Consider the following 414,158-nt stretch of genomic DNA (forward strand, 5'->3'; position numbering starts at 1 on the left):
CTGGAAATCAAGTAGCTTCTGATTAATCGTGGGGTACTGCTTTCTCCACCCCACCACCTCTTCATCAAAAAAAATATTTTCAGATCAGCATAATCAAGTTTTAACAACAGTGAATTCTATGGATCTTTATGGAGAACAGGACACTGAATGCATTTCACCATATTACCTGAAATTCAGATGTACTACACTTTTTTCTGTTCACCTGCAAGCTACAGCATGCCCAACACAAGAGTATCTGAAGAGCAAATTCCTCTGCGTGGAGCCTTGGCACAGATCTTGATACCCCTTCAACAAGCCCTGTAACTTTTTTAAGCCAACTTTGGAATAGCTGGATCACTTCTAAGCTTTATAATTATGCATGGGAGTTGTCAGCGTTAGCTGTCCATTCGGTGCAACTTCATTCCCATCGTCTTCCAACAGCCCCGAAACATCAGCGTTGGGTATGCTGTCATGGTAGCTGCTAAAACTGATGTTGTCCTCTTTGAGTTCAATGGTCCAAAAAGGAGCGTTAAGTTTTCTGGTTTGATACTCACGGTACATGTAGACAGCACCCACAAAGCCCATTAGTAGGACCACAACAATGATGATAACTGTCAAAATAATTATGTTAAACTGAGTCCATGAGACATCTGCAAAAGCAGAGGTACTATTGTCAGAGGAACTTATAGGAAATATAGTCTGTATAGTTGTTGGTGACAACGTACTGTTTATCACTGCCGTTGAAAATGATGTTGCCTTGCTGGCATTTGGAGCAGAAGTTGTAAACTCCCTTGTTTCTGGGCCAAGAGTGGCTTCTACAAAACAAATAAAAAATTATCAATAAAAATATAAGCTGGAATCAAACACAAACATAAGAGATTTGACATTTATATCACAGTTATTATGGCAATTAAGTCTACACTTAAAGCTGGTATTTTTTTCAAAATAGTTTACAAAAATAGTTAGCCAGGGTTGGGTGGTTTTTGTTTTTGTTTTTTTTAAATTCTGTGTGCTAAGTGCTCATTGACTGCAGCACTCCTATGAAGAATCTGTGATGGATGGATAGGTTGCAGGAGCCATAGGACTGTCAGATACATGAGCTCATGATGAAAGCAAGCCACCCAGTCCAGCTCATATTCAGCCCATGAAAACAGGGCTCTACCAAGCTCAGCAAGAGTTTGGACTTGGAACCTAATGCAGGCAGAGTTTCACTTGCTGTCTACATGGGCTGCACAGACTGGGAGGACACAGCAACTCCAGGAGCTTAAACCTTTCACAGTTAGTACACTAGATTTAGGATTATGTTCACAATATTATTATTTCTGCACCTTACCTGTACAAGAAGTTCAAAAATGAACCATGAGTATTCTGTTGTCACAGTGTTTAGCAACAGGTTTCAGTATTTACCCTGCTTTATGTAAAAGGGCAAAATAATCCCAGTTCTGCTTCTGAACGAAGAAGTCATACACAAATCTCACAGAAAACCCCAGTCTGCATACCCAGAAGCAGAAGGTAACCAAATCACAACAAAAAAGACTGTGGATGTTCTTATGAAGCTTTTGAACACAGCAGAAGCCAGTTTGGATCCTGGTTTGGTTTCAGCCGCTGGCATATATCCACACATGAAGGATGGGAACATGGAAACTACCAGACTGTGCCACAAGCTCCATCTTCCTTTGCAGCCTGTTCCCAGGCACAAAAGAGCCAAGAACCTGCCTTGCTTCCAGCAGACATGGCACAACTCCCTTCTCAGATCTAGGAGTCAGTGACAAGTGAATGCTGGAGATCTCGTAAGTGGGATGCAAATTCATTATGCCTTCTTCAAACCAGTTGAGCTATAGGCCTCAGAAAGCACCATAAAAGCCTGAGCATTAGGCTCCCAAACGTAACTAATAAAGCATTTTCTTCACAAGAATAACCTGATCTATTTTAGATTCTAAGTCCAGGCAGCAGGAACCCTCTAGAAGCTGAAACCTCAATCAACCAAAATGTTCTCTACATGTACGGCTCCACAGGACTCTCTGCACCCTCTTTCCCACTCTCTTCCATTTCTCTTTCTGCTATCAGAAATGCAACTTCATTTTAAACTCACTTACAGCTGCGGCGATTACAGCCAATGGTGCTGTGCTGTATTGATCCAGCTCTCCTGAAGAGAACATCTACTAATTATGAGTGAGGAGGAGAGTCACTTCGGAAGGACCAATTTTGCACTAAGTTACATCTCCAATGGCAACAGGAGCTGGAAATACTCAGCACAACTCCTGCCACGGGCTCTCGGGGGAACTCCCACGAGTTAACTTTGGGCTGTCACATTCCCAGTTCAGGCAATGAAGAAACTCCTCTGGAGGGGGCATCGCACACCTAATTTAAGCTCCTGCTCACATCTCTCCCTGCAGCAGCTCCTCTGTTCTCTGCAGGTCCTGCCTTAGGTTGATAAGGATATTCGGGATGCTGAATGCTAGAAGGCATTTCCCTATGGGATAACAGACAGAATTTAGCAATAGGAAGCAACGTGACAGGAGCAAGAGGTTCCTGGTTACAGCTTTGGGAGAAGGGCATGAGGAATTCAGTCATCTTTTCCAAATTCCTTCATCAAGACTCAATTATTGGCAAACCCTGCCAGTAGCTATAATTAGAAAAAAACAGAACAGAGACAATGGCTGATTCACCAGCAAGGAAACAGGACTTTTCTGGGCTTTATTTGTGAGTCAGCATCAGCTAAGTGCTGGCAAGGGGTACATGGGTGAAAACATTTCCTGGAACTGACAGTAATGTCATGGTGAAACAGTGCCGTGCTCTGACCACAGACTGTCGCTTTTGGGCTGTGATACAGCGATGCCTGTTTCCGCTCACCAGGGCCGTGCCAACCCTCCAGATGTCCTAAAGCAGCTCCTTGAGAGCGGCAGCTGTTCAGTCAATGGGCTGCTTTGGCAGCTTTGACGTGAGTGTCATATCCAGCTGCTTGATTGAAATGCAGTCTCTGCAAAGCTTCTGCTACCTCCTGCAATGAATGAGCACCAGCAGGAGCCAGGGCCGCGCCAGCAGCCCACGCACCAGCTCTCGGGGAAGGCTGCGATGCTCGGCTGGGTGGCACAGTGCCACGCTGCATCACGAAGTCCTTGCTGCTATGCCTCACCATCACAGCAGGAACACCATCCACCCAGGGGTCGGAAACACTGACTTTCGTCATCCCACACGTCCTTTGAATAGTCTCTCCATCAGCCTTGAAAGCATCAAAATCTTGGTCAGGTTTAGACTCTGAACAGTCCCTGTGGATACTCGAGGTTGGCACAAAACATGCTGTCTTTCCTCAACTGCGACCACTTAGAGTCTCACCAACAATTTCATTTGCAGATCTGGTGGGTGATGATTTCGCTCTAGAAGCCACTCAAAACCAGGCCACTCAAATGCACTAGTGGTTTATGAAAATCTTAACCTAAAACTAGTTAATGCACAGCACCTCAGCATGTCAATTTTTAGACAAATTGTGTGTAAGAAACTGGAAAGAAACTGTATGCCTTTTTAGTTCCTTAGTAAGAATGGGAAAACACAGGTGTCAAGGAAACAGGAAAGCTAGAAGAGCATGTCCCAGTCCCTTTGAAAGGGAACAGTCTTTCCCCACATCAGGAATTGCCTGTAACAATGCCATTACAATAAAACAAATGGTGAAAACTGCAAGTATACAAGCAAAGCCATACATACGGATTTTAATGGAGCAAGGTCATGTAGCTCTTTGCACAGACAGAGCTGTGCAGGGGGAGATAATGGATGACCCGATGCAAAACTGCCATTTCCAGCCTTGTAATAGTACAGTTACAGCTAATGAGCATTCAACTTTTTTGTATTGATCATCTCCCCACACAGAGAAGGACTCTGTGATTACACCTCCAGAGAGCAGCATGGGAGTGAAAACCACATTAGCTCCTAATGGAAGATCTGAATTAAATCTCTGTTGGTGACAAGGATAAATTTGGGCCCAGATACTTTCCTGAACTCTGGGTTCTCTCATCTAGCACGTAACACCTATAATGTTTCCATGCATGGAGCTGGAGATCCACCTTGTGGACCAACCTCCTGATAACCACTGAAGCAGCAACTTAAGAACCATTTTCTCTCATTTTACTGTGAGTTCTCCTGCTATGCAGTAGCCTCTCTAAGTACCAGAGCTAATTTGCATCCAAGATGCTACATGCAGTGTCTCGGATGTGGACTGAAGAATGAGGGGACACCCCCAGAGAGATACCAGTAAATTCTGCCGTTAACTCGCTGTGCGAGTTTGGATCTGAGCTCTCCGAGCTTTGGCTTCCCCATTTAGAAAGGAAAAAAAGAAAAAAAAAAAAAAAAAAGAGTATCTAAACTTGTTCCAAGTAGTTATTGTTTGCAGAGTATGAGGAGTGACAAAATTTATCATAAACACCCTTTCTAGGGAACTAGACACTGCTATTGAATGGACTAGTTAATAAGGACAATTCACTGGGCACTAAGAGACCAAGTATATCAAGCAATAGAAATCTGAAAGCCTACATTTAAATACACTGCAAATAGTTTTTGTTTTCCAGCTTGTTCACTAGAGGTGCCTGCCACAGTCTGGGAATCAGGGTGGTCACAGAGCTAACTCTCAACCACAGATTTCAAGGCCAGTAGGCACCAATGTTTTATAAAGGTCTGGTTTTCCTCCCTGTACGACAGGCCAGATGAATCTAAACCGGTTTCAACAGTAGTCCCTCCCCAGCCTTCAGACAGCTTGTGCCCACCTGAGCCGCACAGCAAGCTTCGACACTGATTTGAGGAGGATGTCTTACCTTTCTTGGTGCAGTTGGTCCCCTCAGGGTCTCGAACGTAGCCGTCCTCACACTCCTCACAATGAAACCCAGCAGTGTGGTACAGGCAGCCGATGCACTCCCCGCTATCCGGCTTGCACACACTGCGTGACCGTGCTGGGTCCACGTTCCCGTTGCATTTACATCTTACGCAGATGCTGTCAGAGTTGTAGTAGCCATTGTCGCACTGGTTGCAGTTTGGGCCAGTGTACCCAGTTTTGCATTTGTCACACCTTGGGGCAGTTTCACCAGGATCTAAAAATACAGAAAAGAAAACGGGTATGTGCCACAGCGTCTGCAGAGAAACACCCACTGTGGGATTTGTTCTGTGGGACCTGACCACAAGTCACTATAACAAAAATCAGCAGCCACTGAGTATTAACCAATCTCAAATTTTAAGCTGAAAATATAACTTTTGAACTGCAGCAGTTTCTCTGTTTCTAGGGGGAAAAATGCTTTGGGAGTTTCTGATGCCTTGTACCAGCCTCACAGAGCATGCTCGGCACGTTGCTAAGCAAACAGATTATTACTCCTGAGCATTTCCATCTCAGACAGACAATTTCAGAAAATAGTTGGAACTATAACGGGGATGTTAGCAATCTGCAGGAACTTTTTGGCCTATATGAAGGCAGAGGAGGCTCGATTGCAAAACTGATTAAGGAAATACCAAAAAAGAGTCTTACATACGTTTATTACAGCTATAACTTTTTCTCTTCGTTACATCAAAATAGAGCAGGAAGGCTGGGGAATCTGTTTGGAGTCCCACAGAGATGTTCAGAAGAGGGCTCACAGAGGCGTGGATGGCTACATGACACTGCTGGCCATCTCCTGTACCTCTCCTGGCTGCCACAAGCCCAGCAGTTTCTCTCTGCAAAACTCTGCAGGTTCTTCAGAGCAAACTGCAGCCTGTAGCAAAGCGTTTCCAATACCCTCCACTGCCCAGCTGCTCTCACAAGAGGCAACGCAAGCACCAGGGACGCATCATGGCAGGCGCTGCTTCCAGCAAGGTGCCCCAGCTCCCATGAACGGGAGATTCACAGGCTATAAACCACCTCATTAGGCTGATGCACACTAAGTGGCAATTTAATTGAAACACACTGAGAAGAGCTACATTCATTAACTGAGGAATTAGACCAAAATGAAAGCCTTACGTATTTGGCAGGTGCCGGTCGATGCCACGGTGGAGCACGGGCAGTGATGGCAGGCGTGGGCAGGATGGGTGCTTCTGTAGAAGCCCTCCTTGCAGCGCTCGCAGTGGTTTCCCTCGGTGTTTTCCTGGCAATGCAGGCAGATGCCTGGAGAAGGGACAGGACCACAAGCAACCGTTTGGCAGCAGGAACTGGAGCAGAACATTTGGAGCAAGAATCTGCATGGAGCGCTCTCAATTATCAGAGCTCGCAGGTGATTTTGGATGCCCTCCGGCCAAAACATGATCCTGGCCTCTTATGACCTTCTGATAGTCATCCCCCTCTCCACACACACACACAATGTGAAAAAGTAGGTAGCCCCAGCAGAGAGGCCCACAGTTCATCACTTTAAAAGGTCAATGCAGGTCAACACGTGCTATCAATATCAAATGGTCCTCAAGGAGAGGGGCTTTGGTTTGCATCTATGCCAGTGAGCCGGAATCTTGATGCTTCAAACCCCTCACTCTCATGAGGGCCCCCTCCAGTTTATACCCTCGCCCTTTTTTGTGTGCAACCTATTCCTACACCACAGAGCTGGTAGTCAGGGGTAAGGAAGTGCCATCGTCCTGCTTTGGAGGCAGATGGCTCTGTCCCACCAGTGCGGCTCCAGCTCCTCCATCCCCATCACAGGAGGAACATTTGTTACAGGCACAAGGCAGCAGCACTTACTGACCTTCCCGGAGAACCAGAGGAGAACTGGGGGTTTATGTGAGCCACCTCCCCTTCCTGGGGTAGCCCCTGAATCAGAAAATCGATGTGCTCTGTCTTCGCAGAGGCTGTGTCCTAGTGGCCCTCTAAATTGCATTTTGATACTATTGTGACTAGAGAAAGAAAAATCTCTGTAGTTATAAAAACACAGCCTCTATCAAAAGCCCATCCATGAACAGGAACACCCTGTAATTCAGCAGGCTCCTCATCGAGGTAGCAGTGACCTGAGGGAAGCTTATTTGATTAAATCCCGTGTACAAGACTCGGAAAAGGCAACAGCCACCTTCTAACAAACCAGGGCGGCACAGAGCAGTTTATTCACTGCGGATATAAGCACAGACAGGAGATTCACTGAGCTAATCTAGCAGTGCTGCGGGGGTATGGAAAAGCCTCATATCAACATTAACCACAGAAAGAACCCTGAATTAGGTTAATGCTGACTGTTAAAAAAACCACAGCATATTTTCTTATTAATATTGGAACAGTTTGGCTCCCTTGCAAGCCCAACACGCTGCATGGCTCCTACTCTTCTCTTTCCACAGCAATAACTCTGCAGCCGAGCATCCCTGAGCAAGCCCAGCGTGTCCTTGCAGCCAACCCTCACACCCAGGGCAGGAAGCAAACCTTGGCAGCTGCCGCTTTTGGGAAGCGGCTGATTCACCCGCGCGGTGGGGCTGGCAGCACCCCAATGACTAAGGACACTTGCTCGGCATCAGCTCCCACACACTGTTTGCTCTTCGCCCAACAGCTTGTCAGACACGAGCCGGTGGTTTTTGTGGGAGAGATGTCAGGGTTAGAGAGGAAAATTATCTGCTGGTCTCGGTTTCTCCAGTTGCAAACCTCGATCAGCTGCTTCAGCGGGATGCCTGGGACAGACTGGCTCGTGGAAGGTCAATCTGCCCCAGGAGCACTAAGGGTGCCTTGAACCGTCATGCTCTGTAGGCATTAATGGTGGTATAAATCTGGACTCACACCTGCGTTTTCTATACAGTCTTGGTCATTTCAGGATCAATGTCTTTCCCATTGGCGGAAATTACTCGCATTTATCTACACCAACCCTGCAAAATGGCTGCGTTTCCAATGAGTCAGCAAGTTGCTCAGCCATGCAAAGCACGCATGGGCTTGCAATCAGGTATCGCTGTGGAAAGCCTTAATTATTAATAACATTTCCTATCCTGATAATGCCCTCAGGAAGGATCAGACCTCACAGTACCCCAACTGGGAAGAAGCAACCGAACTCTTTGCACAGACACAACACGGGGGTACAAGGGTTGTGTCAAAGGAAGCGCTGTCGCCTGGGGAGCTCTGGCCGCCCAATTTCCAGCCCAGTAATTTTAAATATTCCTCCTGGCCAGAGCAACACCAAGTGAGGCCATGCAGAGACGGTTGCAGAGCCAGCAGAGGGAGCCCGAAGTACAGCATTAATGCAAAAGCAACCTTGAAAATTTGACAAAGACTACGCACAGTTGATGTAAAACTGGGGAGGTCACACAAAGTGCAGTCTCTAGAGCAGGCTGAGTGCACTGCATTACTTATTAGACATCAGATCTAATTTTTAATCGACTGTTCTCTGTTCTGGATTTGTTGGGTTCCCCCACACCCAGGAGCAAATAAAGCAGATGGAGGAAAATTTTTAAAAAGGGATTTCTGTCAAATCAACAATAGGTCATTAACCAAAAAGAGGGGTTAAGAGGGGTTTTCTTTGCAATGCTGCGGTCAGCGCTAGACAGACCCAGCAGAAGCACTGCCTGAACAGCCCCATCCTGGAGGGAAGGTCTGCACTGGGTTTTGTTTTGGGTTTTTTTTTTTAAACCAAGAGCAGGGGGAACACTGAGGGAGAAAAAGGAAGAGCAGATTATCTTACTCCTTCACAAAACCCACACTCCCAGCTCTGAATCAGCTGTGTGCACTGCTTTAAGTACAATCTTATATCCTTCACTATTTGTAGGACATAAGCACATAATGTTCAGTATAGGAATGAATGCAATAATTCATCCTCAAGGAATGCAGATTGGGTGCCTGCTGCTATCCCCGACATCCACAGAAACACCCTCTCTGCCGAGCAGGATCAGAGCATTGGCTGGGCACACTCAGCACTGCGGCCGCCCGTTCCTCTGCTGCAAACACGCAGGCCATGAGGGAACAGACACCAGCGCAGAAATTGCTCAGAAATACCATATGTTATGAGCTCTGCCGCTCTGCCAGCTATGCAAAAAACCCTGCAACATTTTTTAAATTATCACTCCTTTCTAAGCTCCTGGATAAATATTACAGAACTACATTTCAGCCTGGAAGTTTTGATGAGAATTTGGATTTTTAAGCGTGAGTTTTGTTGCTACAGTGGGGATTGCACAGGCAGTCACATAACATGGCTCCTCCGGGATCTCTCCTTTCAGTGGAGATGGGAAGGCAATTAGGTCCCCCCCTGCCCTCCCATAAGCTATTCAAGCACAGGTGCTTCAACATTTGCACTCCATCAACATCTGTATGAGTGAGACAGTCAAAGAAATGATCAAGGAAAACGAGCAAGGCAAATTTATAAAATGTCGGCAATATTAATTAGGTGCTGCCAGCTTTTTCCAGCACTAATCACGTTATCTGTGGCAATAACGGTCACCTTACGTCAGTGCCAGTACAGTATATGTTTCCAGGTAAACAGCAGTTAAACAAAAGCTCCTTAAAAGCCCGTGTTGTGTGTTTGTGTAAGTGCAGAGAACAATAGAGCCCTGATTTCCGATAGAGACTGCAGAATAAAGGCTCTGCACTGCAGCCTGGGGTAAGTACCTTTATTGACTTCCTTGAGAAGAGGACTAGCTCCAACCTTGCCACGCATATTAATTTCGGTTTTAGGGTAAAGACTCTGCGTAGTCAAGGCATAAAGATGCAGATGAAGAGGATGAGAGCAGAGGTCTGCTGAATGAAAACGGCAAAACATAGAGAAGACAGGTAAAGTCTGCACCCACCACGGTCACAAGAGGAAAGTTACCTGTCAAGCTGTCGCAGGTTTTGGAGTGGTTGTTGCACTGGCATGGCTCACAGGTGGTTTCATTAAACCTGTAGTATCCATCACTGCACCAGTCACACTTCAGGTCCGTGACACCAACTTTACACTGGCATTTCCCAGAGCTGCACAGAGGAAAAAACAACAGTGAAACCTGGATGAGCTGGGTGAAACCTGGACGAGCTGGGAGGCATCCAAAGTACAAACCAGCAGTCAGTGTTTTGGGATCCCTTTCCAGAGCAGGGAACTCTGTGCAGAAATGCCTACTGCAGGCAGGACATAAAACCCATGGGCACCAATTTCCAAAAAGCGATGGGCAATTCAGCAAAGGCTGAGGCTCTGCAAAACCAGTTGCCCTGACAGCATTTCCGTCTGGGCACCAGAAATCATCACCCTGGAAAGCCTTGGCCCAAAGCCATCCCCATACATCAGCCCCCAGCAGATGCTCCAGCAGCCCCTCTCTGGTCCCAGCTTCATCAAGCACCCGCACCAGCCCCAGGTCCTGCAGGACCCTGGGACACTCGTGCTCACTACGCCTGAACGATAACAGAGCACCCACATGGACGATCACCTCCCCTCCGCATTGGCACCGAGCGGCACCTCCCAGATTTTGAGGCAAACGGACAATTCCCTGCTCACCGCCTGCTTTCCCAGCTTTTCCCCAAAAGCTGGCGCAGCAGCTCAGATGTCTCGCTCTGGTTTCAGCCCGGGCAGGCATCAGCCACCTGCACTCCCAACACTGCTCCATGATCCTATTTATCCCTTCCACGCAACATCCCCACGGCCACCTGGGCAAAGCCCCTCTCCCCAGCTGACTTCTACCCAGTAGGAGCCAGGGAAAGACAGAGAGGGTTTTCCCTTCCCCTGCGGTTTCCACTATAGCTAACCCCAGGCAGGAGCCCCTTTACTTGGGCACCGAGGCTGACTGTGGAGGGTGGAGCTCCGCACAGTTAAAATAGAGGGTATTGGTTTTAGTTGGCATGAGCAAATGCCAGGAGGCTATAAAAAGCAAGGGTTACCCTCATTCCTTTGGCTTTCCGTGCCAGTCTCTCCACATAGAAGCTTCAAACCTATTGCTTTCATAAGCGACTTTATACACTAGAAGCATTTAGGCTCAACTCTCGGAGAAATCACAGGAATGGATAAAATGCTCTTTCCCACCCGCCCCCCAGCGCAGCGACTGCCAGCTACGGCTCATCCCACCTGCACACGTGGGAGCCGCTAACGCCCGAGCCGAGGACGAGTGCGCACAGAAGTGCCTCCCCGCATCTCCAGGAGCCCTGGGGCGACCTGTGGGAAACCTCAACCCCTGCGTGCCGCACAGGGAAGCCAGGACAGCAGCCCAAATAAACGCGATCTGGTCTCCTCCCGGAGATGGATTTATTTGCAGCTGCAGCAGAGGACACGGGTGCCATCCACGGAGCACCCCCTGCACACCGCTGGATGCGCCCTCCTCTTCGCTCTCCCTTTATATAAGCTCCACCCTATTCACACAGCTTTTTAATTCAGCATTTCAGGGTTTGGTGTGCCTGTACGAAGATATTCTATTGTTCTCCCTCACTCCTCCTGGGCAGTGAGTGAGCAATGCACAATTTGCTTCTAAAAGCCCCCAGAAAAACCTGCTGATTAAAACTAATAGAGGCTGAGGCTCCAAATGGCTTGATGCGCTGTTGATATGTTGTTTTTAATTAAAATGCAGTAGATTGCAATGTTTTGGGGAAGACATTGCTTCTGTTAGAAATTAACATAATTTAGTATTTCTGTTGTTCATTTGCTTGCCAAAGGAAGAGGAAATACTCAAAAGCACACCAAAATACGGAACTCGGCCCAAGTGGCTACACAATTAAACAGTTTCAGAATATGAAACTTCAGGCGTATTTAATGGACTGATTACAAGAAGGAAAAAGAAATACGTTTCCTTGTTCTCCAGACCATTATCTGGAATTGCAGCAGGCAGATGCAGAATTCAAAGGGATGCTGTTAAGCAGCTCAGTATGTTTGACTTTTAAAGATCTTTTCACAAGACCTAGCATTAATCCAAATGTTGTCCCAGCATTTAAAACAAGAGCAAACATAAAGCAGTTTGTTTTTATTTGCTTCTGACCACTACCAGACAGATATTCCTGTAAGCAGGCAGGGGACAGGCAGAGCCAAGCAGGGAAAAGCAGCAAATTTGGTGGGGATCTGATATTTAGCCTGAAAACTCATCTTCTGAGGATGTGCCCTATGAGTAGGACTTTACAGGACCAAGCACTCGAGCTGTACAATCTTCACCCTCCCAGGCTTCCTCCTGGAGTCCAGGGTGCTCCGGTTTACTCTCTCCTGTCCCTCGATCAAGCCTTTATCTTAATTACACCCTCCTCTTCCTCCCAGCTGGCACCCTTCCATCCAGACTCCCACTTCATTTCTTTAAAGGAGGTTTATTTCCCCAATGATTCTGCTAGAGCTCAATGCAGCATTTTGGTGAAGCGTCCCTTGATTTTACTCGTTAGCTTAAAAATAACAGGAAAGAAAGCTATTTTTAAAGAAAAAAAAAAGACGGTTTTGGAAAGTTTGGTTTTAATGCCTCTCAAGCAGACCTTTTCTCAACATGTTACACATGGCACAGAGCCAAGTTCTGCATGTGCAAGAATTAAATCACTCAGCAAATATAAAGCTTTGCCTGTGGTCATTGCTTCCATAGAATAAAGCCCCCTTACAACACTCCTTTTCATAGCTGCAGTCCAGTAAAGTCTGTCAGACACTTTTTAAAGCAAAGGTCAATGATATAAATGCATTGAAACCACAAAAAAAAAAAAAAAAGGCCTGTTAACAGACTGATTGTGCCCATAAAAATCCAGAAACTTGAAAGAAAAGACCCACAGTTTAATACTTGCACAGTGAGAACTGTATTTTGAGTATCAGCCAGGAATTTCTTTTTTTGGGGGAAGGAGGGGAAAGGGAGGGGGAAACATTTTGATGCAGCAACATCAATTGCTCAACTCCATTTCAGACGATTATTAACTCCACTAAAGCCAACTAATTTTTAGCTCTCACAAAAGAACTGATGGAAGGATGTGTCAGGACAAAAACAGACTTCCAGTAACAAAAGTCTCCTGCCAGCCTTGGTTTCTACTAGATTTTACAAATATACTTACTTTAAAGACCATGTAGGTAGTGTATATCACCATCGCATCATCCATCAACTTTATATACCTTTCCTAACGATTAAAAACATCAACAGCATGAGAGACCCCGGCGGAAGGAGCAGGCAGCGATTAGCTGGCCGGTGGGGATGGAGGCAGACCACGTGCAAGGCTCAGATCCGACACCCAGTGATCCAACCCTCCTGGGGTGAGGGCTACACGGCAGGTTGGGGACCCCCCCCAAGGCAGGAGCTTGTGCATCTAATTGCCCTCAGCCCTTGGGCTTCATGTTATGCCTTAGGAGCTGCTGGCTCGATGCCTGCAGGGCGACAGCTTGGGGCTGGACGGCACTCACCAGCACGCAGGAGGCAGCCACCCAGGGCAGCAGCACGCCAGCAGACACTGAGGAGGGGGCTGTAAATAAAAGCAAAATATCGGGCAAGGGGGAACAGCCTACACCCCAAAATATGTCTGCAAAAGCCAGTCTGATTTCACTTCCATCCCCCAGAGCCCCCTTCTACTCCACTCAAGGGGAAACAGCCACAGGATGCAGGAAATCCCATCACCCACCAAGTGATTCATGCCACTAGTGGCAACAAAACATTCCCCATGGTGGGATTTTACACAGCACTGCAGCTTTACAGCTAGAGAAGTTACGGGAATACAACACAGAAACCCACCCTGTGCATTACTCTGGGTGCTGTTAAACAGGAGGATTGCAGGTAGTTTCGACCCCGCTTGGAAATGTCCTAGGAGCAGAGCACAAAGAACAGGGAACACCTCCAAAATCCTGTCTCGTGCCTGGCCTGAAGCTGCAGAGCATCATGCAGATAATTTTCTGCCAGGGCTGATGGCTGGGGAAGACACACCGATGGGACAAGCTGCGCCTGGGAGCTCGGGCAATGCCCTAACCCTGCACCGCTCGGCACAGGACAGCACAGGAACTCAAGGCCTCATCACAAGGAAAAAAAACACCATTAAAAATATCCATGATCTGAGACAGACCGCAATGTGCAGTTGCATCTCCAATAGGTCTCCGGTCCTCCACAGAAGCATCCTTCAAGTTAGCAGGGACGTGACAGACACAAGATGGATGGGAAGACAGAGGACCATAGCCTTAAGGGCTGTTCAGAGGCATGCTGTGCACGGTTTAATGGTGTAACAGAAAACCCTTAGCGAGCTCTAATCGTTTATTTTCTTCTTTTTTTTTTTTTTTTTTCTTTTTCCCAAGGAGGAGGGAAAGGAGAAATTCATTTTGAATGTTTTCCCAGCTGCCAGAAAAACCTGGATGCCCAGCTGCCATTGAGAGCCCAGGGGCTGCCTGACCAAGTCGGAGCCAGCCAAAATGGTACAGCACCAAGCTTTTGTGCCTTTATTTTTAAAACACGAGACCGGTAAGATGTTGGGGCAGAGTCAGAGAAGGAGGGAGCTCCCATGGCTCTCAAACCAGGGCATACCATGCAGATAAGCCATGCAAAACCCCCCACAACTTTGAAGGAGAGCTTTGCCAATACGTTTACCGTCTTAATCCTGAAGCACAGAGCGCACGCGCGCACCCCTCACACCTCAGCATCTCCCAGGACCACGTCACTTGCCAGGACCATCCCCAAAAGAGCCAGCGAGGGGCCACGCTGCCCTGGGAAAGAGAAAAGCAAGGGCTCCTGCCAGCCCTTCCCCAACCCAGCAGCATCTCCAGCTTCACCTCAGGCCCTGTCGCCTCCCAGCCACTGCCTTGCAAACCTCTGGCTACAGATACGCCCGTCACTCATCCCAGCAGGGCCCGGAGGTGTTTCCCTAACATATACAATTAACAGCAACGACAGCGCTCCGTATGAATGAGGAAAAACGCATTGCTGAACTACGAGCATCTGTAAAACAACCCTCATGAAAAGGTTTTGTCACACTTTGATGGAATAAGACAAAAGGGCGCTGCACAAGATTAGGAGGATTCAGAAGAGATGTCGCTAAAAATGGTGCATTTCTCCAGTGAGCCTGGCTCCTTTTGTGCTGATTTTCTGTTATATCTGACAGCAGCCAGGGGATATCTCTCTCTCACATTTTCTGGGCAACGTAGAAAAGTTAACATTTGAAAGCTAAATGCTCCAACACACTTCCATGGAAAACCAACGCTGTTAACGCTCACCCCGAGCAAACCAAGAACCCTCATAACCCACGTGTTGATTTTCCTTTAGGTCCATTAATTTGAATACCAGCACGTGCGGATGCAGAGAGCAGGAAAAAGCTCCACGTTGGGTTCCACCTCCCCGCTCCCTCAGCTGCCACTGGCAGCCGAAACGCTTTGGTGGAAGGGTTAGTGCAACCACAGCCCAGCCCCGCGCCCGCCGGCCGCTCAGAGCTGCCTTTGTGGAGGGCAGAAGAAGCGGGGCTTTATTGCAGCGAACATTGGGCCATTGTGCACCGCATTCCTCGCTTTGTGCCGGGGGACGGCATCTGTTTATATGGCAGCCCTCAACGGAGTGGGGACACTTCACAGCTCTGAAAGGCCATTCTGTAAATGTCAAAGGGCCACCTTGTCTGGCCACCGCCGCCTCCATGGCCCCGTCTCCCCTGCCGAGGATGCCCCGCGCTGCTGGGAAAGCCGTGGGTCTCCAGCCTGGGGCTGTGCCGTCTCCTCTGGGTGCCCTCCAGCACCAACTGCCTGGACCTCAGTGGCTGGGAGGGAGGAAGCGATGGGAAGAGCACGATGGCCCCAGAGAGCAAGGCCGGATGGGGTCCTCTATGGTTTGGCATGAAGGAAGAACAGCAAAAGCTTAACTAACTGCAAAACCTCAACCCCAAACGGCAGTCCCGGCTTCCCAGGGCATGGGGATGGGACAGGCAACCTCAACGCAGAGGAGGACATATCAATGGGGAAGGCAGGGAGATGGGGCTGGTCCCTGCTGGACACACCGGTTTTGCCCAATGTAGTCACTCCATCCCCCGGATCTCTACTGATGCCTCCTCACAGGCAGCGGAAAAAGGCACGGGCAGCAAGCACTGCCTGAAATCAGGCTGGGCACCACCTCCCCAAGACCAGAATTCAGCCATAAGAGCTTAAAAAATTGAGCCTTTTTTTTGTTTTGTTGGTTTTTGGGGTTTTTTTGAGAGCAGTCAATGTTTACCAGAGCAGCAAGGCTGCAATAGACAACACAGGAATCGTAAAGCAGCTGGAAAAATCAACAAAATAACAGGATTTCTGAGAAGCCACAATTATTGTAGGGGAGATGATAACAATCTACCTTTCCCCGCCGCTGTGTCCAGTCACTCATTCATTTCCCATCCCTGTCTGCAACCAAATAAAAATGGGTGCAGATACAATATTTACCTGCTTGTGGGGGAAGAAAGGAAGAGAGCTAGTCGGATGTAAAGGATATAAGAGTCTGTAATAGGAGATTTAGATAATTAAAGCACATAGAAAAATAGGCTCTAACAGTGTATTCTTCTGCTTTTTATGATGTCCAGATCTAACAATTTCTGCCACAAAAAAAAAAAAAAAAAAAAAAAAAAATCTATTCTCTGCAGAGTGATGCTGACAAGGCATTACTGGGAGATAATGAGCCACTGCTTGTGCTCAGCCAATCTATAAAAGGGAGAGCAGTCTTTTTAAAAATGGGGGAAAAAGGTTTTTTGGGTGGTTTTTTTTTTTTTTTGTTTGGGTTTCTCTTTTTTTTTTTTTAAAATAAGTCCTTGAAGAGTTGGGCTTCCCAAGGTCTTATCTCCAAAGGGGAACAGTGCCCAATGTGGTTTACTGGGCTGCTAAAACACAGTAGAACGGAAATACAGTTCCCACACAAAGAAAAGACATTTCAGAAGTGTGATGACACTCTAGAGACAGAAAATGAAGATTTTCTCTATGCAAAATCAGAACTCCACCGCCTTCCCCCAAATAACCTCTTGTGGTTAGGACAGGCAGAAGTCCTGGGAACACGAGGTCTCTCTCATCTCAAACCATTGCCACGAGCACCTTTCCTGCCCAGGCTGGTGAAGCTCCACAAAAGCCTTGAATTTCAATGGATCTGCATTTTCTGACTAACAAATTCTGCCCCATGTGGCTTCATACCACATGATGCTCAAGGTGCATCTAGTCTGTGACCCAGCTGGGTGCTCCCCAACGCTACCAGGACCAATGTTCTTTATCACTTTTCTCCCCCTGAGGTCTCTTTGCATCTCTTCACATCCCACATCTCTGCAAACCCAGGGTGCGGCTCTCCCTGCCCTGCATCCCCAAGCTCCTTCAGAAACCGCAGCCCTTATTCAAAGACCTTAACAAAGAACATTGTCCAGTGCTGCTGACCTTACTCTCACCAGCAACACTCGCTCTTGCAAATCCATATGAGCAAGGGTCATAAGATCAGCCTCTCCAACGATCAGCCCACTACAAAGAAGGCATACAGCGATGGAGATTGCCCAGCTAACAGCAGTCCCCTTTCAGCCGCGCAGCATCCCTGCTCCAGGGGACAGCCATGTATAAATGCTCTGAGGGACGCTCGGCCTTAATTCTTTTTAATACAAACACAAAGCATGAGATCCCCTTGAGGGGGCAAATCATCTCTGAATTAACACTTTGGCATTTATAGGCATGCTGTATCTTCTCCCCTGCTTTTTTTTTTTTAAAACAAAAATGACTGATAGGAACTCTCTCTAACATGACTTATGCCAAGCCTGTGGCACGAACCATGCGTGAACCAGGATCACACGCTGCAGAGCCGTCTCCCCAGCCAGCAGTAAGGAAAGGCGGCGCAGTTAGCGAAGGAGCAGAGCGCTGCACGCTTGGGCAGTGTGTTTCAGGGCAGGACATGAACCAAAGCTAGCATCACCTCCAAGCAGCACATCAGAGCCTCTGCTTCCCATCACCCTTCTGCTTGTGGGGAAACTGGGGCACAGGCAGAGGGAACAACTCAATTTGATTCGCAGACCCCAATTTAACATGCATCGCTTTTTGTTAGGGACAATGATAGCATATTTCCGTTTAGTTTACAGCTTTTTTTTTTTTTGAAAAGGGAACTGAAAAAACCTAACCCAGATTAGATGGTTAACCCAGGTTTAGCTAAACCACACGGCAGTCCTTAAACACCCACAGCAGCCACAGCGCTCCTCTTGTTCACTAGCACAGGTAATTGTGCAACAGGAGATGCACCACCTTGTCTTCCCTGGGACCAGAATAAGTTAGTTTAACACACAACCAACCTCCCAGGGAATTAAGGAATTGAGGGCTGAACTCTTCTGCCGGGCAGCGGCATCTCATAGCATCTTCTCTGCTTCGCAGCCCTTCTCCTCCACTCCCATCCCAAACTGCAGGGTGCAAGAGCAGCTGTGTGGGGACACTTGCTCATGGGCTCAACACGCCGTCCCTGCAGCCGCAGGGCCACACTTTGGAGAAAGGCCACAAAGGCTTGTGTGCTGGGCTAGGAAAACCTCGAATGAATGCCTTGCAGGAGGTACATCAGGGTCATACCACCTCTCCCTCCCTGCACCAGCACACAGCAGATGAGCCGGCGGGGCTCCAGACCACTGGGATGCACTGGGCTACCCTTGGCCAGTTTTTACCCATGTTTGCAGACCAGTGTGGAGTTGGGCAGTGCTGTTAAGTAAGGTAAAAATAAATGAATTAAAAAAAAAATAAAAATGCAGAGTCATTTGAAAACTCCTGCTGACCAGGAGGGTACTGCACACTGCCTCTTTCAGGCTGGGCTCTTCCTGCCTGCAGTCCTGCTCCTTTAAATAAATCAGCCAGAGGACAGGTTTACACAGGCAAATTATTTCCGCATGCATTTAAATAGCTGCGCCTGTACAGCTCCTCATGTCAGTGCACGATTGCTGCTTTCCAGCAGGGAAAGGCTTCCCCCAAACCAAACCCCTTTCCTCTCGCCCGGGAAGTGCCTCACCATGTCCCAGGGCTGCCATGGGGAGCAGCCACTGTGCCAGCTCACCATGCCACAAGTCAGCTGGGGACACGAGTGGCATTTTGGGTGAAGCCGTGCCACAGGTTGCAGAGGGCAGGGGTGTGCTGGGCGATGCAGAAACGCTGCGAGGAGCCCCAACGCTCCCACCGCTGCCCTGGCCGGTGGGGCTGGAGACCACCGTCCCCCCAGACCGCCTTTGGCTCCTTGCCCGGCTGTAGGGTGTGGGAGATGAGAGTTCAGGCAGAGGGCTCTGCTCACATAAAGAAAAAAGAAAAATAAATGCACAGAGGTGCAAGCCTGGGAGTTGTGGGCTGGCCAGCCTGGGCGTGGTGACCTTCTCCAGCAGCATCGCCTTCACCTTTGCCTCCTCCACCTGGTACGGACGTTCTTGCTTCCTCAGAGGACAGACAGATGGACAATACAGCTTTCAACTCGAGATCTCCAAAAGATGGTGAGAGATGCAGCTGGTGGGGGGCAGCTCCTGGCTGGGGCCAAGTCACCATGGGCTGGGGCCACCACCAGGAACCCTCCCCACCCAGGCAGCGTCCCCAGGGCTTCGCAGCGGGAGCACAGCCCTTCTAGCTCAGCCCGTGCACCCACGTGAGTCACCGTCCTCATTCTCCACTACTCCGTGACCTTGACCACGGCCCTTGAAGCTTCAGCTTCTCTCTCCACCCTTCCTCTATGGACTATGAACACTTCCAGGCCATAGCTATCTTTAGCAAGCATCTATACAAACACTGAACCCAGTGAAATGTGGTTTTATCTGAGGTTTCTAGGCGTTACCGCAACAGGGACAACACACTCCCCCTCTCCAAGATGTGTCAGCCCTCCCCGAGCAGCCCAGGATTGCATCCAGCCCCACAGCAAGCTGCAGCTTCAACTACGCGCAGCTTTTCATGTAACAACCCCCACCCCCACCCCCCAAAAAAATCACCCAAACCAGAGCACAGAAATCCTCTGCCATCCCAGAAGGGGATCTGTGTGGATCTCCCCAGATAATCAAATTTAAAACACCACCAAAACAGACCTTTGATTAGCGGCCATGGAGTCCATTCATAGCGACAGCATGTCAGGTCAATGTTCACTCCCAAAATCAACTGTCTGCCGCGGGAAAGGCATTTTTTTTATTTTTATTTGACGGTCTGCATTTGAGGTCTAGTTAATAAACAACGTACTTGGGTGTGCCATCTGGCCAGCCATAGAGCATGCCTAGAAACAATACTAATAAATCATCATATGGTGGTGCTTTAAAAGGCAGTTTTACAAAAGCCTGGGCAAGCTGACTGAAACCTATCAGGCATGTTTTGTGTGCCCCGAGAGCTCAGCCTTCAGGCAGTCTGCCTCTCAAATCGGCCACTGTCAAAAAGGGTCAGAGTCCAAAATTATGCTGCTGTTTTTACTCAGAGACTCATTTGAACAGCGGGCGCTTTTTTCTTAAGCCAGCACGCAGGAATTAACTTGTGCAAGTTAGAGTTGGGCTGGTGCTTTACACAATAAGTAAATAAATAAAAAATACGACTTAAGAGTATTTTTAATGTCAATGAAACAGAAGCTGGTTGCTGGTGTTGGGCAATGCTTGTGTGCCTCATCCCAAGTGGGGATTGCCTGGAGGGACATGCACTACTCATCTAAGGACTCGGCGGCAGGTAGACAGCAAACACAGAGCTCCAGACCCAATGTTTTCAGCACAAGAGCCAAAAATCTCATTCCTGGATTCACACACACGTTTTTCCATACACATCGCTAGGCACAAGCCTGCCCTGTCACAGCCATACTGATGCCCCCAGCCCTATAATACAGAAAACTGACCTAATTTTCCTCTTTTTAAACAACCAGAGGTCATCTCCATCTGCAGCAAACCCCACTGAGCAGGGAAGAGAAACACAGATCGATCTCTGATAACATCAGTCCTCCTCCCCAAGTCTTCCTCCAAATTTTGCCCTACGCTGCCTCTTCTAAATGCCTGAGGATCCCACATCCCTCAAGGCTGTAATGGTGCTGAAAAGAAGCTAGGGAGGTCCTCTGCCATTTCTGGGTCCATACACATTGGGTTTGGGTGCGATGGCTCCCTGCGTGCATGAACTCTGCCTTGTTCTCCTTCACGACTCAGAGCATCTCACCTGAAGTTCCCAAGGGCGTTTCTTGGCTCGCTCCATGCAGCGAGACGTGGGGAAATGTCACCCACATCCACACTTTGCCTGCTGCCCAGTGACTCAGAGTCGGGGAGAGAATGCTCCCTCCCAGTTAAACCAGTTGCTCCAGTAGCATGTACCTCCTATCCCAACCAAAGATAAGATTTGCTCCATCTGCCTTTCTGCCCAATTTGCATTTCCAGTAGGTCTGATCAAACTCAGATTTTCTAGTCCGTGGCAAACCCTGATTCTTCAGGACGCATCTTCCCATACCTAAAAGAACCACTAAAAAAGAAAGCGAAAAACTCTACGCTTTCCACCCCCAAGAACCACCTTTTTTAGTAAGAAGGTCACTCTAGTCAACTGGAACACTGCGTTTAAGTTCTGATTTTCGGAGCTTATGCAAGCAGAAAAATGCAGCATTGAAACAAAACAGAAGGACATCAACACAGGATTTGGGTGTCTGGAAAAAAAAAAAAAATGTATAAAATAATCACAAACAGCACATCCCTGCAGAACATTACGATTCTGACTCAGCCCCAGCTTTGGCAGGGAAGTGCAGGTATTCAACACACACTGAGCCTGGACCAAACCCTAAAAGACAAGGCTGATGCCGGAGCAAGGCAACCAGTGCAGAAGCCCATTGCATCGCACACAGGTACTGCTTCCCTTGCAGGGCCCTGGAGGAGCGTCGGGGTCTCCAGGAACGCCTTTGCTGCCGACTTTCCGGTGCCCAGGAAGGCTGGAAGTCGCTGCAGGGTGGTTTGATGGGGGTGTTTCTCCTCCGAGAGACCCTGCATCTCACTGCCCTGTGAGCACAAGCAGGGGACCCCAAGGGTCTGGCTGCTGCTCAGACCATTATTTGCAGGCATGAAGTTAAACCCTCAACTCAGCAATGAATCTGTAATGACTGACAGGTCACTGAAGTTGGAAAAAAAAAAAGTTGCATGCTGGCTTTTAAAAGGCAAAATGTGAGGGTGGGTAAGGTGAAATGAACACATTCATTATACAAGGGCTCAAAGCATCAGCTACGGCGACTTTCCTGACACAGCAAAGGAGAGGAGGTGGCAGGGTTAAACGCCAGGCAAGACAGGAGCAGACGCTTCTGCCGGGCTGCTGCTGCTTTCATGATGCTTGGCAAGGGCAGAGCGCAACACTTCACTTGCCGCTGGTGTAACGAATATCCCTTTGGAAAACAAACCTCTCCAAAGCTCCTCCGCTCCCCTCCTGAACTCAAGCAAGAAGGCAGCCCTGTCCGATAGGGACTAATGGGACGGACAAGGCATTAGAGGAGAGGTTCTGCTTCCGTACAACTCAGAAATCCAAGTTAACCCCCTTGTGGGCTGCCAGGGCTTTTGCCACAGCTATGGATATTTTTATAATCCAGATCTTGAAAAAGAGGAAGAATATGCTTCATGAATTTTTATAAGGCCAGCTTCCTTCCTGCTTTTTCTTTTCTTTTTTTTCTTTTTTTTTTTTTTTTTTAAATACTAGCACCAGATGACAAGATCCATTCTTGCCTGATCTGCATCCCGAATCCCAAAATAACCTCAAATCGCAATGCCGCGCACACAGCCCCCCCCGGGAGGCTCAGCAAAACGTTGTCTTACTTACTCATCACACTGGGCGCTGCTGGAGCCGGCGGGGCTGCAGCCGCAGGGACGGCACCGCTGGCTCCTCCGCTCGGGGTAGAAGCCCTCGGCACAGCTCTCGCACCGCAGCCCCGCGTAGCCTTCGAGGCAGGGGCACTGCCCCGTCGTGCTGTTGCATTCGGCCGCGCTGGCGCTGCCCACGGCGCTGCAGTTGCACAGGTCTCCTGCAAGGGGAAAAGAGAGGCTGAAACGGTGTGCTGGGGGCACAGCACCGAGCGAGAGCCCGAGCGGGGCCAGCGTCACGGTCAGCGCGGCTGCCCGCCCTTTGCTTAGCCCAGGTTGGAAACATCGTCGCTGTAAGGATGGTATTTGCTTTAAAATGTCGAGATGATTAAAAAAATGTTGGGGGCACCCTGGTGTTTGAACCCCCCCCATGGTTCATGTTTCAAATCTCTCTTTAAGAGAGAGCTAGAAGATTATAGGTATAACTACTTAAATACATATATACGTAGCTGTGTATAATGTCTGTCTGTACGTATACACACACACACATACACCCTCATGGTTGTCTGGTTACACAACCCCAGGAGCTGACAAGTGCTAGCTGTTGTAATATTAGGATAAAATCAGCAACAGGTGGCAGAATCACTAATTCTAAGCTCTTCCATTTCATACTACCGGAACACCTCCCGTTTACCAACAGGCTGGTCTTTATGCACAGGACATACACAACACACCTCCACGATGAACCGGCACCAGCATCTCCCACTCCTGGAGCACGGACCACAGAATCCCCCAACCAGGAGCTGAGGAGCTCCAGGCGTTTGGGCTGATGGCAGGGGTCCTGACTGCACCAGCCCAAGCTCCCCTGAAAATCTGTCCTCAGGGGAGCACTGAGCGTGGAAATGGCTTTGAACACCAGGGTGATGGAGCTGGGGCAAGCCAGAGACCTCCTGGCTACCCCCCCTCACCACCTAAACCACAACTGGCCACCGTCAGCCCCGTGGTGAGTGGGGACAGCTCTGGGGACCCACGCATGCGCCTTGGGGACACTTATTTACAGGGGTGATGGAAAGCACGCACCGACTGGCCACTTTTTTAAGAGAGGAGCAAATCTTTTGATCAAGTGATGAACTCCCAGTCCACCTGCACATTATTTTTCATAATACTTTAAAGCACCAAACGCATCAAAGAAAACAATCTCTCCCCAGCAATTTGTTTTTGCCAAGAGCTTTATCTCCGTTCCTTCATTGCAAAATACTTAGTGCCTTAATAATTTAAAAGTCTTTTTCTGCCAAGTGTGAATTATAAACAAGGATTATTTGTAGAAATAGTGCAGAAAGCATCAGGGGCTTTATATAACCATTGGTATTTGTTATTCCCTGAGAAAAGCCAGTATTCAGGGTGCTTCACAGAGAGGGGAGAGGCCAGGTCCCCATCCCAAGAAACCCGGACTTAGACAAAGCTCAGATCATGTCAAGAAGACCCAACACTAATGCTCCTCATCAGCACTAGTGTTTCAGATTATTTAATATTCATACTGCACACTTGTGCCCCAATCCAGCGCAAAGGACCTCAGCAGGTGCCTGGATCAAACCACACTTAAAACCCTGTGACTTAATAAAGATTAATTTATGAATATGTAAGTAATCCGCTGAAATTGGACCACACTGAAGCCCTAAGAGTGCCTTTGACTATAAAAGCCATAAGGTCTCTCCTATCACAGCAGCACTGTAAAGGCTCCCCGACGTCCTTGCCCTGGGTGCATTCGCCAGTGGACTTCAGCAGAACGGGAAGTATAGAGCAGTTTGGCAAACACATTAAATGAACATAAAAGCACAATTATAGGTCGACTTTTCAAGGAACGCTACAAGCCAAGTGGGAGGAAGGATCCCCCTCTCCCCAAAAAGGGACTGTGCGAAGCTGCAGGACCTCTCTAACCAGCAGACAGCCAGGCTGCAGCACCCCGGTGCTTTTACTTTTTATCCATTTTCCTCCAACACACAAAGAAATATGAGTTATTTAGCTTTATTACCCTATCAATACATCCACAGTACCCCCACAGAAATAATTTTGTAACTACACACCTGTGAAATTGCACCTAAATTTTCTGCAATCTAAACTAGCAAATAGGACAAACACCTCAAGATCTGCAATTATCCACTTCAGCATCCACTTCACATAATGCACTAAATTCCCATCTCAATTATCCAAGCCAAACCTTATCGATTTGGGCACTTGGGCTGCTACCAGCCAACGGGAGCCGCAAAAACTTCTTGGGCAAAAGCGCTTTGGAGTTTGTCAAACACGCATCAAAACAAATTTACCTTTCAAAGCTCATTGCGTGCAGTGCAATTAGACTTGCTAGACTTGATTAAGAAAAGAAAAAAAGCATTGTATCAGTTCTAACGGCGATGTGAAGCACTGAGAGGGCAGGTCCAGCATGGCAGCGATGAGCTGCTCCGTGCAGAGACCACCCTCGTGCTGCAGGAGCAGCACAGCCAGAGCTGGCTGCATGCTGAGTCCGTCCCAACACTACAGCACAGAATCATAGAATAGAATCATAGAATCATAGAATTGTTTAGGTTGGAAAAGACCTTTAAGATCATCCAGTCCAACCATTAACCTACACTACCAAGTCCACTCTAAGCCAATCAAGGGTAGACTAGACTAAACCATGTCCCGAAGTGCCACATCTACCCGTTTTTTGAACACTTCCAGGGATGGTGACTCCACCACCTCTCTGGGCAGCCTCTTCCAATGCTTGACTACCCCTTTCCATGAAGAAATTTCTCCTAATTTCCAACCTAAACCTCCCCTGGCGCAGCTTAACCCCATTTCCTCTCATCCTATCACTAACTACATGTGAGAAGAGACCAACACCCACCTCACTACAGCCTCCTTTCAGGCAGTTGTAGAGAGCGATAAGGTCTCCCCTCAGCCTCCTCTTCTCCAGGCTAAACAACCCCAGTTCCCTCAGCCGCTCCTCATAAGGCCTGTGCTCCAGACCCTTCACCAGCCTTGTTGCCCTTCTCTGAACACGCTCCAGCACCTCAATGTCTTTCTTGTACTGAGGGGCCCAAAACTGGACACAGTATTCCAGGTGCGGCCTCACCAGCGCCGAGTACAGGGGCACAATCACTTCCCTGCTCCTGCTGGCCACAGCATTCCTGATACAAGCCAGGATGCTGTTGGCCTTCTTGGCCACCTGGGCACACTGCCGGCTCATGTTCAACCAGCTATCTACCAACACCCCCAGGACCTTTTCGGCCAGGCAGCTTTCCAGCCACTCTTCCCCAAGCCTGTAGCGTTGCATAGGGTTGTTGTGACCGAAGTGCAGGACCCGACACTTGGCCTCGTTGAACCTCATACAGTTGGCCTCGGCCCATCGCTCCAGCCTGTCCAGGTCCCTCTGCAGGGCCGTCCTACCCTCGAGCAGATCGACACTCCCACCCAATTTGGTGTCACCTGCAAACTTACTGAGGGCGCACTCAATCCCCTCATCCAGATCATCAATAAAGATATTAAACAAGACTGGCCCCAAAACAGAGCCCTGGCAAAACAGAGCACCAGCCAAGAGCTGAACTTCTTCAGCTGGAAAGCAAAGGGTGCTACAAGTCGAATTCCCATTCAAAATGCTGCTGTTGATGGGGGTGAAAAAAAAAAAAAAAAATATTCCATGCTGATGAGGGCCATCCATAAGTACTGCCCTGCTGTGCTCCTGCCCTCCCCATCCAGCAAACCAGCGCTAATGGACACAGCTTGCCAGAAGCTGTCAGAGCCCAAAAGGACACACGGGCACAGCCGACACCTGGGTACACTGCTGTAAAAATCAAATAGCCTCATCCACTGCAAGAACCTGGAAGATCCTTAGCTGAGACAGGGCTGTGCTGTAGCAGCTTTAGGAACTTGGTTTTGTGACTATGCTTGCACTAGAGGAAAAAGGAGGGCCGTCCCCAAATCTATTATACTGACAAGAGAAGGGAGAGCTGATTTTGACAGTGTATTATTACCTTTCAGGAAAATCAGCCATGGCAAAAAAAACCACAGACATCAGAGAAGAGGGGCTGCATATGCTGGCAAAAGCCTCACGTTTCTTTTGCCCTTTATCAAAGGGCCTCGGTCATCCATCAAAACAGTCCGGCCACCGCCAAACCGTGGTGCAACTCATCGGGAACATCACTGCTACTTACAGGAGCCCCACACGCGGCAGTGGGAGGCCAAGGCAGGATCCATCCAGGCCCCGCTGCCTTATCTGAGGGATGCAAACACTAACAGCCTTGCTGGAAAAAGCAGCTGACTCCAGGTTGATCTTGGCAATGGCACCAACTACTAAACTGGGTTTTCCTTCCAACAGCAGGGCTGTTTGTGCACTGAGATGCTTATGGAAAGCCATACGTTTTCCAACACACACACACAGCAACTTCCTAATGCCTTTTTTTTTCCTGCAGGTCTTTGCCCATCAAAATTGCACAAAGCCAGGTCAACACCTGGAGACAGCTCAGCCTCAGCAGCCGAAGTCAACAGCAACGCAGATGCCACCAGTTCTGCACACGCCGGTTCCCCGGGAAAGTGAGAAATGCTGCGGTAATCCAAAATAACACAGGCAAAGAGCAGCTTTTTGTTCGCAGGCTGGTGGAGCGGCAGCTCCAGCTGCCTCGGCAGCATCGGGGGAGGCCGGTTCTGCTGCCAGTGGGGGTGCGGAGCTGAGCCCGTCTGCTGCAGAAACAATCGGGAAGCTGCAAAATCACCCCCGAATGCGTGATAAGGCACGACGGGGCAGATACGGAAGACATCTCCCAAAAGGGTTGTTTCCTTGTGGGCCCTGCCTCCCCTAAACCACCCCAGAGATCTTTAGGGAGGGACGGTAGCCTGCTGCAGGGGAGCAGCATCATGTATGGTCCCCCCCTGCCCACACCCAAGACACCCTTGTTGCACCCAACTCGGCTCACACATCTGCGTGGCTGATGCAACCCAAAAATGCCCTAAAGCCCCTTTGGTTGGGCAGCGGAGGAGAACCAGACAGCAGCATTAAAATCCATTGCCTAGTGCTGTGTCAAGGTTTGACATGATGATGTACCAGACTATGAAAACCCGAGGCTTAATTTCAAAGACACTTTGTTGGCCCGGTGGCAGCCGGGTTCGAGAAGGCAGGAATGGTCCACGGCCAGAATAGGAAAGCGATAACGAACATCTACCTTAGACATCTCTGAACACACCAAAGATGATGAGCACTACAGAGGAAGATTAGGGAACATTATCCTGGCTCCTGGCCAGAGCCTGGGTTTTTGGAGCCTTTATTCAGTTTTCTCAAACAAGTGTTTTGCTTTTGAAGGTAACCTTCAAAAACACTTTACTGAGCGCTTTTGCAAACGCAAAGGAACAAACGAGGGTGGATGAACCCCAGCGCTGCCCCGCGCTGGGATGCTCAGCCATGGCCGGAGGTATTGTGTTGATGCTGGGATAAGACCATCAACAATGGGAGCCAAGAGCAAAGACCTTGCAGGGATGGGACACTGGTCCAAGATCCAGCTCCTGGCTCTCCCCAACTTTCTGTAGTCACTCACCTTTGCTCTGCCTCAGTTTCCTCATCTGCAGGGTGTTCACCCGCCACCCCCCAGGGCCTCTGAGCCCTGCTCACCTCTGCCTCTGTTTCCCATTTCTAAAACATCGAGGTTTCCCTTCCCCATAACGCACCATGCAATGGCTCAAAGCACTTAGCTATCAGTGATAAAAACCACCACCTTTGCTCATGAAGGTGTTGACAGGCTTTAATTAATTAACAGCCCGATGACATTTTGAGATCCCCGAATAGAGGCACTATAAAAAGTGTGTATCACAACAAACACCACTCCCTTCATGAGCAGCATTTTAACCTTTACTTTTCATTGCTTAGAGGCAGGTGGAGTAAAAGAAAACGTTTACAGTTTGCTACAGCAAGGGACATGCTGCTGTATGGGAAACACAGACTTAATATGCAATTTTAGTTAGCTGCAACCCTGAATTGATTAATTATTATGCAAAAGTCATAGGTTACTAATAAACTGGAGAACAGTTATTTCTAATTTTTATTGTATTGGATACAGGCCATGGCTGTGAGCAGCACCAACACAACCAAGAACGTGCCAGGTTTGCAGGACCTGGGGAGGGCAGTGCCCTGCGACCCCTCGGTGCGGCCACCGGCTCCCCAAGCTCAGCAGTGCTCAGCACGGGCCCCTCCAGCCCACACCCCCAGGCAGGGATCTCATCCTCCAAATCCAACCCCAGTACAAAGCCCTACCCTGCAAACCCCAGCGACATCCCAGCCTGAGCCAGGTCTGGTGTGACACGCGTCCCTTCATCTCCCACCCTCTCCTAGTACTTAAGTAGGGCTCATTCTGGTGTAAAAGTAATCCCCCAAATTATTTTTTCACATCCTTCCAGACTTGCAGCATTTTAAGTCTTCACACGTATTTTAAGCATGATTCCTTCTCCCAGCCAAGCCACTTAATGAATGAATAATTTAAAAATGGGTGAAATATTTACAAATGGTAAAAGAAGAGATCACTATGAAACACACGAAGATGTCTATATGAAACCATATTTGCTGGGGACATCCTGAAAGAGTGCAAATCCTGAACCAAGTCACCTACTCACTGGGAGCTGACATGGAAAAATCCAAGATGCACATTTTTTGTTAGAAGAACGTGCAGCTGAAAGAGCAAGCTGTGAAGTCCCAGGGATGCTATTTATTGTCCTGCTTCAAAAACATCCCCAGGGAGACAGCCATTTTCTATTCTCTGGACTAGGGGACAGGAAAAAAAAATTAAAAAAAAATATATAACCTGGAGATACTGTTAGTTTTTTGGGTGCTAGTGCTGCCCTGGAAGCGCCAGGAGCCAGAGGTGCAGCACCAGCATGGTTTCTGCAGCGCAGTGCTGCAGGGCTGGCTGAAGCGGGTATCCCACTGGATTTAAAATAGCAGCAATGATGCCAGGCTTGGGGCATCTCCTGCCATTTGTTGGTAGATGCAAAGCCAGACATCCTCACCTCCTCCCTCCACCATCTTCACCCTAATTCCTCCCCCTGTACACGTGGCTCAAGGTGAGCAGCCCAAAAGCCCAGCCAGTCCGAGGGGGCACTCACTTCTTGATTCCCAAATGCTTGTAGTTACACTGGGTTTATACCAACGTAATCTCACTTCACACCCATCTGACCTCCCAAATATTAAAGCCGCACTGACTCAATATCCCGTTCATTTGCACAGAGCGGATGAAGCTAGTGTATTCACTGCATACCACAGATCCCATCCCAGGAAAGGCTCCATTTTGGTATTAGTTTAGCAGCTTCCCACACACACACACACACACACACTTTATCCACAAATTCAAGCCCTACCTTCTCTCCCTTTTCCCTCATTTCCCCTTCTCAATCCCTCTCCAGGCACCATTTCTGACAACACAGGAATAAAGGGATCAGGCAACAAGTTTAAAAATCTATCCAAGGCCATTTCCTTTCCCCTTGTAATTAAATTGTGAAACTCAATGTCAGGGGATGTTCTGGGAGCCAGAAATACCTATGGCTTCGAAGGACTGGATAAGCTCACAGAGGACAGGTCCGGCTGGTAGCTAGGATCTGGAGGAAGCATCCTGATGGGAAGTCCCTGAAATGCTGGCTGCAAAAAGTCAGGATTATGCCCTGTCCTCTTGGCATCTTCTTCTGGCCAGTTTTGGATGGGTGAAGCTTTGGTCGGACCCAGCCTGGCAGTTTTGATTTTCTCCCCATTGCCACTGCTCAGGGACAGTTGCAGCTCCAGTCCTCCCCCCAAACACACAAATCCCCCTTAAACAGTTAGACATGGCTACTTCCACTGGGAATTTTTTCTTATTACAGCCAAAGATGCAGCTGTGCTGCACCACTGCTCTTTCCCCCTCACCTCTCATCAGGCTATTTCCCTCAACCCCGAGAAGATATTTCATCCCCTCAATATGATCCACCAGTGGGCTAAACCTCCCCCAGCAAACTGGATGAAGGTCAGGCCAGTGCCGTCCCAGCACGGGATATACGATAACGAGAGCATCTGTGAGCCTCGCCACAACCTGCCATCTGTTAAAAGAGAAGATCCTATTTATCCCAGCCCTTTTAAAACAATTTACTGAGCTCCAGCCCATCCCTTCCGCATCTCTGATGCCACTGTCTCAGAGCGGTCAACCCTTGCCCTGGACTGACTTTTGCATTCAACTCTGTCGCTCCTCACTTGGGTAGCTGAGTGCTACCAAGCTGATGCCATGGACACAGGAGATGTTATTCCAGTGTAACGATGCTGTTGCCTTCAACCCTTGCAGGCAGCATGCCTTCGCCCCATGGCTTGAAGCAGATCTGAAAGGGTATGGGCTGGTTGAGCTCTCCTGCAGGGAGCTGAGGAACATCTGCCACGGGCTAAGAGCTCCTGCAAGAATGGGATCAGAGATGAGCTGATGCACTGTAACTTCTTAAAGAGAAGTGTGCTGCCAAGTCCTAGGATTCATTCGCATCTAGACGGCACTCCACACAAAGTAATAGTCGGCTCTTGCATTACGAAGGTGCATTAAAGTGCTCAGACCCATAACTCACTCTCACTTGAGACTACAATGCAAAGCCAAAGTGGTAGGAAGAGGATCTCTGCCTACCCCAAAAAAAATTTATATACATTTATATAAGTGTCTTCTGTTATTTTGCATTCTTCTTATTACTGAGTGCATCAGATTCAGGGCACTTACGGACTCCATCAAGCTCAGCGCACTGCAGAGTCAGGCGTGCTGCTGGTGAAGAGAACAGCATCGTCCACGTTGATGCTGTGAGGAGCTTTACACAAGTCACTTGTGTTGTTCCATAAAAGGATTGTATGGGTCAACGGGGGGGAAAGACAAGGATTTCTCAAGGCTTCTACATCACTTGTAATATCATTAAAAGATTAAACATATTTGTTGAGGAAAATTAAATCAGATTAAATCTCTCTCTTATCACTTGGAAAAAAAGTATAAAGCCAAGGTCCCAACTCTCAGGGTCACCAGCAGCCACACAAGCACTTTTCATCAGCCTGAAGGAGGCAGACTTTGGGTTTCAGCCAAACCCTAGCTCAGCCCAGACCACATCAACCCTCTGCCTTTTCTTTGCATTTTCAAAGGGATGCGGCATCGCTCCCAACTTCGGTTCACAGCCCTCCTACCCCACCAGCCATGAGCAAAGCGACCGCTCCTCTGCTTCGGCTTAACCACAGCCAGGACTCTCAGGCCTTAAACAAATGCAAAGACTGCTTACTCCTGGGATTAGTTATTTTTATTCCTTTCCTGCATCTGCAGTTGAACATACAGACATTTGGTTTCTGAGGAGTTCCTAAAAGCTCCTCCGTGCAATTCAAGCACTGAACAATTCTGTTGCTTTCCTTTCCTTTTTGATGCTGAACAAGTTAGCAACCTGTGCAGCGAGCTTTGAACTGGCTCATCCCCCAGTAAACGTGCATCAAAGAAGCCAGATTCACGGGTGTAAAGCTGTCTTGGAAGACCAAAGGATCAAACCCTGTAAACATAACAAAAAAAAAAAAAAAAAAGTAAAACATGGATTCTCATTAACCTCGTATTCCTCCTGCACTGGGAGACCCCCAGCTCACGGCCCCGCTGGGGCTGACAGCAGGGCAAAATACCGGAGGAGCTCCCAATGACAAGACAAGAAGCTGTCAGGAGAAGGAGGAGCGGTCCAGTAGTTATTAAGAACCAGGTTATAACACAGAAAGCTGTGCAGGAGGGATTACACAGCTGCAGCTAAAGAATTATTCCTATATAACAATAAATTTCCACATGCAGACAAAGCCTCTGGGTCTCTACTAAGCAGACTGCATATAAAGAAAAATGTGGCCCTAAAATGTTTATTATACAAGAAACTACAGTAACTTCAAATACATCAAATAAATACTTGAGGATTAAAACCTCAACAGTTAAAAAATGGATCCAAGCCTTTTAATTCATTTCAAAATAGTTCTGTTGGCGTTTTGCTTTAGTTGGTTAGATTTTCTCACTAATATTTCCACAAACCTCTGCAACCTTATAAATATTCCGTGTTTCTGTTTGAAAATCTCCGTATTTTTTACCACCCAGCATGTGACACAGCCAGCCCAGCTCGGGGTTTAGAGATAAACAGGATGAAATGTAACTTTGGCAAATACCTCCACAACAGCACACAGCAACCCTGGCAGCTCATACCCTCCTTACAGAGATACTTTCTGCGGCACCTCTCAGGAAATTTAATCGTTTTGTCAGCAAAATGCTTTAGTTTGAAGATCAAGACACCTCACACGGGACAGGGCTGGGAATTTATTAGTAGACTTCAATTTTAGTATCTATTGACCATGTCCTAGCAGCAAAAGGGATTAAAAAAAGCTGCATGAATAATATGAACTATAATCATCTGTTGAAGTCTGCGTGTGCTCAGATCCCTGCAAAAAGTAATTAAAATCACAAACTTTACTCGGTGCTTTGGGGAATTGCAGCTAATGAACGAACGCATTAATTTATACAGGAGCTTTAAAGGCGCTACGAAGAAAAACCCTGAGCAAGAATCATCCTTTCAACCGTTTGTATTTGGGCTATAAAGTTGTGTTGCATGAATAACCAGCAAGAAAACAGGGGGTAGGATGCGAGTTGGAGGATGAGCTCGGATGAACCCCTCTTTTATCGCTTCCCCCCCCTTCCCAGCGAGGCTCCCGGCACGCAGCCGGGGCTGGCATTTGCCTGCGCGAGGGATGGGGTCGGGGTTTAGCTCGAGCTGCCTCCTCCGCTCCAGCTCCAGGCTCCTGCACGGGCTTGCACGTACGTGAAAACCCGAGTTACTTCGCCTTCGCTGCTGCCGCCTTCCTGTTTAAAAAACACAACTGCAATGCAGACATCCCGCAGGATGGACCCTGCAGGGCAGGATTTAGGTGCATTAATAGGATACGATGGGGAAGCTCTGCCCTTGCCACTCAGCAGTCCAGGAAGCCACAGGTCTCCAAGGGCACCCAGGCAGGCATCTCCCAAGCCACCAAACCCACCCATCTGGAGATGACAGCAATGACCACCCCTCGCTTCGGGGGATTTGCTCCCACTTCTACAGCACAGAGAAACGGGGAAGCCAGGCCCTCCCGGTCACTGACCCACTCTGCAGGGGAGCCCAGGGATAAATCACCCTGTCAAGGAGAAATCCCGCGCTCCTTAATTTTTGGCCCAGATATGGCTGGAGCAAAAGAAGGGGGAAACCCCCCAGGTACGTTTGCATTTCAAGTAGAGCAGCAATGCATGAGCTGAGACACTAGCATGACATTAAAACTTTAAGCAAAAGGCTAATAAGGCCTTTTTAAGCCTACAACTTTCCATATTAAAAGAATTAATCTCTTTTCTTTCCCTCAACACTGGTATAAATCGGTTAAAGCCCCACACAGTGCTCAGGCTGAGATAAAACAGGCAGGTGACACCAGCCCAGGCTCAGAGCCATGCAGAAGGAGGTTTGCCCGCGTCCCAGGGACGTACCCAATTCCTTCCTCACTCTTCAAAAGCTAGAAATTTTTAGATGCTTCTCTGCAGTGAACATCCAAACTTCCAAGAGCTGCCTCCGTACAGCCCCGAGATGTGCCGTGACATCCCAGGGGGAAACGCCGCAGCACCGCAGATTAAGCAAAGCAAAGGATTCGTGTACCCTTCTCGCTCAGCAGCAAGCTGCAGGCTGCTCTGGGCGACATCTCGGGAAGGGCACAGTAAAGCCTTTTGTTTAAATAACAGTCAGGTTCACTACTCAAACTTGCTGCAGTAGAGATAAGCAAAACTTTCTGTTCCTGGTGCACTCGACAGCATGCACTTGCCCAGCTGTGGTCAGAGGCGCTGCCTCAGCCCCAGATTTTCCTTGGCAGCAGCCGCCCGGCTGAGAGCAGATGCTCCAGCAGGACAGCCCTCCTCCTCCTCCTCCTCCTCCTCCTCAGATAAGCTGCTGCAGATGTCCCCCCTAAGCAATTCACACCCCAACAGCATCAGCACCCCCTGACACCTTTTGCAGGCTCCCAAGGTCAGGCAGCACTACCAGCCAGGTGTGGAGTTTAAGACACACACCCCACACCCCCATCCCCTTTCTCAGGGATTAGCTGACCCAACCAGGGGTGCTGTGGTCAGGGACCTGCAGGAAGGAGCTCACTCGCCAGTAGAACAGGATAACAACAACGAGGTGCTACACTGGGGCAACTGGGTCCCTCCTCCAGCATTGCAACTGGCGCCGACGAAAGGCGAGCGATGTGGGTAAAGCAGCTGAACAAGGCAAAGCTAACTGGAAAGAAATATAAAAGCAAAGAGCGGAATATAAAATGCAAAAAGCAAAAGCCAGCAGGCCGGCCGGAGCGGGGAAAGGGAAACCAGTTCTGCAACACCCATCTTCCACCAGTACAAAGACAACTCGGCACAAAACCATCTGATCACTGCCCGGCCAAATGAGCCAGAAAGCTCAGCTCAGCATTTGGCACGCCACATTAGCCCTCGTGCCCAGCTGAAACAGCACAAACCGTTTGAGGCTGCTGAAAGCCCCATGACGCTGTCAGGTCCGTACGGGAGAGCTTCGTCCTCGAGCCGCCGCCTTCTGGCATTAATTTGTTGCGACCAATTCAGACGCTGTTGATGCTGGTTATGGACCGATGCAAAACACTCAGGTGTCCTCAGCCGAGGCTCCCAAGGGCTCTGCCTTATTAAGTTCCCATCCATCAGCTGCCCGCCCAGGACGGTGGGTGCAGCCACCGGCCTCATCCCACAGCACCTAACAGGTCTCCTGCCAAGAAGCAAGGACCTCTGGCAGAGGATGGAGAACAGGCAGCGGTAACTTCTCAGACCACCACAGCTGGTCTTGCTCTACACGAGTCCTGTGGAAGAGACGACTTTCCTACTGCCAAGAGCCACCAATGAAGGTAAACCTTCAGGCAGGTTCACAGAGGACACAGAATTCGTGAGTTTTGACCATTTAAGCAGCAACAGAGAAAATCTGAAGGCTGCATTCTCCGTCTTTGCTCCTTTATGTAACATCAAGGCTCGCCCAGGAGCTGTGGTACAGATAGGATGCCAGAGCAGGGGTGAAGAGCCTGGTCCATGGGCCGGCACAGAAATCCTGGCCTAGCTTTATCACCTTATCTCCCTTCATATTACCAGCTCTGACCATCACCTGGTGAATATCAAGACATATTAAGGCGGCATCCCACTGGCAGGAGAGCTGCATGCTGGGAAGTAAAACACAAGTGATTTCTCCTTGCTTGAATTAACAAATAAAAACTTCCTTGCAAGGAATTCCAATAAGATGCAGATTACAGCCACTAGATACCTTAAATATATAGCAATTAAGGAAGACATCACCAGAGACCTGCGCTCTCCATCACTAAGACAGTTACAAACTGCAAGTCAAGAAGGGCAAATCTTCTTCAATCCCAAAACCTCAGGTGAAGCAAGCAGAGGAGAACTCCTTTGCTTCACTAAGGAAGCTGGGGCTTGCCTCCCCCTCTTTATCCAAGAACTTTTTTGCACCAACTCAGCAGTTTATGCTTGTTCCCCCCTCCCCAGGCTGCCCAGGCTCCGCTCCCAGGGAAGCTGTGCAGGCTGCAAAGCAGGGAATTTGTCCAGCTCGCAAGGAACTAATGTGCCCAGCTACAGGAGCTGCCTCCTGCCTGCACATTTGTCTGACAATTAAGTTACTTAAAATGAAAATACACTGCTGCAAGGCGTACAGCCTTCCAGGGCCTTTTCCCCTCTGGACCTTGCCTGCTGACAGTCCCGTAGATGCAATAGCTTCTCCTTTCCTAAGTTACCGCAATTTAACTCCTCATGCTCTCAGCATCAAATTCAGCTTCAGAAGGAATGGATGCAACCAACCTCCAACCTCCTCCTTCCAGACCACCCTGGACCCAGCTCAGTGCCAAGCATCTGCTGAACTACCCACCCCGAGAACTACGAGGGTGCAGGCAAGTGGGTTTTGCAGTCCCGGGCCATCGCTGCCCCAGGCTGTAAAACCATTTTTTGCTTAGTACAGAAATCATAGAGCAGGTGATAACACATCTGCTTCAGCACCCTCAGCTGCCGTGGCTGAAACCTGTGCCCAGGGGAGGTGAGCTGCTGGGGACCGTGACAGCCCACATCCCTCCATGTAGGTACATCACGGTACAAGCCACAGAGCTTAGACCTCTGGGGAGGTTTCCCGGTGAGGTGGCAAATACACATGGCTGATCTCACTGCAAAATGCATCTTTTTTTTGGTAGCAAAGACATAACCCAATTTCTTTACACCAGGTGTAGCCATGGTGTAACCAGGTGCTCCATCAACATACAGATGGAAAGCTACAGCTTCCCCTCACCACTGACACTGAGCAGAGTTGCCAAAGCTTGGTCCAACATAGGATGGATATGGTAAGAAGTCATCCTTTTTCTTTCTCTCATTTAAAGCAGTTGTTCTTTCACTGAGAGGAAAGACAGAACAAAAGTGTGGAGATGCTAACAGCAACAACGCAGGCATGCAATGAATCCATAATTCAGTAGGAAAATGCTGGGAACCATGCCCTCCCCCAGCAAGGCATCAGCAAGAGGCAGAGGAGCACTCTGCATCTCCTGGAAGCAGCAGATGCTCCCTCAGAGGGCTGCCACGGCCACCCGGCCAGCTTTGGGGCACACACAACCTCCGAAGGAAGCGTTCAGCTTTGGGGGCAGTGCAAGTATCACGCCCAGCTTTCCCCCTGAGCGAGCAGGAGTGCTTTCTAAACTGCTCTAATCGTTCTCCAAGATGCAAGATGCCTCCAAAGGGAGATTTTGGACATCCATGAGAAGTGGAAGATGGATCACGGGGGTTCACACTGCTGCAAGACAAGAAGCAAGGTCAGACCCTGAGCCCCACCTCAGGGCCGGACCCGCTCCTCTGATGCACCCTGTGGACCACGGGACCAGGCAGACCATGGGGTGTGTTCCCACCCCGCGCCACCGGACAATCCCCCGGCTGCTCAGCTGCTTCCATGAGGGACCACAACATCCCCTCTCCGCCCAGCTCCTCCAGACCAGACCTCCCCCATCTTTGCGGCAGGACAGCCATGCCAATTAAGATGAACAAAAGCCAACAACAATGTACACAGTTCTCTTTAAATCTCCTCAAGACAAAATTGCTGAATTATCTTCTCGGCTGTTTTAGCATGAAGCGATGCTCTCTGCAGACACAGGGCACAGCTGGGAAGTTAACACAGCTCTGTGCACAGCTCTGCAGGCAGGCGGCAAGAGGCATTTTTACAACTTTTTTTGCCTTTTTAAGAAGGAAGAGAGGGCTGACTTGCTTTGGGGGTTTTGGGGCTATTTTATGTTTAAGCTTGTGGAGAAAATCTGGAATGAAAACTTTCATCAGTAGCTCCAGCAGGTGCCCAGGGCAATTCCTTTCAAGATTCAGCTCCTCCACCAGCAGAGCAAAGGGACAGACCCATTAACAAAGGCTTCTTTTATCCACAGTGTTAATAAACACTTACCAAAAGTGTTACAAAAAAGAAGCTTTACAGAGCCTGAGCCAAGACAACACTACCCCCCCCCAGCCCATCTCTGCTCATTGCATTTTCAAGCTTGGAGATTGAGTGAAGCCCCAACATCCCAGGATTCATTCCCAATACGCTAAGTTTTTTCCTACTCTAAATAAATGTATTTAAATGTGGATCTTTATTCATCACAAACAGCAAAAGTATCTTTCTTCCTCTCTTGTTCACTTTAAAGGCTGTGCAGAGAAATGGAGAGGGGACTCGAGAGAAGAAAACCTTTTGACGGTCTGAAGCCAGCGAGTCCCGGTTCTCTCATTGCTCCCAAGCTCGGTTCCAAGTTTAATAAAGGTGTTTCGTCTCCTTGCTTAGTAAGTGGAATTACCATAGCAGAAACTCCAGTGGGGGAGAGGGATAGCACGAAGCATGAGTAATCACAACTGGTTTCAGGCAGGTTTTGCCATTTGGGTCCTGTTTCAAGGTTATGACGACACAGCGCTACGGGCTAATTTGGAGTTACCGTAACTCCTGCCAGACAAGGAGTTGTAAGTTATAACGTGCTGCAAGCAGGGAGAGCTGCTGTGATAGGGCAAAGAAAATGCCTTCCGAGCTGGGAAGAGAGGTTTCCTGCTCCGTAAGCTTTATTCCCTTATTTTCTAATGCAACCTTGTGCTTGCCCTGCTACACTTTGCACAGGACACGGTGATGCATTTACTTCCAGCTCACATCAGGTGACTTTAGTTCCCCCTTTGGGAACTTGTCTCACCTTTGCTTTCATCCAGCACCAGCCGAACTGGGCTGCAGATACTGCAATGAGACAAAATTTGCTGGCAAATCCATGGAGAAGTTGAGCTTGCAAAGAGGGAACTGATACGGGCCAGGGCATGTCATGGAAAAAAAGACATCTGGACAGAGAAAGCCATCACTTATCACTGGAAGTGGGGAACTGCAGGAGATCCGATATCGTCTGCTAGGGACCCGCTGAGCGGGAGCGGACAGCAGCAGGGGACATCTTGGTGCATCTAAGCTATACTCCAAGCCTTTCTCCATCAGCTGCAGGGATGGCATAAATTTAGAGAGGACAGAACCACCCCATGCACACGGAGCAGGGACAGAGTCCACCCGCAGGGGGTTTCCGAGGGCAGCCACCAGCCCCTGCCTCCCGCTCACCTTTGCTTTAAATCCCTGAGCCCTGCAGCAGATTAATGACTTCAATCAAGGCTGCACATCAGCTTTTAATTTCTTTCTCCTTAGTCATCATGCTGCTGCCAAACTGACGGACACTGTAGCTCCATCCAGTCCTGGCTCCTGCCCAGCCACGAGGTATTGCCTGTATTTATTTCTAGCAATAGTTCACCTTCAAAAGGAAAGTGTTTCCATTAAAGAGCACAAGTTCAGCAACCACAAATAAACAGTGACTTAAAGTCTAAGCCAACTCTCTGAAACCTTCACAATATATAACAGGCCATCCCATGGAGTACAACAGGTAGCAGCCCTGTCCTGCAGAACAGCCAAATCCGCTTTAAATAGGCAAAACCTTTAAAAGTGTGATGGGGAGCATGGAGGCAGCCAGGCACAAGGTTTTCAAGCATCCTGTGCAGTGCTCCCCATCTCACCCACAGCTTACACACTATGCTAAGCCCAAATCTGAACCAAGATGCTAAACCCAAACTACTGATCTGCAGGGTCAGAGCCAAGACCCCCTGCAGCACCGCACCACCTCTGTCTTGCAACCAGGATGGCATCACCCAGGGAGAATTATCTTTGGCAAAAGCAACAGACTCAGTTTTGGATTGGCAAAACCAAGCCTGATCCCAATTCAGAGATGCTCAAAACCACAGAGCTTCCTCTGTAGCCAGCAGGTCAGCTAGAAGAGGTTTGTTGACATTTCTATCCCAACCATTTCCCAATTTTTGAGGGCTTTATTACTACTGTTTTGGCACTGCAGAAGGAGAAGCGGTGCCTCCTCTTCCACCAGCTCTGCTGCCTAAGAGAAACCTTGCAAAAAGAGCATCTGAGTCCCACCTGCAAAGGGGTATCCAAAATCCTACCAAATCCAGGGGAGCTGCAGGTACCCAACACAACCCTGGCAATGCACAGAGAGGCTCTAGTTCAATATGGCCAATATCACACACACTTAAATATATTACCTGGTGTATATATGTATAGGTGGGAGAGGTATCAACTCTTAAGGCAAGGGCCATCTAGCTCAGGTACGTACGTGACAGTGGACACAAGGGGGGTCCCTAAGAGGGAATCACAAAGTGATGGATGGCAGAGCAGAGTGGAAAGCACCAATTCCCCAGCCCACAAGCTTGAACTCACCAACTCTACATCTACTGGAAAGCTTTAAGGGGTTTGTAAAACAAAAGTCAGTGACAGCCATTGCTCCAGGCACCCCTTGACACCAAACTGGGGTGCTGGGGGTGTAAGGCCCCTTCTGGGCAGGACCATTGCTCCCTCCATCCCACCCCAAAGCCTTCTGCAGGGAAGCCAGCACCACCCTTGTACCCGACTGCCCCTGTAGAGATCAGTCCATTTCTTGTTTATTTTTCATTTTAAATGGATTAGACATGCACAAAAGCCTCCCTTGAAAATAAACAACCAAGATGTGAAAAGGATGGGAAGATCCAACTGTGAGGCGTCAGCACTAATCCATGTCAAAGGGCACGTCGTCAACAACTTACTGTAAACTTCCAGAAGGAAAAAATAGTCAGAATAAAATAGTTAAGTCCAGACAAATGTTTGTCATTCATTATCTGGAGTCAAGCTTGGATTTCTCAACAACACAGCCAAGCCAAAGCAAGCATGTTAATAATAAAACATCTTTTACAGGGAGCTACACACGGGGCATGCAGCCTGCCCTTGAAGGGAGAAAGGCTGGAGGCAGGTGGAGGCTCTGCTTGCTTTTCTCCGATAACAGGTATTTAGTTTTCTACGTCACTTCGCTTTATCATAGCCTGAAACCCGGCCGAACAGCCCGGCTCCACCTCCCCATCTGCTCCCCAGGCCAGCCGGCCCCGCGGCGGAGGGGGTGCTGCGCAAGACACTCCGATGCCACGCAGCCCATCAGCCCCCCTGATCCAAACAGGGGGACCCCCAGCCCTGCCCAGGAACTGGGGGGCATTACTGGAAAACCCAGCAAGACAGATCTTAACACGACGCGGCCATTCACAGGGAGGGGAGTGCCGGCCGATGGGACGGCTGCACTCTTGTCCAAGTCACATAGGGAGCTTAAAAACAAGGCAAATCCCCCCCAAATCCTTCCTCAAGCACCGGGACCAGGAAAAAACCCAACTGACCGCGGCGGGGAAAAGCAGAGCACGAAGGGACTGCTCTTATTAGCTGGGGAGGATCTGGCGAAGGCATCTCCTGTATTGGCACAAAGTGAGCAAACACCCAGCTCAGGCAAGAGCTGACAGGTCAGCGTGCTCCACTTTAATTCAAATAACCCTTTTGTTTTGATAAACAACCTGGAGCAGATTCTCCACCTTCTCTGGATATCCTGGGGTCCTAATTGCATCCCAGCCCAGCTCCCCACACCCCTCGGGCTGCAGTTTGGGGTAGGAAGGGGTGCACAGAAACAAGCCCCCTCCGCAGGCTCTGCCAGCTGCGGGCGTTGTGCAAGGCACCGTGCCCTCTTTCCCCATCCAACAGCACCGCAAAGGCGTGGATGCCTCTGCCCCATTACTCACGCGCCTGCAATCGAGACATGTTTTGGGGAGGCAAGTCGGTTTCTAGGAGCCACATCCAAAAATCCTGCCTGTTCCCTCAGCACCCGACGCGGTGCATCCCTCCCCATTTTCCCCACAAATAACTGGCTCGTTGCAGCGCTCAGGTTAGCACGTCTCCATTTTGCAGCAGGGGAAGAACACCAGAAAACAGTCAATAATATCTGCTTTGTTCCCAGTGACAAAAGGCAAGAGCTATAGCTGATGGAAAAATATAGAAAAAATATTATATATATAATAATATGTATGTATATTTTTATAGATCTTCTTTGAAATAGAAGGCAGGAAGAAAATGGAATTATTGAAGTTGCTCATGGACCAAGGAGCTTTGAAAAATGTGGAGGGAGGGAACAAAACGTCAAGTTTAAACTGTTTTCAGTGGAAAAGTCTTTTGCAGAAAGATATATATTTTGCTGATCTTGACAAAAATCCCTGTTCAGAGGAGGGGAAAAAAAACTTTCATTTAAAGGTTTTCAACTAGCATTGCTTTGCATCTTTACAGCGCTGTCCATCCTCGCAAACCTGTTGTTGCTGGAGCACGAGGCGCCCAGGGAGAAGGCATGGCTGACCACACGCAGGGTGCAGGCAGGGGTTAGGAGACAACCCTTGCATGTACCATGAAAATAAGCAGGTGTTTTAAAAGGTAGGGGGGAAAAAAATTTAAAAAAAAAATCAACTTCCCCTCCTCTGTTTTGCCCCCAGGGACAGGAAATGCTGATCCTTCAGCTCACAGATGGTCCTCCTAGAACAACCTGGTTTCCACCCCGTTGGCCACGTCTGGTGATGGGGAAGGATTTTGGAGGAGGGATGAAGGACATCAAGCTCCCTCCCCAAGGGCAGCGCCAGGAGCGCTGCACATGCCGTGCGCGCCACGGGATGCGATGGGTATTTCCCAGGATGAAACACCGCCTTCGCCCACCGGTCCCTCCCCAACCACGACCGCATCTCACACCACAGAGGAGGAAGCTGCGGGTCGAGCACACACCTCCTGGCAATTAAAGTCATTTTCTTAATATCAACCAGTCCCAGCCATCCTGTGACGGGCCACAGAAAATATTAATTATACCCCCTCCAATTTAGACAGGTTTCTTTCTCATTCAGATGTCACTGGACCTGAGTCACAGCCAAGCTGGGATTCAGCAGTCGCACATGAGGAAGAATTGAGCATCACCTAAACAGTTGTTTTTCCACCTTGTATCTCCCTGAAACTCCAAACAACTGCACACACAGCGAGGAATTTAGAGTAATGCCACCAATGAAACGCTCAAATTAATAGCAATAAAGTGTAAATGCTCCACATTATAACAGCAGAGCCGTGCTTGGGAAAACGATCTGTGAAAGCTCAAAAACCAGCACAAGATGAAACCACTGGGAAAAAAAGCAACAAAACAAACAGTCCATTTCAATATCCTTTTCATAAGCAACTAAAATGAACCCAGGAACACATCACAGACTAATCATTTAGCACAGATCACACAGTAGAACTAGCACATTAAAAATACATGCAGCATTAATCAGCTACACAGAGTTATATGCCATCCTTTCCATAAATAATACAGGATCAAAGCAGCCCAAGCAGCACTATCAGTTAATATAGTCAGCCAGTCAGTCAAAATAGAGTAAAGCTGCCTGAAAACTGCAGCAGTATAATTTGCCAGGAATAAAGCAGATTCATCGGAGAAGTGGCATGACCAGTTAAACGGGTAAAGGTTACCAGCAGCCTCTTAATTATACAGAGGTGATGCCACAAAAAAAAAAAAAAAAAAAGAGAGAGAAATACAGGGTTAATGCAGCTTCCAAACAAAACAAAACAAAAAAAAAAAGCTTGGGGAATATCAACATATATCTCATCTTAGCCCCCCTGAAGAGCCAAGGTGCAGGGGGGAGGTGTGAGGTCCGACCCCACCCCGAGTGGCACCCGTCCCACGTCGGGGCTGGCTGGCGATGCCTGGAGCGGGGGCGAGCCCGGGGGGTGCAGACTAAACCGGAGCCCCTTCCCCGGAGGCAGAGCTGTGCCGGAGGGGCTCCCCTTCACAAGGGGAAATACCCCAGCTGTAGAAACCATCCCGCCTGCTCGGGGTGAAGGCTCACCACCAACAGCCTTTAAATATACACACGCCTATCCATGAATATCAGATGCCTGTGCCATTAAGCCTTTTGCTGAAAGGCTGCGGAGCCATTTAGCTGCTGATTTGTAAAACAGGCATGTGAAGTAGCGCGAGCTATAAATAGCAGAGATGCTTGCCTCATCATGTTTCTGGTGGCTTATTTATAAGAACAGGGGGCAACCGAATTAAAAATGGTAAAAAGAGCAACCTGCGCTTCTCTCTGGTTTCGCGGCCAAGCTGCCTCAAGAGCAAAACCGTTGAGGTTTTGGGTTTTTTCTTTTCCCAGGCAAAAAGCAAATGCCCATCTTTCATGCTTAGACTCTGAATCGGTTACATTTACAAGGCAAATTTTAATTCATACAGCAGGTGTTCAGAAAAAAAAAAAATCCTACTTTAGGCAGCACGAGACCAAACTAAAGCTTCGCATTAGCTCATGTAGCTCTGGGGAAGCTCCTCATTTACTGAAATAGGACCCATGTGTGTAGGAAGCAGGAACAGAGACCCCAAAAATCTTTTCGAGAGGAGGGGGAATAAAAGTCCGGAAGGGGGCTGAGCAGAGCTATTGCCCAATACGAGGGCTGGCAGCCTGTCTGGCATCACGACCCCACTGCATTTCATGTGACGAAGGGCGACAGGAATTTTGCATGGGAAGATCTGGACGAGCATCAGCCAGAGGGGGAATTCGGCCTCCAACAAAAGAGCCGCTTTGGGCAGCTCAAACCATCCCCGGCCGATGAGCGCTCCAGCGGCGTGTTTAGACGGCCTATTCTTCGCAAGCAGCTAGGCGCAATCTAGAAAAAAAACCATGCCAACCAAGCATCACCCCCTCTGTATTTGGTGCCTTTTTAAATAGCTGGTGAAAACAAGGGGTGACAACCAGGCTGCCCTGGACCCGCTCAGCTCCAGGACCCCAACCGGCTGGGATGGGATCTGCCGGGCCATAGGAGAAGCTGGACCGCTTTTCCAGCATCCCTGGCTGTGAAGAAGCAGGGAGAGGGGATGGGGAGAGGAGCTGGTGGGGGGGGGAGCAAGTGACCCCATCAGAAGAGGTAAAGTCACCACTTCCCTGGGATCGGCAGCTGCGGAGGAGCTGGGACCAGAGCTGTCGGGAGGTTTCCCATTGAATTAGTGGGGGGAAAAAAAAAAGTTCTGTCCGAACAGATGAGATTCAATTATTCCAAGTCCAGAATGTCTTGTTCAAAATGCTTCCAGATTGACAAGCTTTAATCCAACAAAAGACCCCTCCAGACAAACGCTGCCAGGATTTTGGGAGCGTTTCCCCCCAGCAGGGACCCAGCAGCCCCGAACTCCACACTGGGGAGGGATTTAGCCCCAAGCACAACAAGGACATCGATTTTACAGGGCAGCCTCAAGGCACAGGACCCTCGAGCTTACTGGAAGCGTAAGCAGAGGCAAAACAAGAACAGCCATTTCATTTCAGTCTGACCCAACCCAAAAGTCAAATTAAAAAAAGCAAATAATTTCCTGTGAACCAGAAATCCTGGTTTTCAGCCAGTTTAATGAGACTGAATTGCAACCAGTTCTGTTCTCCTGGGGTGGTGGAGACACACGACCCCCCAAGGCAGGGCAGATGGCTAGATTGCAATCTAGCCTTTAGCTCATAAAACATATTAACATCCCCAACCAATTATGAAGTGCCAGACTCTGCCCCCCCGCCAGCCCCCTATCCCCACCGAGCGATGCCTCGCTGCACAAGGCAGCCCTGTTGGGCTCAGACACGCAGCACGAGCCGGGGCAGCAAAGCCTGTGGGTTTCCAGGACCTCTGAAGCAAGTCCAAGCTCTTGCTGCAACCTTACTTAAAAGCTCAGTGAAGTCTCAGGTGCAGTCTAGGTGCTGCCCAGCAATCCAGCTCCTTAACATTTTTTATTTTAAGTGGTAAAGCAGAAAGCAGCCTTCCCTTCCAGCCAGATGGCTGCAAGAGAAATCCCTGCCTTCAGCACCCGGCGTCGGCATGAGTTTATTTCTGATGATAGCAGATGCATCACGCCACTGCTAAGATCTGGGCTGCTTCTTGGAAGCACCAGCGAGCACCTCGGATCTGCAGCAGCGCTTCCTGACAGTCAGCTGGCATTTGCTCTGCAAATATTAGCAGCAGCACAATGACTTAGCCCTGCATATTTATAGGCCACGGGCTCTTGTCAAAAAAAACCTCCAAAATCTTTCCCCTTACTTCAGCAGACTCGCATCCGGGGCCTCTGTTCCTCAGGGACAGCTTGTTCTGTGCTTCTCTGCCCACAGGGTGTGGGATGTCCCGATGTCCCTGTCCTTGTGCTGCTCACCCGTGCGCAGCTGGCAGGGACAGACTTGGGTACGGGCTTGATGCCCACCATCGCCACCACCCATCTGGGTAGACCCCAAGGTGCTGCAGGCACCTCCAGGGGCCGTGGACCCCTTTGGGATGCTGTTTGTTGCCCCCGTGAGGTTACGCCTCAGCATAGCCCATGAGTGGACTCTGCTGCCAGCCCAGCACCATCGCTCCCGAATTGCAGTGGTACTTTCCCCTCCGGCACAGCCTGGTCCATGCAGGGCAGGATCGAGTCCAGGGTACCTCCCCGGGAAGAGGCAGGGTCCATCTGCACCCCGGCAGGATGCTCCAGGGGCAAAACCAGCCCCTGGCCAGGAAACCCATCCAACGCTCACCCATGCATTTCCCAGCTGTCTGGACAGACACAACCTTTGCACCCCATGCACCCCAATCTGTGTTGCAAGAGTCCCCCCCATCACACTCCAGCACCCTGACCACTGGGTGCTCCCCCAACTGTCCCAGGCCCTGGGGACCACAAGCACCCTTGCAGAGCCTGGAGGAGCACCATCTTCAGCGAACAGGACCGGCACACCTCCTGCCCACCACACAGCTTCAGGCAAAACACTTTATTTGGTGTTTCAGCAACTTTGCTGCAGAGGCTGGCAGCGGCCTCCCCACCGGCTGGTGTCTGGGTGTTACTGGGAGCAGCCAGATAAATAACTGCAACACACCACGCAGCAGCAGTCCTATTTTACATGTGGTATTTTCCAAGTGGCAGCTCAGTGATGTGATGATGTCCAAATCTCAGCTATCATTTAAAAGAAGGAAAGAAAAATGCCAGCACAGGGAAGCTAACAAAGACGACCTTGGATGCTCTGTAGGTCCTCCCAGAAATATCCTGATTTTCATGAGCATCGTTAAGTCCAAGAATCTCAAAATCTTGAGTCAGGACAGTTGGATGCATCTGATTCAAGAATGACTCAGACAGGAGCGTGGATGCAGGGAGGAAGGCAAGGGAGTGACATTTTCTGCTGTAGGCAACATCCCTTTATTTTAAGCGCAAAGATACAAACCCCACAATTTATTACTTGATTGAAAAAAGGCACTTTCTACCCTGGCTGCTCCCGTACTGATCCCAAGTAACACAACCGTATTCCTTATTCTCAGCCTTCATATCTGCAACTTAATTTCCATTTCTTTAAAAAAAAAAAATGTAAATCCCACTGACATCTTGAAAGCAAGCTATCTCAGTAACCACATTGAACACCACATTGAACAATCCCAAGCCCTGAAATGAGGAAAGCTTAAGCTGCCTTCCCAAGCAATGAGCAGGAGACAGCCCCAGCTTGCCCTCCGCAGCTCCCCCCACTTGTGCCCTGTTGGGTCAGAGGCAGAACAGGGGCATTCAGGCAGGCGCCTGCGTACGTGCCCAGTGCCGAAGGGCAGGACCTGTGCTTGCAACTAAAGAGACAGAGATTTTTAAGGCTGCAAAAGTCCATGGCAAACATTCAGCCTCACCTACTGCCCAGCCCCAGCCTTGGAAACCCAACCTGCTGCACAGGCATTAAACATTTACATGCATCCCCGAGAGAGTCCTGTGTCACACTGAGCATGGGGAAGAGCTGATCACGGGGCAAATCTGGGTGGGAAGACCTCTACCGAAGGGCTAACAGCTGGATGGGAAGAGGGAAGAAGTCACCCAGAGCTACAGAAGGGACCAGCACTGGCAAGGTGTCCCAAAACCACCTTCAACAACATGACTTTCTGTCCCACCGGGATTTGAGAGCTCCCAACCCCTCAAGGAGCACAGCCCCGGTGTGGCAGGGTCTGGTTGTTGATAGCTCCATGGCTTGGACCAAACTCTTTCCCCTATAACAGTCCTGCTGGTGCTGTAGGGACCCCTCCCAAGACCTGCCCCCATGGTGCCTCCTACACACACAAAGTGCATGGACCTTTCTCCACACACCCTGCACAAAAGCAAAACCCTCCACCTCTCCAGCTGGATGATGAAGAAACGAAGCCAGGACTCACAACCGGGTCCACTGCTCGCCCCACTGCCTCCTCTGAGCCCAGCCTATCAGCCAGGCCACCCCCCAATTGCCCCCAGGGATCTGCCTGGCTCCTCTTTACAAGCTAAACCCATCAAGCTAAACCCACCCAAAGCCACTGCCACCACCAGTAGCAGGGCTCTGGCTGCACCTCCTCCATCTGGGCCGCGATCATCCCAGCAAGAGATGGCCCTGTGCTGGAGGCTGGAGACCCATCAAACATCACTGCACACCCTGACACAGCTTTCACCCATTTCCGTAGCAGCGCAGGATGCCTTCCCATGGTTAATCGCTCTGAGCAGCTGAGCCACCTGCATTTCCTGCCCTGTGGTTGCAGCAGAAATTGCTCGTTGTCCCCTCCCACAAGGTGCAAAGGTGAGGAGCCAGACTCAGGGTCACATCTGGAACCTGGCAACCCAGGAAGCCAGGTGGAGCACTACAGAAACTGCAGGGAGGAGAGAAGGCAATGGCCTTTGAGATCTGAAACACTTAGTACGCTCTAAAGATGCCTGAAGCCAGGGTTTGGGTGCAGCTCTTCTGCTGGCCCAGCCACAGCACAGGGACAGCGAGGCTGTGCAAGGAGGTTTGGGCTTTTCAGCCCACCCATATGCTGTGCGTGGGGCTGGAAAAGAGACAGAACAAAATGTCCTTCCAAGAGACCCATATTGTTCACCACCACCCTACAGAAATGGGTAGAATAGAGAGAAGTTTTGTTCTTCAGGCAGGGAAAGTTCAACCAGGACTATGCTGGCCACAGCAGCCACATCTCTGCTCCAACGCCGAGCATCCAAACAGCAGCCATCCCCAAGTCAGCTTCCCCAGCAAAGCGCCAGCTTTTGCTTTAAAACAACCCTATTTTGTATAAAAGGAAGAGGCAGAGTCTCCGTGGCGGGTGTTAGAGGCTTTGGCGATAAGGCAGGGGATACTTCTAAGCTTGTCTCCACAAACACGAGGATTAGCAATTTACTTCTCTTAAAAACAAAATCCAGGATTTTAACATGATCACACAGGCTTGGAAAGAAAAATAAACATCGTGGAACTGGGAAAGGGAACAGCATGAGAGTGGAGCAAGCAGGCAGCTTGGCAGTCGCTGCAGTACTTCTTAAATGAGAATGATAAAAATGCATTGAAGTCAGAATTTAAATCTTGGTAGCGCTGAACAAACTCTGAATGTGAGGACTCTCACACCAATTTCTTATCAGTAATAACACCATCAGCCTTAAAGGAAGCCTTTCTAATAATGTACATGAGAAAAGGCCCATTTGTTTCATGCAATAAAGTATATAATGCATTAATTCCTTATTGAATTGAAAAAGTAATGTTGAAAGCATGCTTGAATTAAAGAAAAAGGAAGGTTTCAGCTAAACCCATGGTGCCCACTGGCTTTACTGTGCCTTCAGTGCTTAACACCCTTTGGGAGTAAACCGCTGTGCAGGACTCCAGCAACAGTCAGCAGATGGGGTCAGCACGGAAAAGCCCCACACAAAACCCACAGAGACCAGCTCCCACACAGACAGCAGCCGTACCGCCCACCCGTACCACCTCCGTGAGCTCCCACGTCACGCAGGGGGATGCTGCTGAGCCCAGCATCTCCTCCCGCTGCCGCCACATCCCCCCAGCTGCCCTAAAACCCACCCGACCCGCAAGCACACCAGCAGCCCCCCATCAGCCAGGGTTAATCTCAACCTGCCACACTAACAAATAACAAATTAGCCAGTTTGAGAAGACATAATCTGCCCATGCATTCCTACCCTGGCCATCACCACAGCATAAAGGCACCAGAGAGCAATTTTGAGATGAAGCAGCTGTAGCCATTAATAATTAGCACTTTAAAACTTCAAAGGGTGATGCTGGCCTCCACAATAAAAACTGAGCACACCCAGGGATGGTGGGGAAGAGTTATCACCAGTGCTCCTGTTTCACAACTCAGATCCGAAACGCAGAGATGAGGGCAGCCCACGGCAGGGATCTGTGGCAGTGCTGGGATTAGACACAAAACCTCCCGACTTGCATCCCTGACACCTCCTATGGCAGCAAACATAAAGAGATGTTATGCAAGCATCATATCTGGACATCCAAGAGCATCCCAAAGGCATCGCTAAACCAGCCACCTCATGCCTTGCAATACCCTCGCATGACACTTGTCACTTGGTCCATACGACAGGGATGCTCTCACTAAAAACAGTGGAGCCTGGGATGGAAGGAGGTGATGCCTCTGATGACAGAAACAAACACAACACACAAGGTCAGATAGGGAAATATTCGCTTGACACGACTCAGAGCAGGTACGTGCGTCCCCCATTTGGCACCCGGGGGGTCGTTCCACACCGCACATGCCAGGTAAGTCGCTGAGCCGATGAGGTCTGATCGTGGCACAACAGAGAAAATCGCTTTTGCTTGAAGAAAACTCAAGCCCTCCTATCTTTATCAGCAATTCCTAATCTTAAGCCATTCTGTCTCTTCCGGAGAAAGATAGAAACCTCAATGGAAAAAAAAAAAAATGAAGCCTGAAAACAAGAGACTCCAGATCTTCAGCTGATTATACTTCTAGCCAAATAAAACAGGTTGATTAATCCACTTGTTCAGACTGCTAAAGCTACCAGAACAGCAGAATATACCCCTTTCACATTACAGGAAGCTCAACCCACTTAAACCAAACATCTTCCAGGCAAGGAGAAAAAATAAATACAAAAAAGGAAAGAATCAGTGCTATGGCATTTGCATATGTCTGAACATAAAGCTCTGGAAGTGTAGAGCAAAGCCAAGTTCTCCAGTGAAATAAGTGGACAAAGCTCCATCCATGGACTCCAGCGGAGTTTTATCTGCTTAATCTACAAGTAAACTGGAGTGTCAGCTCTGAAGACCATCAGTGTTTTCATCTCCTGGCACGGTCACTCAGCGCTGTACCCAGCAAGAGCTTCAGCTGAAAGCACAGCCCTCCTCTACCTCTTCCCTCCTCACACTCTTAATTGATAATTCTATTTATTCCCATCACCCTAATGCTTTCCTCAGCTCTGTACAAGCCCACCGACTCCGACGGCGGCAGGATCAGGCTTCACGCAAGTTGCACCAAGACAGACATTTCCCAGCACAGAAAAAAGCCCACGGCTCTTTTCTCCCCTCGCACAGCCGCCGGGCACCACGCTAGCGTGGGCTCTTCCCAGCACCCGCCGAGCTGCAAATGCACCTTCAGATCCAGGTAAGAACATGGGCTCCAGCAACCCCAAGTTCTCGCCAACCCCGTTCTGCTGCCGGCACACGGAGATGGGACGCCGGGGAAGCCTCGGTGCTCGCAGGGCGACCCTGCCGCCAAGGCACCACCCGGCGATGCTCAAGGCCGGTGTCCAACAGGGCGGACGCTGCCCCGACGCAACGGTGATGGGAAGGGTGCGCCTTAAACTCCTCCACGGGGAGCACGGTGCACGCCGGGGACGGCTCCCGTGAAGGATGCTTTAGGGAGCCAGGGCCAGCACCTGCCCCGCTGCTCCCCAAAACCACCGGTAGCGCCTGCAGCAGCACCGGCACGCCACGGGCTTGGCGCACCTGCCCCGCCAGGCCCCAGCCGGGGTCGGCACAGCCTCGGCACCCCCGCGCTGCCCACCCACCCCGCACCCGAGCCCCGCGCGGGGGTCGCTGCCCCCCCCCCCCCCCCCCCCAGCCCCGCACCGGGCACAAGGGGCCGGGGCGTGAGATGCTCCCGGGGGTGCCGCACCGCGGCGGCCCCTCCGCCTGCCCCGCACGGCGGTCTCTGCAGCCGGAGGGGGCCCGGGCAGCCGCCGCCCCGGCCCCCACCGCCCCCTGCGAAGCCGCCCCCGGCCGCGCCTTTGTCCGCCCGGCGGAGGCAGGGCGGGAGGGGGCAGCCCCGTCCCGCTCCCCGCCAGCACCGGCGGCCCCGCTACCGACACCGCCCCGCACCCCTCACGGACACGCGTGGGCCGCTCACCTGCGGGGCCGCTGCCCGCGGCCGCCGCCGCCTCCTCCTCTTCCTCCGCCGCCGCCTCCTCCTCCTCCTCCGTGGGCGGCGGCGGCGGAGCGCTGCCCCGGGCGGGCGCGGCGGGGCCGCGGGGCCGAGCCGGCGGCGCGGTGCCGGGGCTGCCCTCAGCGGGGCCGCCGCTGCCGCTGCCGGGCTCGGGGGGCGGCGCGGCGCTGGGGGGCAGCCCGGCGGCGGCGGCCAGGAGGGCGGCGAGGCAGAGCAGGGCGAGCCCGGGCGCGGTCCTCGGCCGGCGCCTCATGCTGCGGCGCGGCGCTCCGCCATTCATTCATTCATTCATCCGGGCGCTCCTTCACCCACCAGCGGGGCCGGGGAGCGGCGCCGGGGAGCGGGGCCGGGCGGCGGCGGCTCCCGCCCGCCTCAGCCGGCCATGCCGCGCCGCTGCCGCTCCGAGCGCCCCGCAGGCGGCTCCCGCCGCGCCCCGGCCCGGCTGACAGCGCCGCGCCCGCCCCGCCCCTCCGCCGCCGCCGCCGCCAATCAGCGCCGCGCCCGCCCCACCTGACGGCAACTTTGTAACTCTTTGTGCGCGGCGCAGCCAATCAGCGGCCGCCGGGGGCGGGCGGTGCGGCTTTGTGAGGGCGGGGGCGGCGGCGGGGGGGCACCGCCCCCCCCCCCAGCGCCCCCCGCCGGCGCGGGGGGAGCGCGCCCGGGCGGTCACGCGCCGGCCTTTATATGCGTGCGTACGGAGGCGCTACGGGTTTTTAATAGACAATTGAAAAAGAGTCTATATTTTTATTATTTTTAATTTTTTTTATTAGCGTTAAAGCCGTCCGCCCCCCGGCTTTTTTGCAAAGCAACGCGGAAGGCGCCGGGATGCGCAGCGGGACACAAAGCGGGTTGGCAGCGCCGTCCGTCCCGCTCCCTGCGCGCACCGGTGCCCCGGAGGGGTCCAGCAGGCCGGGGGTGCCACCGTCCCCTCGGCACGGCCCCCCCCGCCGCGGCCGCCGCTTGCCATCTCCCCCTGCCCACCCCCGCCATCTCCACGCCCCGTCCCCGCGCCCGCAGCGATGCCGGTCCCCTTTGTGCTGCTCATCCCCGGCGCTGCAGCCGTTTCCCGCCCAGCGCGGATGCAACCCGGGGAGCAGCCCTAAGGACAATGAAACATGGGGGAGCACCCAGCCTGCCCCCCACCCGCGGTCCCGCTGGGGCCGGACACCGGCAGTGACCTTGGCCAAATCCCCCCCGTCCCAGAGGAGCGATCGGCAGCGCAGCAGCGGGAGGAAGCACAGTGACACAGATATTAATTATTTACGGTACCCAACTGGGTGATCGCTGGCTCACATGCGTTGAAGCAAGAGGCAGGCGCGCATCGCCAGCCCCGTGCGGTGGGGAAAACGCTGCTCTGATCAACGCAAAGGCACGTGGCGGCACGCCGGGGTGTGCCGGAGCAGCTGGGTGGGCCGTATGGTGCAGCGTGGGCAGCAACCATCCCTACGCATCCCGCTGCGGGGAAGTGCAGAGCGGGATGGCGCAGAGCACTGGGGGCACGGTGGCTCTCGGCTGCCCGTCCCTGCCCGTAGGAGCATGGCACTGCCAGGCGAGTGTTCGCGTCCTCTCTTGTTCCTGCAGAAGCCAGTGGATGCTGACAAGTGTCTTTTGGGGATTAGACAGCCCCACCTTCACCCACCGCACGGTCTAGACTGCGAGTCCTTCTCTAGCGCAATATTTAGGGGTTGTCTACAAGGGAAATGCTGCCTGGTGAAGCTGCTGAGGGCTAGTTATTCTGCAATAACTCCCTATTCTTCCCCCATATCCATTCCCATCTCAAAAATAAATGGGACTTTATTCCTGCATAATAATATAATTGTTATTCCCCAGCAGCTACGCTGCGCCATTCCCCCCATGGAGACAAACCCTTCTGAGATTTGCTTTTTATAATTGTTGTCAGCCTGTCATTCTCCACGGGGACTGAAGAGTCCCTCGATCAGAGGGAATACAGCTGGCAGAGAGGGAGGATGGTTTGCTGATCAAGTCTCCCCTCCACCAATTCACACAAGGTGAATGTGTGTAGGAACGTCTGTAGGAATGGGAAGGAAGAAGCCAAGCGGGGCAATGATTGTTATGGAAAGAGTTGCCTTAAACAAAGAAATTCCCTGGTTTTAAATAAAAGCTGTGCAGCCTCAGCAGCCAACGGATGGACGCTGCGCCCATCTCCCAGCTCAGGGATGCTCCCCATGGAGGCATGAGAGCCCGCATGGCGCAGGTTGCCAGATCCGCTCATCTGGTTTCCAAAATATTATATTCTCCCTTTCTGCTTGGGAGGAGCAGTTAAACACATCACCGTTCACCTCTTTATCCTCAGGCAGCCCTGTTCTGTCACCCCAACACAGGAGGGAGGCAGGAAGATGGCGCCTGGGTCAGACGTCCTTGGGGCATCCTTATCTCAGTAGGGCCCATGAAGGAGAACTGGTCACCCCTTAGAGGAGGGACCACACACAAAACCAGAGAGTGCTTCTGCACATCTGGCCCAGCTGGCTTATTTCAGTGCTGACTTATCACGAGGATCATTGTAAAGAGCTGCAGAAATACAATTGACTGTCTCTGCTGCGTTGGTGGTACACACAACCCAGAGCTTTCGTGGCAATGCCACGTCCCGGTGGCAGCAGGGGTAGAAACCCCCAGGGCTGAATTCCCACGTTCATGGAAATCACCACCAACCCGCAAAGCTGTGAGTCTCCGCAGCAAGGGCTGGGCGAAGGCTGTGGAAGACGCTGGAAAAAGGCTATGGAAGATGCTGGGCGAAGGGGATGGAGGATCTGGGTGGCATGTCCCAGGCCCTGCGCAGGGACAGCTTCAGCAGGACTCACCGCTCCCCCTGTTGATGTCGAATATAGTTGCAAGTGCTCCACACCCCTGAACACCAGACCCAAACCATCCCCAGCCGGACCCCGAAGAAACATGCACCCAAAAAGCCTCTGGCCACCTTCGAGGGCGTTCAGCCAGGGATGCAAAGGGCACAGAGCAGACCTGCGCAGGCACGGCGCCATCGAAATTTTCATGCTTCCCTTCTTTTTATGTTTTCAGTTTGCAATGAGAAGGTGAGAAATGCACGTCGGAGCAGGATGGATCCTTGGGGAACGAGGAAAGCTGACACAGAGCCCAGGTTGCGAGCAGGCAGCCCAGCCTCCATGCCTGCTTTTTTCATAAGTTTTAAGGCTATCAACATCCTCCCCGGAATTGTTCCTATTCCATCAAATCAGCAAGATTTTCTTCCCCAGTGGAAAGTTTCCATCAGATATTTAGCAACCAGCTCTTTCTCTGACCTATTTGCAAGCCCCAAGCCACTCTCTCCACCACCCACTGCTTCGAAGCCTTGATAATTCAATGAGATGTTAATTCTGACACCCAGCATAACTCATGATACAAAAACTTTTTTTTTTTTTAATTATCATTAATTGCAATGCAGGAGCAATGAATCCCCTCTGCAGACTTAGTTTTCAAAGCACCCCGCAGCATTTTGCTGCACAACTCCCATTAAGTCAACACGTATTAGGTGGTTTCTGACAGTCCCGTGTGCTCTGGGGTAGGCAGAGCCCAGAAATGATGGGGCTGCACAGATCTGCTGCGGGGACCAAGGAGCAAAGCTCAATCGCAGCCTGGCCGGCGCGTGTAGGTGTTAGCATGTGGCTGCTTAAGAAGCACACTGCAAAAGGGCACTGTCAGTTTTAAGCACGTCAGGATCATCTTTTAGGACAAAGTTATGCTCTAAATGCAAAGGATTATTAGTGAGACCCCACATGCTTTATCAGGGCACACAGCCAGTGAGTCTGAGCTGCACATAGAATCATAGAATCATTTAGGTTGGAAAAGACCTTTAAGATCATCCAGTCATAGAATCATAGAATCATAGAATCGTCTAGGTTGGAAAAGACCTTTAAGATCATCCAGTCCAACCATTAACCTACACTACCAAGCCCACTCTAGACTAATCAAGGGTAGACCAGACTAAACCATATCCCGAAGTGCCACATCTACCCGTTTTTTAAACGCCTCCAGGGATGGTGACTCCACCACCTCTCTGGGCAGCCTGTTCCAATGCCTGACCACCCTTTCCGTAAAGAAATTTTTCCTAATTTCCAACCTAAACCTCCCCTGGCGCAGCTTGAGCCCATTTCCTCTCGTCCTATCGCTAGCTACTTGGGAGAAGAGACCAACACCCACCTCACTACAACCTCCTTTCAGGTAGTTGTAGAGAGCGATAAGGTCTCCCCTCAGCCTCCTCTTCTCTAGGCTAAACAATCCCACTTCCCTCAGCCGCTCCTCATAAGACTTGTTCTCCAGACCCTTCACCAGCCTTGTTGCCCGTCTCTGAACATGCTCCAGCACCTCAATGTCTTTCTTGTATTGAGGGGCCCAAAACTGGACACAGTATTCGAGGTGCGGCCTCACCAGCGCTGAGTACAGGGGGACGATCACCTCCGTGCTCCTGCTGGCCACAGCATTCCTGATACAAGCCAGGATGCTGTTGGCCTTCTTGGCCGCCTGGGCACACTGCTGGCTCATGTTCAGCCGGCTATCTACCAACACTCCCAGGTCCTTTTCCACCAGGCAGCTTTCCAGCCACTCTTCCCCAAGCCTGTAGCATTGCATGGGGTTGTTGTGACCCAAGTGCAGGACCCGGCACTTGGCCTTGTTGAACCTCATACAGTTGGCCTCGGCCCATCGCTCCAGCCTGTCCAGGTCCCTCTGCAGGGCCATCCTACCCTCCAGCAGATCGACACTCCCACCCAATTTGGTGTCATCTGCAAACTTACTGAGGGCACACTCGATCCCTTCATCCAGATCATTGATAAAGATATTGAACAAGACTGGCCCCAAAACAGAGCCCTGGGGAACACCACTCGTGACCGGCTGCCAACTGGATTTAACACCATTTACCACAACTCTCTGGGCTCGGCCACCCAACCAGTTCTTTACCCAGCGAAGAGTATGCCTGTCCAAGCCGTGAGCTGCCAGCTTCCCGAGTAGGATATTATGCGAGACGGTGTCAAAAGCTTTGCTAAAGTCCAGGTAGATGACATCCACAGCCTTTCCATCATCTACCAGGCGGGTCACCAGGTCATAGAAGGAGATCAGGTTGGTCAAGCAGGACCTGCCTTTCATGAACCCATGCTGGCTGGGTCTGATCCCCTGGTTGACCTGTACTTGCCTGTGGAGTTCGCTCAAGATGAACCTCTCCATAATCTTCCCCGGCACCGAGGTCAGTCTGACAGGCCTGTAGTTCCCCGGGTCCTCCTTCCGGCCCTTTTTGTAGATGGGCGTCACATTGGCAAGCCTCCAGTCATCAGGGACCTCCCCTGTTAACCAGGACTGCTGATAGATGATGGAGAGTGGCTTGGCGAGCTCCTCCGCCAGCTCCCTCAGTACTCTTGGGTGGATCCCATCCGGCCCCATAGACTTGTGAGCATCCAGGTGGCGTAGCAGGTCATTAACTGCTTCCTCCTGGACTATGAGGGCTCCATTCTGGTCCCTATCCCTATCCTCTAGCTCAGGGGCCTGAGTACCCTGGGGATGACCGGTCTGGCTGTTGAACACAGAGGCAAAGAAGGCGTTAAGTACTTCAGCCTTTTCCTTGTCCTCGGTGACAATGTTCCCCCCCACATCCAGCAAAGAATGGAGATCCTCCTTGGCTCTCCTTTTATTGCTGATGTACTTATAAAAGCATTTTTTATTATCTTTTACAGCACTGGCCAGATTGAGTTCTAGCTGGGCTTTTGCTTTTCTAATTTCCTCCCTGCAGGACCTAACAAGATCCCTGTACACCTCCTGAGTTGCCCGCCCTTTCTTCCAAAGGTGACAGACTCTCCTTTTTCCCCTGAGTCCCCGCAAAAGCTCCCTATTCAGCCAGGCCGGTCGATTTCCCCTCCGGTTGGTCTTACGACACACGGGGACAGCCCGCTCCTGCGCCCTTAAGACTTCCTTCTTGAAGAGGGCCCAGCCTTCCTGGACCCCTTTGCCCTTCAGGACCGCCTCCCAAGGGACTTTCCCAACCAGTGTCCTGAAGAGGCCAAAGTCTGCCCTCCGGAAGTCCATGGTAATAGTTTTGCTGCCCCTCCGCTTAGCATCACCCAAAATTGAGAACTTTATCATGTCGTGGTCGCTAAGCCCGAGACGGCCTCCGACCTCGACATTTCCCACAAGCCCTTCTCTGTTAGTAAACAGCAGGTCAAGCAGGGCACCTCCCCTGGTAGGCTCACTTAGCAGCTGCATTAGATAGTTATCCCCCACATACTCTAGGAACTTCCTAGACTGCTGCCTCTCTGCTGTGTGGTATTTCCAGCAGATGTCCGGCAAGTTGAACCAACCATTAACCATTAACCATTAACCAACCATTAACCATCCAACCATTAACTTACACCACGAAGTCCACACTAAACCAATCAAGGGTAGACTAGACTAAACCATGTCCCCAAGTGCCATGTCTACCTGGTTTTTGAACACTTCCAGGGATGGGGACTCCACCACCTCTCTGGGCAGCCTCTTCCAATGCTTGACCACCCTTTCCGTAAAGAAATTTTTCCTAATTTCCAACCTAAACCTCCCCTGGCGCAGCTTGAGCCCATTTCCTCTTGTCCTATCACTAACTACATGGGAGAAGAGACCAACACCCACCTCACTACACCCTCCTTTCAGGTAGTTGTAGAGAGCGATAAGGTCTCCCCTCAGCCTCCTCTTCTCTAAGCTAAACAACCCCAGTTCCCTCAGCCACTCCTCATAAGGCCTGTTCTCTTCCACCTTCATTTAAGAGCCCAACCCTCTTTGCAGGACTTGCGCCTGAGGAGGGTGCCCTCCCCTCCCTTTGCAGAGCCCTGTCAAGCATTGCCCTAATTTAAGGGAGATCAATATATTCTTTAGACTGCACTTCCTCAGTGAATATTTTCATTATTCCACATGCACATTTATCATTTGTCTAAATTATCGAATAAAGAGTGGTTGGGAGGTGAAATCCCCAGGAGTATCTCTCCAAACCTGTACATGAGATGCAGGAACTAACTTAAAACACAGGCAGAAGTCATGGCTTTATTTTCACTGCTGGAACCAAGTAAATAGCATGTGTGTTGGGAAGCAAATAATTTTTAAAAATCATTCTGTTTTCATGACCAGGCCAGCGTTAGCAACAAGACGGTAACAGCTGGAGTGCAGAGCTCTGTGTCTTCATCTCTTTCTCCATGTATTTTAAAAATAAAACACCTTCTACGCGGTTGTTCTGAAATGGTGTCCTTGCCTTAGCTGAAGTGCACACATTGCCTAGATTTATACTCTGATTTGAATATAAATGAAAGCACGTGAATTAAAAGTGGAGCCTGGAGAGTCATCTCTGCAGGCGTATGGCTGCTGGTGGCGGGGCTTGGCGGGCAGAGGCCAGGAGCCCCACCTCGGTGCATGGGAATAGAGCTGACAAATTCCTCCTCCTTTGGGGTCCAGTTGTGCTCACAGGGAATTTACCTTTGTATGTGTCTCTGAAATAATAACGTTCCTTTAAAGCTGCCTTTTAAGAGAGGTGCTGAGTGTCCCTCCATCGGCTCTATGCAACCCCCCCCAAGGAGGAGCCTCGTCCCAGCTCCTGGGCGCAGCAGGGAAGGGGCATCCCTTTGCCCTGGCCACGAGCCGTCCTGCAGCCCCCGCGGGCCTCACGCACCTTTTTCTTTTCTTTGCATGAAGAAACTGTGGCGATGAGACAGCAAACGTCTGGCGTCTTTCTTGCAACTTCCCAGACAGCAGCAAAAGTCACGTCCCCAGCCAACGGGGCTGCGAAATGCCACGTGCCACCGCTCCTACCGTGAGCATAAACGAACCCAGCGTTAGCACAGGTCTGTCCTCATTTCAAATAAACGTAATTAGCAGCCAGACCTCCCTCTCTTGCAGAGGGTGAATGCTGGCAGCAGGGAGCAGGATGCAGTGGTGGTACGTGCACTGCTAGTACGTCCCAATTCTGCACACACTTAAAGAGCGGCTTAACTTTAAGCATGTCGAGGTCGTACAAATGTAAAGCTAAGCTCCTTTTCACATCAAAAATGTCCTACGAACACAAAAGACCAAATAAATTGGCTACTGCATCTGTTTATTGCTGCCCTCTGAGAGGTTGGATCGAAAGAGCTGAGCAGGGAAGGACAGGCTCTGCGCTGCTGACCCTGATCGTTCAGAAACTACAGTTTCTCTTCCACGGGCAATTGTGGCACTTTCAAATGTGGTTTCATCTCCAAATCCTGGTGTCCACCCCAAATTTCCCAGAGAAAGTTTTCAGAAGGGCTGATCAAGAGCAATTGTGTTTGCCGTGTTAATTGAAACACGGCAGCAGAGGAGGGTGCCTCGGGTGCAGCCAGAGCTCAGCGTTGCGTGCAGTCTGCCAGGGTGCAACCTGGGAACCCGTAGTTCGCACATGTGGAAGATTGAAATGAAATTAATCTGAGTGCTAACGTCAAAACTAAAGCGAGTGATTTGTTGAAATGAAATGCTTCAGGGAAAAAAATTATCCTCTGAAGGTCAAAATGAATGGTTCAGATTTTTTTCCCCTGTCAATAATTTCCTACGTGTTACCACAAAATGGTTTGATTTCAGCAAAACCACACTCTCCAATAAAAATTGCTTCCGCTGAAACCGTTTCCAGCCTTCCCACTGCCAAGAGAGCTTTGCCTGCAGCCAAGCTCCCCGCAGAGCTGCAAACGGGGGCAAGACCCCCAGGGCTGCTCTGTGCCTGGGTGTGCCGGCCCCGGTGCTTCTCTGGGTGACAGTGCCTCTCGGCTGGGTACGGCTGCAATCACACCCATGTGCACCCACGGGCAGCTGCTCCGGGCTCCCACACACAGATTTTCCTTCCCACTCCCCTCTTGCACACACACCTCACGTGTGTGCACACAGGCACACATGTACCGTCCTGGTCGCACATCCCAACCGATTCTCTCTCCGCCACACACACCGTGCTTCACATCCAGACGTTTTCTCTTGCCTCCGACGCAGCCTGAAACAAGCCTCCATATTTTTCCTCTCCAACACAGCCCTCCCAGCCCCCAGCATTGCCCCGGACCCCTCTTCCCAGTCCCTGGCTCCAGGGATGCGGCGCTCTTGACTTGGAGGGGCATCAGTCCATAGCAGGTGCTTTCTGCTCCCCTTTTTATCTCTATTTCTGTGAATGTGGGGCAAAAAACAGGGACAACCCTGCTGCTCAGTAGGAGCAGAGGGGCATCCCTTCAAATAAGATTTAGAAAAGCGGTGCGGGAAGGGTTTCCGTACTGCACATCCACAGAAGAGAACAGCAAATCCTCTCCTCGTTTGACGGCAGACCGTGGAGGCGAGTCCTTGAGCGTGAGACACTGAGCTACCAGGGATTATACAATTCCTTTGAAAAAGGGCTGTTCTTCCAGATCCCTTTAGCAAATCTCCTGGTATTACCCACCCCAAAGCACTGGTAACACTTTCAATCTCTCCTGCTTTCTGCCACGGACATGCATTTTGCCTTCCACTCCAGGGCTCCGGATTTTTTCATTGAATACTGAAAGCGTTTTATTGCCTGGGATGTGGGGTAGGAGGGGATAAGGGATTGGGGGGCCTGTCCAAATTAAACAGCCATTCCCACTTTACCTAACACAGGGGACTGGCCACACTGAGCCAGGTGCTCTCCCCAGAGCCCAAGCTCCCTCCCAAAAGACTCAGGGCCAATTTTGGTATTTGACTGTTTCCACATGTTTGTTTTAATGAATCCCCACGAGGCTCCGGCAAGTCTGGGGCTCGCCCCGGCTGGTGGCAGGGACTGTCGCTGCAACACCGCACGAGGAGCAGGGCAGGGGAGTGAGGCTGGAGTTGGGATCAGGCTGGACTGAAGGCCAGCTAAGTGCAGTGTTTGGGATGAGACACCATCAGCTTTTGACCATTTCAGCTGCCAAACCCTGCATCCCTTGCACCATTTAGGAAAGTCCTGGTGTGCGTGCAGAGCAAAAGGTCCCTGATGTTCACAGAGGTGCAGGTGGGACACTTACTGGCCGTTTATGCTCTCCCTGGACAATCCATTAGCTGACAAAGCAAGACCTCTTATTTCTGCTTCTCCATCAAGAGCTCGGGACTCAGCTTCATCACCATGGGGAGAAGCCACAACCGAGCCCCACCACATCCCAAAATCCAACTGGCTGCTCTCAGCACGTCCCAAAATCCGACCATGCCCAACTGCTCTCAGCTGCCAGGAGCGGGGGACGCAGGCGATGGGGTGGATATAAGGAGCCCGGGAGCAGGCAGTGGGATTGGCTGAGCTGGTGGGAACAGGGCCAAGCACGGCCGCGAGAGCAGGAGCACGGAGGAAAGGGCCTTCCCATAGTCCAGTACAAAAGACCAGATGTGCGCCCAGGGTAGGGAAAATCCCGCTCTCCAAAAGCCAGATCTGGCGTTTCCACTTGGAAGGGCCTCAAGGCTGTCATTACGAGTACGTTCTGCACCAGTGCAGCTAAACCCCTTCTTAAACTGATTTCATTAATTCAGGACAGCTACTCGTCCACCCACTTACAGTGGGTCATTCTGACCTGCCATACCCCGGCCAGCTGCTCCACACCTGCAGATGTTTGTGTCAAGGGGGTCACTTTTGCTTGTCCATGATTTTTTTTTTTTTTTCTTAAAAGCCAATAAGCAAAATAAAGCCCCATGATGGATTTTTTTCCTTTCTTTTCTTGACTACATCCTTGCTCACGAGTTAATGTCCTTCATTAGCCCTGCTCAGAAGCCTGGTGGATAAGCCCAAACATATGTGCTAATGCATCCCTTTGGATGCCACTGCAATGCTGAGTGTATACTACAACCATTTTAACCCAGGATCTCCACATTAAGCCAAAGCCATTAAGTGCTAGCTTGTGCCTTAGCTAACACATGTCTTTCAGAAAAGACCCCAGTCTTCATTTCAAGACACCAAGAATGAAAAAACCCATCATTTTCCTTTGGATTTGTTCCAAAATGTTGGACCTGTTTTTTTTTTAACAATGAAGGTGATTAATTTCCAGTTTGACTTCATCTGGGTCTTGCTTCCAGCCATCCATTTGTGTTTTTTCCCCCTTGCTAGACTACAGAACCTGCAATGCCCACTCTTTTCTCCCCGTGAAGGTATTTCTACACTGTCATCGAGTCACCTCTCAACCTCTTTTTTTAATAATGCAAACAGATGGAGGTCTTTAAGTTCTCCCCCCTGTAAGGCCATTTCTCCAGTCCTTCAATCATTTTTGTAGCTCTTTTCAACACTCTCCAACACCCTCTCTTAAATGCAGACACCTGAACTGGATGTAAAATTCCCAAATCACTCTCCCCAGTCCCATAAAAAGGTAATGGCTCTCACCATTTCCCTTCTCACACATCCAAGAATCTCATTCAGTCTTTTGCTTAAAACATCACACATTGCTAGGAAGCTCCCACTGAGCTGGTGATCCACTACAACCCCTCCTTGAGTCCTTATACAGAACCAAACTGGCCCAAAGTACCCCCTTTGCTAAGGCTGGAGCTCCTTCTTCCCTCCTAGGTGTTCCTCACTGAACTGCTCCAATTTGACACGTATTCAGGCTGTAATAGTGTCTTTTGGTCTCGTACTGTAAATGTTTGCTAAATGCTGGATACTGACCTATAACCTGCAAAAACGGACATTTTTTTTGTATCAGATGTTACAATTTCCCTCTTGTCCCTTTTCTCTGGTTCCCTGTCATCACCACTTCTGGGTTTTGGTGCTCGAGGGTGGCAGACATCCATCTACGGCTGGGCTGAAGTTTGAAGACCCTTGCAGAGCAGTGGATTGAGCCAGCTGGCAACAGCTGGGTCATATCCAGGTACTATGTGAGCTGACATTACCTTGAACATGTGCTGGGCAACATGGGGACAGTGCTGGGGAGCACAGCTGGCAGCTGGCGTAGCCCCAGGCTCATGCCATCTGCCTGGGCAGGTTTCAAAACAGATCAGCACTGATAAAAGGGAGAGATTTTCGGCATGGGCACCCAGTGTGGCCAAGCTCTTCTCCCAGCAGAGCTTCTGGGAGCTGAAATACCTGAAACTCGTCGTCTTCCTTTCTTTTTCTTTCCCAGTTCGGCATTGCAACTATAGTGTATACACACACTTTTCCATCTGGGAACAACTGTCCATCAGCATCCTCTGGGATGCAACCAGCACAGTCACTTATAGGCAGTATCATGGGACAGCTTTAAAGAAATCTACACAACATGCTGGGAAAAAATGCTTCTTGTTGGAGAGCTGCTAACAATTCCCTCCTCTTTAACCAGCAGGTGATTTCTCTGTGGCAGACACCGCTTTTGTGGGAGGAAGAGTATTCTTCCACTGGGAGATAGCTAAATTCTCGGGAAGCGATGCGAGGCTTGGCCTGCATCCATCTCCCTGACGTTGAGGGGCCGCGGGGTGGGCAGGGGGAGGCGGGCGGAGATGGCAGCAGCCGACCGCTGCATGTCAGTGTTGCTCCACGCAGCACGCACAGCTGCGCAACATCTGCTTCCCGCGCTGGAGCAAATCTGCTCTCATCTAAAGCACGGCGTTATTGGGGGGACTGGGGCTCTGAGGACGATGTGAAAACACTTCCCGGACAGAGGGACAGTCCTCTGTGTGTGGCACGACCGGCCAATGGCGCCCGACTCCTACTGAGGCCTTAAGGGGTGGGAATCGCATCCCCAGCCCAGGAGAAGGTGTCTGGCCGGCAAGCAGGTACCCAGGGGAGCGTGGCCCTGGGCTACAGGGACAGATCTCACCCCACTCCTGAGCCCCATGCAAAGCACAGAACCCACCGAAATCCCACCATGGGTCTAGCTCAGCATGGTTGCAAGGATAAAGGATCACCTAACATTCCCACTCCTGGTTTCTATAGGGGCCAGGTTCAGAAGTCAAAGCCAGTGTAGCCCTGGCCAGGCATGCTCCAGACATCGCCCTTGTTCCCAGTGCTCTTCTGCTGGTGTAACCCCACCAAGCAGCAGTGTCAGGACCCGCGGGTCCACTGCTGGGCTCCCCAGTGTAGCAGCCTCCCCACACGGCTCTGCCGATGCCTGGGGCAGAAGGGATGCCGTGCAGAGCATCCCACTGGGACTGTGCATGCCTGCCTACAAATACCCCCAGTAACACAGGAGAGAGACAAAATCCCTACATGATGAATAATTATTGCCAGAGCTAGTGTTGTGGGGTACTCAAACCTCCACACCAGCTTCATGCAGCTCTTGCTGAATTCAATAATAATTCATGCTTTTGACTCCCCGCCCATCCCCTCCAGGTCCTGTTGGAGAAGAAATCTGTAATTTGGGGCCTGGATTTTCCTTCCATTGCCTTGGTAACATATTTCCTTGTTGTGTCCATCACCTCAAAGAAATATATATTAAAGGTGTGAGGAGAAAGGTGAAAAGTGGCGTGGCTGCCAGTGGAAACACGTTGTCCTGGGAACACAACATGCTTCCCACCCGCAGACTCACATCTATGATTAACCTCCTGCGTGGCCAGGGCCGACCCATGGTTTCATGAAAAGGGAAACAAAAGATAACCATTTTGCTCTGATTTAGTGGAATAACAGTACTGACGGTGCCTCACACCAGGGTAGAAGGGGAGCTGGATGTATGTGGTGGAAACTCAGCTGTCCAGAAGTGAACAAAGCTCTTGTTGATTTTGGGGGCAGAAGGGGGTGTTGAATTCAAAGGCTGCAGTTTTGTTGGCTGCATGCCCAAGTCCTACAAACAGCCAGGAGGCTTGTCCAGGTGTTTCACCAGGCATGAAGTGAACAGTTCAGCTCAGGAGATGTCGTCCCACTCCATGCAGAAAATCCAACATTGGGCTCTGAAGAAAAAGCCATCCTCTAGATCAGCAATGCTTCTTCATGCTTCGTTTCCTCATCTCCAACAAAGGAGGGGGTGGGAGACTTTCCAGCCTGAGGGGGAGGTCCTGAGGATTGATTTGTCAAATCTCTCAGTGGTAGCATTTCCCTAACATCTGCCCCCATAAGACTCCAGTGCCTGCAGACCCAGCAGGTGAGATCAGCCCCACTGCATCCCCAGGAGCAGCCTGGATGGTGCGAGACAGCAGCCACCACGCCGGGGACATAGGCAAAGGGACAAGGACATGGATCCAGGGGAATGACCAGCAGCTACCAGCTAAATAGCTTTGGGCTTTTTCACGTGTAAATTTAGTTTTAGCATTAGAGCTTGTTATATGGCATCACTTGTTGCAGAGAAAGTACAACAGTCGGCAGAGACATTGCCTTAGAGAGAAATTGTAGTGATGCCCCATCATGCCCTCAGCCACACAGGCTGTGCTAGAAGAGGGTTAATCAGCTCTTTTTTTTTTTCTTTCAAACTCATTTGCTAGTGCAGTATCCACAAAACGCTGCTGTGCTCCAGGGAGATGACAGGCCAAATCCTGGCTCGCTTCGGGCCTGAACCCAACAGGGAGCAATCAAGCTGGAGCTGTGAAGGCAGCAATGATTTGTGACCCCATTCTGGTCGGCCCAAGAGGCTCCGTGACCCGCTAGGGAGGCGCCGGGGCAGATTACTCACACTGCAAGTATGAGCAAGCAGGGAAGGATGGCCGCGTAGGGCTGCACGGCAGAGCTAGAGGTCGAAGGCAGAGGCATGAGAGCCCTTGGAGGTGCTGGGAGACCCCCTCAGCATGTGCATCACCCAGCGCTGGCAGTACCCAGCACCCCAGAGCCTCGTGAGCAACTGCATGATGGGCAAGATTGCAGAACATTGAGCCCTGGGTGTGTAGCCCTGCAAGCCTTCCTCGCTCAGACCCTCAATGAGCTTGACCTGCATGAATCCTGCAAACATCAGCTTTGCAGCTAGGAATTAACGTGCAGACTGCCTTACAGGTGCTAGGGAGCAAACAGCAGCCCCCAACCTGACAGCTATTGGAGTACCAGAGTGGTTCTGAGGATCAGACCCATATTTTGGCTGCAGTTTGGCTCACTGCACTCTCTAAGCTGGATCTGAGCTTCCCCTCCCCAGCTTTGTACTACATGGATGTTTCTGTGCAGCCACGAGATTTGCTTGGTGACTCTAACGTACGCTTGGGAAATGTTCCCTCAGCCAGGAAGTTAGATAAAGTGCATTCCCTATGATGCATGATTTCTCTGTTGGCACCATCTTGCCTATGCAAGGAATATCCATGGTTATGGTGCCCACAGCATCTCGCCTGTAGTGCCTGCAAATAGCAGAAATGCAGCTCTGATTTAAACAGGTGCAGGTGCTTGGAAAAGCCACTTAAACAGAGTTATTATTCTGTTGGACAACACAAGTGTGTCAAAATGAAAACATCAAAAGATCACAGCCATTTCACAGAAACATCATGTTAGGGACAGAAGGAGAAACACATTGCTCCTACCGAGTCATGACAACCTCTTCCCAAACTTTTGGAATGAGTTATCTTGAGTTTTTCCATTTTGAAACAATTTTTAATATCTAATTTTAGAACACAAAATAAATCATCATGAAAACAAAAATGTTTTCAATTATTAAAAGCTGTTTGACAAAGCACAAAATATTTTTTTCCAGTCTAACTCTCACAGAGAATTTTGAAACTTTCCAATGTCTCTCCTGGCTGGAAGAAAAGTTCTTGCCAGATCTCAGATACCCAACTGGTCTGTCTACAGCAGACACAGAGAAAGTGTATGAACACAGCCAACAGAGCGTTGCATTGAAATCTTCCGGCTCTGCTACCAAGACTTCATCCTGAGGAGACTGGGATATGATGAAATTCACCCTTGTTATGAGAATCAGCACAGGCCACATGAGTTATTTTATTCTTCAGAGCTTATGGGACACTGAGGTCTTGGATGGGTGGCAGTGCAAGGGTCATCATCAGCTGTTCACCTGGAGAGGAGATCCTGGCTCCAAAGTGACTTTTACTGCCATAAAATATCTCCAGTACCTTGTGCTTGAAGCAAAACCTCCTAAAACGTGGATTCTTCCTGATGCTGTCCCAAATTTCCTCTGTGACTTCAGAAAGTCATTTAATCTGGATGCCCAAACACACAGTGAGCCAGGCTGGAGGAGAGAGAAGGGGATGCTATTTCCAAAGATCAAGTGGGTGCTGTGAATCTGCCAGGGGGGTAGGCTTATCCCCCTTTTCCCACCAAAACGCTCATCAAGGTCACTAACGTGAAGAGCAGTCCCACAATGCCAAGAACCTCGGCTTCGTGGACAGGTAGCAAAACTGCATATGTTTACGCAGTAAAAAGTGCACGGCTGGTATTCCCAACATCTTTCCACTGTTGTTATTGCTTACTTTGTGCATCCACATAATTAGGGCTTGCAAGGAAAAATGTGGAAAAGGATCCTGTCTCAGCATAGGCATAGGAAGTACACCAGGAATATATACAGGTATATGGTTTTAAAGCTAGCTTAGCTGCCAGCCTGGCAGAGAGTGCGTATGGCCGAGCCACCAGCGAAGGGGAGCAGAAAGGCAGCTCGCATGTCTGGTGACCACTTTGGCCACGAGAGCCATGAAAACAAGATGGTATCTGATAATTTGCTGCTGCTCCGTTTTTCTACCATGCCGAGGAATACATAGCACCTTCTCCTGCCTCAGCCCTTCCCGGCATCTTTCAGCCCTGTTTAAGGCAAGAACAGCCCTGGCTTATACAGGGGACTTGTTATTGAACACCCTGAGTATAAGACTAGTTACAAATTATTTTATTATTACGTTCAAGTGGTTGAGGGACTCGAGCCATTGAGTTGGGGATGGTTGAGCCATCCCAAAGGGAAGAAGGGAAGCGGGGCTTTCTCTTTTTAAAACCAGGGCTTTGTCTTTCTGCTTAATGCAAACACAGGGCTCTGCCATTCCCCTGGATCTGAGGCTCCCCAGTGGGTCACAAACTCAGATGTTCTCTGCCAAAGAAAGCAGCATCCTTCTCAAACACGCAGAGCCAAAGAGGAACCCCCCCCCCCCCTTTCTGCAACAAGAGGCTCCTTCAAGCCCCTTGCAGTAATCTATTCATTAATTCACCCAGAGCCACGGTCTAGCCACATGTTTCTGAGCAAATCCAACCTCTCCCATTAGCAGTCAGCGTTTGCAGTGCTCCCTTATATATTTTCTTCTGCTATGGACAGGATCGCATGTAATTTCCCAGCTCTTTCGGATCAGTCTGCCTGTGGTTACCTTCTCCTCCTCTGCCCTCCCCAGCTGCTCCTACCCTGCTGCTCCCATCCCCGTCCCCTGCAAAGAGCCCTGCAGGAGACAGGCACCAGCCAAACAGCTCCACAATTTTTTTCCTCAGCCCCAGAAGCAGAAACTTTTGTTGTTACACCTCTTGGAAAAAATCACTGAATTTTTATAAACGCCATAGGAGGAAAAGCCCCATTTCAAGATCTAACCAAAGTCAGGACAAATAATATGGACCAGCAGGAGAGGGTTACAGTCCCCAAAGGGCAAGAGAAGGGCGAAAGGCAGGGGAACACAAAGGGAAATGCTTCATTAACTCCTCCTGAGGTTATCTGCTTGGTTTGAAAGCTAATGCCTCCTCCGAAAGGGTACAATGCATCAGCTTGCAGCCCAGTTCATTACAGAGCTATTCCGTGCAACCAGGCACACTTCTGCTGGGGCCTCTCTTAGGGCTGTCTGTGACCAGAGCCACCTGCCAGCGCGGAGCCAAGCTCATGATCTGCCCCTCTGTTACTCTTTTCATGTTTTCTGAAATCACCCAGCTTTATGATCCTGTTCTCCACTATCTAGGAATAGATCTGAAACTAAGTGGCTGTGGTTTATGGGGGGATATTTTTCTCCTTGTGCTTCCCCGAGGCCTTGAGGACTTTCAGCTAGACTGAGTGTTTCGGATGAGCAAGCCGATAAGTCTCGGTGTGGCAGCATTGGAGAGGAGTGGGTTTTATGGGAATTGAGATACTCCAGGGAATAAAACCCTCTGAACAGTGTCCCCTGGGGCTGCCGGTGGCCTCCCTCTTTGACACGGACGTGGCTGCACAGCATCTCTTCCAGTTGGCTGTACCCAGCGGGCACCAAATATCCTGGCACAGGCTTTTGTTACGGCTCCAGGCAGCTCGTTCCTGCAGGGTCCTGTCTCAGAGCCCATTTCTTCCTTGTCTCTCAGACAGCTGTTTACATTTTTGTTTGTGTGAATAATCTCAAATATGAAGGCTTTGCTTTGCTTTCACCCCATTAGATAATATTAATTACTGCAGGGAGCCAAGCAGCTTGGAAAAAGGGGGGGTGGAAATCACTCTGGAAAAGTTGCAGGCCTTGCAAGTATTTAAAGGGCCATCTGCATCTCCTCCAAAACTGTAAAGACAAATGAGAGCAGCAGTAGCACATATTTATTCAGTAGACATCATGGCAACATTTCTGCTCCTGCCTCAGCCAAGAATTAGCACCAAAAATGTAAGGCTTGCTATTCTTCAAGCCCTCCTCTCTGTTGGGAATGTAGCAGAGAGGTTGTTTGGATGCATGGCAGGACCTGACTTCTGGAAGGAGTCACCTGGATTTTGGGGTCAAATGCTAGTTCTGCCTTCTGCCTTCTCCCTCCACATGCATCTCATCTTGTGGCTTGCCCTTTAGAGCTGCTGCACATCTTCTCCTAGAAGGTTTGCCAGCAACATTATGGGTTGGCTGGCCATCAGAAAGCCACTTGACTCAAGCGAACTAGCAGTATCCTCTGGTGGGTAGGGATGAAAAGAGAAATGCAGAATTCTGATCCTTACCTACTGCCCCATATGCATGGATTCCCCTCTGTGCATCTCTCATTGGGTATCGTCCGCGAGAGAAACATCTCCTCACCTCATATCTGGACACAAATATTTGTTAGGCATAATAAGCAATGACTGAAATCCATTTAAACATGTGCAGTGAGACAAGCTGTTTAAGAACAATAATAAATAACAATAAGTTTATTAATAATTCATCTGTTTCAGGCAAACATCCTCTCCAGGCAGTCATTCCTGCCTACTGCCTCTTTTTGATATTAAGCAGGGCTATTTAGGCCTGTCCCTGATTTTTCGTTTGGATACCAGCCAGCAAAGCTTCCAGGTGGATGATGCTGATTTACAGCCCATCTACGTTTGCTGCTATATTTACACAGGGTTGGTTTGGTGGGGTTTTTTTGTGAATTACCTTTTCAGGGCAGTCTTCAGTTTTGAAATATAGGAAGGAACTAGCAGGAGTTGGAGGAAACCTAAAGTGAAATTCAGTCACAAATCTTGTATATTAATTCCTGTTCCATCCCTCTACTTCCCCAGCACTTGCCTTGGGAAGTCATGCCTATTACTGGCATGCTTTTTACCAGAGATATTATATTGCTATAAATGTCAGACATTTGAAGAACAATACTATCTATTAGCATGTAAAAGAGTATTATTGTCTGCAAGTTGCTAGGTTCAAAGGCGGCATTGTGCTTGGCAAATTGCTGTCTGCAGCTCCCAGCAAACACAGCTCCTGGTACCCTGCTCCAGGAAATGATGGCACACAGTATGTGGAGACAGACATTCTCATCCAGCTGAAAGCACAGTGCTCAACAAAAGGAGCAAATTAGGTAGGAAAACTGTACAAATGTCTTTAATACCTTTTTGATATTCTTTTAAGTTACTACTAACTTTCCCTTTGAAAGTAACCTCGGTTTCTGGATCTTTCCTTCTACTCCTATACTAAAATGATGCAAAAATGAGGGACACCTTCAAAACATAACCTAAATCATCTGCTGCAAAGACAGAGCTCCGCTCAGTCCCCGGGAAGGAGCCAGTTTGAACCATCCAAGCATCTGGCTGTCGACTTGAGGGGACTGGTGCTCTCACACCCAGATGTGCTCCTTCTGACAGGTGGTAGATTGTTTCCAGCTGCTTCTCCAGCAGCGACTTGTAACTGCTTTCCATTCCCAGCCCCTCGCAGGACATTGGGGTGGGGTAAGGCAGAGCTCGGGGTGTTGCTGTTATACTGCAGAGCGCGTGCAACGTGGCTGTGCCTTTGAACTTGGGTTGAAATGGCATCATGGCATGCTCTGGAGTGCCATGTGCTCAACTCCTACAGCCTTGCTGTCACCCATTAAGCTCACAACATTTATTAAGGAAGTGTGAGTCATGCTTTGTCTTGCAGAGAGGAGATTCCATTTGCCTGGTCCAGTAACTCCACAAGATCTCAGCTCCACAGGCACCTCTACTCTTGGGCCGCCCACCCTCCCTGTCCCTTCCTGCAGTCCCACTCCTCCTCAGCTCCCATCTGCTTCTTCCCACTTGACTCATTCGATGGAGGGAGTTGTATTTGTGGGTGTTGTGCCTACACTTTAGATTTGAAATTTGACTGTAAGACACATGAATTGAAGCTAAAATCCTTGCTGTATGAAGCGTGACGGTAAGCAGCCAGCACCCAGTGTGACAGCTGGATGTCTTGGGTGGGAGCGAATGGCCCAGGAGAAATCACAGGATTTGCTGCCAGCTCTGGCCATGCTCCTGTTGGAAACAAATTGTGGGGAAGGATATATGGATGGGTACAAAACTATATGCAATGCTTATACTCAGTGATTTACTCAAAAATCACAGCAGCACAGACACCCCACGGAGCTGCGCTGGCCCCTCTCTGCACCTTGCAGCAAAGCATGTGAGTTTGGGCAGAGCATGGTTTCAACACAGGCAGCGAAGCTTGTGCCCATGAACATCTGGATTAGAAAAGAGCAATAACCCCAGCGCCTTTGCAGCAGTAGACTCTGATGCAGAGGAACTGAACTGGCTCTGAGGCAGGGACTTGGGAGAAGCCAACACAGAGCAGGTGGTTAGAAACTATGTTAACAACCCCGTTAACAAGCACTGCAGATTAGACCAAACAACAGCTCATCTGCATTCAGTCCAAAGGCCACAGGCTGCAAAGGGAAGAGAATAGAGGAACAACAAGAAGGGGGGAAGATGAAAAGAAAGCAGAGATGGGTTTTAATAATATTGTTTCCTAATTACAGCATGGCACAGAGAGCAGATGCAGTCTGCTTTGACGTTTACAATTCAGCAAAGGATGTGCCGAAAACACGGCGAGCAAACTACTAACATGAGGGAGACGGCAGCAGCACCTGCGGCAGCAGCAGTGGTGCAGGGCGCGGGGAGCGGGCGTCCAAACATGCGGCTCGGGGCTCAGGTCACCCCATATTGCTGCTGCCCAGCACCCTGCTGATGTTTCTTTTGAGGCCACAAAAAGCAATTTAAGGGCTTCTCCTGACCAAGGTCAGGAGGTGCACTGGTGAGGTTTGCAGGGAAGAGGTAACACCTTCCTCGGAGCAGCTCATATATAGGGTGAGGGATGGCACATGCAGCTCCTGGGGTGAAGAGCCACATTTCTCCAGCAGCTCTGTGCATTGGGAATGGGAACACTTCTTGAACCATGGCAGATCCATCTTCCCAGCACAGCAGGAACGTGTTGCTTTCCTCATTACATCCTGAAACATTTATGATGGGAATTCAGTATCGTTATCCCAATATGAGAAACCAAAATGACTTATTGCACAGCCCAGCAGCACAGCTGGGACTGTGGGACAGATCCTTGAGCCTGCCCCTTGTGCTAACCGCTGCCCCACAGCAAACCGGGCAAGGATGGGCACGTATGGGGCTGGTCCGCACCTTCCCCAGCACGTGGGAAAGCCCAGGGCCCATTACTCTGAGAAGTGTGTGTATAGGAAGAAGAGTTCAAACTCCTGAAAAACTCTCCTCCAGCTTGGCATGGCATCTGTAAGCCCCCTACGCTCATTCGAGCTGTGCACAGAAATCCACAGGATGAGGAACACTAATGCACGTTTTGGTCCCAGTCCAAAATAAACGCCAGCTATAATAATGCTCATGGGAAAGCCAAACAGAGGACCCCTTTGTTAGGGACAACTCAGCATGTTACGCTTCATTTGGGCCAACAGCACTTCCAGCACGAGGCTTGGGGCACCATCTGCTTGATGTGGGCAAGGTGGGCTGAGGCCAGAAACCAGAGAAAAAGGGGAATCTCAGGACAGGGAGCTTCGGATCATGCCTCTTGTGTCAGCCTGGCCCATAAAGACTCAAAAAAGCTTGGAAGAAGAGGTACTGGCAGGTATGTTGGGCCCATTAGGGTCTCTGCTGGAGGTAATGGTTTCCAATGGGGCAGGGAGCAGCAGTGGTGTCTCCTGTCCCACTCTCCTTTTGTATGAAGAGGTCCTGCTTCAGGATCCCCTATCTCTGGCTAGTTCCTGTTTGGTTCCCTTCAAAAATAGCAATAGAGGAACAGCAGCATTGGATGAAACCCTGTGGCTCTCTGCTGAGGATGGCACAAGCTCTGGTCATTTGTGGAAGCTTCTTTACTGGTGTAAATGTGATGAAATGACTCGGGGGAAGGGGACAGGAGGGAGGCATGACCTGCAAGCTCCTGCGTCAGATCCAGCAAGAGTCAGTGGATGCAAGGTGGTAACAGAAACCTGTGCCCCATGTCCTGCACCTGGCAGAGGTTCTGATGAGTGGGGCTGGCCGCAGCTGGGGCATTGTCTGTGTGATGGAAAGGGGCTGTGCTGGCTGGGTTGGGAGGGGCTCCAGGAGGCAGGGAGATATCTCAGCCCCAAGCATGGGCTGCTTTCCAATCTGAGGCGTGTGCTAGGTAAAGGATGTCCTTGCTATCCCAGCTGCCAGTTAGGGCCATGCAGTTGGGGTGAAATGAGCTCTGCATGTTGTGGGAAATGGTTGTGTTTGGGGGATCATGATGCAGGGGCTGGTGGGGTAAGGAAAGGCTACTGTCCCCAGCCTGGGGGTTGCGATAACCCATCTCCTTTGGTGGTGTCACTGAGCATGGGCTACTTAGGAGGTAACCACCAACATGTAACAGCAGGATGGTCCTCAGTGTTTTATCCCAGTGCCTGGCGTGCTGAGGCAGAGATAACCCTGGGTGCTGCAGGTACCTGCCTGGGTTAGCTGGATTTTGCTGCCTGAAACCCAACAGAGTACCTGGGGGGTTTACTCTCTGCATAAAGTCAGAAACAGCATTTCTGGAGCAGGTTCCCAACAGTGGCGGCTTATGGACTTCTGGGGAGTGGTCCCTGGCTTCTGCCCACCCTAAGTGCCCAGAAGAAGGTGATGGTGGTCCTGCGGGCCCAGGAGTGAATATCCATGCCAGGCACCCCACATAGTGTCATGTAACTGGCTGTCTGCTGTGTTGGACTCCGATTTGGTGGGAAAAGCCTTGTTGACTTAAGAGATAAAAGGAGAGGGCACGAAGCACAGAAGGAGTGACTGTGATGGGCCTGCGGCTTGAGCTCCTGCAAAGTTAATATTGTTCCTCTGCTCATGGGTGAGGTTCCTGGTGTTATCAAAGTGGAAACCCAGATACGTTTCAATCCCACAGCGGAAAAGCAGCGAGAGGTTTATTTTTCTGACAGTTCACTTATGATGTACAGTCATCTGGCAAAGCAAAGGGTATTTTTCCCTCTTATTTTGAGGGCCAATGGAGTGCAACGCTGCAGAGGAAGAGTTATTTGCAGCTAGGATGCCATCGTTGTTGCTGGCAATGGCTGCTTGTGAGAGGGTCCTACTTATCCCCTCTGCAGCCCTGGTAACTGGGAGAGGAGGGAGGCTTCTGCAGCAGGCAGGGTGCTCAGACTCGGGACGCGCTGCTGTTTTCATTGGCATAGGTGAAAATTGCATTGGCTTCTCAATGGTATTTAGACTGCTAAATCGTGTTGTGCAATACTGAAGTTGTGGCTCAGAAAGGATGTAATGCTTACATCAGTTTAGGGGGAAAAGAAAATAGTGTGGGGGAGAGGGGTTACTGCTGTTTTCTAGTAGATGTGGCTGCATGTGGCTCTCTGTCAGATGGAGCTGGCATGTAACAGGCCAGCTGCAAGGAGCTGTACAAAATTTGTCCATAGCTTCAGGATGTGAATGGTGCACCTGAGGACTGGGGCTCAGGCCCCAAAACTGCAGCTTCCCAGCAGCTGATTTGAGCAGCAGAGCAGTGTTTGGTGTCCGCAGGTGTGTCATACCCCTCGGGGGCCCTTGGGAAAGAGGAGTTTTGGTTCCTTTATGCTTGTAAAATGCTCTGCTAGCCTGGAAAGGAAGCATTAGAGATGTGCAAATAATTAATTACTAATTAGTTGGCAGATTATTCACAGGATACAGCCACAGGCTAAGCAGTTCCTGCAGAGACCATGGAGAGTGCTGTAATCTGTGCAGGCTCTGTGTGGTGGGTGCTGCAAAGTCGCTGTGCAGCAGAAGGCACAGCAATAGGAAATACCTGGGAGGAAAAAAAAGAGGTGTTTTGGGAGCTGGAAGGGAGAACAGATGGTGCTGGGAATGAGGGGATGACAGAGCGCCCTTTGGGTGGACAAAAGCAGTCAGAAATGGGATCAAAGCCTCTGTTGGGGGCATCCTGAATCCTCTGGTGAGGATCAAATTTCCGAAAGGGGGCATTAAACAGAGCCCCCATGGTTTCTGCAATGGAGGGAGGAGTGGGAGCTCTTTGGTTCCCCCCTAAAGTTGTGTATGATGATTAAAGGTGAATTGCCACCAGCTGAGTTGAGCTGGAGGTGGGATTTAACACCTGTTTCTGAGTAGTCAGAGTGAGATGTGTCCTGGGGAGGTCGGCTCCTCTGGCAGCTCTGCTCCAGCCATTGCTTCCCTGTAGCGGGGCTGTCTGCGGGATTGCCTGGGGTAAGCCTGGGGGTATTTTCTGCTGTGTAAACCAGTCTGGGGATGCCCTGGCTGGGGTGAGACTGGGGAGATGTACACTGGTGCCATTATGGGCGCACCCCCGAAAGCAGGGGGGTAACCAGAAGCTTGGGCTAACATGTCCTGGGTGGGGAAGGGAGCAGGGGTGTTGCCAGGTGGTTAGAGCACCCTCCTGCCCTGGCTGAGGGATTTGCTATGGGGTTGGAGGGAGTTTGCTTTCCCTGTGGGAATGCCCACCCCTGTTTTACACCTCTGAGACTGGGTCAGTGGTTGCTGGTGCCGCTAAGGGCAGTGATGGTTTCTCTGTCACCTTCACCAGTCTGTTACCTGTATCTCTGTACTCATTAACATGCAAAGTTTCCCTAGTTTGCTTTATTTATAAAAATCCTTGCTGTTGAATGAGCTGTCAGATGTTAAATTGATAGCGAATTGATGGTGAAGATGCAAACTTGAGGCATTCCCGAACTTTCTTTTCCCCTCTACCTACCTGCCATGCTAGCCCTTTGGCTGTGCTGGCACCGAGGGCTGTAGGGCTGCCCCATGATGGGGGCTGAGCAATGCTTTTCCACTGTTTATTTTAAAACCCCATGGCTCCTGGCCTGGTTGTTGGTGGAGGAGGATGGAGGGGATGGCCAGGGTCCCAGGCAGCAGCTGACATGGCTCCTGTTTAACAGAAATCACCTTCCAGATGGGCTTTTGGCTCTGGTTTAACTACGTCATCCTGAAACCATATACCAGTGAAACATGCCCAGCGCTTGCTTTTTCAAGCTGTTTGGCTGCCCTCTGAGGAGAGCAGTTGCTTGGGTCTTGAGGGATGTCCTCAATGTCTGAAACGGCAATAAAAGGTATTGCATGAATGCAAAAAGGGTTAGTGTTCTTGGGTTGAGGTTTTGTTGAGGCTGCTCACCTCAGGCCAAACCAGGAGATCTTCCTGCCAGGAGCAGAGTGTTGCAGCTTCTTCAGTGTCAACGTGGGAAAGCGATAAGGGAGGCCCTCTTCCCGTCCAGCTAATGATCTGCAGTAATGAGAACTTGGCCTCAATCTGCTCTCCGGGCTGAGAGCGAAGGCAGGAATTAAAGTGCCCGGGCCCTGGGCAGCTCTTGCAGCTGGGTGGTCCTGCTCTGGCAGGGACTGTGTGCCAGCAGTGCCCAGCCTCCTCCCCGCTCCAGCGTGAACGTGGATGAGGAGGGAGTGGGGATTTCTGAGTGCAGTAAGGGGTCCTGATGGGTGGGCTGAGCCAGTCGGGACCAAGCCCTCCTCTTGGAGGGTGACACATGGGGGGACCCGGGAGCAGGGCCACGTGCAGCCGGTGAGTAGCCCATGTTACTGCTCCCCGGGGCTGGCTGGTCCTCAGCAGGCACACCTGCTTTGTGGGCTTGTTTTGTTTTGCTTTGTAGAATTTCAGTTTGCTGTTTTTCTAGTGAGGCTCTTTAGCTGCGGTGGGTGTAAATCTTGGGAAGGTCCCTGCAGACCTGGGAGCCAGGAGAAATGGGTCCCTACAGGAGCTGCCTTCCCGTGGTGCAGCATCAGCTCTGCTGGGGGTGGCAGTGGCTCCTGAAAGCTGCCATGTCCCTTGCAGGGGGATGCAAGGAACCAATTAATGTTGGTTGGTTTCTTTTATTTGTTCCTGGCTCTGGCTAACATCTCAGTGGATGATAACTAAGGGTGTAAAGAGGTCCTGCTCATTGCCTCCTGCCTGTACAGGTAAAAGAGAGCGAAGAACCTGGGTGGTGCCCAGGGCACATTGAAGCCCCATTAATGTGCTCAGTGAGGTTTGGAGAATGAAGTCTAGACATGTTCATGATTGATCGTGGTGTCTTGTTTGGTTGATCCCCGGGTGAAGTTCAGAAAAGAGCCACCTGTGTCCTCCTGCTGGGATTTCAGTGCTGCGTATGCAAGAGAGGCGCTGCTGGGTGGATCTGTATCTCTCCATAGGTACCTGCCTGCCGCCGTTAGTTTTACAGCACATCACGTGCATCTCTTCAGACCTGTTACCTCTCCTCCTGCATGATCAGAGAGGACAGTGCCCCAGTTTGGGGAGAAAGAATTGCCCCAAGGGGGTTGGACCAGAGTTCCCAGCAGTAAGAGCAGGAGATGCTGTTTAGGGAGATCATTTTAAGGAAATCGCATGTGAACTGATCTTCTCCCTTAGCAAACTGCCAGTGAGTTTCTCTAACTTGCAAAATGCATGTGGCATCTGCCAGCAGATGAGGCATGTGCTTTTACCCTGTGCACTGGAGATGGCAGCAGAGCACTCCTGGCTCCCATGCATCTCAGGCATTTAAATGTGCTTTTTCTCTCTTTGTGTCTGAGACTGCTAGAAAGCTGGAACATTGATGGTTTTTTTTTAAAGTGCTTGTTGTGCTTGTGATGTGCTGGTCAAAATACAGATTGGCTCTTATGTCTTAACCATTCATCAAACTGCATTCCCATTGATTTTCTTGGGATGGTTGTTTTCTTGAAATTCCAAGTCTAATAGAAGATCTCAAAGCCGGAGGCAGCTATTAAATCATCTGGTCTTACCTACCATACAACACAGGCCATGCAGCTCCATCCTTTGGGCTCTGTACTGAGCTGGCATTTGATTAAAGCGGATTTCTCTTTGTTTGCCTAGAGGCTGTGTTATTTTGGGGGAATGGAAAGCTACGTGGTGACTTCCTATGAGGGAAGGGTTTGTTTGTCTAAGTGTCTCACACTAAATTGTGACTGTAGCTGGAACATGCAGCCTTTGTTGTTTTCAATCTTGTGTTCCTTGGTTGGGTTGGTGGGAGCTCACAACAGATGCTTGAGTGAAAATCTTCTGGCCCTTAATGGTACCAGTGAAGGGCAGGAATGAAGGGGTCAGGTGTGGGTTGTCCTCAGGGATGTGCAGGACCTCCTTGAAGGTTGTCCAGCTTGGTGGTGTGACTGTGCAAGTCCAAACATGTCCTGCTTCATCTGCTTCAGTCATTAGGTTCCCAGAGTGATCGTAGGTTTCTAGAGAAAATTGAAGAGGTGCAGTGAGCTGGATAGATGCATAGACTTGCTTCAAAGCCTTGCAAATAAGAGTGTTGCAGGATGTAAAGCTCTAAAGATGTGGTTTCCATGTGATTTGTCCTACCTCAACAGGTGTTCTGAGGTATAAATACATGTATTTAAGTAGCAAAACATCATGAGGTTGTGCCAAGGGAGGGATGGCTGCACATGTGCCTGTTCTTGCATGGTTTTTCTAAACATCTGTTGTTGGCCACTGCTGGAGACAGGACGCTGAATTAGAGACCTCTTTGGTCCAACCCCATGTTAGCTTTCGAGGTTGTGCTGCAGTGAACAATGGCAGCTGCAAGCTGGCAGCCTGTCTGGCCCAGTACTGGGGAAAACGTGCCCTGGAAGCACCTATAAATTTGAGATGGTGTATTTGATACAATGCCCTGATTGCAGTGGTATGTCACCTAGGAGGTGAGGAACTTAGCTCAAGAGGCCCAAGACTCAGTGGACCCAGTGTCTATCATCTCCTGTAGAGACGTATTTAACTCACTTCTAGGTAGTGCTGTGAATTAAACTACCTGCCTAAATGACACATCTGGGGGAGTCTAACGGCTGCTGACATTATCGATCTCCCACCCTAGTACACTTACACCACTGAGTGAAGAGAGCAGTCCAATAAAAGATGAAGTGTCTCTGCAACTTGAAATGATAAAAGTGAAAACAAGTAATCTTTCTTTATGGTACAGCTTTCATTTTTGCTTTGAAAGGATCTAGTGTTTCATAGGACTTGTTTGTGGAGGGACAAGAATAACTTTTTGGTTCAGTTCTTGGCTAAAGCAGAGTTTGTTTTGATTTGCGGGGTTTTTTTAAAACAAACTTTTAAATAGTTTTTGGCTTGTTTTTATTGGAAATCCAATCCCCTTACACACAGATTTTTCAATTGTTTCTATGAAAAACAGCATTGAGTGGAAGAATGTTGTTCTAAGCTGCAGAACGTGTACAGCACAGCCGACTTCAGTCATCGATCTGTGCACCACTTCAAAGCAGTCCAAGAAGGTAACTAAGGAAAATGAATTGATGTCAGCAGGTCTGAAAGCATGATGTGGAGATGTGTGCTTCCAGCATGGGGGGAAAAGAAATGTTGAAATCTGCTGCAATGTCTCGCTGGAGCTGCACCACAAGAGGGCAACGCGAGGCCACAAATCCTCTGCTCACGCCTGGGAGAGGCTGGTAGGAGCACCGGGAGAGGATGACATGCTGGAAAACCCAGCCGCCACCTCCCTGGGGTAGAGCAGGACCTGCCAGAGGCGGGGTGGCTGTGGCAGCGTGTTTTGTGGGTGTCCGCACGACTGCATGCAGCAGTGCTAATTGCAGGTGGCTTTCTCAATGGGGAGCAATTTGTTGGCATTTGTTAAATTCCTGATGGATGGTTCTCTGTCTTGTGGATCAAGGCAGAGCTTGCTGCTGTCATTCCGGGTTAGTGCTTTGGGACTCTGCCCTGTTAATTAATGTCTGCCAACATCCAAAGCGACAAAATGGCTGAAATTAAAGGTGTGAAATGTATTTCCTAGCAGAACTTACTCAGGTGCTGTTGCTGCAGGTCTTAGAGGAGGCTTGAGGTTTCTGTGCAGCTGAGATGTTTTACCCTGTCCCCTGCAGAATAGTCACAAAGGCTCCAGTCCGTATGCAGTAGGCAGCGAAACGGGGCCCCTGGCCAGCCTATACAGCCCACCTTGCCCAAATCACATTGTAGCAATGGAAAATGCAATTAGGTATTTGGTAAAAGCCTTCTCTGCGAAGGGTGGCCAAACACCAGAGCGAAGCCTGGGGACATGGTGGAGCATCCCGGGCTGTTTGCTGTGCGGACCCAGATGCCATACTCTGCTGTCCAGGTGGCATCTGCTGCTTCATGGCACCCTCCTCCTCCTGCACTTGGGAGAGCAGGGGATGCAACACGAATGCAGCAGAAGACTGAGCTGAAATTGAGACTAAAGAAATAATTCCCAGCTCACCACTGGCAATGTGAGCGGAAATGACCCTGTGGAACCAGACAATGGTTTTAAACTTTTCTGACATTGGAAACATCACTCTGGAAATGGGTGGAGCAGGCTGAAAATGCCTTAAAACTGGTTTAAAATGGTTGGATTTTCAGAGGCGGGGAGGGGGTGGAAAAAGAAAAGCTTGTCTGCTTGCAGAGGGATGAGTGATCCCTGCCCAACAGCCACACTCCTGCTGGAAAGGGGATTCCCTACCAGGAGGCAATTGCTGCCCAGCAGCCCCAGTCATGCTGGGCTGAGCTGTTCCGGGGGGTGTGCCCATGCCAGGGCTGCTGTGTTCATGACCTGACTCAAAACAAGAGCTTGCTTAAACAGTATCAGAAGCTCAATTAGAACAGAGACACTCTCAATTTAAAAGTACGTAATGGCAGGAAAAACAACCCGTGATGAGTTAAAGAACTGACTCAGGCCAGTGAAGGCCAGTCCTGAAATAGAGCTCGAACCGGGGCTTGTTGAAAATGCTTCCATCAGAACAGTTTCCTGATGGAGAATTTGGCATTTCTACTCAAAGAAATCTTTCAAGAAAAGCATCTGCTTCTGTGGAAAATTTCATCTTTTTGGGTTGGAAAAACGGAGCATGTGAAAACTGAAATCTTTCAGTCCAGCGATGCGTCGTGCCAGTTTTCAGGCAGACTCCACCTCTGTGTTGAGCTTCACTTCTCATTCCTGTGGTCCCCCACTCATTTTACAGGAGGGGAACCCCCTCTAATTATTAAATCTACCTTTCCCCATCTCCCTGCTTTTGTTAGCAGCTGTCATGCACACTGCTAAAGCCTCCTCCTTGGTGAGGAGGACTGTAAGGTCAGTTTTTGGAGCAGTATTTGTGGCAGCTCCCCTGGGACACCAAATGCTCTCCACTGCCTCCACGCCCTGTCCCTTCTGACACAAGCTTCTGCAAAACCCATCGCCATCCTATGCTGATGTTTTGTGCGTCCCAGGAGGTGGCTGTGACTGGACAGCCAGGAAAGACAACTCATTCTACTGGGCTTATTTGTGATTTTACTGAATTATTTTGCAGCAAATGGTTTGTTCTCCAGGTGTTTCTGTATTTCCTTGCCGCCTCCTTCCTCATTTCTGTTCCCATCCCTGAGCACCCAACTCCTGATAGAAATCTAACATATCACATGGAGAAGTTGCCTACCCAGGTCTGTGCAACTGTGTCAGAGTTAGTCCTAGGACCTGTTTGTTGACTCAGGATGCGTTGCCCTGTAAAGCAAGCATTTTTGGACTTTATTGTGCCTGCCTTCAACAGCAGTGAGAACTTACTCTTCAAAAAATACTCAAGAAAATGGGAAGGTGTGGGAGGGAGCAGCATTACTGGGTAAGAGACCAGGGTGAGACCTGAGTTTGGGTGCTGAGGAGGGCTCAGAAGAGGCCTCTGCATTATGCGTAATAATGCTTCCAGTTACAGTGCCTAGGATAAACACAATGAAATGGAAGGAGATCAGCATGTGTCAGAGATGGAAATAAGCAGTTTAAAGCACATAGATGGTCTAAAAACTGTTAATTGTGCAACCATCCTCCATAGCAGGCCTTGTTGTCCCACTACTGAAAGCTGAGGCTCCTTCTGGAGGCAAGGTGTTGAGGTCCAGCAGTGCACCAGTTTGCTGTGTTTAGCAGTTTTTCCCAAGCCAGTTTTTCCCAAGTGTGACTGTGTTTTCCAAGCTGTCTTCTACTGGTATGGTGAGCTAGAAAAACCACAGGGCATGGGGTGTTTTCTTCTTAATGGCAGTTCTGCTTCTGTATTCAACTGGGCCCAAGAAAAGGAAGCAGTCTTAAAGGTGTTAGAGGACGAGAAGACAGTCTGGGTGTCAGAGAAGTGTTGATGTAAGGTTTGGGCAGGGTAGGGTTGGTTTGCTTTTCTGCCACAATTCTCCCCATCTGTACAAAAGACCAAACTCCATAAAAAGAAGATGCGCCTAGCCCTGGAGGAGACCTGCAGAGGACATGCTGGCAGTTTTGAGTTCTCATTCCAGTTCTCCATGTCCCTTCTACCTGTTTTTTCCCCTCTCAGTCGTTGGTGGGTGTAGATGATGCTCATGTGAATGTGCTAGGATGTGCCATGTGCCTAAGACTGTGCAATGCTTTGAGGTCCTTGGGTGGAAGGACTTACAGAAATGTTGAAGAGAAATAATCAAATGGCAGGATAGTGGTTATGATGTGGAATAACCCAGGTCTGAAACATTAATCTGATACAGAAGTACTTCTATGCATTTTTTTAAACATTGCCTTCAACAGTTTTCCAAAGCTGGAAAAACTACAGGGCACTTGCAAAAACAGATAATTACATTCAAGCTTAAGTGCTTGGACTTGAAAACAGTGGGCAAAAATGTCTTAAATGCTATGTTTTCCTGAGACTACATCAGCAGCAGGCTGGTGGAGGCTCTCCACAGTCGGCAGAGGGAGCGCTTTACGTTTGTGTCCCATCACCTCGAGAGCTGTGGTGAGAGAATTGCTTTAATTCCTAGCAACTCTATGCATGCAAAAAAGCCTCATAGAAAGGGGGTTTTGTGTGTATATGTGGTTCTTTGAAGCCTGGGCATTGTCATGAGATGGGCGCGCTGCTGATGTGAGCAAGGAGCTGAGCTGAAAAACCTACTCGGACCCTGGGACGAATGGTTTTTTCCCCACGTGAACTTTATGAAAGGACTTCTCAGTCCCTTTAAGAAAACAAAAAAGTGTTAGGAGCAGAGGCTTGGCCAAAGCTTGGGGTCCCGGTGTGGAGACTGGAGGGAACAGAAAAGCCTCAGTGGAGAGCATTTTCTAAAAAAACAACCCAGGTACAGGCCAGGCTTGTGTTTCTGTACTAGCGCAAGGTCTGTTTACCAACCTTCCTCTGCCCATAGAGAAGCAGAGAGGTGTTTTAAAGGTAAAATAGGAGAGAGTCCTCTGTCCTTAGAGCTGTCATGTCCTGTTTTCTGGTGTCTTGGGCTATAAAGGCCTATAAAAGCACAGGCACAGCGCTGCAGACTGACAGATGTATTGCTTAACATCGAGGCTTGTGTGACGGCTGCCATCAGAGCCTGCGCTGGCCCCAGGGCAGGAGCAGCAGTGATGGAGAGCCCTGCATGCAGCTCCCCTCTGCCCACATGGGATGCTCCATGTCCCTTTGCAGGAGACAAGGTCTCACGTAGGCCCCAGGGTCTTCCCTCTTCCTCACAGTGTGGGCCTGGGTCTATATTATGACAAAGCCATTCAATCAATTGTATTTATGTGCCGAATTTCCCCATAGCTCTTGGGAATAGGTGTGCTATTGTCAAAAGCAGTCTGTTCTCTTCTCAGTGGCCAAAGCATCCTTTAACACTGGGGAACTATTGATTCTTCCTCTGCTGCCAGGATTTTTGAAAAATGAAACTGAGACAGAAGGTACCAGCTTAACAAACTGGTAATGTCCCAGTTGACTTCATTTGCATCTGCTTCTGGCAGCCTCAGAGCACTAATTTCCCCCACCCCACATGCTGAGCAAGGCAGTCCTGAGGTCAGGCTCTGCTGTGCTGGGGGCAGTGCTCCCCTTGACCGTCTGCAGCATACAAAGGGCTGATGAGAAAGGGATTCAATCTAGTGTATTGGCATTCGTGTGTGGTGGTTGTATTAAAAGTGCTTGCTGTCAGCCTAGCCATCACTTATAATTGACTTTTCTTTTTCTGTGCGCCTCCTGGCAACAGCAGCTCTTCCCAGGCTGCTAGCAGGGTGCTGGGTCTGGGAAGGCTGCTCTGTGTGTGAGAGGTATGTGGAAATGGTCAGAATTGGCTCAGGAAGGGTAACATGGCCTCTTCCTGCCCGCCTCTAGGTTTGCCTGAGCACCCCACCAGAAGCATTTCCCTCCACAGACTCGCTGTCAAGCATTGGCAAAGGCCACCTATGTTATGGCTGGGTGGCTTTTGATTTACTGGAGAAAGTACATCATGTTTGGGGTGGGCAAGTTTACAATCACTTGGTTATGGTGCAATAACCAAGTTACTGTGCAAACACTTGGTTATTTTGGGGAAGATGGAGGCAGGCTGGGTTTCATTGTGGTGCTGTGTGGCCACGCTCACCAGAGGAGCACCAGAGAAGAGTGCTCAACATAATGCGTTTAGGCCTGCAATTAGCTTTTTTTTTTTTTATTATGGTGTTCTTATGCATCACAGCTATATAAAAATGCAGCAAAAGGTATGGAGAACAGGTGAGTTCAGAGCACATTTATAGTAATGATACTGTACAGTGCAGGCAGGGGTTGGAAGAATGTCTTGCAGTTGCAATCTCAAATGCTAAAAGCATAGAATCATAGAATCGTCTAGGTTGGAAAAGACCTTTAAGATCATCCAGTCCAACCATTAACCTACACTACCAAGCCCACCTAAACCAATCAAGGGTAGACTAGACTAAACCATATCCCGAAGTGCCACATCTACCCGTTTTTTGAACACTTCCAGGGATGGTGACTCCACCACCTCTCTGGGCAGCCTCTTCCAATGCTTGACCACCCTTTCCGTAAAGAAATTTTTCCTAATTTCCAACCTAAACCTCCCCTGGCGCAGCTTGAGCCCATTTCCTCTCGTCCTATCGCTAGCTACTTGGGAGAAGAGACCAACACCCACCTCACTACAACCTCCTTTCAGGTAGTTGTAGAGAGCGATAAGGTCTCCCCTCAGCCTCCTCTTTTCCAGGCTAAACAACCCCAGTTCCCTCAGCCGCTCCTCATAAGACTTGTTCTCCAGACCCTTCACCAGCCTTGTTGCCCTTCTCTGCACACGCTCCAGCACCTCAATGTCTTTCTTGTATTGAGGGGCCCAAAACTGGACACAGTATTCGAGGTGCGGCCTCACCAGCGCCGAGTACAGGGGGACGATCACCTCCCTGCTCCTGCTGGCCACAGCATTCCTGATACAAGCCAGGATGCTGTTGGCCTTCTTGGCCACCTGGGCACACTGCTGGCTCATGTTCAGCCAGCTGTCTACCAACAGCCCCAGGTCCTTTTCGGCCAGGCATAGATCCCTTTGGCTCAGGCTATAGTGAGCAGCATGTGGGGGTAAATTTGCCCCTCAGAGGTGGCTTGGCCAGGTGGGTGCCACTGATTTGCACAGCGAGAGTTACATCACCTGGGCCAGCTACACAGTTTCTGTTTTGAAGAGATACACTAAGTTTTGGGACATCCTAAGAAACAAATCTCCTACAAGTTCTGAGTTGCTGTAAAGAACCTTTTTATTTTTTTTAATCTTACCCCTAATACTGGCGCACCTAAAGTTGCAAATGCTTGAAAGTCAGACCAAGAGTTCCTTGAAATAATCCCCATAAGCATTTGAGATGTCACTGTTGTCTAGTCTATGTATCCTAGACATTACTAGTTCCATCTGATTGCATTTTTGTGTTTGCAAATAGAATAATCTAATGACCTAATTTCTGAAGGAGGCCTGTTATTTATTAACCGTGATGTAAATTCTACCAGCATCAGAATAAAGAACATCGGGGTTTTGAATTTCTGCTATTTTTAAAGATCCAAATCTCTAGGGCAATTAATCATTTTTCTGACATATTGAATTCAGTCATGTGTTATAGCAACAAAACTTCATATGGGCAGTTTATGATGCAACATTAACTTGTCAGCAAGAAGGACAATTCATGACTGTCTATGAGTAGCAAGTGGCAGGCATTTGGACAACTGTCCCATAGTTCTGCAAGCATCAGCAAATTTTGTTGGCAAAGCCTACGTAGGCAGAGCATAATATATGCTTTTGCTCATATATATTAAAAAAAAAACAACAAAAAATATAATCCCCTGCCAGGAGTTTCCACTTATTTTCCATAACGAGAGCTGGAGGGTCTGTAAAATCTGGCCTCATAAAAAGAAACTGCATCGGCTGAATTTTTCCTTTACAAGGAAGATGGAAGATATTTGAATTTGTTTGGATGCACGAGTCTTCCTAAACCATATTTTATCAGCTCCATTAGTGCAGTCTTCCCAAACTGCAGTTTATCATCTCATCTATGTTAGTGCAGCAAGGAGGGCTCTCACAGCAGAAACTGCGTGAACAAAGCGATGGTGCCTGCTGTCGAAGCATAGAACGAGAAGTGCATGGGAGCACCAAGAACAACAGCAAACTGTTCTTTTCAGAAGAAGCAATAGCCTTAGCACACTAGAAGCCTGGGTGTTTTCAGGGGCGTAGTTGAGGTATCAGAGGAAAAAGCTGCAAAAACTTTGAGGGAGGAGAGGGGTACACTTTGCTGTTGTTTATGGTGGAGCTCTGAATGGTCCTTGAGAGTGCAGGGAAGCAGCTTTGCTTTGGTGAAGTAGAGAAAATCAAAAGATAAATGCAAAAGGAGGAATTACACAGGGAAAAGGCAAATGGATTAAGAGAAATCTTTATAGTACTGTTCCAGGCAGATATGCGCCGAGGCAAGACTGTCTGCCAAGGCCAGAGGAAAGGCGGTTGCAGTAATCTGACTATGAGCTAACACGTGGACCTGAATGAGGATTTTGGCAGGGTGGAGACGGGGATTTCGGCAGGGTGGGGGAATACAAGAGGCCATGTTCTTGGAGTGGCAAACCCTGTGCAGTTACTGTGCTTGGGTCTAGTCCGGGAGCAGGGAGCAAGCTGAGTGAGTAGAAGCAACGGCCGGGTTATAGGCAGGAGGGCTGGGAAGGTGGTGGTTCACAGCAATCAGATATGTTGGGGATGCTTTCTGGGGGTGGTGGGGAGAGAGGAAGAATTTTAACTGGGATAAGGCTGGGTTGAAGACTATGTATATACCAGAGGACATAGGTGGGAAATCAGTGGCAGGTGAAGTAGTCTGAAATTGTTTGATGTATTCCACAAGGCAAGAAGATACTAAGGATTGATATAGGTGATTATGAACTGTTCTTCCACTCATAAGCAGCTTTGGACTGAGCCTTAATACAGGAGTGAGATGATGAACTAGGGAAAGTGGGGGGGTAGTGCTGGCCTTCACCCAGACACACATAGAGCAGGCTGAAAACACCCAACCTCATAGCACACACTCTCCCCATCCATCAGCGGGGGACTTGGTGCACAGTGCAAAAAGCAATGCTCTAGAAGCCCACTGTCAGTGGGTAGCTGGGTTTTCAAAACGCAGCTGGAAAAGAAAGCATAAATGCAGGGATGGGAGGCTATATAATGCAGATGCGCACACAGTGTCATGTGCACGGTGTGGCACCACGGCATTTCTCCAGTGCTCCAAAGTACCTTTGTGGCCCAGGAGGCGGCTGTACTCTGCAAGGCTGCTTCCGCATGAATGGTTGCGGTTTGAACGGGATACGTAGGCCGTGTGTATGGCATGTCCTGGCTGCTCCTCCCTGACCACAGATCACACCCTTTTTCCAGCTGAGGGATGCTGGCCTCATTCTTCTAGTTGGGAGCAGAGAAAATTAAACTACTTAGGCTTAAGCTGGATAAAAGAGGCTTCTATAGCAGCAACTATCGATGGAAAGCATAAGCTATATACCATTTGGGGATGGGAACATATGGCCTCCAGTATCTTCACATACCTCCCAGAACACAGTAATTTTTGTCTCATTTGTCTGATCAGTTGATTGCTGTAATGTGTTGAAGACTGACTTACGAAGGACACAAACACACATTATCCTGATCAAAGGAAACAGAGGGAGTATAATAAGAGAGCAGCTCAGCTGAGTTGGAAGCTGCTCAGTGCCCTGAGACTCAAAAAGGAAAGACAAAAAGAAGTAGAAACTAGATCAAATGAATAGGCATGTCTCCAAAAAATTGTAGAAGGAAAGATCATTGTGAATGATACCGAACAGGCAGCTATCCCATGCCTACTGCAGAGAGAAGCTAATGTTAAAAGATTCCAGAATATTGCATGACTTCAGCATGCCCATCCGAAACTGCATGTTTGCAGTTTGCTATTTCAGTTAACGCTCTACAGGCGTTGGCGATGGTATAGGCTCACATGAGAGTTACTTAAATAATTGGCTGGGATAAATTTCACCCTGAAGTACCCAGAATAGTGCCAAAGAGGTTTTTGAGCACCAGTTTGTTCTTGGCTCCCTTCAAGGACTCCTGGGGATAAGTGAGGTTACACAGAACTGAAAGGGCAAACCTAGTACTTGGCTTTAAAAAGTGGAGGGGGCGGGGGGAGAAACCAGGAACTACGGAGCAGAGTAGGTTACCTCTGTTCTTTTGAAATAAGGCAGTGGCTTGTGACTGGCTAGGGGATAACAAGGCCTTGTCAAAAATACAACCTATTAAATCAAGCAAGTTTGTTTCAGTGACGTAGCAGGAGGGCTTATGGATGGGGAGGAAGAGTAGATGATGATGTAGGTAAGGTTTTGATGGTTTAGCTCTTGATGTTCTTGTATACAAGCTAGAAAAATGTGGTGTAGATTGTAATGTGGCAAGGTATATATCAGTAATTAATTTTTCCAAGTTACTAATTACTCTTAGGGAATATCACCAAGCTGGAGGTGTGAAGAGCCTCCCAGGTTCCAAAGAGGTCAAGAACAGTGCAGTGGTGCTTTGTCCTCGTTTTAGGACCACTTTATATCTGCATTAATAAACTGCATGACAGGGTAGGATGTAGTCTTATTAAAGTTGCAGGTAGCAGCAAAGTGGAAAAGCTTCAAGCATGCTGGGATTCAGCTTGATCTTGAGAGAATCCCTCCTAGAGGAGAAAGAAACCCTGCCTCTCTTTAAAAAAAAAAAAAAAAAGCACAAATGTACGAGGGAACAGTCCACTGCATGATTGCAGGATGGAAGAACTTGCCACTGCAATCTTGTGGAAAATAATCCAACATTTCTGTAAATCACAAACTGAGCACAAGTCAAAAATATCGTACTATTGTAAAAAGGGGAGGGGGTAGACTAAGCACAATACTGGGACGCGTACACCAAAGCACAGTTTCTGTGAAGCCCCCTTCCACTCTACATGGTTGGGCAAGGCTTCCATAGAAGACTGACCCAACTTTGAACTTGTGCTGAAGGAAAATGGGGCAAGCTAGGTCAGTTCTGGGGCAAACAAAGAGAATGGCCAGAGGCGTTGGCTTTGCCAGAAGGTCCCCAGAAACTGCCAAGAGATGGGAGGGGAGATAAAGTGGAGGTACCATATTCAAAAATGGGAAGAGTTTGGGAGATCTCTAGATGAATAGGCTTTTTTAGCTCTCATGCTGTTGCTTGGTGGAAATGTTGGGACAGGAGGAAGCTGTAATCTGGCAGCCAGGTCTCGCTCTGGTTCTGCTCAACATGGTGCTTGGCCAGGGCAGGTGACAGTGATGTCTTCACCTACTTCTCCTCCAGTGGACTGCTGGCAATGCCTAGGATATAATTCCCTACATAATTCCCTGTTGCTTGGGAACTTCTCCAGATCCTTCCAGGTTGTGATGAAGTGGCGCTCTCCTGCTCTTTTCCAAGAGACAGAGTAACTTGTGATAGATATACATCCACTGAGAGACAAGTTGATCTGTGTAACGTCAGTGGTTGTCACAGTGTTAAGAGTACGAAAACAGATTCCAATGCAAATGCAATTCAGAGAAGCAAACCAGCTGATCCCATAGTGTTAGCTTCTTTCAAATGTAAATCTAGATACCACTTTGATTTTTTGCAAAGCTGCATTTCAGTGCAAAATTTATCAATTTGAGCTCACCTTTGCTCAAATCCAATAAATGACTATGGGTTAAAATATTTGTTCTGAGTTAGGAGAAACATGAGGTGGTTTTCAGGTAAGTATCACAAGTAAAAATGCCCGTTTCAGTTGTACCTGTGAGGCTTTTCAAATCTACCCATCTAGTCAGAGATAAGCAGGGGTAAATGTTTAAGTGATGGATTTTCAGAACAGTAATAATTCTTTCCCTTGATGAGTTTTCTTTGTGCACTAGCAGTTTATTGTCTTGTGAAACCTGAAATAGATTAGAATGCATTTCTTCTTTCTTTAGGGTTTTGGGGTTTTTTGAGGACTTATGTAAATGAGGCCTGATTCAAAGCAGCCCATGCTGTAGTCTTAAGCATAACAGTCACATAAGACCAATTCTCTCACTCACAGGTTAGTACGGCGTGTCTGTTGTTGCTAGTTAGTGAGATCTCTTCTGAGCATTTTTGGGGCAGAGGGGGATAAAAATTTGACCTCAGAAAGCTCTGCTTCTGAGATAGCTCCATGGGTTTTCCAGGGAAATGCTACTTTTCAATTCTGCCAGGAAGAAAAAACAGTCCTCCATTAAAAGAAGAATCAAATTATGGAATCCTCTAGAACTGACCATTCTGGTAGAGCCCAGGATAGGGACACACTGATGTTGTCCATATGCTCTCACAGGAGAAGATATTACTGTTTATTTTCATGTCTGTTTAACAATGTGAGTAGAGATGCCACCCTGGCACTGCAGACTGTCATCAAAGGTCTGCTTGCAGCCAGCTTTGTAGTGATGTATGTTCTCATGATGTTCCTACAAGTCTTTAGTGATGCTGGAGTGCCTGGAGTCTTGTGCCTTTATCTGAGATTGCAATGTTAGCTTATCTGGGGTGCAGGCTGGCTGCTACTCTGTAGCTAGCTGCAAAACACAAATGCTGTGCCTTATGCAGTAAAATATTGTGTGCCAAAGGTAGTGCCATGTGTATCTGCTGAAATGTCTTTTTGCACATTGTCAAACACTAAGCAAAACTCTCAAAGCCCCCATGAAGCCTTGCTTTACAGAGTGAGGGCAAACCAAGTAAGTGTAGGGAGTTTATGTTTTAACACAGGTTAACTACTTTAGCCTTTGGTAGTTCTCCAAGCAGATGCCAGCTACTTGGAAACAGAGGAGCTTGCTTATTCCTGTGTTCCTCTCTTGCCCTGTGCCTCAAATTCCAGTGCACTGATGGCACAGCCAGAGGTGTCCTGGTTGGTTTCTAGCAAAGATAGCAATATATTTTCCTGTCTATGTATTTAACATTACTTGCACATCTTCCCCCAGCTCCTCCAGTGCCTGTCCCGAAGTGCACAAACATAGACTCTGCCACCCCTGCAGTCTGGAGCCTTATCTTTTATCATCAAATTCACACTGAAGGGAGGGAGTTTGCACCAAAATGCCTGAATTCCTTGTTGCTCCTGGTTTGTAGCCAGAAGGCCTCAAAAAGCCATCTTGCTGCATGCCAAGCAGCTGATAGAAAACCTCCTGTCAGCCCACTTGTCTCCACAGGGAGGGTTTATCTAGCAAATTCCATAAAGTTGCATGTAATTAAACAAGGTGCCCAGAAAAGTATGGATTTCTAATGTTTTGTACTTTACCATGCACCAGTTGTTATTGGCTGCACAGCAGACCTCATTGGTTTTGTCTGAAAGCTTCTCCCCATCTTAGCAGATGACTGCTCCCTGTGAGAGTCCAGCTGGCTGTCTTAGATGTATCACAGGGGCTCTAGTTTGTTCTGATAGTTTCCCTGCTTGCCAGTCTTTAGACAGAAACTTTCTAGGCTTGAGTAGAAGGATCTCTGTCTTGGGGAGCTGGCCTTTGCTTATTAAAAAATGGAATCATTAAGGTCTGGAAAAGACCTTTAAGATAATCTAGTCCAACCATCAACCCAACACCACCATGCCTACTAGACCATGTCCCGAAGTGCCATATCTACATGTATTTTTGAACACTTCCAGGGATGGTGACTCCACCACCTCTGGGCAGCTTGACCACTCTTTCAGTAAAGAAATTTTTCCTAATATCCAACCTAAACCTCCCCTGATGCAACTTGAGGCTGTTTCCTCTTGTCCTATTGATAGGTACTTGGGAGAAGATACCAACACCCACCTCACTACAACATCCTTTCAGGTAGCTGTAGAGAGTGATAAGGTCTCCCCTCAGCCTCCTCTCCTCTAGGCTAAACAACCCCAGTTCCCTCAGCCGCTCCTCATAAGACTGGTTCTCCAGACACTTTACCAGCTTCATTGCCCTTCTCTGGACACACTCCAGCAACTCAATGTCCTTCTTGTAGTGAGGGGCCCAAAACTGGACACTGTATTCCAGGTGCCACCTCACCAGTGGTGAGTACAGGGGGACAATCACTTCCCTGCTCCTGCTGGCCACACTATTCCTGATACAAGCCAGGATGCTGTTGGCCTTCTTGGCCACCTGGGCACACTGCTGGCTCATGTTCAGCTGGCTGTCAGCCGGCACCCCCAGGTCCTTTTCCACCAGGCAGCTTTCCAGCTGCTCTTCCCCAAGCCTGTAGCGTTGCATGGGGTTGTGACCGAAGTGCAGGACCTGGCACTTGGCCTTCTTAAACCTCATACAATTGACCTTGGTCCATCAATCTAGCCTGTCCAGATCTCACTGCAGAGCCTTCCTACCCTTGAGCAGATCGACACTCCCACCCAATTTGGTGTCATGTGCAAACTTACTGAGGGCGCATTCAATCCCCTTGTCCAGGTCATTGATAAAGATATTAAACAAGACTGGCCCCAAAACTGAGCCCTGGGGAATACCAACTTGTGACCAGTTGCCAACTGGATTTAATTCTGTTCACCACAACTCTCTGGGCTTGGCCATCCAGCCAGTTTTTTACCCAGTGAAGAGTACACCTGCCTAAGCCATGAGCCACCAGCTTCTCTAGGAGAATGCTGTGGGAGATAGCGTCAAAGACTTTACTGAAGTCCAGGTAGATGAACCCGCAGCCTTTCCCTCACCCACTAGGTGGGTCATCTGGTCATAGAAGGAGATCAGGTTGGTCAAGCAGGACCTGCCTTTTGTGAACCCATGTTGGCTGGGCCTGATCCCCTGGTTGTCCTGCACATGCTTGTTGAGCTCAGTCAATATGAACCGCTCCATAATCTTCCCTGGTACTGAGGTGAGGCTGACAGGCCTGTAGTTCCCTGGATCCTTCTTCTGGCCCTTCTTGTAGATGGGTGTCACACTGGCAATTCTCCAGTTGGCTGGAACCTCCCCTGTTAACCAGGACTGCTGATAGATGATGGAGAGTGGGTTGGCAAGCTCCTCCACCAGCTCCCTCAGTACTCTTAGGTGGATCCCATCTGGCCCCATAGACTTGTGAGTGTCCAGGTGGTGTAGCAGGTTAACTGCTTCCTCCTGGATTATGGGGGCTTCATTCTGCTCTCTGTCCCTGTCTTCCAGCTCAGGGGGCTGAATACCCTCAGGATAACTGGTCTGACTATTAAAGACAGACGCAAAGAAGGCATTAAGTAGCTCAGCCTTTTCCTCATCCTTGGTGGCAATGTTCCCCCCACATCCAATAAAGGATGGAGATTCTCCTTGGCTCTCTTTTTGTTGTCAATGTATTTGTAGAAAGATTTTTTTATTATTATTATCTCTTACACCAGTGGCCAGATTGAGTTCTAGCTGGGCTTTTGCCTTTCTAATTCTCTCTCTGCATGACCTAACAAGATCCCTGTACTCTTCTTGAGTTGCCTGCCCCTTCCTCCAAAAGTGGTAAACTGTCCTTTTTTTCCTGAGTCCCAGTAAAAGCTTCCTGTTCAGCCAGTCTGTCATCTTCTCTGCCAGTTCATCTCACAACACGTGCGGACACCCCGCTCCTGCACCTTTAAGACTTCCTTCTTGAAGAATGTCCAGCCTTTCTGGACCTCTTTGCCCTTCAGGACTGCCTCTCAAGGGACTCTCAGCCAGTGTCCTGAAGAGGCCAAAGTCTGCCCTCCAGAAGTCCATGGTAGTGCTTGTGCTGATCCCCCTCCTTACTTTGCCAAGAATAGAGAACTCTATCATATCTCAGTTGCTAAGCGCAAGACAGCCTCCAACCACCATATCTCCCACCAGTCCTTCTCTGTTTGTAAACAGCAGGTCAAATGAGGCACTTTCCCTGGTGGGCTCACTTACCAACTGTGTCAGGAAGTTATCTTCCACACACTCCAGGAACCTCCTGGACTGTTTCCTCTCTGCTGTATTGTATTTCCAGCAGATGCCTGGCAAGTTGAAGTCTCCCATGGGAACAAGGGCTAGGGATTGTGAGACCTCTTCCAGCTGCTTACAGAATGTTTCATCTAACTCTTCATCCTGGTTGGGTGGTCTATAACAGACTCCCAACATGATATCTGCCTTGTTGACCTTCCCTCTCATCCTTACCCATAAGCACTTGACCTTATCACAGTCGTTGAGCTCTATACAATCGAAACACTCCCTAACACACAGAGCCACCCCACTGCATCTTCTTCCTTGCCTATCCTTTCTGAAGAGCTTACAGCCATCTGTTGCAGCACCCCAGTCATGAGTCATCTCACCATGTTTCTGTGATGGCAACTAAGTCATAGCTATCCTGCTGCATGATGGCTTCCAGCTCCTCCTGTTTGTTGCCCATGCTGCGTGTATTGGTGTAGATGCACTTGATCTGGGCTATTGATTTCACCCCCACCACTGGCATGCCACCCTTAGGCTCCTCTCTAGTGAGCCTGGTTATATCCCCTTCTCACTTCAAACTTAGTTTAAAGCCCTCTCGATGAACCCCGCCGACTCATGAGCAAGAATCCTTTTTCCCTTTTGAGATAGCTGAACTCCATCTGTCACCAGCAGGCCTGGTGCTGTGTAAACCTCCCCATGATCAAAAAAAACCAAAATTCCACCAATGGCACCAGCCTCTGAGCCACATGTTAATCAGCTGAGTTTTCCAGTTCCTTTCAGTATTCTTCCCTGCCACTCATGGGATTGAGGAAAACACTACCTGTGCTCCTGATCCTTCAACCAATCACCCCAGTGCCCTGAAGTCCCTTTTGATCACTTTAGGAGTTCTCTCTGCAACGTCATCACGGCCAACCTGCATAACCAGTAGGAGGTAATAATCAAAGGGCTGTACCAGACCAGGGAGTTTCCTAGTAACATCTCTAACCTGGGCCCCAGGGAGGCAGCAGACTTCCCAGACCCCCTGATGCAGCAGAGAGGTCTGAAATGCTCTCCTGCAAGCAGAGATGCCGAGTCTATCCATGCTCTGATCAGACTTAACCAGAATTCCCTGCCATTGTGGTTCTGCTTTAATTATCCTGAATCTTAATGCCATATGTTAAAGCCCAGTTCTTTCATGATGACCTATTACCTTTCCATGGCTGCCTAATGGTGAGCAGAAGTACTGACTCCATGTCAGAAGAAGAGAATGTATTTTAAAGTGACAACTGCTTCAAGTTCAAACCACTCCTTTGCATGAGTGCTTTCCTGGTGGATGTCTTTTCTTGAACCTCCCTTATTTTAATTTTTTGTCTCTGGTGGATGGTGTTGGAGCATTCCTTGGCTGTAGCATGTGAATCTGTCAAAATCCCTTGATCCCCACTGTCTAGTTTCAGACTTGTTTATGGAACAGAGTCTGTGTAGGTATTAGTGGCTGAATTAGCAATGGAGGAGCAGAAATGTATCACAGCATCAGGCTGGATTTTCAGCAGTACTTGGCATAGGTCAAAAACATCATGTCCTCGTGATTGCCTCCAGAGCGATCCAGGCTGGAACATCCTCTGAGCAGAGTGGGGTTGAGCTGGGTAGACTTAAATATGAGAAGTAAAATTTTAGCTGTGGTATCTTAGCCAATTATCCATGTTGACTTGGCTGTGGAACCTGACAGCAGAGCCATTCATTCAGTAAGTTGGCTTCTGCTGTCCGACAAGATAATGCTGGAAGTTTCCTTTAGTCTTGCACCCTTTCCCCTGTATGTGAAGCCAGTGGGGAAATGCAGTGTTAACTGATACATTGATGGTTATCAGAGCTGTTTTCCTTTTATTTAATCCAGATTTTTCAGCCTTCCTCTGTCTAATGGAACAGCATGTGACCACGCATAACTAGTGCCTTGTAAGAGAGATGACGTGCTTGGGAACAAATGAGTTTCTGCATCATCTACCACGGGCTGTTGACAGAGTATTGCTGATGTATCCTGCTGATGGATCCCATGCTTTTCTATCCAGGCTGTGGTACAGCTCCACATTACATCCAGATCTGCCAATAAAATTACTGGGAGGCAAGCTAATGCAGGAGGAGGGGAAACCTCTTCTGATCTGGTGACAACACATCCAAATCTTGCGCTGCTGCTTCGGTGTGTGATGAAATGGTGGGGGTCTCTGAAAAGTCAGAGAGTCTATGGCCTGCTGCAGGTATTGTGATGACTTGGGAGAGCTGTTTAGCTGATTTGGCTGAACCCGCTGATGCAGCAGAGAGGTCTGAAATGCTTTCCTGCAAGCAGAGATGCCAAGCCTATTCACGTTCTGATCAAACTTAACTAGAACTCCCTGTCATTATGGTTCTGCTTAAGTTATCCTGAATCTTAATGCCATATGTTAATTTCTGAGTTTGTGTTGCTCGAGAGAATAGTCCAGCATTTCCCTATAGGTTCTCACTTCATTAATGTATCATCAGCCTATAACAGAGCATTCTCTGGTATTAAAGTGGCTCCAAGACCAAGACAAAACTCCTTGTGGATGCCAGCAGGCCTCAGCCAAGACCCAGAAGAGTCCGTAACCACCTTCCTGTTGAGCAAGTCTCAGATCAGAGATGGCGACCTCTCTGCAAACCCTTTTCCCCTCCTCTTCCTCCCTGTTTAAACAAACGGTGTGACTACTGTGGATAGAGAAAAGTCCCTGTGCACATCACTTCTGTGTGTGATGCTTTCATGCAGTTCATTTCAGCCTGGCCTATTTTGGGTTTCCAGGTCAAAAGCAGAAGGGTATTGCCGCTGAAGGCCCCTGTTAGCAAGGGCTTTATCGGCTATAATAGGAGGATGCTTTTGGTGTCCTCTGCCCCTCCCACCCCAACCTTCTTCTGCACAAATCCTCTTTTCTTCCCAAATTGAAAGAACTGCCTGATGAGGGCTGTGGGGATTACCTGGTTGTGGGCATGATCTTGGTGATATTTTGGGCAGGGGCATGTGAGGGTTGGCTGCAGTGGTGCTGGGGTGCAGGCTGTTTGCCTGGGAGATGTATCAGGCCTGTGTAACTTTGCAAGGACCTTGCCGTGTTACACAGCAGCTTTGTAGCTGAGCAAAAATAAATGAGCGACTTATCCCACTGCCAAGGACCGTCAGTGGGAGGTCAGTGTTTGATATTTCCACACCCAAAAAAGCAGCCCAAAGCTAGAATTACAGTACAAAATACCCATTCAGACCTCTCCAGCCTTCTGTTTTCATTGACTTCCATCCCCTGCTTGTACACACAGAGTCCCTTCCTTTCCAAAAGAAAACAGTATTGCTGATAAGGGACACTTATCTCAGCAGTCATTACAGAACAAGTGAGCTTTTGTGTTTACATCTGATTCCTGTCACAATGTTAACAAACTCCTAGTAGGGAAGCTTTATTTCCACTCTAAAGATGGCCCTTAGGGTAATATGTGAGGTGCATTATATGTCTCATAAATACTTCCCACAGATGTTTCTTCCTTCCTTAAAAAGGAAAAAAAAAAACCAAAAAATCCCCACTTAAGATTTCAGCCTTCCATTTGTTCTGTAAAGGATTTTTAAACAATAATCCTTGGCTACGCTGCACATGGATATTTACCCTTCCCATACTCTCTGCTGAGATATTACTGGCCTTTGTTCCTTTCAAAGAATTAGCCAGTGCTGGAGTTTCCTCTTCCATCACTGTGGGTTCCCATTAAAAATTGAACACTTATCCACAGTTACGGTAGTTCAAATTTAGTGTTTAATTTACAATTGCAAGTGCTGGGGCACAGCACTTGCTGCAGGTAGGTATTGTGGTACTGTGATACAGGGGTTCCTCACGATGGGACCTCTGCCCCAGAAAGGCTTTCTGATATAAGTGAAGTGCTCAGCACCTTCCAAGGTAGTCCCTAACAGAGAGGACTTTATAGAACAAAGAGGTTTTTCAGGGCAATTTCCAAACTATGTCAGCCTTCTGTGATTCTGTGGGGCTTTCTATCGAAGAAGGTTGGACTACTTTCCAGGCGCCAAGGACAAAACTTCCATGCCCACCTGGGGAAGTGGGTCATATAAAAGTGTCACTAAGAACCAGGAAGTCTCAGGGATGGATATGGCCTTCCTATGGACTTCTGGTGAGATGACAACCATGCTGAGAGGGCGCAGCATCTGCACCGTAACCTGAGGCAGAGCAGAACTGTCCTGCAACTCTCCCTAGTAACTATTCTGCAGCCGCATGGTGCAAAAGTGTGTTCAAGCTGTGAATGGCAAATTGGTTGAAGCACTGGAATAAGAGGGTGGGAGACAGCTCTCCCAGCAAGGTGTCGAAACAGCTACTCTGTATCTCCCTCCTGCAGCCAAAATCTGATGCAATTCTTATTTTGATTATTTACACCAAACAAACTGGAGTGGCCTGTAACTATGCTTGACAAATAAACTAAAAATGAGCTGGTTGGAAAATGTTCTCCTTCTGATAGGAATTTTTTTGTTTTAAAGGAAAAACTCAAACCCAGAATATTCCAATTCTTCTGTGTTACTTTGTGTTGTGCTCTTGCTGTTCTTCAATAGACCTCCTTGCTTGCACTAAGTGTTCCCCAATGCACTCCTATCTCGGTTCGTGTGTCGTGGGAGCCCCAAGCAATAGTGTTGTGCGGGATGCTTTGTGCCTGGGAATGCTGCCTGTTGAGGAGCAGAGGGATTTTGAATAACTGATTACAGCTTCCCATGAGACTTGTCATGTTTTGGGTTTTGTTCAGAAATTTTTGATGTTCCTTTGGAGGGAAAGGCCACACAACTCTTAATCAGAAATCTGATTTTCCACTGAAGACGTTCAAATGGATTTTCTTCTCTATTTTGTTTTCCTTTGCTTGCCACCTTTTAATTAAAACAGCTGAGTTTAAAACAAATAACTCTTTAAAGAAGTCCTGTTGACATACCCAAAACATCCACCCTCTTTAATCCTTTTTAAATTAAGATTAAGTCTGTGACCCTTTCCAGACACCTGCCCAAACATATGAGCCTTGTAACATACTCAAGTGTTCGATCATTGGGACAGTTTTGGTCAAAGGAGAATTTCTAAAGCCATCGGTAAAATGTCCGTCGTCAAAGGAAATGAGAACAGTAAGTCGTTTAGAGGTGTAGAAGGCCTGGTGCTTACTTGGGGATGTCCTCCTTGAATTGTGCTGGCTCTAGCAATATATAAAAGGAGATCTTAAGCTGTTGTATGTCCTATGAGTGTGCACACCTGGCTGGTTAGCCATAGAGACCGCTTTATATTGAGTGTGTGTGTGTGTGTATAAAGGTCTGAAAGATTTAACTAGCTGTTTCTTGTACTGATCATTTTCCCTGAGATACATTTAAAAGCATGAATAATTTTAAACATTTAAGTAGCCTTCAGAGGGATTACTTGCGTGTCATGGCATGTAGGCTGTAGCTTGCAGAGCTCTTCAGGAAGAGTTACGTATCTTTTGGCCTTGCATTGCAGAAGGGAAATTGAAAGTGTAGTAAATGACAGAGCTGGGACTATGTCCCCAGTGACTCAGTTTCACTTGCTATCTGTCCGTATGTCTCTTATCCAGCCTGGTGCCTGCATGTTGCCCTTTTCTGCCTGCAGCTAATTGTTGCTGCTACTCAAACCTTGACAGAGTAGTGAACCTGGAAGAAGGTGACTTTTAAAAATAGAAATATTATGAGATGTTGGATTTCTGTTGTCCTCTGGTAGACTGTTTTACTTCTACCTCTGCATCCCAGTTGTGTTTCTCAGCAAGGGCAGCTCACCCTCTGACTGTGGTGGGAGCAGGACTTGTTTTGTGGGCATAGTTTCTTGAGGTACTGGTTGGATGTCAATGGATGACTTGTGCTGAAAGGCAGCAGTGTGCATCTGCAGCTTGCAGAGTTCAGCAGAAGAGTTTTGTTTGGTTTTTTTTTTAAAAAAAAAAACAAGCAAAACAAATGCCTATGATACTTTTGAAACAACTGCTTTACTTATTTTGACTATTCTGGCAGAAACAACTTTAACACCCTTGTACACACTGTACTGCGTTCGCTGTAATGACTCTTTACTGTTGTATAATCTAATTGCAAAAATGGACCAAATTCTGCCAACGGCATGAAGCCAGAGCACAGAACTCTAGAGCCCTAATCTCCCCCAGCTTTATATCCTCTCTTCTTGCATCTACTTTTTTCATCTCCAATGAATAGAAGGCTTCATCTTTTTAAACTCCAGCAGGACAACACACATGTGGACTGACTCTACCACAAACTCCTCAGTAACACTCTCGCTGTTTGGGGGAAGTAAATATGCGAATTTCAAAAGTCTTTCTGTGTGGAGAATCTGTTTGGATTTGCACAGGAACTGAGGAGCAAGCATATAGGTAGCAATATTAATGAAGTTTTTTATAAAGACTTCATTCAAGGCTTTCAAAGAAAATATAACTCTTATGGGACCCACAGTTTATCTGCCAAGTCCAAGAATCTGGTTGGAATTTAAAATATATATTTAAAGGTCTCTGAGAGGTAGAAGATTAGAAGACAGAGCAGCCCGGAAAGGGCACATGGGAAATTACTGCTGGAAGAGGAGACTGGTCCTTGGGGGGCTGAGCTCTGCAGTAGGGTGCGTGAGCCATCAGAGAATCAGTCCTTCTCTTGGCTGGAGAGTAATAGGAAGAGGAGGTGACTAGTACAAATCAAATCACCACCTTAAACTGTTGTGCCACGTTAAAATGGTGAAGTACATAGAATAGTCCTTCAGTTGACGGATACGTGTGCTTTTGCAAGACCTTGAGTTCAGACCCCTTCCTTCTTTCTCCCTCATGGGAAATGGCTGTGTTGGCTTATTTGCTGCCTTAAAAATGCTGTTAAATAGTTTTGGTTCATTTCCTTGGGGGTCCCAAGGTTGCTTGTTGTGGGATTGGGAGAAAAGAGCATGCATCAGTCAGGTAAACTGGTCAGAAAGAGTACAGTAAGGGAGGAAGGGATGTCCAGGCAGGAGGCAGCCAGAGGCAGCAGCTTGGCATTTGTAACAGGTCTTTTCCATCCTTAAAGTCCCCGATGCATCTAAATCCTTACTCTTGGGAGAGGCAAATCAATCTGAGCCATCTTTTCCTTATTATTTCAGAAAAAATGGTCCCCTGACAGGAGCACAGAGGTGTCTGATCATCCTGCCCAGGATTAAGTGGCATGTTTTAATGATCCAGGAGGATCACAGCTCAAGAGGGTTTGTTCCCACCCAGCCTTGTTTTTTTTCCTGGGCACAGTAATCTGTTTCCTGATCTGCACTGGATGATGATCAGAGACCAAGGCCTGCTTGCCTATCCCTTGTGCTCAACTGGAGCCATGGTTCGCTTTGCTCAGATGCCGTACGGATGTAACATTCGTGTCTCCTTTGCAAGTGTACTTGTGGCTTTCTCGGAGTCCCTCTAGAAGTTCTGTTCTGGGGTTTGGGGTTTGTCAGTGTGTTTGCGTTGTATGAAAGGTGATGTATTTGTTCACTATTTTGGGACAGATCTTGTTAGCTTGGACAAGAAGCAAACAAGTGCAGGCCTGTGAAAGATCACTTTTAAACTTGGCTGTTTACAATGAAAGGAATACAGATGTATTCCGGATGTGCAGGCAATGCATGTGAGATGTCAGATGTGCTTGTGCCAGCAGGATGGTCCCTGCCCAGAAAGCTTTAGCAGATGATGTGCAAAAACATTGTTTATGATGATTCTACCCTCAACTGGCAATGATCTCCTTTGTGTATTGCCCCCGTGCTTTGGACTCCTAGTGCAGGCAAAGTAGCATAGTTTCAAAGTCAAATGGCAAGAGCACAAAGCTTCACGTTGACCTTAATCTTGTTTAGAAAAATCAGCAATGCTAATCTGGAGTAAGGCAGTCTCTGTCCCTGGACTCCTACTGTAGATCTGTCCGGCCTCATGCTCCTGACCCTAGTAATAGCAGGAGCTGCTAGGGAAGAGTGTAGAGACCAGTATATAGTGATAATTTTTCCCCCATGTGTTTTTCCAGTCACTTCAGTCTAGGGGTTTTCCGAGCTGGTGATATTGCCTTTTGGATCTAACATCTATTGACAGATTTTTCCAATTGCTTTCTGCAATGTCCTGTAACAATGAGTTTCACAGTTTAATTACATGCTGTGCTTCACTGTGGGGCTGCTTCACACTCTGTCTGACTGCATTCATTTTGCCAGTGCTGTGCCTGATTTGCAGACCTGTATTGATGTCATCAAGCTGGTTAGTCTGTATACTAGATGTGACACCTTAAGTACATCAATAGCAGTTTTATATGGTGGGAAGGATCCTGTGAACGTTGGTGGCATTTTGCTCCTGGTGTTTTTCTTGCATAGTATCTCTACCTATTCTGCCACACTTTCACCTTTGCTGGGTCCTGGCCAGGTGTCACTGTTTAATGCTGTGGCTTTGTTGGTATGTTACTGGTAATCCTCTTTTCTTCTACCAGCCTCACAGCCTCACTGTTAGCAGAACAAATCTCGATTTCCTCTACAGAGGAATTTGCAGGAAAATTCTGGCTCTATTTAAGCTGGTGACAAAACTCATGGGGGTTTCAGAGTGACCTCCATGCTCTATTTCCATATGATCACAAGACTCTACTTCAGTGGCAGGAGGAATAACTACCTGGAGAACAGGATCAGACTTACTCAAATTTGTCAGGCTTTAAATAGTAACAACAAAATGGGGCTCCTGTTCTTCCACATTTGGTGAGGAGGCCTCAAACAGCATAGTCCGAAGTGTATCTTGAGTTCCCCATCCTTTCATGACCTTCTTTTCACTGAAAAGCAGATCGTTACACTTTAGGTCAATGCAAGACCAAATATCAGTGTTTACAGAACAAAAATAACCCAAGGATTTTTGCTTCAGCACCAAATGAACAGAAAGGATTTCCAAAAAAACAACTTGTAAACAGATAATAAAATTAGTGAGGAGGCTGCTCTCAGGAGCAAGCCCACAGGGAAAAGTCAGGATTTTTTTTTTTTTTTTTTTTTTTAAAGGCTAAAGTAAGCTTTGAAAATGCCCACCCTGTTGAAGAAGGTTTTTTCTGGTGACTCTAGTGGCTGAAACACCCAAAAGAGGGTGGATATTTTGGCATGCGGGACAAACAGAGGCTAACAGGAGCAGCAAGCTTGTGACTCCCTCTGTGTATAAACTGAAGGTGATTCATCCAGGTTTTTATTTTAATAGCAAGGCCACCAAGCCAGCTGAAATACGTCTGAGGTGAATGCCATGGAATAAAAGGATCAGCTCAGGACAGCGGAGCAGTGACCGGATGCCAACGCCCCGTGGTAGGTACCAAGACTAGAGACTTGTCCTACCAGTGGTCAGGTTGCCAGGCACAAAGGAAAGAATGGGCAAGTGCTGCTGCTTTGGCAGGCAGGGAACAAAAACAAGCACTAAACACTCCGGCCCTTCGGACTTTCATCACTTTTGTGTATGTTCTGTTAAGTTTCCATAGGCCTAAAAACTAGAAAAAACCTGGGGCCCTTTTCTCCCCTGCATCCCCAAACCCAACTACTTTTATTTTTTGGCTGGGGAGAAAGGAAGCTATTTCAGTAGGAAACAGTTATTTTAAGACAATCTAGAAAAGGCAATGGCTTTTAGCCAAATTAATAACATAACGCAACTGAAATGTTGCTTTTCATGTAATGCTTCCAGTGCTAACACAATAACAAAGGGCAGTGACTTTCTGGAGCTGCTGGTCATTAGTCTGAGTGCAACTGTACTCCCGGCTCAGCTGCTTCACCGCTCTCTTCCTCTTGCATCTCAGGATGTCAGGCTGGAGCAGAGTTATTGTTTCTCCGCTGGCTTTGATTCTAGCCAACAGAAAGGCAAGTGGATACATATTTGAAGGGGTAACTTGAGGCTTTGGGCCTGCTGAAAAACATCAGCTTTCCTCTGGAAAACTGAGCATAGCTGAGAGCCTCATGTGTAGAAAATAATTTCTGATTTCTTAAAAATAATATTTAAAAATCATATTTACTTCAGTAGACACATCTGTGCTTCTAACTGTTGATAAACAATATCCAGGATATATGGCATAAGGGAGAAGCAGTTGTATCAAGGGCTGTGTGGCTGGCATACAGACGAGCTCTGACACCTATGCTGATCCAAACTTCCACCAAATTTTGAGGGATCTCTTTTTCATACTGTTTTGCGAGAAAAAAGCACGCAAGAATTTTGAGGTGAAATGAATGTTAAACACTAGAGATTGAACCCAGGTCTGCCCAACTGTTCTGCCTGGACACAGGCTTATTTTGCATATATCTAAATAAGATTTAAGCTCCAGTTTCTTGGCTTTTTTGTGTTGTGGGTTTGTTTGTTTTTTTTTTTTTTTTCCTGAAATATATATAAATGAAGAAGGTGTTTATTGCTGAAGGAAATGCAGTGGGAAGAGCACAATTTTTTTTGGCTTTCTGTCTGGTCTCCACAACAGTGAGAGACTGTGAAAATACAAACAAATCTTTATTTCTGGACTAATTGCATCAAATTATTCTCAGCTTGTTGTAAGCTCCTGGCTTTGAGCAAAATATAGTTCTGTCATGCTGTTTTTGCACTCCTCGTTGCTCCATACACCTCTGTTCCCTCTTTCCTGTTAGTTCTTCCCCTAGCCCTGTCCAGGCTATTGAAACCTGTAAGCTCATCCAAAAACTACTGAAAGACACAAAGCTTTCTTTTGACTTAATGAACTTTAGGTACATAAAGCCTAAACTAACACAGTCTTGCTCCCAACCCATCTGTGGAAACAAATTCAGACACAAATTCAAATGCTGGTTTGGAAGCACTTTTGACCATTTATAGAATAATCTGAGATCCTCAGAATTTTGTTTTCGTCCTTACCGCTACAGAAAAGTCTTCAGTAATAGAGGAAGATGGTGGTTGATTTGATTTGTTTTGGGAATCTACTTTTTGCCTGGATTTTCACAGGCTGGACTTGCAGATGGTGCAGCTGATGCCCTGTTCCTGCTGTGCAAGAGGCCTTCGAGTTGGATGCCAACCACCTCCCCAGAACCCCTGCTGCTTCATTTAACTAGTTGCACTGGGGGGAATAAAAAAAAAAAAAAAAGTGTTTTTCCTCCCTGTCAAAACATTGTTTGATGTATTTGGCCTCTATATTCTGTTTTGTTCCAGTGTGTCAAGCCAGTCCTGCTGTCTCTCACCAAACAGGACAGTCACAAATGCAGACTTTCTCCTTCAGCTGTGGACGGCTTTTGCAAATGCTTCCACAGTGTGACCTCTTGCATAAGAGAGACAGTGAATGCCCCTGCTTAACCTAGCGAGAGGAAGTGGTGTAATTTAATAATCAGTTTTCTTTAAAATGCATCTGTTACAAGTAATTTGTGTACATTAAGGATATCAGCACCAGTTTAATAACAGAGGTGGAGACCCACATATAATTTCAGATATGGAAGAAGGGGGAGGACAGATGGGAATTTTCCAAACAGCCCCTCTAAATCTTCATCTTGGGTTCATGGCAGAGAAGTGACTCTGAAGGAGGGCAGTTTTAATATTGGGTGTTATTATGGGACAGACTTAGAGAGTCATTTAGGCACCCTAGGAGGTAACAGAACTATCCCCCTGTGATTCTGTTCCCTTGCCTCTTCCTCCAGCCTCCTCCCAACCCATGTACTAAGTCATCTCCAACAAGAGCACTGGAAGCATCAAATGGGAGTTTGGGTTTGAAATCGAGACCTATTGGTTTTTTTCCCCTCTTCCTAAAGTCTGATCTTCTGCCAAATGTTATAGAAGATCTCACTGGCTTCAGAGATTCAAGCTGGGAATTGCTTTGGTTTAGAATTGTTTTTCTAAATGATGCTTTAAGAGACCTTTTTTTGCTTCTGCTCTATTAGTTTAATGCATTATTTTGGCACAGAGGAGGTGGAGCCCATAATATCCTGTTCCTGAGGAAGGAGTGCTGGGTAACACTGTGAGCCACTGTTCCAAGCATGAGCTTATTTACTTTAATTAGAAAGTGCACTTGTTAAGTCCTCAATTAATTAGGTAGAGCAGTACCTATTGAGAGCAGATGAAAGAGCTACTGTGTGAGAGGGAGGGGGAGATGTGAAGGATGAAAGGAGAAAGATAATACTAGTGCTGGAAAGTAAATGATGTTAGAGAAGCCAGAAAGAGATCACAGGTACAGCTCTGTTGGACCCTAAATTGTAGTCACTGTTTGTAAATTGGCTTCAGGTATGGTTGCTGGTGCAGATGTTGTGGGATTATTTGGAGTCAACCTGCAGTTTTAAAGCAGATTGTTGACTAGGACTTTGAGATGGATTTACTTTAAGGTCCTGCTCTATGCCCTGCACAACTTACCATGTTCTAGAGGCTGTAGGTCAATCAGGAATATCTTGACTAACCCATAGTCTTTTGCAGGGCAAAAACCACAGCAGAATAAGTGCAGTAGTTTGTTTTAGAGAGGAAATAGTTCATTCTGGTTTAAAAGACATTTGAATGTTTGCTGCTATTTCATTTCCTTTTCTCTCCTTTTGCATTTTTCTTTGAATTAATACACCCAAAATTTCAAAGCAAACAAGTTAAAGTCACAGTTTCAAAAGAAAATTTTCATGTTATGATTCCAGAAACATACTATTAATACCAGGTACTTAAAAAGTCATAAATACGTTTCCAAAAAATAAGGAGACTGAAATGATGCGTCATATATAGTTCTTCCCTTCTGACTTCTGAAGTTCTGTAGAACTCATGTCTCAGGTTTGCAGAATGCTTACATGGAATAGAGGTTTGGGGTTTTTAAGCAGAAGTTGAATTTCTTGCACAAGATTCCAAGAGCTGGGGTTTTAAGCAATATGCCAAGCATCATGAGACTTTTGATAAAATCAGGCAGGGTTGCCAATTTTAAACTTAAACGCATCTCCCCATCTAGAGGTTCACTTGAACTTCAGCCCAGAACCAGTGGAAGAATTTTGTGAAGCTGGGCTGAGCCTTGGGACTGACCCTTTGCCTGGCAGCCCAATGTTTGCTATAAAAGTTTGTGGTCGTTTTAAACAACGTAGCTAATCAAAAATCCATTTAGTGGGTGGCTGCAATACTCTCCAAAAAGTTCTGTGTTGATAGTTCAATATTCTAGTGCTGTAGATGGATAATAGGTTTTCTGTGATCCCCTGTGCATATGAGGCTTTTTCAAACTTCTGGAATGTATATGCAGGAATGTTTCAGAGGCTCCTGATGAAATTTTATGCTCTAATGATGACTACATAGCAATTTCCAGGGAATTGTAATAACATAATAAGCCAGTCTTTTCAGAGGTTGAAGGAATCTTTCCTCAACATTTCTGAGGTTCGCTGTAATTCCCTGTCTTTTCCATGTAGGAGGGCAAGTGTGGTTCCATGATGATAAAGGCAGTGTTCATGGTGGGCAGCAGGAACACTGTGAGCTGTTGTAAGCCTTTTCCCAAAACCTTGGAATATTCCTAACAAATAAATTTGTGTAATGGTACAGGATTAGGTAATGGCAATCTTTGGAGCCTGACTCTGCTTAATATTCATTTCACTCATATTCCACTCTGCAGTGCCTCTGAAAGCAGAAGCTTGGTGCGAAGCAGAAGCTTTCGGCAACTGAGCCAATGAAAGAGTTACTATGAAAATATGATCATTTGAGGGACAGGAATGGAGTTTGTATATGTTAAAATACAAGGTTAATAGAAATCTTTGGAGATGCGCTTTCTGTCCCTGAGTGTAAAAGGGACTTGCTGCACTATTCCTGCTGCTATTCTTTCATGTCTTTCCTGGCTTTGTGAATGTTAAAACAAAATCTGAACACTGAGATCTGAAGAGTCGCTTCTGTCTCTCTCTGCTTCCATGCTTGGTCCAACTGCTTTCGCTCTCTTTGCTTTTTATGCCCATGTGCTATTGATGCTTCAGCCCCTAAAAAATTGTGCTCCCTTTTATTGACTCTATTCCATCAGTAAGTCCTGTAGCCTTTTCTTTCCCTCTCCCCGCCCCAATATGCAATTTAGCCTTAAATAATAATTGTGACTTTAAATATAGTAACTAACTCATGTAAAACTTCATAAATCATCCTGGGAGGTTTTGTATGACAGAGACAACTTCTGAACCATAATGACTGAGGTTTCTGAGGCAGCACAGGCATTCAGATACAAACCTTTCATTAATTTTAATGAGGACCAGAAATCTGTGTGTACATCTCCAAAATTGTTTCAAAATACTTAACTGTTAATGTGTGAACAATCCTATTACCCCTTCGATACTACAGTCTCCTGAGCTGATGCTGCTTTTCTGGAGAGTAACAGCAAATGTCAAAACAAGGTGTGCTTCTATTGAGGAAGAGGAACCTGTGATGTGGACTTAGTGGCTTTGATGTCCCCACCAAACAGGAGAGAGATGCAAACAAACATAGCCTCTGGGCACTTCAGCTCAACAGCATTTCTTGGGCTTCAGGCATCAGCTTTGCCTCAGGAATTGACTCTAAGCTGAAGCCACAGCAACAGGGAAATGATGTTGCTGTTCATGCAGGTCTAGAGTCTTGTGCCTAAGTAGTAAATATCCCCACCACAGACATTTCTGCCGAGCTGCAGGCCCACCTGCACTGTGAAAAATAACTCGGCAGATGTGTAACTTCGAAACTGGGCAACGAGCTCTAGATGAATCACTTACATTCTAAAAGTTGTTCGCTTTAGGTCAACCAAAGGTATTTGTGAATCTTGCCCAACTCTAAGTACTTTTCTGCTGGAGAAGGAAAATTTGAAGCAAACCCAGGAATTTTTCTCCAGGATTTACACACTGAAATGTTACCTTTTTTTCATTTCAGAATTTTTCTGAAACAAACTTTGAAAAGTGATCAGAAAGTTTTGGCTTATCATGAAATACTTGGGGCTTTATGGTACCCAGAGTATTGTCTGTTCTCAGCACCAGTGTTGGCTGCAACAGGCTGACTGTGCTATAGACCTGGTGCAAGCCACTAGAAATCTTTTCCACTGGCATTTCCACATTTCCTAAGGGGAAGCAGTTTTTCAGCTTTGCGTTAATTTGAAGTGACTAAGATGGGTTTACTTGAACAAATGCTTAGGGAAAGCAGACATCCTATGGATGGCAGTGCGGACTGATAGGATGTTGAAACTAGTTTCCCAAAACTTCTCATTGCACCGAAGCATTGAAGCCTGGTGAGGTTCTGCCAAGTCCTATAGCAGCTAAAACCATGTACACATGCGGTAACTTTGGCTATGAGAGACAGAGAACTAACTACGTTTTAAACTCAGCATTCAATAGAGTTAATCTTTGTAAGTTACTCTTAAAGCAACCCTAATTTTTCCAGCAATGACTTAAGGGAAGCCTGTTTGGTTAATACTGAATGAATTATAAAGCACTCTAAAATTCCCTAACACTGTTTCTCTGATTTGTCTGTACTGAGGGATTCAAACAGCAAGGGAATAGTTTGGGGGTTTTAGAGTGGTTTTACTTTTTTGGTGCCATCCTGAAGAATTGCCTTCATTGAAGTACCAAAGCTAAGACCACTTGACTTGTGCAATTGGTCACAGCTAAATTCAGCTTGGACTTCAAATCTCAAATGTTGAATTTGCACACTGTGTGGTGTTTTCAGAGACAAAATATCCATTCATATTTTCTAAAATGAAGGAACTGCCATGCCTTTCCAAAATTATAATAAGCAGAGAGGTTGGTTTTACATTGTTAGCAAGCTGTTTCACATTCAGCTTTGCTCAACTCTCATGTACCAGGCTGGGTTAGGGAGATACTAAAATAAGGTTGTGTAGATTCAGCTATAGATTGTAGGGAGTGAAGTCTCACAAAGGTTGTCTTGTTCTTTCTGCTTATTTTCAAAGGCAAGCGGCAATATCTGAAGATGTAATGCTCTAACGACATTTTGATCAAAAGCTAGAAAATTAGGCCTTTTAAAGTATTGATTGAGGCTCAGTACTGAAATGACTGTTGTTGGATTTAGAGGAACAATGTGACTCTGCCCCTTTCTGCTGTGATAGTCAAAGCGGAGCAAATTAGGAGTGCTAGTACTGGCCCTTCTGCAGCAGAAATATCAGAATAGAGACAAATAGCCCCAGGCAATGAGCTGCCAAGTAGTGAAAACAGAAAAATCTATCTCTAGTTGTGCCAAAATGCCAGAGACCTTGAATGATGCTGCTGCAAGAAAGGCAGGCGTTCAGCACAGCCTTTGTGTAGCCCTGTGACAGGCTGCGAGTGGACGTGGTTCATCTTCACCCTGACGTGTTGCATCAGTCATTTTACAGCTGGATGCTTGACTTTCCCTCCAAAGACAGAGATATAATGGGTGAAAACAAAGTAAACAGATGAGTTTAGGAAGGGAAGTTGAAATTTAGGAAACATACCCACAGCGGGGCATTTGATAGGCTATTGTCTCAGTTGGAGAGATGCCTCATGGCGTCAGGTCCCTTCTGCATTACCTCAGGAGTAGAGGATTGTGCCTAGAAACACATGGGTTGCTTCTTGGAGACGTAACTGTCTGGGGGGGGGGGGGATTAAGTAGGACGATCAGCTAACCAGCTGGCAGGTATGGCTATGGCCATGGCCCTGGGGCAGAGTGAAGGAAGAGAGCAGATGGTGGGGAAATGCGGTGGTGTAGCTGTGTGAGCTGAGGTGCTCCAGTGGGAGGCTGCCTGCTGGCGCCATTTCCACCGACAGCCCTCCACAGTGCTCATCCCACGAGGCCAGACCTCAGCCCAATATCTGCTAGCACTGCTTTGAATGTGACTGATCTTCAGAAAAACAACGTTCTGCTCTGGCTGTGAATGCCGTCAGGCCTTGCTGAACTGGGGTGGGTGTTGCATTAGGCTGGACTCATGCGACGAAGCCTGGTTGGAAGACCTGTGCCCGTGCCGCCACCAGGACTGGCCTGGGGCGGCTGTGGGCTCGCCAAGCGCGTGCCTCAGCACTGTCACTTGTGCTCCAGCTTTTGGGCTGCTCGAGGGGGACTCAGCAAAGGTCACTTCAATTCCTCTGCTGGAAGCAAAACCAACATTTGAGGATGTTCAAATTCTTGTTTCAGAGAGACAAGCCAAAGGGGAAGGTTTTGGTCTGTCTAATAGCAGAGCTCAGCCAAGGTGCTCGGTTAAGGCCTGGTGGACCATGGTACCAGGCCAGCAGCCAGGTGAGGTGGACATCTGCTCTTCCAGGCAGGTTACCCCATGGGCCTGAGGACCAGGGCATGGACTGCTTCCCCGCTCCTATTGCTGCAGTCCCCTGCCCAAGGGCCGGAGGCGTTGAGGTGGATGTGGAAAGAAGGGAAGGACAAGGAGGGCATGTCTGCAGATGGAAACGTGTGGAGCTGGGCAGCACCGTGAGCCTGGTGTCTTGTCCCCATCCAGTGGCTGGCAGGTGAGGGCAGCTCAGAGACTTCCCCGAGGCCTTTGGGATGAGGTCTCTGGAGGTGCCCACCTCCACCTGAACTCATGGCAAGATGAGCACAAGTGCTTTCCAAAATCTCTTTTGCTTCAGCTTGAGAATGAGAGTGCCATGCTTTGAGGAGAAAAACTTTAAAAATAAAAAAAAACCAAACCAACCTTAATGCTGTGGGACAATGGGATTTACACCATGCTGTTGTCCATTGCGCAGACTGGTGGGGTCCTTCCTGCATGCAGCAGCCTCCTTTGCTCCCTGGCCCCAACATGTGCCAAGGGATGTCACAGGCAGCTGTTCCTCTAAATCTGGCAGCAAAGCAATGGGTACTTGGGTTTTGCTCACCGGAAAGCACAAGTGTGTCAGCTGGGGGTCCCAAACAAGCCCCCGTTGGTTTGTGATGTGCCATGTTAGACTCTGTCGGTTGTGCTTAATGACTCACCAAGTCACAAGGGGGCACCCATGGCTAAAGCTTTAATTATCCATTAAGACCTGAGAGCCTTTATGTCCCGCAGGGTTTCCTCTTGTCCCCCAGCAGGGTTGTGTCTGCCCTTTTTCAGGGGTGGTAGCTGCAGTTGGGAGGAAATGCAGTGGGATCAGAAATAGGGTCTTGGCAAGGTGAGAAAGTTTCTCCAGACAATGTTTGAATCCTTTTTAGTTCATGACAAGTTCAGTACCAATTGTTACACTAACAAGAGACAGTCCTTTATAATTAAGGACAGGTTCATATTTTTGCAGTTTAAGGATGGAATTAGACTTCTGGGATAAGACTGAAACTTTCTAGTGATTTTCTTTGTATGATATTTATGTAGCAACCTAGAATTTTATAGAGTTTTTACAATCACATAAGGACTTCAAAATACCCATAAGTAAGCTGGTACTTCCCCATGGATTGAGTTATCATCTTAACTTTTCTGTTTATTTTCAAAATTGCTGATTAACTCTCAAAATTGCCAAACACGTTTATCCCCCTGTGGCCTTCAATAAGAAATATGGTGTTCTGCATTTCTAAAATGGAAAGTTGAATGGAGATCCTGGCTGCCTTTCCCCACCTCCTCCCCTTTCTCCTCTCTGGACTGTGCTGCTTCCACACCTGCATTAGTGTGTCCTTACAGCAATGTTACACACCCCTATACGTCCTTACAACTGCAACTTTAGAAACTCCATCCACAAAAGACGAATTGTATCGGCAAGCAATGCCGACAGCACCAGTAGTTCTTTCCTCCCCTGCACCAAGAATGGAAAGAGCTTTTCCCACTTGATGAGGAAAAGCCTGAGCAAACAGATAGGCTCTGCAGCATACCCCAGGGGTCACGGAGCAGGAGGCAGGGACAGGAGCCTTGCGGTGGGGGATCCATGCAGGGAGCCTCACTACTCCTCTTTCTCCTAGGCACAGACAGCTAGAGGCTGCTGCTCTCGCACTGCTGCTGACGGGTGTCTGCATGACAAGATAAATGAGCCTCGAGAAAGTATTATGCGGGAAAGAAATGCTGGCACTTGCCAGTGAGAACTTTGCTAGCTGTAGAGGTTGGATGCCTGGAGACTCCTGTAACCCCACAACCCCACCTCTCTGCTTTCTCACTATTGTTCTCACCTGGCACACAAGAAGCCCAGCAAAAGCAGAGGTTCCTAATTGTCCTTTTTTTAAAGCAGACCAGTCTAATTTCTGCTGAGTGAGCAGAAACTCTCATTAATTTGGAACAGGGAGGGAGGAATGTGTAATGGGCAAGGAAGCATGGATGAACTCCATGCTTGTCTCCACAGTAAATGGACCTGTGGTGAAGCCAAAAGCCCTGTCATAAGCTCTGGAGGAAGGTGCAGTTAATATCTGCAGCTTTATGGTATGCCTGCTGTCCACAGCACCAGAGCGTCACCCTCGCATGTCCACAGCAGCTTTGATTTTTGTGGTGGTGGAATTAATTCTGGGTTTATACTTTAGTGCCTTTTTTTGCTTGTGTTCTTTAAATGTTCTGGCTACTGTGAATAAGGCTTTTTCTGGGAGAGTGGGTCAAAGCTAGATCTATCAACTTCTATCAGACACTTTCCAAAAATAAACTGGCAAATTTGTGGTAGCTCATTATCTTCAGCACATGGCTGACGTGTGTAAAGCCTGCCAGATTTGCATGCATACAGCCTAATGATGTTAAAACAGGGAATAGTCACTGTGATATGATACTCTTGAGTGGCCTGAGAAAGTTATAATGTGTATTTCTTTCAGCTCAGTGCACTAAAAAGAAAATGTGCTGGGCAGGGCTTGCTCAGCTTGTCCAAGTCTTAGGTTGTTTCTAAGCTTGCTTCATCCAAAATAAGGGAAGGGAAGTGAGGTAGGATGTGAAATTGGTGGCTTATGTGATCTGGGGTTAGTGTCCCCTTGGGGCTCTTTTTCCCCCTTTTCTTAAAAATTTCAACTGTGGTGTATTCAGTGCTGGGAACATTTTCTTTGCACTTGTCCAGCCTGAGCACAATGAGGGCCCCAGTTGGGTGCCTGGAGTTTCTATAACATGTCGAATAATAGAAGGAGGTTGGACATGACCAGGCTTCTTTTGGTACAATATAGAGGGGATATACTTTGCTGTATGCACACACACATCCTAAGGAAACTAATAACTTCTGTTGATCTGTATGGTATAAGAGGATGTCCAAAAAAAAAAAAAAATCTATTTCAGTTCAAAGGATGTGGGGAAAAGATGTATATAATGGAAAAAGAGTTAACACAAGGATGCAGAAGTGAGGAAGAGGCATGTGTTAAAGCAGCCATAGTTACTGCAAGTCCAGGAAGGTGTAAGTTCTATTTTGAGCCTCCCAAATCCATTGTGAATGTCTCTTGCCATCCGGTATGACCTCTGAACTCCAGTAAATCCTTGTCAGCGCTTGTTCTGGGATGCTCTAACCAGGAAGAAACTTGCAGATCCTGCAACTGCCAAGCCTTGTACTGAGGAAACACCTGGGTTATGTCAGGCTGAAATGCAGCAAGTGAGACCAGCTGATACCCTGGATCTGGTTTGAGCTGATAGATAGTTGCTTCAGAGCGTGCTCTGATGTCCCAGGACAGTCCCAGAACCAAAGTGTGTGAAATGCTGTTAGTTTCACCCTCATGCTGTGTTTGGTGAGGGCGAGGATCAGACAGCCCGGGAGCAGCAGTGCATCCAGCATGTGAGGTCCTGTGGTAGCACCACAGGCTGGCAGTCGAAGGCACAGAATGTGTAAAATTGAGCTGGATTTGCTGCTTTGTGTGAAAGTCTCTTTCGTTCCAGAGGCTGTGTTTGTCTGGTGGCTAAAGGGAGGGCAGAAAGCCAGGAAAGAGCAGGGATCCTCTGTACCCAGCCAAAGCATTTATCAGGGCAGCTGTCATCTTCACGCCAGCCCAGTCAAACCAGGGGGACCATCCAGTTGTTTTGGGGGTAATTTTTAAGGAGGGGAGAGAGGAGCACCTTGGCAACAATCTTGGAAAAGATGGTCATCTTAGCTTATCACTTCTTTTCCTTTTGGAAAACCACAAGAATGAGCCAGATTACTTTGTGTTAGGACACCAAGGTTTTGCGCCGATTGCATGTAGGAGAAAAATGAGGAATCTCAAATGGTAAGACTGTTAAAATGATGCTCAGTATTTGTCAATTGATGTTTTACAAACAGAAGAAAAAAATAGGCAATGAATAGGCAAAGATGAGGGAAGTGTTAGGATATCAAATTAATATTTTGGGGTGTAAGAAACCCTTGCCTATGTATAGGAGAATTTCTGGGTGGTTTTGGGTGCGTATGTGGAGCACTTTTGGAAAATCAAGCTGTTGAAACAATGGGGTTTGTTCTGGGATCACAAGTAGGGTTACAAAAGTGGAAGCACCTTGAACCAGTCATTTTCAAAATCTTTGGCGTTAGCGTGTTAGCCTCCATCTGTGTTTACAAACTGAGATTAAGAGATTTATTTCCGTTATGTTAATGAAAGCTGGGTTTTAAGAGCTGTACAAATAACAAAAGATCCAGAAGCCATTTGTCAAATGCAGGTCTGCGTCCAACATGACTCTAGAGTGGGCTGTTGCTCTCCTTTCCCCTCTTGGCTTTCATCCCAACGTAAAATGGTGGTTTAGTTATCCAGCGTCCTGCACCAAATTTTTCTTTCTCATTTTCCTTGATATTTAAAAGCAAGTTGAGCAGGACATTAATGTGTTCCACCCCTTTAGTTTATTTAAAGCCCATCTTGCTTACATTTCATTCAAGCTTAGCAGAAACTCTTCCCTTTGGAACAGGATCATGACATACTAACCCCAGGGGTTTCAGCTGAGATTTGCTTGTTTGACTTTTCCGTGGATTCAGTGACCTGGTTCTTCTGTGCTCCCTCCCTGATGTGAGCAGAGTGAAGGACACTTGAAAGAGAAATCTTTGAAACTTGCCTGATTTTCAAAAGGTTCCTCCCAAACTGTTTGCATTGGCTTCTCCTTGTTTCTTACCTTTCCTTACTTCTTGTGGGTCCACTCTGAAAGAGAACTGTATAAATAGAAAATAATAATATAAATAATAGAGTCTTTTTATTATAGTTGAGCTGGAAGGATTAATAGCAAATTCTTGTAGCGTAGGCACTGTAACAGCTATGGTTACTGAGCAACAAGCCCTGAGCTGGTTAGGTACCCTTTTGCTTGCCTGTCCTGGACACTGTAAAAGGCTCATCCAAATCCATCCTCCATTTAGTGCTGCAGGGCAGCCTGTTGTACTCTAGAAACATAAAAGCATTCAGGAACCTAACTTGAAAACTTATTCCCAAACTCCCAAGCTTTGTAACTTGAAGCATTAAACCATTATTGTAAAATCTCATTTGAGAAAGGCGTTCAAGCCAGCGGGCACAGCAAGGGTTGGGGAAGCGTACTAAAACTCCAACCCAGTCCCTGAATCAAAGGCCAGTTGTCAGGGTTGGCTTTATGTCCCAGAGCGGGAGCAGGTGGTGTCAGGATATGGGTTACTGCCTGAGCAGGGGCTCCATGAGCTTCTGCCAGCGGCAAGGCATGGGTGAGCTATGGGCAGGACACGCTCCACCAGCCTGTCCTGGCTGCTCCATGCAGGTGCCAGGGAGGCTTCCCCAAGCCTCCCAACTGCTCTTTCTGCTGGGAAGCTTTGTGCTGGTGTCTACTGGGGAGATGCTCGACAATGTCAATTGCCAGGGTCATGCTCTAATGTCATGCTCACAATGTCATAATAAAGATAATAGATTTGGGGCTGCTTTTCTTTGTCTTCTGGCTTGCAAGTTTGTTTAGTAGTTGTCTTTTCAAATCTGACTTTTTCATTTTTCCTTCTAGAAACACAAATTACTACCAACACATTTTGTGGGTTTTCTTTGAATGAGAAAAGGATACTCACAGTCCCAGGGCCTTAGGAAAATTCTACTACTGCACACTTCTAAGAGTCAGTAGCAGAGCACTTCTGATCCTTAACACCTGCCCTGCAACTGCTGCTCCCTGTTTGAGAAGATGCAAGGACTAAACCCAGCTGTTGATGCTTTGCATCAGCATCACCCTAGGCTGCCTCCCAAAACACTGCATGCAACTGCTCTGCTGGCTTTGGCACTTCAGGACAGGTAACACTGTTAAGATTTGCCTTTCTCTTTTGGGTGGCTGCTCAAAGTCTCTCCAATCCCACCTTGCAGCGCTGACACAGACTTGCAGTCTTCCCACAGACATGTGGAGATCACCATGCCTGTTTCTCACCAGATGACTACATCTGGTGATCTTGTTTTGCTAGAGTTTCTCTCAGGGACTTACAGGTATAGGTGACCTCAGTTCTTGGCACCTTTGGCACATGTGTTCAACCTGGTGTTTCGCTCCTGACTAGAAATCACAGCAGGTTGGATTTGCTCTCCCAGACTCCCTCTTCCTTGCTTTGCTCCTCTGCTTGATGCCTGGAAATCCAGCTGCCTCACTCAGACTGCGCTGGGAAATCTTAGTTGTTGGCTGATGGGAGGAAGGCAACCAATGCTGGCAAAACTGGTTGGTTGCGGTTTGGGTAGCCCATATTCTGCTGCCTGTTGCCAGCAGCATGGTCTCTCTGTGTATTGTGCCATATTATTTACATTTCTGCTCAGTGTATTCTTCTCTGGCACAAAGAACAAAAGCATGTTGGTATGGATGGGTAAGAATGCATAGCTTTGTTATTAAAATTGGGACTTTTCCTGCTTGGACTTTTGCATTGGAAATAGCATCCAGTGATTAATCTCCTCCTGGCTTTGTTCTTTTTATGACCAAGGGATTGGCTCTTAGAGGACTTCCTGATTTTTTTGGAGGGGCTTTGCAAGGTTGATTAATCTGTAGCAATAGTCACCAGAGTTTCTATAGTGACCAGATGGAGATAAGAAAGTACTTGCCTAGTGGTAGTTGCCGAAGATGCTGGATGCCAAAATTGTAAACTGTTTTTAAACAGACCAGCAGAGCAAGAGTTCTGTGGCTCCACAGTCAGCTTGGACCTGAACATCCTCTTTGTTTGGCTGAACAAAAACCAGATAAACACTGAAGGCAATTGGCTTGCTTTGCTTGCCTTTGTCCCCTCTTCTCCCAAATCATTGTAAAATTAGGAATAATGCCAGTGAATTCTGTAGCTATTCAGTGGACTAAAGCTGGTGCACAGGAGATGAGAAACAAATAAGTATAATACTGCTGTTTTCAATAATCAGCCCATTCAGTTTTATCTTTTATTCCATTTACTTTCTCTGTTCCAGATTTAAGGAGATTTCTTTGATCACTCTTGTAAATGAGAGTACAAGGCATTGCTGTACCACACTTCTCCTGGGAAGGTCTCTGCTTTGCCCCATGCTGGTAGTCTCCTGTCTTTAGAAGTTTTACTCCAGCCTCTTGCTTGTGTCTGGGGTTGCAGATGTCACCTGTGAATCAAACAGAATGTCAGCGAGGGGATCTGCTGGGCACCGGGCCATGCTGTTAAGTCACAAATTTCCTGGATGTACACGCCATGAAGTTCACTACAGAAAAGGATTAAGTCTGACCTTCCCCTTCATATAAAAGCTTTTTGTCTACTGTGGGCATTGACTGGGGAGCCGCTCCGACCAAAGCTTGTCATGTGAACACCGCTGCATAAAACAGATACGGTGTGGAAACCCGCAGGCTGCTGGGAGGGGACCAGTGCTGAAGTGGTGTAGGTAACATCTGTGCTGTGCTGTGCACGAGGCAAAGGCCGTGTCTCTTGATTGGGGAGTGGGGGGGGGAGGAATGTAAGTGTGGGAGCTTTTGGGGGGCTGGGAGCACCCAGGCTGAAGTTAAGTCTACATGAACTTGCTTTCACCATAGCCGTGACCCTCAAGCACCACACAGCCCAAGCCTGCAGCGGAGTGCGCCCAGCCCTTGGGCTTTCTGTACGTTGTCTTTGACAGCCACACAGGAGAGGTGCAAGGCGCTGGGTGTGAGCGTGAAATGTGTTCCTGCAGTCAGCTGTTTACTCCTACAGGTCCTAAAAGCTTCGTTGTGGGTTTTTGCATGAATACACTCGCTCCAGTCTAAATGAGGGCTTTGTGGTCCAGCCTGTTATTATTTGTAAAGAGCGCTGGGAACCGCTGCACAAACGTGGCTACGTGACTGCAGTGGAAGGTGACAGGCGTGCAGGGCCTTGGGGCAAATGCAGCCCAGGTTGAAACAGCCTTCCCTATCCCCTCAAAAAACATCTTGTGATTTGTGGGGACAAATATGGGGGCTTCCCATGCTGATGAAATTAAAATGAAAGAGAATGTTTGGCTGGGTTGTTTCTGGTAGCTCTGTGCTCTGTCTCCCCAGCTCTGTAATCGGTCTTTGGCTGTGACAACGACCAAGTCCTCGCTGCTGCCTCCAGCTTGTCTCCCTGGTTAATCGGGCTCCTCCCTGCCCTTCCAAGGCTGTGACAAGGTCATGTTCAAAGTCTGAGGGGCTCTGCCTGAGCAGTGCAGCAGGACAGGCCATAAATCGCTGATAGCTGTGGTGCTGCTGGGCTCCGTTAGCAGTGCGCTCGGCCAGTGCCACGTGGCAGTTTTCTCAGTCTGGGATCCCTCCAGAGGGACCGATGCTGGGTAGCCTCCTTGGGCTCCCTGGGAACATCCCAGCCAATGCTTCACCTTCTCTAACCCTTTTAGCATCGCTTTAGACATACAGCCTTTGATGTGACTGCAGCTGTTGGCGGCGTGGAGTCTGCCCGGAGGGCAGTGAGCTGCCCACAAGCACCATTCTTTCAGGATCTGCCAGCACACCATGAGAGCAAACAGGGCTGGGCTGGGGCAGACCAGTCCAGACATTTGCTAATACCCAGGAGTGTCGCACCTCTATCTGCAAAGCTTTCCTGCAGCTGAAGGCTGCTTCCCTCCAAAACCACTGTCACGGTACGCAGGGAGGATGGGGTGCACACACGCAGTCTGGGAGCAGCAAGGATGCATTGTGCATTAATGGTGTGGAACACGGGTATTGAATCTCGCAGCAGAGACAGGAGCTCTTTCACGCCTGTTCTGGGAGAAAGACACCTGGAAGGGGTAACCTGTGCAACCCTACTCTATGGGGGATAAACCCCACCCTAAACAAACCGGGTCAATACTGCTGATGGGATGGCAGCAACAACTGCCCCCACCTGTGTCTCCTCTGGTTGTGATAGAAGGCGAGCAAGGCATGTCTTCATGCCCCGGTGCATTAATAAGCTGTCCCTAGTTGAGGTTGGTTGATGTCAGTTTGCTACCTTCGCTTTGTGTGGTTATTTCTGGCCAAGGGAAGATTAAGCCTTCAGTGGGTGTTTGGTATGTCAATAACTATAATTAAGCTTTTGTGGTTCTCTTGCAAACTCTGGAATCTATAATTTTCAGTATAGTCCCCTCCTAGTATTGCTAGGGGGAGAGGGTGGTCTTTGGACTAAAAAAAAATAAAATAAAATTTAAAAATCAAAGCTATAAAATAAAATGCTGATCAGTGCCGTTTACAAATATTTTAATTCAATGTTATTCCCCCTTTAAAGGAGGAGGAAAATAGAAAGCTTGGCATTTCTTGCTATCTTCCAACTACTCTGGGGAAAGTTTTACCCAGAAACTAGTTTGTTCCTGTTGTTTAATAATGGCATGTCAGAAAAAAAGAAAAAAAGTAGCTCAGGATGAAGGGGTGAAGAGTACAGAGAAACTTTATTTTCTCCACAAGGTCCCTTTGCTGACCACGTACGTAGGACAGGCATGTTTTGCAATACTTACCAAGTGCAATGGTGTCAAGGGGAGGCTCTGTGAACTTGTGGCACGGTGGGGACAAATTTCTGGGTTCTCCTCCTTGCTTTGCTACTCACTGTGATCGGGATGGGACAAGTTACTAATGGTCTGATTTTATTTTCTGAAGTTGGGGTGATAAGTACAGTTCCCAGAGACTGCTGGGAACTGGTGAGTGCTCAGGCATCTCTTTCAGAATCGCACCTTTATGTACCTGGGGCTTTCTGTATATCCAGCTGGTGAATTAGGGAAAACTGCGTGGGTGGGTGATGAATTAGGGATCACGTTAATAAATGTGAAGTGCTTTTAGGATACTATGATGAAAGGCACATTAGGGGCATCAAAGTGTTTTTTGTACTAATGACCTGTTCATCATGTGTTTGATGGGGGTGGCTGGCTTGGATGTTTTCTGTGTGCTATATTGAGGAAGGCAAAGGTGAGAGCCACGTTACCCACATCAATTAATGACTGAGGCAGCATTCACCATTTGACAGTGAGGCTGTCAGGTGCACTACATCAGCATTAGAGGGAAAAATCTGTACCTGCTCCCTGCCCGGGGCGTATCCACTGACAAGAATATTAACAAAGTATTGTTGCTTATTCAAGACTTTGAAGATGTGAAATATTAAATAACCTCATTTATTCCATTCTGCTGATTAATGCAAGTCTTGCAGTGAGTTTTGGTCTGGCTTGTGTGCTAAGTATGGGATTTGATGGGAAAAGAGCCACAGTCGGAGCCATTTGGAGAAGAGCATCTCAAGATATACTGACCAATGGAATGAGATTAAAAGTTGCCCTTTTTAATCTAAACAAGAAATAGTTTAATGTTAGCTCATAATAAAGAAATGCTGGAGAAAAATAATGTAAGGGAAGGTGTTCAGGCTGGCTATGAAGCGAGATGACACTGATAAACCATACATTTCGTTTACACATGAAGCAAATGTCAAAGCATTGGCGAGTTTGCCAGTGGAAAAATTTGCTGATGACACACAAACGAGATGTTCCATATGAAGAGGGATTTGACTGTTTTTTGAGAAATTGGAGAGTAAACAGTGCTTCTTCCTTGGTTTTTTTTGACTGTAGAACTTGACCCTGAACTAACCCTCATCAGTGACAAAGCTCTTCTTCAGTCCCACAGACTTTGGGGGAATGGGAAATGGGAAGCAGGCTTAAAAATGTCTTGATTTGGTCTGTACAATGGCTCCTCTATAGTGACGCCACTGGATGCTGCAAATGAGAACTTACACCCTTGGCTACAGTTCTGAAATGTGTAAGCGCCAAATTCTCTGTGCTATTCCACAAATAAAAATTTCAGCTGAAAGCGCAGAAATTCATTGCAATTCTATTGCTGTAACTGTGAGCAGTGGAATTGCAGGATTTTTGTTAACTTTCCTAACATTCATGCCATGCTTTATTTTTTTCTTTTTCTGAAAGCACAGAGAGGTTCTATTGGGTGTTGGCAGTATTTATGTATTTATTTCTGTTTGCAAGTATTTACAAATCTGCTCCCAGGTCTCTACATGGTGATTGGGGGATGCCCAGTGGCAGTCAGTGGCACTCTGGCAGTTTATATCAAGAATAAGTTTGGCAGTTTAAAGCCTCCAAAACCATGTTAGGAAGGCTGATACACTGCCTGCTATAGTGTAGCTAGTACAGGAAATGGTTTTCTGGCAGCTTAGTGAAATACACCCCAGTGACTCTCTCTTCTGTAAAAACTTTAGGTATCGTGTGCAAAAGGATTCAGAGGTTTTTTTTTTAAAAAAAACAATAATAGGAATAGTGACTTCATTTATGTAGGATTGAACAATAGATACTGTTGATAGGAAAATCCTAACAAAAACAAAGACTTCTTAATCTATCCTGATTAACGGTACAGAGATGCCAATCATGCTGCACACATAATACTCTGGTTGGCTGCCATGGGGTAGCTCACACTGGAAATTCAGGCATTGCAGAGCTGTGTGGGATTTGGTCCAGGTGTATGGGTGAGGGGGATTTGCCTTTGGCAGACAGAAACTACCTTCAACAGACATGTTGATGGGATCAGAGTCCCTAATGCTCTGATTATTGCTTTAGTAAAGGGATTTATGAATCACATGGAAAAGACAAGCCCAAGAGCCTTAATGTGGGTGGAGGGAGAAGACCAGCAAAGCAGTTTGTCACAGGGGCAAAGAGCAAATCTGTTACTGGTAGATCATTCATTTTCAAAGGAAGTGTGCACCAAAAAGGCTGGAGTCAGCCATGGGTCTATGCAAACAAGAAGTCCTGGTGAAACCAGAGCATGTTCTGGAGGCCTGAGAAGTTAGTATGAGTCTTTCCATTGGCCCTGGCAGGCTTTGGACAGGATCTCCATGTCAGGAGAGTTGGAACAATGCTGATTAAATTGTTTATACTGCATCTAACTTGCTGGAATGTTAACAGCTTCTCACTTGGCAAGTTCGGCCCCATCATGGCTGAGTTGAATGCATCCCGAGAGGGTGTTTAGTGGGAATGGAGATGGTCCAGCCCCTGACACACCTGAGCCTTGTGTCCACCAGATCCAGTGGTGAGCCTAGCAGCATGCAAGGGCTCCTGAGCTTTTGGTCCGTAATGGAAGGTCTCACTGTGAAGCCGCTTTTATGCGTTCTGTGCAGTAGAGTTGCATTTAAAGTACAATAAAATTAAAAAAAAAAAAAAACCCAACCAAAACTCCCAAGCTCTGAAAGAAAGCAAGCAAATAAGCACAGCACCCTTCCATGAAACCTATTTCAATCACTTCATTTTACTTTCCTCCTCTTTGAGGAGGAGGGGATTTATTTCACCAGTGGATGTATAAATATTGACTTCTTTTTTTTTTTTTTTTAAACTTGGAGGAATAGAGACACAACCAGGTCTCTTATTAGTTCTTACCCAAACATCAGTAAATACAGTCTTTCTGCAGTGGCTCCAGTTTGGAGAGCTTTACCAAATACTATTGCTATTGAAGTGGAGAGAGAGCGAGAGTGTGCAGATGTGAAGAAGTGTGTTTGCTGGAAGAAAAAGAGCCTATTAGCTTTGAAGTAGATTTGTATGCTCTTGGTTAACATACTGAGTATGCGAGAAGAGAACTTCTCTGAAAATGGGCTGTGTTTCTGCTTTGTGTGTTAACAATTCAAGAGAAGTATGAAGAAATCGAGTATTGTTCTGCTCTAAGTGGCACAGATTGCGTTTCAGTCAGTGCAGATAAAGTGCTAGGAATTGTCTGCTGTACTCCAGAAGATGTATTTGGATTGCATGTTTAATCAGCAGAGTTTCTTTTACATGGGACTTTATAGCCAGATAGAACTGAACGATCTGTAATGAACTGTGCATCTGGACGATGGCAGGTTGTGGTGAATATAAAAGCTGGTTGGGAAATAGATTTACACTTTCTCCTGCAGGAGAGGCTGCTGCCAACTGCATAGTAAAGTAATAACAGTTCACTGGCAACACTTTATGTCTGAAGGTCTTAAACCTCTTTACACATAAGATGATCTATATCACAAGCTTCACTCTAGAGACAAAAAAATAATGGCACAAAAGCAATGGTTTAAGTTGCTTCAGGTCACCCTGCAGGTCACTGGAATAGTGAAAACCAAAACCGAGCTCTGCTGAGATCTGGGTTAGCGTGCGATGCTTTGGACACTGCTGCCTCCAGGCAGGGAAGAGCCGACTGGTTCAGTCTGAGACATCCAGGACCAAACAGCTGTTAAGAAATGAGGCAACACCTCTTTCTCACTAACGGGCCACATCACATTTTATCAGAACAAGGATGAGCAATGGGCTGTGGAAACAGCCAAATACAATTACTAAAGGAAACTATGTCATAACACCTTGTAGCTTAGATTAAGTTAAGCAATTCTCTCTTATGGTCGGTTTGTATCTTAAAGTTACTCTCAGACTACACAAATCAAACTGCATTTGTTTTGGTGTTGATACCTCAGAACTCAGTGGAGTACAAGCTTTTGCTTAACGTACATGTGTGTGTACAAGGAAGGTGTGTCTCATCCTTGTCTCTGCTAAAGAAGTTTTTTGGTGTCATTAGTGAGCCCAGTGCAGGGTGGAGCCCAAGAGATGCTCATCTCAACTGTCTAGTCTTACCCTTCCCTTCATTTTTGCCCTGGACTTACCATTTCCACTTGAATTTCTTCCTGACACAAGGCAGGTATGATTTCCCTTTTACCAGTAAACTGCTCTGCCAGGCCTGTCCAGCACTGGCACGCAGGGGTTACCTTTCCTACAGCAGTTAGAACTGACAACTTTCCATTTTCAAAATTGGAAACAACAAATACATCTTGGTTTACTTGTAAAAAAACCCCAAACATTTCTTTTCTTTTTGTTTTAAATAGTATTACCATAAATGTTGATCATAACAAAAAGTTGTTTTGATGTGTTCTAAGCTGCTTTTCCTTTCTCCTCCCCATTGAAACCACTCAGAATCTGACCCAGGCTTAGTTTCTGTCTTGCACAAAATCTTTGTAGCAGGTATTTGCATTGTAACATTCTGTCTCTTGAAGGCCAAGATCTTGCACTGATTTCTCTTTCCCTTTTGAACTCAGCCTTGACGTTTGATGGGTGTGCAAATGGGCTCCAGCTGCCGTAAGCACCATGTTCTTGCATTTAGGCACATGCGTCCACAGAGCAAACAGCATTTCTTCTCTGAAAGGACATAGCATGACTCCGTGGTCGCTACCTTCCAATGTTTGTTGCCTGCAGCTACCTAGCAGCATCCAATGTGTTCAGAACAAGTCGGGCTCACTGCTCCTACCTAATCAATTCTGCATTGCATGTGCAGGGACTCTGGCACAAGCACTGATCCACACCTGCATCAGTGCTACTGGGATATCCAGAAAGCTGGCAGACCACACTGAAGTGGGCAGTGCTGCCTAAAATTCATAAGCATTGTGCATGTGTGACTTGTAGAATTTAGAATTAAATTTTACACACTGGTTTATGCTTCCTGCCATAGTAATATGCTGTTGTAGTAGCAACCACAGTGGCAGTTGTCCTTAGTATGCAAGAAATTTAGATCATCAGGCACTTTTACGTACTGGTGTAAAGTCTATATTTGCCACAGGAGAAGGCGCTCTCAGAGTGGTTCTATTTTATGAAGACATGCTCTTTCTTTAGAGAAAGATCACGTTACCTGCACTCACCAGGGACAGTACATGTCCATCTCTACCAACTGAATAGGGTCCTTTGGCATGCCAGGGGGAAAAGCACGTATGCTTGCTGATGCATTACTGCATTTACCTGGCAAACCTCCAGACTGGAAGAATTACTGCTCCATGTCAGTAGCCCAGTGTGGATTTTGATGGCGGATTATTTTTTTTTTTCCCCCCATAGTAAAGGGGGGAAAGTGGCCTTGGCCATCCTCTGTGTGGGTCAAAATGTAGCACAGGATCACCACGCCATGCCACAGACAGCAGAACAGCCTGGTCTGGTGTTTAGATTGGAGGATATGGCTCAAAGCTGCCAAGTCCTGCTGACTCTTGTATTTTCTGGTAGTGTCTGAATAGATCCTAAAGCAGGGGTAGACTGAATCCAGCTTAGGAACAGATGGACAAACAAGGAAAATAAAGGGATGTTACCAAAACCAGGCAGCCTTTGCCTGATCTCTTAAATAAAGACATCCGGATCTAGGAGCTGTAATATCTTCCTGTCAAAACATACCAATGCTTTACTCCATCGCGGCTTACCTGTCAGTTCAACACTGCTTGCTTGTAACATCAGTTAAACAATTTGCTTTACAGCCATCCTGTAAAACTGTAGTTCTATAAATACCTAAATAGAAGTGTATGACAGAGTTGTAATCAGCAGGCAGCATTTCCTTGGGAAGGGTGGGCTTGGACTTGTATCGCTGCATTGTGTTTCCTTTCATTCCAATGGAAAAAGGCTCTGTTTAATAATTAACAGTCATTCCTACCTCGCAGCCGGCTGGGCAGCCTGATGTGATATGGTATAGCTGGAAAGCACAGAAAGATCACTCTTTGCCAGACATGGCATCCCCAAAGCACCAGTCAAGAGACAAAAGCCTTTAGTGTTCCCGAAAAGAATTTAAAACATTTTACATCAAACGGCTGCAGAAGTTCAAACATGTCACCGCTAGCCTGTGGCACAGGATGGGATAGGGTTTGTCAGAAAGGCTGCAGAGAGGGAGAAAGTAGCACTGGGCAGTTACTTGGTTACATACATGATTTTTGAGCTTTCTGTACATCTCCTCCTGTGTAATTAATACTCTCCATAGTGCACTGAGAACAAGTAACCCACAGCAGCTTTTGCATCACAAAATAGCTGTCAAACAGCGGTCCCTAAAATCAGAAGTGCTGCATGTTCTGCTCCTCAGCTGAAACCTCGTATTCTTGCAGTGCTGGCTGAAGCCAGAAAGAGAAAACAAGTAGGAGCATCAGCTAACTGAACCCCAGCCAGGCCAGCTTCTAACTTCATGCAGATCTTGACTCTGCCACGGGTGGAGAGACTTCTCAGCAGCCAAATGAGGTTCATCAGCAGGTTTCTGCTCATGACCAAGTCCCTACAGGGTAGGGAATACTTTAGTCCAGGGTTTGAACTAGTACCAGTCATTCAAATAGAACTCACGAGTGTGAGAAGTGCCGATAAGGTCATGTTAAATACAGAATCCGAACAGAAAAGTTGTGGAGGGATTAGGAAATCCTGTGCAGGGAATGAGCGTTGCAGCCAAGTGTGGAGCACATAAGGGTAGATGGGCTGGGCTGCCCTCAAAAGGGAGCAAGAAAGGACAGAAATGGTTTCAGTTCTGCCCCGACGGCCAGGGATCAGTACCAGAGCCCGTGCCTACAGCTCTCCAGGGGCTCCTTGCTGCCAAGGCTGCCGATGCTTGCAGTGTAGATGCTAGGTCAGCCCTCAACAAGACATCTCCAGGAGCTGGAGACCGGCACAGCCAGTCTCTCCTATGCCACTACCTGGATTATCCTGACCGTGCATGGGCTGGGGGATGAGTCCCGTTTCTGTGGATGCTCCTGCTGGGTTTACAGGCGGGGATACAGCCCTCCCCGGCAGCCCTGCTCCGTGTGCTACGTGTTCCTGGGCCATACCACATGGCCACACAGCTGTGTCCTCCCATGATTGCAGGGACCGTCACCCCTTCATGGCAGTGGCACTTCCCACAGGGTGGGTCCCCTTTTCCCTATGGCTCCAGCAACTCTTAACCAGGTACCAAGTTTAGATACCTCCTGTGATCCAGGCAGGGTGCTGATCCTCAGCCCAGAGGGGAGTGAAAGGCTCTTTATCCCACCTCGCCTTCACATTTGTTTGATCCCTCCCACAAGTTTTTCCGGTGCCTTGGGTTTCACGCTGCCTGTGCCTTCTGCCTGGTCGTGCCACAGTTTTAAATCTGAATAGGGTATTTATCTAAATATATCCAAATCTATCCCTGTAATTCCTTGTGAGTTCTGGGGGCAGTGAGTGATTCAGGATACTTTTCCAACTTGTGCAAAGGTAAAAATGATTGAACTGTAGTTCAGTGTTGTCCTTCAGGCCAAGCCAAATTGGGAGGGCAAGCCCAGGTTAGTGTCTGGGATTCCTCTGGTCCTTGAAGCCGGGCACTGTGAGCCATGTAGCGCCGCTGTAATGCGTGCTCGCCATGGCTCCTAGATGCCTTCACGCTTGGTTTTCCAAGAGGAGCAAAGGTACAAAATTATATTAATAAGAGCCTTGATGCTTAACCAAGCTACAGATCCTGAGGAGAGGTGGGTACTGATTCTTCTGGAAACTGGCTAAATACGGATGAGTATTTTAAATGCTGTATTTATTCAGGCAGTAATGACATGCTGCTTTTTTGGAGAGGTGCATTTTGTCAAAAGCAAGTGTTCTGTTCCCTGTTCCCGATGTTGTGTGGTGTGTGGTCGCATTTCCTCCTCCCCTGTACTTTTCTTATTTTGGCTAATTAAACTAGAACAGTCAATTCTAATTCTTTTTTTCTTTTTTTTTTTTTTTTTTCATTTTACTGCTGTGCTGATTTACTTCAGTTTATTTAGTGTTTTAAAATGGCTTCTATTTAAATTTGGAAGGGAAGAAAAATAAATCTGCTAAATATATTTCTATTCAGATCATATGTTGTGGCTTTTCTCTTTCTGAAGAATGAGGTCTAATTTTTGAACCTGAATTCACTTGGCACTAGGCTTGGTTTCAGCAATGTTGGGTTTCCTTTTGTTTTAAACTAATTCTCTTTTTTGTATTGCTGAGCTACATTTATGTCTCCATGCTAGCAAAGCTTTTATGCATGTGTTTGGTTTGAAAGCGTTCATTTGAGCAAAGCTAAGTATGTACAGAATATTTGAGGATGGGGCTCTAAGTGAGTTTTATGGCGGTCCTTGCTGCAGTGCTGTGGACCTGAAGCATTGCCAGTCCTTACCACCTACCCGTGCATGTCCTCTTTGCGTAAATCTTTGCAAAAAGATACAGCACATCTCTGCTTTCTTCTCTGTCCTTTGCTCTGGGAAGCCAGGCCCTTGTTCTTTGCTGGATAGCGTGGGGTTTTTTGATGGGAAAGAAGGTTACTAAATATTTGCTGCTTTTGGAAGAGAGAAAAGGTAGAAAAGAGCAGGAGGGTACAAGGTGTATTCAACAGCACAGGAATTTTCACATGCTTCTTTGCAAAGTATTTTTTTTTTTAATAGATAAAGCTTTATCTTAAACACTTAGGCTTGGCTAGAATATGTTTCTCAGTGAGGAATGCGTGACTGAGAAACATGGAAAAAACAGCTGGGGATCAAAACAGCTGAGAAAAATAGAGATTTTATGTGATTTCTTACAAGCTATGTGACTTCCTTTTGTCCCTAAAGTCCCAATCCTCAAAGCTGTTCTGGATGGTTGTCTGAGCTCCTGGGCCTTCAGAAGGTTTTGGGACAGGTTTGTCTGTGCATAGGATTTTCCTACAAGCATCTGGATGTGTAACTTAGCTGCACTCTTCTGAAAAGGTTTTCTTGAGGATAGTGGACTATGAGGCTGTTAGTTATCTACCCCAGTCATAACACTGCTTGTTTGAATTTTTTTGTTATTGTTCCTTAAAGTTTTATCTGTTATAGCAAGCAAGGAAGCAAAATGTAGATGCTTCAGAGCGAAGGTATGAACAAAATCTTATGCCTATACAAATTGGGAGATGCAACCACAACTAGGTCAAATATATGTATTAAAAAAGAGAAGTCCTCAGCATGCAAGGTAACAGAAGACATATATACACAGGAGATCTGATTTACGGTGGAAACCTTAATTTTTGGCCACATTCTGAGGTCAGTTTTTTGAGTAAAACCTGCATTGCTGAGTCAGGCCAGTGGGTCCTTGAATTTTCTGCTCTGAGCATAACATCATTCCCCTCTAGCTTTAAGTTCAGGTACTTGGTGGGTTGATGTTGACCCTGTTTGCAGCTGTATTTGTTTCATGGGGAGTGTCTAAGTTCAGTGCCCATATCCAGGTTTGAGGTGCTTTAGTTCTCCCTGGTCTTTCCTCCTGTCTCGGGGACGATGCAGCCCTTACCTTTGTGGAGCGAGACCCTGGGGTGGCTCAGCTTTGATGCCTAGACCCGCATAGGATGCTCAGCACCTCTCAGGACCTGTCCTTTGCCCTGTAGACCTTGCAGCCCAAGGATTACTGCAGCCTGTCCTCCACCCTGGAGCAGCAAGTGACCGTGTAGCTCTTCACCCGCAGCCCTCCCCTCCCTCCTCCAGCTTCATCCCTGCTCCATCCCTCGCTGGTGGGGTGCCCGGGGTGCCCCCCCTGCCTCCCCATGCCTGCAGAGCAGCGCTGAACCTGCCCCTCGGAGGCCGGATCTCTGCTCATTAGCTGATGTTTGCTGAAACCGGATACCTGGGGCACCCCAGCCAGCGAGCGGAGTCCCCTGGCTGCAGCTATTTAAAAGGAGAAGAGCAGCCTTCGAATTTCCACCTCTTTCACATCCATGTCCCTCCCAGTGCCCGGTCCCAACCTCTCTTCTCTCCTGGATCCCTGCAGCATCCATGACCCACGAGTGGAGCGACAGCCCGAGGGAGACCTGCCCACGCCCGTCCTGGGGAAGGATTATCTGTTGAACTTGGGGCAACCTCAGGCTTGCCAGAAAGCCTTGGCTCGCTCAGGGCCCGTGAGCCTGGCAGGCACTCGCTGGCTCCCAGCACAGGAGACACCTTGAGACTGAAGGGGAAGGAGGGAGGAAGGGGCTTGGGGTTTGGTTTTGGGTTTGGATTTTTGTTTTGGGGTTTTTTTGCTTTTGCTTTTTTATTATTATTATTTTATAAGAAGTAGAAATTGCCATAAGCTGCTGGGACAAATGAATGCCAATGAACGCGGGCCTGTGAGGAGACGGTGCACAGCCTCTCACCTCGCTGCAAAGTAAGTGCCCAAGGCAGAGACGCTGTGCAAGGGGGAAGGGAGCAGAGCCGAGGGGGCACCCGGGGGTGCAGGGAGGGAGGTGGGGAGGGCTCAGTGTGGTGGGCTGCCCTCATCTGCCTGAGGGAATCCCATAGAGCTGAGGGGTTTGCTGTGTCCTGGTGTGGAGAAGAAGGACCTGCCGGTCACCCAGGGGTGTGCACGGTGGCTGCATCCCAGCTTGGTGGGACTTTGTAAGAGCTGGAAGAGGAGGGGGCACAGGGATGCAGGTTTTACCCACGCTGGCCAACGCAAAAGTCCCCTCTCCTGGCAAGGCTGGCTAAGTGGACTTGGGATCTGAGTTACTCTGATGGACCATGCATAAGAAAATCCATTCCCCTCTCCCTGCCCTCCGGGCTCCAGCTTCCATCACTTGGTGCTGGGAGGAGGGGGGGGGGGGCTGGAGATGCCCCCCACCCAGCCCCCTGTCCCCCCTCCCCATGGAAGCAGGGCAAGGAGGGGAGCAGGGGTGGCGGGGGCTTTTCTCCTGTGAGCCTGGGCCCCCTCCACAAGCTCCCAGCCACCTCCGCCAAGCACTGAGCCGAAGGGAAAAGCCGTGTCAGGTACCTTGCAACGCGGGTCCTTTGCCAGCCTGTGGTGAGGTGGTCGAAGCCAGCTTGGGCAGAGGGCTCCTGGCCCCCCGGCAGGTGGGCGCAGAGGAGCAGCCATCTCCATTAGCGGCCTCCCCCAGACCAGGGGCCTGCGCATTTCCTCCATGGAGCCTGGAAGGGGTCTTCGATTGCTTCTCGGCAGCTCTTCTGGCCGAAAGAGTTTCTTTTTTTAATTATTTATTTACTTTGTATTATTTTTTGCAAGTGCTTCGGTATTACAGAGGAGGGCAGCAGAGAGAGGCAGCAGGGACATCCTTAAATAATTTTCATTTCTCAAAATCTGCCTTTTCCTCTTCTCTCTAAGTCCAGAGGAGAGATCCTTGGGGGGTGGGAGGCACATCTGCACTGCAAATAAAAATAATAATTACAACCACCAACCAACCAACCAACAAAAAAGTAACAGCTAAGAAAAAACACTTTCAATCAAGGACTTTGGAAATCAGAGATCACAGAAATTGTACTATTAATAAGGAGGAGAAAAAAAAAAAAAAAGAGGCAAGAAATCCAGCGACCATGGGCCAGCCTGGCTTCCTAGCATGTACTTTCTGTTCTCTCTCCTTTTTCCCAAGGTAATTGCAGTCTGCCGAGAGGGAGTTAAATGGGATTAAAAGATCTGTGTAAGCAAAAGGACCCAGAAGAGAAGGAGGAAGGAGTGAGCCGTCCGGGCCGGGGGTGTCTTTGACACAGCTGAGCCCCTTAGAGAGGCAGAGAGCTGAGCTCCTGGGAAGGATGTACCCACAAACCGGCCTGTCCCCCTTTTTCTGATGGATTGCCGCAAAAATTGCCCGAACGAGACAATGCACTAAACGTGATGGAGCCGGAATCAGAGCCGGTCTCCAGACTCAGAGCTACAGCAGCAGGCAGGGGGTGAGTACAAAGTCCGACTTCTCCCGGCGCTGGGGAAGGGCATCCCGGGCGGGGATGGGGTGCCCGGGGAGCCGGGGGATCCCGGGAGGGCTGCGGGAGGGGAGCGCCGGCCCGAGAGGGGAGCTCCGCTCCCGGGTGGCTGGGGATGGGGTGGGGGAAGACATTCCTTCTGCCAGGGGATGATGTGAAAACTCCTGGGCTGGAGAGGAGAATGGGCTGGGAGAAGGGAGGCCACGCTGGAGCGGGAGGGTGGGAATGGGGCTGGGGTGTGCGGAAAGGGGCTGAGAGCGGGGGGCTCGGGGCCGGGAAGGGCAGGAGGAGCCCCCGTTTCCCCCCCCCCGCCCCCCCCACCCCCATTCCCACGCACCCGGGGAAAGGAGCTCCCAGCCCGGGACCTGGTTCGGGGGGTGGGCGCCGGTGCTGCACCCACGCGAGATGCAGGAGCGGGCGATTGCACCTCCGCGCTCCCCACGGCACACCTACACCCTTCCCGGGCACGGGCAGGGGGCAGGTTCCCCAGCCCCTCCTGGGAGCAGGGGGCAAATTGCTGCTCCCCGACCCGGTCCCGCGGGTTCGTGGGGGCACGAGTACCTGGAGGTCGCCGCCGCAGTCCCCCGGAAAGCGGGAGAGCCACGGGGAAGGGCTGAGGCACGGCCGGAGAGGCAGGCGGGTGCGTGGTGGCATGTTCTTCGTGTGTTCCGTACACACACGCGAGCACAAACTCTTCTTTCTGTCTCTATAGGCATATATAAAAAAAAAATCACAGCACACGCCCTGCCCATCTTTTTTTCTCACACAGCTGGGGCCAGCTTTTACTATTTTCATTGTTAAATTTGTTGTTGTTGTTGTTGTTATTTTCCTGGGGACTAGCAAAGGGTTAATCCCTCTGGTTGCGTTGTCGGATGTAATGATGATTTACCGACACTCCCTTGGAAAGACTGGGATTCTTCTGCCTGGCAGTTTGAAAAAGTTGTGTACAGGATCCCTCTGCTTCTGCCAGGCTCGGCTGGGCTGTGAGATGGGGTGAAAAGGTGGAAACGGGGCAAGGGGATTTGGGGGCACCCCCCCTTCACCCCGAGGGTTGCCCCACTCCTGGCAGCTGCCCCATTAGCACAGCACTGGGGTCTGGACGTGCATGAATGTGCAGTTTCCTTTGTAGGCTCAGCGCACGCTCTCCCTGCCTGCATGCGTCTGTGTGCGAAGCTATGTGCAGAGATCAGAACCGCTCCCAAGGGCTGCAACCAGCTCTCCTTGAGAAGTTTTGTGTGTGTTTATTATATACTCACGAGGACTGAATTTCAGTGCTTTCGGGGTTTTTTTGCCCAGACGTGGCTGTGGCGTGTCTGGAGATGCTGGGTAACTGTAGCGTCTCTCAGTTGCACCTTTATAATGTTGGGCACGGTCTGGAGTGAAATGCCTGCTTGGGACCCTGCAAGGGTCAAAAATGGAGAAGTTGAAAGGGGAACAGACAGATGAATATTCCTTTCAAAGACCGAGAGCAGCACTGCGTCACAGCGAGGGGAAGGGCCCCGATGCTGGGGGGATACTTGGCACAAGGCACGGTCACTTCACAGAGCACCAATTTCTGAGCAGGATGGAGAAGCAGACCACAGTCGCACTGCAGATGAGGACAGGGAGATCCTGCTCGAGTCCCAGGGCAAGTTGGACCCTGCTGAGGCCAGGGTTAGGACACAGGGACCCAGGAGAAGGCAGCGTGGCTGCCTGCTCGCCGGAGGTCTGTGTCTGGTCTTGCATCTCGGTGCCCCAGGCTAGCACAGTGCACGGGCCGCAAGGGGTTTGAGAGTTGCAGTGCCATGGGAAATCTGCGCTATGGTCTTTTCTGGTGACTCTGAATATGTGTGCCTTTTGTTCCCAGGATCTTCTCTGGGTTAAATACCTCACCAGCATGCTGCTGATCCGTTCCCTCCTCAGCAGAGGTCGCTTGCTACCCTTTGCATTATCTCTCGATGGGCTTTTTGGTGCTGGGCTTGGATTTCTTTGGCAGAGTTGAGTGCTGTGCATCCTACCATTCCCACAGCTGGGCATTTCTGTTGAGGCTGTTAGTCTTGGAGAGGGTCTTCTCAGCCCAGAGCTGGCTTGTGCCGGGGCTCGCCAGGCCCCCCCTTGTACTGCCAGGTCTTCCTCCGGGTAGGTGAGGGTGGTGCTACCTGAAGGCAGCTCGTGATGGGAACCTTCCGGTGTGTTCCCAAGTGGCACTGGGGGTCCCGCTTGTCCCAGCACTCCTGCAGCATCCTCCGAGTGGGTCTTGTGGCTGGGGAGCTGCCAGAGGTGCAGGAGACCCATGGATGGAAGTGGGAGGGTATTCGGCTATGCATTGAGCGCATGTCCAGACCGTAGCACTTGTGCTGTTCAGCTGTGGTTGTGCCACCTTGGCCCCTTCCAGCCCCAGTGCCGCATGCTGGTCATGGAGGAGGCTTGCCTGATGCTCCTGGAGGCCTCCGATGGGTGCCTGCTTGTTGTCACGGCCCTGGGTTGTTGGCATAACGCTGCTCTGGGGCTGCCTGGCCCATGTGCTGGATGAGAAAGCTGCACGCATGCTGGTACAGCACCCACCTGGCACCACCAAGGTGGGTCAGCCCCTCCAAAGGCCTGGAAGGGCTGGAGGAAGGCACGGCTCCTGTTTTAACATGAAGAGACCATTGCATGCAAGACAGGCAGGTGATCTGGGGACAAATTACAGCACTGCCAGGCAAATTCAGCAATGGGAGCAACAGGCAGGCAAATGATGTGTGTGTGCTGGGTGCCTTGGGGTAGGAAGGAGGCAATTACACAGCCTCCTGGAGCTGTGTCCCAGGAGGGAAGGGCAGTGTCACAGCCAGGGTTACAAACTGAAGTCCAGTGTCCAGGTCCCCCTCTCTTCTGCTGCCTTGATGTGCCACTCTGAGCAGGTCCTTTTAATAAAGCTCCAGCTTCATCCCCTTTCTGCAATAAGTTGTGGGGCTAAAACCTGCCCTGCTTGAAAAGAGGGTTTATGGAGGTTACATTATTGACTGAGGGTTGCCCAGGTCTTGTGGTGAGGGGGTTGTAGGAAATCTCTGACTAGAGACAGAGCATGCGGGTTTTTTCCCCTCTTTCTCTGCCAATTTGTTGGAGGCATAAGTAGAAATGATGGACGCTTACTGAAGTGCAAATGGAAACAATAGGGAATTCTATACGGCTCTGCCAAACCCCATTCACAAAATGAAGGAATGCAAAGGCGTTTGTTGGAAGGACAAAAAAGGAGTTAGATGACAGATCATGCTTAGCACTTCTGTTTGTCGAGGGCTCCAGTTACTAACTGAGAACACAAAGGCAAGGGCCAGCAGTGAGTGTTGTCACTTCACACAGCAGCAAAGTCAATAACCCAGACAGACAGGGCTGGTGAGTAAAGAGGAGACCAAGTAACGGGTTGTCAGGAAAGTTTCCCCATTGTAGGAAGTTGCTGGGAGGTAGCTGGGAGGGTGTTTGAGTCATCACAGCCTCGTCAGTCAGTCTTGCAGCTAGCAGGCGAGGAAGCAGGTCCCCACCGGCAGGAGCTCAGAGGAGCTGGTTACCTGTGGGCCAGCTTTGTGCAGCGAATACACAAGCTCTAGTTCCCAGTTAGGAGGACAAGGACCGGTGATTTGAAACCCATCAGCCCTCCGTCTGCAGATATCAGCCTGAACCCTTGAAAGAACAAGGTGTGAGGTGTCTGCAGGAGGGAGGATTGGCCACGCTGATGCTTCGTCTCCACGTTCTGTGTACTGCAGGTCTGCATTTCCCTCCCGGAGAAAACCTAAGAGGAGCTCTAGGTGCTGGGGGAGCAAATACCAGGCCTTTATGCACCCAGACCCTCCTGGCGTCTGGCTGATATGCAGGGTTTTAGGAGAGCAAAGCTCCTTTGCAGCACTGGAGACCTCCTGCTGTACCATCACCAGGAGCTGAGGTCCCTCCCTTTGCGAACGCGATTCCTCCCTTCCATCAGGCCCCGGTGGGTCGCTCCTTTGCTACCGGGGCCTACTCCGAAGGAAGCGGCAGTTTTTCCTGGGCCACAGTTGCCAAAATCCTGGGATAAACCTCTACAGGCACAGCACAAAGGGCATTTTCACCCTGAATTAAGGTTAGATTTGGCAGAAATGGTGCCAGAATTCCCTGGGAATTTCTGGCTTTGCACATACATTCCGAACTCTGGGGCGGGGTGGAGCAGCTGAGACATTGCAGTTCAGGATCACCCCAAGATGGATGGGTTGGAGTCTGGCCTGGAGAGTTTCCCATCCACTTGGCCTACTGGAGTCTCCAGCAATAACGGTGGGACAATCTTTGAAACCGTCCGCTTTGTACCCTGCTCAGAGTGCTGTTAAAGCTCAGGCAGCCGCGCTGACATCCCACTTCTTCATCCTTTCCCCTTATGGCTGCACATGCAATGAATTTTCAGTTGTCATCTGAAAATCTGTTTTGATAAACATGTGCCCAGAAGCAGTGGGTTGGATTCTGGACGTTTCGTGTACTTGGATGATATTTTGGGGAGCATTTTTGAATATTAAAATCTTACAGGGGTACTGAATTTCATTCTTCCCCACTTAATATTGACAGTTTCTAGATCACTCTTAGATTTCTCAGTATTTTTAAATGACCGTGGAAATGTACCTATGTGGCCATATCTTCTTGTCTGCTTTCTCCTTTTTCTTAAAAATGTAGATGTTGAATGGGGGCTAAACACAAACACCATTTCAGTCATCTCAGAAACTCTCCCCTTAGCATGCTGCATTTTGCAACAGTGCCTGCGTATACCAGACAAAATCTTTGGCTTGAGGTGTAAATTGATAGATGGTTTGTATCGGAGAAAAGGTCCAGCAGAGGACTATGCAGGGTTGATACAGGGACTTCTACATAATGTGTTCCCATTGCTCTCTCTAGAAACTGAGGGTGACAGGAGAAATACCATAATTTCCAGAAGCCCCAGAAAGAGACCAGAAATCTGCTGTGCAAAGGACAATACTAGTACAAAATAAGATTCCTACCCCAAAAAGCTGGGAGTGGAATCGATGCCATGGTGCAGTTTAAAGCCTGGGTATGTAGGTTGTGATTTTTCTTTCCTGTTGACTGTCAAAACTGCTTGGGAGTCATAAATCATCTCTGATCATGTACAAAGGATCTTAAGTAATATAGACATTTTAGTCTTCTAAGATACATTGTCTGATCTACAGCTAGAAATGTAGATTTGCCTTTCTTGCAAAGCAATTTTCAGCATCCAGCTGGCTTTCTGGTCTTTTGGACAGAAAAAATGCACCTGAGTGGAGGAGAGTGGGGGGAAATCGTTTTTCCACCCTGCAAGAATATTTGCAATTTCAAAGACATTTCCCCACTGTAAATGAGGGAGAAAAAAAAAAATTAAATGCTGCTTTGGGCCCTTGTAACGTTTTCTTCAGCTTCGACCCATCGTCTAAGCAAACAAGATGTCAAAACCATTTGGACTTTTTTTTTTTTAAGGCAGGGGCAAAACTTTTAATTCAGAAATGCTGAAATTGTTCCAACCAATTCCAGAAATTGTAAAGTGAAGAATTAGCTGATCACAACTCTTTTACAGATTGCTTCAGCTTTGTCAAACTTTTTTTTTAATCAGTAATTCCTGACCAAGCCTACCCTAGAGGCTGTTGTCTTACTGTTGTCTTTAGTTCAGTGTCGTGCTTTATTCCTCTGTCACAGAAGCCAGTGGGTGTCAGGTAAGAACTAATAAGTTCAACTGGATTTTTCCTTTACTTCTGCCCTTGAGGTTGCCAGCCTGAACATGACTTTACTGGGGCTATAGCAGCAAGACACACTGTGCACAAGCCACCTGGAGAGGTGATAACTCTTCTTTAGCCCCCGAGCCACAACTTGTTGCTCTCAGAAGTCTGATTTCTTAATGCTCAGTAAAAAGATGGCAAATGAGTCTGGAAGCTGAAAACCACAGCTTTGCAATTGTTTGCTAATTAGTAGTTGCGATTTCATCAGGTCTCCGGATCGGTGCATACCACCACATGCAGGGACCTCCTTGCCTGTCCTGAAGCCCCAGCAGAAGTGGTGCCCTAGACCTTCTGGTTGCTTTTTGTAGGAACTCCTCAGGATGTTTATTCTTGGCTGCTACCTGCATGTACGTGGTCCTCACTGGGAAGATACTAAAATCACCACCAAGGCTGAGAAGTGTTATTGCTCGTCTTTGTACTTCTCTGTCCCTCTCTGTCGTTTCTTGCCCTGTACTTTTGTCGCTGGTTAGTTCCAATGAACTGATTGCAGGAGTTTGCAAAAAGTAGCGAAGCAAATTTAAGCTCTAGTCAGTAGCTTCAGTTTGCTATAAAAGGAGTTTGTCTGCACTAGAAAACTTTTACGGCTCGCATGAGTTTGCATCATAGGTATTTGGGGGCACATCTTCACCTAGTGACTATAGCAGTGGGATCCTCATTCTGGTGTTCAAAGGCCATATGCAATAAAAGAAATAAATGCCTTTAAGTGGGTAGCTCTTGATAGAGTCTCTGTGGAAATCACTGGTTGTGGGAAGAAGCCGAGATAAAGGCAAGGTGGGTTTGGTAGCTCTATATAAGGAGAAAAATCTTCCTTTACTATTGCTATTCAAGCTGCTTATGCAATCCTGTCACTGCAGAGTTGTAACGGAAAAAGAACCTGCATTATAAAATCCTGCAATAATTAACAGCCCCATCAGTCACAGGTCTGCCATTTGGAAACTGCTTTTGCTTTTTCCATTAGGTTGGTAAATTTTGCCAAAGTGTTTTTCTTCATTGTTTTGGCATTCAGCCCCGCTCTCAACTCTTACAGTATTGGCTGTGCGAGGGGTCCAGGAGCAGGGCTGAGGCCAGCTGGATCCCATGCTGCGCATTCGTCTCCTTTATAGCCCTGTCAGTGTCACTGGAATGAAATTACGTGCTGGATTTTCCCCTAAGGCTTGTTCCCCTCACTGTGTTGGTCAACGGGGATTTTGGAGGTAAATTTGGGTTGTGGAGGTATGTCTCCAAAAAAAGGTCTGGACTTCAGTTAGGTGTGTTGTGTGCACCAGTGTTTGTACGTAGCGGTACAAATCTGATCCTCACCAGAGAAAAGGTGTTCTTAATGCTTGGGACTTCTGCTGCACTTGGAGTTCCCATCATGTTGGTCACCTCCTTCCCCTCATCTTCCCGTGCTCTCATCAGGCAGTCAAGCCCAGCTGCTGATTCCCAGTGAGGTCTTTGCTCCATGCACATGTGGAATCGTGTCCATGCCTTAAAACTCCGTTGTTCCTTTGGAGGTGAGCACAGAAATGGAGTCTTTCCGTGAAGTGCATTTTAGCCTCTTTTAAGTCATAAAAAGACTTCTGCTAGAGGTAACCATGAAGGATCATCCTATTCTGCTTCCTTTCCTACCTCCCCTGAATGAACTGGGACAACAGCTGTCCTTGTACTCAGCTGTGTCTTCAGACCGAGAGCTGTGTCCCATGGGATGAAGTGAGCAGAAAACAACTGTGTCTCCCCATCTGGAAGTCTCTTGAGCATAGTGAGGGTTTCCTGGTTAGCATATGGCTGGCTATAGGACATGGTGAAAGAATACTGCAATTTGGCTATTCCAAGCTGTTGTTCCTTCATGCATAAACTAAAGCATCCCCAGAGCTCCTGATATGTGCAGCCCAGTGTCAGGGTAATGGAAACAGCAAAGAATGATGTGGTTAATCTCATTTGTTTCCCAGCCAATGCGGGGCCACTCCAGCATTTTGTCCCTTCAAGCCTTAAAATATTAGTTAGTGGCTGGATTCCTGCATGGATTTTTACGTTCAAGGCCAGGTTTCCCCACCGATGCATAAATCACTGTGGCTTCATTGTAGCTGTGGGAAGCGTCTCCTGCACTAGGTGAGGATCTGACCCTGGGTAATACATTGCCTCAGAGGATGCTTTTGTATGCTAAAGCTGAGACTTGATGGCAGGAGAAGAGTGGTCTCTAATCCCATTGGATAAATGATTTGTCTTTGCCAGATCTGAAGAGAGGAGCAAGCTGCACTTTGGCATTGCTTTCCATATCCCAGTGTTCGCGCTGGCTTGGCTGAAATGAAGAACAACCTGTGGCTATCCCACACTGCTGTCTTCTGGCTGAGAACTTTCTGTAGTTTACATTTTTGTCTCTGTTCCTCCAGCAGCTCTTGCTGATCAAGCTGTTAAATATCATCTCTAGAAGATGAGGGAATTCAGTCTTCAAACTTTCCACTGAGAGTTTTAAGTGAGCTTAACCAAGGAGTTTCCTATGTTCATTATTTGGCTACAAATCAAGGAAGTTGGTGGGGGAAGGGGAGGCTTCAGCTACCTTTCTGGTAAAAGTTTTCCCTTCTGCTGGCACTTCAAGGCTTAGTTTAGCTAACTGAAAGGTTTGTCCAATTCCCTCTCAGGCGTGAAAGGGTCTGCAAGCACACTGCACTTGGGAGTCTGCAGCTCTCACTTTCTAAAATTTCCTGACATACCAAGCTAATGAGAAAGTCATTAGTGGCAACAGCATAGGGTACTGAGTGGTTAGAAGCTGCCCCCTCATCTGGGTGTAAAAAGAGGAATAGATCTGTGTAGGATTTTGTATGTTTAGAATATTTTTAAGCAGGTAGTAAAGCAATAGGACTCAATTTGTTTGCTGAGTTACAGGTGACAAGTCAGCCCATTTTCTACCCATGTCCTCACAGACATGCACATGCACTCCTGGCATGTCATTTGACCTTCCGATTTTGAATTATTTCTCCATCCTCTTGCATTTCTGGTGTCCTAGATGGGATGAGTGCCAAAGAGTAGCAGTAGCAAAGGGACTGCTGACCTGGCACTGATGGCATTGCATCTCAAAACACTGGTCTGGTCCCCTCTAATACCTGTGGGAAAACCTTCCACTGAATTCAGTGGTGTTTAGATGACTTTTAAGTAGTAAAATGAAATCTCAGAAGCAAGTGCTGTTCTGCTGAGCACCCGCTCTCTATTTCCCGGAGACATGTGGACTCTGCCACTGACTTCACTAGACTTGTGATCAAGGAGAAAGCCCTTAACAGAGGGGCTAATTTTTGTTACTAATGTTGTAGAAAGTCATTATTTTTCCTTCTCTTCCAATTTTAGGGGATTCTGCTTTCTCTGGACTGTATTATGTTTTACCTGGTTCCTGGGATTCACACAGGGAAATTCTGAAGGTAAATGACACTTTTTTTCTTCTTTTTTTTCCTCTCGTCTTTCAACCAAAGTAAAAGCCAAGGGCTTTGGTGTCAGTTTAGGACCATCATTTAATAATGTCTGAGCCTAGTGCACAGAATTAAATGCATTTATTGCTGATTATTGCACTACTGATGATATAGATGATGCAGTTAACAGCTACCAAAAGAACAAGTTTTTTACAGGTGATTACATGCCCCACAGGATTTTTGGAAGTGCCTCTCTGTCTGGTAGGAATGAAGCACTTTAGTGTGTCTAAAATGTCACTGGCATCTACCAGCACTTTCTAAGACTTAACTGCTTTTTTAAAAAGTGCCCCTTGAGGCTGGGGCATTAAGGAATTAAGCGTCTCTGCGGCAGATGGGTTTTTCCTTGACTTGAATGCAACCCGATTGTGCCTATGCAGGCCCATAGGATGTTATGCATACAGAAATGATGTGAGTTCTAAAATTAAAAGCAAATTTAAGAATGAAAAATACCACGGGGTGTTTGATAGTAGAATGACTAAGTCTGGCTCAGTCCCTGTGCTGTAGGGGAAGTATTCTATGGGGGAGTGATCATAGACCTTCACCCTATCTTTACACACCTTCTCCAGGCATCCCCTCCCCAGTGCTGCTAGGGGGAGGACAAAAAGTTGGGGTACAATAATCAATGACCCCACAAGAGAAGATAGAAAGCTTCAGAGTCAACAAAAATAGAAATAAATCTGTCTTTTACAGTTGATAGTGGGAGCTTGAGCATTTCTGCAACATCTGTTTGTAAAGGAGCCATCTCCTCTTAAAATAGCAGCACCTCTTCCACATGGATGCTTTACACGGGTATATGCTGGAACTGAACAGCTTCCTCCGCAATCAGTAGACAACAATAAGTGGACTAGGAGGCTCCAGGGCTCTCCTCTTAGTCTCCAAAACATGAAGGAAAAATAGAAAGTTGGTCAATGCTCAGCTCTAAGCCAGCCCATGGAGCACTTTTTATGGAGGGGGGATGGGGGGGAATACATCCCTGCCATCAGCAATTTTGAAAAATGTAATATTTTCCAAATTCTGCTTCAATGTAAAAGAGGTGAACATCTGGCTGAATTACTGAGTCAAGCAGTTTTCAGAGCAAGTTTTATGTCAGCTCATAAAGAGGCAGAACAAATACTGTGTCTTGGCATCCCTTTTTTCAAGTAGATTTTAATATGCTGTTTAGATTCATCTCTATCCCTCGTTTTAGTCCCATGATAATTATGAGATAGTACCATGTCTTTTGATTGTTACCATCATTCTAAAGGAAACTCTTTCACTTTGCTCTTACTGCATTACCTTAGTGTGGTAGATAACTCCCCTCTGAGATACTTTCTCTGTGATAAAGGAATTTTAAAAATCTTGCTTGGTTTCCCCACAGTCAGACACAGGCTGCTCTTCTGGGTACCAGAAAGTAAAAAATTCCAAGGAAGCAAAGGCTGTAAGGAAACACTGGTGACCTGAGACTGTACTATCACTCAGGATTTTCAAACATGAGATTTATAAAACCAAATAAGAGCTTGTTCATGGATCTGTGTGAGGATGAAATTAAGGCAATGCCATGGGCTTTTGAAAACACCGCAGTTATTACTATAAGGTTTAGGGGTCTTCCTGCACACTGGAAAGTGTTATAAATCCAAAAGATCATGAGGTTAGTGAGTTCATCTGATGTGCACTGAATAAGGGTCTGGGCAGTGACTTTTGGAAATGCAGCATTTATTCAACCCAATTTTGGCTGTGGGCATCACATCTCAGCTGCTGGGATTTAGGAAGCTGCAAGTTATTTCTCTCCTGCCTTTTGGCTTCTTTTTCTTATAAAGTTTTTTGCGAGGGGAAAGCAGGAGGGAAAGAAAGAGGTGGGAAGGAGAACAATAAAACATTTTATCCCCTCTTTCAGAGATGCTCGTGTGATTGTTCAGGAATCTCTGTGCATCTGACTTCATGCACAGATTCTGTTAGAAGTTTTTCCCAGTTGTTCAAATGTTGCTACAGGAACATTGCAACCAGCTTCAAGGCACCTGGGACCAGGCAGTTCTAAGTGAATGGTTTTTTAAATAATGTGTTTTGATGGAAAAATCTACAGAGGAAAAAATTTGAAGGGGAAAAAATGCTTTGCTAAACTTGGAGCTACTTAAGGAAGCCAAAATTACCTTGCATTTTACGTTAGTTGATGACATCCCATCATCCCAGGGGATGTGCCCCACCAGCCCAGGGCAGTTGGCATGGGATGGAGAGGCAGACGGGCTGGGTGCACAGGAGTCCTGAGCTGTGTGCCTGGATCCGGTGCTGGAAAATCCACTTACATGTCCTGCATGAGGTCTGTTTTCATCAGGTTTTGCGTAGGCATCTAGAATTTGGCTCTACCTTAGTGAGTTTTGAGGGAAAGGAGTGGTTGGGTTGTGCTTTTTTTTTCCTTAAGCACTGTTGGATGCGGTTGCTAACGAGGCAGTTGGATTGGTATTGCAAACAGCAGCGGCATCCTCTAAGCAGGGAAACATCCTTATGTCTTTGCAGAGCAGCTACCAAATGAATAGCTCCTGGAGTGTAAAGCATCTCTGCCTAGTCGAGACACACCGCTGTCTGTCTCTGGGAGAGAACCTAAAAATACGTGTAGAAATTGGAAGCTGGAGTCCAGCTCCTAGTTTAAGTGGTAAATTTATTTCCTTAGGGCTAAATCCTGATGCTTTTGAAGTCTGTGGCAAGGGTCCCACCTGACTTTGCTAGAGCCAGGCTTTGGCCTTTACTATTTCTTGGGCTCTGGAGATTATCCAGTATGAAGATACTGCTGTAATTTCTCCATTCAGTGCAGAGAGGGGAAGGCTCTACCTTTGCTATGCTGAGGGACAGCACTGTTGGGCAATATGGCAGAAAAACAGTGGGGGACCAAGGATTTCTTAGTGTGGGAGAAGTACCATTAACACTTGCACATGCTGTTCAGTAAATTACTCCCTCTGCATAGAGAGGGAAAATTTCCATCCCCCGTCACATCTGACGCATCTTCTCCAGGGTAGTCTCTGCTAGCAAATGAGTCAAGCTGCCTTTAAAAAGGGAGGTGGGAATAAAGCTGAGCTCAGACAAAGTAAATATTGATTGACTTGTTCTTACATACAAAAAAGGCCAAGGTTTTTGCCAAAGTCAAAGAACAGAGGTTTTCTCGTTATCCTCCTCCCTTCCTTGCCAGCAATATTACAGGCCTCAGACTGGCTTGAGTCTACAACGCTTCTGGCCAACACTGAGGATCTCTTAAGTGCCAGTTCTCCAAATATTGGGTATTGTGCTGAGTATTTAATAGTTAAGGGTGAAAGAGGCCAAATTCCAAAGCCCCTTTAGAGAAGGAGCTTATTTTTCCTTGGGACAACCTTTGATTTACTTTTCCTTTTAATCTAGGAAAGCTGCAATCCCATGATGTTAGCTGATGTGCAGCCATGATTGGTACTGCCGCATTTCTGATTGTTAAATTCTTACCTTGCGAGATCAGCATTTGGATTGTGCGGCCCAGGCTAGCTTCCCCAAAGAGCACTTAAACACATGAGAGTTAGCTGGTCATCGAGTAATGGGGATTGCATTTGGGTAGGGAAGAGGGAAGGAAATACAATTATCCTAGCTCATTTTCAACAGTGGTAGTGTCATGGTAATCATTATAGCCTTACCTTTATCTGTTTATACCATGTGGGTAACATCTGGTTTTTACACCAAATATTCGAGCTGGAGTAAGAGAACAAGCTTTTGGGTGCATGAGCACCTTTTTCAGGTCTGGGCACATTTACATTTGCAGCTTTTCTCACATAGACCTCAGCATCTTCCCCAGTTAAGTAGTTCAGGTGAGACTGCCGCCAGCTGGCTCCAGTTTGTGTTGCTGTTGCCCGCTAATCTGCCTTGCACTCTGAGCTGCGTGTGACTCCTGTTAGACTTTGGGGCCAGAAACTAGAGGATTCTGCTTGTCTGCCCATTGCCAACTTCTCCCGGAGTCAGTGGAGAAAGATAGGTTCTTCTGGACAGCAATCCCTCTCATTATCTCTTGAACAAGGCACCCAGCTCCTAGGTGACAAATGCTGGCAGCGAGTCCTACCTCTGCTGCTCAGTGGGAGCCATAACTAATTCCTCAGCTCTTCACAAACCAAGTCTGGTTCCTCCAACTTATTAAGATAATTTAAGGCTGTAAGACGATCTTCTGGGAATAAAAGTACGGCTGTTGAGAACCTTAAGCAGTTCAGTGAAATCTAGGTGCATTTTTTTTCATGCTGGGAGGCACCTTTGCTTCCCTAAACTCTCCAGAGTCTCAAAGATCAAAGCTGCTTCTTACTAATTTGGAGAGAGACAGATACAAGGCTTTTGCTCCCTTTGAAAGTTCTGTTCCTTGCCTTCTGGGGATATAAAAGTTTGCAGTCCCAGCTCACTCTGTTGTTCAAATTCCTTTCCAGCTGTGTGGTCAGTGTTCAGAATTAAATCCCAGAGAAGTGGACTATTTGTGCTCAGTGGGAAATTTCCTTGTAGTGAAGTCAGCTCCCTCCAGAACATCTGGAGCTGGTCCCTGGTGGGACAGGACAGCTAGACAGATGCACCATGGAGCTGATGCGTTTTGGGAATTGCTGATGACCAAGTTGAGCATGCACTTGCTCCTCACACTATGTGCAGAAGAGCTGTGTGCTCTCCATTCTGAACATGTATGTGTGAGAGGGTGGTTGGGGTTTCCTGTGTCCTGTTACCCTTTTGCATGGGCTGGCTTGATCCCCATACCCATCCAGTCCTTGGGTTGCCCACCACCTCACATTTTCTTTGTGTTTCCCTTTCAGATGTGGATGTTCTTCAAAGACTGGGCCTGTCAGGGAAAAGGCCATCAAGCGGATGGTCCTCATCACGTACAGTTCCTCAAGGGGTCATTCCTTTCAAATCAGGGGTCATATTCACACAGCGAGCACGTGTCGAAGCACCGGTCAGCACCATCCTCCCCACAGGCTCCAGCACTGACCTGCTCCTGCTGCTGAGCCTCTGCTCCCATCGCATCAACAATGCTTTTCTGTTTGCTGTCAAGAGCAAAAAGAAAAAACTGCAGCTGGGGGTCCAGTTTGTGCCTGGGAAGATCATAGTGTACGTGGGGCACAAGCGCTCTGTATATTTTGATTACAATGTCCACGATGGCCAGTGGCACAATATGGCCATCGATATCCGTGGCCAGACAGTCACTTTATTTACTTCTTGTGGGAAGCACAGAGTACATGCGGATTTGCATTTTAAAAAGGACGAGGCATTGGATCCACATGGATCTTTCCTCTTTGGGAAGATGAACCAGCACTCCGTGCAGTTTGAAGGAGCCATCTGCCAGTTCGATATTTATCCTTCTGCCAAGGCAGCTCATCATTACTGTAAATACCTAAAAAAACAGTGCAGGCAAGCTGATACCTACCGGCCGAACCTGCCCCCCCTCATCCCCCTCCTGCCCAGGGATCCCAGTGCCTCCCCGAGTACCCCACAGCATATGCAGCCCTCACTGCAGGGTCTGAGAAACCTGACCACTGCTGCCCCATCCTTGGAGTTTGGCAGGGTCACTGCACCCCTCAAGTCTCGGGGTTCAGGTGCAACAACCATTGCATTGGTATCATCCCCATCATCACTGCCAAAACTGACAACCAAAGCCACAAAGGTCACAGTGGCCCCATCTCCTGTTCCATCGAGTACTGAAACACAGCCACCCACCCGTTCGGTCCCTCGGGCGACGGTGACAACCCTCAGGGTGTCTCGGCCCACTCCCAGCACGCGCATGGAGAAAAATCCCCTTCCCACCGCCAAAAAGGCCCCACCAACAAGCCAGAGCCCTGCCACGGCCAGCAGAAAGGAGTCCAAACAAGAGACCAAAAAGAAGATCAACCAAAACCCCACCATTGAGCCCTCTGAAACACCCAGTACTGTAAAGCCAATGAGGAGGATGACTGATAACACAACCAGCAATGTCCACTTTGTCACCCTGAAGCAAACCCCGCAGAACCCAAGCAATGGGCCCGTTCCAAAGAAGCAAGTGCCGTCCCCCACGAGGAAAGTGGATCCTAGTAATGTCCCTCTGGTGTACACCAAACCACCCCTGGGGTCTGCCCGTCCCATCTCCAGAGCCAGGGCACAGGCCTTCAACCTCACAACCCCAGCTGCGACCGATGGCTATCAAATCTTTGACCCCCTCGGACCCACTCCGTTTCCATTTTTACTGGGATATCCAGGATTGAAAGGAGAGAGAGGACCTCAGGTAAGTTCAAACTCTTAATGCTAACTATTCCCAGTCACAGATCAGCTAAATGATTGGCAGACCATAACCTACAAGGGTTTCTATAAAGCTTAGCAGAGTGTGACAACTCGAAATAGCAGCCAGGCACTATTACATTTCTGATGATCACAATTTTAGCATATATCTCAGTGTAAGCTTGAGTGCTCTGTGGTGGTGGATGCCCCTTAAAAGTTTGTGATTAAAGTTGCTGCTCAATGGTAGATTCAAGAAAAGAAGGGGGGGAAAAAAAAATATCCCACCTTCCTTCCTACAAGTTGCTGGTTAAAATTTTGATGGCCAGGTTGGGGCTCTGTTCCATGCCCCTGGTTTTACTCAGGGCCAAGAGGACAGAACTGCCAGTTACCTTCCAAAGAAAACTCAGGTGCATCAAAAACATGCCACAAATTAACTGTTTCTTAACCCTGGTTATTAATTTGTTCTGTACCTGAAATTCACATTTCCAGACAGGTGCCCTTTTTCAGCAAATGCAAGTACAGAGATTGCTTCAGGATTCATTTTTTAAACAAACTCTTCTCTATTTTTAAGGTATAAGTTACGTTGGTTTTTTTTTTTTTTAATTTCTCATTAGCCCACACTTAAAACATGCAAAGAGTTTCCTTTATAAATTTAACTACTGCATTCCACATACAATAACCACTCTCAGGGTGTATAACTTGGCTATCATAAAAGTATACACAGATTTTGTAATGCTAAAAGCAGTCAGGCCACACTAATTATCTGCTAGCTTTTTTTTCCAAATGCAAGAATGCAAACAGGATCTTTAAACTGGCCAACTTTTAGGAGGATTTGGTGTTCCAGCCGAAGCCTTTTGCTATATTGTGTATACGAGAGAGGGGTTGTACATGTAAAATATGTTTCCCCCAGACAGTCTTTAGTTGCCAAGTTCCAGCCTAGAGCAAATTTTTACAGCTGACTTCTTAAAATAGTGAAAGAAGGGTTTACAATGGAAATATTGAGACTAGCTTAAGGAACACAACAGCACTTGTGTCTGCAGATGTGCTCCTCATTGTTGCAAGTAACACCTAAAGTGAAATGGTTGTGTTTCTCTAAGCCCTCAATGGGTGCTTACTTTCAAGGTTTGCATTTCCTGCCTGTCCTATTTCAAAGCAGTGTGGTGATTTCTCTGCTTGTAATTTGGGTGGGGAGTCACTGAGGGGTGTGTTTGGTTCGAAGGTTCCCATCTCCAGGAGAGATGAAGATGCCGCCCCGGGGCAGGGGGATGCAGCTCAGGCAGCCCTGCGCTCCTGCCTGACTTTACAGGCACACATCCCTGTTGTAGACTTTGTACTTGGAGAAGTTTTGCTAAATCCCTGAGTAGGCAGAATGAGCTTCAGCAATTTTATCTTTGGGCAGTCTTCTGTGTTTTGTGGAGAGTCATTTCTGGCATACTTCCAAGAGAAGAAATTCAGTAATTGTGAACTTCTTTTAAAACCCTACTTACCTGTAAGGGTAAATCTGGGTGGCCTGCTCTGAGCCCAGTGAAATCCTGGCCTTTTCCATCTTCTTGCCCTGCAAGTGTCATGACAGTGACCAAGCTCCAAGCCCCCACTTCCCCCTGCGATGTAAAGAGCTTATTATTGAACTGGAGTGGAAAAACCCTCTCAGCTTGTGAATCATAGCAAAGAAACAGATTCAGGCTGTGGAGGGCTGAGGGAAGAGATGGCAGGATTTTTCCATCCCGTCTGAGAACAACTGGAGTCCTGAATTGAGGGAAAGGAGAACATTTTTGAGGCTCTGTCTGGCCTTATCCTCTTTGACTGCTGGAAACAAAATCAGCACTTTGGGAGGGAAAGGTTATGGCTCAGCTGGAGCTGGCTGCCGTGTGGTGCTTGATAGCTCCTGTGACTCACTCGGAGATCTCTGTACCATACTGCATTGGATGTCTCTGACGTGGGAAGAGGAAGAGGAGAAAAGACTGGAATGGGGCTGACATGTTAGAAATTAATGTAGCACTTCTATGGCCAGACGAGCATGTTTCGGAACAAGTGCTGATAAATGCTCTGTGCTTGAGTAATTACCTGGCGCCGTCCTCGTGCTGTTGGGCAGACATTTCTGATGAGGTCAGTACAGCCCTTCCTGCTCTGCTGTGTGATATCACAGCCCAGCACTTTCCCTGGATGGGGCAGGTTGTGGGCTGGGAATGTCATACACGGTGTCTGAGACACGGGTGGAAGGATAAGGTGATTAATTATTTTTCCCAGTTGTGTTGCCTGATACAAGGTCTCTTCAAGAAGACTGTCACACTGGGCAGAGACGTGTGAATGAGAAACTGCCTTCTACCTCTTCAGCAAGGATTGGGGTCACCTTGGCAATGATTTATGGGCAGAGGCAGGCTGGCAGCTAGCAGCACCCTGTCTGTCCATCTCTCCACTTAAAGAAAAAGGACCATCTCTCATCCTCATCATCCCAAAGTCAGGACGTGATTGACAGCTGGGGTGTGGGGCCGTGATGACTCAGGCACTGTGGTCTCTGCAATTCTGGCTTTGTGAATGCTACCAAAATAACTGCGGTATAATCTTAGCTGTGCAGAAGGGCCCCTTCTCCACAATTGAGGGAGGTGTCCACATGGTTAGAGGAGCACAAGCAAGGGGCTAAAGGATCTGTTCACCTAGCAGTAAATGGCAGCACCCTCCGTGGATTAATCTGTCCTGAAAGATCACCATGGTGCTGCGCAACAGGAAATGGAGACGCTGCGTCCCACATGCAACTGATGGCAGAGCATTAATTCTTCAGGAATGTTGGGTTTTTCTGGGCTGCTAGAGGAGGGAGGATAATATGCTCTTAAAAAAGAAAAATTTCTTGGGAACCATTAATAACCACAAACATTTGGGATCTCTGCTCTACATTTCTTTTGGAGGGGGGAAGTAGCAAAAAGAACACCCAAACATCATGCTAAGTCAGTAACTCAGCACTGACTCAGCAGCTGGCGAACGTCCCTCTGAATCATCCCCACAGCTGCCCGCAGCACCTCTGCCGAGCTCACTCGAGATCTCCCGTCCCCGTGCGGGGCCAGGCAGGCCTCCGCTCAGCTTACAGAGCGGTGTGACCCCAGCACGTGGCTGCAAGTAGCTTGGACACCCACAGAAGAAAAATAATATATGAAAAATAGTATTTTGCTGCCAGCATGTCAGTCCCTCAAGCCCTTGCAAGGCTGTGATGTGATAGGTGTTTTGAATCCTTTGGCAGATGGGGTATCATTTGCTTGTCTATACCAGCAGCAGGTTTGATGGGGGGGACTTAGGGAACTGTAGTCCTTCCCCCCGCCCATCAGCACTGCCCGCTGGGATGTGCGCGCTCCGTGTTACATGGGAAAGCTGCAGGAAACCCATTGCCCTGGCGCAGCCCTGGGGTCTAGCTGGGTTGTACACAGTGTACCCCAAGTTGGACCTTTCTCTGTCTATATAAGTCAGCTGTGATTCCATATCTTTTTTGTCCCTACAAACAGAAGGCCCCAAATTGACTCTTTTGACTCTTTTAGAGCAAGAAAGCCATACCTGATGCTGAACATGCAAAGGAGCGGGCTGAGTTCACTAAGAGGCTGTGGAAACACCGAGTAACGCAAGAGGAGCGGGGAGGGAGGGATGGAGCGTGTTTCAAACGACTCCCCGAGTATCCGTGTCGGAAGAGTCCCCGGGCGAGTACGCCAGCAGCCTCCAGTTTCCATCCGCACGGCGTGGTGCGCGGCCAGGAGCCCCAGGTTCGAACCCTGGTGGCAGCGGCCCAGGCAGAGGTGTGGCGGGACTCTGGCAGGCAGCCTTCTTTCAAAGGCAGATGTGTTTCTGAGCGCGTCCCCAGTCTAGACTGCTCCAGTTGCCATCTTCCGCACGAGCAGTTTGTCTTGGAGCCCAGCTCCTTTCATAAAGAAGCAATCCTTGCCAATTCAATCAGTGGGTAGGGGAGAGAGAGGTGATCGGGAATGCTGATAAAATATGAAGTGCCTATTTCCAGTCGTCCTTGTACCAGGAAAGGCTACCCAAGCTGACAGCCTATGATAAATTAAGGAACACACAATGTGTTTGAATGTCTCTTAATGAATGAGTCATATTAATAAAAAAAAAAAAAAGGAGATCGCACGCTTTGTGTAATACATGGGAAAAGTTTTAGCTTCACTCACACAGTTGGATCATAATGTTTTGCTAATTTAACCAGAACTATCCCCAATGGGAAATCTTCTTGCAGGCAAATGACTAAGCATCAGAGAGCTCTATTTGCATAAGACAAAGTTCATTTTGAAGAGCAGTAGTTGAAAGTGTGATTGAGGTAAATATGCTGCAAAGGATGCAGGGATGTATTGTATAAATATATACAGGTATTTTTATAAATCTTCAAAAATAGAAAGTGAGTGATATGTGTGAGTATGGGACCCCTCTATTTCTTCACCCCCTTTTGGACTTCCTTCTAAGGTCTGAGATTGCTCGAGAGTCTGAAGTGCCTCATGCAGAGACTCTTGCTGAAATGTCCCTGTAGAAAAGCTGCTTTTATCAAGGTGGAATACTAATATTTTGCTATGTATTGTTCTGCCACTCTATTAGGAATCTAACTGTGGACCAGGACTTTTCTGTGATAGGTGTTGTACAGACCCAGAATAAACATCTGTGTCTATTGCGGAAATCATATTACAAGACTGGCTTTCCACCAACATCTCTGTCCCTGCCAGAATTATGAGGGCTTTTTCTTTTTAGACTGGTTGAAACCCAGATGTGTCCAAATTTAATACGATAAGCCTGCCTTGGAGAGGAAAGTAACCAAAGTGCTGGATTCTTTTTTTCCCCAAAAATTGCAGATTTGTTTTAGGCAGTACTTCAAGCCAGGTTTTAGTTTAGGTCCCGTCTCCCTCTCTGCGCAGTGTCTGGCAAGGACAGTGAGGTGAAGTGGGGTTGGCATGTCTTTTGAAGATGAGGTCTTCTCCTTCTCTTTTGTTCTCCTGAGCAGGGGATTTTTAATTCTAGTGCTGCCCCTGTACCTGCTCAGTCCCTCCGTGCTGGTGCTTTCCAGACATACAGGGCTAAATGGTGGATTTGTGGCAGCAGCCTTGCATATGAAATATGCCTCATCCTCCTCCAGGAAGAAAACAAGACAGGTTCTCTATCTGCAGGGGTAACGTCACTGCTCAGAACTTGATGCCAATGTGAGGAGAAGCTTTTGATGCATTTTGTGAACTCTCTTTTAAGTTGGGTTTTACCACATGCAGTTAGCATTTGAGAAAGAAGAATATTCTCTTGTCTCTCTTCAGTCCTTGCAGTGTTTTGCACAGTGCAGGATGCCCACCTCTGAAACGCAACCATTTCTGGGATAAAGGAGAATTGTGCCACTAATGCTGTGCAGGGGTACAGAACAGGGGAAGCAGCAGTACATTGGAGTGACCCTAAAATATGGATGTGTCAGTCTGTCAGTGTGCACTGGAATATGAGCTGAGTTGTGTCCTGGGTAATTGTCAGCTATTTGCTACTAGGCTGAGTACTTGCCCCTGGGGAAACGATTACAGGAATACTTTGCTATCTGAGCAAGTTGATTCAGTAGTCATTCAAAAGGCAGCAAGTCATTGCCCAAATCACCAGCACCGATTCCTGTACCCATTGTGCTTTCCTTGAAGCCCTCTCCGAACAGGTTCAGCCTTGCTCAGGTTTTGAGATCTGAAGGCACCTAGCTCCCAGCGGCATAGCTGCGGGCAGAGGAAGCAGTGTGAGGAGGGTCATGATGTGGGAGAGGCAGAGGTATAAACCGGCTGATCTCAGCAGCAAGAGGAAATGGTGAGATTTCTCTTGTCCTCAGGGTCCAATGTATTTCCCTTTCAGACAACTTAGCTTAATTTTTCATTTGCAATTTGAAGCTCAAAAAGCTAAGAAAAAAAGTCCCCTTTGTGCCAGAAAGCTTCCCAGCAGCAGCTTAGAATAAATCCTATAATCATTTGGTGGGATCAGTCGTTGTTGTTAATGCTACCGTGGGAAACTGAGAAGGGTTAAACTTTTATGTGGCTGCCATTAGCTGCTTCACAGAACTGTTCAGGCTGGTTAAAGATTCAGCTGTTTGGCTTGAGAAGAGAGAGTATCTGCTTCTGCCATGTTTCTCCTTGATCTCTGATTTTGCTTTGTGTGATAACAGGGTGTGTGTTCTCTGCCATCAGTTTGCAGAAGGGAGTAGGCAAGAAGCCAGAGAGACAAGAACCAAAGTGCTAGGAACGGTAGCTCGCTGCAGGAGGCTGTCAGCTTTGCCGATCTCATGGGGCGTCCCTGCAATGGGAGGGCAGGAGCACAGAAGTGATATCTTCCTCCAGCTGCCAGGAAAAGAAAACCTTCCTGCCTCTCCTAGCACCTCCCACTGCTCCCTATGGAATTCCCCAGGGATGCTCTACAGGGTACAACGGAAGGGTTCACACAGGCTCTGTCTGATCAGTTTAATTCTTCCTTGCACTAGGGGCGAGGGTGCAGATGTTTCTGGTGAGCGCAGGGACTGCATGGGCATTACTTCCAGGCAGACTCTTAGCGGCTTGCTGCGCGGTGGCTCGTTGATAGACGCCTCTTACTCTCCATGTCTCGGAGCCTTGCATTTTAAGTGGGATTGCACCCATCATCTGTAAGTAGTTGGGCCCTGATCCAGTTTTATTCTTCTCTGGCTGCCTCTGCAGATGTGCATTTTTCTTTGTGTGTATTTCAGTATTGCTGTCCCCAGGCAAAGCCAGTTGTCTGACGTGGGCCTCTTGTTCGAGAACTTGAGCTGGATGATATAGAGGCGTATGTATAGGGCACAGGGCAGAGGAGAAATGAGGCGCTAGGAAGGCACAGTACGTGTCCCATCCAATCCAGCTACCAAGGAACTGTGTGAGAAGCTAGAAGGTCTTGCAGTGCGTCATGTTTCACAGCTACCTGTGTTCATCCAGCTACCCCAGTGCTCTTCCACCTTGGCTTGCTTCTAATTTGTATGTGGTCACACTCTTGCCTCATGCAGTTAACCATAGTGGCTGGCAACTTTTAGCCGCTCATCCTGCAGCCACCTTATTCCTCTTACCTTTCAGGAAAGGGGGAAAAAAAAAGGCTGAAGGAAAGGCAAATTAAACCAAAGCAGTGATAGGGACTCCTGAATTATGTACTACTATTTCTGTGCTGTTCCAGCTAAATGCCTTTCCCTGAACTCCGTATTCCCACTCCAGTGCAGTATTAACTCTCTCCTTATTTTTATGTTAGCTTCAGTTTATTCTGAACAACCCACATTTTTGGACAACGTTGTTACTCAAGTGGCCAAGTATAATTGCAGCTGCTGTTAGAAGGAAGGTGAAAAAGGTCACCTCAATTCTGGTATGCATGGAACGCAGTTCTCAGTTGCATCTTCTCTTTTACTTCTCCTTCTAGGGGTAAATGGGAATGGGTTTTGATGGAGAAGAGGTTAAGGACTTGAACTAATCTTTGGTAAACTATTAACTGTCACTGGATCAGTTGCATTAGATTCATGTTTTGATAGTTATCTTCCCAACTAAAAGGACAAGGGTGGTTTTTTGTTTGGTTTTTTTTTTAATAAAAGCTTGGATTCTGGAGCACAATTATACATGAGGCTTAAAAAAACCCTACAATCATGTGTCTATTTGCACAGCTGTATAATTGCATTATACATGGGGCCCTGAGCTGGCACAATGGCAGGTTAAAACGTTGTGCGTATTGCTAAAATGAGGGTCAGCTGTATCAATGAGGTCTGTTAATACAAGGACCAGTAATACTGTGTTAGCCAGCAATAAGCAACTTGCAAAGAGGTCAGATGAAGCATCCCAGGCTATAGAGACTGGAAATCTCCCGGACAGGCAGCAGTGTTGGGTAGTAGTAGCAGCGAGTGATCCGGTGGTAGAAGTCCAGCCCTGCATTTCTAAGTGTGGCACATTAGCTAGTCTATGCCATGTAGGATCTTACACTTTCAAAACAATCCTTTTCTTGTCATCTTTACTACAGATAGAAATAACTACAGGAAAAAAAAAAAAGTTATGATTCATTTGACATCCTGATAAATTAGTAGCACAGAGAGACCTACCCTGGACTTTGCTTACTCCTCCCCCTGACTTTTTTCTACTGTACCAAGTTTGGCTGGATATTTTTTAAAAAGGATCTCTTTTATACTAATTAATTTGCTGCTTATGTATAGGAGGGTTGGTAATATCAGAGGAATCATATGTTTATTCATCAGTTACCTATATGGTTCAGGCAGGTTTTCTCTGTTCAAAATCTTATCCTGGGTATGAGATTTAAGGTAGGGATCTCCAAGGCTTATTTTTGTTACTAAATCATGCACTTGATGACTCCTGCATTAGAGATCATGAACTCTTCACTCTTCCTTGGGGCCAGTAACATGCTGCAGAGCCTGAGCAGTCCGGCCTGGCAATCCTTCAGCAGCAACAGGGTCAGCCTTACAGCAGGCTCTGCTCAGGGCAGTCGTGCATGTGAGGTCCTACGGAGATGACCCAGTGGGAAGGGAGCAAGGCCATGCTGGGGCCAGAGCACATCCCTTGGGCTTGTGTTGCACCTGCTCCTTGCAATGCACCCATCTTCCCTATGGAGCCTTGCTCCTGGGACCTGCTCTCCTGACTGCCAAGCAGTCGGAGTGCTCAGGCTGCCTTCCAAACATCCTTCAGTCTGCTGCTCTGGATCACTCTCTCCCCTAGATGCAATGAAAACTCATCTTTTGTAACAAGCTACTAGAATATAAATCCTCTGGGAGATGCTTTAATTAACAGTTATTCTTGTTAGACATGTTTGGCTTGGGGGGAAAAGAAGTTTTGAGGAGTTATTAGGAGTTGCAAATGGCTCTCCAGAAATCTGCATTCTCCAGTCCATTGAAAAAAATGAATAAATAAATGAATAAATTCAAAGGAGTTCAAACCTCATTGGTTAAGTATTTTTCCCTAACCTGTTTCAGATCAGTGCACAGCTGGGCACCTGGTATCTCCACTTTGTTCTTGCCCTCTTCCAAGAACCCCCACTACTCTGACATGTATGAGTTGACCTCTCCTATATTACAGAGCCGTATTTAAGAATTTCCAACATTGACACCAATTTTATTGCATTTTATAACACACTGCATTAAAATACAAAGTGCTGGGATGCGATTATATTGCAACTCATGTAGGAACCTACAATACCAAGAACTATATACATCCTCAGCTGGTATATATTACAACACACAATGTTCCTCCCTTGCCAAGGTGCTAACACGTTACTTCTGTTGTGTGCTAGCACGTAGCAGGAAACTCCGAAGCTGAGAGACAGTTGTGTTACCCCTGTGTTACAGCACGGGTCCAGGAAACTGGAAGCATGAAACACAGCTGTGATCACAGGAATGCGGTCCACAGCAGAAAGATGTGAACGCTCTGTCTCTACTCTATGGAAATACATGTTTCTGCAGATGTTATTGTGCGTGGCTTTTATCCCTTTATGGTAGTAGCATACGTTGAAGGGAAATTCCGGCCATGGTGTTATAACTGGCCCTTCTCCCAAGGTCTTCTCCAAATAGTTGTGTTATGGGTCTCCCTGAAATACTGTCAGGAGCACCAATCTGTTGTAGAACTGTCATTAATACTTATTTTTATTTTTCTAGGGTCCACCAGGTCTGCCGGGTGTACCAGGACCACCTGGCAAGAGAGGTTCCCGAGTAAGTGGTTTAAAAATTTTTCTCCATTTATACTTGTATCTGCCTGTCCTACTATTCTAAGGGCTGTTGTATGTTCCTATAGCTGAGTAATGATTGCTTCAAGCCCCACCATTGAGGTCTGGCCTTCCTCCTTTCTCTCATTCGCTGTTAAAGGTTTTCAGGAGGCTACACTGGTGATTTGCAGCCTCCCTGAGCTAAGGCTAGGGATGAACATTTCCAAATGGCTGTCAGAAGAATGAGCTCTGTCTCATTTTGTTTCCGGTATCTATTCTTTCTTGCAAACCCAGTGCTGCATATGAACATTGGCTGCTTTTTGTTCTGTCCTTCACTCTTCCCAGCTTCCCACATTGTTTCCTTTGAGGTCCTTCAGTGTCACTATGCCTTCACTAGTGGGACCATGGTCTAGGACCAAGGACTCAACACACAAGGATGAGCTTTTGTGTTCCCCAGACTGAGACCTGCTCTCTGACTCCTTTTCAGGATCTAGAGCAAAATGAGCTGTTCTACAAGATCCATTGCAAATTCCTGAATTTCTTCCTCCCTACGTTAAATTCTGATGCAGATCTTTGAACATTGAGTGCTATGCTGAGGAAACATCTGGTGCTGAGTGCTGCAGCTAGCTGTGAAAAAAGCTTTCTCCATTGGCCTAGCTGCAGAAGTAGTCTCCCAAAGCTGGGCAACATGCCTGACCTGGATACAGTTAACTGTTGGCACCATTTTCATAGTAGCAAGGTGCTGTCCCACAAGGTACGGCCATGGAGCCTATTTCCTGAGCACTGAACTGATGTGGGTTGGGAATCAAAAGATGCAAGTGCCTGAGGCTGGAAGGAGGGAATATTTGGATCCATGATCCAGGCAGCATCCTGGCCTGGCAGCAGAGGGAGATTTCCTCACACATACTTGGCTAAAACTCAACCCCCTGTAATGTCTTTAAAGAACAACCAAGAGGCTAAGAGCTAGAAGGCTGTGCATTCCTTGAGGACACTTGTTAAAGTCCTGGGAGATCTTGCAGTAACCAGTAAAGATAAAAGCAGATCCTTTCTACGACAGTAAAAACCAAAAGGTCTGCAGGACCCCCTGCAGCCTGGGCATGGATATCAACAGATCTGAATACTGATTTGGGCCATAAGTGTAAGACATTAGATAGCACCAGGCTTATGTGTTTTATGGACAGGACAATGTTCCACATTAGATATGTTCTTTAGTGGAACGTCAGCACAACTGGTTGTACAGCTCTGATGTCTTCTGCTTACAAATACCTGAGCAGCAAGCACATCAGCAAATTGCCTGGATTTTGCAGTTCTTAGCAAGTCCCCATTAAGGCTGAAAGTTTGTTCTTACCCTAGCTCATTACTCAGGAGAGGTGTTTAGTGTCACTTCTTGCAATCCGGTGGTGTGCAAACTAGACTCCATTTCTGGAGACCCCAGCTGCATCCCCTGTCTGCTCTATGAATGACCAAATTTCAGCTCTATATCCAAATTCTACTACCTACCGAAACTTGAGTTTTTCTGAAGAAAAAAGCGTTGTGGAAGCCATGTCATAACTTTCTGTGTTATTCCCCAGCTGTGGCATGCTCCATCTTATATTTAAGATGATCCTCTGAAAGACAATAAGCAAGAGGATTTCTGAATTCAGTCCCTGCCAGAAGTGCTGAGAATTGGCCCAGGAAGGAGTTCCCAGTCAGGAAGTGCTCAGCACAGCTGAGCCTGGCTTGGCTTGGACCTCTGCAAAGAGGCTGTGCTAATTTTGGGAGGGGGCAAAAGGGTCATTCTGTAGATGTCTGGCCTGGAGCACTGGAGACAGAACTGCTCTGTACATAAGTTGTTTTGACTTTGCAACATGTTTCTAGTATTTTTTTCTTGTGGCTCTGTGGGGTTTAAGGATTTCATTGCAAAGAAGAAGAGCTGCCAGAAACTAAGACAGGCTTAGGGGAATTCTTGTGTCTTTTGCTTTTGTTGTGCACGAGCCACTTAAAAATAAATGTGCAACACTGCAGGGGTTATGCTCTACCTCTGCCTAACCTGATCCTCAAAGAAAGCAGCTGCACAGTTCTTATTCCAGCCCAGCCCATGGGTAACCCATGAGGTGTTCCATGAGGCTCCAGCCCAAGATCAGAACTCCTGAGGGGAGGTGAATATTGCATGCAACTTTGCAGTGCTCGATGCCAGGGGAAGGGAAGGATTTTTTTCTTGTCACTAATGCAGTTTATGGCCTAAGGCGTGAGACATAATTGCCCTTGCTGTAGCTTGCATGATTTCTACATCATTAATGCTTATACAATTACTTGACTCATTTGAAAATCTAGTCACAACATTTGACTCATGACTTTCTGTAGCTGTGAAGTCCATAAAGGGGCTTTCTTGTTGTTGTAGTGCAGTACTCCCACTCCTTTGAATTCTGTATTGTCTCTGTTTTATTTCCCTTTCTCCCCCCATATTGCTTAGGGTAAAACAAAAGCTCTGATTATCTTTTGCTTTGAGGGTGAGATTGTGGTCAGTGACAGTATGCAAGAAAAGCTGTCTGATCCCATCATTCTGTATCCTTGTTTCCAGCAGGTAAGTATCGCTAGACTTGCCTGTACAGTCTGAATGTTGCTCTTCCATGTAAGCAATGCCACATGGTTTGCAATAACAAATGCCAGTCTTTGTAAAAGCATGAAAGAGGTTGTGTTCAAGACACATGTCAGCATTCAAGTGCAACCCAAGGTAGGGTAGCTAAGTGGATAGTGGCAGTCTTCTCGAAAATGACAATTTCTCAATTTTTTAAAAGCCAGTTGCCATTTTAGGAGCATGGAATTAATTTGACATCCTATCACTCAGCATCAGGGACCCATTGAGACAGACTCAAGACTATACCTATACTCTACTCTCTGCAACTATGAAGGCAGATACATATAATGAATGAAAGCTGCGTGTTTCTTCTTCTCATTATTGCCTAAGGGACTCCAAGGGAAAGGAGTAAAAATGTTGCAATTCTGATGACTGGAAATGATGGCTAATAACACTTTCTCAGGAGCTCTGCAAACCTGTACAGATATTGCTGTGTTGGCCATGTGCACTTTACAGGAAAGTTTTTTTTCTCTGTCTGTATCCAGCTAGGATTTTTTTCAGCTTTTATGTCTACATTAAAGAATTTGAGGCATAAGCAAGAGATCTGTCCGCACCGCTTCTCCTCAAATCAATGTGCCATGTGCTAGGCTAGTGTCTGTGTAAGATCTGAGATGCCTCTTGAAGGGAATGGCAGTTTTAGCAATGAAGGGTTTCCCCAGGTTTCTGTGATGTGAAAGCACTTTGCTGGGCACATAGTGGGACCCCTTTCCATAGCTGTGTGTGTGAGCAGAGGCACTCGGGTACACACTCAGCAACCCGCACAGCGCAGTTCTGTGCAAGCGATGTGTGTTGCACTTCATTTCTGCAGATGACCTTTGTGTTTCTTCAAACATCAAGGTTTAGTGGGGAGGCAGTGACCGAGGCTGGGTTTTGCTAGCAGAGCTGTGCTAACAAGCTCTACAAGTAACTGTCAACAAAGGGCTCCCGGTGGAGCAATGACTTCTGCACCATTGTAGCCTATTCCTGCCTCACCCAAGGCTTGATTAGCTTCACTCCCAGGCTGTCTGCATGAGGGGCTTTCACCAGCACATCTATGTTGATCACAAGTTGTGACTCATTGCAGTCCTCACTGGTATATTTAGGCCAGCAAACTACCCATGATTTAATCAGGTCTGTAGAAAACTACTGTGAACCATGATACTTGGTCTTAAATGCTGCCTTCCAGATGAGTGCTACATAAATCCTAGTTATCTGTCCCCCTCCTATGTGAAGGAGACAGCAAGCCGACACGTCACAGACGGGAGTCCAGTTGTTGGCTTCGCTCCCAGGACAGCAAGAAAAGAGCTGTGGTCAAGCTTTCCAAAATACTTAAATAATTTAGGAAGCCAGCTCCCACTGGAAGTCAATCTCCCTCTCTAACAGGTGAGCAAACTCAGGTGCAAGGGGAGTGTTTTACCCATGTCCACCCAACAGGTCAGAGGCAGAACTGGGAATAAAAATCTTGGCATGCTACAGTTGCTCTTGTTTTATTTAATCTCTCTGATACAATAAAGGAGAAATCCAAATGGATGCATGAAGAGAATATGTATGTCCTTCCTGATGCTTTGGGATGCTCTTGCCATCCTCCTGTGAACCTTAGCAGCTTGAAAGGTTGCGAGGTCCCAGTGTAACATGTCCCTGTTACATTTGGTCTGTGGTTGCAAAAAATCTCTCTTTCCTTCAAAATGCAGGGCTTCCCTCCTAAAACAAGCAAGAACTTAGTCAGCTGTAGAGGTTCCCCGGTATCCTCATTCCATTAGGAAGATTTTCCAATTTCTGAAAAGAAGTGTTTAAAGAAACAGTTTGTTTGGCTTCACTTCAAATATTTAGCTCATTTTTCAGCAAGCCAGAGGTCAGAGTGGGATCTGTAGGTCAGGAGTAGAAAAAGCTGCTTTACACAATGAAACCCCAAGACATAATGTGTTTTGAATGAGTGGTCATTCCTCTGACTGAAGCTTTCCAGCATTTAGCAGGAGTTCGGAGGATTTTTTTTTCCCTCCTTGTGAATGCTGGAGGGATGGGGGAAGCTGTGCACAGTTACACTTTTGTTAATTTTTGTGGGCTGTGAACCAGTACACATAAAAGCGCTTCTGTGAGCAGGGTCCCATCTCCAGGCACGTCACCGAGATGAACTGGATGGCACAGTGTAGTTCTCAAGTAGCATCGTTCACGTAAAAGACATTCCAGGGAGATTACAAACCCGTCACCTTCGGGAAACCCCTCCTCATTTGGAGAACACATTCAGGGATTGTTCTGGTCTCCATGCCACTGAACCTTGGGCTACTGCTGTCCCATGGTAAAATTTTCCATGGAATTTCTGGTGCAAGGCTTGGAAGATTTCAGAAGCAAGTTTGCTTGCCACTAGATTGATTGTTTCAGTAGTTATAAGAGAGCCAAAGCGGGTGGGTAAACAGGCATGCGTGCAAATAGTAATACATGCTGTGGGATTTTTTTATTCAGTGGTCTCAGCATTGTCCCATCCTGTGTGTAGAAAAGAGGAGCAAAATTAATCTATTGATGATAAATATATTTAGGAGAATCCCAATTTCTAGATATGAGTGAGAAATTGAACTACATCCAGGGTAGCATGAGTAAAATATAGCCATTAACTATAGAACTACAAAGCAATTAACTCTTAAATTGCTTCTGCATGAAAAGAGGGCTATTTCTGGGAGCACTGCTGGGCGCAGTAGAAGAGGAATGAACATTGGACTAGGTTTAATAAAACAAAGGTGGGTAGCGTGGGGGAATGATGACTGTTATTGGGGCTTGCAGATTGGTGCATGGATTAATTTGTAAGGCCTGACTGTTCAGATTTGTTATTGCTAACAGCTCCTGAGACAGATGCTTTCCTGTACCTTTTGTTACTCAGACCATCTAACTGTACCACACCGCATCTTCCTCCTCTGCCAAGAATGTGGGTGTAATCACAGATTCAGGACTAACCATGTTGGAACACATCAAGATCAGTTATTTTTTACCATTTTTAGGACTACTGCCAGACTACGCCCTTTTCTCTCCACAGTTAGGAGAGCAGTTTAAAATGTCTAGCACTTGGTTACAGCAGTTTCTTGTGTACCAGACTGGACTTCCCACTGTCACTTCACCAGCAGGATGTGGCCACTTCTCACTAGGAGAAGACCACATTGGTCTTTGGGAACAAGATGGGTTTCTGACCTTGCTTTGCCTGGATTGCATACTATGAGTCTCATTGAATTCGGTGGTAAAGGCTCCATCTTATGTCAAGAGCCTGTGTTTTTCATAATCGCATGTTTTGTCACTGGATACTGGGACTAGATTCTTTCTTCCTTCTTCCCTCCTTTTGGTTAAGGCTTTTTATGATTGTGTTGCTGTGCTTTGGTTTAGCTCTGGAAGAGCTGGGACCAAATTTTGCTCAGGTGTGATTAGTCTTTTATCCAGGAGCTCTTGATTGGCAACAGAGCTTCCTGTGTTCCAGGTTTCCTCCTGGAAACTATTGTTTTCAGCTAGGAGTCACACCAAACCATGCTGTTCCCTCCAGTCTGACACTGTTTTAAGCCTGCCCCAGGCTATGGTGGAGCACAGATTTCAAGTAACTGCACTGGAATGGGCTTTGAGCCAAGCTGCCTGACTCCAAAGTTGAATAACAGCTGAATTCCCTCCTCAAAACTAGCAGCAGTCTGGATTTATGAACCCTGTTCAGAGCTACCTAGATTATTGCTTACGTGTAAGAGCTTTTTAGGAACTCATCTTTTATAGAGACTTTACTGTTCTGATTTCTGTCACTTAATATTAGTTTTCATACATATTTGAGACTTGGAAGACTTGGGTTGAAGCGCTTTTGCTACCACAGACTTGTTGAATTACCTTAAGCAACACGTTAAGTCTCTGTTTCAGTGTCCCACCCAATGAGGTGAACAGATGATGCCATAGTTTGCTGGGAAGATGAATTTATTTAAGACTACTCGATGCTCAGTTACTCTGGTTACAGCAGCTATATGGGTTTTCAAATGAGAAGTTGATACTCAAACACCTTAATTTTAACTAAAGTTGTTTCAGTTTCATTGGAAATTCACAGACAGGCTAAACTATCGGAGAATTTCAGGCTGAAAATTTGGAAGGAAATTAAGAATGGGACATTACATTTATTTGGTTAAAAAATGCCATTTGAAAAGTTCAGCCCTGGCCTTTTAATTGAACAGCCTGTTGCAGCAGAGCAGCATGTGTTGTGAAATAGCACTGAGCACTCAACAACTGTCCATGCCACAAGATACAATAGCTAAATAAAAAGCCTTTATTTTCTATTACAGAGTAGTAAAAATAAAACTGAATAGACAGCAGCGCACTGATGTTCTCTCAAAAGAGACAAGGGCACTGAACTTGGATGGCAGTCGCATGTTTAACTGCAGTGATTTTCCTTGGAAATCAGACCCTGAAGATTTTGGCCCCATATATGCTGAAGAACTCATCGGAAATACTACAGCTTACTGAGAAAGTGTTTGAGTGGCTTTTTATCTCCTAGCCTGTACTCCTCCTAACTAGAGGGTACATTAAAGTGCTCCTTGTGGTGATGTAAAGCTCACACACAGTCTTGGCAGAACAGGAGCACTTGGAATTGAATCTTCAGGTTGTTTCATCTCCCAGGAACGTGTTCAAGAGGACTTAGAATTGTTTTTACTTCTGCCTGAAAGGTTAACAGATCTTCTGTGCTGTATACAATCCCAGGATAAACTATTCTTAGCTGCTTATTCCAGAAAACTCCTTAAATAGTCTTCGGAAAATATGCAGGGTTGTTTAAAATATGATGCAAAAAGAGTATGTGATCTGAGGTAGATACTCTGACAGTGTCATTGGCTTGTGAGACCTATGCAAAAATACAGATTTAAATGGTTTAAACAGAGACTTACCTCTGCTCCCCTCATTTAACTGTCCATCCATCCATTCTCTTTGTAACCTCTAAAGGCAAAAATCTGGTTTCTGGGGAAATGAGTTCATCTCAAAAAGCTGAACAATTTAAAATTTCCCTTCAGTTATTAGTTCTGGTCTCTTCCATTTTGTCCAAAAGAATTGTTAACACTGGGCCACACTTCCGCTCCCCTCTGCCTACCTCCATCTCTTTCTGCTGGGGCTCCTGGCAGAGCTTTGACTCCCCTGACCCCAAGGTAGTTTCTGTTCCCGGCTGTGGAATATTTGGTGTACCCAAATCATCTTGTTGTCACGACACATCTTGTGGTGACAGGCACATGTCACCTTCTGTAAAGGTAGGCGGGAACCGGCAGCCAGGTTTCACCACTCTGAAGGCACTGAGGGTCCTGTTGAAGGGGTCTCCCTGCTGGGGCGCAGGCTGCTGGTGCTGTGCTGTTAGGTCTGGCCACAGCACAGCCTGAGACTTTCTGCTGCTCCCAGGACTAATGCAGATGCCTACCGACTCCTTTTGACTCTGTTTTTTTGTGTTTGTTGTGTTTTTTAGGGTCCCCCAGGTCCCCACGGAAACCCTGGCTCACCTGGCCCCCCAGGACTGAAAGTAAGTATTAATTGGTGTGAAGAGCTTTTGCCTCCCTGTTTCAGAGGATGTTCCAGTGAGGGAATGACAGACTTCTTCATTGTGTTCCGTACAAAATGACGAGTAGCTGAAGCCATTTCTCCCCTCCTCCCTGCTCACACGCAGGCCCTCCAGCAGCACAGCCAAAGGCTTTTCCTGTGCTTGTGAGAGACCCTGCTGTGTGCCTCGGTTCTTGGTTCTCCCTAATTTCAAAGACTGCCTAATTAGGATCCTGCTTAAGCTGTGCCTGTGCCAGGGAGCTAACTGCTATATTGAGACGAGGGAAGTGGAATCCTCCCACTACAGAGCCTCACCAGGTCCAGATTTCTTTCCTTTTTCATTTCTCTTCTCTGGATTTTGCAGCCTACTCATCCACCTTTGGGTCTGGACAGCAGGGGCGGGACTGGCAGCACCCACTTCTTCCTCTGCCTTCCTCCTCCTGAAACTCCCTCATCTCTCCTTCCCTCTCCAGAGTTTCTAGGAACCCTGATCTCCATCAGTCCTCCCAAACTGATCCCGTCGCTTCCTTCTAGATGTCCTCATCTCTCCCACGAGGTCTCACAGACCTCCTCCTGCAGTGCCAGAAGCCCTGTGTTTTGTCCTTTTTCTTCTGTACACAGGTTCCCCACAGGGCACTGCAGCCGGGTGGGAGCTGGAGTGCTGCAAGGTGGGAGTCACCCCCGCCCCGCAGCCGGACCTCCTCCCTCTGCGTGAGACTTTAGCACAGATGCAGCTCCAGAGGGGAGCTAATCAAGTGTCCTGCAAAAACCTTCAGAAAGATGTTTTAATTCCCAGCTTATTCCTGTGTATAAGGCTTTGTGTTGCCTGAAAACTGTGAAGTTCCTGGGAAATTGGTTTGGATTGTTTTGGTGTCATTGTTTACACAGAAATAGATTTACATTTTGTAACACCTATCTGGGACTAAAGAATAGTTGAGTTTTGAAAGACAATGCTTAATAGAGGTTTTCACTACCAAGGAAGCTGTAGGATGTCTCAGCCAAACATAGAGAAAGGTACAAGCAGGAGTCCTTTCTTTTCATGATCTCATCAGTAGGCAGAAATGTTATGAATACTATTGATGCTCTGGGAAAAAGATTCTGGAAACTTGGCATGCTGCCTCTATGTGATTAAAAATTAGGCACTGGAGACATGCTGGTGAGCAGCAGCTGTTTTAAATTCTAAAGTGTAGTTATATGGCCTGAAAAGTGAGGCTGTAAAAGTTCTACATCTTAGTGTTCTGCATTTATTCTCCATCAATGACTTCCAGATCACACTTGTTGAGTTTTATAAGTCAAATCAAAGTTCTTTTATCTAACTTCCAGTCCTGCAAATCCAGCCTGGTCCAATCTGTAGAGTCAAACTATGTCTCTATGCTATAGCATTTTTTTTAGAAAACACTTTTAGTCTAATGCCTTGTCAGAAATCATCATTTGGCTGTAAAGCTGTGTTCAGTTGGTCTCCTACTAGAAATAAAAATTTCCTGTAAGCCTTTCTCTTCCATCTTGATGCATAGTCTGGCAGCAGGAAGCCCTCAGCGGATGGATAGCTGTAACAGTCTGCAGCAGAGAAGTGGTGTCATCAGTCTGTGCAATATATTTTAATTTTGTTCAGCCACCATTTGCAAGATTAGGCCGTTCCACATAATGATTTGTCTATTAAGTTTGCAATGGGACGTGAGAGCTGTAGCTCAGCCCAGGCCTGGGCATAATTTCACCTCTAGCAGGGAGAGCCTTGATTGCAAGATCTTTGCATATGAAGCACTTTTTGGAAGGCATGTACTGGATCCCAGTGTTTTGACTTCCTTCCTTCCCTTCATTTCTCTGGTGTTACCCCAGTCCCAGAAGATGGACTTTTCACAAAAATTTGATATTTCACCCCCTTACATTTTAAATGCCTCTACCCTTTGCCAGGCTTGACAAGCCTGCACCTGGGACCTAATATCTTCTTAGTAGACCCAACCCATGGCTGAAATTATAGACCTGTGAAAGCTCAGCCTGGGTGACAAGGCAGAGCAGCCCCAACTAGAACTTCTCTTGCTGAGAGCCTTCAAGTGGCTGCTGGACTAGGTCTTCCCTAGATAGCAGTTAATACCATGGAAAAAACAAGCAATCCAAGAAAGGAAACTGAAGTTTCCCAGACAGATACAGCTTGGAAACAATGACTAACACCAAGTCATTGTCATTTAGGAAGTAACCCAGGAGCATAATTTTTATCAGCTGAATTAATAGAGCACTCATAAGGGCAGGCAATCAGCTGCGTACAAGGGATGAGATGTGGCATTGCAGCTGGCAGAGATGTGTGTGTTTGTGCATGCCACTTGTCCAGTTGTATTGCATCAGTGAGCATCAGCGTTGTGTTGTCGGACTGCTGCGTTTCTGAATCTGTCCTGTGCAGAGTCCACCTTATTCTCATCGCTGGAGCTGAGCACTTGTGGGCCCTTGTACTTAGTAAGTTGGTCTTTTGCACAGAGCTGTATGTAGCTGTTGAGCCATATTCCCACTGACCTGTTTGGGCATGGTTCCACTGACTTCAGTGGCATTACAGCCATTCATGCCACCTGAGAATTGTGCCCATCGTGCTTTCTCAGCAATTTATAATGTGCAACTACTTAAAGGGGGCTTCTTGCCACTTTTTGCATTCTGTTTGTTGTCCTTGGCAGTTGCAAAATTGCTATTGCATCTGGTTAGCAAAGACTGATTAGAGTAGATAACCTCTTAAATGGCTGTAGACATATGCTGGGCTAGGGTTGTGGCTGGCTGTGTGACCCATAAGCTGCTGGTGGGGGCAGGAGAGGTGTTTTTGCTGACAACTAGAAGTAGCTCCGAGGATACCCTAATAGAGTTTGGGATTGGCAGAAGGGTTAGCTGTCAGACAGGGTGTGTTTTTGAAAGCCATTACAAGTGTTGGGTTTGCATCTCTCATCTGGAGGCTTTTGGCATCAGGCATTAGTATAGTTTGCTTAGTTAGCAACTCTGGATAAATCTGTCTTGTTATAGCACTGGGAAAAATTTCATTTTCCTTTTAGTGAATGGTTTGGCTCCAAGATAACTCACCAGTTTGGCTTACTGACGTTTAAAGTGTTATTAGTGGGATTGCAAAGCTGAGGTGTTTAAATTGCACAGCTCTAGACTTCTCCCAGGTAGGGAAGAAACAGAAGAAAATTTCTTCCTTTACAAGAGGAAGTACTGTGCTCAGTCAGTTGGGATGGGAAAGAGAGAAGCTTGTGGGCACGGTGCCAAGGCTTAGTGATGGACAAGGCTTAAGCTAATTCCCATGTTGTGGTTGCTGTGTGAAAAGAGTTGGGCAATTAATCCACAATTTCAGCCCTCAGCATCCAGGCATCTGTTCCCCCTGGTCCTGATGCCATCTTGCTGATTAAGCTTTAGAGAAGTGTGATCCTACTTGTGGCAAAGTTCTCCACCTGTATGGTGGTCTTAGCAGTGTTGAACACAGAACCATGATGCAAAGCACAGTCTCTGCTAATGTGACGTGGAGCTTTCAAGGGAAAAATGTAAGAGGCTTGTATTCCTTTACATGGCTCAAAGTCATTGTATTAAGCACATGGCAAGATTTAGGGAGAGTGGTGGGTGTCTACCTGCTGCAGTAAATTAATTTTGCAGAGTAGAAATTAATACCCTGCAATCCTGAGGACTGCTCTAATCTGTTCCAAGCAGTCGTAGCACCCACTGACTGCTCTGAAGCTCAAAGAGTGGGAGAATTGCCCTGATAACAGCTGCATGCAAAGCAAGATTATCTGCATGACTTCATTTACTGTTTGGAAACCAGGCAGCCTTCATTCAGAATTTGTACAGATGCATCTGCCTTGAATCAGCAGTGCTCCCTACAGTCCATAGCCAAGTAGTCTCACTCCCTGAACCTTGCAGCTTGTGGTGGAGGAGGAGAAGGGAGATTTACACTCTGTGCAAGGCGGGAAGTATATGTCAAATGTAGTCGCAATGAGGCTGCATGGAAAAGCTGCTCAGCTAGCTATAACTAGACCTTTGTGCTGCTAATGAGAAATGCCAGTTAATAAATACTATTAGTCCTTTGTAGAGTCTCACCTTCCCTCCAAGCACTTCGCTTGACAAGCATTAACTAACTCTCACAACTGTCATGTGCTTGGTGGTTGGTTTTGAATCCCGTGCTGCTGATGTGGCACACAGAGGAAGCGACTTGTTTATGATCCCAGGAGTGTAAAATGGCCAGTGCCTGATATTGGGATACTTGTGTCCTAGCTGTACCAGAAGTGATGTTATACAGGCCTAAGCTTCTTTGTGCGCTAAGCCTTACCTCTCCCCTGCCAAAAGAATCTGGTGTGCTTCAAATCTCTTCTAGCTTTTCCTACTTCTGTCTCTCACCCTGTTAGGGTACACGTCACCTTTCCACCTTTTAAGAATTTGAGCTGGGATGTTGAAAGGAATCTACTGGAATTAGATGTTCAAATACTGCTGAAATTCCAGCTTGTGTTCATCAGAAGATCACAGTATTAAATTGTAATTTCCCTTGTCACAGTTGTTAAGATAAAGTGTGCCTCTTTCTTCTGCCAGCCTGAAAGCCTCACAATTGCTCTGGCTGTTGGTAGTGTCTAATTAGTGTAACTTTCTCTGTGGTTTCATCTGTTCCCCACAGTTAAAAAAGCAACAGCAACTAGCAAGTTGTTAAGAAGGATGGTTTAGCTACAGTAATAGGCTTGGTAATTATTTTTGTGACAGTAGTTGTAGACAAGGAAGAAATCACAGCTGTCTAGTCTAATAAGTATCAAAAGTCCTGACAGTGCCTTCTTCCAGTTATCCTTGCTTTAGTCAATTTAATACTGTCAAATACTATTTAAAACTCAACATTTTAGCAGCAGCAATCACTCGCCAAAACTAGCCCCAGAAAAACAGCTATACCCAGGGACTTTAATACCTTTGGGATGTTGGGGCAAGACGGAGAAAAAACAAAATGTTTTCCTAATTTAGAGGCTTGGTGGAAGCAGAATCACATCTATAGCCTGGGTCCTTGGATTATGTCATTAATTAAAGCTTTTTGTTTCAGGGTCAGAAAGGTGATCCTGGGTTGTCGCCTGGAAAAGCTCGCAATGGACAGAAGGTAAGATGTTGCCCAGCGTGCACAGGCGTCAAGGCCATGGTGCGCTTTAAGCCCTGTGCATACACCTGGAGTGAACCCATACTGCAGGCACAAGCATCACAGCTGCTCAAGTAGACTTAGGACTGAAAATAAAGACTTAGACCCTGGATTCAGGAATAAAGAGTGTTAGCTAAGGTATTGACCACAGTGCACTGAAGTACCTGCCGCCACAGCTTTTTGTTGTCGAAGTGTTTATCCATTTTATGCACAATCTGCAGCCCAAACTTAAGTCCCTGCTGCTGCAAGCATGTGGCTACTTAGGCTAGGTGTTTAAACTTAGCACATATAAGATATAGCCACACTTTGCCAGCTCTGGGCATGCAGCTGTAGAAAGAAGCAATCCCAGTGTAAGCGGTAAAAACCTTGAAGGCAAAGGAAAGGGTGTTCTTGCCAAGGAGCTGAGAAACAGTGCTTTGCCTCGCATCACATACACAGCCTACAGCAGATCAGTACTCTGGGAGCAGCCTTGCTGTCTCACTGGTGGAGAAAGGGAGGCTGCTCAGACCATTGCACTGCGAACACATCAGCCCTGCTATGTGATAACCAGAGGCCTTTCCACCAAGGTCTACTCAAATCAACATGAAGCATACAACTGGGAAGTGTAGCTGGTTTCTGAATTTAGCAATTGTTAAGGATCAGAGTTCTGCTAATTCTTTTCAATAAGTTACAACTCCCATTTTTGCTGTTTCACAGCTGAGTGATTTTTACTGAGGCAACAAGGCCTCACAGAAGTCTAGAAATGAATAGAAAAGTGATCAGGTCTCCACAACATCTACCTCAATTAGCTCTTTCATTGGTGCGTGCTCAATACGTCATAACTCATGTCCAGGGCAAGAAGCCTGGTTCTCTTTCTTTCACCATAAGCCTTGTTATAAATGCACAGCTAATAGAAAGCATCAGCCGTGAAGAACTTAGGCCCTTCATTTGAAACCAGATGCCTTGATGAAGCACAGCAAGCCACACATGCAAGATGGAGGGTGACACTAGAAAACATTGAGATGGCTAAGTCTGAAATGATGCTTTTAAGTTAACAGCACGAGATGTCTTTTGAAATTTCTGGTACACTACATTGGAATGGCATCACATGGAAATCATCCACCCGCAGAGTCTGGAACCGTTTTCTTGCAAGCATGCTCAGTGTAAGAAAGGGAGAGAGCCAGATCACTTTTAGCTCATGTTAACAAGGCTTTATTCCTGTTAGCAGTAATAGAAACAGGGAGTTTCCAGCAGGCATTTGGAGTGATGCCTAATTTTCAAGCTAGATACTCCAAATACATTTTCAGTAAGCAGGCACAGTACAGTGGTAGAGACTCTAACGGGGTTCTTGATCCTAATCAGAGGAGGCCAAAATGGGCTTGTACAAATGGACTGGATGCGTAAAGAGATCTCACAGCAAAGCGTTTCTCCGTTCCTATGATGATTTGGGTATGCCAGCTGGGATGTGATGCAATCCCTTTCCAGAAGTACAGGCCACTGAAAAAAACCTCCCACCAGCAGCCTGCAAAGGTTTGAGCCATGTCATATAGGCAGGTTAAATAATTATACCATCAGCGCCATCTGAACAGGAGCTGTGGGCTGAGCCAGTGCAGTAGCATAGTGTGAGAACAGTCACAGGATTTGGCAGGAGGTACCTGTTGTTCTTGTTGCATTTAAAAGCTAAAATTTTCTTGTCTTGGCGATTTAGATGCTTATCAAAAGGCAAATGAAGCATGTGACTGAATGAGATCATTGAAAAAAAGCATTCATTCTGCTGGCAAAAACCTGGACTCTATCAGCAGCTGCCATTAATTAACTGGGTTTATTATTTATATGACCCAGTTAATAGAGATGATGTTTAAATCTACACTTGTTACCCATTCAGTTTTTGAAGGCTTGCAGTTAGAATCAGAAATATCAATAGTTGGGTGCTACTGTCAGCAAAATAATTTCAGTAACAGTATGCTAGGCATAGGGAAAATGTTGCTGAAAATTAATTCAACTTGCTTGCTTCCTACAGGGAGACATGGGCTTGCCTGGTTTGACTGGGTTCCCTGGACCACCTGGTAGGAAGGTAAGAATATATGTTCTTTTCTAGTGAATTACATCACTCTCTTTATTTTAAAATGTTCTCCTCTAACTCTGCCTAAAAGATTTAATTAAGTCCTAGTATCCAACAAAAAAGTCTTATGCCTGTTTTACAGGTGTATAAACTGGGATACAGGCTGAAGCAATTGCCTAAATGCTGTATCAGCAAGACTATGTAGGAGTATGAAATGAAATTCTGAATCCAGGTTTCTGCTCCTTTTTTTGTATTCCTTGTCCCATTGCACAGCATCATCCCTCTACACCCTGACACTGGGTCTTCACCAGCAAGCTGAATTTAGGTCTGGTTCAGCCAATATGTTAACTAAATGATCTACAACCAGCATCAATACTCAAAGGTTGGATTCAGAACAGGTTTAGGCATCCCAAGGAAACCTTGACTGTCCCTCCTGGTAAAGCACCTTTCAAACAAAGTATCTGCATGCCTTCCCTCTATTTTGCTTGGAGACTGGCAGCACTAGCCAGGTTTTACTTTATTTGCTTCTATATTGGTGTTTCAACTTCATTAACATCACCAACATACCTATGCCTAGAAAAGGCCGTGTAGGGTTAGAGCACAAGATCCATCCCTGCCTTCATGTTGCAGCAGTGTGTGTGCTTGTATTTATGCATGCAAGCCTGCACAGCAATACCTTAGCAATCCATACCTTGAGCTCACATCTTTTATATATCAAGGACACTTCAGCTGACCTTCCAGTTCCAGGCTGTGTTGGTAGGTGGGTTTGGTTTTTTGGAAGCTGGACCTATTGCAGGGACCTGTTTGATAGTTGGGCTCAGCAGACACGACTCCCCTTCCTAGCAAGCCAATACTGACGTAGCTAAGCTGAACAGTTAAAATTAGCATCTTGTTTCAATCACTTCATCAGTCAATGTGCCGTTGAAGATATACTGTTCTTCAGACCAATTAGCTGCACACAAACACCTGCTCAGGTATGCCTTAAGACTCTGGGGACAGAAAGAAGGTGTGGAGGAGGCTGAAAGAAACCCTCCCTCTCCATAATTGTTTGTTGTATGCTTTATACTGGAATGAAATTGCCAAAAGTAGGGGTTGTGTTCATTTTTCTGCTCCCAAGGCTGGTCATGCTTGGGGTGCTGTGTGGAGCTAGGAGCAATAGAGTGATTAATTACCGATGTTTTGCTGTCACAAACAAGTTCTAACAAATAGGGTGCAAAGAATACCGTTTTCCTGGTGTAACAGCTCATAAAACAAAACCTGGTGGTTACGACCAGCAAAATGCAATGTCAGGAGTGCAAGGACTCATAGTGAAAAAAATGGAGAAGGAATAGGAGATTGAACAAACATTCCTGAGTTCAGCACATGGTCTTCACATCTGATTTCGGCTCCCCCAGGACAGGGCAAAGGCAGGGATATGGTTCTGTTTCTTCAAGTAAGGAGCAAGTTGGATGCTGAAATTTTTCCTTTGGTGCAGCTTAAAAAAACCACCTCCCAGTAGCACTAGTCTGGCAGTGTTTTTGGTGTAACCTGGCTTTTATTAGCATCCTGCATTAAGAAAAAATTTACAGCTGTTGGAGAAATGTTCGGAAAAAATCTTTTTTTATCTGGATTCCCTGCTGGCATTCTCCCAGTGAAAATACGCGGGTGTTTGGCTGAAGGTGGGCAACACATCTTTGCTACCAGAAAACAGCGACGCCTTGGAAATGGACATCCCTCCTGCTCACTCCATGGAGGGACTGTGAAAAGAACTCGAAGGGCTTTGATCTGAAAACACCATGTAGAAACTTTCAAATAGGCAAAATATTTCACCAGGGGAAACAAAATACTTTTCCCATTAAATGAAACAACTGGCTCAGCAGCATGAGCTGGAGCCACAACCAAGCAGTGTATGGTTTTGGATAGTGTGGCTCACACTGCAGTGCCTGCCTTGTGGATGCAGACCTTTGCTCTTTGTAGGGTTGGGGAGTCTGATCTCAGAGCACCCCCTAAGTCATTTTGCTTGCACCCAGCTACAAGTATATGAAACTGCCTTTCAAGGAGCAGATGTAATTCTCATCCTCTCCACACAGAGCAAATGTTGGTTTTGCTGACCAGCAGTTCTTGGGAATGGTGGCGGGACTTGGCTGTCCGCTCTGCCCTTCCCTCTGGTGCTTACGAGGTGTCTGTGGGCTTTGTTGGCTTTTGGTTGTAGGCTGCAGACTACAGCTGCCTTGCAGATACATCTCAGGAGAGCAACTGCATCATTGCTCCCAGCCTCCTAGCTGTGGAGGAGAAAATGGTGGTAGCAAAGTGCAAGACTGTAGAAGAAAGCAGCAGTGAGAGGGAAAAAGTTTTGTTAAAGTCACTCAGAGAGTAAAGACAGAGCTGGGAATTGGTCAGTGCTTCAAAACACATCCTGTCATGCAGATCTCATTCACTGGTCTCTTTACTCTTCACATTTCCTATCAAAGTGCAGGATGATCCTTTTTAGCTAGGAGAGTGGATTATAAATATCATCACAGATGAGTAAATTCTTCACTGGAGTGCAATTTCCTTTCTAAATCACAGCCCTTTGTGCTGAGCACCCTGTAATCATCAGGAAGTGTTTAGACAAAAGAGCAAATGCAGTTGTTTTCATACCCTCTGCCCTGTCATTTTAGTGCTATTTGAAAAGGGTTTTAGCAGGTAAATACTTTCACGTTGCAGCCAACTTTAGCATACACAAGCTTTTCTGTTTTCTCCTCACTATAATTAACCTGAGGCAGAAATAACTGCAGTATACTATAAACACACACACATTCAAAGCTTCCCAGAGCTCATTATATATAGTGAGAAGGATATTTAATAGGATGCAACAGTAGTAGAGTGTCTACATATTTAACTTGTGCCATTCACTCACCATTATAGAGGTAGCAACGCAGTGCTTAGTGCACATATTAGCTCAGGACGTGCTTTGAGCATCTCAGGGGGCTATCATCTAACCACCTGCTCTGGGTGGACATTGCAGGCTTGAAGTGCCTGTCCTGCAGGAACCCAATCAGAGCAGAATGATTTGGAACAGGCACCTCTTTCTTATCAGTGGAGGGAGCGAGACATGTCTAAGTTTTTGTATCCATGGAAGTAGGTGCTCCAGCTGTCTGGAGACAAATGTAGTTCCTGCTCCAGGCTGTGGCTGGAGGAGCTGGGCAGAGGCCCCAGGAGGAAACCCCATGGGCTCCGTGCTAAATCCCAGCACGTCTGGAGATGCTGAACCCAGGGCTGTTTCTGTTGGCAGCTCTGTCCGGGGGGGACAGGCCAGAACAGACGCTCTCTGTCTGCACAATGCCCTGCTGGTCCACGCTCCAGGCATGGGTGATACTGATACTGGGCCTTCCACACCCAGGTGGGTCTGGACCTTCACAATGTGCCTTCACCTTCAGGTTAGACCCCCAACCAGGGTGGAGCATGCCCCCTCCTTTCTGCTGATGCTGAGCCTCTGTCGAGGAGCCAGGGAGAGGATAAGCAAAAGAGGATCTCCTGGGGCAGATTCCTGGAGAGGGGCAGGGAGTCCCGTCTGCTGGTCCTGCTCCAAGAGCTGCTGAGACACTTCTAAGTAGGAGCCACTGGCTGAAATGCACCAAGAGCACTCAGGACCTTCTAGGCGGTTCAAATAAGGGCCAGCCAGTAGCCAGATGGTCTTCTAGGTCAGCCACCACCTTCTCAGGGGGTGCAGCTCAGTCAAAAGACCAGGTTGTGATACATCAGCAAGGCCAAGAAGGAGAGAATCAATGAAAAGGGAATCAACGTTTTTCCAGGCCAAAATGTCTGAAATAATGAGCAAGGAGGAATGCAAAGGGGAGTGGGTAGTAGCCAGGATGGCTGAGAGCATTGCATACCTCCGCCAGCAAAGGCTTAGGCTGCAGGTCTAGAATAGCCCATGGGAAGAATAAAAAAGCCGTTAAGCAGAGGTGTGGACCTGGGAGCAGAAACAGGCCTGGGTTCATCTGGTGAGTGAAGCGAAAGGCCAAGGCCTCAGCCACGCCAGGGTTTGGTTATGGCTTCCAGAGCAAGGGGTGCTCCCTTGTGGGTTTTGCAGACAGGCAATGCGTGCCGGGAGCCCTGGCCGGGGACAGGGTGCGTAGCAGAGACTGAGTTACGATTAGCAGTTGTAACCCACCCTGAAAGCATTTTGTTGTTTTTGTAGTATTTGTGCAAGGCTTGTTTCTTGTTTATTTTCTCTCTCCATTTGTTTCAAGTTGAATTTTCTGCCCTTTTTTTTAATCTTGCTGGTAGCCCAGCTAAACAGTCATCTCTGTAACTGAATTTAATCTTCTAATCTGCTCTGACTCTACTTGATGGAAACGAGTTTGTTTTAAACAGCTGAAGCAAGATAATAAAGGAGAGGGAAAAAAAAATTCTGAAGCACCTGTCACTTGCAGAATTTACTCAGTATTTGAAGAGAGCTCTAGGTAAATCCTGGAGAAAGCAAACTCTCTTAAAATACATACTGATCAGTCCGCAGTTGAACAGGCTACCTTTGTCTGACTCCAGTGTCTGCTTCTCAAAAAAAAAAAAAAAACCAAACCCAAAACTGAAAAACTGAAGGAGGTTTATGAAAGACCTGCAAGAGTGATTTGAAGCCTGTAACATTTGCCAGCTAGCAAGCTGGATTAAGAAACTCATTCTAATTAGTTCAGCAGAGAGCAGGTTAAGAGACAGCTTGCTCACCATTTTAAGTAGCTTCATGTTGAAGGACTGTGGATCTTGTCATACCTTGTAATAATTAGATTAGAAAAGCTGGAAGGTAGACAGAAACTAGAAACAAAATTGAAGTTTCCTGTGACAGTAAATGGTTATTTCGGTGTTTCTTATGGCATTTCAAGTTCTAAAGTGAAAGTGAGCACTCTGAAATATGAGTGACTCATGTTGTGTAGTCCCCCAACTTGCCCAAAGCCAACGTTTTACCCTACAAGCCTGTGGTTTCCTAAGGATCAAGGATAGCTTTGCTAAAGGTGTAGATTACAAATAGATCTGAGCATAGATACAACTCTAAGTCTGTTCATGGAACAAGTCATTCCTGAGTAACCATCAGGCCAGACCCCAGCGGATGCAGGCTGCTGCTGCTGCACTGTGTTGCAGCAGAGTCTGGGAAGATTGGGGAAGATTGGCAGGGTTTGGGTGATGCAAGCACAAAGCCACACATTAAAAGTTTGCGTGATTGTGTAGTGCTATCCCATATCTAAAGAGCTGCTTCTCCTCAGAACTTTACTCCCACCTGCAAAGAGAAATTCAAACCAAAACTAGATTTTTTTTTTTTTTCTCATTCCTCTCTTCCATCCTATTTCAACAGGGTTATAAAGGCTACCCTGGACCACCAGGTCACCCTGGAGACCAGGTAGGTTTTCCCAGTTTCCAACACTGAACATTTAGAGAGGGATGTATTTGCTGACTGATGCTAGTTTGGATCGTGGACAGCCAGCTCCTTCCAGGGGCAGATTGGTACACACAGGGGATGCGCAATGAACTCCTGTACTGCCGGCAGCTGTGCACATACACTGACCGAGCATCAGCAGGTTGGTGGGAGGAGACTGCCTTGGAGTTTCTAAATTTAATTTCTAATTTTTATTGCTCAACCATGTTAAGTTTACGTGGTGGAAGAAATACCAGCCTACCCTACTCCCCCTTTATTTTTCCTTTTACATTAATTTCACCTGGAGTTTACTAACCACATCATATTAAGTACTAACATGTAATTCCCCTCCCATTCTCCCTCTCCCCTTTTCTCCCCCCTCTTTATTTGGTTAAGTCTGATGTTTGCAGTTCAGGAAAAAAAAAGGCAATGAATAGCAGGCCCTGTTAGCAATGATGTTAAAGGATATTATACATGAATCCATCTAGTTTTGAAGAATTTTGGCAGTGCTCCCCCACCAGTAAAACGGTTCCATATGCCAGATATAGATGCAGCCTTACACCTTCTCTTAGCCTTCTTGTTTCAAACTATCTGCTACTTTTACTGCAGATGGAGGGAGAAGGAGAAACAGAAACACTTGCTTCATGCATGGATGCTATTGACTTGGCTTCTGTGTGTTTTCCCCCTCATTAATTTATTCCACTGTCTACCCTTAATATTTTCTTCCTCTCTATAAATTTGCATCAGGTTAATCTATTCTACCCTCTTTTGCCCCCAGCTCAAAGAATGAAGCAGCTAAAAAGGCTTCCCAAGTGTGACATTCACCTTACCTTCTGTGCCTTTTCTTTTTTCTTTCCAAAGGGCGAACGAGGACCAGATGGAAGTCCAGGTGCCAAAGGTTATCCTGGCAGGCAGGTGCAGTAAATCTCATCGTGCTGTGCACAGACTAGGGATTTGGGTGTGCAGGTAGCTAAATATATGCCCTGCTAAATACATGTCCCACTAAAGACAGTGCAGACCTTTAGAATGTCTGAATACTTTCCTTTTTCCCTCCTCAAGATGCTGTATCAATGACATGGCCTTTCAACTCTGGAGGACACTAAGGTTGTTAGAACATATTTTATGATGGCTAAAACCTGAATTTCTATAGCAAAATCTGACAAATTTTTGCTTCAGTATAACAACAGGGAAAAAAACTAAACAGCAAAGCAGAGAAACATGCCTGCAAGCTGCTAACCCTTCACTTTTAGGCACATTTTACATCTAATGTTGAACATGTTAGAAATCTGGGACAGAAGAGGGTGTATTACCTAAAGAAAAGATTTAGATGAACTCTCATTAGTAAAATTCAGTAGCATAATCATATCTATACATACATATAGATTTATACATAAAATGTAAAATATACATATTAATTAAAAAAACATATAATAACATAAAAACATAAAAAATCATATTTGCAGCTGCAGAAAAGGTGATGAAAGAAAACCAAGTCTTTGTTTTCATTCTGAAAAAAAAGCACAAAGACAACTTTAGGAATGGAGGAGCGTGCAAAGGAAAATGGATCAGGACTGGACACTTTATTGTGTTACTGACGTGAGATGCTGAGTAGCAGGAAGAAAATTAAGAGGAATAATTTGTAAGACCCTAAATGGAATCTGCTGGAGGGCAAAAGACCAGGCCCTGTAACATTTTACAGTGAAATGAGTTTGTTGTGGTTTTCTAAAATGGACACATTAATGTTGGATTCCGCTACATTTATATTTAAGTACCTAGCTAAGAGGCTAGGCAGACGTCAAAGACCCCAAGCAGTCTGTCATGAGTCTTTCAGACTTCTCACAAGTTTGTATGTGAGTTTTTACCCAGATGTGCAGGTTATTGGACTAAACATGAACTAGATAAGCAGAACTAGTCTGCATTCCCTCTGCCTCAGACTAGTTCAAATTTGAAATTAAATTGATACCTCACTTCGCAAATTTTAGGTGGAATATACAGATATGCACTGGAGAGCATGGAAGATAGAACTGGATGAGAGTTTTATGCACCTGATTAAATGCTCCATTCATACTCTGAAAGACTGTTAGAGATTTGCATGCCAAAGAATCTCTTAGGTGTGAATGTATGTTAGATGACTAATATGAAGTGGTCCAAGCTATATTGGTCATACAAGGTTAATGAATGCTGTTTAGCAATTCACAGCAGTGTTCTGCCCATCAGATAAGCAGGGTGAAATCTTTGCGCTTGACATATGAAGAACAAAAGTGCTTTCTTAAAATGTGGTTTGGGTCAGGAAAGTGACTTTTTTTTTAAGGCAGCTTTTTTCAGCATATCTGAATGCTGTGTGTATCCAGCATCAGAGCTGTTTACTTTACTGAGATTTTACTACTTGTTACTCCTGTCAGCTGTGCTGGCTCTGCAGTGCTACGGGAGAGAGAGCTTGGCTCTGTTTTGCACATCATAGGCAGAATTGTTAACTTCACCCTGATGGCTGAAATCTTTGGCAACGATGCATGAGCCAGGAAAGAGCACAACCTGACTTTCAGATCCCAGGCTGAGTGTGCGGTGCTGCCAGCTAAAGAAAACATGGACTTAGCCCCTTTCCCCCCTACCCCCCTTCCAAAAAAGCCCAACAACATTTGAAAGTAGAAAAAAATGGACCTGGAAACCTGCTAGAAGACAATAAACATGAAAATTCATTATGCATTTTTACAGGGTTCTTTTTCACAGTACTTTAATTGAGCAGCAGTAGGCATAGAAGTAGAATGAGGAATGTATTTTCAGTTCTTTCCATAGCTGTTGATGCTGCAAAGGGTCAGAGTTATGCAGTACCTGCACTGCGAAGTGACTTTGTAGGCTGTAGAAATTTGAGGGGCTTTCTCACTGCATCAGGGCCGGCCTGTGTTCCCTAAACAAGTATTGAAATACATTTGTCATTTGCTATGCATCTGTTCAGTTAGGCAGGAAAATTAATCAAGAGCTGTTGGGTACAGAGCATCACTGTACGTCGCATCTGAAGTGTAATGCTACCTCTGTGCACCCTGCTGCATTAGCCTTTTTGGTCTTTATGATCAGAAATCTCTACTTCAGCCCTGGGGAAGGCTCGCTATGTGCAGCGGTCTCAGATTCTGCAGAGTCTCAGCTCCCCAACAATGGGAGATTTGTTATTTGTATCATTTTGTCCTTTTTTCTCCTTTGTTGATACGCTTTGGACTCGGCACTGAAAGCAGAACCATGCAGGGACAGTGCTAGGGATTTGGCACTGCTCATAAGGTTAAGTTAAAGCCTGTCCACATTTGTCTTTGTTTTTTCCCTTCTGTTCTAGGGCTTACCTGGCCCCATAGGGGAGGCGGGTCCAAAAGGCAGTCGGGTAAGCAGCCTTTCATTTGTCTTTTCTCTACTTGTTTTTACCAAAGGCTTCTCAAGAAACTTTATGCTTAATTTTGCAATCCTGAGACTAGTTCCTTTAATTTGTTGGATTCAGGGGATTTGAACTGCACGTCGCTTGTTTATTGAAGCACTGCTAAATTTTTTAAATTAAACATGTAATGTACCAAGATCAAAGTTCACCAATAGTGCTGATGATACAAAGTCAACCCCTCAGAGCTCACATTGCAGGAGAGGAAAGAATGGCATACAAATTTCTAACAAAGTCTGAACTTTCTGCAAGCCCCATCTCCCAAAGGCCTCTTTAGTTTCAATAAGTGTGGCTCAGCGGTCTTTGACCATGCTGAATATGGGCTCTTTTGGGTATAGTCCTGAGTTTGGGAGTGATTTATATCATTATGGAGAATAGTAAGCCAGCATCTTGAAGCCATGTGCAAGTACTAACATTAATATCTCTGTTCTGCCTGGTTTTGCTCACCAAATTGAGTTGCTGGGGGTTTACTCTCACTGCAAAATATTTTTTTTTTTTTTTTTTACCAATTAAGACTCTCGTTAATCACATTTTATTCTTTTCCTGCAATTATAAATTCACAATGAGATTCTCAGCCAATAAAATCCCCCCTTTCCCTAACATGTGATGCTTTCTCTATATGCAGTAAATTTAACCAGCTGGCTTTCATCACTTGCAAAACTGCAAGGAATAAACAAATGCTGACCCTGTAGCTAGCAGTATTCCTGAGCTGGGAAGGGAGATGGCACATTCAATGTCCTGCAGGACAGAGGAAGATCTGAGATAGCACAGCTTGCTCAATTCTGCAAGTGATAAAGTTTTCCCTGGTGCATCTGTTTCACTGGCCTAACCAGGACCTCATGTAATTGTCATGCGATAGATCTGCAGAATGTAAGACTTGAAAATTATTTTCCACTTTGCACCCCCGAGTGCTGAGGACTGAAATATTTATAGCTTCCCAAGAAAGCCATTTCTCAGTTCAATTGCAGTCAATCAGAAATGGGTACTAAGGTGAGATATCTGCATTCTGTGGATTGAGGGAGCCAACTGTGGACTCTTCTCCATCCCTCACCTCTATTTTTTCTTCTGCAGGAAGTAGTTCAGGCGTTACATAGTTTGTCTTCAGGAGGAAAAGGCAGACAGCATCATTTTAATGTAGCCATGTTTCCCGGCTAGGTATCACCCCTAAAGGAAGCGCAACCTAAAGGGAACAATGGACTGGTGAAAAAATTTGGTGGGGTTGACAGTAAGAGATTTAGCAATGATGGAGAAAGAAAGATGAGAGAAAATCAGTGTTAACGCTTGGCTCTTGTAACAGTGAGGTGCCACTGAGGGGGCTCCCTGCTGAAATTCACTTCCTCTTGATTCTGCATGTTTGGCACAAATTAGTCCTTTGCAAAGGACCAGCACACAAGGTAACTTTGTACTAACTGCTGAGCAAAGAGGATTAAACACAAGGCTTCAATTGTTGCAAGGGAAGGGAAATGTAGCATTTGTGTCCTGTCGGAGCAGGATCCCAGGGCCGTAGCGAAATGTCACGTCCTTGAAAACGCCACGCCTGCTGATGAGTGTGAAAGGAGCAGATTTTATGTGAAACACATTGGTGCAAAGGAGGCTTCTTTACAGTTGGGTGTCAGAGGATATGTACGTGTGTACAAGCTGAGCCTCGTACGCCAATCCTAAGAGCCTGAAATGGCACACTCAGCCTCTCCATGCCCTGGCAGGGCCCTCGGTGCTTGGCTTGACAAAGTGTTTGCAAAAGGTCTTGGTGGTGCAACAGAGTTTGCAGGGAAAGGCTTTAGGCAGAATTGTTACTGATTGGCTCCTCTCAGCAGCAGGGTGGTCGGCAGCCCTGCATGCCAGGAGAAGGTGGTGTTTGCGTGAGAAGGGGCTGCAGTGTGCGACCACCATGTATCACAAGACAAGCAGAAACATCTTGGTACAACAGGACATTTTCACAGCAGAGTTGGGAATGAGTGCCAAAGGCAGGGAAAGAGCCCTTGGAGAGACGAAAGGAGGTGTAGGCATCTGGATTACTTTTACTATCACTCTTGCTAACCTTGAACCAAGCTCCGTTTCCCTCAGGTACACTCGGAGCCAGCCCAGGTAGGTTTCTTCTTGCTGGCCTCTTCTTGCCTGGAGTCCTCATGATCCCTGGTGTGAGGGTATGTGCCCTTGGACTACATCGTGGAAGCCAGCACCATGCAGTCCATGGGCATATACACTTGCCTCAAGGTTTATTTCATCACGGCTGCCATTGACCAACGCTGGAGGATGCTTTGCTGTTCAGGAAAGACAGACTGACTGGTTGCTAGTGCAGAAATGTATTTGACTACTTGTTTCCTCTTTTCTTTAGGGATATATTGGTCTCCCAGGATTATTTGGGCTACCAGGGGCTGACGGAGAACGAGTGAGTATTTTGTGAAGAAAACCTTGGTGTCTTGCTTGAATACCGTTCTTCAGAGCCTGTTTTAACCTTCTCTATCCCTTGTTCCTGAGGAAAGAGGCAAGCATGCCTAATGTTTAACTGTGCCTCCTTTAGCCTGTTTCTACCCTTGCATGAAGACCTGTGTCCATGTATGTTGTTGGTGTTCAGGTCAGGAAAACCTAGGCTTCAGACAGGATCATCAGACCTTACTGTTGAGTAGAGAGGAGTTTTTCTGTATTTCCTTCTCTGAAAAACCTGCCTTCCTCCTCACCCTTACTAGCTCATCTTAGTGGGATGGGGCTGGGGGGGAGAATGTACATGGAAGTTCCCTGCTCCCACAGGAGTGACATCCCAGCCTCAATGTCCCAGCATTTTGGGTGTCCAACTGGAGGTGTCTGGAAAGAGCCTGGCTCTTGGAAGGGACAGTGCCTGGGGCTTTCTGACAATGGCTTTCCTTCCAGTTGCGTCAAGTTAGGCAGTCAAGACTGGGGCCTGTGGACAGGCAGCTGTGGCTGCTGTTCCCATGTGTCCTCACTTCCCCCCATCCTTCTCATTGTGCCTTCTCCAAACCCATGTGTTCAGAGCTTTGCAGGACTTCCCTTGCTTTTTTGCTCTTCTACCCCATGTCCCCCCACCTGCCTGATCTCTACCCATCCAAGGACCCCCTCTTCCCACTGCAAGAGCTCCTAAGGAAGGTCACTGTAAGATGAAGACTGTTTTATTCCAGCTTTTTCTCCCTCAAATGCAAGCTCCAGAAACAAGAGATGCCTCGGGAGCATGTGGGAGTGTGTGTGTGCCTGCCTGGGAGGGGAGTACCCTATACTAGAGTCGCTGATTTAATGCTTGTATAACTAAATAAGAAACATAAACAGAAGTTCTGCAGCGAGTGCCTTGGCAGTGGCCTTCATTCGGTTCCAGACCAGTAGCTTAATGACTGCTCCTGCTAAGCACAGCTTCAGCCTGTTGCCCTGGGTGTGGATGATGCCTGCATGTGTCCTCAGGGAGGGCCGTAGTTAGTGGGTGAAGGTTAATTGTCTTCTGCTCTCGCAGCTGACTGCAAGTAGCTGACATTTTGATTCCTGAACAATGCCACAGTCATTAGCCTGTTTTGCGTTCCCCTTTCTCTTCCAGTTTTGTTTTGTGTTGTTGGTTGGCTGTTTGCTTTCTCAACCAGACCTATAATTTTTTTTCCTCTGTGTGTTTTCCTTGCAGGGGATCCCTGGAGTTCCTGGGAAGAGGGGCAAGATGGGTAGGCCGGTAAAGTTTTTCCTCGTCTATTATGCAGACCTTGTTGAATGAAACTGGAAACAAAACATCTGGCTTTTGGCCGGGTTCCTTCATATCTTCTGATGGGAACTAAATAGGGAGATCAAACAAACCTTTCCATGTCGCTTTTCTCAAGCAGGAAGAAAACTGAAGATACAAATATTGTTCTCTTTCTTTCTTCCATGCTCTGCTCGCTTCACAGGCATTTTTCTTCTTTTTCACAGTCTCTATGCTCCCTTGGATCTTGCACTTCTCAGATTCTCTTCTGCAATGTGTTCCCCTGTCCTCCCTCTGTCCATCCCCTTCCCTGAAGGCACTTTTTAATTCCCCATCATGATTGCAGTGTCCCAGGTGTCTGTGCTCACTCTGTTACATCTACTGCTCTGTGCTCCCACCAGTCCCATCACATTTACCTCTTTTTGCTGTGATTCTCTCCAACCCTTGTACTATCCTGGCTTGTACAATGTGAGTTCACTTTTGTATAGAAACCTTTTTGTCCTTGGTGGTGGTACAGAGTTAACGCAGTAACAGATCAGATGAAGACATGTTTGAGCAGCAAGGAGACCAGGTAGATTTGAGAGCTTGGCCAGGAGGAAGAGGTGTTTGCAGGTAGGGCTGAATACAAGCTGGAAACTGAGAGAGCTGCGTAGAAGGGGGTTTGTGCTGACTGTAGCAAAAAGCAAAATTAAAGCAGGTGGGAAAAGTACTGAAATTAGTAGGGGAAACAGGGAAAGTACTGAAAGGAAAGCCTTTCCCACATCAGCCTTCTTCCAAGCAATTGCATGTGCTTCCTTTAGCAAAATGTACAAAGTTTTTTGCTCCAGGAGTCAGCAGAGAGATCAGGCACGTTCATGCTCTGGTGTGTCTCATTGCCTTTGCACCTTGTCCTTCATGTTAGCCTGAGTTTCTCTCGATCTCCTGACATCATTGTACTCACAGGCTCCTTGTAAAATGTCCACTCACCCACACATGGAAAAATCCAGTGCTTTCCCCTTGTCACCCTTGCATGCAAACACGTGCTTTCCAGGAGTCCCACGCCTACCACTTGCTGATGTTCTCACAGTAAAAGCCATGCAAATGTCCCGACAGTGCCATATTCATCCCGGCTGGCTGTTGTTCTCTCCCTGGGATGGGGGGAGGTCAAGCAGATTTTTTGGGGGGTAGCGGAAATCTGTACCAGATCTTATGGTTTTGTAAGCTGCTGGTTGCACCAGAAACCTCTGTGATGAATAATTGCAGAGAGCCAGTCGATGTAACGATGACTCATTGACCAGAGTAAAACAAACAAAGCAACTGTCGTTAGGTACAGGGTTTCTGCTCTCTGCCTTGTTTCTGCAAAGAGCATGCTGGAGGCTCAAAGCGTTCCAGCTGTTGTTTGGCTAGCATTTGTAATCTTCCAAGCAAGAGTTTTTGTCTGGCAGTCACTGTTACAAACAAGGGGCTCCCCTGAGAGCAGCAGGGAATCTCTCAACTGTGGAGGCATTTAGGCTGGGATCTAGAGAAGGGATTAAACGGCTGCACGTGAGCACCTTGGTTCTACTCAGCTCTTTCAGAGAGTTTTGGCTCCATCCCCATTTCATGATATCAGGTTTAATAAGAAATCTTGAATGGACAGATGCTGATGATTTGTACTTCCGAGCATGAACAAAAAGATTAAGTGACATCCAGAGTTATTCAGGAAGTCACTGGGAGAATGGAAAGTAGGAACCAGCTGACTTAGTTCCCTTCCCAACACTTATCTCCTGGCCTGTGCTGTCTCCCAGCTGGTTTGCAGTGTCAGTGAGCCTGCTGTGATTTTTCTGGTCTCTCGCATCCCCGCGCAGCTACTGTTCCTCTTCTATTTCAGTGTTGTCGCTGAGATGGAGAGCTCCTGGAAGCTGTTATTTGCTACCATCCAAAGCTAGTAAATGCCCTGGAGAGTAGAGAAGGAGCTGGTATCAAATATATTTCTCTACCTAGTTTTATTTGGGATGAGAGACGGCAACAGATTAAGTGCTCAGCAGAGGAGGAGCGGGGGGCTGAGGGTTTTTGCATGTGACACTGTGGGCCTCCGAGAATGATGTAAGAGGGAATGATTAAAATAGAAGAACTGGACATGAGTCAGATCTTGAAACCCTTCCAGGGAAGTTAAGTTTTGCAGAGCTGTGAGGGACATGGTGAATCTGTCGTGGAAACAGCTGACTCCACCTCCCGCTCTGCTCTCCCTGCAGTGCACCAGCAACGTAGGAGGCGAGTGCATTTCTAACGTATGGGCTGTGGCAAACTCTTGAGCAAGGAGAGGGTTGGGGTGGGCTAGGGGCAGAATTACGATTAAAGTACAATGCACTAGGGAGACTGAAATAACATGAGCCTGTACGTCTCCAGATTTGCTGCCTGTTTTAGAGGTAGGCTGGAGGCCTGGAGCTGAAGCAACTGGTTGCTTAAACCTTCGGTCCCGCCAATGCAGTGGCTGAAAAGAATGGCTTTTTATGTGGGTTTTGTGGATTTTTATGGTGTTCAGTTGAGCATCTGGGGAAAAAAAAAAAAGAAGCTAAAAAAGGTCCCATTGCTATGAGGGCAGCAGAGCTGTGGTCGGCACCATGCTGGGGGGAAGGAATGAGAGAAGCTGTTGTTACCTTCTATATTGGCATGCATAGGCAATATATCAGTCCTAATTCATCTTTAGAAAGGAGGTGTACTGTCACTGAAGGAGGTAACCCACAGGAAGAGGAGATAGCTAGTCATCATTCAGGGAGTGCAAAGCTGAAAGTGATATGCTTTTCTTGTGCTGTGGGAGATGGGTAGCTACAATCAGAAATGTCTGCACTGCAGATTATATTAAACTTCAAATAGAGTGTAATATTTTCAGAAGTTCTCAAGCCCTGTAAGAGAGACTTAAAGGGGAACTTACAGGAAATGTATCCAAAGAGCTTTGAGCTTTTTTTTTTTGTTCATCTTCATTATTGATGGGTGTTTGTATCTCTTTTTTTCATGTAGAGTATCAATACTGTGCCAGCTGTGCTATCTCATGCCTGATTTTTCCTTACAAGGTGTTTTATTAGTAGTATTATTTTTAAAAGGATAGAAAGGAAGGAGCAAAGTTTAATTCAAAGACATACTTAGTAATTCTTGGGTTTGTCTGAGATCTATTCACAATTTAGCCACACACAGCTGAAGTTCCCTTGTATACTTCTGAGAACTTGTTGGTGCTGCTGGTCCCATGCCTGGAGCTCAGTTGAACACTCGGAGCCTCATCGTGTCAGGTACCGTGCAAACACCTCATGAAAGAAAAGCCCGGGCCCAAAGGGCCCTTCAGTTTGGATTACAAAACAGCACAGGATCAGGCCATTCCCAGGGCTGGAAGGTTTAGGTAACAGTAGCATGAGCAAGTCATTAATACCACAAGCAGGCATTTCGGCTTCCCTTCCTGTCTAGCTGTGCTCATCGTTACTGTCCTTTCTTTTGTCCTCCTGTAGCTCGTGTTTGTGAGTGATACGCAGCTGTGTCCCGCCAGCTGTTGGGTGGCATAGTGGGGGCTCCTGCCCACCTGCTAACCTCAGGCAAGGGAGGCAAATGCCTCCTGACAGCACAGGGTCTGCCATCAGGCTCTGTGCAGCCTTTGGCAAGCACCAACATGTTGCCTAAGTGCTTCTTCAAGGAGATAGCTTGACAGGTGGAGTAGACTGTGTAAGCAGCAAGCACAGAGGGAGGGTTTGCACTCAGGGTGCATGGCCAGATAGGCTGACACCTCTGCCTGTGAGAACGGCTGGAGTCTGCCAAGGCAAGGTGGGGAGATGCTGTATTGCTTGGTGACTGCACAGGAGGAGAAAGAGGATACAGGACCTGGTTTCTTCCCATGGCATGCAACTTCAGACAAGCTGTTTGGCTGTTCTTGGCTGTGTGCAAAACAGGGATAACACACTCGGCTCTCCTTTGAGCTCAGTAGCTGAAACTTAGCATGTAAATGCCAAGGATTACTGCTCAGATATCAAGGAAGAGCTGCTATAAAGTGGCATGTGGATTTTAAGTATTAGGGATCAGTGCATAGGTGAGTCCAGAAGTCTCCCTTCCCTCTGCCTGTCAGCCACAATGTGGAGGTTGTGAGAGCCAGCAGTGATCTGGCAGCCACTCTAACGTAGCCTCAGTATTTGTTGTGAGCATCAACGCAGTGGCAAGCTGCCGAATCTGGCATCCGTTTTCCATGAGCTGACCACAGTTGGGGTCCCCCTTGCCAGCTCTCAGCTTGTAATGCAGCAGCGCCTTCTTGCCAGACTATTTTTCATGTCTACTGTCTTCTTCCATGTTGACTTATAATGACTTAACTCCTGCCTCCAGTGAACACCAAGTCTCAAAATATTCTTCTTTTTTTCGTCTGATAAAGTTGTTAGAAGTGCGTGTGATACCCCTGCACTCCCCAGCAATACGGGTAGGCTGTTGCATCATATGAAAAGACATTGCCCTGTGGGAGACACTAGATAGCAAAAAGCAGGGCTGCTTTTGGGTTAGGAAGGTTCAGCTTCCCCCAACGTTCTGATATATGGCTAAGACAACTTAGTGGTGAATGTAAGTGCATGAGGCTTTGCCAAGTTACACAGTCTCAGCTGTTGTCCGTGCAAACAATGCGGGGGAACATGTTTTGCCATGTGTCTGGAAAGGCTGGCATAACCGCAAATTACTGAGAAAATAAATTTTGCTCCTCTCTGTAGGGACTAAGTTGATAAACAGCTCCTCTCTTCTTGCTCCAATCTTTTCTCTGCTTTGGATGCAGCTGGGGTCCTTCCTTGCATTTGGAGTGAACCAAGCGAGAGTCTTCCACACCACACAAGTTGAGATTTGGGAAACTGGTAACAGCATTTCGAAGTACCTCTTCTTTAATGAATAATTGCCAAACTCCAGTTGACTTGAGTGGGCTCCCTGGGCATGCAAAGAGGCAGCCCATATGGCTTTTCTCATGAGAAACATGACATAGGCATACACCCTAAGAGCTCTCACCTACAGCACTGAGTATAATTGCTCACATGGGCTGCTAAGGGTCCAGCCATGTCTCTTTTGTCACTGAGATCTTGTTACCTACCAAAAAAAGGATGAAGAACGGAGCCATACTTCTCTTTAAACACTGAGAAACATTTTAAAGAAATACTGTAATTAACGTTGAAAAATTTCTAAAGAAGTAGAGATAAACTGTGGTTTCCCACTTAGCTAGGTGGTAGTTCAGTGTGTTGGTCCACAAGCCATTTCCTAAGATTTGAAAGAAATGGGAATGATTTTTTAACTGATCCTAAATTATGTTATCCATATATATATCCTCAGAAAATAAATATTTACTCTTCCACATAGCTTCACTGCTCAGGCCTGATTCACCTGAGCACTTGGTGAACTCATCTTCCAACCCATAAAGCATTCCTTCCCAGCTGGGGTCCCAGTTCAGGTTCAGTTGTATATAGATTCAGCTGTGCATATAAAGATGTACTTTCAGATGTGGCCAGCTAAAGTTAGTGGAGAAATGCACAGGCTGAGGACCTATTTGTACAGGTAAATCCACAACATGAACTGCAGGAAGGAGCACAAATGACCTGTAGCAGTTGAAGGACAGGACTTCGGGTGGTTCTCTCTGTCTTGTACCAGTACCCCAGCATAGCACCAAAAAGTTTGGTACCTTCTTCAGGAACTGATTGATTTAAAAAAAAATATATGCTTTTAATCATTCTGTTTGCATGAAAAGTCAAGTAGAGGTCCTGAAAATTAATAATCAACAAAACTCCTCTGTTACTCAAGGAGTTTTAGCCCATTAATTGGATTTTTCCTGCTAGCCATCTAAGTCAATCCTTTGCTATAATTTTTCTTTATTAACCTAATTTTTTAAAATAGACTTGGTTTGAGCAATCATGACTTTTTTAATGCTTAAGTTGGACACTGAAACTGGGCAGCTGGTCTCTCCTCCCCGCTGGGCCTGGTTCACCACTCTGAAATGCAGGCGTGAGCCCAGAGCAAATGTCACCATCTCTTTTTGGCCTGAGCTGTGTTCCACATGTCTGGAGTTTCCCAAATCTCTGTGGTGAGGTGCTTGCATGGTTACTTACCACTCTGATATCAGCACGTGTTCCTATATTCATGATTGTATCATCCAAATAACCTGGCTAGGTGGACAGTATTAGCATGTATTTCATTTTTTTAAAGGACGGGCAAAACAAAGTACTGAAAATACAGGGAAAAGGGTTTGAAAGGTGCCAAGGCTCATAACTTCTACTGAAAGAAAAGAAACCCAAAGATGGTTTGTTTCCAAGAATGTCCCTAAGTGACTTGTCCATGGTCATTCAAAAAGCTCGTGAAGAATTGAACCAAGGTCTCCTAAGGACAAGAGCATCTTTCTTCCTTCAGGGAAATGCTCATTCAGAAATGAGATCAAAGCCCCAAAATTATTTTCTTTAGAAATTATAAGGAAAAAATAATGCAGCTATCACTTTTGAGTCTGAAAACATTTCAATCACCAAAGCTGCTTGACTTTCTTAAATAGGAGGCTGCTTGATTTGGAAATATTGGCCATAAATAATTAGGAGTGGTGGCAGATTCAGTGCTCTTCAGCATTAGGTAATTGGGTCTGTGTAATCTGCACTCTGTTAGAGCCTCGCAGATGGGGGAAGAGATCATATACGAGCGTAAAAGGAACAAAGCAGATGGGCAAGAGGGTGGAGGGGCTGTCAGCTAACTTCCCTTTGGCTGAAGGGCCTTCAGGGGACTTTTGCTCATGTTTGGGTGGAATGGGCTGCCCTGGAGGGTTGTGCTCCCACAGATGGAGGGATAGTTATGTTTAAAAATGCCATGAAATCTTTATCCAAAGAGGATGTGACACGGAGCTGTGAAGTCTCCCAGGGAGAGAGAGCAAACCTCTGCTTGCATGACAGGAGCAGAACTGCAGCAGGACCATCAGTCCCATACCCAGCTGAGGACGGCATCGCCCTTCTTGGCAGGGCTGAAAGCTGTCACAGTCACAGGTTTAGACTGAGCAGAAGTCAAAAGCTCTTGCATAGCTGAATGAATTAAAACTAGTGAGTAGGCGCGCCGGGAGCACAGGGTTTGCCAGGCTCCCTTTAGGGTGACTCTCGCCGCTCTAAGAACCAGCGCTGGGTCTAAGCCAGCCTGCCTGCCTTTGCACCCACCTGTGGAGGGGCTCACGTCTGCTCTCTCCACCAAGAATGCTCTCAGAGGCATAAGCTGCCAACATAAGCTACACTTGTTTATTTTATTCTCCTTCTTTTTTTCCAGTGAATGCCTTCTCTCACCCTCAGCCCTGCTTCCCCACCACCACCTTTTTTTTTGTTTGTTTAAATTGTTTGACTTGCAAGCTCCATCCCTGGGGAGACTCCTGGGCAGTGATTCACCTGGCCAGAGCCAACTGGCAAATAGAGTCTTTCGCAGACAAGACAGGAGGGCTGGTTGGTTTGAGCAGCTTTACCTTCAGCCAACAGGAAAATAAAATCCTATTTTTGGAGAAGGATTCTGTTGGCGTGAAGACCTGCCAGGATTCCTCGGAGCAGCAGCTGCCAGACTGCCTCCCTTACTCCATGAGGGAAAGTGTTTTAAACTGAATCAGATGTTGTATACATACAACACACACACCCACATGCGCACACCTGAAAAGGCTTTGGGGAAGCAAAGGACATGGTGCATCTCACCGGTCTCTGCTTCCCTGAGGACAGCTGCTTCCAGGGGCAAGAGACAAGAAGTGATGGCGTCTGCTCAGCCCAGGAGCAGCCCTTTGGCTGACAACAACAAGAAAGGGCAGGCTGCTCTGTTTGTTTTAAGCAGAGGAAGAAAGGAAGGGGAGGTGGAGGGGGATGTAGTCCCCTGATGCAGGAGGAGCTGGTTCCAGTGTCCTGTCTATGTCTGGTTGTTCTCAGCAGGAGTCTCCTGGCATATGAAAGGATGCCCTTTGCAGGGAGTGCAGATGAAAAGGAATTAAAGCACTATTGTAGGATGTCAAAGATAGAGATTTAGTTACTGGTTCAGCTTTGGACTTCTCAGTGTTACCTGGGATAAATCAGGTTGCACCTCTCTTTGTCTCAGTTCCCTCTCTAATAGTGATTCCTCAGCTTCACCAAGTGCAGTGAGGACAAACTGTGCAACGACTGTAAAGCTCTGCTTGGGGTGGGGACAGGAGAGCACAGAAGCACCTGGAGCTTGCTTAGTGCAAAGCATCTGCTGGTATGCTTTTTCTCCAACTCCTCTTCAAGCTTCATCTTGCTTCTTTCATTGAACTTCTTCTTCAGATAATATGAAATCCATTCAGCCGGACTTTTTTCCCCCACCTCCTCTCTGTATTTCCCAGCTGTAAGATAGAGCCAAAAGTTTTGTCATACCTGACTTCAGCCACTGTGGAGGAGGACCCCACTGGCTCTTGGCCAACAGAACATGTTAGTCGAGCATTTTCCTCCTACCTCTGCTGCTATTTGCCACACCTTCCCAGTCCTGGTCCTTCTCTGCATGTCCCCTCCCACCCACAGAGCGGGCAGGATGTACGGCTCAGTATTTTTCACTAGGGTGGTTTTCTTTGCCACCCCAATTCTTGAGCATAACTTCCAGGGACCAGTCTTCCTGGAAAAACAGCTGCACCCTGAAAACCGGTGGATTTTCTGTACCAAAAATCCCTCTGCACTCACTTTGGGGAGGTCAGGAGACTCTGAATGTGCTGGGCTCTTTAATCTCTTTCACAAGTCTCTTGTAATGGGCTGCCAGTTGTGACCTGCCTGTCTGCCAGCACCATAAAATGAGCTTCCTGCCCCATGCGTTCTCCCTCAGTTTGGGCTCCTCAGGCTGCTGGAGCAATGCATGGGAGAGGAGAGGTAGTGCTGCTTACAGGAATGAAACAAATGGGATAACAAATCTGCTTGTAATTCCTAGGCTGCTTGTTTCGGTTGAATAGTGCTAGTTTTGTTACTAGGGAACATCTCTGTCCTTTAGGCTCAGACAGGAGGGGAGAGGCACTGAAAAAATAGCTTTTACAGACATGTGAGATCCAATAAATTAGGACACTGTGGTCACTGGAACTGTTATTGTGGTTTAAACTGCTACTGCTTACCCCATGGAAAGAAAGCACTTTCTTTTTCATTAGGGGCTTAGAAGATTGATTGCTTCCTGCTGTGCACAGGGCTGTGTTGGGATAGCTTTCACAACCTGGTTTGGGTCTTTGGAGACTGTATGGGTGCTGAAATATCCTCCTCGGTGCCACAGCCACCAGCCTTGGTCTCATTTAATGTGCAAAAGACTGTTAATATTTGTGTTGCCAAGCTCAAATACTGGGCTAGGGTGCATGGGGTTAGTTGAATTGAAGCTGCTCTTTCCATTTGTCTCCTCCTCTAAGTTTCTTTCACAGCTCAGGCCAAAAAGTGCCGGGGGACCACCCATCACCCCAGAGATCTGTGAGCCTAGGCTGGGAGGGGTGCCTCTGCCAGCAGAGCAGACGGTGTGTTAAGGATGATCAGGTCTTGGCAAAGATGGGGATTTGCTGCTGAGTGTTGTCTTGGGCCTGGCTGTTGTAGCAATCATGCTGCTCTGAGCTTTCTTCTCTGTTTCCTATCACTTTGACCCTTTTCCATCCCATCTTGAGGATGGGCAGAAACCCTAGCTCTGCAGGGCGAGACAAATTGTGCTGTGAAGGGGTTTTATTGTTGAATTTCTTACCTACTGTGTAACTTGGCCAAGTAACCTCAGGTACTCAGCTCTCCACCTTCAAAACAGGAATAATCTGCTTTTTTAAATATTTGGAGATCTACTGTTGGAAAGCCTGTGTAAAAGCTAGATTTTTATTAACTCTATTACCAAGTGTCTCAAATATCCTATGTCTTTAAGCAGCAAGGTTAGTGCAAGAAACTGAGGCATAAAAAGAGATTAGTGCGAAACCTATGAATTTAAATAGTTCCTTATCTGGAGACTTTTATTCTAGCAGAGGAGTGCATTGTTTATATCTCATTGGAAGAGTTTTAAACCAAATTTAGAAAATGCTCTTAGTCTGGAGCATTCCTCTAGATGATATTATACTGCTGTAGTTATATTGATTTAATTGTACTATTCAAAGTAGTAAAACATTCCCACATTGGCAAGACCTTAGCAGCCCCAGGGCTAGGCTGCTCAGTGGCATCCATGGGTCACCCTGTGCCCAGCTCTGCCCTCTGAGAAAGGAAAGATACATCTGGGGGAGTGCTGAAGGCTGTGACTGAAATCTGCAGTGCTGTAAATACAGTATCAGTCTACACACACTCATATTTTCCTTGGCAAGTCGTATGACTGTAAACAGCAAAATATTCCAAGGCAGTCTTTTTTTTTTTTTTTGTCTTGCCTGAGCAATGAGTTTTCCCTACACATCTCTGTTCTGATCTTATTGATTCAGCATGTAGCAGAGTTATTTTCCCCCTTTTTTTCATTAAAGAAAATTGTAGCCTGCCCGCCTTCTTTTTATATTTGACGTCTTTGTCTCTAGATGGCAGAAGGCTGTTTCCAGCGGTTGCTTACCACAGCTTCTTGGCGTTTGCACAGGCTTGAGGGATGTAGTGCCCAGCTGGAAAAAGGCAGACAACTTTCCCATTTGCAGTGATGCCCATAAAGTAGAAGTATCACATTCAAGCAAGCAAGCGATAGCTTGTGTCCATTCAGGAATATGTACTGAGTACTGTAGGGAATTGGCACAGAAGAGGTGAAATGCTGGCTCTGAAGTCAGTGGCAAAATTTTGGTTGTCTTAAACAGGTCTCCCATCTTAGGTTTGACCAAGTATCTTTTTACCTAGTTGTGTTGACCAGGAGTTGTAAACCCTCAAAGGTGAAGGGAGGTCTTGGATGACATGTCTGACTGCAGAGCTTCCCAGTATAATTTTCCTGTTCTGTCTGCTGTGATCATTTCAATTTTCAGTGCTGCTGATGGGTTTCCAGATAGCATGTTGCTGTTCCCTGTCACATTTTGCTTCCCCCAGGTTTGCTTTTCCAAGGTAACTACTGTTTGTAGTATACAGGGGAGCAGGCAGGAAGAGAGCATCCTTCTGGCTCAGCAAGGACCATCCCCTCCCTGTCTGCTCTATCCCTGTCTCTTAAGCTCTTAGCTAGCCCAGAACGTGGTTGTGCTGTCCTTTGTGTCTCATGGTGTGGTGGAGCCAGAGAAAGGTGTAAGGCAGTTTTACTGTGAATCCTAGTCTGAGTCAAAAGTAATGCACCCACTAGCAGTTGCAGCTTGTTGGTGTGTCTCTGGAGCAGACCTTCTGGAGTAGTGTCATCTAAGCAATACTGCTTACTCTCCAAGACTGCTCCACCATAAACAGAAGAGGGAGCAGGCGTGATTGGAGCTTTGTTTCACAAGTTCCCAATCTGAACTAAAGCACAAAGGTAGATGCTCTGGCTAGGAAGCCTTTTATATGCAAATATATTCTTTAGTTTTCCATCCTGATGCCCACAGTTAGAACAGTGTGGAGAATAAAACAGGATTTTGGCCGTGGCTGAATTAACCAAGTCCATGAGTCAGAGCCTGGAGTTAGGCTCTGCATATGCTCTGTCCGTGGGGAGCTGCTCTAGCAGACGACAATTTCCCTTTTGGCTCAGAGTCGAAGGAGGTGGATGCTGTGTCATATTTTATCTCACTCCATCTTAAGGGGCATGCAAGAAAAAGAGGTGGAGAGTCACGGGACTCTCTCACCTCAGTGTCACAGCCTCCCAAAGCACCCTCCACTGCAGCTGAAGTTCAGAGTAGCCCTGAAGCTGCTGATGTTTGAGCTGGTTCCTGATAGCTCTTGGCAGTCTGCTCCTTGCCAGTCCTTTGCTGAATGAAGTTCAAGCTCAGGGGATAATTGAGTCCAATCCATCTAAACTCAACTTCTTCCTCCTTGAAAATGTAGATGTAGTGACTAAGAGGGTTTACTAACAACAGAGGTTATGTACCCCGGTCCTGAGCTCTTTCTGAGGGAGACAGAGCACGACAGGACAGGGAAGAACAAGCTGCTGTATGACTTGTTTGTAATAGGGAACTGGGGGGCTTAGGGGAACACGGGGTCTGTCTAAGAGTGTGAGAGAGAACATGGCACACGACCATGTTCTGGCTCTGGCTCAGTACCTCCACTCCCTTTTCTATAATTGTTTGAAGTCTTCCAAATTTGTGTCGGATATAATGAGATGATGAAGAAGTCTTTTTTGGTGACTTTTTCATGTAGTAAACATGGTCTTTCACAGCTCTGGGGTGTGGACCGTAATGATCTTGGAACAGTTTGTTCCTCTGGCAAGCTGAAAGGTCGTGAATGCATTGGAGTGAATTCACTAGGCATCTTTGATCAGCTCCATTAAGCATCTGCATGGGCTCCAACAGGCATTACACTATTCAGCTATCCTGTGAGAAGAGGGTACTGTTAAAATGATTGTGTTGGTAGACAGGATGAAATAATTCAGACTGACAATCCATTTTTGAGGATAGTCATTGCAGTGAAGTTTATGAATTCCTCCAGAACATAAGGGACTGGGGACTGACTTTTAAGGAGGTATTGACTTTTAAGGAAGGTATCCTATCAGTAGGATATTTCTTCCTGGAAGATGATAGCAAGCACTGTATCTTTAAATACAGAGTTTGATCTACCAAATGCAGGATTATCATTTCACGTGTAAACTACACGACATAATCTTCAGGGATGCATATTCCTTGTTGGACATACTGGAGTACTTGGGTGAACCAAAAGGAGGGCAAAAGCACTGATTTCCACCCCTTCTCTCTGCTATACACACCCACTTTGTCTTTCTACATGGTGCTGCAAAAACCTTGCCTGCCATATGAAGCGTGCCCAGGGCTGACAACTGGTGCTAAGAAAAGACACGGCTGATTGAGGGCTGGACATAGCCTGCAAGACAAGGTGTGAACACATCAGGTCCAGCAGCCTCAGCAATGGGTGCTTTTCATAGCATAGCCAAGGAAAAAGCCTTCCTGCCTCCTCACTGGAGGAGTCGCTCTTCCTCTCAAGGCTCCCATTAGTTAATGTGCAGCTTATGGCTGAGCCTTGTAAACAGTACTTCTGGTTACCCTTCATTGGCCCCAGGAGAGAGTAGTGAATCAGAGCTCTTGGCCTTGCAGAGCTTCTCACTGAGCGGATGTGCTGGTGGAACAGGAATGGTTTGGATGAGGACAAGCAGGCTGGTTGGCCCACATTTCCTTGTGACCTGCTGTCTACCGAATTGCTGCACTGAGTGCAGGGGGAGCGGTTTTTAAGCTGACTGTCTTTACACAAGGGTGCATCAATAACTAATGCTTGTGTTTGCCTCCTCTCCTCAGGGTTTTCCTGGTGATTTTGGGGAACGAGGACCTCCAGGCATCGATGGGAACCCAGTAAGTTGGTAGCTTTTTCCCTTCTTTCTATTGCAGTAGACAGCACACTGTACTGCGTCATGCTAGTTAGAGCTGAAAGAAGCTTTTCAGTTTGGTGGCAGCTGCTAGCATTTTGTTGTTGTCCCTCCTGAAAAACAAATGTACTCCCCTGTCCTGTTCAAGCATGCTGTGAATTCCCATCTTCAACTCAACATCCTGTAACTGCCAGGTCACCATGTTGCCATTTGCTGTCTCCCACCACCTATTGCCTTTCTTGCACCTTGATCTTGATACATGCTTTCTCATCCTGAGGATATGACCAGAGGAAAAATTAAGAAAGAAAAGGTAGAGATGTTGCCCCTGTTGAGCAAGCAGTGGTTGGAGTGTGTTGTCCATACCACAGGGCCTGATGCAAAGCCTGTGACAGCCACAGGAATCACCTTGTTGACTAGTGTGCTCTGGATGAAGGTTCATATGAACATAGCAGGGAGACATGGCCCCACAGACAGAGGGACATATCATCATAAGGTACCACAGATGCCTACCTAACTGCACGTGAACCCTCAGAGCAGCAGACCATGTATTCAATTGTGTAGAGGTCTGAGGTACATAAAGAAAGAGGCACGTTCCTCTCCTTTTTGCCACATTTAATTTTCTGATGCAGGTTAGCAAGCTGGTACCACTTGGTTTGCATCTCACTAGCCTGCAGAACTAAGTTTCTAAAGTACTCCAAGCTCAGTACCTTTCCTCATCTGAAGTGAATCATAGAATCATAGAATCATAGAATCATCTAGGTTGGAAAAGACCTTTAAGATCATCCAGTCCAACCATTAACCTACACTACCAAGCCCACTCTAGACTAATCAAGGGTAGACCAGACTAAACCATATCCCGAAGTGCCACATCTACCCGTTTTTTAAACGCCTCCAGGGATGGTGACTCCACCACCTCTCTGGGCAGCCTGTTCCAATGCCTGACCACCCTTTCCGTAAAGAAATTTTTCCTAATTTCCAGTCTAAACCTCCCCTGGCGCAGCTTAAGCCCATTTCCTCTTGTCCTATCGCTAGCTACTTGGGAGAAGAGACCAACACCCACCTCACTACAACCTCCTTTCAGGTAGTTGTAGAGAGCGATAAGGTCTCCCCTCAGCCTCCTCTTTTCCAGGCTAAACAACCCCAGTTCCCTCAGCCGCTCCTCATAAGACTTGTTCTCCAGACCCTTCACCAGCTTCGTTGCCCGCCTCTGAACACGCTCCAGCACCTCAATGTCTTTCTTGTATTGAGGGGCCCAAAACTGGACACAGTATTCCAGGTGCGGCCTCACCAGCGCCGAGTACAGGGGGACAATCACCTCCCTGCTCCTGCTGGCCACAGCATTCCTGATACAAGCCAGGATGCTGTTGGCCTTCTTGGCCACCTGGGCACACTGCTGGCTCATGTTCAGCCGGCTATCTACTAACACCCCCAGGTCCTTTTCGGCCAGGCAGCTTTCCAGCCACTCCTCCCCAAGCCTGTAGCGTTGCATGGGGTTGTTGTGACCGAAGTGCAGGACCCGGCACTTGGCCTTGTTGAACCTCATACAGTTGGCCACGGCCCATCGATCCAGTCTGTCCAGGTCCCTCTGCAGGGCCATCCTACCCTCGAGCAGATCGACACTCCCACCCAATTTGGTGTCATCTGCAAACTTACTGAGGGTGCACTCGATCCCCTCATCCAGATCATTGATAAAGATATTGAACAAGACTGGCCCTAAAACAGAGCCCTGGGGGACACCGCTCGTGACCGGCCGCCAACTGGACTTAACACCATTTATCACTACTCTCTGGGCTCGGCCACCCAACCAGTTCTTTACCCAGCGAAGAGTATGCCTGTCTAAGCCGTGAGCTGCCAGCTTCCCGAGGAGGATATTATGCGAGACGGTGTCAAAAGCTTTGCTAAAGTCCAGGTAGATGACATCCACAGCCTTTCCATCATCTACCAGGCGGGTCACCAGGTCATAGAAGGAGATCAGGTTGGTCAAGCAGGACCTGCCTTTCATGAACCCATGCTGGCTGGGCCTGATCCCCTGGTTGACCTGTACTTGCCTGTGGAGTTCGCTCAAGATGAACCTCTCCATAATCTTCCCCGGCACCGAGGTCAGTCTGACAGGCCTGTAGTTCCCCGGGTCCTCCTTCCGGCCCTTCTTGTAGATGTTAATACTGTAGATGTTAATACTGGTGCAAGAAGTGCCAGATTCCCCGCTCCAGTGTCTAGGAGCACTGAGGGATAGACACAATAGCCCAGGCTTCTGCTGCTCTGCCCCATGCCTCAGCCGGCACCGGCACTGCAGTGGGAGAAGTCTCCAGGCTCCTGAGTTCTTGGCTTTTCTCTGGTCTTCATCTGACCCCTGCTAGCTTTCTAAGAATGGGATGTGTCTCCTGGGAATTGAGTCAGGATGGTCCCAGAGACCATTTAAGCAGCTGGATGCTGATAAGGTTTATTTTGCTCTGCTCTTCTAGCACTTAATACCAAACTGTTAGCTATGTGCTGTGTTTTCTGCTACTCACAAAACATGCCCTTGTGGATTACAAAAGTTCTCAGATGTATTAATTATTCTAAATTGTTTTCTGAATGACTTTGTCAGTTTTCCCTCAATTAGCATGTGAGCAGTACTGATTCATCTTTGAAATTCCTGCTGTCTTGGTTATTCACACATAATCACAGTGCTGCTCTTGGTGTGTGATGGAATGATTTGTGTGAAATAACCCACTCTGCACGTGTCTTCAAGTTCCCATTCATCATATATGCAGCAAAAAAGTTATTTTCACAAGCGACTCTAACCAGCAAGCCAAGCTCAGCTACACTCCAGCCTTTGTGGGGATTCAGCATGTCACAAATGCAGTGAACTGAAAGAATTAGATTCCCAAGGAATACTTCTGCAGGACTTTTTCCATCCTTCAGTCAACTTAAGCCATGGGTCAGAGTGCAATCAGTAGTCCCAAAGTAGAAAACTTTCTAGAATGTATTTCTAGCCAGCCCACCAGGAAGAGTAGGAATCCTGGAGGTCAAGAAAGACTTTTTTTTCCAAATAACTTTTTTTTTTCTTTTGAATTTGCAAGTCGTCTAAGACCCATTCAGAAGATGTGCTCAGTGTTTGCTGAATGCCAGTTCCCAGAGCATCGGAGAGCAGCAAATGTCCCTTCCTTCAATTCATCCAGAAGGATTGCTCTTCTTTCATCTTATCAACAGCTTTTAAATATTAATGTGCCTTGGAGATTGTAGAATGAAAACAGACTGTTTCGGCTGAGTTAAAGAGGTTCACAGGGTCACAAGTGGAGTCACAGACGCAGAAAAATGCCAGAAAGTCTGTTTGTGGAACACAAAAATATGCCGAGTTTGCTAGGTGGAGTATGCAGCTAAATTGTAGGCAGGCGGGCAGGCTGCCACAGGTCCTGAACTGCCCCATCCTCTGTTTGATCCACTGAGCACTTACGCTGCTGCCGCCTCTGCCATCGCATGGGGATGGCTGAAGCCGACAGTCTCTGATCTTCTTTCCGTCCCCTCCAGGCAGAGCAAAGACTCTTCCAACCGCAGGGGCATTTTTGCCTCCTACCAACTTGCTGAGAACTGTTGAGCCATCACATTCCAGATCCCTGTTCCCGGAGCGCTTTAGCCACTCCAATTAGTCTCTTAATCACAGGAATTAGACATGGGAAAGGATTGTTGATTCATCTCCTTGTTTCTTGTCCCAGTGCCCAGTTCATACACTGAAAAAAGGAGAATAGAGCCTGATTTCCCTCACAGGTCAGGGACCAGCCTGTCATTACTGATAGCCAGGACAGAGCACCTGTAAATCCTCCATTTCCCAGGCCAGGGAATGGCTCAAATTAACAACTAGTCCTGCCCACCTCCCTCAGGGGAATCCACCCCTTTCTTTTCCAAGAGGAAATCCTTTTGTGTTAGATATGAGGCCATGCATTTCCACATTTACTTTTTCTCTTGAGGAATACGCACATGACATAACTCAGAAATCTAGGCGGTCTTTCCTGCAACTAGTGGGACCAAGAGCTGACCATCCACCCAGTCTTCATCCCAGCCACCCTCGGAGCCTGCAGAGCTTACTGGGAAACCCAGGCCACCATGCAGCTCCTGTGCTAAGCATTTCTGGCGATATTCTCTCTTCTTGCTGGGCCTAGCAATGCCAGGCCTCAACTAAAAGCTTGAAGCTGACCTTATTACAGTAGCTCTGAGGACACAGAAATCCCACCCGTGAGGAACAATTGCTCCACAGATGTCCCAGTTATGCAGGAAAGGAACCGGCCATAAAAAAGCAATTTTAGGCTGGTTGAGATTATGAAACGCTTTTTGTGTGTGCTTGCCCAATAGTCCTTTACTCCACTTCCCATAAAATAAACACACGTAACCCTTTACCCAAGGAGGCTGAGCATGTTTAGTCACGTTGCGTCCCCTTCTCTTTCATTCTTTCACTAGGCAAATCTTTCCATAAAAGGGGAGCTTTATTGCACTGGAGGGGACTCCACCAGATGTGCACCATAAACTGAGCTGGTCTGTCAAAGAAAGTAGCCAGCGTGATCCAGAGCAGCGGTAGGGTTGTCTGAGCCCACAGGAAGTTTAGTATTGCCAATGCACTTGTTTTGAGAGGCCCTGTTGGAGGTAGAGGTGTGTAAGAGCAGGTCCTTGCCCTGACAAGCAACCCACTGTCAATGCAGCAAGAGAGTGGGTGATCGACCGAGGGAGACACCGGGACAGGCTGAGCATCACATAAGGATTGCTAAAGTACTTAGGTACCTAGATAGGTGATTTGTGTGGGTCTGACACAGCTTCTCTCCTGCACTTCACCTGGAAATGCCATCAGGCGCCTGCCACCACTCCTGGCACCTGCATGTTTTTGGAAAGCTGGCACGGAGGGGTTTGTGGTGAAGCTGAGAATTCAAACCAGCCCCACAAACCTAGATAGCAGTCTGTCCCTCAAAATGGTGCGCTCTGAGGTGCTCTTGAAAAGCCAAGAGGAGCTGGCACTTTCTAAAATGCCCTGCTTGGGAGCAGTAAGAGATGGCAAATGGGCACAGACCCCAAGATGAAATCTCTGCAGTCCATCTCCTGTACTCTGTGGTGTGATTAAAAGTGACTTGTCCTCCAAGCAAATGCTGGGTTCCCTGCAGAGAGCTCCCTGCTCCAGGGACAGAGGTGCTGAGCCACCCCCCTGCAGATAAGCTGCAGCCCAAAGGTTAGGGGCTTTTTCTGAAAAATTAAAGAAATGGCTAGTTGATGGTCTGGGTGGGAGCCCAGATGGATGAAGCAGAGTGCAGAGGACGCTGCTGGTTGCCACCTTAAACCAGCTTTTAGATACAGGAGGAGCAGCCTTGGAGAACCCCATGTCCCAAACACACTCCCAGGGCCCATCAGCCAGCACCAGAACCTGGCATACCCTCTCCACAAATTATCCAGCTTAATTTTCATCCAAGTCCTCCTTTTCTTATGAGTTTTATTGTTCCTTAACCACTCCCATAAACCTCACCTTTCTCCATACAGAGCAGCAGCTTTCCTCTCCTTCCCACCTCAGCTTTGCTGTCCCCAAGCCCCCTCCCTACCCTGGTCCCTCTCCCAGCCCATGTCTTCATCTCACCTGGGGCAGGCTCCCACCCGTTCCCCTGCCTGCACAGAGAAATGCTTCTTTTATGCAGCCTGCTCCTGGGAGGGGAAGTCAGCCCTGCAAATAACTGCCAAACAACAAGCAGCCCTGTGTGTGGAGAGGCTGTGCTTGCGAGCACACTCACTAAGATGGAAGCTCTCGATCAGTTTGGCTGGGGAAGGGGCTGGGGGGGGGGCGGGGGGCGGAAGGGGGAGGGACGGTCTTTTCCCTTCCCTCAAGTTCTTGAAACACTGAGCTGCCTTTCAGCCTCTGTTTGTCTACAAAGTGTCCGTAACCATGTTTGTCTTTCCTTTTAGGGAGAATTGGGAGCCCCAGGTCCTCCTGGAGTCCTTGGGCTCATTGTAAGTACAAAAACAAATGGAGATCTGGCTTCTCGGGGCTTTAACCCTTTCAGCCTGCATAACTACACACAGATTTTCTTCTTCCTGTGGCAGGGCAGTGAACAGGAGGACTGTTTGTATGGAGGAGGCGTGATGTCTGGGGAGAGAGGAGGTTGCCTGGTAGACTGGGAGGTGAAGGAGGGCAAGCCCTTTCTAAGCAAAAGGGAACAGATTAAAGGTCTGCTGTTAGTGTCCTTATTCCTAGATAACTCACTCTTTTGATAACATTTACCAGGGTATTTCTTCAAAGATCCAATATTCATTCCACACCAGGATCTGTCGTCTTTTAAAAAGCAAGCCCCTGTAAGCAGAAAGCTAAGGATGCACAGTTCTTGCTCATTGGGGAGACCATGGGCAGCAACTGTCTGTCCTCTGGGTATGCAGGACTTGTATGTGCATTCTCACCGTCCCAACACTAATCCAGGTAATTATGTATACAGCCAAATTCCACCCTTCGTAACACTCTTCCCCAGCAGGAGATAAATGGCTGTAAGGATGGGTGGCAACTCATCCTCTGGCAGCTGTGCTTAGGGTTAGTGAATGCCCAGCTGAACATATTACAGTTTATTTTTAGGTCTCGGTACTTGTTTCAAGTTATTTCCTTCCATGTACAAAAAGTGGTAGGGTCTGTTAACACTACAGCATTCTTTCAAAATGGCTATCACAATCCATGAAAACTTGACCTGCAATGAACGGTTAAAAAACTTCCCCTTTTGCCTTTCCATAGGTTAAATTATAGAAGTGTGTATGTCAGCTGAGATCAAGGCCCCTATTGCCCTAGATATTGCACAAATGTAGAGCACCAAACCCAGAAATCTTAGACTCCAGGGGAGAAAAACAGAGAATATGGTGGAATAAGTATACCCGTCTTGCAGAGGGGAGATTTGGGCAAAGGTGGATTAAGGCTTCGGAAAGTTTTTCATGGAGCCAGGAATTAGGTCTGTGTTTCCCCTTGTTAGTGGAGATGAAAGCAGCTGCTTTAGCAGCATAGTAGCAGAAGGGATATGCTCCTGGCAAAGAGCTGTAAGAGGAAGATTGCTATTTAAAAGAATATGATTGAAGGTATTGTCCAAATTGGATCATATTTCTCCCAGTTTTTGGAAAGATTTATGTTAACCTGGTAGCTATTATCTCACAGATATTTGTTTGTTGGAAAGTGAAAGATCAGGCAGATCTTTCTAAGATCCTTCCAGAGATGATGGAGTCAGGAGGCTGCCTGTCTTCCCCTCCTAGCTGGCCCTGCCAGTGTCGTGCTGTTATGTGCTTGGGATAGATTGCAGGGGCCAGGAAGGACAGGTTCTGCCTGGAGATGATATGCAATGAGGACAGGCAGTGTGTGGTTTCTAACCTGCCTTTGTGATCATGGTGTTTTGTCCTATGTTGGCTGCAGCAACCTAAATGGCACCGAATTCTGTGTAAGGTACAACTAAATTGCTTTTTCCTTGACTGGCCCCAAGGCCTGGCATTGCATGTTCTAGACCAGGATTTAGCTCCATCACCAGATATCTGGAGTCTGTCACTTTCTCTGTCTTGATCCATTGTTATGGTGGTTTCTACTGACACCCCAAGTTTGAACGTTTTTGTCTGGAAAAGGCCAAACCAGTAGTTCTCCTTTTGCTGCTAAGCCTGGTCTGTCTTAAACATTAAATTTCTTCTCCCTTCCCATCCAGACAAAGAAATCGTCATTCCTGTTGTGAGCTTCTTCCTAGCTTTACTTTTAAGGCAGAAGGTCAGTCCTTCACAATGCTGTTTTTTCAGGAGTCACTTGCTGCAGTGGTAGCAGTTGGATGCTGTCTTTCCCAGTTAGTCTGTTGGTACTGCTCTGAGCAGATAAAAATTTCAAACTAAGATTCAGGTCACACTGAGTCAGAGCTTGTGTCCCGGGGTAATATGCAACTCCTGAATTCAGGATGCTGAAGCATCTCTAGTGGGATCGATCTAAGAGTGACCTCCTCCATCCTCCTGGGAAGAAGGGGACACATCCATCCTGCCTTCTCCTCTTTTCAGGACAGAGCACCAGTGTCATTCCCTGAGGTCTGCAGCACGGGACTCACACTGCAGGGCATGGAGAAGGCGGTTGGGTGTTTGCTCCGGGCTGGACCCTGTTCAGTCACTTCCTTCCTTCCCAGCAACAGCCACCCCCAGGGGACCGGCTGGGTTCCCGGCTGCCTCCATGCACCCTGCAGGTGTTTGTGTTCGCTGTTTAAGAGAGGCTGAAGAGCAGAATTAGATGTAACTAAAGCCTCTTGCTCTCCTAATTAACTGTGTGGGCAAAGCTTTAAGTAAACACGTTTCTACAAGAAGCCTTTATGCTGGGAGGTATGAAAAGGGCATCTGTTTAGGCGGCTGCAGCCCAGCACTCCCAGTGTGGCTGCGGGCCCATGGCTGCTGACCAGAGAAGCGCTCCTTCAGCAGAGCCTTCCCTGTTTATTTACACATTGCAGGCAAGGCTGGTGCACTGTATCACTGGCTCCCTTCATGGGCAGAAAGCAGTCAAAGCCTGTTTAAATGCTGGCCACTGAAGGCTTTCTTTTATACGTGCACATGCAGGTACACACAGCAACCGTGAACTCCAGTGTCCTCCTGTGCTGCAGTTTCTCACACAAGTCCCAATACATGATGCCGTGATGACTTCTCACTGCAGCAGAATGGCCACGCTGATGACACACCTCTGTCCTTACCTCCTGTTTCTCCTCTTTCCTCCCCATATGACTTTTAGATATCAGAGCTCAGTAGCAACCCAAATTTCTTAACTATTGCTTTTTTTGCTGTTTGGGTCTGTGTCCTTTTTAACACACCCTCACACTCCTTCCAGAGAACTCAGGAATACCGTGGTAGACTCTTTCTGAGAACATGAGTAACTTCAGCAAGAATAAATACACTCCAGGATTGTCTTAAGCCAGCTCAATGTTTTAATTTTTCAAATAGTGGAAGACGGAAATTCATCCATTCAAAAGTTAGGAAGAACATATGAAAAAAATTTCTCAGATCCTACTACAGTTGCAGATTTCAAGGTGGTTTCTTAATTAATTTTCCATTATTTTGCCATTAATTTACTAGCCTATTTTTAAGTGGACCCAGGACCATGGATCCTGTTTTCAGATTCTGACCACACTCCCTGACACCCATAGATCCTGTGGTGCAGGAGCAGGATGTTCATGTGTTATCCAGGCTTCCAGCATGCTCTGCCCAGTTGCCATGGCCATGCACAGGGGCAGCAGCACGGTGGGGCCAGGTGAGCTGATCATGGGGGACAGCTCTCATCTCCCATGTCAAGCTGTTTTGGGGTGTCTTCTTTGTGGCAAGAGCAGGATGCAAATAGGAGCTGCTCTTCTTCCCTCACGTGCCTGCAAGGCAAACATCCTGTGCTGCTTTTACTTAGAGGCTGTCTACACATTAAAAGTCTCTTGACTCGTACCAGGATGCTGCTTCTGCTGAAGTCAGTGGTGCAGTTCGCATAAATTGAGGGATACTGAGGGACCAGATAGAAGAGGAATTTCACACCACATACAGTTATCTGTTGGTTTTGCACCTCATGACTTTGGTAATTTTCTTTCTCTTACTAGGGTGACATGGGCCCTGTTGGACCGATAGGCTATCCAGGACCAAAAGGCTTAAAGGTGAGAGAATAACTGAGCTCTGTGAGCTCTTGTTCTTCCATGGCAGAGCTGAAGATTATTCTGTTCCTCCTTTGGGTGACAGTGATGGTCCTGAGAAAAAGGATAGGTGGTAGTAATGCTTGTTCATTGACCCAGGGACAGGACTGTTGAACACAAGATCCCGCTGGCGGTCTGCAGTAGGTGTAAGTCACTGGAGAATCCCAGGGGCATTTTCCCTGTGCACCTCCAGCCCACAAAGGGTGTTTAATGAATGCGTGATGGAGCATGCTTTGGGAGCAGCCTGGCATTTGAACTTGGGGCTGCGCCAGGTCAATGCTCTGGGTCTGAGCCACCGGGCCCATCAGGGACATCAATGTCATATACCTGAGCAAGTCTTCACAGTGGCTCAGTCTCACTCTGGACTTTCTTTTGTTTCAGGGGATGATGGGAAACCCTGGAGAACATGGACTGAAAGGTGATAAGGTGATCTGAATACTCCCTTATTGCACTGTGTTTTAATTTTGCATGTGAAAACCCCTTTCTGGCTTCTCTTTCTTATTCAGCACTATGGTACTGGTTCCATTCTGGCTGTCTTTTTGCTCCATCCTCCCATCCTCCCTCCTTTCTTGACACTCCAATTTTTATTTTTCTTTCTTTTATGATATCTGCCCCACCCCCTTTTCCATAGAGCTCTAGGGTAGATCAGTTATGCTCAGATCCTCTTTGGAGCTTGTTTCCCACTGATGATGACAGTAACTGTAAGATTATCTGGTGTTTCACTGGGCTTTTATGTTTTTGTAGTGGTTACATGATGGGATAGGGAGGAGGATGAAGACCTAACAACACTGACAGTGGGTTTGCATTAAGGCATTTGGGGGAAGCACATGATGTGAGAAAGCAGCACAGCTCACTGGATCAGGCAAACCAGCTGGATCCCAAGGAAAAACTGTTCTGTGTTAGGTACCTCTACTCCTGTCTAGAGAGGCTTACCTCGGTTCAGCTTCCTGCCGAGAGGAAATTGCCTTATGCCAAACTGATATAAATCACTTTAGAAAAAGGAAAAAAGGAGAAGGGCATTGATTGCAATGATTTGGTCCTGCTGGCACAAAAACACACAGCTTGAGCTAAATCAGCATGAAGCTGTGTGTCTAAATGTCTCACTGTCATGAGAACCATCCTCCTACAGATACTCGACTGTAGGATTTATTTAGTCTGAAAGAGTGGGAGGTGCAGTCATTTATTGTTGGCTTTAATTACTCAGGAGGGCAACGGCAAGTGACCGTTAAGTGTATTCTCCTTCTCCTGTCTGATGTTGTATTCTCCTGTTAGATGTTTGCTTTTAGAGAATGATTTAGCAGCCCAAAACTGCACATGGGGGAAGTAGTGTCAAGCCAGTTGATTCCACTCTCCTTATATTATAGCAGCTCTTTGCTAGGGCTCCTGTGTCTGCAGTTTCCTGTTTTCTCTCCTGTACTGCCTTTTCACTTTTGTAGAGAGGAAGGACAGGGTAAGAGAAGGACTTTTTCTTTAGGACAAGCTTAAGAAATTGTAGCTGGTTTCTTGACTCAACACCAGTTCCCAAAGCCCACAGACTCCTTTGTCTGCTCCTTGGAATAAATGGTTTAATATCTTAAGAATCACCAACATTTAAATAATTGTTTAGAAAAATTAACCTTCCTTGATGTTATAGTCTCCATCACTTTACACAGACTGCTCTATTTATCCCCAGTATTTCTCCGGACACTGCTATCACAGTAACCAAATGGCTTGCAGCTCTCCCTAGAGTTATCCTTACAATACTCCTAAGTGCAGAATTACCCATCCTCCCCCAATAATCCCATGCTTGGTCTTACAGCCTCTCTCCTGAGGTGTAGGAAACCTTTCCTCTCCCTCCCTAGCTACTTGTCCCACTGCATTTTCCTTGGACAGGACGGACTTCCTTCCTGGCTTTCATTACAGCCCTTTCGTAATCTAAGACTGACAAACCATCCCTCCTGCTCAAGCCTCCTCTGCCCCTAATGAGTTGACTTTAGTTTGAATATCCTGGGTGCTATCAAACACTCAGATCAGACCAACGATGATTTCAGAGTCAGAGAGAGCTTCCAAACAGCTTATATGTATCCTTTCTAGCAGTCCAACAGCCAAAGGGCTGGGAAATACAAGGTAAAGGAAGATCAGACCTACTTAGGCATTGATGGCTACGATTCTCATCTGCCCAGCTGAAGGCACGCAACTCCAGCCTTGCAGTTTTTAGCCAAAGCATCCAAGTTTGTTGCACCTGTTTGCATGAGTATAGACAAAGTTCATCAGCTCTCCTTACATTTGGGCGAGGATTTGGCCTGAAATAGCTCTGTGGTTTTTTCAGTTGTTTGTTTTTCTGATTTGTTGGTCTTGCTGTTCAGCTAGTTGGCCCAGTTTATAATACATCCCTTCTCCAACTGATCAAAAGGCTGTTGCATTCATTTACTCCCATGTTTCTTTAGTGAATGGCACCTTTAAGCCTTTTTATTTTCTTTCACTCTGATTTGGGCATCATGAGCAAAAACGCTCATCTGCTCTTACAGCTTGTTTACATTTGTGTTTTAATTGTTTATGCTCTGGTACCACTAAGAAATTTAAATGATACCTGGTCTTGCTGCTTTTGCTTGGTTTGTAGCAAGGGAAAAACTTCGCCTTTAAAGAGCTTGTGGTCTAAATGTACATGTGGAAGAAGGAAGGGACATTCATGCCCTTCTTGTTTTGTGAGGGCTTCTCAGTCGCAGAAGTGACCGAGGTGGAGCTTGCTAGAGGTGGGAAGTACACCCTGGCCTCTTGGACCCTCTCCTTGCCAGGATCATCTTTCCTCTTGCTGCCTGCCTTATTTAAATAAAAATGTTTTTCATCTCAGCCTTTACTAAGAAGCTGCATCATAAATCTTTCTTTGCCCCCCTTGTTTTTACAGCATGCTTTTTAATTGAAGCTGATCTTAGAAATATCTGACTTAAGGAAATCCCACATATAGGAAAGTAGAGGCAGGATCTCTGTGTTCACTTAGTGCCCAGTTGGGCTTGGGTCACAGGAAGGATCCTGCCTAGAGCAGAGGGATTGACTTGTGTTGGAGGCTCCCTTCTGTAGTCTCCCACCAGTCCCATCACTGTTAGTTTCTGCTGCTATTGCTATTTTTAGGCTGAAACATCTTATTTAAAGGCTTTCTCTGGTTGCTTACTGTTCTTTTTCTGTCCATTAGATCTTGACTTCATTATAACCTTCTGTCGTCTTCTTCAGACAAACCTGTCTTTCTGCTATGACCAGAAACATAAGCAGCCTCCCTGAATCTTGTATTTATTCTCTATGTCTGTTGGTCTGAAAGTTTGCCTCTTGCCATTCTTGAAATGTTTCCAGACCACGGTTGTATGCAGTCTGCCTCTGCAGAGATCCTTATTCATAGCTTGGTCACCTCCCAAATAACAGAGTTCCCCCTCTCTGCTGGATGTTGAAGGTGCAATTACAAGGGTGAACTTAGCTAACTAGTTGGTGATGACAGTCCAGCCACCGTGCAGCAACCTTTTCCCTGCACATTGGTGTGGCTCAAGCACGCCCATCCCACTGTACCACTCTATGAGTATATGAGGTCCCTGAGTTCCCTTTGAAGAGCAAATTGTTTCAGACTTCCCAGCTGGTGCTGCTTTTCTGCATGCATTTACCAGGAATGCTGCAGGAGAAGGAAGGGCTGGCACCATACAGCACAGAGCTAATGCACAGCCCATACAGCAGAAAGCTGTGTTAGAGTCTGGGAGTCCTGTTTACACCCCAGCTTGTGAACAGGGTTCAGAAATCAGTTGAAGATGCATCATTTTCCATAGGGGTTGAGCAGCCATCTGCCAACTGTCCAAGCATCTTTCCTGCGACTGTAAGTGGGCACCTCAAATGGCTAGTCTATCTCTGAAAGACCTGAGCCATATGCTAAGTGTGTTGAACGTGCAAGATGAATGTATCCAGGTACTAGCAAGCACAGATGATGCCCAGGCTCAGCCAACAGTAGCTGTCAGCCTTACTGAACATGCCCAGTCCAGCAGCAAATCAACACCTTACACCAGAGAGTCCCAGCCTACTGAAAGCTGAATCTTGTTTGAAGATGAAAGCAGTTTCTAATAAACCCATTTAGAAATGGAGGCTTTTCCCATAGGAATGTGAGGGATTATGGCAGCAGAAGTGCAGTAGTCTCCCATTACTTGGCCAGAGGGGAGGGCAATAAATGTACTGGCTCTCCCCTCTTCTCCACCATGCAGAAGAGTGGTGTTTCTTTTTTTCAGAAAGCTGGTAAACATAGAGTTAAACTTCAAAAAAAAAAAAAAAAAACCCTAGACATTTGGCAGCATCTGAAATGCTGGGTCAGCAGGGGCGGAGAGCAGCAAACCTCACTGTTCCATGCTGACAGTAATCAGTAACCTTTCGTAATTAGTAATTCATGGCAGATGAGAGCAGCCTTGGGGGCCTCATACTTTCCATCTGCTGCCACTCACGGACTAGCCCAGGTTTGAGGGGAATAGGGATTTTGAGAGCGTCCTATGTCCTCCCTGGCAAGGGACGGTCTTTTGCCTCCTGTCATAGTTTTACAGAAGTTGGCCGCTTCTGCATGTCCACATGGAGCTGCCTGTGCTGTGCCCTGCGTTACGCCCCTGGGACCCTGCGAGGCTGCAGGAGCAGCCATAGGTGCCGGTGTCACAGGGTACCTGGAGCATGACCCATACTGCTCATGCCTGGCCTGCCCTGTCAGCTCAGGCTGCAGGTCATGGTGCCTTTCTGAGGATGTGTTGATGAAGATTTAAATAGATGTCCACAGTCTCCTGTTAAACCCATCTGTCTTGGTCACATCCAGGCGTGTGGCCTTGTACAGCTTCATCTTTTTGTAGCTAAGGAAAACTTCTTTCACTCAACAGCAGTCAGATCAGAAGTCAGTAAAACCTAAGCATGATGACAGGGCGGCTGGATGGTGCATGTGGGCAGCAGGCATGTAACTGAGGCAGCCACCTTGATCCACCTGGGAGAAGGTCCTCACAGCAATGCTGCGTCTTTCAGAAACACTGCTACCATTCCCCTTTGCCGTGGCAGGAACAGAAACCTGCTTCAACACTGAGAGGGTTTTCCCTTCCATGAAAGGGTGTTTTTCACTGTTTTTTGGACTTTGTTTCCTATGTTGCCTTGTTCAGTATTCTATGAGGTGCAGCTCATTAATCCCAAATGCATGCATCACATGGTGGAGGCCAGGCATGAACTAGTATCCTTACTCTAGCAACACCCCGCTGCTCCTGTAGGAATCACATCTTTGTATCTAGCAGCTAGACAGGCAGGTACAGAGCACACCAATGCTATCCAACCCCTTCTGCATCCCCTATAAAAGCGTGGTACCACAGAATTTAATGATGTTTTTTACAGCTTCAGTTTCCCCACAAAATGGGTCATCCTTCTGTTTCCATTTATGTTTTCATGGAGGCAAGGAGAGGGGGCAGAGAGGGTTGCATCTGCTCTTACAGGGAGAAGTGGAATTACTGTATAACTGAAATAAAGAGTGGTCTTGAGAAGACCATGGGGTGAGTACAGAGGAAAGGTAGAAGAATTGGAGGAAATCTTAGCTACTTGTTCACAAAAAGGAGTTTTATGAATCAGGACATCTGTAACTTGTGAAGGACAGAGCTCAGTAAAATACCTCTAGTAGTTTTGCAGTATTAGCTCCCCTTTTATTGCTAAGCAGAGAGTCTTGGGAAAAGAGATGCCCAATCAAGAGCAAAATGAGGTTTTTGCACAGTGACTTCCTCTGTGTCCTACAGACATCAAACACACCTCACACTTGCAAATCTGTCATTTCCCTCATAGCCCCCTTTCTGAGCGGTGTGGTGTTAAGAAGGGCCTCAGGGTCTCTAAAGCTGCATTTCTTTTTATAGGTGAAACATGAAACATAGGCGATATCCCATGGGCAGAGCCTGTTTGTAATTTCAGATTGTACATTCCTCCTCCTCCCCATGAGCAAAGTCCCTGCAGCCCCTTTTCATCATCTCGGCATCGTTTTTTTTAATAATAAACATGCCTGACCTCTTTCCTCCTTATTTTTTCCCTCACATTAAGGACACACACCCTGAGTCACAGTTTCAGATTTACTGTGCTCAAGGCAGGTGAAAGCGGATGCCCTAGTCCTCAGATTTTGTTTAAGATATTAATGGCCATTGCAGACAGATTGTTCATGCCGTGACATTTTGCCGTGCTGTTGCAATAGCATATGAACATCTTGCATGGAGCCCAGCTAAAGATAAGAAATGTGTTTTGTCTTTCCTGCTTCCTTCTTACCCTCTCTAATGCCCATTTCTCAGAGTTGTTTGAAAACTGTTTCCTCCATCACGCGGTCTCTATCCCACTTTGCTTAAAGATCAGCGATAAAGGTTCGTTACTGACTTTTGCTGTGCTCAGGAAACTCTTTTCTTATAGTAGACATTTCTTAATGTCCAAGTATTTCTTCCAAAACAGTATTTCAATGGCCACTTACACTGTCCTGGTAGAAAACTGCTTAATAAAAAAAATAATATTTTCTTTTGACCCTCAGCATAGGTGATAAAGACAAGGAGTTTTCAGAGCAAACCTCTCACTTTCAAGAAAAACTATTTTCCTGCTGTCTTCAGGCAGGAGCCAGAATTAGTGTAGATTTTAGTGTTTTAAGTCTTGGACTAGATAAAATAAGTAGAAAATTCAGAGAAGATGAGAGAAATCTGGCAATGGCTGGAAATGAGCTGGGTCCCACAGTAGTTTTTTTGCCATCTCTGTTGTATCTAATACTTGGGGTTCATCCGAACTGAAGCTGTGTAAATAGCTGATTGTTTCCATTTGCTTGCATTGCCAAAAAAAGAAAAAAGGATGTATGGAAAATAGTTTAGCTGAAGCAAAATGTTGGTTATTTGACTCAAATTAAAATATTTTAGGTTAAAAACCAAATGAGTAAGATTAATTTAACTTTTTTTAACAGCAACATTTCAATTTTGCTATATAGAAGATTTGTTTTGAAGATGGTTCAGTGAAGTGTTCTGGGAACATTTACCAAAATATTTAAGCAAATTTAGCGTAAATCCATGAAATGTTTCCATCATTGAATCTGCATAGTTCTTAATTATTTTTCTTCTGAAAAAGTTGTCGCCAAAAAGTCTTTCCCAACTCAAGCCTTAACCGTTCACAATTTCATTATCCCCTGCATGTTACTGAAGTAGTTAGAATTATTTCAACTCTCTGATAACAAGTGGGTGGTTTTTGCTTGAGTAGAAGTAGACTTCCTCTGTCATCTCTTTGTAGACTTTGGCTCTGTCATGGGAGTCCATATGTCTTCCATGTGGACTGTGTTTAAATATATAGCTCTCTGCTCTTCTATGGCTTGTTCCCTTACTAGGAAGCCAAGTTTAGAGGCATGTGCTGCGCATGGGACAGAGTTCCTCTAACAGTTATTTCTGTTGGGTCTTGTCAGTGTACCAAGTTTTTATAGTCATTCCTTCTTCAGCTTCCCAAGTAGAATTTTCCTTTTTCCACCCCACCATTGACACATCCTTTGTTTAAGTAAATCACCAAATTAATGAGGTTGGAAGGGACATCAAGAGGTCATTGGGTCCAACAACCTGCTCACAGCAGGGCTAAGAGGCAATGCAAATAGCCCACTGCTCCTAAGAAAACCTTCAGGGATACTTATTTTCTACCCAGGGAGTCAGACTCTGTTAGGATGGTCTGAAGAGGGGAAAGAAAGATAGCTTGGCTAGGAAATATTGTCAATAATGGTATGCTCAAAGATGGGATCCCCATCCAAATGAACACCAGCCTACCCCTCCCGGGGAACCTCAGCCTAGATATTAGCAGTGAGATGGTACTGAAGTATAAGTTACTCTTGTTTCCTTATGGAAGAGGATTGATCTTTGATGCCAGCACTAGGATACACTCACAGAAACCCCGAGTATTGTTTTCTTTTCTATAGAGCCTTATGAAAGAAAAGGTCCATTCATTGAAAACTAAACTAGCTCTTCTGTTCAGCTGAATTTTAACACTTCACCACCTTCACGGTTGCTGTTAGCCAGAGGAATGTAGTCTCTCTTCTTGCAGCTTCTATAGAAACACAATGCTTGGGAATTCATGTTTTTCTCTATCCTGCAGTTTCTTTTCTCACTTTAGAATCAATGTTGGGAAATACATAGTTCATTCAGGATTGTTGTTACAGTTAATATGATCTACAGTTTGCCAGCAGTTCAGTTTTGAATGGAGCTACTAATGAGATTTTGCTGTACAATGCACCGTCTAGCATCTACCTGGGCATTTTAGCCATTGCTGTTGCCTATTTTAACTCTCTGGTGATGTGTATCCAGGGTGATCAGGGAGGAGCAGGTGTTCCAGGAGATATCGGCTTCCAAGGAGACAAGGTAATTGTTTTTCTTTTTTCCATCATTTTTTTCCCCTTGCATAGTAGTATGTGTGGCCACTAGCTTTCTCAGCTCATCTTAAACTATGATGAGCTGGAACTAGCTGCATCCTGCTGTCAGGTTCCCCTTCTTGGATAGTTACTTGGGGCACGCTGTGCCTTTCTAAAACTCATGTCAATATACGGATTTTGTTGCTACTCATAATAAAAACAGTTCTACTAGGGACTTTGTATAAAAGGGGCCATATCTTCATGCAGAAATTGGAAGTGATGGATGGGATTGATGGGGATGGGTGTGAATGTGTGTGGTCCAGCGGCTGCAGACTCAGAGATTTTGTCTGCTCAGTGCAGCAACTTAAACCCTGACCCAGTGAAGCACTTAACACCATGCATAACTTCCAAGCAAATGATTTCTCCCCTGTGACTACAATATGATACTGACTTCAGCTGATTAATGCTGTACTTAGCACTGCACTGGGGCCTACATGGCTCTGAGCCACAACTAACTGCAACAGCTCGTGTTCTTCGGGGCTAAATTCAGCCCCAGCTTTAGCAGAAACATCTCACTAACAGTGCAACTGTCCCAGCTCCTTGCAGGCTGAGTTCAGCCCTTAGAAAGTGCTCCTCTCTCTGCTGCAGAGGAGCTGGAGCCTGGGGAATTGGTATTTTTTGATGCTTTGTTGTGTTTTCTGAAAAAAGGTCTCTCTCTCTCTCAGGGCAGCCAGGGTTTGCCTGGGGTCCCTGGGGCACGAGGGAAAGCAGGCCCCCTGGTAAGTAAGCAAGCGTCCTCTGCTCCCTAATCTCCCTTTCTCCCTTTTCAGTGCCGGCTGGAAAGACAGCTTGGCAGGGGTGTGCTGTTCTAAACAGGAAAGCCAATAGCCAAGAGCCAGCTCACTTTTCTCCATGTTTTTCTGATTTCTGCAGGGAAAAGTCGGTGACAAAGGTCCAGTTGGGTTTCCAGGACCACCTGGCCCTGAGGTATGTCCTACCACCTCCTTCCCACATCTTTCCTTTCTTTGGTGACTTCTGCAGTATCCTTTCTTCAGCAAACCCACACAATAACACCTCTCTCCCGTCTCATTTTGCCTCTGCAGCAGTAGTTATTCAATGTCTGCAGCTTGCCGCCCCACTGAGAATCAGCTCTCTGATGAACACCCATGTGGCATTTGAGAGACTGTTAGAGATGTCTATCTCCTTTCCCCAGGGGAGATTTTTAGTTCTCGAGCCATGTACAGACAGGCCCACATAGGGTTTTGATTAAGAGTCATATGCATATAGCTGTTGCTAATTCATACAGAAAGCAAGAGCCAAACGCTGCCTCCCACGTGGGCACCCAGCCTGACAGAGGGAGGGGATGGTTGCTACCACTTACCATGACACCTGAGCTCTGATACATTTACCAACCCAAAACTGGTGTGTTCTGGGGTCAGAGCCTTTGCTAACGATGGGCAGATGGATTGCTTTAGGACAATGGCACACCAGGGCTCCAGAAATGCTGAGGCAGAAAGAGCTTTGCTGTGCTGTAGGATTTACTGTTATTTAATGAATTGAGGTCCACTTTTGCTCAAAGTGGGAGATGGGGCAAACTGTTCATCTTGTACCATCTGACCACTCTGCGCTCAGATTTCCTGATCTCCAGCTACCATTCCAAGCCTTTTTCTTCCCGATCTTCCAGTGCAAGTCCTATGTAACAGCTTGTTCTGTTCTTGTTCAGAAAGGTCAGTCCCCAAAGATTGTCTCTAACCTGGCAAGAGCCCCAAACTGTCTCCCAGCTACTGGCTAGACTTTGAGGACACTGGCCTTTCTACTCGCCATGTTGTTCTCTGGCCCTTGAAGTTGTTCTTCAACTGCTTTTGCAAGGCAGAACACTCATTTCTTGAATCTTGTATCTCACTTTCCACCTACCCTCCCCTTTTCAGTGCAGGGCTTCACTTCTCCACTAAGGTATGATGGTACATGAGTGGCGACAAGTGGTAGGGAGGACCAAGATGGGGTTCGTGACCCATGCTACATCTCATGGTTTCTTGGTTTTTCCTTCCGCTTTTTGTCATAGATATTGTGGAGGGTTTTTTTCAGTTTTTCCCCCACAAAATACCATTTCAAGTAGAAAAAGACCCTTACTGCCCTTACCAAAAAAATTGTCACATTGATACCTTAAACACAGGACCCAGCAAATTGTCATTTTTCTCCTTCATAAGCAACCAGACAACATCTGTAAGATGCTAGAGAGCCACTTCCAGCACAACTGATGGCCTGTTTTCCCTTCATCAGTGTTCTGATATTTTGCTGGGTCTGGAAGGGCTCTCAGTCGAGTGCTGCCACTTAGCAATCGTTCCTCTTTGTTGCTATTGGAAATGACCACAGATTCCTTTGTTTCCTCAGCGAAGGGCTGGTGGGTGGAAAGGAGTCAATGCCTGGCTGAAGGCGGCAGCTAATGAGCATGTCAGCACCTTTCCTAATTCCTCGCCTGCTTCCCTTTGTCGCTGAGGCGTGCAGTTTGTTTCTTGCAGCAGTGAGATTATGCGCTGACTCATAAAGATTAATTAAAACCCAAATTGCCATTTTTAGCTGTGTGATGACAAGGGAGACCCTCACAGCAATAAATCTTCTAAGAAGATGGACCTAAAGGGAGCTGCCGGGAAAGGCTGCTCTTGAATCAAACCGATAGCGCTGCTCCCATTGTCTTGTTTCGTTCCCTCTAGAAGCCGTGCGGTGGCCCACACACGGACACCGCCAGCACGCAACAAATGTCTCGGCCCTTAGCCTTTAATTAAAACTCTCACAGAGGCTGTCCTCTGAAGCTGGCTGCAAAAGTCCATCTATGCACCCTGACTATTTCTCATTTTCTTCAGGGATTCCCAGGTGACATTGGCCCACCAGGAGAAAATGGGCCTGAAGGCCTGAAGGTGAGTGGAGCAGAGATTGAAGCTCTGTGTGGGGTGGGAAGCAGCCAGGGAAAACAAAGTAGTGGGACGGGGGGAGAGAAAAAGCCCTGGAGATTCCTAAAGATTGTCCTGGCCAGCATTTCAGCTTAGTCTGTTTGGCTTGAGGTCCCTCCAAGTGCGGGGTTTTCTTTTTTCAATTTTTTTTCTGTAACAAAATTGACATTGGATGATGTCCCGTGGCTGTGAAAGAAACTTTCTCATTTTAATTGCCCTTCTGAGATTATGTTTCTATTTTCTGAGTATCTTTTCCTTTGGCTTTTTCTCAGGGAAAGCCAGGAGCACGAGGTTTACCTGGGCCGAGAGGACTGCCTGGACAAGAGGTGAGTGTCCTCAGACCAAAAGCAGATTGGATTTAAAGAATAATTTTCAATTTTGAAGATTAATGCATGCTGAAATGGTGCCTGCGACTTGAAATCCTCCGGTCCCTCTGAATCTGGAAGCAAATACTTATTTATATTCAGTGATCAGAGACCTGCAGAAGAGGAGCTTTCACTAAGTCGCAGTGCTGTGATCTTTGCTTCCAGTCACTGCTGGCATCTGCTGACCCTAAACTCTGCATTGGCTTTTCTTTTAAAGTCTGTTCCCCTGCACCCACACACATACAGAATGGGTGTTAATGCCCTTTTCCCTGCACATCCCCTTGCACAGGCATGCCCTGACCTGGCTTTTGCTTTCTGCTCGTTTTAAGTTTGTTTTCTTTCAACTGTGAGACCTGCAGACTCCAGTCTCTCACACAGGGCAATATCCTTATGTAAAAAGAGCACATAAACTGAAACTGCTGTTCTGCAAAGATTCATTTGCCCCAGCATCTCAGAGCTTGCAGCTTTCACTTATCGTTTCATGTGAAAACTTGAAGCTTCATTCCACTCATAGTCACTAAGAAAGGACAATTGTCATTGATTTTATTGTCCTGGAGCTTCAAATACTTTATAGCACCAGCAGAGAAGGCCTGAGTGCCATCTGTTTATCCTGTTGTAACTCCAGTGACTTCAGTTTAGTTTCTTCTCATTTAGGTCAGTGTAAGCTGTTTGTCCAGAGTCATGAGACATTGTGCAAGTAATACTCAGTGCATGCATAGGCAGGAGCTTGGTCTAATAGCACTAATAATTCCTAACTTTTTCTGAGAACTCTTTTACTTGCTCTGTAAATAGGATTAATGCAAATTAGCTCATTTATTTGCACTGAAACAGGAAAAAAAAATATTCTAGGCAATTTACAAAGGGAATAGAAGCCCTGCATTCCAGGTTCAGGCAGGCATGACCAAGCTGCCTTCAATTTACTCTAGTTAGTGAGTGTAAAAGTAAGACTGAAGACATGGACATGGAGTTTGACATAAGCTGTGCTGAAGGACTTTGAATGTGCACCAGACCACACCACTGTGCCTTTACTGCTGCAGTTACCCAAGCCGGTAGGTCAAGGCTGTGAATTACATCTTCTTTAGAAAGGTGGCATATTGTGGGTGGTTTGTCTGAGCCCGTTGAGCTGGGTTCCTGACTTCCAGTCCCATCTTCAGCCCGCCAGCTCATGCCACTTCATTACCACAGCTGACCACCTAAATGACAACAGCCAGAACTGTGGCTGCCAAGGGCGCTTTTAATTTCTCTCTTGGCAGTTGGTTTTAGACACTTGAGATAATTTTTGTGAAGCTTAATTGAAGGTCTCCTAGAAACTGTAGATCTGATCCTATCACATTAGAAACTGGTGTAGAGCCAAGGGAGAGAACTGAGTCCAGTTGCTGTGTGAGATTTTGAGATAGGTCCATCCTGCTGTATGTGTAGTCCCATTTGAAAGCAAAAGAGAAACCTCCTTACAGTTGCCAAATGGTTCTGTGGGAAATTTTGTGACACTGTTTTTGTGGGGCAAAAAAAGAGAGAAAGAAGAAAGAAAGAGTAGAGCACTCTACAGCATATCCCTTCCAAATCAAATGAAGCAGAGCCATGTGAGCATGTCCAGGGTACCCTATGGGCCAAATCCAGTCTGTGATAGGCCCAATCACCTGGTGTTGACTTTGGTCATGTTTTGGATGACCATCCCTGGCAGGGCTTGACTTTAGATTTTTTTCCTGAAATGGGGAAGGAAGATGATGAGATGATGATGATGAGCTCAGAGATGCTGAGCTGCCTGCTGTAAGATTCAGAAGGACTCAGTTGTTAAAATGTGACAGCTGAGCACACAGACTGTGTTTAATGGCTGCTCATACTGCAGGCCTTTTGTTCTTGCTGCATGATGAGTCCAAATTTTGTCACTACTTTGCCTTTTATTTTAATTTCTTTTTACCTCAGGGAGATGAAGGACCCTTAGGACCACCAGGAGTCCCTGGTCCAGAGGTAGGTTTCAGTCGTTTACTTAATTACTACCAGCTCTGTTGACCTTGCAACGGACTTGTAGTTAAATTCATATAAAGCTTCAAACCTCCTGGTTTGGAAAGTGATATGCCCTTCTAAGAAATATTGTATTGTGCAGGGCTTGGTCCAACTGCTTGATCCAGGATGGCTGAAAGTCAAGGAAGTGTCTTGCACAGGGTGTTGAGTGGGACTCTAATTTTATAACTTGCTTAAAGTCTCAGACCTTAAAAAACCCACTAACATTTAAATAGTTCATCCTCAAGATAAAGCACGTTGACTGGAAACCATGTCTGTAACCAGCACTGATGTTTCCTCCTTGATTTATAGTATTTTTCAATGAGTAGAGGGAAAAGCAAGAAAAAAGACCAGACAGTGAAACAGAGTCCTCTTTGACCTCTGCATCACTCTGAACGCAGTGATGTGTCACCGAAACACAGTTAGAAGCAGCAAAAAGAATATTATCATATCTGTGAGCTTGCCAGCTCAGAATTTTTTAATGTTTATGTACATACTTGTCATTGGAGGACAGTAAAATATCTTGAAAACTGGTAACTGTGCTGGAGCTTCTAGTTGGATCAGAAAAAAAATGTTTTATTTTGCATTTCCTCCACAATTCTGGTAGACACTTCTATTCCTTTCTGGAGCAACACAATAAATCCAGTTACTCCAGTGCCTGGGACAGCACCATCAGTGTTCTTCTAGCCAAAGGGAAGGCTCAACATGAACCTTTCAGTCTGCAGGTTTATTTCTGCTTTTCTGAGCCGTAGCTGTGAATGTCAGCCTGGCTTCCCCCACTGTAGGGACAGTCCTACTCCCAGATTCTCTCCGGATGCCGGGCACGGAGCTCATAAGAAGCTTATATGGCTGAGTCCCTGCCAACACTAGGAAAGTACCATCTTTGAATGCTCCGGCTGCTAGTGTCCTTGCTGGCATTGCTACAAGAAAACTGCTGGAAGTAGAATAAATCCAGCTGAGTGTGGCACACAATAAACTAAAGGCCAGCAACAAAGCCCTCAGCTTGGTTGATTATAGTCCATGCACAATGTTTCTGATGTGATGTTTAAGTACTGGAATCAAGCTGGAGAGTCAGAAATGGGCTGAAACTTGGAGTAGCTGTCTAGGTATGTTCCTCATGGATCAAACCCCATGTCGCTCGAGACACAGAGTTTTCCTCTTGTGTTGCCTTAGCCTCAGTAAGGACTGCTACATCTCTGGGACCCTGAATTCGCTGGGAGCATTGCCTGTAAGCTGCACCATATAGGTTCACAGACACACTGCTGTGACCAAGGGCAGTTGCAAGCTTTTTATGTTTATTGTTCTTCATGTGTTTCAGGGTCGATCTGGTCGGAAGGGATTTCCGGGAAGACCTGGTCCTGATGGTCCAAAGGTGAGGAAAGAGTTTGTTCATGATCAGAGAAGCAGTGGGTGGAAGGGAGGAAAGGAAGAGGGAAGTATCTTTTCTCAACTTTACCATGCTCCAAGCCTAGGGTGTTCCAGAGAGAACAAGGGGAACTGAGGATTTCTCTTTTTCTCTGAATTTTGGGGTCTCTGCTTCTGCTTGTTTTTTTCAACAAAAAGAACGATGGTGCATTTTTTAAGCCATGTGCTCTATTATAAACAAGCGTGTTCCTCCTTTGATATTAACCAACCCCCCCTCCATCATCTCATCTTATTTTCCATTGCTTTTCCACATTTTTGTTCTAAAACAATGCACATCATTCCTATCTTTGCTGCCTAATTAGCAGCAGGAGCCATCCCAGGGCAGTCCACTCCACAAACCCACACTCAAAAGGAAAGAGAAAACCCAACAAAAACAACCTCTTCAAACAGTAAATAGCAAAAATGTGGTCTGGCAACACATCTGGAGTATCTGCCTACTGAGAAAATACAGCTGCCGTCACCCGGAGACAATACTGGTTAGCGGTGAGTCTGGCCTCTGGATGGCCTGTCCAGGGGCACTCCGCCGGCCTTTGAGTGCTGCCATGGCTGCCCTTATCCCTGGTGGGTTTGAAATTCTTCTCCTCCTCCTGCTTTTCTCTTCACCCCTCATTTTTCTCATTCTCTGAATTTCTCTCATCCTGCACTGTGATTTAGCTCATGTGGATTCTTTCTGTGGTTTTCATGTGGATGCTCCATGTTACAGTAACATGCCTATGCTTGAGATTTTACAAGAGTAGAATCAGAGTGCAGCATTGCCTGGGAATATTTGGGTTGTCTTTTATTCCTGTGACACTTCCACCAGCAGGTGAATTTTCTGGATCCCTTCTTCTTGGTCATTCAGGAACTACACCTTCCCATGGTGTCCACACTCTTGTGTTCCCTAGATGCTTCTCAAATCCTTTGGTTAATCATGGTCCTTTCCTACTCTATTCCTGCTGATGATGTGTTTCTGTCTTCATCTATCTGTTTTACTTGGGTCAGAAACACCCCAGCTTCAGCAACATTCCTGATGAGAATTCATGTCTTATTAAACATGGAGACAAAGCAACCAGGACTAGGCTATGCTACAGGAAAGCAAGCAGCTTACGTTTCAGTGTCTGAGTTTGGTTTTGTGAAGGTTATTTTACCACAGCAGAACCAGCTGCTTTTGGGGCATTTCTGTCCAGAACAGTGAGTCTTTGCTCCATGTTTGTGTCAGCTGTGTTTCTTGCTTTGGATTATCTTTCAAGTCACACTGGGGTTTGTAAGATGTTGTTTCTTGCAGTTTTTCCGCAATTCACACACAGCAGCCCAAATCATGGGTGCACAAAGAATCATGTTGTACTGAGGGTCTGAGTGGGAGCACCAAGTAACATGTGTGCCTTGTCTCTCCTTGTCCTGCAGGGTGAGCCAGGAAACCATGGCCGACCAGGGAAAGTTGGTGAGCAGGTAAACTCTTTGTTTTCCTTGTCTGTTTGATGATCTGCTCTGTACAATGTCTACTGGATGACCAGGGTGCAGGCAGACAACAGTGGCCAGGTCATTCTGGCCACCTCAAACCTGTCCATAGTCCTGGTGCTCCAGCTGGGGTGCTCTTAGTCTGGCTGAAGCTCTTGGTGAACAGCACTGACAGTGACCATGGTGTCTATTCATTTCTGTGTATTCTTCTTATCCCTAAAAGGGCAATTTCAAGGCTTTGCCTGTGCAGGTTTTAAGGGTAGGTAGCATCACTCTGCTTTGGGTGCTCTGCTGCTTTGACTCCCACTGGATTCTTTTGGGAGCAGAGGAGATGGCAACTGAAGAAACCAGGCCCTGGGGGAGAGAGGCACTGAGCTGTGTTTCGCTGTACCACAAGAGAGAACGTTCTGCTGGGGTAGCAGGGGACATGCATCATCCCTGTAGGCTTCAGGGGAACCACAGTCATCAAGGAAAAAGCAACAATTGTTCCCATGTCTCTGTGATTGAAACCAACCAACTTGTCCACCACCAACCCTGAAATTGCAGCCACAGAGCCTCCAACGTGTTCTGTGCATTCGTTCATGACCACACTAAACTGGCTGCAGCAGCTGGCCCTGGCAAAGAGGGTGTTGCTTCTCAGCACAGCTGTCCTTCCCAGCACTTTCCCTGCCGAATGGTCAGCAAGTTTGGTTTGGTTTAGCTTGTCAGCCTCTCTGGCTCTTCTTTCCCCTGTATGCAACAGCTGGGTGTTGCTTCTTCCATGGGTTTCTGACCAAGCAAGTCCACAAAACCAGGGTCGATCCTTTTCAGTACCAGCAATCTGATGAGTCTCAGTATATATTAAGGATAGGTATTTCTATTTGGAAATTAGAGCTGTTTCTACATTGCTTTTAATAATTTACTCCATGAAGAGCAACAGCTGAAGAAGCAAAGTTGTTCCAGACATGTGAGTTCTAGTCGCAGCTTTATCAGATTCTGCACAATCTCAGGCAACACCTTCCAGTGCTCTGTGCCTCCATTTCCCCTTCTGCAGAGGGCATGAGACAGCTCTGAACAGTGGTTAGCACAATGCCTCCTGTTTTCAGGTGGCACCTACAGATATTGTTGTATTACAGTTAAAAACGAGTATTTAGAAGTGCTTTGAGATCCTTAACAAGATGTTGTCCTGGAAGGACAAAGCATCATTAGGATTATTATTCTTTAACATCCCTCAGGACTGACCTTGGATGAAAACTGTATGCACTGTTCACCAGAAAGAAAACACAGCTGGCCTCTGCTGACACTGAAACCAGCACAGTGGTATGAAAGCTGCCTGTATTATTCTTAGTCAATTAGTCTCTGTCTAGAAATATCACCCAGAAAGAATTTCCATTTCTGTACCAGTCAAGTCATTAGAACAAAAATGTTGCACCAGATTAGTGAGAAATAACCTCCTTTTCCATCACACCTTTGCTGAACAATGCTGGAGTGTTGGATTTTCATTCCTCCCTCCACCTAAGCTTCAGCGTTTGGTGTTGGGGCTGGGCTGGTTTTTTGCAGAGCTCTGAGAGGTTGGGGTACCAAGGTCACTTGGCACTAAAAGACACCTTCATTTCACCCCTGTTTTCTCTTGTGGAGGCCTTGATGTTTTCTGTGGTCAAACTTTCCAAACTTGCTGCTCTGCCCTCCATACGGGTTCCCTCTGAGTGGAAACCCTCAACATAACAGCATAAGAAAAGATCAGCCATCCAACTCATAGGAGTTCTCTTCCCTTTCTTAGGGACATCTGTTTAGGCAAACATGGGAGTTTCTGTAAGGTTTCCAGTGACACTTGAGCTCTCATTGGGAAAATGATGTTTTAAGCCACAGGGCAGTCCCTGGTGCATTGTTTTTCCATTGCAAGGATGCTGACTTGGGAAGTTCATTCATAAGATGCTTATTGTCTTCATATGCTGGAAGGACTCCAGCTGCTGGGCTCCCCTGTACCCTGGAAATGTGTGATTTAACCCTTCCTTGCCAGTAGATGGAGGCAGAATATGAAGAAGAATACAGGGCCTCTGGCCCGGGGCCACCAGCCTTCCTATTCCAGAGCTGGGAATGCAGAGCAGGAGGATGCCACCGAAAAGTCTGTGTTGAAGGTCAGACAGCCCTGTGAGAGAAGCAACACCCTGCAGCAGACAGGATAGCAAACTGGGGAAGGGTGCTGCAAGCCCATGGACCCCCCCTGCTCTGCACTAGAGACTGAAAATATCCATAAGGAGCTGTGTCAGCTGAACGAGGCTAATGTTGACCTACATCCTTAATGGGAATGAGGAGGTCCTGTCACAGCAGCAACAGCTTTCTGAATCCCTTCTCCTGTACAAGAAGTGATAGCCCTGCTCACTCACATGGTGATGTTAGGGTCAGCCATGCACCCATCGCACCATGCTGGGAAGGGCAGTCACTCCACAGCCCCTTGGGGGTATCTCTTCCCTTAAGGGAGAAGCATGTTGTCCCAGTATCAGATACTATTCTAAAATACCCTGTCAATGGAAACCAGCGCCATCGGTTATCTCCCTAATGTATTTTCCTTTTGGTGATCTTATGAAGGAGGGATGTGCTGGAATGTCAGTTTTGCAGGTGGGTTCTGGAGCATCTGGGACATGTGGAGATACGTATCAACTTGACTAAGGTCAGATGAGTCGCCAAGAACCGAGCAGTGAATTGCACTGGCGTTTCCCACGGCTTAGAGCAGCGCCTTTCCCAATGCATTTACTTTCTGCTCCAGAGCATCTCTTTCTGAGCTGCAGACCTCTCATTCAGAGATTTGCAGGTACTGTGCCGAATGCAGCCTCTTTGATCTGACAAGGTGTTTTGTCAGCATGTCTCCACCTTTCCTTCCGTCGCTCCTCAGAGGGCACTGGGAACCCAACACAGCCCCAGGGTACAGCTGAGCTCCAGTGCACAGGGGGTTAAACTGCATGGCTAAACCGCATGGCTTTTCTTTGCGGGTCAGAGCGTCCTCCCTTAAACTGTGATATTTACTGTTTTACTTTCCCTTTCTTTCATCTGAATGGGAGGATTGTACATTTACTCCCTCCCGTCCTTTGTCCCTGGTTTGTTTTGTTTTGAGTTCTAGCGAACCAGTAAAACAGAAAGGCCATGATCGGTTCCTGCTGGGAGCGACTGGCGGTCCCGTCCCTGGGAGACCCTGCTCACGCTGGGCTCGCCTTTCGGTTGTTTCTCTCAAATGGGCTATGATTTATGCAAGGCTTCATTGCTGACTTGCTCTCTGTTGATGCAGCCAAGAGGGGGGGCTTAATTATGACAGGGCTGGACAATAAATAGGGTAAGCCAGACAGGAGTTAGGAATTACAACCCGCCAGTCCCCCCCCTCTTTCCTTCCCCCCAAGCCCCCAGCAACTTTTTAACAATCTCCATCCCTTTTCCGCCATGCCCTTGGCTGGGGAATACAGCAGACTGAATCATGAGCGACATGCTGAACTCCCCGTCTAATATAAATGTTTTACATTCTTTCCTGTATACTGTGGGCCTTTATCCGGGCAGCCACTGCTGCTGGGACTTCACGTGCATCATTACACGCACTGCCTGGAGTTGTGTTTGATGCAGGGCTTCTTTTCAACCCTGGGCACCTGGGAAAAATACGTTATGCCGCAGCCATCTTAGTGTAATGGCCACAATTCACGTCTGCCTTGATTTAATATTTGCCACCGGTGGCTATTCTGATTCTTAAACCCTAAATCTTTTGCTTCCTGTGTTCTTTTTAGTGTCTATCCCATTTTGGCTGGTGAAGAATATCATTACCCAATCTCCCCCAGTTGTTTCATATACTCCCAATAATTTACCAAGATTTATTCTGCCTAGACATATCTATCTTGTTTTGTGTCTGCTTGCAGACACAGCAACGTTAGTTAATTTAGCCCAGAGCAGACAGTATTGGCTGCAAACACTACAGAGCTACTATGCTGGAAGCCTGGCCACGTCACAGGGTCGCTGCTCTGCCATCTCACTTTGGTCTTCCCTCTACCATGGTCACACCATGGGATGCTCCTCCTGCTGGGTACACAGGGAGCAGTGACATCTTCCCTTGAGCAGAAACCTGATGTACCAGTGCAGACAGAATTTTCCCCAGTTTTGGAGTGAAAACCAGGCCAGAAGTTTTGGCTATGCTCCCCCTCCCTCCTGACGTTTGCCCATGCAGCAGGTGCAATGTTTGCCTCTACTCTGCTGGCGTTGGCAGTGCTGGCAGGTTTCTGCACAAGCTGTGATAACTAATGGCACATCTGTGACAGCAAGAAGGGTCTCAGGAGGGTGTTGGGTTTGTGGGCTCCTTGACATGCTGCAATCGGTGCTCTGCAAACCATCTATAGAGCACCACCAGGTCAGCTGGGAAGCACAACTAGCGCATCGCGCTTCATGACCCAGATTCCTTGGAGACTTTTTAGGGTGGGAGCTGATGCTGCTGTGGACAGTGTATTAATCAGAATTATCAGAATGTATTAATCAGGCCTTCAAGCCTGAGTTTGGATATGCAAGGCTGCACCCCAAGTCCCTCAGAAGTGTTTTTGAAACAGTCCTGTTCTGAATGGTAAGAACATTTGCTGCAAGAGCCGGGATCTCCCTTCTGCAGGGACTGACCTAAGTAACCCAGAAACATCCTCCCAGGGAGAAAGAGAGTTCTGCAGTTTTTCTGAGAAATTGGAAATGAAGGAACAGATTTATTCTTTCTTGCTTTATTATCATATTTTTGCCTAGCAATGCATTTCCTTGTTTCATCTTATTGCTTGCCATTCTCTCCTCTGCCGTAACATTTGCGTTCTTCGTGGCCTTGGGCTACTGGAAAACTTCAGTAACTGGATATAGTTATCAGCTATGTATCTGCACTTGTGTCTAATTGAAAGGATAATTGATTCAGCAGCCTTCAGCAATGCCACCCAGTGGCAACCTTGCAGATGCAGATATGGCAAATTTGCCTGCTGTCCTTTTGGTTCCTGCTACCGAGTCCAGCACTGCTTTGCTCCCATGTATGCCTAGACCGTGCAGCCTGGCCACAATGGCACGCTTGTGCCCTGGAAATGCTTCAGCTTCAAACACAGAAAAGACCATTTCAGTGCTGATATCAGAAGGGTTGGTGACATCCAGCCCCTGACAGGATAGTAGAGCTTTACTGGTAGTAGCTGTCATCCCATGGTTAATTGGTATTTCTATCATGGCACAGTGGCATGCCAGTTTCCTGGGACATCATCTCTGGATAAATTTCTAATGCAAGATCTAACTCCAGGCGCTGACATGCCTGCTGAGCTCTTTGCCTTCTCTCATGAGTTTTTTCCAAATACTTCTCACCTGGGTATTGCGCCCCTGCCAGAGTGTGGCAAGGGCTGCTCAAAGCAGAGACTGTGTGGCTGCTCCCTGCAAAAGGTGAAGCCAGATGAGCATCCGAGAGAGAGATGTTTTTGTTGAGCCCGTCAGCATGCCTCAATGAGGAGCTTCTGTCTCCAGTGATGTTCAAAGGATGTCATTTAATTGCACCATGTGAGGAATGTTAAGGCATGAAGTCTCTTGGTGTTTGGAGTCATCGTCAGAGGCTGTTCCCTCTAAGTCATTGGAAAGTGACCTGCATTGCGTTTTATGTCTCTGAATGGGTCTGCTGAGCCTCACACACATGAGAATAGCAATGAGGCTCATTATTTTGTGCTACAGCTTTACATTCTGAACATAACTTCACAGAGAGAGAGAGGCTGCTGGTGTTGGGAGGAGTTGCACAACCTGTGAGTAGGCTGCTCTGTTGGTGTTGGATGCTCCTCTGTAGCTGGGGGGTATCACTTCACACTGTCAATGCTCAGATGTAAACAGAACCATAGCGATGCACAGACTGCAGAGAGCTCGTCTACGAACTGCACACGTCAGGCCAGCTGGGAACAGATAAAGCAATGACAAGAGGAAACTTGTGCTTCTTTTCTTGCTGTCCCCCCAGAAAGGAGATAGCAGGGTGAAAACTTCTCTCTTTTCTGACACCACGTTCCAGAAGTTGCCCTGCTAGTGTAGCTTTTTTCCCTGTTGTGTTTGTTCATGCTGAATGTTTTCTTGAGTTTGAAAACCTCCTTGATATTGAAGTGAAAAGGTGAGATGCATTTGCATAGAGGAACTTTACAATTTATTATGAAGATTTTTAATTATTTTTTAAAAGAGGAAGAGTAGTATGATACTGCTGGAGAATTCATCTCCTGTCTCTGATTTGCTCAGCAGCCACCTCTCAGTACCAATCAGACTGTTGCCTAAAATCAAACAAGCTGGGGCACAGCTTAATTTGACACCATCATGCCAACTCTGAGCAGGTTATGAAGTGTTTCAACAGGAGATGAATCCCTTTAGTTACAGACTCATTAGAGGACCTAAATATAGATATCTATCTCCCAATGACCCTTGCATGAGAATCATGCAGTGAGAGCAAGCAAGCCAGTCATGGCAGAGAGGATGGTCCCTTGCATCTCTAGGGACAGAAACCCGCTGAAGTTGGTAGGGAGGCTGCTGTATTTTAATTCTCAGGAATCTGAGCCTAAGATTGCATCTATTTCCATCTTCCTAATTAAAAGCAGTTCTGTGTGTTTCTTCATTATGCCAAACGTTGTTAAATCCTGACAAATCCTGAGCTTAGACCAGGGTTTTTTCACAAGGTATTTTCTGAGTAGTGTGATAGATCTGCTGCCCTGCTGGCTCCTTGGACCTTTATTTCCTACTGACATCCCAACAGCATGACATTATCCAGGGCAAAATTGGTTTGCACAAGGGTTTGAGGTAACTCAGATTAACCCAGAGGAAGTCTACCCAGTACAGCAGTTAGAATGATGGTAACTCTCAGAGTCTGCAACCCAGGAGCTCCCGCTATCAATGCTCTTGAGGAAGTTGCGCTGACATTTTGGGAAATGCTTGCAAAACAAAGCCACGCTATGGACTCAGTCTTTCTACGAAACGTGCTTAACTCATCCCCTGTACTGCGTGTTGTGGCTCTTGCAGATCCTAGTGCTGCTATTCCAGCTGGCGCCTAAAGCAGAACCAGCTGTGGAGTTAGACATTCCCATGGCCGGGAGCAACTCTGTCCGCTCTGGTAGCCAGTAGGAATTACTGAGCAGTATGCAAGGGATGCTGTGCTATTTCAACCAGCAAGGTGGACCAGTGAAGCTGTTTACTTTCTCAGCAAATAAAACTGAAAATTAATTGTGCTTTTCTCTTTCCTCAGGGTCTAATGGGTTTCATTGGTCCAGTAGGGGAGCCTGGAATAGTGGGAGAAAAGGTAAGATTGCTTGCAATGAATTGGTTGTTGTAACTTTTGCAGAATGAGGGAGACTGGGGCAGGAAGAATATTGTGGAGATTTAAGTTGTCATGTCAGTGCAACACCCAGCTGGGAATACAGCACATCCAGGGTGTCTGAGCTAGTCTTGGGCCAGGCAAAAATAATCCACTTCGCATTTAGGAATTAACATGCATTTGCCGTCCAAGGAGATGCTGTCAAATATTCTCTGAAAATTTAAGCTTTATTCATTCATAATCTGCCAGAAAGCTTGTATTTAACAGTCAGTTCTGTTTTTTTCTTGGAATGAGGGATGCATCAGCCCTGTGTTCCTGGTCAAGGGAGGAGTCCAAGCAGTTTAGGTTACAGATTTGTGCAGAGATATGCTCACAAGTCCATGCTGAGTTGCCAATGGGGTCACGCAGGACAAGGGCTGAGCTGGCACTGAACAGGAAGTCTCGGCATTTTCTCAAGTGCAGAGAAGGTACAAGAGTGCAGCCACCTATCTGAGCAAAGGCTGGTCCAAATATTTCCCTTTTTATTTGATGAGGACCACCCCATCCGGCTGCCCCTGTGGTTTCATTGGGCACGCTACTAAGGGCTGGTGCCCTCTTGTGTACAGCCTAGTCACATGCTTCTTGGAGGAAGACAAATGGCTTTATTTTCCATAAAAATGTAAATGGACATTAATTTTTTTCTATTAGAGTGTAAAATTTTATGCAGGGGTAGCTTCCAAAGACAAATCATCTATGTCATTCATTGTATCTCAGTTGCAGACTGCTGGTTTTCATTGGTGGTTTAATTATTCACAGTCCAGCCATAAAGATAGTAAAGAGCATAAAATTATGCATTCCACACATCAGTTCTCTCTCTCACTTTTATTACTTCAAGCCCTGTCCTCTGGGTAATGATATCAAGACTCTGTGACAGTTACACTGTGTTCGCTGCAAATGCATTTTATTGCTTGTCTGCGGCAGCCTTTGGAAAGCCCGTTGCACTGATGGTCTCTGATGGGGCAGCAGCAGAAGCAGGCTCAGTCCAAACTGTCAAGGTACACAAGAAGTGAAAGGAATGATGTGATGTGGGCTGCATTTTACAGAAGGAAAACAGAGGAATAAAGAGTCTATGATGTGTCCAAGGTGGTTACACAGAAAATTGGTGCCTGAGTGAGCTGTCTCCGTGGCAGCTGCAGCCCTGAATTGAATGGGGAATAATGGGTCTGCCATGCAGGAGACGTGGGAAGATCTTTTGTCCCACTCCAGTAAATTCACATCTGGCCCTACGACTTCTGTGCCAATGCCTTGACCACATGAGCTCTCCTCATCTTGCAGATCGACTCTGTAACACAATGATGTTACATTGGTGTCCAGGCAAACCCGGGCTGTCCTTTGAAAATCTGCCCTAGGAGATCCTCGGCACAGCTGTGATTTCTATCAGACTTCTACCAGGACAAATTTACTGATGACAGAAATAGCTATCATGAAATCAAACCTCAACCAGGCCTCCAGTTGGCATAGCATCCTACAGCTTACTATGCTGTTGTGAGCTAAATGAAGTGGGAAATATGCTTTCATTAGACATAGCTGAGTCAGCAATCTCCATCCTGAGAGCTGCAAAACTTAAGACTGAAGCCAGTAGAATCCAAAGATTATCAAAGAGAACAATACAGTTAATACATACTTAATAAAATCCATGCATTCGCAGGGGGAAAAAATCCTTACATTGGTTTACAAGGGCCAGCTGGTGACAACACAAACTCTGGGGTTTGTTTTTAATAAGCTGCTTAGAGCCCAGAAAATATTTCCCCTTACACTTGAGCTGTTGGAAGGTAGGTCAGATTTTGGGCGTAAACTACTTGGCAGCGTTTGCTAACTCCTCCTTCCTCATCCCCCCAAGCACACAAATGTAACACACCTAATTCCCAGTGGATTGCCAGGACTGCCAGGGAGAGTACAGGCAGTCGCAGTGGGAATTGCCACTGTCTCCAAAAAGGAGCAGTGGATGTCCCATTGCTGGAGCTGTGCCCTCGACTCGCCCTTGCGTCAGCTGGTCACGGTGATGCTCACAGAGGTTTACACCTCGTCTCCCATTCTTGGCTGAGCTGTAGGGCCAAGGATGTATTCATGGGAAGTGAGATGTTCTGCATGTGGGGATAAGTAAGACTTTTGGAATTAAAAAATGATTTTTTGGTACGCTAATTTTTTTAATGCCAAATGGTGGCTTGTTTTAGAAGAGATAGTATCTTTAGGGTGGGCCATAGAAGCATCCGGCTCTGAACCCCTCGTAAATCATAGAATCATAGAATCACAGAATCGTTTAGGTTGGAAAAGACCTTGCAGGCCTCCAGGTCGTTGTTGTTTGCACTGTGGTCTCAGTATGAGCCACAGGATAGGGATTCTTCCCAAAACACCTACATTCTCCTTCTGAAAGCACCAGCCATCTATTCCAGACAAGATCTCTTCTTTTTTTTCCAACTTGATTCCCTGTTCTCAGCAGGGCCTCATGACCACAGCTTTCAGATCCATGCCTCTAAAAATGCCATAAAGTGTAGGGATACTGCAGAACAGAGAGGAATGTTGTGCCTTGGGTCGGAAGGGCTGGAGATCTCCTGGGATCCAGTCCTAGCACTGTCCCAAGTTGAAGGTCGTCTTGAGTGCATTGCTTGTTTCTTGTTCCTCGGTGGTTTGATGGCAATAGTAAAGTCCCCTCTCTTGGGATATGAAAGATTAGCTAATTCTTGCTGTAGTCCTTTAACTACACTGATGAGATGGATACTTGAAAGAGAGTGATGATTATTCTGTACTGGAAGCCTTTCTAATAGAAATCTGATGTCATAGACTGCAATTTGTGGATCTTTTAGTTGTTTCATTGCTCTAGATCCCCGTTGCTGCCAGCTCAGAGCACTTGTTAGCAAAAGTCCTCACTCTTCCCCATGCACATGTGTCTCTCCTAGGGTGACCGTGGCTCAGTTGGACCCCCAGGCCCTCCAGGAGTCAAGGGGTCGATGGTAAGGAGTAAGTCTGCATTCTCTCGCTCTTGCTGCTGCCTCTCTCTCTCTGTCGTAGCAAATGGTGTAGCTTCTCCTGGTCTTTTAGTTACATGACAACATCTGCAAATTCTTTCTGTCTCTGTAGGGGTGGGAATGGCCATTTGACTGACCGGATATTGAGGTATAACCTCTCCCCAGCAGTCATGTTCAGCAGTCTCCCCTTCAGAGAAACACTGCTTTTCGACACGTGTTCTGCAGCTCCATCAGCTGAGGACCTGTTGTGTCAAGTAGAGATAACTAGGAACTGCAAGCTATGGCACCTGAAAGATTGCCTGTTTCCAAGCCATCCTGGCTGCTGAACAGATGGGGTCCAGGAACAGGGATCTGCTGTTCACATCCCACCAAGTTGCCAGGGGCAGCTGGAGATGCAGGGCTGCTTGGGCAGCATGCTCATGGTGTTTTGCTGTGCTATGTACCCTGCCATTTGGGGATCCTCGTTTAAGAGTTTAACAGAGGGGACCTCAGCAAGATCTTGTCTTGCTCTGACACTCACCTCCTGTCTACCATAGTGCAAGACCTAAAGACAGATTTTCATATTAATTCAGCCCATTCTCTTCTGGGCTGTTGAGAAAATCTAGCTGCTTTTATTGCTAGCAAGGTTGGAGCTGGGCTTTTGACAGTCTGGCCTTCCCCATCTGCCCCTGAGCAATTTTACTCTAACAAATAACAGACCTGTCTGACCTTGCAAGCAACCAACAATGCCTTTTTTCCTGTCTTCCCACTTGGAGGAAGAAGGGCTGAGCTGATCCTGGGAATTCATACCAGGCATGTTCTTCTTCCTTCCTTTTTAGGGGCATCCCGGGACACCAGGAGGAGTGGGTTTTCCTGGGATCCCTGGACCAACAGTAAGTAAAGGCTCTCGTCAGTTTGTAATACCACACACCAAAAATCAGCATCCCATATCCTGGGCATTCATGGGCTGAGTCAAGCAACTATGTCCCAGTTGATTTGAATTTGATATGAACAAGAGATATGGGGAAAGGGATGGCGCATAGGTGGGAGCAACATGGAAAGAGATGCTAAAAAATAGTGGTGCTTAATTCAAAAGTTTGTAGCCCATTTCCTTAATGGGGGATCCAAAACTCACAATGCAGCCTCAATCTTTTATCAGGACACAAGCTCACTAGCTCAAGGTGTTGTTGCAAGGCCCTCTATTTCTGCCGGGAATTGCTGGTGGTGTGGTGATCACATCATGCAATACAGTAGCTGTATCATGTGGTGACTACATCATGCATTTTCAGAGACCCTCGTTGGAGTGAGAGGAGCAGCAGAGCAGCTGTCCCCAGATGCACCCTCCATCTGGATGGGCTCATCTAGTACATGTGCAGCTGTGGCTGGAGTGTGCAATTGGTGTGGAGGTAGATTTTAGTGTGGCTCCAGTTTCCCACAGCCGTTGTTTAGACGGAGCTCTGGCTCTCCCAGCAGCACAAATGCTGCTGTGTGTTGTTTGCTGGAACCAACAGAAAGGCAGCTCTTGCGGCTGGTACAGGGAATGGATTTTTCTCAGTGTCTAAATTCCCACAGTGTTGTTAATTGGGAGGAAGATCACAGTAGTGAAATGCCCGGGCAGTGCCAAAGGTCTGGCCTCCAGATTAGCGGCAGCTCTGCCACTGTGGGGAGTTCGGGGATGCTCTGGGCCCACCAGCTGCGGCCAGCTGCTGGCCGGGGAGAGATTTCACAGTTGCAAGTCAATGGAGGTGAGAGAAAGAAAAGGTCTGAGGTCAAGCAGCACCTCGGGGTGACCTGTCCTTACCCGAAGAGCAGCAATGTGGCACTGGCCAGGCCCTTACAATAAAAAGATCATGATGCTGCCCACAGCCCCCAGCAGTGAGCTGCTCTGTGGCCCCTCATGGCAGCACTTGCTGTTGACAAGAAGTCTAGGAGGCAGCTGGGTATCTCTAGATGTCCATTTTTTAGCAACTTTCCCAGCACATTAGCTGCTGCATGACTTGGGGATAGCTGGAGCATTGGGCAGGCCGCGTGCTTACTCCGTGCCTTATGAGCACGGGGGAGGACGGGAGCGCATCCTTGGCAGAGGTAGGTTCTGCACTGGCCCTGTGGCAAAGAGCTCCCAGTCCTGAAGCACTCTCTAGCGCACCACTAACTAGTACCTTTAGCTGAAGCTGTTTTGTCTTACTTCACTGGGGCATGATGACAACAGTATGAGTTGCGTCATCAGCTCTGACTGGAGATGCCAAAACCTCTCTGCAGAGCTCTGGAAGCTGAGAGTGTTCCCAGGTCCTTCTGCTTCCTTCAGTTCCCTGTTGTCCTGCAGGCAAATAACTAACAAGTTCATCCAAGCAAAATGTTTCCTCCAAGACTGCGTTTTAAAAAGTCATAATTCAGTAAGTCAAACTTCCCCACAAAGCCAGTAAATCAAATAAGCCCCTAATATCAAATCCCCACTCATTAACTCCAGCTGTTTCTGCCTGTTTCTCCACCAAACATTCATCATTTGCTTTTCAAGCCAGACCTGAGGCGTGCTGTTGTTTATCCTAAACTGTTAAAATCTTTGAGATTAAGCTATCTAATGAGGCTTAACAGCTCTGATGGCTGATTAATTCAATAAAGGGTGATTGGGAATGGGAAGCAAAGGTATAATCAATGGTAGGAAACCCTGCCCTTAATTTCAGCTCACTGAGGCTTGTGAATTCCTTTCCCCTCTTCTTGTTCATCATCATGGTATGTCTTTTGTGTTAATACACAGTTCTGAAAATAATGTATACATATAGGTATATTAAAGGTCACTCCTCTTCTCCTAAAGAGTTCCTTGAAACTCCCAGCATGGTATCTAGTTGTTCCCTCAATATTTTGCCTCCACAACGAATGTTTCTGTGCTTGTATTTTCATAAGCTATTTAGGATAGGCTGAGACTTCCAGGAAGATGTTCCAAATACCAACAAAGAATTTCATTTCAGTATGTGTTTATCATAAAAATCTCTATAAAACAGGCATCTGACACATCTACTGCTCGTCTGTGCCAGTCGCTACTGACCTCACTAGCAAAACTGAGATTTAATGTGATTACAAATATAGTTACAGTCAACTAACTTTTCCATCTTGAGTGAGAACAGCTAAGCATTTGTATTCTGAACTTATATGCCATGCAGAAAGATACCTCCGTTCCAAAAGCAAAATCTTTATTAGTGGCAGTGGTACAAGCAGTAGGAAGATCACAGTCCAATTTTGTTCTGATCCTTGGTGGAGTTTGCAGGGTTGACAGTTGGTAAAAGCTATTAATATATAAATAGCAAAACTTGATGTGGAATGTTTGGGAGAGTAAGAATGGAATGTGTCATTTTGAGGTTTTCTTTTCTGACAGCAGAAAGGCACTAACTTTAAATACGGGTTTTTAAAGTTATAATACAGAAATAAATTAATTGAACATATCCTTTCATTTTTTAAAATATTCTAACAGAAAAAAAGCTGTTTAATTTTCTTCTGCATTTTATGTATGCACATTAATGAATCAAGTGTGTACAAATCCAGGTTAAAAGAAAACCTGAAACCTTTCTGTAAGTGTGAGAAGAACAGGATCATCCACAACACCAGCAGCCTAAATGAAATTAGCATCTATCTGCCAGTATGAATATTTATGCAGCACTAACAGGGCAACAGTTACTTGAAGATAAAATCGGGTTTGGGCTGAAAAGGTCAAACTTGGATACCTAAGATGAGGTGTCTGATTTTGTATTTGGACAACTGAAAAACAGATCCTGGTTATTATTATTTTCGTACAGATACTGAGCAGCAGCTGCTTTTAATACCTTCGGAGGGAATTCTGGATGTTCAACCTCTCTTGAAATCACACCACTCACACAGACAACAGGCTGCAGATACTTAAGCATACAAACCTCAGCCAGGATCCTTGGCCTAAATGTTCATAATCCAAAGACAATCAGTGAGTTAAAAAAAAGAACATTTCTAGACAAGTAAATATCGTAATGTCTTTAGCAAGAGTTTAATGAACCAACCTGCTGGTCAAGAGTCTGTGTCTGAGGCCACTGCAGATCACGTAGGAACGTGGGGTCTTACCAACAGCAGCTGCGTTCCTCCTCTTCCATCTTCATTTTGTTTCCCTTTTCCCCTTCCAGGGTCCGGCAGGAGTCCGCGGTGCGCCAGGGATAAGAGGGATGAAAGGCCGCAGGGTAAGCACTTTCCATGAGCTTTTATCCTTCTCCTCTTTCAGCCATTGGAAAAGTAATCTGGTGGATTAGTTCGGGGGTGTGAAGATGAGCAGCAGTTGGGGCAGCACTTCCGCAGCCATGTTTCTGCTGTGCATAAATAAAGGCTGCTGTCACTGAAGCAAGTCTTACCAGGGATATGAATGCAAGAGATGTGTATGGGCAGAGGGGTGTCCCAGTGTGGGGTTTATCATGGAAGTGATCCAGCTTGTCTTTTCCAACCACCTGCAATGTCAAAACAGGGTTTACAGATACCTCTGGTAAGGATGGTGAAGATTTAGTCATCTGAAGATGTATCTGGGCTGGGGAAAAGGGTGCAGGTAGAAGACCAGAAAAGGTGCCTCTGCTGCCAAGGGAGAGAGAGCAGCTGAGATGTCAAGTGATGTGATTTAACTAGAGGCAGATAAGCAGGAAATGTTATGCCACCACATAGAATTAAGAGACGAGGCAGGCAGAAACGGAGCTGACAAGGAGCCGAACAGCCTACTCTTCCCATGTCTCACCTTTCAGTCTTGCAGGATTAATAACTTCTGGCAGCATTCTGCAGGGTTGTGAGAAAGGTGTGTTTTGCATTGTCAGTAGATCAAATTATAAGCACGTCCTGCGTCTTTCTATGGGGTTTTCAGCCCATAACACAAGATCCTGATTTTATCTGCACATAAAACAGTTCCCCACTGTAAGCATGTGTGAATCGTTGCTCTGCCTGGAAAGAGCAGACCCCGGCTTAGTGCTGGGTAATGCTAGCATCAGTGACAGTGCTACAAGTACTGGACAAATATTTCACAAGCACTCCGTGTCAGTTCATGTGTGGTTCTTCCTGCTCTATTTGGGTGACAGCCGACAGCAGAATGACCTCTAGACCTACCAAAGCTGCTTGTTTTCCTGCCTGTGACATCCAATCCATGTCCCCACTGAGCTCTTCAATCTTTCTTCTTTTTCAATGGGACATTTATTGCAGGAGCATCCCTGCTTTGGGTTGTTTTTCCTTGTCCAGCTGCTTTACAAAGTATTAATAGTGAGCGCACATGGGTTCTGCTGAAGGCCCCAACAACAACATATTTTGCATTTCTCCCTCCAAGGGTCTTATGATATCTGTTTCCATGTTTCATTTTCAAAGATGTAGGCTGGAGTAAACTATACATTTTACCCACCCCCCGTCTCTGCTTCCACTGCAATTCCTGATTGGGGAATTCGGAACAGCTAAGGATTGCATATGTTTCCCTACACCAGAGCTAATACTCTCTTCAAATAGCTGGGACCAACAAAAGGAAATGGAGTAACCAACTAGAAAGCTTTATAACCACAGAGTTATGTACCCTGGAACTGCTTTAAGCTTTAAAAGCACAGGATACCAGTAACATCCAAGCCTGGCAAATGCATATCAGGGTTCAGCTTTTAACTTGTGGCTGGGAAAAACAGCTTCCTTGCCTCTGTTCTCCTTGGTGGGAAGGCCCATGGATCTCATTCCCCAGCTCCACTCTCAGAGGGTCCCCTGGGGAGCAAGGTTTCTCTGTGCTACATAGCAACAATTAACTGAGCTGTCCAGGACATCCATGATCATGACAGATGAGAAACTGGAGGTGCTTTCACGGGAAGGCTTTGAATGGACAGTGGAAAATATCTCAAGGTAAAACTACAGCGCAGAGCTGAATGGGAACGCCTTCTGAATGAATCCAGGCTGCCAACTGTGCGGACTCTTGGAGAAGTGGGTCCTCCAAGGAGATCAGACATTTCTGACAGTGCCTTTAATGTATGCAGTGGCAGAGAAGGAGTCCCAGCACTGCCTTCCCCCAGCTGCCAGCCAGGGATGCCAACCGCATCCCCTGGCACTGAGCCTTTCCTTACGGCAGGCAGCCGCATGCTGCTGTGGTGTTGGCTCTTGTGTTGTGCGAGATTCACTCACATAAATCTTTTTCAGCTTCTTACATCTGCGTTGGCCTAAAGTCCTCAACCCACAAGGGGAGTACAGCTGACCGGGCCGTTTTCAGCTCCACTTGTACCGTCAGGAATGATGAAGGGGGTATTTACTATCACATGGGGTAAAACCAAGAGCAAAGCTGGATTCAGCTCCAAAGAAAGGAGGTTGGCTGGCACAGCAGGGACCTGCCTTTGGGTGTAGCTAGATCCAGAGAGAAAGTGCCAAACCCTTAGGAGAAATCCTGCAGGATACCAACTGCTGCCAGCACTGTTCATCCTCAAAATGACGTACCGCATGGTAGACATGTTCAGCTTCATGGCCTTGCGTTGCATTTCCTCTCCAGATGTTGAGTCCACAGACCCTGTGCCAGTCATTCCCCCTGGACATTTCTCCACTGAGGAAGCCCAGACTTCAAAGTGCATCCCAGCCCTGAAAACCAGAAATGCAGCAGTGACTCCATCCCAGCTGGCTGCAGAGCCCTGCAAAAAGTCACCCCAGGAAGTGCAGAATGTGGAGGTAGAACAGGAGGCAGTGCCCAGGGAAAAGGGTGCATTAAGGTCTTGATCTTGCTTAGGGACACCGGTATCAGAGAGGGGTAAGCGTCTGCCAGCAGGCTCTGAGCGTCTGGATCTGGTGCTGGTGCCCAGCACTGATCCTGCCCTCAACACCCGCCGCTGGGCTGTGGCATGGTGGCGATTTGGTGTGTTTGAGCACCACAGTGATATAATCAGTACAGAATTTGTGAGACAGATATCCTTTCTAAGATCCTCAGCAGAGAGGAGAAACTTGGGCTTTGCTCTGAAATCGTACAGATTGCAGTGGATATGATGTGGGAAAGTCGGTACTGTAAGGACCAGCAGATCTCCTGCCTGGAGGATTTCTGGTTTGTATATCTCTCTCACACATTTTCCTTCTCTTCATACTCTCAGAAGATATTCCAGGCACATAGTATTCTTTGTCTTGTCTTGCTATTCCGGCTCTTGGTTTTCTCAGGATGGGGAAATGATCCCCCAATTGTAATTTTAGACATTATCCTCTGTCTATCCTAAGTTTACAAAAGGGACGTAATTCAATTCAGAGTGGAAACATGAATGCAGCCTCTGCCAGATGTTTGTGGATTCCATGAGCTCTGTTTGTGGATACTTCATTAAAGTAATTTTGCTTTTGAAGGAAACATAAATAGCAAATATGGTTTCGATTGTAAAAAACAATGGAGAATTTTGGGGGTCTGCATTTATGTTGTGATAGCTTTTGTATTGTCAAGATATAAGTACAAACTTTAAAAAGAAAGTTCTTTAAAAAGTGTAACCTTCTTTTCAGTCATGACAAGGCTATTATTCCTTCCCAAGTCTTTGTTTAGCCCATCAGACTGATACTGAACAATCTTCCACAAATGCGGTTTCCCCTCTCCTCTTCCCTAAGGACAAGAAACTTGGACCTGTGAGCCCAGGCTTATTTCCCTTCATCCGTGCTCAGTGTAGCACTTAGACATGTGCTTAACATTCAGCTAGTGACAGCTATGCACATATTTAAACCTAATTATTTAACCAAATCAAGGTTTAAATTTGGAGGCAGCTGATTCAGCAAGTCCCTCACCCTGTCTGACTTAAATTCAAAAGCACATTTCTGTTAATCAGCTCCTCACAGCAGGAAAACATGTGGTCTCCAGCATCCTCTATCGAGGATAGCAATATCAAAAAGCCCAGGTATTGACTGAGAATCTCTCCAAAAGGCTAAATATCAACTGGAGCCATGACTTTGCAACTCAGATCATAAAGGTGCACCCGAAATCCTGCTGTAAAGTGACTTACCTTGCCCCATTCTTCTGACCAAGGTGTCTGTCAATATTTCTGGCATTTTATCCTCTCACTGGAGGGGATGCTGGGTGCTGGCTCAGGCGACTCAGGGGAGCTTTTCAAATCCCAAAGCATATTTCTCTTTTCCACCGTACCATTCTTTCAGCAAGCTCCTGCATTAACTGTTGCCCAGGTGAAGCCTGCAAAGACAAGATAAGGCATGCACACCTGCACTCCCAGCACTCTGCAACTCTGTGCAGGGGGGGATTGCTATCTCTCTGCCATACGGACCCAATGCTTCGCAGCATCACTGACTGCAGGAATTTGTAAATGCTAAGGATTGGTAAAGTGGTATTATCTAAGCAAACCTGAAAATAGTTGCTTTTTCCAGGCTCAGCTGAGAAGTTGTTCATGGAGAAAAGCAGAGGTATATTGTTTTGCTCCCAGGGATCTTTCTAGTTGGCTGAAAAAGCATTACAAGTGTTTAAGGAAAAGTTAGCTACAGATCTATGGCCAGCAATGTCTCCCTTCAGCTTCAGTCAAGGCATCTGCTTGCTTTTCATTTGGCCAGACTGTGATAGTGAAATATCAATATTTGGATAAAGGGCTAAGGAAGAAGTTTTGGATTTCTGGAAAGGAGCTACTGCCTGCTTTTTCATGCTGCTGCTTCTGCTATTCAGAGGCTGGTTACTGTCTCTCTCTGAGCTCTGAGTGTCTGTTTAAACACGGAGACATGCAGCACTGCTTCGCGGAAACACCTTGTTGAGTATTTAGCTCTGTTCTGCAGGAATGTTGTCTACTGTAGCAGCAGGGTATATCTCTATTGCCTCACGTGGACTAGCAATAAACCTGAGCTGAATTCCCCTGCATTTGTGAGCTGACGCTGTTCATATCTAGCAAACATCTTAACACTTTGTTTAGTCTGGGATTCCTGATAGTGCTGCTCAGTCTTGCATGTCTCTGAGGGAAATACTGTCTTGGCCTGTGTACCCATTGATCGTGTGGCACTGTGACCTGCTTTGCTACCGTTGCTGGAGCCTACATTAAAAATAACTCGTGATTACAGGGGGCAGAATGTGACTGCAGGTGAGACTTGCAAGGACTTAACACTAGCTTTCTACTACATAGCTCTGTGGGGACCTACACAGGGATTACAGTGAGAAATGTGCCCACATAGGACATTGAAACTAGAATTTTAAAAGTGCTGGGCTCTGCCTAGCGCTGGGTGTCTCGCTGCCTGCTAAGATCCAGGACCTCAGCGCAAGGGTTACTACAGCTGGAGCATCGGCATTTGGACACAGGGTCGCAGAGCTGTGATTTCCTGCACAGTACTAATTTGGCTCCTCTTGCCTGACAACACAACCAAAAGGAGAAACTCATCTGTTTAGGTAGCAATGAGTGATGACACTTGGTCTTGCGGCTCGTGTGCTGCAGTGGGACTGCCAAGGCACGTCCCTGTGCTGCGACTCCCTGCATGACCTCGGGTGAGCTGCTTTGAGATCGACACGACAATGCCTTTGAGCCGCATATTCATGTCCAACTGGCTTTGGTGAAACGGTTGAGCAGGTTCTCAAATGCTCCATCAGCCATGAACCCGTATTGCTCTGTGCCTTGGCTGCCCATGTGCAAAGCAGCAGACAGATCTTGATTTAACCCTCCTTTTTTTCCTGTTTACATTGTAAAGCTGCTTGGGGCTTGCACTGTTTGTACAGCCCTGGCCTAGCAAGACCTCTCCTGAGCTGTGTACTGCCATATAAATACTAACACAGACTAAAGAAAAGCTTCCTTCTCTGTTTCATGGGCTCCTATAGAGATGCTGACACCATGATAAAGCCATGCCTTTCGCTGTACCCTCCTTACCCCATCCTTAGGATGGGTCCATGCTGCATATGCCCTTAGGAGGTTGTTCCCCAAGGTGCCTCTCTACATGCTCACCCTGGTCCCTCTGCCCTGCCATGTTCAGGGTAGGCATTCCTGGCTGTTCAGTTAATTTTAGAGCACTGAGGGTCCAAGGGGAGCCTGCGGAGCTGCACTCAGCCCTGCCTGCAAGGCCAAGCTGCGGGTCTGCAGGGGGAAGGCACCGTGCTGTGCCTTGCGGCATTTGGCATGGGATGCTCCCGGGAGAGCTGCCAGAACCTCACTCACTCATCTCTAACCAGCGTTGTCAGTAAAAGAGAGTTTTAAAGATTTAACTAATTGACTAAATGTAGCCTTTCCTGTCAGGGTGAATTAGGGGAAGCCTTTATCCTGGGTTTCAGCCCAGGAGGCTGGAGAAGATGAAGCTTGCCACATGCATTTGTGAATACAGGGTCACTTTCTCCTTCTTTAGGTCAGATGCTGATGAGATGTGTTGTGATGGGATTAGGCAGGTGACTGCTGTGACAGCGGAGATTGCCCTGGCAGATCCTGCAATGCTGGTGACAGGGCTCTGCTGGAAGGAACGAGGATATCGTAAACACTTCCCCAGCCAGCCAGCCCTGCCAGGTTGGACTGCTGAGAACCACAGCTGTCACTGCCCTTGCTGCAGCGCTGAGTGAGGGCTGAGGGCACCGATCAGCCTCCACCCAGCTCAGAGCAGCCCAGCACTGGCAAAAGGGCTGGACAGGGCAGGACAGGCTACAGAAGATGGGTCTGGAGGGGCCAGATGCATCCCACTTTCCTTCCCTGGCAGCATCTGTCCTGGAATGGGAACCTCTAAGCTGGGTCATCACTGTCATTTCCATGTCCCACTTGCCTCTGATCCCTCCTCCCTCCTTCTGTAATACCAGGGCTGAGCTATTGAGTCTTTCCCCTCTGTACATCCTTCCCCTTCTTCATAAGCAGGTCACCCTACCGTCTCGGACAGTAAAGACGTAATTACACAAAATGTCTGACTGACTGCTCAAAGAGGAGGGGAACAGGTTTTTTTCCAGGGAGGATGAGAAGTTGGGTGGCAGAGTACTTTCCCTGGGTGCCGCTGCCATACACATGCTGACACCTCCCTTCTCTTTGGGCAGCCCAGTACCCAGCCCAGGGCAGGTCTGTGTATTTTGCTGGGTTGCTGGGTGTCCCTGTCACCCCAGGCAGCTCCCCAGATGCCTCCAAACCTTGCTCTCCCACTACTCCAACTTACATTGCTGTCTGACTTGAGCTGTCAGTAGCCCTGCTTTTAAATGACCTTCTGTTTTATGTCACTGTGCTTTGAGGTTTATAGGGACATGGATTAATAAAACTTTGGTCTTTACTGCGCTGTGATCTAGTGGCCAGCATGAGGCGGGGCGCTTTGGGTCTAGGGCTGGTGAGACCTGCCATTACATTAATGTAGCAAAGCACCGACCTGTGAAACGCCGCATTTGGTTGTGGTGTTCCCATCTGGTGCACAGTCCTTCTCTGTTCATCTGTGCTGGAGACCAGGCTGAGCATTCTTTAGAGCTGTGTCTTACTGGCATGCAATACAGGCTTTTGGTTATTTAATATCTGGTACACTCAGCGGCACAGGGTTTTGCCAAGCGCAGTAGAAGTTTTTGCATTATTTTATATTGACAATGTTTGCCTGCTGTAATAGTTTGGCTACGTTTCCTATACATCTTCTGCTGCTACACTGCCTTTCTTTGTGAGTCTCTCTCTCTTTTCCTGTCATACTGGAGTTGCTTTTCTAACGCATTGGCTCCCTAGCCCTGTTATTACTTTTGGCAGTCAGTTTGCATCCCGATTAAGCACATTGGCTCCTGTTTTCTCTATTTCCGCATTGGCCTGCTCTCAGGATTCCTCTTACCACTACATTCTAGCACCGCTCTGTGTTTTTATTTATTATTTATATTGCAGTAGCGCCTAAGAGTCCCAACTGAGCTCATGGCCTGATTATGAACATGACGTGCGTTAATAGAGTATCTTGATATGCCCTTTTTTTAGTGTTTTATTTTCCCTGACCACAGCTCTGTTTATTCTCTGTCAGTGTGACACACTGGGTTTTGGGGTTCAAATGGTGCAGAGAGCTTGCGCATTCAGCTCTTCTGAAATGAGCTTAAAAGCTAGATCACACTTATCCCCTCTTCAAGACCAGTGCTCTCCTCACCTAGCACCCTCTGGAAGAACAAGGACACCCCTTCCTTGAGGATGTCCAAGCTGTACCATGAGCTGTTCAATTTTAGCTAACCATGTCCAGGCTCTCTCACTGTCTGGACTCTTACATGTGCCATGAGCATTTGCAGTAGTGTATGTGTCCCATACACCTCGCGAGGTCCCGTACACCTACCGAGGTTCCATACACCTACCAAGGTCCCAATGCCTGCTGCACGCACACACACAACCAGGAGCAGCTGCTGGGCATAGGACCAGACATGGCAAAGCAGGCACAGCCAGCTGTGCTCCTCCCAGCATGCATATGCATGAGCACCTGCCTGATCCTTAACAGCAGCCAGTTCTTTAAATAGCAGGTAACTGTAGCTGAAGGCTTGGAGTTCAGCTGCCAGCAAATATAACCTGCTCTTTGGGAGCAGTTTGGGGCCCAAGACAGCTGTGAAAGTACTGTACAGTGGGGGCTAGTGCGTCTATATTTTGTAGCTTTATTGCCCCAACTGTGACCATGAGACAGTGTGGTATGCCAAGGGTTAAGGGCAGGGGCAGCTGGAAAAGCAGGGTTTCTGGAAAGGAAGAGGTTAGCTATCAATAAGGCTAGAAGCACAAGACTGTGCATTGCAAAAGCCTTGTCATGTAACCGTTGTCTGGAAATAAGGCTGTTCCTGGCCTGCCTTTCTCCTCTGGCTTTGGTTTGCGGTTGGTAGTTGGTTTAACAGGAATAAAAAGTATTTTGGTGCTGCATGCTGATAAATGGTGAGAAATGAAGCAACAGAGCACAGAAGGGATCTTTTGAGTCCTGGGCTCCGAGCTGCTGTGCTCAACCCGACCAGGTATAGGTTGGCTTAGCTAGGACTGGTCTCACAGCCTTTCCTGGTGGCCAAAGCTAGGGTGGCTGCTGAATTTTCTAGTGAGACCTATACACTGCGTTCTTATTTTTGCCTTTCTTTTGCCTTTTTCCAGGGTGCCAGAGGGCCTGATGGACCAGTAGGCGAGCCAGGGTCACGAGGTGTCAAGGTGAATGCCAGTGGGTGGCCAGATTGGCCAAGGCTGCTCTTAGCTGTGTTGTGAAATGCCCTAGTCAGGATCAAGGTCACATCCTCCTCCAAGAACAGGGGATGTTCAATCGCTCCATGAAGTTCAACCAGCAGGGATGAGTCTTTTGTGCAGCCAGAGTCAAATCTGTCCAGCATGGGCATCAGGGCCCTTGCTGCTGGGATCTAAGACCCCGAATACAGAGGCACTCCACAAACATAAAAGGGTCTCTGCTAAAATAATGGGGTCCCTCGCAGGAATGGGAGTAGCTTTAACGGGCACTGAATGCACTTGACTGTTACATCTGAACGTGGCACAAAAATCAGAGCAATTTAGCATAACTAGTAAAATATGACCTAAGGGAACATGTATCTGTTCTGATGTACTTCATGTTAATCAGATCAGGACAGGAAAAAATACAGGGCAGGATATGCCTAGTGCAAAGAGAGCCTGGCAGATACCCTGCCTGAGCAGACCCTCGTCCAAGGTGAGCCTGCTCCACAACAGGCTTTGAGAGGGGTACGTGGGAGAGTTTCTCCCTTTGGCAGCAGCCTGATGTGAGAGTAGTGTGGCAGAGCTGGACCCTTGTCCTACCATTGAATGTCACAGACTCCATCCCCTGCATGGCACACATGGCCCTGTGAATGCAATTGGGATGGGGGATCTCCCTCATTTCATGCCCTGCCAGACAGGGCTTTGGCAAGTCTCCTGAGAATCCCAGCTTCCTCCAGAGCGGTGTTTACTCAAAAAACCTTAGGTCATGCAGCCCACTGCCCCCACTCCCTGCTGGGCAGGGTGTTCCTCAGGGCAGAAGGCTGGGCATTTGGTCTCTCAAAAGCTGCAGGGAACTAGAGGGGATATTTGGCGCACAAAAATGCAAGAGCAGATGGACTGGGGCAAAAGAGCATTGCCAATACAGTTTGCGCTCTTGCCAACATGTCTTTGTCTTTTTGCTTTGCAGGGCCGACCAGGGGAGCCAGGCAAGCTGGGGCCAGATGGGCAGCAGGTATGTCCTCTGTGAGACCCAATGCCTGCCAAACCTGGCATGGTGTCAGACCCCCATGGGAGTACCCACACGTACACAGTGCCCAGGGAACTGCAGCTTCTGCTGGCCGAAGTGCCACAGGTGTCTCGGCACATTCCCAGCTGCTAATTGCTGTAACTGTGTGTTCACAGGGGAAGATGGGTGAGACTGGGGAGACAGGAGCACGTGGCTTCCCAGTAAGTGTCCATCCCTTGTGCTTCCTTTCATAACCTCAGTTTCACACAAGTCCGTAAGTTTTGGATCTTGGTCCAGGAGACAGAACTTGGACAGCATCTCACACTTACGGGGCCACCTCTCCGCTCCTTTTACTGGAGTGTTTGAGATGCACCTTACTGCCGAGAGGCATGAAAGATTGCTACAGGGTTGGAGCTGACCTTGGTGGTTTTAATTTTTCTAGGGTATCCAAGGACCTTCTGGACCTCCAGGAGCAAAAGGGGCTCCAGGCGACCCGGCAAGTGTCTTATCAGTCTCCCTTCATCTGTCTTTCCTTGCACACATAGACACTTCATTTCTTTCTCTGTCATTCTCTTCCCCACCACTCATTCACATTCCCAGCTTCTCTGTCCTTGCCATATTCAGCATGGTCAGAGATGTGAAAAACGTGGCTAGAGTCCCAGGAGGCATGAGGAAAGACAAGATCAGACCCCTGGAAAGAAAAAGGGGACCATAGATCAACCAGGGAGAGTGCAGGATACAGCCTGGGATGAATTTCAGAAAGGAAGGGAGAAAAGAAGGGCAAGGTTGGGTCTGGGACAGGGTCAGATGTAACAGGAGGAGTTGAGCTGGGCTGCTAGGTAGAGTGGAAGGGGGATGAGGAGAGAGGCTGATGGTGTCAGAACTGAGCCCACAGCTTTGGCAGAGGCACTGGGAGATGCAGGTGAAGACACAGACCTCAAGGAGGACCAACAAGACCACCAAAGCAGGAAAAGGGGTCATCTTGTACTCTTTGTGTCTGGGGGACTGACCTGGACTGTGAAGGCAGAGGATAAACCAGGTATTTTCAGGTTGCCAGCTGCAGCTGGTTTAGGCAGGAGCCAGGAAGATGAAGGGCCTTCTGAGCTGTCTGCCTGTTAAGGTGCCTCAGCACACCCATTGCTGGCTTCTCTATCTCACTGGCCATTTCTCGCACACTGCGTAGCTCCACTGCGATATGGGAGGGAACTGGTGTTTTATCTTACAGGCCATGAAAGAGATGGCCTTTCAGAAATTAAAATAGTTGTATGAAAAAAGCCTTGTGTCTCTGTTTTTCAGGGTCCACAAGGACCACAGGGGCCACCTGGGCCTTTGGGAGAAATTGGGCATAAGGTAGGTCTGATCTTTGCTCCTATTTGTTTTCCCCTTGCATCAAGAGTGGCAGGACTGAGAGAGGAGTAAATGTGCAGAGGTGCATCCTTCCACACCTGGGGACACGAGCAGGAAGGATTTCGCTCAAGTCTGAAAGTCAACTTCCAAAGCAAACAGTGAAAACCAGAAATTCAAGCATCGTTTTCATTACAGCCCATAGACACCCAGTTGATGGATGTGCAGACCCATCTTCACAAGAGAAACATTTCAAAGCTGACCACACTAACAAGCATGTCCCAGGCATGGCTCTACAACCACACCAGGGTGCAGAGTCAGGGACCAAATACAGTAACAATTCAAACTGAAAACTGGTCTTGTCTTTCCCCCTCACTGGTGCCATTGCGGACAAGACACAGTTTTGTCAGCCAGCCTGGATTGCTATGGTAGTCCCATCACAAGCCGCTGCAGAAGCTCAGAGAAATGCCTTTGCTGCTGACTGTGCTTTTGGGTTGCCGTTGCCATGAAGCAATGGCACAAACACACCATAACCAAAGCAGCAGCAGCTGCCAAACAGTGCCCTGATGGAGTGCAGGAGATGCATCCATGGTTTCCCCCCAACTCATCTGCAGTCTTGGCTTGATTTCACCCCCCTTGAAGTATTATAGTCTTGGCTGTTTATACCAGATGTGCCAGTTCCCCTTCGGTAGCTCCTTTCCATGGTTTCCCCCAACTCGTCTGCAGTCTTGGCTTGATTTCACCCCCCTTGAAGTATTATAGTCTTGGCTGTTTATACCAGATGTGCCAGTTCCCCTTCGGTAGCTCCTTTCCATGGTTTCCCCCAACTCGTCTGCAGTCTTGGCTTGATTTCACCCCCCTTGAAGTATTATAGTCTTGGCTGTTTATACCAGATGTGCCAGTTCCCCTTCGGTAGCTCCTTTCCATAGGTCCCAACCTGTAATATAGATATGATGTTTCACTTGGTTGTAACAACAGCGGCAAAGGTGCCTTTTAATGCAGTCTACTGCAAAGCGTATGAGTCATGAAAGTTTCCATTCTCATGGCTGCTAGACTGGATGGAGCAAGCTCTCAGCGTGGTAAACCACACTGGGGAGCTGGAAAACTGCTACCGAGCCGCTCTGGATGTTGCCAACCAAGAAAGTACAGAGCTTTATTCAAATCTGTGACTCTTCCAGGAGCCTTTCTCTGCACTGGCACCTCTGCAGAAACCAAAGCAGGATTTTTGCTTTCATTGGAGCTTGAATTTTCTCATTGCATGACTTGACCATTTGTTCATAAACCCAACATGTGCCCTACTCCCTCCTCTGCTTGAATCCATTTCAGCAAGCCAGGAACTGACTTTATTCCCTGGGCAGCAGTTCTCCCTTGACTATGTGCTCTTTTTTCCTTTATTCCTATCTGCAAAGAGAAGGGAGATTGTTGTCCAGAAATCCATAATATCATAAGTATAAATAAACCACTCAAATCCTTTAAAGACAAGCTTTGCTGTCCCATCCTTGGGCTTGTTTCACAGATTCTCATTTCCCATACTTCCCAGAGGTAGTAGAAAATGTACAAATATTAAAGTTCCTAATTGATCTCTGTACCAAAGGTATCTAATGAACATGACCTCTATCACAAGGCTGCACGTGGCAGCTGGACACCAAGTAACAGTTTGCAAGGTCATTCTTTCATCTTCCCTCTTTCTATCTTACTTTCCATAGTTTTCCAGGGCAGGGACTCATTTTTGGCTCTCTGAGGGACACCAAGCCCCTCTGCCAGGGTCTATACTCAGATAAATAGGGCCACATTATCTCATCTGCCAGCCACTTTCTTTCAGCTAGTACAGCCTGGAAGCAGCCCTGGGCTGTGGGTTTCTGGCCCAAGCCCATTCGTTGCCATTAGGATGTTTGCTGGCCCATTACAGCCAGAGAAAGTGGGTGATGGATGTCAAGGCTAATCTGGTCAAACTTTGTGCTGGAGGGTTTGGTGTAACCTTGCTGTTCTTGGCTGCCTTTAGCTGTCCTGAAGCTGGCAGCAGCATTGTGCCCCTGCCTCTCTGGGAGCATTGGGGCCAATGGCTCAGCTCGAGGCTGTGTCATCCAGGGCAGCTGCTCCTGCAAAGGCAGGGCAATTCACTGCACGTGCAAACCCTGAGACTACGCTAACGCTTAACCCTCACCGAAACGAGACTGGTGGCATGGAGAATGTGCTCACACCAGCAGTAATGGAGAAGTGGGGTTGCAGGAAGCAGTGAGCAGGGAGCAAGAGCACAGCTGAGCATTTTTATTATCCACTGTATCAGCCAACCTGCTGGATCCTTGTGAAGGGCTTTCAAGTCTAATTCTGGACCTTTTCCCTTCTTTCCTAACTAGTCCCAGTGCTGCTCCTCAGTGTGGTTACTAACCTTAGAAAGCAGAGGGGCTGGAAGGAGTTAGAGAGATGTGCTTGGCAGAGGAGGCTGGGGGGTTGCCGCAGGGCTGGGGAGAGGGGAGGCGTGAGAGACGAGCAGAGCCCTCCCAGGAACCAGGCACAAGGGGGTACTGGGCCTCTTTGATGCTGCATACCCTGAGCCAGCTCCAGGGAGGTAATTACATTGCAACCAGGGCTCCGCTGTCCCAGGAGGGCTCTGCTAAAGGAATTATGTCTTTGATCTTGCTTTCTACGTGGTTACAATGGTTTTTTTCATTATCTTTTTTTTTTCCAGGGACCGCCTGGCTCGATGGGACAACCCGGCCTTGCAGGTGAACCTGGCATGAAGGTAAGAAAAACCCTTAGTGCAATTTCTCTGTCAGACCAGGGAGATAATAGCAACTTCTGTTCCCGCAGTACTGGGTAACATTGCAGGTTCACCCTCCAGCAGACAAAGGAGACAGCATATTTATCAAAAGATAAAGTTTAAAAAATAAAATCGTGCTAACTTTAAGCCCTTGGTTACAAATTCCTGAGCCCCATCCTGAGGGGGAGGCTGTCAGTTTTGGGGAGAAGCACCGTCCTGGCGTCTTCTGCCTCAAGAGCTGTGAATGGCCTTGGAAATGAAGCTCAACTTTTTTGCAGATCCAAAATCTGAGTGGAGAAGGGAGTCATGAAGACCCAGAGATCCAGGCAGCTTCTAATTTGAAACAAGAAGAGTCTTAGGAAGGCCCCAAACTTAAAAATACCCTCAGACAAGGTCCTGCCACAGTTTCCAAGCTTCAGCTCTGTGGGGACTGAACTCCTCTAATGGTTATGGGGGAAGGGTGCTCTGCTCCAGAGCCATGAATGCACCTTCTTGTCCGCATGGAAAGGCCTATAAAAACCATCTCTTTGTTTGAGTAAGATCCCTGTGCTGAGCAGCTCAGAGGGGGTTTTATTTTATCCTAACCCCCTATCCGCTTGGTTTGAAGGTTCGCTGCTGTGTGGAGAGCTTTTGAACAGACTCTATGTGGGGATTAAATGCAATTTCCTCTTTGCTGTTCTTCACTCCTCGCCCCCAGCCCCATCCTTTGCCATGTTTTCCTTGGCAAATCTTCTGACACTTCACTGGAGCTACTGTGTCTCTTGCGTCCCGATACTGCATGAGTGTTTCAGCTCCTGTGCTCCTGGCTGCCCTCCTTGGGAACAGGACACGATGATTTGCATAAACACCCCTCTACCCGCTGTCAGTGCAACATGTCCTTGCTGGGGAGCCAGAGAGTGAGAGTCCCGTGCTGCTCCTTCTCTGAAGCTGGGAGGTGCTGCGACAGGCTGGGGTTGCTCTGGGCAGTCATTGCTTGCAGGCCAGTTTGCTGCAGGACAAGATGTACGGATATGTCAAACCTTTTTCCCCTTCTGCCTCTGTGTTTCCTGAGCTCTCTTCCTTGCAAAGCAGTTAGCTTGGATGGGCACACATGGGAGGTAGCTGCTCTATGGCAGTTGTACACCCAGTGCTAAATGGCAGCCTCGCAGCCTGTCGCCAAGATCCATTTGTTTGCCAACTCCAACACTTTCAGTTCACTCGTTTTGGTGCCATCAAAGATTCAGGTTCTTCTCCACCCTTCTCAGTCATGCTGGGGCTCAAAGAGCTGTTGGCTTTCTTCTCCCTTGCTCCAGCTGTGTGTCTGCTGCAGCACTGCATTGCTGCTGCTTTTCCTGCCGAAGGGCCATGCCAAGGGAATATCTTCTGGCTCTGCAGCTGCAGGCAGCACAAGCCACTCCTCAACCCCTGTCCTGTTGGGCATCGTTGCAACAGAGCCTGCGAGGCGTGCGCTGGCCCTCTGTGAGCAGAGGCACTGGTGATGCCAACCTGTCCTTTGGACCCCCTTGCAAACTGAAGTGAAGGTGTTTGTGTGGGAGAAGGAAACAAGAAGTCAAAGTGAGGGGTACAATGGGAAGTGCTTCACGCTCACTCGCTGTTGGTAAACAGCTTGTCTCCGTGTCTGTGGTTCCTTCTTTGTAGGGTGATCCTGGCCAGTTGGGAGTCCCTGGAGAGCAAGGCCTCATTGGCCAAAGAGTAAGTACAGTCACCTTCTGGTAGGACTTGTCTGCTGTACCAGTTGCCCAGAGGCTCTGTTCCCTGTTCACCCACAGCCTGGGCAGACAGACCCTGCTCTGGGCATCCTGTAACCCTCGTGGCCCATGTTTCTTCTGTGGGTGGTGGAAACACCTTCCTTGCAGAGCCTGTCAGCTTGAGCTCACCAGCTTTCATGAGCCTCTCCAACACTATGCTGCTGCTTTGCCAAGTGCCGTGACAACCGCACGTATGAAAGGGGCAGTGTGGGAACAGACCCATCCTGTTCCCTGGCCGAGCGCAGCCAGGAGGGTGCAGTCCGCATGGGGCAGGGAGATGCTGGAGCAGAAGGCGGGCATTAAGCAGGGAAACACTAGCTACACTATGCACACGTGGGAGGGAGCCAGGGACAGGATGAATGCATGGATTGAAGCCGGCCGTGGCTCTTGTCCCTTCTCAGGACTAAGGTCAGTTGTTGGAGCAGGATGGGGAAGCCCCAGGTTAAATGAATACAGACTGAGCCCCCTTTTCAACCCGGGGAAAGAGGTGTTCCCACAGGCCAGCAGTGGGGTCTGCGGAGGGGAAGCTATGGCTCAGAATAAAGGAAGAGACTGAACTCCTGCTCTTGCTCCAAGAAGAGCTTGTTCAGCATTAGGGTATAAGACAGGACATGTGTCAAAGTGCAGGGCTGGGCTCCTGTCGCTGCAGCCCGACTCACTGCCATGAGTAAGCTGCTGAAAGCATGGGGAAAAAAGCATATTTGGGCACAGCCTTATGTTGCTTGCTTCTGTCTTGCAGGGAGAATCAGGGCTGGAAGGGGACAGCGGGCCTCCTGGGCTGGACGGTGTCAAGGTAGACCATACTCTCATGGCATGTTTCAGCACTCCCACACATCTCCATGCACTCAGGCCCCCATGGTTCCCGGGGACAGGTTGAAGCCAAGGGGCTTATTGGGTCCTCTGCACAATAAGCCTCTGCCCTGCTCCCTCTAAGGATTTTTTTCTGCAAGCACACATAACAGACTCCTCCTGTTTCACTCCTCTACCCACAGTTTTGGCATCTGATCAGATCTCCAAAAAGGTCAACTTCTTCAAAGTCTAGTTTCCAACAATTTGTCTGTTTTATTTGAGTCTTTACAGATTAATTTTCCAACTAACCAGGAATTCCTGGGCCTGGCAGGGGAAATCAAGAATTGTCCATCACTCTCCCCTGCACCACAGACCAGAACATTGTTAGCAAGTAAAGAAACCAGATCCCCTTCCTCTTGGTAAAGCCCCAAGTGCTCGCTCAGGGCTTGCACTGTGTTCTTTATCTAGCTGCTGTGAGTTTGCTACCTTGCCTTTGGAACAGGACAGAACTTCTGTCCCTGCACAGCCGGCCTTTCCAAACAGGCCAACAATTTTGTTCCATGGAAGGAAAAAGCAGCCAGTCCCACAACAATGCAGTTTATTGCTTCGTTCTAGTTAAACTATTTGCCATGTGTCTCTACTTCTGCTTATCTCTGAATGTTGGACCAAAAGACTCGTTCTTAGAGACAGTCAAGACTTCTTTTTTATTATTCTTTTGCCACCACTACCTGTCCCTAAGAGTTCTTGAACCAAACCAGATCTTTTCAACCTGAATGTAGTTCTGGACAGTAGAAGAGCCACTGCTCACTGCAGGAGCATTTGTTTAACCAGAAGAGATGTTGCTATGCTCTCACTAATGCAGGTGCAAGTGGAGAACAACTCTGTCAAGGCTGGTTGGTTGCACAAGAGCGGGTGCTGGTGTCAGTACAGAACGGGCCTTTTGATTGTCTCCATAAAATTTTGTGCCATAAAATCTAAAACAGTGATTTGACATGATACCTACTGCTTAGACCACAAATCCTTCACAGGGGCAAGCTGACACTGTTTCACAGTGTTCGTTCAAGCCCTGGGCTGATTCCCATTTGGCAGCAAGAGCCAAGCGTCCGCTCCAGACAAAGCCGTCCTATTAAAAATCTTTCAGCATCCTGAGCTCAGGGCTTCTGGGCGAGGCAAGGGAGACTTTCAGATCTTGTCTGCCTGTCTCATTCATGTGGGAGGTTCAGGCCTTATTGCAGGAGAAGCAAAGGGATTTGGATTACCCTGTGTAATGGGGAAGTTCCTTCTTCTCCAGCTGAGAGACTTTACAAAAAAAGAAACCTGGTTTTGCTCATTTTTTAAATGTCAAGTGTATTATGACTCATCCTCATTCATCCTTTTGCTTGCAGGCTCTCTTCCTCTCAGAATCCTGAAATATGAATTATGTGGTGGGTTTTTTCCTTGCAAGAGCCATGTACAGTGACCCATGTGTTGTGTGGGTATGAGAAGTTCCCATCCTCCTCTCTTCCACAGGGAGACAAAGGAGAGCAAGGCCTGGAAGGAGAGAAAGGAGAAAAAGGCAACGAAGGACTGAAGGGAAAAGAAGGGCCTCCTGGATATCCCGGCATCACAGGTGTCCGAGTGAGTCTGCAAAACCAGCCCACTCGCCCCCGTAGCTGGTCCATGGGTTTCCTGTAGGAACTAGTGCTCTCCTCCCCGAGCTGCACAGGCAGCCATATGTGTATCTCTGATCGCCAGGGTATGGATATTGGCACAACACTGCTTCTGCACTCTCCATAGGGCCACCTGCACTCTGGTTTCCAAATTAGGAGTTGCATCTAGCCCCAAAAGGATCAGCAGAGTGCTGTGTGCTGTGTGCTCTTGTCTAAATCTCTGTGTGTGAGATGACTTTAACCTTCCTGCTGGCTGCAGCGTGAGCCCAGAGGTGCAGTATGTGCTCCCCAGCCCAGGCATCGGGGCACACACTGAGCTCTGGGCTGCAGAAGGCAAACCAGCTCGTCTGAAGAGACAAGATCCTTTTGCAACAAGAGGACAAAAGAAGTTTTGCAGTCTTGTGTCTGGGAGGCTGGATTGCATTTAAACCCTAGCAAGAAATAAATAGGCTTTTTCTCTTTTTTTTTTTTTTTTTTTTTTTTTGACAAGGGCAGTAATTACTGTAGACATTAATACTACTGTAACAGGGCATGCCACATTGCAGCAAAAACACCTGGCGGCAGATTGAGAGGGAAATGCAGGCAGTGAAGCAGTGAACCAGGACTCTGCTTAGGGCAGGAGGTCATCTGAGATGTGACTTGTTGCAAATGTTGTCATAAAGTATGTTATTTTCGCAAAAAAACACATCCAGGAGATGGTTTGGTCTTTCAATCAGGATACGCACTTGAGATGTGGATCACTCCTCTGGTCTGCTGTAGGCTTTGGAACACTGTGCCTCTCTACTGCATCTGTAAAATGGACCACCTTGCAGGGTATTAAAGAGGGATGTGCAGAGGGCTGCAAGGAGCTGAGTTTCCCCTGGCTGTCACAGCTGGCCTTGGCCTGGAGTTTGGAAATGGCCAGCTTTTGTCTTCTCTCACTTCTGTTTGATGATTACTTGCCTCTGGTTTTCCCTTCTAAGGTTTCCCCCTTAAATATAGAAAACAAATAGAAGAAATTAGCAGGAAATTATTCCTGAATCCTCAATGAAAATCCTAGGCATGTCTGGTTCGTTTGGAGGTCTGATCTCAGTGCCATAGAAAGAAAAAATGGATTCTGGCTCTGAAATGAGAGCTGTGGGGCCAGAGGAGTCAGGCAGGGTCTGGCCTGGGGCTCATTTGGTGGTGCCAGATGGAGAATAGCTCTGCCCAGTGCCCCAGTGGGCTGCTCTGCAAGCCAAGTCAGGCCGTTCTGCTTGAAATGTGGAGTTTATCAGCTTGATGACATGATTTATTCATTGTAATTATTGTTCTGGATCAAAGTTGTAGGAAGCATGGACTCAAGGCTCTTTCTGTGAAGCAATAGCCTGGTCGAGTCAGATGCAGCCAGCCTGGCCGGAGCGGGCATGCTCACCTGTAGCGCAAGTCTTGCTGCTCCTACAGCTGGAGAACACACCAGCTCCTACCCCTCGCATCTCCAGGAGGCATGCAATCAGCCCCAGCATGTCAGAAGGAACAAGTAGACCAAATCTGACCAAGTTTGATGGCAGGTCTGAAATCCCTGCTCGGGATGGGTGGGAGGCAGCAGGGCAGGCAAGTACCTCTGAGCGCTGGGTGGATGCGCGATGTTGAAGCGTGTTGTTTTTCCCTTTGGTGGTGTTGTGGCTGGCTAAAAGGAGGGCAGGAAGAAGGGTGTGAAGAGATGGAAGCCGCAAAGGGGCTGGATTTGTGTTATTTTTGCGCTGAGGTTGGGATTTGAGCACTGACTTGACTAGAAAGTGGAAACATTGGCTTAAAACTGTGGTGCAGCACCATAAATGTGCAGAATAAGGCTGTAGTCCTGCCCCAAATAAGGCCATCCTTGGCCACAGCCCCCTGTACCCACAGGGAACTCTTTGCAGGATTGGGACCATACCACGGGCAAGGGGTGGTCCCCAATATCCCAGCTCTCTCCCAGCTGCAGGCTGGCATGGCTGGACAGCCGCCCTCAGTGCCCAGCCCTCCATCTGCTGTACTCCTGGCTGGTTCACATGTTTATATTGTGCATGTTTGAAGAACCAATAAAAATACTATAATCATGCAAAAGCCATATTAAGTTATAGAGTATAAAATATAGATTCTCTCAGACTCCGTCCCTGCTGTTTGCCAGCATGTCCCTGGGAACATGATGCCGTTTTCTGTTTTATTTTAAAAAAAGAGTCAATAGAGCCAAGATTCCTGCTCATAATCACTCCCTTTTGTTTTTTTTTACTGCAGAGTGCTATATTTCCATCTACTATTTTAATATGCTTCTTTGTATATCCTTATGTATAAACTCAAGTCGACTTTTAGAGACCTGCATAGGCTCCAGATAGCACTGCCTCCTCTGCCAAACACTTGGCCGTTACCTAATACATAGGCTGGTGTTCCTGTACTTGCTGAGGTAATTTAAAGATGGAAGTCCTCTGACAGAAGTATGAATAGTTTTTCTCTTCCCATTTTTTCTTTGAGACTTTTATCCTACCTGCCCATGGAGAAAATGTACAAATTTTAGCGGGATCTTCCTTAGATTTCTGCCAAGATGAAGTTTACAGCTCAGAGATGCAAAATGCTAGAGATAACTGCAAGCCTCTCCTTTTCAACTGAGGATTGGAAGATGGAATATAAAGTCAACCCATGTCAACAAGACATGCCACAAAAGCCACTGCAGGCACAGCCCACCACAAACGTACAATGGACAGAGGTTTTTAAGGCTGTTGGACAAAGATAACAAAAATCTTGTCAGGGAAAAAATCCTGAAGGTATTCACCCAAGGGCAAATGCAAGGGTTGCGTGGTGACAAACTCCTATCCAGGATTTGTAGGGTGGCATGGAAGTTGCCTGGGGAAAGTGTGGAGGCACTTGCATTGCAGGGAGGAGGCGTGTTGGGTTTGGGTGTGCTGCAGATACTGTGTGTTTACACATTACGCATGTTGCATATGGTTTTAATATATCTGATGTGATAGTGTTACACTGTCCAATACTCAGTTTAGATGGTTTTAAACAGAACTTCATCTTTAGCTATTGCATCTTCAGTTGGTCTCTCCTGGCATGACACCCAGGAGTCCTTACATCTGTGCTTCACTACATTCCTGCCTGGATCCGCTGACTTTTCCCTGGACTAGAGATGTTTGCTTCTGCTCCAATATTGTTGAGATATCCTGCTGATCTACAAAGGGGACAGGGGAGATGTTAATGCTTCTGTGCCATTAGCAGGAGAGACACACACAAGGATCGGTTTAGTTACCTGTGCCAACAAACTGACCTCCATCTGGGAACGTGTAGCGCATCTTCTGCTTCTGGAAGAGATTCATATTAGCTTGAGGAAGCTGATGCCCATCTGCAGTCATGGACAAAAAGACAAGCTTCTCCTAAGCATGGACATAAAGACAAGCTTCTCCTACGCTTTGGCTTGGCCCTGTGTTGCCCTCTGCCTTGGCACTAGAGGGGACCCACAGAGACGTGCCCTCCACAAACAACGACAGCCTCTAGAAAAACCCTTTTCATCACAAGTCCTGCAGCTACACCACTTTTTGAAGATTCTTCCTTAACACCAAGGCCATGTTTAGTCTTAATCTTTATTTTGCTTATGTCTAAAGGAACGTGACACTTCACTGTCAAGTGTCCTCTTGACAGATGTAGGAAATGAGGCACCTGATTGCTCTGAAATGATCTGCCTTTATTGCTGGTACATTTTCAGCCCAGTTTGCACATACTGGCCTGGGACAAAGGCCTGATGCTGGCAGTGCCCCATGTAGCTGCAGAGCAGGTGGAAGCTCGGGAACTTGGCAGGACACATACAAGCTTGCACACCACGTGGCGACAGGCCAGCGTAAGGGATGGAAAGAGGTTAGCAGTTCTTCAGTCTGTACAGTTGTAGAGCTCCCTGGGAGAAGGCAGATGAAGGAACATACTGGAGCACCTTCACACCTCACCTTGAGGAAGCATAAAGGGTGTGTGCTGCCCTTCTGGGTCATGCAGAAGATAGATGTTCATCCAGCAATCAGTTCCTACAGCAGGAATAAGTCTGGCTTTACTGAGCGAGGTTCTGTTTTCCAGAAAGCTGTCCCAGTGCTGATACGACATTACCAACTGAGCACAACCAAACTTCCTGCGGTGCTCAAGAAATATTTTTCAAAGATCGTTAGCTTTAACTTGGCTCAGCCATTTCCAGTATTAACATATCTGAAAACCAGTTTCCACTGTGGTTTTAAATCTCAAACAAAAGCAGCAGGGAGGCCCCAGGCAAGTCTCCAGGGGTAGTTTGTACATGTTTCAAAGCCAGCAGATTTCAGCAAACAAACCTGGCAACTGAGATGGTCCATGAGTCTCACAGCTGTGGCTGGCAGGACTCGAGGCAGCTGGAGCTGAGATACACGAGTATCCTCTATCTTTTGGTCACTTTGTCCAAGTTCACACTGCTCCATTCAATCCCAGTTCCTGCTTGGCAGAGGGATGGGCCAGTTGTCCCCCTGGTCATAAGAGAGAAATCAGAGCACCTGAAACAGTAATACACAGCTGAGTGCAAGATCTGCTTAAGATTTCAAAAATCGTATCAGAGATGTGCACCTTTCCTGAGCTGCTGTCTCGCATATTATCTCCTCCCAGGGCTTTCCATCTTCTAATACAAAGTTGTTGCCTTCACTTGATCTTGACTCTCTTCTGGACTTGGCCATTTGACCTCTGGTCGGCTCATCTGAGCAGCAAAGAGCTGAAAATCTCTTCCCCTTGCAGAGCACCAGGGAGTGTTTGGGCGTCTCCATTCAGAGAGTCTGGCTGGAGATACAGATCTTGGGGCCAACAGTGCGGTGAGCAGGAGCAGGAGTTGTCTGCTGGACATCCAGACTTTCTGTACAGGCAAGGCAGGACAAGGATATGGCTCTGCAGTTTGTGGAGAGACTGGAAGATACAACGGCCCGTTGAACCCTGGCAAGGCATCCATCAACAATGCAAGTGTCACAGTGTAGTTTGCCAAGGCAAAAAGCTAATTTATTTGCCAACCTGTCATTGTACGAGGGGATAGTGCCACGGAGCCCAAAATATCCAGACAACATTGGAGAGTAATATACGTTTACAAAGGATCCAGCTGCCAGTCAATCCTGCTTTTCACAACAGAGGATGATAAGAGTCAAAGGTTGAAGTCACTGGTATGCAACCATCAGCTTGGACACAGGCAAGTGGTCCGTGAGAGTAAAACCCCCAAAAGTGCTCCTCTCTGCTGCTTCTCCTCTCCACCTACAGAAAATACAGCATTTCAGCCCTTCCCTTGAAGGACAACCGATCCGCCGGTGGCTGTGTGAAAGGCCCAAGCCAGTTGGCAGGCGGGAGGTGGTGGGTTTCCAGCTGCTCTCCGTAACTGTGCACTGTGGTTTTCGTAATGTGCTGGTTGTCATACTAGGCAGACATCTGATAGCGAGGTTTTTACAGTTCCAGGAAAGCAATTGGAGAGCCTGTAGGTAATGAAATACAACATGCTCTGAAACAAGAAAATCCCTCGTTGTTCAGCAAAACTGGGAGCTGGGTTCTTTTCTTTTTCCACTTCCTTTTTAACCTGAAATCCTATCTGCAGTGTCATTCAAGCCACGTCAGGACTCAGAGAGCTTTGAACCAGATGCTCCAATGGTATAAATCGCCATAAACAATTACATCAGAGAAGATCTGGCTGCGTGTGCCGGCCCTGCTGTGTGGTGCAGATGTGCATTAGCAGACCAAAAGAGCTCTAACGGCTGGTAAATCCTTTTGCTCTGATGCGACAAGGTCCAAAGTCCTTTTGTTTGGTCTCCAAGAAGGTAGAGCAATGGAGCTGGGCTGGGGTGGAGAGCTGAGAATTTTTTTTGAGCGAACTCACAGTGCTCTGAAAAGGATAAAACCATCCAGCCCAGTACAGAGTGCTGGGTGAACTCATGGCTCTTGGTTCCAGCGCTGTGGTCTCAGCCGCGTTGCTCCCTAGAGCAGCAGCAAATCCACAGGTAGTGTTGGACAGTGTCCTGAGGACAGCATCCTTCCCATTGTATTCTTGTTTCTCAGTCATCTACAGGCTACAATTCTGAAGTGGAAGGAGGACTTGCTGGCCAGGATGGACCTTCTTCTGTGAGCTAGCAGAGGCACTCCAGAAACAGCACACTGTGGTCACAGCTGAGATGAGGCTGGTTTCTGGGCTCCATAATGCCAGGGTAGAGCAGGAGCTCATTCTCATCCGACACACTGCTCTATTATAAAGTTGTCCAAACATCACTTACAGCAGAATTTGTCCCAGAGTGGTTTTTTGCTCATTGTTCTTTTCTGTTTCCTGCCACTGAAAACATGATTCAAAGATTTTCTGTAACAAAGTGCCTCGCTCTGCTGTCGCTGAATCCAGCCATTCACTCTGAACACATGAGCTCAGTGACAGCTGGCAACGCCACATCACTGACATGGCATTCAGCTCCCTGAAAACACTGAGACTGCCGAAGGACAATCCTGGAGTCACTTCTGGTTTTAATCTCTGTTGTCCATGCAGGAATCTATGCTTTTTTTGATAATGTGCTGAGCTGTTGTTTCTTCAAAAAGCTGGTTTTTGTGCCCTGGTCTACGGGCTGTCTGGGGAGCTCTTATTTGAAAGAAGTTTCTTAAACTACCTCAACTGGAGGGCATGGGGTTACCCGCTGACTAAGCAATGGAAGGAATGGAGAATACTAGGCTCAGCGCACAGGGAAGGGCTGTGAAACCCCCAGCAGTGTGTCAGTGGTAACAGCAGGCTCCTCACACCCTTAATCTAGGAAATGAGTATTGTTACTCCTAATCTTGGCCTTGAATAACGCGTTAGCAGTAGAGGCACAAAGTATTGAAGTAACTTGCCCAAAGTCATGCAGGAGGTTGGTCGGTGGCAGAGGGGGACCGGGGAGCTCCCCAGCCCTGCTCCTGTGCCCTGTGCAGTGGCTCAGTACAGGCTGTGTTGGCCCACAAGCCAAATGCATCTCAGTAGATGTTTCCTGAGACAGCTGTGCTTGTCAAAGGGCATGGGCCCTTTGCTGCAGAGCTGAATGTCTCCTGGGCTTGTGCATGATCCACGTCCCAAGCCACAGCTACCCCTTCCACACAGCAGGAGGGGACAGAACAGGACATACTTTTCCTGCCCTACAGCCTGTTCTTTCCAGTAGCTGCGACATCAGCAGGGCCAGTTCCTATACTGGAGTCCAATTCCTATAGCTGAAGGTGCTTGCACTTGGCCATGGTGTATCATTGTGTAACAGCCCTGGAGTATCATTACTCATGTGGACCAACATCTAGCAAAGCCATAAGCAGGTATTTGCCTTGCATCAAAAATCAAAGGTGAATAAAGTTGCTCAGGAATGTAGTCAAACATGCTTAAACTCTTTGCCTTGAATAGGGCGAGAGCAAGGGTCAGGGCGAGTGCCTCTCCGCACAGCTGCAGTCCACAGGTCTCTCTCCTTCCCCTTCTAGAAGCAATGTTGTCATCCCTGGGCAGCTCTGCCCTTAGATGCAATGTTTGTCTCCTTTTGCTTTAATAATCAGTGTATTGCTGATGGCCCCAGGTTCAGCTTCTTCTGTGCAAGTCTAAACATCCCATTTTATGGAGAGGTACATGCTGGATTTTGTTGTTTGGGAGATTTTATTGTGGGGGTTTTTTTCCCCCTTGTCTGCTATTCTGGTATCTGTGACTCAGCCCACCGAATCCACTGAAACCTTTGGAGAGGACCAGGATTGCCTGTGAGCCCTGGGAATCCTTCAGGGAATCACAGAGCTCTCCCAGTCCCTGGGGAACTGCTGCTTGCAGCACCCAAGGTTGCTTTCCTGCAGTCGAGGGGCCGTTCGCCCTTGCAGTGAGTCGGCCAGCTCTGACTGGTCTCTCTCCTGTTTGGGAAGGCAGGCTGATCCCAGCTGGTCTTCGTTTAGAGTTAATAGGAGTTGAAATGAGCCAGAATTTGAAATAAATCCCATTGACTTGGCACGGTTTCTTTCCTGACTCAGACGAAGGAGACGTACTTTTTGTGCAGTTACTCCAAGATTCCCCTCCTTATTGCAAGAGGGGATTTCATTCCCCTCTTCCACAACCCCAGGGCATCTGTGTCCTTCAAAAGGAAGATATTGACCCTTAGTCTTTGGGGGAGGAAAAAAAAGAGCACAAATAGTGCTCATTAGTGTAAATCAGAGTTATACTGCCCAAGTGCTCTGTGTCTTCCTTTCTTCCCAGTTAGCTTCCAACACTGGCTAATGCTTTGGAGCATTTTGGTGTCATCATGTAAGAAAGCTTCACAGCTCAGTGGGGATAAGGGCTTGCACTTTTCCTGCACTTCCCACCCACCCATCAAGCCTGTTGGTGGCACTTTTGTCTCCTGTGCTTCCTTAGAGATGAGGAAACAGAGGCAAAGAGGGGGGAAAAAGGGATTTTTCCAGAAATAACAAATTACTGGCAGTTCAGGGCTATCAGACCAAACCAGACCAGCTCAGAGCACACAGCACTGCTCTGTACATGATTCTCTTTGCTGCCTTACACTGTGACTGCTTAGAAAAAACAAGTTAAATAGACCTCCTCATCGACAAAACCAAAAGTGACATATTTCAGAGCAACATCTGCATGCAAATGAGAACTTGCACTAAAGCAGAGAGTTTGGGATACAAGATTTTGGTTCAGATTCCACATTTTAAGCTGAGGAACTCAGCTGAAAGGAAAGCCGTAGTGACGCTAGCTGTAGTCTTTCCATCAGAGATCTTTTTATAGGATTTCCCCATCTCACTTTTTCTTTGAATTCAGCCAGCCAGCTCTACCTGCACTCACCACTCAGGTTTCCACAAGCAGGCCAACAGCCCATTACTTCCCAGTGATTCCGGTGAAGCCCTCTGAACCTCACAGTACAATCAGGTCTTTCTTCTTGAGAACAGTTGAGTCTTTCTTCTTTCCCCATACTCATTCAGGAGCTGCTGCCCTGTCTCCTCCCCTTCCAAACTACTGCTAGGCAGAGTGATTATGAAATGTGTTTCTTATAAACCCGCAACATTTATGTCTTCAAATGCCCAGCCCCAATAATCCCACTAATTTCCTGAGTGCTTGTGAACTGTCCTCCATGGGGGAAGGCTTCTCTCGATCAAAGTTTATTAAGTAGAGTTTCTCATATGGAGACATTGCTGAGCAGTAGGAAATGATATGGGACTTTTTCATTTCCCTTTAAATGAGCTCGCTGGCTGGGCCCTGAACAATATGGGCATGGTCATCCTATGTTTTATGCTTCCTACCTTTATTGCTGCTTTAGCTTTTCTGCCCTTTCTACATCCAGTGCCTCAAACTATCACCATTTTTTTTCCCGTCACCATTGGTACTTTCTTTTCTTTACTCCATAGCTGCATTCTGGTTCTCTTTCTTCCTGCCTCATTTTTGGTAGGGAGGAGTGACCTCAGACCTTCACTCAATTACACCAAAAAAAATTTGAAAATATGCTTCTGCTCCACAACAGTCCAGAGTAATCCTGAACCTGCCTGAGACAGGCTTTGGGAGGCTATCTTGTCAGTACTGTGCCCTCATAGAGTTTCCCTCTTGTGCCGTGGTGTAAGTCTGCAAGCAAAGCAGAAACAGTATCTATCCTCTGAAGTGCCAAGAGCCACAGTTCCCCTTGAGTCAAACCAGGACGGTGAGTCACGTCTCAGTAACTGCTTCCCCGGATCTAGTACATGTAGCAGAGCATCACTGAATGTGGGGGAAGTTTGGGTCTGGATTTTAACGTTGTTTGGCTCCATTTGGGGCATATCTCTCTGCAGTTCATTCAACTTCCTTATGTTGTTTTTCTGGATGATGTTGTTGTAACATAGATTTCAACTGTTGATGTCTTGAGAATTTAAAGCCGGGCTGCTCATCTATTTGCTCCCAATAAACATTACTGCTGTGCCGTGCAAGAGACCTGACTTTGCTGCCAGGGCCATCAGCAGCTAAAAGCCTCTTTTTTTTCTTAAAAATTAATCAATTTGCATTAGAAAATAAACCATCCAGCTTTTCACTTAAGGGAATATCTAAGGCCATACTAAAGAAGTTATAAAACTGGGTCCTTACTGAAGCTAGCAATGAAATTTTAGACCTAAGATGATAATTTTTTTGCTTTCCTTGGGTATTTTGGCATACCTAAAGGCATATGACTTTGTAAAACTGCTGCTTTCCACTATCACTGGTCACAAATACCATCACCTTTGGAGGTACCAATGTGCTTCTCTAGTGAAGAGTGCAGTAAAGACAAATCACCATTTAAAAATAATCCTGCTCATGGAAGAAGCTTGGAAAGATTTGTTTTCTCAGCAAATTGGTAACCCAAACAAATTGGCATACAACAAAATGTGTACAAACCCCAAGAATAAAAGCATCGAGTGTTTAGTGCCTTGGCACACTAACCCAACTGATTTGAATCCAGCAAAAAGAACTTGGAATTAATTATTCTTATGTATAGGCTTTTGTACATTTTCTGCCCCTTATTGCTGTCTCTGCTAAAGAGAGAGGAACTTCACATTGCAGGGAAAGAGGTACCAAAAGATGCTGGATTCCTGATGTACTCTGGAGACCCTGGATGAAGTTACAATCTCACTGAATTTTATTTTTATCCTTCCCCCCCCCCCATTCTGGCCCTGATTTTTCCATCCCTGGGCAGATGAGTCAGAAGAATGGAGAGAAAAAGGATCTGACCTTTTGTGAAGGCTACCAAAGTTGTTGCTGGGCTTGTTATTGCCTGTGTAATGTGTGGCACATGAGAGTGCAGTGATTTCTGGGAACTCTGTAAACCACTGCGGATGTGCCCTGTGAACATCTGGGATTGCAACAAAGAGCAACCACATCTGGAACATCACAAGTAGAGATATTGCATATCTGGGAACCCCAGACAAGTGTTGAATTGCCTCTAAATTCATCTGGGCAAAGTTCCTGCGCAGTTGGAGAAAGCACATCCAGGAAAATCAGGCATATAGTAGGCTTCCCGCTCACCAGCAGAGCTCTGCTGGCCAAAGTCCTAGAAAGCATGCTGGTAGAGCACAGAAATATCCTTCGCTGATAGAGCTTACTCCGTTCAAGGAGGTGACTCAGGCTGCAAGATCCAAGCCACGTCTCTGCTGATGGTGTCGCCAGCACAGTTTGACCCATTTATTTATACCAGCAAAGCTTTTAACCAGCAGATGAGAGCTAACAACAGTGAGGGAGGCTCAAAGGAAGATCTCCGTGGTTTACTGCGAATGACAGCTGCTCTCACTATCACTGACAAGAGCTGGAGATGCTGCCAATTTTTTTTTTCTCCAGCAATGAAGAATGAACCGCACCCTAGCTGAAGCACCCAGGAGAGCCTTCTGGAGTAGATGAATATCCCTGCTCAATGAGGCCAATACATCATAAGGGAAAAAGCTGGTACAGGGAGTTTATTGGAGCCCATATCTGTGTTCAGACTCCACCAACAGGGAAAGACAAGCTGAAGGAACCCAGAGAAAGTTGAGACCTTGCTTGAACATGGCACAGTCTTTTGTGGATGAAGTTTATTTTTGTGAGCAGGGCTTGGACTGTCAAAGTTGGGTTTATATTTTGGTTTTTTCCCTCTCCCAGATGACCCTATATCTGTACTTCATGATTGCAGTTATAAGCATGAACTTGAATGCTGGCAGATTTTAGGAGCAATGTGGAAATTTTGTTTCTTAGATGGGAAGATTTAAGGCCTGAACCTGTCTTCTCAAAAAGCAAAGACATTTCCTAGTGCAGGGTAGAAGCAAGGTTCAGTCATTGCTTCCATGGGAGATGTATCCAGGTGGGGGGAACCAGGCTGTACTTCAAACTCTTCTGAAGTAGCTGTGAGATCCTCGTGACCTCCCCCGTGAACGGGGTCCATCTGCTCTGCACAATGATAAAAGGGTACATCTCATCAATACACTGATGTCTGCATTTTTTACAGACAGTGTAACACATCCTCATCCTGGAGATGGAACCGTAACATGGAAGTATTTTTTCAAGAGCTGTTACAGCTTAGCAATTCAGGAGCCCATCCGAGTGTGCGAAATTACTCTGCTGGAGAAGATCAAGGGCTTGGCCATCAGTGGGGCCAGGAACAGATTTAGCTTAAAACAGGCTTTCTCCCATTTGCAAGAAATATCTATTGCCCGTGCTTCCAAAAGATCTTAGTGCACAGTCCAGGGAGACTGATAGAAAAACACTATGCAACTAGTTAGAAATCCCAGTTATGTCTTTTTTCATTCACATCTTGTTTTGACAGTCAACTTTTGTGAGTGACTCCACTATTCACTCTCCAAATTTTCAAGCCACTAAGCGTCACAGTATTGCTGTGTTATTGCTTCTTCACTACACACGTCATGACTGATACGTGCGGAAGTTGAGGGACCTAGTACCAGGTCCAGTGGTGAGCTAGCTGCAGAGCTGGATGGGGATGGCCATTTCCCAGGCTGATGCTTTCATTGGTGAGGATTTCTCTGTGCTCCTGTCAAAAGTGTAAATCACGTGAGTGACGCTGGAGGCTTGGCACCCACAACTCATCATGTATTGCGGCTGCTCAGCGTCTGTGGGAAAATAATTCCAAAAGCGATCTCTTGGAAAGTGGCAGCAAAAAATAGCAAACAAAAAACTCGAGCAGTATGGAAGAGACAACAAAACAGGACTCATGTACTCCTCAGCAGGGACCTGTCCTTTGTGAAGCTCTAATAGTGTTCGCAAGGTGGGCTGTTAAATGTTTGACGTAGGTAAAATGAAGCTATTCTCTTTGGGGAAGTGAAGAGCTGGCACAACTTTTTAGGGCTATAATAATTTCTGAATTGCTCCTTTGTGTTAAGAGCAGGCACTTATGAGGCCCATGTTTCAGATCAGAGTGAAAACCCTCCGATATGGCTAGCTTTATAAGTTGCTTTTGTTCAGCTGAGACTGCAACATCAACGGTGGTGAAAATTATACCTTCCTAGCTGGGAGGCGGGAGAGCAGAGGGAGAGATGCCGTGCTGGTGCGTAGATGCTGTTGAAAAGTTTGTCGCAATTGCCAAAAAGCATGAGTTATTTTCTTCGGTGATACTTTTGCTTCTTTCTGTCAAATCCAAAATATATTGTCTGCCTTGCAGCCAACGGGGTCAAACACTGAAAAAATGAACTCCCTGGGCTCCCTAAGGGAGTCTGCTATACTTGGTTGCTCATCACAGCTAATTTCTGCTGTGTGCGTGCAAGGAGGGGCGGCAGGTTCTGCTGCCTGTGAGGCACCCACACTAGGTGCACAAAACAGGCCAGCATTTCTGTCTCTCGTTGCTGTGGCTCCCACCTGAAGTTTTGCATCCCACTCCATTTCTAGATGCCTGATCAGTATGTATGCTGTGTGTTGCAGTAATAATAATACAAATAGAGGGAAGGTTTTTGCATTGTGAGCAGAAAGCTGTGTATGGCAGGTAGATAGAAAATGAAACCACTGCCTGTTTTTGCAAGGAGAATTGCTGTTGAGGTAATGGTTCCACTGCCAGTATCCTAAAACCATATAAAAAGTATCAATATCCAATTCAGCGCCATCATTGATGGCGAAAAATACCACTGTGAAGCAGTGGTGCACAGATGGCAGCTCTGTCTGCAGACCAGAGGAAACATTTTGGGGGGGCCAGGGTAAATGTGTTTTCCACATTTTAGCCCCTTCTGTACCAGTGGCTGGGCAGGCACCATTTTTCAGTTCAGTGGGTGCTGTCTTCAAGGAGCGCTTCTGAGATCCCTCTTTTGCATCCTTGAGGACAGATGGACACATCAGATGGCAGTTTTCCATCACCCACCTGTCTTTGACATGTGATCTGAACATGAAAAATACCACCTTTCAGCCATGTTGCCCTATAGTCATCTGGGCACAGAGATCTCTCCACCTTTAAGCAATGAGGTTTCCTTCTCCTCCATGTGTTGGAGCAGCTCAAGAACAAACTCGGCCATACTCTGGCTGTAGTACCTGTGACTCAGGCCTTACCTGCATGACTTCCTAGCCTTCTTGTTGGCTCCTGTGGGGATAGGATGGGTGAGGATGCTGTCAGGGTTGAGTGTACCAGGGAAGTGGCCTGGGAGTGGCTGGTTGGGATGGGGCTTCTTCGCTTTCCCATGCCAACAGCATTTTTTGCTCTCCTAGGGACCAGAAGGGAAACCAGGAAAACAGGGCGAAAAGGGCAAGCCTGGCCAGAAGGTAGGAACATCTCCCATTGATAACGTCTCCTCCTCTGGATCTCCCTTTCTTTGCTCATCTTTGATATTTATCTATTTGAAGCAGTTTTTGTCCTACGTTAATGTTAGTGCTTTTGTTCTGCAGGGCAGCAAGGGCTACCAGGGGCAGCTCGGCGAGACAGGATCTCCAGGGAAGGAGGGGCCAAAGGGGAACCAAGGCCCTAAAGGATCCCGAGGTACCCTGGGACCTATGGTGAGAAGAGCTCTGCAAACGGTTGAACATAACACGCAGAAATGTGACTAGCAGTGGTGGGCACAGGCCTGAATGAAGCAGAGAGCCCAACAGAGGCTTCAGAGCACAGAAAATGAAATTATGTTAGATGGTTTTAATTGACCAAAACAGCTTAACACTTGCTCTGAGCAGCACAGGAGAGACTCCATAGTGGTGGTTGTGTTGGTGCCCCGTGAACCCAGTTCACGTTGCATCATGGCAGTTCTTCACAACTCCCCAGATGGGCTGAAATATTGGGGATTTTTCTTGAAAAGGGAGTGAGCTGATAAGCTATTTTTGGCTAAGATCTTTCCCTTTGAGACTATACACTCATGGCATGAGCTGCTTCCAAGTCAAATTGTGTTGTTATAAGAAACTCTGCCTTGGACTTCTGCCCTGTTTCTACACCCACTCTTGATCTACTTATCTAAAACACTTGCAGCAAGAAGAAATATAGCATGGGAAAGGATTTGAGTTGGGGACTGAAGGTGAGACTTTCAGAGAGAACAATAGTATGGCAGAGAGGAAAGAAAGTTAATGAGACAAATACATTGGGACAGCAGCAGTAAGTGATAAGTACCTCCTCATGCATTGCAGGCTGGTAAGGAAACTTGTTGCACTATATTTGGTAAACCTTAGTGAAAAAGCAGGAGTTAGTTATGAACCAGGAATCGCGGTGATGTTTCAGAACAGTAGCAAATGAGTGATGGAGTAACGGTTCCACTGCTGGTGTTTTCCTGCACTAAAAATTATGGCCTCCCCATATATCCTCCCTTCATATTCTTTGGCAAAGCCTCCATGGATTATTTCACAAGGAAACAAAGCAATATCTGAGCAGCAGTCTATCGGACTGAACACGTCTCTCTTGTGGGAAGGGCTTTCTTCCACGCTAAATGGGATTATATGGAAAGTTCGCAATCCACTTTAATCTGATGATCTAATTTAAACCCTTTTGTTCAGTCTGCTAAAGATGCAATAAACAGCTCTTTCTGTGCCCTTATCACAACCCAGAAAACTCCTTTCTTGGCCTCAGAACCCACACTGAAATGTTTCCTCCCAACAGTTTAAGATTAGGTCATGCATGAGAATGGTCTCACTGGTGGACTTCCTAGTGCAAAGCTAATTTGGATATAAAGACGTCCAGAAGGGCAGATGAAGAGCACACACTATGCAGCCGTTTCTGGTAGCAAATCTGAATGAGGTGGAGAACCTATTGCTACAGGCTGGCAAAGACATAGAATGGACTCCTAGCGTCACTCTCCATGTGTAAGAGGTTAAAGCCAAGCAAGAGCATTTCAGATGGCTGCAGCAAAGCTCACCGGTGGCCAGGCAAATGGCTGGCCACACTCCCATGTGGTTCTGAGCTTTGCTTTGCGTAGCCCAGTGCATCCTCTTCTTGTGGGGTAATACGCATGGGCTGCTCTTATGGTGCTTTCTGTGCTCACCTCTCCAGGGTGCTCCAGGACGGATGGGTGCTCAAGGGGAACCTGGCTTAAAAGGTTACCAGGTAAGGATTTTATTTTCATCCTCCAGCTTCTGTCTGTTTGCAAATGCAACAAAACTGCCACTCCAGGGTGCAAAATCGTTCTTAAACTATGATTTATTTCTGATCTTGAGTTCAGTTTAGTTCTTTCTCTAGTTTCCATTTGCACCATCATGACTTCTCCAGATGCATTTGGTTCATCTCTGCCATGACCCATGTGTCCCTCGGAAGCTGGGATGCACAACACAGGGCTCATAAGGTCTGGCAGAAAGCCAGGGAGGACCTTCAGTCAAACAGCTCTTTCCTGTCTCCTCACATGCTGTCTGCTCTCCACAGGGACATGCAGGACCACCAGGGCCCATTGGACCACCAGGGCCAAAGGGGGAAAAGGTAAGTTCACAGAGTTTAGCCATCTCATCTTCCATTGGCATGGAAGCTGAGCTGATGTGGAGACAATTGCCCCACTGCCATAACACCCATGCATCTGCACTCTCCTCCTCTACCTGCAGCAGAAGCAGAGGTGCTTCCTCTGCAGCATGGCCACCTACATAACTCCTGCTGCAGCTTTACTTCTGCAAATCAGCGCCGGGACACCCGTGCCACTAGCACATGCTTTCCAGACACCACGTGCCCTTGCACCGGTGGCTGAGCCAGCCGGCATGTGTTCTGGGGACACACATTTCCTGCATCTGCAGAAATTCTGCTCAATCCCCAAGCCAAAAGAAATCATACTAGTAGCTTTCTGTGATCAGGTCAGAATAACACGCTGCACAAACTAGCTGATCTTCAGCAAGTTGCCCACCTGTGCTTAAATCAGCCAATAGCATGTTGTAAGCGAGACAGAACTGGTCTCCTCTCCATTGCTCTTGCTCCATTTTCCTCATTGCCTGCTACCCCCTCACCTTGCTTGTCCCCATCACCCCTTGACAAGCCCCCTTGCTGCAGCTGGCCTGAGTCAGAGCCCTCTTTCGAAGGCAGCTTTCCCCTTGTGTTTTTCCACTTCTGCTGAGTCAGCACGGCCATAACCAGTTCAGGCTGGAGAAGTGAATCACACTTTAATGGTTTCCTGCCGGCAGAGCTGGCTGCTCCACGCTCCGAGGATGGCCCAGCTGGTGTTGGCTGTACTCGCAGTGCCGCTGGAGCCCCTCATGTGCCTTCAGTAGCAGCAGCGATGCTCCCTCCTCAGTGTGGGAAGGGAAGTGATGGTAATTGCGGCTGGGCATTCGTGGGGTCCCCATGAAGAGGAAAGATGCGTGAACTCTTTTTGCTCATTTTCCACTCCCCATCACCGAGAGAGCTTTCGGCTTTCCCTCTGCACACAGGTGTGATTGCAGCTGTACATGTGCAAGCAAGACCTTCATTGCTTATAAGAGGAGTTTGTGGGACAGAGATTCCATGGGCTTGTGTTTACTGGGGCTTTGATTGTGTCTTTTCAGCTCACGCTCCTGGGTGTCAGGACACCCTGTTCACGCTGCTCTCCGTGCTCTGCCTGGAGACTATTTGTGCAGCAGTGAATCTCTGTGCTGGTGGCTGGAAGTCAGTGGGGCAAGGTGAACTGTTGTGTTCCACTAAGATATTCACATGCCTTGGAAATTTTTGCTTTGGGGATGAACAATGGTCGTGCTGCTTTTTCTCTCATTTCCTGCTGCTGAAACACATCCGTGGAGGAAGAGCTGGTGATGTTTCTGCTGCTCTGCATCTCCATCACTGCCTTGCTGAATTTCCTCTCCACCCCCAGCCTTTCTAACGCTGCCCCATCCACTTCCCAAGCTGCACCTCTTGCTCTTCCAGACTTTGGCAACATTCCTCCTTAGGTGTATTCTCCTGCATTGCCATGCGCGAAGTGGCAAGTGTTAACCAAGCACAACCAGCCCAGGATAATAATGCGAGAGCTCACAACCAAGCACATTATCATTTGAGAGCCTGGCCAAAGGCTTTTCACAGTCCCACTGTTGAAACTTGAGCATCCTGGCAAAAAAGTTGTGAGTCGTAACTACCAAAAGCAAGATCAGCCATTGGCCTTACAGGAGAAGGAGTAAGAGATGTGCAGATATGTATGTCTGTTTAAATTATAGCTGCTGTTTTATTTTAAAGCATTGAAAGTTGCCATCCTCTTGAAAGCTCCCATCATTTCAGTAGTAAATGGTCCCCAAATTATTAATCTGAAGTGCTCAGTGAAGCACTCTCCCCTTCACCAGCAAAATATTCTTCTGCAAATGGACACTAGAAGAGCACCTCCTCAGAAATAACGTGCATCTTGTGCCATCAGAGCACAGCAACACTGGTGATAAAATGAATTCTACATGCAAGTATCCAAGCTGAAGCCTGACAAAGACACCAAAGCATCTAATGCATCCTGCTGAGAACAGTCAGGTCTGTTAATGACCATTGACAGCCAGATCTCACTCGTGTCTTCCTGGAAGGTCAGCAGGTCTGCTGGTACCTTGCTGGGGAGCAGCTCCAGCTAATGAGAAGAGCACAGCATTGCATGCTGAGCCTCCAGCACCATTTCCTGCAGCATCCCAGTGCTCCACAAAAGTCTTGCATTTAAGTTTTCTTATCCATCCTTCCTTCTTATCTCCTAAGAGTTGCCTGGATCCTAGCTTAAGGACACATTCCTTCCCTCCGGACATCTGTAACCTCGCACACGCATGCGAACATGAAAATGGAAGCCTGAATCTGAGAAATGAAGAGGAAACGAAAATGGGACCGTGACTGCTCTGTGAGCTTTAAACAACACTGTAAACTTAGCTGTGCTGAAGAAGGAGGATATATAATGGTGGGGAAGGTCCTCCCTTTTCCAGAGAAGCAAGCAGCTTGGTGAGAGGCATTATTGTGGGATCCAGCTCCCTTGTGCCGTACCAGCCAGCTACTCTGCCGCATTTAATACATTTACAGTTCCTCAAAGAGGCCTTGCTCAGAGCAGATGCCTGCACTTGGCAGCTGCTTAAAGCAGTCCAGATGGGATCCTTTTAAAAATTACAAACTGGTGTATCTCACTTTGGGACAGGAGCCAACAACAACAACAAGCCTCCCCTTCTCTATGCATTTTCCATTTGTATCCCAACATGTTTACTTTGCTGCCCTTTACTCTAACTTTTTTTCACTGCAACTTTCCGAAGAATTAGCGCAGACCTTTCATCTCCCCCTTGAGCAGCTGAGGCATCAGGAAGTCCTGGAGGAGTGTAGTCTCGCAGTCCTAGAGCTGACCAGGCTGCAGGATTTTCTCAGTCAGAAGACAAGAGACAAGTTGGGAATTAGACTCAAGGACACCCAAAGGCACAACTCAGCTTTGGAGAGAAAGTCTGTGAGTCTTGATGCTCTTAAAGGGTCCCCAGAATTACGAGGTTTTTTTGAGTTCATCATGCTCATCTCAGCTCCCAAATGGCAAGGTGTTCACAACCTTTTTGGGAAGAAGCAATCGGTGTCAGAACTTCTGCACAGTAACACGTATACTGGGATTCTTTTTTTCTTCCCCTGAGACTTGAGAAATGGTGGCTTTGTTTCCCTTCTAGCCTACGTTCCTTTGATAGCAGCTAGAAAGCAAACCAGTTGCCAGGTATTCTGCCACTGAATTCAACCAGCAAGTTCAGTAGCTCCGGAAACTGTTGGCAGAGCCTGTTAGGCATTACTTTCCTTTCTCTCTACCCTGCCACACAAATTTCTCCATCCATATTGCTAAGTACTATATTCTCAAACCATCCTGGCACAGTTTCTCTCTATATATTTCTTCTACCATGATACCTCCCAAAAATCCCAGACAAGTATGCTGGAGTTCCCCACGCAGCACATGATCTCTTAAGGGTGGTATAACCATAACTTGTGAGTATATATGAAATCCTGGCAACATTCATCCAACATGTCTCAGCAGCAGAGAAAGAAAATGCCACTGCCATCAAGCATGTAATGGAGAGAGATATACTGAGCTCTTTGCTACCTGTTGAGGTTAACTGCAAGAGATTTTGCCAAATCTTGAGCCTCATTCTACTAAGTCAATACTGGTGCTCAGCCAGTGAGAAGTCAGTATGGGTCAGCATGTCTCTCTCAGCAGAGAGGGCACAGCCCTGATTCCAAGCCATGACCCAGTTCCTGCAGAAAAGAAGCTATTGGCTCCACTGTCTGAGTTTTTTCACTGAGGGTTATTCACTGCTCCAGATGTGTCATTACCAAACATCACATACAAGCAAAGCACCCCAAATGCCTTCTCCCAGAGGCAGGATCACTGCGAAACTGCCCAAGCACCCTTACTATCAGCTGCTGCAACTCAAACAGAAGATGAGAGTAGCCCAGAGAGAAAGTCAAAGGCAGTCATAAATACCCCAGAAAGGGCTGATGCAACCACTGAGAATTACAGAAGTCTGTGGAAAACTTGGCTCTGCATAGCTATGGAGATTTGGATGTTCAAGGCTCTAGGAGCATCCCAAGCACTCCAAACACAGCAGCTCCACTGTGCCAGAACCCCCTGAGACCTCCTCTATCCAGTAGCTGCAACAACAAAGGAGCTCTGAGACGTCCCTCCTAAGGATCCAGAGTGCCAGAGACTCAGTGATATGAAGTAGCCAAAAACTGGAGGAGCTGGAATGCAGCTATCTTCTATGGGGCGCAAAGAAACAGCCGCCTCTGAGCTAGACTACAGAGAAAATAGGACACTATGACCCTGAATGGCTTATACAACAGAATTAAAAAAGATAGTGTCTGTGGGGGATCCCCACAGAGGGATCTCTCTGTGGATGTTTTAGAGAGACATCAGTTATAAATAATCCCAGTGATGTTATCTACCAGCCAAACCATGAGCTCTGAGCTCTTGCTGTGGAGCATCCCATCAACGAGTGGAGCTGCTCACGCAGCGAGTGTGTAAGGGCCTGAGCCTCTCACCTGATCAGTTGTAAGACAATGGTGGCACACAGCTAGGGAGCCCATCCAGACCACCCTTGCTCCCATGACAGCCCAGGCAGCACTCAATGAGGGTGGGGAAATGCTTGATTAAAGAGTTTGGTTTGACTGTCGGCAATAAAATTCAGAGGCAGAGTACTGTTTCCCATACTGTCACAATTACATGCTTCTTGCTTAGTTTTAGGAATTGTTGAAAATAACCCTCTGCACCTGGTTTCTTAAGGAGGATGGTTAGACCAGACAGAAACAATGACCAAAGACACCAGGAAAGCAATGTGAAGAGTCAGTGTACTCCAGGTTGTGAAACAAAAATGAAAAATAAATTGTTTAGACTTTCTTTGGATAAAAAGTTAGTAAATTCAACAGAGGCTTTGACTTAGGAGGCCATGATATGGCATGACTGGACCGGGTCTGTACAGAAGCATCTGCCATATAATCTGCTGTCTATATTAATACTAGCATTTTTATTCACAGGGAGAACAAGGTGATGATGGGAAAGTAGAAGGCCCACAGGGACCACCTGGAGACAGAGTAAGATGTTAAATCCCTTCTCTAATCAATCCTGGCCTGATTTTTGCAGGTGGATTAGTCGGGTTACTTCCTTAATTGTAGAACACGCACAAGCCATTGAGATATTGTAGGTGACAGATTGTTTACATCCACCTTAAGTCTTTGTTGTGTTGTTGTAGGGCCCCGTTGGTGACAGAGGTGATAGAGGGGAGCCTGGAGACCCTGGTTATCCTGTGAGTCTTATTCCAAATACATGATTCTGAAATGTTTGTCTTGGGGAAGTGCTTCTAATCTGCATCAGCCCACAGAGGTCTACCCTTTGCCCAGTAGTCACAATTCATAACCCACTGTTGTCCCTCGTCAACTGCTGCACATGGCTGTGTTTCAAACAAGGAGTGATTAGATATCTTTACCTGAAGTGGTAAAAATTTTGCTGAAGGCAAATGTAGGTCCTGCAGGTCAGCATCTCACAAATGTCATGCACCTGCCTGAGCATACTAGACTGAAAGAATGAGCAGGACCATCTCATCAGAGGTATTTGTGATTATCAAGGAAATACCCTGGGGAAGATGAGTACAAGAGAGGTCATGTCAATGCTGGACAAAATTCAAGACTGATGTGCCCATAGCTGTAGACTCTTTCATGGGAAGGTATCTGTTAATTTGGAGGTTTGGAAGCTTCCAAAATCTTTTCAGTTCCGAACCGGGATTTCTCTCAAAAACAAGACCAGGGTTATGAATTGTTCCCCTGTGCTCCTGATGCCCTCTTTGCAGGACATCTCCAGCTGATTGGTGTTGATCTGCAAAGGCTCTATGGACTAAGTCTTACCTCCATCCAAAAGCAGCTTGTCGGAATGACCCATTACAGTAACATACAGAAGAGTTTAATTTCACCAGGGTAGCAGTGATGCTGCCGCCACATTTCGTAGCCCAGCAGTCTCCAACTGTTCACTTACATTAGTGCTGTGTGTATTTAGGGATGCATTAGAAAGCCTTCCTTACTTCTTAGATGGCAATTAGCAGTTCCTCTTAGCTATTTCTTTCCAATGCATATCCATGGGAGCATGTACACTACTCGCAAGCTTCAACATTTCTGTATTAGCAGAATGCAGATATTTATATCTTCTCCTGCCCCATACAGCATGTTACATCCATTTTTGTTTCCCGTTGCCTCAAAAGTACCCAAGTACAAACATGTGTTCCCTCTCTGTTTTTTATTTAAGGGTCAAGAAGGGCTTGATGGAGAAAGAGGAAAACCTGGACAGCAAGGTTTACCTGTAAGAGATGCTGCTTTATTGTAAGCTACCCAATGTCACATGCATGTGAAAAACAGATGCAAAAAGGAAGGAAGGTAGGAAGAGCTGCAGTAAGGAATGTGTGGTGAGCTGTGAAATGCAACGTGTGCATTTCCATAAGCCAGGCCTATAGAATGGGCATTTTGAGTCACATATTGAGACTAATAAATGGGTGACAGAACAGGGGGCAGTCCCAGAAGCCTGTCTCTAAAACTGTCTTCTCTGAATGATCCAAGAGGGACTAGAAGTCTGAAGAGATGGGCAGTGGGAGATGACAATGACAGTGGAAGGGTCTGCTTGGAAATTATACATTTGGCGTGCTGCTGGTGAGAGCTGGACCAGTGTGAGGCAAGACCATATTATTCTGCCTGCCTGGTGTTTCCTCTCAAACCAGTGCATTTATGAAAGACTAAATTAAATGCAAATTTAAGGGAAGGGCTTTTTATTCCCTTGCTATATACAGCAGCTTCTAATTTGTGTATGTGACTTGCAACTGTGAGTGCAGCAGCACATTAAATGTAATTTGTATTGGGAAATAAAGTTGAATCAATTCCCATTCTTTGTAGGGCTGCTGGGAAGAACAACAGATTCTATTTTGGGGTAAAATCTTAGTGCTCTGTCATAAGACCTAGAAATGGGTAGAGCTGCTGCATGTATGTAGCTTACGTATGTGGATGTAGTAACCCTTCAGATGTCAGTGTTTCAGATGGAGGCAGGAGCTTTGGGTTGTCTTTAGTAAAGAGCCATTAGAAACACGTGGCTCAGAAACAAGCTGAAGTAGGAAAGCTCTGCAGGTGTGTCCTTTTCTTGATATTAGTCCAGAAATTGCCCCTGACACGAATACACACCAAAAAATCCCAGATGGCCAGAAGAAAAGATGGAGACTTGTATGATGGGGAAAAGACCGGTAAAAGAGTAGTGAAATAGCCTCTCTGCTTTACTCCTCCATAGGTAGCTCTCTAATATCTGACATCCAGGCAAAACCAAGGAAAGGGCTGCAGCATGCAGAAGGGAAGTAGTACCAACACTAAAGATGTAGTCACTGTATAAACTACTCATTCTGCACATAGCTTCTGCAGTACCTTTCTCAAAACAGGCTCCTTCCTGCCCACTTCTTAGCACTGTTTTCCAGGCGCCATCTGGAATTTAGTGAATGATTTCCGTGAATACAAACACCACCCAAGTGAGGGTAGCGTTGCTTCTTCTCCAATTGACACCCTGTTAAATGCTCTCTGGAGACCGTTCCTTGCTCCTTTTTCCCCAGGAGGCCTGTCTGAGCACAGGCTGTTCCCCTGAATTGTTTCCATACGGTCAGCGTTGTTAGGGCACAAAAAATGCTGGGTTTTGTACTTCATGCAAGATACTGCCAGAAGAGAATTTCAAGCAGATTTTTCTTGCTTGTGTTTTGCAGGGGGATCCTGGACCACCAGGCCAGCCAGGAGCAAAGGGATCCAAAGGTGATGTGGTAGGTTTCAGCAGGGTGGATTTATAGTGTCCCAAGTTTGAAGAAAATGTCTAATTAAGAGGAGTCTCATGTTTTTCCCCAGCATGTGTGATTTGGCCTATGGTCTATGCCTTGAAAGACTGTGAGAACCTAGTGGGAGGGCTGTAAACATGTAGTTGAGTGTCCAAGCCCACTAGTTTGTTGGCTTTATGGAGCTGGAGAAGATCAAGACAATTACAGCTCCAGCATGATGGGTGAATCTTGGGCAGGTCTTTAGTCATTGCTATGGGTTATGTCTCTTTCCCATACCCCTGTTTGTGGTGCCTCCAGCCACAGCCGGTTTGTCTGTCCCTAAGAAGATCTGAGCCAGGCAAGTGTCTCTCTCTTTCACTTGAACCGTAGACTTTTCTGGCTTGAAACGTTCCAGATTTGGAGTCCATTCATCTGTGCAGTTATGTTTCTTGGAAGAGTCCGTCTAACTTCTTGCCCTTATTGAGCAAGAAAACACAGCACACATGGGTCCTTCAAGGTTCTTTGGGGTACCTCATACCTACTCCTACCTCCACATCTGGCTGTAATGACAGCTCGCTAATTATTCTCACAGATCAGGGACTTTATTTGCTAAAACATAAGTATGCGACCTCAATACTCAGCAAATTCCTGCTCCCTTTTGGCAGATGTCAGGATTTTTAATCTGACCCTGCTGGGGTAATGCCAGAAGATAGTTTAACCTACAGTAGGTGTTCTTGGCAAAAAAGTGTACCAGGCGATGAGACAAATAAACTCTACCCATCGATGGACAATCTGGGACTGCCTTTGGATCTAATGAATAGCAGAGAAAGCATCCCCGGGAGCATTTTTTTCTAGCTGGCCTGCCTGGTCCTCTGCAGATGGAGAAACAATGCACAGAAAATGCAGTACTTCAATTTAAAAGTGCTTTAGTACATGACCTCACTAAGAGACCCCTAGTGAAGGTGATGAGGCTGAGTTTTCCATTCATTCTGCAGAAATTAATCCTTTTTACAGCTAATAAACCTCAGGAGTATTTCTTTTATGTCTTTATTCACAAAGCAGCATTGCAAATTTTAGACACAAGATACCCTTTTCATTTCCATTAACTTTTCAAAATAGAGCGAGCTACCTCGCAGAGAAAAACTCTTACTGAACGCCCTGCAGAAGACTTGCTGGGTCCTTGGTTCAGCTCTGTGCTGTCAATGAACTGACAGAGGACGCAGGTTTTAAGCATCTTGTTCTAATGTTTGCCAGTGCACTGAGTCCTCCCTCGAGTTCATCCTGCTTTATTTGTCCTCATCTGCTCTGTATTAGGAAAAATGTATGTCCTTGCCTTCTAGCTATTCATTCCTGCCCTAGAACTCTCAAGTCATACGAAGAATCACTTGTAATAAAACCAAATAGCGGTTCATTCCCCAGTGTTGGAGCAACTGACTTTATAAATCTCCTTTTTATAAAACTCTTTCCAACCATTATCCAAAAGCACACCCTGAAGTCAGGCTCCCAAGTGGAGTTGTGCTAGAAATGCTGCAATTTTAGATGTGTGTCTTTTTTTACTTTCAGGGTCAAAAAGGAAAACAAGGAGCACGGGGCAATGCAGGGAGCAGAGGCTCACCGGTAGGTGAAAATTCAATTTTCTGCCCCAGCAAATGCTGTCCGGGAACTCCATCACTAACACCTTTGTGATTTTAGGGCATCCTTGGGCTACCAGGTCCTCGAGGAGTGGTGGGAAGGCAGGGTCAAGAGGGTGCCCCTGGAGTGGATGGAGTGCCTGGGAAGGATGGTGTGCCTGGGATGCTGGTGAGTTTGCAATTGTAACCTTATAGCAGCAATAGCAAACGTAACTTAGGAGCTGGAAAACTGAAAGGTAGCACAAGAGAAATGGATGTAGTCCAGCTATAGATATTCCAATTTACATGCACCCAGAGTGGATCATATGCTCCTCTTCATAGCTCACATGCACATAGAGGCAGCAGCTGCCTTTGCATGGCCACGTCTGTAAATAAACCGATGTTTCTAGCCAGACAGATACTTGCATGCACAGACTTCTATATACATCTCTGCAAATCTACCCATGCCCAGAGGCACAGTGCTTGCTGAGGGCAGAATCACACCACTCTCCTGTTCCCTGAGAAGCTGTGCAGAGGTGGAAAGAGTGTCTTGTTTTATAACCCGTTCTGGGCTTCTTTTCTAGGGAGAGCAGGGTGATGATGGGGAAGAAGGTGCGACAGGGATGTCAGGCAAAAGAGGGAACCCTGGCATACCAGGACTCCCTGGGGCACAGGGACCACCAGGATTCAAGGTGAGTTTCTAACTCCCTAAGATACTGCTACGAGCAATCCAGCCTGTGAGCTTGTTATCTCTAGAGCTTGGATTCTCCAAGGTCTAATAAAGTCTCAACTCCTTGAGTTCTTTCATCTTTCACTTAGCTAGAGGCTCAGTAGATCTTTATCCTCATCCATCCATCCATCCATTCATCCATTCATCCATTTTCGTGACATTCACAGCATCTGAATGTCCCAGAGACCTTTCCTCCTTTGTCAAAGTTCACTGAGCTCAGGAGCCTACAGATACACATACCCATGCTATGAACACTTTAGCCTTCTTTCATTAGAAACCTGGCTAAAAAAAACATGGCCTTGGCTGGCCTTGGAGAAGTTGCAAAGGAACTGTTACAGCCTACCTGTAGGATGGCCAGGATGGACAACTGCATGGGAAATTCCTGTGTCCTCTAGCTGCTGCCCTGCGAGGCCTGAACTGCTGAAGGGGAATTTGTGCCACTTGGTTTTTAGCATATATTTACTGGATTGGAATGGCTGGAACCAGTATGGGCTTAGATATCGCTCTGGGTGGAAGCAGGGTCAAGCTGCTTTAGTGACCTTGGGGTTTCTTCCTGGTCCTTGCCCTGGTCCAGACTGGCCACAGGATCTAAACTGGACCAACATCAATTCAGCTATTTGTAGAAAGACTTTGTAAATAGGAAGACTCCAGCTGGGTTTGGGGAGGCTATCAGGTCTGATTTAAATTATGCCTCCCATCACACTTCACAAACTGTCACTTGCTGCCCTCCAGCTGCCTTGGGTAGAATAACAGTCTGTTACCAGAAATGACTGAAAGACCCTTGTGTCATTATGACAGACTCCTACCCTGGCTCCAGGGAAATTTCTTGCCCCTTTTCCAGCTGCTCAACCATCCTAGGCTCTCACTGCCTTTGCTCCTCTCTCCCAGTCTTCCCCAGATCGAGTAGCTGGGGCTTGTTCTGCTCCTGGCACTTGGCAAGGGGAAGAGACTGGGGAGCAAGGTGTGGTGCTGGGTCTCAGAAGCCACTCTCTTGTCCTTAAGTTGCGCAGTTGGTGCAGGGGAAAATGTTGGCTTTGCAGCCTCTGGACTGAAGTCCTCCAGCTGAAGTCTTGGCATGTCTTCAACATTTTAGATAGATTAATCATCAATTACCAGCCTGCTGGGGGGGAGGAATTTATGAGAAACTGCAGGGCAGGACAGACAACATACGGAAGTGCAAAACAGAAGACATTTCACCCCCTTGTTGTCCTTAACCCCAGTGCAGGCAGAAAAGCTCTGCTGAAGCTCCTGCTGTGCGTGAAGCTCAGAAGGGGGACGCAGCCATGCCCATCGCTGGTCTCACACTGTGCATCCTGCAACAATCTGCCTCAGCAGACCTGAGGCATCTCCTGATGAAACCACATTCCTTATCCCGATGAGCCACTCTTTTCCAGCTTTCCATCTATGGCTATTTTGGCTGAGTGTTGTTATATTTAGCTCCTGCCCTTTGGAATTACTTGAATTCTGTTATTTTTAGGGTGAAACAGGATTGCCTGGACAGACTGGCCAAACAGGGAAGCGAGGATCATCAGGAGGAACGGGCCTTCCAGGGAGCCCCGGTGATCCAGGACCCAAAGGACAGCCGGTTAGTAATCAAAGGAGATGATCGGACCTGACTCCAAGCTGTCTCCTGCAGGAGAGGGTTCAGATCTGCAGGCTGGGATAGCAGGGTGAACCCTGGGAGGGTCTTTTACAGGGAACCCATAATCAGCTTCTGCATGAGTGCAGAAGCGTTGGCACAGCTCTCTCCAGCATGCACACTTCCCTGCTCTTCACTGCTCACTTGCGCACAGAGATGGCTAATCCATGCCTGCGTTCCCCAAGACAGTGTGACTGTTCACGTCATCCTCGTGCCTGTGGTTATAAGGCCATGGTGTGTGCTGGCAGGCAGGCTGCAGAGCCATCTCAAACACCACTCAGCAGCGTCTTTGATGGGAGCTGTTATGAGAGCGGTGCATGGAGCCTGTGGGAGGTGTTGAGTGGGGGATGTGAACTATACACTCCAAGCCATCCAAAAGGTGCAAATCAGGGTCTGTCGCTCCTCTGGGACATGCAGGAGGTGCAGGAGCAGGCATCATCGGTGCAATTTTGAGGGCAGTGGAGCTGCGAGTTCAGAGCACACCGTGGGAGAAACACCAAGAGCCCTCAGTCAAAGCAGAAGTTAAATTCCCACACCTGTCTCCAAGGCAGGCTCCTAATCCTCACTGCTTTCATCTATTGTGCTGATGGGATTGCCCAGTTTAGCACTGATGTGTCATGCTTTATCAGCCTAAGGCTATATTGAGAATACTTAAGTTATTTGGATTGGGACCACCATCAGAGAGTCTAGTTAGGCCACAGATGTAAAACTAACATGAGGAAAAGAGACATTAGGACTAATACAAAACAAGGGACAAGATGAACCCCAACTACCTCAATTAAAATATACTTGTTTGTATATTTTATATAAAAGCCTGTGATGGCAGTATTCAAGCTGAAAGATAGTAGCCAACAACATAATAACAATAACATTTTGCCTCTTGTGTCCACAAGTGGCAGGTTCATTTGCCCAGTGTTGCTGTTTCCTACTTTGCCGCATAACTAGTGATCAGGTTCCCTTAGCTGAGATGACTCCATGGCATTTAAACCCTTCTGACTTCCCACTTACTTTTGCCAAAAATTCCTCTAGAAAGAGGGCTTGGTTGGTTCTCCTAACACAGGAGAGACCTTAGTCCTCCATTGGTAGTAGTTTTCCTTTCCAGGATCCATAAATGGGCAGTGAAATCAATCTGTATCCTTGGAAAGTTTCTTACACTCCACCGAGTCCAACTGAGCCCTTTCTTGCCAAGCAGTTTCTCACTGTCATGGCAGGAAAAACTTCCTGACAGTGAGATCTCTAAGACTGACTCTGGAATAGCCTTGTAATAGAGGTGGTGGAAACCCCATCACTTGAGTCATTTACAACTGGGCTGCACAAGACATTGTAAAACATCCCATAAAGTACAATCCAGCATGGGTCACATAGTCCTGCCGAGAGTCCAAACAAGCCTTTTCCATCTCTGATGTTCCTAAGACTGTAGATGAATCATCTGGTGTATGTTTCTGGCCCATTTTTTTTAACATTGAATCATTTCACATTTTGACATCCGAGAAACCCAGAAATATCAAAGGACATACATCTCAAACATGGTGAAATGAGGGTGTTTATATAAGGACATGCTACCCGGTGCAGTTTTTTTATTCTCAGAGTGCATGCTATGTGCTAATCTGAGCTTGACGGCCTTCCAAATATTTTATTATTATTTTTCTTAAGAAATTGAGAAAAAATCCCTGCAGGGTTGAATAGGAAGAGAATTAGGGGTTATGCACGGTTTTCCTGGGTTTGAGTGGGAGGTTATGTCACAGGAACATGCACTTTTTTGACATCTTGAATGAGCATAGTTTGAAATTATCCTTTAGTAGGTCAGTCCAGTTGGTATTAGAACTAAAAGAAGAGCTTGTTTTAAAGGACTTTGAGGCTGTTTTTTTGCAGCATGACTTCCAAGTTCAACCTCAGAGTAGATGCTCTCCATCCTGCTTCTGCTGACTGTGGTCCAAGCTACAAAAGTATCTGCTAGAAATAGTGTAGGTGTGCCTCCCATGTTGGGGGTCTATGAGATCTAAGTAATCTACATGTCTATGAGATCTTCTGGAGTTGCTTCTAGCCTGATGTTTGTGTAATTCCTCCTTCAGATTTCTCTCATACTTTCTCATCAGTTCTGCTTAGACTGAAGATTACTTATGGATTTCTCTTTCTCTGAAGCTGATGGACTCTTGGCGCCTCTTTGAGTGACCAGCCGTTCAATGTGAACTCACTGTTGTTCTTTGTTCTTGTATTTGTCTTGGCTGCTATTTACAGGGAGACTTTGGCGAGGCAGGATTTCCAGGGATTGCGGGCATGTTTGGGCCAAAGGTAAGAGGCTGTCTTGTGACCAGTTGGCTTTCTAGTCTCTCTTTACTGGGGACAGACTATGTTGCAAAGACTTCATTAGCAGCTCTGCAGAAACTACTGATACTGAATCATGATTCCAACTTTCTTTAGTTTATGCTTCTTCATTTGCTAAATGAGTGTGTGTTTACATATGCTTTGTTGGAGCTTATTCCTGTTAAAATGGGTAGATGGTAGAGGGAAAAGGGCTGTCCTGTAGACCCCGGAGATGTTTTCCCCACCTGAACATCCTTCAGACACTTGTATTTCCAGCGTCAGTCATCAGTCTGTACCTGAGACACTGCTATGCGTTCCTAATATTGAGAGCTTTGATTCGAAATTTAGACTCATTTTATCAGAATTTAATTTTCCTGGTGAAGGGAGACCAGGGGTTTTTTTCTGTAGAAAGTAAAGGGCTTGCAAAACAGGAGTGGGAAAAGAATTTTTTTTAAATTGGACCTTCCCATTCAGGAAGGATCTTCCCACACAAGAGGCTGCACCTCTGTCCTTGCAGCAGAGCTGTAAGCAAGGGAATAAACATGGAGTATGTTTATTAAGAGCACCTGGTGTCTCATTTTTGCTTGCAGGGCCCGCCAGGAGACCTTGGTTTCAAAGGCATTCAGGGACCACGTGGGCCACCTGGTCTCATGGTGAGTGGTTTTTCAGTTTGTTTGGTTTGGGAGGATTTTCTTCCTTCCTCCATCCTCTATTTCTGTGAGGCTACAGGGTGCTGTAAGGAGCACGGTGCACCGTTCACCACATGCCTGGCAGACAAGCCATGGCCATGGTACCACCTCTGAGCCACCCAAACACATCTGTAGGTAACCACATGTGCACAGGTCTCTCCTGCTGTGGAGACAGTCATTCTGCTATGACCACTGCACAGACCACTCCAGCTACACTGAAATCTTTCTATTTCTGGAATTTCTGAGGTTTTACATGGGTCATGACAACCATACTGTGAGGGCTTCTGTCTTTGGACTTGCATTTTGAAACAGTTTTTTATTTCAGCTACAGCAAATACCACGATCATGTTGCTGAAAAGCAGCAAAGAGATTCAGTGTCTTCACTGAGTCTGCCATGGTAAAAGCAACTGTCAGCTCCCATGTGATGGGGTCATGCATATCTTTTCTTTTCTAGGGAAAAGAAGGAATTATTGGTCCACTTGGCATTCAGGGTCCTACGGGAAGCCCAGTAAGTATCCGCTTCTTTTTCTGCCTGTATTTTTTTAGAAGAGCATAGTGTTTGAGATCCGAGATGCTTGATGCCAAGCATAAGTAAATGCCAAGTCCTGCTGTAACGAGGGAAACAAAATGGTCTTTAAGATGAGCAGCTTGAGAGAAGTGCAGGTTTAGTCCCTGGCTGCATATATAGTTCCAGGGAGATTATTAGCTTAAAAGTGAGGAGCAACTCTACCTAAGTGCAAGTTTTTTGATAGATTGGCTCAGACTAGAAGACAAGAATGTTATTGCAGTTTTTCAAAAGCAAGCTGCCAGATTTTCCAGAGAACTTGGCCTGGGGGTGAGAAAAAAAACCAAAAAACTGATAAATGTAAACTGGGAACAGCTTGATTCTGGGAAGTGTTGAAAATCCCTGCCTGCCCCAAAACTCCGAACGCACTGAACACAGACTAAAGTTCAGGTCAGTGCTTTGTAAAAATATGAGCATGAAGTTACTTAGAGTTCACTACAGAGGCTGCTACTGGCAGAGATGAAAACCAGTGAGATGAACTCGGTCGTTGCCAAAACATCCAGTAATTGCTATTTTTTTGCCTCGGGATGGGTGGGCCAATATGACAACCTGAGCTGATTTGTTTAGAGATGTGCTTGGGTCCTTGCAAGGAGCTTCTGGGTGGTAACACATCCAGGCAGTGCAGCTCACTGACTGTCACTGACAGCCACCTCGTGTGCTTTAACAGGGGCCCAAGGGAGACAAAGGCAGCCGTGGAGAAATGGTAAGTGCTGGTCCACGCCCCTGGGTGCATCCTGCCATTAGGAGGGTCCCTCTCTTTGAGCAACCAAGAGTCGCGCTGCGCTCCGCTGCGCCTGCTTGGGCTCTGGCTCAGTGTGGTGGCATCAGGCTCCCACGAGGGCAAGACATACACATCTATACATGTGCACATGCACATATGTACACAGACATCCACGTGTGCACATATATGCCCCCTCTACTGTTAAAGTTCCCATTTACTTAACCCAATTGCACAGCAAAAGCTGACATTTTACGGATGATCGTGGTGTCTCCAGGAACAAACCGCAGTGAATGGCAGCTCAAAAAGCCATGGGCTGTCCCTGCCAGGGGCACAGGACCTGTCTGAGTAACAGCGTTGCCTGGGTGCAGCCCCCACAGCTGGGGGAGCAGTGCCAGGGCACCTTCTCGCCTCTGCTCCCCTTCTTGCAGGGGTGTGGGCTCTGATGGACTTTTACACTTTCTCATAGCTCGTTAGCGTTCTTACCATACAGAGGATGTGTGGGGTATACTGGATATGTGTTGTTCATCCTCCTTGTTACCCATGATGTGGATCTCCCTGCTCTCCGGGTTGCTTCCTTTAGTGACCAGTGGTTGTTCCTGCATGCCGGAGCTCGATCCAGGCATCAGAGCCCAGCGACCACCGCTGTGTGGCTAGTGCAGAAGGCTGTTTCATGCCTTCTTCAAATGGGACCTCTTATAAGCAAATGCCCCACAGATACCCAAAATCCCAGTGCACATTTCTAACAAGCCAGGGTGCTGCCTCTGTTTCTTCTTGCTCACCATTTTCCAGCTCCATGGGTACAGCAGAGGACAGCGTGCTGGTGGGGACCTGAGCCTGGTGGTGTGAGGGCCATCAGCATCCTTTGCTGCAATAACCTCTCTGCCATTGCCAGACAGCGTTGGGTCCCTGTTTTCACTGTCCTTCCAGTGCAGCATCCAGCCCTTGCGCAAGGACCTTGGGAACAACACATGGCTGTATGGGGAGGTTTTGGTTTATTAATGACCTTCTTCTGACAGCACCTTTTTTTTTTTTTTTCCTTTCTTTCTTTTTTTCTTTTTTTTTTCCTGCAGGGTCTGCAAGGTCCAAGGGTAAGTATTTGAAATCACTTTTTCTGACTAATAGCTTGTATTTAAATAAAACAGTTGCTTTTAGCAAATGTAAAGCCATAGGGTGGGTAATTGTGCAGACGGGGAATGTGGTAAGTACCTTGGGATACGGCATTAATGATAGTTAAGGAGCTAAGGGCTAGGAGCAAGGGATGCAGTAGGAATGGACCAGGTGCACACAGATGCACCCAGAGTTGGGAGATGGAGGAAATGGGGCCACCTCCTGACTCCTGAAGGGTTTGAGGGGAGGATGCTGTAAAATGTCAAAAATCTGGAGGATTTCAGCAGGGAAGAGATTCACACTGGTGACAACCATGAGAAATGGAAATACAAACTGGAGACATTTCACTAACTGATGCCACTCTGTCTTTAGGGTCCTCCAGGCCCACGAGGACACCCTGGCCCTCCGGTACGTATATGTGGAAAGAGTTCAAAGACATTATTGAAGCAAGCTAAAATTATTGCCGTGATACTCTCCAGAGGGACTGTTCGCTCACTGGAAATTACAGCTTAGCCCCATTCATCATATGCAAAAATGTGTGTGTGAATGGACTAGTGTTTCTTCCACTTCAAACCATCTCCAATTATTTTATAGAGACAGCATTGTTGCCTCTCTCACTCATCTGCATTGAGGGACTCCAGGGGAAAGAGGATTTCAAAAGGATATGAATTTATTAATTCTTTGCAGTAGTGACTGCCCATATTTTTCTCTGATGCCCCTTTTTTGCTTTGATTTCTAGGGACCACCAGGAATTCCAGCCTCATTTGTAAGTTGCTGTTTTCTGTACGTTTGTTTATGATGATAATAAGTCATGCAGAGCCAAGGTGCTGGTGGGACATCCAGAAAGAGCTGCTGGGACCCTGGAGACACACACTCAGGTCCAGCAAGAGATGTGGTGTTAGCAAAGCAATGCTTGAATCGCAGCCCTAGACCGAGAAGCATTTGCTTGCATCAGGGCACATTCAGCTTCTAACAATCTCAGTTACCATCTTTTTCACCCCACACTAGCAACAAGACAGCTTTGGGGCAGCTTTCCGGACACTAATCAACTCGAACACTGCACTCAAGACAGAGGTATGAGGGTACTTTTGACCTCACTGGTCTTTGCTGGAGCCGCAGGCTGGGAACGGTCACAGCGTTGCTTGTTCTTTCTGTGTGCCTGAAGTTTATATACACAAAGCCCTGTTTTGCCTGTGTCCTGATTTCTGCTGGGATAGAGTTAATTTGTTTCCTAGTAACTGGCATAGTGCTATGTTTTGGATTGAGTAGGAGAATAATGTTGATAACACACTGATGTTTTAGTTGTTGCTAAGTAGTGCTTACACTAGTCAAGGACTTTTTCAACTTCCCATGCTCTGCCAGGTGCACAAAAAACTGGGAGCAGGCACAGCCAAGATAGTTTATCCAAACTGGCCAAAGGGCTATTCCATACCATATGACGTCATGCTCAGTATATAAACTGGGGGCAGCTGGCCGGGGCGGGGGGAGGCAGCGATCGCTGTTTGGGAACTGGCTGGGCGTCGGTCAGCCAGTGGTGAGCAATTGCATCACTTGTTTTTTCCTGAGTTTTGTTCCTCTTCTCGTTGTTTTCATTTTCACCATTTTTGTTATTGTTATTATTTTATTTCAATTATTAAACTGTTCTTATCTCAATCCATGAGTTTTCTTACTTTTACCCTTCCAATTCTCTCCCCCATCCCACTGCGGGTGGGGGTGGAGAGCGAGCAGCTGCGTGGCGCTTAGTTGCCAGCTGGGGTTAAACCATGACAGTCTGCTGTTCTCGTGGAATAACTGGGGTTTATGCATGCAAAGATCCAGTTAAAGGATCTATTTCTGTTGTGTTACTTGTTTTTGAAACTTCAGACCTCATGATAATGCCATCATGACTTTGCCAGCACTTCAGAGATGTCTCGTTCAGGACAGTGCAAGGGCTGTAGCTCACTGGATCCCAGCAAGCCCAGCCTGTCTTTAACCCACTGAGTTTTCCCACAGATAAAGCATAAAACCTTGTGGTTACAGCACCTGGTGCCCCTCAAGGCACACCTGACTTTGCCTCCTTTTCTCTCCAGGATTACCAACATCCAGACCTTCTCATGCTGGACCACGGAGGGGAGATCTTTAAGACTCTACACTACCTCAGCAACCTCATTCAGAGCATCAAAAGACCCCTGGGAACCAAGGAAAACCCTGCACGCATCTGTCGAGACCTCATGAACTGTGAACAGAAGATGAATGATGGTAGGAAGCCCTGAGTGTGCAAAGGCTGCATCCTCCCTGTTTCACATGGCCCAAACAGGTCTCCTTTCCTGGGACCAGTAATGCAGAAATCAAAACTTTCCTTTTCTCATTCACAGAAGAGTTTAAGTGTCCTTGTTAATCCCCGAATCCTCCATTTCCTCAGGTACCTACTGGATTGACCCAAATCTTGGCTGTGCCTCAGACACCATACAGGTCATCTGTAACTTCACCAATGGTGGGCAGACGTGTCTCAGCCCCATCACCGTCTCCAAGGTACACACAGATTGACCCCAGCACAGCATTTCCCATACTGCTGTTACAAAATATTTACCCAGGGGTGTGTTGTCCTGGGACACTGGACGGTGACCACTATGACACAGCATGCTGGTTTCTTCTCGAGGCAGCTAGTGTAGCTGTAACATTCAGGACTGCTCTCAGGCAGTTAAAAAATATACCTAAGACTGTTGTTGACTCTTGTCAAGACAAAGCAGTACGTTTCCAGCAATGTTTAAATCACTCTCAACCTTAGCAGAGGCCAGTAATTTTGCAAACAACGCTGCTCCCAAATGCTTTGTTGAATTAACTTATGTTCAGGTCACGTTCGCATTTTGTTTTCTGCCACTTGTAAAAGTGAGGTCAGCTTAAATATACAAGTTTCCAGTGAAGTTAATGCCACAGGATTTTTTCTTCAAGAAACACCTGTACCAAAAAATACCAATAACAATATGCGGGTTCATCTGCAGATGAGCTAGAACATGCTGCTTTGCTTCTTTGCAGAAGCGTGTATTGAATTCAAAGTTTACATTATTTTACTCCTACTTCAGGATCTGCCAGTTTGTCCTGAAAAATAAAGGACCTGCTGTGTCCCCATGAAAACTTTCTAGGTTGACTTGGCATCTGGCCCTTATGCCCATACTCACGCCAGAGCCAGTTCTGGACATTCATGTGTGGCCACCTCCAGACTTAAGCAGAGCACAGAGACCACTGTTGCTCTCACATCTTGCACTAACCCTGCCGCTAGCTCCCTCCAGCCCCGCTGCAGGGGGTTTTCCCTAACATCTCTGTGACCTTCACAGCTGGATTTTGACATCGGTAGAGTCCAGATGAACTTCCTCCGCCTCTTGAGCTCAGAGGTGGTGCAACACATCACCATCCACTGCCTGAATACCTCTGTCTGGCGGGAAGGTTCATCCGAGAAACCTTCAGAAAAAGCCGTGCGCTTCAGGGCCTGGAATGGACAGATGTTTGAGGCAAATGGGCAGCTCAGGCCAGAAGTGGCAGCTGATGATTGCAAGGTACGGTGCTGTGAAAGAGGGTAGAGGTGGAGAGAAATGCCAGGCTGAACCCACTCAGGGCACACAACAAGGCTCAAGTTATACCTATGCTTCTAATTCTCCCCGCAAAAAGGGGGAGAAGGGGCTAGTTTACCTGTTTGCCACTTCAATGCTCCAGTCCAGGGTGCTATAGCAGCTCCTGCTAAGTAGATCACCTTCAAACAGAAAGCAAAAAATTAAATCCAAAGTTACACGTCACATGTAGCAGCAGTTAAATGGCAGAAGGGGGAATTGCCACCCAAAGGCAGCAGTCTTGGTTCTTGCCTGATGCTACGCCGAGTCGTTATCTGTGTGTCTGCATTTTGGGTTCGCTGCATTAGGAGTTTATGTTTGCTGAGGCCATTCCAAATTCGGTTTCCGTCAACTCAACCTGGATAAAGGGTTCCCCAAAATGCTTTCTAAGCCTCACCCCAGACCCGCTCAGCCCAAAGGGCAGCCCCTTGTCTCACGTAGGGCTTTTCAAGCTTATACCTGTGAAACACATTCCTTTCCAGCAGGATTCACTCCTCAGTTAAACAGCTTTTTCTCTGTCCCTCCTCCCTACACAGATCAAGGATGGACGCTGGCATCGGACTCTCTTCTCATTTCGGACGCAGGACCCTCAGCAGCTGCCAATTGTCAACATCTACAACCTTCCCCCATCCAAGCCAGGAAAGCAATATCACCTCGAGGTCGGCCCCGTGTGCTTCCTTTGAACAAAGCCATCGAAACTGGGCTCCAAGGCTTTGACCCCATGTTTGGCCTATGTCTTTACACAGGCTCTCCCACCTCTCTGCAGCAAGGACAGCTGGGCTGTATCTTTTGGGTCAACTCTTGCTCTAGCCTTTGGCTCAAGGTCTCAAAGAATCCGTGATCTACTGAACTCAGCAGATTGTTGAAAGGAGGAATAACAAGGACGTAGGGGAAGCGGGTATCAGTCGGGACATGAACAGTGAAAAGGGATCAGGGGACTAGATGTTGCAAGCAGTTCCACACACAAAGCTTTTACCATGACCAAAGAAAATATGGAGAGAAACCTCAAGCAACTTGCAGCGTGTGGTTTCCCCCTGCTCCCCCTCCCCCCCAATTTTGTGTTACCTGGTTCCTGAGTTACCAAATGTTCTTTCCATTGAAAATTAATTAAAAGATAGAGCTTCCTTCTCAGAGCTTGTTGCCTTCTGGATGGCCACGTGCTGCATCAGGTCTCCCAGGCGGAGCTGCAAGTTGAATCTGGCTGCTCTGTGTACCGGAAGCATTTTGATGTGCAATATTAGAAGAAACAAAATATATATATTATATTATTTAAAGAAAAAAAGAAAAAAAAAAAACAGAAAAAAAAAAACTAAGTTCCTCCTTCCATGGGTGAGTTTAATCAATGTCCCTTCTCATACATGGTGTTGGGGTAGGGGAGAGTCCCGAAGCCGAGAGGGGGAATGGAAGGAGGAGAGGGGAAGAGATTGGTGCTAAAATAGAGAGAGAGGATGGGCTCATCTGATTTGTTTCTACCTCTCACTGTGAAATCTCTGGTGCTCTTAAAAAAGTGTGTTATTTTATATATATGACTTTAAACTATTTAAGGTTGTGAAGGTGCTACAGTGTCTTGCCACAGACCCAAAAAAAAAAGCCCATAGGACCATCTCTCTAGGAAGAGAGGCGGTTATGATCTACAGCTAAATCAGAGAAACAGTCACCTTTAAAGAGATCCTTTAATCGCCATGGATGTCAGGCATGCGCAACAACTCAAAGCAAGTCCAAAATACCGGATATTTTAAAAGCAAATTTGCTTTTTTTTATTATTATTATTAATCAGCACTTCACTGCTTTGGGAGGGGAGTGAGGGATACAGCTCATCTGGAAGCATTGAGCCTCAGAAAGAGCTATTTTTGAGTCAGTTGTCATGTAACTAGTTTTGCTGTAGTCGCGTTGGCCATGTGTCCGTGCCAGCTCACACGTGCAGTGATTCCCTGGTCTAAGCTCGTATTTAAACCCCCAGCTCTGCAACCCTTCTGTCTGGCCCCTCTGTCAAGACTGACATGATGGTACCTTGTTTCAGAACCCAACCAGGCTTGGAGGGGGTTTGTTTTGTTAAGTTTTGTAGAAATTTAGTCTCTGTATGTAAATTTGGAGAAAGGTTTTTTTTTTTTAAAGAGGATAATTATGGTAATCTTTAATTCTATATAAGGAATAATATTGATGTAATCGGAGCTGTACTGTATCAGAAATGCTTCAGTGCCTGTTTGGAGTTTTCATGTCTCATATGAACTATGGATTTTATTTTTTTGAGGAAAAAAAAAATTATATGTGAGTCTCTCTTTGCGTATTCTTTTTTTTAACTACTGCCTGCTGGTTGGTTTCCAACAGCCATCAGAAAAGGTTAACAAGATCTGTCCCAAATACCTCACCCTACACGAAGCCCTGCCTCTGCTCAGAAATACCTCACCCCCTTACCCCCAGGCCAAAATCACCATCACTTGTCGCCGCTTGCTGCCTTCCCATGCACTCCCACGCTCCCAAGTTTCTCCCTCTCGTCTTCTCGCCATTGGTTTTCTGTGTTTTCTTGAGGCTGGAGTTACCATTTGTTCTCATTAAAGCTTTTTTTTCTTTTCTTCTTTTTTTTTTTTTTTTTTTGACTTTAAATAAATATTTAAAACTGAGGCAATGAAATGGGACTGGTATAGTTTTTTTCACTTCTTCATGGGAAACTAAGTGGGTGAGAGGTGCAGAAATAGCCCATGGTGCCAACATTGGTGCAAGAGCCCAGAGACCCCCAGGGGAGCCCAACCCATGCCCCGAAACCCTTCCCTTGGTGCCAGTCACAGCATGACCTGCCCAACCCTCAGCATGATGCTAAACGCACAACAAGGCTGGGATCCCGACGGCTCCCCACTGCTGTGCGTCACCCCACTGCCCCACCAGCCCACTCCTCATCCATCTCCCCATCCTGAGACAGTGCTGGGGAGCAAGAAGAAAAAAAAAAATTAAAAAAAAAAAAAAAAAAAAGATCTGAGCTGATGTTTTTCATTGCTGAAGCCCAAATCACATCTCAATTGCTCCAAGTTGACTTTGAAACATGACTTCTCCTTGCTTAGCAGGGACTAAAACCTCATGGCTGTCTCTGCCAGCACAGGCAGCGCTCACACTGGAGACAGCAGCAAAGCCCCCGTGGCCTCCAGCCAGGGGACACAGCGGTGACCCCCGCACCCCGTCATACCATCCCACGGGAGCTGCTTCAGCTGCTCCCGGGTTGCATCAGGGTCAGCGGGAAGGGGCCGCGCCGTGTTTGCTCACCCCGTGCTGTGCCCATTCTCGGCAGCGCTCCCGCGGCTGGAGGGGCCCAGGGACCCCCCGGGCATGGGGGGAGCTGCTGGGCGACGGTGCCAGGTCAGCTTTGGCAGCGCATTAAAAACCAGCTCGTTTGGGGCTGCCTGTCTCTCTCATGAGCCAGCTATTCCTGAAACACATTGCTTGTGGTCAGGGAAAAAGCAAACACATTTAATAAATGAATCAATGTACTCAATTATCAGGCCAAAGCCGGAGGAGATATAAGACACGGTTAAACGAGGAGATTCTGGTTGCTCCCCTGCCTCGTACCTGCCCCCCGCCCCAGCCAGGATTTATTAAACAAGTCCCTGTCTCTACCAGTTATTTTGGCTTACTTAAAATAATCAGCTATGTACGTTATCAGTATCCACAGCCCAAAGGCCACTTTATCACTGCAAGTCTGAGCTGAGACAAGCCACGAGCCACAAGCACACAAAGCCACCTGCACGCAGCAGGGAGCTCGGCTGGAGCAGGCAAAAACCAGCAGCGTTCGTGGCTTAAGGGACCCCACCGAGCTGCTGGGGTAGGGTCGGCTCAGGGAAGTGGCACCACGGGCAAGGGGAAGGAGATGTTGGGGTTTGTCTTCTTTTGTTTTTAAATGGTGCAGCTTATCATAGACTCACAAAATGGTTTGGGTTGGAAGGGACCTTTAAAGGTCACCTAGCCCGACCCCCCTGCAGTGAGCAGGGACAGCTTTAACCAGATCAGGGTGCTCAGAGCCCCGTCCAACCTGGCCTGGAATGTTGCCAGGGATGGGGCCTCTACCAGCTCACTGAGCAATCTGTGCCAGTGTTCCACCACCCTCATTGTAAAAAAATTTATTCCCTATATCTAGTCCGAATCTACCCTCTTTTAGTTTAAAACCATCACCCCTTGTCCTATCACAACAGACCCCGTCCCCATCTTTCTTATGAGTACTGAAAAGCCTCAATAAGGTCTCCCTGCAGCCTTGTCTTCCCCAGGCTGAACAACCCCAATTCTCTCAGCCGGTCCTCACAGGAGGGGTGCTCCAGGCCTCAGATCATTTCTGTGGCCTCCTCTGGACCCGCTCCACAGGTCCATGTCCTTCTTGTGCTGAGGACTCCCAGCTCGTATGGGGCCCCATCCTGCTGTGCACACCGAACTGCAGCCCCAGTGCACGGCCCCATCCCTAACAGCACCCATCCATCCCCACCCCAACTCCCCCCCACCCCACCCCAAGGCCACATGCGAACCCCAGCGCCAGCCCCGTGCCCTGGCGAGGAGCGATGCCGGTGCAGACCCAAAGCCCTTACAGCCTGCGGGTGCGCAGCCACCACCCAACCATCGCCGCGGGGGTTTATTTGCCCTGTGGAGGAAAGCCACGTCCAGGTGCCATTTGGTGCCCACGAGGCTTCCAAACACACCTGGAGCTGGCCAGCGCTTTGCCAGGCACCCGCAAAATAAATTGCAGTTCCCGAGAACAAAAGCCTGTATTGGTGAAACATGAGGTTGGGGCTTTGGGTTTGTTTTTTTTTTTTTAAATATTTTCTGTTGGAGCAATCCAAGCTTTTGCAAGCTTAATTTCCTCCACCTGCTATTGCTTCATACTTGAGCAAACAGCCAGTGACTGAACAAGCACATCGGGGCTGGGGACGTCCAGCTTTGCAGGCAGTCATATATAGGGGACGGAGCTGAGCCACATCCAGAGCAGAGCAGGAGCCTCCTCTCGGCCGGCCAGGCGATGCTGGCCTCCCTCACCCTCCTCCTGGGGCTGCCGCTCGCCCTTGCCGCTGAGGGCCCCAGCTGTCCCCCACTCGTCACCGTCACCTTCGACAATGCCACCATCCCTGGGGTAAGCCCTGCCCTCAGCTGGGGCACCCGTCCTTGCCTTTCCTATCAGCACCGTTAGCAGTTACAGCTCCAGGAAGAGGCTATGAACCCAATCAGCAACTTGACTCTTATCTCACTGCCTGCCCATGCTTATTTTCCTAAAATAATCCAGACTGTTGCACAGGAGCGTGGGGGACAGGGTGAAACCTTGCAGCTCTGCACCATGAGCAGGCGCTTTTGGGGGGCTCCTGCTTCCATCTCCCCATGCAAACCAGGCTGGGCAGCACCATCCCCAATGCTTTGCTGCTCTATTTTAAGTCCTTCAAGTGATGGGGCCTCGGGTCATGAGTCTCCGTCTGCAAAACCCTTCACTGGATAAACAGTGCATTAGTCCCTCAGGGATGTTTAATGGGAGGAAAGCAATGAAAGCTGGGCACAGAGCAGCAGGGACACACGACCGCAGAAACAAGCTGGCTATCCTGGGAGCTGGAGCATCGCCTTAGTGGGGAGGGGACAAAACCAAGAGGCCCCCACCCAGCCTGGATCCTGCCCGGGGCAGTCACCTACCGGGTGCTCGTGGCCGCAGGACAGCAGGGCTTTTATGCTGCTTTTACTCACGCGGTGCCCGCAGGTGAACCTCGCACAGACCCCGACCTTTCCCCACTCCCCTCCTCTCCGCAGCTCCTGGGACAGTGGACCTACATTGCCGCTGCCTCCAGGTACCCGCCTCACCTGAAAGAGATAAAGGCGGTGAAATACGAAATTTTTTCCTTCTCTCCTGGCAGCCACGAGGACGAGCTCAACGTCACCGAAATCATAAGACTGTAAGGACAAGGATTCACCCCCTCACCCGGCTGCCCCGTACCCGGGGGCATTTCTACCTGCTTGTACCATCCTCTGGGTTGAGACACCCCCACAGATTTGGGGCTGGAGAGCAGCTATGCCAAATTTATTTAAGCTCTGCAGCCCAGCTCGAGCGAATCCCTCGGGTTTGGTTGGGAAACCTGGGGGTGTTTGTCTGGGGGGGGTGTTTGCCCCATCTGACCTCTCTGCCCCACAGGAACGAGACGTGCGTGGTGCAGAACACCGGCAAGATCCAGGTCTTTTGGCACAACTCCACCCTGGAGTTCGGTAAAGCCCTGGCCGCCGCGCATGGCGGAATGGGGAGGGGAGCACCACAGCCCTCACCTTGCACCCTCCCGCTTCTGCCCACCCGGGTATTTGGCACCTTGAGACCCCAGCACCGTGCCCTTTTACACCTAAAAACGCGTCCAGGGCGGGGAGGCGGGGGGAATTTCCCCCATTACGGCAGCGCTGTGGGACCCGGCCCGGCCCCACCGGGACGAGCCTGCCGGGCAAAGGGGGTGACCCCCCTGCCGCCGCTGGGCTGCCCGGCTGGGCCTCCCACGGGGCGACGCTCACCAACGGGGGACCCCCCTCTCCCCACGCTTTCCAGTCAATAACGAGGTGACCTCTGCGTCCAGACTGATCCAAAGCGACAAGGACCTGCTGATCATGAAGCACATCAACGACGACCTCCCGAGCCTGAGCCTCTCGGGTAAGCAGATGCTGCCCTGGATCCGTGGGGCACGTCCCTGCCCGGGGATGCATCGATGGGCACGGGCATACCCGGACTTCGCAGGCAGGGCAAAAAGCCCCTTTTCCCCCCGATACGGAGAGGGGAAAGATGGGGACGGGCAGGCAGCAAGCTCCCCATCCACACCACAGGGACCAGCAAGGAGCAAAGCACCCCCTAAAACTCCCTTTTTTTTTTTTTTTTTCCTCCCCTTCTCCTTTTACTGCCCCATTTCTCTGGCAGCGCGGACGTTCAACGTGAGCAAGGAGCACCTGGAGGAGTTCAAAGCCTACATGCGCTGCCTGGGCTTCACCGAGGACGAGATGTTCTTCACGTCCGAAAAGGTCCGAACCCCTCCCCAGAGCGGGCGAGCCCCAGCCCCAGCCAGTTCCTGCCACCAGCTGGGATTGGGGTCCCAGGGCGGGGGGGATGTGGGATCGGTTCCCCCCTGCAGCCCCTCTCCTCCATGGTCATTCCCAGCTTTTGGGGCGGTTTTGGGAGAAGGGGGCGCCAACAGCCACTCTTCCCGTCTCCTGCAGGATGCCTGTCCCCTGCCCGAGGAGAAGACGGGTGAAGACAAGGTGGAGCCGCAGCTGGGGTAACCCCGCAGGCTGGGCTGGCCACTCCATCCTCGCCCTCCTCCAGCCCCTCCATGGGGACATCCCCGCCCGCCAGTCCCAGCCAGACTCAGCTCGGCCTCAGGACTCTCTATCAAGGTTTTGTTTTTAACTCCTGGATGAAATGTGCAATTTCCCTGTTCTCGCCCAGTCCCAGAATAAATCCCTGTGTTACAACCACGTGCCACTCCTGCTGCATCTTTGCCCGCAGCACGGGCAGGACCCCCTCCTGCCTGCCCTGCCCGTGATGCCGCATCTCCGAACCTGCTGAGAGGCATGAAAAGTCCCAGAGAAAACCCTGTGGGGGCCAAGCATGGCAGTGGGCACAGAGATGATTGTCCCTCCGGCCAGCTCCGCAGCACGGGACCCTCCCGGCCACCTCAGCTGCCGGGTCCCCGCAGTCGCAGGGCGCTGGGGTGCCAGCACCCACCCATCATCCCTGAGCCCATGGGGATATGCACAAACCCACCGACCCCTTTGGGTTTCCTCCACCGTGACTTCAACGGAGGCAGTTTTTGCACCCAAACATTCCGCCCTGAATTTTCAAGCCAAATCCCGTGAGGCTCCGCCTGCGCCAGGGGCTTGTGCAGGGGTCACAGCGGGTTGGGGTGACACAGGGTGACGTCGCACCTTCCCCAGGTGTCTCTGAGCAGGGGAAGGAGGAGAGGACAGGAAAAAACATCACCCAGGGCCAGACCAAGGGACTTTGGGATGCTCTGCTACCGGAGAAGGAAAGGCAAACAGAAATAAAATGAGAAAAGCAGGTCCTGCCCTGCCCGGTGGCACGGGGATGGGAGCAGGATGGGGGGGCCAGGGGAGCCACCACAGGGGATGCATCCAGCAGGACCGGGGTGACCTCCTGGGGCCCTTTCAGCCCCATTTTTATGGTCTGTTTTGGCAAGGAGGGGGAAAACACCTTCCTGCTGAGGAAGAAGGTGGCTCTTTGAAACCCCCCAGGCTTCACCCAAGGCGGAGGGCGGCTGCACCCCAGTCAGCAGCAGGGTTGGGGGCTGCACGGCGCCTCATTTGTGGAGCAAGAGGGAACTACGGCAGCTGCTCACGAGGGACAAAACAGGCAAATTTAGGACAGATTTTAGCTTTAAATGCAGCAAGCGCATCACCCGTATCATCTGCAGCCATGTCGACAGCCCGCAGCTATTGATGCTCACCAACAGCCACAGCCGAGGCCAGGGCAAGCGCCCGGTCGGGGCCACGCACGCAGATCTTCTCTGGGCAATGTCCCCAGAAGGTGCTGCTTGCGTCACCGCCGTGGAGCCGGCAACCCCTGGCACGTCCCGTCCCCCGCTGCAGGGCTGCAAAAGCAAACAAACAAGCAAGCACATCCGCCATCCGGGGCTTCGCTCACTGCTCGCTCTCGGGCAACCATGGCCATGGCCAGGGTCGCCGCCGCCGTCCTCGGCCTCGCAGTGCTGCTGCCCACAGCCGCCTTCCCCTGCGGAGCCCTGCACCTGCAGCGCCCGGACAACACCATGGCATCGAAGGTAGGAGAGACCTGAACCCCCAGGGGGGGCTGCCCCACTCCTGCAACGAGTTTATGGGTGCTCTGCTAGACCTCACTGTCCCCTGGGAGAGGGGAAAACCCCCCTTGCCCCCCGGCACATCTGCCGAGGTGCCCTCAGCAAAGAATCTGCAACAAACAGGAAATGTTCACTTTCCAAAACACCTTGAATTACCCAGTTTTCTTGTGGTCCTGCAGCAAGTCCCAAAGGCAACCCCAAAACAAGGGGGGCTGGCTGGGTCTTTTTTGGTGCAAATCCCCCACAGCAGCGCAGGGCTGTCCTGCCGCCGGACCGTGCGGGGGGCACCGGAGCCAACGCCAGCACTGTTTCCCAATCCCCACATTCATCTGTTTTTTTTCCCCCATGCATTTGCACAGGTTTCATTTTGTTGCTGGCAGTGCAGTGCAAGAGGGAGAACTAGCAGAGGCCTGAGGTCAAAAATAACAATTTTGCCACGGGGAGGGTGGAAATCTCTTCCCCAAAGCTCCCCCTGCAAACCCAAAAGCTCTCGCTGCCCTGCCCCTCTCTCCCCACAGCTGCTGGGGACGTGGCTGTACGTGGCTGGGGCCGCCCAGTTTCCCCAGCACCTCCTGGAGATGCTGCTCATCGACCACGGCCACCTCCACGTGGAGCCCCACGCCGGCGAGCAGCAGCTGCTCATCACCCAGCGCGTGGCCGTGTAAGATGCAACCCTCGGGGCTCTGCCCCCACCCATCTCCTCCCACGTCCCGCCACCCCCACAGCCATTTCAACGCAAGATACCAGCACGGTTTCAGACCGGTTTTCCCAAGCAGACAGTCTCTCCTGGCCGCTCTGTGCATGCTCTCCCATCCCTTCTCTTCCTCACCCCTTCTTGCATTTATTTATTTCAACAGCCCCCAGGTTTAGGCAAATTTTGCAGGGCACTGAGGTCTTGCAGGCACCAACCCCTGCAGGCGTGGAGGTCGCAGGCAAGGAGAAGACCCTTCCAGAGGAGAAGACCTTTCCAGAAGTCCCTGTGCCATGGCTGCTAACCCTGCCGGGCACCCAAAGCTGTTTATCCCCCTCCAGGGTCAGACTTTAAGGGGATGAATTTTTCTGGGCCAATGCAGGCAGCTCTTTGCAATTCGTTATTTTGGGGTGGAAAATGTCTCAGCACCAAGGAGCCCTTGAGCTGGGCAGGGCAAGGCTGAGATCAGGAGCTGCAGGTGGAGGTCAGACAAATGCATGGGAGGAATGGTTTAATTTTTAGAGTGAGAGCAGCTGACCCTGAGGAGGAGCTGGCACAGCCGGGTCCCCACCCCACGGCCAGGGGCATGTGTCCCGAGCGGGGCTGGGGCTTCCCTGGTCTCTCCAGCCCGTGGCGGGGGGGTCTTCGCTCTCCTTCCCCACCTCACTACCTTCCCCTCTCTCTCCAGGGGGGACCAATGTCTCACCAACAACTCCACCTACTTCGAAATCACCACCAGTAACACCACGCTGGTGAAGCACGGTGAGCGGCACTGGCAGGCGCAGCCCTCGGGGTTGTCACCCAGCCTGTTTTTTGGAAGGGCTGAGACACGCAAAGGGCCCGTGTCGATGTTTTACGTCACCTGACACATTTTATTCTGGGGTCGCTTCGTCCGTTTGAAGCCTTGGTGGGCTCCAAACGCCTCCCCAGGGCCGGGGGGCACCCTGGGTCTAAACCCCACGAAGCAATGCCGTGCCAGGAGCAAGGAGCAAACCTGCTCGCATCGCAAGGAAGGAGACCACCTCATTTGTAAAGTTATTTCACAGCCCCTGTGGGAGAGGAGGGGAACATCTCTCCTCTGAGGGCAAGCTTCATCTCTGAAATAATTTCCTCTTCACCGAGGAAAGGGGGTGAGCCATTTGGGGTGGAAATTGCAAACCCCACAGCCGCAGTTTGGACTGACCCTGCCAAGACGGCGTTGCTGTGAGCAGGGGACACCTGATCCATGTTTCTGCAGCTCCCCCTGCTCATACCCCAGGCACCAGCGAGCCCCGCCGCCCCGCACGCTGCAGCGGTAGGACGGGAGCTGGGTGGCTTTGGCTCCTTCACACCCCAGGGCTCACGTTTAAGAAATACAATTCAAATAAACCGAGCCAAACAACTCGCACCACACCAGATCCTGGGGTCTGTGGGCATTGCCCACACCCGGGCTGCAGTTTATCGCTGCTGCAGCACTGAAAATCTGAATATTGTAGCTGTTCCCAAGCCCAATTCTGTTCTCTCAAAGCCAAGACCCAGCAAACCATGGGGACACTGATGAACCTCCGCTCTGACGACGTTCTACTCATCCAGTACCAGCTGCAGAGGGAAAGGACATATTTGGGACTGTACCTCTACGGTATGCAAACTCCATCCTAAAGTAACTTAAAGCTATCGTGGGACACCGAAACATGCATGTAAAATTATCAGCTTACAACCACGCAGCAACTTGGTTTTACCAGCAGTCAGTGATTTTCCTGAGACTGCTGCTCCAGGGGTTACGGAAGCATTTACAAATCCCATTAAAACCTAAATCTCTTGGCAGAGCGGAAAGACCAAGTTAAAGACAAAACCCGCTTACGCCATAAATATTCAAAGAACAGGAAGCAAATACAATTCAGCATTGATATCATCGTAAAATCTCAATATTTTCAAGCCAACCATGATTTTTCAGTGCTTACCTCCCAGGGCAGAGCATGTGGCTTTGTGGTTACCAGCACAGGCAAAGTCGATCAGATCTACCTACAACCCCATAAAGCAGCATTTTAGACCCTGATAAGGCTTCCCATTGCCCTTCCAAGCTGCAAAGCAGTTGCTTAAGAGAGCTTGAAGACACATACAGAAAATTGCCTCCATACTCAGCCTTGGTCCCTCCTGATGCCCCAGGAGTGTCAGACTACCCTGCAATCCATTAAAGCAGGCAAGACCAGAGCTATCTGGGGAGACAGATAAAAAAAAGTGATGCCCAAGGTTTGTTTTGTTCAGGTGTATTCACCACAGGGGCTGAGAGACCCCAACAGAGACCACCCTCCACAGCAAGCGTTGATGGGAGCACAGGGAAGGGAGGCAGCAAGGGCAGGGATGCAGCATGAAGGGCCGTGCCGAGGCCACTGGTCCGTAATGCCTGGCAAATGCTTCTCCTTTTGCAGCCCGAAACCTGAGCGCGAGCACAGCCCACCGGGAAGAGTTCGAGCACCACGCCAAGTGCCTGGGGCTGAGCAAAGAGGAGATCGTGTACGCACCGTGGAAAACAGTACGTGGCTGTTCGCCGGTGGGCGAGGGTCGGCAGAGCCACCGCAGCCCCCCACCCCGGGGCAGGGGTGCCAAGACCCCGCGCTGTAGTTCCAGCCACCAAACTGGGGTCTTGGAGAGAGATTTTCAAGGTGGGGGAAGCGATTTAGGGGACTAAGCAAAGGCAGGCTTGCTTCGACAGCAACAGTGGTTTAAAATAACACACACACACCCCCCCCCGCAGATACGTGACTCCCCAAAGCAAATACCTGCGCCCAAGTGTCTCCAGCGGGAAACCTGGTAACTGCCTGCTTCCCCCTGCTAGGGGGGAGATAGCTAAAGCATGGGATTTTTGCCCTGAAATTCCTGATTTTGCCCTGAAACTTCTCATTTTGTCCCCGCAGCAGAGGCCAGCTGCCCCCAGGAGCTGCAGCAAGGGGCAGGAGGGGCTGGCGCCCCGGGGAGCTGCGCAGCCCCGCTTTAGCCAAAGGCACAGCAGTTTAAACCCCTAAAAACCTTGGCTTGTTTTCAGACTGGGATTTGGTTTTGTGGCACCCCGAGGTGCTGCATGATGAGCAGGTTCACAGCCTGGCTGGCTGTGAATGGGGCTCCGGAAGGTTGCTCGAGCCAGTCGTCCTCCCGCCCTGGTGTGGGGATGTCCAGCATAGAGGCTCCTTTTGGGCAGGGGTCCAGCCCTGAGCTCCCAGCCCCACGGGACATCATGAAAGAGGCAACGCCATCCACTCCCGCAAAAACAGACTTTTTCCTTTAGTTTTTCCATCAAAACATTAACCGGACCCAGCCCTAGCCCTAACCTCTGCCACCTGATTTAAGGCCAGCTTGATGGGGCTCCCTTTTGCAAAGTCGGGGGGGAAAAAAATATGTTACCTTTTCCTGTCCTGTCCATCCATTCCTGTCCTGGCCATCTTGCTTGTCCATAGCAGGAGACTCTGAGCTTCCAGAGGTGCCCAAAACTGCGCTTCCAGCTGCCAGACTGGACCCAACGTAGCCCCCAACATCCCCCAGCCTCAACGTGCTGCTTTTAGAAACATCCCCCACAAGTTCAGGGGAACTGGGGACAGGGACACAGGCACAGGTTGAAAGCCTCGTGGTGGGGCAGGTCCAGGTCTCCTCTCCCCGTTAGGCAACAGGCAGCACCTGGGAGGCAGGGCCCAGCTCCCCCAGACAAACAGCTGGATCACATTCAAATTTGGGCAAGACAAATTACATTTAGAGAAAGCCAAGGTGAGTGGAATAAACCAGAACTGTTTGTGTTTACAAGCCCCAGTACGATCACTGTTGGCAGAGAAATGTTTTGTGCCCAGCCGAGAGGCAGGACACCACATCAGAGGAGTAAAATGAAACCGATTAAACAAACAGCAAATAGATTTTGGGGACCTTTGTCATCAGGCTGAAAGAGATGGACGTGAACAGAACACCGGCACAGAGACTCACATACCCCTGCATCAGTCCAAGGCATTAGCAGAGCCTAAACCACGCTAATTCTGAGTGCCTGGGTAGCATGAGATTTTTATTTCTCAAAAAGACTGAACCACCCTTTCCTTCAGAGCACGCTTACTGACCCACCACTGTGGCACAGCTTTGCTCCAGAAACCCGGTTTCCTCTTTACAGCACAGGCGTGGAAAACGGCACCAGCAGCAGCTCAGCACCCGGACAAGCAGCGTCTGTGAATGGGGCAGCGTGGGGAAGCCCCTAGCCTCTCTAGGCCCTCTTAGACTTATAATCAGATAAAAAGGGAAAGAAAAATACTTCTTTTTTCAGTAAATTCTCTCCTCCTGGTGCACTGGCAGCTTCACTTATCCTGTCATTGTTGTTTTGGAAGGAGCTGTGTCAAGTGAAAGAAATCGAAGAAGAAAACAACCCATGCACGGAGCCCGCGGCTGCAGTCACAGCATCACCTCCTCCAGGCACGCACCAGCCCGAGAGCACGGGTAGCTGATGCCACGTTAGGCAATAAAAGGTGTCCTCAAATTCAATGCGTTTTGTTTCTGAGGTGCTGGAGAGCAGGGGTTCTGAAGAGATCAGAAGCGGGGGCTTGCAAAACAAAATTGAACACCCAATTCACCCTGTGTGCCATTTACTAGGAGTTAGAAGTCAACCTTCAGCAATCAGGGATGCAAGACAAGGTGACACGTGGAAGTTTTTCCAGCTCTGACTCAGTCTGCACAGCTTCACACCAAGCTTGCAGAAGAGCTTTACTAAAAAAGCAGTACTTAAACGAAGCAGTAATAGAGGCTAACCAGAAGAGGGCAATCATTAACTATTTTAAACGTCTGCCAAGCATTTGATGAGTAGCTGAACTATCTAGAAGGCTAGAAACTTATAGAATCATAGAATCGTTCAGGTTGGAAAAGACCTTTAAGATCATCCAGTTCAACCATTAACCTAACATTACCAAGTCCACCACTAAACCAATTAAGGGGAGAGTAGCAATTTCCTATTTCCTGGCTTGGTGGCTGGATTAGTTTTTCATGAAAGTAAAAACTAGGAATCATTAAGGTTGGAAAGGGTCTCTAAGATCATCAGTCCAACCACCATCCCAACACCACCATGCCCACTAAACCATGTCCCCAAGTGCCACATCTACCTGTTTTTTGAACACTTCCAGGGATGGTGACTCCACCACCTCTCTGGGCAGCCTGTTCCAATGCTTGACAACCCCTTCCGTAAAGAAATTTTTCCTAATATCCAATCTAAACCTCCCCTGATGCAGCTTGAGGCCATTTCCTCTCGTCCTACCACTTGTTACTTGGGAGAAAAGACCAACACCCACCTCACTACAACCTCTTCTCAGGTAGTTGTAGAGAGCAATAAGGTCTCCCCTCAGCCTCCTCTCTCCAGACAAGAATTCCCAGTTCCCTCAGCCGCTCCTCATAAGACTTGTGCTCCAGACCCTTCACCAGCTTCATTGCCCTATCTTTATCTTTATCTGTACAGTCTGAGAGGAAGAGGGTGCTGAGGTAGAAGCAACCACCCAATTCTCTTGACAGCAGCTTGACTGCCAGAAGTAGCCCACCTGGGGCAGATGTTCCTGCCCAAACCCTTTGGACTGGGCAAGAGCTTCCATATAATGTTCGTCCACGGCAAGGTTTGCAACATAATATGATGACACTGAAAAATTATTCTCCTGCCAGAGAGTGGGGAGTGCTAACCCAACCCAGGCTGGATTTTTACTTACCCAGAGGAAAAGGTCATGTTTCCTAATTTCCCAATAAGCTCAGCACCCTGGAGGCGAGAAGGTTCAAGTACCAAGACTCACATTGCTCTCCGTGCCTCCCATACACCCCTGTGCTGATCAGGCACCTCACACATCCTTTATCACACCCCCAGCCCCAAAGGGACGAAAGCACTGTTGCTCTGTGTTGTGAAAGTGGGGGGAGTTCCAAAAGACACTGCTTTTGCCACGTGTCTGGAAAGTAATTCAGTCTCAGCTCTAACCTAGTAATTAAGCACTGAAAATATCTCTCTTCCTTAAAAAGGAAGAAAAAGAGAAAAGCTGGAGGGAACACAGCAAAGAAGAGCCTGCTCCTCCCTCTGCAGCACCAGGGTGCCCTGTCCCTGTACGGCACCGTTTACTGGGCAGCGTTTCAGTGCTGGGCCTTTGGCCCGATTCCTGTAGCAAAAATGAATTTCACAAGGTCAAGTACAACCAATTCCCTCCTGCTCTCAGGGCACAGGTACCTGGCCAGCCCTTGCTTCAGACACATCTTTATCAGCTTGTGACACAAAAAATACCCCCCCACCTCGAGGACCAAGACAGTTAAGGGCAGGAGAGGCCAGCAGTGAGAGGGGAATGCTGCCAGCAGCCTTGAGTGCTGCAGTCCAGAGAGCGTCAATAAGCGTCTCAGGTGACCGAAGCTGACACCGCTGGAAAGCGGTGGCTCAGATTACAAGGACCCAGACTTTATGAGTAGATTTATAGCGGAATAAAAGCCCTGAATTACAGTCAGAGACATAAGGAACCAACAAACCCAGTCTGGCCCCCGCAGCAAGTTTTGTTAACCAAATCAGAGGCCACTTGCCCTACCAGCTATGGTTCCTGAATGACCTTCAAGGATAGCTCCTGGTTGGTTTTTTTATTTGTTGAAGAAAAAATTGTACAAAGCCTTTCTTTTGAAAACCCTATGAGCCAGGTTCCTTTGAGGGCATAATTGGACTGCAGTTTCCAGCTTTTCTGGGAAACTCACTTCTCTGAACAGAGTTACGTATACTGCACAGATGAGCAAAGTCCACCAACACTCACAGACAGGTTAACAGCATCTGAACACCCCTGACTCATCGCTACCATCATTAGGCTTGATCTCAGGTTTGCTGGTTTTGTCTTTAAGAAGAACTCTGTTCTCCTGGGTCCTCATAGGAAAGATCCTTCCCAGTGTCAGCATCCTTGGTGAGAATCATCCCAGGAAGAGTCTGGCCACGAACAGCAACAATAAACCATAACGAAAAAGAGATGCAGACACACGGTATCTCTTTGACAGACCTTTATTAGCAGACTGTTCCCTACATGAAGAATCCAAGTTAGATTTGCATTGTAACAATTTGTGGTTACAGCTACAAAGATGGTTGTCATTTTGCATTGATTTTTGCATTCTGATATTCTTATTCCCAATAGGCCACACTGGTAGGAAGGAGCCACTGCAGAATTTATAACAGGTCTCAAGAAGGGGTGGGGGTGGTGGAAAAAAATCATATCACTAATCCAGATTGGTTAGATTTCCATGTGGCTAACTAGTGACAGCACTGGATAGTCAAGGCAGAGCCTCACCTGAAAGACTCTCCATGAACCACCGAAATCTGTCAGCAAAAAAGCAGCTGCTGAGTGCTAGTAAATCCTTTTCCGATTTCTCACACACTTCTGCACAGTGCCTGTTGGCATGTGAAGAGCACTGGCTCAGCAGCAGGGTCTGCTGATTCAGCCTCAAAGCACAACTGCAGCAGCTTGTGTCCAAGTGCAAGTTTCCTTCCATCTCTCTGGAAACTTGTATTTTCTTTAGTCCCTGAGATTTCTCCCCTCCCCCCTTACTTAAAAATTCCCCAAGATCGCTCTCAATTAGCCATTGTGACACCCCAAGATCGCTCTCAATTAGCCATTGTGACACCCAACATACACAGACCTTCTACTTCCCAACTTCAGCCATCCACCTGAAAGCCTTTCAGCCATGCACAGAGGCAATTCCAAAATAAGGCGAGCCTCACAGTGCACCCTCTCCCCTCCTCCCAAGGTACTGCTTCCTCACCAGCTCCCTTCTCTCCTATGGCTTCTTGCTACAGAAATTTCTCTGGGCTGAAGTCCTCCAGCAACAACCCCAGACGTGGGAAAGGCAGCTCAAGCCCCAAAGGGAAGGTATGCAAGCAACTTTAGGGTCCCTCCCCGCAACTCAGCTGTGTGATGTAAGAGAACAAATAGAGAACTTTTTAAAACAGGAGAAATACAAGCACAGTAACAATATTTAAACAAGTCTATAAAAATAGTCTGACATAACTCTGTTCAAATAAATACAAAATAAATATGCTTTAAGCAGTAAAACAGTGGAATGCAACGCTGGTCCATTTTGCCCAAAATGAAAAGTTGGATGAGGATCTCCCAGGCCTCAAAAGCCAGATCCTATCAACTAAAGTAGCCCATAACATAGAGAAATTTTAAAGCCATCTCTTTCCCTTAGCCTTATGAAAAGCACCCTTTGAAAGAAAAGCAAGCACATCTTCAGGACTGAAAGCTCACCTCTCCCCAGTGACAACCAGCCCCTCTCCCTAACACCCCTTCCGACAGCAGACATACTCCTGGCTTGGGGACTCCACCCCACTAATGCAAACCTGAACATCAATCTACAAAGAGGTCCAAAGAGATAGATAGCAGCGTAGGCACAGGGTTTGGAAAAGGTCCACCAGCTATCCTTGGCACCAGGCAGAATGGAATTCAGAGGTCCATGCAACGCTGCACAGGGGCTCTCATGTCGTGCTGGGAGCACAACTGCACAGGAGCTGTGAAATATTGTCTTTTGTTCACTAAAGCCATGCATCAAGGTGCCAGTCCATCCAGGGCTCTCCTGCCTTCCCCTTTCCAAGCCCCTGCTGAGTATAAGACAAGCCAATCCTGGCATGCAAAGGATACAGGCATGCAGGCTCTAGTCTGCTGCTTCTGTTAGTAAGTGCATCTTGTTAGTGGATTTATGAGACACACTTAAACCTATAAAAAATAAATAATCCTAATTCTTCATCAGGCTGGCCTAAGTAACCTTCAGCCTGACTGGATAAGCCACTGCCCACCAGCCCTCAAAACCAGTATAGTTCAAAGTTACATTTCATGTCAAGTCTTGGAAGCAGAACATGAATGTCTCCTGCCCAAAGGAATATATGTAAACATAATAACAAGCCTGGTGTGGCAGCAGCTCCTACACAAGGTTTGTACAAATTTAAACAACCGGTAGGAAGTTAAACAACTGAATGGAAAAAGAAGCTCTCTGAATGGAAAAAGAAGCTCTTTCAGCAAGTCAGAAGGTGCTCATCTGCAGGCAAACAGCTCTGTAGATGCAATACGCTGAAAGCAGACCTGTTACCCAAATCTTTGCTACTCTGCCATACTGCTGGGAACTGACCTCAGCAACTCACGCCTTAAGATTCTCCCAGGAGTTCGCCTCCTGGTCTCCCAAAAGGCCCAACAAAAAGGACCACGTGATGGTTTATGTGGAGCTCTGAGTAGCAAGATGGCAAAGGGCACCAGATCCTCCCCTTCCCCTTACTGACTCACAAACTATCTGAGATTTCACAGCTTTGCTTAGTCAGCTTAGTGTCAACACATTCACAGAATGAGAGATGGCTATACGTCTTGGGATCGCACCCCAAGATTTCAGAGTTCAGAGTCCTCGGCATCTCCTGGTCACCGTGACTGCACGCCCAGAGTCATCTTCAAGTTTTCATAAACCACGTAGCTGATGCTTACAGCTGGGATCACCTTCATAAAGTTCGGTGCCAGACCCCGGTAAAGACCAAATGCTCCCTCTGTCTTCAGAATGTGTTTAAACAGTCCCCTCATCGTCACTTCGGGAGCACCCTCCACTGAAGCTGCAATAGGGAAAGCCACAATAAATAATGCAGACTACGTGGTGAAATCACTTTAAGGTAACACCTGTCTCACAGAGCAGTTCTGATTCATGTGCTTCTTGTGGATGTTCATACACCAAAGGTGCTTCATGGGAGATAGCATCTAACCTCTCAGCAAGCCATGACCGTGCTGCACATCACGGCCATTTTCCCCAAACTGCTCAGCAGATGCCCTTAGCCCAAAACTCCTGATCTGAGCAAAACAGAACCTCTGTCCTGGAGGTGCTTGGCCCAGATGCTAAGGGCAGCACAAAGTCCACTGTCATCTTGCAGCATGGCAAATAGCATACTGCTCAGCCACACAAGCCAGTTAAGGCTGTTGTTGCAACGTTTACACTACAGGACCTTTACCCTGCTCAGAGACCATGACAGGAGTTCCCACAGTTCCCAGAAGTTCTCACCTTGGGCCTGCATGCGTGTCCTCACAAGAGCCAGTGGGTAACTGGCAAGCTGTCCACAGGTACTGGAGATGGTGCCACAAGCCAGCAGAACAAAGACTCCAGGGTCAGCACTGTTGACAGCATAGCGTTGCAACCAGGCATTTTTCAGTGTCTGGAAGGAACAAGCCAGATGTTAGCAGTGAAGAGGTAACAAAAAGAACATCACTTTACATAAAAGTTCTAGCGTAAAAGCCCAGAAAGCTATGTGCTAGTTCAGCCAGAAGCACTAGGCTTCTCAAATCTTTTTGAACTACTGCTACTGTACTCCTTAGGGAAAAATCCCTTCTTTAATTTTCTGCTGCAATTTTCTCACAGAAAAAGGAAACAAGTGACCATGCATGATGTTGACTAGGAAAGGAGAATCATTGTATAGGATTATCTTTTAGGCCATTTTGGCTAAAAATCCATTTGTGCCCCATAAGGCTGATCAGGAAAGCTTTGATAAATTACTTGAACTCCTGTAGTAACTGACACATCTGACAGTGATAAAGGTACACAAGCAGCACAGCCCTACAACAGGTTAAAGGCTTCATACCTCATAGACTGCCAGGTCAATACCAGCATACGGAATGATTCCTAGCATGTTGGGGATGTAGCCTTTGTAGAAGGCAGCCATTCCTTCCTTCGAAAGGATGTTTTTAGCACAATCCAACATGCCTGAATATTGTCCTGTCTTCCTTAAAGCCATCCGTGTTTTCAGAACCTAGAAGACAAGAATAAATACCATGAAGAGAGGAGAATCAATAGGAGAAAAAATGTATAGACAATGTCATTCTTAAGAGCATGATGGTCAGGACTACAGCAAGTGTCATGCAAGCAGTGTTACCTGATATCATCTCTGAGAACTCATTAATTAAGCTATGATAGCGCTGGTGTTCTACCCACATTTTCTCATCTCAGCACCCTGCTGTGACCCCCCCTGAGCTGGACTATCAGCCACCTGCCTCACCTCCATCGGGTAGATGCTGCTCTGTGCAATGGCCCCAGCCAGAGAACCAGCTAACAGCCGCTCATGGATCCTCAGCATTTCTTGGTCAGTACCAATGAACCGCTTGATCTGTAGAAGCCAAGACAGACAGACATTGAGGCACTCTGACTTATCTCAGCATTCTTTTTTTTTTTTTCAGCTTGTCCTTCCGCAAACCCTTCTTGCGCCAGATTTGTCTGTGCCCTTTTACTCACCTGCTCATAGGCCATGAACTTAATGGCAGATTCCGGTGCAATCTTCAACACATTGATGCCATTCCCTCGCCACAGTGACCTTGGTCCACCCTCTCGGATCATCTGAGTAAAACCGCCAACAATGCACATGTTGTTACTGCGGGAGGCATGAACCTGGGAGAGAGAAAGCACGCCTGGATTAGTTCCAGTCCTGATTACGACAGTGTTACGTTTTTCTGTAATCCAGGGACAAAAGGGCACTTTTTTATTTACCCAGAGATTTGCCAAGGCTTTAATCCCTTCCAGATAACTTCTACAATAGGAAAGCAAGCTTCTTTTTTGTGAAGTCTAGTGTTAACTAATGAAATTAATCAATATCTCCCTCTGGAATGGGAGGAAAGGTTAAATAGGCAACTCCCATACCTAGCGTTCGATCAGCTACCCAGGGTAAATTTCTCAGCTGGCTCAAGAGCAGGTAAAAAAAAAAAATCAAGTTTTTCTAACTCCTAATATTGATAATACTTATACTCAGTATAAGCTCGCCAGCTGACCACCACAACCACTTCATGGCCTCAGGGTCTCTCATGGGAACACAAGACTTGAACCTGTTTCACCAAAACCCAAGTTTTCCAGTGCTCTAAACCACAAAGCGCTCTCACTATTGATAGTTTTCATATGCCTACCTCCCAAAAGATTCTCTATATTTCTTCTAGTCAACAAAGAATAACTTTTTAACATTACTTTGATCATTCAAATAATTCAAAAAGCTTTCAAAAATAGCAGTGCAAGAGCAATGAGATTAATCCTGGCCAGAGTGCTGCAGTGTGCTGATGAACATTATCACCTCCTAGGCATCCACGAGTATAAAAGGAATCTGCCTGGGTACTCAAACAAACTGGAACTGCTCCATCATACCTGCATGAGCACTTTCAAGCGGTCCAAGGGAGCTGTACAGGTTCTGGACACGGCACCTGCACCTCCACCTGCAACCAGATGTCTCCACCACATCCCTGTCTGCCTCTCTTCCACTGTGAACTCATCAGGGACAGTCAAATTCTCTCCTACATCAAAGATCTGCAAAAGTATAAGGTGTTGAGAAACGTTTCATCAGCTAGTGATCTTGCCAAAGTTTTATTGCTCTTTATCAGTACTAAGTGTTGGAAGTACTGGATATACTTATTGCAAGTCAGCAGCTTATCTATGGCTATTAACTGCTGTGTCTGACCACAGGAACTGCCATGCTATAGCACATCACACGGGGAATCTTCACATTTAGAGATTTCTGTCCAAGGAGCTGGCAACTGCTGAACATTTGTCTGCATTAAAATACTATGGATCATAGTAAGGAACAAAATGACCAACTGCAGGCAGCTGCATGGCAAAAAAGCTGGACCTCTCTGGAACCTTCCAAGCTCGCAGCCAGTTTAATCTCGTTACATGCTATTTACACACACTGAAATATCTCCAGGAAGGACGGCTGCCTGTCAAATCAGTTTCTAGTCTTAACAGGTCCTGAACCAGCAGGGGCTGGTATGAGCTCTCAGAGGTGCAAGTCAAGTGAACACCCTCATCTTCTTGCAGAATGTGCAGTTGTTATCACCTGTGCCAGAGGCTTCAGAAGCCATGCCAGTGATAGCTGGCAAGATAACAGGAGAGGACAGGAAGCAATTGGGCTTCTAGGGCTACAAGGCTGCTACTGAACCATGAAGAGCAAGATAGGGACTGCTGATAGCAGCTCCTGGGGGTCAGGACTCTGACTGAGACGCTGGGGAAAGACCAAGACCTGTCGTGGAAGAACCATTTCTTACCGTGGAGTGCTTCCAGTACAGGATGATTTCAGGAATGTTCTCCACTGGGTGCAGCAGGTGATAGTCTCGCCACTCATTCCAATCAATTGTCATAGTCCCATTTTTATCCATGCTAAAAAGATTTGTTATTAGATGAGTACAGATTCCCACTGGGTGACAAATTCTTCCTCCCCTTCCCTTTGATTATTCAGGCCTACACCAAAAACAAGCTTTGCAAAGCGATTATTAAAAGACTTCTAAAGAGACACAAGACAAAGCCAGGAAATCTTTTATTCACCAAACACTGCAGAGAGGTAGAAGTAGGCTCCCTTTTTCCTCCCCGCTCTCTCCCCTTTAACTGACCCACAGGAGTAGTCACACCCCCTCCTACCAAACTTAGGGACATAACTGACACTGAAGGGAAAATAATACTTACTAGGTGACAGGACCCCAGAAGTGTCCCGTCCTTATTCTGACATACAGGCAAACAGACAGAGGGAAGGTAGCAGAGGAAAGAAAGAGGAAAAAAACAACACAAATAAGTGGTTGTTAACATGTTAGTGCCACATGGATAAAGCACTCAGCATTTCCCAAGAGCAACTGCACAGTCCCTCTCCAAAGCAGCAAGCTCAGGGAAGCAGGACAATCAGACAGGGATGCAAATCAGCTCAGATGCAAACACTTCCCCACAACAGGTCAGTAAGATAAGAGATTCTGACAGTAACTCTCCATAATGCATTACGACATTGTAAGTGTCAATTAATGGGGAAAAAAAAAATAAAATGAAGAGTAATAGGCAAAAAGGGAGGAGCTGAAGTCTCTGGCAAGTATGTACAGGGTAGAAAGAGGAGATGGGTTCCATGTCCCTACACTTCCTTCTAACCCCCTCAAGAGTAAAACAGAAGAACCAGCTGAATCCTCACCTCTTCAGTATTTTCTCAGCCTGCTGCTCAGAGATCTTGACTCCCAGGTCCCGAAGAGACTGTACAATCTCCTGGGCATCGATACGGCCTGCAAAGATAAGCCAGTGAGCTCAAGTATATGTATTACAAGCTAGCACATGCAGTAGTCTATTCGTGAGCATGAGAAAGGTGTTTACCATCATTCTTCTTATCCAAACTCTTGAAGACCAGTCTCAGCTTCTTTTCATGATCTTGGAGATAGTGAACAAATTCCTCAAAATCTAGCTGTCCATCCAGGTCCTTGTCTCCAGCCTTCACAATTTTCTGTTCAGAAAACAATCAAAAACTGTCAGTTCCTTCGTTCATTCAGACAGGTCTGCCCCTTCTTCTACCATATTTAAAGATCATTTCCTACACAACTTGGGACTTTTCCTCCAGAAAGTAGCAGACAGAATTACGATATTTTCTCAAAGAAATCTGAGCAAAGCAGTAGTGTAGAAAAGTCACCTGTTTCCAGGCAACTGTCTCCCAAAGTTAGCTACGCAGATGAACTGCCTCATGCTTTTATGAGGGATACTCTGCTTGTATCATGTATCTAATCTCAGTCCTGTATCTTGATTAACAACTTACACAGTTCTTGAACTATGCATGAGGCAACAGATTTGCACAAAAAGTGAATCACAAAACTTCAGGTAATAAAAAAACTGAACAGGAGAAGGAATTTCACGCCTACTACAATTCTTAGAGAAGTAAGCTCCCTCTGGCAATAACTAACTCCAACCAGAAAAAGCCTGTCCAGCTCTAGTGGACACAGCCAAAGATAAAAACCCCTATGAACTGGTTTAGGCACCCTGGAGCTAAGTACTTTAATTATACAAGTTTCCATGAGATGCATATAGAACAAGAAAAGGTTCTTAGTAGGACAAAGCTAAAATCAAGATCAGACTCCGTGCCAGACTTCTAGGACACGGTAAACGACTAATTAACTCACTCCAGCATGGGGCAATAGCAGATGGACTGTCCTATCTAAGGGCACGTGGCTACTTGCTGACAGGAGAGGTGATCTCCGGACTGCAAGAATGTGGCTCAGGGAGCTCCTGTTCCCCTTCTTGTTCAGTCACTTGCCTTTGACAGCCTATAAGTCTTTTTCAAGATGAATCCATGAGCAACACTAAATGAGGTATGATTCAGTCTACTGCATCACCTAAATTTTTGTTTTCATTTTTGTAACGTTTATGTGAACAGCAAGTGGGTTGTTAAGGAAGCTCTGAGTTGAGATCAAACACTAGGCTAACCTTCTGTTCACCAATATTTTGTTCAATATTTAGGCTTCAAAGGTAATAGGCAACCCTAGGCTTATTGTGATACTTCCTCAGCCTATGAGCACCAGTCCCCTTCATAAGCTTTAAGTCTTTGTTTCAATGCCATTTTAAATTACTTCAATACTAAATACTTCACTATTAAAACTCTCTCTCACCCCACCAAGTCCTGTCACTTTAGCCCTAATGCTATGAGGATTATTCCTAATCGTTTTATGAACCTTAAATAAGAAAGTGCTGTCCCAGCTGTCCTGACCTTTGAGGTGTGCCCGGTATTCTTAACCTGCAATTTATCATATGACCGTCATAAAGTTCAGATATGACCCCACATTCAACTTGTAGGCTAAAGATAGACCAACTGCCCTCGCCTGTCAGCAGACAGGCCTTGAACAGCTGAATCAGGGCTTCCCTCTGGCTGGCAACCCCGAACCAGCTGACAAGACAGCGCCTCCGAATTATTCGTGCAAGAGCGATGTGACTGTGCAACTGCTCCCGTTCTCTCAGCACGCCCCTAACAACCGCAGATATGTGCAATGAGTGATCAGAGACCACAGGTAATAAAAGTTGACTTGCTCTGCTAGCTTTCTTCCTCCACAATCACAAAGCAAAAATGCCACAAGCCTGTCAAACAGTAAACTGCAACACACATGTGAAGGGTGACAAAGCCACGCTCCCAGCATCTTCTCCAGAGATACGAACAAATATCTGCCTGCAGCTCTTTGCCTTTAAACAGCAAATATGAAATCTCCATAGACAGAACCACTCATTAACAGCTATGTTGGCTGCAGACGTTTCTATGGTCACCCACATAACACACAGCCCCTGCAGCACGCTTTGGGACCCACGCATCTTAAAGCGTGCTCCATCCCCCATTTGTGTGTCTGCACAAAGGTATAAAAAGCCTGCCCAGCTTTGCTGTTCAATAATCAGCTCTCTGGGCTCTTAGCAGCCTGGTCATGAAAATCATGCCAGTAGCAGCAAGCCGAAAGCAAGGGCTGTGATACAGTCAGCCGGAGCGCTCCGTGGATTTAGTGCATCTCCCTTCTGTAGCAAAGGGAAATGCTCTTGCACAACCTCCCCGGCTCAGCCCACACACTGCTGCTGAGCTGCGCTCTGGCTCATAGCGCAAACCTGCTCATCTTCACCGGGGTGAAACCTCCATCGGCTTGAGCTGACATTCGATTACACACCTCCTGTCAGAAGGGGGGCAGGCGGAAGGGTGTAACAAAAAGGAAGAGGATGTGAAACGTAGTATTTGAGCCAACCAGTTAAAGGAGAAGAATCCATAGTTTGGAAAACCCCTTTTTCTATTTAACTTGCATCAAACAAACTAGTTTAAATAGTCTTAGAGACACCGAGATCTCATCAGATTCAAGCCAAAAGAATCAAAAAGAAAAAAGTCCACTCCACGCTGCTTCAGCAATCCCTGCCAAGAGGCAAGAGAAACATGTCCATGCTGTACCCAGCTATCACGACAGAGCCGTCATGAACTTCTCCCCCTCCAACCGGCCACGGGTGCCGGAGACCACCCCTCTGTAATTCACTCCCTCCCATTCCTCCCTCGGGGCCATACCTGCTTCCACTGGCGGTAGGTAGAGAACTCCTGGGAAGGAATGAAGAGGCTGAGTCGGAAGATAGATTTGAGTTCAGCCGGCAGCCCCTTTGACTCAAAGTACTGAAACTCCGTCTGCGATTCCCCGAACACTGGCACATACAGACAGAGGCAGAGCATCTTTCTGAGCCAGAGACTCAGCTGCCCTGATCAGACTGACCAGGAAGGGAAATAAAACTGAACGATTCCCCTGAGCTAATTTCAGCGTGTAGTGGGACGGAAATGCCAGCAAGTCTCATGACACATGCCTATGAGCGCACCCGGCTCCGGTGGGATTGGCTGTACAAGCCCTGCCCTTCTACTTAAAAGGGAAGCCGTGGCTGTACAGTCCCACCCAGCTGCCAGCAAGACACTGGATCCGGAGGAGGCATGTGAGCTGCCTCCCATTGCTCAACACCAGGATCCCATCAAGACCTGACATCATGCTCACCGCAAATTAACTCTTACCGGGCATCTCGTTTAACCTAACAGGCTTTGGCCAACATCCAAGACGCTCACTTGCTGATCAGAAAGGACCGATCGGATGTAAGGAACATGTGCTCACCACTCGAGGGATTTACACATGCTGCACAGTGGGGACCATGCTTGATCATAACCTCTCCCACCATACAACACAGGAGGACTCTCACTGTCTTCCTCTTCCCAAAATTCTTCCTTTAAAACACAGTAAGAGCAAGGTGCCACCCACTTACTGCTTTCATACCCATTTGGGATATCCAGCTTAAAACAAAAGCCTCAAAATTCCACTTTCATGAGGTTACTTTGCTATGCCAGAGTTGACTGGCTTTGGAATCCTCCCAAAAACACTTCTGCCAGCTAGGAGCAGACAACCCCTGCATACCAAGATCTCCTCTGCAGCACTCAGGAGTTACTAATATAGGCAGCAATAAAGGCTATGGAGAAGGTTTGCCATTGTGCTGGATACCCAGAAAACCACCAAAATCAAGGGCAGGCTTCAAAACAGACCCAGCTGCTTCAAAGCCTCCTAGCTAAGCATCCACACAGCAATTACAGCAGCTTACTAGTTTTTGCTCCTCTCCCAACTACAATTAAACATTGCAGTCGGATATGCGCTATAATGAGAAGTGGCCCGGGCAGAACAACATTTTCCAGTTTCTACCATTTATAACTTAACCACTTTGTAAGCGAGTGCCTGAGCTTTCATCAGGAGCAAGCCAGGCTGAAGAGGGAGTGCGGCACATGCATCATTTAATGTGGATATAATTATAGGCTTCTGAGCATTTAATGGAGTTTGATGTATGGGATAACACTTAGCACTACAGCAAGAGTACCAAAAAAGTGCAGCAGATAATAATACTGCTCAGTACCAAATTACTAATTGCTAACATGAATTTTAAAATAAAGTTACAGTCTTGATATTCATCAAGGAGAAGCTGTCGTACTAGGAAGATGCAAAAACCCATGGCCAATAACCAAAACGCTATAATCCTGCCTGCACTTGAAGTAACACAGCATGTTTGCTAAACTGGTTTAAGCCAGTCCAGTCAACAGCTTTCCCCACCGCTGCAGACGCAGCAACATTTTCTTGTGTTTGCTCTGTTTAAACAGACTGCCTGGCCAGTGCAAAGTCCAATAAGCACCCCCCTCCTCAGACCCTAATGCACAAGGGGCCTTTACATCTTTACCGTGGTATTTTGTTCTTTAGATTTAAACAAAAGCCAAGGTCTGTAATAAGCTGTTTGTGGAGCTGCATGTCAATCACACAAATTGGGAATATTTAATCTGGGGCTTTATTTCAAGGGGTTTGTTTTGGTTGTTTTTTTTTTTTTTTTTTAAAGCTTAATAGACCATGACTCAAAGCAATTTGGTACCCTTGAGAATCATGACCTACAACCGTTTCCTACGCCTTCCCCCGTCACCTCACCTACCATGGCACTACTGCCGCGTTACCTAACCAGGCTTAACCTACTCCCTGCTGACGTCTCTCCGCACGACAACAGGATCTTCTCAGGGACTCCAGATCCTCTTAAAGATCAAGCTACAGCAGCTCACCACATGCACGCCAACAGCACACCCCAGCCTTCCCACCGAGCTGAGGCTCACTTCAAGCAGCACCCTAATGCTACACACCACCGGCCAAAGGCAAACGCCTTCAGCGGCCTGACCAAGGCGAGCAGCTCCCCCCACCCAGCTCCAGGTAGTAAGTGAACAAGCGTAACTCAGATATGTCCCACCAAGCCTTAAGATCCTCCGTAGTCCTTCCCACGAGCTGCCAAGCATCACTATTATAGCTGCTTGGCAGCTCAGTTGCTATGCCAACATGATGCAGATTTTCCTAATAAACTCTGTCTGGAGTTGGCAGCTAGAGACAAAAGGCAAAATCTGCACATTTTAGGAAAAAAGCCCTACTACCTACGTCAGAGGAAAGGAGAAAGGTTAAGAATGAGGTTAGGAAAGCTGATTTTAAGCAGGGTATTAATTACAGGACAGCGAGCTAAGAAGGAGAGACAGATTACGAATTTTTATACCAGCCATTCTGGTTATAATGACAAAGGGAACTTAAACAGGCATTAACAGGTATTTAGATTTCACCTAAAAGAATCCTGGTAAACCTGGAAGTACCCTAATGCAAGATAGCTCTCCAAAGCTGCAGGAATCAGTGCTGCTTGAACACAACTAGCATGGGGTCAGTGCCCAAGCCTTGGCAGATGGAGCCAGTCCCGCTCCCCCAGCCCCTGCAGCGTGCGTGTGGCAGCAGCACACCCACCCCAGGACTTCAGACATGAGCCATGGACAGTACATCCCTCATTAGCACTGTCTATTCCCGATCAAACCAAGGGCAGGGCACAGAGCTCCAAATACAGTCAGTCCTTTCAAGTCACTCCTCCCTGATATTTCTTCCATGCACCAATTCTGCCAATAAAACCAGAGTGGGACCTACACATTTTTGGTCGATGTGAAGCCAGCCTAGTTAATACCCTCCTCTGCTAAAGAGAACACTAAATGGGTCCGTCTTCCTTCTACAGAAGATGCTCACCTTTCTTGCCATCAAGGAAGCTGCAAACTCATTGTCCATTTTATTTATAGGATTTGGTTCTTATTTAAATGCTGCACACGTTACCAGTTTCAACACCCTGCCATTCCAACGCTAGCCTTTCCAAGTCATTTGTACTCTTCTAGGCATCTGCTTCATCACCAGCTTACTACATCAGCTCCAGAAGGTACCTCCCAAAGGATGGGAAGATGCAGCCATACAAGGAACAGGAAAGTATGCTGATTAATTTTGAATTTACTTCGCTAAAAAAAAGTCTCTAAAAATATCAAGTGCCAGTGAGCGTCACAGCCACATAATTAACATCCTCCTTCACAGGCAAAACAGCTTTCTGGGCGAGTACACATGGGCCAGAGAGAGAACCGCTATTGCTCGAAGCTTTCGCTAGGTTCTGCTGACTTGGTATTTGTTAATTTCTGAAAACTAGCTTATAATTAATTATACAGTACAGAAAGTCCTCACAAAGCACAAACAGTGTAACGTGTATGAAAGAGGGGAGTTAATCATTTAAGAGACCCCAGCAGAGTAAAGAGCTGCAGCCAGCCAAGGCTGTGCAAGGGGAAGGACAGAGACCGGGGAAGGCAGACAACACTACATGGTATTTGACATAAAGGTAACCAGGGAAGGCGACCTGTGCCACTGACAACACACAGATCCAAAGTTACAAGTCCAGATGGTGACATCAGGGGTAGATCATACCTCTCTCCTGTGTACACACAACGGGAGCCAACACATCACATTTGCAATCAGTATTTTCTCCCACATTTACAGAAACAGCCTCATGTTGAAATCATTACCTTCAAAGCAAGGATCTGAGCAGAAACACGCTGACTACAACATGAAGATTGAAGAGCCAGCGATAGAAAGCACCTCAGGTCAAATTTATCGATACACACAAATTCCTTGCAGTAACCCAAGTATCGGGTGTGATATTTTGTGTGGTTTTAGCAGATATGTAGTTACAGGCATTTTTACAACAAAGCGGCATAACAGTCAAGAGACTTCTCCCAAGGTCAAGACATTCAGTGGCAGAGAACAAAAGCTGTGTGTTCCCCACATTTTCTTTAAACACCAAATCATACTGTTTGCTCACAGTGGTTTATGATCTATCCCTAAGGCTGTATGAGACTTTTTGCAACACTTTTCCTTCAGACGGGTAATTAGAACATAAATATCTGATCAAGTACAAACAAGTCATTGCAGCTTAACAAGTTACTGTCCATCAGCTGAGCCACCATGGCTGGATGCAGTATTAGCCAGCCTGAATTGCAAGGTAAAACATATCTGCATAATCCTCAACAGAAGAGCTTTACACTGCGTTTTACTTTACGATCAGGGCAGGCTAAAATTACAGTCTTGTGACTGTAACAGATGGGCTGTTATTTCCTAAGCTGCAATAACTCCGTTTTACCACATCCTTATCCTCTAGGTATTTCTCCATTAGCCAATTTTAGTGTTCCTATGCAGCAAAACTTCCCAGAGTCACACAGGAAAGAGGAGATTGGTACCAGCTTTCAGAGAAAGCTTCATTCCAGGTGCGAACAGATGGACTCTCCCCGACTGAGGGACCATTGTTCCCCTGGAAGACACCAGATTTTCAGCCCTATGCTTTCAAGGTTTTCATCACAACCTCCTTCAGTTCTGAGCCTCTGTCCTTCTTCATCCTCCGTGCACAAAAGTCCTCAAAATGTAAACGCTCCTCTTTTTGAAGAGGATGCACAGTGCTAACCGCTAACGATAGGGATGAAGGCAAAAGTCCCTGCAGATTTTGCAGTCCGATTCAAGCAGGGAGTGGCTTCTGCTCCCAAGAATGCGAAATGCCACCCTGCCTTTTTTTCATTCAAAATAGCAGCAGAAAGGACGTTTATCCCCTCTACAACCTGAACCCGTTCGTCCCCCATTTTAGAGAGAAAGCTTACAGCATCAACCATGCCCGATTCCCTGTCAAAAACCTGGATCCTGCAAGTCATGCACCCCTACCTCTGCTGCAGCCCTTTAGCATTATCCCAAACTCCCACCACTCGCAGGGGTTATGCCCAACTCCTCCTCCCCGAATCCCAGGTCACACCCTTGGTCTTAAACCACATGTAGTCAGAGCTGAATGCACCATCCTCAGGAGGGATGGACAGCATTCCCTCCCCATCAAAAATAAACCAGAACTGCAGTCAGCCAGCACTGTGCTAGAAACCCAGGCACTAAACTAAGCAGCTTTTGTTCACCTCCCCCCAGACAAAGCCTCACCATTTATTCTTCGCCAATTGTGCGCACCCACCACTTCCCCCCTCTCCCACCCCCTGGGAAGTTCCCATCCTCACACAGATTTTAGTCTCTCCCTTATGCTACCCGCTCCCCAGGGACAGGCTTTCCTCTCTTCCAGGCTGTGCCATTCAAATAATATAGCTAGTTACTCATTTGCTCAAAACATGCTAGCTTTTCCAGAGGCTTGCCAAATTACCTGACTCCGGAACGTTTTAGGATCTATTTGATCCTTTGCCGGTCTCCCGTGCAGGGGTGGGACTCACCACTAACCTGCATTACTATTCCCTGCCCTCTCAGTCATGCTTCTTACAAGTTGCCCAGGAACCTTCGAGACCCCCATATTCCCCCTTGCCCCTAAACAGCATTTTTTCCCCCTTTGAACATCACGGCTGAAAGGTGAAGATCACCTCCTCTCTGCACAGTCATTCCCCTCATCCCCCCACATTTCCCTTCTAGCAAGTGTACAGGTTGGACCCTGCTCCCTTTTCCTGTTCCTCTCCCCCCTCCCCAAATACACACCACACACACACCCCCAGCTACTCCCACATTCCATCTGCAACACCCCTACTCCCGGCAGACCACACACTCCGCTGTCATGTGCGCCAACCCCTCCTCAGGCCCCTGGATATCCCATTACCTTTGGAAAATGCTCTGCGGGTCCAACCACCAGTAGGATAGTTGGTCTCCTTTCAGTGGGATCAGTCCCTCTGTCCTGTGGCTTCCCCAACATCTTTGGCCCTTTCTCCCCGGGGCCTGGAAGTGGGGTGGTGTTTCTGGCCTCATCCTCTTTTTCATCTGCAGGACCTTGGCATATGGCCCTGGGAAGGAAGCTAGACAGAAAATGCCAAAGGGTCTGCAGCATTGCTGCTCCAGCGAGCGTCCCAGGCAGGGAAACCCTGCGCACTCAGGAGCTGCCCGCTGCCAAGGATGATGTGACTGCACTACCAAGCACCCCCAAGATGGGAATCGGCACGGCAGCCAGCGGGAGGTTCAACCCAGCGACTCCAAGGGCTCGGATTCTTTACAGACCGCTCCTGCGGATGCTTCCTGCCTGCCTTTTGAAATTGCTGCTACTGCAGTCGTGCCTGGCCTGACAAGCAGCTCATTGTACCAGAGCCTCAGAAATCTGATGGCAACAGACAAAGCACAAGACCCCTGGCACAGAGAAGCCGAGACGTTGAGCTTTGGAGACTGCTTGGACAGAGAAGCCAAGACGCTGCGCTTAAGAGGAAAGCTAAAAATGAACCTCTCCGAGAGAGGCTTCTCAGAGCTGCCAATTAACTCGCAAGTCCCGGCTCATCCTAACGGCACATCAGACGAGCAGCAAGGCTGAACACCCAGGCTGCGTCCCCACTGCAGCAGTGCCCAGCCAATCCTCGCTCCCAACACTGCGGTGCTCCGGAGCAAGGCAGCGCGCGCAGCCGGGCGGGAGCGCGCCCTCCGCGCAGGAGGCACCCTGCAGAGGAGCGCGCCTGCCAGCTCCGTCGGGCAGGTACGGGCAGGGAGGGCAGCAGGGCAGCCGTCCGGAGCGCTGAAGCCACGACCCGGAGGCAGTTCGCCAGCACAGGATTGTCCGAGGCGTGTACGTACCAGCTTCTGGGCCTCAGCAGCTTTGGCTGCAGCTCTTTGTTAGAGCAGCAGATGGTTCTCCGGAGAGAAGCCGGCTTTTCCCAGCCATGGCTGAATTAACCTCTAACTGCACCCTCTCTCCCTGGTCTATTATAGTCTCATCCGTCATTACAATAGCTCTTTGGTGCTGCATTGTGCTTCTGCCATTTGGCTTTCACACAGCGACACGCTTGCACAGCATTTATGGCTATTCATCTATGCAAGACCTAATACGCTGTGGTTAAACTATTGCCCATTAGTCAAACAGGCCGAGTTCTGCTGAAGGAGCCTTTAACCGTACAGTCAAGGGTAGGATTAGCCAGAGCACGACTACAAGTATATGTATCAATATATAAGGACAAACACATGACATTCCCTGAATTTCTACAAGAAATGCCACATTTCCCTCTGCTGCCAGAGCAGCAGTTGCTCATAGCCCCAGCTGTAAGGCACCGGGGCACCACCAGAAAAGTCAACGACCCACCTTGGTGGAACCGAGCAGCCCACATCTGGCAGGCACAACAGCAAGCTGGAGACAGTAAGGGCTCATTTTCCATTTTAAAGGACCAACAACTTACTTAGTAGTCCTAGATTCTTGCCTGCCTTTCGCATCTACAGACAGAGGGCACTGCATGCCTCACTTTCCAAAGTATTATGACTTTTCCATAAGAAAACAGTTTGGGTTTTTTTAACACGCAGGATAAGTAAGTACAGACCACATCTTCCATCACCCAGGGCTCCCTACCCACAGTAGCACAGCAAGGTCCACAGCAAGCAGAGGACCTCTGTTTTCAGCTTTTAACTTTTCAGAGTGACAGACTGTAGGAAACTTTTGTTTTACAGATATTAAACATGAAAATACAATCCAAAACCTGGAAGGACTGCAGGCTTTCAGGAGCCAATTTGCAAATAAATTTTAGAGGATGAACACGAAACATCACACTTCTGGGAACTTGTTAGTGTTGAATTCCTCTAACTAACCCGAGTAATGGAAAAAGTGAGAGACAACCACATAGAAGACATCACATTAAGGAATTCTGCAACTACTCTTCAGAGTTACTTAAGAAGAAAAAAATGCTGTTTAATCATAAGGTCTACATACAGTATGCAACAAAGTTTTTTACCTTAAAACTTGACACACGCAAAAAAACCCAGAAAAAAACCCCAAAATTTGGGGGTAGTAACACTGGGGTGAGGCTGCAGGGAAAGCCATGTCGCCCTTTGGGGAATGGCACAGTCCGGTTCTAGTTGGGATGTAGTCAGAAGCCCAGGTTCAGGCACAGGCAGAAGAGAGTGAGAAATTTTTGTCATGCCTCAATTACCTTGAGCTGTTGCCAGTCATCACAACAAGCACAAAAGTTAAACTACTTTCTAAAACACTGTGTTTCTAAAACACAGTGATTCAGATCCTTTAAGATGACATTTGAAAGTTTCTAATGCTCTCAAGCCATAGGAGGAGCAAAGCAGATTTTCTAAACTGGGCACAGTTCTTCAAAATCAGCTTCTGTTAGCCTAAGGCTGTTGTTTCACAAGCAGCAGTGAACTGATCTGAAGCTTACTGCCGCTAAGAGATCATCTCACACGTCCACATCAGCTCCGTACTTACCTCGCTCCCGTGCTCCTCTGACAGCCTCACTAACCCAGCCAAAAATTACCGAGTTTTCTGCGGGGCAAGCCAGTTGAGGCTACTCAATGGATGGGGTCCAAAACAGCCTGACTGCCTGTGGAAAGGGCATTAGAGCTGCCTGCGGCGGCAGCAGGCAGACAGGCTCTGCCGCTCACAGAGCTACAGGCCATGATACAGAAGGCAAAGCACCGGAGTGGGACTTTGGATTTGTCCTCAGTGGTCACTTAATGCTGGGCTGCTACTCACAAGGACCCGTTAAACCAGCTGATGTTACGTGACACTCTTTCTTACAGTTCCTCTGCATAGTATTAGCTTCAGTGGTGCGCGCATGGCAGGCACCCCATCTTCCTTTGTTCACGCAGAGATTGCATAGTAAAATAATAATTTGTGCAAGAAATTACATGCCTGGGGTGCAATTAAAGCAGAAACTCAGCAATGCTTCCTTGGCCTTTGTCCTCACTAAAGGAGACAGAGGAATTCTGCCACTGCACTAATCCACACAGCTCCTTGAGAGCAGACAGATTTTTCTCATCATATTTAGGAAAAAAAATAAAAAGCATTTCTTTTACCAAGTGGGGAATTTTATTAGGTCAGAATAATAAACCTAGTAACAGCAAGATGATTATAGCTAGAGGCAAAACAACTGCTCTCCTACAGGGAATTTGTAGGGAATTATTACCCTACCAACGCCACCACGAAGCCAATCATTCACACGTAAGAAAAGATGCAATAAATACCATGAGTCCAGCCTGAACAGTGACACAAAGGAATGGATGAGGAACAAAAGTTCACTTTTTCTAGAAATCATGAATGAACACCTGGACTGCACGGCAACAGCTTTCCCAACCTTCATTAGGAGACAGTCAGCCCTCCAATTCCAGCTGTTTCCATGAACCAAGCCCAGGATTTTCAAGGCAGAAAAGCACCAGGACTGATCCAAAAGCTGGCTCTTGGCCAGCACACCAGTCACCGGGGTCAGAAGGTGCCTGCAGCAGCTGGCCTCAGAGTCCTACACCACCAAAATGGATAGTCATTAGATAGCCAGAGGAGAAGCCGACAACAAAGTCATGTAACCTATCCAAACAGAGACAAAGGAGAAAGGAAAGAGCAAGACTGTGACAGGTTTTGCTTAATTAAAACAATATTTTTCTCATTACTGCAAACTGAGAGGGAGGTTCTGTTTTAAGCCACAAACCCAAGTCTTCAGCCACATCAGGCAGGCCACCTCTTAGTACCTGCTCAGTTTGAAACTCCAGTTTTCGAACAGGCACTTGCCCTTTCTAGCCTGGTAGTACTGGGCAGAAATTCAGACTCAGGCTATTTGCTTTAAGATGGCTTCTAGAAGACTTTTGAGTTAAATGCACAGCATTTTCCAGCAAGAATGTGAGCCTTGTCACCAGACAACTAGCTAACACGTAAAAAATGCGGGAGGGAGGGAGGGTGAAAAGAAAGGGGGGCAGAGGGAAGGGAGCTGTGCTTGGAGCAATGACCCTTCTCCTCCAGTGCAGGAAGAGCTGCCACTGCGGTCGATGTCTCCGGTTCCTTAAGTGACCCTGCAGGAATCAGCAGTGACTCATCTCCTTTGGGAGCTCTCCTGGAAGCACCCCGAGGAGCGCTGCCTACACATGTGCCACCCAGAGATAGCACCCAGCCTGCCCCAGCTGGGATGGGCCACCATGACTCTTTCAATTACCTCTTATCTTCAAATGCAATTTCTGAAAGACAAACTTCCCCAAAACAAAAAAAAAAAAAAGTATTTCTCACTTTTTAGAAAGCCAAAGTTAACTCTGCACAGTGCTTCTTGCACCACGCTGTAAAATCTAAACATCTTGGCCACTGCTGTTTAAATAATTAAACTGTCTAGTGACATTCAACGACGTTAATATGTTAAGGCGACACAGCATAGTTCAGTGAACACTACAAAGAAACCCAGGTCACTGTTACAGGAGCCCTGGCACAAGTGATTAGCTATTCTAGTTGATGTATTAAGGCAACCCAGGGCCAGTGCCAAATACAGAGATACAGAGAGTGCTGGCCAGGGAGGGGGACATACACAGCCATTGCCCAGAACAGCAAGTTCCACCGAGGTCGTATCGTATCACATGAAGAGCCAGTGATTGACCAAGAGAAAGGGCATCCTTAGTACTCAGAAATTAAAGTCAGCTTCTCACTACACTAGAAAGTTAACCAGGAAAATAGCTAGTGAAAAATGACGGCTCTCCAGCAGCCCAGGCGCAGGCTTGCTCTTACACAGCCCCCATTCTCCTTAGGCTAAACGATGTAGATTCACATCTCAAACAGCTTTGCCTTTCCAACCAACTCATGATCTAAAAATTTCAACAATTTCTCTTACAGCAGAAAGCCACTTCAACTGCCAGGAACTCCCCTGCAGCTCACTGCACATAACTTAGAAAACGTCTCTGTTGCCTTTCTACATTGACACTGTCTCTGTTGCCTTTCTACATTGACACTAGCTATTACAGCTATGCTTCTCCACTTGAGACAGTCTGGGGCATCATTAAAGCATGCTCATGTCCCACATTTAGAGGGACAAATATAGCAATAGGACATGAACAAGAACAAAGGTTCATTTACCATTTGCTACAAGTAGGACTGAAAGAAAAAATCCCTCTCCCTTCTCCTCCTCCCAACACCGTATCATGTTATAATATACGCAACAGAGAGCACAGAAGTGCAGCATCACCATTTTGTAAGGCTCTCAAACAGGAGACCAAGTCCTTATCATGGCTTTGGTCTCATTTCATTAACACTTGTCAACCATTTAAGGGTTCTGCTCAATATTCAGCCAGATTTGTCACTGGGTTTCTTTCTTTTTAAAAAGAAATTAAAAGAAACAGTAAGTATACTGAAGTCCTGGGGTTTTTTTACCTGCCTTTGTCTCAGTAATCTGACTAATAATCCAATGCGGATGAGGGTAAGGAGACATTTTCCACTACTTACTGAGTATCTAGTTCTGGTCACTAAATAACATCCCACAGAACACATGTTGAAAGACCAAAACTGTGCTGCATATTCTACACAGGCATAATCAGTTGCTTTGGATCAGTTTTGTTGTTTCATTTCCCTTGTGCTCTGGGGATCCTACAGACATTCACTTCACTACAGAGTTCAGAATACACACCATTCTGCAGGAAACATAACACTGTGAGGCCACATCAGCAGGATGCTTTTCTGCAAGAGACTCTCACACAACATCAACATTTAAAATTGGTATGCTCAAGTCAAAGTTGCATCTCCATCTCACAAAGGTCAGCCAGTATCCTTCCTTCCTTATCACTCTGCAAATAGGACAAAGGTCTCAGCTAAATAAACCTGAGAATCACCAGGCTTCTCCAATGTGCTGCAAGTTAGGACAAAAAATGATCCTGGAAGAACGTCCCAAGATTGCATCTCTCAAGAGTTATATATCTGGTCCTGTACATACACAACCATAAAGCAGCACTTGCCTAATCCACAATTGTTTGTTTATACACAAGGTAAACTTATGCAAGAGCAAGCTTCTCTTGTATGTATCTGCATCTAGAAACTCACTTCCAATCTACCCCTACCATGAGTGGACATGCACTGCCAGTTTAATATATTAATCACACTAAGGCATGTCTGCTGACCAGAGACTAAGTTTGAGAAAAGACTTTCACCATTACTGTGCAAGATTCCCTGGTCTCCAGCATCTCTCTCCTCCCGCCCTCCCTGTAAGACCTTTGGGCCCAGGCAGCGCGACGAACGCAGGCAGCCAGCGTGCCAGCCGGTCTCCCCTGACACTCATTGTCACAGCGCACCCTCCAGTCCAGCAAAGCTCCTGCTTCATGAGGCTGCTGGCCAAGTCTATTAATAACCAACATCACACTGAGAAGTAAGTTTGTGCCAAAGCCAATCCCTGTATTTCTTCTCAAAAGTTCTTGACAGCCACTGCAAAGACTGTTTGATTGATTACAAAGAGTTCATTTGCGTCTTTAGCATGCCTAAATCAGAGAAGGTAACAGAACATGGAATTCACACCAACTCATTCACTTACCACAGATTTAAAGGCTTTATCTACAACTAAATCATTGACCTACAGTTCTGCTCTTGCACCAGGTTTCCCAAGTGCATAAGAACAGGGCCTTCATCAAACCACACATTTCATAATCTACAAAGAGCAAGGACAGGCCTCCATTCCCTACAGACCCAGCAAATATGATCTTTTTTGCTTGCTATTTTAATGCACATTATACATAAATGTGTGGAGTTATTTAACATGTTATTGAAAGCAGTTTCACCTTGTGAAACTGGTTCAGGGTATCCACGTGTCCTTTGGGATTAGTCAGGAGATGGGTGGTTGAGAAGCTGTTGGCAAATACCTTTCAGCAGAAGGAAGGGTATCAACTGGAATTTCAGACTGTAACACTGGTTCATTTGTTTGATACGACCTTGTGTTGCTCAACCCTTCATGATGAATTACGAAGGCCTGGCTAAAAGCTCCACAACTGCCCCAGCAGGATTTAAGACACACAAGCTATAAAGATGTTGTATCTAAATGTACATAGGTTTGGAGAGATAATTCAGTCTAGGTTACAGAACACTATTAGAATTTTGCTCTTTTTATCATAAACAGACTTCTGTAAAGGAGTAAGAACTCAGGTCCTCCTCTTCCAGATGACTGTGAATGGAAAACAGGTGAAAGCATCACACAGAAAAGATTCCCTGCTTCCTCTGCCCCTTACAGTTGCTGAAAATGTTAGTACATTATGCATAGTGTAATAGAGTATTCAAAAGTCTTGGAAAGTAAAATAGTTACAGAAATAAAGAGTCTGAACGGAAGAATTAAATGATATCATGACAGAAGATAAAGTATTGATCAGAAATAACATTAAAGTTTTTTACAACTGCAACTGGTACAATAGAAAGAGTTTCTCAATCCATCCATGGAGTCACTTGTGAAAGAGCTATGTGATCACGTATCCCAGAAGAGCATGGGTACAGCATTCTCTGACAGTTGGAAGAGTCCAAGACACATACTTGAAAAGCAGAGGCATTCAGAGGAAAGGCCTGAAGCAAACAGAACGCTGCAGAGTCTGGCTGCAGCAGTGCAGTTATGCTTCTTCGGTACACGTGAAAAAGTGAACAATAGAACTTGTGTGGGAGTTTGGACAGCCAGAACTCGGAGATCAAAGAGGAGATACCAGGCAAAGAAAGAGGTAATGAAAGCAAATGTGAAGATTTCAGCAGAACAGGAGCCGATGTAGTTTCATATGGGGAAGCTGATACCCAGGCAGCAATAGGCAGTCACGTATATGAACTCAAGAGAAGAAAGCATCACAAGGCCAAGAAGGACACCATCGTTACAGCAGAAGCAACTGGACAGTTGTAACTGAAAAGAGACAAGGGTTATGTTTGCTCTGTTTCTGAAAGCTGAGAGAATTAGTCCACCAGAAGATACTCAGCACCGCCACAGAAGAGGTAGCTGCAGACAAAGTTCACCACTTCAGTCTGTGTCTAGGCAGCTGAGATGAATTCCTCCATTTCAAACTGTCTGGAACTTCAGCAGCAGAGATGAGGTTTTAGAATAGCACTCCAGCCCTGCGGTTAATCAGGATCAGCAGGAAAACAGTTATATTAGCAAATAGACAAATACTACCATTATACATCCTTTCAACAGTAGGACATCTCCAGATACAAAGTAGAAAACACAGTTCCGGTTCAACTACCCGCCTTTTCATTAAGTGCATATTTCCAGTTCCGTAAGTCTATATAAATATTTTCATGAGGAAAGTCAGAAAGTAGTAGTAACAGGAGATTGACTATTCCAGAGGTAGATATAATTTAGCAGTAAAAGACTATCCCTTTACACAGTAGAACAAGAAAGCCTTTAAAAAATTCTTCACATGATTATCACTTTACTGCTCAAGCAAAGTATGTGAATTGCTTCACGCTAACCAGTGCAAACAAGCATTTCTTTAGAAGGCTCACTGGCTTGGCACGCCATATTTGTCAAATGGTTTAAAGATAACAGCGTGGGTTAAAAAAATGCATTGTTTACATAAGCAAATTCCACCTCAAAGGACATCTAAGTACAACCCCTTCTCTCCCCCACCACAGAAGGCCACCTCTAAAACAGAAGGCAGCAATTTTCCAAGAATGCTACAAAGGGTTTTATCTCAGTAAGAACTCTCAAGCATTGAAGGAGCCAAAATATTGCTCATTTTCTTTTCAAGTTGCAGCCCAAAACTATTACTGTTGTTACCACAAAAACTTTTAGCCTACTGACGCAAAGAGATTAGCAACTCATAGCTAAGATTGGTGATAACCTCACATTACGAGTCTAATATTTCCTCCATCTGTCTAACAAACGTTAGAAGGTAACTCCCATATCAAATGTACTGTTGCATGGAAGGAAAAATAAAACACACCAAAGCCACCAAGTAATTTACTAGTCAAAAGCAATCCATGTGATTTATGCCTAAATCAGTCTCCAAACACCATGTCCAATACATGAAAAAGGTTTTCATCTTGACGCTTAAGCACTTTTCTTGAGCATGACTTCACATTAGTTATCCCAAGCGTCAAGGTGCCATTATTAGCTAAGGATGGAGCAGAAAAAAGAATGACTTATTAATAGAACTGCCTGGGAAACAGGAAGTTTATTTGATTTTCCTAAAAATTACACAATGCAGAAGTTTTCTAGCCAGCTCTCCAAGGACTGTTCCCACATTTTAACTGGAACTTCAGAGTTTTGAACTCTGCCTCCTTGTTCTTAACGGACACTTTTTACACTGCTGAAGGGGATGCTTTGCAATACTAACAGTGCTTTACAAACTCTATTCATCTAACCAGCCACTTCCTGCACAGCGGAAGAGAAGGCAGAGGAAGCAAAGGGCTGAGGAACAATACTGACAGACAGGGGCTTCAGCAGAAAGACAGGATTGTTAAGCAGAATCCAGACAGCACTTCCCTCCAACAGAGCAGCTCCAGTCCCTGCAGAACGGTTCCTCTCAGCCGCTCCCACAGTGTGGCAAGCAAAGAAAATATCTGTCGGGAAGTAAAAACGCATTTTGTTTTATGGTGCATCCTCCTAGCCTGGAGAATGTCAGGCTGGATTGAATAACATGCCCGGGAAGAAAAGGGAATGCAGACTGAGACAGGCATGCAGGCATAAGCACAGAACATGCTGGTGGATGAGAGACTTTTGCCAGAGGTAAAGGATTCGGCACCCACAGGTGGCAGCAGGTCAGCGTTTCACAGAGCATGCACAGGTGATTTATGTGGTATAATCAGATTTCATTACCAAAATGCACGTAGCAGAAAATCACCATGGCACTAATGTTATTTTTAGAAACAACACAATAAACCACTCACAAGATCCTCACACTGCCAAAGAATTCTCATACTTTACAGCAGCAAGGAAGATGCCAACTGCCAACCAAAAACAAATGTTAGAAGTTAAGATGTTGGAAATTCAAAGTTAGAAAGGAACTAGCAACTCTGGAAAGGATGGATACCTACAATTCAAGCACTCAAACAAATTGGGGCACCACTCCAAGAGCAGGGAGAGAATAGGAACTGTCACTTGAATTAGATGTCTTTTCAGTGACTCAGAAGTTATCCTTAAACTCTTCTTCCTTCCTGCAGGATTCAGGCGCTCTGCGATGGCACATCCCTGACTACGCCCATGTGTTTATCTACTATCTTCTCAAGATACTCAGCTTTTTTATGGTCCTGCATATAAAATACAAGAAACTAGGCAGAGACAAACTGTTCACTGAGAACAAGCCCATTACGCCAATTCATACAGACGTAAATTACACTAATTACAGTTCAATAGAGCAACATCATGTTGAACCTTGAAGCCTAGAACCCTCAGTGTCCAACATCACACAAAGAGCTGTGATGACAAAAGGGCACAGCTCCCAATACTGAAGTAGAAAGTCAGTGCGCTGCACATTTTGTATACTGCACAGGCAAACTGTACAAATACAGCAGCCTTCCTACATTTTAAGATATTTCAAACCCCTTAAAAGAGACAAGTGAGTTTGGAATATATAAGCCATCTTGGGCAAGAAACTTGAGCAGCAACACAGTGCCAAACAGACTTAATGTGAGGAAATGCAATGACGCGAGGAAAACTGCAGGACAACCTGACTGCACCTATCCCTTCAAAAAAATCGTTTACGAATTTAAGTAAGCCTGCAAGCTTCCTAGCCCTCGGACCTGGAGAAAGAGGATTTTCTTTATGGTTCTTCCTGTCCGAGCAATAAGTTTTCAATCTTAAATGTCCACAGTTAATACTGTACATGTCTACAGGTAGTAAGCAAGCTGATTCCTCCGGGTTTAGTGTTCAAGTCAGCAGGGTTGCTTTTAGGGCAGTACCTAGAAACGGCCAAAGCAGCCGAGCAACGGTGTCTCCCATCACACAAACGCCTGTTCGCACTCTGGGCTCTCCTGGCTACGCCACAGCAAGGTAACTGGATGCAAGTGCTGGCATGCAACGAGCATGGCCTGCTACCACCACTGACCTGGCGGATCTTCTCCCCCGGCCGAGGCACAGTTAAAGGGTCTTCAGAACCCACGTCCCGCTCCCGAAAACGGCGGAGCCGGGCGCCGGACTATCGCTGCGGGGCGGACGCGGGCAGGGCGCGGGATGAGGAGGGGGGCCAGACGCTCCCTCACCCCGCAGGAACGCACGTCCGGAGCCCAGCCCGGCTCAGCCCCGCCGGGCCAAACCCGCCCGCCCCACCGCCCTCCGCCGCCGCTCACCAGAAGGTCCAGCTCGGTGCGGTGCAGCCCGAGGCGGTTCAGGCCCACGGCCAGGTCGTGGATGCAGAGCGCGCCGTCGCGGTTCACGTCGAGCTTCTGGAAGAGGGCGCGGAGGCGCCGGTCCTGCTCGGAGGCCTCGCACAGAGACCGCCCGCAGGGGCCCGCGCTCCCGCCGCTGCCGCCCTCCGCCCCCGGGCCGGGCGCCGCGCCGGCGGCCCGCGGGGAGCCGCATGGGCAGAGCACACCGCTCACCACCGGGGATGCCAGCGAGCGCCGCGCCCCCGGCATCGTCCCGCCGCCCGCTCGCTCGCTCCTCACGCTCGCCGACGCCGGCAAATGGCGACGCTTCCGCCGCGAGGAACCGACACGGAGCGCTTCCGCCTTCGCGCCACACGCCGCGGCCGCCACGTGACGCTCCGCGCCGACCAATGGCAGCGCTCCGCGCGCCGGCGCCGGCCAACACGCCCCCGCCCACACCCCCGGCTTCCACGCGCTCCCGCGAGGTGGGCGGGCGGTGACATCAGAGGGACGCCTTCCCCTTAACCAATCGGAAGGAAACACCGCCCGGGGCGGAAGGGGGCGGTACAAGCGCCTGGGCCAAACTTCCATTGGTTAATCCCCTGGTAGGAGGTGGGATAAAGCGACAATATCTCCAATCAGATCGGGAACCGGGAGTCAGTTTGAGCTTGACGGACGTGGCATGTATCCCGTAGCTGCCAAAGCAGGGGGCGCTCTGTGTTGATAGACGGGAGAACTACCCAATAGAATTAGAGCGGGGAAATTCATGGGCGGTCCCAGCCCCTCACAGGCCTCACGCAGGCCCAGTGGCCTGAGACAAGCGGCGAGGCGGGGCCGTTTCTCGGCCCCCCGATGGGCAGCGCGGATGGCCAATGACAGCGCGGAGGTGCCGGTGGGAGGCGAGATCTCTGCCTGACGGGCAGGCGGGCTGCCCAATCAGACGAGGCAGGAAAGGGGGCTGATTCTGGAAGCCATTACGCCAGTGTCGCAGGGTGGAGGCCGTTGAGCGGGGCTTGCTGGGTGGCTGCGGTACGCAATTTGCGTATCGGTGGCGGTGCCAAGGGGGGAGCGGGGGGGGACGGACACCTCCGGGCCCTGAGGGGCCTCGGGGCCCCCCCTGTTGTCCCCGGCCCCGGGGGTGAGCAGGCCTGGGGGGGCCCTGCCGCCCCTCGGCCCTGTCCAGCCTCCCCCAGGGCCCCCTGGGCCCAGCCAGGCCCCCCTGGCCTGCAGGTGTCCCCCAGTGCCCCCTCCTCGGTGCCCCTCATGGCCATGGCGTCGCCCCCGGCGCCCCCAGCCAAGAAGCGGAAGATGAACTTCTCGGAGCGAGAGGTGGAGATCATCGTGGAGGAGCTGGAGCGAGGCAAGCACCTCCTCATCAACCACTTCAATGCGGGTGTGCCCCTGGCCGCCAAGGCCGCCGCCTGGCACGACATCCTGCGCCGTGTCAATGCCGTTGCCACCTGCCACCGCGAGCTGCCCGAGGTCAAGAAGAAATGGTCCGACCTCAAGACCGAGGTGCGACGCAAAGTGGCCCAAGTCCGGGCTGCCATGGAAGGGGGAGGCGAGAGCCAGAACGGCAACGGCAACGGGCCGGAGAGCGAAGACCCAACGGGCACCGCAACCACCCCTGTCATCCTCACCCCCATGCAGCAACGCATCTGCAACCTGCTCGGAGAAGCCACCATCATCAGTTTGCCAAGTGGGGACTGCAGTGCAGGTGACGGGACCGAGATACCCATCACCGCATCAGCCACTACGGTCACCCTGACCCAGAGTGAGTGCTGCGCCTGCTGAAGATGCTCTGTGCTGAATTGGAAGGTCATACGGGGGGCCCAGACACCTGCCTGTGAGGAGGCCCTGAGCCCTGTGTGGGGGAAAGCCCCAGCAAAAAGAAACCCCTGCAACTCTGTAATGAAAACGCTGTTCCCAATATGTCCTCATGCTATAGGGGAGTGGCTGCAAGATACGCACATACTGAAAGTCAGCTTTCATAGCTGGGCTTGGCCTTAAGAACAAGGGAAGCCAGTATCCTTTGCAGATTGTTCAGTCCCCTTCTCTGGGAACAAAAGCAGGGGGAGAAACATCTACAAGGCTTATTTCCCAGTCTACCCCAAAAGCAGCTGTCCTTCTGACAAGTGCCATTCTGGGTCTTTGCCCGTATGTCAGTTGGTTAATGCCGCTTGGAAAGATTGTTCTGAACTGGAGGTTGAGAAATTATTTTGTCTAGACAGATAAGGCATGCCCTATTCCTTTGGACTGTGCAGCCTACTAGGAGGCTCGAATGAGGGTGGAGTAGACTTAAATAGGTCATTTTGTGCATTGCTGTTCATTGTATGTTATCTCACTGAACAGGCAGTATTCCTGTGATATTCATTGAATAGTCCTGTAGATAAAAATCCCCGTATCGCAGCTACTTCTTACCCCCTTTCTGTCCTTTGTTCTCAGTTCCTGCAGAGACAACCTACCACAGTCTGGAGGATGGAGTTGTGGAGTACTGCACAACAGAAGCCCCCACCACAGTCACCGCCGAAGCACCCTTGGAGATGATGGCACATCAACACGAAGTGTCTGCGAAACCCCAGGAGCTGAAAAGCCGAATTGCTCTGAACTCAGCCAAGCTCTTACAGGAGCAGCGAGTGACCAACTTGCACGTGAAGGAGATTGCCCAGCACCTGGAGCAGCAGAATGACTTGCTTCAGATGATTCGTCGCTCTCAGGAGGTGCAGGCATGCGCCCAGGAGCGACAGGCACAAGCCATGGAAGGAACACAGGCAGCACTGAGTGCCCTCATCCAGGTCCTCCGCCCCATGATTAAGGACTTCCGTCGATTTTTGCAAAGCAATACACCCAGTCCGTCGGTCACTGCTGACCCCAGCCAGACGGGGCAGCAAGATGGAATGATCCAATGAAAGAAACAGTGATGGGATGTCTTTCTTGGGGAAAAAACCTGCCCGTGCTGCCAGTGGACACAGGGAGCAAGGGGTGCTAGCTCTTGTCAACATGAAATGGCTCACCTTGGAGTCCTGCTGAGCCTAAACAGCTTGCTTTCTCTGCTAATCTTGTGCTAATCTGCTTTTTCAGACTCATCGTACAGAGCCATAGCAGGATGTGTAATAAACCAGGAACTTAATATTGGTTGCTTTAGTTCCTAAAACAATAGATTTATTAAAAAAAAGACGGTTATTTTTTTATTTCTGTTTGGAAAAAAACTCCCCGAAGTATGACACCTCTCTCTTTTTTTCTCTCTCAAGATCTATAGCCTTTAACTGACTTTGAACGTGGAGAGTCCTGTTGCAATATCACAGTACTGCAGCTGCCAAGGTACAGTTATCATAAACTGTAGTGCACGGTAGTGAATGCATTTCTGTCTCTTGCTGAAAGCATTTACTGGAAACGTGGTACCAGATGTGGTACAACCTTCTCTCTGCACCGAGAGTTACAGATACTGCTCTTGGAGTGTGACATCCAGCCCATGCAGACCAGCACCAAACCTACATGCAGTTTAAATCCCACCCATGTCCCCTGAGGATATAAATGGGATTAAAATAGTGCATTCACCTCATGTTCTACCTGTGCGCAGTCATTAAATTTCACTATAAACTTGGCAGATGTGATGAAAATTTCGTGGTTTGGTTACCAGAAACTGTCCTGGGATACATATCGGAAGCAATGTATTCCCTGTCTCAGTGTAGTTGTTACACAAGGGCCTGGATGAGTTTCACTCGGGTGTAACAGGTGAAACTCCATCTCTGTCTCATCTGCATAGTTTGTCACCTCCATAATACCTTGATCCATCAAAGTGGACCTGGACTGCAGATCTTCAGCCACACAGTAATTCCCAACATTTAGGAGTTTGTCAGCCACTGATTTAATTGAGTGAATTTTGGAGCATTATTTGGTTCTGCTGGTGGTGGTGGTATTTGTTCTGTACTTGTTAGGAGCTGGAAGCGAGTACAGCTGTTCTTTGTCAGTCTGCTAGCTGGCTTTGAGTGGCATTCTGAGAAACGGGTCTGAGGTTCACCTCACTGTTTTCTTACTGTTATACAGGGTAAAACAACATTTGCAGCCACTTTTCTTTGAGGTGTTCAGGCTGTGGGGCTTGGTCCTCAATGAGAAATTGAGGATGAATTAATTTCACAGGATGGTGAACGTGATTCTCACAGACTTGCAGTAACTTCGTAAACTTTTCGATTAAAAGCTCCACTTGTACATGCATGGAAGCAAATTTAAAAAAAAAAAAGGAAAAAGAAGGAAGCATAAATCTTCTCCCCGTACCTTGCAAAGTGTGTCACATTTAATGGGCTTATTGCTTGCCAGATACTACTTTTGAAATGGAACTTTTTCAGAGCTGGTATTTGCTTGCTGTTAAGTCTCCTTTAGGGCTGAGATGTGGTGAGCAACAACTGATGAGGGAGTGAATTTGCACAATCAAATTAAATCTTTACACAGCCTTTTAGTGGGGGATGCTGATGGGGGACCCCTGGTTAGAGCAGTAGGTGAAGAGGCTACGCTGTCTGTCTCTGGCCTTTACTCATCTCCTCTTGTCTGCAAGTCTGATGGGGGAGGAGAGGACAGCACGGTGTGAAGGGTTTGGCCCCTGGAAGACTCCCGGCCCTTTGGCACTGACACCAGGGCTGAGTCAGGGCGGCATCAGCTGTGTCTTCCCACCTTATCCGGCATCTCACCACATGAGTAACACTCGCCTGACTCTTCCTCTCAGACTTCGTGGAATCAAATCAATTGCTCAACTGAAATTTATTTTTAAAGTGAAAACTATGTCATATGTGTTGGTTTACCTCATTTGTGTAACGATCTCTCCTTTACAAATACGCATTTTAATAAAAAACGTGGTTTTGGTAAACAGGCTGTTTCAGTTCATCGGCACTCTCCAGGGCAAAAATGAGTTCATGACAAGTTTGCAACACAGCCTCCTTGCTGAGAAAGGGCCAAAGCAAGCTGTGAACAGCCATGTGTCGTGGTAGCTTTTTCTCTTGTTCATGAACTTTGTGGCCTTGTATTTACATAATTATGGCCTTTTTTTTTCCCAAATAAGAGCTTTTACAGCCTTACCTTGGAGCACTAGTTATTTCATTGTGTATGACAGATTACCAAAGTATACTAATCTCCCAACTGCTCAGAAGATGCCACAATAGGCTAAAATGATGGATGAAATACAGGCCTTTGGCTTTAAATTGCAGTGTGCATTTTTTCAGTGACTAAGCACTTAAGGTGTGTTACTGTTTCATAGGAGTAAATGTGTTGCCCTTGGAACCACCCATTTTTCTTGTATTTTTCAGGGTAAATATAGAGCTTAGTCAAGCCAGCAGCATTCAGGTGCAAGTTCCGTGTACACATTTTTGTCTCATTAAAAAGATGTAGCAACATTTTAAATACAGGGTGAGCACTGTGATGAGGGGCTCGGTTATTGCACATGGTGAGGTCATCAAACTTGGGGAGGGACAGAGAAAAGTGTCCCTTAAAGTCAAAACCAGGAGAAACAGGTAAACAGGGCACTTACAGGGTGAACATATACACAGGGCACTCAACTGAACAGGGAACTGGTGCCCACACAGAACAAGAGCTAAGGAGTAACATCTACAGATGTTCATTTGTGCTCCTCTACTGTTCTTTTTGTACCTAGAGACTTGTATTCAGCATCCAGAGCGGGAAAGAGCCGCGCAGGGATGTTCTGCCACAGGGTACCTCGGAGGTGAGGGCGAGCGGCCGGGCGGTGAGCGGCATCCTTCGTACCTGCTGGAGGAAGAGAAGCTTGGTGGGGGACTCGTGGTGGGTCAGAAGATGAACTTTGCAGCTGCTTCAGGAGCAAACCCCTGGTTGTGATGTGTGCAGCTCAGGCACGGCTTTCCAGGAGATGGCACTGTGCAACGGGGCAAGGCACGGGGAGCCGGAGCTGCAGTGAGGCACCACGTACTGCAGGGACCGGGCAGGATGGCCCCAGAAATGACCCTTGTCGTCCAGACCTTCTGTGATCCTGCTTGCTCATCTCACTGATGAATCTTTTCAGGACTGACAGCCCGAAGAGGAAGAAATTCAATGGGCAAGAGCTCAGGGATGAGGAACGTCTGTAGCCCTAGAAAAGTCCAGGTGTGTGGGAATGCCAACCAGGTCCCTCTGCTTCCTGCAAACACGGACAGAGGACACTGAGATGTCAGGAGCTCACATCTCTGGGGTGAGTTCACTGCAGAACCGAACAGGCAGGCACAAAATAAAAAACCACACAAATTCTTTAATTATAAGCAAAGGGACTGGTTTGAAGACTTTTAGAAGACGCATAAATACATCAGTATCCCACAAGTACAGTGTACTGCCATAGCTACATCGCAGTGCTGGGAGTGAATCCCCGCTGAGGGACAGAATGATATCACCTGCATACTCACCCAAATTACCTTTACCTCTTCCAGCATGTTTTTAAAGTCTGTCCAGCCTGTTTTGGCAAAGCATTCTTCTGGGTTTTTTGTGGTTTTTTTCCTGTTGCCATCTGAGATGTTATTGCCAGCAGGTACTGTCAGCACAAGTGTGGTCTGTTAAGTATGAAAATTGAAGCATTTAAGATTCTTTGTCTTTCTTGAAAGCATCTGACAAGAAGCTTCACACAAATGATGAGCACAGCTTCCAGGCCGTGTTCTGCGAGCAGGAATGAAGCCCACATCGCCCTCAAATTGGGCTCATGAGCCCTTGGGTCCCAGCACTGCAAGGTGATTAACTCAAGGCAGAAGCCCAGCCCCAGCAGGGACAGTTTCTGTTACCTCTGCCTCCTGGGATCCCAAATTAGAGGTTGCCACGTCAAGTGGGAACCACAGACTTACAGTTGTTTCTGCTGCGTTTGGGGTAACAGCAGCATTTGTGGGGCTGCAGCCAGAAGCACAGAACCAGTAGGAGAGCCCACGGCCAGCAAGTCTTTTGTCCAGAACAGCGCTGAAGGCAACACTTGGGATATAGACACAGGATAACGCTTAATAGACACAACAAGCCTCGAGGCAAAGCGGGTTCCAGTCTGCAAATTTTGGAAGGGGCAAACCAGCTCCCGTTCCACCGACAGGCCTCCTGGAAAGAGTTCTGCCACACATTCCCAGGACACACTGGAGCAGATATGGAAACCAGTAAACAAAAAAAGCCAGGCAGCTGGATTTTCAGGTCTGGCCACATGTTTGGGGGAAGGAATCCACCGACTCCAGATTCCTGTGCTCCCTTTGTCTCTGTGGATAACAGGATCCCCCATCCTGGCAGGCCAGAAACCCACCGTGCAGGTGTGTCCCTTGCATGTCCAACAGGAAACCCAGCCTGACACAGAAAGTGAAACAGTTCTGGCCTTTATGATGATGAGTTCAGTTATATATGGAACTAGTGAAAAACACAAGCAGATCAAAGTAGAGCTCGCAACCTGTTATTAAACTAAGCTGAGAAGACACAAGCTTGAAAGAACTCCACACCACAGGATAATCCTATGTAATGGGGAGAGAAACCCATTCCCTTCACAGGATTTCCAGCAGCCTGCACGCTAGACAGGGCTCACACTGCTGCAGCGTACTGCCCCAGGGGCCTGCACCCCCTGCCCCATTTCGGGAGCTCCCCAGCCTGGGTCTGCCCCCAGCTCTGGGGAAGGCACCCACCCACCGCGGGTGCCCGGCCTGCAGCTCCCATGCAGCTCCTCAGAGCGGGTGCATTGCAGGTGCTTGGCCACCAGCAGCGCGAAGAACACATTTATAGCATAAAGCATCATGTGATAAGCTTTTCTTTTTGATGACAAGGCTGAAAGCTCATTAAAGCTATTATAACAGATGTTACAGGTGTAACAGAGGAGAGCCATTATTGTGTTTATGCTGTTGCAGCAATGTGTATAATTTGGCTGCTAGGACAAACGGGTTAGCGTAATGATGTTTTCCAGAGGAAGACACCGATGATGTAGCTTACAGGGCTTGATGATTTGCTAATGTATCTGGGATTCCCATGGGATAAGAGATAGGATTTGATGGCTCACCAAATGCATTAAAGAATCTATCTCACTTCACCTCACTGAGTTTTGTCCGTCCTGAATTTGTCTTGCCTTGTTTCTTCCCTGCTGCTTTGCCTCAGTCCTCAAAGTGGGGAGGGAGAAGGCAAGAAAAGTCATCTCTGTTCCTGCTCACTCACAGTCCCAAGGTGAGCAGACCGTAGAGATTCCAGCCCCTGGCTGACAAGGCACACCTCTGGTGATAGCAGAGGTGAGGCCCAGACTTAACTGCAGAGCCCAGGCTGACAAATTATCCCAGACTGATAGGACGATGCCCTGAGCCAGCAAAAGTTGAGGAAGTGGTGGCAGCACTGGGGAGTGGCATCAGGAAAGGCTAAGGTCAGGGAGAGCATGGGGCAGGGGCATTGATGAGGTTTACAGAGCAGAGGTAAGGTGGGCACGATGGGGCCAAGGTCATAGAAGAGAAATCAACAGCATTTGAGTCGGGGGTAAGCGGAATTAATATATATCAAAGCGCCCTGTTCACACACGCGGCCCCTTAGTGAATGGGTTGGACCTGGATCGGAAAATAATATAAAGCCAGTGGGATGGTAGATGGACAGAGATGCCCTACACTCACATTCGCTCTGTGTTGCCTCTGTGGGGCTCAGACCCACCCACGCTGACACCTCTCCCAGCAGGGCACACTTTCAGGGGAGCGCTGTCCCTTTAAACAATGTGAATTTGTCCAGAAACAATTACGCAGCATAAAGACAGAAAAATCAACAGGGTGAATTTTGAACTAATAAAGATTTAATCTCTAAATCATGAGACTGCGTTTATTAGGAAAATATACATACCTCTGAGAATCCAGCTACAGTTGCTATATTACACACCGTTCAGCAGCTCACTGGGCATTTTTCCAAATCCGTTTATTTTTAACATCAGTCACATTATTCAATTAATTATAAAAACACTGAGGTTTTCAAGAGATGTTTCTGATAAACCTGCAGAGTAAATATGCGTGAGAACAGCAAGGATTAAAATCTCTGTAAACGTTAGCATTCGGGGCTGTTGCTATAAACAAGAGAAGTCCTCCAAGGAGGTTATTTATCAGAGTGAATCATACCAGATAACACACGGCCTCCTCCCACACCACAAACAGTGAGATTGTTTGTCCTTTACCTAGTGATGGAAGCGAAAGATCGACACGTCCATCAGCGGTACACTGAGGGAATGAGAAGTATGAGGGTCTGGGCTGGATTCTTCAGATCCTTCCAGCATTCAAGCATCCCAGCTTGGTAAATAGTAAACATTTAGCAGGCTGAGCTCTTTCCCAATAAACTGAGAAACAGAAAGCAAAAAAAACAAGCCCATCTCTAGCAATGTCTTGAGGCCTTGAAAACACCAGATATCCATTGATGGAACGATTCAAGCCCTACCTTTAAAAGCAGCCTCCACAAACCCCACTTTATGGAAAGACTGGTATCTCCTGCTATGGTTTCACTGTACCAGTATGAAATCCTTTCCCAGTCCAAAGTCTGTGTATCTGCTTAACCTGGTAAGCAAGAATCATAACAATGCATTTGGCTTAATCCAGTTTTTAACTTTTATCCAAGTACGTTGCCATGTACTTTTCCTAGCAGATTTTTTTTTTTAAAGACTCACACTGTGGCAGAATTATTTGATAGCTCTGATATTGTCTGCATAGATGTCAAAGATTAAAGGCCAGGAGTCTGGGCATCAAAGCCTGGCAAAGAGAGCGAGGACTCCCAGGCTTAGCCAGACATGCAAATCAGCCTTGGGAAAAGTCCCTCCCATATAAGCCTCAACTTCTCTGCAACAGAGACTCTTAGGCACATCCTTAACTTTAAAAAATAGGCAAATCATGTTGATGATTGCAGATTCCTTCAGGACAAGGAGAGACATTTTGTTCTGCTTGCCCTTAAACGATGGAATCCTGCCTAACCAGGGATCCCAGCTACAGCACAGGACACGGCAGCAGCACCTAATAACAGGGAGCCATTTTGCTGAAGAGATGTGTTTAACCAGTTGCCACATCTCACTCACGGTGGGTGAGACTCCAGCTCTTGGCCCTGCCTCGCACCGCCCGCCGGGGTGTGCGGTGCCAGGGCCTCCCGCTCCAGGCCAGCCAGCCCGGATGCTCAGCCTGACCCACGGCCCGCTGTGTGGTACGCGGAGGCGCAGAGCGGGGACGGGGTGGCCGCACCGCTGCGTCTGTGAGGCAGCGCTGCCTGAAGAGCAGCGTGCCCGCGGTGGGTGGGACATACCCCTTGAAGAGATGTCACCAGGAGCTGCGTGGGCAGGGACAAGGACAGAGCAAGGTGTCCTGGCTGTCAAGGGGCAGTGCTGAAGAGGCCGCAGAGGGACTATGTCTGTCAGAGCTGCCTCTCCCATCACCTCAGCCCAGGCAGTGACACCGCGACCGCAGGCGCCAGGGGCCCCGGCCTGCCATCCCCTCAGCCAGCCCGCTCCGGCCCCCACACACGTCAGTGCCAGCTCGGGGCTGCTTGGCCCGGCGAGAGACTATGGGACGCCCTGGGCGGTGCGGAAAGGCCCGAGGACTCCCCCCCCCGGGGCCACACAACCGGCCAGGCCGCACTCCCTCCGCCCGGGCCACCCGAGAGCCCCCCGCTTCCCGCCCACTCCCTCGGGCAGGGGGCAGGGAGTGGGCGGGCCTTGCCCAAACCGACAGCCTCCGCCTCCAATCCCCGCGCTTTCTTCCCCGCCCCGTGCCCGAGCAACCAATCAAAGTCTTGCTGTGCTCGGGCCGTCTCCTTGCCGCTTGCCCAATCGGGCGGCGCCGCTCTCGTGCTCCCCTCCCCCCTCTCCGGGGAGGAGGGTTACGTAGCGTCGGGTTGGTATTCCTGAAGCGCGGTGGTGGCGTTGCTCTGCCTTGTGGTTGCCTGCGCCGTTGGCGTAGCGGCCGCAGTTGGCGTAACGCTAGCAGAGGCGGCTGTGGCGGGGAGCAGCGGTGGCTGTGGCGGACGTGCGAGGAGAGGGCAGGAGGTGCGAGCAGGGCCGGGCCGGGCAGGGACCGGGCCGGGATCGGGCCGCAGGTCGGTGGAGTGGGCCGGGAAGCGGGCTGAGACCTCCCGCAGATCGGCTCGTTATTTTGGGGCTGGGAGGGGGGTTGAGACCTGGCTGCAGCTGGGTGCGTGGGCTGGGAGGGGGGCTGAGACCTGGCTGCAGTTCGCTGTGTGGTTCACGGGGCCGGGAGGCAGGCTGAGACCCGGCCACCGTCCAGTGCATGGCTCCGAAAGCGAGCCGAGACCTGGCCACCGTTCAGTGCATGGCTCCGAAAGCGAGCCGAGACCTGGCCGCAGCTCAGTGCATGGCTCCGAAAGCGAGCCGAGACCTGGCCGCAGCTCAGTGCATGGCTCCGAAAGCGAGCCGAGACCTGGCCACCGTTCAGTGCATGGCTCCGAAAGCGAGCCGAGACCTGGCCACCGTTCAGTGCATGGCTCCTAAAGCGAGCCGAGACCTGGCCGCAGCTCAGTGCATGGCTCCGAAAGCGAGCCGAGACCTGGCCACTGTTCAGTGCATGGCTCCGAAAGCGAGCCGAGACCTGGCCACCGTTCAGTGCATGGCTCCGAAAGCGAGCCGAGACCTGGCCGCAGCTCAGTGCATGGCTCCGAAAGCGAGCTGAGACCTGGCCACCGTTCAGTGCATGGCTCCGAAAGCGAGCCGAGACCTGGCCACCGTTCAGTGCATGGCTCTGAAAGCGAGCTGAGACCTGGCCGCAGCTCAGTGCGTAGCCCAGGGGTGTCAGGGGATGGGCTGTGACCTCGCCGCAGCCCAGTGTGTGGTCTACGGGGCCCAGAGGTGGGCTGAGACCTGGCCGCATCTCAGTGCACGGCCCAGGGGGCTGGAAGGCAGGCTGAGACCTGGCTGCAGTTTGGTGCAGGGGCAGAGAGGGCAGGTATGGCTCGTAGAGGGGACTGGTGGTGCAGAGCAGTCGCCAGCCAGCCCCTCGCTCTGCTCGGAGGCAGCTGCAGGAGAGCTGTGCCTCTGGGGGGGTGCCCGCGCCCCGGTGCAGCAGGCAGAGTCGGCTGGATTTGCCTGCTCCCTCCCAAGCAGGAGAGGGGCTTTAACCGCACACCTGTGCAGGCAGCAGGAGCTTTGCCTGGGTTGGTTTGCAGTCATTAATTCTTAGTATCTGTGAGGATTGTTTACTGCCCCTGTTCAAAACCTCGTCCCTTTTAGATGCTAATCAGCTCTTGGCCTCCCTGGTTTAGGTGTTGCGTAAATGTGTAATGAAATGACTGTCTCCAGCCCCAAAACTGAACTGTGCAGGGCATGGCTTGGTGTGGACCTGGTGCTGGGGGAAGGCAGCATACTCGGTGGGCCTGGCTATTGGACAGCCAGATGACCTGATTCGGTTGTTACGCTGTGTAATCTGGAGCAGACTGCTTTTTTTTTTTTTTTCCCCCTCCATGCTGGTTTCTCCTTTTATAAGATACAGGTGCTAATACTTTTGGCTGGTCAGAAAAACAGAAAAGAAACAGATTTCTGCATTTCTTGAGATGGCTTTGCTTACTCTTGTTAGACTACGTGTTAGATGGATCTTGCTGTGTAAACTGCTTCTCAAGATGATGGGTGAAAACAGAGCAGATTTTTATTAGCTGCTTTGCAAAACAGAAATTACGAGGGGGGTGACAACAGTGAAGCTTGCTCTAGGCAAAAAGGGGAAAGAGGATGTTGGGGCCAGGCTAATTGGGGCCATACCTCTTGAGACTGGTATGAGTCTGGACTGAATAGTACCCATCCAAACAGGTTTTATAGGAGGAGGAGGAGGAGCAGCCCAAGACTGGCTGGGACTAATTTACTCATTTCCCTCCCAAAGGCTGACCCGAAGACCTGTATCAAGGAGTTGCACAAGAGGAGGAGATAGAAGCTGGAAGCTTTCTGAATGTGCTGCCCACAGACTTAAGGCTTCTTCAGAGACTCAAGATGACTTGCCAGGGGAGATGCTTTCTGGAGGGGTTGTGCTGAAGACAGAGCACTGTAGCCTCTAACTGGGACAGCTCCTGCTGGTCTGGAGCTGAGACTGACTTCTCTCCCTCCCTTTTCCCTTGGAGATGTTGCAGAGATTTAATCTGACCTCTTCCTCCTCACCCGAAGCCTGCCGTGGCGATGATCCGACAGCCAGATCCGACCACCAAAGAGAAGAGAATTGTGCGTTTGAAGCTGGGCCGTCGTTGTAACTGAACTGGAATTTACTCCCTGCTTGCGCTCCTGTAACGAGTGTCGTTCCTCTGCTTGTCTGTGTGTGTTTTGAGCTGCTCCTCCCTGATCTTGTTTGGAATTCCTGGGCTTTCCACGCTGAATTTGCCCATGGCTTTCCTGATGAAGAAGAAGAAATTCAAGTTTCAGACAAGCTTCACTCTAGAAGAGCTGACTGCTGTCCCCTTTGTGAATGGGGTTCTGTTCTGCAAAATCAGGCTGCTAGATGGAGGAGACTTTGCTAGCTTATCTACCAGGTAAGAAGTTGCTTGCAGACTTGCTTCCTGGCTGTGCCTCTTTCCCTGGTTATTCTTCACTTGAGCAGTTTAGCATATGGCTACCACTTGCCTACCCCTTGGTGGGATTTTAATAGTTCTGTTGTAGGGCCCCACATGCCACATCACTCTCCGGAGCCGGGGGAGAACATAGCTGGAGAGCTCTGAACCTGGGTGGTGTTGGCTGATCAGAGCTGGATTGAGTCTTTCAGAGATGTGGGGAGGGAGTGGGAGGTCGCTCCCCTTAAAGGGACTGGCGTTTGTGGGTGAAATCCTCTCTTACTTTTTCTCTCCCTCCTTGCCCGAGTTCTTGCGTGCTATTTCAGTCCCTGTGCTATATTGCTTTCATGCCTGACATGAAACTCAACTCTGTAGAAAACTGTATCTAAGCAAATCAATCCTTCTCAACTTTGCTCTCCCCCTTTGCTTCCGAATTACTGTTCTTCATAAGAGTGGAAGTAGCTTGCTTTGCATTGCAAATTACTGTACGAGGGAGAACTGCTGCCTGGAGTCAAAGTTGTCGGTGTTAAAGACAGTTTATCTCCTTGAACTGATGCCATTGCATCTCCAAGTTTATAGCTGGAGTGTTTTCTTTTTTATGTGATCTGTCATATTGCGATCGTTCTGCTGCACATTTTATAAGGTTGTTCTGCCATTGTGTCTTGGCATTTCTCTGACTCCTTCAGGCAGGTCTGACCCCACTCCTGCTACTAATTGCTAATAGCAACTTGCTTTGTTTCCAACTATGCACCAGCAGTATGCAAACGTGAATTCCATAACAGCCTGGACTTGCTTTCAGCCTCAAGATGTGAAGGAAACCTTCAGTGGTTTTCAAAACTTGTTTTTTTGCTTTCCTGAGTGACTGCTCAGTTTTTAAAGGTACAGGGTTAGTTTGTGCTAGCTGTTAACTGCTTTATCCCAGAGCTAAAGCGTGGTTTGGTCTGGATTTCCTCTTTGTGGTGCTGCACACTCAGCTTTCTCATTTCAGGAGAGAAGATTTTATTGGGCAAGCATATAACATTTCTGTCTTGCAAATAGAAGTGGTAGGGCATTGCTCAAAGCTTGGTTTTAATTCCAGAGGCGCGGTGCAACCTCATCTGGAGTCTGTAGAGGCCGTGGGTGTGGAACACCTCCAAAAATGGACTTTGAATTAATTTATCTTTTGAAGAAAATCTATCAAAAGAGCTTTTCCTTACAGTGTTCTCCCCTGAGGCTAGATCGTTGGGTTTGATGGAAGCAGCTTATCTAAGGAATTCAAACAGTATGTGAACTTGGAAAGAAATTAACCCCTCTGCTTCCTGGAGTCATAATAAAATGAATTGAACTGGAGAGTGTCTCAGGAAAAGCCTATGCTGAGAAATGTCGATCTCCCCCTCCTTGTCATCCCTGAAAGCATCTTCTAGGAGCTGTCGCTGGGGTCTGCTGATGCTTCCAGCCGTTTGGGTTGCATTGGGTTGTTTTCTGAGCTGGCTGGGGTTCAGCAGTTTGCTCAGCGCGGTGCGTTGCAGATGTGTTCCAGCAGCGAAATCATCTGTAATTGAAACCAAACACATACATTACTCTCAACCAGCTTGATTGCTTATAAATGAGCAAAGGGGAAGTAGGCTGTTGGGTTTGCTGCCTTTCCCCTAACCTGTCTGTACTCTAACTGAAAGCACATGGAAACCTGTTCCTGCTTGAGAAGTTACGGGTCTCAGTGGTATTGAGTCATTTGACCTTTTCCAAATATTTTTTCCCTGTTGCAGTTAGAGAAACTTCAGGAGGGATGAATTTCCAGGAGCGGTGAGGAGAAGAGTGACCGTGTGGAAAGGCTCCCAGATCATGCCTTGGCTCTGCTCTATGCTCCTCTAGTCATTTCCGTGACCTTTTTGATACTCTTTGGATCTGGGAAAAGATAAAAGGGAAGGAGATGCTGTGTCCGTGTTGTGTTAGAAGACTGTACATTATTTAGGAACCGTGATTGTTTCTCTGAAATCAACCACTTCCAAAAACAATTGCATTTGAGGTTGTAATGTCTGTCAGTTCATGTTATGTGCTGCTTATGTAAAAAAGTCCGGTGTTTGCTCCCCAATTGATTTGGGCTTCTTCTGTGACCTGTGGCAATAGGAGATATGCGGCTATGACTGAGCAGACCAGTAGCTCTTTCTGACCCTGGGTTTTCAGAGAACTGATCTGAACAAGGTGTCCCATGTTGTTTGGAGTCTGTAAACAGTGGGGAGAAGTAGGTGTAGGAACCCTTCATAGGACACACTAAATCAGTTTTCTTTTTTTCTCATTTAAGTGACCTATGATGTGGAAAGAAGAGTGGTGTCTGAGAATACAAGAATCTCCAGAGACAGATTTTTCAGGTTATTTACAATAGACTTACTTGGCAGCTTGTGCACATCTGGTGAGAGGTGGGGATATGATATATCCAATGAGTTACTAGGTGGCACCAGGTTAATTTGACTTGTGAGCAGAGCAGAAGTGGGAGGTTGTACTGCCAGCCCCTGTCAGCCTGTCCTCCTCCCAAGTCTACTTCAGCCTGGGCTGCAGGTACCTGCTGCAGCCTGGTGCTGTGGGTCCGGTGGGGCACAGCCTGGGCCGGGACCCTCCCTCCCCAGCTGTGAGCTGCTCACACCTCTGCCCAGGCTGGGACAAAGCAGCCTGGCTGGAGGGGAACCTGTCTGAAATGCATTAAGACTTAAGCTCTTAGGAATTCAAGGCACTCTGGAAAAGGTCCAGGTCCTGTCAGCACATTTGGCTTTGGGGATCTGCCTCTATTGGGTTTTCTGGTTTGGTTTTCTTTTCTTGCAGGCAGGTACCCTTTTTCCACGCTTGCTGTGCTCAGGCCTTGCATTAAACCATGGGTATTTTGGTGACTAAAGCTGCAGCTGTAAATTTCCTTTCACTTGTCCTTTCCCCTCCCTTTGTAAAGTCTCCTTATGCTCTGGCGGGGCTTTTGAGGATAAGACTCACCCGGTTCAGTTTACAGTGCTCTTGTGTGAAAAGCATCTATTCTCTGCGAGTTTATCGCCCTCCCGCTGGATTACAGAAGTTGGTCTTCTGAAAATGCATCTGAGCCAGGTGTAGGCCAGGCAGGTGCTGTATTTCCCACAGAGAAGTACCGGTATATTCCTTGAATAGTATTAATCCAGATACTTAAATAGCGCAACCGCCAGTGAATTCAGTTGCCTCCCAAGTATCTTTAAAAATAGGCGCAGAGCAGTAGGGATGTATTCATGGCAACCGTTTTTGTGAAGCAGATGGGCTGCTGCGTTTTGTACCAGTTTGAAGCTTTTTGGGGGGGTGTGCGTCTTTGTTCCTAGAGAGATGATACGATAAGCTCATCGGGAGGTTTTGAATCCGTGGATCGGCACAGGCAGGAGCCTGGATGTCCAAATAAGTGCCTAAAGCTACAGGCTGATGTAGTACGTACATGTACATCTTTGGGTATCATGGAAGAGGAAAACTTGATTAAATTCGCCCCCCCGCCCCGCTTCTGCTTACAGTGTCAGTTAATGTTGAGTGACAGCCAGATGCTCTTTACCTCAGTGCTGATTGATTTCTGGCTGCGTGTTGGCAGCAAGTGTTGCCGGTGCATGATGTGAAGGAAGTGGAAAGCCAGGTGTTATCCACAGACTCCTGACACTTCATCCTGCGTTGTTCTGTTAGTGTGCCAACAGTTTCACTCTGGTATTCCTGGATTTGAAGGAAGGGATTGTACTCTGAAAGCCCCTGGCTGACTCTAGAGGAATGGCTGTTTTGCATGAGTTGAGCAACTTTGAGGGCATTTCCCACCTTCCTCATTGGTTTCTAAAGGCACCTCAGACTGTATTTCCTCTGGGACCATGCTTTTCTAAGCATATGTGGCATTTCAGCCTGGTTTTCTGATCCTGGCGCTCCTGCAGCAGTTTGAACCAGCAGCCCAGCAGCTGTTTGCATGCAGGCTTGATCTGGGAAGAGCTGACCCTGTTAGGGTGGTCCAGCCTCGAGGTATTTTGGTGCTGTAAGCCTAAACTGAGAATGTTCTTAGCCTTGCATTTTTTTAATCGAGTAAGAGTGAAAGGCCACTTCCTGCGCTGCATGCTTTTTTGTGTGTGTGTGCATGTGTAAAGCTGCATCCAGAGAGCCAAAGGAAATGCTGATATTTGGGGAGGCACCTCATACCGATAGCTCCCTGTGGACTGAGGTCAGCTTTTGTGCAAGTGTGGCTTTGTCATCCTTATGTAGGTACAGACCTAAAGATACTTGCTTTCCTCAGCTGGCAGGATGCAAAGTATCTTTATGTCTTAGTGGTATATGCAACTTTTTCATTTCTGTAGGACATAAATAAAGGGGAGAAACATTGCCCTGCTAACATGCGGCTGGTGATTCAGAAACCTTTGTGAAGGGACATGCAAGTCGTACCCCCTCGGAAATGCAGCTGTGTCTCAGTGGTGAGAGTTGGCAGTCAACTAATTCACTCTCTTCACATAAATAGTTGCTGTGCCTGATGTTACAGGATCCTTCAGGCTCACCATGTTCATACTGGAAAAATGTTAACTGTTCAGTTAATCAGAGACTAAAGGACTGATTCAGCCCAGTTGAGATCTGAATCTTTACCACTGTCTGCCTTAAAACAAAGGTTAGGTAACTAAATAGTATCTTCTAGAGTCAGCATCCCCAAGAGGGGAAGAAAACTAGCTGTGGTGAAAGGAGAGGATCACTGGCTGAGTTCTGCCTCTTGATTTGAGCGGGATTGCCAGGGTGTAGTAGAGCAAGGAACTTGGTTGTGGCTCTGAACTATTCTCCCAGTTTCATATTTTAGGATGACATGCACTCTGCTAGACCACGTGGTTGATAATGTATTTTAAAATAAGTGCTTTTGTTGCAAATATGTCTGAAGATGTAGACCTTCCCTATGTATAAATACATTCCTAATATACAGATCGAGAGAGTGAGGTTTTAATGCTCCAGAGGAGCTTTACATGCTAACATCCTTCTTTCCTGACTGCAGCCTCAGGAGTGGGCTGGGGGTGTTAGTGGAGGAGGCATTTGAATACAGCCTCTAGAAATTATTTGGAATAAAATATAACCTAGTTCAAGATAATATTAAGGCATAGTACCTGCACTGCTTGCATTCTGAAAGAAGTATAGAGAAAGTAGACAGCAAAGATGAGAAAAAAGGGGTTTCATTCCAGCAGTGTAGCTAAATGTAGGAGAAAGTCATGAGAGCAGAAGCAGTGGGTGAGGTTTAACCTCTGGCAAGTTGAGGGTGTTGGAAAAAAGTGCAGAAGTGATACAGCACTGCAAGGTCCCCGGCACAAACCGTCTTAAGCCACACTTTGAATTTGCAGAGCATTTCTTCCACCTTTTCTGGACTCTGACTGCTACACCTGCAGGGTCCGACTGCAGAGGCTTTGGGGTGGGTTGATTAGCTTTGTGCCAGACTTGCCTCTTCCTGTCACCGGTCACCGCGCTGGAGCCTGTCACAAGACGGGCAGAATTACGTTAAAACGTAATCACGGGGGCTGTATCCTGTTGAATAAAGAACAGTCTCTGTTCATGCTCTGACTCCTGTTCCGCCTGCTGTTGCTCAGGCAGGGGCTGCTTTGTTGACTAGAAGCTGTAATCTAAAGCTCTGTAACTGATACGCTGTGTGTACAGCATCAGTAAATATGTTCAGATACAGACAGCTTTCAAACTTCCCCCTCATCACTAACTCTGAACTGGCATTGCTTTGACAGCTCTTAGCAACAGCCTTATCTGTGTGACTTAAGCAGCCCTTGGCTCAAAAAATTACCCATTGGAAATTAATGTTCTAGTTTGAGACTGCGACCCTGTGGCCTGCTTAATTTACAGGGTGGCAATGCTATCAGCTCCGGCCGAGGACAAGGGGAGGTAGGAGAGGGTGCCTCCACCCCCCCCCTTTAAGACACGTATTTATTTCTGAAATACAGGGGAAAACCTAAATGGCTTCCAGTCTGTTTATTCTTTGTGCTCTTGAGCTGCCATCAGTGTTGATTCTAGCTTTGTAGTTGTATTTCGGAGGAATTCACGCATGCCTTCAGGAGCCTGTGGTCTCACGACGCGGTGGTTGGTATTTTAATAGGCCATGAGCTGCCAATGGCGAGTTGTTCTGGTACCAGTTTCTAGATAAATGAGGTAGGTACAGATTTATTTCTTATTATTATTTTATTGCAGGAAGTTACATCTGGTAGTGTTTCAGGAAAGAACCCAGCATCTGCCTTGGATCAGAAATCTCCCTCACTTCAGGGCAAGTCTGCATGCTTGCAGGCCTGACGGAGTGGGATGGTGAGCTCTGGTGGCACCCACCTGCGCTTGGCTCTGTAAGGTCTCATCCGTGCAAGGACAGACGGATGTGGCTCTGTACGTGGCTTCCCTTTTTCAAACAGGATATGTTCTGCATCCTCTGTGGGCTGCTGGCTCTGCGCTGGGCTTGCAGCCTGTCCTGAAATGGGTCAGGAATTATTTTGTAGCTGTGGCTTGTTGTATAATAGAACAGAAGCCTTTAGGAGTGCCCTGCACCTGCTTGTTTCTTCTGTAATGGCCTGTGACCTCGTATCAGTAACCCATGCTGTAAAGCTGATTATTTCAGGTGTTATTTCAGGTGGCTGGATGTGTTACCCCACCCCAGTACCAGCTGTTTACCCTGCAGGATGAGAGGCTTTTTTTTTTTTCTTGCAGCTTATTCGTATTATGCATTTGTGCACATGCTGGGAGGCACGATACACATTGCTATCGTAACTCCGTAACTTGGCGTCATGATCTCTCTGGTACCATACAGTGAGACTCGGCATCTCATTTAAGTGCCTGGGTTTGAAAGGCACTTCCCATTAGACAAACAGTTGTGCCTGTGTTTGCTGGATGAACAGCCTTCTTGTTTGGTGTATTTTTAATCTGATGAGCAAGAAAGGGAATTGTTCGGCAGGATTTGAAATTGCTGATCTCCATAGGTGTCATTTTCACGTGCTTCTTGTGAGTCTCCCATGTAGCTCAATTGATAAGGCTGAGATGAGGAAAAGACCGAGGAAATTGGACTGGGTTATGGGGATGAGGAAGAAAAGGAAGAGGAAGCACATGGAGACTAGAGGATTGGGAGGAGGCAAGTGTGGAAGGGACAGGATGTTCTAGATAAGCAATAGCATATACAGTCTGTATAACGGATGCTTTCCCTGTGGATAGAAAGTAGCTGAGCTGGCAAAAAAGAGCAGGATTATGCCTTTCCTTTGGCTGAATTTATCATACTTCATTGGTGAGAGGAGGCCTTGAAGGAGGTCCCATGTTGTAGTAGGAGATGGGACTGAAGCTAAAAATACCTTTACAGCTGTGTGCTGTATTTTAAATAAGAAATGAACACTGTCTGTTCAGCCTGAAAGCGCTGAGAGTGCTTACATGGGAGGAAGGAAGAGAGTATATGGATGTACTGTCCTGGAAGGGCTAGAAAGCTGCAGCACTAATTAGTGCTGCAGCTTTCGAGATTTACAGAGGCCATCGCTGCTGCATGTGGTTTGTAACTAGCCTGAAATGTGCTCTCTGAAATAAACAGCTAAGGCTAGAAAACTTTCTTTTGGGATTGTAGCTTCCTAGAGCTGCATGTTTGCCTAAAGGGTGCAAGTCCCTTCTGTTGCCATTCAGTGTACCAAATGTAGAAAATTAAATTTAAGGTCTTGTTCAGTGCCTTAAAGAAATTACCAAGCTTTATGTTCCAGTCTGGCTTTGCCAATAGAAAAGCAGATCAAGGAACCCATAATAGGAAACCCTGTGAAAGGGATGTGGCCTCAGGGTGTCAGTTTGGAGTAGTCGCATACCTCCATTTTTGCTTCCAGAGTAAAACTTTGTATGAAATGACTGCGGCAAGATGTTTCACTGATGGATATCGGGTTAATGATCAACAGAGACTCCCTCAGCCAGCTGCCACATGAAAGACTGGTCAGCACATGCCTACCTGTGCTCCTGTGCTGCAGCTGGAGTTTTCATTCCTCCTGAAATGCAAGTGGTGAGTGTAAGAGTACAAAATGGGGAGGCCAGAGTGAACCCTGCTGAAGTTTTCCAATTGCCTTGTTCTCTGTCCAGTCACTTCTGTTTCCAGTCCTTAAGGGATGATATTACTCATCAAAATAAAAATGCAGATGGCAAGGAGAGGGGGAAGGAAAGGCTTGTCTGGGAAAACTCAGGCTTAGAGAATTTTTTTTTCCCCCCGGCCTTGTATCAGACTCTTTCAGGCTTTATCCATGCTTCAAACAGCAAAGGTGAAGTTGGGTGTGGTATCATGGTTTTCAGTGGATTTTTGTTCACATGTGGGTAGGTTGGGGAGAGGGGTGCCAGCTTGGCTGTGTTTTCATCGTGTTTTTTCTGTTTCTCTTGCTAGTTCCTGTTCTTCCCATCATCACCTAGGCTGTGCCTGCGTGTCACAGAATATGAGGGAGGAATTTAGGATATTTATAATTTGGCAATCTTTCCAGATCTCTTAATGCTCCATTGCCCTGGAACGGAACAATAGTTTTAGCATTCACTCTTTGACGTAGACTTGCTGTACCAGGTCAGCCCTAGCTAGTGCAGTGTCCTGTTTCCAGACTAAGCAATAAGAGCTGTTCAAGAGGCAGTCTGCTTGCCTCTGTTACAGATTAAATATGCAGTAACCCCTCTGTAGGAAAGCTCTTTTCCTGGCTTCTGTCAGCAGCCTGTGATGTTTTATCTCATAGTTTGGTAACACCAGGCAATTGAATCTGCATAAATGCTGAATTCCTTTCAAGAGCAGTGCTGCTCATCTTCTGCCTTCAGTAGCCTGCAGTGCTCCTTGCCACAAGGGAAATTCTGTGTTGTGGAGGAGTGTATTTCCTATAACTGTTTCTTACATTTGCTGCCTTTCTACTTTGAGTACCCTTTTTCTGCTGTACTGGGAGTAGCTGATCATATGTTGGGCCACTGTTCTTTTTAAGGTCCGTTTCTGATGTAGGTTTATATCCGTGGCTTTTCCTGCTTTCTGTGCAAGTATGTCTGTTCTTTCAAAACAAATCTGCGTGTTGTCTTCCCTCCAGAAGTGATGCATACACATCTTCAATGTCATTTGCTCTCAGTAGGGGAGAATCAAGGGAACGTGTCTGAATACAGTTGGTAGTGACAGCCACAGAGGAGGTAAAAACTCTCTGATTCTCAGAAACCTGTTCCTGGCAGCTGAGCAGTGGGAGCCTATGCTAACATCTTCCAAGGACTTAACCAGCACCAACTGCTGTAACAAAATGCAGAGCTCTCCTATATTCTGCTTTTAACCAAGATGTGATTTATGAAATTACCTTTCTCTGAGTAGGACAAGTTGCATCATGAGATACTGGTCTTTCTTAGAGAATTGCGTTTTGTCTGGAGCTGCGGCTCCAGAGGAGCAAAAGCAGCTCTAACTGCTCTGCCTCAGACCCCTTTCTCTCCCCTCCTCTTGCTGGCTCTGGCACCACGGCATAACACCAGGTCTGACACACTCTGGATTTGGGGCAAAAGGGAAGGGAGAGACAGGCAGCGTCTAGAAATGCCAGCCTGTCACCACCAGTATGGTGATGAGTCAGGGGGCAGCAGGCTTTACTCAGCAGCCTTTTTTAATTTGCAAACCTCTTCTGCTGAGTAGCCTTTTTGCTGATAGACCCTAACAGCAATAGATATTGATGGAGGGAATGGCGGTTCAGTGAGAACATGTTTGTACCTTGTCCTTAAAACCAGTGACCTGGTTTGTACTGCTGAACGGTGCCTTTATAAAGGAACCATCATAAAACACTTGTATCCATCATGGAATGAAAAAGCTGCTGTTAACATATAAAGGGCTTTCTCCTAGACTATTGTATTGGTTTTGACTAAATGTATACAGTATAGAAGTGACTCATAGGGGAACATGTCTGAGCACGGTAGGGTGTTACTACTTGGGTAACTAAACCTACTTTTAGCACCGGGGTTGACTTCAGGCGGCTTATTTACTGAAGGGCTCTTTAGCATACTTGAGCCAAATTGCAGTGATGTTACATCACACAGTATTAATGAAATTATTCCAGAAATGAACTTGGCCCCATGTGCAGGTTAATTTGCACTATAAAGACTTCCCTGGTACAGCTATATTGGCAAACTCTCCTGGTTGAAATAGGGCTGATATTGGCAAAAAAAGGCCACTTAACTATTCTGGCATCAGTATGTCTTCATGTGCTGTGAGTCTGCCTGAGAAGCAGAAAGGTTTGTCTCAGTGTACATCACTTGAGTTGGGGATGTTGTTCCTCATCTTGTGTCAATTCCCTTCAGGGTTTTCATTTTCCAGATTTACTATCCCAGCAAAGCCCTGGAATATTGAGTTGACCCATGTCTTGATTTTTTTCTTATCTTGGGGGACATGTGTGGATATTTTTGTTTGGAAAGGTAGCTTTCTTTTTTCTTTATAAGAGCATCTTGTTTGCAAACACAGCTTTCTTGCATCGCAGAGTTGTAGCCATCTCTTGTACCCAGTGTGGTAGGGATATTATCAGAGATCTCTGTGCTGGAGTTTACATTGCTGTCTTTCTTCACTAGGAGTTTAAATTTAGTCAGCAAAAGGCAAATCTGGAATCTCTCAGAATGACAGCTAACACTTAGGGGATGAAGAAAGTTTACAAATATATCAGCAACGGATAATCAGTGAATCTTCATTTTACATCTACAGTCTGCCAGAAGTGAAAAGGCTTTCCAGGCTACAGTGTGATACAGAAACATGTATTGCCTCTGAAATCTGGTGGGTTAATCTACCTTAATCTTATAAGCATCTGTACAGAACAAACCTTAGAGTTTTTCTGAAGCATTTGGGACCTTCTGAAGCTTTAGTTCCTCCATCTGATAGAACCACAGGGGAGATTTGAATTGTGGTTTGTCCAAAGGGCGAACAGGCCCTGGAAGAGTCAGGATTTCCCCCCCCCCCCCCCCCTTAACTTTGGTGGTTTTTACTGTGCAATCGACTTGGTAATGAGCCTGAACACCCCCTCCCTCTGCCCTCCATCCCCCGGTCACATGGAGGTCTCTCAGCTTGGGTTTGCTCATCCCCTGTAACTCCAGCTGACTTGGCTGGAGGTGTAGGTAAGAGTTCAGGAGCCCTTTTAGTTAAGTTGTTCCCATGCCTCTTTTACACATAGAGCACATTTGCTTGTTCAGTGGTCATAGTTGTGGAAAATCAGATCTGAAAGGTGTTTATGCCCAGAGTTAGACAAGTTCTTCAGAGTGTGCTGGGTGTGAACTGCAAGGTAGCCCAGTCGTCTGCAGCACAGAGCAACCACGGGAGCAAGAGGAACAACACATCTGAGACAGACTGGAGGAGGCAGCACCAACATACAGCAACCTGCTTGTAGTAGCTGGGTGGCTGACCTGGGCAGACCCAAGGGAAAGCTGCAGTGCAGACCTGTTCTTGCTGCTTCTGTAACTGAAGTCCTTGTGAATTTGCTTGTGAAAGGAAAGCACTGGTGGTGGGCTTGGCAGCCTGGCATGCGGTTCGTTCTTGGCTAATCTAGCTCCAACGTAGTCTATCAGAACAATAGAAGTAGGAGTCGGTGTGGTGACTCAGTGCATGATCAGAGTTCAAAAAAAGCAAATGCGTCTTTCAGTGTTCAATACACATGTTATTACAGACTTGTGTTTCAGTAACTGAGTCATCTGTCCAGTTATTCTTTTCTTTACACTTAAGAGTTTGGTGGTTCTCTGCTTGTGATGTTTTTTGCTCCTGGCACACATCCCTGGCCTCTGACCAAAAAGAGCTTGTGCTCTGTAGATGTGGCAAGAAGTCCTTGGATATGTGCTACTTCGGGTTGGTCTGTCTTCAGCACAGTGTGTAACAGTAGATGTACTGCACAGCACTTACTGTTACAGTCCCTTCTTGTCCTTGTTTTCGTGATGTCTGGCTTTTCTTCTCTGCTTCGAGATGACAGAATGTAAATTATAAATACCTCAAAGCAGGCTGGCTCTGCTGGACATGTACTGTCTGTAAAGTGCCATGTACACATCCTTTGTTGCTCTGCAGCTGAGTCTGTTAGAATTATTTCCCTTGCCTTCTCCCTGCTCCACCCTTACTTACCCTTCCAAAACTCATCTGACTTGTTCTATAGCTTAAGTTTTAAAGGGTCATTATTCTGTGACTTTCTTTCTCCATTTGGCACAATTTTTACTTTGTTATGCAACTTCTGCTGTAGCACTCAGTCGCCAGCTGCATGCTATTTTTTAATAATTTCCATTGCTTCTCATAGTATTTTTAACATAGTTCATGTTAGGAGGAGCTTAAAGGTTTTAAGATTTAGATACAAGGAATGGTCGGAAATACTTTTTTCTAAAACAACCCGCAGTGCTAGGTTTTAGAAGCCCTGGATGTACTGGAGAGTGTGACTACCCAGTGCAGTGATCTGAAGTACATGAGATGGACTGCACTGGAAAGCTCTTGGCTATGGGACATTCGGCATGAGGTGCAGGATTTCATGTCTATCACTTACAAAAGACACATGTCTGGATGCACGTGACTGGAGTCCAGTAACTGAATTACTGCCTTTCAGAGAAGTTGTTAACACACAACTAGGAATGCTGATGCTGGAGGGTTTTCTACTGGTGATTGACTGCCACCCCCATTCTCCAGTAGGTATTATCACTCCCTGCCTTGTACTGGTGGACCTTTATCAAGATTGATCACTGCCTTGGAGGGAACTGTAATATGCAGTTCAAAAGCTGTGCTCCTACGGAAATAGGCTTCTTCTGGAAATAAGGTTAAAGCCATAAAAAGTCAATCACTCGCCTGCTAGATACCAACTTATTCTTAAGGAGGATTTCCAAGTCATTCTTTGTATCCTGTTTTTATTTCATGCTCGCCTCATTGTTTTTGCTCCAGTTCTTTCCTTGACTGCCTTTCACATAGTTGGTGCTGTTGTCATCGTCCCTTGTCCCCCAGTGAAACAGTCTTGACTCTTCCTTACCTTCGTTTGTCAGCTGTGGCTGAAGTTTCTTCCATTAGCTTTTTTCTTCCGTGTATACTTGCTGTTAATCCTTTTTCCTGTATTTGTCTCTTCTCCAGTCAAATAGGGATTACGCAGGCTGTGCTGTTAACTGCGTAAGTGGAATCTAGTTTCCTGAGCTGACTTTCCCCTTACTTCTCCTTCCCCCTTCGCTCTTCCCCCACCTCCCCAGGTGCCAGGGAACAGCAGGAGTGGATGGAGGTCCATCTCCTGCTGTGAGGCAGAGCTCAGCAAGCATGGTGAAGCCCTCCAGAAGTGCTGGAGCTTGCCTTGTTCCCCTCAAAAAATGCTGGGTCATGTGAATGCTTCATTCTAAAAGCATTGGTGTTCAAATTTGGCATTTAGAGAGCCCATACGTATCTCCCCTCTGGTGTGAGTGAAGAACTAAATTGATAGGTATAAGCTAAGACCCAGAGGGGGATGTGGGTAGGTGTCCTTCTCCGCCATGGGTAACTGGAATGGGTTTGCTGGGAATTCAGAAGTGAATTTTGCAAGTAGGTGGTGGATGTGATCATCTTACTGCTAAACCCTTGTTTAAAACACTTGCAGTGAAACATCCAAATAAGACTTGTTTCAAATGACAAAGGCTTGCTTAGTTCTCTTAGTAACACAGTCTGCATCATCTGTCTCCGAGCCATTTTTCCATCATAACTGCTAATGTCTACTACACAACAACCAGCACTTGTCAGCTGGAGAATACGGGGTTGTTTGCAGTGGGGGAGACGTCCAGCTCTTTGGGTTGGCAGTTGTTCTGGTCAGTGATGTAAGCCCAGTCAAAACAGAGTAACTTTATTGTTGAGAGCTACTTGCAGCCCTTTCTGTTCTGCTCAGGGAAGGCAAAACCCCTCCGTGTAAATAACTTGCCATAAAGCAGTTGTATGCCTCCAGGTTAAACTGTCTTGGATTTCTAGGCATTGTGTATCCAGCTTTTTTTTTTTTTTTTTTTATGATCCTGTGTGGTGTTCCCCAAGGAATATGGTGTGTCATCTCTCATTCTTGGGATGCATTTCCACTGAGTTTCCCAGCACCAATTGCTGCATCGTGTTTGCTTCTGCTTTCTACCTGCGTTTGGCTTCCATGGGCTTGATAACAAGATAAAAAAGACAGCAGCCCTAAGCCTGTATCACTAATGTGATACATTCCCACGCTGCTGTTAGCTGTGCTGTCTGCTGATGGTGCATCTTGTTTGCTGTTGACTTTTCTCCTTTTCTTTGCCAGGCATCTGGATGGTAAAGCCTCAGAACTGCAGTTTTCTTTAATAATACATGTGCTGCAGTGAAGTGCCCTGTCCTAAGCTCATTATTTGGGGATACCTACAGGTTCTGGATCATAGATCTAAACCAGTTAATGGCTAAGTGAAGGCTTGCTTTCTGTTTTATTTATGTATGTTTACCCACCTTTGTATTTTCTATGCTTTATAGGCAGTGATTAGGCCCTCTGTTTGTAGCAGGACCTGCTGTGTCAGTAGGATAGTATAAATTTTGGCGTACTGTGAGCACAGTGGTGGGAATACTGGTTACAGACCTGGGCATCTTAGTTTTGAAACAGTTTTTTCAGGGACTTTTCCTTGCCCTTACCAAAGGTCTATCGTACAGTTTTGCACTAGATAACCTGGTTAAAATAGTAACTATCTTCTCTGGAGCATAACGCAAGATCGTTCCAGACTTTGCCAAGCTAAGGGAGTGTCAGTGATCCTGCTCTTATTCAGCCTTTGGAAGTGTTGGGGAATAGATGACACTGTCTTAATGGTAGGTCTCTGCAGCTGAAAGCAGAGCTGTGTAAAGATACGCTGTAGAAGATGCCCTTCAGATGCAATCTGCTGAAATAACTTGATTCCGCCCCCCCCCTTCCTCCGTCTGTGACTGAGGGGGCTGTACGTGCATTGCTGAGGTTGTTACGTTCCTCCCCAAAAGACCCACTACTGGAGTGTGTCGGGACCCCTTTGAGGGCTGCTTTTCAATCCGTCACACTTAAATGAATCTGAGCTGGTTCTTGGCTCCTTGGCCTCTGAAATGGTGTTATATTTCTTGTGCCTTATCAGGTTGAGATGCTGCTTCAGTGGTGTTGTGCTTCTGCGTGCAGTGGTGAACTAGCAAGGAGGATGCAGAGTACCGTCTGCTGCGAGCAGGCAGGAGGATTAGTTCTGCTTGAAGGGCCTGACACAGATCCGTATCTCCAAGAGGGGGACAGTGAGCATGTGGATTGGGCATCAGAAATAGGAAGGCTTGCCCTCCCTCTCTGTGTAGATGAGGAGGAAGAAATCTGAATAAGAAGCTCTTTGTGTGCGCTTATCTGTATACTGTCTCATTTAGCCTGAGGTTTTCCCACATCTGCTCCTGTGCATGAAACATCAGACTGAGGCATATTGCTCTACTGAAATGTTTGACATTAGAAAGGTATTTTTTGTTGTCATTGCCCTCCCAGTAAGCCTGTGGCCTTTTTATGGTATTTTGTACTTTTAACTGTCTTATATGTCACTACTGCCATAAAGTAAGAGTGAAACATCTGCTTTTCTAAATGTTCCAGCAAGGCAAAACTGTTTCAGCGGGTTGTGTGTTTGAAGCATGATACCCAGTTAGGCGCAACTCAGCTTTGAGTCTGTAAATAGAAGTTTTAATCTCTGTTCTGGTGTTTCATTAGCTAGGTTTTCATGTGGGACAGAGGCCCACGGTAGGCCAAGATAGCATGGGTCATATACGTGCCCTTTTCTAGAAGTGTTTGCTTTGGCTAACTTGCATTCATAATGAGCTTTGTGGCTTTCTGTAACAGTGCTACTCTGTCCGTGGCACTAAATTCACAGTTGGTAAACATCTCTTCTCTAAAATCTGTTCATCACACGTCCCTCCGCCTGTCTCTAGAACTGCGGTAAGGCTGTGCGTGAGATCTGAACCCAAAGCGGCCTTCGTGGCTTCACTGAGCAAGCTGCTACTTCTGTAAAAGTAGATAAACCGGTGGGTCGCTGCTGTGCATCGTTCCTGTTACTTGGATTCATGCCATGCTATGGTGAAACATCTTCTAATTGCTCTTTTTCTGGTAAATCTTCTCTCAGTGGGTAGGATGGTGGCTGGGGGATGCAGTAAACTGTCCTTTCTGGCTGGGCATGGGGCTGGAGGTAGATGAGCAGCTCCAGGGTCAGAAGACTCCGAGAAGCTCTTTCTGGAACTCCACTTCTCACAAAAGCTGCCGCAGGGTTGCATTGGTTTATTCTGAGGAGGTATATTTAGGTCTGGAAGAGTAATTACATAGCTTTGAATAAGTCTTGAGTCGGAAGAGGGCAAAGCTTAGCTTGGCAGGGATTCAACCTTCTGGGAGTCTTTTTGCAAAATGGTACAGACGGCTTTTTTAAAATAAAACTTCTGAAGACCCATTGAATTGGCACCTAGTACCAGGCATTGGTCTGATCTATTTCTGGCTCTTCGAATACAGAGTAAAACTTAAAATTAGACACTTCTGGTTTTAAGCTGTTAGTTTCTGCTTTGCTTTTAGATGCCTTGTGATTAGGATGGAAGGAAATGCCTCTCAGTGCAGCCCTCACCATGCTTCTTGTGTGTTTTTTGGTTTCTGTGTGATGGTTCCTAATTGTATATCAGAGAATATTTAGGGCTAAATACAAAACTGCTCCTCATCGGAGTCCACTTTTTTCCCTATTTTAGTGTTCTCTGATTACCAGCTTAACGGTAGCTTGATGGGAGGTGGATAGACAAAGCCCATCACTTCCCCACATGCCATCTTCTGGAAATGTGGAATTAATTTTTTAGAGTTTGACTTGAAACAATAGTGCTGTTGCTTGCTTGTCTGAAGATACAGACACAGCCCCCACCCTTAAAAGCCACTCTTTAAAGTAAAAAAGAAAGTTGAAAGTCATTGTTGAATGATTATGAAATTTGTGACTAGAAAGCAGCTCTGCATTTTATCTTGTAAACTTCTTTCCACCCTGTGCAGACTATTCCAAAGACATAAAAAGTCCCAAGCTACGCATGTACCTGCAGCTCGGCTTCGTGTTCACGGTGCTGTGGGTAACATAACCCCCCAATCCTTTTCCTAATCCTATGTGCTGTGTGGTATCTACAGCAGTTTGGAAAGCCAACATACATCCTTAATAAGAAGCAGAATGTCTGTTAGCATAGCTTATGCTAACAGCAAGTTAGCATGAAGGAGCTCTTTATTACTAATCAGTACTTTTTGCCACGTTTTGAAGTAATGAGCCTTCATTGGACTTAGCAGCATCCAGCAGGTGCTTAATCATAGCTGCACTGTAATACAAGCGAGAACTCATGAGTAAGGAAACTTGCATGCTAGAGCAGTTCTTGCTGATCCTACTGACGAAGCAGCTGTGGGGAGCCTGGCGCATGTGATGAGCGTTCGGGAGCTGGAGCTTAGTCACTGAAATACTCACTTGTGACAGGAGTTAGAGCTCTGAGCCATGTTTGTGAATGAGGTTTACAGCAATGTGCTGTTGTACCTGTCTGATCTGAAGATCGTTCACTTGTAGCTGCCTTCCAGGATTCAGCTTGAAGCTCTGATGTCGTTAGCAGAATTAGCATTAGCCTTGCTCTCTAGAAAATAGCAGTTCTTTTTTTAAAGACGACTAATGCTGCTAAAATATTCGGTGTTTTCTGCATCCCATGTACCTTCCTTGCGTTTCTGAAGCACATGTGTTTGCAAGCATTTTTCTATTCTGTTTAATTCCTTTTTTCATCTGTATCCGAGTTTTCCTTCCTTTAGGTCATTTGAGATACCTACTATTAAGTCAGGTTTAAGGCACCTCACATCTGAAATTTAACTTTCCTAATTTGGCTGGCTCGGTGAGTATTTTATTATAGGCAAAGCCTTTTTAATCCCTCTGGAAGTGTTTCTTCTCCTGTCTGAAGGAGCTGGAGTGAGTTGAGCGGAGCAATAAGAACCAGATCACATCTTGAATTAATCCCAGATTCAAAGGTATTTTCGGCACTTAGATGTCTCACTTTTCAGTGACTTCAGTAGATAGCCTTAGTTCTGTCTGGAAGGAGTTTAAGTTCACTTCCTTGAAGGAATTGCTGCCTTCTGTTTTCCCGCATTTTAAACAGGGATGATCAGCCCTTATCTGCATTACAGAGGATTACAGGTTTCAGTTATTTGTCAGCTCCTTTTCTGTTCTCTGCTGTTTGCCTTGGCCAGCATATGCAGGTCCCACAGAATAGCTCAGAGGACTAGAGGGGACCTCCTGGGTCAGGATCCAGTCCCTGGTATCTGTCCTGTTGGGCTCACCGCAACGTTGAAGAAAGGCTTGTTGGGCTGTGCAACAACTTCTGCCTCTTTCTTCCCAGGAGAGTTGAGGCAATACCAACACTGATCATTCTCCCCTTTGCCACCGATCTCTTTGGCTCACACTGTGCCCGGGTCAGATGGTGGGAAGCCTCCCTTTCCCTGCTAAAGCAAACACTTTATCAGGCGCCCTTGCCCCTTTGTCCTGTGCTAAGAGGAGAGATAAGAGCGAGATGCAAACTTGCTAGCTCATAGCTGTCAAAACTGCCTTCCCTTCCCTCGCTCCCCCTGACCTCATTACTTTGGGAACTTAATTGGCTGAGGGCCAAGCTCAGAGCCATAAACGGATCAGGTCCTGAAGAGGCTCGGCGGGGAACCAGAGCCCCGTGGAAGGACCCACACACCTCGTTTCCGGGCTCCTTTGAACCTGTCCCCTTTGAAGGGTGAAATTCAGCTTCCCCTGAGGGCTCTGCAGAAGCCAAAGCTATACCTGAAGTGATTCCTGTGCTCGGGCAGGCTTCTTCTCTTCCTCCTGCAGCTCACGCTGTGCTGGAGCCATGCACTTCTCCATTTACCCTGGAGATGAGAGTAGGCTGCTCAGAAGCTGTGCGAGGAAAACTGCCTCCTCCCTGGCTGAGACTGCTTTACAGTCTGAAACCCCCCGCATGATTTGAAGCACAGTGTTTGCTTGGTGTGGTCCTGTCTGTGTGCACCCAGCAGCATTTCCACGTGCATTTTTGTCCTCCTTTGAGCTGGCCATCCTCACCGGCTGAGTCCCAGGACAAGAAGCAGGATGGCTGCCTGGGAAGGACAAGCCTTCCAGGGCATATAGCACATTTGCTATACAGAGGCTGTACAAAACAGGCACATTGTAGGAAGATAAGTTTGTGAACCTTCAGCCCAGTTCGGTTACAGCAGTCGGACCTGTCCAGGCCGGACAGTGAATGAGCTAAACCGGCTAAGCAGGAAATGTCAGAGCCTGTGAGAGTTCTAAAGGCAAACTCTGTTGATGAGTTGTTTAGTCTTCACTGTAACCTAGGTGGATTTTACCTGTATTGACTAGTGAAAAGCTTGATGCTAACACAACACCTTTGTGTGGTGCAGTTTCAGGTGGTGTGGACCCAGCTGTGTTGTAGAGGATCTTTGCAGGCCAGGTTGCTAGTCATTAAAAAAGATACTTAATAGTCAGGATTGATATGGCTTTGTAACTTTATTGAAGACTGTTTTTGTTTTTGTGTTTGGTTTTTTTTTTTTGCATTCTCATAGAGAGGAAGTTCAGGAAAACTGTGTCCGCTGGAAAAAGAAGTTCACCTTTGTGTGTAAAATGAGTGCCAACCCAGCCACAGGACTCCTGGACCCCTGCATCTGCCGAGTATCTGTCCGTAAGGTGAGCATCTGGCTTCTCCTTCTGGCAGATAGTGCTACTAGTGGTGTTGGTTACTGGCTGCTTTTTTGGCAGCACGAAGAATTGCATGGACAGTGGTGGGAAGGAAAGATCGTTTGGGCCAGGATGTGATTCAAATGGAGCCTCTCTCTCCAGAAAGGGTGCTTAACAGAGGGTGGGAGCAACCAGGGTGGTGGTAACCCTTGAGAGACAGAGGTTTGTGAAACCCAGAGAGCAAATTCCAGGACTGAGTAATGACTTTCCCCCTGTTTCCCCAGCACATAAAGTAGCTGCTTTTCCTGTTTGTTTTGTCTCCCATTATAGGAGCTGAAGGGCGGAAAAACCTACTCAAAGGTAAGAGAGCAGAAAGGGCAAATGTGGGAGAGTGGTGATGGTCTTCTGTTAGTGCTTTACACCCATTAGAAGCGAGCGGCTGCTGCATGAAACAGTCTGGAGAGACGGTCATTAGTTCTTAGTTTAAGCCTGAGTTAAGTGATTTCCCGAAAAAATCGACTTGCTGGGACAGGGTCCAGATTGCACTGGATGTGGATTTGAGAAGGGGGTTGGGAAGATGATCTGCATGTCCTCAAACTTTGGGGAAGTTCTGAGTCAGATGTGAACTCTCTGGCTTCTGGCAATGTCTCACTAATAAAGAAACACAGACTCCAGTTCTGTTCTCCAGAACACAGCAGCCAGCTGTAGCTGGGGTAGGCACCTCGCTGCCTTGTGAGTGCAGGCAGAAACCTACAGCAGAAATCGCTACCTTCCAAAGCACAAGAGGCATTGAGGCAAAAACCAGACTGATTAGCAGGGATGTTTTGGTTTATGTCCCCCCCAAGTTTTCTTGCCTGTGCTATGGGAGGGACAATGGGCCACCCCCTTCTCCTCTTTGTGCTGCATCAAGAGACAATGTTGGCTTAGAAGTTGAGCTCGTGCAGAGCCTGAAACCATGTTTGTTTGAAAAATGAGTCACTGCTGCTAGTTTCTAATAAACAGATGTTCAGGTCACGCACGACCTTGTAAGAATTTCTTCTAATTGATATCCTTCCTGAGACCATGGAGGCAACTGGCTTTGAAGGGTGAGCTGCACTCATTCCTATGTACTGCTGTGCCACGTGATAAAGAGCAGCTTTGCTGCCCACACCGTTCCTTTTTTGTTGCTAATTAGGACATAGTATCTAGGCCCATCAGTTTCTCTTTCACTAAATTCACACTGGGGGGAGGTTATTCCTCCATTCTGCAGAGCTGCCTCCAGGGAGAGCAGCATAGCGGGAGGAAGAGACATGCCTCTGAGACAAAGTAAATGCATCAGCCTGTTTGTCCCGCCGTGTCCATCCTCAAGCTTCCCACAGTATTTGGAAATGCGGAATTAAAGGAAGCCTGAAGGCATGCTTCCATGGTGGAGTTAACCTGGGCTCTTATTCGGGACATATTCTAACCTACTTCCCTTTTACTCAGTCTCCAGTTGTGTTTAGTGACGTTTTGAAAGCAACCTAGTTGCTCCAGCCCAGAATTGGAGACCAAAGCTCAAGCACTTGTCATCTCTTGGGCTGGTATCTTGCTTGGTCACCCGTGAAGAAGACAGACACGTTCTCCTAGAATTCAACAGAAAACAACCCAAGCATTTTGGCAGCTCAGAGACGAGGGATGTCACACCAGACAGGGTGATTAAGCCTTGCAGTCTTGACCTATGGACAGGCTTGTTCCAGGCAGGTCCTTGTGGCAGAACTCACTCACTTGGGATTCCTAACGCCTCTAGCAGAAGTCTGTCATGTATGTTCATGCAGCTATTTTCCCATTCTAAACAATGAGTCCTCACTTTTTTAAACTATATTAATTCAGCTGAAAAATTCTCCAATTGTGGCAGCAGATGTAGAGGAAAATGCAACTTGTGAACGCCTTCTTTACTTGGTCCTCCTTCAGCAGGGACTGAGAGTGATGGAGCTGTTTGTGCTCAAGACAGAGTTTCCATTGACTTGCACACCTTTTGGTTTGACGTTAATGTCACTTCAGTGTCAGGGGTTATAGAGCGGAAGCCAACAGGAAGGACTGATAAAGCGGAAACTCTTTCCCCGAGCTGGAAGAAACACCATCAGCTGGCTGGAAAACTGAGGAAACTATTCTGAAAGGTTACATCTGAAAACATCCTTTTGTTAAGGATCCTTCCTCTATATACTGGGAGTCTGCTTCCTGAGAAGAGCTTCTGACCTCAGTGCACCGTATGGATTGCTAGAGGGTTCTCCCACACTGTCCTCTGATGTCGATCTTCTCCAAGAAGTTAGTGCTATGGTGGAGGAAGAGGGATCTGGGTCTGGGCCACTCCTGTGCCATGTTGTTCTGCTGGTGTGGTCGTGCCATGTCTCCTCTGTCCTCCAGTTTTGTCACAGTGATGGATTGCAGCTCCCTCTGTGGCTTTCTCCTGTCCTGTTTATCTCTGAGAGATAAAAATTCACTGGGTTGGCTTTTTTTTTCTTATCGGTGAATATTCAGCAAGCAGCGTAGCCCTTGGCTAGAAGAGGCAGAGGAACATCTACAGCAAGGGCTGGAGAAACACTTGCATTAAGGGAATTCTTAAGGAGGCAGAAAAGAGGGAGAAAAATTAGGTTATTTTTTCCCCTTCCTTTTTTTGCTGAAGAAAGGTTCCTGCTCTATCCCACGCTATTTTTTTTCCCCCTCCCCTTTGCCATCAGCTCTTGTTCCCCTTTAAGAATGGGATGGAGGAAGCAGCTATGCTAATCTTGCTGCTGTCTTCCCCTGAATCATATATCTTGTGCAGACTGTGGTTTAGACTTCTGATTTGGAACAGTGGGAGCCAGGGTTCATATGGCAGTGACTGTGGTTTGTGCTGTGACTCCCTATCAGCTTCCACAGTTGACAGAGTACCACATTTCCTTAGGATGGTGCTACTGTTTGGGGCTCCCTGTTTAGTTGTGTCATCTGGTTGTCAACACTAGGGCAGGAGAAATGTACTGCAACGTGCAAAATAGCAACTAGGTCTGAGCTGCTGCTTCTCCACCTTCTCTCTATGTTCTCATGGAAGCTGACCTGTATGTTGAAGTGATGCAGGCTTTCCATGCTTGGACGGTTTGGCCAAATATGGGGTACAGCATCTCTTCCTGATCAGATTACATGAGACACGACTGACTTCTATTGCTGAAGTTCTACATAAAAGAAGCTGTAACTTTTTCTTTGAAACACTTATTAATGCATGAGGAATATTAATACACAAGCAGAAAAACAAAAGTAGTCTTCATTGTGTTTGTCTTTACTCTAGAGGCATCAAGTACCCTCTTTGAATTTGCCTATGATCTTCAACTTTTTGTCACCTTCCCTATTTGCTTCCCCTTTGTTAGAGGAGGTTTAGAGAGGTCACAACTAAATCTCTCCAAATATTTCTCTTCCCTTCTGCCTGTCAAACATACCACTTGCTAGTTAAATCTTAGCAGTGTTGAGGAAACTTTGCTCCAGGAGTTCCCCAGCACAGCAGCTGCATCTGTGGGTGTGAGGCACATGCACTGCTGCATGGCTCTGGACTTCCAGCTTGCTGTGCTGAAAGTCTGTTTTGTTTTTCAGGACAGTGTCACTTTCCTCTGTAACAATATCCTTTCATCTCCTGGTTCACATGCTCCACTGCATTCTGGGATGGCCCAATACAAAGAGTGCCTTATTATGTTTGTGTATGTGATTCTGTTTTTTCCACATCGTTGACCTAGTGCCTTCCATGTCCTTGGTTATGCAATGACTGTGGGCTGGTTAACGCTGTCCTGGCCAGCACCACTACTGTACATACTTCCTCCACGTGGGGCTGGCTTCCTGAGTGTCCACCTGGCTTGGGTTTAGGAATGTGACCCTGTCCATCCTTGAGAGTAGGGGCTCTTCACAGCCACAACTGTGTGTGTACCGGCTCCTGTTTCTGCCCTTGCTCGCAGATGCGCTCTCTTCCTTTGGTCTGTGTGACACCACGTATCCCTTTGAGTGATTTTTTGTTCTCTCCCCTTCCCTTATGTTGTTTTCTTGGCTACAGCTGGGCTTTGCTGATCTAAATCTGGCAGAATTTGCAGGCTCTGGATCCACTGTCCGTTGCTGCTTGCTGGAAGGATATGATACTAAGAACACCCGACAAGACAACTCCATCCTAAAGGTACGGCAGCTGGTGCTGCTAGAGTGGAAATGCTACTATTTAATTCGGAAAGATTGCAGCCAGAGTGCAGTGCCTGAGAGAAGGTTCTGTTGTGTATGGAGACAGGATTTTGCTTTTACGCTGCTAGTCTGACTTGGGAAGTTTCTCATTATCAGAGTTGCCCTTTGATATCTTGGCATCCATTTGGCCAACCGGTGACCCTCGATGGCATTCTTTGTCATCAAAGAAAGCACGGACAGGAGCGGGGAAAAAAGTTCTAAGTGCATTGTCAGGGTGGCCAGGCTGGTGTCCTGCCAAGCCACTGCAACTTGGAGTTACTGATGCCAGTGATTTGGGGCAGAGAGGGAAATACCTTGCTAAATCCCTGAAGCTGATTTGCTTTGGAGAGGAGCTAGGTCTTGCTAATCTTTACACCTAGCCCTTGACCTTCTGGCTGTTGTGAAGTGAGGAGCTCACTGCAGCGTGGCTAACGATGTGCCTTGTCCCCCCCTCTCCAGGTCACGATCGGAATGTCCTTGCTCTCGGGGGACCCCTGCTTCAAAACGTGAGTTTCTGGGTGCTCGCCCCATTCTGGGCAGACCAGGACACCTGGTTCTTTTGCCTTTCTCTCCTGAAGACTAAAATTGATGGGGAGCGGGAAAAGATGCCATTGATATTGGGAAATATGGGGGAGAGCTTGAAAATGATGGTCTGGATTGTTGAATCAGCCAGAATAGCTAAGCCAGCCAGTGCTGTTGATTGGTTTGTCCTCTGCTCTGGTTTTCCCAGCTTGGTTATTGGTTTTGCCAGTATTTTCCCTGCTAGTGTCAGTTAAGTTTTGGAAACTAATGTACGTTGATAACAAACTTCATGTTTTGCATGAAGGACAGAACTTCTCATAGCTCTGGGGTTGGTTTTGCTGACCTCCAAGAAGGGAAAGGTCAATGAAGAAAACAGTCTTGGAAATGGACACACTTCAGCACATATCACACAGGATAAAGATCTTGAATTGAAACAGCAACAAAAATACTGCAAGGCTGAAACATTTTAGTTCTTCCTTTTCTTCTACAGGGACCCAATTTCTATTAATTACCAAAGAAATTGCAACCATGTACTTCTCATGCATCGTGATGAGAAAGAATAAGTATAGTTATGCTATGAAGCAGTTTTGTTGCTTAAAGAATTCTTGGGGGATCAACTAACAAATACACTGGCAACATATACCTTCATACTACAGTATAATGTTGCAAGACTCTGCAGTCCAAACCAGCCTGCCTTACTGTGCAGTAAGGTGTGTGACTATACAGGACTGCCGTGTGCTGATACTCAAGTATTTTGTGTTGACTCCCAACAGTATGAGAGAAGAAAGCTTTACCTTGAGGCCATCTTTTGCAGCAGTGGTATTCTGGGCTAAAAGGTCTAATTTTAGGACCTAGCTTAAAGTGTATAAATTAGTTTGCGTTCTTGTTATAAAATGCTGCATAATTTTTGGTTGGTTTATTTTGTGAATGGCTTTTCATAGCGCTGCAGCGTTTTCTAAGACTTTCAAACCCTAAATGCCATGTCATCTGATTCTGAAAAATTTCTGCTTCAGAAGGAAGTGTAATAAAGAAGTTTTGGACATCTTAAACCATAACTCTGTAACAGTAACAGATGTTTTAAACCTAGGGTACTAGGAAGTCTGGCAATAATATGTCTGACAAAAATACCTGTTGCTTCTTCACTGTGGAAGCAAGTCTCACTGTTAGAGTGCCTGAAAATTATACAGAATTGGATATATATATCCATTTAATAGAAGCAGGGTCAGTCTGAAAGTCAAACCTCCTAATTTTCTTAAGGGATTTCTGCAGTCATTCCCATTTTTTCCTTATATGTTGACGATGTGCAAATGTCTAAAAATGGAAGCTTTGCATGTAGAATAGTCTTTTATCAGTAGAGCTTTTGAGAAATGGCACTCATTAGGGGATTAGGCAGGAATTAAACTGTGCTGGGAAATCGCTTCGAAGCTCTGACTCTCTGCAGCACTCAGATGAACCTTCTCCTCCTGGGTGTCGTGCAGGAGGGGAGAGCAGGCTGAGCAGCCTGGGCTGACAGACCCATGGGCTGCTCTGACAGCTGCTGCAGGAATGGTTTGCTTGATTAAGGCTATAAAGACCTTATTAACCTGCAAAGCAAAGTCCCCAAAGTACCCAGGTGCATGTAAATCACTGATAATGTGATTAGGGAGTTGTTTGTGGGTTGTTTTTTTTTTTTTCTGGGGAAGGCATGCTGTGGGTTTCCTGAAACCTTTATGACTGTTTTGCTGCCCATATAAAACATTTGCAGCACTTTATTTTTCCTCCCAAAATACTGCAAAGGTCCTCTCATGTAGCACCTTCCCTCAGAGCTCCAAGTGAGACAAATAAAAGTTTTTCTTTCTCACTCCTCACTTAAAAAGCATAATATGATCCATTAGTTCCAGTTCAAACTTCAGGCTACAGGAAGGTTAGGGCTCCAGCAGGAATATTCATTTTGCCACGCTGCATATGCTGTGGCTTCCACCCAAAAACACTTCTGGAGGGAGGAAGGGGGCTCTAGGCACTCACCGCTCTGCTCTGCAGTCAGCATTTACAAAGCGATGTTAGGAGCACGCGGAACAACCAGAAGAATAATTTTGACAGCTGGAAAAACACTTTAGTCTCACTGAAAAGGAGTTTAATCGTCAGTTAAAAAATGGAAAGGTTATTTGATCGTTGTAAAAGTACTCTCACAGGGGGACAGGGTTGCTGGGATAAAAGGTTTCTTTTTGACCTGAGCCAGAAAGGTGTAACAAAAGGGTGCTGGAATTCAGAGCTGGACAACAGCAAGCTGGCTCCTGTTTGTGAGGCCAACTGGCCACTGGACACATGTTGGGGGGAAAAGGGCAGCTCTGCATGATCTTCTTTCTGGAGGATAGTGCACGCTCTGAGCCTGTTCTGTATAAATGATTGAATGGTCCCTTTTAGCCTTAATTTACCTCAGAAACTTGCTCCTTGTAATGCAATCCAGATGCAGTACAAGATAGGGAAGACCTGAGCCTTGCATGTAGGAAAGCAAAATCCAATGTCATGCTGTGTTGCTAGTCACAGAGGGCTGCAAGCTTCCCCGCTCCCCACGAAGGGTAGGGACAGGCAGGGGAACCCTCTTGATAGAGCAGAGTGGGAATTGCCGGTGTGGTGGGGTGATTTCCCGGTCCCGCCTGGCAGTTTGTAACCTTCTTTGCTTCTGATTACAGGCCTCCTTCCACCGCCAAATCCATCACCATACCGGGACAGGACTCTACCCTGCAGCTGACCTGTAAGGGCGAGGGAACCACAAGCAGCAGCAGCAGCAGTTCAGCCACGATTGGCTCTCTGCGTCAGACCAAGCCAAGAACTGCCATTCTCAGCTCGGGTATGAATGCCGGTCCTGGAGCCATGCAACACTTGGCTGTGCCTGGACACTCTTGTTTTTCCCAGCAGTTGCAAGTACAGAAACTCTTTAATTTTTCATGTTTTCCCGCACCCATCCTCACCCATCTGCTCATTAAGAAAATTGAGAAAAACAAAACTAGACAGATATTAAGTGCAACTGAGGAGGGGAAGCATGAAACTTTGCCACGTATTTCTGTTAGTGAAGATAAAGCAATTTGTTCTTTTTGCTGGGGATTTAATAATTCATGTATCACACTCATCCCTGCTTTCTGTTGTGTTCACTGACACTTAACATTGTTCTCCACTCAGCTATTCTGTTGCTCAGGCTTATCTTCTAGAAAAGTTCCTCTGAAGGTTTTAGAGGTTGGTTTGAGGTCTAATGGCCTTGTTCCAGCTGCTGATGTGGAGTTCTTTGGCTTCTCTATAAGCCCGTTTTCAAGGGCACTGCATTTTTCCATAGCCTTTTTTCTTCCCAGCACACTGCAAATGTGCAGGCAGATACACTGCACCAAAATAGCACTTCAGTCTCATTGCCTCAGTGATTTAGCACAGTGTGCAAGTGCTCTTCTTAAAAAGCTGGCTAACATGTTACACTTGTGCACTTTTGGATAAGCTTGCTGTAAGAGAGACAAGCTGGGGCAATAGCAAAGGAGCAGAAGTTATGCTGAGGTTTCTGTATCAAATTCAGATGTGATTTAAATGGCATGGGCTCTCTCACAAGTAATAGAAGGGGAAAGGTAGTAACTGGAGAAGCACCCAAACGGGGGTTGTAATACTTTACTGTCAGTGGCCATTTGATGCTTTCTTGGACTTAGCTTAATGCTTTTAACTATGGATAGCTTTTATGCTACCTGTTTATATCGCTCAAGCCCCCAGAGATGCTTGTAAATTCAGACACTGGATGCTAGAATTAGTGATAAGCCTGACAGAGAACCTCACTGTTCTCTTCCCTACTCCCCAGCTGCTTCTAAGCTCTTCTAAGCCTGTACAGCAGGGCTCTGCCAACAGACTTGCCCTTTCCTTGATCTAGCATCCCAAGATCAGCCTCCAGTCCAAGGTGATCAGCAGGCAATGTGCTGGCTTGGGTATGTTGTAAGTGGAGTGCCTTGTTGTTCCTTGGCAGGTGTCCCAGAAGAACCAGATCAGAACCTGTCCAGCCCGGAGGAAGTCTTCCACTCGGGGCACTCGCGGAACTCCAGCTATGCCAGCCAGCAGTCCAAGATCTCCGGTAACCATTGATCTACACGGCTCTGCCAGCACTGGCCCCATCCCTTTTTCTTTCCTGCAACAAGCTCTTGTGCAAGTGATTTGCAGCCATCTCTCTCACCCTGCTCCTTAGTATCAGTCTCCTGTTTAGTCTCTGCAAATGAGCTCATAGATGTATGTCTAAACCTCTGTATATGAGAGCAGAAATGCTGGTCTGAAGCTGCCCTGCCTGTTAACTGTGCTGCCAGGAAGGGGAGAAGATCTGGTCTGTAATCACTCTGGTTTTGCAGGTTACAGCACGGAGCACTCCCGTTCTTCTAGTATGTCCGACTTGACCCATCGCCGGAATACCTCCACCAGCAGCAGTGCATCCGGAGGGCTGAGTATGACAGTGGAGTGTCCTGAGGGAGAGCGGGACCACAAGCTAGAGAAGCCACCTCGCCCCCCCAGACCAGCCCTTCTGCTGGATAGACCCTCCCGGTAGGTAACTGAGGATCAAAGTGCCTTCTCTGGGACGGCGAGACAGAATCTCTTGTCTTTGTGCAGTGGTAGATTGGACTGTAGCTGCTTAGAAAGAGGCTAATTGCCAAGGGAAGCAAGAGGGTATCTGGAAGTCTGTGTCTTAAAAAGCTGAGTAAGTTTTCCCTTTATTTTCTCTCCCCAGGAGGAAAAAGGATTCAGTGGAGAGTCACCCAACCCGAGTGGATGACACCAGGATCGATGCTGATGATATAGTGGAGAAAATAATGCAGAGTCAGGACTTCACAGATGTCAGCAATACTGAAGGTGAGAGGATGAGACTCAAAGGGGAGGTCTTGGCTGTTCTTTTAGCAAGGCTGCCAAGCTCTTACAGTTAGATCTGGTCTGCCATGGACTCCTTTCTCTTTTGACAGCAATTTGCTTTCAGTGCTTCCTAGGTGTTTCTGTGGTAGGTAAACAAACCATGTGGATTTGAGAGCTGCACATCCATTAGCAAACAGCGCTTGCTGCTGTTCTACACACTACAGCAGAGATTGAACAGTAGCTCAAACGTACAGGATGAGAGGGGAAAAATACCAGTTACTTCAGTGCAGTGGAAATCAGCTACATCAGCTGTCTGCACTGCTCTAGTGGCCTTCGTCCAGGGTCAGCCCAAGGGTATTTATTAAAGTAGGAGAGCACAACTGGAGGGGAAACAGCACGTCCCTACAAAAAAAAGGGAAGAGAGATGGGTCGCAGTGTGCTGGTGATCAGGTCTGTCTGAGAGCCTAAGAAGGGGTTTTCCCCATTGCTGTCACAGCATCTGTTAAGAGAAAACTAATAATATTGCTGCATTTGTTTTAACTTTCCGGTTTAGCCTAGAAATCAATCTTTTTCATCTAGTTGAGGTTTTTTGATAAGTTTGAAACCTGAGCCTAGTTTGTTATTAGTACTTCTATAGGTAGTCATCTTAAATCATCACATATGGCAACATTCTTACCACATGGGGATTTACACCTTGCTCAGCATGGGTTAAAACTAGACTGAATGTAGCCACCTCTCACCAGCAGAACAGGCTGAGTTTCTTCTCCAGTGAGCCTACAAAAGCAGCATGAGGTCCCACATCTCATCTATTCAGGTGTGTTTAAGCTGACCAAGAACTTGCATCAATGGAATTGCCTTAAAAGAAGCAGCTGGAGGAGTATCACTGAATTAATTTCTCTGTGTTTACTCTTCCAAAGCTTAATGCTGCGGTTGATTTGTACATGAGGCTCCCTTTCAGAGCAAGAGGAGGTGTTGCCAGGGGCTCTGTTACTGTGGGAACACCAGAAAGTGTGCACATGCATTCCCAAAAATGCACTTGTTCCCATACTGACCACTGTGTAATGTGGCTGGGAGGGGAGCACCTGGCAGCCGTCAGTAGTTCTGGATTTTGAAGTCTTATTTCCTTTTCTGTCTGCAGACAGTAACCTGAGGTTGTTTGTGAGCAGAGATGGAACAACTACATTGAGTGGTATTCAGCTGGGAAACAGGTAGGCTTCCTGAAACGCTGGCAGACAGGTGCTCCAAAGAGATTAGTTAGCTCTTTGTACCCAGGAAACTTTCCCATTTTGCTACAGCAGAGATTTCTAAGTATCACGTGCTATGTGGTGGCTTTATTCCCACATTAACACCCCTGTGATCCCTTTGGTGACAGGCTGCAGCTGCACTGGAGCATGAATGCAGTTCACAGCAGGAGCTCAGAGGGATAATGTGATCCTAGTTGTTAGATCCAAGAACAGAAGTAAGGAGTAAAAGGACAAAATGGTAGAGGATGGTTCCTGTTTGCTCCTGGACGCGACTAAAGGCAGGAGGCTTTGCCTCCTGCTGGCCTGCAGCAAAACTGCAGCAGGCTGGTTTACTGCCCCTTTTTCCTGCTTCCTCCATCTTTGTCGAGGGCTTGTTCTCTCATGAAAGACTTCTGAACAAATAAAACTTTTTCTTGCCACAATAGCTCTTAGTACAGTGTCTTGGCTAGTTGCGTTTGAGCCTTTATAGCACCTTTTGAGGTTTTAAAAAAAAAAAAAAAAAAAGCAATAATGGTAATGCAAAGATGTGTCAAGTCGGTGACAAAATTGGGAGCAAAGCAAAGCCAGGAACACTGGCTCTTTGTGCAGGATACTTCCCCCTTTCCTCTGTCCTTTAGAAGGATTCGTGTGTTACACCCAACTCTTTCAACTGCTCTAGTGTTAGCTTGCCACGTAGCTGTCTGGTTTGCGTTATGAGAGTTGACTTCTCGCCAGACTGACTCGTTATTTTCAGTATTTTGTGTGGGGTTAGAAGGCAATGTTTTTGAGTGGAGAGCTCTGAATAAGAACTTGCTTGCTCAAAGTGACTAAGGAAAATAATCTGGCTTTCTCATCTTCTCCCCCTCTGCCTCCCCAGGGTCTCATCTGGAGTTTACGAGCCAGTGGTGATTGAAACCCACTAAATGTGAAGAACAGGGTAGAGCTGCTGGAAACAGGCCCCCTACCCAGTCTGCTGCCACATGGATGCCAACCTTTACCTCTCTTCATGCAGCATTCCAGAAGGGATTTCTCCACGCCCCTCCCCATACATTTGCACTGCAGAACTACTCCGAGACCACTCCAGATCATGCACTTTCCCTGCATTGGCATTACCATTCTCTGCTTCCCGGTTCTTCCAGTGCCTGCCTTCCCCCTGTTTCTGATCAGACACAAGGCGTCTGTTGGGCTTATCCTTAGTGCTAGAGGATGTTGCTCATCTGCATCCCTCACTCCACCCATTCACTTACAACAGGGGACTTCTCAGCTTCTTTCTCCCCAAAACATTGGGTTATACCACTGTGAACTCTTCAAACCACTGGGGGAGGGGAAAACCATTCTAAACCAAACCGAGAGCTGCTTGTTGGTGACACGGTGAAATGGCCACTTGCAGGATGCTTTATTCTGTTGACTCTGCAAGGGAACATCACCTTCCAAGGCAACGGTTTTACCGAACAAGGTATGCTATGGTGTGCACTTCACCTTCCTACCCTCAAATCCCCAAATATCCTCTTCTCATAGGAAATACCTCCCAAAAGTGCATTTCAGAAAACTACCGCAATCCAGATGGGAGTTGATAAATGGTTAAATGCTAGTGCTTGTTATACCACTAACCACGTTACGCCCTTCCACTGCTGGGCATGGAAGGGCAGTGTTCATCTATTAGCATTAGCAGGAGCACTTTAGAGGTTCCAGATTTTACCCAGAGGAGGCTTCTACTTGCTGTTCCAGGAGTGTAATCCCTGTTCGCTGGACTGATTCAGCAAATAGTCACTGTTTGAGCTTGGAATACAAAGCCTCTTTTTTTTTTTTTTTTTTTTTGGCTCAGGAAGGGAACTGCCCTTCTTGAACTGTGAAAAGAATCTGGTTATCTGATAGCCCTCCCCTGGGCCAGAGCAGGGTGCAGTTGAGTTCAGTGGTCTCTCCGTTGTTGTGGTGATTAACAATTGCCTCTCTTGGCCTGGGCCAGTAAGGGAATTGGTGTTGGTTGGCCTTTCATGCCCTGTCAGCAGGGATCTATACCTGGGCTGGTTCCTTTTGGGGCTAGGGAGAAGCCACTGTCCCTGCCTTCAAAGGTAGAATGAGTGTTTGCTGCTGCGTTAGCCACAGCAGCTGTTCTTACCTGCTCCATGGCGAGTGAACTCTTCTGACAAGGTTTCAAACTTTTCTGGTTGATCTTTCAACTGCTCTTCTTTGGGTTTGGTTTCTGCAGTTGTTTGACACTTTTAGCTGCCTCTTTTCCTTGCAGTGCGTGGCAGAGATGTCAGTCCCTTTCAGCTCCCACTTATAGATTCTCCTGGCAGCTGAATTGCAAACGAGGATCTATGCAGACTCCAGCCGTGGGCTGTCAGCAGGCTGTGCTTGCAGCCCTTCCTGTACAGAGACTCTCAGCCGATAAGCTATTTCTGTGTAGTGCCCTTTCCTCTTTTGCCGGTGTACTGTAGTAGCACTCAACGGCCGTGCACTCGGAGCAATGGCACACTCCTGGGCATGGCTGGGAATGTGCCCTCCTCTGATACGCGTGTGTGTGCACACTTGCACAGGCACACACTTTTGTCCCATTCAGCAAGGAAAGACTTATAACTGGTCACACTGTTGTTCAAATTCTTAGTTATTGTAAAGCCTTTTTTTAAAAGAAGGAGAAAAAAAAAAAGGATTAATTGTGGTCTGTTGTGGCCAGAATGCATGCAGATGAGCTACTAGAAAAGGGAATTTGGCAGAATAAGAAACAAGGAATGAAAGGGCCTTGATTTATATTTTTTTCGCCTTGCTAGCTAAGGATGGCTGCGTGGGGAGGGTGCTAGGCAGTGCGGCAAAGCTATACAGCTGCTTACTCTGTTTCGATGGTTTCTCTCTTCAAGTCAAGAGGTTTCTTTCTGTATTTGGACAGACCACATATAGGATACGGATCTTTTTCACCTTTTCCCTTCAAAGGGAATTAAATCTGGATTAGGGTAAGAAGGGGTACAGACAACACCTTGGTTTGTTTTAATGTAGGGGAGAAAGTATTGGATCTTTTGAGTCTGTCTAGAACAAAAACTCTTTCACTCTTGCTGGAGTTTTTTAATGCTGATCTCTTCTTCATTCAGTCTGGGTAGGTTTGGCACTCACTAGCAGGCTGGTGAGCATCCTGCCCTGTTCCTGGGATGATGCATGTCTGCAGGAAGGGGAGGACGGCTCGCTTTTCTCTCTCCCTGGGGCTCTGCCAGAAAGCCAGGCCTGGCCTGACCCTCTGCTCAGGTCAGGGTGAGGGCAGAAGCAGGCTCAGGCAGCAGTGGGTGTTCCTGCCCTGCCTGCCCGTGGCTGTGCGGAGCTGAGGGTCAGGCTGCTCCCCAGCACCTGCCGCTCCCCAGGGGCCAGCGAAGCCCCTCAGGAAATCAGGTCCAACCGGGACTTGAGAGAAGCAAATATAAGCCAGGAAAGAGGCCAAAACCCAGCTCACTTCTGCTGCTTTGCTTCTGTTCCCATGAAAAACAATGGCAGTCACTGTCAGAGCAGTTGGGAACCCAGGGCTTTCTTCTGCTCCCACTGGCAAGAGTCAGCTGCTCCAAGGCGCTGGCAGCTCGGCATGTCACGAAATCCCCAGTGGGGCAGAGGGAGGAATCTCTTCCAAGTGAAGCAAGAGGAGAAGTAGTTAAGCTTTTCAGAAAGCTGGTCTCATCTTCCCAGGCTGGCAGAGGCATAACCTGTTCCGTCGCATAACTGTGGCCAACCTGGGCATGTCTCTGGCTTCTCTTCCAGTGGCTTGGCACATCGCTGCTCGTGTTTTTGATAACTGTGTCTCATAGGGTATCTCTTCCTTGTCTCCACATTATTATTGACTCCACAGATCGTGGTCTTTATGTACCTTTTTAGCTCTCCTACCCCTTGTTTTGAATAAGAAAGCAGCCCTAGTCATTCAGCCTGGTGCAGCACAGCCAGGGCTGGAGCACCCAGAGCAGACCCGGAGGGAGGAAGGAGCAGTCTGTTCCTGTTTCTAGATCCTGCGCAGAGCTCCCGTCGCACACCCATCACGAGCGATGCCCAGCGGTCCCTGGCCGGTGGTGGGCGTACGAGGCAGCGGTGATGGAAGTGGGGTCGCTTGTCCCGCAGACTCGCTGCTGTCTCTCGGGAAGCTGCGTCTCACGAGCACTTTTTTCCTTGTGGCATTGCTGCCGTTTGTTCCTTCTTGGACTTTGAACATTTTGAGAAGTGAATCAGTTTCCAGACCCAAACCGCTGGCTAGTTCCCTTTGGGGTTTTTGTTGTTGTTGTTGTTGTGAAGTTTATTGAAATTTTTTTTATAAACCCAGCAGGCTGGTGTTTTTTGACTGCATTATTGTTTCATTGATATTGTATTCCTGGGGGGCTGAGGAGGGGACGTTCTTCCCCACATTGTTCCCCTTCTCAGTGGATTCAGAGGTGGCTTAAACAAGTAAAAGGACCTTATTGGCAAGACTCTGCATCCCCTGGGTCTCTGATGCTGGTGAGCAGGGCTGCTCACGCCTGGCTGACCCTGGAGAGCAGAGCTGGCTCTCTGCTGCAGTCTTGGGGCCAGGTGAAACCTGTGGGTTCTGCTCTTCCAGTTTCTGGACCTGTAGTTGGTGGAAGCCCATTGCAAAGAGTTGGGAAATTCAGTGTAACTTTTTTACTAACTTTTTTTTAAAAAAAAAAACACCCGGTATATAACTGAGTGAATGTCCAAAAGAATAGGCTTAGTTGTGACTTGGTGAAGGAGATGGGTTTCAATTGGAAATTGTCATGGAAAAAGGGGGAGAAGGATGTTGCTCCTCCATCTTCTTCTTTTGCATGGTCGGCACTTTAAATGGGGGCCTTCGTGCTGTCCTAACCCTCGGGTGCGATGGGCGTGTGATCTCTCCCCCCCCCCCCCCCCCATTGCCACATCACTTTGCCCCCTGCAGAAAGTTAATAAGCCCTTTTAAATGTTTGCTTCAGTTTTTAGAGGGTTCCGAACCAGGCTGAGACCTGAAGAATATGTGTTTCATTCTCATCTTAATAGGAGGGGTTGACTTTTTATTTATTTTGTCGTTGCTGTTTCTTTTTAAACTGGTGGCTGTGCAGCTGGACTCTGCACACGCTATTGTGAACCTCTGGGAAAACCTCACTCCAGGTACGCTAGAGCACCTAGGTTAAACACCCCTCCTGGAGAGGGGACCCCCCGCTCCCCTCCTTGCTGCCTTACCCAGGAGCTGCAAATTCACCCTCCGCCCCTCCTGCCCTGTCCCCTGCCACTCCACCTAGTCTCTAGCTGAACCAGATCTTGCTCTGGTGACTGAGCCCTGTGGACAAGGCTGGTCCCCAGGGGCAAGTTCCTGCAAACACTGCCTGGTCGCAGGTGTTTGTCCTTGAAAAGCCACTTCTTCACTGGGGGTGTTGATGAGGGCAAAATTCCCCCCCCCTCCGCCCCCCCGCTTCCCTCCCGAGAGCTGTGTTGTCCATCAGCCCACCCGCACCATCTGAGCCTGATGCCCTCCGCAGCTCTGCGTTGCATCGCCCCTGCCCTGCCAGGAGGGAGCGGACGTGGAAACCTGGGAATAAATAAAGGAATTTGGATGAAGCTGTGAGCAAGAGGTGTGGCTGAGCCTCGTAACTTGCCTCAAACACAAGGAATAATGGTAGAGCCCGTATTTTTGTGGGGGGAGGGAAGGGAAGGGGAGATCATGTTTTATTTTCTTGAAAGTTAATTGAGCTTGGTGATCTTCAGATGAGGCACGCACTTGATTTATATCAGATTCTATAGAGAGATTGCTGATATTTTTGGAAAGGGAATGGGTCTATGCAAACTTCCAAAATTGCTTGAAAGATAGTTTAACATTTTTTTACTTTGAAATCTAAAGATAAATCTAACTTTTTTCTTAAAGCAGAAGTGCGTTTAGAAAGAGAAGCTACTTCCACTGCTCTATTTTGATGATGATTCTTGGAAAGTTTGGGCTGGAGGGAATGACTATTTTTCACCATTTTTATCTTGCTCCTCTAGTTTTTCGTTTCTTTTTCTAACGGAATGCTGTGCCGTCTTTGATTCAACAGATCGTGTTTGTATTTTCTGTATCTGGTTCCTAACGTAGAGAAATAACAAATATATGATGAAATCGATATAATGTCAAATGTTGTTACGGTTTGGGGGAAAAATAAAGGGTTTTGGTACTTCACACTGATTCTTCTTGCCTTATTGCTTGTTTTAAATATATTTAAATATCTGCTAAGGAAGCAGAAGGGTGAGACAGGGCCTGCTGGCTCGCAGGGCATGGGGATAGGATTTGGCTTTGTCGTCCAGGATTTCCTTGGTGGCTGGGAGTGGAGATCCCTGCCAGCCCTTCCCTGCAGACAGGAGAAGGGCTGGAGAGGGGAGCTGGCAGCACAGCAGAAATCCAGTGGAAGCAACAGCCTGCAATCCGGGGGAAGGTGAACTGGCAAGATGTTGGCAATGTCTCACGTCCTAGCCCAGGCTGTGCTTGAGTGGCCCGGTCCTGCCCCGCTGCAGAGCAGGGCTGGGCACCCCTGCCCGGGGCCGCCTGGCCAGGCTGGGAAGGCCTGCCAGCCCTCACGGCTTGTGCCGGGGCAGCCCCTCCTTTTCAACCACAGCCTGGCAACCCCATTAACGGAGGTTTGAGCCAAATTCATTATCTGGGTACTTGCTGCTGATGCATGCAAAGGCTGGAGGGGACCAGGGCCCCTGGGAGGAAGCGGCTTTGCCTTCCCCACCCTCGCAAAGCCTCACTGATCAGCTACACCTTTGAGTCCTGCATGGGGTTTTCCCCTTTCCCTCAGCTGCCTTCCCTTCCTCAGACGATCCTGATCCCTTGTGTCCCTCAGCTGTTCGCTCTTGCTTTTCCCTTTCTTCCAGCAGCAGCGTGTGCGTGCATGGGGAAACGTCTGGGGTGCAGGACGTGAGTATCTCTGGTGTTGGAGGGGGTTTTGAGCTGGCTGGTTTCAAGGTGAGTCGCTTCCATCAGAAGGCGCAGACATCAGCGGGCTGATCAAACTGGAGCATCCTGCTGCCGAAGGAAACCGTCCTCTCCCGGGGACAGCACCGAAGCCGCAGGAGCTTCGCTCCTACCTCCATCATCATTCAGCACAGCATGCTTCAAGCTGTAAAAAAGGATTTTAGCGCTCGGGGTGAGACACTGAAGGCAGGGAGGGCTGCCGGCTTGGATCCTGGGATGGGGCAGCTGCGTTACCCTCTGTGCCAGGGCCCGGGGGGGAAGGCCTCCCCAACACGGTGCCTGGCCCTGAGCAAATATCTGAACAGTGCTAAGGCACGGTGGAGTTTCTGGGAATTTCCTTTATTTCACAACCCGCTTGCCTGCCCCCGGTCAGGACCCCACCCGTGACGCTGCGCGGTTGGTGCACCCCAGTGAGAGCTAACGTGGGGCCCGGGGGCTGCAGTGGCGGCCCTGTCCCTTCCCCCGGGGGGGCTGACGCCGCCCGGCACAGCCCCTGCGCCGCTAGCCCCCGCCGCGGAGGAGGCCAGGCCCCGGCCCCCTGCTGCGGGCTGGCCCGGGCCGCCACTCCCGCCCCGGGACTACATCTCCCGTCATGCTCCGGGCGGGCCGCGCCCACGCTTCCCACAATGCCTCGGGCCCCGGACCGTCCCCGCTGATTGGCCGTCTCCAGCCGAGGGGAGGGCGGTGCTGGCCTGAGGCGCTCTGATTGGTGGCCTCTCCCGGAAGGGCGGTGACGGTGCGGAGGGAGGCCGGGGCTGCCGGCCGCCATGGTGAGTGGGGTCGGTGCGCCCCCCGCCCCGGGACCCCTTGAGGGGCTGGCGGGCCCGGCCCGGCGGCCCCTGGGCTCCTCCGGAAGCGGCGGCCCGCGGCGTGTCCCCCGCTCAGTCCCTTAACATGGGGGGGCCGGGCGGGCTCGGACTGAATTGCGGCTGGGAGCCAACGTGGGGCCTCCTGGCTGCCCGCCCCCGGGAGGGAGGCTGGGTCCCGGCCGCCTCCTGGGGCCTTTCCAGGGCAGCGCCGGTGCCGGCGGGGGTCGGTGCTTGGGAGGACTGGGCCAGAGCTGCGGGGGTGCGAACTGGCGCGGGCGGTGGCCGGGCATTGAGCTCCGGGAGCGCTCCCAGCAGCAGGGCCCGGCCGTTCTCCCTGCTGCCCTCGCGGTGGGTTATTTCTGCTGCACAGGGCCTCCCCTCCCCTTTTTGCTTCAGACCCGCAGCAGTGCATTCACACAGCCTGGGACTGAACAAGCAGCAGGTGCCTGTTAACCACTCCTGCAGAGATGCCACGGCATGCGGATCCTGCTCTGACTCTCTCTCCCTTTGCAGGCCACAGCGACAGACCAGGTGGTTGGATTCGGCTTGGTTGCCTTCAGCCTCGTTCTCTTTGTTTACTACACTCTCTGGATCATTGTACTGGTACGGGTCTCCTCTGGCCATTACAATCCCAGTCATTTCACACTTGGGTGTTAGCCTAGGATTTGTTTAGGTGCTGATGTGTCTGTGTGCCTGAAAGACTCTGCCTTGCCAGCTTCCTGGTTAAAAATTTCAGCTCACAGCTTCCTCTATTTGCTGGCACAGCCCTTGCCCCTTCTGGGCAAGCCTGCCCTTGCCTGGGAAAGACCAAGCTTCAATTGTGCCGCCTGCCCTGCTGCTCTTGGACAAGCTGATCCAGCTGGTGTAAGATCTGAGGCTCTCTCGAGCTGTCAGTAAGACCTGAAGCCTGGTCCCTCTGGGGGTGTTGTCATTGGTGTTCATGTTTGCAGTCCTCCAGATTCCTGGTTCTGGTGGGAGACCACAGAGGAAAACATAAAAAGAGACAACTCTTTCCAAATCTGGAGCCTGGTAGGGAGGGGAAGAGTTTAGGGAATGCAGAGTTCTGGAAAAGTGATTGTGAGCCTGGTAGTTTGCCCACTTCTAGGGACATACCAGCTGGGGTCATTAGTGGTTTTCTTCCTGGAAAGAAACATCTCCTCATAAGCTTTCCAGGTACGAGAGGCCTGGTTCAGCCTTGGGCTGATGCCTGAACTCCTGGCAGCTCCCCCTCCAACCTCTGAGATTTTTGAATTACTCTCTCGTGTCTGCTTACTCTGCTGTCCAATACGTGTTTATACAGCCCGTAGTCCTGGGAGTGCATAGGTGTGCTCGCTGCTGTGTCGGAATCCTTACACTGCTCTCTAGTGTCCAAAGCCTTCCACTGGCCTCCGCGGAGGGATCCTGGTGGGATCACCATGAAGCAGAGCCGGTATCAGCCGCTCCCTTCGGCAGGGGAGAGAATCTGGGGATTTGCTGTGTTCTGCACCAAGCTGGTGGGCAGCTGTGCCCACCCTGGGGCTGTGGGACCCCTGTGCCGGCCTCATGTAGCCACCCCTCGTTGTCTGCTGAACACCGAAGCCTTCACTGCCCGCCCACTATCACGTCCCTGCAGCTGTGGGCTGAGCCACCTGCAGGTCTGGGCACCTTTTTTTTTAGCTGTCTCCTCACGCCTCATATTTCCATCCTGCTTTCGAAAACACGAGGCTGCAGGTGTCGGGGACTTGCCCGGGTGTTGTGCCCACCTGCTGACACCCCTCTCTGTCTCCTGCAGCCCTTCATCGACAGCGACCATGGGATCCACCAGTACTTCTTGCCTAGGGAGTATGCGGTTATCATCCCCGTGGTGGCCGGGCTGCTGCTGCTGCTATTTATAGGTGAGTGTTACTTCTGTTGTTCTAATTAGAAGCTTCGAAATTAGGAAGAGAAGAGGGTTGCTGGGGGGGTTAGCTAGCATGTGAGACTTGTGACGCGCTCTCTGTGGCTCCTGACATAGCTCAGCCTGGCACGGGCTCTCAGGGCCTCTGTGTGCCTGTGTAACTTTGGCTGTTTGAGTCTCTGGACAGCGGAATTGTTTCTCACTTGCTCTGCTGAGGTTCTGTTTCTCACTACAATGTGTTTTAGGAGTGCCTGTAATTGGAAGTTTTCTGGCTGAATCTGTTCTCTCTCTCGTGGTAGGCGTTTTTATAATGGTTGTGATGTGGAAAAGCAGGAAACCTGCCAAGAAATCGGACTGAAGGCCCAGCTGAGAGAGTTAAGGAGAAAGCACCCACCCTGTGGCATCGTAGCCAGGAAAAGACTTTGCCTGCAGCACCAGGCAGCGCCTCCTCCAGAGCGCTCAGCACTGAGCTGGCTGTGCTCTCCCACATTCCTTCCTGCAGAGACAAAGCCTTCTGCAGTTTACAACTTACTGACCAAAGGGAAGCAAAACTGACCTCCGGGGCTCATCGAGAGAGGGACCAGAGCCCTGGCTGTGAGGGACCTGCTCCCCAGCTGGGGCTGCCTGTTCCAGCTGTGCTTCAGCCCGTGCTGGCTAGGGGAGCTGTGGGGGTCCGGCAGCTGGAACTGCCAGAGTGCGAGTCGAGCCCTGACCCCTGCCCACTGCTCAGCCTCTGGGTAACCCTTCCCCTCTGCTCTTGCTGTGTCCAGTAGTTTGTTCCATCTGGGTTTTTTTTTTAAATGTTTACATACGGTTTGTGGGGGTTTTTTTAATTGGATTCAAGACTGAGAGGAAAGAAATGAGACCGAGCTTGGAAAACGCAGGCTTGCATTCTCCATTTGCCTGCTGGAAGGACTAATCATGGTGCTGGTGGGCTCTTACCTTTCTGAAGAGGGACCCCTGTGAGGCTGGGCACGTAGAGGATGCAGGGACAGTGCCACTGCTGCCCTCTGTGTGCCCTCCTGCAGTCACCCAGCTGAGGGGTTGGCAAGGAGACCCCCTGGGTCACAAGGAAGGGTTCGGCTCCATTGCTGATGGGTGCGGCTCCCAGCACAGCTGTCAGCCGCTGGCTGGGCTCCTGCCCTGGGAGAAGGCTCCGCAGGCCAGCTGGGCTGGGGCTGAGCAGGCAGGCATGGTGGCACCCCGGCCTTCCCCCCGTGCAGTGTCCTCTCTTGGCAGCAGCTGCTGCCCCAAGGTGTGGTGCCCTGGCAGCTCCCCCAGACCACAACGAGCGGGATCACCCTCAATAAAGGTCCGCGAGGTCTCGGTCCCTGTCCTCTGCCCGTGCTGAGGGGGTGCCGCAGGCCTGCCGGGATGGTTTCCGCTGCATGGCCCTGGCAGTGCCCGAGGCTGTGCTGGGGAAGGTCCTGCCCTGGGCTCTCCGTGGGCCGTGTCCTGCCGGTGGGGACAGGCAGGGAAGCGCCAGAGACAGCCTGGCTGGGGCGGGCATGCCCAGTCTTGTGCTGGCCCTGCTGTGCTGCGGGCTGCTTTACCCCGCCTGGGGTAGCTCCAGTAAAAGGAGGGCAGATTTGGGGCACTCTTATCCTTCTTGCATGTACGTTGAACTCCCCTTACCAGACAGCAGTGTGTCCCATCGTCTCCCATCCTGCCAGGGGGTGATGCTGGTGGCTTGTGGGCACCCTGTGTGCCATGGGTCTTGGGCTGAGCCTGGCTGTTGTTCAACCCGCTGCGTGGCTGGAGCTGGGGGGTGGTCCAGAGGCAAGGCTCCGGCTGGAGGTTTGTTTCCAGCTCTTGGGGAAGCTGCCTGACCATGCTGGGCTGCGTGCCCACCCCACTTGCCTGTCGCTGCGCCCTCCCTGAGGCCGGGTCCTCCATCTCCCTGTTTTCCCTTGCCTGTGTCTTGCTGCTGCCGCTTCTCCCAGTGAGGAACCCCTCGCTCCCCAGCCCCTCGCCTGCCGGACACGGCCCAGCCCACCCCGTGAAGGTGGGTTTGAGCTGGGGGAGGGAAAGGGGGGAAAAATTCGGTCCTGTGACTGAGCACCTCCAGCTCTGCCCCCCAGCACTGCTTCCTGCATGGGAGCCCAGGGTTGTCCCTGTCGCCTCTTTCCACCCTGTTGAAGCCTGCAGGGGACAGGGTTGGGATCACTTTGAAGGTTACTTCTCCTATCTCTTTGTCAACAGCGGGAGAACACAAAGTCCGGGACCCCTCCCTGGGGAGGCGGGCAGCACTCCAGGGATGCTCCTCGCAGGTGCTCTGCGCTCTGGCCCGGGCATGAGGGGCTGCAGGAGACCCACTGGGGCCATCATAGAATCATGGAATGCTTTGGGTTGGAAGGGACCTTTAGAGATCATCTAGCCTGACCCCCCTGCAGTGAGCAGGGACAGCTTTAACCAGATCAGGGTGCTCAGAGCCCCGTCCAGCCTGACCTTGAATGTTGCCAGGGATGAGGCCTCCACTGCCTCTCTGGGCAACCTGTGCCAGTGCTTCACCACCCTCATTGTAAACAATTTCTTTCTTATGTCTAGTCTAAATCTATTCTTCTTTAGTTTAAATCCATTATTCCTTGTCCTGTCACAACAGGCCTTGCTAAAAAGTCTGTCCCCATCCTTCCTACAGGCCCCCTTTAAGTACTGAAAGGCCACAATAAGGTCTCCCCACAGCCTTCTCCAGGCTGAACCCCAACTCTCTCAGCCTGTCCTCACAGGAGAGGTGCTCCAGCCCTCGGGTCATTTTTGTGGCCTCCTCTGGACCCTCTCCAGCAGGTCCGCGTCCTTCCTGTGCTGCGGGCCCCAGCGCAGGGCGCAGCGCTGCAGGTGAGGCCCCGCAGAGCAGAGTACCGGGGCACCGAGAGGCCGGCCGGCTTGCCCCGGCCCCGCTCCTCAGCCGTTTTGGATCATTTTGGATCATTTTGGTCCCCGGGCTGTCCCCCTCACGCCCGAGCTCGCCGGTGCCCGGCCTGGCTGGGGGCCGGTGCGCGCGGCGCGTCCCGAGGGCCCGGGGCCGGGCGGGGCGCGCGCGCGATCCCGGTGCCGGCAGCGCCCGCCCCGCCCCGCCCCGGGCCCGGCAGCGCCCGGCCGGGATGCGGAACCCGGCGGCGGGGGCTCCCGGCGCGGTGAGTGGGGCCGGGACCGGAGGCGCCGCGCCGCGGGGACGCCCCTTCCGGGCTCCGGGCCGGGGGGGGGGCTGCACACGCGGGGGGGGGAACCCCGCGGGGCCCGGGGCATGGGGGTGCGTGGGGAGGTCCCGGCCCCGGGGGGGGGGGGGGTTCCCGGCACAAGGCGTGTGTCCTGGGCACGGGGGGGGGACACACCTGGGCGTTGGGGCGCAGGGGATAGGGGGGTCCCGCTGAGGGACCCCGCCCTCGGGGGTCCCCCGTGCCCCGCTCGCCCGGTGCCGCCGCTGAGCCCGCTTTGTGTGCAGGGTGCGAGCCCCCACCCTCCGGGTGACCCCCCGACCCTGCCGGGCGACCCGCCAGGCCCCCGAGGATGAAGACGCTGGTGAGTACCCGCCGGGACGGAAGGTGCGGGGCCAGGGGGACCCCGCCAGCATCGGGGGGCCGCTCGCCCCGAAAGCGGTGCTGGGGGAGGGCGCAGCCTGGCAGCTGCCGGTCCCCGCGGGCGGCACGGAGCCCCGGCCCCGCGAGCGCAGCCATACGGTGCGTGGGCCATCGCTGCCTTCAGGAAGTGAGCGAGGTGCAGGCACCCAGCGCTCCCCGCTGCGGCTCCTCGCTGCACCCCAGCCAACGCGCCCATGCCCAAACACCCTCTTCCGAGGGGCTCCTCGTGCCGCACGGCACCGCAGGGCTGCCAGCATCCGACACGGGGCCGGTGCCTGTGGCCAGGCCCGGAGAAACCTCCCCACTCCGCTTCCAGGTCTGGCTCTTCCTAACGCTGGTGTGCGTGATGGCGGTCACCATGCTGCACCTCCTGCTGTGCTCCCACACCGGCCTGCGGCCCTGCTGCTGTGCCCCGCCGGAGCTGGACAGCCCCATGGCACCCACCATCCGCAGCTTCCAGGGGTACAGCCGTGTCCCCGACGGGAAGGTGCGTGGGGATGGGGCAGCGCTGGGGCTGGTGGGCCAGCTCAGCCCGCCCGTGCCTCAGTTTCCCCTTCCTTAGGGAAGGGCGGACGGGGCTGCGGTGTGTCTAGCCGCTGCGGGCGGGAAGGGGGAGCCAATGCCTGACGGTGCATCTCCCCACAGCCGCTGCAGCGAGCGCTGTGCCGCCGCTGCGCCGTTGTCTCCAGCTCGGGGCAGATGCTGGGCTCGCGCCAGGGAGAGGCCATTGACAGGCAGGAGTGCGTCCTGCGCATGAACCATGCCCCCACCGCTGGCTACGAGGAGGACGTGGGGACGCGGAGCACCATCCGGGTGGTGTCACACACCAGCGTCCCGCTGCTGCTGAGGAACCAGCCCTACTTCTTCCAGCAATCCCAGGACACCCTCTACGTCATATGGGGGCCAGCGAAGAAAATGAACCGGAAGAAGGTGGGCTCGACCTACCAGGCGCTGCTGAAGGTGATGGAGACGAACCCCTGCCTGCAGATCTACACCCTGACCGAGGAGAAGATGAACTATTGCGACGATGTCTTCCAGAACGAGACGGGGAAGAACAGGTACCGCCAGCTCCTGAGGAGCCCCCGTCGGGTCCCCCTGCCATAGCACCCATCCCCCATGTTGGGCACCCATCGCCCAGCTGGGACGGCAGCACCGTGCCACCCGATCCAGCGCGGCCACGGTGCTTTGCAGGGTCAAGTCTGGCTCCTTCCTGAGCACGGGCTGGTTCACCATGATCCTGGCCATGGAGCTGTGCGAGCAGATCTGTGTCTTCGGCATGGTCAGCGACAGCTACTGCAGGTGCGCGGGGGGCGGCAGGGGCAGGCGCAGGGTGGTCCGGTGTCCCCCCAAGTCCCATGCCCACCCTCTCCCCTCCCACCAGGGAGAAGAACCACTCGAGCGTGCCTTACCACTACTTCGAGAAGGGCCAGCTGGACGAGTGCAGGATGTATCTGGTGCACGAGCAAGCCCGCCGCGATGGGCACCGCTTCATCACCGAGAAAGCTGTCTTCTCCCGCTGGGCCAAGAGGAGGAACATCACCTTCACCCACGCATCCTGGGCAGGCGGGTAGGGCCCCAGCCGAGGGGTGAGGTGGCGGGGACCCTGGCGGCAGGGCAGCTCTCATCCTGCAATGGCGTGTCTCGGCTCTGCCGGTGCCACAGCTGAAAGCCTTTTGCCGAGCCCCGGAGCAGGGAGTCTCTGTCTCTGCAGCAGCAGGGCTGGTTCCCCCAGCCGGTGGGTGGGCTGGGACCCCCCATGTCAGTGCACGGGGGGGATGACTGGACCCACGGAGCCCCATCAGCTCCGAATGTCTGCCCAGATGGACCCAGGGCGACCACAAAGGTTTTCTGCCTGCTCTACCAGGATGAATATTTAATGCAGGATTAAACATTCACGCTGCTGGGCTCCAGCGTGACATGGGGCGGGGGAGCTCGGCCCCACTAGGGCCACAAGCTAGTGCCTCTTCCAGGGATGAAGCTCCACTGCGGTCCTTGTACCACTCACACCCTGAGACCTGGCACTGGGTGTGGGGAGCAGGGAGCCGGGTTGGGGCTCCCCCATGCTGCTGCCTTCTGATGTTCCGTGCCTGGGCAGGTCCCTGCCTGCCCCCAGCTGGGAAGCCCAGGGGCCGCACGCACCCCAGGGATCTGAGTTGCCTTGTCACAAGTGCCCTTGGATTTAGACCAAAGCAAACATGGCCATTAAAAGCGTTAACTCGGTGGTGCCTCATGCTGGTGCCTTGTGGTGGTGGGACGGGGCATGGCAGCTGGTCGCAGGGCTGCAGTGTCCTGCTCTCCTGCCAGGCTATAAATAAGAGGAGGAGGTGACGAGGGGGTAGACCTGAGCCTGAGCACGGACAAGGGTGCCAAAAACCAGTGGTCGAGATTATTTCAGAAGCAGCAGCTGCGTCTCTGTGGGACGGGTGCTGGCCCTGGCATGGATTTTGTGCTGGATCCAGAGTGATCCTCGGCCCCATGGGGCTCAGCACTGCCGGGCTGCAGGCAGGATGGCTGTCAGCTCCTGCACCCCCAGAGAGACGGGGCATGGCACAGGCATGTGTGCAGCCCTGAGCCTGGCTGCATGGAGCTGCCACAGCGGCTCTTTGAACCCGTAACAGATGCCACGTGTTTGGGTGGGCCCGGCAGTGTCTGGGGGTCCAGGGGCAGGCAGGAGGGGCAGACAGCTCTCTGTTCACTCCGGTTGCAGCTGAGGCCAAGTGCTGGGGTCAAGCAAGGAGCGAGTCGGCTGGGACCTGGGGATGCTGCCGGGACAACTTCCTGCAGGCGAGTGCCAACAGAAGAGCCCATGGAGCTCTTTGTTGGGTGCTCCAGCTGCCACGCAGGGAAGGGCATCACTAGCGCAGCAGAGCCAAAATCCCTCTGGCCAGGCATCGGCCGCCACATCGGGGATGCGGGTCCCGGTCAGTGGTGGAGTCTCCTCCTCGTCCCACAGAATTCCCCAGAGAGGGGCCCTGGGCTGCCCGGCCCGTGCAGGGGAGGCCGTGGCATCCCAACAATGTGGCCCGGCAGCGGGTCAGGCACCACGTGCTGCTCCTGGCACTCGCGGGCAGCGCTGCCGCCCCCCCCGTCCCCCCGCTGCCCGCACCGGTGCCCTCGGGGTGGGACGGGCCAGGCCGCACGGGCGGCGGCAGCCACGGTCCGCCCCGTCGGGGCTCGGCGGAGTAGGGCGGCGCTAGGACCCCCGCGGCGCTCCCCATCCCGGGCGGGCGGCGCTAGGACCCCGGCGGTGCTCCCCGGCCCCGGGCGGCGCGCGGCTCCCGGGGCTCCGTGCGCGCGCGGCGGCGGCCCCGGGCCGGGCAGCAGCGGCGGTACCGGTAGCAGCGGCGGTACCGGTAGCAGCGGCAGCAGCAGCAGCATCGCGGCGCACTGCGGAGCGGAGCGGTCGGTGTACCGGGCGCGACCCCTCCGGGCCCGTTTAGCCGGTGCGGGGGGCGGAACGGCGCCGTGGCCGGCCGGAGGAGCGGCCCCCGACCCGCGGCTCCGGTGCACGGTGGATGGCGGGGGGGGCGCGTACCGTACCGGTGCGTGGGGAAGGGGCCGGCTCCTCCCCGCCTGGACGCGGCCGGGCTCCGGCCTGCCCGGCTCCTGCACGGCGGGGCTGCCGGGGAGGGCTGGCGCTTGCAGGGGTGCGGGGCGGGGGGGCTGCACCCCGGGGTGGGGGAGGGCTGCACCCTGGGGAGCAGGGGGGGCTCATCCCGGGAGCGGGGGAGGTTGCATGCCGGGGTGGGGGAGGATTTGCACGTAGGAGTGGAGGAAGGTTTGCCCACCGGGGGGCCCGGGGGAGGGTTTTCACTTCCCGGGGTGCAGGGGGGTTTGCATCCGGGGTTGGGGGAGCAGCGGCGCATGGGGGTGCAGGGAGGGGGGAGCGGGTCTGGATCAGCCCTTCCCCCGGCAGAGCAGCGATGTGACCCCCGGGCGCCGCCATGGCCGTGCCCGCCGGAGGGGCCCGGCAGCCCCCCGCAGCCCGCGGGGCGCAGGGGCTGGAGGAGGAGGGGGCGGCCCCCCCCGCGCCGCTCGCTGCCCGCTGCAGATGAGAGCCCCTGCCCAGGTAAGGCCCGCGGGGTCCCCGCTGTGGGGTCACCCCCGGCCTGAGCACTATGGAGGGAGCAAAGCGGGGTGCAGCGGCAGGAGCGAGGGTCCCGACGCTGCTCCCCAACCTGTGCACGGCAAGGCCCCCTTGCCCCAACGTGCCTGGGCTCCCGGGTGGGCTGGCACCTTCCTAGCCATCGACACTGGCCCTGAGAGCCCTTCGGGGCCCCCGGTCCCCCCAGGGCTTGAACCCACGCTGCTGTGTAATTTTCCATTCCTGCTCCCCCCAGGGCAATTAGTAAAGAGGCTTCAAATTTTTTTTAATTTCCAATTGCTCTGAGTATTCTAGGAGCAGCCATGACTCACTAATGAGGACTTTAAAAAATAAATTGGGTCAGTCCGTTTCTGTGAGCCCAGGCGAGTTGGGGTTAGAGCAGGTCCCCCCAGGGGCGAGCAGCCGGGGTGCACCCCACACGCCTCACACCCCAGGGCTGGAGAGGTCCCTGCCGGCTCCGGCTGGATTTGAGCCCATGCATGAGCTGATCTGGACAGGTCTCAGTTCCTCACCCCCCAGTCGGAGCTGGTTGTTTTAATGGGATTTCACCACGCAAGCGGCAGGTTTACCCTCCCTGACCCTGCGGGTTTGAGCAGCTTCTGCCCCGCCGGCGGGGGATAATCTCTCCTGGGAGCGCAGCCTGCCGCGGTGATCTCCCCGGCACGAGCCGCGGTCGGGTTTGGCTCCTTGGCACTGCAGAGCTTGCCCAGCCTCTGTCCACGGCATTTCCCTTCCCCGCACCGGTGCCGGGGGTTTGTCCTCCCCTTGAAAGGGGGACCCGGAGGTCCGGCTGGGCGCCCCACGGGGCTCTGCTCCAGCACAGCTGAGCCGGGCTGCCCAGCAGCCCATCCCGTATCCTCACCGGCCCGGCAGTCTGGGGCCGGGAGCCCAAGCGCGGTGGTGAGGGTCCAGCGCCGGGGGTGACCGCGTGCCTTGCAGGTGCTCGCGGGACGCCGGCGATCGCTGTGCCCTGAGGCCGGCACAAAGACATGAGTGGCAACACGGTGAGTGCCGGGGCATCTCCCTGGGGACAGCAGGCATCTCCCTGGGGATACCGGGCATCCTGCTGGAGATGCCGCCGGGAGTGGGGCTGGATGCTGACGCCGGTGGGGTGGAGGCAGCGGCTGACGCTCTCCCCCCGCCTGCAGAGCCAGCGTGCCGCCGCCCTGGGGGTCCTCTTTGCCCTGATCATGTTGCTGATCATCTACAGCTCCAGCAGCGGGAGCGAGGTCTTCCCCTACAGCCGCCTGCGGGGCAGGGCCCGCCGGCCCCCTGACCTCAAGAAGTGGGGGGTGAAAAGCGGGTACCTGCCCGTCTGCGGGAACAAGGTACGAGCTGGGTGGTGGGGTTCAACCTCAGCGGTGGGCACAGGATCCGGCCCGCCGGCGACATCCAGCCAAATCGTTCCCTCCGGTGGGACAGCAGCTCTGCAGGGGACGGCAGTGCCTTGTCCCCGGTCCCAGCTCCATCCCTCCCTGCCGGGTCGCAGTGACGCCAAAAGTCACCTGCTCACGGCACTTGTGGTCCCCAGACCCTGACTGCCCGCTGCCACCAGTGCGTCGTCGTCACCAGCTCCAGCCACCTCCTGGGCACCCGCCTGGGCTCGGCCATCAACGGGGCCGAGTGCACCATCCGCATGAACGACGCTCCCACCACCGGCTACGAGGTTGATGTGGGCAACAAGACCAGCTTCCGTGTGGTGGCCCACTCCAGCCTCTACCGTGTCCTCAAGCGGCCCCAGGAGTTTGTCAACAAGACCCCGGAGACCATCTTCATCTTCTGGGGGCCGCCTGCCAAGATGCAGAAGAGCCTCCTGAAAATCATCCAACGCGTCAGCGCTTCCTTCCCCAACATGACGGCCTACGTCGTCTCCCCCGGCCGCATGAAGCAGTTTGATGACCTGTTTCAGGGGGAGACGGGGAAGGACAGGTACCTCGGAGCCACCTCCTGCACCGTGCCCCGCCTTTTTCCAGGTCCCCGGGGCAGAGCTGGCTCTTGGGGCTGCTCCATAGGATGCACCGGGTGGGGGTCCCTGGGGCAGGTTGGGGACCTTGGGGGGGTCCATCATCCATGTCACCTCGCCCCCGTTCCCCCCTGCTCCCGTTTCTCCTCCCCAGGGAGAAGTCGCGCTCGTGGCTCAGCACCGGCTGGTTCACCATGGTGATCGCGGTGGAGCTGTGCGATGCCGTCCACGTCTATGGCATGGTGCCACCCAACTACTGCGGGTAAGGAGACCCCCGAGCCCCCACCCCAGCCCCCCAGCCCTGCGGTGGGGCTCACCCCATGCTTCCCCCCCACCCCCCACAGCCACCGGCCCCCGCCCCGCCGCCTGCCCTACCACTACTACGAGCCAAAGGGCCCCGATGAGTGCACGACCTACATCCACAACGAGCGGAGCCGCAAGGGCAACCACCATCGCTTCATCACCGAGAAGCGGGTCTTCGCCAGCTGGGCCGACCTCTACAACATCACTTTCTCCCACCCCGCCTGGCCCTAGGGGCAGCCCCCCCCGGCTGGGGAGACCCCCCGGAGCTGGGATGGAGGGGGGTTCCCCTGCATCTCCCTGGGAACGGGGAGCAGTGGGAGCCAGGCATTGGGGTGCCATTGGGTGCCTCCCACAGGACCACCACCATGGCGCCCGGTGGCTCCTCGCACCTGGGATGTGTTGGGTTTTGAGCTGGTTTTTGCGGGAGCCAGGTGGTGAGTACAGGGTTTGGGGTCCCCCCCAGCTCCACGGGTGGGAGGCTTGGGGGTGAGATCCTGCCTGATCCTGGTCCAGGTGCGCTGCAGCCGCTGCGAGTGCATCGGGAGTGCCCGGTCCTCTCTGCTCGGTTTGGGGTTGCAGCAGTTTTGGGGCCACTGCAGAGACTGTTTCCCCCAACTCCCTGGGTTGGAGGACCCCCTCTTGGGGCTCAGCCCCCCTCTGCCATCCCCAGCACCCCGGTCCCGGGCCGCAGGCATCCTTCCCTCAGCAGAACCCTGCAGTTTTTGGTGGGATCCCACAGAGGTGACACTGCCACCCTTGGTGCCCCAGCACCCCAAAAACACTCAGCCCCTCCCAGCACCGCTGTGCACCGCACCCACACTGCCAAAACCTTTTCTAACTGAGCAATGGGATTTTGGGGGGCTTTTTGGGACTTTTGGTTTTTTTCCTTCCTGCTTCTGGTCCCAGGATTTGTATTTTGGTTTCCTGGCCAAAGGAGTGAGCGGGAGCTGCTCGTGAGTGGTAACAAAGGGGCCGGCAGCAGCCTGCGGCTGGGTCCTCATCATTTTTTAACCGCTTATAAACTATTTAGAAGTGGGCACATAGCAGGGGGGCCAGCAGTGCCCCTCGGCACCCTGTGGCGGGGCGGGGTGGGGTGGGGTGGGGACGATTTTGTTATTAATTTCTCAGCAGCGGAAAAGCGGGTTTGGGGAAAATAGCTAAATATGGTGTGTTTGGGTGCTGAGCCCTGGCAGGGCTCCGTGCCTCAGTTTCCCTCTGGCTGTGGCCCGTCCCCATTGCGGCTGGGGCTTTGGGGGCTGGGGGAAGCCCCGGGGCACCCGCGTTTTGTAATGGTTTGTACAGAAATAAACACTGCTGCAGTCTGTTGCCTTGGCCCCTGGCTCCGGGCTGGGTTTTTGGGGCTGGGCAGTGGGTGCCAGCGGTGCCATCGCGGGGGGTCTCGGGCCCCGCGGGCCCCCCAGCCTGCAGCAGTGCTGGCCCTGGGCGCTCAGGGGGACGTGGGAAGGGGCCCGGTGTGCCCAGGTGGGACCCGCGCCCGGCTGTGAGCCGCCCCCGGTGCCAGCCCTGCAGCGGGTGGCAGCTGAGACCTCCCCAACTCGTGTCACCCCCAGCCAGCTGCCCGGGGGTCGCGGGGCCTTGGGATGCGGCCCCGGAGGAGGAGGAGGAGGAGAGGCAGGTAAGGCCACTGCACCCCTGGGGCTTCACCCCGCTCCGGGGCTGGCAGGGCGGCCGTGCCAGCCGGGGTGCTGCGGGGGGTGGGGACATGGGGACGGGGGGAGCTGTCCCCTCCGAGGGGCCGGGGGCGGAGGTGCGGGAAGCCCCCGGGGGTGTCCCAGGGACCCCAAACCCAGCAGGGTGGGTGGAGGCTCCCCCCGAGGGGGGGGGGGGGGGGGGTCCGCAGCGCTCGGCCGTGCGGGGGGGTTAACCGCATCCAGCCGGGCCGGCACTGGGAGGACCGGTGCTGCGGGGGACGGTGCCCGTCCCTGCCCGTCCCCTGCCCGTCCCCTGCCCGTCCCTGCCCATCCCCTGCCCGTCCCTGCCCGTCCCTGCCCATCCCCTGCCCGTCCCTGCCCATCCCCTGCCCGTCCCTGCCCGTCCCCTGCCCGTCCCCTGCCCGTCCCTGCCCATCCCCTGCCCGTCCCTGCCCGTCCCTGCCCGTCCCTGCCCATCCCCTGCCCGTCCCCTGCCCGTCCCCTGCCCGTCCCCTGCCCGTCCCTGCCCATCCCCTGCCCATCCCCTGCCCGTCCCTGCCCGTCCCCTGCCCGTCCCTGCCCGTCCCTGCCCATCCCCTGCCCGTCCCTGCCCATCCCCTGCCCGTCCCCTGCCCGTCCCTGCCCGTCCCCTGCCCGTCCCCTGCCCGTCCCCTGCCCGTCCCTGCCCATCCCCTGCCCGTCCCTGCCCGTCCCTGCCCGTCCCCTGCCCGTCCCTGCCCGTCCCTGTCCGTCCCTGCCCGTCCCTGCCCGTCCCTGCCCATCCCCTGCCCGTCCCTGCCCGTCCCCTGCCCGTCCCTGCCCGTCCCCTGCCCGTCCCCTGCCCGTCCCCTGCCCGTCCCTGCCCATCCCCTGCCCGTCCCTGCCCGTCCCTGCCCGTCCCCTGTCCGTCCCTGCCCGTCCCTGCCCGTCCCTGCCCATCCCCTGCCCGTCCCTGCCCATCCCCTGCCCGTCCCCTGCCCGTCCCTGCCCGTCCCCTGCCCGTCCCCTGCCCGTCCCCTGCCCGTCCCTGCCCATCCCCTGCCCGTCCCTGCCCGTCCCTGCCCGTCCCCTGCCCGTCCCTGCCCGTCCCTGCCCGTCCCTGCCCGTCCCCTGCCCGTCCCTGCCCGTCCCCTGCCCGTCCCCTGCCCGTCCCTGTCCGTCCCCTGTCCGTCCCCTGCCCGTCCCCTGCCCGTCCCTGCCCATCCCCTGCCCGTCCCTGCCCGTCCCTGCCCGTCCCCTGTCCGTCCCTGCCCGTCCCTGTCCGTCCCTGCCCGTCCCTGCCCGTCCCTGCCCATCCCCTGCCCGTCCCCTGCCCGTCCCTGCCCGTCCCTGCCCGTCCCTCCCCGTCCCCTGCCCGTCCCTGCCCGTCCCTGCCCATCCCCTGCCCGTCCCCTGCCCGTCCCTGCCCGTCCCTGCCCATCCCCTGCCCGTCCCTGCCCGCCTGGCAGCAGCGGCCCCGCTCCCGGCATGCAGCGCGGCGCCAGCGCTCTATATATAGCGGTAAAAATAGCCGGGCAGGACAGCAGGCAGCTGCCCGCGCTGCCCGGCCCCGGCCCCGCGCCCAGAGGTCAGTGTCCCCCGCCCCGGGGGTCCCGGCGCCGCAGCCCCGCCCGGCCCCGGCCTTGGGTGGTGGGGGGTGTCACTGCGGCACCGGCATTTGGGGGCCTCATGGTGGGGGGGGGGGGGGGGGGGCTGTGGCCGCCGATGCTGCCCGGCCGGCCCCTGCCGCCGGGGGGGGCTGGCAGCACCGGCTGGGAACGGGGGGCACTGCAGGGGGTGCGGGCATTGCAGGGGATGCTGAGGGGCTTGCATGGGGTGCTGGAGGCATTGGTGCTGAGACACTTGCACGGGTGCTGGAACCGCTGCAGGGGATACTGGGGGGCTTGCATGGGGTGCTGGGAGCCATTGCATGGGGTACTGGAGCCGTTGCATGCGTGCTGGGGGGCTTGCAGGGGTGCTGGAGCCATTGTATGGGTGCTGGGGGCTTGCAGGGGTGCTGGAGCCATTGCATGGGGTGCTGGAGCCGTTGCATGGGTGCTGGGGGGCTTGCAGGGGTGCTGGAGCCATTGCATGGGGTACTGGAGCTGTTGCATGCATGCTGGGGGGCTTGCAGGGGTGCTGGAGCCATTGCATGGGGTGCTGGAGCCGTTGCATGGGTGCTGGGGGGCTTGCAGGGGTGCTGGAGCCATTGCATGGGGTGCTGGAGCCGTTGCATGGGTGCTGGGGGGCTTGCAGGGGTGCTGGAGCCATTGCATGGGGTACTGGAGCTGTTGCATGCATGCTGGGGGGCTTGCAGGGGTGCTGGAGCCATTGCATGGGGTGCTGGAGCCGTTGCATGGGTGCTGGGGGGCTTGCAGGGGTGCTGGAGCCATTGCATGGGGTACTGGAGCTGTTGCATGCGTGCTGGGGGGCTTGCAGGGGTGCTGGAGCCATTGCATGGGGTGCTGGAGCAGCCCAGGCCTGGGCCTGGGGTCTGGGAGGTGGGGGAGCGGGATACCAATGGGATGGGGTGGCTGCTGGGTGTGGGGGAGGAGTGGGTTGGAGCTGGCAGTGGGGTGAGATTGGTGGGAGCACCCCGGGGTGCGTCCCGTGGTGGCCTTTGCTGGGGAGTCCCAGGCTACACTGCACCCCCTCCCCAGCCCCGACTCGCTGGGCTCCACAGTCAGCACCCCCTCCCCATCTCCTCAGGACCAGGCACTTCCACATCACCCTCACCCTGCACCCGTGGGCCCAGCACTGCGCTGGATCAGGCCCAAAGCCCCCACCAAGGGCCAGGGCTGCCCCCAGCCCCCCATGGCCCCGATGAGGCCGGTGGCAGCAGTCCTGGGGCTCAGCACCCCCCACAATTAGGGACCCCGGGGGTCCTGCACTCTTCCAACCCCACCCAGACCCCGCGGGGACCATCCCAGGGCTTCAGCCCCGCAGCGCGGGTGGGACGTGACCCAGTGCCTGTTTCAGCCCGGCCATACTTGGCCTCTACCCTTTCCCAGCTGTAACGTGACCTCGTCAGCGGCCGCCGGCTCATTTGGCTGCGGGATGCCCCATCCCAGCACCCCGTCCAGCCGGTTTGGGGTGACGCACTGCGGCCAAGCAGGTCAGGTGCTGCGGGGCTGGGTGTGGGCAGGCAGGGTGGCCAAACCCCCTCCCCGAGGTGATGGGGGTGCAATGGGGTGCTGTAAGACCCCCCCCTTAGGGCACCCCCCAAAAAATCAGCCCACGGGGACCTGGGGGGAAGCTGCCTCCATCACACAGTGTCCTGGTGACACCGGTCAACCCAAGCTGGTTGCCGGCTGCGGCACCCTGGGCACAGGGATGTGGTCAGGGCAGGGGAGGAAGCCGGTAACGTCACCATGTGTCACCCGGCATGGGGAAGCCCTCACCGCAGCCGGATGCAGTGGGTGGCTGCCGGGAGCCAGGTAGGTGACGGCTGTGGGAGCAGAGGTCCTGAGCTCCCTATTTTAGAGCCAAGCCGGAGGATGGGTCTTCCGCCCCACCGTTGGTGGGGCGGAAGACCCATCCTCCGGCTTGGCCCTGGAGCTGGGCATCAGCATGGCAGGGAGGGGAGACCCCTTATCTCCCCAGACCCTGGCCTTGGGGACCCGTGTCTCCCCGATGCGCCGAGTTGTTCATCCTGCTCTTCCTCCCTTGCAGCCTGAAGCGCTCCTGCGCCTGGACCACAGCAGCATGTCGACAGGTGAGTGCTCTGTCCCCCTTGCATCCATCCCCCTGCATCCATCTTGTTTTGCATCTGTCCTCTCTGTCTCCCTTGCATCCTCCCGTTCCCCTTGTATCCACCCCCCCTGCATCTGTCCCTCCGTCCCCCATACATGCATCCCCTCGGTCCCCTTTGCATCCATCCCATTCTGTCCCTTGCATCCATCCTCTCGGTCCCCTTTGCATCCCTCCCCACCATCCCCCTTCCATCCCTCCCCTCTGTCTGTCCCCCACATCCCTCCAGCCCCCCATGTGCCCCACAACCCCTAAGTTCCCACCAGCCACTTGGCTCTGTCCCCAGGCCAGGGGATCGCTGGGTGCCGGAGGAGTTGAAATTTCAGCCGGCTGTAATCAGAAGATGGGAGAGCAGCCCCAGAGCAGCTCGGCTTTATTTTTAGTTCTGCCTCCCCGCCACGGCGTCGCACCCTGGCATCGCCCCGCGCTGTGGCTGGGCCAGATCCTTCAGGTGTCCTGGGACCCTGCGCCTGGGTGCTCGGCAGGAGACAGGGTGGCTAGTGCCACCTGCACATTGGCCACCAGACCCAGGGACCAATGCTGGGGTTCAGGGACTGCCGGGTGTCACACCAGGTGCGCGAGGTGGCCGTGCCAAGCCAAGCCTGCCGCAGCGCCCGTTAGCCCACCGGCGCGACGAGCCGGCTGCGGGGATGGATGTGGCTGCTCCCCACCCGCGGTGGAGCCGTGGACAGTGACCGTCTCCAGGATACCACGTGGCAATGGGATTCCAGCCCCACGGCCGAGGTGCTGTGGGGTCTTTGTGCTCAGCCATGTCCAGCCCGGCCGTCCCGACCTGCCCAGGTGACGAGGACGAGGCGGACACGTGGCTGCTTCCCGCTTTGTCTTTATCCCCCAGGGGCTTGGGGTGGGTCCCCTCCATCCCTGTGGATGCCTGCCCTGGATCTTGCCCCCTGGGGAGACCTCAGTCCCCAACATACTTTCTGGCTTTTGATAATTATGGTTTTCCTTTCTCTCCCCCAGAGAAACTCAAGCACCACAAAATCATCTTCGTGGTGGGTAAGTTGGTGTCCAGGTCCTGCCGCTGCTGGGGTCAAGGCCACAGCGCAGCCCCGTCCCCCTGCACCTCCAGGGTTGGGGGGCTGCGGGGAGCAGCCAGGGCCCAGGGCTGGGGAGCCAGGGCTGGAGGCTGTGGGACCTCGGCTGTCCCCAGGTGCTGTGGGGTGGCCATATGGCTCCAACCCGGCTCCTCGGAGCCATGGTGAGGTGTGCTGGGACTGGGAGGGCACCTCTGGCCGGGCATGGGGTGGCAGCATCTGGGGTGATGTGACAGTAAACACTTGGGTGGTGATGTCCTGGGTGCTTGATGACCAGGTGACATCCTGGGTGCCATCGGGCAGTGATGTCCTGGGTGCCGATGGGGTCATGATACCCTGGGTGCCATCAGAGTGGTGGTGCCCGTGTGCCAATTGCCAGCAGCCCATGCCACCCCCAATGACCTGGCATCCCCCAGCCCACCCCAGGAGCAGCTCTTCCCATCCTTCTGGCACTGGGCATGTGGGGATGCCATCCCCCATCTCACCAGGCTCTGGGGACTCCTGTGGGTCTGTGCTGCTGCCTCCATGTACCCCTCCAGCTCCTTACTTGTGGCTTGGGGCACGTGTGGCCCTCGTGTGACTTGCAGGTGGTCCTGGCTCAGGGAAAGGGACCCAGTGTGAGAAGATTGTGCAGAAGTATGGCTACACTCACCTCTCCACGGGGGACCTGCTGCGGGCAGAGGTCAGCTCGGGCTCGGAGCGGGGCAAGAAGCTGCAGGCCATCATGGAGAAGGGCGAGCTGGTGCCTCTGGTGAGTCCACAGGCCACCGGCTGTGGCACAGTGGGGCACGCAGGCAGGGGGTGGCTGTGGGGACAACAGATAGCATGGTGATTGATGGTCAGCATGTGGCCTGGGGACACCTCCATCCCTGCCACCCCGGGGGGTTTTGCAGCAGGGATCAGGGGTGCTGGGTGCGAGGGGGGTGCCACATTGTCCCGTCAGCCCTGGCAGCTCTGTCCCCCCCTCCCCAGGACACGGTGCTGGACATGCTGCGGGACGCCATGGTGGCCAAAGCGGATGTGTCCAAGGGCTTCCTCATCGACGGCTACCCCCGTGAGGTGAAGCAGGGAGAGGAGTTCGAGAAGAAGGTGAGGGCTCGCGCCGCGCCATGCCATGCCATGCCACCCGCCATCCCTGCTGAGGGTCTCCATGGTGCCAGCAGCAGCCCAGCCTCCCCATCCCAGCAAAGATCCCATCCCAACAGGGTCTAAACTGGGCACTCTCCCAGCCAGCAGGTCCCCCTGCCTTGGGGACAGCCTGCACCCAGGGTGCAGTCGGGGGGACATCTCTCCAGGGTGTCCTCAGACTGACAGAGGATGACCACAGCGCCGGCGTGATGGTGATGGCAGAGAGCCAGGGCTTGGCTGCAGCGTCCCTGTGCCTTTCTCCGCTTTGGATCTGGGGGCCACTGGGCCACCAGACCCATACGGAGGGAGGCAGAGGATGGCGTGGGGGACATCTGTGACCCCCATGCTCACTGCCACCATCTCCCCAAACCAAACCAGAGCCATGCTGACCCGGGATGGTGACAACCATGTCCCCCCTGCCCACAGATTGCCCCCCCCACGCTGCTGCTCTACGTGGACGCAGGGAAGGAGACGATGGTGAAACGCCTGCTGAAGCGAGGGGAGACCAGTGGGCGGGTGGATGACAACGAGGAGACCATCAAGAAGCGTTTGGAGACCTACTACAAGGCCACCGAGCCTGTCATCGCCTTCTACAAGAGCAGAGGCATCGTCCGCCAGGTAAGCAGCGACATGGCCAATGCCGACGCCCTCCGGCCCCACGGCTCCGGGCGCCTGTGGTCCCAGGGGAGGAGAAGCGATGGATGGGGATGATGAGGGAAGGGGGAAAAACTCAGTCCTAGCTCATTTGGGGTGGGCTTTACCCCTTGGAGCTGGCTGGACCCTCCAGTTCCTGACACAGAGACCTGCTCTAAGGATGGCCCTGCACCCCTTTGCCCAAAATGGGCCCTGGTTTCTCCACCCACGGCCAAAATCCATCCCTGGAAGAGCTCCAGTCACGCAGTCCCCTCAGGTGACCCCCCCGCAGCTAACCCCTCTGCACGCAGCTCAACGCCGAGGGCTCCGTGGAGGAGGTTTTCCAGCAGGTCTGCTCCCACCTTGACAGCCTGTAGCCGACCCCCGGCCCCGCTCCCCCCCCGCGCGCTCCGGCAGAGACAGCGGAAGCGGCTTTATCCTGTTTTCGTGGACGGAGCCGCGCGGAGGAAATTTCAAGGACATTGTGTTTGGCTCTTTCCCGTCTCTCCCCAGTAAAGTTCACTTTAATGAGCCCAGACTTTATCTTTTTCTTCTGTCGCAGGAAATGAGTTTTTCTTTCCAGAGATTTTTTTTTCCCCCCCTTCGACCCTCCCCAGCCCCTCTGGAGCTGATTAAGGGCCGGAAGCGGGTGTTTATCCCACCGGGGCAGTGGGATGCTGCGCTCGGAGGAAGGGAGGGAGCATCCCAGCCACTCGCCCCCGGCTTCCCAATCCATGGCCTGCGGGGAGCCTGCGGCTGCATCCTGCTGCCTGTCCCGCTCACCCCAGTCCTGTCCTGCTCCCTGAACCCCCTTGCACGCTGGGTGTGTGTCCGCAGACACGCGGGCAGTATCTGAGCCATGTCCCCTCCTCCCCAGCTCTCCCACAGGCTGCCAGGGGCTGGGGGGCACCCAGATTCAGACCCCACCATGGGCCCAGCCGTGCTGGGATGGAGATGTCCGCCACTTCCATGCCTCGGCCTTTCTTTGTTTCTTTTGGCAGTCAGGGTTTTTTGGGGTACGTGGTGGCTGTAATGCGGTGTTTCGGGGTGGCACAATGCCCTGGAGTGGGGTGTTCCCTGCCCTGCTGCACCTGGGCACCCGCAGCCCAGGCTGCAGCCCCGTCCCCAGGGGCCGAGGGATGGATGGGGGACACCCAGCTGAGCCGGGCCACCAGACTCCTGGGTGGGGGACAGGGTGGGGGTCCTCATGGGGCGTGAGTCACAGGGCCCCAGCAGACAGGCAGTTGGGGGTGCTGGTGTCAGGGACGGGAATTTGGGGGCTCGCCAGTGCCTACACACCTGCCGAGGCTTGATGCTACAGCAGAGGGGCTGCAGCGGGGCTGGGGGCCAGGGTCCACCCAGCCACAGTGAGGGCAGGAGGCAGGAGGGCCGCAGCCCCGGCAAGGCCCCCCAGCCTCTCACTTTCAGGCTGCTGGGAGCTGGGCACAGAGCCAGGGGGCTGGGGGGACCGGGGGGGTGGCAGCGCTGGGGGCAGCCGAGGCCACGGGGCGGGAGCAGAGGAAGGAAGTGAGCAGGGGAAAAAACAAAAATCCCCAAGAAAATCCAAACCCACCAGGCTTCGACATCAGCCCCGTGCCCAGGGGGTGAAGGAGCCACAGGCAGAGCCCGGGGCGCTGCGGGGAGGCAGCCGGGGGGGAAAGATGCAGCTGTCCCGCCGGGGCTGGGGTGCTGCCAGCACAGCTGAGCCAGGGCTGGGGCCAGCGGCCGCCCACCTCGTGGTGGTGGGGATGAGGGGACAGGAGGGCTGGGTGGTTTGGGATGCTACAACCTAAAGCCATGCAGTGGGGAGCGGGGTGACCTGTCTCCCTTGTGCCTCCAGCCCTCTTTGGGTGTGCTGTGAGCGTGCCTCAGTTTCCCCAGATGGTGAGCGGGGTGGTACAGCTGGGAGGGGGGGATGCCACGGTGCCTAGTGGGACCGGGCACCCTGCCATCCTCCCCAGCACGCCCCCTGAGTGCTTGGTGATGGGTTTTTAGATGCTTTTCCTCTGGCTGGGAAGCCCCAGGCTGCCCCGTAAGCTGTGCTGGAGCTGAATGGGGTGCACAGAGCTGCACATGCGGCCACCTGGCTGTCACGGCCACCTGGCTGTCACAGCCACACTCCTATCTGTCACCCTGCAGCCACCACCATCCCAGGGCCCAGCGCCGAGGGCCTCTTGCTCATAGCCCTGCCCTGTCACTGCGGGGAGAGGGGTGCAGGAGGGCAGGGGTGCCTGTGCCTGGTCCCGGTCCCCATCCCTGTCCCCATCCCCGGGCCAGCACCTGTCCCCGCAGTCCCCAGGAGATGGCAGTGCTCTGTCATGGGAGATGTCTGCCGCTCACCTCAGGGTCAGGGACATCTCCGGGGACATCCTGGCTGGTGGGGACAGGCCTCGCTGGCTTCCCTGGCAGGTCCCCGTGCCATCCCCCTGCCTGTGGCCATGGCTCAGGGTGGAGACCACCCCCGGGGGCCCTGCGCCCACCCCCGGCACAGAGCTCAGCTCCCAGCCCCACCGTTAGCCGTGTGAGGGCTCTGACCTCGGGCAGCAGCCGCTGGCATGTGTGGGAGGAGTGGGGCAGGGGTGCAAGAGGGTCCCATGGGTGCCACCAGCCACCCCATGGCTCCTACCTTGGCGGTGTTTTGCTGTGATCCCCTCGCCCAGGCAGGTCTGTCCTGGGGGAAACTCCCAAACCCACCTGCCAGGCAGGGATGTCCAGGCAGCCCCTGGCTGTGGTGTGGCCAAGGGTAGCGGCCAGGCAAGCGGCCGTGCCGTGGTGCCCTCCGGGCCGGCATCCAGGGCCATGGGGCAGTCACGGGCCTGCGACATGGTGACCCTGCCGGGGTCCTGGCTGGGGGCAATGTGGGCTGAGTGTTGGGGTGCTGTGGGGCAGCCCCTGCCCCCGTTGCTGTGGGACAGCCCCTCCTCGCTGCGCAGGTCGGGCTGTGCTGCGGCAGTGTACGCGGGTGGGTTTGGGGGGGAGGGGGGCACACCCCCACCTGGGCACTTCCAAACCCCTGCATCCCACCCCTCCGCTCACCAGTGCCAGCCCGGGGGGGCTCCCTGGGGACACCCCCCCGCCGAGTGCCCGTGCCCCC

General features: G+C 48.6%; 11 protein-coding genes across 17 annotated transcripts; 9 read left to right on the forward strand and 2 right to left on the reverse strand.

Moving 5' to 3' along the window:
* Positions 1–339: 339 nt before the first annotated feature.
* On the reverse strand, positions 340–49,722 carry MEGF9 (multiple EGF like domains 9). The gene is made up of 6 exons (XM_075716920.1): positions 49,638–49,722; positions 22,473–22,674; positions 9,681–9,820; positions 5,951–6,094; positions 4,782–5,054; positions 340–794 (listed from the first exon to the last, which is right to left on the reverse strand). The coding sequence occupies exons 1-6, from the start codon at positions 49,720–49,722 to the stop codon at positions 340–342; spliced, it is 1,299 nt and encodes a 432-aa protein (XP_075573035.1).
* Positions 49,723–100,590: 50,868 nt separating this feature from the next.
* COL27A1 (collagen type XXVII alpha 1 chain) lies at positions 100,591–296,527 on the forward strand. The gene is made up of 61 exons (XM_075716921.1): positions 100,591–100,618; positions 147,906–149,347; positions 152,865–153,116; positions 158,960–159,013; positions 167,052–167,105; positions 172,161–172,214; positions 174,250–174,303; positions 179,600–179,644; positions 180,521–180,574; positions 182,982–183,026; positions 185,410–185,463; positions 186,694–186,738; positions 200,015–200,068; positions 205,996–206,040; positions 209,646–209,699; positions 210,117–210,161; positions 218,042–218,095; positions 218,811–218,864; positions 219,019–219,072; positions 220,947–221,000; positions 221,306–221,359; positions 223,322–223,366; positions 224,718–224,771; positions 226,208–226,252; positions 233,478–233,531; positions 236,483–236,536; positions 237,370–237,423; positions 240,673–240,726; positions 249,496–249,549; positions 250,529–250,573; positions 250,744–250,788; positions 251,010–251,063; positions 251,864–251,917; positions 254,601–254,654; positions 256,311–256,364; positions 257,160–257,213; positions 258,719–258,826; positions 272,957–273,010; positions 273,134–273,241; positions 274,713–274,766; positions 275,079–275,132; positions 280,110–280,166; positions 280,325–280,378; positions 281,368–281,421; positions 282,851–282,904; positions 284,459–284,512; positions 284,588–284,695; positions 285,090–285,197; positions 286,713–286,820; positions 289,113–289,166; positions 289,769–289,831; positions 290,322–290,375; positions 291,100–291,135; positions 292,224–292,241; positions 292,633–292,668; positions 293,000–293,026; positions 293,269–293,334; positions 294,330–294,498; positions 294,662–294,771; positions 295,575–295,793; positions 296,381–296,527. Exons 1-61 carry the CDS (start codon positions 100,591–100,593, stop codon positions 296,525–296,527), a joined length of 5,397 nt encoding a protein of 1,798 aa, XP_075573036.1.
* Positions 296,528–300,819: 4,292 nt separating this feature from the next.
* LOC104038363 (alpha-1-acid glycoprotein) lies at positions 300,820–303,279 on the forward strand. Its single transcript, XM_075716875.1, has 6 exons — positions 300,820–300,945; positions 301,605–301,747; positions 301,984–302,054; positions 302,380–302,481; positions 302,743–302,843; positions 303,039–303,279. The coding sequence occupies exons 1-6, from the start codon at positions 300,835–300,837 to the stop codon at positions 303,099–303,101; spliced, it is 591 nt and encodes a 196-aa protein (XP_075572990.1). The 5' UTR covers positions 300,820–300,834; the 3' UTR covers positions 303,102–303,279.
* A 1,222-nt stretch (positions 303,280–304,501) lies between these two features.
* LOC104034989 (alpha-1-acid glycoprotein-like) lies at positions 304,502–309,796 on the forward strand. Its single transcript, XM_009488130.2, has 6 exons — positions 304,502–304,618; positions 305,173–305,315; positions 306,034–306,107; positions 306,853–306,963; positions 307,754–307,857; positions 309,680–309,796. Exons 1-6 carry the CDS (start codon positions 304,502–304,504, stop codon positions 309,794–309,796), a joined length of 666 nt encoding a protein of 221 aa, XP_009486405.1.
* A 3,184-nt stretch (positions 309,797–312,980) lies between these two features.
* Positions 312,981–339,728, reverse strand: SLC25A25 (solute carrier family 25 member 25). Of its 6 annotated transcripts, none has more exons than XM_075716057.1 (11): positions 339,441–339,728; positions 319,446–319,572; positions 319,270–319,357; positions 318,783–318,818; positions 318,368–318,479; positions 317,475–317,633; positions 316,581–316,733; positions 316,348–316,455; positions 315,934–316,101; positions 315,360–315,510; positions 312,981–314,919 (listed from the first exon to the last, which is right to left on the reverse strand). In XM_075716057.1, exons 1-11 carry the CDS (start codon positions 339,726–339,728, stop codon positions 314,735–314,737), a joined length of 1,575 nt encoding a protein of 524 aa, XP_075572172.1. In that variant the 3' UTR covers positions 312,981–314,734. The 6 variants fall into 6 exon arrangements, with proteins under 6 accessions (XP_075572172.1, XP_009486402.1, XP_075572173.1 ...); XM_009488127.2 differs by lacking the exon at positions 339,441–339,728 and adding an exon at positions 328,089–328,313; XM_075716058.1 differs by lacking the exon at positions 339,441–339,728 and adding an exon at positions 322,141–322,299.
* A 993-nt stretch (positions 339,729–340,721) lies between these two features.
* NAIF1 (nuclear apoptosis inducing factor 1) lies at positions 340,722–344,299 on the forward strand. The gene is made up of 2 exons (XM_009487476.2): positions 340,722–341,232; positions 341,904–344,299. Exons 1-2 carry the CDS (start codon positions 340,722–340,724, stop codon positions 342,365–342,367), a joined length of 975 nt encoding a protein of 324 aa, XP_009485751.2. The 3' UTR covers positions 342,368–344,299.
* Positions 344,300–352,699: 8,400 nt separating this feature from the next.
* Positions 352,700–385,097, forward strand: EEIG1 (estrogen-induced osteoclastogenesis regulator 1). 2 transcript variants are annotated; one of them, XM_009485544.2, is made up of 11 exons: positions 352,700–352,913; positions 372,413–372,533; positions 372,855–372,884; positions 376,555–376,671; positions 377,169–377,215; positions 379,904–380,061; positions 381,205–381,309; positions 381,578–381,767; positions 381,952–382,073; positions 383,209–383,278; positions 384,171–385,097. In XM_009485544.2, exons 1-11 carry the CDS (start codon positions 352,768–352,770, stop codon positions 384,214–384,216), a joined length of 1,152 nt encoding a protein of 383 aa, XP_009483819.1. In that variant the 5' UTR covers positions 352,700–352,767; the 3' UTR covers positions 384,217–385,097. The 2 variants fall into 2 exon arrangements, with proteins under 2 accessions (XP_009483819.1, XP_075572640.1); XM_075716525.1 differs by lacking the exons at positions 352,700–352,913; positions 372,413–372,533; positions 372,855–372,884 and adding an exon at positions 374,166–374,194.
* A 5,890-nt stretch (positions 385,098–390,987) lies between these two features.
* On the forward strand, positions 390,988–393,622 carry DPM2 (dolichyl-phosphate mannosyltransferase subunit 2, regulatory). The gene is made up of 4 exons (XM_075716952.1): positions 390,988–391,003; positions 391,556–391,645; positions 392,814–392,916; positions 393,218–393,622. Exons 1-4 carry the CDS (start codon positions 391,001–391,003, stop codon positions 393,274–393,276), a joined length of 255 nt encoding a protein of 84 aa, XP_075573067.1. The 5' UTR covers positions 390,988–391,000; the 3' UTR covers positions 393,277–393,622.
* Positions 393,623–396,425: 2,803 nt separating this feature from the next.
* ST6GALNAC4 (ST6 N-acetylgalactosaminide alpha-2,6-sialyltransferase 4) lies at positions 396,426–398,067 on the forward strand. Its single transcript, XM_075716626.1, has 5 exons — positions 396,426–396,437; positions 396,813–396,983; positions 397,142–397,554; positions 397,688–397,795; positions 397,878–398,067. The coding sequence occupies exons 1-5, from the start codon at positions 396,426–396,428 to the stop codon at positions 398,065–398,067; spliced, it is 894 nt and encodes a 297-aa protein (XP_075572741.1).
* A 3,523-nt stretch (positions 398,068–401,590) lies between these two features.
* On the forward strand, positions 401,591–403,098 carry ST6GALNAC6 (ST6 N-acetylgalactosaminide alpha-2,6-sialyltransferase 6). Its single transcript, XM_075716649.1, has 5 exons — positions 401,591–401,605; positions 401,750–401,929; positions 402,133–402,530; positions 402,719–402,826; positions 402,909–403,098. Exons 1-5 carry the CDS (start codon positions 401,591–401,593, stop codon positions 403,096–403,098), a joined length of 891 nt encoding a protein of 296 aa, XP_075572764.1.
* A 5,072-nt stretch (positions 403,099–408,170) lies between these two features.
* AK1 (adenylate kinase 1) lies at positions 408,171–411,441 on the forward strand. The gene is made up of 6 exons (XM_075716881.1): positions 408,171–408,213; positions 409,230–409,265; positions 409,891–410,054; positions 410,276–410,392; positions 410,858–411,049; positions 411,376–411,441. Exons 1-6 carry the CDS (start codon positions 408,204–408,206, stop codon positions 411,439–411,441), a joined length of 585 nt encoding a protein of 194 aa, XP_075572996.1. The 5' UTR covers positions 408,171–408,203.
* The last annotated feature ends 2,717 nt before the right edge of the window (positions 411,442–414,158 follow it).

The sequence above is a fragment of the Pelecanus crispus genome, chromosome 9 (assembly GCF_030463565.1).
Source record: "Pelecanus crispus isolate bPelCri1 chromosome 9, bPelCri1.pri, whole genome shotgun sequence".
Lineage (NCBI taxonomy): Eukaryota > Metazoa > Chordata > Aves > Pelecaniformes > Pelecanidae > Pelecanus > Pelecanus crispus.

Coding starts and splice junctions, on each gene's coding strand:
- AK1 (XM_075716881.1), top strand. Junction 409,266..409,890: donor CAAAATCATCTTCGTGGTGG/GTAAGTTGGTGT, acceptor TGTGACTTGCAG/GTGGTCCTGGCTCAGGGAAA. Junction 411,050..411,375: donor GCAGAGGCATCGTCCGCCAG/GTAAGCAGCGAC, acceptor CTCTGCACGCAG/CTCAACGCCGAGGGCTCCGT.
- ST6GALNAC4 (XM_075716626.1), top strand. Junction 396,984..397,141: donor GCCGTGTCCCCGACGGGAAG/GTGCGTGGGGAT, acceptor ATCTCCCCACAG/CCGCTGCAGCGAGCGCTGTG. Junction 397,796..397,877: donor GTCAGCGACAGCTACTGCAG/GTGCGCGGGGGG, acceptor CCCTCCCACCAG/GGAGAAGAACCACTCGAGCG.
- NAIF1 (XM_009487476.2), top strand. CDS start 340,722: ATGGCCATGGCGTCGCCCCCGGCGCCCCCAGCCAAGAAGCGGAAGATG. Junction 341,233..341,903: donor TACGGTCACCCTGACCCAGA/GTGAGTGCTGCG, acceptor CTTTGTTCTCAG/TTCCTGCAGAGACAACCTAC.
- SLC25A25 (XM_075716057.1), bottom strand. CDS start 339,728: ATGCCGGGGGCGCGGCGCTCGCTGGCATCCCCGGTGGTGAGCGGTGTG. Junction 315,511..315,933: donor TTGACCTGGCAGTCTATGAG/GTATGAAGCCTT, acceptor TGTTCCTTCCAG/ACACTGAAAAATGCCTGGTT. Junction 314,920..315,359: donor GACACGCATGCAGGCCCAAG/GTGAGAACTTCT, acceptor TCCCTATTGCAG/CTTCAGTGGAGGGTGCTCCC.
- DPM2 (XM_075716952.1), top strand. Junction 391,646..392,813: donor CTCTCTGGATCATTGTACTG/GTACGGGTCTCC, acceptor TGTCTCCTGCAG/CCCTTCATCGACAGCGACCA. Junction 392,917..393,217: donor GCTGCTGCTGCTATTTATAG/GTGAGTGTTACT, acceptor CTCTCGTGGTAG/GCGTTTTTATAATGGTTGTG.
- MEGF9 (XM_075716920.1), bottom strand. CDS start 49,722: ATGTGGCGGCAGCGGGAGGAGATGCTGGGCTCAGCAGCATCCCCCTGC. Junction 6,095..9,680: donor AACCTGCGACAGCTTGACAG/GTAACTTTCCTC, acceptor TCCCTTCTCCAG/GCATCTGCCTGCATTGCCAG. Junction 795..4,781: donor GACCAACTGCACCAAGAAAG/GTAAGACATCCT, acceptor TTTGTTTTGTAG/AAGCCACTCTTGGCCCAGAA.
- EEIG1 (XM_009485544.2), top strand. CDS start 352,768: ATGGCTTTCCTGATGAAGAAGAAGAAATTCAAGTTTCAGACAAGCTTC. Junction 352,914..372,412: donor TTTGCTAGCTTATCTACCAG/GTAAGAAGTTGC, acceptor GCATTCTCATAG/AGAGGAAGTTCAGGAAAACT. Junction 372,534..372,854: donor GCCGAGTATCTGTCCGTAAG/GTGAGCATCTGG, acceptor CTCCCATTATAG/GAGCTGAAGGGCGGAAAAAC.
- LOC104038363 (XM_075716875.1), top strand. CDS start 300,835: ATGCTGGCCTCCCTCACCCTCCTCCTGGGGCTGCCGCTCGCCCTTGCC. Junction 302,055..302,379: donor CAACTCCACCCTGGAGTTCG/GTAAAGCCCTGG, acceptor CACGCTTTCCAG/TCAATAACGAGGTGACCTCT. Junction 302,482..302,742: donor CCCGAGCCTGAGCCTCTCGG/GTAAGCAGATGC, acceptor TTTCTCTGGCAG/CGCGGACGTTCAACGTGAGC.
- LOC104034989 (XM_009488130.2), top strand. CDS start 304,502: ATGGCCATGGCCAGGGTCGCCGCCGCCGTCCTCGGCCTCGCAGTGCTG. Junction 305,316..306,033: donor ATCACCCAGCGCGTGGCCGT/GTAAGATGCAAC, acceptor CTCTCTCTCCAG/GGGGGACCAATGTCTCACCA. Junction 307,858..309,679: donor TGTACGCACCGTGGAAAACA/GTACGTGGCTGT, acceptor TTGTTTTGGAAG/GAGCTGTGTCAAGTGAAAGA.
- ST6GALNAC6 (XM_075716649.1), top strand. Junction 402,531..402,718: donor GGGGAGACGGGGAAGGACAG/GTACCTCGGAGC, acceptor TCTCCTCCCCAG/GGAGAAGTCGCGCTCGTGGC. Junction 402,827..402,908: donor GTGCCACCCAACTACTGCGG/GTAAGGAGACCC, acceptor CACCCCCCACAG/CCACCGGCCCCCGCCCCGCC.
- COL27A1 (XM_075716921.1), top strand. CDS start 100,591: ATGTCCGTCGTCAAAGGAAATGAGAACA. Junction 274,767..275,078: donor CTGGCTTAAAAGGTTACCAG/GTAAGGATTTTA, acceptor TGCTCTCCACAG/GGACATGCAGGACCACCAGG. Junction 289,832..290,321: donor GTGGGCCACCTGGTCTCATG/GTGAGTGGTTTT, acceptor TTTCTTTTCTAG/GGAAAAGAAGGAATTATTGG.